Genomic DNA, 526,936 nt, shown 5'->3' with positions numbered 1-526,936 from the left:
CAGCAGAAGAGGTGGCCACTAAGTTGACTGAAAATAATAGAGCTGGAAGTAGCAATGGAAACTCTGCTTTTAGTTTAATTGCTTTATCCCAAAACTGCATTAGCTTTAAAAACAAAATTGAAAAAGGTTTTACTTTACATTAGATGTATAGCTTATTTTGATGATAAGAATAAAAACAAAATGTGAGAGTTGGACAATGTAATTAAAATATCATCATTGTGTTTGGTCGTTACTAAAACTACAATGGCCAAAATATGCATACATGTGTACCATTATATAAATATAAAATCTGTTATTGTTATTTTTTTTAGCAATATAAGCAGTTTTGAAACATTGCTTATTTGTATATAATTTTTGCTTCCTAAGCTGTGAAGGGGTTACCTCTTTTTTTTTTTTTTTTTTTGTTATTCTTGCGTTGCCCCATTATTTTTTTGATGGGACATATTTTTAATTTACTTTTTTATTATTCTTATTAAATATTCAAATATTTATTTTATTCAAATATTTTTTTAAAGATATTTTTAGGTGCAGTCTTTTATACCAATAAATAAGTTTTTGAAAGTTTAGAATTATATGCAAGGTGCAAACTGAAATCACCAAGTGTGTGTCTCATGACAAGCAAAAATAACATTTTATCAGATTAAAACGACAAAAAAAAATCTTTAAAAAAGAAATGAGTAGAAATAATACATTGAGAATTAAATTAAATTTCCAATATATCTGATCTGTATAAGAAAAACAAATTTAAAATTTATATTTTTGCATTCAAAATTTTAAACTTATTTTAAGGAATTTGTTAGAAAGCTTATTTTTTTTAAAGAATTAATTTCACTAATGAATTCATTAAAGAAAAAATATTTAGAAAATTATTTTTTATTTTTATTTTTTTTTTTTTAAATGTAATTTAAAATTCTCCACAAGCCATTTCAATCACAATTTGCAAGGCAAGTTGCTTTTTTTTATCATTGAATTATTGCTACTATTGGCTTTGTCATGTTTTTTGGAAAGATGTATGTGTGTTTAGTTAAAAGTCAAATACTCCAAAAGACACACTCACAAAACTGAATATCCTTTTTCATCTTTGCTTTGGACAAAATATAGGCACATTTTTTTTTTTTTTAATATTCATTCTTTTGGAAGCCAACAGGAAGAGAATAAGTCTGAGGAGAGTCAGCATTTAAATGATACTTAACTTGATGTTTTTTATGTTTAACTTAATTTTTCCAGTTGCTAAATGGCTGTTTTGTTTTACAGTGTATGAACTCTTTTTGGGTTATTTAATACCGAATCCAATCATTTTGGAAAAAGTTTTATTCTTCAAGTTCTTTATATCTTCAAATATTTATTCATGGTGTTTGGTTTGGTTGCTTTGTAGAGGAAAATTGTTGTTTTTGTTTTTAACTTTGCGGAAGACGATTGGGTTTTGCAAAGGTAAAAGGGAAAAAAATGACATCAATATTTAATGCATTTTAGGTCAGGAAGCGAGTATCTTCAGACAGCCTGATCTGATAGCACCAGGCAGTTGTCAGAGAAAGCAAGAGAGTTACTGATGGAGAGAAAGGAGTGATAGAATCAGTAAAAGAAATAGGGAGAATTAGAGATAAAGAGAGAGAATTTTTCAAAGATATTACAGATACATTTTAATCTCTCTCTGGTTTTCCATGACCCTGGGCAACACCAGACATCCATGTTAGATTATTACATAAACCAATTTTATTTTTTGCAAGTAAGAACTACTCTGATAAACTAAATAGGTTTACGTTTTCTACTTAAAAAAAAAAATGTATAATTATTCTATTTGAAGACTAAAGTTAGCGACTACCATCCCACAAGAGCTTCATCATCGTCACAGACCTCAAATGAACATTACTAGCATCCTTCCGCCTACATTTGTAGAATGAGGCTCTTGCGGCACTGAAAGAAGATCATCCTGGTAGACTCTGAACTCCTAGAAAGAGTGGGTAACACTCAAACAAGCCTGAGCAAAAGTTACTAAAACATGAGACAACCTGCACACGTGGGGGTATATATATAGGATGCTCGGTGTCCTTGCAGTACTTATGTGCAAAACTTCATTCACATCCTCATGGAGTGTCCTTTGAACAAGGTGTGCTTCAATGTGGACCTGAAGGATGCCTTGAACACTGCCCAACGATGAATCTAGAGATGGAGCGGAGCACTATGATGATAATCTGGAGATTATTTAATGCTAAAAACAGGATAACCGAATATAATACAATAAAGTAAAGTTTGTGCTATTTAACAGAGTCAAAATTGGAGTCAGAGCAAATTCATTACTTAAGGATCTGGAGTCAGACTGTTTAAAAAATTTCATGAATCAGAATCAGAATTTTAAGCTACAGACACCACAGGCCTATTTTCAGATGATATATGCATTTTTTTTAAAATAAATTCTTTAGATTTTAGTTAAAATAACAAAATAAAAATCCTCAAATTCACATTTTAGTTAAAACTAGCCTGGGTGCCCGGGTTTGCTTGGGTGTTTGAAGATGTGTGTTGAGCAAAAAAAAAAAAAGTGGTAGTAGGCAGGCAGGCTTGACCCCGTACCACAAAAGAAAAAAAGAAAAAAAAGTGAAGTCTTTGCCGTTTCATCCATCGCTGCCAAACTAGAAGTGGCGAAGGTTTTAATTAAAGCTAGTCAATAGAAAAGAGAGGTTGACTTTCGAAAATATCAGCGAAAAAACGACCCCTCCTTATAGAAAAGTGCCCAGTCGAGGGTAAAGGGATTAATGTTTTGGCCAATTTTTTTATATTTGTCGTCCGAAGGGTCGAACTTCAAAACGATACCAATCTCATGAAAATCCGTCGCCTGTCGAAAGTTTTAGGCAGACATACAAACATACATAATATATATTTAAACAGACAGGTGAGATTTATATCAGACTAGGGAGGGAGGGGTACCCGGTGTTGCCCGGGTGTTTTTCGGGGTATGTGAAAAAACCGAAGCCTTCACAACGCGCAGTTGGAAAATAGTAAAGTGTTAAAAAAAAAAACAGGTGCATGTTTTTGATTGACGTGACGGCGATAGGTATTCAGCAGTAAGCATTTTGTGTGGGACAGTTTTGAATGAGGTGAATAAATCGGTTTGTTTGTTTTTAAAAACCCGCTCCCTGTTTATTAGGAGGAGCGAAATGAAAGCTACAGTCTGATATGATGAAGTCGACATTGAACAATGGCTTTCGGCCTGTGATTAGAGTCGAGTTTCGCTTTTTTTTATACCGAAAACCGAATGTAACGCGTGCCGATGCAGGAAATATCGAATAATTAACGTTTGAAAGTCAATAAAATTAAATAGACAGGCAAGCTCCGTGAGTAACTCTGAGATATTACAATTTATAGATGATATAAAAAGTTTTAAGAAGTTGTGAACCGAGCAAGCGCTTCTCTGAAAGAAGCCTTTTGTGGACATCGAGTAAAAGCGTACATACATACATACATACATACATTTTCGCTTTTATATATATAGACTAGGAGGGAGGGGGAGAACCCGGCGTTGCTCAGGTGTTTGGAGGTGTGTGTGTGTGTAGGGGGGGGTAAAGAATAAGTGAAGTAATAACCCTGTTTAAACTTCTTAAAAAAATCGGAAAAAACTAAAACAAAATAAAACAGCATACGAACATAAAACTTTTTTTTTAAAAGTCGGAAAAACAAAAACAAAAAAAAGTGGGGGGAATTAACATGTTTGGGGGGGTGGGGGGCAACAGCGAAAAAAAAAAAAAAAAATTTATCTGATACCTCAGATCAAACCTGCAATCTTAAGATAACCCTAACCCTAAACCTGCAATCTTAAGATAATGATGCTGTCACTTTAACCATTGTGCTATGAATGCGTGGACAAATGTAGGTCGGTTCTTATAATATTTAAATGAATGCAAGGGACATCTTTTGCGCGTGTTGACGAATGTGTAGAAGCTATCTTGTCATGAAGGAACGATTTTTTCCACCCCTCCCTGTAAAAAAAGCAAGCCATTGAGGAGGAAGGAATGAATGTTCTTAGCCAATTTGTCGTCGGAAGGTTCGAGCTTGAAAATGATACCGATCTATCGAAAATCCGTTGCCTCTGTCAAAAGTTTTTGCGAGACATACATACATTTTCGCTTTTATATATTAGAAGACAAAATAAAAATCGTTGAATTCGCATAACCTTGAAAAATAAGCCAGTCTATTTTATAAAATCAACACGCTATAAATAACATATATTGATATATATAATATAAATAATATAAATCAATATAAAATTTCCATCTGTCAGAATAACAAAGACCATCTGATCATCCTACATGCACTGAAAGTTTGTTTAAAGTAAAGCTGGTTTGCGCAAAGCCAGCCTCTCTTTCTTGTCTCAACCAATCAGAAGCTCACAGTATTAATGCCGGTGTCCCTCAGGGATCCATCCTGGGCCCAACTCTTTTCCTGATCTATATTAATGATCTTCCAAATCACATCCTTACATCATTTGTAGACATCTATGCTGATGACACTACCATTTATGGTAGCACATCTAAGACAGTAAACGACCAAGTTCTCTCCAATTCTCTCTCCTCTGATCTTGAGCACGTAGTACAATGGGGTAAGGAGTGGCTGGTTACTTTTAATGCATCTAAAATCAAGCTTCTCTCTTTACATCATCAACATTCTGATCCACATCTGGCATCAATTGAAATGAATGGCTCTCGTCTTCAGGAGGCCTCAAGTTTTGACAAGCTTCTTGGCTTGACCATTACTCCTGATCTTAAATGGAACACGTACATCAAATCTGTTGCCAAGGCCGCTGGAAAAATGGTGGGATCCTTCTATCGATTCGGTAGATATCTCACTGCTGATGCTATTCTCTATCTATATAAGAGCCAGGTACGTCCAAGGATGGAATACTGTTGCCACATCTGGGCAGGAGCTGCTAGAAAGGACTTGGCCTGCCTTGATAGAGTTCAAAATAGACTTCGTAGCCTTGTAGGAGATGTCCTTTTCTCTTCCTTGCAACCTCTATCTCACAGAAGAGATGTTGCGAGTTTGTCTCTGATGTATCGTTATTTTCATGGAAAGTGTTCGACTGAGCTTCAGTCTATGGTCCCCCCTCGCCAAACTTTCACAAGAAACACTCGTCTAGCTGTAAACACTATCAATAATTCCCCCCACTCTTTATCTGTGCCTAAACCTAAACGTAGATTCCATGAACAAAGCTTCTTTCTTAGAACTGCACGCCTGTGGAATTGTCTTCCATTTTCCTGCTTTCCGGCTGACTACAATATGGTTGTCTTCAAGTCTAACGTAAATAAGTTCTTGATGAGCCGTTCCATATAAGTTATCAAATTTACCAAATTTTCATTACTAATGATTACTATATTGTCCAATTTCTACTGTACACTCTTTAACCCTTATCCTTGAGTGGCCTCTTGGCCTTGATAATGTGGTGATGCCTATGTAAAAAAAAAAAAAAAAAAAAAAAAAAAAAAAAACCAACCTGCTCCAGCAACAGGACAGAGTTGAGACAGCTGGAGGCTAGGTGGGATGCAGAAGTGTCAACATCCTCCTACATACAATGCCTGGTATTTCCCAAATGGTCACCCATCTGGTACTGACCAGACTCAATGTTGCTTAACTTTGGTGATCTGACAAAAGCTGGTGTGTCAATGTGATTATGCTGTATAATAATATAAATTAATTAGAGGGAGAAGAAGACTTCTTAGGTTTTAGTCTGATGTTTTAAACGTTTAGGCATCAGAATCGTAGTTGGGCATTTTTGCAAGGAACTTTACATTATTATTACAATTTTCAATGTAGTTTTTGTTTAAGGATAAAATATCACTAATATTGATATTAATATACAAGAGTGCATTCAACAAGAGTTAATTGAAATGTTTTATTATATATGAAATACTATACGCCTTTTGGTACTACTACATTTTAAATCCTGTTTTTTCATCAGCAACGCCCGGCGGATGACGCAAACCACTGCATTATACCAAATGCACAGAAGTTAATACAAAAAGAAAAAAGAAAAATAAACGACTTATCGTAAGAATTTCATGAAATTTACTGTTTTGTTTATTTTTTTATCGTCAACTGTTTTATTTACTTTTTTTTGTATGAAAATTTTTTTTTCTTTGAATTACTGAATAATTATTTTTTTTTAGTTTTAAGGAACAAAGAAAAAATATATATATATTTTTTTTTTTCGGGGGGGGGGGGGATTTAGACATTTTTTGTAAAACTTTTTGTTCAAAGAATAGTGTGTTTTTTGGTATTTGTAACAATTTTGGAGTTTTTTCTCTTTTCTTTTTTGCAGTTTATTAACCAAATTTTTTTTCAAAGAAAAGTGTGTTGCTTTTTTGTCAGCAGCCGACAACAATGGCAAACTTTTGTTTAATGCATTTTATGCAAATATTCCTTCAGAACGAGAGGATAGTTTCTAGTGAATTCATAATAGCTTCCAGCCTAGAATTGTTGATTATTCTTGTCACAAGAATAAAGACTTGTTTTTGCAATGAAACTCTTCCCTTTCTTTTCTTAGTGCTTCTACACTATTTGGACAAAATTTCAGAAATCGTAATACTGTATTTCACATGAAAACAATGGTATATATGTATTCCTTGTATTTTTAAGATGATTATATCCAAACATGACGAAAATCGATAAGGTAGAACATCATTTATTAAAGAAAATAAAAAATAGAATTTGATGAAAATGATCGTTAAGACACAGGAGAGTTCAAAAGGGAGGTGATTTTTCGTTTCGATTTAAACAAGATGGTGGCAATTTTTCACCTACTAACACGATTAAAGTTTTTTTAATAATTCAGTGATATTCAGATAATTTCGATTGCATAATTTGGAAGCTACTATTGTAACTTATTAGGATTGACAAAAAAAATCAGTAAAAACCATTGTTTTTTATCTGAAAATTCCATTCATCGACTACAAAATCTTGTTCCAATAGTGAAGCAGCGCTCTTTCTTTTTTTTTCCTTTCAAATTTGGAATCGTTTGCTAACTCGTTTCTTTTTTAACAACTCGGTTTCTTTTTGAATAAGCTCACTTGGCAGTTTGTCAGGCATTTCCGAGTGATACTCATGGAAAAATGTGATTTAAAATGCAGTAGTACCGGCCTTTTAGCTAAGAGCAAAGTGTAGTATCTGATCTGATACCATGCTTCATCTTTTCTGTCTTTAGTCAGTGGAGGAGAAATCCTTCTAGATTGAGGCACTTTTTATTCATTTCAAAGAACAATTTAAGCTTCATTGGAGATTTTATTTTTAAGGAATTAATGGTAGAAGACAGTTTGAAGATAATAATCAGTTATGCAGAAGAATAGATGACCCAAAGTCTGCAGCAAACAGTTTCAGATGCAAAATAATTATTTTTTGCATAAAATAATAAATAAAATGTTATTCGTATTATTTGGATTCTTCAGACTATTGTTCTCATCTCAAGTGTCATTTTCATAACGTTTCAGTCGATGTAATCTCCGATCTTCTTCTGGTGTATCTTGTCGAACTCTGGAATTTGGACGGAACTGCGAACAGAACCCTCTGTTTACTTCACGGAGATGGCATGCTCTCCTTTCATCAACCATGACTGGATAAAGGTCCTAATTCGCAATTGTATTTTTCAGTCGTCCACACTGAGAATTGAACCTTCAATTTAACCACTGCGACCAAAGCACGAAAATGGCACTCAAGGTGTGAACGGTAGTTCAAAGAATCCAAATAATACGAATAACCAATCCTCATCTCAAAAATTCTGAAGCATCAAATGTTATTGCTCCATTGTTTTAAATTTATTTTTAGTATTATAAAAAAATATTACATCATGAAATATTTGTTGATTTCTTTATATATAGTTTTTCTTTTTAGAAAAATGAAATATTTTTTTTTTATTTGACATTGTATGCTGTGGACTTTGAGCCGCTTATTTTTCTGCATCACCTAGCAATCTTCACCATAGGAATGTAATGCAGTTTACAACAAACACCTGTTCTTGATTTCTTTCTGTTTGTTGCATATATGAATGACATAAATTCCAACTTAAATAATGTCAAATATGCCAGAGACATTTGTCTCAATTTAAAGTGACCATTTTTTTGGGGAGCTAGATTTCCAACACATTAAAAACCGATCTTGTGTCTAACTTTGTCTTTGTGAAGTGGGGGAGTAAATAAGAATACACATATACACGTTTAGAAGTGAGAATGAGTTTTGATTTTCTTTTTTTTTTACTATTATTATATAAGGTTGACAAGAAAGTTCTTACGGAATTTTTAATTTTGATTTCAAATTATGTATTTTCAAATAAGTTTTCTTTATGATACACCTTCAATTTATATCATTTTAAAAAGCGTTTTTCGCTCTATCTAATCGTTTGCATTACAATTATTTAAAAAAAAATTGTCTTCTTTTCAGAATGTTAAATACAAGATGGAAAGCAAAAAGCAAATTTGCACAATTTTCTTATTTAAATTCAAGCTAGGTCAAAAAGCCACAACACTTCCTGAAGCCAGATTTGCACCAAAAGAAAGTCATACTGTTTGATGATGTGCGACCGGTTTCATCCATTATAGTTTTTTGAATGCAGGCAAAACCATTACGATAATAAAAGTATTGTCAACAAATGGATGACATGCATCAGAACCTTCAACATCAACACCTAGCATTAGTCAAAAAAAAAAAAAGCCCAATTCTCCTTCATAACAATGCCTGATCAAATATTGCTAAACTGACCCTGCAAAAGTTGAACAAATTGGGCTACAAAACTGAAAACTGCTGGGTCCTTCTGCCTTACAACCCGGAACTTTCTTTTGGAAGGAACTTTTCTATCATTGGATTCCTATTTTGAGCAAAAGCATGGCCCTCTATCCATCCAACTTTGGTTTTTTATCCCTTTGAAGTTTCAGGGTTTCTCGCGTTAGTCTTGCCTTTTTCCCAATAAAACCAACCACGCCTACTGCTTCTTCTTCTCTCCCAGCCTCCGCATATTGACAGCAGACAAAGCAGACCTTATCTTTTAGAGGTGAATGTGTTAGAAGAATTACTACTGCCTCATCCGCCATACTCTCCAAACCTCTCACCTACTGACTACTACATTTTTAAACATCAACAACTTTCCGCTTGAGAAATGCTTAAAAACCTAAACAATATCTAAAATGCCTTCAGCGATTTCATCGGCACCAGAATACATTACTGGCATAAATACACCTGTTTCGTTTTGGCAAAAGTGCATTGATTCGGATGGTGCTTATGTTGATTAATAAATTTTTGTGTGAGCTGAATTTAAGAGTTAAGAATTGCAAAAACTTTCTTGTCAACCTAATATATACAGTTTGGTTTCAAGACACATTTGTGCCATTCTTGAAATGTCATAACTATCTGGGAGTAATAATATCTAGCAATGTCAGGTTTGACAACCACTTGTCTTATATACCCAATAATAAGGAGCTTTATGTGTTGCATATCCTGAACTACAAAATTCCTCATGAATGACATTTGCTGACTAGGCTTTACAAGACAACAATTCATCTCTACTTGGAATACTGGTTCTTAGTGTTCACTGGAGTTGGCTAGGTGTTCTCTGATTCTCTTTTGTGTCTACAGTGTTGTACACCATCAGATATATACTATATATTCCTTGCTGCGAAACTGTTCCCTCTGGAGTATATGGTCTACTTGGATTAGATCTGCTGGCCACTCGATGGAATGTAACAGTTGCTCCTGTTGCTTACAGATTATTTCATGGTTCTTGCCCCCCCCACACACACTGCAATGCTTAAATACTATTCTGTGCTGCAGTTGAACAGACCAAACTTGTGACGATATACATTCATATTAGACTCTGCATAATTACACTGGTGTTTGCTCAGAGATGTACCAGCGATCTCCTTTCACATTGTGTTCTGCAATCCTGAATGCACTGCTTCCCAATCGATGAATTCATGCCTCCATTCAGTCTTGGAAGACAAAAGATATCGCCTGTGGGGGCAACTGCGCATATAATTGTGTGGCCGGGGTTGCGCAATTCCCAACCACACCTCCTGAATCAAAACTGCTTGAGTCCAGTGGCAAGGACAAGTTCAAGACAACTGGAAACAATGCCAATATAAGCGGAGAGCACATACAGCACCTAGAAGTCCCAAATGGTCACCCATTTAATACTAACCAGGTTCAACATTGCTTAACTTTGGTGATCCCACAGGAACCGGTGTGCCAACATGATTATGCCGTACTGCCTCAGAATTGTGTGAATAAACATGTATCACTGAGTTCTGTATTGTTTAAATATCAGGATATTTTATGCATTCCCTAATTAGCTTAGTAGTCGCTGTATATTGCTAATGGTTTGATGGCAATGGCATAATAAAAGGTGAAAAAAAATGTGAAAATATAACGGCAGAACTTTTTTTTTTATGTCCATCAGTGATTTGATTTAACCTAAGTGATATCAATTGTAACCATTCAAAAATAAACAGAATCGTCTACCTTCAATATTAAAAAAAGAAAAAAAAAAAAAAAAAAAAAATGGGGCTTATTTTTATACCTCTCCTCCCCTTAATATTGGTTGATGTTATATTTTTTCATGACTTATTTTGATACTTTTCAAAATAGAATTAAATATATCCTATCAAGAAGTCATGGTGCTTTTGGAGTTTCTGTTTATACAAAAACAGAAACGTGTGATTGGTTAATAAAAAAGGAATAGGCAGAGTATGCATTATTAAGGCTTTAGATTTTATGATGTTTATACTTAAATTTAAATCTCATGTAAAATTAAAGGATTTTTTTCATATTTAGAATAAAAACGAAAGTCGAAAGCCACAAAATTGAATTTCCATTAAAAACCAATGCCATTTCTTTAATATTTATATCAATTTCAACTAAAAGGCAATGTTATGTATTTGTCATATCGAAATTAGTAACATTTCACTGCATTATTGCATAAAACATGTAGTTTCACGATTCATTGATCTGTCATTATTATTTTTGAATTTTAACAAGATATATTTAGTTATTATGTAACTGCAGTCTATCAAATACTAAATAAGATATTACATATATTTTTAAACTAAATGACCATTTAAAAAAAATTATTTTTTATAATCACCCCCCCCACTGCCAAAAAAAGTGGATATAAAAATTATTCAGCATTCATTTCAAAGCAAATTATTTTTGTGTAAAAACACAATTTATAGTATTTTTGTCAACAAAAACATCTTAGTTATTTCAAATATATTTTTTTGTATTAAGCTTTTTTTTTATGTAAAATAAAAGAACAAAATAAAAACAGATGCACATGCAGTTTAGTAATTTTCATTTGTATAGTGTATAAAAAGGTTTCAAGTCAAGTCTACCAGAAAGTTTTATATATGCAGGAAGGGCTCACTCTCCCAAATGTCAAAATGAAATCCTTAATGAAATCTATAATCTAGATATACGTTAGCAGTCCATCTGGTATTGCCCGATCAGAAGATACGCTTAAATATATTTTAATTCATGCAGATTTCATATTTATTATTATATTGTACCCAATATATATAGCAATGATTTCAAAAGTAAAAAAAATAAAAGACTGAAATGAAAACATTCAACACTTCAGTCTTAGTTGTTATTTAGCACTTCAGTTTTTGTTGTTATCGTCAGAGTTATCATCAGATTGATTAAAAAAAAAGGCTAAAAATTAAGCAATTTCAAGCTAAAAACGCATATGTACTCATGCTCTGAAGTTAGTCGATTTGGTACAATATAATAATCAATAGAGAATTGGATATGATGGTTCTCTTTAGTTCAGAAATGATCTTGGGATTGTTTTGTTACTTACGCCTGACAGTATCCTGTGTCTCTATAAGGCCACCATTTGCCCATGAATGGAGTACTGTTGTCACATTTGGGCTGGTGCATCTGCTACTTGTCTCTCACTCCTGGACAGGGTTCAAAAGAGAGTCACCCACCTGATAGATCCTGAACTGTCATCTAAGCTTCAACCTCTGTCCCATCGATGAAATATAACATCCCTCTGCTTGTTCTACAAGTATTTTAATGGTGAATGCTGACGAACTACAAGCACTTGTACTGCCTTGATGTAAATCCCCGACAAGCAGCTAAATCCCACCCCAACACAGTAGTGATCCCTAAGTATAAGAAACCCTTCTACTCCAATAGTTTCTTCCCCAGAACTGCTAGACTATGGAACTCCCTTCCGGGATTCTGCTTTCCCAACTGTACTGACATGCAGAAGTTCAAGTGTAATGTGAACAGACATCTTGCTACCCATCTCCCTTCATAATACTCCTGCAACTTATGTCCCCAATAGTAGCCCCCTACTTCAAAGTGGCACTGTGTCTTGTTTGGGGTGAAAATTGAATAATAATAAAAAAAAGATCTTTGAGATAATTCCACAGATAAAAATTGGGAGTGTATAAGTGGGAGGGTAAATTCTGATGTCTGAAGGCCATCTAGAATTACACTTTCTAATCCTACTGATGACTGGTGCTACCAGATCAGGCTATCTAAAGATATTCGCTTCCTGAGACGAAATGCACCTAACATTGATGCTTTTTGTTTTTCTACTTCCTTTTGCAAAACTTAAGTATGTTCTGCAAAACCAAAAACAACAACCCACCTTTTCCCCTTCCCATTTCTTTCTTCCCATTTCCCCTTTCTCTTTCTATCTCTCCCACTTCCTGACTAGTTTCTTAACTTAAAATGTATCAAACATTAATACCGTAACTTTCTTCCCTCTCCCATTGCACAACTCATTCATGTTCTGCAGGGCAGTGAACAAAAACGATAAAACCCATCATAAAACAAACCAAACACTACAAACTAGCGATTGAGGATGCAAAAAGCTTGAGGAATAAAAAAAAAACCTTCAACAAAATAACTGGATGCAACATGAATACTGTTTCCAAAACTGATGAGACGATCACAAAAGTGTCTCAAAACAAAGTTGGAAATTCCTGATCAGAACTTTTCTTTTGTAAAAAATAGCAGCAAAGGAAAGAAAAAAAGACAGAATACTAAATGACTCCCATCAAATCTATATATCTAAAACAGTGAGGATGTGTGTCTATGTGAGGACATTTCTCAACCTATATACTATATGGATTTTTGATTGACAGACTTGAAATTTGGTATATAAGGTATTCAGACATGTGGAAAACTTTCTAATCGGTTTTCATCCGGAAAAAAGAGCTGCTAAGGGGTCAAGATTGAAATATTGGTACTTGTGGGTCATCGGATTTTTATCTATTGGTCCAGTCATGAATCATAACACCTTCCTTATGTTAAGAATAAGTAGGGTTGAAAAGACTTTTTAAAGATCGTGGCAAGCTGATCTAATGATTATCATACTTGACTCACTGTTTTGTTTTGGTTTCGATCTCAACTTGAGTAATTTTTTTTTTTTTTTTTACTTGCAAGAAGTGAACTGTTTAGAAAAAACATGATACTTGCATGCACAAGTCTCAGTTTCTTTCCGGTTTTTCCTTTTACTTCATTTTTTGTTTTTTAAAGGAATTTAACGTTACATTTGATACCTATCGAGGATAAAAATTTTTATTAGCGGAACAGTAGTAGAAACTCGCTATGAAGCGAGCGAACAACAGAAGATGTTGTAATTGAGAGAAACAGCTTACCTTATAGGCTTGTATATACTGATGTTTATTAGCTGTTTTCTTTTCGGATAACGTTAATGTCAAGAGAGATAAAGCGCCTTTCTAGAGCTTTCCTCTAAGTTTTATAGGATGGTGCTTTTTTGGGGGGGTATTTCTTTTAAAACTTTATGTAGTCATGTTTGGGGGTATTTCGTCTTATAGATAATATTGGGTCATCAAGAGAAAATACGCACTATTTCGGGGCCTTCCTCTCTACGGCTTGTTCGCGTATTGCCCCCCCCCTCACTGATGTGAGGCCCAATTATCTGCTCAATACAGTTAAAAGAAAAGACGTTTGATAATTAAATGGCTCTTGATACGAGCAATGGCTTTGCGCATGTCGTTCAATGTTCAAAGGCTACGTCTGACATATTTGTTAGGACGTGCACATATCGAAGAAAATAATGATAATATTAGTAACAATAATAAACAATAATAATAATAAAAGTACTATATATATATATATATATATGTATATAACTAAAGATATATATACATAACATTAATAATATATATATTTACATAAACACATAAAAAAAAAATCCACTCACGGTAATAACTACACTGTAGACCCTTGTGAACATATCATGCGGTATTCCTTTTCGCCTAGATTGTAACGTCAGCTCTCTCTTTTTTTTTTTTTCATGTTTCTCATATTAATGTTGTTTTCTACTCGGCTGTTATAAGTTATTGTAAATCTAATCTAGGTGAGTATTTTCCTTGTTACGGCTTTTTCACATCGGCCACATTCGTTGATGCAAGGCTTAGATATCTGAATCGCATTTGAATTAACTGTTCAATGCAGTAAACATGTTTAATGATTTGGCGTTTCATATAACAAACAACGGCTTTGTGCGCGTGACGTTTAAATTTAAAGGCTGCGTCTATCAAGTCCGTTAAGTAAAGACGCGCTCATATCGAAAAGAATAGAAAAAAGAAAAAAAAAAAAATGGAAAGAAAATGAAAAAAGACGAAAAAAAAAAATAACTAAAAATTGTTAAACAAAAGTAAAGAAAATGAAAATCATTAAATGAATAAATAAATCTGCACTGTGGACACATATTACCACTCGGTATTTCTTTTAACCCAGAGCCAGATTGCACATTGTTCAGTAATTTCTGTTCAACGTTTACTAGCTGCGCTTCTTTTTCGGCCTTTAATTCCAAGCTGTCCTAAAAGTTGATATAAAGATCCTGAAATGAAACCTCTTGCTCCAATCACAACAGCTCGAAGAATTGTAATGTTACCTTCACGGGTCAACTCTCTTCATATTTCTCCATCTTGTATTGGTGTTGCTTCTCTACCCGGCTCTCATAAGGTACTGTCAATTCAATCAAGACGAGTTTTTTCCTTGTTATTGACGAGAGAACAATGTCTGGCCGTTGACCCTTTCCTTTTATAATTTTTGGATAATTACTTTGCCAGCCAGGGAGATCTGCGGCGACTATACAATCATTATTGATTCCGAGAATATTTTGGTTCTGTACTAGCAATGGGCTAGTTATGCGTTTTGATCCGATCCACATTTTTCTTCCCTCAGCAAAAAACTTGTGACATGTTAGCTGCTTCGGGCTTTATATGGTTACTTATTGTTGTGGTCAGTTCTTCCAATTCCCTGTTGTGCCGCCACATATATCGCCCATTAGCAAGGGCTACTCTGCAGGAACTAAGAACATGTTCCATAGTCTGAGGTTTTTCTTTGCATAAAGGACAGGTTGGATCATCCCCCTTCTTCCATTTGGCAAGGTTAGTCATTGATGAAAGCATGTCGTAAGTTGAGCGTATTATGAAACTCAACCTTAGTGGCGACATTTACCAGATGTCATTCCACGTAATGGATCTTTGCATAGCTTCTTCCCAGTTTGTCCATTGTTCCTGCTAGGACTGTTGAATGGCTTTTACGAGCCTTTTACTTTCCTCCTTGCTCCTTATTTCCTGAATGATCAGATCTCGGCGCTCTTTGGTTGTAGCCGTAGACCATCTTTGAATGCTGGTCATTCCCAGTCCAGATTTCCCTGTCTGAGTGAGCCCAATGACTTCTTTGAAGGCTAGGTTTTCTTTTGTTTCATTTATAGCATCTCGGACTTTCCATTTCCTTCCTGTTTTAAGAGAGGGTTGTACTGTCTTTACAACAGTGTCATTGGAATTGTCTAACATCATCTGGAATCTGACTTTCCCTACTTTGAACTCCTCTGCAATAGACTTGAGCGGTAATTTTAGTTTGGATTGTTTGCTATATAGAGCAACATTTGGTAATCCTGAAGGCAAACCCAGCCATTTCCTCGTATATCTGTCGATGTTCACTTCGATTGCCTCAACCGTGCTCATAGTTACTCCATATATGAGAAGAGGCGATAAAGGAATTGGGATAAGCATATGTTGAAGACACCTTTCCTTGTATTTACCTTGAAGTGGACATCGCCTGATCGTCTTTAGACTCTCATCGGCGGTTAGTATTGTCACTTTAACCTGATTGGAGTCTTTCAAGGTGTTATCGTACCATCTTCCCAGGCTTTTTATTGGTTCTTCTGAGACTGTAAGAATTTTCTGACCACCCACTGAAAAACAGGTATCTTCATGCACTTTTCTAAGAGAGAGGCTTCTGGACTTCTTAGGCTTGAAAGTCATTCTGGACCAAACCATCATTTCATCCATAATGCTGAGTAACTTGCGGGTGTCAGCTTCTTTTGATGTGAGGATCATGGTATCGTCCATGTAAGCCTGTAATGGTGACATTCCGCATTCTTCGCCTAATTTAGTAGGGCTTACATTGTTTCCTGCTTCCTTGAGAATTACTTGCATCACTAAAACAAAAAGTATAGGCGATACTGTACATCCCATTGCAATTCCCACCTCGAGTCTCATCCAGTGTGTCGTGTAGTCATTTGTGGTAAACCGCATGTGAAACTTATCAAAATACATTGCAATCATCTTGCGTATTCCCTCTGGGATGTGGTGCATTTGAAGGGATAGTTGAATCATTTGATGAGGCACTGATCCATATGCATTAGCTAAATCGAGCCAAATGATGTCCAAGTCAGTCTTTTTTATTTTCGATCTTTGGATCTCCCATATCATACTCCCATGTTCCAGACAACCAGCTATTCCAGAGATACCACCTTTTTGCACAGAAATATCGATATATTTGTTTGATGGTAGGAATTTTGTTATTCTTGAAGCCATTACTGCGAAAAATATTTTTCCTTCTATGTTAAGTGAGATTGGCCGAAATTGATTTATAGCTTCTGCGTTTTCCTCCTTAGGTATGTACACATCATCTGCTTTCATCCACTGGTTACTGACATGACGGTTTTCCATGCCAACTTCAAGTTAATATAAAGCCATTTAAGTACTTTTGGGCATCTTTTGTAAAGTGCAAATTTATTTCTAGCTTTGAATTTCGCATTTTATCTCTTCATATGTCATCATGTTCATATTGAACTCTTTTTGAAGAATTTCTAGCCATATCAATTTGCTATTTCTTCCAGTGGGATGTGTCGGATGTGGTCTGAGTATGTGTGTCTTAGATGGATTTCTAAGACATGTTGTTCCATTTTTAGTACTCCTGATTTTGGTTGTTCAAATAGATTTCGGGCATATTTATATGGTTCTTGAATGAACCGATCACGCTCTTTTCTCCACTTCAGTCGTTTTTTCCTGACGCGCTCCGCCTTGCTAAGAGCGCTATGTCTATCTTTGAGATCTTTCCAGATCTTTAATAAACCCACTTTTTCAAAAGGATTTGAAACGCGGAGTTGTCATTTCAGATGTCTTTTCTTATTCCTAAGATCTGCCATCTCCCACTGTCGTCTGTTTTTCTTGACAGGTGGTTTAGTTGATTTCACTTTCTCACCATATAATGCAATGCAAATGCGGTATATAACATTACCATGCTCTTCTAATCGTTCATCATACTTCTTTCTATTCAGTTCTTTATGTAATGCATTGCTTATTGTATGATCAAGCATACACTATTCTTCCAAATTGTCCGCCGGTGGAAATTTGATTCTGGGGAGGTTCAACTCACCCACTGGCCCAATTGCTTGGATATCCTCGGCACTGTTGGTTGCGTCCTGGCCTTGGTGTTCCGACGAATTATCTGAGGTATCAAAGCGTTGCACATCCCTTTTTGTTTTGGTGAATCTTCATTCCTTTGTGGGAGTTGAATTTTCGTCCACAAACGCATGGGAATTCCGTATGTTCTTTAATCATAATCCATTGGTATGTCTGGGTCATATTCCGTTCGTTTCTTTTGGATCCATCATCCTTCCTCCCTTTCGGTGGATCTTGAGGGCATTTTTCTTTGTCTGTAGCTTATGTAATAAGAACTCTGGGTTGCTGGCCCGATGAGTTCATTTAGTCTTTCTGAACGTCCCCTGTCTTTCCAGGTGTCACTGGTCTATTCCCAGTTGCCATTCAGTCTATTCCTGAAAGTTAACGGACCAGCCCTGTCTCTAGAGGATAAAAATTACTACGGGAACAGTAGTAGAAACTCGCTATGAAGCAAGCGAACAACAGAAGATGTTGTATTTGAGAGAAACAGCTTACCTTATAGGCTTGTATATACTGATGTTTATTAGCTGTTTTCTGTTTATAATAAATAAGAATTCACCATTAATTAAAATATAATATTTATGTGTATTTTACAACGCCGGGTGGCCTACTAGTCATTTATAAAATTCACAATCCTTTCTCCAACACAACTATATTTGGTACAATTAAACTTCAGTTATGCCTGACTTATCCATCAAGTTTTAGTCATGAAAATCCAACACTTTTTTATTTTATTGGCATTCAATGATATGTAGGGTCACTTTGGTGATTATCTCATCAGTAGGAAATGTGACTCTAAATTAGCTGCACACTCACCAGATTTTAACTCAAGATCTTTTATCTATAGGGTTATCTCAAGGTAATGTCTATCAAAACAATTCCCTGGCTCTTCTTGAATCGAAGAAGACCATCACAGCCCAAATCAGGGCAGTGAAAAGAGAGGAGGGGATGTGTGTCTATGACAATTTTGCATGGCTGAGCCAGGTGAGCTGAATGGTGCTAAAACACATACTATAGCATAAGATACATGTATTGAATGGTGGTGGTGGAATATATCTAAATAAAAATGTTTTATTGCCTTCAATGTAGAGAGGGAGGAAAGGGAGTACGTTTACTATTTATATTATGGCTTCAAACTTGTAAAATTGTGAAAATTAAAAATCGCTTGATTGCTTCTCCCAATTTTCTGTCACAAAAGGCAAGTCATAACCAATAATTACCAGTAACCAGTACACATGACTTAACTAGCGAATAATGAATCAATGTACATCCTAAAAAAAAAAATAAAAAAAAAAAATGGTGAAGCAAATGGGGTAGGAGTCAACAGTACTGGCTACCAACATCAACATGTAAGGTAGAACAAAAGAAATGGCTCTAATGCATTTAAAAGCACCCGGTGACCCCACATTAAATAAGATATTATGTCACATGGTGGTTTTATTGGGAAAGAGAGTGCATGGATAAATACATAGATAAACAAAATTGAAAAGACTTCCACAAATTAATTGCATATAATTAAGTACTTACTTTGGCACAGGAGTCTCCAAAGGTAAAGGGTTGGGAGGAGGGTTCAATATCTGATATTTTTAATCTTAAAGGAAAAACTCAAAGGAGACTGTGTTATTGTACATATATGTACTCCTGCCTCTCCACAACAATAAAACAGTGGGAGGCCTTAGAATAGATGATTATATTTTTTGTCTTATTGTTTATTTTTGTTAGAAAAAAATTAGTCATTCAACATGGGAAATGAAAATCCTACATCTTGCTTCATCATAAAATTTGATTTTCTTTGTTTATAAAAAACTACTTGATCAATTTACATGATTTTTAGAATATGACATCTTTGTTCCATGATGAGTATGTAAATCATAAAAAAATTTCTGCATTTTCATTTTTTAATAAGTGTAATTTCTACTATTACATAAAAGGAACTGTGTGTGTGTGTGTGTGTGTGTGGATTCAACAACTTTACATCTATCAAAAGATTCCCCTTTTACCTTTGTAATAGTTCAGAATTATCTTTTTATGGAAATCGCTCCAGACAAGATGTGAATCCACTTAATGTAAGAAGCTAACAAGAACGAAAGATGATTATTGCAAAAACAGGAGATACTTATTGACATTAATCTTGAAAAGACCGAGGTTAGAAGTAGGAGGGGGGGGTAAACGGTCAGCAGGAAGAGAGTTTCACAAGTCTGCGATTCTGGAATATGAAGCTGTGTCACAAAGAAAACTACGGATTGATGGAGAACACTAGATCAACAAGTCAAAGACAATTCTGAAAAGAAAATACATGCAATAATTAGTATTTATATAAAAGACTGAGACTAGCAGTATTATGTCTGTGAAAAAGAGGCTGCAGAGAATATAGTGATCAGCAGTTGAACGAAAAGCATGAAAGCCATACTGAGCTTCATTTACTCTCCAATATTTTTCTAATTATAATTTTCATTTCATTCCACAAGAGTAATGGCTAACATGGAAAAGTAATTACTCACGTCTCTATCTTTTTTTTTTTTTTATTTTAACCACATGGAAGCCATTCATAACATCGCTTCGTCCTTGTGCCAAATCCTCCACCCGGACAACGCTGGGTACTCACTAGTTATATATGATTAAAATGTCTACCAAAAAATAATATAACTATTAAAATGTAAAATAATTATCCCTTGTTAAAAGAAGAAATAACACACCCTTGACCTTCGCATACAACATTCTGTAAACAAACAGAGTTGTTCATTTTTTTTTTCCGCCAGATTTATTTTTAATTTTTTTTTTTTCTTAAGAAAGGATACAGTTTAATCAGTTATAATATATAATAATAATCCTTCTCTTTTAATTGAGCACTATCAACAACCTTGTTGAAATTCAATGGTTTTTTACTTTTGGATATTTTTAACCTGGAATATATATCTTTTCTTTTTCTTTTTTTTTGTTGATTCTTTAGCAATAATGCAATATATAGAAAAGACCGAGACTAGCAATATCACATGCGTGTGTGAGAAAGGGATAGAGAGAGAGGTTGCAAAGAAGATAACGGGGTCAATCAAATTGCAGGTCTCTTTCAACACTTTATCAAGAACTCTCAAATAGTACAGAGATTCACCAGCCCAAATATGATAATACTCGATACATGTCTGATAGTAGCTTTGTAGAAATAGAGAATAGCTACAAATGTGAGAAAGTGTTTAGAATTATATAGAAAACCTATTTTGCAAGAAGCAGAAAGAGCAGTGGATCTTCCATGTGGTTAAAATAAAAAAAAAGACAGAGAAAGAGGTGAGTAATTAGTTTTCCATGCTAGCCATTATTCCAAGATAGATTTGATGATAAAGAAAGACCAAGTCTGAGTTTGTTTTTTAGCAGAGCTATCCATGAGAATCTTGGGGGGAGGGGACCAACACGCCTTTGATTGAAAAACACAAACTGAGTCTTAACAGAATGAAATGAAAGAAACTGTTTTACACCCCAATCTACAACTGAACCTAAATTAATTTCTAGATTAACTGCATATTTCAACTGATTCAAAAGAGATGGGTAGGAAGAAATACTAGAATAGATTGGTATCATCAGCATAAATGTTAATTTTCTGAATAATGTTCTCTGGAAGATGACTGATAAAGAACTGAGTTATGCCTAGAATAGAGCACTGTGGGACACTAGATGTTTGACAGAAAAAGAGAATGAAGAGACACCATCTAAGTTGCTTGGGATGTTTGATCAGAAAGAAAATACCTAATAATGTCAAGGATCTCACCATCAATACCATAACTCTGAAGTTTATGTAGAAGACCAGGATGCCACATTCTGTCAAACGTCTTCAAATATCAAGTAGAGATAGCCTTACCCTCTCTTGATTATCCATAAACCGCCAGTTCAGTTATAACAGTTAAAAGATCAGCAGTTGAATGGCAGCCACAAAAGCCAGACTGAACACCACCAAAAGGGGCACAGATTTTCCAGAAAAATCAAGCTTGCCATAGACAAACCTTTCAAAAACTTTGCTAAGAACAGACCGATCACTAGCATTTTTAAAGATAGGGACAACAGAGGAATCTTTCCAACAAGAAAGGAAACATGATTTTGATAAACAGAGATTAAATAATTTGGAGCTGATAGAAGAAAGTTCAAGAGCACAATGTTTGAAAACTGGAATTGAATCAGGACCAGAAATTGTCCTAAAATCCTATTTCAGAAAAACCTCTTCTTGCATCGTTCGATTTGTCAAGTCCGTGCTTGTTTCACCTGCAATCTTCAATATTTCTACAAAAATGCCAGAGTCCTGCAGTTTTACCCTTCCCCCCATAGTATATATTTTTTTTAATTTACAAAGTGTAGTCTCTTAGTTCATGTTAAAGCTTGGGATGAGATTATGAGTCTCTAGTGCAGGCACTTGGATTCCTTCTCTTACTACTTTGTGTCTTACTGTCCTCGTGGGGATCTACACATAATTCAACTTTTAAATAACTTCAGGTTTTCATTAAATCGATTAAATTTATCTTTAGTTTATCAGCATTGTATATAATAATTTGATTAAACTTCATTTATAAAAAATTAGATATGTGTGTATGCTTATATATTTGTATGTACAGGTTTCATTCCTAAACTAATTAACCGATCATTATAAATTTTGGACTATTGCTGCTAGATGTAAGAGTTATATTTAGTTGAAGCTTTAAAGAAGATGGTAGTTAAAAAGAGGGTGACAGTCATTCAAAAAAATTCAGAAATCTGTTTTTGTGAAAGATTGTTTTCATAATAGGCATTAGACATCAATTAATAAATATTCCTCAAATTTCAGTTTCTTGGTGGTATTTTAAAGAATTTTAGGATGTGAGCACAGCCTTCCATTTAGAAATGAAATTTAATTCAAAGTCACTAAGCACCAATTAAGCAACATTCCTTGAATTTCAATTTCTTCTTAAGACTCCTTAAAGCTTAAGCTTTAACTTTTAGACATTTGCTATGATCAAAATCATGTAATGGGCTTTGATTAAAATTAGAATAAGTATTCTAGGCATAAAATTTAGTAGCATTATACCTTGATTTTAATATTTGTAAGGGGGCATAAGAGTAAAGCAAAAAACTGTTTTGTTTGGAGAAGAGATTTCACCTGCCCTGGGATGAGTATTGTTCTCGTTCTTATCTCAGTCTTATCTGTATTTATAAAAGTCGAGAAATTATTGCACTGGCATTAAAACGCTAATTTTGTATAATAAAATAGAAGTTCAGCTTCTTGATATATTGAACAAGTCCACTTGATTGATGTGTTTCATTCACTATTAGTTATAACTACTTGGCAAATATACTTGGTGAACCAACTGCAAGAGAGATTCAAACAATTGCACTCAAAGGGACGGTCAGAATCTTAAAAAGCTCTCTCAGTTGGAATATTTGAGTTAACGAGTGAATGTTTGGCATCTGGTAGGATGCACCATCCTCCACTTGAACAAACTGATAAAATTTTTTAAAAAGTTAGTGACACGTTTCATTTTTGTAAAGAAAATCGTAACTTACCTGGATCGCATGTGTGTGTATGCTTTGTAGGGTTCAGTTGTTTGACAAGAAAAAAAAAATGGTGACTCACAATTGCTTTTATACTTAGTGATCACGTGTGAGGAACACAAACTCTCACCATGTCTATGCAAATGAGACTATATCAGATACATAAAAGGAACCGTGGATAAAACGGGAGGTTGAGTTGGAAGAAGGCGTGTTACGGAAACGGACACGTGCTACAGACTATATAAGGTGATTAAAAAAAAAAAAAAATTATTGAAACTGACTTTCAAACTAGAAGCTATTTTGGCCGTATATTACCTTTTGATAATGGACAGTAAGATTTTTTATGTCCGGCTAATTTCGGAGTTTACTGGTGCTGCAACTGATATGCCCACTGTCTAATGGATTGAAGATGTAGAACTTGTGTGTGAGCTTTGCATCGTGAAGAATGTTGAGCGCGTTCTGTCATTGAGATTGTGAGGTGGAGTTTTGGCCACATATAGGCAACTTAGTAAGGAGCAGAAATCAGATGCAAAACGGATCAAGCAAGCCCTTATAACTGCATATACTGCCGACGCATTTAATGCATATGACCAGTTTGTCACTTGACAACTATGCCCAGATGAAACGGTAGACTAGTTTTTTGCTGGGCTGCAATGTCTGGTTTGGTTGGTTGGGAGACCGTTGCCTGAATGTTGGTTAACCTGCACATTTACCTCTACTGGAACACATTAAACATCTACTATGTACCTCATCCAGGACGGAAACAATGTTTATGGAACAACTGTTGACGTGAATGTGAGCTGTCATGACTGACAATGAAGGACCTGCAGAATTTGCCACTGCCTCCACGAAACGGATGCTTTCAGAATCAAAAGGACATAATTTGCATGTTACAGGTGCAGTGGTCCCAACTACATAGAAAAGGACTGCTAACAGAATTGTCAAGAGAGGCCAGATGGTTGATTGTGCACGGTTCATCATAAGAGGTGTGTTGTTTCAGTTGCAGTTGCCATAGACATATAGCATCGCAGTGTCAGGGAAATGCCAAAGAGGAGGAGGCATTAGTATTAGTCTCCTCCCCAAGCAACTGAAGACGAAGAAACTCCTCTCCATGCAAGTACATGTAGATGGACAAGAGTGAATGGTGTTGATCAATTCTGTGTACTTCTAGATGCTGGTGAGTAAAGCTGTGTGTCGTTTATGGAAGTGGAATCCTAACGGCTGATGGAAAGATGTTTAAGTGTCAAAGATACGGCAGAATAAAACGTGGAGGTTGGCCAAGTTCCGGCTATCAACATCGAGGCTTTAGTTGTAGTTAAACAACTGGTGGGCTACTGTTAGGGATTCATGTGATCAAGGAACTTGGTGGCATATACCTGATGAAATCAAGTGAAGCATTTTTTTGCCCTGTCATCTTTATCAACGAATTGGATTTTAGTGTGACATATGATCGCAGTAACAAAGAATGGACTACGTCATGGAAATGGGTGAACGGCTCTCTCAGTGAACTGACTAACAGGGTGCAAGAGTATGTAGTACCTTCCCATGCCAGAGATGCTTATGAGAATGGCAGCAGAATGGATGGCTGCCATATACAGAAGAACTTGGCCCAGCCCAGGGTCTAATTCCCTTAATGGTGGTTGTGCAGAAGCAGATGCAGAATATGCATCCAGCGCAAATTGAACAGTTTTGTGGATGCTTTCTCTGCCAATGCAGAAGTGTGTGTGCAGAAACCGAGAGAGTGGCTGCTACAAGGAGTCAATGCGTCACTTCTGGATATGCAAAATGCATATCTTTAAATCCATGTCGAAAATGCCCTATGGCTGTTTCAAATGGTGTTTGGTCTTACATGGTTGGGATTAGGGCTGAATGTGGCGCCACTTATTATGAAGTCCATTATAGACACTATCTTATCTCAAGAACATTTTTTGGACTATGGGTTGGTTTCCAGAGATCTGGTTTGACTGAGAGACGGAGCCAGAGTTCTTGGCTTGCAAGGTCTGGGATAAGGATGGCACTCTCCAATGGAAATGAGTAACTCAAATTCTGGAAATCCCTGATGGATTAACACTTCAGCATGCATTTATCAAGCACCTAGAAACTGCAGTAACAAATGGCTGGGATGATGGGACCGAAAACCTTTCTCTCTGTTGCATATAAGCAGAGAGTCTAAGCAGATTACAAGAAGTAGCTCCTGTTGGAGGAAATTGGTGTACAGATGGTAAATTACAGTCCGGGTAGATGCAAGCTGCATAGTTACGGGAGTGGCATTGGAAGCGAACGGGACTGTCATTGAGGATGTGTGAACTATGTTCAATCAATGATGTTCAGCACATTAATCTGACTGAGCTCAATGCAGCACTCAAATGAGTTAATTTGACCCTTTAGTGGGAGATGATAGTGTTACACTTGGTAACTGAATGCTGCTGGCGAGATGCTAGTCAGATGACACTTTGGATCATTGGCGGAAGAATATGGATTACCATTAACTGTAGACATGAAACCTGTGAAGTCTTATCAGAACTGTGCAGATGGTCTCACCAGAGTGCCATGTAGGTAGATGGATCTGCTCAAAGAAGGAAAAGAACCGGTGCTTGAGGGTTGTGAAATGGTAGGAAGATGATTGGATGAGGACTAAGTAGCTGGCATTCATCATCAAAGTAGACATTCGGGTGTGAAGCAAACATTATACTTCTCCAGCATGCTTAATGCAAGGGAATTGTTAACTCAGTCGTGAAAGCCTGTAAAACCTGCTGATCGATAGATCCAACACCTGTTTGCTGAGAAAAAGAAAAACTCAGCATAAAGAATAACTGGAGCAGGTTGACAATGGCCATAACCCACCTAGAATGGTGACAATTTCCTAACTATCATCGACTGTGGTCTCTCTAGATTTGCAATATAGTGACAAGCTGTGACCACTTATCTGTCAGTTGGAGAATCTTTTCCTTGAGCAAGGCCCACTGATGGAAATGCTAACTGACGACGACACTGCATTCACATTTTGGTGAATTTGTGAAGAATTGGGATGTGCATTTGTGGTTTTGCTGTGCTGACTTGATGAGTGGCAATAGAATTGTAGAACAATGCCATAGAACCATTAAGACCATCGCAACCAGAAAGAATTGTACAATATTGAAAGTGGTCTACTAGCACAATATCACCTCGAAAGATGACGTTTCACCTTCCACTGCGTCAACTGACACACTACATGGATACCATGTCCGAATAAAAGGTATTGAGGCTAACCTGCTTCCTGAATCAGAGGTGACTAGGGGAAAGTATTAAAAAAAGGAGACATTGTTAAAAACCCATGTGGCAGGTGCACAACAAAATACAGGACAGATATGTGTGAGAGTGAAGCCTGCATCGTTCCCCTTTGAAGAAGTACCCAACAAAGACAGATACTATACCCAGATCATGAAATCAAGAGGGAGTGTAGGGAAAATCGTAACTTACCTAGATAATGTGTGTGTATGCTTTGTAGGTTTCAATTGCTTGACAAGAAAATAAAGAAAAAAAAAACGGTGACTCACAGTTGCTTTTATACTCAATAATCACATGTGAGTAACACTGACTCCTACTGTCTCTATGCAAATGAGACTATACCAGATGCATAACAGGAACCGTGGATAGAACTGGAGGTTGAGTTAGAAGGTGTGTTATGCTGTTTAAGATGATTAGAAAAAAAAAACAAAAAAAACTGTGGGCAGAATAGATAAAAAATTTATTGAAACTGACTTTCAAACTAGAATGTTATAATAATACGCTTCTCGTTATGCTTATTTTCTAAGTAGCATTTTGGGTGAAAAGAGTCTAACTCTTTCCAGGTCAATTTAAGCGTGGATGTTGTGATTTAATTATAAATAAGGCCATCCCTCCCCTCTCCAACAAACACACTGCATGACAAAGCAAACAGCATTAATCCTCCATTAATTTTATTACGAAATGAAATTCAACCATAACGCATTTCAGATCATCAAGTAGAAATTTCATTCTTTTGCTACCACCAGTCCTATACAATAAACTATTAAAAGTGAGGGTAAGCGATGGAGAAACCCCCTCCCTCCCTCATAAAAACTGGACTTTATTTTTTTAATCTCTGATAGTTGCGATTTTTTTTTGTAAGGGAGAGAGAGAGAGATGAAAATTTACTAACAAATATGGCTGACCATATGCATCTGTTTTTTTTAGGTAGTGAATTCATTCATGCTTCTGATTCATGAATAGAGTCAGCTGAAAAACAATTATAGTTATTTTTTTTGTCTATATCCATTAAAAGCGTTCATCATGGTGAAGAAAAAGAGGAAAAAAATATATAGATTGACAAAGGAGTATCTCTCTGAAATATATTTCTAATAAAATAAACACTCGTTTATTTTATAAAAAATTTCGCGTTGCAGTTATTTGGCTTCGAACGTGTTCAATACGTATTTTATTTTATTTTCAATTATAGCTATACTAATTCTCTCCTAAAAATTTTTTTTTCACATTCAATCCGTGAAACTATGGTGAAAATTTTACTCTACTACAAGAGGCCATTGATATGAGAGAGAGATAGAAAGAATTCCTTAAAAAAAAAAAAAAAAAAAAAAAAAAAAAAAAAAAAAAAAAAAAAAAAAAAAAAATTGTATCTTTTTTTTCAGATTTACTTTTCAGCCTTTGAAGAGAATATAATTAATGAAACTTTTCCAGGAGATCTTACCATTTAAAAATTCCGCCCATTGACATATCACCCATCTCCCTGTTATATTATATAACAGATCTCGCTCAATTACCATATGATTGACTGTTAAAAAAAAGTGCAATTGCGTGCGCATTTCGCCAGACATTAAAATTTCAGTCACGTACACAATGTCGATTATGCCTACGCACGCTCTGTGAAGAACAAAAACAAAACTGCGTTCTCCACGTGGAGGTAGTAGGCAACATACACATAATCAGAAAATGCGACTTATAGACCAATCAGAGACACAAAAAATGAAATATTTTTTTTATCCGATTCGAGCCAAAGACTGATTATAAAAGAATACCCTCCTTCGACCACGAGAAAGTCTTATCGTCCTTGGGGTTCGTCTCGGCATCGTTGTTGCCGACACCAACTTACTGTGAATATCACTGCCATCGTCGCCAACACCAACCTACTGCGTATACCTCACTATCGCTGCCGACACCATCATTAACTTATTACAAGTAACTCGCCAACATCAACCAGACTCATTGTTACTGATGACGACACCTTTACCGCTATAAATCTTTGATTTGGTGAGAATAAAAAATATATATCTAATTTTATTCAGCTGTCTGTATTTTTCTTGCAACCATACGCTTGTCTATTACATCCCATTTTCAGGTAAAAACAATATCATTGTAATTTCATAGCCTAGTTGGCCTTCTTGCAGTTTAAGGAAACTAAATATGAAGAAGAAAATGGGACATAAGTCGTGTTACACCGGTAGTAAGAATTCCACTTGATTGGATAGTGAAATTGGCATCATTTTATAAATAAGATGAAATATTGAAATTGACAATATTGGAAAACAATACATTTTTTTATGAAATAATTGTTATTAAATACAGGAATTTTTAAAAAAATGAATTTTAGCAGTTTACATCTTTTTTATTGAATCACTTCTGTAATATTATTAATAAAATGACAAACAAATAAAAACGAATTAGCAACGATATTGAAATATATATAAAAAAATTATTGTAAAAGAATTTTTAACAGGATAAAGTCATATTTAAGTAACAATCTGATTGGCTATTAAAAGTGAACAATTTTAGTTTAAAATTAAAATAAATTAATTAGATCTCCATTTATTACTATAAAATATTGGTAGAATTTATAAATTGAAATTATTATAAAAGAATTTAATTACTAAGCATTTAATAATTAAAATATTAGTTATAGAAAAAAATAAAAAATAATTATTATAAAAGAATTTTTAAAAAGTTAAAGTCATTTATGTAACACAATTCGACTGCCTATTTATAATTAACCATTTTACTTTATTTAAAAATTGAAAAAAAAAAAAATTAGATCTCCCAAAAAATCGAAAATTCAAGGAAGTTGACAACAAATTGCTGATCAGGTATTAATGCTGCAGGCAATGAATGACGTAAAAGGGAATTTGTCAAAAAAAAAAAAAAAAAAAATGTTTCCTATTGTCACTTTCAATATCGTTTCATTAATATTTCTAATTATCTTTTATTTGTAAAAAAAAAAAAATGTGTTTTCTACTATTGTCAATTTCAATATCATTTCATAATTTCTAATTATCTTTGTCATTTTATTTATTAAATTATGTGGAAGTGATTCAATAAAAAAAGATCTAAACTGCTAAAAATATATTTTTTTAAATTCCTGTATTTAATAAAAAAATATTGTTTTCTAATATTGTCAATTTCAATATTACATTTTATTTATAAAATGATGCCAATTTCACTATTCAATCAAGTGGGATTCCTACTACCAGTGTAATACGACTTATGTCCTATTTTCTTCTTCATATTTTATTTTCCTTAAACTGCAAGAGGGCTGCTTAGTTTACAAATTACATCAGCTAAATAGTCTGAATTAAGAACACGATTTTATTTTTCATTGTCACAATAATTGATTAATATGAAAAAAATAGATAAATAATAAGTCACGTAGGGCAAGAAACACAGACATACAAAGAATGATCACACAATTTTATTAATCTACAAAAATGCTGTGTTCTTGTTTACTTGCGGCAATGTGTATTTTAGGTTGCAAAATATCCTCTAACCCTTGCACGCTGAAAAGGTAAAAATATTAGTGACACCATCTAGTTTCATTTTCTTTAACCAACACATGATTAAAATTTAAATTGATTACGAATCTGTAGTTATTTTTTAAGCACTTGCAATATATATACATATATAAAGTTAGAAAAGCATTTCATCAAAGGCATGAAAATTGTTAAAAATGTTTTTACTATAGGCTTTAAAAATAAAGGTACAAGATTCAATTTGAAATTTATTTATCTTCAAAGTGCACTTTTATAAATTTTACAAAGGTAAGGTATAAAAATTAATTTAAATTGAATCAAAAAATTACCTTGGATTTATTTTATGTAATGTACATTCTGTTGTACTTTTAAAAAAAAAATCATTGAAAATTTTATATCTATATCATTAATTGCTAGATGAAAGATAATGTTTTTAAATTGCATTTTTGCAACCCCCTCTTTGTATTATTACAGGTCTGAATATTCTCTCTGTTTCAGTTTGTATTTCTCCTCACACCACAACTCATTTTTTGCAACCCCCTCTTTGTAATACAGGTCTGAATAATGAGAAAATCTGATTTTTTTTTTTAACAAAAACTTAATAACTTTTTTAGATTAATTTTTTTAAAACTTCTTTCAGAATAGAAAATCTTTAAAATTTAATAAGGAACATATTTCATATAGGTTTCATTAACAAATATTCAGTACATAACGAGAAAAATAGAGATGAAAATTTCAAAAGGACTGTATAACTGGTTACGGTCAATAGTAGTCCTCGCCAGCGAAAGTCTTTGTTATTGTTATTCTATTATTATTATTATTTAAAACATTTTGTGTCCTGCTCTTTAGCGCAAAGACTAATATATATGGTGCCCGGAAAACTCGTCCCTTTTTTGCTAGGTAGGAAAACTGGTCCCTTATTGAATAAATATCGATTGAAAACATTTTATGACCGTTCTTAAAGGAGATATTGTTTTTAAAAGAGACTATACGCCCCCCCCCCCCATGGTATTTAAAATATTTATACTTTTTTATTGTTGTTTTTCAAACGGCAAAGTCGATTTTTCTACCAAGCTGGCTAAGTTGTTAGTAGTTTATTTTGAAGCGTTTATTCAATAAAAAAAGAAGACCCCCCCCCCAAAAAAAAAAAACAAGTCTTTATTGGTTACTTTTTCTCTTAATGGTTAATTTAACAGTGTTGAAGTAAAAATAAAAAAAATTAAAATTGAATTAATGAGAGATTTTTAACACATGGCATCTCTCGTGCCAAAAAAAATGTTTCGCTTTTTATTTATTAGTTAATTACCATTTTTTTTCTTATTTTAACGATATTTTTGGAGTAATAAAAAAATAATAAAAAACAAAACAAAAAATTAAAAACAAAACAAAAATTCTAAACAAAATCAGGAAGAGATTCGATTCTTCTTTGTAACTTTTTTGTTTTTTGTTTTTTTTAAAATTCTATTAGTTTATTATGGGAGTATAGTCTCTTTTAAAAACAATATCTCCTTTAAGAATGGTCATAAAATGTGTTTTCAATCGATATTTATTCAATAAGAGACAATTTTTCCTACCTAGCAAAAAGGGATGATTTTTCCTAAATTCATATCTCTCTCTCTCTTTATATATATATATATATATATATATATATATATATATATATATGAATTTTTAAGGCGTTATTGAAGAAGGTTGCATTTTGGTCAAAAGTTTTGTCTGCGGAAAGTGAAAAAGTTCTTCTAGAGACAGAAGGTACTATGGATTTTATAATAGAATTAGTGTAATTGTAAAACTTGTGAACATAGAAAAGATTTCAATTTCTTTCAAAAGGCAAAAGCCTACCAAGTCCGTTACCTCAGCAGAATCTGAAACCCATTAGGATATCAAAGTTATTGGGGGTATCTTTTCTAGTCCAAAATTTATTGTTGAAATGTATAAGAGACTTTCTAGCTAAGAGATTAATTTAGTTTCAAAATCAGTTAAATCAGAGTTTCTCTTAGCAAAAATAAGGGGCTTATTTAAGAGGATAGGAGAAATAGACTGATAATAATTGTTGATGTTAAGGGTTATAAAATTGGGGATATGTTTATATTTTAGGGCAACAAACCAATTAATTACAGAGTCTGAGTATTATCAGTGAGGTAGGCTAACTTTTTCTCTAATAGATTTTCTTACTTACAGAACCTAAATCAGAACTAGATGGGCATATCAATCTAATAGATGGGTTGTTGTAAAAATTAGTTTTATAGTCGTTAAGGGTAAATCTAGGTAGTGACAGTATTTGGATGGCATTATGGATATTCATAGAGGTCAATAATATCTTAGCCTTTAAGTTTATACGATACAGAGTGCTTTGTGGAACTATTTCATAAGATTTATGGAGCTCTTCATGAATACATTTTTTATATGTTGGGTGTCGAGTTTATAAGAACTTTTGTCTTATCAACGGGGACAAATACATATTTATTCTTGTTTACTTTTGCAGCAAAGTTGTTAATTTTTCTAGTAATTGGATTTGAATCGCATTTTTGTAATTTAAATTTGATTTTTTTTTTACTAAATTCAACATAAAAGTTTCAAACTCATAGATGAGAGTTCTGTTTAGGGTAGGCTGTGCTTCTTATAAAAAGAGAATTAAATCCTTATAAAGTTGATTCTTCACTTAATCGTCAAAACAAACGTTAAAAATACATGGAAATTTACAGGATTAAATGAACTTATTTAGTCCTATAAAGGGTACCATAGTTTTTTTCCAAACAATTATTAAATTTTGGACTTTTTAATTTTGCCACATGAAATCTATAGTGAGATAAAAGATGGAATTATTTGAAATTCAGGTACTTATGTTATAATATTTTTGCATATTCTTTTAGCAAATCATCCTAAATCTTATTTAGACAAAAAAAAATTGGTTCAAAAATCTTAAAAAAATATTTAAATGTTTTATCCATCGAATCAAAAATGGCAGTGAATGGTGTTTTTTTTTTTTAATTTAAAATTCTATTAAAAATAATAGAAAAAGTTTTATATTATTCTGCTTTTCATATGGTAAAATTCAGGCTTTTATCTTTCTGGAAAAAAAAAGTTGCTCAAGAATAATGGATTTTAATAAATCTTAATTAGTTTTAAAACAACAACAACAACAACTTGTGCCTATCAGAAATCAAAACAGAAACCTCAGGATCTTCTGTCTGGCAATCTACCAACTGACTTATTTGAACTATCTTAAAACGATACCTAAAAATAATGATATCTTTGACGTGACGTCATGGATTTATGATTTACATCAGGTTTCAAAACATGAATTCAAACATAAGTGATAAAAACTAAATAAGAAAATGAGTAGACATTATCAATAGTGCTTGAAATTATTTTAATAGTCCAAGAACAATTTGTTGAAGTCAATTTAATTTAATGCTCATAGCAACACCCATAACTTTAGTATTGAAAAAAAAAAAAAATAAAATAAAATAAATAAATAAATAAAAAAGCTGTTGCTTGAAATTTTTTAATGTTACTTATGATATTACAGGGTGACCCAAAAAGAACGGGCCGACCCCAACTCTAATTAGGCCATATTTCTTAGTGTTTTGTCCGAATGAAATGAAACTTTAGTCATAACTAATTTATTATATTCAAAACATCACATCAAAACACTGGGGTCTTTGGCCCTTTTTTTCTCCGTTGACTGTAAAATGCTCAGAAAAACAATTGAATGTTTTCTGTTTTTTTGGGTCACTCTGTATTAAGCTAAAATACTTACCCATTTTTTTTTTATTCCCCACTACCAGTTCAACTCTGCTTTGCTTGGACACTATGTACTGTTCATAATAATATGTACATATGCATATATATATATTAAAAAGTGTGACTCATGTCAAGGTAACCTACATCTAAAATTTTAATTTTCAAGTGTTTAGACCCAAAATTGGTGAAAGAGTTTGGTAGAATCTGCAAAGGTCAACTCTTTAAACTTTGATCTCTTGGCAGTCAAATTTCCGCCCAAAAACTGATTAAAAAGCTTGCTGCATGTCTGAATACCCTTTATGTAAAATTTCAAATGTTTAAACCCAAAATTAGCTGAATAGTTGCAAAGGTAAAAAATAAAAAATAGTTGCAAAGGTAAAATCATTTGAGCTTTGACAGCTAAATTTTCAGCCAATAAACGATTAAAAAGCCTGCCCCAAGAATACTGCCCTTGAACATATAGTGTAGGATGGAAAGCAATAACCCCTTCTTTGCTGCAATCTCTCTCTCACAGATGTGATGTTGCTAGTCTCAGTCTTTTTATAAATACCATTATGGAGAGTTCCATTTGAAGTGTTCTTCAGAATTGTCTGATCCATTCCCTGCTTTCTTTGTTCCGGCTTGTTTGACTCGCTAGTCTAGCAGTCTCCATCAAATTCGCTGTTTGAATACCTAATTATAATATTCCCTGATATGAAGTTTTGAAGATTTTTAAGTAAGGTTTCCAATTTTTAAAAAATATTTTCATATAACTTAAAAATTGACTATTGGCAATTATAAAAAAGAAAATTCAATTACAACTTGAAATTATTTTAATTGTTAAAAGATATTTATTTTTAGAGGGGGGGTCAACTTGATTTTAGCACCTATTTTAAAAAAAAATGTATGGAAGTCTCTAATTAATATAAACCCATAACAAATAAAAAAACCTCGCTGCTTAAAAGCAACTATGGCCTTCTGTAAGGACACATAATTACATGTAGAAATAAAATGATGACGTGACTGATAGTGCATAAAATGTTGGTGATTTAACACAAAAATCTGCACATCCCTAGTAATCATACACCAAGGATTCCAGTAGCTTCTTTCCAAGAACTGCAAGGATGTGAAACTCTTCCTGTTCACCGTTTTTTTTTTTTTTTTACATTTTCACCCCAAACAAGGCACATTGGCACTTTGATGTAGGGGGCTACTATCAGGGACATAAGCTGCAGGAGTACTATGTGAGGAGTTGAGCAGCAAGATGTCGGTTCACGTTACATTTGAACTACTGCATGTCAGTACAGTTGGGGAAGCAGGAACCTGGAAGGGAATTAGAAAGTCTAGCGGTTCTGGGGAAGAAACTACTGGAGTAGAAAGCTCTCTTACATCTAGGGATCTCAACTGAAGGGATGAGATTTTGCTGCTTGTTAGGTTTGTCAGGGGGTATTTACATCGAGGGGGTACAAGTGCTTGCAGTTCATCAGAGCATTCACTGTTAAAGTACTTTTAGAACAGGCTACATTTCGTCAATGGGGCAGAGGCTGAAGCTTAGATGACAGTTCAGGATCTATCAGGTTGGTGACTCTTTTGAACCTTGTCTAGGAGCAAGAGACTAGTAGCAGATGCACCAGCCCAAATATGACAACAATACTCCATACATGGGTGAATGGTGGCCTTATAGAGGTATAGGATACTTTCGGGCATTAGTAGATTTCTAGCATGGTAGAGAGAACCTAACTTTTTCACAGCGGTCTTGGTAATGCTCTCAATGTAATTGTTCCAACTCATGTTTCCTGTGAACATTAGGTCGAGGAGTTTAAAAGATGTACTTTCAGATAAAGTCTTTGGCCATTGCTATTTGTGGTAGTGAAGGTTTCTTGTAGTTATTGAAGTAAACAAGTTTAGTCTTGGCAGCATTGAATGTGACCATCCATTTTTGTCCCCATTCCTCTACAGATTGGAGGTCATCCTCTAGTGTTTCTGCCATTTCTTTAGATATGTGTTCATTTGTTTTCCTATTGTGTCTGTTATAGAGCGTGGTGTCATCAGCATATATACCCATATCACAGACAATTTTGTCAGGGAGGTCATTTATGAATATTAGGAATAATAGAAGTCCAAGGAAAGACCCCTGAGGCACTCCCACATTTATATCATATTGTTTAGATGTATGACCATTGAGGACAACCTGGATTTTTCTCTTATCTAAGAAGGATTTAATTATGTTAAGTATTCTTCCAGTGATACCGTATGATTTGATTTTTCCGAGAAGACCTTTATGCCATATCTTGTCAAAAGTCTTAGATATATCTAGAGCTTCTGCTCTACCCTCCCCCGTTTTGTCCAGTGAATGGTATATACGCTCAGAAACTACAGTTAGAATGTCTGCTGTGGAACGGGCTTACCTAAATCCAGATTGTTAATCGGTCAGAAGTTTAGTATCAGTAAGGTGATGGACTAGAACTTGGTTAATTATGGACTCAAATATTTTCGCGAAAGTGGGAGGAGGCTAATGGGACGGTAATTTACTGGGTTAGTTCTTTCGCCAGAATTCTTGAAAACTGGTACCACAGAAGCAGTTTTCCAGCAGGCAGGAAAGCAAGATTCATTAAGGCATTTGTTGTAAATTTTGGAGAGAACTAGAGCTACTTTGGCAGAGCACTTTTTTAATAGCACAGTCGGGAGGAGATCAGGTCCACATACTTCTGAAGTGTCAAGATTTTTTTATGGTCTTTAAATCTAAGGTCAATAGGCACAGGCTTCTGGTCTTGCCTTGAGCGATTTTCATAAAAAAAAAAAAATAAAAATAAAAAATAAGAAACACAATTTTTGTTATATTAGAAATAAATTGGCAAATGTGTAGTTTAGCAGCGTAAATCATTTGACAGACGAAAAATTATAAAAACATTTTTTTTATATAAAACACTTTTTTATATTTTCATTAACTTGGAAATATAAAAAATGGTTACTCATTCTGTCTTAGTATGTAGTGATTAATGATGCTTTCTTGTCAGAAGGTGGGTATTTTACTTTATCAAATGAACCCCCATTTATATAATCATTTATTTTAAAACGAAATGTTTTGAGGTATTTTCACGTTATTGACAGGCGATTACACACACACAAAATCTCATTTTTATTTATGCATTAACAGTGTTTGTGTAATAAATTGTACCCAAGTTGTTTACAAGTATTTGAACAAAAGTTAAACACCTGGTTAAAGGGCAGATGTGCAATGTGCAGTATAAACATTCAAGAAGATTAAAAAAAGTTGTCAAAAAACACATATATTTTTTTTTTACCTGGGGTCACCACTTATCAAGGCCCGAAGGCCACTCAGGGATAAGGGTTATTGCGTGTACAGTAATCAATGAGATAGTATTGTAGTAATCATTAGTATTGGGGGTTTTGATAGAGTGTCTTACTTAAGGGGGCGGTTTGTCAGGAGTTTGTTTATGTTGGACTTGAAGACGTCCAAGTAGTCAGGTGGGAAACAGGCAAGCGGCAGAGAGTTCCACTGGCGTGCAGTTCTAAGAAAGAAGCTTTGCTCATGGAATCTACGCTTGGATTTAGGCACAGATAAAGAGTGGGGAAAATTACTGACAGTAGTTTCAGCCAGACAGGTGTTTCTCGTGAAAGATTGGCGAGGGGGGACGGGGGATTGGAACTCAGACGAGCACCTGCCATGGAAATAACGATAAAACAAAGACAAGCTCGCAACGTCTCTTCTGTGGGAGAGAGGTTGCAGGGAAGAGAAAAAGGCATCCCCCCCTAAGCCACGAAGTCTATTCAAGGCAGGATAGGCTATTTTTAGCAGCTCCTGCCCAGATGTAGCAGCAGTACTCCATCCTTGGACGTACTTGGCTTTTATACAGATAGAGAATTGCATCAGTAGTGAGATATCTTCAGGAGCGATAGAAGGATGCTACCATTTTCCCAGCATCCCTGGCAACAGATTTGATGTACGTGTTCCATTTCAGATCAGGAGTAAAGGTCAAACCCAGAAGCTTGTCAAAACATGGAGCCTCTCCAAGACGAGAGCCATCCATTTCAATTGATGCCAGATGGGGATCAGAGCGTTGATGATGTAAAGATAGAAGCTTGGTTTTGGATGCATTAAAGGTGACCAGCCACCTCTTCCCCCACTGTACCACGTGCTCAAGATCAGAGGAGAGAGAATTAGAGAAAACTTTGTCATTTACGGCCTTTGATGTGTTGCCATAGATGGTTGTGTCATCAGCATAGATGTCAACGAATGATTTAAGTATGTGTTTTGGGAGATCATTGATGTAGATCAGGAAGAGAGTTGGGCCCAGGATGGACCCCTGGGGGACTCCAGCATTAATACTGTGGGCCTCTGATTTCTGCCCATCAACCATTACTCTTATGAACCTATCGGAGAGAAATTATTTAATTATTGAGAAAACATTTCCAGTAATACCGTAGCTGGAAATCTTGTGAAGTAGGCCTTATGCCATACCTTATCGAAGGCCTTCGATATGTCAAGAGCAATTGCCCTGGAAAGGAAACCTTTGTCATGAGATTCACTAATCCTATGTGATATAACTGTTAGAACATCTGCTGTAGATCTTGCAGAGCGGAAACCATATAACAAATGTTATCAAAGGCAAGATAAGTGACTTTTCTACCAAACTGTATATATTTTTTGTGTTTTTATTCGATGTGATATGTTTATTCAGTTCGAAAAACATGCAGTGTTTACCGATGTATTGGAAAATTCAAAATGGCGCCCGACTCTCTCCTTAACACGGTAAGTTTGGGAAAAGGTGTTATAAATAATAAACTAGACAAAATACTATTAAAAAACCACCGAATATGTGTCAAGTTATGTCACGGTAACATATATTGAGCGAGTTTCTAACAGTATTTTGTCTAGTTTATTATTTATAACACCTTTTCCCAAACTTACCGTGTTAAAGAGGGAGTGAGGCGGAGGCGTCATCTTGAATGTTCCAATACATCGGTAAACTGTATGCTTTTCGAGCTGAATAAACATGTTACATTGAATAAAAAACACGATATCCAGTTTGGTAGAAAAGTAACTTATTTATTTGTTATATATTTGTTTTTTGACAACTTTTTCGAATCTATGTGTACAGTAATACAAACCCCAAGAATTTAATGGCGAGTCCAGAGTTTTGACCACGAATACTGGACTTGGTCAAAATAAATTGACAGAAACCCGACACCTTCACGGATTTCTGATTTGTATATCAGTTTTCAGATAAAAAAACAGCATCCGTGTTTCTGAATTTTTTTTAGATAAGGATTGATTATTCGGTAGTCATGCAATGTTATTAACGTTATTATTTAAAAAGCCATTCTTAACATGGGGAGGGGGAGGGTGTTTTGTACCTATTCTGTACTTTAACCTTACAATTGAATAAAAAAGATAAAACTTTAGGGTTTGTATTACTGTACACATAGATTCGAAAAAGTTGTCAAAAAAACAAATATACAACAAATAAATGTTATCAAAGGCAAGATAAGTTACCTTTCTACCAAACTGGATATATTTTTTGTGTTTTTATTCAATGTAACATATTTATTCAGCTCGAAAAACATATAGTGTTTACCGATGTATTCGAAAATTCAAGATGGCGTCTCACACCCTCTTTAACACCGTAAGTATGGAAAAAGGTGTTATCAATAAAAAACTATATAAAATACTATTAAAAACCCGCCGAATATATGTCAACCTATGTCACGGTAACATATATTGAGCGAGTTCTTAACAGTATTTTATCCGGTTTTTTATTTATAACATCTTTTCCCACACTTACCGTGTTAAAGAGAGAATCAGACGCCATATTGAATGTTCCAACACATCGGTAAACACTGTGGTTTTCGAGCTGAATAAACATGTTACATTGAATAAAAACACAAAAAATATATCCAGTTTGGTAGAAAAGTAACTTATCTTGCCTTTGATAACATTTATTTGTTATATATTTGTTTTTTGACAACTTTTTCGAATCTATGTGTACAGTAATACAAACCCAAACTTTAATTAAACTTGGAAATACTAGTTAAAAAAATAGCGCGGATCAGTAAGTGCAATAGCACCGATTATTCATAGTATTTGGATTCTTAAATTGTTTGAAAAAAAAAAAAAAAAAAGTTTGCTCCGTTTACCGAATGTTCAGATAGCTTACTACATCAAAACTTGGGAATCTCCGTAAGTATACTGAAATTCTTTGGATGTCTGTTCTGCATAAGCACGTAGTTCAATCTGAATTTTGAGTTCATTTGTTCAAATCTAAATGTTTGTATTTTTTTATTGCCTGTTGCTCGCGCCATATAATGCCGATTACGGTAAATTTTGCACTTAGCAAAATTGCACCAGATTTGGAGGGTGGGGCTAAATTCCCCACCAGTAACGGACTTCGTGCCTAACCTTGCCGTAGTGAGAGAAGCAGGTAAATATGCTTACCTGTATTTTCTTTCTTTTCTTTTCCTGACGAATACAATCGTACCCCTTGTTGAATTTGTACAGGTAAGAACGTCTGCAGACGAAATATTTTCGCAAGAGAAGAGTTGCGTCTTTTAAAGGTAGTTGATCGATTTCGCTTCACCGAGTGGCCAGGTTTCGAAGAAAATATATTAACATCACCAACATTATTATTAAAGTTCCTCCAAATGAAGGAAGAAAATGAATGCATCGTCCGTTTCAGGGGAAAGTTGGCTTCATACGAGGAAATTAGACATTTTCGCATATAGCTTTTGTACAGTGGATTTAAAGACGTCATTTTCCCTGGCTATACTTTACTGTCATTAGACGCTATAGATATAACCTTTGACCTAACTTCCAAATTTAATAGTTCTTTATAAGCATGTAACTTAGAAACGTGCTCGATTTACCGTATAAAAAAACACGTGCTTGCTAAGTTGTTTTAAGAAGTTTAAGTAAAGCTATTTTCAAAGTCAAAATGTCAAAATGAACTTACGAATTTTAGAAAAAAAAAAATTCATCCCTGTTTGAAAAAAAAAAAATATATATATATATATATATAATTAATATAATACTTTATGCATTACTTTCTTTCTTTTCTTTTTTTTCAGATTCAAAGAAGAACACTACCTAAAAAAAATCAGTCCTTGGTTGCGGAGAAGCGATCTATGACGTGATGTTTCAAGGGAAAAAAAATTAAGCTAACTAATTATTCTAGGGGCGAACAACTCCGATTTTCTTTCTATTTGAAAATTCCGAACAGCTCTAAAGGAGGAAATACCCCGCCTCCCCACCTAAAATACCGAAATTCCAAACGATTCTTTTTTTCGATTCTGAATTCATTAAGTAATTGATTTCGTACAGATTTGGAGTGTTTACTTTCGATCTTGGGTTACATTATTAAGCGTGGAAGTTGTCTATACATCAACCTGACGGCGTGAAGAAGCGCGGAAGTTATTAAACGAGCGACTTTTATATGGACGCACCGTCTGCATTCCCTTCTCTTTCTATCTTTCCGTTTCTCTCTCTCCCTCTCACCTCTTTTTCTCCCTCTTGCGTCTTTCTCTCCCTCTCTTTTCCTCTGTAGCTCTCTGGATCATCCCAAATGGTTGCGCTTCAGTAATGTCGCTGAAATTTTGGAAATGTCTGAAGCGCTACTTCTCATCGTCGTCGTCAAAGTTGCGGAAACACAGCAGTAAGCCGCACAACCTGAAAGGAAAGTCGACAAGTTCACAGAAATGGATCACGCGACAACTGAAAGACCCTTACGTGAAACGGGCCCGAGAGGAAAGCTACAGATGTCGGAGTGCCTTCAAGTTGGTCGAAATTGACGACCGATTCGATCTCCTCCGTCCGGGGTCAGTGGTCATCGACTGTGGATCAGCGCCGGGATCTTGGACACAAGTGGCCGTAGAAAGAGTTAATGCTGCTGGCACAGGTCGGTCACATTTATTATTATTTACCCCCCCCCCAACAATGTCGATGACTCATTTTATCCGTCTGTATTCTTTAAACTCATGAAATTACTAAAAGAACCACGAGAGACAAAAAACTTGATTTTTTTTCTTAATTTTAGTTATACCTACCTTAACTACACCTATACAATAGGTATAAGTAACTTATTCCCCTCCCCCGCCGATGAAATTCTACATCTTTAGTGATTATTGTGTGAACACCTTAAAAATACCAAGAACCCCCCCCCCAAAAAAAAAACCCAATTATTTTAGAATTTAGAGTGAGAGATCGGTTTCGCATATAAATTTATCTAAATATCTATTTATTTAGTATTTCTACTTGTGCATTCTTGTTCTTTTAATCAATTATCTCCAAAGTGTCACCTTAAAAATTAATCTCGCAATATACAGATCAAATTTTAAAGATTTCATCAGGTAGGCTCCAAAAGTGTCTTTGTGTTGTAAATTTATTTTTCAAAACATTTTTTGTAAATAAATCGAGTTTATTCTTAAAATAGTTTACATTACTTCAGTTTATTTTTAACCTTATTAGCTAATTTTGTTCCGAAGTCATTATTGTCAGATTTATATTTATTTTTTCTTTCTTTTACCAATGTGAGAAAATATTCTTAAAAAGATCGGTACTTATACCGAATACAAACCGTATTAATTTAATACTATTAAAATAATAACGTTATTATTTAGAAAGAACCCCATTCTTAACATTGGAAGACGGGGGCGCTTTTTTTTTTTAAATTTTTTTTTTTTATAACTGTTTTGTGTTTGCACCTAACAAGTTATTAACTAAAAGATGCCGTAAAAATTGACTTAAACTTGAAAATCATATCTAATAAACAAAAGAAAACAAACATCACGATCCGTATTTGGCATAAGTACTAAATCCTCCAATATCCAATTATTTTTTTTTACATATTTTAAAAACACTAAAAAATTAGGTACTCATGCAGTGCACTTATTGATCCGTGCTGAAATAATAACGTTATTATTTAAAAAGCCATTCTTAACATGGGGAGGGGAGGATGTTTTGTACCTATTCTGTACTTTAACCCTAAAAAAACATATCATAAAACTTTAATTAAACTTGGAAATACTAGTTAAAAAATAGCGCGGATCAGTAAGTGCATTAGCACCAAAGATTCATTTAAACGCGATATATATATATATATATATATATATATATATATATATATAACAAATAATAGTTGACACTTGTTTAGTTCTTGAAAATGACTATTAAAGGAACAACAATTTTTACTTTTTAAGTCCATCAAATTCCCGAAATATTTTTTTGCATCAAAAATGCAATCATTAGGCGTTCCGTTGCAATCGACTATTTAAATTGATTTCTTTTCGATCGATTTATTTTAAAAGCATATTTGTTGTGAAAACTTGTATTTGAAAGTTTATGTATATAAAAGAAAACAAAAACAGCCATTATTGTCTACATTCAGTGAACTTTATCGCAAAATAAAGTTAACTTGCATCTTATTTCCAATAGGTAAAATACCACTTAAAAATATAATTCCTGAATAAAATGAAATAAAGTATTTATAAACTATTTGGAATCGAAAATGAAAACATTTTTCTATCGATTTATACTGACTTTGAAAGTTTATAATTGACTTTGAACGCAAAAATTGTATAGTAACGATTTTTTTTTTTAATTCACAAATAATTTCGAAAATTATTATCATTAACTAAATTGAATTTTTTCACATTCGTAAGCAATATTTTATCGTCCCTTCTTTAAATAATAAAGGAAAAGAATTTTTGATCTAATTTTAATTTTTTTCGAAGAATTTGATGCAGACAATAAAGGACCTGTTGTGTAAAGGAAAAAAATGCACACCTTGAAGTCTTCACGAACAAATGTCGGATTTATTATTGCGAACAGAAAAAAAAATAACATTCGTTATTTTATTTTTTACTTAATTTCTTTTTGTATTTGTAAAAGGAATATTTTAAAACTTGATGAAATCGTTTGAGAAAGTTTGTTTCTGAAAGTTTTTGCATTACATAGACGCAATATCTTCTGTCACGTGAGCATTTTTTTTCCAAGGCGAACCTACATTGTTTCGACGATTATTTATTTATAGATGTTAACTTTTAAAGACTATTCTTTTAGAAACCAAATAATTAGTTTACTTAGAAAATATATAAACAAATGTAAAATATTTGTTTGTGTAGGCATTTACTTTCGAGAAGTTAAAAAAAATAAACTTTTCTTTTTTTATTTATTTTACTCGTTTTCACTTGTATCCATCGGCAAATTTAGAAAGCCATTCTTAACAAGGGAGTGAATTGTTAACGCAAGCACTCTAAATCTCAAAATAGTATTTGAAATTTCGGTACTTCTATAGTTTATCGCCGAAAATGGAGACGCCATTTTTTCGCGCACCTGTTGTTAAAATCCGAGAGAGAAATCAGTATTTTAAACTATGACCGAAGCATGAAATAAATAACAAAAAATTAAACTAGATAATGATTTTTCGGTTTCATTTAAATTAATTTGTTAACCCTTTAAAGTTGCTTTAATTAAAAATAAATATTTCATTAAAATTATTGGTACGGAAAAAAAAAAAGAAGACTATTTTTATTTTCTAAAAATCCAATGTTGATTTCATTACAATATTGGGTACGTGTACAGTTTAATCAAGACATTAAAAAAATGAAAATATCGAAAAAATTGTATATTATACGTATCAGTTATGGAATGAAGTTCTCCGGAAAAAAATTTCACTTCATTTCATCAAGTATTTTTTTTTATTTACAGCGAAAAAACAGTTTCAATTTTTAGGAAGAAAAGCTAGTATTAAAGATGGGGAGGGTATGTCGGCGCTTTAAACTGAGTTATCTCCCCGTGGCGTGTTCCAAACAAAAAATTAAATGTCTACCTTCAACGTGCTGTCATAAAAGCGTTTTTTTTTTTTTTTTTTTTTTTTTTTCAGCTGTAAAAAAACAAAAACAAAAAAAAACAAAAAAAAAACAACAAAAAAACTACTCTATCAAATTAAGTGAATATTTTTTTCGGAGATCTTCAGTTCAAAACGGATACGTACAATATAACTTTTTTTTTTTTTTCCATTTTTTAATGTCTTGATTAAACTGTACAAGTACCAAATGTTGTTTTATTAAAATGATATTTTCTTACGCAAACTTTTCAATAAATGTTTACAATTATATTTTGGTAAATTTTTATACAGCAGATGTTTTGGTTTTCAAATTGCGCTCACTCAGTTTAGACAATTATCAATGTCATTTTCATTTTCTGTTTTTAATAATAATGTCTTTTTCATACGTTTCATGAAAAACTTTCTCGTTTTCATTAATTCAATCGAAACATTTTCGATTAAACAATTACGGATATATGTTCTCTTTGACTTACTTTATTTACTTTTTTTCATAGTTCTCTCCGGAAGTAATTAATATCTAGTTTGATTTTTTTGTTATTTATTTCTAACTTCGGCCATAGTTTAAAATACTGATTTCTCCCTCGGCAGGTGCGCGAAAAAAATGGCGTCTCCATTTTTGGCGATAAATTGTAGAAGTACCGAAATTTCTTCGGCTCTCTACCCGGACAACACCGGCTAGTTTATAATAAAAAGCAATAAATAAATAAACGCTCTTATTTATTTATTTTTTTACTTTGGCAGTCTACGGAAAATTAAATAAATGTAGAAATAGCACATTTTGTGTACGAGTACGACTGCGCCATGCCGATCGTATTAGAAAAAGTCATGGTACTTGTGCAGTTGTGCACTTTTGCCACCGCACTATGTTTAAATAGTTTTTTTTTTTCAGGTTAAATTCAAGGTTCATGATATCTTTTTTTTTTTTCATTAAATTGTTAGGTGGAAGTACAGAATTGCAAAGCACACTCCCCTCCTCCACATGTTAAGAATGGCTTTGGTTATTCTCCATTTCAAACTTTAAAGTTAAAATTTATCTTTCTAATTTATAAATAAAAATTTCATCGAATAAGATTATTATTAAGTACGTTAGATTTCGAACATTATGAAAAAAAAAAACTATGGGCGTTTTTCTTATCACAAAAAAAAAAATAGCTCCTAAAAAACGTAAAATATACTCGGTTATTAATTTAAAAGAAAACTAGATGAAAAGTTTGTAAATGAGTGAAGTTATTTAAAAATAAATGAATGATGATAGTTTATAAAACAATTCTTCCCCCTCGTCTTCATTTCCGTTTCTCCTCCCCTCTCCATATTTCCTTTTCCTATTTCCCCCATTTCCTTTTCCCATTCCCCCATTTCCTTTTCTCCTCCTCCCTCTCTAAATTTCCTGTTCTCCTCCCCCTCTCTAAATTACCTTTTCTCCTCCTCCGTCTCTAAATTTCCTTTTCTCCTCCCCCCTCCCGAAGTTTCCTTTTCTCCTCCCGAAGTTTCCTTTTCTCCTCCCGAAGTTTCCTTTTCTCCTCCCGAAGTTTCCTTTTCTCCCCCCCCCCCCCGAAGTCCCCCCCCCGGAAGTTTCCTTCCCCCCCCTCCCGAAGTTCCTCCCCCCCCCGAAGTTTCCTCCTCCCCCTCCCGAAGTTTCCATTTCTCCATCTCCTATCCTCCTACATTTTCCCTCGTCCTCTCACATTTCTGATTTTCTTGCCCTCCCCTCATTTCGTAATACATTTTTTCTTCTGTCCCCCAGCTCCTCTGTACTCATCCTTCAAAATTTGTGAATGAGTAAGAACGTGTCTACTCTCGGTTGCTGTGGTAAGAAGCAGTAAACACTTGCTGCTTCAAGGTTTATTTACTTGTTTCGTACTGAAATTTTTCTTTTATTTTCAAAATACGTCGTAAAAATAAAAGTGAGTCCTCGTGTGTGTGTGTATGTTTATTTCGCTGGAGAAGATAAATCTAAAAAACTGAATGGAAAGACGAGGAGAGATTTGAACAGTGAGTGGAGTACTCATCATTTCCACCCACGCGAGAGACTTTGAAACAACAAATAAAGTTTATATTTATTTTAAGTAAAAGCTTAATTTTGTAAATCAACTTAAGCACAAACTAGTTGATGCTGAGAAAAATTTAAGTTAAAATTAAACTTTGACTTTGGAATGTTTCTTTTGTTTGAAAAAAAAAAATTTATTTTTTTTTTTTTTTTTTTTTTTTTTTTTTTACTTAAATGAACCCGCAATCGAAATAAGTCAAAGAATATGAAACGTTGTTATGACATTTCTTAAAAAAACAATAACCGAAAAACAAAATCATCTTGTTAAAGATGATTTTTGTTTTTATAGCTATCTTTGAATTACTTTTACAAGGTTATTCGATGTCACTAAATGATAGGTACGGGCAATAATGGCGGAAAAATGATGGGACAGGGCATAGTTTTGAAAGCTGATTTTTTTTTCTGTAGGTTTCTGATTACTTTTTAAGTTTATTTAAAAATTAAAGCCTAAAGTTAATTTCCAAAAGGAAAAAAAAAAAATTAAAAAAATAAAATTTGTACAGGTGAAAAAAAGTTATAATGAAAAATGTTTTCACGACGACATTCGGAAGCTGACAAGATCAGCTAAATTTTGAAGGGAAATAAATTCATTTTAAAAATTCTTTAAAAGATATGTATTTAGTTTTATGGGTCTATTTCAAAGATAATTAATAAAGTAAAATCCTCAGGTATTAAATTAAGCCCCCCACCCCCCAAAACACCTTGTTTGTACAAAAAATAGGTTAATTAGCACCCAAAATCGAGAGATTCTGGCTTCACACAAACAAAAACTAAACGAAGTCGTTTAAACATGGATTCTACGGAAACCCAAAATGTCAGAAAGTCAAAAAGGCTGTCTGCAAATGGCGTCATGTAGTTGTAAGGAGTGCTGGTTCTCCCCCCCCCTCCACCAAGCCGTGCTTTCGTACATTCCTATCGTGAACGTTTGTATAATTTTCACCATTTTTAAATTTATTTTTCTGTGTTCCTGCTTTAAAATTTTTATTTTTTTTTAAATATATAAAAATTATGTTACGCTGAAAGTTACACGCTTATTCAGAGAAGAAAAATATTAGAATCTTACATTATAAAAGAATTATGCTAAAAATGTAATCTAATAAAGAGGGAAATATTTTTTTGCACTTATATTTTTTTGTGTGAAAATATTAAATAAACAATGCTTAATTCAATGATAATATCAGTAGTTTGAGAAATTAATTTTTCTTCAAGTTATATGGACTTTAAAGGCTTTTTTTTTTAATGTTCCTGAAAAAATTAATTTTTATTTTTTTTTATTGTTATAATTTATGATTTGTTTTAATTAAAAAAAAAACACAAATTCCTTCATTTTTTTTTTTTTTTTTTTTTTTTTTTTTTATTACTGAAAACCATAACTTTAGTAAAGGGTTTTTTGTTTAAACAAAATAATACAATTCCACTAAGATTCAAATAAAAATAATGAGTGCATTATATTCTATGATCATTATTTGATAAATAATGAAAATTTCAATAAATTTCTTGATTTTTGGTGATTTTTTTTTTTTAAGTAAAGGAGGAGTTAAATCTCGATACATTTTGAGCATCGGCTATTCATTTTGCATGTACCTACTAAATAGGGTTTGTGGGTTATATGAAAAAATAAGTCTGTGTAGACATTAAAAACGGTTCCTTTCTTTAGGTACCTCCGACGTGTGCCACAGATTTATCCTCCTCTTATATATAACACAATGTAACTAATTTATTATTATCCTAACTTTTATACTATTTAAAAGAAGCTTCAAATTAACTGTTGATATTATGAAAAAAGAAATTTTTAGCATACGAAAATAATGAAAATACGAGACTAATATCATGTTTACATTATCAACACCTTAAAACAACCTTCCTATGTAGTGATCGTTTTGAAGCTGGAAACATACCCATGTTTAAAAAGTCTAGTAAAAATCAACTAATGGTCCGATTTTCATGAAATTTTCGATACTTAATTCATTTTTAATTGCATATTAAAAGTAGGTTTCATTAAATATTTGAGAAGAATTTTTTTTTTTGTGTTCTAACCCCCCTCTTTAAAAATCTACCAAAAATCAAGTAATTATCCAATGAATATGAAATCTTCACTGATTATTAAATGAAGAATGAACTTTATAATGGTGTACTTTTTTTTTTTTAATGTGTTTAATTTTTCATTTATAGTTTTGAAGTGTGAAATTCATTGAATATGTTAATAATTATTCTTTCAGATTAGCGAAAGAAATATATATATATATATATATATATATATATATATTTTCATTATTTTTACAAAAAACATTTTTTTTAAGTCTTTGAAAAATAAATTAATTTTCTTTTAGTAAGCTCAGTATTGCTAATATACTATTTAAATAGAAAATTATTGAAAAACCAATACCGACCCCCCCCCCCTCAAATAACTGCGCATTTTGCTAAAAATACAATAATTTCTTTTGGCAATTTATATTTCCTCACCTATGGTAGACCATAGAGGCCTACAGGCAGGTGTTCATATTTACAAACAGTTGTCTTCCCCTTCTCCTTTTTGCTGTGACTTGCACTTGACTTAATTTAAAGTGTGGGGGACTTTTGCTTCTACCACACTCTCTCATCCAGAAACATTTGGTCCTGATGGCAACAAAGGGTCAAGACGACCAAGCATGATACTAGATGCAGGAGTTGTCTCCAACACATACGGCACATAGCATTCCTGAACTGGTCAGCCTCATCGTTGCTTAACTTTGAGGGTTATGTAGGCATCAAATATGTATCGCTTATGAAAAAAAATTAAACCCTTATAAAGTTAATTCTTCACTTAATTGTCAAAACAAATGTTAAAAATACATGAGCCTAAAAGGTTATTGTAGTTTCTTCTAAGCTATCATTAAATTTTTGATTTTTTTAATTTTGCTACGCGAAATCTATAGTTAGATAAAAGATGGAATTATTTGAAATTCAGGTACTTATGTTATGTTTGCATATTCTTATAGCAAATCATCCTTATTTAGACAAAAATAAATAAATAAATAATTGATTCAAAAACATTTTAAAAAAATATTCATCAAGACAAAAATGGTGGTGAATGTGGGTTTTTTTTTTAATTTTATTAAAAATAGCAGAAAATTTTTTATATTATTCTGCTTTTCATATGATAAAATTCAGGCTTTTATCTTTAAAAGAAAGTTGCTCAAGAATAATGGATTTTAATAGATTTTTATTCATTAAAAAAAAACAACTTAGTTTTTCTACCATTTTTTTTGGTTTTGTGTGTGTGTGTGTGTATATATATAGATATATATATATATATATATATATATATATAAACCATTACAAAATTTACTTGAAATTGTAAATAAAAAATGAACATAAAATCAATATTGTTTTTAAAAAATCAACGTTTTTTTTTTTTTCTCAATGGTATATATTATTAGTTTTTTTTTTTTTTTTTTTTTTAATTACATTTTCATCCCAAACAAGGCACATTGCCACTTTGTTGTAGGGGGCTACTATCAGGGACATACGCATTAGGGGTACTGTGTAGGGAGTTGGGCAGCAAGATGTCGGTTCACGTTACACTTGAACTTCTGCATGTCAGTACAGTTGGGGAAACAGGGACCTGGAAGGGAATTCCAAAATCTAGCTGTCCTGGTGAAGAAACTACTGGAGTAGAAGGCTCTCTTACATCTAGGGATCTCTATTGTGTAGAGGTGGGATTTAGCTGCTTGTCGGGTTTGTCGGGGGTATTTACGTCGAGGGGGCACAAGTGCTTGCTGTTTGTCAGAGCATTCACTGTTAAAGTACTTGTAGAACAGGCAGAGGGATGTAACGTTTCATTGATGGGACAGAGGCTGAAGTTTAGATGACAGTTCAGGACCTACCAGATTGGTGACTCTCTTTTGAACCTTGTCAAGGAGCAAGAGGCTAGTGGCAGATGCACCAGCCCAAATATGACAATAATGCTCCATACATGGGCTAATGGTGGCCTTATAGAGGTATAGGATACTTTCAAGCGTTAGTATCTTTCTAGCACAGTAGAGAGAACCCACCTTCTTCGCAGCACTCCTGGCGATACTCTCAATGTAATTGTTCCAACTCGTATTACCTGTGAGCATTAGGCCGAGGAGTTTAAAAGATGTACTTTCAGATAAAGAGTCATTGGCTATTGCTATTGGTGGTAGGGAAGGTTTCTTGTAATTATTGACAGAAACGAGTTTAGTCTTAGCAGCATTGAATGTGACCATCCATTTATGTCCCCATTTCACTACAGATTGGATGTCTTCCTCTAATGTTTCTGCCATTTCTTTAGATATGTGTTCATTTGTTTTCCTGTTGTGTCTGTTATAGAGCGTGGTGTCGTCAGCATATATACCCATCTCACAAGTAATTTTGTCAGGGAGGTCATTTATGAATATTAGGAATAATAGAGGTCCAAGGATAGACCCCTGAGGCACTCCCGCATTTCTATCATATTGTTTAGATGTATGACCATTGAGGACAACTTGGATTTTTCTCTTATCTCAGAAGGATTTAATTATGTTATGTATTCTTCCAGTGATATCATATGATCTGATTTTCCTGAGAAGACCTTTATGCCATACCCTGTCAAAAGCCTTAGATATATCTAGAGCTTCTGCTTTACCCTCCCCTGTTTTGTCCAGTGAATGGTATATACGCTCGGAGATTACAGTTAGAATGTCTGCTGTGGAACGGGCTTGCCTAAATCCATATTGTTGGTCAGTCAATCAAGTAAAAATGCATTTTAAGTTTGAAAAACATGTTAGTTAAAATACCGATTACACTAACAATTTATTCATTGAAAAAATAAGCAAAAACAATTTATTAATTAAAGAGAATACGGTGGGTAGGATGCAAATCCTATCTGTTTCCTTTTTGTTTTTTTGTTACAATTTTGCCCATCCGTATTTGTATAAATTAACCATTATTAGAAATAATATCATTTTTACATTATTTTTTTTCTTAGTGATCCTGAATCTCAATTTTTTACATTTTCTTTTTCAGGATTATAAAAAAAAAATTTTTGCATACAAAAATATATTACATTTGAAATTTTTGTGAGAATTGTTATTTAAATCACATGAAATGTTTTTTCAATTATATTCTTTTTTTTTTTCTTGGAAATATTGAATAAACAATGCTTAATTCAATGATAATATTGATAGTTTTAGAAATTAATTTTTTTTCAAGTTAGATTAATTTCATTAAAATGGACTTCAGGGGCTTTTTTTAGTAATGATCCTGAAATATTCAAAATAAAATTTTTTAATTAAAATGTACAATGCTTTTATTTTTATAATACATCTTCTATATACATATAAAGTAGTAGTGTTCATGTGTGTCTGTGTACAACTTCTACAGCCCAAACTGCTGGACCTATCATGATCAAACCTGGCATGATGATAGTCGCCCACCTAGGGATGGTGCAAACCATTTTTCAAGATTAGGGTCAAAGATCAAGGTCATAGCCTATGTATATGCTCTCCAACAGCCCACACCCTAGTGCAACCAGATCAGGCTGCCTGAAGATGGCTTCCTGACTCAAATGCACCTACATTAACACCTTTTTTTTTTTTTTTTTTTTTTTTTTAACTATTTGCACAACTAAATCCTGTTTTGCAAAGCCCAAAACAAAAACAACAGTCCCCCTCCCTCCCTTTTTTTTCCACCCCCACTTCCCTACTGGCTTACTAACTTAAAACACACTAACCAAGAATATTATAAACCCTTTCCCTTCGCAGATCTAAATCATGTTCTGCGGGGCCGAGAATACAAACAACAAAATCCACTACAAGTCTTTATCTTTATCTCTACCTTATTCTACAAAATCCATAAATCAGAAATAAATGAATAAATTTAATATAGGAAAATTTAAACAACTTGAAGTATAAAACCTTTCTTTTTCTCTTCTCACCCTGTAAGTAGGGCATCAGAATAAGCTGACTGCCCCACCCCCCTAGACCTGGGTGCATAGAAGTCTAGGCACCGCAATACATCACTTTGGCTCTTACAGGCGGTCAGAGAGGCCCGATCTGACCAATCGGTCAGTCATGCTAAGCCCTAGCACTTACACCCAAAATGTCAACTACTATAACAAAGAACAAAACTCAAAGGTTCTCCAACATCTTTTTTCCTAACTACCAAAAATAGGCAAATCAAGAAAGTGCAAGAAGGTAGTGGCAAGGGTCAATCAATTGAAAAGACCAGAACTGAACACTTCATCTGAACATATGTATTTTTAAGGACATAACGAACAGGAAAATAAAAAGTGCTTGAGAATTCCTTATCAAAAGAGTATATCGTCCACGTAACCCTGACATGATCAAGACGAATGGGTTTCCCCCCTTACTATGTCCTAATTTTTGGACTTCGAGGTGGGTAGGGAACGTGGTTGATGAAAAATAAACCCCAAAATACATGGCTGAAAAAAACAAATACTTCTCCCTGAAAACCCTTAAAAGAAATCATTCCTCTGACCTCTCTAGCTCAGATGAGGAACAAAAATTCCAAACTAGGAAAGCCATACCATCTATAGGCGAAGGAAACTTCCCAAGATTCCTAGTGATTGAGTTAATCGGAAAGAAATAGATTGGAGACTTATAACCTTTTCTAATAGAAAAGATATTATCAACAAAAAGCAAACCAAAAACAATTAAAAAAACACAAGATGGAAACATACTCGTCGAAGTAACCAATCATAAAGATGCCCAATCTCTACTTAAAATGAAGAATTTCCATGAGTATAAGTGCAAAGTCTTTGGCCATGAAAGACTAAACACTTCAAAAGAAGTGGTTTGAAGCTACAAGCTATCATTAGTATCAGAGGAAGAATTAAAAACCGAATTGAAAAAACAAGAAGTCATCAGCCACATCTGTATCAACATAAAAAGACACACTAAAGAATATGTGAAAAATGTGGCAATAGGGAGCTAGACCACACCAAAGAAGGCATAAATGAGGTGAAATGCACTAACTGAAAAGATCACTCAGTCTTCTTTAAAATATGTAAAACATATAAAAAAGAAAAAAAATAATGGAAGTAAAGTACAAAAAAAAACATAACTTTTCGCAGAAGCTATTTGTTGATACATACTTGAAAGACAACATAAATGCTGAGATGACAAAAAAAGACAACTAAAACTTTGCCAACATAATGAAATAAATGATTAATATAAGGAACAGATAAACAAACCAATTACTTTACGCATTAAAGAATGGCCAGAATTTCAAGATAGCCTAAAAGAAAAATACTCAAATCTGGATAACAAAACAATAGAAATAGCAAATTCAAACAAAGAAAATAATATTCCATTAACAACAGACACATTAAAAAAATATCACCAAAACCAACAAAATAATCACCAGAAACTAATAAAAATGTAAGCAATGATAAAACTGCAAATAAAGAACGTTCCAGAAAAGAAAATCAAATAATACACTCAAAATAGATTCCAAATTCTTGAAAAATGGAAACCGAAAATGCTCTGGATAAAAGAAGACAAACACAAGTAATCAAGATGGAAAAATGAACAAGAAGCCAAAACAGCAACATTCCAAGCAAGACCCAGATCAACATCCAGATCCAAACAAAAAGAAAAATCTCAACAAAACACTTCACTAAAGACACAAACTTTGATAAAAGATAAACCCTCTACTTCTAAAGAGACGGAAATAAAGGAAAATAAAATAAGCTCATGGATAAATATAAAACACAACATATCATCCAGTGGTATTGTGAAATAAGATCTAATTATAACAAACTTCTTATACTCATTTCACTCTTCAACTCAGCCATTGTCTGCTTACAAGAAACCTTCCTACAAAACGATAGCAATTTCAAAACACCAAACTATGAACAATACAATTTCCATAACACAGGCCTTCATGTTAATGGAGGCACCTCAACTCTTTTAAGGAATGACATACCTCAGAGTAATTTCTGTCAAAACAAATCTCTAAGCAATCACAACTCTAATCACATTACACAAAACAATCACAATCTGCTCAATATACCTCCCTCCTCATTAATTAATAAATGAAAATGAACTAGAAAATTTAATAAAACAACTAGTTTCATCGTTCATCCTTTTAGGAGACTTTAACTGCCACAGTACGCTATGAAGATGTAAAGTCACAAGCTCAAAAGGAAATAAAATTAAACAACTAATTAACAAAAATGACTTATGTCTCCTCAATCCAAAAAAAAAAACTCCACATACTTAAATGCAACAAACAAATCAACTAATGCCATTGATCTTAGCATGTGCGATCACTCAAGCTTCTTGTATTACACATTGAAGCATGTGGAAGTGATCACTACCCTGTCATAATATATTACAATGACTCCATCCAAAACCAAATACCCAGATGGAACACAAACAAAGCCAACTGGGCCAAATTCAAAGAACTCTGCTCACTACAATAAACAGAACACCAAATCCGAACCACGGAAAAATTCACCGAAGTACTGATGACAATAGCCAAAAAATACATACCCAAAAATTCTCCTTGTGGAAAAAAAAAACAAACCATGGTTCAATCCAGAATGTAAAATGGCTATTAGACAGAAAAAGGCAGTCTTAAGAAAATTTAAAAAACAACCAACAACCAATAACTTAATAGAATACAAACACCAAAGAGCTAAAACTTGCAAAACAATTAAAGAATCCAAAAGAATCTGCTGGCAACAATTTGTCAACAAAATTAACACCACCACTAAACCCAAAATCATCTGGAAAATGATTAGGAAAATATCCAGAAAATATAATCTCAAACCAATCAAACATCTCCTCACAAAAAAAACAGAAAATAACCGTAAAAAAAAAAAATATTACCAACACCCTAGCTAAAACCTTTGCAGAAAATTCATGAAAACACTACAATAAACACTTTCAAATACTAAAGAAACATGAAGAAAAATGCAAAATAAACTTTTACTCCAAAAACCAAGAGCCTTACAATGAAAGCTTCTCACTCATTGAACCAGAAACTGTCATAGAAAAATCCCACAACTCGGTTATAGGACCAGATGAAGTGCAGTACAGCAAAATTCCGCTTGAATGATAAAACTCCTCAAAATTTATAATAAGATATGGGAAACAAGATTTCCTAAGTTCATGGAAACAAACAACAGTAATACTGATATCCAAATTGGGAAAATAACCTAAAAAACTACAGACCAATAGCTCTCACAAGCTGCCTATGCAAAACATTTGAAAGACTAATCAACTACCATCTCATATGGTATTTAGCAACAAAATAATTTCAAAAACTCAATGTGGATACCAAAATAATTGAAAACCACATAACTAACCTAGCATCATAAAAGATTTTTACAATATTGGACTAAGAGGCAGACTACTTGAATTCATAAAAACTTCCTAACATATCTTTCCAAGTTCGCATAGACTCTACTTTATCAGACCCACAGAATCAAGGAGTGCCTCAAGGCAGCATATTGTCAACAACTCTCTTCAACATCAAAATTAAAAATATTATAAAAGAACTCTCTCCTGATATACATAGCTCCTTATACATAGATGACTGCTCAATCAGCTACAGATCAAAGTATATTCACATATATATTCACTTTATATATCAATTCACCAGAAAGTCATATCTAAAAACCCTCAACACAATATGCCACTCCGGACTAAGATTAGCACTAAGAGCATTTCAAATCTCCCTTGTAGAAAGCCTATAGCCAGAAGTGCATGAAATCCCTCCAATGCTTGGAAACCAAAACCTTGGTCTAAAGTACTACACAAAATTAACAGCAAACCTCACAAACCCAGCACACAATAGCACTTTAAACCCAAATCATAAACACCTTTTCAACCAAAAAAAAAAAAAGAAAATACAATAAAGACTTTTGTACTCAGAATAAAACCAATCTCCAAAGAAACAAATCTACTCATAACCAAAATCCATGAAATTGTCCTACTCAAAACCTCTCCCTGGAAAATCGTAACCCCCCCCCCCCCCAATATTGATCTAAGTTTAAGTAAACATGAAAAGAAACATACCCATCCAATAACTTACCATGATGATCTCAATAAAATCAAAGAAAAGTATCCAAACCACACACACATCTATACAAATGGATCTTAACAAAATAACATAACAGCCAGTGCAGCAATACTCAACAAATCAATCAAAAAGCAAGCAAATCTCCCAAAAGAAACATCTTCAGTGCCAAAATATATGCTCTAATTCTATCTCTTAGTCTAGTCTTTAATAACAAAGAATCCAAATTTATAATCCTTTCAAACTCCCAATGTACTTTAAATGCTATCAGAAATAAAAATAATCTCAAAATTACTCCACAAATTGAATTAAACAATCAAAAAGAAATCAGTGTCTGCTGGATACCAAGGCATTCTGGTATCAAAAGTAATGAATTAGCAAATTCAGCAGCAAAAACCACCTTAAATCTCCCAATTAATGAAAATTTTAAAGTTCCATACACGGATCTCAAAAGACATGTAAACACATACACAACAGAGAAATGGCAAACTTACTCGAAATGAACATCCTAGAAACAAACTTCACGAAATAATGTCAAAAATGAAAAAACAAGAACAAAATATAAAACTAAACAGAAGTCAAACTAACAAGAATAAAAATAGGCCATACACATTTAACCCACTCATATCTCCTAAAAAAGAAAGCCAACCCATATGTATACTTTGTCAAACACAACTCACAGTAAAACACATACTAATTGAATGTACTGATTTTGTAACAGCAAGAAATCGTTTCTACAAAGAAGATAGTATTAAGGATTTATTCGATACAAAAAATCCTCACATTATACTTTCATATCTTTAAAAAATTAGCCTTTATAAAATTTTTTAAAAAGAACCCTTCATACAACAGTTAAAGCAGGGGGCAAACACTCCCTGAACCCATAGACTTGACTTGCTGTAAAACCCAACCCAACAAAACAAACAAACAAACATACTGCCCACACCAGTGAACCAATCATGACCAAACCTGACATGATGATGGTCTCCGACCTAAGGATGGTGCACACTACCTGTTAAGGTCAAATGTTTAGGGTGGGACTTTGCTGTACGCCTTGGTACCTATAAAGCATAGAGCTAAGTCCCATACAAAGTGCAGGTATCTTTCCTAATTTTCACTGCAATTAAAAAAGAAATAATGAATCTATTATATTTTGTGATTGTTAATTAATAAATATTGAAAATTTAATTAAAATTGGTTGATTTCCTGAATTTTAGTGACTTCAGGGGTCAAAATGTTTATGCATTTTAGGGATTAGCTATTCATTTTACACGTAGCTAGAATTTATGTAGAGAGAACAAGTTGGTATAAATATATTCAGTGAAATCCTTTGCTGTAGTGCGTGCATTTATTCTACATAAATTATTGTTCATTTTAAATAAAATTAAAAAATTTACTTCAAAATAAGTTGTTTAAATTATTTGTAATTCTAAAGTATAAAAAATTTTACTCTAAGATAAAAATCGTTTAAAAACTGTCTACATTATTTTTCATTGTTTTTTTTTTTTTGTCTTGCATTTATTCTATACTAGCAGGGGGTACCCGGCGTTGCTCGGGTGTTTGGAGGTGTGTGTGTGTGTGCGCGTGTCTATTAAAAAAAAGATTTAGTAGGAAGGTAGGATTGAACCCTGAAGCCTTGACGCAGAGGTGGAAACAAAGGCCAACGACTTAACCATCTCGGCCACGAGTGAGAGAAATTGGTTAGCATGTTAAGTTAAGGGTTATAAAATGAGTCAAAGAGGTTTGATGGTAGCCGCTTAATGAGGTCATCGCAGGAGCGTTAAGATGACGTGGCAGTATTTTATTTACTGCGGGGCAGCTTTTTGGGGTTTGTTTACTTTGTTTCAATGCAGGGCAGTTTTCGCTTCCCCAAGATGATGGTGGGGAGGGGAGGAAACCAGCTCCTTATTTAAAATGGATTGTTCAAATTAAATAGCAATTGTCTGATATAAGGAGACACTCCACATTGATCAAAAGCTGATTGCTTTCTGGACGTTCAGACGTGAAAGCCGAGAACACTCACCGTTTCAGTTTAATTTCACTTTGTTTGACTTTTAAGTATGAATAAACATGTGACACGGCGAAATAGCATGATTTTTATAAAAGTCAATGTAAATAAATCTAGATGCGACGTGCATTCGCAAATCCTCGATATTATGATTTAGAAGGTATATAAAAAGTTTTAAGACATAGTAACCTCCCCTCGAGAATCGCGGCGAAAAAAGCCTTTGCGAGACCTACATAAAATGTGCACACACATTTTGCCTTTTATATATATAGACTAGCGGGGGGTACCCGGCGTTGCCCGGGTATTTGTAGGTGTGTGTTTGGATGAAACAAAAAGGAAATTTAACGATATTTTTTTTTTTTTTTAAATAGCTATGGGGAGGTTGGTGGCATGTAGGCTCGAATCCGGAGCCTTTAGGCCTATAGACTGAGCCTGAACACCTGCGCTACGGTGACAATGTTAATGTAAGAGCGATTAAAGTGAGTAAAGTCAAGGAGGTTTGATTGACAGGTCGCTGCTGAATGAGGTCATCGTGGGAGTGTTACGATGACGGGGCAGTTTTTTGGCGTTTGTTTACTTTGTTTCACTGCGGGATCGTTTTTTTCATTTAGTGCGGGGAAGTTTGTGCTTCCCTAAGATGGTGGGAGGGGAGGGACCAGCTCCCCATTCAAAGGGACTGTCCAAATTGAATAGCAATTGTCTGGTATAAGAAAAAAACCGCATTGATCACAGCTGATTGCTTTTGGACAATCCCGGCGAATCGTGCTGGGAACGATGCAACAACCTTCGTATTAGTTTTGCTTTTATTATACAAAAAAGGCGAATCTACACACGCCGATCAAAAAATGTTGAATATCTAGCTTTCGAAAGTCGCGCAAATTAAATACACACACGACCCCAGTTCGTAACTCGTAGATATTATGATTTCGACGTGATATAAAAAGTTTTAAAAATGAGCAACGGCCTCGAGAAGCCGCCGAAAAAAAATCCTTTTGCGGACATACGCAAAAAGCGAGCATACATACATACACACATTTTCACTTTTATATTTATAGAAGATTTTATATGTATAGATAAGTAAAAATAAAAGTTGTTTTAATTATTTTTCTTTTAATTTCCATTTACTTATGTCAGATTTGCCTCGGTTTGTTCCGTTTCACTTGATCTTAGTTTTTGATCACAAGATCAAGGCTGCTATTTGGTCTACGAATTTGCTAGTGTCAGCCATTTTGATTTTTTACTTATTCAATATTTACACATTTTAATCGTGCATTTCTCAAGTTTATATGGGTAAAATTAACTTTTTATTCAAGATTAACTCCTGATGTAATCATGTTTAAGATAAGAAACATTTTTAATGCCTACACAGACTTGTTTTCTTATATCACGCAGTAATGAACATATTCCAAAAATGATTAGGTGGAAAATTAATTGTTAATGAAAACCATTTTCGAAAATAATTAGTGAAAATTGAATTTTGCTAAATTTGCCTAAGTTTTTTCAAAGCTTTTACAAAATATTTACCTCCGTTGTTATAATTAGAGCACTCCAGTTTCTGTTTTTAGCAAAACTTAATTTTCGATAATTTTCTTGAAAAATTATTGTCAGTCAGTGCTTGTTAAAATAGTCAATAGATCGATTTAAAAAAAAAAAAATTTTAAGATGTGGTTTTTAAGCAAAACCAACAATACTTGTCATGTCGAAAATAATAATATACCCAAAAATTATGAAAAATTTGAGTAGAAAATTATTTATAGTTAAAAGTAAATTTTATCAAATTGGGGAAGTTACATTTTCCATAGGTGTGAACACCTTGAAGATTGCAAATACAAGGGACATACCTATCTCCCTTTTTGCCACTTTAGTGGCTTTCGACATTTTTAGCTATACTTTAGTGGCTTTCGACATTTTTAGCTATACTTTAGTGGCTTTCGACATTTTTAACAATACTTTTTTTTTTTTTTTTTTTTACTAAAAATACGATAGCAGTTGTTCTACTCAATTTTTGTAATTTTTGGATATATTATGTTTTACATGACAAGTACTGTTATTTTTGGTTTAAAACCACATGTTTAAAAATCGCTTTGTTGACTCTATCTTAACAAGCATTTTATTTTCATTATTAATTTTCTACCTTATTGTTTTTCGTAATTTTTGGATATGTTCATTACTGTGACATAACAATTAAGTAGATGTGAGTGGTTTTATTTGAAATTTAATATTTCGAAATTTCACTTTAATAAGGAAGAAGCACCAACATTTTAAATACATTATTGCTTGTTTCAGCATTAAACAAGAGTTTTTAATAAAATAATATGTAAAAAGAAACTTCTAAGTGACAAAAAATAATTGGGGGGAAAAAAGTAGCAAAAAAAACGAGCGAACTTTTTGCTGCTACTAACTATCCCACATAACTAATAATACAAATTTAACTTGTATTTATTTATTTGTGTTAACTTTCTTTTAAGCCATAATTGTTTTTTTTTATTCTGACATTTCATTTGTCAACTTAACTTGAAAAACTTTACTGTTCTCTTTGGTATTATAGTTAAATAATCAACTCTATCAAAAATGAGATTCTCCTTTTTTTTTTCTTTAGGCGATTATGTGTGAACTAGACACATCCAAAACACAGAGAAATATTAAGTTTCAGTTTTTTTTTTTTTTTTGTTTTTTAATTAAATAAAATCTATTCAAATCTAATATTTCTTAACAAATTTTGCCCCCACCCCAAGGATAAAACCCTGAATTTTATATTAAAAGCAGAATAATATATTTTTTCAATAATTTTTAATAGAAGTTTAAATCAAAAGTTTTTCCTCCTAAAAAAGTAAGCATTAAACAAAATTTGAATATTTTTAAAAGAAATGTTTTTGAATTCATTGAAGTAATTTTTTTTGTCTAAATAAGATTTAGGATGATTTGCTATGAGAATATGCAAAAATATTAGATCCCTAAATTTCAAATAAATTCCATTTCTTATGACTAGTCAATAATGTAAATTGAGAGATGCCATCTTTTTAAAACTGGAAACTTATGAGTTACAAAAAAAACTAAACTAAAAGTGTTTTGTTTTCTGGTTTTTATTTTACATCAACTATAAATTTGTAATATTATATATTTCAGTTGTAATATCATTTTTAGTCTGCTCTTATAATAGGGCTCTACAGGCAAATTTATATTTAGTTGACCTTTGACAACTCTATATTTTCGTTTACTAGCTAAATAGAAAAGTTACTAGCCAAACCTACATGATTTTTAGAATATGACATCTTCGTTTTGTGACGAGTATGTACATCATAAAGGTTTTTCTGTGTGTTTTTAATAAGTGTAATTCTAAATATACAACAAATTTTATGTTGATAGTTAAAGGTATAAACATTCTAATTTCTTCAGATATTTTATAAACAATCTTTGTTAAAAAAAAGTATATTGTTCTATTAAACTTTTATTGTTTAAATAATTTAACTTTGTTCGTTTTATATTGAAAAGATATTTTTTACTCAGTAGTGAACTTCGAAGATTTTCAGTGAAAGAAATACAATCGCCAAAAGATAAGTGTTTCATTATTTCTAGTCGCCACTTTGAAAAATCACTCGCAAAATGCGACTGTTTCACTCGCAATGTAGAGCCCCTGTATAATTTCTAAACTTTTCCTTATGTTTTTCTCAGAATAAATTTTTTTTATTTCTTATTTTATTTAGAAAAAAATTCCATTATTTTCATTATAAAATTTATTTTTAATTTCATGAAATCATTTTCCATTTATTTTCTAATTAATAACAAATGAACCACTTTTTCCCATAAACCAGATCATACTGTATTTTTCACCAATTTTGTAAAAAAAAAAAAAAAAAAAGATTGTAAAATTCTTTTTAGCGGATTCAATATTTTGAATTTCTTTTGAAAATAATGGACAGGCGATCGCTTTTGGTCCAGTTTGAATGGTTGCCTTCATATCATCATTTCCTTGATTGAATTGAGTCTGATGTCAACAAACACACAGATGACAATCTTATGATTTTGAACATTTTTCTTTAAATGAGACTTGTGTGTTGATGAGAAAATTGTATTGTGTATCTGTCACCATACTCCAGGTGATCTCACCAGCAGTAAATTGCATAAACAATTATAGTACATTTTAGATTTCTACAGTTTGTTTTTGTTAAAGTATTCTCTATCTAATGGTATGTTGGAAACATTGGGCTTTCTCAAAGAAAATTATAAAATTTATTTTTAAAAATTTTGAAGTTGGGTTTTTCGTAAACGAATATTACAATTCAGAACACAAAAGGTGAAAAATTTAACACATTCAAAATTCAGGTAGGTGCGACACTAATTTTTGACACCCATAGCAAAAAATACAAACAAAACCTAGTAAAATTATCATAATTTTTACTCTATTACTCTAATTTTTACTCTATTTTACTATATTAAAGAGGAAGGATCAGGGTTTAAATGGCAAATAAACATCCTGTATTTTACACTGAATAAAACAGGCAAGATTTGATTTGAACGTCACAAAATTACTAAAAAAAAAAAAAAAATTAGAAATTAACATGGCATTGCAGATATACAAAACACAGATCTTTATAAAACATTAAAAATGTAGGAAGAAAAACTTAGTACAAATATATTATATTTCAATTTTTAAAGTTTTTTCAATTATTATTCAAGTGAAATATAACGGTAAAAGTTTTACCTGTCGTTTGTAATATTATGAAAGACATAAGACAGAATATCCAGAAAAAAATCATATTTTAAACAGACATCTAAAACAATTAACTTCCGGTTTGATATGGAACCCATTTACTGATAGAATTTCTTTTAATATTAATTTTCAATATTGTAATTTGTAGCCCATAAATAGTAATATTTAAATTATTTTTATTAAATGCCTTTTTATTCTAGGAAATATTAATTTTTAATTCCTAAAACTAAACTTTTTATTTTTATTTTTTTAAAATCTATATATCTATAAAAGTGAAAGTGTCTGTCTGTCTGTGTACATTTCCCTACACAATAACTCTGTCAATTTGCAGTCTAAAGACTCGAAATTTGATATACAGGGTATTGAAATTTGGAAAAATCTTTTGTAATCCGTTTCCGGCCAAATATTTGGCTGTTAAAGTTCAACGATTTGACCTTTTGAGAACTCTACCAAACTCCTCCGCCAATTTTGGGTATAAACAATTGAAATTTTAGATATAGGTTCTTTGGACATGGATCTAACTTAATAACTTGATTTGAGCCCAAAACAAATGTTAAAGGGTCATAATAGGGGTCAAAGTTTTAAAAAATTTAACCTCTGCGGTCTCTACCAAATTACTCAGACAATTTCTGGTCTAAACATTTGAAATTTTACATAAAGGGTATTCAGAGATAGGGCAAGCTTTTTAATCGGTTTGAGCTACCAATAGATAAATGTATGTATGTACGTTTGCATGTCTGCCTAAAACTTTCGACAGAGGTGACTGATTTTCACAAGATTAGTATGATTTTGAAGCGCGACCCTTCAGACGAAAAATACCGAAAAATTGACTAAAAACATTAATTTCTTCACCCTCAACTGAGCACTTTTCTACAGGGAGTGGTCGCTTTTTTCGCCAATATTTTCGAAAGTCATCTCCTCTTTTTGATTGTCTAGCCTTAATTTAAACCTACGTCACTTCTGGTTTGGCGGTGGTCGTAACAGCAAAGACGTCATGTTTTTTTCCCCGTTCTTTTCCTCCTTTGCGGTACGGATTCGAGCCTGCCTTCTTACTACAACGCCGGGCTGAAATGCTAGTCTTAACTAAATCCTTAAATTGACTTTTGGAAACTTATTTTCCATACAATTTTTGTATGGACATAAATTAAAAGTCGTATTTTTATTAACAGATTGTAAAAACATACTTAAATCATTCATTGACATCTATGCTGATGACACAACCATCTACGGCAACACATCAAAGGCTGTAAATGACAAAGTTCTCTCTGATTCTCTCTCCTCTGATCTCGAGCGCGTGGTTCAGTGGGGGAAGACGTAGCTGGTTACCTTTTAATGCATCTAAAACCAAACTCCTATCCTTACATCATCAACGCTCTGATCCCCATCTGGCATCAATTGAAATGGATGGCTCTCATCTAGGAGAAGCCCCGTGTTTTGACAAGCTTCTGGGTTTGACCTTTACTCCTGATCTGAAATGGAACACGTACATCAAGTCTGTTGCCAAGGTCGCTGGAAAAATGGTGGGATTCTTCTACCGCTCCAGAAGATATCTCACTACTGATGCAATTCTCTATCTATATAAAAGCCAAGTACGTCCAAGGATGGAATACTGCTGCCATATCTGGGCAGGAGCTGCTAAAAACAGCCTATCCTGCCTTGACAGAGTACAAAATAGACTTAGTGGCTTAGTGGGGGATGCCCTTTTCTCTACCCTGCAACCTCTCTCCCACAGAAGAGATGTTGCGAGCCTATCCTTGTTTTATCGTTATTTCCATGGTAGGTGCTCGTCTGAACTCCAATCTCTGGTCCCCCCTCGCCAATCTTTCACGAAAAACACCCGTCTAGCTGAATCCACTGTGAAAAATTTCCCCCACTCTATATCTGTGCCTAAATCAAGACACGGATTCCATGAACAAAGCTTCTTTCTTAGAACTGCACGCCTGTGGAACTCTGTTCCGTCTGCCTGCTTCCCGCCTGATTACAACTTGGATGTCTTCAAGTCCAACATTAACAAATTCCTAATGAACCGCCCCCTTAAGTAAACAGTTCATCAAATCTCCACACTAAAGGTACTGTACTTGCAATAACCCTTATCTCTGAGTGGCTTCCGGGCCTTGATAAGTGGTGACCACCATGTAAAAAAAAAAAAAAAAAAAAAATGCTGTGCACAAAGAAATTTAATTAACTTTGAAATCATAATGGTTTCAGTTACTTGGTTTAGAAATTATATTTTTGTTCTGACAAAAAGAAACGAATAACGCTACGATTTTTATCAGCGATATATACAAGCAGATTACTGTATTATTGGCCTTCCGTAGAAAAAATTATTCACATTTGATTTCTAAATATGTTAAAAAAATTTTACTATTCAAAAACTGCATCGGTTAAAAAAAAAAAAAAAAAATTAATTATTGTCGGTTTATTCATAAGTTTTAAGACAATCTTTCACATTTTTTTTTTCATGAACCTTGAAAACTTTCAATTATTAAAAGAAATAAGAAATAATTTCAGAAATCGTTTGAAATTACACAGATAAAAACTGTCAAATGTAAATAATAATTTTTAATTTGTAAACTTAAATAATTTTAATATATTTTCTAACTTCATTTTTTCCAAAACATCGAAAAATCATATAAATCGGCAATGATTGTGACCCAAAATTAAATATATTTTATTTCATCATTTTTTTTTTTTTTTTTTTTTTTTACATGGAGGTCACCTCTTATCAAGGCCCAGAAGACACTCGGGGATAAGGGTTATTACGTGTACAGTAATCAATGGGATAGTGTTTTAGTATTCGTTAGTATTGGAGATTTGATAAAGTGTCATTACTTAAGGGGGCGGTTCATCAGGAATTTGTTTATGTTGGAATTGAAGTCAGGTGGGAAACAGGCAAGCGGTAGAGTTCCACAGGCGTGAAGTTCTAAGAAAGAAGCTTAGTTCATGGAATCTACGTTTTGATTTAGGCACAGATAAAGAGTGGGGAAAATTATTGACAATGGTTTCAGCTAGACGGGTGTTTATCATGAAAGATTGGCGAGGGGGGACGAGAGATTGGAGCTTAGACGAGCACTTGCCATGGAAATAACGATAAAAACTTAAAATGTGAATCTCCTCCTCTCCAATAAAATTCTGATAAGATTGCGAAATATGAGTTTTTTTTTTTTATATTATTGTATAGTTCAGCATTTTTTTAACTAAGTCTGTAAAAACAAATTAACGAAATTGATCAATTACTTGATTTTTGAGAGAATTTTAAAAGTTGTATGGTTTTTATTATTTATGCCTGAAAATGTAGAAAATTTTCCCATTTTTAGCTTTTTTGAAAATTCATCCCTTTTATGGAGAGTAAAAAAAAAAAAAAAGAAAGATTTCTTTTAGAATCTTTCTTGTGAAGGGAAACCTACAACTGATACAAAACTTTTTTTGTTTGGGCAATTAATTTTACCCATCCTCGGATAGATATTCATCTAGTTTCTACATAGAATCCATTTATCTTTAAGTTTTTTTTTTTTTTTTATGAATGGTTGTAACTGAAAAAGAAAATAACTCCACCTGGAATGTGTTTTTGTTTATATTTTATGCTTGCTTTCTCATGTAAAGAGGACAGCATTGTTAGGTAAGACTTGCAGGTGCGAAGGAAGTATGAAAGTGGGTTGGAAGGCTGGATTCCATGTCACCCAATTCAATTTTAGATGATTGCATGCAGCGTAAGACTGAAATTGATGCATAAAAACATTCAACTCTGACTTTTTTTTTCTTTTTTAAATCAAAAACAAATTATAAGTATGGTAAATAAAATATGAATAATCATATATTTTATGAATTGCAAACACAATATGTAAGGCCACGTTTGACATCTGAAATACTCTAACGTTGACAACATATTTTTCTAGTTTTTAAAGTCTGGATTATGAATAAATAAACTAAACTTTTTAGCTTGTTAAAAACGGACAAAAATTATAGATCATTGACTTAGAATATGCTTGATGCCAAATTGATGGTTGAACAGGTTTAAATTTGTGCTCAGTTTTATATTAAATATGAATCTAGCATTACAAGCGTATGCTGTATTTTCGTGGACATCGGCAATATTACATACCTAATGTGCTTCAACAAGTCATATCTTTTTTATTTGTTGATCAATTTTTAAAAGAATTACATTGATGGAAAGAGAATAAAATAAGCATTTCAATGTTAATTTATTTTTCTTTTATGCTCCAAGTTAAAAATGAAAAAAAAAAAAACGGTAAAAAATGGCGACAATAAAAAGCGAAACAGTTTTTTCAATGTTTACATTTTATACGTTACGTTTGAAGGGACTGCCAAAATTCACCACAAAATTACCCCACCCTACATGTAACACGATGTAACTTTATTATAAATTAATATTATCAGTATAACTTTTGTACCATTTAAAAAAAAAAAAAAAAAAAAAAAAAAAAGGGGGGTTATTTAAATATATATTAAATTTTAATTGTAATAATTAAAAAAAATATATTTTCATCGAACGAAAATAATGAAATTACGAGACGAAAATCGTGTTTACATAATTGATGCTTTAAAATAACGTTCCAAATATAGTAGACATTCCGAACGTGAAAACATACCCATGTTTAATAAATCTAACAAAAATCAACTAATGGTCAGATTTTCGTTAAATTTTCGATACTTACCCATTTTAGAATGAAATTACATATAAATGCAGTTTTCGTAAAATATATGAGGGGAAATATTTTATTAGTGCGTGCCCCCCCCTATTTATTTTTTCGAAATTCAAACAAAATATATTCAAATCTATCGAAATTTCTATTTATTATGAAACATAAAGAGTTCAAATAAGGAAAAAATATTTATTTTTTTTTTAATTTAAATACACATATTGAACGAAAATTTACCTTGAAGTTGCAATTAAAAAATTGATATAAACTTAATATTATTATGTTTTTTTTTTTTTTTAATAGCGTTTTTTTTTCGAATTAATATATACAGTTGAATTGGCAAGAAAAAGAAACTTGGTAAACATTAATTAATTTTTAAAAGATCCAAGCTATTAAAATTCCATTTTTTCAAAATGTTCCATTACAACATAGATTTTTAATTAATTGTTTAAATTTTTTTTTTAAATATTAAGTTTTAAATTAAACATGACTCTGGTTAGCTATTTTATCGCCAGATTAAAACCAATTTGAAAATATTATTGCACAAATATTGAGCATTTTGTAGCCCCCCCCCCCTCATATTTTGTTTGTCTCTTTTTACCGAACAAAATATGGAACCCCGTAGGTAACCAAATGAACATTCAGTAAAACCGAATTTCATATTTAATATACAAATATTTATAATATTATTAATTGTTAAACTGTGTAAATCTGAAAACCTAACAAAATTATAACAAAGATTAATTAATTGCAGTTTGAAGACGATAAACAAAGGTTTTAAAAAATCATTAAGTCACTTCTGTTTTTCCATAGTTTGTATAGTTAACACAAATCTGACGTCACGGAAACATACGGTCCATTTTTCACAATCGTTTGGCAGACCCTATTGGATACATATGCGCGGGGTTAAATTTGATTGGATATGGCTGAAATTGAGTTTGTATTACTGTACACATAGATTCGAAAAAGTTGTCAAAAAACAAATATATAACAAATAAATGTTATCAAAGGCAAGATAAGTTACTTTGCTACCAAACTGGTTATATTTTTCGTGTTTTTATTCAATGTAACATATTTATTCAGCTCGAAAAACAGTGTTTACCGATGTATTGAAAAATTCAATATGGCGTCTCACACCCTCTTTAACACCGTAAGTTTGGGAAAAGGTGTTATAAATAAAAAACTATACAAAATACTATTAAAAACCCGCCGAATATATGTCAACCTATTTCACGGTAACATATATTGAGCGAGTTTTTAACAGTATTTTATCCGTTTTTTTATTTATAACACCTTTTCCCAAACTTACCGTGTTAAAGAGAGAATCAGACGTCATCTTGAATGTTCCAATACATCGGTAAACACTGTATGATTTTCAAGCTGAATAAACATGTTACACTGAATAAAAACACGAAAAATATATCCAGTTTGGTAAAAAAGTAACTTATCTTGCCTTTGATAACATTTATTTGTTATATATTTATTTTTTGACAACTTTTTCGAATCTGTGTACAGTAATACAAACCCCTGAAATTTTACAGGCTATATAAACATAGAAGTCCATCTCTACTGGACTTTGATGTTTTTTTTTTTTGGTTTTTTTTATAACCACAGGAAGCAAAGTTACGACCGAGCAAAGTTGACGAAGAATAAGATAAATCAGCATATATCATCCATTTTCATATAGATAATAGTTTCAGACTTATTTTCATGTATAATATGTAAATATTTGATAATTATTAATTGTGCGGAATTTTCTTTAAAATGTTATCTTTTAGAGAAATTAAATCCGCTTACAGAAAAACTGTCATGCGGCTGAGCTGACTAATATAATTCTCTTAAAAATAGAAAACTGTCTTACTAGACTAGTCATTTTTTATCCTGAGTTCGTCAATTTACAAAACATATTTTCGAGTTTTTCAAATTTGATTTCCAGACAATACTATTTTGTTGTTTTTAACGCTTTTAGTACACATGTACTAAAAGCGTTAAAAACCAACAAAATGTACTAAGTACATGCGTTTAACTTCTTATTTGTATTTAAAGTAGAATTGTTTTTTAGTTGTCAAAATAAAAACAAATATATAACAAATAAAAGGTACTTGTGCACTTATGCTACCATGCTGAAATAATAACATTATTAACATAGGGAAGGAAGGGTGTTTTTTGTTAACTATTTTGTACTTTCACCTAACAATTAAATAAAAAAAATATCGTGAAACTTGAATTTATTTTTAACTCATTGTTGACCATTTTTTTCGAATCTATAAAACAAACCCTTTTTTTTTTTTTTTTTTTTTTTTTTTAACTGAGGATATCTAAAAAATAATAATAATAATTAGGTGGTTCTTTCAATAAAGAATTTAATTGTGAAGCATTTCATAAATTTTTATCTTGTTTCCACCTTAACATTTTTCTTTAAAATGACTACCTTTAAAGGTTTTCGAGTATGCTGAAAACGAATATCGCATTTAAATTATCTGCAAATAAGTAACTTTCCGGATATTAAGCAATGTCATTTCTCATGTTATTGCTGGTGGCCATATTGGTATGCACGTTTGTTCATAGTCTCTCGGGGTTGCGTTTGCGCGCTTGTGTGTTCCAAGATGGCCACCAGCGATAACATAAGAAATGATATTGCTTAATATCCAGAAAACTACTTATTTGCAGAAAATTTAAATGCGATATTTGTTTTCAGTATACCCTAAAACGTAAAAAAGTAATCATTTTAAATGTTAAGGTGGAAACAAGGTAAAAAATTACTGTATTATTTCTTTGTTTACATAATTGAATTTTCCGAAAACCGAATAGAAATGACAAAAATTACCATCAGCTGGTGAATATATATAGTTGTTGCTTATTGGGATTCCTGGTATTGTGAAAGTTACATCAAGGATTCATGTAAAGTACGATTTCTGGTTGCATCTCAGAAAATAGGGGTATATTTTGGGCCAGATAGAGGGGATTTACAAAATTGAAAATTTGACTGGTCCCAAAATGCATGAGTTCTGGTCGACTATGGGGAATTTCCATCTTTTTACAGAAATCCAGCCATTATTTTTTAAATTTAACTTAAACAAGGTAAGTAACTAATAGTTTTCAATTCTGTTTATAAGTATAGCTTGCATTTTCTTTTTTACAAAAACTATTTTCATGAATAATTAATTTTCTACTTTATCATTTCTTGTAATTTTGGGATATTTTACTAATTTCGGCATGACAAGTAGATACTTTTGATTTTAATTGAAATTCAATATTTCGATTTCTCTTCTTATTTGAAAGAAGCACCAAAATAACAGAAGAACTACTTCCAATATTTGTTCCATTTTGATTTCATTCTAAAATTTAGTGTTTTTTTTTTGTTTTGTTTTTTTTACTAGGAGTTAACACTTATCAAGGCTCAAAAGCCACTCAAGGATAAGAGTTGATGAATATTAAGTTAGTGGTGAGACAACACCGTGATGATTGGTAATGGGAGTTTGGTAGAATTTGATTAAGAGAACAGCTCAACAAAAATTTGTACTTGAAAAGGAATGTTGTATTAATATCTGTTAATTCTTCTCTGATAACAAAAACTTAAGCCTCTTAAAACTGATTGTATAGAAACTTTTGATATCTAATTTGCATACATGTTTATAAATGTGGTATGCAAATTAGCTGAAAAGAAACTCATTCTTTCTCCAGATTCTCACAGTGATAAGAGCAATACATAAACAGCTAGGAGATGGGTGATTGGGTGATTTTTTTTTTTTTTTTTTTTTTTTTTTTGTTAATTACAAGTACTTAAAACAATTTTTTCAAGCACAACTTAATGCCAGAAATAATGTATATTTTATTGTGTAAATATAATTTATAGGAACAAAACCATAGGAAATAAATGTCCTAAGGTTGCCTATTATATGGACAATCAAAGATAAAGTATTCCGTGTAAGGAATAAAAAAATATGCACTGTGGTTTGAATACTGAAAGAAGTTTATTTACGTATTTACATAGAGACAAATAAAGCGTGTTAATGTTCAGGAAGAAGTCTCTGTTCAAAAGGGCCGGTGAATCTGGTGACTCGGTTCCTGATGTAGAATGTTCCAGGTTGGTTATCTATCTCCACATGACACATCCCCCTAAGCCAATTTCTCCTTGGAGAACTTTGCTTAATAACGTTTGCTTTTAGGTCTGGGGCTCAGTCGGTTAACTTTTCTTTTCGCCCTTGTACTTTTTCTCCTCAAGACCATTTGAAGGGGTGGAGCTGGTGGTGAAACTGATATTCTCTGACCTGGAGTAGAAGATACTACTCTCGGAATAGGTTGTGCTATGGGTAGAGGAATATTAAAAGTCATACAGTACCTCTAAGGGCAGTTCATTATCTTCTTTTGAAGAAAAAGGCACTTTCTTTTTTACTTAAAAGACAGGTTTCACATTTTGCTTTAGTTCAAAATTCACTTTGGTCATAGTACACATACCTAACCCCTCAGAAAAAACCCTGGGGAATTCACTTTTTAAAACTGTAAGAAAATCCTCATTTTGTTTGGAATTTTTCTTTTCAGCTACCCTCACACTGTTACAACATGAATTTATGGGTAGCTCCCATAAATCAAACAAAACGATGCAATCAATTCCGAAGAGGCAAGAATTTATACTTGGAACAACTGACACTTTTGTAAAAAAAAGTTTTTGATCCAGGGATACACTGCAATTAAATTCTCCCATGAATTTTAATCTCTTGTCGGATACTCCTTTGGCAATTTAAAATGTTTTTTCCAGTTTTGGACACCCAATCCTCTTCCATGTCACTTTGTCGATAATTGAAATATTGCTACCTGTATCCAAAAGTAGTTTCACTATGTGACCATTTATTTTGGTATTGACAAATTTTCTTTTACCTCCTTGTCTCGCTACTTTTAACAATACCACATTTACTTTAGACTTAAATTTTTGTCTTTGTTTATTTTGGCACTGGGAGGCTCGGTGTCTGACTAAAAACCACATTTGGCGCAAGGTTACTGCGAACCTAAACAACTCCAACATTCAAAATTTTTCCTTTGTTCTTGGGAAATGCATTTTGTTTTACAATTGGGACGCGAGATGTAGTTTTTCCCTCTATCCTAGTGGTATCCTTTTTCATATTTAACAATTTCTGACATTCTTCTGTCACTTTTTGCAAGTTAATTTCTGGATCTTGATCCATAATTGATAAAATCCTTGGCACTAAATCCTTGTCCTTCAGTGCCGTCAGTCCCTGAACAAATTTATTATAGTTAAACTAAACATGTCAACTGACAAATCTTTTAATTTAAATAGTTCACACTGAGCGTTGACTTTACCCACATATGTGACAATATCATCAGTTTCTTCTTTTTGCATGTTCAAGCACTTAAACCTTGTATGAAAAAGGCTGCCTCTTTCACCAAATATCGAGTACAAAATTCGAACAGTTTCCGAAAAAGAAATATCTTCAGATTTCTTTGGTAAAATCAAATTCATAAATTTTTTTTTTTTGGGGGGGGGGGGTCATGGCCTCCAGGTTGGTAAATTGATGGTGGTGGGAGACATGATCCCTCCGGTTGGGAAATTATAATCTCAATTTGAGATTTTTAGTCATTTTTTACCCCCTTTTCTCAACCTTGACCACCAAGATATAGACTTTTTACGACCTGTGCAAATAGCATTTTTCACATTGCCAATCTGTGTGTGGAAGAGATAAAAACGTGTGTCCTTATTTTTTATGGCCGATGACAGTTTTGTATTTTATTGCTGTCCGTGTGATGATCTGTAAATTCATTATACCTTTTGTTCCAAGTGCGAGTGCGAAGGGGATTAATTAACTCCATTTCCTCCTTCTTGTTAACCACTTGTTAATCACGCGTTTATTTAACATTCCAATTTTTCTTTTTTATTGGAGACAAGTAAAACTACCACAGCACTTGGTCTGTATGACAACAAAAGTCTCATTGTCTTTCAGAAGCAAAGTATGTAAACAGGTCTAAAAAAGAAATGACAAATTTAACAATTTTATTGTCCACTTTTTTTACTAAAAGCTTTCTATTTATCTTCTCTTTTCCTGTATTTTTTACATGCTATTTTTTTTTTTTTCGATGACTCTCTTTCCCCTCGTTTGTTCAACCCTACCCTCGTTTTCTTTCAACCCTACCCTCGTTTTCTTTCAACCCTACCCTCGTTTAAGTGTGTCAAAAATTAACCTTATGAATGCTTGAAATATTTTGAATAATTCGACCCCCTGTCTTTCCAAGCTTATAACTACTCGAAAAATGTAATTCAAACCCTAATTGTTTTTCAATTAAAGGAGCAAGGACCAAGGTTTCATTTAAAAAAAAAACAAAACAAAACAACGTGGTTTTAAAAAAGGTTTTAAACTTCGGACTTTACAGGTAAATTTCTAAAAAACACAACTTTTTTTGTTTCAAATTTGAATATATTATTTATTGATCTTTTATCTTCAATTTGTGATATATAAACTTTGGTGCGTAAATTAATTATTTACTTTTTAATAGACATTTCAAAATGGGGGGAGTGAATTAAAAAAAAAAAAAAAAAAAAAAAACGTTTGTCTAAAATATTATATTCGGTTTATTAGAAAGAGCATAAAATTTCACATTGACCCTGAAAATATCGTAAAAATTTAATCAATAGAAAAATTTTGATAGATTTTTAAAGTTTAAAAATTTAAAAATACTAAGCTCGTAAAATTCAATTGATTTCATTACTGTTTTTTAAAAAATAATATTTCTGTTACTTTTTATACAACTTTAAAAGTTTATTTTGGAAGTATAATCCATAAAGAAAATAAACAACCCACGTTTAAAAGAGAAATTACGAGTTTCTTTATATTTTATTCGCAGTTCCTTGTGTAAAAATTTTCCCCAAAATTCTGCTACACCTACTCCTCGTTTTCTTTCAACCCCTTTCCTCGTTTTCTTTCAACCCCTTTCCTCGTTTTCTTTCAACCCCTTTCCTCGTTTTCTTTCAACCCCTTTCCTCGTTTTCTTTCAACCCCTTTCCTCGTTTTCTTTCAACCCCTTTCCTCGTTTTCTTTCAACCCCTTTCCTCGTTTTCTTTCAACCCCTTTCCTCGTTTTCTTTCAACCCCTTTCCTCGTTTTCTTTCAACCCCTTTCCTCGTTTTCTTTCAACCCCTTTCCTCGTTTTCTTTCAACCCCTTTCCTCGTTTTCTTTCAACCCCTTTCCTCGTTTTCTTTCAACCCCTTTCCTCGTTTTCTTTCAACCCCTTTCCTCGTTTTCTTTCAACCCCTTTCCTCGTTTTCTTTCAACCCCTTTCCTCGTTTTCTTTCAACCCCTTTCCTCGTTTTCTTTCAACCCCTTTCCTCGTTTTCTTTCAACCCCTTTCCTCGTTTTCTTTCAACCCCTTTCCTCGTTTTCTTTCAACCCCTTTCCTCGTTTTCTTTCAACCCCTTTCCTCGTTTTCTTTCAACCCCTTTCCTCGTTTTCTTTCAACCCCTTTCCTCGTTTTCTTTCAACCCCTTTCCTCGTTTTCTTTCAACCCCTTTCCTCGTTTTCTTTCAACCCCTTTCCTCGTTTTCTTTCAACCCCTCTTCCGTTTTTTTAACCCCTCTTCTCTTTTTTTAAACCCCTCTCCTCTTTTTTTAATCCCTCTCCTCTTTTTTTAATCCCTCTCCTCTTTTTTTAATCCCTCTCCTCTTTTTTTAATCCCTCTCCTCTTTTTTTAACCCCTCTCCTCTTTTTTTAACCCCCTCTCCTCATTTTTAACCCCCTCTCCTCTTTTTTTAACCCCCTCTCCTCTTTTTTTAACCCCCTCTCCTCTTTTTTTAACCCCCTCTCCTCTTTTTTTTTTTTGTTAACCCCCTCTCCTCTTTTTTTTTTTTGTTAACCCCCTCTCCTCTTTTTTTTTTTTTGTTAACCCCCTCTCCTCTTTATTTTTTGTTAACCCCCTCTCCTCTTTATTTTTTGTTAACCCCCTCTCCTCTTTTTTTTTGTTAACCCCTTCTCTTTTTTTTTGTTAACCCCCTCTCCTCTTATTTTTTGTTAACCCCCTCTCCTCTTATTTTTTTTCAACATCTCTCTTCTCGTTTTTTTTTAACCTCTGTTTTCGTTTTTTTTTTGTTTTTTACCTCTCTTCTCGTTTTTTTTTTGTTTTTTACCTCTCTTCTCGTTTTTTTTTTAAACCTCTCTCCTCGTTTTTTAAACCTCTCTCCTCGTTTTTTAACCTCTCTTCTCGTTTTTTTTAACCTCTTCTCGTTTTCTTTCAAGCCTCCCCTCTTTTTTTTAACCTCTCTCCTCTTTCTATTTTTTTAACCCCTCTCCTTTCTTTCTTTTTTTTTCAACCCCCTTTCCTTGTTTTTCTTCAATCCCTCTCCATTTTTTTTTCAACCTCTCTCCTCGTTTTTTTTTCAACCCTTCCTCTTGTTTTTTTTGTTTTTTTTTGCCAACCCTCGTTATTTTTATTTTTTATTTTTTGCCAACCCTCTCGTTTTTTTTTTTTTTCGTTTTTTTTTTCAACTCTTCCACTCGTTTTTTTTTTGTTTTTTTTTTTCAACCCTCTCCCTTCGTTTTTTTTTTTTTTCCAAGCCTCTTCCTCGATTTTTCAACCCTTAAAAATAAATAATTTACGTCCACCCTACCTGAGAATTCTTCCTTCAAGTTCCTTGACTTAACATTCACTGGCAATATGAACTGGAACAAATACATTATGAAGGTTGCTTCCCGCTATCTAGCTCGAAAACTACTTACACCTGAGTATCCTGTACTTCTACAAAGCCACCATTCATCTATGCATGGAATGTTGTTGCCATATTGGGGCTGGTACATCTACCATTAATCTCTCCCTAATGAATAGGGTCCAAAAAAGTTTTCAATCTAATACAGGGTATAACGACAAAATTGTCACCCTAGAAAAGATGAGATATTTCTGTTTGATGAAAACCTTTTTTTGTTGCAGACGATCTACTAGTTGGCCAGTTGTATCCAAATCCCAAGAGTGATAGGAGCCTTCTATCATGTCTGAAAGTAACACAATGTTCAACGAGTGAGATCAGACATGTTCCACTGTACAACTCGTGCTCTCTCCCGATCCAGGTTATGACAACAGGACTATTCAGCACCCTCAAAATGCAAATCTGGATGGTTCAATGCTAGGGGGCACAGCTCAATGCATCGGACACCCCATGGTTATGGTTTTTAGTATGGTTTCAAGTAAGGGTCATATCATGCCACCTCATATCTTCGAAGTCATCTTGAAAGTCAACACCAAAGTGTACCTGGATGTGCTGAAGAGTATGGTGATCCCCTGGTGCAATCAGGTGGCCACTGGCAAACGCTTGGTGTGGCAACAGGACTCGGCACTGGCCCACAAGTCCAAAGTGACCCAGGCTTTGCTTCAGAAGGAGTGTTACAACTTTGTACCCTTCTCTCACTGGCTCCCTTTCTCACCCAACCTGAACCCGCTGAACCACTTCTTTTGTTAATATGTCGAGAACATCACCAACATGACCTCCCACAACACTAAAGCCAGCCTGATCATTGAGTATTCATTCATTGAGTATTCACTGAGCTCCCGCTGACACATGTAGAAAAGGCATGCTCCCAGTACCGGACCTGTATTGAGACGGTGATTGAGGCTGAAGGTGGCTACATTGAGTAGATGTCAGCTCTACTACATAATCAAGTTACCTTGATTGATTTTTTTTTTTTTTTTTTTTTTTTCAATAAAAGTTTTAAAATAAAGTTGTAGTGTTATTTAGGGTGACAAATTTTATCGTTCTGCTCTGTATGTCCTACTTCGTCAACTAAGCTCCAACCCCTGAATCATTGCTGAAATATTCCATCTCTGTGCCTGTTTTACAAGTGCTCTAATGAACTCATTCGACTTGTGCCCCCTTGATGGACATATCCCCGGCAAACCTGCTTAGCAACAAAATCACACCCCTTCACTGTTGAGGTCCCCTAAATGCCAGAAAATTTCTACACTAATTGTTTCTTTCCTCAAATAGCTAGATGTTGGAATTCCCTTCCTGCTACTTGCTTCTCTGACTAGTGATATGTAAAAGTTTAAATTTAATGTAAACCAACATCTTGTTAATCTTTCCTGTGCATGGTCACAAATAGTAGCCCCTTACATCCAAGTATGCTAGAAATGAATGTGTGTAACCCCCCCCCCCAAAAAAAAACCTTCTTTACTAAGGAGGTTTAATTGAATATTCGAATATCTATGTATTTCATATAGAGATTAAGTGTTAGCCCCTAGGGTGGGGACCCCTTGATTTTTTTTTTTTTTTTTTTTTTTTTTTTTTTTTTTTTGTGAATTTCGACTGAACAAAAAAAAATCCATAACACCATATCTCATCTTGCATTTTTTTTTTTTTTATTTACATGTTATACATAGTTTTATGATATTAAATTTTTAGAGTGGTGTTAACTGATTAGGAGGGACAGAGGTGTCAGTGAATTGACATTAATTGAAATGATATTTGATAAATAGTCAGTCACTCTTTAAGCCATGCCTGAAGTTATTTGAGAATGAATAAGGACATTCAAATCCCTTACTCTAAGCCTTGAATCCTTTTATGAATATTTCAATTTTTTAATTTTATAATTTTCAAATTATATGTAGAACAAAATAAAACTTATTTTCCTTATATTTATGTCAGGTGTGAATATAAACCGCACGATAATGTTGTACCGTCTTCAATCAAATTGAAATATACTTATCCAAATGCCTTGAATGACATAGTTTTAGAAGATGTGTATATGCAGAGTTTTATGTTGCAAGTGAAACAGTCGCATTTATGAGTGATTTTTTTTTTTTCCAAGTGACGACTAGAAATAATAAAATGGTTATCTTTTGTCGATTGTGTTTTCTTTCTTTCATTTTTTTCCACTGATAATCTTCCAAAGATGTCTTTTCAATCTTTATTTTATTTATTATTTTTTAATAAAACGTGCAGTCAAATTATTTAAACAATAAAAGTTTAATAGAACAATATACTTTTTTTTTATGAAGGTTGTTAAAAAAAAAAAATATATATATATATATATATATATATATATATATTAAAAAGTTTGACTTCTGTCCAAGAAACCTACATCTAAAATTTCAACTGTTCAGACCCAAAATTGGTGGAGGAGTTTGGTAGAGTCTGCAAAAGTCAACTCTTTCAACTTTGACCTCTTGGCAGCCAAATTTTCGCCCCAAAAACTGATTAAAAAGCTTGATTCATGTCTGAATACCCTTTATGTAAAATTTCAAATGTTCAGACCTAAAATTGGCTGAATAGTTTGCTAGAGATTGCAAGGGTCAAATCTTTTGAACTTTGACTCTTTGGCAGCTAAATTTTTAGCCAAAAGCCTATTAAAAAGCTTGCCCTATGTCTGAATACATTTTATATAAAATTTCAAATGTTTAGACCAAAAATTGGCTGAGAAATTTGGTAGAGAGCGCAGAGGTCAAATTTTTTAAACTTTGACGCCTTAACATTTATTGTTTTGAACTCAAATAAGATTAAAATGTTTGATCCATATCCAAGTAACCTACATTTAAAAGTTCAAGTGTTTAGACCCTAAATTGACAGGAGTTTGGTAGTTTTCAAAGGTCAAATTGTTAAACGTTGACCCCTTGACAGCCAAATTTCTGTCCAAAAACCAATTAAAAATATTTTCCCAAATCTCAATTTCCCTTATGTCAAATCTCGAGTCTGTAGACTGAAAATTGACAGTGTAGTTTGGTAGGGAAATATACAGGCACACACAGACACACACACACACAATTTCACTTATATAGATTGGGAGAAGTAGACTTAAAAATTTATGATAAACAGCAATTTTAGCACCTACATGAATCACGTGTTTTTTATTATTAAAAAATTATTAATTTTATTGTACACAATATAATTGAATTGTTAAAGCTATAATTCACTATGTTTTTTTTTTTTGTTTTTTTTTTTACATGGGGGTCACCACTTATCAAGGTCCGGAGGCCACTCAGAGATAAGGGTTATTACGTGTACAGTAATCAGTGAGATAGTATTGTAGTAATCATTAGTATTGGAGATTTGATAGTGTCTTACTTAAGGGAGCAGTTTGTCAGGAATTTGTTTATGTTGGATTTGAAGACATTCAAGTAGTAGTCAGGTGGGAAACAGGCGAACGGAAGAGAGTTCCACAATCGTGCACTTCTGAGAAAGCTCTGCTTATGGAATCCACGTTTGGATTTAGGCACAAATAAAGAGTGGGGAAAATTATTGACAGTAGTTTCAGCCAGACGGGTGTTTCTCGTGAAAGATTGGCGAGGGGGGGGGACGAGAGATTAGAGCTCAGATGAGCACCTGCCATGCAAATAACGATAAAACAAAGACGGGCTCGCAACGTCTCTTCTGTGGGAGAGAGGCTGCAGGGAAGAGAAAAGGGCATCCCCCACCAAACCACGAAGTCTATTTTGTACTCTGTCAAGGAAGAATAGGTGTTTTTAGCAGCTCCTGTCCAGATGTGGCAGAAGTACTCCATCCTTGGACATACTTGGCTTTTATACAGATAGAGAATTGCATCAGTAGTGAGATATCTTCTGGAGCAGTAGAAGGATCCCACCATTTTCCTAGCGTCCCTGGCAACAGATTTGATGTACGTGTTCCATTTCAGATCAGGAGTAAAGGTCAAACCCAGAAGCTTGTCAAAACATGGAGCCTCCCAAAGACGAGAGCCATCCATTTCAATTGATGCTAGATGGGAATCAGAGCATTGATGATGTAAAGATAGAGGCTTGGTTTTAGATGCATTAAAAGTAACCAGCCACCTCTTCCCCCATTGTACCACGCGCTCAAGATCAGAAGAGAGAGAATTAGAGAAAACTTTATCATTTACGGCCTTTGATGTGTTGCCATAGATGGTCGTGTCATCAGCATAGATGTCAACGAATGATTTAAGTATGTGTTTTGGGAGATCATTGATGTAGATCAGGAAGAGAGTTGGGCCCAGGATGGACCCCTGGGGGACTCCAACATTAATACTGTGAGCCTCTGATTTCTGCCCATCAACTACTACTCTTATGAACCTATCAGAAAGAAATGATTTAATGATTGAGAAAACATTTCCAGTTATACGGTAGCTGGAAATCTTGTGAAGTAGGCCTTTATGCCATACCTTATCGAAGGCCTTTGATATGTCAAGAGCAATTGCCCTAGAAAGAAAGCCTTTGTCGAGAGATTCACTAATCCTATAGGATATAACTGTTAGCACATAGAATTCAGGTGATCGCTCATCCCCCTCTCAGTACAGGCCAATAAGTCTCCTGTGTGTCATGAGTAAGTTGCTAGAATCTGTGTTAAATACAGAAGTAATCAAACATCTCAACAAAAATAACCTTCTTAGTGACACTCAATATGGTTTCCGTTCTGCTAGATCTACAGCAGATGTCCTTACAGTTATATCGCATAGGATTAGCAAATCTCTCGACGGTGGCAATCTTTCTAGGGCAATTGCTCTTGACATATCTAAAGCCTTTGATAGGGTATGGCATAAAGGTTTACTTCATAAGATCGCTAGCTATGGTATAGCTGGAAAAGTCTTCTCAATTATTAAATCATTTCTTTCTGATAGGTTCATAAGAGTAGTAGTTGAGGGGCAAAAATCAGAAGCTCACAGTATTAATGCCGGTGTCCCTCAGGGATCCATCCTGGGCCCAACTCTTTTCCTGATCTACATTAATGATCTTCCAAATCATATCCTTACATCATTTGTAGACATTTATGCTGACGACACTACCATTTATGGTAGCACATCTAAGACAGTAAACGACCAAGTTCTCTCTAATTCTCTCTCCTCTGATCTTGAGCACGTAGTACAATGGGGAAAGGAGTGGCTGGTTACTTTTAATGCATCTAAAACCAAGCTTCTCTCTTTACATCATCAACATTCTAATTCACATTTGTCATCAATTGAAATGAATGGCTCTCGTCTTCAGGAGGCCTCAAGTTTTGACAAGCTTCTGGGCTTGACCATTACTCCTGATCTTAAATGGAACACGTATATCAAATCTGTTGCCAAGGCCGCTGGAAAAATGGTGGGATCTTTCTATCGATCCAGTAGATATCTCACTGCTGATGCTATTCTCTACCTATATAAGAGCCAGGTACGTCCAAGGATGGAATACTGTTGCCACATCTGGGCAGGAGCTGCTAGAAAGGACTTGTCCTGCCTTGATAGAGTTCAAAATAGACTTCGTAGCCTCGTAGGAGATGTCCTTTTCTCCTCCTTGTAACCTCTATCTCACAGAAGAGATGTTGCGAGTTTGTCTCTGATGTATCGTTATTTTCATGGAAAGTGTTCAACTGAGCTTCAATCTATGGTCCCCCCTCGCCAAACTTTCACAAGAAACACTCGTCTAGCTGTAAACACTATCAATAATTTCCCCCACTCTTTATCTGTGCCTAAACCTAAACGTAGATTCCATGAACAAAGTTTCTTTCTTAGAACTGCACGCCTGTGGAATTGTCTTCCGTTTTCCTGCTTTCCGGCTGACTACAATATGGTTGTGTTCAAGTCTAAAGTAAATAAGTTCTTGATGAGCCGTTCCATATAAGTTATTAAATTTACCAAATTTTCATTACTAATGATTACTATATTGACCAATTTCTACTGTACACTCTTTAACCCTTATCCTTGAGTGGCCTCTGGGCCTTGATAAAGTGGTGATGACTTTGTAAAAAAAAAAAAAAAAAAAAAAAAAATCAGCTGTAGATCTAGCAGAAGGGAAACCATATTGCATGTCACTAAGGAGGTTATTTCTGCTGAGGTGGTTGACTACTTCTTTATTTAATATGGATTCCAGTAACTTACTCATGACACACAAGAGACTTATTGGTCTGTACTGAGAGGGAGATGACTTATAACCTGAGTTCTTAAATACAGGGCATACTGATGAGGTTTTCCAGGGTGTTGGAAAGCACTTCTCCTTAAGGCAATGCTTAAACAGTTTTGTAAGTATGGAGGCAAGTTCTGGTCGAAGCTTTTTCAACACTATAATTGGAATGCCGTCTGGGCCAGTTGCTTTACTGGAATCAAGGTTTTTGATTAGTTTGGCGACCTCATGCACAGATATTTGTATGTTGGATAGTGTGTTGTCTGTTGTAGGAGGAAATATGAGGAGTTGATGCCCTTCGTCGCAGAGGGTAGAATTAGCTGCAAAGTTCTTGGCGAATAGTTTTGCCTTGTCTGATGCTGATGAGATTACCTCAGGTCCATTGATGATGGTTGGGATAGAACGCACGCATCTGTTCAGGATCCTGTTTGCTATTTGCCAAAACTGGTGGGAACTAAGCTGCTGCTCATCTACTTTGGATTTGATGGACTGACCATATAGCTCTCTTGTATTTTTTATTACTCTTTTACAGTGGTTGCTGGCAGTTCTGAAGACAGCTTTAGTCTCAGTACATCTATTACGTTGGTAGTTATGGAAAAAGTGATTTCTGTGCGCAATGGCAGCAGCACATTCTGGGGAGAACCATGGCTGGCTGTTAGGTTATTGTTTGAATTTTTTGGATGATATGAATCAGTCTATGCCTACAATTAACCATTTGGTCAGGTCTGATACTATAGAGGATACATCCTTTTTAAACATGGAATGCAGAGGTAGATCAGATATGAATGTACGGAAGCTATCTCAGTCAGTCATAGAGTATCGATAAACAGTACGGTGGAGAGGTACATCTGAAGACTTATTGTATTTCATTTTTATCTTATACAACTGTGTGATCGGAGGATCCCAGAGGAGATAGAACGGAACATGAACATAGCTCAGGGGAAGTTGTGAGAAAAAGGTCTAGAAGGCTTGCATACTAACCGGTAGTATCGGGAACACGGGTGGGTTTGTGAATAATCTGAGTGAGGTCATAGGCAATGGCAAAATCATGACAGAACCTCCCCTCATCATCTGTCTTATTTGAGTGGGTCAGCCATTCCACATTATGGACATTGAAGTCACCACAAATGTGAATTTTCTCAGATATACTCTTAAGGACAGTAACCCCCTGTTGGGGCTGATAGAGTAAATATGAATGCGGTGGTGTAAACAAGTGCAACCTGGAAACACATATAAGGTAAATTAGGGTCTTCTCTGAAGATATCTCTACCACACGGAAAGCCATCTTTAATGTAGGCACATATTCCATGTCCATGGGGGTCAGATTTAGATGTTAAGTTGAGTATCCTTTTGTTATGAACTCATCTAGGGAAGTGATCAGCCCTATGCCAGTTTCGCTTAGAAAGAGCAAGTTCGGTTTTGTCTCCTGTAATTGGGTTTTAACCTCTGGAAGGTTGAAATGTAGACCCCCTGATGTTGAAGAAGACATGGTAGTAGGGGTCTATGTTGGAGGATGGGGTTCTAGGTTTATTCGTGTTTTTTTTTTTTTTTAGATATTTCATGTTGAGTTTTTGGGGTTTGTGGAACAAGTCGACAGACTTGGTTAGAGTAGGACAGAGAGAGAAAGAGAGAAAAATGTTTTTGTAGCACATGATAAGGTAAAGCCATAACAATTACCCACTAGTATGGCATCGAGAGGCCCCACCAGAAACTACTGCATGGTCCAGAATCCATTCACCAAATGGCAATACAGCAGCCCCAGTACTTTACACCTGCTGATAGGACAGCCTCCTTAGTGGTTAACCAAGGTTCGGGTCCCTGACTATCAGGCGGGTAACATCAGCCTAGATGAAACGTTTACCTCCAGCACCCTTACTAGTAACATGGCCACAAGGATAGAAATAGAAACAGAAAAATTTCCAACATCTTAGGCTACTGTTCACAAAGTATTACCAACCTGGAAAGCAGCTTTTTCTTCACCCTTTGTCAGAAAAATCACTCATCACTGAGGGACAAAAAAGGAGAAGCGAGAGTTACTGGAGCTGCCGATAACACAACCACAGTGTATTATCTACTCTCCATTTAAGGAAAAAACAAAGAAAAGAATGTAAGGACTTATTAATATGTACTTAATATAAGTCCGTTACTCCGTTCCCAGTTTATGAGAATATTTGAAAATAATCTTCCCTCGCATAATTATGTGTGGATTTTTTATTTTTTTCTTTCTTTTTTTGCTTTATCTAACCTCGATAGAGAATGATTTGAGCATTCGAGCTTTACCTTTATAAGATACCATAATGGAACTTTCAATTTGTGAGGTCGGGTTTTTTCTTTTCTTTTCTTTTCTTTTTTTTGTATTAATTTAGATTGGAAGAACCCGTTTAAAAGCTGGTTAAGAGTAGAACAATTTGGCTTAGATGGTATTTATTTGCTCCCCCACTGAGCAAATTAGGCACAAGGCCGTTTTTAATGTGAGGTAAAAACCAGCTCCCCTAAAAGGGGTCACTCTGGTTACCAAAAATAATAATTGTCCCAGTATAGAGGGTTTTTATTTAAATGCTGCCCACATCAGCATTATGTGGCACAAGGCCGGAAAGTGGGAACCCCGCAGGCTCCCCTAAAGGAGGGGCACTCCTGCAATTTTAAAAATTGCCTGAGTAACCCCGTCGGCATTCCCCGGTCGGGGCGCCTCAGGCAGCAAGCAATAAACTTGCCCCACCGGAAAGCCCGGTGGCAAGGCCTGGGAGGGTGGACCTCCTAGGTATTACCCAGGCGGTTCCCAGTATAGAGGGTTTCCCCTCCATTGACTGGTACAAATTATCTTAAGTGTAGTATCTGCCGGAACAGATGGTATTTATTTGCTCCCCCACTGAGCAAATTAGGCACAAGGCCGTTTTTAATGTGAGGTAAAAACCAGCTCCCCTAAAAGTAGGCAAAAAGGGGGCACTCTGGTTACCAAAAATAATAATTGTCCCAGTATAGAGGGTTTCCCCTCCATTGACTGGTACAAATTATCTTAAGTGCAGCATCTGCTGGAACAGATACTACACTTTGATCTTGGCCAAAAGGCCAAGAAAAGAATTTGGCTTAGATACTAAGTTTAGACTGGTTAAGAAATAATGTATACTGCTGAGAAAAAGCATTTTTTAGTGTTTTGTTAATAGTGCAGATATAATTTGGAGAAAAAAACCAACAGAAAAAAAAGAGCAAAATAAAGATAAGTGCAGTTGAAATGTTCAGAAATTTATTCAAACCTGGAAAAAAGAAACAAATAGAAAATAATGTCTGCAATGCATAAGTTTTTGCGATATCAAGATAGGTGGATTTCAAAATTATAGATAGAAAATGGCATAACTTAGCTTTGGAAGAGTTTGACCGTGCGGTCTGAAGTTCATATTGAGTTCATATCAAGGAAGAGGGAAGGACTAGTCATCAAAACTAGTTTATGCCGGGTACTTGTTTGGGGGGTAGGGAGTGGCATCTTGGGGTCTGTATTTTTATTTATTTATTCATTTTTTTTTTTTTTTTTTTTTTTTTAATTCAACAATGCTTTTGTTTTATTTTGTTTTGGTTGGCTTTAACTACCTCGATAGAGAATGTTCAAGCATTTTAGCTTATATAAGACCGTTACTCCGTTCCCAGTTTAGGAGAATATTTGAAAATAATCTTCCCTCACATAATTATGGTAGAAGACATGGCTAGTGCACAAACTTTTTTGGTTTTGATTCTAGCTGATGATACCGAAGTATTTTTTTTTAATCAATACTATATATTAGGTAGAATATAATAATCAATAGAGAATTAGTTTTGTAATAATAAATAAAAAAAATCTGCATGAATTGAAATATATAGATTTAACTTGACAAGGTCAGGTGCCTCATATAGATCATGTAAGAAAAGATGGAACATGTATAAAAATTACTACCAGAACAATAGCAGAAAGTCACCATGAAGCAAGTGAATAACAAGATATTGTGTTTTCAAAGAAACAGCTTTCCTTGTAGGCTTGTATATAATGATGTTTATCAGCTGTTTTCACTTATGAAGTAATCCATTTCGGCTTTCAGTTAATGTTGGGTATTAGGAGAGAAAACGAGATGTTTCAGAGCCTTCCTCTTCTTAGTGTAATCACTGGTAGACTTGAATATGGTCGTGTTTCTCTTTTTATTCTTAGGGTATTTCATTTCATTTCTTAGTTTATTCACTTGTATATGATCGTGTTTTTTTTTGCTTTTTTAGGGGGGGGGTTATTTCATATTCCTCCAGATAATATTGAGTTGTCAGGAGAAAATACGCACCGTTTTGGGATCTTACGAGATATTACGATCTGTGAAGTATGCGAAAACTTGTCATGGAATCTAGCAAGAAGCTCGATGCAAAAATCTTTCGTGGACATGCGCAAACGCTTGCGCCCATTTTGCCCTTTATATAAATAGATAAAAAAAATTACTACTAGAACAATAGCAGAAAGTCACCATGAAGCAAGTGAATAACAAAAGATATTGTGTTTTCAAAGAAACAACTTTCCTTGTAGGCTTGTATATAATGATGTTTATCAGCTGTTTTCACTTGTGAAGTAATCCATTTCGGCTTTCAGTTAATGTTGGGTATTAGGAGAGAAAACGAGATGTTTCAGAGCCTTCCTCTTCTTAGTGTAATCACTGGTAGACTTGTATATGGTCGTGTTTTTTTTGGGGGGGTGGAGGGGGTGTATTTCATATCTTCCTCCAAATAATATTGAGTTGTCAGGAGAAAATATGCACTATTTCTGGATCTTCTCTAGGGCGGTGCATATTCTGTTGAAGTATATGTTATTTCATTTCTTTAAAAATATATTGTTTCTACGCTTCTATTTTGTTTTGTTCATTTTTTTTAATATAAATTCAAGTTATTTTTCTGAAATCTAGTTTGAAAATTTTCTTTACTTATGAAGGCTTCGCCCCCCCCCTCCCCAAGTAATATCTCACCATCAATGAAAAACAGCCAAAATATTTTTCAAGTTAGTAAAGAACTTTTCATGCTTGTTGTAGATATTACCAAGTAAAAATATAAAAAAACGAAAAAAGAATTATTATCTATTGAATGTTTTCTTTTTTATGTTCTTCATTTTTTTAAATCCATAAATTTTGCCCTTATATATATAAGTCCTCGGACGAAAGAGCAGGACACAAAATGTTTTAAATAATAATAATAATAGAATAACAATAACAAAGACTTTCGCTGGCGAGGACTACTATTGACCATAAACAGTTATACAGTCCTTTTGAAATTTTCATCTCTATTTTTCTCATTATGTACTGAATATTTGTTAATGAAACCTATATGAAATATGTTCCTTATTAAATTTTAAAGATTTTCTATTCTGAAAGAAGTTTTAAAAAATTTAATCTAAAAAAGTTATTTTAAAGTTTTTGTTAAAAAAAAATTCAAATTTTCTCATTATTCAGACCTGTATTACAAGGAGGGGGTTGCAAAAAATGAGTTGTGGTGCGAGAAGAAATACAAACTGAAACAGAGAGAAGGAGAGTTTTAAAATATAATCTTAAAAAGATAAGATACAAGTTAGAAAAGCATTTCATCCAAAGCATGAGCATTGTTAAACAAAATGTTTTTACTATAGGCTTTAAAAATAAAAGTACAAGATTCAATTTGAAATTTATTTATCTTCAAAGTACATTTTTATAAATTTTACAAAGTAAGGTATAAAAATTTAATTTAAATTGAATCAAAAAAATTACCTTGGATTTATTTTATGTAATGTACATTTTGTTGCAATTTAAAAACATTATCTTCCATCTAGCAATTAATGATATAGATATAAAATTTTCAATGATTTTTTTTAAAAAGTGCAACAGAATGTACATTACATAAAATAAATCCAAGGTAATTTTTTGATTCAATTTAAATAAAATTTTTATACCTTACTTTGTAAAATTTATAAAAGTGCACTTTGAAGATAAATAAATTTCAAATTGAATCTAGTACCTTTATTTTTAAAGCCTATAATATAAGCATTTTGTTTAACAATTTTCATGCCTTGGATGAAATGCTTTTCTTACTTGTGTGTGTGTGTGTGTGTGTGTGTATATATATATATATATATATATATATATATATATATATATATATATAATTACTACCAGAGCAGTAGCAGAAACTTGCCATGAAGCAAGTGGGTAGCAGAAGATATTGTGTTTTCAAAGAAACAGCTTTCCTTGTAGGCTTGTATATAATTATGTTTACCAGCTGTTTTCACTTGTGAAGTAATCCATTTCGGCTTCCAGTTAATGCCGGTTATCAGGAGAGAAAGTGGGCCGTTTCAGGGCCTTCCTCTTACTTTATTTTCTCGTAGACTTGTATATGATTGTGTCTTTTTTTTTTTTTTTTTTTTTTTAGGGTATTTCATTTCATTTCTTAGTTTATTCACTTGTAGACTTGTATATGATCGTGTTTTTTGGGTGGGTAGAATAGGACAAAAATTTAATTTTCTAAAAGTTTTCAACTTGTTTTTATTTTTTTGTGAAAGACAATCCCATAAAATTAGCCTGCCCTATTGACAAGATGTTTTTTTTATTATTATTTTAATGGAACTCTTTATAGACACACCACAATATTCTGTGTATTAAGATGATAAACACCTATGTTAAAAAAAATAAATCACTCATCATCAAAAATAATAACTTTGCATGAAAGAACTTTGGAAAAAATGTATTATTAGGTATGTGAGATTTTTACTGGAGGGTAGAATTCAACTGTTTTTCTAATTCTGAATAAAAGCAAAATTTACACTAATTTTTTTATTTTTTTCCTTTTTATTTTTTTTTTATTAAAAACTGATTTTTTTATTTTATTTTTTTAATTTTTTTTACCTCGTTTTGTTTTACTTCCTCTCTTTCTGGAAATATTGATTTTGCCATACTTCAAATGATTCACGATGGGGAAAGTAGAATACTTTTGTTTCATTAAAGAATGACCTTCTCCCCCCCTCCTCCATCAACATACGAGCTCTTAATGTATCTTAATATATTTTTCTTATTTATTCTCAAATTTTAATGGAATATAACCATCTTAGTCACAAAAATCAAGTTTAAACATATCCGTCGATACTGAAGCATGAATAACAAAGGATATTGGTGATTAGCGTTATTTGAACCCCCCCCCCCCACTAGAATTCTGTTCTTTGAGGTGATTGTGTCAAAAGCGGGGGAAAAAAATTATTTTAAGAGTTTAGAGGGATCAGTTTTGTATATAAATTGGACGGAAATACATGTAAAGCAGGAAACTTTGATGGTATCACCAAGTTGAAAGAATAGATGAGTTCTTGGATTAGTAGCATGTTTAGTTCAGAGTGAGGTTAAGGAAAACATGGAAGGACGATATAAGAATGGACTTTTTTTTTATTATTTTACTCTTTTTCATTCCAAACAAGGCATATTACCACTTTTACATAAGGATCTATTATTTGGATCATGTCTAACAGGGAATTGTGGGTAGTTGAGTAGCAAGACATCTGTTCGCATTACATTTAAACATCTGTATGTTGGTATAGTCAAGGGAGCAGGAAACTGAGAAGGAATTCCAAAATCTAGGAATCTAAGAGAAGAAACTGGAGTAGAGAGCTTTCCAGCATCTATGTACCTCTAAAGTGAAGGGGTGGGATTTAGCTGCTTGTCGAGTTTGTTGTAAGTATGTATGTTGAGCGGGCACAAGTACTATGAATTGATTAAAGTATTTACAAAACAAAGACAGGGATGTAATATTGCAATGATGAGACAGAGGTTGGGACTTGGCTGATAGTGTGGGACCTATTAGGGGTTTTTTTTTTTTTTATGAATGCTGTCTAAGAGTGAGAGACTAACAGTAAATGCACCAGCCCATATGTGGCAACAATATTTCATGCATGATTGAATGATTTGTAGAGAGAAAGATGAAGTTTGGAAATCAATTTCTAAGAGCCATCCAGCACATGTCAGCATATAAAACTGATGTTAAACTAAACATGATTTATATTTGAATCTGTTTGTCTCTTTTTAAAAATATTTATTAATAATTGCATATTTTTATTTTCTATTTTCAGCCAAAAGTCAAAAAGAAGGATGTGTAATTAGCATTGATAAGCAGTTCATGGTGCCCGTGAAAGGTGCCATTACTTTGGCTACGATGGACTTCACAAAGGGACAGACGCAAAGCAAAATCCTGGAAGTGCTGAATGGACGAAAGGCTGATATCATTCTCAGCGACATGGCGCCAAACACAACGGGCATACGTTCAATGGACCATGACATCATAATAGAACTATGCTTTTCCGTTCTAGAATTCTCGCATACCGTTCTTCGCCCTGATGGGGCTCTTCTCTGCAAACTTTGGCAGGGTCACGATCAAAAGGAGCTAGAGCAACGGTTGGGTGATGTATTTCAGACTGTAAAAATTATTAAGCCTCAAGCTAGCCGGGGTGACTCTGCCGAAATCTTTCTGCTTGGAAAGGGTTATGTGCCCACTCATAATAAATCTCATATTCAGTAATATAAAATGAAAAATAAAAACTAATTATATAATGCAAAACCAAAAAAAAAAAAAACCAAAAAAAAAAAAAGCAACAAAAGTCGGTGACATTTTTTTTCTTCTTGAATGGAGAAAGAATTCAATGAAAAATATTTAAAAATAATGAAAAAAAGAGAAAAAGAAACAAAAAATTAAAATTGTATGCAAATAAGTCAAAGCAGAACATTGATAAAAAAAAAAAAAATGAAGAACAGGTTAAAGAATTTGCTGGAAAGATGTACAGAAAATTCTGGTCCACCTCCTTGTTAATGTGATTACGTGCATTTGCTAATGCTGTTATTGCCTTCGTCTCTTCCTGTTATTGCCGCCCGCTGCTATTGTCGCCAATCAGCTCGATGCCTTGGTTGAAATAAAGGGAGATTATCTGAAGTTATTTTGTATATTTTCTAATTTGCATTTTCTGCGCTTGTTTACATTGGTGATTTTTTTAAACCAACATATTTCAGGTGAAAACATTATTACGTACTTACATGTCATAGCAAAATTAGTATAAATTCCAAAAATTATGAAAAATGAGATGGAAAAATAATTACAAGTAAAAATACAATTTATCAAATTATTGAGTTTTAATGTAATTGTTAATGTGGACTAATTCTGTATGACAAACAAGGGAGATAACCCTTAATTTAAATTGACAAATTAAGTCTGCCATTTTCAAATGGATGTATTTCAAAATGTAATTATGGGTGATTTTTTTTATTAAAAACATGCATCTAGCACATCTACTGGATCATTTTCATAACTTGAAATTTATACTAATTTTGTCATGAGACAAATGTATGTAGTAATGTTTTCACCTGAAATGTGTTCTTTTAAAAGATCACCAATGTAAACAAGCATTGCATTTTCTATTTTTGCATTCAATATTTTTTTTTCTGAATTGTATTCAAACAATTTTGTTATTTACTAAAAAATCTTGAGAGCTACTGTGTTAAGAGCGATATGTTATATATAATATCACAGTGAATGATGCTACACAGGGTGGAATGATAAACTTGTTGCCCAAGAAAAGACAACATGATTTCATTTCCCTTTGATGAAAACTGGTTTTCTTTTTTTGTTGCAGACCATCTACTAGTTGGCCAATTGTGTACAAATCCCAAGAGTAGGAGCCTTCTATCATGTCTGAAAGTGACACAATGTTCAACAAGCGAGATCGGAGATCCATTGCTTTAAAACTCCTACTCTCTCCCAATCCAAGTTATGACAACAGGACCATTGCCAACACCCTCAAAATGCATCGCTGGATTGCTATGAATAACAGGGATGTGCATACGGTGATGAAAACGGTTTTCGGCCTTTGGTGTGGTTTCAGGTGAGGACCACATCATGCCACCTTATATCGTCGAAATCAGCTTGAAAGTCAACATCAAAGTGTACCTGGATGTGCTGAAGTGTGATGATCCCTTGGTGCAATCAGGTGGCTGCTGGCAGACCCTGAGTGTGGCAGCAGGACTCTGTGCTGGCTCACAAGTCCAAAGAGATCCAAGCTTGGCCTTAAAAGGAATGCAACGACTTTGTACCATTCTCTCATTGTTCCCCTCCTCCTCCAACCTGAACCCACTGGACTACTTTAAGAATATCACCAAGATGATTTCCCACAACACCAAATGCCAGCCTGATTGCCAAGTATTCGCTGATCTCGCACCGCCATGCTCCCAGTTCCGAACCCGTATCAAGATGATTGAGGCTGAACGTGGCTACATTGAATAGATATCAGCTCTACAACATAATCAAGTTACCTTGATTGATTTTGTTCAATAAAAGTCTTGAAGTAAAACTAGTGTTATTTTCTTTAGGACTACAACTTTATCGTTCCAGCCTGTTTATCATATGTATATGCGCTATTACATATATGTAATAGCACATGTACATATGATGAACCCGCGTCCAAGTCTTCCCTTGTCCGTACATAATAACAGATCCATAATTAGTTGAATTTGCTAACCAAACACATTAGGCTGGAGGATTTGCTGAAAGTTTCTTATTTGCGCAGCCTAATGTTTATCCTAATGACCAATCGATTCTGCTGGTATTTTCATACGGAGTGCATATGTATACAGAAGCATGGTTGTCTTGAATCACAGGAAGGTTGGCCAGCCAAGGAAAATTTTGTAGCAAGTGATTAGATGAGGCTGTTCAGAATGCAACATGGAGATAGTTCACCTGCTAAACCAAGAGGATTGGAGAGTGAGCTTGTGAGATCATAAAACGTCTGAACCCTGAAGAAGGGAAAAGTAATGTTAAATGAATGTAAGATTTGATGCTTAGTCAAATTGGCACTTATGATGACAATTAAAAGTAAAGAAAATACAGAAAAGTCTATATGATGTATGTACCAATTGCAGAATGAAGATGGGATATTTCAAAAATCATGTAATTTGATCAAGTATTTTATTCAACTTCAATCAGAGGAAGATAACTGACTTTCAGTTCAATTTTTTTTTTTTTTTTGATAATGTCGGAAAAAACAGCTGAAACGTAAGATTTAATCTAATAGTAATTTATTAAAATAACGTCTACTTTTATTTTTTTCAGAAAACATTTTGAAAGGTCATTTTATATAAGTTAAAAACAAAATTTGAAGAATATTAAAATGGCTTCAGTTTTCACTTATTGGTATAACCAACAAATTTATTTGAAAAAAAAAAAAAAAACCTATTTGATCAATTTTTGTGATTTTTGGAATATACCATCTTTATTCTGTGACAATTACGTACACAAAAAATTTTTTTCCTCATTTTTGTTTTATCACCATAAGTGCCAATCTGAATAAGCACTGGAGATTCTCCTTCATGTTACAATATTTTCCTTTCTATTTCTTGGTTAAAAGCTGTACATACCTGGCATTGCTTGGAATGCAGTGAAGTCCTTTTAGTTTTTAATTTTTGTTTGTTTGCACATTTTTTAACTCCTATTATATTCTTCAATTTAAAATGCTTATTTTTAGGTGAATAAAAATATTTCATATTAGCAGTCATCTGGGTCGGACTAAGTAATTTCTAAAAAAATAAATTGTACCTAAGCACGTTATTATATTGCTAATAACATGGTGCAATAATAGTGAATAAAAATTGGGAAAAATTTAGCTGGTGTGCAGAAAGAATGTTGGACATGGTTGTATTGGCAGCTTTTATGTTCTCATATTCTGTGCTACTCGTATGCATTGTTCTTTTTCTTTTATTTAAAAAAAGTTTTTTTTTTAAATTTTCTTCCTTTGAAGATTGTAACGCTGGGTATGGGGCAGCCAAACCAGTTGCCAACATTGCCCTGCTTGTTATTGAAACCAACTGAGAGCTCTTTTTAGTATCCTCATTGTTCCCTTAAGTGCAATTGTCTGGATTTCTTTTGCACTTGGTTCACCAGGAATATTAGTTAGGTAGGACTTCAAGTTCTTCTTCATAAGCCCTGCGGCACCTATAACTGATGCGATTGATTGTTCCTGTTTGCATTTCTGTATGTCTGTGAAGATCTAAAATGTTTAATTCATTTTTAAATCTTTGTGTAACCTGACCATTGAGGTGACGTGATCGAAAGACCCTGATTTTAGCAAGATACTCACATATAGTTGTTTTTGTTTTTTTTTGTATCGCCTTTCTCTTAACATGCATAAGAGATCATGGTTACTTACATTTCTGGTACTGGTATTGCTTATTCAATTGGAGGCAGACCTTGCATTGTCTGTAGCAATTTGAAGTTGTGCAATTTGTTTTGAAAGGTGTTGGAGGATGTTTTTTTGTGTTTTTTTTTTTTTTACATAGGAATCACCACTTATCAAGGACCAGAGATCACTCGAGGATAAGGTTAAAGAGTGTACAATTGGACGATATAGTAATCGTTAGTAATGGAAATTTGGTAAATTTGTTAACTTAAGTGGAACGGCTCATCAAGAACTTGTTTACGTTAGACTTGAAGACAATCAGATTGTAGTCAGCTAGAAAGCAGAAAAACTGAAGACAGTTCCACAGGCGTGCACTTCTAAGAAAGAAACTTTGTTCATGGAATCTAGGTTTAGGTTTAGGCACATATAAAGAGTAGGGGGAATTATTGATAATGTTTTCAGCTAGATGGGTGTTTCTTGTGAAAGTTTGGTGAGGAGGGGGAGGGGACCATAGATTGAAGCTCAATCGGGCACTTGTCATGAAAATAATGATAAAGCAGAGACAAACTCGCAACATCTCTTCTGTGAGATAGAGGTTGCAGGGAAGAGAAAAGGACATCTACGAGGCTACGAAGTCTATTTTGAACTCTATCAAGGCAGGACAAGTCCTTTCTACCAGGTCCTGCCCAGATGTGGCAACAGTACTCTATCCTTGGACGTCCCTGGCTCATGAGAAATAAGGCCTAAACCAAATGGGGAATATCTTGTAAACTCCTTCCCATTTTCATCCAATGGTCACTTTCATCTATTACTCGTTCAAGTTTATAATATTTATGTCTAATACACTAATACATGTGAGTTAATGCTCAACACCTATTAATTTAGTCTTTCTCAGAATCTAGAAGAAATGACAGGGTTATGTTTCATTGGAATTTTGATATGCATTTTTTATAACGGTTAGTTCTGACCTCCTGCTATTCAGGCTGAAGATGCAGACTGAAATTGTCTCTGCCTTGCAACTGCTTGTTATAGTATGGATATGTTGAACAAAGTTCTGGTTGTTTTTTTTTGTTTTTGTTTTTTTAAAGGAAAGTTTATTAATTAACTATTGTTTGTTGTTATTTGTTGAGTAAATGTATTTTTATTGATTTCTAAAAGTTGAAATCTTGAAACGTTACAAATTATTTAAGTCCTTAAAATCGAAAAAAAAAAAAATCTCAGAAACTAGGGGCATAAATATTTTGGCAAATAAATAGGAAACTTGTTGTTACATCTTAAAAGACATTTTGTAGGTAAATTAAAGTTATTGGAAAACCAGAAAATGCCAAGGAAAATTTTATTAAATGATAAAATCATTTTTTTTTGTCTGAGACTTTCGTTGTTAACACACCCTTATTTATCAAAGAAGACTGTTGCTTTTAATGCTTTTTTTTTTCATTTTTTTTTTTTTCATTTTTTTTCTTCATTTTATATGTCATAGTCCTTGGATTTAATCCTCGTGGAGTGAAGAAAAAAACGTCTGTTCTTATTGATGATGGTAGTCAGTCTGAATTGATGTGCATCATTATCAGGAGTCTCAGACAAAAAAAAAAAAAAATTTAATAAAATTTTCCTTGGCATTTTCTGGTTTTCAAATAATTTTAATTTACCTATGAAATGTCTTCTAAAATATGACAACAAATCTCCTATTAAAAATTTGTGCCAACCAGCATAATGTGCACATCAATTCAGATTGATTACCATTGTCAATAAGAACAGATGTTTTTTCTTCACTCCACAAGGATTTAATCCCCAAAGACTTTACCATCTAAAATGAAGAAAAAATAAAAAACACTAAAAGCAACAGTTTTCATTGATAAGGATGTGTTAACACCAAAAGTCTCAGACAAAAGAAATAATTCTATCATTTAATAAAATTTTCCTTGGCATTTTCTGGTTTTCAAATAATTTTAATTTATTTTTGCAAATATTTTATTTAGGTTTATATTCAATGACGAAGTAAAAGAATACAATAAAAACTTATGCATAAGCAATAAAAATAGTTTTATATTGTTCTTTTTTTGTTTTATATTGTTTTTTTTTAAATATCATTACATGAGCAATCATTTCAAGTTAAATGGAAATGTGTGATAATAGTATGGTGGTTTTTCTTTTTGTTCAGAAAATGATTAAAAGAATGAGGTTTTGGAGGACCGGTTTACTAAAAAGCAATGCTAATGAACAAAACGATATAAATCATGTCCAGGTTCTTTTTTTTTTAAATTTTATTTTGTCTGCGTAGCCTTAAAAAGTCAGCAATATGACCCCTCCTGTTTGAAAACTTTGGAGACTCCTCTAGCATATTTACACATTTCAAACGTTTTTTTTTCTTCAGATTATATGTGGAATACTAAATACATTTTAACTCGAAATAGAAAAATAACATAAAACTATTTTTCTTACCTATGCACAATTTTTTTTTATCTTATTCTGTTTAGTCATGTAATCTCCCTATATTCATATTCCATATAATCTTAATAATTGTGAAAGTTTTGATTAAAATCAGTCTTTTTTTAATTAAAATTTTCATTTGCAATTATATTTATGCACTAACAGGACCCGTGGAAATTCTATGGAATGAGAAATATATTTAATCAATGTTTTAATAAAGCTGATATTTTTCTGAATAGTGCAAAAATTTGTTTTAAAAACAGAAAAATCAATAACACAAAGCAAATATGAGTTTATTCACATTTTTATGAAAATAGTGTCAACTGTATTTTAAATATAGAACTGGCTCAAATGAGATAAATTAGCAATTTCTTTTTCTTTTTTTTTAAATTTTTTATTATTTTATTTTATTTTTTTTTCAACATATTGTTTCGCTAACTTTCTTTGGGAAAAAACTGCTGCACGTCAAAATTATGAGTTGCTTTCTCACACCATTACAACAATGATCATATATTATTATAATGATGTTCGAAAATGAGGCCACACGGAAGGGAGGTCACTTATATTTTTTGTCCAGGGTTGCTAGATTTGCCTTTTTTAAGGCCAAATTTAGCAAATTTGTTCTTTTTTGAAACCGTTTTGCCTTCAAAAATTGTATGGACTAAGGAAAGAACAGGTAAAATATTATATAGATTAATTTAGCAGTTAAAAAAATGTTTTTTAACTTATAAGAGGAAAATATAAAAACATTACCTTTTACTTTCTGAATATTTTTTTTTATTACTAGTAGGGCATCAGGCTTTGCCCGGTCATAAAATATGCTTAAATATATTTTAATTCATGCAGACTTCGTATTATTACAGAGCCCATTCTCTATTGAATATTCTATAGTAGTGATTTCAAAAGTAAAAAAAACAAATGGCTTGGGTGTCATCAGCTATAATCGAAACCAAAACATTTAGCGCTCCAACCATTTGATCTGTTGACAGACAGATAAGAAATATTAAAAAAAAATAAAACCACTTCAAGCTATGAATGAATTTGCACATGTGCAAAAGTAATAGAAATATGTCGGTAAGTTAAAATGAACATTTTTGTATTCCAATTTGCTGACCTATTTCTGTACACATTATTCATCCATCCAAACAAAGATTTTACTTGTTATAAAGCATCCTTGGTGTATGGTTACTATTTCCTGTTAATTATAGTGTTATGTGACCAGTAGTTTAGGAGTTTATCGGTTAAATATTTGCACACAAATGCATGCATACATACATCTACTGTTTTATGTAGATTATTCCTTAAGTCTAAATAATAAAAAAAAAGTTGGTACTTGTGCAGAATTTGAACCAGATGTAATTAACCGTTCGCTCGAGTTTACTCAGAACATGACGGCATGTGTTCGGGTTTGACTGTAATCTAACGTAAGATGTCGATCAGTCAATCAATGTGCAGCAAAGGAGCAGACGATCTTTGGGGGAAAATATTAGAAGAAAAAAAAAATAAATGAATTAAGTAAACAACACAACCTCAAACGGCCATTTCTAACAACTTTCTACAAGATGAATATCTCTACCTTGGGCCAACAGAAAAGGCAAATCTAGCAACCCTGGACAAAAAATATAAGTGACCTCCCTTTCGTGTAGCCTCATTTTCGAATATTATAATAATATATGATCATTGTTGTAATGGTGTGAGAAAGCAACTCATAATTTTGACGTGCAGCAGTTTTTTCCCAAAGAAAGTTAGCGAAACATTATGTTAAAAAAAAAAATAAAATAAAATAATAATAAAAAATTTTAAAATAAAGAAAAAAAAAAAGGAACATTCAAAAACAACAAGAGGGGAAAAAAAGAACATTGCCTGCCAAGAGGTGCTGGACTGAAAGAGTAAAAATTGTCTCTTACAACGTGGTTTTATTATTTTATTACATAGCACAATATTACTTTCTAAGCATTTATTAATAATTGTTAATTTATCTCATTTGAGCCAGTTCTATATTTAAAATACAGTCGACACTATTTTCATAAAAATGTGAATAAACTCATATTTGCTTTGTGTTATTGATTTTTCAGTTTTTAAAACTAATTTTTGCACTATTCAGAAAAATATCAGCTTTATTAAAACATTGATTAAATATATTTCTCATTCCATAGAATTTCCACGGGTCCTGCTAGTGCATAAATATAATTGCAAATGAAAATTTTAATTAAAAAAAAAGACTAATTTTAATCAAAACTTTCACAATTATTAAGATTATATGGAATATGAATATAGGGAGATTACATGACCAAACAGAATAAGATAAAAAAAATTGTGCATAGGTAAGAAAAATAGTTTTATGTTATTTTTCTATTTCGAGTTAAAATGTATTTAGTATTCCACATATAATCTGAAGAAAAAAAAACGTTTGAAATGTGTAAATATGCTAGAGGAGTCTCCAAAGTTTTCAAACAGGAGGGGTCATATTGCTGACTTTTTAAGGCTACGCAGACAAAATAAAATTTAAAAAAAAAAGAACCTGGACATGATTTATATCGTTTTGTTCATTAGCATTGCTTTTTAGTAAACCGGTCCTCCAAAACCTCATTCTTTTAATCATTTTCTGAACAAAAAGAAAAACCACCATACTATTATCACACATTTCCATTTAACTTGAAATGATTGCTCATGTAATGATATTTAAAAAAAAACAAAAACAATATAAAACAAAAAAAGAACAATATAAAACTATTTTTATTGCTTATGCATAAGTTTTTATTGTATTCTTTTACTTCGTCATTGAATATAAACCTAAATAAAATATTTACAAAAATAAATTAAAATTATTTGAAAACCAGAAAAGGCCAAGGAAAATTTTATTAAATGATAGAATTATTTTTTTTTGTCTGAGACTTTTGGTGTTAACACATCCTTATTGATGAAAACTTGCTTTTAGTGTTTTTTTTTTTTTTCTTCATTTTAGATGGTAAAGTCCTTTGGGATTAAATCCTTTGTGGAGTGAAGAAAAAAAACATCTGTTCTTATTGACAATGGTAATCAATCTGACGATGCTAGTTGGACATTTCCTCTCTTTGGGGATCTTCCTCTAGTTGAAACAATATGTAAGCTCATTCTGGACTCACAGTAATAAATTTCTTTTATATATATATATATATATATATATAATTTTAAAAAATTTTTTTTTTTTTTTTACAGCAAGTCATTATCGAGGCAAGTCTGATTAAATACATATTTTTTCTTTATTTTTCTGTTGATTTTCTCGATCTGCCGAACATTTCTTTTAATTTCAGTTGGTAAATTTTGTTTTATGTAGTCGAATGATTTTTTTTTTTTTTTTTTTTTTTTGTCACCCATTTTTCATTAGTGCTTTTTATCAATACTCGTCATCGGGAGTAATTTTGTTGTTGTTAAAGAAGCTTTTTTCTTCTGGTGCCTTTATGTAAATAATTTATTCATTTGTTTTATTTTATTTCGGTTTTTATTTGTTTACTTTCATTTATTTAGTTAGGTTAGGTTCTCAGTTTGTAAGGCTCTGATAATAGTTCATTATCCCCTACATACACACGAACCAGAACTGCTGGGAGAGGTTGGCTAGGAAGTAAATAACAATATGAGAGCAACAGATCCATTGTGTTACACAAACCAGTGACATCATGACGGTTGTTTGTTAACTTTCTAGATGGCCGAATACCCTATGGAGAAAGTGGGTTAGGGAAGGAGGTGAACGTGGACAGCTTCCAGTAGTAGGCTGAGAGAAGATCAGTTGCATCCAGTTTCCAGCTAAGATATTTATTTTGGAGGAAACTGGGTGTTAGAGCACAACAAGAGAAGAACCTTGAAGTTTGATGACAACTTGATTGAGATGAGTCAGAGGCAAAAAGGGGCAACCAACAGTTAGCTGAGATTCCGCACTTAAGTGATAGGAATTTAGCTCAAATGTAGATTCTAGTAAGGGACCCTAATGACATAAATACACCCGTGTTTTACAAGTCTTGTCTAGTACGCCTATATCTGTATTTTATGTATAATTTTTGTCCTCAGTGAATGCCAACACTAGAGAATCTACACAGCCAGAAAAAGCAGATGAAGAAAACTCCAGAATATGCATTTAGCATATGACTGTCATTAGAGGTTCTAACTTAAGTACACAATGTCACTAGTTCTGAATTTGGTATTCTAAAATATTCACTTATTTAAGTAATAATCAGGCTCAATGTCACTTACCTTCAGTGATTTTAGTGTGTCGACATAAGTATAGTCATATATAGTTACATTTTAAGTTTATATATATTCTTATAGCAGCAACATTTGACATAACTGACCTAAACAGAAGCATTAATAAATTAATTAATAAATAATAATTTTATTGTAAACACATGTAATTGCTAATCTGACAACTGAAATAGAGAAATTGTGAATTTTTTTTTTTTTTTTTTATTAAAGGCGTTTCTTATGTCTGACTCTTCTTAAAAAGAATCACTTAGGGATTTTGCTTTTATTTTGCTGCAACCATAACTATGATGAAGATCTTTGTTATTTCTGCCAAAATTGGAAATATTTCCAAATTTTCACCAGCTATTGGCAAATAGTTCCACTGTCTTGTGGATGCCTTGGGAAAGGCAAAGGTTAAGTATACCTAGACAAAACATTCAGTTTCGGAGTTCCGATAGGCAGATGGTGAAGCACTGCAACACCTTTCCAGCAACTCTTGCAGTTGCATTAGTTTGCCTTTCAATCGGACTTTGTCTGCAAGAAGGGGACCCTGATAACAGGGTAAACCTAGGTATCTTTATCACCCACTCAGGAAAAGCAACTTCGACTTTATAGCCACAACAGACACTGCAGTGCACCAGACTAGATGCAGAATGCCATTTTCTTATCAGATAGAAGGTTGCTATCAAGTTCACATTTCTATTTAGCTGTGGGTAAATTAGTATTTCCAAAAAGAAACTTAAGTAAAATACATATTTGTGCAAAGAACACAGTGCAAAAAGAAAAAAAAATCACTTGTCAGAATCAAATATTTGCCAGGTGCAATGTTACTTGGGTCTAATTTTGAGAATTCAACTGACTTCATTTTTTTTTTTTAATGCTAGATATAACGTGCGTGTGTCTGCATAAATGTTTATTCAACTCTATCAGGTAAAACAATTAATGATGTTTTAAAATTGCAAAACTGGTTTTCTTTAATTAATTTGTGATTTTTTTTTTTTTTTTTTTTTTTTTTTTTTAGCACGAAAAATTTAAACAGATTTGTAAAATATACAAATAATGTTGATTGCTAATAATTATAACAATAATGTTAATTTCTAAATTCTATTTAAAAGTTAAAAAATCGAAGCTAATTTTTTAATAGAATTTAAAAAACTACAAGAAATGACTAAAATTTTTCAAACAAATCTAATTTATGAAACTCACTATGTCTGTCTGTCTGTCTCTATATTTTCAAACTCTATCTCTTCCACAACTTAAAGTCCCAGAGCGGCGCTAGGGGCTTCAAATGATTGGATTTTTTATGGACTCTTCTTTTGTGGATCTTTAGCTGTTTATAATAGTTATTAAGGGGTCAAAAAGGGAGCAAAATTGAAAAAATCGTTATACATTTTTTACATTCATTTTAGTTTATTTTTAATCAGTTTATATGTATGTCACGTTGGTACAGTGGTAACGTCACTAGCTTTGCTGCAGTTTTGCTTTCGGTTTCAGTACTAGCTGATGGCACTCAAATACTATTTTTTTTATTTATTTATTTATTTTTTTTTAAATCACGACTCTTTTGGTATTGGTCTGATTTGGCTGTGATAGCCCCCTTGAGTTCAAGAATAGTTTAGGAATTGTTTTGATAGACAGATAAAAACTGACAGGGAGGAGGGTGTTAAGTTGGAGTGAGTGTGTAGCTCATTCAGAATCTTATGAGATGATGATTAAAGTGTCCTCGCATATCAATTGTAAATTTGAGATTTTTGTTTAATTTCGAGTGACAATTTCAGAATTGCATTTTTCTTGCATTAAATTAAAATTGTTTCTTTGTTATTGATTTTAAATTTGTCTTTTGAATAAAGTAAGAGGCACTGAAATATGTGTGATGGGAAGCATCTTTTTACCTTGAAATAAAATATTTTTTTCATGTATAAGAATTATAAAGTTACTTGGAATTTATTTCAGTTTTTGTCGGTTATCTGTTGCCCCATTTATTATTCAAATAATTCTCCCTACAGAACATCTTTGCACCATTTTATGCCCTCATTAAGCCCGTCATTAACCCCAACTAAGTCCAAAGTGTAGGTTCAGAATACTGAGTTTGGGATCAATACTTTGAATTCAGTTTTGCCCCATTTAAATTGTTTTTAAATGTTTACTAATGAGTCACCACTTATAAAGGTTAAAAAATATTGAGAATAAGGCTTAATAAGATGTATGATGATGAACACCATGAAAGGATTGGAAATATCCATATAAAATCAAAATAACAACCAACTTAGAAAACAATTCTTTCCCCTTTGTCGGAAACACAGAAACTCATGGAGTGTGAGAACAAAAGATAAAACAAGAGTTATTAGGCTACTGAAAGTAAACCAAGGTCCACTTTTTAGTTTCATTAACCCTAACACTAACCCTTAGTCCAGAATGTAATTCTAGGATGCTGAATTTGGGATCATGACCAAAAAATCAGTCTCACCTTATGTACAATTATAAAATTAAATTATTAAATATTTTTGGAACATCAAAAATTAGATTAAATTAAAAGTGGCGACAGATTTTTATGTATCATGGTAATGACATGGTTTGATTGGCTAGTTGGTACATTTTTATGCTGTGAGTTTGAAAATTCGCTTTTACTAATTCTAAACTCCATTTCATATGTTGTGCTTGACTTTTGTTCAACCCCCCCCCCCAAACAAGGCATATTTCCAGTAAAAGTCTAAGGAGTTACTGTGATAGAGGTCAAATTTATAGCAGGGCAACTTGGGTGGGGATTTTGACTGCAAGATGTTTGTTTACATTACATTTAAATGCCTGCATGTAGGGAAACCATGGACAGGAATGGAATTCCAAATTTGAACATATCTCCCAATGTGACAATGAAAGGCATACAGGACGAGAAGTGGTGGGAGGGAAGGAATAGGAACAGATGGTGTGTTGAACACGAGTTCAATCGCTATGCACATTTTCAATCACAGTAAAATCTTGCCTAACTTTGCCAATAGTGACTCTATTCATATGAATCTTATTTCTGCTTTCTCCATTCAAACACTTGTCAATCGTTTGACCGGGACAGACATTCACTTGCTACATAATCCTTGAACGGTTCAAATCGTCCATTTTTCCTGATATTCAAGATCACTGTCTCATTAATTTGGGTTAGGTATGTGAAAAACTTTCCATAAAAAATAAGAACAAACGATTTTTTTTTTTTTTTTACTAAGAATTGGACTGCTGATTTTGCAAAAAAGAATACTGGAGATTTTTCCACTCATTGGATAAAATATTGTCTACACACACACACACCCACACACACACACAATAAAAAAATCAGTTATAATTCCATCTCTTATCACAGAAAATATATTTATAAAACAAATGGTCAAACATAGCTGTTAGTGATATAAAATATTTTAAAGGGGAAATTAGTTCAAAATAATTAATTTTAGCTTACCTACTCACGTTTCATTTGCTTGCATCAAAAACATTTTAATATTTAATCATGTTTGATTGAAAAAATATAAAGTATGTATATATTAGGCTTTATCACTTATATTGAGCTTTTTAAATCTGTATAAAGTTGTTAAATAAATATATATTTCTATATTTATATTTCTACACTTTAGAATTTGAAAAGTTTTTTCATTAATCTTTTCTTTACTTGCAAATTTTGCTCCTATTATTATTATTATTATTATTATTATTATATATATATATATATATATATATATATATATATCGATAGATAGGGTATTTATTTGCTCCCCCACCAACCAAATTAGGCACAAGGCCAATTTTTTATGTGAGGAGTGAAGGGGAAATGGGGACCAGCTCCCCAGGGAGTAGGGATCTGGATAGTGACAATTGGTATGAAGGGTTTCCCTTACATTGACCAATAACTGATTGCCACAAGGGCAATGGTCTTATATGTGGGGTTGCCCCCACATATGGTCTTTGATTGCAGTATCTGCCGGAACAGATGGTATTTATTTGCTCCCCCACCGAGCAAATTAGGCACAAGGCCAATTTTTAATGTGAGGAGTGAAGGGAAGGGAAATGGGGGAGACCAGCTCCCGACAGGTGGGAAATGGGAGCTGGTTAAAGGTCAGGCATGTGGGGTTGCCCCCACATCTGGTCTTTGCTAGTCATAGCTAGTCATAGCTTGCAGCATCTGCCGGAACAGATACTACACTTTGATCCCGGCAAGTATGTGAAGTTACCGTTATGATTGACTTTGGTAGTTAGTCATCATCAGCCATGTTTTTTTTTTTCTTCTCACATGCATATCAGCAGTGCAGCACTGCAGCAGAACACTCTAAAAGCAACCCTAATCGTAACTTCATATACTTATATTTTTTTCTCTCTCTCTCTCTATCTATCATATATATATGTGTGTGTGTGTGTGTGTGTGTGTGTATGCATATATTTTAAGGAAATCTTTTCGGAAAATTTTATTGATAATAAAATATAGAGATTCAAAATGTTGTTTCACACTGACTACTTGATGAACCTTTACATTCTTTTTTCTTTTTATTCTCACTTCTTTCCCTCTCCATATTAACATCTATTTGTTGGTAGTTCCCCTCTTTTCTTTAGTAAAAGTACACAATAAAAAAAAAACTTATATACAAGTAAAATGTTCTTGGTAATGATTTTTGGCCTAATGATGTAGTCTCTTTGAAAAGAGGCACTGCTGAAATATGTATGCACATATTTAACTGAAAATGTTTGTATGAATAAACATACTATATATATTCTCTCTCTCTCTCTCTCTCTCTCTCTCTCTCTATATATATATATATATATATATATATATATATATATATATATATTCTATTAGATATTCAATTGTTTTTAATGCAAATACATCACACATAAGTAAGCAAACAAAAATAAATTGTTTTCGACTAATTTCCCAACTGTATTTCCATTAAAATCTTTTACATTTGTCAACAAATGCTATCAATTAAAACTCGATTTCTAAGACATCAAGAATTGTGATTTTAGGAATCTGCTTTGGCTTCAGAAGTCTGCGGCTGTTCTTCTCCAAGAGTTTTATCTTTCTGTTCTTCTGAGTTATCTTCTGTTTCTTCATGCACCTCAACACAGATTTGGTTTGTTACAGTGATGGTAATGTTTGGATCATCAAACGTAAAAATCAATGGCATTTCAGGAACTCCCTATAGAAATGAAAGAAACAAAAAAATGGAATTGGATGTACATTTCAAAATTTTCCCACAAAAATGTTTTCAAAATGATATTCCAAAAAATCTTGAGTGTGATTTTCACAATGTTTCGGTTGATGTAACCTCCGACCTTCTTGGCGGTGCAGTGGTTAGAGTACTTGGAAAAATCAATTGTAAAAGTGATATTCTCCTGAAGATTCAGTTCTCAGTGTGGGCGACCAAAAAATATAATTGAGAATTACTTAAGACCTCTAATCAGTTATGACTGATGGGACATTGGGACAAGAGCATATTACCCCATGTAGTAAATACAGAGTTGCGTTTGATAAGATACACTGGAAGAAGGTCGGAGGTTACATCAACTGAAACAGTGTGAAAAGGATACTCAAGTTGAGAACAGTAGTCCGAAGAATCCAAATAATACAAGCAATATTTTGCTTTTATAAAGCCAAATTTAGAAGAATACTCGTCTCAAGACAGACAAAAATAATTCCCCCTACAGAACACTTTTGCACCACTTTTATGTCCTCTTATGAAGATTAAATTCAAGATATAATGATACCAAACTGGTACTTGTACAGTTCAATCAAGACGTTAAAAAATGAAACTATCAAAAAAAAAAGTTTAAATTGTACGCATCCGTTATGGAATGAAGTTCTTCGGAAAAAATTTCACTTAATTTCATCAATAAGTTGGTTTTTTTATTTTTTTATTTTTTTTACAGCGAAAAAACAATTTGTTATGATACCGAGCAAAAGGTTCGATTTTTAGGAAGAAAAGCTAGTATTAAAGATGGGGAGTGAGTATCAGTGCTTTAAATTGAGTTCTCCCCCCCCCCCGGTGACGTATTCAAAAAATTCAAAGAGGTCTACCTCCAACACGCTGTCAGAAAAACATGTTTTTCTGCTGCAAAAAAAACCAAAAAAAAACTACTCGATTAAATTAAGTGAATTTTTTTTTTTTTTTTTTTGGAGATCTTCCGTCCAAAACGGATACGTACAATATAACCTTTTTTTCGATATTTTCACTTTTTAATGTCTTGATTACACTGCACAAGTGCTACCAAACTTTGTCTAGAATCCTTATTCTAAATTTGATTGAAATGCATTGTGTGATTCGGATTCTAGAAAATGTCTAAAATTTAAGACTTATTTTAAGAGGCTGAAATGTTGAAAGACGTTCACTTGCAGGTGTCGAGTTGCAAGAAAAGAGAGCAGAACACAGATCGATAATTCGCAACAGCCTGCTCGCCGTGTAACCGATTCACAAGTCTATCTCTCTTTTTATATATGTCGTCTTTGCGCATGCTTTTAGAGTAGTTTAAGGGATAGGTAACTATTCAGGTTTTATGTTCCTTTTGATTATAACTTTACAGAGGTCTTCAGTAGAACTTGAAATTCAGGGTATCTTGCTTCATCGGTGTCTATTATGGATTAAATTCAATGCAAATCTGAAATATTTCAATTTTTGATGCCGTCCCTAAAACTCCTTTAAAAAATACCCCAAACAAACTGAAATTTTGTGAATATTTATTAATTGATGTCTAATACCGATTGTTAAAATTTTACAAAAATCGGATTCATCTGAATTTTCATGAAGGGCTGCCATCCTTTTTTTTTTTTTGTTTTTAACCTTCTTTTCATAAAACTAACCTAAATATAACCCACATTACAACACCTTACACTTAGCAGCTATATTCTGAATTACGTAATGATTAATTAGTTCAGGAGTACATACAAACATATAAACATACTTAACTTTATATATAAATAAGGAATAGATATTTATAAACTATAATAGCAGGGAGACCTGACGTTGCCCGGGATTTAATGAGGATCAATGAATGTTCCACATTTCCAATACTTTTATTGTCATCAAAATCGGTGCAATCGTCCATTTTTCAATCAAATCGATTGATTGCCTGCTCTAGTTTGGGACCCACCACAGTGCACCGGGATGAAGCTTCACGTTGCTCTCTGCAGTGACTTATTCCACAATACATTGTAGTATATATTTCACTGTAGAGAACCTACTGTTGATTTTATGAAATTATTTTTTTATATAATGGCTTGAATTAAAGTTTAAAATGCAAAAGTTAAGTATCATGCTTCGATTGTGTTCTATACAGAAATATTCATTTCGAATATGTCCCTGTCTTATCAAAAAGAACCTACTGTTGATTTTATACACCAGTCTTTTCTGCTTGTGCAGTCATAAAACTTTTCAAATACACTTGCGATGTTAGGCTGTGTAAGGTCAAATTGTTTTTTCTTTAATTGGATTTTTCAATTATCGATTTTTGATACTTATTGAAGGCATTCTGATACAAAACCTATCTAAGAACATGCCCAAACACATAAAGTATGCATATTAAAATGAAATTAAAAAAAAATCGGTTTAGCCATTTCAGATTCCGTTACGGAACTCTCTCTCTCTCATACATAGTGCCTTTTATATATAAATAGATATAAATATGTTTCATAGATTTACATCAGAGAAGAACATGTTTAATAATTATCTACAATCCAAAAAAAACTTGAAAAAAATAAAAATACTGTTTTAGTACAGAAGGTGAGTGTAGACCCCCCCCCCCCCAAACACAAAGCATAAATTTTATATGCAAAGAGACTGACTATTTAAGTTGTGTAAATTATGTGTAGTTGTGTAAATTATGTTCGGATATTAAGTCTTTAAACAGCCTAAAAGAAAGTCCTTTTGTCTTCATAAAAATATCTCTTCTGTTAGTATATTAAAGCTGAGTAAATCAACGTTTGTTTTCTTATGTCTTTTTTCCCTATATATTTTAACCATATAAAATATATGTTAAAATATTCGTCAGATTTTTGGATGACCCACTTCCACCCTTTCCCACTGTTTATAAGTAATAAAGACGATAGAATAAAACGACTGGAATATTTACTTATAAAAAAATGAATATCTTCTCAGGTAGTAATACTATGTAACCCGTAATTGAGAGAGAGAAAGACAGACAGACAAAGATAGACAAAAAGAAAGAAAGATAGTATATATTGAGCATAAAGAGGCTAATTTTTAATTCTGTCCTTTTATTTTTTAAAAGACTTAGTTGACTTTTTAAACTCACTTGTTCTGTTTCATACAATTTAACATGAGCTCAATGGATGATTCAGTGTCATGCTTTTCCAGTATAAATAAATACCAAAATCGTAAGATGGAACGAAGAATGGACAGTGACGTCATCCTGCCTTTTCATGCCTATTTAATGTCCAGTGACGTCATCCTGCCTTTTCATGCCAATTCAAGGTCCAGTGAAGTCCTCTTACCTTTTCATGCCAATTCAGTGTCCATTGACATCATCCTGCAGTTTCATGTCTATTCAGTGTCCAGTTATGTCCCCCTACCATTTTTCTGTTTATCCAGCGTTCAGTGGTGTTCTGTATTTTTTTTTTTATCGATCCCGTTTTAAATGATGATCTCCTGTCTTTCCAGTGTTTGGTTTCCTTTACGGACCTTTTATTTTTACACTGTTTTACCTGCATTTACCATTCCTTTTTTGCCAGTGCCATATTATTATCTCTGTCTGTTTCTTAAGTGTAAGATTGACTACCAACATTACTCTCTGCAAAACTCTGATAGTCAACGTGCCTTTGGGATAATTGAAATGAAGATGACAAATAAAAGAAAAAAAAAAAATACTTACCGCATCTAAATGTTCAAATATGCACACTTGATCTGCCATCTTGTCAATAAAACTAGGAGGACAATAGATCTGCAAAAAAAGAAAAACAATTTTCTTAAAAATCTTTGATAGAATTTGTTATGGTTTGATTAGAATAAAAACATATACACAGAATTTTATGCTAAGCTAAAGTAAGAATGTTAATAACGTCTCACCTTTATTTAATAAACAACACAACAAAAGGAAGCACCCCGTTGCATGCATTTCAGTTTAGTGTTTTTCTACCTCAAAGTGCAATAATTGACATCCCTCATATGCAGCAGTCATGAATAAAATAAAAATTTATTTTCTCTCACAAATCAATATTCCTGCTGGGCGATTTGGCTACACACTGACCAATCAGCTGTCAGAGCACATTGATTCCATCTGTCCCCTAAGGAACTTCTTTAGCCCCTTTGGGAATCACGGTCAGGGGAGAGAACCCGGTAAGTATTGAAGAAAAAAAATAACGCTCTTTCTTTCTCGCTTTCTCTCTCTTTCTCTCTACATTCCAGACGATCTTCTCTGAAGATAATTGCTGGCCGACCTGCAACACCCCAAAAAACTTCAATTTTTTTTTTTCTCCTCGCTATGCAACTTTCTGCCACCAAAATAAACCTTTCTGTTGTTGTTTTTAAAATAAATGTTTTAAAAAAGAAATGTTTTTAAAAAAAATGTTGTTAAAAACTGTTGTTTAAAAGGAAAATGTTTTAAAAAATATATTATTTAAAAAAAAAATGTTTTTTTTAGAAAAAAAATTGCTTTAAAAAAGAAAAAAAAAATATATATATATATACATACATATACTCTTTTTTTTTTACATAAGCAGTAATATGTTGCTACACAGTTATGAGCATGTTTCAGTCAGCTAGTTACCAGTAACTAGAGACCTCTTTAGGCAATACATCTTATACGAAAGCAAAGTTTGCAATGAAAATATCAGGTCTTCCTCATCACAGGGAGTTAATATCAAGAAGTTCCGTCAAATGTTGTGAAAAATAAGATTTGGTTGTATGTAAATAAGACCGAATAAGGGTGTGGATTCAAGTCTATCTCAATGTATAGGAATGAATTGGAAAGGATGGTTAAAGATCGAAATAGAGGTAATGGAAGACTAGAAAGAATAATATTCATATGAGTGTGTGATTGTCGCCCTAAATCTTAGGCATACTAGTGTGTATAGGTTCAATCAGTAGGTGGAATGTGGATTTGACATATCTATGCTAAAAGGATTTTCAGATTTAATCGAGGTTATTCAGTTATGAATATGCATTTAATTTGATTAGAATTTTTATGTGGACAGAAAATGCACAACTTATATTGCCCTCTTGTATATCCCTGCTCCACCACTGTCATCCTTACATACATTAGTGAAGAGGTTAAGAGATAAGGAAGAAAAGGAAAAGACACAAGGGAGAAGAGAAGAAAAGAAAAAACAAAGAAAGAAAGAAGGGAAAGAGGAAGAATGAAAAGGCGAAACCATAAATAATTTATTGGTGGTGATTCTAAGGCATGTGTTTTCTTTCCTACTTTGACCCCCCCATCCTTTCCTATTCATTCCTATATCTCGGCACAGACTCAAATCTGCACCCCTATTGGGTCCTATTTGCATACAACCAAATCTTATTTTTCACAACATTTGATGGAACCTCCTGATATTAACTCCCTGTGACGAGGAAGTCCTGATATTTTCATTGCAAACTTTGCTTTCGTATAAGCCGTATCGCCTGAAGAAATCTCTTATTACTGATAACTAGCTGACTGAAACATGCTCATGACTGTGTAGCAAACATATTACTGTTTATGTAAAAACAAATAAAGAGTATACCCTGCTCTACTTTGGTATTGAGCACTTTTGTACTAACCTCATTAAACCTTATTGGTTACTTAACTCTGGAAAACAATAACCTCAGATTATACATGTAAAATTGCGGCAATAACAAAACTTGTGATGTTACTTTTCTACATAATTTTTCTACTTGATGAATGACATGCTCAATGTTGTCTTTCTAAAATCAATAAATTCCTGTTTTCTGAAGAGTTTACGATGAATAAATTCAGTATTGACATACAAATAATTAGTCCTACATAACGAAATAGTTGCTGTAAAAACATTGGATTTTTTGACATGTTGAAAGAAATAAAAAAATATGATTAATAAAGCCTTTGAATTTGGAATATAGCTGTATTGTTATATATATATATATATATATATATATATATATATATACATATTTCTCAGAGAAAAACTATCAGAGACAAGCAAGAAGGATATACAAAACATAATACATAAAAAGGTGAAAATCACACACACACACTCACTCACTCACTCACTCACTCACTAAATGAAAGACTGTTAATTGCCTCAATATAGTTAAAATACACATGTTGCCAAGGTAAACGAATAGAAAATGATATGCATGGCCAATGTATAAGTAAATATGACTTTATTGATGATGACAAGAAGGGAGTATATAAAATTATACTCATGAAGGATGTCTATCAGGCATGACGTTAGAGTTGCAGAAACTATGTTAAGATGGAAAGCCAAACCACATTTTGATCTACGTATGCATGTCTCATTTATTTTTTTATGGTTTGTTATAAAAAATTATTACTAAAATGTCTTTATTAACGCCAGACTTTTACTGTCTTTTAATATGACATGTGCATTGGAATTATTTACTAACCAATATATAATGCCCTAACTTTTTCTTATTCTGCATTATATTTTATATTGATTTTTGTTTTCATACTTTAATTTTTTGCATGAATTTAATAAGATTTGATACTAGTTCCTTGAAACTGATGTCAGAGATTCCAGCAGCAAATTCTACTCCTTTGAATTCAGCCAGTTGGGAGAGTGGTTGTTTTTTCTCTAACTCATTGAGAGTGCAAATTCTTTGAGACTACTCTGTGAGATTCACACCAAAAGTTTATTATTGCATTGAAAACTGAATCTAAATTCAATGTTTCTGTGAGATTGAATTATTCTGACGTCGAAATGTCAGTAGCAGCAATTTTAGAGTTTTGCAGGATTTTACGGAGTTGTTAGGCTCTTCCTTTGGAAAATTTTTGTTAACACAGCATTGGTGTTAGAAGATACAGTTTTCTTTTTAAAGGAATTTGAAAGTCTTTAAGCTGTTTTCAGTACATTAAAGATTGTAAAATAGTGTCTCTTATCATTTGTTGGTTTAAACTTTTTCATATTATGTTCTATTCGTTTCTTAAAACTAGATTTGTCAGAAACTGTTTCGAAAGCAGTTTATTTTGTTTTATTGGATGCAGCTTGTTCACTGTTCTTTGGATCAGTTGAAATATGCAGCTGATCTAGAAGTTGACTTGGATTAAGTTCTGGATTGGGTTACAAAATGGCTTGTTTCATTTAACCTGTTAAAACTCAGTTTGTATCTTTCAATCATAGGTGTGTCCCTCTTTCTGGAGATTCTTATGAATGGTTCTGCTCTCAATGGGAAATCCACTTCTTTGTCTTTCTTTTTTATCAAATCTTTCTTGGATTTCATGTATTAGATCCATTGCTCTTTCTACTTCTTGTTAAGTCGGTTCTCTCTATCGCTCTAAACACTTTCTCATACCTGAGGCTATTCTCTATCTCTGTAAATCTATCAGATCATGTATGGTGTCATCATGAGTCGCATCTTCCGCTTGGTGTGAATTGCAAACCCACATGACTTATTTTTCGTCATTCCTTCCAATCCAGGGCAAGTTGGTTGATGGATACCCAACTGTTGAGAAATATTCAATGAAAAACATTTTCTCTCCACTTCTTGGCTTTCCACTGCCTCTGTATGGAGTATTGTTATCATATTTGGACTGGTGAATCTCTGTCTCTTTTGAGAATGTTTGATAAGGTGCAGCAACGTATCTGTAATTTGATTGGTTCATTGTAATTTGCTTGATAAGGTGCAGCAGCGTATCTGTAATTTGATTGGTTCATTGTAATTTGCTTGATAAGGTGCAGCAGCGTATCTGTAATTTGATTGGTTCATTGTAATTTGCTTGATAAGGTGCAGCAACGTATCTGTAATTTGATTGGTTCCACTCTATTTTCTTCTCTACAGCCTCTCTCTCTTTCACACACAGATATGACGTTGATAGTCTCGGTCCTTTCTATAAATACTATTATGTCATGTGTTCTACAGAATTGTCTGATCTATTTCCTGCTTCCTGTTCCAGCTCGCTTGACCCATTGGTCTAGTGATCTCCGTCAGTTTGCTGTTCTGATCAGATCAATTTCTGTTGTAATGCAGCTTCTTTTTCTTGTTCTTTTGAAAAATTGTAGGTTTGTGGGTCTTTCTTCCTGAAGATTATTTTTCTTCTACCTATAGTCTTGGTCTTTTTAAGACTGAGACCAATATGCATCTCCTGCCTTTGCAATAATCATCTTTTGTTCTTATTAGCTCCTTACATCAAGTAGCTTCATGCCTTGTCTGGAGCGATTTCCATTAAAGAAAATAGTTACTAGGCATTTATTGATTAAATGTCTGCAAGGGAACTATTTGCAAGTTTGTACTTCCCCTCTCGAGAAATTTTTTGAAAAATAATTATTTTTCTTTTGATTTTAAACAAGACCATTTTTAATTTTATTTATTTTCTCACCCACCCTGTTCTTTTATACTTTTATTTTCGTGGGTTATTTCTACCAAATCGTATCTGTTTAAAAACGGATAAATTTCTGATATTACTACCAAAACAGTACAGGACCATACTTGTCAATTTCACGTGTCCCGAGAATTCATTTCAACTAGCAGAACCTGTGGAAATTCCACAGCAGCATCTTTCATATGTAATATATTGTTGCTGGGCATTCTGTGGACGTTCTGCAATATTATTGTAGCCCTTTTGTTAAACCTGTAAAAGTATTTATCTAAGTAATCTGGTTAATGTAGTGTCAAAATATATCTGGTTATTACAGTTTGTCTGCAATATCCTTATAGGAGTTTGTGACATATTTCCATTGTATGAATGCCCAGTGTGAGCAGAAACCCCACAATATCATTATATCATACTTCCCTTGGATCTGCGCCAGAAGACCAAGAAGATATATTTTAGTTTCACGTACGACCCAAAAACGACATTGTTTTTTTTTTTTTTTAATTTTTGGTCCTCCAACAAAAGGAGGGTGGACCTGTAAATTCATCCTTGTCCGTTCATCTATTTCTCTGTTCGTCTGTCCACACTTTTCTCAATAACTACACCTTGGAATTTTTTGAAATTTTGGATAATCATTAAACATGATATGAGTAAAAAAGCTACAGAACGGATTTTCCAGGAAAACTCCGGTTGTTCCCCTAGGGATGCCTTTTCGAGTTAAAATGGCTAAAATTGACACTTTTGTGTTTATTAAAAAAAAATTGATGCCTTGGATTTTTATAAAACTTTCTGAAAAGTTGTAACTAACCGATTTCTATATAATTTTGTTTGTCTATACTTCGTGATAGCTCTTGAGTGTGCCCTAGGGGCTTTTTTAGGGCTAATAAAAACACTTTATTTTGGGGACTATTTCACCATATTTGCCCAAAATTTTCTGTGTATGTCTATTTAGCAGTTTTGCATGGTGCTGAACTCAAATTTAAAAATATGTTAAGGCCTTGGGGACTTTTGGGGCAAAATGGGGGGGGGGCAAATGATGGACATAGTCATTTCTTTTTTTGCATGGTGCAGAACTCAAATTTATATATGTTAAGGCCTAAAACTGCACCGTGTGTTTATTTTCACCAGAATTTGACATCCCCTGGGGACTTTTGGGGCTAAATGGGAGGGGGTCAAATGCTGTCATTTTTTTTATGCTTCGTTCACTGTGTGCACTCAGAGGGACCATGCATGCTTCACATGTTTTATTTTACATTGCGTCTTTGGTGATCCGGGAGATTCTATTTATTATAAAGGAGGGTAGATTGTGATAACATACTATGAACATTAAATTAGTGTATTTATATACTATCGAATAATTTATAATCTGGAAACCATGATACATGTACGAACGTTAAAAATACTACGGTATTAATATATAGATTCTCTGGTTGAATCCAATTTATTTTATTCCGTACAAATGTAAAATAAATGTTTAATAATGTTTTCGTTTGTTTTATTTCATTTTGTTCAATAATTTTTTCGTTTGCTTATTTTAATTTATTCCGTTCAAAAAAGGAAAAATCCCCACCTCCAAGGGCAGGTCACTCTTGAAGAAAATAAAATTGACCAATCAGATTAAAGGATGACTTTATGAAGAAGGAGAGAAGCGGACATTTTTATTTTTTAATTTACATGATTTTGATAATTTAAACAAAATGACCGGCTTCGATATTTTGTTCTACGCTTACAATGGTTAGCTTTTTAAGCAAAAAATACTATTTAGCGCAAAATAATTCGTTTGAGAATAGTGCCCATCCTCAAATAATTCTCTGGAATTTGTAACGCTAAAATTGGATTCTACCGATTCTCTCCCCACACATTGCTAATCGTAATGAAACCGAATATCAAATATTTATACTTCATCTTCTCCATAATGACGTCATTTTAGTGCAAATATTACAAGCATGATTTCACATAAAAAAACTTTAAAGTAAAATAAATTGAATAAAAAATAAAACAATAAAATAACGATTAAAGTTTTGAGCTGACCTGTAGATATACTCCTTCGGCTTTGACTGGCTCTTCTTCAGAGACAAAAATCATTTCCTGTGGGGAGTTAAGAGTTGGCACAAGGTGGATCGCATGGTTATCAGCGCTATGGAACACAAAAAATCGGCCTTTCTTCAAACGGCCTCTGAAAACAAACAAGGATCAAATTTGGTTCAACAGGGCAAACAAGCATTAGTTTATGTTATCGTTTTAAGAACTAATTTGAAGAAACAATTCATGAGTTGACAATGGCTTGGAAAACTAATAACATTTTCTTAATATTGAGTACAATTTTTTTTTTATATTTTAAGAAAAAAATATTTTAAATTATAAAGAAAATTATTATCATGGGCCGAAAATTAGAATTTAAATAAATATATTTATTAAAAAAAATATCTGCATTTTGACTGGTCTCTAAACTGTTATATTTTTCAAATTTCAAATGCATTCAAACTGTAGATACTTTCATTCATAACTCACCCGTGCATACCAAAGCAAGAAATCACTGAAATCGGACATATATACTTAATCTTCGATAAGAACAGAAAATTACAGTTGTCATCCTATAGCCAAGCCCAAGTGTTAGGAAGGAAAAGAGATAAAGGAAAAGATAACAAAAGTAAGAAATAGTTCATGAGTAGACAATAGACAGGAATTTGTTCTTAATACAGACAGAGGAAAAATAAGGGTAGGTTTAAATTATAGTGAGACGAATGACTGTAATGGAGGGATCAAATAATGGACATGGAGATATATTTAGATTTGGTTCGTGGGTACTTTAAAATTGACATAAGTTTTATAACACTGCGAATTGGCAAGAGGTTTTACTACATTTTACGATATTAGTGAGTTGGACACTTTATGACAGTACACTTGACAGGAGTTCAGCTGGATGCTTGAACAGTTGAGAGCTGGCTGCAGTTGAAGATGGATCAGGGCTTGGGCCAGGTCGAGAAAGCTTTGGGAGATTGAGATGAACTGATGACAATAGATAAATCCAGCCTCGACAGGACGTAGATGTCGGGCTTAGCATGTAGAGGGTTGATAGGGATACACACACCTATAGACTAAGCGATAGATGTGTAAAGCTCTGTGTTTTCTTTGTTTTTCCCATGTTATTTTATCTTTACACTTATGAGCCCATGTGTTCCTCTCAACTGCTGCCAATGTGTAAAAGATGACAACATGGCCATAATAAGAGCAGAAGATGGAGAAGAAAGCCTCAGCACACAACGTTGCGGTCGCGACTTATCGGTGGACTACATGGTGTCACACAGCGAAGTGATAACTAGGGCTCTGACATCAGAATATTGTTTTCATTCTTTTGACTCTCGAGTATATATCCGACACAGACATACTTAATCAACCGAGAAGCATATCCGTCTATATAAAAATATATAAGATATTAATGGATATTTTTCTCAAGAGTCAAAACTATGAAAAGAATATGCTGTTGTCACAGCCCTAGTGATAACATGCCATGTATGAAAAAAGGAAAAAAATGTTGTCTGTATTTTCCTGATGAAGATTCTTTTGTGAGTCGAAAATTGGAATTTAAATAAAAATAATCTGCATTTTAATTGATTTAAATGATTAAGGAGAAGAATGAGAAAAAACCATATACTCAATTTTGTATAAAAAATACTTATCCTTTTCTTCATTAGTAACACAAATGTTATGTGGTATAGTTACTTAGTTGAATTATGCTCGTCGGGGGGTGGGGTCATTGTGTAAACGGGATGCATTATAGATATCCTTTAATTTCTTATTGGTTGAATTTCGATTTTGGTAACCAATTGAAATTGAGTATTTATTGAAATTGTTTTGCTGCTGCTGTTGGTAATGCTGCTGAGACAGCATTCCAGAAATTTATTTATCATAATTTAAATAAAAAAAAAAATAGCTACTGTACTCTGACCTTCTTCAGGGTCTGTTACAGTAACTTTAGAATTTTAAACAAACCATTACATTCACTTTAGTTGGGTAAATTAGTTAGTTTTCAATGTTCCTGCCAATGGATATTTCATATGTGTTTCACAGCTTATTTTCATGTCACGTGCCCATTTCTTGACTAAAATATAATATATACATATACAGGAGAATTCATGGAAAAAATGTCAAACTCATTAATTAACTATAATGAAACACACGCTTCTATCCATATGTCCTGGAAAATCACAGGTTAGTAGTCAATAGTTTGCAATTGCGTGCAAAAAAAATGTATGATGTGTCAAGGTAAATAATTTTATACATACTTGATAACAACAGGTAACAGTTCGGCTGCTTCAAGATCAAATAAAAGTTCGACTGCATCAATATTTACGGCTGATTGGTTAGAGTCAGCATCCTCATCATCTTGTTGCTCTTCGTCTTCTGTTTTTTTCTCTTCTTTTTCAGCTTTTGTATTGGATGGCGTTTTGTTCTCTTCTTTCTTGGTCTCGCATGATGAAGAGGTTTCGTTAATTGTTTCTTCTTTCTCTTTTTTGTCTTCTTCTTTCGATGATTCTTTTTCATCTGCATTCTCTCCCTTAGTTCTTTAAAAAAAAAAAGAAAAAAAGATAAGCATCTGATATATAAAATTATTTAATATATAAACTTATGTTTTCAAGTTAGAGCTAAATAGATGCTTTCAATAAATTTCCAGACTTTTTTGTAGAGGCATTTAAAATTGTTGTAGACACTTGAAAATTCAGTATGTTATTGCTATGTATCTTATGAGATGACTGACCAAATTTTATGATTTCAGGTTCAATCTTGGACCATCTTGCATGAATCGAGCAAGTTCTGTGGTGATTATTATTTGTGTCACTCATAAGACTTGCCAGATCACTAGTCATGGTTTTTTTAAATCTGTACAATTACGTGTGCCTCCACAATCAGACGTAAACAAAAAATGTCTCTTGTATTTTTAATAACAAGTAACGAGAATGATTAGAACCATATTTATTCTCCAGTGACAATGTTGTGTAGCAAGGAGGGGTCACAGGATGGCGGTGGTGTGTGTGCAAAATGGCTGAGATATAATGTGTCTGCTCTTTTGCTGCAGTTACTTTTTCTCTTGGTTGTCTGGTTGTCTTTCTTTTTATTGGAACGGATGACGTCAGAACATTCCTCCATGTTTTTTTTTTGTTTGTTTATTGTCTGAAATGTCGGTCAGTCCCGGCTAATGCCAAATTTCTGGGAATTCTGCATTCCCTATTTTGAATCTCTTTGACGTCATTGCCAGTGTACCTTGATCTGGGATCGTTACCCTGACTGACTTTCCTGACTTTCCTGGGTCTAGCTTTTATTGACGTCATCCTTGGAAGCTCAGATAGCCGATTGTTCTATCCAGAATTACCTCTGCTATTTGCAACTTCACCCCACTGTAACATGCTTACACTTGAGGAAAAAAAAATTTAATGCACAACAATAAGACGTGTCTGTCTCTATGCTTTTTTTCTCTGTAACAATTTAAAAACAAAAAATGACAAAATAACTTGTACATCAAAGAAATAGAAATTTATTGAAAATAAAGAAACAAAATAAAAGGATTGACAATATACCCCCTCGGCGTGTATACCCCTGATTAACCTAACAAACAGCAAAATCCCACCTCTTCACTATTGAGGTTCCTAGATGCCGGAAGTTTTCTACTTATGTCATGTGAACAGGCATCTTGCTGCTCAACTCCATACAATTCATTGTTAGACACGATACCACATAGTAGCTTCTTACATTCCAAGTGGCAATATATCTTGTTTGGGATGAAAAAGAGTAAAGCAAAAATAAAATAAAGATTAGTATTAGTAGTATTAGTAGTATTAGTAGTGACATTTGCTGCTAAACTTGACTTTATCGTTTCACAGTATTTAAAAACTGATATAGATCCAGATTGGGAGCATGAAAAGACAACTCAGAACATGGTACATGTTTTAAAGATATGAAAAAGAAACAAGATGCAGAGAAAAATGGTGACGTAAGCTAAGCTTACTTGTCAGTCAGATATCAGTAGAGTCCCATATCCCAACAGTACTTGGCTCTCGATTAATATAGTTGGTAAACTAACGGTGTCATAACAAAAGCAAAGAATAAAAATCAAATTGAAAGAAAAGTAATGCAAATATGATTTATAATATAAAGAATGAGCTTACTTTTTTTTAATTTCCCTCCAAGTACAAACTGCAGTCACATGACCCAAATTTGAACCATCTTTCCTAATACCATCGGAGACGAGTTGAATCAATTCTGGATCCAATTCAAATAGGGATTTTTCACGGTAAAGATTTGTTATATAATAAGGTCCAACTCTGTTGAGAAGAAGAAACGTAATTTAATTAAAAAAAAGAAAAAAAAAAAAATCATCATCATCATCATCATCATCATCATCATCATCATCATCAAGAAGAAGAAGTAAGAAAAGCCACTCGCTTCATTATAAAAATGTTATCTTTAAAGATATTGACTGAGTATAGTTTTGTATGAATCCAGATTAGAAAACTGCAAAAAATTCTTGGTTTTATCTCCAAAATAAAATCAAATTAGTATTCCAACTGATCATTGTGGAGACGAGTGAAGCAACTGCTCCCACTTTCTCAGTCGCCTGGGTATATCAAAGTTGCGCAACACTGATGACCATTGTAAATTGCTATGTCTCTTTATCATCCTTACTCAAAGGAAGCTTTGAGCTAAAGCTAAGTCAGCAGGATATCCTATCAAATTTCCTGATGCTTTGGATATATCCACAAAAGCCTTTTAGATTTTACGGTTGAAACATTATTTGAAATAAGACGGCAATAAAATCAATGTTTACATTAATTTTTTGAACGTGTATAAAAATTGAAATTTTATGCCAATATTTTTATGAATTGCAACCATTTTCATTTTGATAATTTAATATTCTTAAATTATTCATTAGTATATTTTAACCTTTTAATATTTGTTTGTATATTTTTTAGATGAGGCTTGATAATTTATTTTGTATTATTTAGACTGTTTGGACTATTGTTCTCATCTTGGTTGTTTTTTTACAACTTTTCGGCCGATATAACCCCCGACTGTCTTTAAGTGCATTCACACTTTATGTTATTGGTGAATAGTGAAAAATAGTGCCAAGTCTATTTCTTTTTGTTAATAAATCCGGATCCATTCCGTTTTTTTTTTTTATATGATGTTTGCATATTTTTTAGATGATGTTTGATAATTATTTTTGTATTATTTAGATTGTTTGGACTATAAAAAAAAAGTCTTCTTCTTGGAGCTATTTTTCACCATTCACCAATACCATCCAGTGCGAATACACCTGAAAACAGTCGGCGGTTACATCGGCAGAAACTTTGTGAAAAGAAAACGACTAAGATGAGAACAATAATCCAAATAATACTCTTAATATTTCTATTTTAAATTTGTCAAATGATTATGATCTATAATTCAAGGAGATTTAGAAAAGTGGATCAAGTAGTAAGAAAACCTACTTGATTCCATTATAAGGATATTATCTTTCATGATATTGAGTATGAAACTGAATTTTATGTCAAATTTTTTTTATGCATTTCGGCTATTTTTTTATATCCTTAAATATTAGTATATTTTAATCTCTTAATATTTCTAGATTAGTATATTTTAATCTCTTAATATTTCTAGATTAGTATATTTTAATCTCTTAATATTTCTAGATTAGTATATTTTAATCTCTTAATATTTCTAGATTAGTATATTTTAATCTCTTAATATTTCTAGATTAGTATATTTTAATCTCTTAATATTTCTAGATTAGTATATTTTAATCTCTTAATATTTCTAGATTAGTATATTTTAATCTCTTAATATTTTTAGATTAGTATATTTTGATATCTTAATATTTCTAGATTAGTATATTTTAATCTCTTAATATTTCTAGATTAGTATATTTTAATCTCTTAATATTTCTAGATTAGCATATTTTAATCTCTTAATATTTTTAGATTAGTATATTTTAATCTCTTAATATTTCTAGATTAGTATATTTTAATCTCTTAATATTTCTAGATTAGTATATTTTAATCTCTTAATATTTCTAGATTAGTATATTTTAATCTCTTAATATTTCTAGATTAGTATATTTTAATTTCTTAATATTTCGGTAACGTTGTAGCTACGTTTACACACTGGACCCAGCACAACAATAAGTAACCACGTCTCATTATTGCTGTGTAACGTCGTTGCAAAGGAAACCAAGGCAAAGAATAACTCAAACTCACTTTATTTTGTAACAACAGCATTTATTTTCACATTTGTAGAGGACTAGGATATATAAGTCCTAATCCCGTTACAAAAGAAAAATAATGAAACGGAGGGAAAGAAGGAAACAAAGACTCAATTGCTGGAATAGATAAGCGTGTCGTTTATTTATTGTTGAAAGAATGAATGTTTTAGATATAACACGTGTTCATGTCCGTGCGGGTGTAACCATCGTTTGTTGCGGGACTGGTAGTATAGAAAGAAAAAGGGAATGTGTAAAAAAGTTGGGCCCCCTACCATGTTAGAAAACTTCTCACATATTCAAGTAGTCCATATCTCTATATAAAGTCACAATTCACATGGAGTACTGTTGCTACATCAAAGCAAAAAAAATGAATCTCTAACTTAATAAGTCCCACACTACCTACCTAGATCCAGCCCCTGTCGCATCATCACAATGTTGGATCCATGCGCTTTTTTTTGCAAGTACTTCCGTAGAATTTACCCTTGTGAACTTACAGCATTTCTACCTTCTCAACGTAAATGCCCTCGATAAACCTGACTAACAGCAACATCCTACCATTTCAATGTAAGGGGTTCCCAACCTTTTGCTTTAATAGCTTCTTTTGCTTGGACTGATTGCCTTTGGAATTACCCCTTTTCTATTTCCCGTTTCCTTACTTGTACCAACATGTATAAATTTAAATGTAATGTGAACGAATATCTTGCTTCACAACTCCCCACTTAGGATACCCCCCATAAATCTGGCCCCTAACACAGTAGCTCCCTAATGTCTCAGTAGCAATGTGCCTTGTTTGGTGCGAATAAAACTAGTATGTATATATAAAAAAAAAAAAAAAGAATATTGGATAGAAACTCACCAAATAAACTTGCAACAGCACTCTGTCCATGATAAACCAAAAACTACCTTTTTGGGGGAGGAGGGGATTTCTTGACTCGGCAAGATAATAAAAAATAAAAATAAAACTTACGCTGAAGAATTTTTTAAGAGTTCCAGAATACCGGAACCTTGCCAATGTTGGGCTGCTTTAACTTCATCATCTGTCACGCCAATCACCTAAAAGAGAGGGAGAAAAAAAAAAACGATATTCATGATTATTATTCGCATGTCTTCTGATCAGCATTGCAAAAAATAATAAAATACATTCATTTTGAATTCTATCAACACCACCACCTTCAGTTTAACATTTGTTTTACATGTTGGCATTTACAGGTTTGGTTAGTAAAATGTAGAACAGTCGAAGTAGCAGGGCCGGTTGACATGGGGAAGGGTAAAGAAAATATGGGTGGAAATTATAAGAATTAACCTTAGAGAAAGAGGGATAGATAATGACCCACGATGACATCATTGCAGACAATTCGATGGCTCTGTTCAGTCTTGAAAGGAAAAGGATACCCCCTGTAGGAGCAGCTGCACATGTAACTGTGAGGTAAGGGTTGCGCAATCCCTACCACACCTCTCCTGAATCGGCACTGTTTGGGTTCAGTGGCATAAAGAAGTCCAGGACAACTGGAAATAATGCCGAGATAAGCAGAAAACACATATAGCACCTAGAAGTTCCAAATGGTCACCTATTTAATACTGACCAGGTTCAACGTTGCTTAACTGCAGTAATCCAGTGGGAACTTGTGTGTCAATGTGATTATGCCGTATATTGCAGACAATAAAATGACAAAATTGAAAGTAATACAATTACATGACTGGGGAGAAAAGCCTGACATAAAAAAAAAAAAAAAATATGGCAAGGAGACAGTTAAACGTAAATTTGCAAAAATAACAGTTTACCACATACGCTTCTAACTAAACTTCAGACAATAAAAAAAACAACAATACTCATGCGTGTAAAGTTTGTTTTTTTCTTCAACTTACGTAAAACAAAATGGCGACTATTAAAGATCATAACATATTACATTAATAATAAACTGCAAATTGACCCAACCTATATGTATAAAACAGTAGATGTATGTATGTATGTATGTATGTATGTATGCGTGTGTGTGTGTGCAATGCACACAGGGTGATGTGATGCGCAAGTGTGTTAGCTATAAGGTAGCGTCTTGGCTTACACACCATCTCGCTCTCAGCAACCACCACTGGCTAGCCTTACGCGAAATGAGAAGCCGAGTGCGTAAGTCTTCTCCTGTCAGTACACAGCCTCTCCATCATCAAGACCTCTGCTGTGCCTCCTCGTGGTCACACACGGTAACTGGTTGTCATGCGACTCCAGGCTGAATCAGTAGAGGATCTCGGAACAGTAGGGAGTCCCAGAGGGACTGTGCTACGGCCCACCGACGTGTGGACATGCCCTGACACATTACCAATCCCTATCCCAGCCATGGGTCAAATGGCCTCACTGCCTTGTGAGAGCCATGGAAATGGATAAGGCTAGAGGAGCAACCCCGACAGAAACGAAGGAGTGGAGCCCCTTAGGCGGTTGGATGGCATACTTGCCTCCCTCCGGCAGCTCCTGCACCCTTGTTCGTCCCCAGCCGTCTCGACTATGTCTTGCCGTTGGAATTGGGCGGGCCAGGACGAGAGAGTGAGGCCGATGCAGCGCAAGTCCCCCTCACTATAATCCAAATCCAGCACAAGTCAGGGTGTCAAACATTGCGTCAACACCAAGCCCTGTGGCGATGGGCGAGCGGCAAAGCAGCAGGTGTGGAAATCACTGGGAGCTGTAGCTGCAAACCTGCACACAGGCGGCCCAGAAACTGGTCGTACTCCACTCGACCGAAGCAGCGAGGGGGTGCAGGCAACTGGCTGGCCGACCGAGCAGTCCTTTTCAGGATCACTCTGCTCGCCTCCATGACATGAGGACGGGGCGATAAAAGGAGCCCTAAACATAGCTGCTTCACCATCACCCCTGGCCAGCATACCGCGGCTGGCGGGGTTTCCCTCACAGCGGTCGAGACATGAGAAAGAAAGGGTTGGTGCTTACCTTAGCATCGTGGAATGTCCGTACTTTGCTCGACAACACCAGAGCTGACCGACCCAAGAGAAGAACTGCTCTCGTAGCAAGGGAGCTTGCCCGTTATAAGGTAGACATCGCAGCCCTCAGTGAGACTCGCCTCTCAGACAAGGGTCAACTGACAGAGTCAGGTGGCGGCTACACCTTTTTTTGGAGTGGACGCAGCGGCGAGGAGCGCAGAGAGGCTGGCGTGGGCTTCGCCATCAAGACTGAGCATGTGAGGAAGCTGGTTAGCATCCCGGACGGCATCAATGACTGGCTGATGAAGATGCAACTCCCGCTTAACAAGGCAAGAACCGCCACACTGATCAGCGCCTACGCACCAACCATGACTAACCCCAAAGATACCAAGGACCAGTTCTATGAAGATCTGGAAAGCCTCATCTCCGCTGCTCCGCAGAGAGAGAAGCTCATCGTCCTCGGCGACTTCAATGCCCACGTTGGCATGGACCATTCCACTTGGGACCGGGTCCTTGGCCACCATGGAGTGGGCAAGTGCAATAGCAACGGCCTACGGCTGCTCAGCCTTTGCGCTGCACACGACCTTTCCATCACCAACACCATGTTCCGCCTACCCACCCATAACAAGACGTCGTGGATGCACCCACACTCCCACCACTGGCATCTGATTGACTACGTCATCATCAGGGCAAGGGACAGGAGAGACGTAAGATTGACCAAGGCTGTGTGTGGTGCCGACTGTTGGACAGACCACCGCCTGATCATATCCAAAATGTGCCTCTACATCCAACCCAAGAGGTGGCCTCAGGGTCAGAAAGTCACAAAGCGCCTTGACCTGGAAAAACTTAAAAGTCCAGATGTCATCCATGAGCTACAGGAAGCAATCAAAGACAAGCTATCTGTCCCCCTCACCATCTCGGACACTATCGAAGATCAGTGGGCACACCTCAGAGACTCCACCTACTCCATCGCTCTCGAAATCATTGGACCTAAGCAAAAGAAGCACCAGGACTGGTTTGATGAAAATGACTCTGAGATTCAGCCCCTCCTGGAGGAGAAACGCCAACTTCTCCGTGCACATCAGAGTGACCCCAAGTGTTTTGCAAAGAAAGCTGCCTTCATCAACATCCGCAGCAAGGTGCAGGCCAGACTCCGCTCCATGCAGGATGCCTGGCTCAGCGCCAAAGCAGATGAGATCCAGGAGCATGCCGATAGCCAGGATATGAGGAAGTTTTACGATGCGCTGAGGGCTGTCTACGGTCCCCAGTCCTCTAGCTCCTCCCCCCTGCTTAGCTCCGATGGAACAACTGTCTTGAATGACAAAAAGCAAATCCTTGATAGATGGGCGGAGCACTTTAACAGTGTGCTAAACCGACCATCTTCCATCAACGATGAAGCCATCGATCGACTACGCCAGGAGCCTATCAACGAGGAGCTCGACATCCCACCCTCGTCGGAGGAAGTAAGCAAAGCAATCAAGCAACTTTCCTCTGGGAAGGCCCCCGGCCCCAACTCAATTCCAGCAGAAGTATATAAAGCTGGTGGACCTATACTGCTTTTAAGACTAACAGAACTCTTCCAATCCATGTGGGAGAGTGAAGAATTACCGCAAGATTTTCGTGATGCTACTATCGTTCACATTTACAAACGCAAGGGAAATCGTCAGTCATGTGACAACCACCGCGGGATATCCCTTCTTTCCATCGCCGGGAAAATCCTGGCCCGCGTCCTTCTCAACCGCCTGCTGGTGCACCTTGAAGATGGTCTTCTTCCCGAGAGCCAGTGTGGCTTTCGAGCGGGCCGCGCGACGACTGATATGATCTTTGCTGCACGCCAACTGCAGGAGAAGTGTGTCGAGCAGCACCGGGGCCTCTACACCACGTTCGTCGACCTGACCAAGGCCTTCAATACTGTTTGCCGAAATGGCCTCTGGCGGATCATGAAAAAATTTGGTTGTTCAGACAGGTTCATCGCCATTGTCAGGCAGTTCCATGAGGGCATGACCGCTCGTTTCCTGGATGACGGCGACCCCTCAGAACCCTTCCCTGTGACCAACGGGGTCAAGCAGGGCTGTGTCTTGGCCCCGACGCTCTTCAGCATGGTTTTCTCTGCCATGCTCCAGGACGCTTTCAAAGACAGTCACTCTGGCATTGTCATCAAGTACAGATGTGACGGGGAATTGTTTAACATCAGGCGAATGCAGGCAGTCACGAAAGTGAGGGAAACCATCATCAGAGACCTTCTCTTTGCCGATGACTGTGCCCTTAATGCCCCAAATGAGATAGAGATGCAACGTCAAATGGACGGATTTTCCACCAGTTGTGACAACTTTGGTCTCACCATCAGTACAAAGAAGACAGAAGTTATGTACCAACCCACCCCAGGAGATGCATACCATGAACCCGGCATCACTGTCAAAGGACAGAAGATCCATGCTGTGGAGCAATTCACCTACCTTGGCAGCACCCTCTCCCGCACCGCCAACATTGACATTGAGGTTAACCATAGGATCTCCACAGCGAGCAGTGCATTTGGAAGACTTATAGACAATGTGTGGAAGAGGAGAGGCATTACACTCGCAACCAAACTGAAAGTATACTGAGCGGTCGTCCTGACAACCCTACTCTACGCCTGCGAAACTTGGACGCCATATAAAAGACATGAAAAACAGTTGAATGGCTTCCACCTCAGATGCCTCCGTAATCTTCTCAACATCCGCTGGCAAGACAGAATTCCTGACACAGAAGTCTTGAAGCGCGCGGGGCTCCATACCATCACCACCATAATCCGCAAAACCCAGCTCCGGTGGGCAGGCCATGTCTATCGCATGCACGACAGCCGAATCCCCAAACAACTTTTCTATGGGGAACTCAGCCAGGGAAAGCGGAATGCAAGGGGCCAAAAGAAACGATATAAAGACTGTCTGAGAACGTCCCTAAAAGACTTTGACATCAGCCCCCAGTCTTGGCAGAGTCGCGCTGCTAAACGTTCGGCCTGGCGTTGCGTCATCAGCCTAGGAGCCGACAGGGCAGAGAATCAACGCATGACACATGACCAGCAGAAGCGCAAGAGGAGGAAGGAGAGAGCTGCTTGTTCACAGCCTGCCGATACCGCCTTCACGTATCCAGAGTGTGGAAGAGTCTGCCGAGCACGGATTGGCCTCATCAGCCATCTCAGGACCCACAAACCCCTGACGCCGAATTGATTGATACCTTGGTCATCGTCGATTCCGACGGACGAGCAAGAAGAAGAAGAAGAAGAATGCGTGCGTTATGGACGCATCTTCAATTCAAAAGCTGTACTAGCAGCGAAGCGAACGTCTGTCTATTCTACGTGCTATATATTTTGGATTGTTTTCCTTTTTTATTCATGTTAAATTCACTTATTCGTACTAATTATCATCATAGTCATCATGAACGCTACTTCATGTATATTCTACATGTATGTGTATGTGTATGTGCATATGTATATACATGTGTGTGTATGTGTATGTGCATGTTGTCATGTGTGTTTGTGTGTGTTCTTGCGTATGTATGTTTGTGTGCATCTGTATGTATGCATGCTTGTATGTGTACGTGTATGTGCTTATTTCCATGTGTGTGTGGGTTGAGAGGACTCCCAAAAGCCTTGGTGAAGGTAACCCCTCTAGGTGAAGCAAATCTCTGATTTAAAAAAAGACATAAAGTGGGAAACCAGTACCCACATTAAGCTGGTCTGCAGTTTGACTTGTTGCTGGCTATCTTGCTCTTGCTTGTTGCTGGATCTCAACATTTTGAACTGAGAGAGAGACTTAGCTGTCGTACAAAGTTAAAACTCTGTAACATCATCTTTGTATAGGTACTTCCTCAGGCATTTGTCTATAAAAAGTAGTTTGTGGCGATGGAAAAATTGTCACGCATGTAGGCCTGAAATGCTGGAAGCATGTAATAATTGATCTGCCATCATTCTATATATGCATGTGTGTATGTATGTATATGTGTATGTATGTTTAGATCATGTCATATGCTACTGGTACCATGTAACCCAGTATTACCTGCCTCATGGTCGGGTCACCGGCGACTAAACTGGTTCCCCCACCAGACTTATTTAGTGAGGGGGATGGCTAGTCTCCCTGAAGGATTAAAAACAAGACCTTCTAAAGGGCGAATGAACCCTTTTTCAGGGTCAACGGCTAACTAGCACCGTGTGTGTTTGTGTGTATGTATGTGTGTGTTAGGGTGGGGAGGGCTCCTGTAAGCCGTGGTGAAGGCAACCTTTCTAGGAGAAGCAAATCTCTGATTTAAAAAACCATAAAGCGGGAGACCAGTACCCACATTAAGCTGGTCTGCAGTTTAACTTGTTGTTGGCTATCTTGCTCTTGCTTGTTGCTGGATCTCAACATTTTGAACCGAGAGAGAGACTTAGCTGTCGTACAAAGCTAAGACTCTATAACATCATCTGTGTATAGATACTCCCTCACGCATCTGTCTATTAAAATGGTCCTGTGGCGATGGAAGTCATTTTTGGGCTCATGGACTTTAAGTGTCTGAGGGAATGGCACTCATCTGACAAGACGTTGCAATCATCATGTTTATGTATGTAATAGTGCATGTATGTGTATGTATATCTATGTGTATATGCATGTATATATGTATGTGTGTATATATTTTTATTTTTTTATTTTATTTTATTTTATTTTCATTTTTTTAATTAATTTATTTTTTGTATATATGTTTATGTGTGTTTGTATGTATATACATATATATATATATATTATTGTGTGTATGTATGTATGTATGTATATGTATATGTGCATATATATGCATGCGTATAAGTGCATATATGTGTATGTATATGTAGGTAAATTTGTGTGTATGTATATGTGCATACATGTGTACGTATATGTATGTAAATATGTATGTATATGTGTGTATGTATTTGTATATGTGTGTATGTATATGTGTGTACATGTGTGTATGTATATGTGTGTGCATGTGTGTATGTATATGTTTGTATGCATGTATGTGTATTATGTAATGTGTATGTATGTGTGTATATGTATGCGTGTATGTATATATATATGTATTTATGCCAACGACCGTCTTCAATGTCATGTCTGTTGAGCATGTGAATTCGCTGGCAGGACTAAAAAAAAAAAAAGTCATCTTCAGACTAATGGACTTTCAGTGACTAAGCGAGTGGCACTCGTCTGACAAGACGTTGCAATCATCATGTATGCATGTTGTGTGAAAATATTTAACTGATAAGCTCTTAAACTATTGGTCACATAACACTAAAATTAAACGGGCAGTAGTAATCATACACCAAGAATGATTAATAATGAGTAAAATCTTTGCTTGAATGGATGAATAACGGGTATAGAAATATGTCAGCAAGTTGAGATGCAGAATGTTCATTGCAGCATATTTCTATTACTTCTGCACATGCGCAAATTCATTTACAGCTTAAAGTCATCTGATTTTAAATCTTTCTCATCTATCTGTCAATAGCTCAAATGGCAGGGAACATGGTTAGAGTGCTAAATGTTGTGGCTTCGATTCTAGCTGATGGCACCCAGGTCATTTTTTTTAAACGCTTGAAATCAACAATATATATAATATTTAATAGAGAATTTGCTCTGTAATAACAAACACGAAATCTGCACGAATGAATTTATATATTTAAGCGTATTTACGATCAAGCAAGTCAAGCACCCCTCCCTCCCATTAGTTATATAATAAGAAGCTTGTTTGGATGTTAATTTCTAAAAAGCATATAACACATGCTGGGATGTAAAAGATATGTTAAACTTGAGGAGAAGGAGGAGGAGAAGGAGGAGGAGAAGGAGGAGGATTTGTGCTAGTATGAAATTGCTTTCTTTAGTTAGTATCCACTCAGAAGATGGATATGTATGTGACATAAGTCATATATCATGACTTGTACAAGGCAGATGTACAGTTTACATCAGATGTCAATTGGACAAAGAGTATTCATTTTCCATAAGCCAGTTACTCATAAAAATATCTGCTATGATATTCATATGAGCCACAATTAAAATAAAAGGTAAAAGATATGATATATAATATTATATTTGCACAAGAGTTCCTTGATACATTAAATTTATTTTAAGGGATAGATGAGGGTAAAATGGTTGAAAAACGCTGATCTATGTGTCGATAACTGTGTCCGCATCCCAGAACGAAAGTCTATGCGGAAAACATGTGTCGTGGGGTTTCTTTATGCGTTGAGGTTCTAATGTCAATGGTCACAAAGCACAGCTCACAATTAACATGCGGAACAAGAAATAATGCAGACACAGATACAAGCATTGTATACAAAATTTGTTTAACACAGGTGTGTGTGTGTATGTGTGTGTGTGTGTGTTTGTGTGTGTGTGTGTGTGTGTGTGTGTGTTTGTGTGCGCATGACATTGGAGTCCTGCCGCTAGCATCTATGCCCAAGCTAAACATAGATATCTAAAAATAGGTACCAAATTCTCGTCCACATAAATATGCAAACTAGAAGCATCAAAACGGATGATAAAACTGCACACACATCAATCAGGTCTAAATTCTGTCATTAGCATTTTTGATACTATTATTATCTCTCTGAAATATAATAAAATTACAGTGTTAAGCTACCTGTCTGAACTCCAAGGATCCATGAGGTGTATCCAAGAGACTTAACTCTGGATCTTCCGTTATCAACATATGTCGAATGATGCTTTTGCTTTCTGGTTCTTCATCAAGAGATTTGTGCCAGGGGATATGATCACCCACGTCAAGAATATTACCTAAAAGTAAAACATAATAAATAATGAAAATATTGTAGTAAGATGTTTATTTGAGTGGTGGAAGTGGGATAAGATTAGTAGGATTCTAAAAGCATGTTGTAAATATAGTGATATTGGTCTGAGGTGTGGAAAAAATAAGGTTAAAAATAGAAGTATAAAGAGACAGGATTTTGTAATTTGTTTTTAGAGATTTGTTGTGGAGATGATAAAGAGCAAATATGAGAAAGGTGCTGTGAATGAAAACGCTAAAACATTACTTAATATTAGTACATTATTTTTAATGTAAGGCAATGCTGGGTAGGGACAGCTAGTTTTATTTAAAAATAAAATAGACTATTAATTTTCATTCATAAATACTTATAAAAGAATGCATTACAGTTCCAATGACAATATAAGGGAACATGTTGGCAGGTTCGGATATAGACAACTGAGTATAAGCAATAGATAAGTAAGTGTTAGTTAGTTTATTTTTTTTTTTTGTGACTGCTATCAGAAGATGTAAGCTAGAGGCAAAACTCAACGACACATACACATTCAATTTAAACAACATGCCAGAAAGCAACAAAGACGTCATCCTAATTTCTGTACACGTGTAGAACAAGTTTTAGGAATTTCCAGATCAGAGAGCACACTCCCTAACGTTGACTAGAATAATTCCAAGGGAGATAACTCAGATTATCCAGTCTGAACAAATTCAATAATGAATGCACTTATAATTGAGAAGGGGAAGAGAAATTGATGTATGCATTTCCTTGGAATGCATTTTAGAGAGAATCAGGAGTAGATCATCTTTTGCATATGTGAAGGGGGGTGCATGGCTTATGTTGCATATGCGATGAACTGGGCAATAAACAGTTATGGCCAGAATAGAAAACAATCGCATCTCAAAAATCCTATTGTATGGAGGATTGGAAAATGGGTACAGAAAGATTGGTGGACAGAAACTCCGCTACAAAGATGTGATAAAGCACCACCTAAAGGTAATGGATATGAACACAAAACATTGGGAAGAACTAGCAGCAGACCAAAGTTGCTGCCACATAATAGCCTTCACAAAAGAAAGACAGAAATAGAGGCAAAACTAAAGAGCAGGTCTGGACAAAAAACACATTACCAAAGGCACAACCCTGGTAACTACCCATGCACTACTTATGGGGAAACTTTCCCCACTGAGTGTGGAATACTACAACACCGTTGAATAAAGTACCAAGACCCTGACTAGTCATCTTCAGCTATGAAGGACTGTGTGATAAATGCTGCTGATGATGATGATGATGATTCCTGTGGATTCTTACTCACCTGTCTGAAACACATAGTTTGCCAATTTATTCAGAAGAGCTGCAGGCCACATTGGAGGGCTTGTTTCACCTTCTGCTTTCTTTAGTCGCAAAGTTAATTCAAAACCAAATCCACTCAATTCTCCGGGCCCGGAAAATCTGTAAACAATATACAAAAATTGAGCATTTCGTGCAAGAAACAAAACCTGAATTAAAAATGGTCCAGGAAAAGTGGCTGCTTGCCACTCGAATTTGGATCAGTAATAAAGTAAGTTATATTTTTTTACTACTTTTTCAGGATGAAGTTATCCAAAGTTAATTACCCAACTACAAAAAAATTATATAGCCATTTTTTATTTATTTTATCGATAAGTCAACTTAATTAAAAAAATTTCAAACATAATAAATTTAGTGTCAGTTTCAACGCTTTAAAAGTATACAGGTCGGTAAATAATTGAGTTTTGATGTATTTGCTTTTGTTTTTCTGTTTATGATTTACGACTGTTAACTATTCTGCATTTTTAATAAAAATGGTTGAAAAATTGGCTATGTATACTGATACAAATTTGAAACAAACAAGAAAAGAGACAATATTTTTTGCAAATGCTTTTAGCCATATTTCCAACTGTCTCTCTGTGTATCAAACAAAACTTGGAAATTAAAAAAGACACACAACAAAACTTATATATTTTGCTTCAGTATGACCCCAAGATAGTTATGGTAAAAATATTTTAATATTCCTTCGCTTGGAGTGATCAGGGACAAGATTCGAGCATGGAAGGTCAGAAAGAAATACTACCTTTCATTCTTACTGATAAATGTTTGGAAAAGAACACTGAAACTAGGTCAAGCACTCAATCAGCTGCTGATGAATTTTTCTTTTTTTCTTTAATTTTAATATTGATGTAATTTTTCAAATCTTGTATAAACATATCTGCCTTCCTTGTATATTCTTGTATTTCCCTTTTTTCTGGTGATGCATGATATGCCTATTATTATTTATTTTGTTGAGCTGACACTTTTTAAGGATTTAGCCAGATTGTGCATCGCTTCATTCTAACTTGGGCAACTAATCACGCGCTGACTGTCCTCAAGCATCAGATTCCATAAATTGTTGGCCTGACCTCTGACTGGTTAGTCAAGTTTTCATCTGACCACTATGCCATTTTTACCAAATAAGAAGTAGTATAGGGTCAATGCCCTTTACCCAGGTTCCAGATGGGTTATATGTAGTGTGTCCAAACCCTTGCCGGCATCTCTTTGGTTAGCACATCTTATCTGCAATTCTTTTAATTGTATATAACTATAAAACATGTATAAATACATTTGAAGCCAAAACTGCAACGCGAAGTTTTTTTTTATAAATAAACAGGTGTTCATTTTTAAAGAAATATATTTCGAGGTAAGCCTCCTTTGTCAATCTTTTTTTTTTCTCTTCTTCCTTGACATATTGTAGTGGAATGTAGTTCGATGAAGAGTCCACGTGATGTTGTTAACTGCGGGGTTTTTATGAAGCCGGATAGGTGACGCATGGTCACACATTTTGAAAATCTGGGTAGTTTTTTTGTTTATATCTGTTAGAAGCGCAGAGTGAAATTTGAAGAATAAAACATGTATAAATACATTTGAAGCCAAAACTGCAACGCAAAGTTTTTTTTATAAATAAACGGGTGTTTATCTTTAAAGAAATATATTTCGGAGTAACAACATCACGTGGACTCTTCATCGAACTACCTTCCATTGCATCATGTCGAAGAAGAAGAGGAAAAAAAAAAAAGATTGACAAAGGAGTCTTACTCCGAAATATATTTCTTTAAAAATAAACACCCGTTTATTTATAAAAAAAACTTTGCGTTGCAGTTTTGGCTTCAAATATATTTATACGTTTCATTCTTCAAATTTCACTCAGCACTTCTAACGGATATGAACAAAAAAACTACCTAGATTTTCAAAATGCGCAACCACGCATCACCTATCTGGCTTCATAAAAACCCCGCAGTTAACAACATCACGTGGACTCTTCATTGAATTACCTTCCACTACAATATGTCGAGGAAGAAGAGGAAAAAAAAGATTGACAAAGACGTCTTACTCTGAAATATATTTCTTAAAAATAAACACCCGTTTATTTATAAAAAAACTTTGTGTTGCAGTTTTGGCTTCAAATGTATTTATACATGTTTTATTCTTCAAATTTCACTCAGTGCTTCTAGCGGATATAAACAAAAAAACTACCCGTATATTACTATGTCTAGCTCTTTTAACAAAACCATTCACGTGATACACAGAGAAAATAATAATAATAATAATAATAATAATAATAATAATAATAATAATAATAATAAACTTCCTCCACCCCTCAATGTGTAGTGTCAGTGGTTGTGAAGGGGGAAAGAGGATGCAAATTCATTATGTTTAGACTATTAGCCACTATCTTATGTAGCGTTAAAATGCTATTTTAGACACAGTCGTTCTAATAAAATCCTACATTTTATCCTATGAACAACATCATCACAATCGCAATCATCTTTAGAGGAATTAGTCCCTATTTTTCCCTCTAAATAACAAGTCCTCCTACCACCCCCAGTTATTACTGGGAGTAATTCTGCAATTCGACAGATATGGGGTTTCACCCTTCGTAACTGGATCATAAATTCAATGACATAACATAATCTTTCCCTTTTCTGTTACAAAAATAATAAGGTGTCCCCAAACTAATTCCGCTCCTTCTGATTAAATAAGCTTTGGCCATTTCTATATTCTGGATTAACAATTTCTGCATGCTAAACGAATGCTAATGTACAATTCAAATATGGCGTCACAATGATATCTACTTTTGCCATTTGAGTAATTTGTTATAAAAGTTCCCTTTCTTTGATTTACTGTACAAATATCGTTTCTGTCAATACAAACATCCCACCATAATACTGTTTTTATTTATTTATTTCCATTGCCAACTGTTACTTTTTTTTTTTTTTATAAAAGTTCCCTTACTTCGATTTACTGTACAAACACATCGTTTCTGTTTTGTTTTTTGATGAAGAGTTAGTTGGGTATTGTTTTTTTTTTTTTTTTATGCAGTAACCCGGCGTCATTGAAACCCTAAAAAAAATTGTACAAGCCACTTTTTTCTTTGCCTAATACTTTTACATGGGTTTTAACTTGTAGAAATATTACCCATCAAATACCGATTACCCATTTAATACCTACTAAATAATTTATTAGGACTAAACAATTCTTTTCTCATTCGGATCACATAATGATTAGCTCCAAAATATTTGCTTTTTTTTTTTTAAATTATTATGCCAAAAAATATGCAAGTTTTTTTTTTTAATGAAATCAAATGAACTTATCTCTTGCCAAGAATTATATTTATGCAACATATTTCCTTTTAAAAAATTCCTTCATTTTCCTTTTTTTATCGTAACAAATCGTTTTACAAAAAGGCGAAGATCTGAATTGATCAGCTCGACCATCTACCTACTGTCATGACAATGTCTTACTTTCTGATCTTCTCTGAACACCCTTAGGACAAATTTTGCACAAATTTTCCACATCTTCAGTTCCTCATGAATGATTGTGTGTACAGTTTCCACACTGACATCAAACTGTGCACTTATTGTCTTTATAGACACACGATGGTCCTAATCCATGAAATTCTTTATTTGGCCAATCAACTTTAGTGTTCTGACTCTCTTACTCCTCCCACACCTCATCATCCCTCACAGTCACAGACTCCCTGCTTTCTTTGAATCTCTTATACCACACAAAAGCTGATGCATGATTCATGAAAGATGGTCCAAAAGCAGTCTGAAGCATTCCATACGTTTCTGTGGCATTTTTTCCAAGTTTAAAACAGAATTATATTGCATATCGTTCTTCTAAATTGTCCTCATATCCGGATTGCATTTTTGAGCTGGCTGTGACAATCAGGCTTTAGTAGGATGTATTCGAATTCCTGCTGTAACTGTTTTGAACCTGAAATCATAAAAATTGGTCAGTCATATCTCATAAAATGTATAGTAATAACATACTGAATTTTCAAGCCTCTATGACAATTTTAAATTCCTGTACAAAAAAGTTTGGAAATTTATTGAAGGCACCTCATATAGTTTTTATTTCATCTCTTGAGGGTGGATGATTTCTCATTTCCCTTCATATGTGGTCAGCATACATTTCAATATCTCCACATAACGTTTTTAATGGCCAAACCTTAACTCGAACGGTTCCGACAGCAAAAAATATACAGAGAAAAATAAAAAGTTTGGAGAGAGAAGTGATTATATAAAATACTGAAACATTTTGTTTTATATGGAAATCGCTCCAGACAAGGCATAAAGCCACTTGATATAAGGAGCTAAAAAATATTTTACGGTCAAAGCTAGCTAACAATAAGTGTTAGATAGATGGTCCAGAAAATCCTCTTTGTCAGAGATATAACTGATGGAATGTGAGGACTAAAGGACAAAATAAGGGAAGTGAGAGTTACAAGACTGCTGAAAGTAAACATAGTCTATTTTTTTATTTATTATTTTTTTTATTCAATTTTCACCCCAAACAAGGCACAGTGCCACTTTGAAGCAGGGGGCTACTATTAGGGACTTAATTAGCGGGGTCATTATGAAGGGAGAAGAGTAGAAAGATGTTTGTTAACATTACACTTGAACTTCTGCATATCATTGCAGTTAAAGCAGAATCCCGGAAGGGAGTTCCAAAGACCCGCAGTTCTGGGGAAGAAACTATTCGAGTAAAAGGCTTTCTTGCACCTAGGGATCTCTACTGTAAAGGGATGAGACTTAGTAGCTTGTCGGGTTTGTCAGGGGTAGTTACGTCGGGGAGGTACAAGTGTTTTGTATTCTCTTTAATTAAGAATTACTTAAGACTTAATTAAGACAGTTAAAGCTGACAGAATGAGAGCAATTTACCCTCATAGATTAAATAAAAGGGCTCAATTCAAAATTCCATATAGATTCAAGATGCACCCGAAGAAGGTCATCAGTTACACCGACCAAAACACTGCGAGAACAACATTCAAAATGAGAAGAATAGTCCAAATAATCGCACGTATGTACTTTAGTTTTGCATTCAGCAGTTTTCAAGATAATCACGTTTGTCGGCAGCTTATTATTGGGATTATAGACAGAAGATAAAACAGCAACAAATATGAATAAATCTATCTATCTATCTACTATTATATAAAAAGAATTTTTTTGTGTGTGTGTGTGTGTGTGCGTGAGTTCGTTTCCGATGGACTCCTAGACGGCTGGGCCGATTGTTTTGAAATTTTACACAAATGTACTTTATGTGTCTGGCAGTGTTCTTAGATAGGTTTGTATCGGAATGTCATCAATAAGTATCGATCATCGATAATCAAAAAAGTCCGATAGAAGAAGGAACAAGCGATTTTGACCAAAGTTTACACATTATACAGCCTAACATCACAAGTGCCTTTGAGAAGTTTTATTAGCGCACAAGCAGAAAGGCCTGGCATATAAAATTAACAGTAGGTTCTTTGATATGACAGGGGCACGTTCGAAATGAATATTTCTGTTTAGAGCACAATTGAACCATGATACTTGATTTTTGCATTTCAAACTTTAATTCAAGCCATTGTATACAAATAATTTTCTAAAATAAACAGTAAGTTCTCTACAGTGCAATATAGACTACATGTATTGTGGAATAAGTCACTACAGAGAGGCATGTGAGGCTTCTTTTTGGTGCACTACTACAATGGGTCCTCAACTAGAACAGGTAATCAATCGATTTGAGTGAAAAATGGGCGATTAGACCGATTTCGATGACAATAAAAATATGAATCATTTGTTGAACATCATTCAATCCCGGGAAACGTCGGGTCTCCCTGCTGGTAAATAAATAAATCTGTTAAAGTTTTGATGAAAAATAAAATAAAATTTTAATAATACACATTTTTCATTCATTGTTCAGAACTGTCATCAAATTGTTAACACAAATATGATTTGCAACATCTGCAAGCTGTTAATGAAATGTGCGCTTTTAAAACAATGCAACCGACTATGCAAAGTGTTCCGGGCATGAATCATAAGACCCAACAATAATGCAAAGCGTAAATAATGAATTGTATTTTGTTTATTTTTAAACACTAATTAACTGCTTTCTTTTTTAGAGCAGATAATAAAATTTAATACTTTGTTATTTTTTATTTGATTACTAAGCAATGCTGTTTAATAAAATAAAAGACATAATTTCATCACAGATTGTTGTCTGAATTTCTAATTTCTATTCTTACAATGGCGTTTTTCAGATGGAGACTGCTTCTATAGAAGCAACAGCAGCAGCCAGCAAAACTCTTTAAGTCTTTAATTTAAATAAAGATTTTTTTCTTCAGAAAGCAAATATTTTCATTTGTATCTCAGTATTAAAAAAATGCAAAATCATAATTAATTGCAAGTACGCAAAAGAAAAAAAGAAAAAATCCAAACCTCTCACTTTTAATTAAAAAAAAAAAAAAAAAAATTATTCAGAAAGCAAATATTTTCATTGGTCGCTCAGTAGAGGAAAATTCGAAATAGTGGAATGGCGCCGTAAATGAATAATAAAATTTAATGCTAGTAAGACTAAGCTGCTCTCCTTTAACAATCACAAAACGCCTATCCTACCACTGATATCCATGAAAAATAACACCCTAGCTGCGAATTCTTTCTTTAAACTCTTTGGCTTAATATTCACAGGCAATATAAACTGGAACAAATACATTGAGGACATTGCAAAGGCTGCTGCAAAGAAAGTGGGTTCCTCCTATCATGCTAGAAGACTACTCACACCTGAAAGTATCCTGTGCTTCTACAAGGCCACCATTCACCCATGCATGGAGTAATGTTGCCACATCTGGGCTGGTGCATCTACCACTAGTCTCTCCCTCTTGGATAAGGTGAAAAACAAAGGTCCCCAATCTAATAGGTCCCAATTTGTCAATTAAGCTCCAACACTTGTCCCATGACCAAAATATTGCATCCCTGTGCCTGTTTTACAAGTATTTTAATGAAATGTGCTCTGATGTACTCATTGCATTTATACCCCCTTGACATACATATCCCGAAAACCTGCTTAGCAACAAAATCACACTCCTTCACTGTTGAGGTCCCTAAATGCCAGAAAGCTTTCTGCTCTAATAGTTTCTTCCCTTGAAAAACTAGATTTTGGAATTCCCTTCCTGCTACCTACTACCTGCTTCTCTGGCTGTACTGATATGCAAAAGTTCAAATGTAATGTGAATCAACATCTTGATAATATTTCCAGGGCTTGGTCCCAAGGTCCCTAATAATAGTCCCTTACGCCCCAGTGGCAATATGCCTTGTTAAGGGGTGAATGAGAAAAATACAAAATCATATTTAATTGCAAATATACAAAAAGGAAAAAGAAAGTAAAAAAAAATCCGAACGTCTCACTCTTAATTAAAAAAAGATTCTTTATTTTTTTTTCTTTTTACACAGTGATCACCACTTATCAAGGCCCGGAAGCCACTCAGGGATAAGGGTTATTGCAAGTACATTACGTTAGTGTGGAGATTTGATGAAGTGTTTAATTAAGGGGGCGGTTCATTAAGAATTTGTTAACATTGGACTTGAAGACATCCAAGTTGTAGTCCGGAGGGAAGCAGGCAGACGGAACAGGCGTGCAGTTCTAAGAAAGAAGCTTTGTTCATGGAATCCGCGTTTTGATTTAGGCACAGATATAGAGTGGGGGAAATTTTTCACAATGGATTCAGCTAGACGGGTGTTTTTCATGAAAGATTAGCGAGGGGGGACTAGAGATTGGAGTTCAGACGAGCACCTGTGATGGAAATAACGCTAAAACAAGGATAGGCTCGCAACGTCTCTTCTGTGAGAGAGAGGTTGCAGGGTAGAGAAAAGGGCATCCCCCACTAAGCCACAAAGTCTATTTTGTACTCTGTCAAGGCAGGATAGGCTGTTTTTAGCAGCTCCTGCCCAGATATGGCAACAGTATTCCATCCTTGGATGTACTTGGCTTTTATATAGATAGAGAATTGCATCATTAGTGAGATATCTTCTGGAGCGGTAGAAGGATCCCACCATCTTTCCAGCGACCTTGGCAACAGACTTGATGTACGTGTTCCATTTCAGATCAGGAGTAAAGGTTAAACCCAGAAGCTTGTCAAAACACGGGGCCTCACCCAGACGAGAGTCATCCATCACAATTGATGCCAGATGGGGATCAGAGCGTTGATGATGTAAGGATAGGAGTTTGGTTTTGGATGCATTAAAGGTAACCAGCCACATCTTCCCCCACTGAACCACGCGCTCGAGATCAGAGGAGAGAGAATCAGAGAGAACTTTGTCATTTACAGCCTTTGATGTGTTGCCGTAGATGGTTGTGTCATCAGCATAGATGTCAACGAATGATTTAAGTATGTGTTTAGGGAGGTCATTGATGTAGATCAGGAAGAGAGTTGGGCCCAGGATTGCCCCCTGAGGGACTCCAGCATTTATATTGCAGGCCTCCGATTTTTGTCCATCTACCACTACTCTTATGAGCCTATCGGAGAGAAATGATTTAATGATTGAGAAAACATCTCCAGTTATACCGTAGCTGGAAATCTTGTGAAGTAGACCCTTATGCCATACCTTGTCGAAGGCCTTTGATATGTCAAGAGCAATTGCCCTAGAAAGGAAGCCTTTGTCAAGAGATTCACTAATCCTGTGGGATATAACCGTCAGCACATCTGCAGTAGATCTTGCAGAGCGGAAACCATATTGTGTGTCACTAAGAAGGTTATTCCTGCTGAGGTGGTTGACTATTTCTCTATTTAATATGGATCTCTATTTAATTCAGAAGGTGAATATTTTTATTGGTCGCTCAGCGGAGGAAAATAAGGAAAAAAATAAAATGAAAAATTAATTTTTAAAAATACCCAGAAAGCGAATATTTTGGTCACTCAATAGAGGAAAATAAAAAATCATAATTAATAACAAATATACAAAAAAAAAAAGAAAAGAATAAAATCCAAACTTTTCAGCCTTAATTAAAAAAAGATTTTATTCAGAAAGCAAATATTTTCATTTGTCACTCAGTATAAGAAAAATACAAAATCATAATTAATTACAAATATCCAAAAGAAAAAAAAAAGAGGAAAAAAAATCCAAACTTGTTACCCTTAATCAAAAAATAAAAAAGAAATCAAAGATTTTTATTCAGAAAGAGAATATTTTCAGTGTTCACAAAGGCCAAAAATAAAGTGGTCGTAAACAATCTAGCAAACTCATTGGTCATTCAGTAGAGTGAGAAAGAAAATTAGCACAATTGGTCAATTTAATGAAAGCGTTAATAGCATTGATGAAACTTCAAATTTACCCCTGGCTAAACAATTTCCTCATTATTAAAAAATAAAAAACTCACAAACATAATATTAGCTGGGGTTTGATAAAAACGGAAAAGTCTTAACTTCCAGGGAAGAAATTTTGAAGAGATGGGCTTCATTTTACAAAGATTTAAATAATGATCCTAATACTTGTGATCCAATCCCAACTTCAGGAGAATTACCTATTCCATATATTACAAATGAAGAACTCGTAGCAGCCATGAACAAGAAATATCGACCAGCAAAAGCTTTGGCATTGACAACATTTACTCTGAGCTTTAAAAACTGAAGGTGATGCCATGATTCTAGTTCTTCATTTATTTAAGAAACTAGTAAAATTCCTTCTAATTTCAAGAAAGCATTAATCGTTGTTTTGTACAAAAAGAACGACAGGTTCGAATGTAAAAACTATAAACATATAAGTTTGTTGAGGCATGTTTATAAACTCTTTATGACTATCATTGGCAACAGAATGACAAGTGATCTTTGTTCCTGTCTCCCCGATTCTCAAGCGGCCTATCAACCTGGAAGGGGCACAATCGAACAGATTTTTGCCCATAGTCAATTGATTGAAAAATCAATCGAGTTTAATAAACTATTATACACAATTTTTATCAATTTTACAAAAGCTTTCGATAATATCCAATTAGACAAACTTTGATCAATTTTAGACACAACTCAATAAAAACTATATTAATCTTCTAAAATCACTTTACAATGGATCACAGGCTTTTATAAAAACTGATTTTGGGTTTAGCTGCTCCGTAAACATCAAAAAGGGCATGAAGCAAGGATATGCTTTCAGCAATCCTGTTTTGTGTTGCACTAGCTGCTGTTATACTTAAGACAGAAGAGACTTGCCAAGGCGGTTTTTCTATAGGTGGACAAATCCTCTCCAACCTCATCTACGCTTATGACATCGCTCTTGTTTATGAATGCACACATACACTTCAAGTGTTTGTTAATGTATTAGCAAAGAATGCAAAGGAGGTAGGATTAGAAATAAACCTAGAGAAAACAGAATGTATGTCTACAGCTAAATCACAGTTTAATCCAAACATGACTATTCACAGTAAACCCATCAAACAGGTCACCCAATTCATTTATTTAGGGCATAAACTGACTTTCTCCAGTGATCAACAGGACGACAATGAAACACAAAATCAGGCTGGGTTGGGCAGCTTTCCAAAAACATAGCACTATCCTAAAATCAAAAAGGGTGTCGATAACTGTTAAGTGTAAAAGTTTATTTAATTTATGCCACCCCAGTAGTTTTATATGTCCCTGGTTGTATCACATGACCTAAACAACTAGTCAATCGCATTGGAGTGTTTCAAAATCACGTAATGCGTTTCATTACAGAACATCGCCTAGTTGACAAACCAAAATATCCACCCTTCGTCAAACTACTTCCCAACCCCCACTATTTGATAAAATCAAAAGTTAAACCCTTAAACTTTTTGGCCTCGTCAAGCGATCAACCACTGGCCTGTCAAAGTTATGCTTTGAGAGTATGTTAGAAATCAAAAGAGGCAGAGAAAAGCCAAGGAGAAGATGGAGAGAAAATGTTTTTCATTGGCCATCTCTGAACAATTGGGCATCTATCAACCAACTTGCCCTGGATCAAAAGGAATGTCGAAAAATAAGTCACATGGGTTCACTATCCGCATCAAGCAGAAGATTCAACTCATGATGATGTAATCTAGCAAAGCCAATGAAATTATGTGACATCGTTTTTTAATAGGACATTGATTTTGTATCACTCACTATTCTGCTAGAATTTTTCCCTTTTGCTTTTGGTCCCCTGACAAAAAAAATTCACCCTTGTCCATTGTCAGTTCATTCATTCGTCTGTCCGCACATTCCTCAATAACTACGCCTTGGAATCTTTGTAGAAATTTGTCTGCTTCCTGCACCAGAAATAAATCTTTTCAAAGTTGAATGGGAGAAAGATTTTCTCGAAAATTGATCTATCCAATGCATATTTGCAGGTCAAAGTCGAGGAGAAATTATGAAGGAAGAAAACCTAACACAAATAGAACAGAAGCTATAAGAGAAATGTCTAGCCCAAATAATATAATAAAATTACAATCATTCTTGGGTCTAGCAAATTTCTCTAGTCTGTATATTCCAAAAATGCATGAATAGAGAGCACTGTTAAATGAATTACTAAGGAAAGGCTAAGAATGGTACTGGACAAAAGAATATGAAGAAGCACCTAAAAAATGCAACAAAAAATGTATAAAAAGTGTGAAACGGCCATATGACCACATACTTCAAAGACACACAAAGAAAAAGGAAAATTTCAAACCATTGCAGATATTTTAGGTAAGCGTTTGCCTAAAAGTGGACCACATGTTAAATTTATGGAAGCATAAAGCATCCATTTTCGTCTATGAAAATAAAACAGGAAATAACTCTCATAGATTAAAGGAGAAATAGTTCTCACAGCTTAAATAAATAAAACTTACCTCCATTTTTAAAAGCAACTGGTGTCGACTAATAATAATATATTTCTGGCAAGCGAGGAGAATCCTGTCTCTATCAATGTTGCCAATTGTTGAACATGCTCCAGGTGTACGATATATTTTTAAAGATTTCTGGCTTGGATGGCATCCTCAAAAATGAACCATACTAGAGTCATATGAAGAGAATGGAAAGCGTCTGTTTGGAACATTCATCATTATTTTAATGAATATAAACTGATAACTATGTGATATTTCAATATACTTACGGATGAACTCTGTCGTCTCCGTGTAAGTCACTGAAACCAAATGTAATGTAATGCCAATGAGGTGGTATGTTCTTGTCAGGGTCTCCATTGTTGGAATACATACTTATATAATCAAGTGGATCTGGCCCTCCAAGCCTGAAATATAGATACAATAATATTATTTTAAATGTATAGAAAATTTACAACGAACTAGAAAATCTTACATATATAAAGTCCAGGCATAGAAATATGCAGAACTACTCGACGTTGTCCAGGACCAGAGATAACAAAAATAGAAGAGTTAAAAATGTATAAAATCTATTTTTATCTACTTCTCTACATTTGGAATACATTTTCCTTGCACTTGTGTAACCTTTTACAATTAGTTCAATATCAATTTTCTTTTTTTAAATCGGTTCAATATATAAAAAAACGGTTCAATATATATATATATATATATATATATATATATATATATATATATATATATATATATATATATATATATATATAGCAAAACTGGTAATTAGTAAAAACTTGAAGAAGGTGCTCAATACTATTGCAGAGCAAATATATATATTTTTATTACAGTTTTATCCGTTTTAGTTACACATGTTTCTGTTACCGGATCGTATCAACGATCCAGCAACTTCGTCAGACTTGAACAGAAGTGGTTATTATGATTTCGAAAGACAATATTAGAAGAAGACGATGAAAAAAAAGAGTGGGGAAGAATCTCAATTTTGATCTGACAACATTTAAGTTTTAAGATTTAATAATTAATAAATAAATAAAAAAACATCGAACACAGGTGAAGTTGAGTTTAAAAACCAGATATTTCGAGTGTATGGGGAATGGAGGGAGAGAGAGAGAGAGAGAGAGAGAGAGAGAGATGTAGAGAGGAAGAGGGGTAGGTGGAGAGATAAGACGGGAGAGGTAATGTTGTCGTGATGTCATATTGAATTTGACACGTTAATGATTTACGCGGATATATATATATATATATATATATATATATATATATATATATATATATATATATATATATATATTAGCAGTTCCGCCCGGCTTTGCTCGGGCCCTATATACTGTTCATAAGGTTATGTGCATATGTATATATTAAAAAGTGTGAATATGTAAAGTAATGCCTTTCTGTATAATAGTCTTCCTTAACTACCATAGAGAAAATGCAGACATTTTCACCTTTATACATATATAAATAGATAGATACATAGATAGATAGATTGGATGCAATATATAGTAATGATTTAAAAAGTATTAAACAAAAAAACTCATGCGCCACCACCGAGAATCGAAACCAAAACGTTCAGTTCACGATTTGTTTTGCCTCTGCCGTCAATGACTGGGCTATGAAAACATGTTTACTGCTAGGATACAAATTAAAACATGAACCAATAGCTACTATGTTATGTATTCGTAATGCCGGCGTTGGACCTTCACCTGGCAATTTTTTTTTTTTAATTTTCACACTTTTACACGGATTTTTCCGGGCTAAAACCCAAATATAAAGTTTTGCATGGATTCAAATACCTTATATATATGAAGTTTCATGTCGGTAGACCAAAAGCTCTAGGTGTTTAGTAGGCAAAATGTGTTAAACAAAAATATATACGTATACATAAATATATATGAAAACAGTTTTGTGTTTACTGTAGACTTTTTTACGCAAATATTATGCAAGTATAAATTATTTATTTGAACCCAAAACAATAAATGTTAAGGGGACATAATAGGGGTCAAAGTTAAAAAAAAAAAATTGACCTCCGCGGTCTCTACCAAATTAGTCAGAAAATTTCTGGTCATTTGAAATTTTACATAAAGAGTATTCAGAGATAGGGCAAACTTTTTAATCGGTTTGGGTCGAAAATTTGAGCTACCAATATATAAATGTATGTATATGTGTTTGCATGTCTGCCTAAAACTTTCGATAGACGCGACGGATTTTCACAAGATCAGTATCGTTTTGAAGAGCGACCCTTCAGACGATAAATACCGAAAAATTGTTTAATAACATTAATTTCTTCACCCTCAACTGGGCACTTTTCTACAGGGAGGGGTCGCTTTTTTTTTCGCCGATATTTTCGAAAGTAATCCCCTCTTTCATTGTTTAACCTTAATTTAAATCTACGTCACTTTCGGTTTGACGGTGGTCGTAACAGCAAAGTTTTCCCGTTCTTTTCCTCCTTTTCGGTACGGGTTCGAGCTTGCCTTCCTACTACCACTTTTTTTTTTTTTTGCTCAACACACACCTCCAAACACCCAGGCAACGCCGGGTACGCATGCAAGTATATATAAAAAAACGATAAATATATATAAAAATGATTATATATATATATATATATATATATATATATATATATATATATATATATATATATATATATATATGCTGTATTAACAAAACTAAGACTTCAAAAAAGGAATTGATAGCAACAAAAAGTGTATTTCATTGTAAGATACAATTGTTTCAATACCAGTTGGACAATTTCAAGCATTATGGCGTTTGAAAATAAAACGGTTCAATATATATATATATATATATATACATATATATATATATATATATATATATATATATATATATATATATATATATATATATATATATATAACAGTTCAATATATATATATATATATATATATAACGGTTCAATATATAAAAAACAATTCAATAAATAAAAAAGGTTCAATATATAAAAAACGGTTCAATATATATAAAAGAAAACTGTTCAACATATATATATATATATATATATATATATATATATATATATATATATATATATATATATATATATATATATATATAACATAGGAATTTTTCAGTAGTAGGTGTGTCCCTTTTCTTCCTGATTCTCATGGATGGTCCTGTTCTTGAGAAATCGATTCTAAAACTTCTTGTTTTTTTTTTCTCATCAAATCTTTCTTAGAGTTCATACATTAAATCCATTGCTCTTTTTGCTTCTCATAAAGTCAGTTCTCTCTATCGCTCTAAACACTTTCTCACATTTGAGTCTATTTTCTACCTCTGCAAATCTACTATCAGACCATGTCTGGAGAACTGTTGTCATATTGTAACTGGTGAATTTTAGTCCCGTTTCAGAGTTCTTGATAAGGTGCAGAAACGTATTGTAAGTTGATTGACCTTCATTTTGTCTCTGCAGCCTCTTTTTCACAGACATGATGTTCCCTGTTTTTTTCTATAAATACTATTATGACATGTGTTCTTCAGGATTGTCTTTGTTCCAGCTTATTCGACTATTCCAGTAGCTTCTTTCCAAGACCTGTAAGTTTGTGGAATATTCTTTCTGATGACTGTTTTCCTCTTACCTATAACCTTGCTATTTTCAAGACAATAGTCAATTGGCATCTCCTGTCTTTGCAATGATTCTATTTTCTTTTCTTGATAGCTCCTTACATTGTGGTTTGTCTGGAGCAGCTTCCATAAAAAATCAAAAGCAACTAAACAAAAGAAAAAATTATCAGCAGCTGACTGATTGTTCGAGTTTGTTTCTGTGCTCTTTTTCAGATATTTTGCATCAAGAATGAAAGAAAGTAATTCTTTATTGACCCCCCCCCCGCCTAATACAGTGGTCCTTTATGGTTCTGAATTAATGAACATGAGTATATATTTTTTTACTATGATTTCTTTGATGTCATATTAAATTAGAATATGCAAGAATTATGAGCGAATCTTTGCGAATTTCTGCATTTTAGCCAAACACACAGACGAGCAGAAATACGACTATCCTTTATAGATTAGATAAAAGAGAAAAAGAAATTTAATTTAAATAATTATGATTTTGAATTTAAGTTTGCATGCAAGAAGTGTAAGGCCGCCATCATCACCACTATATCGTATGAATCCAAAGATTCTATTGTTGGCATTGGTTTTCCCAATAGTTTTCTAGTCAGAATTCTTTCTAGAAAGACATCGGGGATAAGTGAAGGGACTACGTGGAGGTTGCTAACATCTTAAGTGAAAGTGATTTTTGTGGAATGAATTGGATTCGAACTTGGTTGTCAGGCAAAAGACGCTATACAATGAGTCACTCACCACTACACTTGCAATAGTAAGATGGTGACCCCATTAAAAACATTATCGGTGCTTCTGTATTTATTGACCCGCGATTTCCACGAATTTGGCGCAGGCTCACTCGGCAACTGACAAAAATTACCGCATAAAGGTCGGCCGAGCGTTTCTCTATTTTTAACAACGCACTATTCGTTTTTAGCTAATACGAATCTATGAAGGCTACTTTTTTTTATATAAATTGGAAGAAATAAAAAATTAATTTTAATCACGCAGGTTAGATATGCTTGTAATTTTATTTATTGTATTTCCATGTTTTTCATTGTAATTTTCTCGTAGCGGTTTAACATTTTGCGATCACGCAGTTATTCCCATCAGCGGTCGGGTAGGTGTATCAGAATTTTTGTAGGAATTTTTGACACCCCTAACACGAAACTGCGAATAAAATATAAAAAAAAACTCGTAATTTCTCTTTTAAAAGTGGGTTGTTTATTTTCTTTATGGATTATACTTCCAAAATAAACTATTAAAGTTGTATAAAAATTCATAGAAATATTATTAAAAAAAACAAAACAGTAATGAAATCAATTGAATTTTACGAGTTAAGTATTTTTAAATTTTTAAACTTTAAAAATTTATCAAAATTTTTCTATTGATTAAATTTTTACGATATTTTCAGGGTCAATGTAAAATTTTATGCTCTTTCCAATAAACCGAATATAATATTTTAGACAATCGTTTTTTTTATTCACCCCCCCCCCATTTTGAAATGTCTATTAAAAAGTAAATAATTAATTTACTCACCAAAGTTTTATATATCACAAATTGAAAATAAAAGATCAATAAATAATATATTCGAATTTAAAACAAAAAAGTAGTGTTTTTTTAGAAATTTACCTGTAAAGTCCGAAGTTTAAAACCGTTTTCTAACAAACCAAGTTGTTCGTTTTTTTTTTTTTTTTTTTTTTTTTTTTTTTAATGAAACCTTTGTCCTTGCTCCTTTAATTGAAAAAAAAAATTAGGATTTGAATTACATTTTTCGAGTAGTTATAAGCTTGGAAAGACAGGGGTTCGAATTAATTCACGCCTCCCATTTTGAAATGTCTATTAAAAAGTAAATAATTAATTTACTCACCAAAGTTTTATATATCACGAATTGAAAATAAAAGATCAATAAATAATATATTCAAATTTAAAACAAAAATAAAAATAGTGTTTTTTTTTAGAAATTTACCTGTAAAGTCCCAAGTTTAAAACCTTTAAAAAAAAAAACACGTTGTTTTTTTTTTTTAGTGAAACCTTGGTCCTTGCTCCTTTAATTGAAAAAAAAATTAGGGCTTGAATTACATTTTTCGAGGAGTTATAAGTTTGGAAAGACAGGGGTGGAATTATTTAATATTTTTCACGAAATTTCTGACATATATAGTCGAGCACACCTGTTTTGCCGACTGTTATTTTGCCCCCCCCCCCCACTACTGCCACGTTTTTTTAACACCTCGCTCCACCCGGACTTCCTACTGTTATTTTACCCCCAACACACACACACACCTCTTCACATGGGCAACGCCGGGTTATACCGCTGGTCAAATATATTGCAGAAATAAAAATATGTTTACGATCAAAGATACTCAATCTGTTAAGTAACTATTATTATACAAAGGTTGATTTAATCAACATCTGTTTCCCTAAAGCTGTGTTCCTGTATATATTTCAACTAGCAAGGCATCCGGTGTTGCTTTGGGATATTCATAACAAAATAGAAGAGTTTTAAAAAGTATGTAACATCTCTCTCACTCTCTCTCTCTCACTCTCTCTCCCCTTACTCTTGTTGAAATTTTTAATAGAGAAATAATTTTTATTTATTTTTTTATTTATACACATTCAACATCTCGCCATTTGAGTTAAGGAACGCATTCCTTGACCGGCAGGTCACTTCCATCATCATCTGCATCGGTATAGTTCACTTTCTAGCAGCCGGCTCCACTCCTATCCTCTGGAGGGGGGGGGCTTTTGCCCATTTTCGTCAGTTTGAACCTAGCCGGCCAAGAAGAAGGAGGCTACTTTCATTCTCCATCAAAGGGTCTTGACGTTAAAATTAATTTTCCTAATTTCTCTCCTTTAGAGAAAAACGTTTGTTTCGAACTCCATTGGGTGGTACTAAACTATTAACGTTATTTTATTCTTAGTCATTATATGACAACTAGGTCTTACGACTGGAAGATTAATACCTGTTATTAAAAGACAAACAAGAGTCTTACAACTGGTAAATTATTATTCTCAAAGGATTAACGAAGAAAACAGCCGTGTGTTGTGAAGTTCTTTTCTAAGAAGAACAAAAATTAATTTTGCCGACGAGACGAGCAGAATATCGCCCCTAGAAAGAAAATCCCCTCTTTGAAAGATTTTTCAACCGAAGTTTCCTTCAGAAAGGAAATCTTCCATAATACAAGAATTTACCCCGTATTTGTACACATAAAGCCTACCAAAGCGGCTTTATGGTCTTCTCTCCCCTTTGAATTAAAAGGCACCTGAGCCTTCACAAAGGAAAAATACTTCTTTCTCCCATTTTAGGTCAAAGACACTTTTTGTTTGTCCTTTCGGAAAAAAAGGAACATTTTGTCAAAGAAAAACTGAACATTTCGTTAAAAGGACTGAATTCAAAACAAGGACTGTTTTCCGTTTTTATATGTTCTTTTCTTTCAGCCTTTCTTGCAAGTAAGGATTGACATCTTTTTTTGTATTTTTTTATATGTATTTTTAAATGTTTCCTTAAGGGTTTTTTAACCCCAGCCTTGGGAAATAAAGGCAATCGATAACTTTTTGTTTTAATAAACTTGGATCATTTTAAACTTATTTGGGTCTGTATTTCTTTGCTCATTTCCATTAGTTACTCATTTTCGAGAAATTTGCTCTAAATGCTTTTTTTTCTTTCATTTTGTTACTATGAAAAACGGAATTTTGGGTTTGTCACCAAAATCCGTTTTTCATAGTAACAAAATGAAAGAAAAAAAAGCATTTAGAGCAAATTTCTCTTCCTCTCTCTATTTATTTATCACTCTCTGTCCCCTCTCCTCCTTCTATTGTTTCTTGCTCTACCCTTCTCCAGTCAAGAAGGATTTCCCCTCCCCCGATCGAGGACAGAACAGATACTACACTTTTAATGATATATTTGCAGAAATGTAAATAACCACAAATTAGGCACAAGATCATCAAAATTGTGAAAAAAAAAATGAGTGTCGTTGGTCATCTTTAGTCACAAATAATAAAAACTGTTTATTTGACTCTTATCTAGAATATAAATATGCATTCACACTAGGGGGCCGTCCTACTTAAGATATCCCAAAATCCATTAAAGATTTGGTGCTTGTTGATAGAGACAACAGATCGAGTTTTTAAATATTTCCTTGTCACCAAAAATAATATTACTTACTAAATTATCATGTTGAAAACAGTAATATATCCAAATATTACGAAATTTTATCAAGTAGAAAAACTGTTTTTGTTTTTTTAGTAAAAAATAAAGTTTATTGCTATAGGCTAAAATATTGGTTGCCATTCAAAGGTGGCCAGCATTTTAGCCTCTGAGTTACGTCCCTTGTATTTGAAATCTTACCGTCTTTGTATGCAATTTTCCATCCATTTTTTTTTACTTGTAACTATAAATAATATTCTACTCGATGAATTTTCATAATATTTGGGTATATTACTATTTTTGATAAGACAATTAAGTATTTTTGCTTACAAGGACATAGTTAGAAAATCGATCTATCGACTCTATCTTACCAAGCACTGAAAATTTTATTGGCCATAAGTATGCATATATACAAGAATTTCATTGGAATGAAACGGGGAACAGTTACATAACAAAGACCAAAATATTTGGTTAGTAAAACCTTCCAAACATTTTTAAATAATAGACCGCCCACCGTTTTTCGGTTTGTTCCTAACCGAAAACATGCATGGCAATCTCTAAGTGAATGTGGGTTCTAAGTGGAAGAAAAAAAGAAAATGGAGGACGGAGTTTGGAGAATGAGTGTTGTCCTTCTAAGATAAATGCAATTCGAGAGAGGCCGAGAAAAAGCAACTGAAATTGGAGAGTGGACATCTTAGATGCGTTCTATTAGTAGCGAGGCGGGGGGGGGGGGTAACACATTCACTAAACTAAGAGGCTGAACTGTTCTGCCCTCAATCTGGGGGGGGGGATCCTTCTTGCCTAGAGAGGGGTAGAGCGAGAGACAGTAGCAATAGGAGGAGGAGAGAAGAAAAAGTGATAGAAAGAGATAGAGAGAGAGAGAGATAGAGAGAGAGATAGATAGATAGATAGAGAGAGAGAGAGAGAGAGAGAGAGAGAGAGAGAGAGAGAGAGAGAGAGAGAGAGAGAGCATTCTCTTAGTGCGGGGTGGTAACTTATTCACTAGATTAGCTAATTGGTTAAGACGTACCTGAAGGGCTCGTATCCGACAGTATCGGAAACTGTGTTATACTTAGGCAGGGAACATGTTTTAGGGTTCGTGCTTTTGGGGCACAGCCTAAGAAAATAAATAATTCAACACAAGCTTCTGAAACAACGAACACAACAACTTCAATAAATGTAACAAAGAAAAGGTTTATGCAGGCGAATGTTCACAGGGAGATATTATTCCTGGGTAAAAACTGGACTCTGGCCACCTGCTGATATCACAATTGTTATTCCCTGTGGGAATCGTCGATACCGGATGAAATAACACAGAGAGAGAGAGAGAGAGAGAGAGAGAGAGAGAGAGAGAGAGAGAGAGAGAGAGTGAGAGAGAGAGAGAGAGAGAGAGGAAAAGGGTCTGATCAGTTAAGTGTCTCTCTCGGTAAGCAAGAGTTTTTTTCCTTCAAACCGGAAGCTGTCCGATTTCCTGATTGGTCAGTATGTGGCTAAATAACACAGGGGAGTGGCATTGATTTTCGAAAGAAAAAAGTTCCATTTATTTCTGCTACATAACCCCCTGCTTAGGCTGAAAGCCAACAGAGAGAAAAGTAGCATAACAAATAGCAAAAAATAAAAATGTCAGTTTATTTTATTTATTTTTACGAAAAAAAAAGTCCTTACTTTTCTGTGAAAAGTTGGGGAATATTTGCATCTTTTTTTTTTGTAATAAAACATTCTTTTCTTTTTTTTTGAAAGAAGGGGAAAAGGGCAAAAAAAATTATTCTTAACAGAAATACAAAGTTTTACACAGTCTCTTCAGCCAATGTCCCCGTCGACCATTACGTATAGTGGTGATATAATTGTCTTCACTTCGAGCATTTACTTCAAGTGTATGCGTATCTTGATGCCGTGTATAAGTAGGGGGGATATGTGACTCGTGTGTTTTTGTGTCAAGAAAGGCTTTTTTTACTCTATCAATAGAGACAGTTTCTCTTTTACCACTGATATCTAAGGTGAAATGTTTATCAGTACATGAAAGCACGCGATAAGGGCCAGTATAAGGTGAAGTTAGGGGGGCTTTCACTGCGTCCTTTCTAAGAAAAACATGAGTCCAAGATGAAATGTCCTTTGGGACCGAAGATCTAATGGTCTGTTCCCTAGTGTGCATCAGTGAGAGCTTACTAAAATAAGCTCACAGTCTGTCGACTTTCAGAGCTGAATTGGTTGTTGTTAACTCTATCGGGCTCAGCATTTGGCCTGGCAACGATAGAGGTACTCCATAGACAAGTTCAGCTGAAGAGTATCCCAGGTCCTCTTTGATAGCAGCACGACAGCCAAGAAGGACAAGTACATATTCGCTCCATCACTGTTGGTCAGGGTAAACATGTAATGCTGCTTTCAATTGGTGATGGAAGTGTTCAATCATCCCGTTAGAAGCAGGGTGATAGCTTGTAGTACGAATATGTTGGATCCCTAGAGTCCTGGAAAGTTCCTGGAAGAGGTGGGATTCAAATTGTATGCCACAAATAGTGGTGATGGTGGTGAGAACTCCTAACATGATATCCAGCCTGATATAAGGGCTCGCACTATGGTCTCAGCCAAAATGTCTGTGAGGGGAATGGCTTCAGACCACCGTGTGAAACGGTCTATACAGGTCAGGAGATAAGTAAATCCCTGACTGACCGGCTAAGGTCCAACCAGGTTGATGTGAACATGACTAAACCGAGCGTCTGGGGTGGTGAATGTTCAAAGGGGTGCACAGATATGCTTGTGCATGTTTGACTTTTGGCAGGATACAAAGGAACGCGTCCAGGCAGTGATATCACACCTCATATTTGCCCAGAAAAATCTAGCTGTAATCAGCTTCACTGTGGCTTTGCATCCAGGGTGTGCCAGATTGGGTAAGGTTTAAAAAACAACTCTACAATGAGTCAATGGAACAAATGGTCGAGGTGAATCCGTTGAAGTGTCAAAAAATGATCTGCGTGTTCAAGGCAGGCACAGGCAGGTATGCGAATTTGCAAGTTGTAAATTCAGGTGACGACGGATCCAAAGTGTCCAGATTTGGCTGGTCTAGGGCCATCTGCTGTAAGTTGATATCCGATGGTGAGGAAAGAATTAATGGGAAGGCAGGACAAAGCATCTGCCGCTGCATTCTGCTCACCTGAGATATGTCGGATATCGCTGGTAAATTGCGAAACAAAATCCAAGTAGCGCATTTTGCAGGGAGAATATTTGTCCGGCTTAGAATGCAGTGCATATGTAAGTGGACGGTGATCAGTGTAGATCACAAATTGACGGTCCTATAGTGAATGTTGGAAGTGTGTCACTGCGATGTACATTGTCAGGAGTTCACGGCCAAACAAGCTGTAATGTTGTTCTACCGGTTTCAGCTGTATCGAAAAGTATGCGAGAGGTTGTAACTGCTGTTGGTGCTGCTGTTGTAACACTGCACCAACAGATGTGCCTGATGCGTCAACGACCAGTGAAAACTGGGCATCCGGTACAAGATGTGCAAGTAAAGATGTTGTTGTCAGTTTTGTTTTCACTTCACTAAAAGCTTTAAGCTGAATCTCATTAAGTGAGGTTTGCTCATTTTTCTTCTTCCTGTTATGTAACAAGTCAGCAAGAGGAGCTAGGAGATCTGCACAGTGTGGGATAAAGCGTCTGTAATAGTTTAACAGACCGAGGAAGTGCCTTAGTTGGCGAAGTGAAGTGGGTTGTTGAAGGTCTTGTAGAGCCTTCACCTTTTCCGGTAACGGAGATATACCGTCTGGGCTGATAATGTAGCCCAGGAAAACTAGTGACGACGCACTGAAAACACACTTACCAGGGTTAATCCTCACCTGGTATTGCTGAAACCATTCGAATAGTAGGCGGAGATGAGTGACATGTTCCTCAGGTGAGGCACTTACCACGAGAATATCGTCTATATAGTTGTAGATGAAGTCCAAATCATGCACTACTTCGTCCATGAAGCACTGAAAGGTATTAGCCACGTTTACAAACGCTCTGAATGGAGTTGTTACCAGTCTTGGCTATGTTAGCCAGATTCATTGGGATCTGATGGTAAACCATAACTAGGTCTAATTTGAAGAAGTCTTACAACCATGCAGAGAGGAAGCAAATTCTTGTATATGCGGGATTGATCAGGTACCATCATGGTATTGAGTCGTCGGTAGTCCCCAGTCGGATGCCAATCTCTGTCTCGTTTCGGGACCATATACAAAGCTAGGGGCGTATTATTCCTAGCTGAAGCGTATGGTTGAATTCTGCCTTCACTGCCTTAAGTTTATCAGCAGGGAGGCGGCGAGGGTGTGAGAAAGCAGGAGCACCTGTGGTCTCAATATGGTGTTTTGTGGTGTGCGTGGGTTCACTTGCCACAAAATTTAAATTTGTCAACTCTGAGTAGGAGTGTAAAACGGTCTGATACGGGTTATCAGAAGTGGCAATGAAGAATACTGGGCTGATAGAGGGGGGTGTTTGTTTTCACACCAGAGACAGAAAGTTCTGTATTTGCATCTATCAGCCGACATCTGCGCATATCCACTATCAGGTTGAAGTGGGGCAGGAAGTCCATGCCTATTATGGGGTAGGGTAAATCCACTGTTGTAAAGACCAACGTAAAATCTCTCCGTAATTCCAAGTCCAGAGAACGAGAAATTTGACTGTACATGGAGATGGGAGAGTGATTTACCGCTTGCAGTGTGATGGACGACACTGCAGGCTTCTCAGTGAGAAGTTTCAGTGGCCAGATACTGCAAGCAGTTCCGGTATCAACTAAGCAACGTGCTTGGGATAGGGAGTTTGTGATTAAATAGGCATGGTTGTTGTAAATATCCCATGGAGAGCCTGCCATGCTCAGCTCCTCAGACCTTAGTTTCCCTGGTTCATATACGAACATGGCTTTTTGCATTTTCGCACCTCAGTGCCATAACGGCTATGGTAAAGACATAATCCTGGCATGTTTGAATGGCGATGGTAGTGTAGAGAAGGCAAGCAGCTTTTGTAGTGGCGTCTGGGCAAATGTGACCTACCCGCATTTAGCTTCATAACCTTTTTGGTGAAGCGCTCAATAGTGTTGAGTATAGCCACAGACGTGGCATCTCAACTTGCATCACTAGCAGTTGCAGAATATGTAGAGACTGCGGCCTGTGGGTGAGGGATGGAGGCCGTAGTAGGCCCCTTAATAAAGTCTATTACTTTATCTGCCGACGTCACTATCTCATAAATGAGATGCTTCTCCAGCATGGGTGCCAGAATCGCCTTAACTTGTGGAAGCAGCCTCGAAAAGAAAAGCTGCTTTATAAGGGCACTGTCAGCAGGGACGTTTTCTGCTAGCTCCCTCATTCTGCGGAGCAACTCGGTTGGTATACAGTCCCCCAAAAGCTCATCATGCACTAATGTCTGAAAACGTTTTTCTGCCGACACAGATGTCCGGAGCAGAACCTCCAACTTAATACTATTGTAGTTTGCATGCGGAGGGGTGTCAGTTATCAAATCTTTGACAACTGGCGTTAACGACGCAGGGAATGCACTAAAAAGTATGTGCAGTTGTCGTTGCTCCGTGAGGTTGTTTGCCAAAAATAGGATTTGAGTTGAGCAAACCAAACTCGAACGTCGTCTGCGAAGGCAGGTAAAGTCATAGCCATTCTTTTTTGTTATATGAAGCGACAAAACAGACCAAAGAAAAATCAACTATCCGAAATACAGACAGGACATTGTTGAAGGACCACGTGGGGAAAAAGGGGAAATATTTAGCACGAGACAAAAATTAGAGAGAAAATGCTTAAGAGACGAAAAAGAAAAGATTTTATAGTAAAATAGTAAGATATACTTTTAAAAGGAAGGGAAATGGTAAAAGAGTTAATATATGTGTGTGTGTGTGTGTGTGTGTGTGTGTGTATATATATATATATATATATTTTTTTTTTTTAGTGTGTGTGTGTGTGTGTGTGTGTGTGTGTGTGTGTGTGTGTGTGTGTATACGTAAAGCCTGAAGTTAAACGAATCTTTTTAAAGGGTACTTACGTTTTTGGCCGAGAGACGGAGAGAAATGTTATATATATATATATATATATATATATATATATATATATATATATATATATATATATATTTGGAAAAGTTTTCTTTTCTGTTTCGGTTCTGTGTGACAACGAGAAATTGGTTGTCTCTTGCTTGAATGGTGTGTATGTGTACGCTCGTACGGGCGTGTTTGCAAATAAGAAAAAAAAACTTTTAGTCACTTTTTTTTTTTATGAATGCTTTCGAAGTTTGTTGTTTACGGACTGCTATCTGATGTGTCAGCTCGCGTTTTCTTCCGAGAGAATATATCAACCACGTGTGTCAAAAGATGTGGCACTGGTGCAGAACAAGGGTATAGCGTCTTTTTTTTTTTTTTTTTTTTAGAAAATAATGCCGTTCTCAATTTGGTGAGAAGCCTGTTCGAATCGTGTTACGCTTTTCTCGGTAAAAGTGTTTCCTGGTGTTGCTTTTCAGGGCCGAATTTTTGTTCGCTGGCTTTTCTTTGCTGTATCCGGTTTTAATTTTCCCGCGCATTTGCACAAAAATAAGTTCTTCCAGCAACGACATAATTTCAACTACGCCCACACACTTTTCTCACAACAACAAAAGTAAAATGAACCTATTTCTGGTGGACGTAGTTGAAGACAGTACCACGTGACACAAGCGACCAATAAGAAAATTTAGAAGATTGTCTTTTTAACACTTTTCCCAAAACCAAATACCAGCAGCAGCAATCTTGTGCTGGAGCCAGTTCAAAAAGTATTTAAATGCAACAAACATTCTTTCTTCCCTTTTTCCCTTCTTTCTTCCTCTCTTCACGCTCCGACGTGACACAAAAACATGCCTCTCATTTTCACCTCATTGTCGTTTTCAAATCTGTCGAAATCATAATTACACACGCCACACGGGCACTCAAAAATCACATTTATACACACACGCAACCATTCCGTACATTTTCTATAAGAATTAATAGTAACAACGGACTACTTTCCTCATGGAACTTTTGAATAAGGCGAACTTCGCCAGTTAAAACACAAACCTTGAAATAAGGACAATATTTTCACACAAGACTTTCACCTTCTAATCTTATTAATTTAACGAAGGACTTTCATCTAACATGACCTTTTAATAATTCCACAAAGGATTTTTCACCTACTTTGAACATTCTAAGCATAATGATTTCTCAAGAACTCTTACCGACTGGACTTTGCTTGTTCATCTTGTTATTTTTGTTGACAAATAAATGCGGTGCATTTTAAACGAGAAGGAGGTGTCATTTTTTTTTATTCCTTTTTGTTATTATTTTGTTTGGGGCAAAGAAATTTAATTTCACTTAAACTTCTTTTCCCCCACAGTTGCGAAAGTGGAAGATTTATTAGAACCTACCCCCTCAGGAGGAAATAAATGCGCATCACTCATTGTGGTATTAAAAAAAAAAATAGACGGTGACTTGAGAATTTATGGAGATTATAAAATAGGGGTGGACCATAAAGTTTGCGCCGACTTGTACCCTATTCCGAATGTGGAAGTAACTTTACATAAACTTGCTGGAATGAAAGTATTTTCGAAGATAGACCTAAAATCAGCTTATCACCAAATACCCATAGATGAAAATTTTAAAGAAGTGGCGACGATAAACAAGCCTATACTGTTAAGGTGGAAAAAGATGCCGTATGACATAAAAAAACGGCAAGTGCAATTTTTCAAAAAGCTATTGAAAAAATAATAGGAAATGTTGAAAATACCATCTGTTATCAAGACGATATATGTGTTGGAGATTTAAATGAAGATGATTTAAAGAAAAAAACTGAAAATATACTGAACCGGTAGCAGTGTCAGATGTCGCCATAAAAATGAGTGATAAAATTTGAATAATTACACTCACTGTCTTTTGGAGCTTATAACTACTTGAAAGATGTAATTTAAACCCTTTTTTTTTTTCAATAAAAGGATTAAAAAAAAAAACAAATTTTAAAATAATAAAAGGTTTAACAGAAAAAATATGCAATATTTTTTTTTAAATCGGTTTTCTTTAAAAAAAAAAAAGATTTCAAGATATTCAACGAATTTTAACTTACTTCGAATATAAAAAAATATATAAATTCCAAAATCACTTACCTATGAAAAATAATAATTAATGGGTGCTTTCATTCTTCATTTTTAAGAATTTGTCCATATTTATATTTTATATTCCATGTACTTTTTAAATAAAATAATTTTTTAAGCGAGGATTCAAAAAGATTTGAATCTCTGACATGTGTTTGCTGTCAACAACCAAGTTAGTCAGCTATGGGTCACTGTATTTGAAAAATGATCACATTTTACTCATCAGTTGAATAAGTAAGTTTACTTTTAAACACAAAATGCCGACACATTTTCCATTTTTTTACATGAGTTTTTGATTTAAAATATTTTATTTCTTCTTTATACAATTAATTTTTTTCACCCCCCCCCGAAAAAAAAAAACAACAACATTGAATAAAATAGAAAAAATTGATGTAGGTGTCCAATTTTTACAGGACAATATTTTCAAAATATGAGGTTTCACTTTGAAAAAATAAAAATCAGCGTGTTTTTTAAAAAAGGTTTTAAACTTTTGACTTTGCAGGTAAATTTACACATAACTATTCTTTTGTTTTTGTTTTAAATTAAACACATACATAACTCATCGACTGTCAATTTGTTAAACCTTATTGATTGAAATATTCCAATCTTTTTCACTGAACTCTAATTATTATATGAAAACAAAAAAACTCTGATTCTTATAAACAGTTTTCAATGAATTGATTCATTTAATTGAGCAAAGAAGTTTTGAATACGATTTTCTTGACCCCTGAAACCTACGGCTTAATTAATCGAGCCAAACTTCTTCTAAAGTCCCATCTAATGAACTCCCTTGTCTTTATAAGAACTCTAAAAATGTCCAGAACATTCTATGATTTCCTATTGCTGTAAACCTTCCATTTTAAACATATATAAATGATCCCTTTTGTGAATATATGCCTTCTCAATTCATTATTTGGGTTTGTATTACTGTACACATAGATTCGAAAAAGTTGTCAAAAAACAAATATAGAACAAATAAATGTTATCAAAGGCAAGATAAGTTACTTTTCTACCTAACTGGATATATTTTTTGTGTTTTTATTCAGTGTAACATGTTTATTCAGCTCGAAAAACATGCAATGTTTACCGATGTATTGGAAAATTCAAAATGGCAGCCGACTGTCTCTCGGAGAGGGTACGTTTGGGAAAAGGTATTATAAATAATAAACTAGACAAAATACTGTTAGAAATTCGCTCAATATATGTTACCGTGACATAAGTTGACATGTATTCGGTTGTTTTCTAACAGTATTTTGTCTAGTTTATTATTTATAATACCTTTTCCCAAACGTACCCTCTCCGAGAGACAGTCGGCTGCCATTTTGAATTTTCCAATACATCGGTAAACATTGCATGTTTTTCGAGCTGAATAAACATGTTACACTGAATAAAAACACAAAAAATATATCCAGTTAGGTAGAAAAGTAACTTATCTTGCCTTTGATAACATTTATTTGTTCTATATTTGTTTTTTGACAACTTTTTCGAATCTATGTGTACAGTAATACAAACCCCATTATTTTGTTTGGTTTACCGTATAACAATGTTTCTCATTTTCTCACATTTGAATATAGAACTTGCAAATCTTTTTTCACAGAAAATATTTCTCTGAATCCGACTCATCCCCAAAACACCCTAAAATAAAACCGCCAAAACCGGAGTCAACACATGCCTAAAAAATAACGACCTCCTCCCTAAAACTGATGAATGTTTATGTTACCATAATTGGTAACCTTCACCTCCATAGAAATTTTTGTTATGAATTTTCTGACCTGTAGATAATTTACAGTTCTTGGATGATAGATTCAGGCCCCCTTATTGTTCCAGCTAACGAATCACCCTTGTTCTGACTCTCAAAATATAAACATTCTTTATTTTCTTATCTATGTTAACCTCCAGTTGAAAACATGTATGCAATATCTCTTTTGTTAATTGATATTTTTGTACTCATTGTTTTGTTTGTGTTTATTATATAGCAATTCTCTCACTCTCACACATGTATATCTCTCGTTTCCCATATTTTGCATTTTAATCAGGTATTTAACTGTGATATTCGTTGTCAGCCTACCCACTCGCAAATACTATGGGGAGGGGGCAGTGTCAGTTGCAGAAAAGTGGATTTGTTTCTGCTAGGTGGCGGTGTTGGTCGCAGAGAAGTAGACTTTTTAGCATGCACGTACAACCATGGTGATCAGTGAATTACAGTGCATGCAGGTTTTTATGTCTCGAAAACTACTTGTCTCTGTAAAATTTAAATGAGATTTTCTTAATCAGCATAGTCGAAAACCTCAATAAGTCTTCATTTTAATGAAAATTGCGGAGGTGGACCTAATGTAAAAAATTACCATCCTCACTTTCCATGAGTGATGCTTTTGACAAAGAAGGTAGAAATTATGTTTTCTGGGTCAGAATCTATCTATCTCAGGTTTATCGTTGGCTGATTTTTTTATATTGAAACAGCATATATATTTTTCTTTGTTTTGTTTTAACTCCTTGCATCAAGTGGTTTCATGCCTTGTCTAGTACGGCATAATCACGTTGACACAATGGTTCTTGTTAGATCACCAAAGTTAAGCAACGCTGAGCCTAATCAGTACCAGATGGATGACCAATTTGGGAATTCCAGGCGCTGTATGTAGGAGGACGTCGACACCTCCCTGCAAGAGTTGCAAAAAACTAACATCATCATCTCCTCTAACGGGGATATACATGTGACATGGGGACCTCTTGTGAATTTTATATTTCTATGGAACTTCCTCCTTTGGAGGAAGCCGGTTAAACCCGCATAGAGTTAGTGCCGTTTCTATTTCTATGCCTTGTTTTAGCGATTTCCATAAAAAAAGAATCTATAGATATATAATTTCTTAACTTTGATATCGGTTGATAATCATGTTTTCACAAGAAAGTATTTACTTGAAAAATGGATGACGTCATAAAGAATGAACAATGACTTTTGGTAATTTTTGAATTTTCCACGTTAAAAGTGATGATGTCATCTAGTATACACAGTGATAAAATCAAGATTCACTTTGATTTATGTATATTTAGGTAAATATAACAGAATAATTTAACCGACTGACGTTACATGGATCAAGCTGTCTTTCTCTCTCTCTCTCTCTCTCTCTCTCTCTCTCTCTCTCTCTATATATATATATATATATATATATATATATATATATATATATATTAAGATTAAGGAGTATCCACTTATCTTGTGCTTCCTTTTTTAAAATTAAATATGTTTTAAACTCTTTTTCAAGATGTTTTTTTAACATGTTTTATTAATCATTTGTTCATATATGTATATATATACATATACATACATACATATATATATATATATATATATATATATATATATATATATATATATATATATATATATATCCTTAGAATCAGATGTCGGTCAACCAAAAAAAAAACAAAAAAAAAAAACGAAAAGAACATATGAAGACTTCCTTTCCTTATTTTTCAGATCGAAAAAAAAAAAATGTATTAAATTATACCCGGTGATTTGGGTGTTGGTATTAAGACCGTGAGAGTAGGACTCTACCTTTCTTTATTGATGTGATCCTTAAACACTCTCGACAATCAGACAAATAAGCTTTTTTAGAATATATTTTTGAAATGTCCATCACGATTGAAAATATTTTTAGCAGACTACCTTTTATTTTATCGAGTTTGAAATGGTTGCCTTTTGGTCATAATTTGATTGGTTAGTTTTTGTCATGGGACAGTTTGAAGATGTAAACATTCGACCAGACGACTTTAAAGAACTTTTCTTCAGATGGGAAAATTGGCGTTGAATTTTGAGAAGGCCGGTCATTAGTTTTTAATGATATGTTCATGCCGGTTTGGGGGTTTTACTTTAGGATGTTTATAATGGGAGAGGATATTTTGGGGATGATAGAAATATTTACAGCGAAAAGATTTTCAAGGTTTAAAGACATACAGTCATGAGCAAAAAAAAAAAAAAAAAAAAAAAATGGGTCAAGAGTGAAAGAAGGAAGAAATTGATTTTTCAATATCTTTCCATGAATTTTTGTTAATTTTAACTAAAAATTTCTATTTTGCAGATCAGTATTATTATAGCATATAAAAAAAAGTGAAAAAATAATCCTAAAACTGGAAAGACCACATCTTGGCGAGGATATAAAAAACCGAATTACAGGATTAAGGCCGTCGAAAGCAGATTTTTGATATTTTAAGAAAAGAAAATGTGAAAACATCTCTTTCTGCAGTGAAGCGAATTGGACAAAGGTTCGAAGTCGACCACTTGGTAAAAAGGGAAATCTGGATCTGGTCGCCCTAGAGCATCCACTTTGAAGGACGACCATATGCTTAAATTAACTGTTTTGAAGGATCAAAAAAAACATATGTTAACTATAGCAAAGAATTCAAAACAGGGGCTGGAAATTCTCTTTCTAGATATACAATATCTAGACAAATGAAAGAAACGGGATTTTCCTCTAAAAGGTGTGCAAAGAAGCCATTTTTATCTAAGAAAAACATCAATGATAGAGATTTTTCTTGTGTTATGGCAAGAAAGATACATACTGGGTCAGGAATGTTTTCTGGTTAGATGAATCAAGATTTTGTCTTGTTAGTGATGCTCCTGATGCTCCCGAACGGTGCAATCGAAGAACTGGAGAAAGATTTTTGCCAAGTTTCATAAAAACAACAATTAAATACGGGAATGGAGGGATAATGGTATTGACAACTTTTACTGCAGCAGGAGTTGGGGAACTTATTAGATGTGAGAAGTCATTCAATGCAAAGGAATACATTCGAATATTAGAAACAGGACTGTTACCAAGTATCCAGAAGCTGGGAATATGCCAGAATATTATTTTTCAACATGATAATGCCCCTGCACACACTGCTAAAGTAATAAAAAATGTTTTTTTCTGATAATTCAATTGATGCGATATTTTGGCCTGGTCAAAGACCTGATTAAACCCAATTGAGAATATTTGGTCCATAATATCTCGTGCATTGGCTGGAAGAACTTTTGAGAACAATGACAAACTGTGGGAAGCTGTGCAAAGCAAATGTAATAGCATCTCCTCTCCACTGTGCTCCACTTTGGTTGAGAGCATGTCTGAAAGGATTGATCTTTTAAAGAAATCAAAAGGGAATGCGATTACATCCTAAGCATTTATTAAAGTAAATGTCTTGTTCTGTGTTATTAGTCTCGTTTAAGTTTTTGTGTTCAATTGTTCTTTATTCAATATAGCATTTAGTGCAATAAAATGTATCAAATTTGTTTATCCCATTTTTTTTTTTTTTTGCTCACGAGTGTATAGTCACAAAAGAGATAATTTATATATGTTTGAATTGGAAGGTTTACAGCTATAGGAAAGCAGAATCTTCGTAAATATTTTTAGAGTTTTTATAAAAACAAGGGGGATTCATTAGCTGAGACATTAGAAGTCTGGATCGGATCAATTAATTAAGAGCTGCGAGTTTCAGGGGTCAGGAGCATCGTATTCAAAATTCTCTGCTCATTTTTAACTAGAATCATTGATTCAAAATTGTTTATAAGAATCAAAGTTCATTTGATTTCGTATTAGAATTGGATTTCAGTGAAAAGGATTGGAATATTTTAATGAATAAAGTTTTTATAGATTTACAGACGATAATGCGATGAGCTGAATGGGTTTATGTGTTCGTTAATGTTTGTGTGCGTGAGTGGAGAGAAATGTTGTAGAGATAAGCGCCCACAGTGGCGCGCCCAACAAGACCGATCTGCAGATTCAGGTCAATTAGATTCCACTGGTTTATCGAAGAAAAATCTGTCTTTTAAAGGGTTTAGGTAGCTCCTAGGAAAACCATTTCAAATAAATAAAAGAAAGTTTCCTGAGTGGTCCAAAATATAATTATTTGTTTTTATTTAGGAGAGTGTATACACAGATGACATTCGTATAAACGCGTTTATGCAATTTGATTTTGTAGATACAGTTTTTATCTGTTATGAGAATTGTGCATCCGTTAATTTTATTTTACTCATTTCCATGTAAATTCGATATTAGGATGTTGAGAATAAATGTGGGTTTGTTTTATAATCCACAGAGATTCGAAAAAGTGGTCAAAAAACAATTATATAACAAATAAATTTTGCCAAAGGCAAGGTACCTAGCTTTTCTACCTTGCTGGGTGTTTTTAGTGTTTTTATTTAATGTAAAATGTTTATTCGGTTCGAAAAACAAGTAGTGTGGAACATTGCATGAGCACAAGAAAAAAATGGCCACGTGGTATCGACAATGAGTTTAAAATTAAAAATTATATAAAATACCGTTAGAAACCCACCCAATAAATGTCACGGGAACATTTATTGGTTGGGTTTTAAGTTCACACTTTTACACTGATAACGCATTGTGTTCCCTGTAGTCTGGGTGATTTACAGCACCCTTCACCTCTTTTGATAATCTTTGCAAATGAATTTGTACCAACAGCTGCTTGCCATTGATTCTTGATGGCAATGATCATTGCCCACCACTAAAATTTGGGTGGCAGTAAGCCTCCTCAAGATTCCAGTCTCCTTCGCATTTATGCAGTGGAGGTCTGGTTAGTGTTTTTTCTCCTTAAACTTTTTATCCTCTTTGATCCTTTTTAATTATTCGGTGTAGTTTCAGTTGGTACCGACACTATAATTTTTTTTTGTGGGACGAGGGGCGGGAGTAGGCAACTATATGTCCGGTTTGTGGATTAGTTTCCGCATTCGAGGGTTTTCTTTAAAATTTCAGCTGTTTTCGGTATTATTGTCTGTTGTATAGTTTCAGTCTTTCTCTTAATTTCGATTTCTCCTAGTCGTCGTCTTCTTCTTATTATTGTTGTTATTATTGCTGTTATTATTATTGTTGTTGTTATTATTATAGTTGTTATTATTGTTATTATTATTATTATTATTATTAGTGTTATTATTATTATTATTATTATTATTATTATTATTATTATTATTGTTGTTGTTATTATTGCTGTTATTAATATTCTTTATTATTATTGTTGTTGTTATTATTGTTAATATTATTATTGTTATTATTATAATTCTTCTGCTTCTCATTATTTTTGTTATTATTGTTATTATTATTGTTATTATTATTATTGTTGTTGTTATTATTATTATTATTGTTGTTGTTGTTGTTGTTGTTGTTATAATAATTTATTAATTTGTTGTTATAATAATTTATCTTATTGTTGTTATTGTTATTATTATTGTTGTTGTTGTTGTTATTGTTGTTATAATTTATTAATTTGTTGTTATGATAATTTATCTTATTGTTGTTGTTATTTTTGTTTTTCTTCTTATTGTTGTTGTTGTTTTCCTTCTTCTTCTTATCATTATTATCATTATCATTACTATTTTTATTAGTATCAATTTGTTTTCAAACAGCAACTGAAATTATGAAATAAAACAGAAAAGAGATCGGATTCGTATGTGAAGGAGCATAAAATTAACTAAATTGTTTTGGTTTCATTTTACTTCAGTCGAAGTTCTCAAAAATCAAAGGCCCCATACTAGGGGCTAACACTTGATTCCTATATGAGATACATAGATATTGGAATATTCCAGTAAACCTCCTTTAATTCACAAAAGAAAAGAAGTTCAGAACATCAGTTTTCCTCTCCCCAACTGACCAGTTATATCTTTTTTGTAGTTGGTCTCTTGGTCTTACTGAATTTCTGGACAAAAATTTATCTAGTCTTTTTTTTTTTTTTACATAGGTATCACCACTTATCAAGGCCCAGAGGCCACTCGAGGATAAGGGTTAAAGAGTTTACAGTAGTCAATTGGACAGTATAGTAATTGTTAGTAATGGAAATTCGGTAAATTTGTTAACTTATGTGGAACGGCTCACCAAGAACTTGTTTGCGTTGGACTTAAAGACAACCATATTGTAGTCAGCTGGAAAGCAGGAAAACGGAAGACAGTTCCACGGGCGTGCAGTTAGTATCCAGCTTCGTGCTGTTACTATAGGCAATATCACTTGAAGATTATTTGTAAAAACCACTGTGGGTTAGCTATACCGAGAAGATCTTATTTGGGTCGTGAATACTATGTGATTTTGTACATTTAGTCAGGGTTTACTTATAGAGAAAAGTATCCTCAAGCCAAGTTACCCTTACAAACCCTTGTACAGAGAGACCTTAGACACTTGAAGACAGTGTGTAATAGGCATTCAAATTCTCTTTCTAAACTGTATGAAAATAGATATGTCCATTAAAAATGGTAACAAAACGTTATACAACTTCATCTTAAAAATAGCTTAAAGAATATCTATCGAATATTACCTTCCAAGTGGCTTACTGTGTTTGGTTTATCAGTATAGATATGGGACTTCACATATCTCCAAAGAAAATAATCTAATGGGTTTAAATTGCATTAATGAGGTGGCCAGTTAGAAGGTCCATTTCGTTAAATTATTTTTCATCAAATGTAAGTAAAATAAATTTTCACAGTTTGCAAACGCTGCTCGGATGTCAGCCAAACTAAACTGAACTCAAAATAACCGATTGTTGCGAAATTTGCGATTGAAAAAAAAAAAAATAGAGTTGTCAATTTAAAGTTCGCTGCCTCTAAAAAAAACAACCCTCGGTACATCAGGCAACAGGTGTAACATTTTCAAGACACTCCAATGTAAAAGCCTAGCTATAGATATTTCTGAAAATAGGGATGATTAATTAACTCTCCAACGAAAACAGCTTTACATCACTTGCACATCATCTTATGAAGATTAAAATCAACGATATAATGAAACAAAATCTAACATCTAAAATCTGTATCGCAAATTTGATCAAAATCTATTATATGATCGGGAGTCTAGTAAATTTCTGAAATTCAAGGTTTAAGTATAAGAGGTTTTTAAAAAGAAATTGAAATTCAAGGAATTTTGCTTCATTGGTGTTTCTTGACTATATGAATTTAATGCAAATCTGCAATATTTAATTTTTCAAATGACAGATCATAGCCTTATTATGCCCCATAAAACCTCCAAAGAAACTAAAATTTTAGGAATATTTGTTAATTGATGTCTAATATCTATTCTTAAAATTTCACAAAAATCAAAGATATCTGAATTTTCATGCTTTTCACATCCTTTACGTAAAACTAAATTAAACTAAATATAGACCACATTTAAAAGCCCTTACACCTAGTAGTTGTGTTCCAAAATTTATATTCACATTCCTAACTTATATATATATATATATATATATATATATATATATATATATATATATATATAGTACTGATTTCAACAGCTAGAAGCAAAACCAAAACATTTAGCACCCTAGACGTGTTCCTTACCATTTGAGCTATTGAGACATAGATAAGAAAGATTTAAAATTAAACCACTTTAAACTATGAATAAATTTTCTCACATGCAAGAGTAATAGAAATATGTCGGCAAGTTGAAATGAACGTTTTGCATTTCAACTTTACGACATATTTTCTGTATGTGTTATTCATCAACCTAGACAAAGATTTTACTCATTATAAACCATCCTTGGTGTATGATTACTATTTCCTGTTAATTTCAATGTTATGTGACCAGTAGTTTAAGAGTTTATCGGTTAAATATTTACTAACAGACACACACATGCATTTACTGCTTTATTTATATAGATGAAGTCATGATGTCACAAAAAATTATGACGTCACTAATCACAGACCATCTTTTATTGGTTCTGCTTCTAAATTAATCTTTTGCTTCGCTTTTGTCATCATTTTTATTCATTTGACCAGTTATTGGTCACTTCTAAAATAAGGAACAATTTTATTGATATAAACATTTTAGTTGAAATCTTTACATAATCAAAGGTATTATATGGGTTATAGTTCTCTTTATTCATGAATAAAATGGCATCCAAATGGGACGAAGATTCTCAAAGCAAAAAATTGTCCGATAGAATCGTCTGCTTAGAAGAGCAAGTCACAATTGCAAATCAGCAAATAGACAAACTGAAGAAGAAAATTTCCTCCAAGAATCAGTTATTGGAAATGTACTCTCAAGATTTGGAAGATATTCAGCTCAAATATGATTCGCTTGTTAAAATGAAATGCTCCTCAGATTCTTGCAAAACATGTTTGAGACAAAAATCAACATCTTTAGAGGATAGTAACCATGAACTCTATCTGGAGACAGTTCGATTGGTTAATTTGATTGAAGAAAATAAGGACGAACTACGGAAAGACTTTCTTGAAAAACTTGCAAAGATGAATGACCAGAATGAGATTTTACTTTCAGATCTAGCCGTTAAAAATTGGGAAAGTTCGAATCAAGGAAAAACTATTCAGAGCCTTTTATCAAAAATTGAGACACTGAAAAGTGAAAATGCAAACCTTTGTTCTGAAAAGGTGAAAGACCATAATGCAATAAAAATAATGGAGTCAAGTCTTCAGGAATCAAAACAGGAAGTGATCAACTGGAAAGACAAATATGATGAATTGTTGCATTTTATGGAAGAAGGACAATCGTTCCAATCATGGTATAATTCGACATTATCTTTGCGGAATAATGTCTCACTTGCTTCGGAATTGGAAAAGCTTAATCATTCAAAGCATGATTTTCATAATCTTACTCTCCAAACCACTCCTGATGGAAAATTCAAAAGTGAACCTACTGCAGAAATGTTTACTAACAATGTAGAGAAAGAACGCCTTGATTCTGGAGATAGGAATAATTCCAAGAAAGACCAAACGGCAGAACTGAATTCTAGCATGTATGATACACTATCTGAATTGTGGCAATCTTGCAAGAGTGAAAAGCTAAAACTGAATTCTGCCAATTCTTATGCCCAAAGTAAAATAGGAAACTTTTATCCAAGAGTCTTCAGCAAGTTGCAAATGTTCAAGAAAATGGAAGGATCGACAATATTGAGACAATGGCAAAATCTTGCAATGGTACAAAAAGGATTTGCTCTTTCCGCAGATCTCTCTACAGAGATTATTAAAAATGTATAGATAAAAAAAAAAATTTTCTCACAAATTAACGAAAACTCAATTGCAGACAAAATAACAGAATTATTCAGACTAGCATTCTAATCTTGGTTGCTATTTTACAACGTTTCGGTTGATGTAACCCCCAAGAATTTTCATATGCATCTTTTCAAATTCTGGAATCTCCTGAAATCGGTATGCTGGACTTGAGGCGATAAGAATAAAATAAAAATAACGCTTCTATTCAGTCACAGCTGAGAGTATAAGAACAATCTGCCCTCCTGAATTAAATAAAGTGTTCAATTCGAAATTATGTATAGATTGTTGAGTTTTATATAAAGATTCCCGAGTTCAAAAAGATGCACCTAAAGAAGGTTGGTGGTTACATTGGCTGAAACGTTGTCAAAATAACAACCAAGATTAGAACAACAGTCTGAAAATAACAACCAAGATGAACGAAACATAATAACATTTGTATAATTTTCATATCTATATTAATTAAATATCAACCGGTGCAGACACAAAATCGTCCATTTCATTTTGCTTATTTTCTAGGATTCTTAAAACCTAATTGATCCTAATCATTAAAAATCATAAAATTTAATTTTCTTAAATAAAAAAAATACTTGATCAATTTTTTTGATTTTTGGAATATAACATCTTCATACCATGACAAGTAAAGGTTTTTCTTTATTTTTGTTTTCCTAAATAAGTGTAAATCTGAATAAGCACCATGAATTTATGGAAACTATTATGTGCCATAGTTAATGCTGACAATGTCTTATATGGTTGCTTTAAGCAAGCATAAAATTCTGCTGATAAAGAGTTGTGTGTGCATATCAGCAATAGTAATAGTTTTTAGTAGTTTGCTGTTTTTATGTTGACGATGCTGATGATTGTGGATGACACTAGCATGACACTATAAGATGGAACGATAAATTTGTTACCCTAAAGAAAAAAATACTACAGCTTTATTTTAAAACTTTTATTGAAAAAAATCAATTCAGGTAACTTGATTATGTAGTAGTGCTGACATCTATTCAATGTAGCCACCTTCAGTTTAAATCACCGCCTCGATACAGGTTCAGAACTGGGACCATGCCTTTTCCACAAGTGCTGGCAGGAGCTTGGCGAATACTCGGTGGATGGCAGCAATCAGGCTGGCTTTGGTGTTGTGGGAGGTCAAGTTGGTGATGTTTTCGATGTATGATCAAACGAAGTAGTCCAGCAGGTCCAGGTGGGAGGAGGAGGGGGCACAGTAAGAGAAGGGTACAAAGTCATAGCTCTTCTTCTAAAGCCAAGCCTGGGTCTCTTTGGACTTGTGGACCAGTGCCGTGTCCTGCTGCTACACCAAGGGTCTGCCAGTGGCCACCTAATTTTACCTGGGGATCAACACACTCTTTAACATATTCAGGTATACTTTGGTGTTGACTTTCAAGCCAACTTTGAAGATGCGAGGTGGCATGATGTGGCCCTTATTTGAAACCACATCAAAGACCATAACCGTGGCCAGAAACTTTGTTGAGCTGTGCCCTCAAATGTTGAACCCTCCAGCTTTGAATTTTGAGGGTGCTGGCAATGGTCCTGTTGGCATAACTTGGATCGGTAGAGAGCATGAGTTGTACAACGATGCATCTCCAATTTCGCTCGTTGAACCGTGTGTCATTATCAGACATGATAGAAGGCTCCTATTGCTCTTAAGATTTGTACTCAACTGACCAACTAGTAGATGGTCTGCAATAAAAAAAGAAAACCGGTTTTCATCAAATGGAAATGGAATCATGTCGTTTTTTCTAGGGTGAAAATTTTATCGTTCCATATATAAAGGTAATTTCTTTAAAATTGACTCTGATCAAGGCTATGCTTGTTTGTTTTTGATATAATTACAGTTTACTTCAGCATGGAAACAGTTATTTTGCCATTAGTTTGTCTTAGCTTTTTATATATGCGCATGTGAAAGGTTCTAGAATATTTTTTTCGTATTAAATGACGAAATCCATTTTTTTTTTTTTCACATTTCTATCTCCATCCATCAATTGACAGCAAATAATGTTTCAATGTAAATTACAGATTTCATAGTTTCAAGAATTGGCTATTAACCAACACTTGGCAATCCATTGAATCGTTTTGAAATTGTCAACCAATTTTATGACAAGTTAAAATATTGTTATTTCTTCAGTCAACATGAAATCATTATCATAAACATCATTTACAAAACTTGTTGGATGCATTCTAAGAACTCGACATCCATTTTCGTTCCAGACTACTGTGTCTACATATTACTATAGATATTTTTTAATTGTTTTTTGGGAGAGGGCGGGGACAAAAGAAGAAAATTATGATTGAATAGCAGTTGGCCACACTGTGGTCACCATATTTTTGTGGATTGCATGTTCAATACATGTTGGAGGTGTCATTTATCATGGCTGTTGTAAAAATGCATGCTAGGAAAAAAAAAAAAAAAAAGAAAAAATTACAAATGATCAAACAATGAATGAAGTATGATTGTAAAGATAACAATATTTTATTGAAAGATATGTTTTGTCTGTTTTGTGTGCATGTTGCACTGTGTCAATAATTTTAGTGTTAGAGTAAGATACTGTTATGTTCATGGAGTGAAGACGACAAAGAACTTAATGTAATTGCAGCTTTATTGAGCAGCCATCTCACAATAAGAAATCCTCTTTTATAGGAGAGTTATGTAGAAAGGGGAGAAGGCTAGGGGGGGCAGTGGTGAGGTAGGTGTATCAGAAATTTGGGGGAATTTTTGATACCCCTAACAGAAAACTGCGAATAAAATATAAAAAACTCGTAATTTCTCTTTTTAAAGTGGGTTGTTTATTTTCTATATGGAATATACTTTCAAAATAAACTATTAAAGTTGTTTGAAAAATAATAGAAATATTATTTTTTATTTTTTAAAAAACAGTGTTTACAAAATGCCGGCGCGCCTTCATGCAGCAATTTATTTTACGTAATGAACCCAATTGAATTTTACGAGTTAAATATTTTTCAATTTTTAAACTTTAAAAATCTATAAAAATTTTTCTATTGGTTCAATTTTTTCGATATTTTCAGCGTCAATGTGAAATTTTATGCTCTTTCTAATAAACAGAATATAATATTTTAGACAAACGTTATTTTTTAAATTCACCCCCCCTCCATTTTGAAATGTCTATTAAAAATTAAATAATTAATTTATGTACCAAAGTTTTATATATCACAAATTGAAGATAAAAGATCAATAAATAAAATATTCTAATTTAAAACAAAAAAAAAGGAAGTGTTTTTTAGAAATTTACCTGTAAAGTCCAAAGTGTAAAACCTTTTTTTTTTAAACCACGTCGATTTTTTTAAAAAATAAAAGCTCATTTTATGCTTATATCATCAAGTAAATACCAGACGCTGACAGCAATTTTTTCTTATTCATTCAATGTTTTCTTTTTTTAGATATTTAAAAAAAAAAATTCAGTCGATAAAAAAGTATTAAAATATATCAATAAAAAACTCGTATAATTCATTAAGAGAATTAAAAAAAAAATCGGTCAACTGGATTTTTTGTTTTAGAGGAAAAACCTATAAGTGAATGTGTGTGTTTTTTTTTTAAGTACGGAGGACCAAAAATACTAATTTTGGTTTACAGCCCGCATTAAAAAGACATATAAATTATGTCCCTTTAAGGCACCGGAATATAAAGGCGAATAAAATCAGACTTGTCTCCCTTTATTTGAATAGTTAAAAAAAATGTGAGTTCGCGTTTTTTTTATCTTTGTTTAAAAAAGTATTTTATTTAAAAAGGACATGAATATAAGTATAAATAGGGATAAATTCTAAACAATGAACAATTGAAGTACTCATCGAATAGTAGTTTTTATAGGTAAGTGATTTTTTGGAATTTATATATATTTTTTATAATCGAAGGAAGTAAAATTTCATTTATTTTCTTTAATTCTTTTTTAAAGAAAACCGATTTATAAAATCAAATATTGCATAATTTGCTATTAAACCTGTTATATTTTAAAATTTTTGGTCTTTACTCCTTTAATTAAAAAAAATTAGGGTTTGAATTACATTTTTCAAGAAGTTATAAGATTCGAAAGACAGTAAGTCTAAATATGCCAGTATTTACCGCGAATTTTTACTGACGATTTCTGATACTGCTAGTGGTGAGGGTTTGGTTATATATAACATTTCCCCCTTCTCGTCAAGGAGGGTGTTTTTTCATTTTGTTTTCTTCTTAGGTGGAAGGGGTAGGGATAGGGTTCTGAATGGCAACATGGGGGGGGGGATTTTTCATTTGTTGTAGTCAGTGTAGGTAGTGCGCATATATGTCTCATACAGTTGAGAATTGTGTGTACATTTCAGCAATACTAATATTTTTTAGCCGTGTGCTGGTTTAATGTTGACGATGATGGTTTGCTATAGTGGTTGGTGGTGTGCATAGCTGATTTTATGTAAACAATGCTGATGCTTATAGTTCATTATAGTTGTTTATTTATGCTGATGATGATGATGACATATATAGGTAATTATCACAATATTGGCTCTGGGTGAGATTAATGCCATGTGTGCCTGTTGTCAGAAAAAGTATAGTTTACTTTGGCACGGAGACATGGTGTCTCCTTGACTGCCAGTAACAATCTATTTATCCATTCGTTTTTTCCTAGCTTTTTATAGATGTACATATGGAAGGTCCTAGAATATGTTCCCTTTCACGCCTATAATATGCTGATTGACCACTATTATGCAGGATAGGATTAGGTCCTGCATGCACATATCACCTTATGTTCTATTGGATTTCTATTGGATATAGACAGGTTCAATTAATAATAAAGTTGAAGTCTCAAATCTAATAGATCCTGCACTGTCAGTCAAGCTCCAACCTTTGTCCCGTCACTGCAATGTCACATCACTGTGCCTATTTCACACGTACGTTAATGGTATGCCCTCTGGTGAACTTATAGAACTTATGTCCTCTCGATATACATGCCTCCGACTAAGCTAATAAACAGCAAAATCCCCTTCCCCCTCCATTCACTTTTTAGGTCCCTAGATGTCGGAAAGCCTTGTACTCTAACAGTTTCTTCCTTGCAACTGCTATACTTTGGAATTCCCTCCCTGTTTTCTGTTTCCACAACTGTACTAAACTACAGAAGTTTAAATGTAATATGAACAGGCAGCTTGCTGCTCCACTCCCCACAACCCCCTGTTAGACATGATACAAATAGTATTCCCTTATGTTTCAAGTGGCAATATGCCTTGTTTGGAATGATAATAATTTAGTATAAAAAAAAATAAATAAAAGCAGTATAGTTTAACAAAAAGCAAAACTGAAAGAAAATTACTACAAATGAGTGCACTGAATGACTGCAGTTAAGTGCTATAATCACATCGCAAGGCACACATCTCAGTGTAGCGGTCTCTGCAAGATTCTTAGCATTTTATTTTCTTATAAAAAATATCCTCTTGTCATCTAACCCAGGTTTTGGTGAAATCAAAGAAAAACCAGACAATATTTTAATCTTTAGTCTTAGATTAGAAACAAGAGAAAACCGGATGGTTCACCTTAGTTCCAGCAGTAGCAACATAGAGGTGATGATGGTGGCTAAGTGGTTAATAACACAGACTGACAATGAGTGTGCCACGTTCGAATCCAGTTTGTTCCACAGAAGCATTTGGCACTCTTCACATGGTCCTTCCCATAAGTAACCAAAGTCTTTCTAGAAAGAATTCTAACTAGAAAGAAAACGGGGAAAAATGCCAACCAATAATCATCTGATTCGTTCAAAATGAATGTTAATCAGCAGCAGCAGCAGCAGCAGCAGCAGCAGCAGAAAGGTGACGGTACTCTAGTGGTTTACAACACATTGACTGACGACCTGATTGTTACAAGTTCGATTCTGGTTCATTCCACAAAAATCATTTTCACTTAGGATATTGGCAACTTTCTTCTGGTCCTTCCCATATGTACTCAATGCCCTTCTAGAAAGATTTCTTAATAGAACGATATCAGTGAAACGAATGCCAACAAAAATCATCATCAATGATGCTCAAAAGTAGCAGCAGTAGCAGCAGCAGTAGCAAAAATAATACCAGCAGCAGCAAAAACGACCTTTCAACAATAAAATCAGGAGCAGCAAAACGGCCTTTGTAAACTATTCAATTTTTATTGACAGACTCTATTCATATTGTAAATATGTTCTTATAGTTATAGCACTAACATGAATCAGTCATGAAACAGCATTCTTCCACTTAACTATTTAAGGATAGACTTGTACTTTTATTTCATGAACAGATTCGCCAATTTCAATTGAGTTATTACTGTTTGAACAACAGTAATAACTCAATTGAAATTTATCTAAGTTTTTAAATGGATGCCAGATTGAGGAAACATCGATTTGCCCACGCAAATAGATGGCAGAATGTTCACTGCGTGCTTAATCCCAAAGTCATGTAAATTCTACGGGGACCAATTTTTGGATGCAGTAAACAGGCTCAGACCATTGCAATTTTGATTATAAATACAGTATACGGGAAGAATCGTTAGTTTGGTGAGAAACCAGGGTTTCCAGATTGGAAATTTGTGAATTTGGCCTTTTTTTTTTAAACAGTTTGGCTTTCAAAAACTGTATTTGGCCTTTTTCAACATTTGGCTTTCATTTTTTTTTTTTTTAAATTTTATCAAAATATTTATTTGCAAGTAATTATAATTGATTAAGTTATAATTAATATTTTAATCAGTTTAGTCTTCAAATATTGTGTAGGCCTTTCGTAGTTTGGCTTTTTCTTTACTATTTGACAACTATATCTATTTGAAAGCAATTGTTAGCGAAAATGCTACAAATAACTATTCTTGAATAAGCCTTATATGTTGATTTACTTTATTATTTTTTTATTATTATTTTATATATAATGCTCATCTCAAAAATGAATTCCAATTAAGGAATTGAATAAGCCTATTGCCTTTTTTTAAGTTTTAACTCTTTTTTCAATGTTTTCACATAAAACTTTATTAGGTAGTAACTATGAAAGAATTATAAATAATAATATAAAAAAGAAAACGTTATAATTAAGTATTTTTAAGTTGTTGAGAGGAACAGCGCAGTAAATGTGATATTTGCATAACAACTCTTCATTGAACAAAATCTCCATTTACTAGTTTCGTTCAGATAATCAGAGAAAGCCAATGTGTAGTATAAAAAGCTGAACACAACACATTTCTGTATCTTAGAGAACACGTATGCTTGCATTATAATCCAACCAGTACCACTTTGGAGCCCAAAAGGCTCTCGGGAATATTCAAATCACCTAACCGAACTTTGTTCCATTATTTTTCATCTCTAATCAATGCATGTGAGTACGTCTTTTAAAGCTAATTACGATACGATCCCTAGTGAAAAAGGCCTTAACAGATGAATAAGACTTTTATGGACTTCTAGATCCAGTGAAGCATATACACGTCGCTCAATGAACACACAAGTACAGTTTATGGACATATATGTTGATAACCTTCTGATTCACGTTCAAACTTCTATTTGTAAAGAGCTTTTAACGCTTATCAGCATTTCAAAGCTAAAAGTTGAAATGATTGATACCAGTATTAGAACAAGTAACATCATCTCTATTGTCCACTAACATTGTAGAGGAGCTTTGAAATGTGGATAAGCGTTAAAAACTCTTTACAAATAGAAGTTTGAACATGAATCCGATAGTCTTCAACATGTACACCCATAAACTGTACTTGTGTGTTCATTGAGCGACGTGTATATGCCTCACCGGATACTGTATCTAGAAGTCCATAAAAGTTTTATTCTTCTGCCAAGTCCTTTTTCACTAGGGATCGTAATTAGCTTTACCAAAAGAAAAGAAGAACGACATAATCTATCCGTACAAAATAATTAATTTTTATTGATAACTTTATTAGGAAAATACAAAATAAAATGTTTCTAACAAATGAGAGTTCAAAGAATCTGAGAAGTTTCTAGTGAAAGAAAGGTGTTTTCTCTGGAAGCAGAAATTGAGTATTTGTTTTGAAAATATGTTGTTTGAAAGAAACAGATACAAGAGAAAGAAAAGGGCTGCTTAGGCTTTTGCACACAGATTGGGGACTGAGTATTTCTTGTGCTGTAATATCACACAATAAGTTCCCGGTTTGGAATATAAATAGTACTACTAAAAAAAAAAATCTATATTTTGTAAAATGACATGTGTTAAAAATGTAAACCAAATCAGGTTATTACTTTACAAATACTCTAAGTTAAGCTACTATGCAAGTTTATAAAAAATGAAAAAATAATTGAATTTGTGTTTGATAAAGCATTACTTTATTATCATCATCGAAATTGGTTTAACAGCCATTTTACATGTGGGCATGTGTTTGACAGCTTTAAAAAATTGACTTCTAAATTAACCTATCAACCTAACTTTCTGATGGGGGAAATACTATTCAAGCAAAGCAATGATCTGATAAGTGTTATTTTGACTTTACTCTGTCAGAAACAATGGTTATAATTTACATGTGCTCATACAGATACAAATGTTGCTGAATGCTCAGATTGTCCAAATTATTTTCCCCAAAACATGAAAAAGCCCACAAACTCGTTTTAGCCAATTATAAATTGAAGTTTCATGAGACAGCAGACGAGTTGAGGATATTATCATTTTGCAATAAGAAAGCTGTGTTCAAAGTGGGTGCCGTTTTTGGTCACAGCCAATAAAACGTGTTGATGATTCAAAGTGTCGTTTACAACTCTTTAAGCGCGACAAAATGGAGTTGTTTGCATCAGCATCAATAATGTGATGAGGATGAAATAACAATAACAATAACAATAATGTGATATGGATGCACCAGTCAGCAATTGAAAGCTGACCAAAAACACAAACATCAGCAGGTAAGTTTTTGGCCTCTGTATTTTGGGATGTGTAAGATATTTTCTTCATTGATTAGCTTAAAAAAGATGAACTATCAATAACGAATATGATAAAGAATTAGTGACATGTTTGATGGAAGAAATCACCAAAAATTGCCACAAATGAAGAAAAAGGTGCTTTTTTTATCAAGATAATACACTGCATCACAATTTAATCCAAACAATGGCAATGAAGTGGATATAAAATTTCTTCCACACCCAGATTTGCTCTTCCCCTTTCAGTCACAACTGACTGTTTACAGATCTCAAAGTAATGCTCCAGGGAAAGAAATTTAACTCCAATGAAGAAGTGATATTGGAAACTGAGATGTATTTTGAGATCAGAAACAAATTGTTCTATAAAAAAGACATCCGATCATTAGAGAAATGTTGGAATTAGTGTATCTCTCTCGAAGGAGACTAAATTGATATATAAAGCTGAAGTTTGGCTAACAGTTGTTTTATTAATTAAACCTGGGACTTATTGAGAGGTGTGTTAAACTACTGATTTGAGCTTTTTTTACAATCAACAATCAACACCTAAAAACAACATTCACTGTCGCTGCTACTTCAAACACTATAACTAGTACGGTGGGAAATATATTAGCATATTTCAATGTTGTTTGATGCACTTGACACAAATTCCAATATATATGAAGCATTCAATTTATGTTAATGATTTTTTTTTCGAAGAACGAACTTTGAAATTTGTAAAAATATAATTATTTGTTTTAACTTGTTCATTTACTACTAAAAAAAAACTAAACAACTTTTTTTTTAAATAAAATAAAAACACCATATGAAAATAGCAGTATTGTACATTTTAAGTTTTTGAGATTTTTAAACATTTTTAACGAAAATCAAATTTACATAAAAAAATAAATAAATAAAACATAATGTGAGTACACATTTCAAGATTAATTTTTTAGTATTATTGGTGAAAATACTCAGCTAAATCATATGCACACCTCCAAAAAATAAAATTATACTTTTTAGGGAATTATTTAGGAACACTGAAAAACTTGAGAAAAAAAAATTTTTATAATTTGGATTAAGAGATGTTTCACATATCAGTTTAATATAAAATGATCACTCACTTTCTGGCCATATATGATATCTAATTATTCTAGTTAAATCTGAAAAGTAAAGTATTTTTATCTTTGTTTTTCTGAACTTAAGGTTAAAGATACAATGAAGAGAAGGATTTTTTTAGGAGGACTGTTGCCATCTAGACTTAGGGTTTTTGGTAGGGTTAATAGATTTTTTTTTAATCCCCCCCAAAATAATCACATGCAATTTATCTCCCTTAACTAAAAAAATCTGGTAATATACTCTTAAAAAGCTATTCAGATAAACTATCGACTCAAAATGTGTGATAAATTTATGTAAATAAATGTTTTATATATATATTCATATTCATGCTCCCTAATTTCTGAAATAATTGTTTTTATTTCAACAAGTGATCATCTAAAAAAGAAGAATTTTATTAGGGGTGGGGGCCTAGCTGAGGGTACGCATCTACAAATTTATCAACAACTAATTTAAATGTACTATTTTCAAATTTAAAGTTCTCTGATATGCTTTAAAAATTATGTAAACTGTAGAATGTATTATTAATGTTTCTAGCAGACTGGTGGATATATTATATATATCCCCCAGTCGTACAAAATAGGTAAAATGAATTGAATTTAGAAAGGAATAAACAACGCGTTAATTGAAATAAACAAACTAGAATTTGTTTCGTGAAGAAACAAATTAAATGAAAGGGTACATCACATGTTTAATTTGGCGTGCGTCTCTCGCTGTTAACTGGTGAGAAGGAAAGTCTATTGTTGCAGAATGAGAGAGAGTGAGAAAGTCAATCCTGGCCATGGAGAGAGAAAGTGAGTAAGGTGTACGTACTGTCTGTTGGCTCTTGCCCCACACATAGTAGCAGGGGACGTGAGGCGCACCCCGAAGGGAGCGATTGGTCCGTCGACCGCCCAGGTCGGGAGCCGAATCGAAAAGGAGGAAACAGCTCAGGTCTCTTGCTTTTGTAGTTGTATCCGGTGGTCTTTTGCGCATGTGTGGATTTCCTTTAAAGGGAAGTGACGTTGCCCATGTGTGCGTACATGTGTGTACGTTAGCGTGTGTGTGTATGCACGCGAATGTGAGTGTATGTACGTGAACGTGAATATATGTACGTGTGTGTACGTGCGCATATGTTTGTGTGCGCGTATGTATATGACAAGAAAAGTGTCTTGAGATGTGTTTTGTATGAGACTAGAACAGGCTCGCACATGTTCCTTACTGCAAGTGTATAAAAATCCATTTCCCTCGAAAGCATATATAAAAAGACCATGATTTTAATTTCACAGGGAACGACTTTACTTCACTACTAAAAACAATACAAAATTATTTTTAAAAAGAACGCAAAATTTTGGGAGCTAACATTTTCAATATAGCCATTTTTTTCTATAGCATTATATAGCATTAATAAAGAAATTTTCCATTTGGCCCTTTTTTATTTCTAAAAGTGTGGCTTCAGTTTCCAATTTGTCTTTTTTTGGTCTTTTTTCTTGAAAAATTAGGCTTCAAATATTTATTTTTGTCTGGCAACCCTGTGAGAAACCAGCCTTCGAATTCCATCAAGAGAGGTAAAAATTATTTACACATGTTGAGGATTCGTGCCAATGGATAAATAATTTACTAAGTGATTTCTATTTACACAAGTAGTGATGAATGACCTTTAAATCTTTCTCTGGGTTGTTATTACAAGCCAAAGGTGCGAAAAAGTGGCTAAAAATAAAAAATATAACAAATAAATGTGATCAAAGGCAACATAAGTTACTCTTCTACCTATCTTGAAAAGTTTTTAATGGTTTTACTTACTTTGAAACATTTAATCAGTTTGATAATCATACAGTGTTTATCAATATATATGAACAAGACAAACGGTGGCAAGTTGACTATTAAATACATGAAGTTTGGAAAAATGCGATAAAACTAAAAAATTACACAAAATACTGTTAGAAACCCACCCAATATATGTTGCCGTGACATATATTGGGTGGGTTTCTAACAACATTTTGTATAAATTTTAGTTTTATATGCCACCTTACATCTTCGAAGTTGGCTTGAAAGTCAATATCAAAGTGTACCTGGATGTATTGAAAAATGCGGTGATCCCCTGGTGCAATCAGGTGGCTGCTGACAGACCCTGGATGTAGTTGCAGGACTTGGCACCGGCCCATAAGTCCAAAGAAACCCAATTTTGTACCCTTCTCTCACTGGTCCCCTTCTTCCCCAGACCTGAACCCGCTGGACTACTTCATTTGGTCATACGTCGAGAACATCACCAACATGACCTCCCATAATACCAAGGCAAGCCTGATCGCTGCTATCCTCCAAGTATTCGCCAAGCTCCTGCCAGTGCTTGTGGAAATGGCATGGTTCCAGTTCCAAACTCATATCAAAACAGTGATTGAGGCTGAAGGCGGCTACATTGGATAGATGTCGGCTATACTACATAATCAAGTTACCTGAATTAATTTTTTCAATAAAAGTTTTAAAATAAAGATGTAGTGTTGTTTTCTTTAGGGCGACAATTTTGACCTTCCCCCCTGTAACAATGTTATTATTTCACCGGACCCTTAAAAAACAGAGACTTCCCCCTGAACATTAACATGCTTTATTTGTCTCTATGTAAATACGTAAATAAACTTCTCTTTCAGTATTCAAACCACAGTGTATATTCATTTATTCCTTTCACGGAATACTTTATCTTTGATTGTCCGAATTAATAAGCCACCTTAGGACATATCAAATTGGCGACGGAGACGAAATGCGAACTCAGTAAAAAAAAGAAAAAAAAAGTGAGTATGTGGTAAGCGTGAAATAAAAAAAAAAATTTCTCAAAGAGTTTATATCCGATTAAGGAAATACTTCTTAAAAAGTGAAAGACAAGTATTCACACAAGTACAAAGAATTTTTATATTTTTATTGCCGTTTGTCTTTGAACTTTCTGAAAAGTTGATGTCATATCGTCTCGTGTTGAAAAGCAATTCAGAGGTGTTTTGTTTTGGTTAATACGATAAAATGAATTGTACTGTGGAAATTGTTTTTCTGTCACAAAGAAATTCTTAAAAGAAGTTTACGTATTTGAAAAGGACGAAAAGGATCTCTGAAAATTTGTAAACTATTGATATTTTGTATGGTGAATTTTTTTTTTTTTTTCTGTTCAAACATTTCTCAAGTGCTGACAATTTTTTTTTTTTTTTTGTGACGAGATCTGAAGGGGAACATCTTATTTTTTGGAACAAAATTGTTTATACGTTGACTTTGTATTTGTGCGTTAAAGAAAATGTCTTCCGAACAAATAACAGAGTTAACGAAAATGTTAACTGAGAGCTTGATCGCACAGCAAAAAGCTCAAATTGAATTTCAAAAACGGATGTTGAGTCAGCAAGAACGTTTTGAATCACTCGTCATTCAGCAAACTACAGAGAATCGTCTATTATGTGAAACTGTTATCGCAAAAATCTAAAGATAGCGCATCTAGATTTTTTTCGGCAGAGGGTATAGCCAGCTCTCTAGTGGAGTTCAAATACGACCCAGAACAAGGTAATCCGTTCCTTGCCTATTATCGTAGCTTCGAGACGATTTTTACAAAAAGATGTGAGAAATGGTCGGACGAGGAAAGAATCACACTCCTACTTCAGTAATTGGGTATGGAGGAAAACACAAAATTTACGAATTTGATTTTACCAAAGAAACTAGAAGATATTTCTTTTTCGGAAACTGTTCGAATCTTGTACTCGTATTTGGTGAAAGAGACATCCTTTTTCATACAAGGTTTAAGTGCTTGAACATGCAAAAAGAAGAAACTGATGATATTGTCACATATGCAGGTAAAGTCAACGCCCAGTGTGAACTATTTAAATTAAAAGATTTGTCAGTTGAAATGTTTAAGTGTTATATATTTGTTCATGGACTGGCAGCACTGAAGGACAAGGATTTAAGGTCAAGGATTTTATCGATTATGGAACAAGATCCAGAAATTAACTTGCAAAAAGTTACAGAAGAATGTCAGAAATTGATAAATGTGAAAAGGGATATCACTAGGATAGGGGGAAAAACTACATTCCACGTCCTAATTGTAAAACAAAAAGCATTTCCCAAGAACAAAGGAAAAATTTTGAATATTGGAGCCATGCGGGTTCGCACTTAAGAAAAAACTGCCCTGTTAAAGACCAACCTTGTACCAAATATGGTTTAGTCGGACACCGAGGTTCCCAATGCCGAACTAAACAAAATAAATAAAGACAAAAATTTAAGTCTAAAGTAAATGTGGTGTTGTCAAAAGAAGAAGTGAGACAAGGAGGTAAAAGAAAATTTGTCAATACCAAAATAAATGGTCACATAGTGAAACTACTTTTGGATACAAGTAGCGATGTTTCAATTATCGACGAAGTGACCTGGAAGAGGATTGGGTGTCCAAAAATAGAAAAAAGATTTTAAATTGCCAAAGGAGTATCCGACAAGAGATTAAAATTCATGGGGGAATTTAATTGCAGTATATCCCTTGGATCAAAACTTTTTCTACAAAAATGTCAGTTGTTCCAGGTATAAATTCTTGCATCTTCGGAATTGAGTCGTTTTGTTTGATTTATGGGGGGCTACCCATAAATTCATGTTGTAACAGTGTGAGGGTAGCTGAAAAGAAAAATTCCAAACAAAATGAGGATTTTCTTACAGTTTTAAAAAGTGAATTCCCTAGGGTTTTTTCTGAGGGGTTAGGTATGTGTACTAAGACCCAAGTGAATTTTGAACTAAAGCAAAATGTGAAACCTGTTTTAAGCCAAAAAGAAACATGCCTTTTTCTTCAAAAGAAGATATTGAAATTGAACTGCAAAGACTGCAGGAAAATAGTGTAGTCGAAAAAGTTGACTATTCTGAGTGGGCAAGCCCCACTGTATATGTTAAAAAGAAAAATAAGAGGATTTGGATATGTGCCGATTTTTCTACAGGCCTCAATGACTGTCTTATGGATCATAGTTATCCACTCTCATCCCCTGAAGACATTTTTACAAAGCTGAACGGAGGGAAAACTTTCTCCAAAACTGATTTATCTGAGGCTTGCGTTCAGGTAAAAGTCAGTGAAGAATGTTCGAAGTATTTGTGTATCAATACCCATTTAGGACTCTTCAGACTCAAAAGGATCCCTTTTGGTTTGAAAGTAGCTCCAGCGTTATTTCAGCAAATAATGGACACAATGTTTGCCGATTTAGATTTTGCAATCGCATATTTGGATGACATTCTTGTAAAGAGTAGAAATGTGCAGGAACATAAGGAGCATATCAGAACAGTTTTCCAAAGAATTGAGGAATTTGGTTTCAAATTGAGTGCCGAAAAATGTGATTTTTTTTAAAAAACAGATAAAATATCTGGGTGAAATTGACAGCCTAGGCAAAAGACTAGATCCTCAGAGAACAGAAGCCATTGAGAGGATGCCAGCACCTAGCAATGTTGCTTAGTTACAATCTTTTTGGGGTTAAGCACAATATTATGCTATCTATATCCCCAAAATACATAAGTTGAGAGCACCATTGAACAAATTATTAAAACAGGACGAAAGTGGATTTGGTCAAAGGAGTGCCAAAGCGCATTTGAAGAGATTAAGAAAGGTCTACTATCTAATTTAGCACTGGCACACTTCGATCCACAGAAGGAATTGATTGTGGCATCAGATGCAAGTTATTATGGTATAGGAGCAGTACTTCTCCATAGACTGGAAGATGGATCAACGAAGCCAATAGTTCATGCTTCCAGATCACTTTTGCCTGCAGAGAGAAACTATTCTCAAATTGAAAAAGAAAGTTTAATTTATGCAATTAGAAAATTCCATGGATTTATTCATCGCAGGATTTTTACGTTGCAGACTGACCACAATCCCTTGTTGACTATTTTTCGATCTAGAAAAGGCATACCCACTCACATTGCAAACAGACTTCAACGATGGAGCATAATTCTGTTGAATTATAATTTTAAAATGGAGTACATTTCATCCAAAAATATCGGAAATACAGATGGACTATTCAGATTGATTCAAAAGTGTGGAGAACCTTTAGAGGACACAGTGATAGCTGCATTAAGAGAGAGAAAAGAACTCTCCGGACTGCTGTGCAACAGGATTCAAGAGTTACCAGTGACTCTGGACGACATAAATAAGGCAGCAGAAACAGATGAATTCATTGTAAGAATGAAAAACCAGGTGCTGCTAAATGACAAGTAAAAGAAAGACTCAAACATTTCGCCATTTTCGATTTGCTCACAGACTTTATTGTATGAAGACAGAGTCATCATACCGACCACACTGCAAGAGAATGCTAAAAGAATTCCATAGCAGTCATCCGAGCATGTCCAGAATGAAGGCCTTGATGCGCAGATATACATATTGGCCTTATATGGACTGGGACATCGAAAAAATGGTAAAAGAGTATGTCAGCTAGCAGCAAAGGCATCACCTGTACAGATACAACCATGGCTGAAGACGGATGCACCATGGATGCGGTTACACGTTGACTATGCAGGTGTGTTGAATGGACATTATTTCTTAGTGGTTGTCGACAGCTTTACAAAATGGCCGAAAGTGCTTAAGTGTAAACATCCGACATCGACTAGTACTATAGATGCATTAAGACATCTCTTCAGTCGTTTTGGAGTACCTAAAACTATTGTCAGTGATAACAACACCCAATTTATCAGCAAAGAGTTTAAAGAATTCTGCAAGGCCATATCCATTGAACATTTAACAACTGCAATATACCATCCAAGGTCAAATGGCCTCGCAGAGAGATTTGTTGACACATTCAAAAGAGCTTTAAGGAAACACCAAGGTATGGACACTGATGAGAAGAGTCTTTAAAATTTTTTGTCTGTATACAGGATCACTCCTAACCCAAACATGAATGCCGGTTTGTCACCAGCTGAACTAATGTTCGCACGGAAAATCAGACCTGTATTTTACAGGATTTTACTAAATGCAACCAAGACAACAGCAACAAGAGAAAATCACTTCACAAGGTTCTACAAACCTGGTGACAAAATATTCTTCTTGAACTATAGGACTGGGAAAAACTTTTGGGAGGAGGGGATGATTATGAAAAGAATTTGGCACATGCTATATTCGGTAAGAAGTAGTAAATTTTACACAGGCATATGAATCAGCTAAGACCTCGACACACTGATGACTATAAACATAAAGATAATGAACTGCCCTTAGAGGTATTGTATGACTCTTTTAATATTCCTCTACCCATAGCACAACCTACTCTGAGAGTAGTATCTTCTACTCCAGGTCAGAGAATATCAGTTTCACCACTAGCTCCACCCCCTCAAATGGTGTTGAGGAGAAAAAGTACAAGGGTTAAAAGAAAAGTTAATCGACTGAGCCCCAGACCTAAAAACAAACGGTATTAAGCAAAATTCTCCAAGGAGAAATTGGTAGAGATAGGTAACCAACCTGGAACATTCTACATAAGGAACCGAGTCACCGGATTTCACTGAACCCTTGAAAAACAGAGACTTCCCCCTGAACATTAACATGCTTTATTTGTCTCTATGTAAACACGTAAATAAACTTTTCTTTCAGTATTCAAACCACAATGTATATTTATTTATTCCTTTCATGGAATACTTTATCTTTGATTGTCCGAATAATAGGCCACCTTAGGATATATCATAATCCTACCTCCCTTTGCCCTGATTCTGACTTTCTCTGAATAGATGGACAGATTGTATGTAAACCCTTTCAGTGAACAGGGTTACATTCCATATTCGTAGCTCTTCAACATTTTAGGTTTTGAGTTAAAAAATAGGAGACCTTACTTTTGGAACAACCCTAGCAAATCTGAATTCAATGAAGAACAAACAGTCACGGTTCTCCATTTATCAAGATTGATTACAGAGACTGGCAATCCTACTTACTTGTTCTGTTCTGAAATACTTGTACACTAATGCATTATGCTTTTGTCTGGATTTTTTGTATGGTCCATGTTTTATTCTTTAAGTGCCATTTGGGCCACAAAAACATTTCTATTTTCCATTTTCTTTTTCTTTGTTCACCGAAAATGAGCCACATTGCCAATGAAGCATGAGGGTCTACTGTGATAGTGGCAAGATTTATAGGGAGCAATCCAATGGGGAGTTGTGCAACAAGATGCTTGTTCACATTACATTTAATTTCTGCATTACTGGTCCAGTCGAGGACGCATGAAGCAGGAAGAGAATTCCCAAGTTAAGCAATTTAAGGAAAGAGGGTATTAGAATAGAAAATCTTCCAGCATTTAGGAACCTTTCCAGTGGAGGGGTGGAATTTTGCTGTTAGTTGGGTGGATCAGCATATTTACTTTGAGGAAGTGCAGTAATTGCATCAGTGGTGAGGTATTATTGGTATTATTTGAGTTTTACACCTGGCGATAATTCTCCTAAAAATAAAAATGCAATTCAGCTTTTATTTGTTTAAGGTGATTACATGAAAACAACCTGAAAAGGTTGGTACTAAAAAAGAAACCTAAAAAAAAAAAACAATATTTAAGACTTTAGAGTGAGGGATCAATTTCACATATATGATCATTCGTATCTGGACCAGATAACATTTTTAAGAATCAGCCTTGAAAAACTTTATTTGATCTGGAAATCTTGCCTGATAGCCCAGAAGTGGGTGATCATTTTATGTTAAATTTATATACAAAAGTGTTTCTTTACTGTAAATAATTTTAAAAAATTTCTTTTTATCACAAAGTTTTTCAGGTTGTTTACATAGAATTGCTAATAGAATCGCATCTCTCTCTTTTTTTTTTTTTAATCAGCAAACGTAGCAGGGTTAGAGTTTTGCTGTGTTGTCTTTGGGAGTGGCATTCTTTTATATAGTTATATAGTGTAATTATTCTGGCTGAGATTTTTTGACATGTATATGACTTTGTTCTGCCATCTTTTCTCTGGCTGATACCTCACACTTGGCAATCTTTCCATTCTTTAACAAAAGTTTGAAACTCATTGCTGTGAAATGCGATATCCTTATCTATGAGGACCTGCTATGACAGATCTCTTTCACAAAACATGGATTGCAATGAATGGGGCACAATTTTTAAAAAACTCTGGAAGAAGAAGAAGAAGAAGAAGAAGAAGAAGAAGAAGAAGAAGAAGAAGAAGAAATCGTCATCATTTTATTATCCTATTTTCCTTGGTTTAACCTTTTCTGACAGCCTGCAATCTCAGTTTTCAAGCTTGGCAATCTTGAGGATTGATTAAATTTAAATTTTACTGACTAAGATATTTGCTGATGATTTTCATCCAACTTTCCTTCGGCTTTCATCTCAAAGTCTCTACCTTTTCCTGTCTAAGAGCCATTCCTCACAAATCAAGAAGCCAACTAATCATTGAAAGTTTATCAAGCCTTGGTGTATTCCATATCACCACAAGGTATCAGATCTAATATGTCGGGTCTGATCTAATTTTATATATTGCACATCTATCTGATCATTGCTCTGTCATGTCGTGATGCAGAATGTAGGAGAGCCAGGCCTCCATTCAATCTTCACTTGCCTGTCTTAAACATAGACAGGCAAGTGAAGATTGAATGGAGGCCTGGCTCTCCTACATTCTGCATCACGCACCTAACACAGCTGATATATAACCCCCTCTCTAGTAGTGAGATGGATAGATTTTGATGGATAGATTTGACTGGCAACAATTTGTGGAACTTATCCATAACAATCCTACTCTAAATTTACCACAAACAAAAATGTATTCGGCTGCAGTTGATTAATCAGGTAGTGTTTATTGCTGAAATGGATTATGTCCATATCCAGGTTATACAAAGTGCTATTCACTTCTAATATACATTTCTTCCAATGGATTGGGTTCTGGATTGATTGTATTGCCTCCAATGCTGGCTTTGGTTATTGATTTTATCACAGCTTTAGTGAAAGAAACAGACTCTCCTCTCTATGTAGTTCGTATGTGCTGTATCGATGTATGTTTATTACGTGACTGTGACTGGATGCATTTATGGAAGCAGCATATGCACCTGCTTTATTGATTCAGCCTCTTTTTTAATCACCTTATACCACATCTCTGATATTTGTTTCATTGTATCAGCCAGATTTTAGTTTGCTGTGATCTTCACTCATGGTTACAGAATTTTTTGGATGAGGATAAATAGTTTCTACTCTTTGGATTATATGGACTAATATTCTCACTTTGGATTGTTATTCTCATAACGTTTCAGTTGATGTAACCTCTGACCATGTTCAAGTGTGTCTTGTTGAACTTGGGAATATGTACAGAAATTTTTCAAACAAGACCCTTTTATTTAATCTATGATAAGTATTTATAAATAAAGCAAGAATAGGTTTAAAGCTTCTATACAAGAATTGTCCACAAGAACCCATCATTCTATGGATAAAGGTGTTAATAATTAATTCTTCCGTAGGTTGAAGTTCACGTGTTAAGAAACAATCACAAAGTTCAAAATCAACCTCAGCATGCCAATTGGCTTGCGGTTGATACTAGCCTTCTGCCCCCTTTCTGCTGGACAGATGGCCTGATTTGAATCTTTGGCATATGGTTTGGACTGGGCCTCCAGCTTGACAGGAATTAGTCGGAGACACAATTAAAGAATGACGTGTCAATGAACAATTGGCTTCAAAAGAAACTCTCTGTATTTCTCTTGCCTGCGAATCACCTACAAGTTCTCCAACTCCGTCTTCCATCACTTCTCCTGAGTTGAACTTTGACAGAGGAATGTGTGTGGAACCTCACAGTTGAAATCACTCTTCCCAACCTCATTCTTGACGATCTAGAAAATGTTTTGAGTTATGTTTAAAACGTTTCTTTGGTCCAGGAATTCTACAAAGGATTAAAAAAGAGGGGGGGGGGGTGCTGCTGATAATCCATTTGTCAGACGATTAGGGTGGTTGGGGGAGAGGATCCACTTTGAATTGAGTTAGGCACCAGGTACAAGTTATCTCAATAACTCTGGATTCTCTCTAACCTGTCGAGTAGCTTGAAACACATTACCTTTTAATGCCTTACATTTCTGCTGCAACACGCTCGAAAAAGAAACATCTGAGCATGCTTTCTTGAATGCCACAAACTACAGTCGTTTTGGAAATACGTGAATAAGGTGACAGCTTGTATCAATCTCAAGCAGCCTTTGCCGCTAACGGTATTCTATGTAATTGAAAGCATCAGGCTGGTGTGGGGCACGGAAAGATGAATGGAATTTCTTGCAATCCTGATCATATGTTACAAAGGTGACGGGCGACACAGGGAAAACATTGAACGTTTTGCATGCATGCAAGTTCAGGATCTAGGCAAAGCCAAACGTTAAATCTGATTGCTGATGAAATTCAATTAAAACAAAGGAATCGATCAACATTTCGATTGAAGAGTTGGGGGTCATGGAAAATGACCTAAAAACGCAAAATAATGGGATGACATACATTTTAACCTGGGGTGGAATGTCGACCAAAGACAATGACCATTCCAAAATAAACAATCGAATTCCGATGTATGGAATGTAAATATGAAACATAACTAAACAGAATTCAGAGTTAGAGAAAGCCAGAAGTTAGCATGAGTAACATTTCTATCATTGCCTTATACAGATACACCCATCGCTGACCAAAACACATTCCGTCACCCTCTCTCTCTCTCTCTCTCTCTCTCTCTCTCTCTCTCTCTCTCTCTCTCTCGTCATATGCTCTCAGTTGATAAATGTATATAAAACTTGTATTGTTGATTTAAAAAGTTTGTTTTGATTTAAAAAATCATGGGAAAAGAATATGATGGTGTATATAATTTTGCATGCATTTGATAAAAGTGCAACCAATAAATTATATAGATATGACTATATAACACATAGGCTAAATGGTGGTGTGGATAATACTTCTGAGAGAAGGCTAATGTGTTGAATCTTTGCTGATCAAAATCTGATCATGTTATTTAAGCACCAGCTGAAGGTCAAGATCAGATGTGATAGAAAAAGATTACGTTCCTCAGTTTTTGAAAAAAGATGGATACAAATAGCAAATGTGTGTGTATGAAAGGTAATTAAGTACATATTCCCCCACCCGAGTATGGTGCACGTGGTTCCTGGTACTGTCAGACCGTAGTCCTACAATTAAGTTTAGCCCTTTAGCAAGTTGAATGAATATGTCACCCCCACTCCAATCTTATAATAGAAATCTTCCAAGATACCAAATATATATATATATATATATATATATATATATATATATATATATATATATATATATATATATATATATATATATATACTAGCATGGGTGCCCGGCGTTGTCTGGGTATTTGGAAGTGTATGTTGAGCAAAAAAAAAAAAAAAAAGCGGTCAATTTTTTAAACTTTGACCCCTATTATGACCCCTTAAAAATTATTGTTTTGGGCTCAAATCAAGTTATTAAGTTAGATCCATGCCCAAGGAACCTGTATCTAATAGTGCAATATATATATATATATATATTATAAGTAAAATTAAAATTCTGCAAGACATTGATTTATTTAAATTTCACTAGCGTGAAAACTCCAGGAAATAACCAAAAAATGTTAGTAAGACCCCCCCCCAACTTTCTCTAGATGGTAGACCGCCCACTGTTTTCTGACTTGATGGGAGCTGAAACAAGTAGGTTGATCTCTAAATGGGGCTGAAATCTAGAGAGGATCAAAGAAAAAAATTGGGGTTTGGGAGTTGGATGTGTGTGTATGTGAGACTGCTCCAAAATGAGATCAATTATTGAGGTGGCCAGGGACAATAAAGAAAAATTAGGATGTGGGCATCTTGGAGGTTTCTTAACATGGATGGAAGGGGGACATTCACTCAGCTAGCTAAGAAACCTAATCTCAACACTTAAGGGATTTGGACAGGACCTGGAATCGTGTGCGTCATGCTTAGGCAGGGAATATGAACTCCAACTTGGCACCTCTTCATACGCATAGGCTCACTATTCTGACCCATCTTCTGTCACATGCCAGAAAATATAATGTTTTCCTATCACATCTGATCTTGACCTTCAGCTGGTGCTTGAAGAACGAGATTAGATCCTGATCAACAAAAGAGTCAACTCCACGCTTCTCATTCAGTCGCGACAACCATAACACCATTCTAGCTATGGTTAGGATTGTGAGAAACACAATTTGTCTTTCCCTATCCCACGACAGCTTGGCGCTGTGGATGATGTAGGACACAGCGAATGGGTGAGGATGTTCGGGATCGATGCAAGCAATCACCTTGTTGACATATGTCAGCTGTTTTCAAAAAATGTGTGTTCTGGCGTTTCCTTGGTTGGGGTCCTGAAATAGTGACATCCCCAAACGCTCAACGAGCGAGGCAGCAGCGGCTTCCCTCACTAGTTCTTTGTATAGTTCCTTTCCAGAAAGCTGTGAAAGGTTGCTGGACCATGAGATTCCTGAGCATGGTTCTACACTATTTCATAACCTACATGTCGGTCCATGGCCTTTGACGCACTTCAGCTGAGTGGTCGAGGATGAGGTCAGGAAAAGTGCCTTCACTCATGGGGTTCTACGCAGACTCTTCTGTCAAGGTTCAACTCAGGAATGCCAGCCTCTTGGCGTCTTAGTGACACCTCGACTCAGGCTTTTCCAAGTCTTCCTCACACTGATATTGAACACACACTTATCTGCATACCCAATGCCTGCCGTTGTCCCAAAGAAGTGAGGACAGCTGGTATTGCAGGGGCTTTATATGGTTTGCATGGCCAGTCAGTAAAGGATGAGAGGAAAGATGTAGGTGGCACACGCCTCTGCTCTATCCTTTAAGGAAAGTTTCCTTTGAACCCCTGAGCTGACTGTAGCTTCAACCTTTGACTGTACCTATGACCAATTCCTTTTAAGCTGGAAACCTGCTCCAAATCACATGCTGAGGATCCAAACTGGGCCATTCATCCAGCTGAAGGGAGCTGGAAGAGTATTAGTGCTCCTCCAAGTCCCTAACCTCAGACTGGTCGACTTGCTGTGGTTGATTTTGGTCCCCGTGATTTTTTTGTACTGCATGAGTGCCTCTGTCACTGCCCTGATGTCTTGGAAGTATGACACAGAGACGGTGACGTCATCGGCAAATGCAGAGATCTTGGCTCTTGATCCACTAGGCAAAGTGATTCCATGCAAAACTTGACTTGTCTCCCCCATGCATTAGCGCTTGCAAAGTAGTGGCTCCAACGCAAGGAAATAACAGCGGACAGCCCTGATGCACAGGAGAAGGCAGATTTAGAGCACTTTCCATTTACCTGTACCATTGCTGTTGATATACGATACAGTATGGAGATCCATTTGTAGAAAATAGTTTAAATCCGGTAGTCTCTAGAACAAATGCCAGGAAGCAATGTTCAACCCTATCGAAAGCTTTGGATGAATCCAAATTGATCAGTGTGGCTTCCGTATGATCTTCTATTTTTCCCTCTAAGATGGTACAGATCAGATGCAAGTTGTTCTGAATCAATCTCCCCTTCATGACATAGTTCTGCCCAGGTTCAATCAAGTCGCCGATAACAACCTGCAGCTGATTCGATAGGACCTTGGCCAAAATCTTTAGCTCTGTGTAAAGCCGAGTTATCAGTTTATAGTCCTCTAGCTCTTCCCTGTCATGCCTGTCCATTTTCCTCAGCAATGTGATCGCTTTCTTGGTAAAGTAACCCAGGATGGAACCTTCATCAAACTAACAGTTGAACACATCCATCAGAATCGGTATCAATACGGGCAACAGCCTCAAATACAGTTCATTGATGTATAGGTGATTTCCCCGATTTCGATGAAAATAAAAGTATTGGAAGTGTGGAACATTCGTTGATCCTCATTCAATCCCAGGCAACATCAGGTCTCCCTACTAGTTAGCAGTAAAATAATCCCTTTTTCAAAGGGTGAGAAGGCAAAGCCTGGGAGAATGGACCTTCTAGAACTGCACAGCAACAGAACCATACGTCAGCCAACAGAGAACAAGTCATCTTAACAATGGCTGAGACTTTGATGGCTTTGGGATCTCCTTCCCACTGGCTGAGCTGATCATATTTATCTCTTATCTACCATGGTTCACACGGTACTTCATATGTTTATTTGTCCAGGATAGGCATCACTCCATGTTTTAAATTAAACACAAGGATCCTGAATCAATGAGGGCTTTGACATGACTCCATACAGCTAAAGCAGTACATAACGTTTGAACAAAGATATTGTTTTTGAATTTTGCAGCCTTCCTTGTTGTGTAACAGAACCTCATTGCTTAATTCAGTCTCTATTTGTCGCCTTTCCTAATAACACATTGCTCCTATTGGTTCTGATTGCTTTTGCTTAGTTCAGCAGCTTGGAAAAATGTTGTATACTTAGTAGGATACCCATAAAAGCTTTTCAACATATGAAGTGCATTTAATAAGTTTCCAGACTTTTTTGTACAGGCATATAAAATTGTCATAAACTATTGAAAATTGCTGTACATCTTATGAGATGACTGGCCAATTTTTATGATTTCAAGTTTACATGAACAGCTACAGCAGGAATTTTAATGCATCCTACTAAAGCCTGATTGTCACAGCTGATGAATTTTAAAAATGCAATCTGGACGTGAGGACACTTTAGAAGAACGATATGCAATATAATTGTTTTAAACTTGGAAAAATGCCACAGAAATGTATGGAATGCTTCAGATGGCTTTTGGACCATTTTGCATGAATCGAGTATCAGTTTTTGAGTGACATAAGAGATTCAAGGAAAGCAGGGAGTCTGTGAGGGATGATGAGAGGTGTAGGAGAAGTAAGGAAGTCATAATTCTAGTTGATTGGCCAAATAAAGAATTTCATGGATAAGGCCTGTCATGTGTCTATAGGGACAATAAGTGCATAGTTTGATGTGAGTGTGAGAATTGTGCACACAATTATTTGCGCAAATGCACCAGTCCACAACTACATCCTTGTCACAGACTATTTGACCAAGATGGACATCAAGACAATTCCTCACACTCCCTATAGTCCAGATTTTGCACCCTGTAACTTTTAGTTATTCTCTAAGCTCAAGAAACCCCTTAGAGGCTGTCGTTATGAGACAATTGAGGAGATGAAAGAGGTTGTGACGAGGGTCATAGACACGTTCACACGAGAGGACTTCCATGGGGCCTTCCAGAAGTTGTTGGAATAGTACAATAAGTGCATTGCAGCCGGAGGAGATTACTTTGAAGGGGACTAGAGGTTTATGTGTGTACATTGGGGAAAATCTCCTCAGTACATTATCAATAAAAGTGCCCATATGAAAAAGTCTGGAAACTTATTGAAGGCACCTCGTAATCTTGTAACTTGTCAACAAAAGCAAGACCCTACTCAACCAGCCTACAAAACGAGATTAAGATGTTTTGCCGATTCTACAGAGCAACACAAACTGTTCATATACCACAAACGTATTAGTAGTGAAAATTGAAACGATTTTTTATGTAACTGAACGTACCTTTTCCCTCTACGTTTAGCTACTCGTACATTGCAGACATATCATATGCAGACTGTGCAGAAGATACACCAAGTTTTCCTTTTCAATCTGTTTGGCTGATTGGCATTAACAGTTACCCCTTTGCTTTTTGACTGGGAGTAAAATATAGTATCTGTTCTGATACTACCCTTCATCTTTTTGTTCTTGGTCAGTGAAGTTGAAATCCTTCTAGACAGAGGAAAGTTTTATTTTGTCTTGACCCAGTACCCCTTTTTGAGGAGCTGAATCTTGCCCATGTTTAAAACCAACCTTGTGTACTGATGGACTAATTAGCATTAACGTCAAATAAAACTCAACTTGAGGAGCTGGATTTTCCCCAACTGATCTTGTATCTAACTCTATACTCATGGGGAGGCAAGTAAATAGGGACTAATTAGCATTAACTTCAATATAAGTTTTAAATCAAACTTGTCCGCTGTAAAACAAAAGACGAAATAGCTCGTAGGATAAAGCAATTCAAACTTCTCATCACAATGCCAAAATACAAACCAGTTCTTTTATAATCCTCCTCAAACTCAACTTAGATTTAAAACAAGTATCAAGGGAGACCACCCTTATTTAGATACCTGATTTTGAAGTCCAAGGGAGATAATCCATACGCACAAAGGAACAAAGTGAATACATAAGTGTAGATTATTCAATTGAGATTAAAATTCCAATTTTAAAACCAGATATCTGCGATCTTCTCAAAGCTAATCAATAATCTAATTTCTCAATAAAAAGATAAGTCGATTAATAAAAATATCAAACGTAGTGAGGGTTGAGAACATACGTTGCATGGAGAGAAATAATATGAGAATGTTATGATGGATGTGTAATGTGAGACAGACATTACATTTGATGATCTCAGAGGAAGATTAAATCTAGACTCTACAGGGAAATGTGTGCAGGAGATTTCGGTGATATGGGCACATTGAAAGAATGAATGAGAGTAAACAGAACAGTTAAGATGGCAAGTTCAATTCAAAGGATAAAGCTAAGGAAAACATGGAGGAGGAAGTGATGGACTCGAAAGAAAGAAAGATAAATAAAGATCTAAAACAGGTTAGTTTGGAAGTCAATTTCTTAAAGCTGCCCAACACATGCCACCATGTAAAACGAATGTTAAACTAAATGTAAAAATAAAGGTAAAACGAATGTTAAACTGAACATAATAATGACAATATGAGTTAAAGAAAATTTTAAATATTTTACTATTGTTATATAATAGTCACATTCATGTATGGGTTCTCGTTAGATCACTGAAGTTAGTTTTTCACACAGATAGAGGTATCTGAATTTACATAAAAGTTTTGCCTTTTTTGCATGAAATTAAATTAAACTAAATATAGCTCACATGACTCACACTTACACCTCTCAGTTAATGATTGGTTATGAGTGAATCCAAGACATAGGAATATATGAGAAACGTTACAAAAATGAATTCCTCCTATTTTTTATTCTGTCCAAGTGAATCAGAGAGGATTGTAAATTGCATTGTTATAATGACTGAACCTATGCATTCATAACCTGGAAGTTTTATCCCTCTGTTGTAGATATTGATGGTGTGAGACTAAGCAACCTGTCATGGACAGGTGTCAATAGCAGAGACGCATCATTAAATTTCTGGCAAAAATGCATTGTGAATGGCAATGATTATGTAGAAAAATAAATTTTGGAGCACAAAAGTTTGCTCGTTTTAATGATACCACTCCTGTTTTTGTAGCTGTTCAACTTTTTGAGTTTAAAAAAATAAATAGGAAGCTTTACGGGTTGGTAAGATAAAATTTTTGTGATAGAAAAGACGACAAGATTCCATTTCCGTTTGATGAAAACCAGTTTTCTTTTTTTGTTGCAGACTAACTATAAGTTGGTCAGTTGTGTACAAATCCCAAGAGCCATAGGAGCCTTCTATTATGTCTGAAAGTGACACAATGTTAAACAGCCGAGATAGAAGATGTGCCTTTATTACTCATGCTCTCTACCAATCTAAGTCATGACAACAGGACCATTGCCAGCACCCTCAAAATTAAAATCCAGACAATTCAATGCTTGAGGGCACAGCTCAACACATCAGACAATCCATGGTTATGGTCTTTGGTGTGGTTTCAAGTGAGAGCCACATCATGCCACCTGACATCTTCAAAGTCAGTTTAAAAGTCAACACCAAAGTGTACCTGGATGTGCTGAAGAGTATGGTGATTCCCTAGTGAAATCAGGTGGAAGCTGGTAGATCCTGGGCGTGGCAGCAGGACTTGGCACTGGCCCACAAAGTCCAAAGAGACTCAGGCTTGGCTTCAGAAGGAGTGCTACGACTTTGCACCCTTCTCTCACTGACCTGAACTTGCTGGATTACTTTGTTTGATCATACGTCAAGAACATCACCTACATGACCTCCCACAACACCAAAGCCAGCCTCATCGCTGTTATCCGCTGAGTATTTGCCGAACTCCTACCAGTGCTTGTGGAAAAAGCATGCTTCCAGTTCCGGACCTGTATTGAGGTATTGAGGTGGTGATTGAGGCTGAAGGCGGCTACATTGAATAGATGTCAGATTTACTACATAATCAAGCTGCCTGAATTGATTTTTTTAATAAAAGTTTTATTTTTGTTTTTGCCGATGACACCACTCTCTATAACAGATATGAGGGGAAAACAAATGAACACATATCCAAGGAAATGGCAGAAACACTAGAGGATGACCTCCAATCCGTAGTGGAATGGGGACAAAAATGGTTGGTCACATTCAATGCTGTTAAGACTAAGCTTGTTTCCTTCAATAACTACAAGAAACCTTCTCTGCCACCAATAGCAATGGCCAAGAACACATTGCCTGAAAGTACTTCTTTTAAACTCCTCGGCCTAATGTTTACAGGGAATATGAGCTGGAATAGATACATTGAGAGCATTACCAAGGCTGCTGCAAGGAAGGTTGGCTCCCTCTACCGTGCTAGAAAACTACTTACGCCTGACAGTATCCTATACCTCTATAAGGCCACTATTCGCCCATGTATGGAGTACTGTTGTCACATCTGGGCTGGTGCATCTGCTGCTTGTCTCACGCTCCTGGACAGGGTTCAAAAGAGAGTCACCAACCTGATAGGTCCTGAACTGTCATCTAGGCTTCAGCCTCTGTCCCATCGACGAGATGTTGCATCCCTCTGCCTGTTCTACAAATACTTTAATGGTGAATGCTCTGACGAACTGCAAACACTTGTACCTCTCCGACGTAACTACCCCCGACAAACCCGACAAGCTACTAAGTCTCATCTCTTTACAGTAGAGATCCCTAGGTGCAAGAAAGCCTTTTACTCCAATAGTTTCTTCCCCAGAACTACGGGTCTTTGGAACTCCCTTCCGGGATTCTGCTTTCCCAACTGCAATGATATGCAGAAGTTCAAGTGTAATGTTAACAAACATCTTTCTACTCATCTCCCTTCATAATGACCCGCTAATTAAGTCCCTAATAGTAGCCCCCTGCTTCAAAGTGGCACTGTGCCTTGTTTGGGATGAAAATTGAATAAAAAAAATAAATAAATAAAAAATAAAGCTTTAGTATTATTTTCTTCAAGGCAACAATTTTATCATTCTACCCTGTACTTTTAGAATGACTCTTGTATGATAATATACACTTATCTCACTTTATGTGAATAAGGATTTTTAAAAAATGTTCATTACCAGAGTGAATTAAATGTTTACTGATTTTAAACAAACAAATTCGAAGAAATATTGATTTTATTTTTTATTTTTTTTGTTTTTATGACCAGCTTTATGTATGAATTTGTATTCACAACTTTTTTATAAGTTTTGCTGCTGCTGATAAAATTACTTTAATGCCGAAAAACAATGTAAATCTAGTTTTCCAAACATTAGTAGTATGCCACCAACATTCACCCTAGGCAGATTTAACTGACCTCTCACGGAGGAGGGAGTTCTGTGGGAATATCAAATTTACAAGCGGTCTCCTGTTGCATGTGTATCCCTGTCCGGGGAGATGACAATGTTACATTTTTGCTAAAAAGATCAGGATTCTATTAGTGGCAAAATAATTGAAGTTGAAATCAAGAAAACACTAATTGTGCAGAGGAAGCCACATACTAAACAAAACAAAACAGTCAGTTTGCCTCAAACTCCACACTGAACTCGGTACACCACTCACTCCCTGATTTTCCTCAATGAACAGACGCCACACTAGATGATTTGAAAATCACCCCTTCTCAGGTACATGCTATTATAAAAAACCTAGACACCTCAAAAGCATGTGGACCAGATCTCATCCCGGCTGTGCTATTAAAAAAATGCTCTGCCGAGGTTGCTCCAGTTCTGTCCAAACTTTACAATAAATGCCTTAATGAATCTTGTTTTCCCGACTGCTGGAAAACCGCCTCTGTGGTACCAGTCTTCAAGAATTCTGGTGAAAGAACTGACCCACTAAATTATCGCCCATTAGCCTCCTCCCGCTTTTCGCCAAAATATTTGAGTCTTTAGTTAATCAAGCCCTAGTCCAGCACCTAACAGCTGCTAAACTCCTGACTGACAAACAATATGGATTCAGGCAAGCCCGTTCCACAGCAGATATCTTAACTGTAGTTTCTGAACGTATATACTGTTCATTGGATAAAACAGGGGAGGGTAGAGCAGTGGCCCTCGATATATCTAAGGCTTTTGACAGGGTATGGCACGATGGTCTTCTAAGGAAAATTAGATCATATGGAATCACTGGAAGAATTCATAATGTAATTAAATCCTTCTTAAGTAATAGAAAAATCAAAGTTGTCCTCGACGGTCGTACATCTAAACAATATGACATAAATGCGGGAGTATCTCAGGGGTCTATCCTTGGACCTCTATTATTCCTGATATTCATAAACGACCTCCCTGATAAAATTGTTTCGGAGATGGGTATATTTGCTGATGAGACCACTCTCTATAACAGATATGAAGGGAAAACAAATGAACACATATCCAAGGAAATGGCAGAAACACTAGAGGATGACCACCAATCCGTAGTGGAATGGGGACAAAAATGGTTGGTCACATTCAATGCTGTTAAGACTAAGCTTGTTTCCTTCAATAACTACAAGAAACCTTCTCTACTACCAATAGCAATGGCCAAGAACACATTACCTGAAAGTACTTCTTTTAAACTCCTCGGCCTAACGTTTACAGGGAATATGAGCTGGAATAGATACATTGAGAGCATTGCCAAGGCTGCTGCAAGGAAGGTTGGCTCCCTCTACCGTGCTAGAAAACTACTTACGCCTGACAGTATCCTATACCTCTATAAGGCCACTATTCGCCCATGTATGGAGTACTGTTGTCACATCTGGGCTGGAGCATCTGCTGCTTGTCTCTCGCTCCTGGACAGGGTTCAAAAGAGAGTCACCAACCTGATAGGTCCTGAACTGTCATCTAGGCTTCAGCCTCTGTCCCATCAATGAGATGTTGCATCCCTCTACCTGTTCTACAAATACTTTAATGGTGAATGCTCTGACGAACTGCAAACACTTGTACCTCCCCGACGTAACTACCCCCGACAAACCCGACAAGCTACCAAGTCTCATCTCTTTACAATAGAGATCCCTAGGTGCAAGAAAGCCTTTTACTCCAATAGTTTCTTCCCCAGAACTACGGGTCTTTGGAACTCCCTTCCGGGATTCTGCTTTCTCAACTGCAATGATATGCAGAAGTTCAAGTGTAATGTTAACAAACATCTTTCTACTCATCTCCCTTCATAATGACCCCGCTAATTAAGTCCCTGATAGTAGCCTCCTGCTTCAAAGTGGCACTGTGCCTTGTTTGGGGTGAAAATTGAATAAAAAAAAAAAAAAAAAAAAAAAAAAAGACATTTGTTGCAAAGTTTGGAGAGAACATGAGCAACCTCAGCAGAGCATTTTTTTAATAGCATAGCCGGGATTAGATCGGGTCCACATGCTTTTGAAGTGTCTAGGTTTTTTATGATACCATGTACCTGAGAAAGGGTGATTTTCAAATCGTCTAGTGTGGCGTCACTCTGCAAAGGAAAATCAGGGAGGGAGTGGTTTGCCAGGTCCAATGTGGAGTTTGAAGCAAACCGACTGGCAACCATATTAGCCTTCTTGGTTGCCATGCAAACAACCTCATGATTGTTTGATAGTGGGGGGATCATTGACTGCCCATTATTGTATTTATTGTAGATTTTCCAAAAGTCACGGGTTTCTAATTTCTGTGCTTCAATGCGTTTTCTTGTGGTTTCAGTGTATTCTGTCTTAGCTGTCGCTATTTCTCTCTTACAATTACTTTTAGCTTCTATATACTTCTGTCTATTTGAACTGGACTTATGTTGGTTAAATCTGCGGCATGCATGCTGCCTTTGAGCAATGGTAGCTGCACAATAGAAGTAAACCATTCGGGAGAGTGGGGCTTGCTATAGAATTTCCGTGTGGGAACATGTGCTTCAATTGCAATTTTTAACCATTCAGTGGTCTCATTTGTGCACTGTTCAGCTGGAAGAGAAAAGATATTCTCCATGAGGCAGCTCTGATGAGATCCCTGATGGCTTCCCAATCAGCGTTTTTGTAATACCTCGTTGTTTTGAGCAGTGGGTCTTCAGTTTGTTTTATTTCATTCCATAAACTTCCACATTTTTTTCCAGCATAATAATAAAAAAACGCAAATATTTGGGAGCTAACCTCTTCAATTTAGTCCAGAGTTAACATCTTCAGTATAGCCATATTCTCTATATAGAATATATTAATAAACATAATGTTCAAGGTTAAAAAAAAATGATCAATTTGTTGTTTCTCACCACTTCTCACATTCACCTTAATTTGACGACATTTATAGGTTTTCAAGTATTCTGTAATAAATGAATAACACACATGAAATTGTTGCACCAAAAATAAGTTGTTTGGCTGGCCATCGGAACGCATAACATTATTACATAAAAACTATTTGTCTGCGACAATTTTACATGCGATATTCATTCTCATAATACCAGAAAACCTATAAATGTTGTCAAATTGCCTGAAAAAAATAAAATGATTAAGGAATAAATTTCCATTTTTTTTTAATTAATTAATTTTTTTTTTTTTTAAGAGAAATCTTAATATAAAAGACGCAAATATTTGAGAGCTAAACTCTTCAGTATATAAATATATATATAAAATGCGTCAGTTTGAGACATCGCCAATCTACACATAGTATGTTTAATGGTAAAAAAACTCAATCGCAAGGGAAGCATAAGTTTTTTGTTGTTATGACAAAGACACTGACAATAATGATGAAGGAGATTCTTAGTGGATAGTGTGTTTTAAACTTTGTAAGAGAAAACAAATAAACGGGTTATTCAACGTCTAGTTAATCATTTTCTCTCTTTTGTATTTTTCAATCTTACATGATTGTAATGAACTATGCATTAAATGAACTAGATGCCAGGTGAAATAATATATCTCTTAGTGACGCCATATTTTAATATTAGTAAGCATTCATTTATAAAGTGAAAAACTGGATTCCGGAATATGAGAATTTTCAGAGCTCAGTCAATCAGAATGGGCGGACTTTGGAAAGGGAGCCATGATTATTTATGAATTGATATTAGAAAGCTTATGTCAGGTCTATGTATGTTTGAGCCAGTTACAGTCAGTGTAATTACAGAATCTGAGGAACGTGCAGAATTCATCCTGGTGATACTGGTAGCAGTGGTAGGACTAAATATTTAGAAAAAATATAGGGACTCCTATCCTCTAAACATGTTGCAACTGTGATGGCGTTGCTCATAGGATGGAATCTAGTATTTTATTATCATGGCTAAATGTGTCTAAAATGGTGTTCGAAAGCTACATAAGATAGTGGCTATTAGCTTAGATGCATTGAATTCGTATGTGGCATCTGTTACTGCAAACCTATGATACTTTGGTCCAGAGGGAAATTTCTGCAGTCATTTTATTGTATATAGAGATGTGTATTCATCACAGAGTTTATTCTGAATGAAATCATAGTTTGGCCATAGAATTAATTTGTATTATTCACACTACTATTTTCATCTTGATTGGTATTACAATGTTTCTGAATTTTTTAAATAATGTGACGTAAAATCATAATGCAGAAAGAGTCAGACGACCCTCCCCCCCACTCCTCCTTTAGAGTTACTAGACTGTCAGCCAATACACCACTCCTATATCCGCCCATTGACTAACATGAGAGTGGAAAGTCCAAACAGAGAAACATCTACTTATCTCTCTTCCAAAAGTAAAAAGAAAGGAAAAGATTATAATGAAAACAGGTGATTCATGGAAGGCGGAATTGAACAGTATTAGCGGGAAAAAATGAAAATCATGCACAACGAAAAAGATTTTCAGATATTCATTCTATGCATTAGCCGGCACTTATGATGAACACTCAAAAAGCATGGTGTCTTGCAAATCAAGCCATAATATAGATCCACGGCATACTAACCTGCATGCTGTGTGCCCAAGTTAAGTCATGCAGAGATGGTCAAAAAGAAACAATGGCCATTCTAGTTTTCAAGTATTGTGGAGATCCAATTGGACATTGCAAAACATGTTGCTTCAGTTTAGAAACTTGGCAAAGAATTAAGAGATTGCTTAATTACAAGTTGATGTATTGTTTGAATGACAGGTATCCAAAGAGATTTTGTAACACGTTTTATTTCAATCATATATATATATATATATATATATATATATATATATATGATGAAGGATTATGAAATCACCTAACTACAATTTGATGCATTGGCCTACACTATACAGCTGAGCTCACAATCAACTCAGAGATTATGTCAAGCGACTAAGAGATTTTTTAAAAACATTATAATGAATTGTTCGCCTACCGCCCAATCACAAGAGATTATTCGCTGAATAAAAAATCTGAGAACATTCAAAGAAGAGGGACAATACCAATATAATGGAAAATAAAAATAAAGAAGATGAGAGAGTGGGGAATAAAGAAAAAAAGATTGAACAGTACATAGATTATATACCATTGTCTCCTGATTCCTCGGACACTTCAGGACTGGATATATTATTTTATTTTTACATTTGTTTTCGGGTTGCTGTTTATGTCGCCCAGTCAAGTATTTCACGTTTTCTTTCTCCCAACCCCCAATATCCAACCCACCCATCCTTGTTGGACAGTAAAGCAGACTTTGCAATGACATTTGTGCTTAAATTTTCTTTTTCTTTTGACTTGTTCAATCACTATCATGATTATTTTGTATTCTATTAGTCCATTGAGTATGGTTTATAAATTCGGGTAGATTGAACTTTCTATTGTAATAAAAGTATATTATTATCTGTGGTTGTCTGTGCATTTTGCTATTTTTACCATCTGTGTGTCTTACTTAGATAGATTGCAAGGAGAACTGATCTTGAACCAGACATGTCACAAAGGCCATAAATCTCATGGTTGATATTTCTTTTTATATTTTTTTTTATTCATGTGTTGCGAGCAACATAGGGAGGGACTGTCAATCAGTAGATACTGCATAGGGAACCACTTTTGGCCATTGATCTCTCCCATATTGTAATAATGAACATTGGTAATTTGTATTATTTGGACTCATGATATAATGGATAAAGTACTAGGTAAAGTTCAGTTATAAATGACACTCTTCTGGAGGTTGAAGGTTCAAACTTTAGTGTAGGTAATACTAAGAATATAATTCTGAATTACTTTAGACTTCTGCCTGGTCATAGTTGACAGAATGAGGGCACACTATCCTCATGGATTAAATAAAGTGTTCCATTTAAAATTCTGAGTTCAATAAAATACACTTGAAGAAGGTCGGAGGTTACATTGGCCGAAATATTGTGTTAATAACAGTCAAGATGAAATCTGAATATTCCAAATAATGCAAATTAATTGATGCATTTGAATTTCAGGTGTATCTTTTGGAACTTATAAACTGAGACAGAAATTAAAAATTGATCTGAGGAAAAGAGGGATAAATAAAGACCTAGCCAGAGATAGATTACTTTGAAAGTAAATTTTTTAAAGATGTCCAACGTATACCTACATGTAGAACGGACGTTAAACCTAATATTTCTTTTTTACCGATGTTTTAATCAAGTCTTTATAATTATTGATTCTCATAGTTTTCATGGAAATAATAAGTTATTGTAGATCTTTTGATAGCTGTAGTCTGTCAACAGATGCCACCCTTATAGACAATGTAGTAGTTCTTTGTTGAACTAGTGTGCTTCATATAATCTGACAAGGTCACTTGTTGAGAGCACATATCCACCAAGTTGTTTAGCAGAGCTAAGGATGAAATTGATGGAATCTTTCACCATGTTCATCACTCACATCACTAAGATTCTCCATAAAATTCTCAAGTGACAATTTTGTAAAAAAACTGTACCCAATTTGACAAAAAGAATGCCAAAAATGGATTTCCATGCCATTGTGCATATAAAAATGGCCACAGATGTCATATACTTTTTGTGTGTTACACAATGTTATAACAATTCCAGAACAAGTATTGGTCCCCTGACAAAAAGGAGGGTGGACCTGTAAATTCACCCTTGTCCGTTCTTCTGTCCGCACTTTTCTCAATAACTACGACTTGGAATTGTTTAAAATTTTGCACAAACAGTAAACATGATATGAGTAAAAAAATAACAGAATGGATTTTCCAGGAAAACTCCGGTTGCCCTCCTAGGGGTTAAAATGGCTAAAATTGACACTTTTATGCTTATTAAAAAAAATTGATGCCTTGGATTTTTATAAAACTTTCTGAAAAATTGTAACTAATTGATTTCTTGTTTGTCTATACTTCGTGATAACTCTTGGGTGTGCCCCAGGGGCTCTTTTAGGGCTAATAAAAACAGTTCATTTTTAGGACTATTTTACCATATTTGTCCTCAATTTTCTGTGTATGTCTATTTAGCAGTTTTGCATGGTGCTGAAATCAAATTTAAATATGTTACGGCCTAAAATTGCACCGTTTGTTCATTTTCACTAGGATTTGACGTCCCCTGGGGATTTTTGAGGTTAAATGGGCTGAGGTGGGGGAATGCTGAACTTAGTCATTTTTTTTATGCACTCACAGGTCACAGAGAACCATGCATGCTTCACTTGTTAATATTAAAATAAGAGGGACGATCCAAAAGTAATGCTTCGTATATTTTTTTTTTCCTACCAAATGGATTAGAGGTGATTGCAAATTGCATTGTTATGATTATTGAACTTATGCATTTATAACCTGAAAGTCTCATCTCTTTGATACAGATATTGACAGTGTGAGACTCTAAGAAAGCAACCCGTCATGGATGTGCATCAGAAGCAGAGATGCACCATTGAATCCTCCATGCAGAAAAAAATTGAACCGATCAACAGTCACTGGTGCCTGCTGAACACTTATGAAGTCTATGCAGTTCATATTAACAGTTATGAGATGGGTTTGTCGATTTCAAAGTGGTAATAGATGTGAGTGACAAAGCATGCTCTGGACTTTTATGACCGAGGCACCAAACGAGGCTGGCAAATGTACAATGAGAATGATAGTGACTATGTAGAAAAATAAATTCTGGAGCACAAAAGTTTGCTCGTTTTAATAGTACCGCTCCCATCTCTATAGCTCTTCAACGTTTTAGTTTTTTAGTTAAAAAAACACGGCTTACTTTTGCAACAACTCTCGTAATTCTCAATGTTTCAGATTAAAAAAAAATGTTTTCGAATCTTATAACGAAGACAATTCATAAGCTTTGATTATTAAATATATTTGAGAAATGCAATATAGTTCTCGTCTCAGACACTACATTTATATCTCTTTTTTCGCTATATATAAAAAATTTTTTTTTTTAAATTTTCTTATCAGTTTGTTCAAGCTAGGAATAGGATATCCTACCGGATGCCAAACATTCACCCACTATCTTACATATTCCAACCGAGAGATCTTTTGAAGATCTGTTTAACCCAGCATCATTGGGGGACACTAACTTCTACTAAGGTGGCTTTTTTCTCCGTCTTATCCAATATCACTATGTCAGGTTTAATAGCAACGTTTTCAAGGTACGTACCTATTCGATGTGCATGTATTTATATGTATAGGTTAATCTCCTAAATTGATGAACGAGTAATTATCAATTCTGGAATATATATTCTAGGCAACACACTGAGAAACATGAGCAGATTATTATTTATAAAAACTTTACCATTTACACAAAAAGCTTAAAATAAGTTAGATATACAAAAATTAATAAAAAAGAATGGCTCTACATCAAATTTGGAGTCATATTAATAAATTTTTTGAAAGGAATAGCGTACAACGTGTGAACATCAATGCATGTGCTTGATGAAACCTTAAATGATTGAGCGAATGGAAAGAAAAAAAATCAAGCTTTAAAACTAATCTTATATTTATTGCTTATATATGAATTAGAATGCAAATTCTATGACGTATTTATGTAATAAGATGCTAAGGCATACGTACGTTACAATTTTTCGCACATCTAAAAAAATGAAATGATAGTGATTGATGATTAATCTGATGTTGTTAAGGTAAACCATTCTGACTTTACCAATTTTTAAAATTAATTGTTCCAAAACTGAATTATGTTTTATTTAATTGGAATTCATTATTGAGATGAGTATTATTAATTTTATTTATTGCCGACTATTATCCTCATCTTTTCTTAGTTGTTTCACGACTATTCCTTTGGCCTTCGTCAGGTGGTAACCGTGACGGGATAGGAACTCTGAATCTCCTGACTGCATCCACTGCAATTACTGTCTTCTGTAGTCGTTGTTGTCTCACCACGTTTTGGCCAAGTAAGCTTTGGGTAAGCAATTATTATTACAGTCAGGAAAGACTGATATTTAGTGCTACAATTTTAAATAAACACGAGATATATTCACTTTAGTTATTTAAGCAATACTTAGCTGACAACAAATATTTTTACAAAAGAAGAGTCATTTTTTTTTTCTTAATAGTACTGACCCTGGCAGACATTTCATATTTCCAAATGAATATTATTATTAACAGTAAATTATATATAGTGATAAAGAAAAACACCATCGAATTTCCACGGAATCCTGTTAGTAAGTTACTACTTCAGTTAAGTTGAAAGGGTTAAAACAAAAGAGAAAGAAAATGATTATTCTTTTGTTTTCATTTTTTTTTTTTTTTTTAGAAAAAGTATTAATTTGTTTGGTTTTATAGTGTTGTGCATGAAAAACAAAAATGAAGCAAATTTTTTTAATTTAATTTAATAATTGTTAATCTTATTTAATTTAATAAAACTTTTTTTTTTAAATTGATACTAAAAAAAAAATGTTTTATCAATTTTTTTTTAAATGCTTAAAGATGATTAAAAAGATCAAAATGTGAAAATAAAATTATGTTGGACCATTGGATTAGAATGATTCAAGATGTAAACCCCGAGATGAGATAACTTTTAATATCAAATGAAACAAAACTAAATATTTGAGTTTCTTAGGTTTATGCTAGAAATATTAAGATATAAAATATAATCATAAGGATACAATGGTTTCCATAAAAGCACCAAAATTAAGCAACATCGAACCCGATTAGTACTTAGACGCATGACTATTTGAGAAACATGGTCTTAATGACCTTGCAAGATAAAGGTTAGTTACCAATCTACAACCACAACAAACAATCATGAGCCATTCATTGTGATCTGTGCTGACCAGACACTGGCTGACGATGATAGATCAATTTTCAGATTAAATGTACAACACTCTTGTCTGAAAAATAAAACTGAAAAAACAAACAAAAGAAACACACACACACACACACACACAAACTACATACTTTTAATTGAAAGAAAATAGTTTTATTGCTATGAAAATCAGATACAGAAAACATAGCGAAATAGTGCTGATTGTTCACCTCTATTCTGCAGGGTGGAACGATAAATTTGTTGTCCTAAAGAAAACAACACTACAACTTTATTTTAAAACTTTTATTGAAAACAATCAATTCAGGTAACTTGATTATGTAGTAGAGCAGACATCTATTCAATGTTATCACCTTCAGCCTCAATCACTGTCTCGGTTTGGGTCTGGAACTGGGAGCATGCATTTTCCACAAGCGCTAGAGGGAGCTCGGCAAATACTTGGCGGATGGTGGCAATCAAGCTGACTTTGGTGTTGTGGGAGGTTATGTTGGTGATGTTCTCAACGTATGACCAAACGAAGTAGTCAAGTGGGTTCAGGTTGGGGGAGGAAGGGGGCTAGTGAGAGAAGGGTACAAATTGTAGGACTCCTTTTGAAGCCAAGTCTGGATCTCTTTGGACTTGTGGGTCAGTAACGGGTCCTGATGCCACATCCCGGATCTGCTAGCAGCCAACTGATTGCACCAGGGGACCACCAAACTCTTCAGCACATACAGGTACACTTTAATATTGACTTTCAAACTGACTTTGAAGATGTGAGGTGGCATGATGTGATCCTCACTTGAAACCACACCAAAGACCATAACTGTGGCCAGGAACTTTGTTGAGCTGTGCCCTCACGTGTTGAACTGCCTGGATTTGCATTTTGAGGGTGATGGCAATGGTCCTGTTCTCATAACTTGGATTGGTAGAAAGCATGAGTTGTACAGCGGTTCATCTCCAATCTCGCTCATTGAACACTGTGTCACTTTCAGACGATAGAAGGCTCCTATCGTTCTTGAGATTTGTACACAACTGTTGTCTTTTCTAGGGTTACAATTTTATGATTTCAACCTGTACATACATTTTAATTTATACAAAAAGTAATAGAAATAAAAACAAGAAAATTATAATTCAGGGCTCTACGGACAAATTTATCTTTAGCTGACATTTGACAACTAAATATTTTCATTTATTAGCCAAACAGAAAAGTTACTAGCCAAAACCATGTGATTTTGGGAATATGATATCTTTGTTCTGTGATGAATACATACACCATAAAGATTTGTCTGTTTTTTTTTTTTTTTAATATTCATGCAAGAACTGAAGTTAAATTCTGTAGATTAAAATATACATAGAAATATATTCAAATTGAGAATTTATTGTTTGAAACAAGGAATATATGGAAAAGAATTAATTATTTCCTTAATCCATGGATTTTCAATAATGGCTTATATCATCAGAGGAAATGAAATACAATGCCTTCTCATTTCTCACTTTTTAATAACCCTCTAGTTAAGTAAAATTGAACTTATGCTTAACACATTCTGAGTAGATCAACCTTTCTTAATTTTATTTCTATCTGTTAATCTCTCATCGACTAGCTTTAAATTGTAAGTTCTTCAACCCACCCCCACACACCTACATTTAAAAGAAAATCCTAACACCCACTCTTCCTAAATAATTTGACCTACACAATTTGGCTCTGCGAGGCCAGCACTCTTTGACTCTACCTTTCTCTTTTTCTTTCCCCTAGATAGATAGTCTTAGAAGGAAAGCTAATTTAAAGCGAAGAGGAAAGGTGAGGGCCTTTCCTCTTCACTTTAAATTAGCTTTCCTTCTATCCTTTTCATCAAATAAGACTATCTTCTAAAAGCTAAAAGAATCCATCATTATTAACCCATATTGGTGATGAACAAACCAGAAAAAAATATTTCGTCCAAATGTTTTATTAAATGGAAACCTCATGAGTTCGGAGATTATCGTGCTATAAATCTATATATTTGATTTGACATATATAGTTTTGAATAACTGTATATCCATATACATAATTAGCGGAAACATATAAAATGCAACTACACAATGATCTCCAATTGCCCCCCCCCCCATCCCGAAATTCTGAATTTCTTCTAACTTTCAGCACCAGCGGATCCTCACATCACCAAAGGGATTTACCATTACTTATACCCCTGGAAATGACATTATGAGATCTTCACACATTCTGGATTTCACCTCCAATTTGGAGTTTGTTTCAATTGTTACAGGTTACCATATCATCTCGAAATTCCACCTTCGATTATTATTAATCAGAGCTGGTAGAAATATCCTGGAGATGATTGAACCCATTTCAACGTTGGATTGCCTAGGCTGTATGATATCCTTTATCTATGCCGTTTAAGAATTTTTAATAACTGACGAGCAAAATATGTTCATTCATAATTGATAATTTTGCTAATTGTATTTCATTTCCTCTGATGATATGAACCATTATTGAAAATCCATGGATTAAGGAAATAATTAATTCTTTCCCATATATCCCTTGTCTCAAACAATAAATTCTCAATTTGAATATATTTCTATGTATATTTCAATCTGCAGAATTTAACTTCAATTCTTACACATGTATACTGTGCTCTATATTTTTATATTGAGCTTTATCTTTTTGCCTTGATATTATCTCACTGTAATATTTAGTAAGACAATAACTCATTTGATTATCTAATCTGTGATCTAATCCATTTAATTTAATTTAAAAAAAAAAAAAATAAGTGTAATTCTAAATATACACCAAATGTTATGTTTAGATTTGAAAGTATAAACATTTGAAATTCTCCAGATGTTTTTAAACAGTCTTCATTAAAAAAAAAAAAGAAAGCATATTGTTCTATTAAACCTTTTATTGTTTAAATAATTTGACTTTGCTCGCTTTATTTAAACAACGAAAAAAAGGTTGAAAAGACATTTTTCACTCAGCAATGAGCTTTGGAAGATAAGTGTTTTATTATTTCTAGTAGGCACTTGAAAAAAAAAAAAAAATCACTCACAAATGTGACTGTTTCACTTGCAATGTATACTGTGCTCTATTTTTTTTATACTGAGCTTTAACTTTTTGGCTAGGATCGCCTTGAAAATATTATCTTAATTTAAATTTAAAGATGTCCAATGAAATAAAATTTTGTAATAACAACTTTAAAAATAGAAGCAATGATTTCAAATTTATAATCAGTACAAACTTTCTTTAAATGCTGCTAAATTGTTGGTTGCAGATGTTTTGCACCCGATACAAAAAGTCGCGAAAGATTTAGTCCAGAACACATAAAGGAATGCTGTAGAAGCAACATTGTCACTTTCACTCCATTAATATGCGGATCGATGTCAGATATATCTTTGCTTGCCACAAAGATACCCAGATAGCGACAGATTCTGGTGCTGATTCCTTTTAGATTTTCACAGAAACCCTGGTATTTAGGCTTTTTTTTTTTTTTTTTTTTTACATAGGCATCACCACATTATCAAGGCCAAGAGGCCACTCAAGGATAAGGGTTAAAGGGTGTACAGTAGAAATTGGACAATATAGTAATCATTAGTAATGAAAGCTGCAGCCCTAATATCATTTGATGACAAACCTGTCCATCCCATCATGAGTGACCCAGCCAGGAACCGAAGTTCCAGATTGCCATTGCCTTTATCATTGTAAGGAAAGGTTCGATTTGTGGGGTGGGGGTGGGGGTAGCTGCTTATGATAAATTTTATTAAACTAGTGGATATACCTTACATTAGGTCAATGTCAAACTTATAGAAATCGAATGTAAACACAAAGCCATTGTCAAGTTCACCTAACTTCATAGAAGTAAAGTACTCCCTCAAATATTGACCTTTTAGTACTCGTACTTGTGACGGCATTCACCCATGGTGGATTGAATTGGCTCCAAGTGAATTCGCTGCATCATGAATCAAGGTAGTCCATCCACATCCGTCCATTGCTGACTCCATCATCACACACTGAAGATACAAGAGCTAATCATTGCTTCCAAGTCAGCTTTTTAATCATTACGAGCCACATCGTCAGTTGGCCATCCCTTCCTGCGCTATCCCAGTAGCAGTGTTGGTGCTATTGCCTTCTGAATTAGGTCAATTAGTAAATGACAAAGAGCATGCCGAAACCATCAGAGCCTTTTGAAAAGAAGTACTTCCTTAAGTCTATGAAGTTTACATCATGTGAGGATTGTAGTGTTTAGGACATAGTTGAAGATACGAATCCCGAGAATATACCAAAGGCACCACTAATCAAAAACTTCAAGTTTCTTGTACACACAGAGACATCAGCATCACTCAACATTTCCTAATAAGGTTCATTATCCTATACACACAACAGAGACAAATTTATCTCATTATCTTAACAATAATAATGCCCACATTTATCATCCTAACAACAATCTACTTTCCTATATTCGATCAATACGAGTTATTTTGATTTAGTGTCTGCATTTTCCCCTTGGTACCAGACACTTGATATCATGTTTTCACTAAAAATTGAAGTAGGAGCCATCTTTACATCATTTAGCAAGGCTGAATTGTGAATCTTTTTAAATGTACTAACTTTGACACATCTCTCCAACAAAATCCAAAACCACATCATCTGTGAAAAATGCAACACCACCGGCATCACAAAGACTATTCTGAAAAGGAGACTTTGCTGGTTTGGTCACGTCCTTTGACACTCTGAAGTGGAATTCATCCACTAGTTGGTAGCCTCAATTGCACCTGGCGATTGGAAGAAGTACGGAGATGGCCAACAGAAAACTTGAACTGGAACTGAAAATAGACATAGAATTCATGGCTGATTCTTGTGATCTTGGTGATTGTCTATGGTACTGGAAATGGCTGAAGAATGCCAAAGATTCAGTTGCCGATTAGTGTGAATGGACGACTATGATGCGAGACGTAATGGATTCATTTGAAGCCAATTTAACCCTGGGTGAATGCCATTACAGTTATTTAGGAATGGTAGCTATGTCAAAAAGGCGGCAATCGTTTTAATAAAAATCAGATGAATTTTAAAAGAAATTTCTGCATCCTCTTTCTATTTCTACTAGTTTTGAGCAGCAGCAGTAGTCACCATCTCCTATGTTGTTTTTCAAGATTTTGTGACTGCCATCAAAAACAAAAAGAGATTGAATAGAAAAAGTCCAATCTAATAACCTAGAGACAAAGAAGGATTACTGTTTCTCTTTAGTTAATCACTTTGAATCTACAATAATTGGACCACTATCCTCATCCTATGCAGGTGTTTCTTTTGTTAAAACTGCGAGCTGAACAAAGTATATTTGGTTTGGATCTGTTCAATCAGTTAACTAATCAGTTCAAGCAATCACATATTGACATGGCGAGAAGCATTAACACTAGCAGATTATCATCCAAGAAATGCCTTGAGGAAAAATAAAATAATAAAACAAATAAAAGATTTAGTTTTTATAAAACAGATTTTAATCAAATGAGAGGGAATAAAAAAACCCAGTGGAATTGTATTAATGGATTTCTGATTTAAAAAAAAAAGGAAAGAAAGCTAGTGAAACTATTGATATTTTGGAAAATACAATGTAGTAATAGAAAGAAGTAAACATCTGGTATGTCTTCAATAAAGTATGTGTATTTCTTTGTACAGAATTAACTCCTAAACTAATTAACCGATCATTATGAATGTAGGAAAAGAAAGAAAAAAGCTATCGCTTTATGTACACCTTAAAATAACCTGTTGAAAAAGCTAGCACATTATTCCCAAGATTATTTTACTTGCCTCACCACACTGATGGATTAAAAAAAAAAAAAAATGAACCCTGTTCCTTGGCTGCAAAAAAAAAAAAAAAAAAAGATATAAACTCCTGTATAACACACAAACACAGTTGTATTCCGTATTTATGCAAGTGCACGTATTTTGTATAACAAAAAACCGTAATGATTCATTGTAATTGATTTGTTGATGCTGATGATGATAGACGCGAGAGAAACGTGGATACGATTTCTCTTCCCTCATTTTTTTCACTCGTTAATCCAGTTAGGATCGATTGATGATGAATAAATGACTAATAATGATCAGCGTGTCGTCGTGATTCCCTTTAACTTCCTCGTGAATTGGCGATGTGGATGGCATTTATGAGAAATGAATGTGTACCAAGTTGTGCTATAAGAGGTGACGTAGACAAAAAAAAAAAAAAAAAAAAAAAAAAAAAATGAAAGAAAAAGATGAAATAAGACAAATTAAAAAAAAGAAAATTTATAAAATAAATACTTTCGACGTCGTAATTTTTTCAGAAAAATGAAATTTGGGTTTGTATTACTGTACATATAGATTCGAAAAAGTTGTCAAAAAACAAATATATAACAAATAAATGTTATCAAAGGCAAGATAAGTTACTTTTCTACCAAACTGGATAGAATTTTCGTGTTTTTATTCAATGTAACATGTTTATTCAGCTCGAAAAACATGCAGTGTTTTCCGATGTATTGGAAAATTCAAAATGGCGCCCGACTCTCTCTTAAACACGGTAAGTTCGAGAAAAGGTGTTATAAATAATAAACTAGACAAAATACTGTTAGAAATTCGCTCAATATGTTACCGTGACATAACTTGATATATATTCGGTGTTTTTTAATAGTATTTTGTCTAGTTTATTATTTATAACACCTTTTCTCGAACTTACCGTATTTAAGAAAGAGTCGGGCGCCATTTTGAATTTTCCAATACATCGGTAAACACTGTATGTTTTTCGAGCTGAATAAACATGTTACATTGAATAAAAACACGAAAATTATATCCAGTTTGGTAGAAAAGTAACTTATCTTGCCTTTGATAACATTTATTTGTTATATATTCGTTTTTTGACAACTTTTTCGAATCTATGTGTACAGTACGCATGGGGGTGATGGTTGTACAACTCCGCCGTTTTTTGTTTTTTTTAATTCAATTGTAAGGTTAAAGTACAGAATATGTACAGAACACCCTCCCCTCCCCATGTTAAAAATGGCTTTAAATAATGTTATTATTTCAGCACAGCACGGATCAATAAGTGCATATGCACCCCCCTTTTTTTTTTTGGGAATCGTAATTTAACTAACTCTGCGCTTGCTATTATCTGCTCTTTAACCCCCCCCCCTTTTTTTTTTTCGCGATTTTTAAACCATAAACTGTTTTGGCCACTGCGGGCACGAACTCGGGCTTCTCCGTCAAAGTACTGAAATCTTTTGGATACCCAAAAGTACCAAGGAGAAAAAAATTACGACGTCGAAAAATATAACAAATAAATGTTACCAAAGCCAAGTAAATATCAGCGTGACATTTATTTGGTGGATTTCCATCAGTATTGTTGTATTTTCAAATTTTTACCTCCTCCTAAACTATTATTGGCACTCCAAATGTGGCAGCCTCATGTACCCATCTTTGTTTTTGTTATAATTTGAGCGCTCCAGCACCACTTGCGTTTCAAACTTTAAAAAATGATTTAAAACAAGTTAAAACAGTAAACACGAAAAACTTATCCGGGTAGGTAGAAGAGTAACTGATCTTGCCGTTGTTAACATTTATTTGTTTGTTGAGCACTTTTCGGTTTGTGCCCAATTTGTTTTTAAGCACCCTCGCAAAGCCATACAAAATGCACATGTGACAAAATAAGGTTTCAGTTTATATTTATTTTTAATAACTGTAGTGATGAAGGCTCTAGTGAAGACTAAAAAGAAAAAAAGTGATGTGATTGTGGCTGCGAATCTCAACTACAACTAAACTCGAAACTAGTTAACGTGTGTGCATTCGGCTTACCAAAATTTCACAAACGCTGTAGCCTGTAAAGGACAAGGTTGGTCTGGATAGAGCTGACTACATGCCTTGTCTATTGCCATCAGTCCAGCATGTTCAAATCTATTTATTTCATCAAATTCGCCATCCAAATTATCCTTCTCTGTATCTGGGGGACGAACCTGTGCCATTGTTTTACGATAAACTCTGGCCTGCTTTCACTAGAGTGATCTGCTCCTGGTTGATTTCTCTTAGAGAAAACGCCGCTAGAGGTCGAGGTTTGACTTTCATTCCTTCCGGCACATCATCCTAAATTTTTCATAGTTTTCACTCTAGATGTGTCTTCATGTATATATATGTATTTTTTTTTTTTTTTTTTTTTTTGGAGGGGGATAATTTTTAATCAATTTTGAATTAAAGTAAATTCTAAAAATAATTTAACTCAATTCAACTGGTGTTATAGTACATCTTTCTTTTAAGTTTTACTTGCCAGTACTTTTAAATACATATAAAACTTAGTTATCCGGTACATTAAAATAGAAATTCATTTTTTTTTTACCCTAGCAAATAAATTATTAATAGTCGATGTTGTTTTTAGCCGGCGAGAACCACAAGTACAACCACTAACCGGAAACTGTTTATGCACGTGATATATCAGTGTCTACTATATAATCTCGCACCCAATTTGTTGTGTGTGTTTTTAATGTTAAAGAACTAAACGGAAAAAGTTAATGTTAATTTCTTTTTTATGTTATAAAAATGCTAAAAATAAACCATAAGACTCTTGGTTCGCAAAAATGATTGCTGAAGAATAAAATTCTGAGCTAATATGAATGAACTTTAAAAGAACGCATTGGTGTTAGAGAGTAAATTTCACTCTTTGGTAAATGCGTAAAAAAAAAAAACAAAACAAAAAAAAACAGCAAAACAAAATATAACAACACCAAGCAAAAATAATGAATCAAAATGGAGCATCGTTGTTTTGCTAGTAATTGTTCTAAGTTACCGGACTGTTTTACAGCAAAACACATTGAATCTAATTGCGGAGACCAGCTAGACAAGTTTTTAGGTCCCTAAATAATGACCGGTTTTAATAAGTAAGTGTAGGTGATATTAAGTTATTGATGAAGGAAATCAGGATGAATACGAGTATGATTAGCGAAGATTCGAAGAGTTATAGCGAAGCTTATAATGAGGAGGAAGAAGAAGGCCCAGACTCCGATCGACGACTCTCTCTTGCCTTTAATCAAAGTCGACATTTGGAAAAAATACAAGCACCAGAAATTGTCACACAAACATGGAGAATGAAAGAAAGGGTATGTATACATCTTAATGTCTTCCATTCTTTTTTGAATATGTTTTTTCTTTACAAGAAGCCTCCAAAACGATGCCGTTTTTTTCTTCACAATGTGGACGTACGATGCTTTCTCTTTATTGTGTTCATTGTCATAAACTTGGAGATTTAACCAGCTTTTATTAAAGTCTTCGCCTTTAAAAGGACCTTATTTAAAATATTGATGTTTAGTCTTTTCATAATGTTGTTAATTTCATCAATTTTCAGACCGTATTTAAACCCCATTTACTGTTTTAACGATCTTTTTGCATAATAACTCGCACGTGGTTTCTTTTTCAGTGAAAGAAGTCTCAAGACGAACATTATTTTAACATTTATTACTTGCATAATTCAAACGATTATCAATATCATGTCTATCGAGCAACGTTTCCACACTTGTAACCTTGGACTTTTACATCAGCCGAAACGTTGCGCATTTAGAATAATTTGTACTTATGCAGAAAAGGTACCGTATTGAAATACCAATAACGTTATTATTTGGAAACCAATTCGTAACATAGAGGATTTTGCAACCGTTCTATACTTTCACCTAACAATTTAGTAAACAAAAGATATCGTAAAACTTAACTTGAAAAAAAAACTATATAAAAACATAGCATCGTACCCTTTCGACATAAGCTTTTTTTTTTAACACAATTTTCCGCTCGTAAATCGAAAGTTTCAAATGGATTTTTGTGCAATGTCTAACAATGTTATATGGATCTCTTTATATTACCGCTTTAGTGTGTGCGTTTCTCGTGACTTGCACATTTTGATTTACCATTAATCTAAAATCGATTATTTATTGAAATTAGAATTCAAATACAATGTAAAATACGCACTCTTGTTTGTGAAATTACGGTTGTGTAAAAACTCGAAATGAATCGAGTTCTCAATGAAACGAACCGTTGATTTTTTTTTTTTTATCCCTTTCAGTCCACTGACACCTAATTTACTATTTATCGGATCAATAATAAAATTAGGTACTTCTACAGTTTATCGCCGAAAATAGAGACGCCATTTTTTTTTTTTTTAAATCAAATCGGTATTTTAAAAACTATAAAGTAGGAAATAAAAAAAAATACAAAATTGTTTTATTAAAATATTTTCTTACGCAGACTTTTCAATAAATGTCTTAACAATTATATTTTGATACAGTTTTATACAATAAATATTTTGGTTTTAAAATGGCTCTCGCCCAGTTTAAATAATAATAAATATATCAATCCTGCCAATAATAATAATAATAATAATAATAATAATAATCTGTCTCGGTAATCTTTATTACCGACAAAATATTTGTGCTTGTACAAAGAAAGGCGACAGATCGATTTTTAAAAATGAGATTGCAGGGGACATAACTCGGTTTGCGTATTTTTATTTTAGAAAGTCTATTTTAGATTATTTTCGATTTTTGCTTATTAGATTGCACTTTTTTATTTAAAAGAATCATTTTTATATAAATTTACGAAATGAGATCTGGGAATTATTCGAATTTTAATTAATTTAATTAAAGTACTGTTGTTTAATTAAATTGCTCTGCACTTATTGTACCACGCTGAAATAATAACGGCGTTATTATTTCAGCAAGATCAAAGTGTAGTATCTGTTCTTCAGATGCTGCACTTCCATTTCTTGTTCTCTTTCGGTGGAGCCTTCACGACCGAGACAATTTTTTATTTTTGTACCTTTTCTCCACGTTAAAAAACGACCCTGGTGTCTAACTCTGTCCCGTGGGGAGGCATAGTAAATAGGTACAATAAGTGCAGAAGTAGCAATTTATAACGCTCTTATTTAGAAAGTCGTTCTTAACATGGAGAGGAGAGGATGTTTCTAAAAAAAAAAATATGCACTACTGTGAAGGAGCAACATTTTGGTTTTAGATTTGGAGAGTGCACGTGAGGGTAGACAACTTTCATTCATTCAATTTTGACTTTACTGCGAAAAAACTTTTTAAATCTCTATTTTGTTTAGCTCCTTTTATTTGGTACTATCATGAATTTATTTTAATTCAATAAATGTGTAACACAAATTTTCTCAGCAGAAATACACGCACACATTGGAAAATTTCAGAATTTTAGCTTTATTACAAAAAAATAAATAAAATCACTATTTTGTGTTATATTTATTTTGATTCAATAAGTGTGTAGCAAAAACTTTCTCAAACAAAACACGCATTTATTGTTTGACATTTATTGAAATTTTCGATTCGGTTCTGAAATTGCATTTTCCTGCTGTTTTTACAAGGTAGTCACCACTTATCAAGGCCCGGAAGCCACTCGGGGATAAGGGTTAATACGTGTACAGGGAGCGGTTCATCAGGTATTTGTTTATGTTGGACTTGAAGACATCCAGGTTGTAATCAGGTGGGAAACAGGCAAACGGAACAGAGTTTCACAGGCGTGCACTTCTAAGAAAGAAGCTTTGTTCATGGAATCTACATTTTGGTTTTGGCGCAGATAAAGAGTGCGGAAAATTTTTGACAGTCGTTTTAGATAGACGGGTGTTTATCGTGAAAGATTGGCGATGGAGGGGGGACCAGAGATTGGAACTCAGACGGGCATCTGTCATGGAAATAACGATAAAACAAAGACAGGCTCGCAACGTCTCTCCTCTGGGAGAGGTTGAAGGGAAGAGAAAAAGGCATCCTCCACTAAGCTATGAAGCCTATTTTGTACTCTGTCAAAGCAGGATAGGCTGTTTTTAGCAGCTCCTTCCCAGATGTGGCAGCAGTACTCCATCCTTGGATGTACTTGGCTTTTATATAGATAGAGAATTGCATCAGTAGTGAGATATCTTCTGGAGTGGTAGAAGGATCCTACCATTTTTTCAGCGACCTTGGCAACTGACTTGATGTACATGTTCCATTGCAGATCAGGAGTAAAGGTCAAACTCAGAACCTTATCAAAACATGGAGCTTCCCCTATTTCAATTCATGCCAGATGGGGATCAGAGCGTTGATGATGTAAAGATAAGAGCTTGGTTTTAGATGCATTAAAAGTAACTAGCCATCGCTCCCACTGTACCACGCGCTCAAGATCAGAGGAGAGAGAATCAGAGAGAACTTTGTCATATACGGCCTTTGATGTGTTGCCATAGATGGTCGTGTCATCAGCATAGATGTCAACAAATGATTTAAGTATGTGTTTTGGGAGATCATTAATGTAGATCAGGAAGAGAGTTGGGCTCAGGATGGACCCCTGAGGGATTCCAGCATTAATACTGTGGGTCTCTGATGTCTGCCCATCAACCACTACTCTTATGAGCCTATCCGAGAGAAATGATTTAATGATTGAGAAAATATTTCCAGTTAAACCGTAGCTGGAAATCTTGTGAAGTAGGCCCTTATGCCATACCTTATTGAAGGCCTTTGATATGTTAAGAGCAATTGCCCTAGAAAGAAAGCCTTTGTTGTGAGATTTACTAATCCTATGAAATATAACTGTTAGCACATCTGCTGTAGATCTTGCAGAGCGGAAACCATATTGTGTATCACTAAGAAGATTATTTCTGCTGAGGTGGTTGACTACTTCTCTATTTAATATGGATTCCAGCAACTTATTCATGACACACAGGATACTTATTGGTCTGTTCTGAGAGGGAGATGACTTATCACCTGAATTCTTAAATACAGGGCATAATGATGAGGTTTTCCAGGGTGTTGGAAAGCCCTTCTCCTTAAGGCAACGCTTAAACATTTTTGTAAGTATGGGAGCAAGTTCTGGCTGAAACTTTTTCAGCACTATAATTGGAATGCCGTCAGGGCTAGTTGCTTTACTGGAATCAAGGTTCTTGATTAGCTTAGCGACCTCATGCACAGATATTTGTATGTTGCATAGCGTGTTGTGTGTTATAGGAGGAAATAAGGGGAGTTGATGGCCTTGGTCACATAGGGTAGAATTAGCTGTAAAGTTCTTGGCAAATAGTTTGGCCTTGTCTGATGCTGATGAGATGACCTCAGGTCCATTGATGATGGTTGGGATAGAACGCACGCTTCTGTTCAAAATCCTGTTTGCTATTTGCCAAAACTGGTGGGAATCAAGCCGCTGCTCATCTACTTTGGATTTAACAGACTGAGCATATAGCTCTCTTGCATTTTTTATTACACTTTTACAGTCGTTATTGGCAGTCCTGAAAGCAGCTTTAGTCTCAGTGCATCTATTACGTTGGTAGCTATGGAAAAAGTGATTACTGTGCGCGATGGCAGCAGCACATTCTAGGGAGAACCATGGCTGACTGTTAGGTTTTTGTTGGAATTTTTGGATAGTATGAATCGGTCTATGCCTACAATTAACCATTCGGTCAGGTCTGATACTATAGAGGATACATCCTTTTTAAACATGGAATGCAGAGGTAGATCAGATATAAATGTATGGAAGCTATCCCAGTCAGCCATAGAGTATCAATATACAGTACGGTGGAAAGGTACGTCTGAAGACTTATTACATTTCGTTTTTATCTTAACTGATTCAACCGAGTGGTTGGAAGATCTCAGAGGAGACAGAACGGAACATGAACATAGCTCAGGAGAAGTTGTGAGAAAAAGGTCTAGAAGGCTAGTGTACTGACTGGAAGTATCGCGTACACGGGTGGGTTCGTGAACAATCTGGGTGAGGTCATAGGCAATAGAGAAATCATGACAGAACCTTCCCTCATCATCTGTCTTGTTCGAGTGGGTCAGCCATTCCACATTGTGGACATTGAAGTCACCACAAATGAAGATGTTTGCCGAAGAATGAGCAGACAGGATGAGGTCAATTTTCTCAGATATGCTCTTTTAGATAGTAACTCCGCTGTTGTGGGGGTAATAGAGGGCAAATATAAATGCAGTGGTGTGAGCAAGTGCAACCTGGAAGCATATATAAGGTAAGTTAGGGTCTTCACTGGAGATATCCCTACCACACGGAAAGGCATCTTTAATGTAGGCACATATTCCATACTCATGACAATCTTGGGGGGTCAGATTTAGATGTTAAGTTAGAGTATCCTTTAATTATGAACTCGTCTAGGGAAGTGGTCGGCCCTATGCCAGTTTTGGTTAGGAAGAATATGTCTGGTTTCGTCTCTCCTGTAATTGCCGTGCACTCTTCAAACTGAAAACCAAAAATGTGGTTCCTTCGCAGTAGTAGTGCATAAGTGCCCAAAAAAATCTCCATTGATTCACGATTTATCTCCCTTGTTTAATCTGCTGTCTTAAAATATTTTAAAAGAAATACAGTTGGGAAATTAATCAAAAACAACTTATTTTACTAGCTTTATTGACCTATTTTGTCATCAATTTGCATTATTTTTTAATATTTACAAATAATTTAATTTGCTGTAAATAATGACAGTAAAATATTTTGCATTCAGTACATAACAGGATTATTTTGGTCTCTATTAACGATAAATTAAAATTTTTTATTTATAGTTATGTCTCGGAAGTAGAGTGAAAAGCACATCTTATTTTTCTTTTATTAATATAATTTTTTTCCTTGTACACATTTTTGTGAATTATTCCATGGATTTCTGCCTTTGGATTATTATGGACCATCTTCTTCCAATTACGGGATTTCCTTGGATTTTACTTGTACAAATGGAAATTCTTTTAACTTTCTTGAAGTTTTACATTTGTATTTTACTGTCACTGGATCTTTTATCTTCCACCAGACTATCCATTCATGTGTAATCACCTTTTTCTTTACCATATTCCCCCTGCTTAACTTATTTTGTTTTCAAGTAAGATCTTTGACTTGTTGTTTCATCAAATACTTCTGCATGCAAAATCCGATCCCGCATTTTGCTAATTCCTACCCTCTGATGAGAAGGAGAGTATTTCTTCGAAACTCCGGATTAAGGACTATCCATTTATCTAGTGTTTCCTTTTCAGATTAAATATGTTTTTAACTCATTTCAAAGTGTTTTTTAACGTATTTTATTAACTGTTTGCTCATATTATAAGCTCTATTTCCTATTTGGTTTTATCGAGCTTTTATATCTGGCTGAGATAATTTTATAAATATTAATTCTTTAATATTCATAATTTACTTTAATTTTACCATCTTGGAACATTTTGGTAAATTCAATTGTAATTTTCATTTTATATATATATATATATATATATATATATATATATATATATATTATTTTATTTTATCAACAATTCAATTCTGTCGCAAGTTTAGAATATAATTGTCTATAATACCACCTCAATTATAATCTCAGCTCAATGAATTTTCAAAAGAGTTTTCAGAGCATATATACGTAAATTGAATAAAATCACAACCTACATGAATAGAAATTCACTTTTTTGGCGTTAAGCTCTTACAGCTGTTTCGTGAAAGGATGGACAATTACCTCTCGTCCATAGAACTGTAAATCTTCCATCCAGTCACTCCTCAGAGACGCTTACAACTATTCCCAACAAGTTCTTCAATCCGTTGTGAACACGTTTTTTTGAAAAAAAATAAATAAATAAATAAAAATAAACGTGTTCACAACGGATTGAAGAACTTGTTGGGAATAGTTGTAAGCGTCTCTGAGGAGTGACTGGATGGAAGATTTACAGTTCTATGGACGAGAGGTAATTGTCCATCCTTTCACGAAACAGCTGTAAGAGCTTAACGCCAAAAAAGTGAATTTCTATTCATGTAGGTTGTGATTTTATTCAATTTACGTATATATATATATATATATATATATATAGGCACTTTGTGTGTGTGAGTTCATTACCGATGAACTCTGAAACGCTTCATAGTTAAATGTTTTAACATGTTGGTTGTGGTCATGTTAGATGGTTTTATTCCTCGCGATATTTTAATTTGACAGACTTTGCAAATGGCTTTCAACTCATCATCTTCAAAAAGACTTTTTTTTGGACTTTGGGCCATATTAGAAAATTCAGTTTATCTGTAAACAAATAATTTACTATTAAATTTTGTTTTAAAGCTAGTCACTTATTTGGATAATTAATTGAAAATAATCCGCTAAAAAAGACAAAAAGAAAAAAATATAAAGGGATGGGCCGGTAAATTGTACCAACCGGTAGTTAACAAAAAAAACTTACAGAATTTAATTTTTGAAACCAATGTATAAAAGTTTACATAATGAAATGCAAATATGCATTTTCGGGTTTGTATTACTGTACACATAGATTCGAAAAAGTTGTCAAAAAACAAGTATATAACAAACAAATATTATCAAAGGCAAGATAAGTTACTTTTCTACCAAACTGGGTAATTTATTTTGTTATTATTCAATGTAACATGTTTATTCAGCTCGAAAAACATGCAGTGTTTACCGATGTATTGGAAAATTCAAAATGGCGCCCGACACTCTCTTTAACATGGTAAGTTTGGGAAAAGGTGTTATAAATAATAAACTAGACAAAATACTATTAAAAAAACACCGAACATATGTCAAAATATGTCACGGTAACATATATTGAGCGAGTTTCTGGCAGTATTTTGTATAGTTTATTATTTATAACATCTTTTCCTGAACTTACCGTGTTAAAGAGAGTGTCGGGCGCCATTTTGAATTTTCCAATACATCGGTAAACACTGTATGCTTTTCGAGCTGAATAAACATGTTACATTGAATAAAAACCCGAAAAATATATCCAGTTAGGTAGAAAAATAACTTATCTTGCCTTTGATAACATTTATTTGTTATATATTTGTTTTTTGACAACTTTTTCGAATCTATGTGTACAGTAATACAAACCCGCATTTTCTTTTGAATTTTTTTTTTGGTTGACTGTGTTCAATTCACACATGGTTGATGCGGTTCAATATTGCTACACTATAAATCCTTAGTAAAATTCTATTTATAAATACTTTTTAAAATGAAATTATTTAATTAATCGTAAATATTATTTAGACATAAAAATTAATTGATTACAAAACCTTTTAAAAATATATATATTAATTTCTTTTTCGTTCGGCAAAAAACTGCGCAAAACACTTTTAATTTTCAATTTAAAATTCTAGAAAAAAGATTATATTATTCTGCTTTTAATATAATCAAATTCAGGGTTTTATCTTTCTGGAGAAAAAAAAAAAATAATGGATTTTATTTCAATGAAATTAAAAAAAAAACTTAACTGAATTGAATTAATTACCCTTAAATTAACGAAGGGGTTATTTAATAACTTTAGGTTTGGAAGAGATAGGTATGGGGTCGATTTTTTTGAAACTTCAAAAGAAACCGACTACTGTCAAAACTTTGCGAAATAATACAACGTGATCAATTTCATTTTAGAGATATTTCTTTCAAAAGCCTTCTTTTAAAAAAGAAAAGAAAAGTATATTGTTCTATTAAACCTTTTACTGTTTAAATAATTTGACTTTGCTCGTTTTATTTTAAGAAAATATAAGTTGAAAAAGCATTTTCATTCAGTATTAGAAGATTTGTCAGTAAAAAAAAAAACAATCGCCAAAAAGATAAGCGTTTTTTTTATTTTTACTCGCAATGTAGAGCCCTGCATACTTCTTTTCAAGTTAACTCTTTTGTAGTTTTGATTACAATAGATCTGAATGAATGAACCTTGTAAGGGAGGGGCACTAAGCATTGCCCTGTTAATAATGAATTTCTTTGGTTTCTTTTTATTTCTCTCTTGCGGTTAGAAATATCAGGAAATTTTTTTCTTTTTTTCAACATCAGACTAAAAGAATCGTAATGAAGGAATCGGAAAATTAAGGTATTTTTTAACGATGCGATTCCGATTCCTCCCAAAATACACGATTCTTACGATTAACGATTCCGATTCCGATTAATCGTCCCACCACTAGTTCTTAGATTAGGTTTTGTATCGGAATGCCTCCGACAAGTATCAAAAATCGATAATTGAAGAAATATGATTAAAGAAGGGACAATCCAATTTTGAACAAAGTCAACACTAAGAATGTACTGCAAATTGGCCGATTACTGATTAATAGGTTTTCTAATGTCGATTCATCAGTAAATTTTGTCATAAATGATACTAATATTAATTAAATTATAATGTAAACGAAGACAAATTAACTTTAAAACTTTATCGAAGAGACATGCATTTTCTACATCATATTATCAAATAACAGGCATGCCGTGCTTATAACATGTAGACTCTTACAACTGCATTGAATTTAAGGCAAATAGATGTAAGCATATGGAAAATTTCCTTCCTTTCTCTTATCGAATTATCATTATTTTTTTTTTTTACTTTAAATCATTTTCAAAGAAAATTATTACTTCATCTTTCAGTTTCCATGTTGTGGAATTATACAGTAAATTGTGGCTATGCGCGAACTGAAAATAAAGTATTCTTCGTCAGTCATAGTCTTGTTCTTCATTTTCGGATTCTTGCCCATTATGGCAACCAGTTTCTGCTGGGAGAATTTTGATGTCAATCTCTAGAATAAGAATACAGCTGCCTGCAAGTTATGTTAAACCATCACATCAAAGGGTGGCAAGTCAGCAAAAACGTTTACAATTACTAATATGTTAAATCATCAGGTTCATTAAAAAGAAGCAAAAGTTGCAAATAAGAAAAGAATATAAGAATATTCAGAGACAGACATTCCAGGAACAAGTGGCAGCAACTGTACCTCCAGCAAAACACCTAACTACTATAGAATTAATATTGGCCAAAAAGAAAGTTTAGGATATTAATGATCACAGGTCACAAGAGAGCCATTATCTGATAAGTGAAATGATTGCTGTTGATATTCCACCATATTCTGTAATGTCTGACATTGGGTTTAATTGTGTTATTGCTAATCTTAACTTTAATTCAAGCCATTATATAAAAATAATTTATAAAATCAACAGTAGGTTCTCTGCATTGCAATGTAGACTACATGTGTAGTCTATTGTATTATGAACTAAGTCATTGTTGGGAAGCATATTAAGTTTTGTCCTGGTGCGCTGCAGTGGGTCCCCAACTAAAGCAGACAATCAATCGATTTGATTGAAGTATGGATGATTACACCAATTTTGATGACAATAAAAGCATTGTGTGAAACATTCATCAATCCTCATTCAATCCCAGGCAATGTCGGGTCTCTCTGCTAGTATATATATATATATATATATATATATATATATATATATATATATTAGGTACGGGCAAAATGAATGCCGATGCTCAAAATGTATGAACATTTTGACCCCTTCCTTTACTTAAAAAATCATCAAAAATCAGGAAATTAACCAATTTTAATGAAATTTTCAGTATTTATCAAATAATGACCGCGGAATATAATGAACTAATTATTTTTATTTAAATCTTAGTGAAAATGTATTATTTTGTTTAAACAAAAAATACCTTTACTAAAATTATGGTTTTCAGTAGTAAATAAAAAAACGCAAGAATTTATTTTTGCTTTTTTTTATATAAATAAAGGATCGTAATTTGTAACAATAAAAACAATAAAACAATAAAAAGAAAATAAAATTTTTACAGGGACATTACGAAAAAAAGCCCCTAAAGTCTGTATTAATGAATTCGATATAACTCTAAGAAAAATGAATTTCTTGAACTACCGATATTACCATTGAATTAAGCATTGTTTATTTAATATTTTCAGAAAAAAAAATTATAATTGCAAAAATTATTTCTACTTTTCTTTTTTAATTATAGGTTTTGCATAATTTTTATATGCAAGATTTTAATAATTTCCTTGCTCACAAGAATGTGAAACTTTCAGTGTAACATTTTTTATATAATATTGAACAATAATTAAAAAAAAATTAATTTAAAAACAGGAACATAGAAAAATAATTAAATTAAAAAATGGAAAAATTTATACAAACGTTCAGAATAGGAATGTATGGATGCATGTCTGGGGGGAAAAAAAGAAAAATATCACACCCCTTCCTCCCTTTTAATTACATGACGTCATGTTCAGTCTTTCGACTGCCTGAAATTTTGAGCCTTCGTATATTTCGTGTTTACAAAATTTTAGTTTGTTGCATTTTGCAAACGGCAAAATCACTTGGGTTTGGGGCTCATTAATGTATGTTTTGTACAAACAAGGTGTTTTTTTTATTATTTAATTCAATATTTTAGGACTTCACTAATTATCTTTGAAATAGACCCAGAAAACTAATATTTATCTTTTAAAGAATTTTTACAATGAATTTATTTAACTTCAAAATTTAGCTGAATTGAGTAGCTTGCGGTGAAAACAGTTTTCATAACGTTTTTTTTTCACGTGTACAAATATTTTTTCCTTTTGGAAATTAAGTTTAGTCCTTAATCTTTCAAATACAATCAAAAAGTAGTCTGAAACCTACAAAAAAATTATGATAAATCGGCTTTCAAAACTAAGTCCCCTACTTTTGTCCACCCACTTTTGCTCGTACCTAATATATAATTTAAATTTTAAACTATGTTGTATAAAAAAATATAATATTAAAAATGGTAAGTTATAATAAAATTTCATTGTACACACCGAAAAAAAATCACCAGAAACCATAAGGACTATCTAATGAGATTAGCTAAGGAAGGGAGATAATTCAAGTTTTATTTTTTAAGAAGTGATTTAATTCACTCTAAATACTTGATTCAAATAGAAATTAACAGATTTCTTCACTGATCATGTGATTAAAAAGTAGTACAAACCTGACCTTGTATAACGTGCCATCCATTCAAGGAAGGGATAAAAAAAAAAGAAAAATGATCATTCTTGCTATTTATGAACTGGTGGTCACGTGAGGTAACGAGAGTGGGGGGAAATATGCAAATGAAATGCAGTCGGTTTTTCAAATAAAAAGCCTGTGTGTCAGAGAGTGAGTGCATCTCTTAGGCAGAAGTAAGTTTCTGACAGATGTACACTGGGGTTTGATACCAAGAATTGTGAGAAGTCGATCATAATGGTTGGAAATTCTTTCTTTGGATTTTACTTTCTGATATTACTAACATATTTAATTGCAAGCTATTTTGACCAATGACGAAAATGGGTGAACGAGTAGGGTTAGGCAGTGACATCCTGAGGCCATTTACTGGGGAAGGTGATGTAGTCACGTGGCTTAACTAACTGAAGTTGGTGGCAAAGCTGCAGAAAATTGAAGACCTAGCCACATTGACCTGAATGTATTTGAAAGGGAATGCTCTAGTGGTCTATCTAGAAATAGGAGAGACAGATCAGACCATTACTGAGAGTATTGAAAACCGATTAGAGACCACATTTTCAGAGAGTGCATTTGAGCATTATAATAAGCTCAGAAAAGTTAACTGGACCGGAGAGTTGGTGGTTGTATATAAGGCAACTAGCGAAATTAGTTGGATATGTAGGACGTAGCCTGAAGAAGACTCTTAAACTGGTTTTTGTAAGTGGTTTTCCTGACTATGGAACTGCAACGACTTATTGAAATTGAAACCATGGAGATGGAGGAGATTTTAAGGCATGCTAGAGTGTTGGCAAAACAGTCCGGTGAATTACAGGCAGTTGCAGCCTCTGCGGCAAACAATCAAAGAGCGAAGAGAACATTAACAAAATAAAGTCATAGATTTACCGGTAAATGTTTCAAATGTCAGGGACCCCACCTGATGGGAGACTGTAAGGAGCAGCGACTAGACATTATCAGTTTTTGGTGTGGCCATGTGAGACACCTTAGCAGGAATTGCTCTTCGCTTCTGGCACACGAGTAAAGGAGTGCTATTGCGCCAGTAGTCACCCCTTTTATACTGGAGAGGCATGTGAGAGTTTGTTGCCACAGATAGTGGTCACTATTAACAGGAAGACGGCTAGAGCCCTTGTCGATAGCAGACGTACAACAACGCTTGTTATTAAATGTCACCAACACTTGAAAGGGAGCCAGCAACATAAGAGAAGTAGATGGCAGAGAAGTAAAATGTTGTGGAGAGGCCGATGCTGAGATCGTGGTGCAGAATATGCCTCTGCGACTAAAAGTGATTGGACTGAATAGGTTTATTGCAGGAATTGACGTAGTACTGGGCCTGGATGCGATAGATTAATTGGGAGGAGCTACCATTGCTAAAGGCCAAGCGAAGTTTGGCGATCAGATTGCACCAAGAATAACAAGAAGTGTAACTAGGAATAATACCATTCAACCGTCAAAACCCAGACCATGTCTGATTGACGATGAGGATTTCGGACCTACTTTGATTGACGGTACCGTGGCAATGGACCACAGAACCACCTGTGTTGATAAATACAAATATCTGTGCATGATGTTGCCAAACTAATCAAAAACCTCGATTCCAGTAAAGCAACTGGCCATGACGGCATTCCTATTATAGTGCTCAAAGAGCTTCAATCTGAACTAGTTCCCACACTTACAAAACTGTTTAAGCATTGTCTTAAAGAGAATTGCTTCATAACACCCTGGAAAACCTCATCAGTATATACCGTATTTAAAAATTCAGGTGATCACTCATCTCCCTCTCAATACAGACGAATCAGTCTCCTGTGCGTCATGAGTAAATTGCTGGAATCTGTGTTAAATAGAGTAGTAGTCAACCACCTCAGTTATACTTAATAGGATTAGCGAATTTCTCAACGGAGGCTTCCTTTCTAGAACAATTGGCCTTTATATATCAAAGGCCTTTGATAGGGTATGGCATAAAGGTCTACTTCATAAAATCTCCAGCTATGGTATAGCTGGAAATGTCTTTTCAATTATTAAATCATTTCTCTCTGATAGGTTCATAAGAGTAGTGGTTAATGGGCAGAAATCAGAAGCTCACAGTGTTATGCTGGTCCCTCATGGGCCCATCTGGGGCCCAACTCTCTTCCTGATCTACATCAATAATCTTCCAAATCACATCCTTAGATCATTTGTAGACATTTATGCTGATGACACTACCATCGATGGCAACATTTCAAAGGCGGTAAACAACCAAGTTCTTTCTGATTCTCTCCTCTGATCGTGATCACGTGGTGCAATGGGGAAAGAGGTGGCTGGTTAATTTTAATGTATCTAAAACCAAGCTTCTATCTTTTCATCATCAACGCTCTAATCCCCCGTCTGGCATCACTCAAAATAAATGGCTCTCGTCTTGGGGAGACTCGATGCTTTTACCAGCTTCTAGGTCTGATCTTTACTTCTGATCTTAGGTGGAACACGTACATCAAATCCAATGTCAAGGCTGCTGGAAAAACAGTGGGATCGTTCTACCGCTCTAGTAGATATCTAGCTACTGATGTAATTCTTTACCTGTATAAGAGCCAAGTACGTCCAAGGATGGAGTACTGCTGCCACATTTGGGCAGGAGCTGCTAGAAGCAGCTTGTTCTGCCTTGACAAAGTTTAAAATAGACTCCGTAGCCTCGTGAAGGATACCCCTTTCTCTTTCCTACAACCTCTTTCTCACAGAAGAGACATTGTGAGCCTATCTCTGCTTTATCGTTATATTCGTGGCAAGTGCTCGTCTGAGCTCTAATATATGGTCCCCCTTGCCTTACTTTTACGAAAAACACTTGTCTAGCTGAAACCACTATCAATAATTTCCCCACTCTTTATCTGTGCCTAAACCTAAACATAGATTCTATGAACAAAGCTTCTTTCTTAGAACTACGCGACTGTGGAACTCTGTTTCGTTTTCCTGCTTTCCAACTGACGACAATATGGTTTTCTTCAAGTCCAACATAAACAAATTCTTGATGAGTGATCCCTTTATGTAATTCAATTTACCAAATTTCCAACTACTACCAATTACTACGTTTTTCCCTTGATCACTGTACATTCTTTAACCCTTATCCTCGAGTGGCTTTTGGGCCTTGATAAGTGGTCTTATTTGAAAAAAAAAACAGTTAGCTACTACAAAAGCATGCTAATGGGAGATATAGGGTCGCAATTTGAGGAAGTTAAGAGGTGGATAGACGAAGGAATATTGATACTGTGGTCAGGGAAAGTCGAAGAAATTTTGCCACTCATGGCCATGGTCCAACCTATAAAAAAGGAAGTTAGGCTGGTGATGGATTTCCAGGAGTTAAACAAGTATGCAGCTTGTCACACAAAAGATGGAATCGACGTTTGTGAAGAAGTCATGAAGAACTGGAGGGAAATGGAACGAGCAGCTAAAATCATGGACCTAAAGTTGGCCTACCTCCAAATTCATGCAGACAAAAAAGCTATGGGAGTATAAAAGTCAAGTTTATTGTTTGACCAGATTAGGATTTGGACTGAATTTCGCACCGAAAATCATGACGACAGTTAAGACTGTGTTGGCCAAAGATGTGAAAAGAGGTACCTGCTCTTACATTGATGATATACTGGTGGACAAAACCGAGGTGACTGTGGAGAGGGTGAGAGATCATGTCAAAACATATGGATTGACGACAAAACTGTCTGAATCATTGGAAAACGGAATGGCTTTGGGGTTAAGACTACAGCACAATAAGGCAGGAAAGTTGATGCCTGAATAGGGAAACGAGATAGCCAGACCAAGAGAGAGCTTTTCTCTGTATGTGGAAACTTGGTTGGCTATAACCCAAAGTTGGATGGTTGCAAACTACATGCAGCTTTATTAAAAGGCAGACAGGTACAGACAGTTGGAAGGATGCAATTGATCCAGAAGTGCTGCTCATGATACAAGAAGTCATTGCAGAAGTGAAAAAAATGGACTCCGTAAAAGGAGAATGGCATATAAAAGGAGCCATGAAGGGGTAATATGGAGTGACACTAGCAGCCTGGCATTAGGAGTATTATTAGAAATAGTAGGAGTGACTGTTGAAGATACTGCTTGGCTATGAAAAAAGGATGATAGCGCCCATATCAATCTTCCAGAACTTAATGCTATGATGAAGGGCATCAATCTGGCTTTAAAATGGGGCTACAGATAGTGGACGTTAGGACAGACTCCGCAACAGTGGCATCATGGATTAAATCAGGTGTCTGGTGATAAGCGGATCAAGACAAAAGGAGTAGCGGAGATGCTTATTAAGCATCAACTTAGAGCTCTTGGAGACTTGATCTGAGAATTCAGACTGAAGGTAACTCACCTTAGTTCTATCACAGAAAAATGAAGCAGACGGGCTAACCAGAATGAAGAAAACCTGGCTAAGGAAAGAGAAAGACATGGCTCCGGTGTGTTGTGTAGTAGAGCATCTAAAAGACTTGCATAAGATTCATCATTTTGGAAAGAAACGGAAAAATGAATCCGCACATCACAATGCAAGATGTCCAAAAGGTGGTGGAACAATGTAGGTAATGTCAATCAATTGACCCTGCGCCAGCTAGACACAAAAAAAGGGAAATTGCATGTTAAAGAAAATTGGTCGCAACTGCCTATTGATATCGCACGTTATCAACATGAACCGTATTTAACTATGATTGACTGTGGGCCTGGGAGAGTAGCAATGGTGAAAAATCAGAAATGAAATGGTAGGAAAGGTGAAGATAGTTGTCGAGGAGGTGTTTATGGAAAGGGGGCCGGTAGAAGAGGTGTTGGTGGATAATGGTATGTATTTCTGCTTGGAAATTTTTAGAGACTTATGTGCAAAGTAGAACATTAGGCTATATTTTAGAGCTGCATACTGCCGAAGTGGTAATGGAATTATAGAAAGGCACTATTGCACTATAAAAGCTATGGCATCGTGAAGCTAAATTTTTCTATAATATGGCACCGAAGACTGGCCAAGGTGAAAAGTCAGTGCCACACAAATCTATTTTTACATATGAATGGCGACATCCATTGGTTGAAAGAGAGAGAGAGAGTGGAATAGGCTCACGCGAAAATCACGGTTGGTGAAGATGTGTGAGTGAAATCATCAAATTCTCGTTGCACAACCCACTGGAGAAGAGGTTCTGTAACTGAAGTACTCTCCAAAAACAAAGTGGCACTTAATGGAATGCCACGTCACATCTTGGATATACAGAGAGTATCCTTGCCAGCAGAGGAAGAGGAGGTTGAAGTTCCTGAAGAAGAACCTATACAACGCAAACGAAGACACCCAGTGTGGATGGTGAACTATGAGACCAATTATTGATCTTAAAGCTCGGGGGTGGGAGGGGGGGGTGATTAAAATGTAGTACAAACCTGACATCGTATAACATGCCGTCCATTTCAGGGAAGGGATAAAGAAAAAAAAATGTCTGCTCTTGCTATTTATGGACTGGTGGTCATGTGAGGTAATGAGAGTTGAGGGGGAAATATACAAATGAGATGCAGTCAGTTTTTCAAATAAAAAGCCTGTGTATCAGAGAGTGAGGGTGTCTCTTAGGCAGAAGTAAGTTTCTGACAGATGTGTGCTGGTGTCTGATACTGAGAATTGCAAGGAGAGCATAACGGTTGGGAATTCTTTTTTTGGATTTTACTTTCTAATATTACCAACATATTTAACTGCAGATTTTTTTCAGAAAATTTAATGATACTACTATAATCTCCAATTCATTACGAGGTTGACCTTAGTGATTTTGGTGTAAAATTCTATTTAATTAAAATTTACGATTCTTTACTTGTTTAGCTGCGTAGTTTGACTATGTATATACAGCATAATCATGTTGACACACCAGTTCTTGTCAGATCACCAAAGTTAAGCAACATTGAACCTGGTTAGTGCCAGATGGGTGACCATTTAGAAATTCTTGGTGCTGTATGTGCTCTCCACTTATCTCGGCATTGTTTCCAGTCGTTCTACACACACACACATACACACACACACACACATACTCTCCACTTGCCACTGGTATTTAACAGTGTTAACTTAGGAGAAGTGTGGTTGCTACAAAAATTTAATGTGCAGGCACCCCTACACTAGATATCCATAGTCTGTCAAGACTGAAGGCGCCTTTACCTTACCATGCCTAATGTCATATCGTACGAAGCTGAAGATTCTATTCCTGACATGGTTTCCCTGATATTTTTCCAGTCAGAATTCTTTCTAGAAAAACATTGGGGATTATGGAAGGACAACCTGAAGGTTGTCACATTCTAAGTGAAAGTAATAATTTTTTTTTTTTTTTTGTTTGATTGGATCTGAACATGAGACACTTGGATTGTCAGTCCATGTCATTAACCATTAGACCACCGTCACCTTCTCTGTTTGACTATAATTTCTAGTTAGTACATTTTATTTCTTTAAATATAAGCCATGTCAGTCGAGACAAAAATAATTCAACTAATTTTGAACCTACAATGTTTTTGTTGACTGTAGAAATATGTGATCATCAATTACGAACTAAAATAATATTTCTAAATGGTGAATAATATTTTATAATCTTCTCAGTTTAAAAGATACCATTTTTGTTATGAAGGTATAAATTATTTATACTTAAAAATGTGTGCAACGTTATGGTACCTAATCGAATTATCGTTGTTAGTCGTGACCCATTATTTTTATTGTATAGTAAATATTCTATCATCCATATCGCTATCTCCTATTCCTATAAACAATAATTTCTACATTTTCTCATTTAAACTTTTCTGCTTTAAGATGACTGCCACTGATACATTATCATTATTATAGCCTAATTAGTTCTAGCTTTATAACTATAATAATTTGAATACCAAATCATAACATGATAAGTGGCAGGAGGGGGGTAATTAAAATAAATATTTATTCAATAAATGACAACAAATAATAGTTAATAAAATATCTGTTTTTCAAAACCAATATACAAGTATCAGGAAGTTTCATTAGATGTACTGCTGACTTAGTAGGTCGAGTGCAGACTTAAGGTGTTTCCCTGAGTGGTAGCTATGTAGATTAACTTGTAAAGCCAAGTCAATTCACGTTGGTTACCAGTGCAACATGTATTAAACATGTTGAGAAAGTCACTCCACTTGTCTCTACAGCGATCGGGTGGAACATATTTTGATGGTTTGTGATTCTCTGCTGACTGCATGTATAAGACTTGTTGCCGATTACTGAAGAGGTTGCAAAAGTGTAAAGTTGTATCCCATATAAACGACTTGCTGTTTGCAAAGCGAAATGCTATCAGATCATTGAGCCATTTTCCATCCTCTGATCGATGGGAAGCCAGAATTGTCAATAGCCCATTTGACGATATCCTAGCACTGTATTTAAGGGATCTGAATTCTACATAAAACCGTACAGAATCCATGCTGACTAACAACAAATGCACCTGTTATTGCTGCACACTGTCAAACTTGTGCACAGGATGACAATGAATTTTAGGCAATCTTCATTGACTAGGTTTTCAGTGGTCAATGATGGCAAGCCTTGTGATGTGTGTTCCTCACCTTGGCAGGGTCTTTTTTAGATGGCATTATTGTCTTTAGAATATTGCCAAGAACCACACACCATTTAACATAATTTTGTGTATAAAAGTTATGTTTGAGAAGGAAGAAAATACATAATAAAAATGGAAATGAATGAAACATAGACGGATAACCCGGTACCTAAAACATAAACAATTTTGTAAATAAAAAATTTGAGAAAAATGAAATTTTGTAACAAAACATTTTTATACAAGAGATGAAAAATATGAAAGTTACTTCCAATAATGAAAATGTTCATCGTGCAAACACACGTTTGGTTAATGAAGTAGAGTCTTTAATGTTTCTGAGTTTTTGAGATGAGGATTTGTTATTCGTATTATTTGGATTCATTGGACTACTGTTCTCATCTTGAGTGTGATTTTCACAATGTTTCGGTTGAACCTCTCGAAGGAAGAAGTATTGACTATCAAGTGACAGTGATATCATAAAAGATCAGACAAAGGCAATGCTACAGCATTAATGGATAGAGCAGAATATTCCAAGAAATTGACAGATTCAGTAGAATCTAGTTGCTACTGTAAAGTGAAAAAGAATCCAACCCTGAAAACGGAAAGAAAGCTGTCACAGATCCTCAGTAAGAATAAGGACCTAATACCTCTTGCAAAATACAGACAGTTATTACAACATCACAGCAAGCTATGACACCTATACGGCTTCCCTAAGATCCACAAGGAAGGTATGCCATTAAGGTCCAGCATCCATTGAGCCGATTCCCGAAGTTCAGCATCCATTGAGCCGATTCCTGGTAGATATAATCACTCCAATCATTGGCAAATCTCCATCACATGTCAGGAATTCAGCTCACTTCATAGAAATAATAAACAATACTCCCATTCATTCCAACCAGATGGTGAGTCTAGATGTAATGAGTCTGTTCACAATAGTACGCACTGATAAGACTCTGACAGTGGTACGGGATAAGCTGACCAAATGCCTCACTGAAGGAACATACTTGCATCCCAATTGGCAATATAATGGAAATGTTGATCTTCTGTGTAAAAATTACATACTTCGTCATGGGTTCTGATATATATCTGTTAAGTGTTGAGACATTATGTTGAACAAAGATGGCGGTGAAGAAGCAGTGCAGTTTCGATACTAAGTGTTAAGTAATTGCCAGTAACAAAGATGGCGGCAAAGAATCAAATGCAGTTCGTGACATAGACAACGGCGAACTGATTGAATCCAAAATTCAACAATTTTTATAGTAACTTTGGACGCTTTTCATTGGTTGGTTATTATAACTTGGGTTATAAAAACGATCGTCGAAATCATTGGTGTCATACCCCCCCACCCCCCATTAGGAGTCAAAAACATTTAATATATCGGCAGGAAGAAGGTCTGGCGATGGGATCACCATTGTCCCCAGTACTGGCCAATGCGTATATGGAGTACTTAGAGGAAATGGCATTAGGATCAACACCTCTAAAGCGAACAATGTGGTTGTGATATGTAGATGACACATTCATACTCTGGCCCCATCAGGAAGATGTTCAAACATTACTAAGCCATGTGAACTCGATCCGTCCAACTATACAGTTCACGATGGAAAAAGAACATAACAAATTATCGTTTCTAGATGTGCTGATAACCCGCACTGGTCAGGGTTTTATGTCATCTGTATACTGAAAACCAACTTTCATTAAACAGTACCTAAACTTCAACTCCCACTGTCCATATAATATAAAGAAAGGAATTGTCCGTTGCCCACAACACTGAGCAAAAGCAATATGTAGTAACAGCAATGCATATCAAGAGGAGATGGACAGTTTAAGAGAAACCCTCCACCGAAACATCTATCCAGAGAGCATGACATCAGCTCCAAGAAATCTGGACCAGACACAAAAGGACATCACTCAGAAACTCACCACAGTTTGTATATCATAGATGAAGGGTTTGTCTGAAAAACTTCAACAAATATGTAATCTATATGACATCAGGACAATATTCAGAAGCGATTCAACTCTCTGGGAACAGCTTGTGCGAATCCAGTCCCTTACAGAAAAAATCATGACTAAGAACTGTCTATGACATCGTATGTAAATATGGGAAACTATACAAAGGTGAGACATGTCATCCACTAAAAGTATGGTTAGAAGAACATCGAAAAGTCGTATGTGGAGAGATTGAAAAATCAGGTATAGTTGACTACATCTACCATTATGGGTAAAAATTATAGACAGAGAAGAACGGTGGAGAGTAAGATGACTCAAAGAAGCAGCATATATGCTGGGGAATAACCAATTACTAAGTAGACCTAGTATAGAATGTAATACAATATGGGAACCATTAATTATAAACAATGGATAATATATACAAGTAATAAGTAAAAAACATTAATTTAGATATAGTAATAATTAGTAATAGTGATATTTACAACTAGAAATAAAATAGGTTTAAGGCTCCTAAAATTCGTACCAAGGACCCGTGGCGCAGTGGTTAAAGTACTTGAAAAAATCAATTGTAAAAAGTGATATTCTCCTGAAGGTTGAAGGTTCAATCCCCAGTGTGGGCAACTGAAAAATAGGAATGGAACGAAAGCATGCTACCACTATGAAGTAAATAAAGTTCCGCTTGAAATTCCATCTAAATTCCTGAGTTCGACAGAAACATTTCCAAGTTCGACAAGATACACCTGAAGAAGGTGGTTACATCAAAACAGTGTGAAAATCACACTAGTATTATTTGGCAGTGTATCCTTGTGTATGTATGTTGGTTTACCTTGTTCTTGTGCATGTGAATGGGTAGTAATTTTTTTTTTAGCCTAACTCTTGCTAGCCTGTAGGAATGTGCGTGCCAGATAAATAAGACTGGTATGTTAGTCATTGGGTTCTTTTCTTTTGTAACTTGAAATGATTTTCATTGGTTGAAAATACTTTGGGTTGAAACCTTCCGATGAAAACTTATTTGCATTAAGTGATGAGGAATGTGAATTCCAATGAAGCAGTGAAAGAAAGAGTGTAGCAATTAAAGCTATTTGCTTTTTAGTGTTGATAGGAATGACTTTGCAATTAAGTCACCACAGGCTCTTAGCCATGCACCATTGTGTGTCAAACTCGCAGCTTGATAGCAATCCTAATGGTGTTGGTCGCAAGACATTCTTAGGGATTTGATTTTGGTCTTCATCCTAACTGTGTTCCAGCTCTTCTGTCTCTCCATTTGCTCCAGAGCTATGAGACCATTTTCCCTCCGGTGAGTGGACAGGTCATGGATTATGTTGTTGAAAGAAGATTATTAATGATGATGATATTGTTAGGTTATTGAATCAAATTGTTATAAAACTAGAACCAATTTGGTTAACGTAAAAAGGTTGTTTTAATGGCAGCCATCTTAAAGCTGAAAAGTTCCAAATAAGCAGAACATTTTTGTTTTGTTCATTCGTTTTTGCTTCTGTAACCTTATTTATTATTTAGAAATATATTTTCAGTGTGTAGTAGTTGCAGACATTTTTTTTTTAAAATTTATTTATTAATAACGTTTATTCACTCCAAACGAGGCATATTATTACTGAAGTATAAGGAGCTACTATGATAGGAACCAGATTTATAGGAGGAGACAACCTGGATGGAGAATTGAGTAATGAGATTTTTGCTCACATTACATCGTAATGTTGGTACTGTCAAAGAAACTGTCATACAGGGAGAAAAATCTATTAGAATAGAAAATTTTCCTAGCGATTCTACAGTGAAAGGATGGGATTTTTCAGTGGGTGAAGTGTATTTTCATTTGAAGGAATACAAGTGCAGTAAATTATTTGCGGTGTATTCTGTGGAGATACTTATAAAATGGGCTCGCTTGGTATGATGCTGAGTGTTTGTTAATGAGCTTGGATACCAGGGTCCAATTCTTGGTCCAGTCCTATTAAAAACTTTTTAAAAAATCATAACTGATTCCTTCTTGCTAAACACTCAATAATATAAGGTGATGGTTGAAGAGTAGATGGAATAGTCCTGGGAAAGAAGTGGCACCTTTCCCTACATCTTGGTGTAGTAATTAATGAAAAAGGAACCTTTAGGTCACCCTTGACTATAGTCAGTCACTTTACGTTTTTTTTCCAAACGGTGTGAGACCAATTAATTTTAAGTCTACCAAGATTATACATCTTGGTAGACTTAAAATTAATTGGTCTCACACCGTTTGGAAAAAAACGTAAAGTGACTGACTATAGTATAGGGCTCAAATTAAGAGACTTGTAATGATTCCATGTAATTAAATCAAAAGTATTTATGTTCGATTTTGAAGTTAGTTTTATTTCTGATTAAAGAATGTTAATATTTTATTTCTGACTCATTTCACTTTTGCTTTTGATTTTAGTTATTTCTTCTGCTTCAGCTGAGTTAATCAACATGTTTCTCAAAGGCCTTTCTTTTTCATATATTTTAATCACACCATAATGCATGTGAAACTTTTAATTAGTCGTTTTTGGAATGGAGGTATGTTTGAAAGAAAAATTAGTGCAACTACACTATAATAGCAAAGTTCGAAATTTTCAATATTGAATTTCAAGGCAAACCAACAGTCTCTACTTAATCGTCATGTTGCAGTAATGAATATATCCAAAAATTATGAAAAATGCTATGGTAGAAAAAAAATTATTAAAGAAAACATTTTTTGCCAAAAATTAGCGAAAATAAAATATTTTGCTAAAAAAAAAACACCGGAGAGGTGAATAGTATGTAATTATTGCCAATTTTTTAATAACTTGTTCGTTAACAATCATGAGTTACTTGCCTTGTTTTTATCATAACTGAGTTACTTTCCTTGTTATTTCACATGTCCTCAAAACAATATGGCGAGGGATTTTTATGATAAAGATCGCAAACTTGTGTTTTTTTTTTTTTTTTTTTTAATAATGCGGTAATATTTAAGTACTTCTGACATGCCAATTAAGTAGATATCATTGCTTTTAGTTGAAATTGACAAAAAAGTCAGAAGATACAATTGTTTTATTTGTTTTTTTAATCATATTTTTTGTTTTCCGAATTTTGCTGTTATAGTTTAGTGAAAAATCAAATTTAATTGCCTTAATAATTAGCTGTAATTTGCCATTTATTCACCGTTTCTGTCTATTACTCCCACCACCTCTCACTGTACATTGTTGAAACTGCCGCTATTTCATACAGTATCTATCATTGGCACTTCTAACACACTTTCTCTATATTAGCAAAGATAATAAAACTAACTGTAAAACAAGATTAGAATAGTTTATTATAAACAATAGAATATCACTATAATATATTTAATTCATAGCCAGAGTGACTGACTAATTTGAAAAAAAAAAATGAACTGTCTTTGCAAACTCGTTTTTTCCTGATTCAGATCATCTAACCTGAACTCAAATGCTTGACTCAAATCGGTTATTTTGTTTCTGGTATATTTATATATCTTTTGGTAGCTTGTTAAAAATTCCTATGAGAAAAATACAAGGCAAATAGATACACAATCTTATTTGACCATAAATAAAAAAAAAATACCAATTCTAATTTCTCTCTCCTCCTCCTCCACTGTGGAAAAGTTAGGCACATGGTCAGTTTATAGTGGTGAATTCAACTCCTGTAAAAAGGAGACAGTAGATGGATCTAAAATTTTCAGTATTCAGACGCCATTGGCATTTCCATAATGAGAGTACCTTAAGCAATTGCCAAAATTCAACTCCCTTTTAAAGGTTGAAGTAATGCTTAGGAAGATGGCCTTCACAGAGATCCACCAGAACAAATACTAACTTAGATCTGGCCAGAAGGTCCAAAGAAAAATTTAATTTATTTTTATTTTTCACATTTATATAACATCCTGTAAGTTTAGATGTTTTTAAACATCACATCTGGAAGCTCCAAATACTACCTGTATAACCTATTTTTTTATATCATAATATTGTAATCAGGAAATCGGCCAACATATTTAAAAAACGATGTGGAGTAACATTTGTTGGTATATCGATAAACTGCATTTGGTGGTCTAACACAAATTTGAGAGTCTTTGGGAGTATAGTACCTCCCTTCTTGTTAGATTGGTGCAAAAACAATATAATTTTCTCACATATGTTACTTTTATATATGATTTCTGAATTGATTCATTGATATATATATATATATATATATATATATATATATATATATAGCCATGCTATATATCATTTTGAAGCACGTTTTTCACTATATGGGATCATGTTATTTGTTATAGTTCTCAATCTCTTAATTCATTTTTTTGCAGGCTTTTCGACAATATGAACAAAATTCAAATCCACATGCTTTTCTTGTTCCAGTTCAAACTAGGCTGAACAGCTACCAGGACAGTTCGTGATATTAATGCTGTGTTTGGCCCAGGAATCACTAACGAACGTGTGGCACAAAGATGGGTCAAGAAATTTCACAGTGGTGATGAGAGCCTTGAAGATGATAGTCACATGGCCGGCTGCTGTTGATAATGAACATTTGGAACATGGCCGACTGCTGTTGATAATGAACATTTGGAAGCCTTAATTGAAACCAATTCTCACAAAACCACACAAGAAGTTGCTGTTGAACTCTAGGTTGAACACTCAACAGTGGTTCGCTATGTAAAGCAAATAAGGAAGTAAAAAATATTGAATAAATGGGTGCCGCATAAATTGAACAATAATCAAAAAAATTGTTTTGAAGTGTTTTCTACGCTCCTTCTGTGCAACAAAAAAGTGACTCATTTTTCGAGTGGATTGTGACATGTGATAAGAAGTAGATCATCTATGACAACCGGTGACATTCGGCACAATGGTTGGATGCTGGAGAAGCTCCACAACACTTCCCGAAGCTGAAATTGCACCAAAAAAAGGTTATGGTGACTGTTTGGTGGTCTGCGGCCGGTCTCATCCATCCTTCTTGAAATGATTATGGCGTAGAAGTACTGCTGACAAATTAGCAAAATGCAGCAAAAGTTGTAATGTATGTGCACGAGATTGGTCAATATGAAGAGACCAATTCTCCTCCTTGACAGCGTTCGCCTGCATATTGCTGAACTCGCCCTATAGAAGCTAAACGAATTGAGCTAGCAGACTCTCTCATCCGCCATATTCACCAGACCTCTCGGCCACCGATTATCACTTTTTCAAGCATCTCAGCAACTTCATTCCATGAAAAATCCTTCAAAAGCCGAGATGATGCCAAATTAGCCTTCAATGACTTCATCACTTCCAGAACTCTGGATTTCTGTGCTAATGGGATAAATAAAATTGTTTCTCGTTGGCAAAAATGTGTCGATTCTAGTGGTTCTTATTTTAGATCAATAAAGTTTATTATGAAAGGAGTTATGATTTTTTTGAAGTTGAACGTCAAAAAACATTATTTTTGCACCAACCTAAATACAGGTTGACTCTGATCTAATGTTAAAACCTGTCAGCGTCCTATCTATGGATAAAATAGAACCTGTCTTAAGTGTGATATGAAACTGCATCTGGTGTTATAGATTTACATCATGAATAACGAGTTAAAGGTAGTAAGAAAAACTTGAAACATAACAACTTTTACCAAAATTGACTGAATTCAGTGTTAAATAAATTAAAAACACATAACAAACCAACCAGTTTAGTGTGCAATCAGTTGGGTAAGTTTAGTGAAATTCCCTTAGTGATATCACATATAATAAACATTTTTTTCTTAAAGAAAAAGGGCCTCTCGTCAATATTGTAGGCTTCATAAGTTGACTTTCACCAAAAAATTTAAGTTAATACTGAATGAAAACAGCACATGAAATTTTTTTACTATTAAATTGTGTGGTCTGTTGCAATATTTTTTATATAAAGAAGAGAATGATTAAAGAAAATTCGAAAGTTCTACTTATAGACACTGGTGATCAGAACTGACCAATCAAATAGAGCCATGTTTTGCTAGCAGCCAATCAGAAAGCGGAATTGCCCTATAAAAATATTGAATCTTTTAGAATTACCACCCATAATTTTTTCATGTCCATACGAAAAAGATCATTAAGTTACATTGTCTTTTTTTTTTCTTTTTAGTACATACTTTTTTCAATCAGTAATACTCAGTTTTTTGGCTAAAAAAATTATTTTCACTTAAATTGCCTGTCCTCAGTGATATGCAATAACTTGATCTCATTGAATTAGGTACAATGTATAGAATTGTCATTTGTTGAAAGATCAATATCCCAACAGTTTCTGATTTGGCTGATCTGAAATGCCAATTATTTGGCCACTTGAAACCCTGATTATTATTCTCCCATTTTCATGAGTATTGTTATTTAAAACCTGTTTTAGAATGAACCCTTTAATTTATTTTGAACTTTCTACTTTATCACTGATAGAGATAAAAAAAAGCGTTACAAGAAAGCAAACACCTTTTTTATTTATTTTATTTTATATATATATATATAAATATATATATATATATAGAGAGAGAGAGAGAGAGACAGAAAGATTATTTTATTTTGCAATGTATCTATAGTTGAGATCAAAGACAAAATGCTGATAATAACTTAGAATTTATTTCTTATATTTAACTGGGTTACTTTTCTCTTCAGAGAGCTTGTAAGTACAGGTGACCGTCTTTTTTTATCAAAATATTTCATGCTTGATCATTGGGTATGATAATATATATTATTATTATTAGTAGTAGAAGGAGGAGGAGGAGGAGGAGTTGTGATTGAAATGTAATAAATTGGCCTAGAATTTGTATTATTTGGCATTTTTTTTTTTTTTTTACAAGGAGTCACCACTTATGAAAGCCTGAAGGCCATTCGAGGATAAGGGTTAATGAGTGTGCAGTGGTCACCAAGACAACAACGTGGTGATTGTTAGTGGTGAAAGTTATGTAGAATTCGATTATTTAAGAGGATGGTTAATATTGTAGTCCGTTGGAAAGCAGGCCAACGGAACAGTTCCGCAGGCGGGTAGTTCTAGCTTTGTTCATGAAATTTGTGTTTTAGATTTAGATACAGATAAAGAGTTGTGCAAATTATTGATAGTAGTTGTAGCTAGATGAGTGTTCTTTTTTATGAAAGTTTGGATGTGTAGGGCATATACATAGCCACATAAAAATGGAATGAAGAGTAGTAGAAACAGAATTATACATTTACTTGCTTCTGTCTGCAGATCGAATGAAGAGCCCTACGTGTTATTGCATACAGTCCATAATGCTGTGTTAGTTATTTTGTTTTACATTTTATAACATCTCATTTTGAGGGTGGGATCCAAGCATATACTCAATGTTAATTCCGTTGGAGTTAGCTATTCACGATTCCAGTAACATAAAGAGGTTAGGGCCAAAATCAACTTGGTATCTTGTTTCAACGTCTTGATCCAGGACTTCAGCTGTCCTCTACGATGTTTCTTCCAGTCCACAATGGAGCTGGGTCAATGGTTTCATGGATGAAATTGTCTGGTTGTCGGCGAAGGGTGTGGCCAAACCACCAGAGGTTCCTTGTAAGTATAGATTGGGTGAGTGAGGAGCTGCTAGAAGAACCTTATCCTGCTTTGACAGAGTTCCAAATAATATTTGACTTTTTCAAAGCACAACATACGGACTGACAAAGGAAGGAACAAGTTGAATATTATATAGATTGTGTGGTAGATTTAGTTTTTGAAATCTTTCTTGTCAGTAGATTATAAGTGCAATGCTAGAAAATCTTTGAACACGAATTAAACTAATGTTTTATCTGATATGCACTTAAACTTAGTCAATGATAATACAGGCATTTATCCAAGTAAGAATTTAACTCAATAAAACCTTCTGTGAAATGATTGAATTAATTTCACACAATGAATCAATTCAGACTTCTTAGAAAAGTAATTATAGAGCTAAGTTCTTATTTGGCAAATTGCTAATGTAAATATCTTGTTACTATTTTAATTCTATATGAAATAAAACTCTTGTATTTTAGGATAAAATCCAAACATTGATAACCTAAGTTATTCTTCATTGAACTTTGACCTTTATTGTGTTTAATGGTTAGACTTTTGTAACATGAATCATATGTGTATGTGCATCATTGGTATTCTTTGTTTCATAAAAATAATTTGCCTTTGTTTAGAGTTTACAATATCCTTTATTTTTTTAATTAGAATATATATTCTGGCAAAAATTTATTTGTAGTCTGAAAATATTAATCTGATTGGAGAGATGCAAAGAAACAAAAAAAACAAAAGAATCAACATGGCTCTACCGACAAATTTATTTATAGTTAACCTTTGACAACTAAATATTTTTGTTTACTAGCCAAATAGAAAACTTACTAGCCAAACGCATATGATTTTTAGAATATGACACCTTCATTCTGTGACGAGTATGTACATCATAAAGATTTTTCTGTTTTTTTTTTTTTTTTTTTTTTTTTTTTAATAAGTATAATTCTAAATATACAACAAATTTTATATTGATACTTGGAGATATAAACATTCTAATTTCTTAAGATATTTTTTTAACCAGCCTTCATTAAAAAAAAAAAAAAATTGTTCTATTAAACTTTTCTTGTTTAAATAATTTAACTTTGTTCGTTTTATAAAAAAAAAAAAAAAAATGTTGAAAAGATATTTTTCACTCAATAGTGAGCTTTGGAAGATTGTCAATGAAAGAAATACAGTCACCAAAAGATAAGCGTTTCATTATTTCTAGTTGCCACTTTGAAAAACCATTCGCAAATGCGACTATTTCACTCGCAATGTAGAGCCCTGACCAATCAGTTTGGCTAATTTAAATAAAGTTTTAAATGTATTCAGAAGCAATACTTATTTTTGTGAGTTGCTACAGTTTTACTGACTTCAACCTTTTTATAAATTCAAAGTATAATCACTTAGTGACATTTTAATTTGCTTAAATTTCAATATAATAAATATTTATAATTTACACACTATAGTTATTGAGATGCTGTAAATTTTTTAATCTTTATTTGTTTGTACATTTTTAAACTTAAGGTAGACAACTCCTATTATATTCTTCAATTTAAAGTGATTTATCCCTTCCCCCTACTGATTTATATTTTTAGATGATTATTTAAAAAAAGATTTCACCTCAGCAGTTATCTGAGTTGAACTAAGTAATTTTTAAAATAAATTATGGCAAAATATGTTATATTGTCAATAACATGGTACAAAAATATCAAGTAAAAATGGTATAGTCAGAAGCAAAGCTTGATTTGCAGGTTTCAAGCAAAAATTCTTACAAATGTAATGTCATTTAATAATAAATGGAAATTAACTATAATTCAAACTAGCAAAATCGTTGAGCAAAATCCACTACCCTCAATAAAAGTTCTCAACCTAGAGGGCTTTTTTTTTTTTTTTTTTTTTTTTTTTTTTTTAAATTTTCTATTAAGTCCATCATATTGATTAGTGGTCATTTTTCTTTAAATACAGAGAGATATACAATATCATGCACACAAAATTTGAAAACCCCCAACATTAAAAAATAAATTACCAGTTGTGGAAAATAGTAATCTAACTTGAGATAATCTTAATTAATAATTTTCTTTGGGGATATGTAAAGTCCCGTGCCTATGCTGATAAACTAGACATGATAGACCACTTGGAAGACAACATTTGATGTGTTATTGCTGAAATACAGCTTAAGCTAATGTGTAAACTTTGTAAGTAAAAATTGGACCTCTAGATGACGCCATACATATGCAATCTGCAGTGGCCATATGCTCAAAATTGTATTAAAATTATAAATTTCAAAACTTAATCTTTGGAATAAAGCACATAATTTGTGTGATAAAAATATTTTTCTGTGATTTATTTTAATTTAAAGTTTGCTGCCTCTAAAAAAAAAACACCCTTGTATTAGTGGCATAAACTTGATTATATTTTATAAATTCATTATGAGTCATAAAAGATTGTTTTGAAATTTTTTAGATGAGGATTGAAGATTTCTAATTAATTGGACTATTATTCTCATCATATGTTCACAGTATTTCGCCCTATAAAACCTTCAAGGTTAGGTGACACAGTGGGTAATACATGCCCTATTTAATTTAATTTATAAATAGGAGATAAAAAAAATGGAAAAAATTAGGATACCTTCAATTTTTGTGAAGGTTTAACTACCGATATTAAACATCACTTAATAAATATTCTCAAACTTCAGATTTTTGAATTGTTTTAAAGAGTTTATGGGAGGAGGGTGCATAATATTACTGCAATTTCCCATTCAAAAATGCAGGTATTTCAGATTTGCATAAAATCCTCTTAAGCTTATGTCTTATATTTTAGGCATTTTCTAGAATCAGTCATGTAGTATTTTTTTTCAGAATTGGAATAAGGATTCTAAAACAAGGTTCAGTAGCATTATATCGTGATTTTAATCTTCATAAGGTTTCATGAAAGTTATGCAAAACTGTTTTGTTTGGATTGGATGGGGATTAATTTTATCTGTTCTGGAAATGGTATTCTAGTTTTTGTATAAATGTGATTGGATTCACTCAAAATTCATTGCTTACATTTCACAATACATTTCAAAACTGGTGATCAGGCTGTCTGAAGATATTGGCCTCCTGAGACGAAATGCACAACATTGATGCTTTTTGTTTTTCTACTTCCTTTTGCAAAACTTAATTATGTTCTACAAAACCAAAAACAACAACCCACCTTTTCCCCTTCCCATTTCCCCTTTTTCTTTTTATCTTTCTCACTTCCTGACTGGTTTCCTAACTTAAAATGTGCCAAACATTAATACTGTAACCCTTTTCTCTCTTCCATTGCAAAACTCGTTCATGTTCTGCAGGGCAGGGAACAAAAACGATAAAATCCACTATAAAACAACCAAACCAAACCAAACCAAACACTACAAACTAGCGATTGAAGATACAAAGAACTTGAAGAATAAAAACCTTCTACAAAATAACTGGATGCAACATGAATACAACAGGAGACTTTGATGGTATTTTACATTGAAAGAACAAATGAGTTTTTAGGTTAGTAGATGTAGACCAGTTGAGATAGCAGGGTCAATTGGTAAGGAAATCCTGAGAGAAAGTGATAATTTCTTTATTTATCCATATTTCTCACAAATATATTTGTGAGAAATACGGATAAATAAAGACATCGTCTGAGATAAGCTAATTTGGAAGTTAGTTTCTAAAATCCCTCCAACGCCTGTCAGGATTTAAAACAAATGAAACCAAATATAATGCTGAGTCATCATCCTTTTTTGCAGGCAGATTGCCTTCAGCATGAGCACAATTCACTTTTCCAAATCTTCTGTACTATTATAACATTTTACACGATATCACTATAATTAACATTCCAAACTAATTGACCTATTATATGTGATATGGATGGGTTCCCATCTTAATCTGTTCCCCTAACAATGTCTGTCTTATTTTTCATCTAATTGAAGTTTTTATAGGGTTTGAAAAAGAATAAGGTAAGCTTTCCAAATATGTAATTCTTGCATTTTTTTATATTTTTTTTTTTATCCATAATAAACAAGGAATTGTCCGTTGAACCAATTAACATGCAAACTTGTCTGTGTCACACGAAATTGAACAACACAATTTATGAGACTCAAATCAAATTTGCTGCTTTTGAATTGATTTTGACTACCCGGCATTGCTAGGGAGTAAAAATTTCTTACAATTTGTTTTGCTCTTATTTTTAAAACTGTCAGTTTTGCTTTTTTAAAATATCTCTTTTTTTTTTTTTTTTTTTTTTGACTTCCATTTAAAGGCAAGTAACTCTGTAACAGACGGACACATTGTTATCAGATTTCTGAACTTTTGAGATGACGATTGGTTATTCATATTATTTGGATTCATTGGATTACTGTTCTCATCTTGAGTGTGATTTTCACAATGTTTCGGTCGATGTAACCTTCGACCTTCTTCAGGTGTATCTTGTTGAACTCTGGAATTTCAATGGAATTTTGAATGAAATCCTTTATTTACTTCGCTGAGGTAGCATGCTTTTGTTCCATCAGGCATGACTGGATAGAGGTCTTAAGTAATTCGCAATTGTAGTTTTCAGTTGCCCACACTGAGAATTGAACCTTTAACCTTCAGGAGAATATCACTTTTAGTATTGATTTTTTTCCAAGTACTTTAACCACTGCGCTGTGTGTCCTTCCATCCAAATTCCCAAGTTCGACAAGATACACCTGAAGAAGGTTGGAGGTTACATCGACCAAAATGTTGTGAAAATTACACTGGAGATGAGAACAGTAATCCGATGAATCCAAATAATATGAACACATTGTTGTTACTTTTTTTTTCTTTTTTTTTTAAAGATGGCGACCATTTAAAAATAATACTGAATCACAGAAATTATTTTTTAGGATGAAGAATTACATACCATCTTTATCCATGTGCTGCAGCCATTCACAATAAAAACTGATAAACCAGAATCAGATATTGATTTTTGTAGCAAAAAAAAAGCTATCCATGTCAAAGAAACTATAAAATGATTGATTTTATATGTTGGATTTTATCAATTTTATTCATTATTTTAATTTGTTTCTATTTTCATCTGAAATGAATGCCAAATACAAGTGATTTCTTTTCAACTCAGATTTGCTGTTGAAGAAATTTATTGATTAAATATTTGTTTAATATGTAGATCAGGATTCTATTTAATATTGTGAATAACAAGACAGGTATTTGAAAAAGGTCATAAGTTCACAGTAAATTGTTCTATTTAGATTATTACTGTATATGTGCATGAATGCAGTATTCAAATGGAAGTTGCTTCCCTGGGGACTATGATATAGTCCTCTTCAATTCCAATGTTAACAAATATGTGTCAGTTATCCTTATCTCTGAGTGATTCTTAGCTTTGATAAATGATGATTTTGGTAAAAAAGAAAGGGCAGATGTTTTCTTTATTACCTCTCTATACCAGATTTGTTTTGGTAATAGGATGTCCTCAAAAGAAACTATTATGGCCAAACTCTATATCAGAAAGATTATTAATATATTAGTGATATTTTATTATCTCTACTTATATATCAGAAACACTTTTAAGTGTGTGTGTGTGTGTGAGAGTTTGTTCCCTATGGACTTGAAAACGGTTGGGCCAATTTTTTAAAAATTTCACATAAATGTACTTTGTATATCTAGTAGTATTCTTAAATATGTTTTGTATAGGAATGTCTTTGATAAGTATTGATAATTCAAAAAATCTTCTTAAAGAACAACAGTCAGATTTTTACCAAAGTCAGTGCCCTCATACAGCTTAACATCACAAGTGCATGTAAGAAGTGTTATCATCGCACAAGTAGAAGAGCCTAGCTTATAAAATCAACAGTAGGTTCTTTTGATAAAATGGGCATGTCTGAAATGAATGTTTCTATTTAGAGCATAATTGAACCCTGATACTTGACTTTTGCGTTTTAAACTTTAATTTAAGCCATTGTATAAAAACAATTTCATAAAATCAACAGTAGGTTTTCTACATTGCAATGTAGATTACAATGTATTGTGGACTAAGTCCCTGTGGGGAAGAATGTGAAGTTTCCTCCTGATGCATCATGCTGGGTTCCCAATTAGAGCAGGTAATCAATCAATTTGATTAAAAAGTGGTTTCACTGATTTTAATGACAATAAAAATATTGGAAATGTGGAACATATGTTGATCCTCATTCAATCCTGGTCAATGTCTGATCTCTCTGCTGGTTGTATATATGTGTAATATTTTACATTTTTGTATAGTGTTTGTGTTTTTGATACAAATAAACTTCAATCGATGCCCGACTTGTCCATAACAATTTGTTCATGCATGTCAATTTTGTTTTATCGCTGTTAAATGATAATCACATCCAAGTACAACATGAAAAACTTTCAATAACTTTCTTCACTTGGAACTGTCCTGATTTTAGGTATGATGGCCTTCTTCAGTTCAGGAATTGTTTTAGTAGGTGAGTGGATGTGAAGAATTTGGCATGGATTGAATACTCTAGACTTAAAAGTTCAATAAGAATCAACATTTATCAATATAGTTTGTCATACAACTTTTGATAATGTAATTGTTAATTGATTTAAGTCTCATAAGTTCTGTAATTCATAGAGTTATAATTTTTCTCCTTCAGTTAGTTTCAGTTTCATAATTCTGACCTTGCAATCCAAAATGGAAACCCCTTTTTCTGGGGACTATTTCTATTCTAGAATTCAGACGTCCATCAGCAGGTGTAGCATTTTGTTTATATTTTTTTCCTAGAGTTTCATTCGTTATTCCTTTTATCATAATCTGCGCCATATTCCCTCACATTCCATATTGTCTCTGGTTAGAATCTGTTCTTATACTTTGTCGAGTTATAGTAAGAAGAATTAAAAGAAGACAGTTTGGGAATAAACATTTGCACTTAATTGTGAAAGAGGAAGACTGAGATCTTAACCTAAGTAACTAATAGATAGTTAACGGCCACAAACTGTGTTCATAGCCACGTAGGATCCTCAACAGTTTTGTCATCATTAAGACATTTTGTCAGTGACCATTTGCGTTAATGTCCAAACTCTATTCTTTCAACATTTAACCATTTTTTCTCATTTTCATTCACATGTTGTCACATCCATGGGGTATTCACCGCATATCATTCTTAGCCCTTTCCAACCTCATTTGTCAAATTTCATCCTGGTGTCATTTCACTCTGGGACACATTCTATGATTCTCTCCTTTTCACACATAGAGAGTTTTTGTGTATGTGTATGTTCAAGATTATATTTGTCTGAATCCCTCAAATTAATGTTAAATAAATGTAGGGATCATAAATCAGTCAGTTTAGTATACAAAAATATATATAGTATTCTGATCCCAGAACTGGCTGCCTATAACTATCTTGGTTGTTGTGAACTGTTATCCATAGTCTGTGTTCATTCGGGTTGTTGTGTGTTCTGTAGAAGGAGCCAGCTCAACCCATCCTTGGTGGATGCTATCCAAAAAAAATCAGTTCAATTATTTAAGAAGAAAAGATACGTAAACAATCGTGGAATTTTCATGCAGTCAAAATAATATCAGAGTATTTAATTTTATTTCTATTTTGAGCGATTTTAATAATCTCAGTGAATTTAAAAATTTTATTTTCACTTTTTTTTTTTTTTTTTTTTTTTAATCTTTTCAGATGAAGACTGTAAGTGTTGCCTTAGTATTATGCCTGAATGTTGGAGTTGACCCTCCAGATGTAGTCAAAACTTCACCATGTGCTCGTCTGGAATGCTGGGTCGGTAAGTAAATCATTTACTATACATATACCATTTATTAGTTGTATGACACACTAAGCCACATTTTTGTTGTATACATTAATTGAATTGGGTTGTAAATAGATTTAATGGTTTAAATGATATAACATTATTTCTTGATGCACATGAGAAAATAAAATCCTAAAATAAGAGGTTAAAAGAAATGGATGATGTTAATGAGTTTCGTTGACCCATGATTTAAGATTTTAATGAATTTAAATTTAAAAAAAAAAATGTTAAATTCAAATTTTTAAGTCTTAAAACATTTAAGTGTTTGATGTATTAAAAAAAATTTTTCTTTTAATTTTTATTGTTTGAATTTTGAGAAAATTGTGACGGGAGACACCTCAACGGGTTTAACAGCCATAATATTGATCATTAGAATATCATTAGTTTAAATATAAAATGTTAACATTTAACAAAGTTTGTCTAATGAAAAGTTTTTATTATAATTGTGGCATGACGTAACGGTTATAAGCATGGACGGTGACCTCTGCGTGTCAGGCTACGACTTCTGCTGCTGTTATTTCATCACTTGAATGCCCTTGAATCCATATACCATCATCTAGCTTTGGATTAAATCAAGTTGTCAACTCATTCGACCTCACAGGCAGGATTGTGTTATAATGATAGGTCACAGGCCTGATGAAGGCTGTTAATGAAAAATTAAGGAAAATTATATATGAGGTCCCTGTCAATCTAAATATTTAAAACCATCTTTTCGCTAAAGTATTTGAATCCATAATTAACCAAGTCCATCCCTTTACAGCTGCTAAACTTCTGATCGACCAACAATATGGATTTAGGCAAGTCTGTTCTACAGCAGATATCCTAACTGTAATCTCTGAATGTATATACCATACACTGGACAAAGCAGGGGAGGATAGAGCAGTAGCCCTAGATATATCTAAGATTTTTGACAGGGTTTGGCATGATGGTCTTCTCAAGAAAATCAGATCATACGGTATCACTGGACGAATACTTAACATAATTAAATCCTTCTTAAATAAGAGAAAAATCCAGGTTGTCCTTGATGATCATACATCTAAACAATATAAATGCTGGTGTACGTCAGGGGTCTATCCTTGGACCTTTATTATTCGTAATATTCATAAATGACCTCCTTGATAAAATTGTCTCTGAGATGACACCATGCTCTATAACGAGCACGAGGGGAAAACAAATGAACACATATCTAAGGAAATGGCAGAAACACTAGAAGAAGACCTCCAGTCTGTAGTGGAATGGGGACAGAAGTAGATGGTCACATTCAATGCTGCCAAGACTAAACTTGTTTCCATCAATAATTAAAAGAAACCTTCTCAACCACGAATAGCTATGGCTAATGATACATTACCTTAAAGTACTTCTTTCAAACTCCTTAACTTAACGTTTACATGGAACATGAGTTGGAACAGATGCATTGAGAGCATTGCCAGGGCTGCTGCGAGGAAGGTGGGCTTTCTATACCATACTAGAAAGTTACTTACGCCTGAAAGTATTCTGTACCTCTACAAGGCCACCATTCGCCCATGTATGGAGTATTGTTGTCACATTTGGGCTAGTGCATCTGATACCAGTCTCTCGCTCCTGGACAGGGCTCAAAAGAGTCACCAACCTGATAGGTCCTGAACTGTCATCCAAACTTCAACCTCTGTCCCATTGACAAAATGTTGCATCCCTCTGCCTGTCCTACAAGTATTTTAATGGTTGATGCTCTGACAAACTGCAAGCACTTGTACCCCCTCGACGTAAATACTTCCGACAAACAGCAAAATCGCACCCTTACATGATAGAGATCCCTAGATGTAAGAAAGCCTTCTAATGTAATAGTTTCTTCCCCAGAACTGCTAGTCTTAGGAACTCCCTTCCAGGTTTCTGCTTTCCCAACTGTATTGACATGCAGAAGTTCAAATATAATGTTAACACACATCTTGCTGCTCAACTTCCTACATAGTATCCCTGCAACATATGGCTCTAGTAACAGCCCCCTACATCAAAGTAGCACTGTGCCTTGTTTGGGATGAAAATGGAATAAACAAAAAATAAATTAAAAAAAATAAATAAATAAACATTGAGAAATCAGAAAAACAAACAATCTAAAATTAAAAAACACCTAACAAAAGTTTTCCTCAAGGAATGTCAGAATACTTCAAAGTGAAAAAAAAATCAACTGAAGTTAAATGGATAAAATTATGACATGTATGTTTGAAACTGTTATCGAAAATTGTACTACAAACGAACCACGCACACAAATAAAAACAAAACACATATACATATGAGTACAAATTGTTGCAAACATAATCACTTATGTACATTTTGTATCATCCACACATTCATGAGGCATGTATTATGCATTTATGTTCAAGTGTCTTTATATTTCTGTTACTTCACATGTCAGTTTCTCCCTGACCTCTTTCGCGTTATTGTTCCTTTCGCTTCTGTTATCTTTTAATGTAGCCAAAGGGTCATAACAAATATGTATTCATTATTTGACATGAAACATAGGCAATGTGACTTGGTAAAATAGGTCTAATGAAAGGTAATTGTCAGATAGTCTAATATTTTTAGTGCACTGAGATGTGTAGTCATTCTATGGAAAATGACACATTTTATTTGAAGATTGATGACAGTTAAATTGAAGTGTCGTCAGATCTACATATTCACATTTAAACACGAGTGTTGAATATACATAAAAATAATTTATATCAATAACAGATGAATCTAGTAGTCAAAAAATATTATTTATTCCATTGAAAACATTGTTGCAATTATTTGTTTCTAAATACACAGCAGCAGTGTTAAGCTATCACCAACAACCAAAGAATTAATGAGAAACTTGGTGATTTTTATTAATTTAAAGTGTTCCAATATTTAGTTTCAAACTTGTTGAGGCTAAAAACAACATATCAAGATGATTATCAGTCAATCTTGTTCCCAAATTCTTCTTAGTTTGCTTTGATTTTGACAAAGCTTGTCCACATTGATATGTATTTTCAAACAAAAATGTCACTAATTTGAAATACTTTTTACTTGGAAAATATATTTTGTATAAAAATCAATTAATGAAATATCTTTGGAATTAAATTTTGATCATAATAGATCATTACACTGCATTTCTATCAATTCCATTTGAAAACATTCTTATACTGTCTCCATCTTAACATCAAATGGTGTAGCAAACAATTTTATGCAAATGGAAGTCAACAAAACGTGATACAAATTCATTTTGCAAATCCTGGATTACATTCACAAATAGCTCAGAATTCTGTGGTTCCTTGCTCGGAGTGATGGCAAATGAGCATAATTTTTATTTCTAAGTCGGTGTTTTTTTTTATTTATTCAAAGGCAATATGGTCATACATGTCATTTATAAGTTCAGTTTTACCTTGAAGTAGTGAAAATAATGATTCAAATGAATCACTTTACTCACAATGAATACTAAAGTTGCAAACCAATTATAATCTTGAAAATATGAACTATCCATATGATTTCTTTGGAGAAATATTGTCACTTTATAAGACAAGTACTCGTTTTAAGATCGATCCTTGGTTAAGCAGGCATACGTCATGCAAATACACTAGGTCACCATATTCTGCCTGAGTACCAAACAAAAATTGTTTGAATTGTCGATGACATACATATATATATATATATATATATATATATATATATATATATATATATATATATATATAAATAAAACAGACGTATGTGTGTGTGTAAATATCTAACAGGTAAACTCCTAAACTACTGGTCACATAACACTGAAATTCTTAGGAAATAATAATCATGCACCAAGGACGGTTTATAGCAAATAATATCTTTGCTTACATGCATGTATATTGCATACAGACATAGGCAAATTTACATGTAAAATATTCATTAAACATTAGCTGACATTTTGGTTTTGTATGCGCACGCGCGTACATTCGTTTTTTTCTCAGGCTGGAACGCTTTTTTTTTTCTTTTTTATTTCAATTGACACCAATTCATTTTTTTATGTCTTTGTATTTAAAAAAAAAAATGTAATCATATGTAAATTTTACTTGCGGTTTGAAATTTGTAAATATGAAAACAAACCTATATATCTTTTTTTACGATCTCATATTTACTTTATTTCATACATATTTTTAAGACCGGGAAGTGGGATTACACACGGAATACAGACTGTGCTGAAATAACATTATTTAGAAAACCATTCTTAATATGGAGAGGGGAAGGAATTATTTAAACTATTCTGTACTTTCACCTAACAATTAATAAGAAACCGACATGTATTATCTCTATTTTTGCTTAGTATTAGTTGACATTAAGTATCCGTTTCTCAATCCAATTTCTTGATTAGTCTATTGTAAAGCAAATGTTGCCTAATCACTAATTGCACTTTGAAATATTTATTTTTGGAGTAGCATGAATTTTAAATAAGGTGCTTCTACAGTGTAGTACCCATATTAAAAAAAATACAAACAATTTATAATAAAATCATGTATTTCGAAAAATTGCTAAGTCATTTTCCGAAAGTGACGTCATGTGTTGATCATGAGGGAAGGGGGGACAAGCACGATTATGTTGCTTTTAAAAGTACTCTGAAGGCTGCCAGGGATTACCAAACCTTTTATTAGGTGAGGTTGGGGTGAGGTGAATTAGTGCCTGTTCATTCTCCCAAGCATTACCACCACTTTTTCTGTTTATGGAGCGGGGGCCAGTAGATGATTTCACTGAAATGCTGCGCCAGAACAGATACTACACTTTGATTTTAGCCAAAAGGCCAAGTAAGTGAATATAGTTTTCTACCAGGCATTACCTCCTTTAAAAAATACAAAATAACCGACACAGCGTATATTTTAAGATGTGGGGAGGGGAATATGGAGTAAGTCCCAAAAATGGCTGAAGCAGTTTATGATCTCAAAAATACTTTATTTCATATATATTTTAAAAAAAAAGTGGGGATATGGAGTCAGGCCCGGAAATGGCTGAAGCAGTTTACGATTTCAAAATTACTTTATTTCACATATTTTTAACAGTGATGAAGTAGGGGGAGGGATATGGTGGCAGTCTGGGAAATTGCTGAAACAGTTTACGTTTTCAAAATTACTTTATTTCATATATATTCATAAGAAACAGGGGGATATGAAGTCAGTTCCAGAAATGGCTGAGGCAGTTTATGATCTCAAATTTCCTTTATTTCATATCTACTTTTAAGAGAGAGGAATGATATGAGTCAGTCCCAAAAATGGCTGAAGCAGTTTACGATCTCAAAGTTTCTTTATTTTTTTATCCAATTTTAAGACGGGAAGAAAAACTGACATACGGAATACGGACTATGCTGAAATAATAACATTATTTGGAAAGCCATTCTTAATATGGGGGATATCTTTTTAACTATTCTGTACTTTCACCTAATAATTTAATAAATAAAAACTGACATATGAAATACAGACCATGCTGAAATAATGTTATAATTTAGAAAGCCATTCTTAATATAGGGAGAGGAGGGTATTTTTGTAAACTATTCTGTACTTTCACCTAACAATCTATTAAATAAGAAACTGACATACAGAATACAGACTGTGCTGAAATAATATTTACATATTTATTTGGAAAAATCTGCTGAGTCCTATTCTAGAAATTATATAATTTCGCTTAAAACTATAGTTGCGGTGGTGTTTGTGGTGGAAAAAGAAACACAGTAATGATGAATTTTCTATTGAAGCAAGTGTTACCTAATCACTAACCAAGACAATGCATTTATGTATTTATTTAGAAATTCTAATGATTCATCTTCTAACACTGAATTCATTTTTTTTTTTAAATTATGATGGCCTTGGTAGGAAGAGAAATTAGTTCATATATGTTATACAATACCTGTCGAGAGTATGTTAAATTGTTTCAGATACATATTTACATTACCCGTTAGAGGGTAAGAAAATTTAATATATGTGTTGTACGTTATCCGTCCTAGGAATTGTAAAATTATTTAATATTCGTGCTGTTAATCATATGTCCTAGGGAAGTTAAAAATTATTTCATACATAATTTGTGTAATTCACGTCCTAGGTTAGGTAAAATATTCTTTTGCTCGAGATAGCAAATGATGTATAGACTTAAAAAAAATTCCTCTCTCCTAAGAATAACAGATGATCCAACTTCATTTTTCTCATTATTTTATTATACGGTCCTGAGCAATGCCGGGTGGGCCTGCTAGTATGTATATAAATAAAATCAGATTCATAGTTTTTACGACAACATCCATAACATTTTTAAACTTCAAAGACTTGGCACTCAATGTCTCTTAATTGATAATACAATGAATTTTTAAAAGGTAATTACAAGGCTGGAGATGAATGAAATAGAAAGCTGACTGAGACAGCATTGTCCCTTTGAAGTTGTCCCTAACTAATGTCTGTCGTCAATTGATTGATTAAATTGACTCTCAGTTTTTGTTTTACATTTTTTATTTTGTATGCAGAAATAGAGGTGATTGGGTTTTGATCATGTTTTTTCAGTTATAGTATTGAAATTCGGTTGGGTGGATCAGAGGAAGGTAACAGCAAACGTTTTGCTGACTTCGAAAGCCTCGTCTCTCATGTTAAAAATAAATACTGACAATCATGCTTGCAAGCCGGTCAGAATGCCTTTGCAGGCTAGATTTAGCCCGTGGGCCTTATGTTGCTGACTCTTGGATTAAATAGTAATTGCCTCCCTTTTTCCTCTTATCTTTCTGAAAATTGAAAAATGTTCATTTTGTCATTTAAGCTTTCAAATAATTCATGAAGTGGGTACGAGAGATGATTTTCATTTCATCAAAGAATGATTACATCTTATTCTCTCCACATGTGTGCTCGATGTCTTTCTCTTAATTTTAACTTTCTTGCTTGAAACTGATTAGAGTTGTTTTTAGCGTTGTCCTCCGCACACATGTAGTGGGGTATATCATGTAGATTTTTTTTTTGTGCCATTGGCTGTTCGTATCTCTACGACAGTTAACACTGTCAAAACTTGATGCGTAGGGAATAAATTAATTATTAGACAATTTTACTTGCTTAGTTTTGATTAACTATCAGATAAGAAACTTCAACTGTGTTTTCAGTGATTGCCTATTGTTTCTAATATATGCCTTTACCCCTCCCCAACTGGGGCACCGGGGGGGGGGCATCATCAGTGAAATATTTGCTTTTGATGCTTATGCACTTATTGTACTATGCTAATTTTTAATAGTATTTTCAAGTTAAATTCAAGTTTTACAATATTTTTTTTTTTTACCAAATTATTAGGTGAAAGTACAGAATAGTTACTAAACACCCTCCCCTCCTCATGTTAAGAATGGCTTTCTAAATGTTATTTTCTTTTAGCACGGTACAAGTAAGTGCATAAGTACCTTGCTTTTTTTTCTTTGTTGTTATTGAATGAGTAAGATCCTCTGGTGAAAGGAAATTGTGCAATGTTATAATTTTTAGGGCTTCATTTTCATTTTTTATTGTAAGATTAAAAAAATGTCAACCCAATTATGGCAGAAGACAGATTGAGAAAAACCTACGTCTATGGATTGAATAAAAGATTCAGTTTGAAATTCTGTACAGAACATATGTTCAAGAAGATACATGTGGAGAAAGTTAGATGTAACATTGAAGAAAACATTCTGAATACAACAGCCAAGATAATAGTTGTTCAAATCTGAATGCTACAAATTAAATTTAACCCTTGGGCTACGATGGTATTTTTACACACGTTGCCTACGATGGGTTTGAATTTTTTCACATCACATAAAATCAAGTCTAGGGTCTTTGAAAAAGAATTTTTTTTATATTAAAAAACAATACAAACATTCAAGCATGGGTTTCAAGCATGGGTTTAATTCATTGATTAATGCAGTTAGGGCAAAGAAGAATTCCATAGTCCTTGAAGACACCATTGTTGCAGTTTGTAATAAAAAAAACTAGGCATTAAAAAATTAACAGCCAGTGTAGCCTAAGGCATTTGATCTACAAATGACCTCGCTACAAGCAAATCATAGTATCTGTACATGTTATCTTTTTTGTCCTCAGTCAGTGAAGAAGAAATCTTTTTAGATGGAGGCAATTTTTATTTTGTTCCAATTCAGAGAACTCCCATCTTTTTTTTTTTTTGTGAAGTTCGGTTTTCTTCACATTAAAAACTGACCTTGTGTCTAACTCTGCCCTCGTAGAGAGACAAGTAAGTAGGAAGTTAATATTTGTGCAAATATTAATATTTCTTTTCTAAAGAAATTAGTTGAAGCATTTACTTCTATTATATAAAGGAAAGTTGTTTGTGTGTGTGTATATGTCCAACTAAAAGTAAAAACAACTACACAAGGCACACCCACAAAACTGGTATATTTTTTTTGGCATTGTTTCAGAAAAGTAATATATAATTAAAAAAAAAAAAAAAAGATGGATTCTTTGGGTGTCAATTCTGGCAGAATTTGTCGGGGAAGGTGACATTTAGAACAACTTTTTAATATATTTATTTAGTAATTTGGAAAATATTCCTTAATCATGAGCATTCCTCAAAAATTTGTACAAATACAGCTTTTCATTTGGTAAGTGGTATATGTTAATTCAAAACTGTTCAATAACTTAGATAGAGCAAGTGTGTTTAAACACTGCATTGCCCGTGAGCAAAAACTCCAGTGCATTGATATGGTATACACCAGATAGGAAACTCTGCATTGGCCACAAGCAATGATAATAATAATACAGTATTACATTTCTGGGAATATCAACCTGAAAGAACAGTTGGAAATGATTTATATACCGTATATTACGACCATGTAATCCCCACAGCCACCTACCTTGAAAATGCTGCTGTGAAATCTGACATAGTTATATGGAATAAGTCAGAGAGAGTTGCAACCTTGGTTGAAGTGAATGTCCCTAATGATGGCGGTCTGAACAGAGCTGAAAGGGAGAAACAGACCAAATATCAAGATCTCATGTATGATATGAAAAGAAACTGGAATCTTAGGGAGATATCAATCATACCTATTATTATAGGTATTATTCTTATGAAGAAAAATTTGAAGTCCTACCTAACTAATATTCCTGGGGAACCAAGTGCAAAAGAGATCCAGACAATTGCACTTAAGGGAACAATGAGGATACTAAAAAGAGCTCTTGGTTGGTTTCAATAAAAACAGGGCAATATTGGCAGCTGGTTTGGCTGCCCTATACCCAGCACTACAATCTTCCAAGGAAGAAAAAAAAAAAAAAGTGGTATGTGTTAAACCAAAAATCTTCAATACCCTAAATAGAGCAGGTGTGTTTGAACACTGTTATATGGAAGCAGTAACTTCATTATAGTTTTGTATACCAGAAAAGAAACTCTGTTCTTTGGAAGCAACAGAAATACTTATAGAGTATTACATATACTAAATGGTATATGCTAATCCAAAGTGTTCAATGCCCTACATAGGGCAGGTGTTTTTGAATGCAATAACTTCTTCAGTGTGTTTTGTTATGTTGTATACTAGACAAGGTACTCAACATCAGAGAGACAGAGAGGAAAGGGAAAGAAAGAGATAGAGAAAGAGAGAAATTTTAATAGAAAGATGTTGGATACATTTTAACTTTTATTTCATTGTTTATAGCCCGGGCAATGCTAGATAGCCCTGCTAGTTTAATATAAATGTAACAACTTTAACTTGAAGCTTTGATAAGCTAAAAGTGAATAAATTCCTGTGTCGTCAATTTGTTTAATATAAATTGTTTTAATGTGCAGACCCTTTGTCGATGAGTCCTCCTAAAGCACTGGAAACAATAGGAAGCAATCTCCATAAACAATATGACAGATGGCAGCCAAGGGCTCGGTACAAGCAATCTTTGGATCCGACTGGAGAAGAAGTAAAGAAACTTTGCACTACTATGAGAAGAAACGCAAAGGTAAGGAATCATATTTGAATTGGTATCTTCTTTTTTATTATTTTTTATTTATAAATTTTATCTTAAAAATTGCAATATTTTTTGCTTGTCATTAACTTTACCATGTCTGTTCTTGGCTAGGATGAACGTGTCCTCTTTCATTACAATGGTCATGGTGTACCAAAGCCAACAGCAAATGGAGAAATCTGGGTTTTTAATAAGGTGAGTAGTTAACTTTCTAAAGAAACCATTTTTTTTTCTCCTCCCAGAATATTATCATTGTTGATTAAGGACGAGTTTATCAGGCATGCATATGCAGTGTGATGATGTATGGAAATAAACCTCCCAAGTACATGGAAAGAAATGATACGAAAATAACAATGGATATATAATGTGGATCTTAAAGACACGCTTAGATCTGGTGAGATAAAAGAAAGATTAAATCAAAACATTTTAGGGAGATGTGCTTGAAACAGGAGACTTGAATGTTATGCCATTGTCAAAAAATAGATGAAAAAGCTTAGTATGTGTATTATGGGGTTAAATGATAATAAATGAAAGGAACACAGGATTTTTAGGAACGAAACATGTATTCACGCATATTATAGGCAAAGTGAGTTGAGTAATACCATTCCTCAACGGTTGGGTACACCTGACCTACTTGGTTGCGTGCCAATCTCAGACTGCCGGGCACCGGTACTCGATACTGGAAGTGACGTCACCAAAGGAAGTGATGTTATGAGATAGTCCATTGGAGGGGCGTCTCCAACAATATGTAGAACAGTTGAAGTAGCAGAGTTAGTTCATGGGTGATGCCAAGAAAAATATGAGCGGAAGTAATAAGGATAGATTTAAAGGAAGACGGATAAAGTCTTGCCCAGAGATAGATTGGTTTGGAAGTCAATTCCTTAAAGTTATCCAACACATGCCAGCATGTAAAACGGACGTTAAACTGAATGCAATTATGATAATGATATAGAATAATGAAAAGAAATATAAACTATCCAAATCAGATTTTCCTCTTTCTTTGTTTTCTATTGTTGATAATTGTTTGTAGCATAATGAAAATATTCAGGAAATTAATACAGGAATAATACTGATTTATTTATTTATTTATTTTTTTTTCTGGAAATTGATGGTCTGATACCCCTTTTAGTCTGGACTAAATCACAAGAGGAAACTTTATAATTCTGCTGATACCAGGCTGAGCAGCCAGCAAATGTGTGCTGCACCATCAATTTGTTTGTATACACTGCACCTGTTGGTGGTGATAGTTCACCATTATTTTGAAATGATATCTTATTTTGCTTAAATTTAATCTTAGTTATAACTTCCCGGGCAAATTCAAGTAGCACCCATGGTGCTAAATGTAATCATTTGTATATTTTCATTTTGTTTATCTGCTTGCTTAAACTTCTAGCAAATTCTGACAGTTTGGACATGATAGTTGTATAATTAGTGGGTTTTGTTTTGATGAATCATTATTACTACTAGCAGGAGTACCCGGCATTGCCTGGGTTATATAAGACAGAGAAGAAATGTAGTTGCGTTTGAACACATCTAAAAAAAAAAATTGTGTACGTTTTCAGTGTCCTAAATTCACTTTTCGACAAATATTTATAAAATCATTAAAAAGGCTTAATATAAGTTATTTCTTTGTTGCATATGGACTTAATTTGTACCGTGCTAATTTTGAAATAATATTTTCAAATTAAAATAAAGTTTTATGCATAGTAAAAAGAAAAATATGCTCAACGCTTTGCAAACTGCACAATAATCATAAGTGCGTAAGGACAAAAAAAAAAAAGTGTGTACATTTTCAGCGTCCCAAATTCACTTTTCAAAAAACGATAGTATCAGAAAATCATTAAAAAGGTTTAATATCAATTATTTCTTTGTTATGTAAGGATTTATTGTACTGTTCAAATTAAAATAGAGTTTAACACATAGTAAAAAATAAAATAAAAAGTTATTTTCAGCCCTTCAAAAACTGCCCAAATGTTTTTTTTTTTTTTTAATCGAAATGAATGTTTTTATGTTTTAAAAATTATATCTAATTACTTATTGTATTATTAAAAGAAAAAAAAATGACTTGTGCTAGGTGCAAACCTCAGAAGCGAACGCCATAAGCAAACTCATTATCCATAGGCTCTACCCAAGATATTGAGCACTCTGGATTGACTAACTTATACTCCTTAACATTTATGATAATGTATTGTACTTATTTTGGCAACATCAAGGATTTTGTCTAACAGTCTCTCAACAAAAACTGGCCCCATTAACCTGCACTGAGTGAATATAAACATTTTATTGTAAATACCCTTCCTAAAAAAAGTTTTAATAGGTTACGATTTTCTGATTTATGTAAGTAATATTCATGTATTGAATAATAATTGGATCTTTAAATCAACCGTCAGCTAAATCAACCGCTGGAAAAAAAAAAAAAAAAAAAAAATTGCCTCTTGCCCTCACGGGGAGCCAAGTAAATAATAAAAATTACAAAGCAAAAAATGTAAATTCCAAATTAAATGAAAAAACAAAAAGAAACAATGTTTAAATGTCAAAGCATAATGGCTTTAACTTTGGGGTTGTATATTTCAGCACGGTACATAAACTGCAGAAGTCTTTCTTTAATCAAAATAAACCTTTTTATGTTTTCAAAAATATGTTGCTGATCACTTATGGTATTAAAAGCAATAGAAATAAAAACTGCAACGTCAGCTGTAAGGTAGGTGCGAACAAAAAAACTAATAGTTCTGAGACAATCCTCTAACCCATTCAGCCACACCGACAGCCATAGCATGATGTTGCAAATTTATGTAGTTAACGTTTCCAAAAGGTGAAGTGGTTCATGCATGTGCAGATGCTGAAATTGTTTAGAAAGAGGTGATTTTATATAACTCCTCTCCCATCAGATTCTGCGGTGGTTAAGGTATAAAAAAATGAATATTGTTCTAAATTTCACATTATGCATCAGAGTTCCCGTCCTTTAAGACAGTACCAGAATCATTCTTATTTGCTTTAGATTTCAAAAGTTTTAGTGACACATACATACAAACACACTAACAGACATCCTCCCTTTATATAATAGATTATTATTAAGTTGAAATCGTATGGTCTAGAAAAAGATTAATCCAGTGTAATAGAAGTAATTACTCTCACAAATGGCATCACGTCTGTTTGGTATGTCATGTGCAAGAATTGCCACATCTGGGCTGCTTCATCTACTGCTAGTCTCTCCCTCTTGAACAGGATCCAAAGAATAGTCTTCAATCTAATAAGTTCAGCACTGTTAACTAAGCTCCAACTCCTGTCCCATCGCCGCAATGTTGCATCTCTGTGCCTTATTTGACAAGTATTTTAATGGAATGTGCCTTGATGAACTTGTTGCACTTGTTCCCTCTTTACATACTTACCTCCAACAAACCCACTTAGCAACAAAATTACACCCCTTCATTTTAAAGGTCTCTAAACGCCAGAAAGCCTTCTACTCTAATAGTTTCTTCCCGCAGACCATGAGATTTTGGAATTTCCTTCATGCTACATGCTTCTTTGACTGTACTGACATGCAGAAGTTTAAATGTAATGTAAACCAACATCTCGCACATCTCCCCTAAACATGGTCCCCAATAGTAGCCTCTTATGTCCAAGTGGCGATGTGCCTTGTTTGGGGGGAACATGGTTAAATAAAAAAGAAAAAGTATAAAACTGTAGTTTGTAGCTAGATTCTTTTTACATGTGGTATTAAATTGTATATGAGAGGAATAGCTGCTTTGAGGGACAAATTGGGAAGTACAAAGAGTTGTTTGACAGTTGGGAGAAAACATTGAAGCTGAGATGTGTTGGTGTGAATTACAGTGTTAGTGAAGAGGAGTTCTGTCAGTTTTCTTTTTGGGATTACAAGCTATCTTGACTTTCTTTTCTTTTCTCTTTATATATAGCTAACTGGTGTACCCAGCATTGTCTGGGTATGTCAAGGTGGTGTAGTAAGAGTCCCGGGTGGGGGAATTGAAAGGTGTTTAAAAAAAAAAAAAAAAGTGGTATAGTTGCCTGGGTTGAGTAAGGAACTGGGGGGAAGGAGGTGTTAAGAAAGTGGTTGTGAGGGGTGGGGATCAAAACAACAGTAGGCAGTTTGGGTGGAGAGAGAGAGGAAAAAAAAATCTGGTAGTAGGCAGGCAAACTCAAAACCCGTAATGTGAAGAGGGAAAAAAAAAAATATGTAACGTCTATGCCGATGTCTCCATCGCATGACCGGAAGTCAAGTGTTGAAATTAAGCAAAATCAATCCAACCGTGGCAATGACTTGCTAAAATTTCAGCAAAAAAAGCAACCCCCTCCTAGTACAAAACTGCCCAGTTTAGGGTGAAGGAATTAATGTTTTTGGCCAATTTTTCGATATTTGTTGTCCGAAGGGTCGAGCTGAAATATGATACCGATCTTGTGAGGATCTGTCACCTTTGTCGAAAGTTTTTGCAAGACATACAAACACATGCACACACACATACATTTTGCCCATTATATATATAGAAGACTAGTGGGGTTACCCAGTGTTACCTGGGTGTTAGGAGGTGTAAAAGGAAAAAATAAAAGGTGTTAGTAGTCAGGCAGGCTTGAACCCATAATGCGGTGGTGCAAAGGCGAAAAAGAAAGTGAAAGAAAACGTGACATCTTACCACTATGCTATGAAACCACAGGAAGTGAAAAGCGTTCAAATTAAGCAATGCCAATCAAAAAGTTGACTTGCTTGCAGGTGCAGAAATAAATGTTGGCTGAAGGCCAGTTCAGCTTTCTGCTGTTTTATTTATTTGTTTCTCCACAATATTGGGGAAACCAAACTCCCCCGAAAAAGGGGGAGCTCTCAAATGAATAGCAATTGTCTGATATGAAGGGTTTTCCCCACATTGATCAAAACTGATTGCCTTCAAGACGTGCCGGCTACAAAGGCCAGCGAGCTGATTTGATTCAATTCAGTTTCGCTTTATTTATACAAGAAGACAAACAAATACTGGAAACCAGGTTTAAAAAAAACGATGACTGTTCGCAAATAGTAGATATTACAATCTAGGGAGTATAATTCTAAAATATAGCCCCTTCCCAAGAACCCCCACGTTTTGCCTTTTATATATATATATATGTATGTATAGATATATATATATATATATATAAGATTATTAGGGCTATGACAACAGAATATTCTTATCATTCTTTTGACTCTTGAGTATTTATCTGACACAGTTAATCAACCGAGAACCACATCACTCTATAAAAGCATATAAGATATTAACGAATACACACTCAAGTGTCAAAACAATGAAAAGAATATTGTCATAGCCCTAATAATCATTATCCTCAAGTAGCCTTTGGGCTTTCATAAGCAGTGACTTCCTATTAAAAGAAAAAACGATGGATAGATTGAACATTTGCTTAATATCAGAATTTGATGGCTCTGACATTGAACTATCTGTCGTCGAATGGGTTGAGAAGGCTGAGTGTATTTGTAAATTGTGCAAAATAAAAGCTCCAGCAACAGTAATCCTCTTGCAGTTACCTGTCAAAGAAAGATGTCATATTCCTAAAATCAAATAAATTGATAAAGTTTTTTTTTTTTTTTTTTTTTTTTTTTTTTTCTAACAAAGAAAATCAAATTTTATGATGAGCAAGATAGGAGCTGTTATGTTGTTTTAGAATGTGTTGAAATTCAAGGGCAACAATTCAATTCAGCTACCGAGATTTTGTTTGTATTCAAAATAATTAAAACTCTTTAATTCCTAAAAACTGTAAATTTTGATTTTCTTGGTTAAGAAAAAAAATACTTGATCAATTTATATGATTTGGTGTTTGTTAACCCTTTGTAACATGGTTGAACTAATTCATTCAATCATAAATGAATATAACGGCATAAATAAAGTGGGAATTGATCCAAACACGCCTTGTACGTATAAGTTCATTATCTGAGTTGATACCCAATACCTCCAGATTGCAACTGTTCATTGCTTACATTCAGTATGCTGCCATCTGTCAGAGAGTGGAGGATTTTGTTTGTTGTCATAAACACGCTTTTTTCAACCACTATGGATAATAATCAAAGTAAATTTATGAAATGCAAAAATTCTCGGTCATAGTTTAACTATTGAACTTCATAATTTTTCCAGTTTGAAGACAATCAATATTATTACCCTTTAAACTGACTAAAATATTTTTTTTAATCATTTACATCATAATTCAAGTCATAAAGGATTTAAGATATAGTTGACAAATCGATTTTTTAAATACAATGTACATCATTTTAAGCAAAAACAATATCATTTACTTAATTATCATGTTGAAAATAGTAATATATCTAAAAATTATGAAAATTCATTGAGTAGAACAACTGCTATTGTGTTTTTACTAAAAAAAAAATATCGCTATAGACAACAAATATTGCGGCTATGACACAAGTAATCTAAAATATTAATTTCAGAGTTATGTCCCCTTTTACTGTCTACTTTATAAGAAAAATGCGATTTTACTCAATTTTGTGTAAAAATTACTTTTCACTATAAATTTTCATACTCAATGAATTTTCGTAATTTTTGGATATATTATTATTTTTGACATATTTTTTTTTGCTTAAAACGACATTTTTAAAAAAAATCTATTTGTTAGCTGTATCTTAGTAAACACCTGATTTTTTTTTTTTTTTTTTTTTTGGAATATGACCTTTTCATTTCATGATGATTTCTCTCTCTCCCTCTCTCTCTCTCTCTCTCTCTATATATATATATATATATATATATATATATATATATATATATACAGTGATGATCATATTTATTGGCACGGTAAAATAAAAGTTAAATTTTGTCTAATAAATTCTAAAAAAGGGATTAAATTAAAGAAAATAACAAAGTATATTATGTATTTTTAACTGGCCTTTCCGATGCAGCAATCGGATTTTAGAAAAAAATAAATAACAAAGGAACAACAAACATAATTGCAAAAAACCCTTGTTCAAAATTATTGGCACGATTTATTTAATAATCAATTGTATAGCCTTTGGCCTTGATTACCTTCCTCAGTCGCTTTTCATAGTTTACAACTAAGTTGTTGCACTCTTCAGTAGTAATTTTAGCCCACTCTTCCTGACAATAATCCTCCAATTGAATAAGATTCTTAGGCTTCCTTTGCATTCCCCTCAATTTTAATGTTCTCCATAAATTTTCAATTGGATTAAGGTCTGGGCTTTGTGATGGCCACTCCAAAACATTAATATGATTGTCTTCAAGCCATTTCTTAGTCAGTTTAGCCGAATGCTTTGGGTCATTATCTTGCATGAACCACCAACGACGACCAAGTGAGAGCTCTTTAGCAGAGTCTTTCAGGTTTTCATCCAATATTTTAACATAATCTTCCTTTTTTATGCTACCTGTGACCTTAACAAGTCGCCCTGGTCCAGAGGCAGCAAAGGATCCCCAAAACATCAAACTGCCTCCACCGTGCTTCACTGTGGGTATGGTGTTCTTAGGCAGGAAAGCTTCGCCAGATTTTCTGTAAATATAAGACACTTTATTATGGCCAAATAACTCTATTTTCGTTTCGTCAGTCCATAGAACACGTTTCCAGAATGCAACATCTTTATGAATATGACGTTTTGCAAAGGCTAGCCTTGCTTTCAGGTGCATAGGCTTCAATAAGGGAGTCTTTCTCGGACGACATGCTTTTAAACCAGCTCTCTTCAAAACTCTACCAACTGTATGTCGAGATACATTCACTCCAGAGGTGCTCTGTTCATCAACAATCTCCCCAACAGAGATCCTTGGGTTTTGTTTTACTTGTCGAACAATTTTCCGTTCATCTCTTGGGGAAAGAATCCTTTTTCTCCTTCTACCCTCTAAACTCATAACGTGGCCTTGCGATTTGAACTTGTTTATTATGGCTCTAACAGTGGATTTGGGAAGGTTTAGCTTCTTTGAAATCTTATCATAGCCCTCCCCATTGGTATGGCATGCTACAACAAGCTTCCTGACGTCTTCGCTGTGTTCCTTAGTTTTAACCATGGCGATTGAAAATTATAATTTAGTCACTTATAATAGTTTAAATAAATCGCTATCTAAAAATTATCTGAAAAAAATTATTCACTGAATTAGCGTTAAACAAGCATAATATGGCTATAAAAAAGTTCAGAAAGCACGTAAACCGGAAATTGATTGATATTATACTGATACTAAAAGAAAAACAAAGCCATGCCAATAATTTTGAACAAGGGTTTTTTGCAATTATGTTTGTTGTTCCTTTGTTATTTATTTTTTCTAAAATCCGATTGCTGCATCGGAAAGGCCAGTTAAAAATACATAATATACTTTGTTATTTTCTTTAATTTAATCCCTTTTTTAGAATTTATTAGACAAAATTTAACTTTTATTTTACCGTGCCAATAAATATGATCATCACTGTATATATATATATATTTTAATTAAGCTAAATTCTAAATAAGAACCTAATAAATTTTCATAGTCATTTTGTTGTTGTTGCAATAATTTTTGCAATTAATCTCTTTGACTTGAAAGATATAAACAGTTGCTACTATTTTTTCATAGATAAAATTCTTAAAAAGATACTAATCCTACACTTCATTCAACATATTTCTAATTTTTGTTTATCTTTTTGTAACATTTGATTATTATTATGATCATATTTAAAAAAAAATTTTTGTTATCATATTAAAAAAAATTTTTTTTTTTTTTGTTCCAAACCAGAATTATACCCAGTACATCCCACTGTCAATTTATGATCTTCAAAGTTGGATGGGAAGTCCATCCATTTATGTATATGATTGTTCCAATGCTGGTGTCATTGTTGAGTCCTTTAAACAGTTTTCTGCACAGCGAGAAGTTGAACGTGAGGTATGAAGCTTTTATTATTATTATTTTAACTTTTCATCTTATGTTTCTAAGCTTGTCTGTGATTTTATTCAGACTTTTTAAAAATAAGTTTCATTTAAATTTTACTTAAAGTAAAAAACAGTATAAAAAGGAATATTTGATGTTCTAATTTTTAAGTTTTTGAACCGACCACGTGTTTGGGTTTCTTTCCAAAAAAGTGGTCGTATGTTTTTTGTATGCATGGATTATAAATAAATGAAAGAAGCAGATGATTATTAGAAACAGTTGGCTTTACAATTATTTTCTTTGCTTTGTCCCACGGTTTTGGCCACTTTAATTAAAAAAAAAAAAATTTTGAAACGCTCATAACTTTTTTTCTATCTTTATAATGAAGTGTAATTAATACAATGTATCAACATAAGAGATATGTTAAATGTGTGTAAGTTTAGTTTTACCCCCCCCCCAAACCACCACCACCACCACCCTGAATGTTCTGGAGAAATTGAAAAAAAAAAAAAAAACTAAACTGTCTCAGATTTTTGGCCGCTAGTGTATGTACCAAATTTTATGTTGAGACCTGAAGGTATAAAACTTTGAATTTCTTCAGATGTTTTTAAACAGTCTTCATCGAGTAACATGTTTTAGTAAACCTTATATTGTTTAAATAATCTTTGCTCCTTTTATTAAAAAAATAAATAAGGATTGAAAAGATAGTTTTGACTTTAGGAAAATTGTTGGTGTAAAAGAAATCACGATCACCAAAAGATGAGCATTTTATCATTTTGAGTCGCCACTTGAAAAAAAATCGCTCACAATTGCAACTGTTTCGCTCACAACGTAAAGCCTTTTCTCATTGGCTATATTGATTCAGGGAAGTTGCTTTGTCCGTCAGTCCCTTCAAAAGTCTGTTTATTTTAATACAATCTTTATTTATAAAGTTCGGAAGTTTATCACTCTGACATTAAAATCTAATTTCATATGCAAAACAAAAGAAGTTCAGCTTCATAATATACTGAGCAAGTCCATGTAATCAATGTATCTCTGGCTAACTAATTTGCATATTTATTTGCAAAATGGTATCTCAATAATTCATGGTTAGTAATTATTGTTTTCTAATTCAATGACTGTGTTTATTTTATTATTACAGAGTTTTATTTAGACATATTTTCCAGATTATGAAATACAAAATTAGTACTTGGGATGAAAACAGTCTGAAAGATTCTTCTAGGTGTCACAATCTGGTTTGACATAGAAATTATAAATAAAACGCCTTCCCCTTTCCCAAGAAAAACACACTCACACTCTGTGGCAAGGTAAACAAATCCGCGAGTATTTTACTCAACATAAGATTTCATTACGAAATTAAATTCATAATTCAATTTGGTTTATTCATACATACTTTTTTATTTTGAATTAAAACTAAAACTCCCTCAGCCACACACATACCACAGCAAAGCAATAAAATCGGTGACTCTGATGGTCTTTTAATTTCTCCCATATCAAGTGGAATTTGTGCTACTAATCATTTCTATAAATAAATAAAAAATAAACAACCTCCTTTGAATAGCATAATATTCAAATGTTTATTTTTATCTCTTGAAGAATAATTAAAATTTTTCACCATTATATTTCAATTCATTCAAATTTTTTTTTTTTTTTTTTTTTTAACGCATTTAGGCTATGATGAACACAAACGGTACATCAGCAGCGACGAGTGGATCATCAACTCCAACTTCTGGACGAGGGACAGGCTCCACTCCATTGTCCATGAGTAATTGTATTCAACTAGCTGCCTGCAGCAAAGATGAGCTTTTACCAATGAATCCTGAACTCCCTGCAGACTTATTTACCTCTTGTCTCACTACTCCTATCAAAATGGCTCTCAGATGGTGAGTTATACTATGATCAGATTCATACAAGAACAACAGTGTCAGATTCATTTCTGAAGATGATTTTTTTTTTTTATTGTTGTACAGGATGCTGCAGCAAAATCTAACATGAAATACAGGACTTCATCATGCTGAGGAGCATGATGAAGTCCTGCATGGATGAGATCGCTACCAGATGCCACTTTGTCTTCCAGCAGGACTTCATTTCTGTGCATAAGACCAAGATGACTCTGGTGTGTCTGTTGAAGAACGTTCTTTTACCACTGTTCGTTAGATTTGTGATTGCCTTCCTTACTTGATAGCAACTTCCTTGACTAGTTCATCTGGAAAGTAATCAAGGTCAAGACAAATAAGCATGTGCACAGCGTAGTTGACTCTCTGAAGGCTGTCATTGTGGAGGTGTTCACCATTATAGACAAGGACATGGTCACCAAAGTGTAAAACTTATTTTGCGCCTGTCTTGAGATGTGACAGTTACAGTGAAAAATAATGTATTTAACTCTTAACTGTTGCAAAATAAATAGTTGGACTCTGCATATACAATTTTTTTTATTGCTTATTTCATTCAAAAAAAATTTTTTGTCAAATTTTGCTACAGCACCTTTTATGATAGGAAATTATGTATAGCTTATGGACACTTCAAAACTGTTGTCAGTTGTAGTGGAAAGATCTTTTCTTTTGAGAAGAAACAGGTGCATTGTTATCCTTTTAATCTTCACTTGTTGACTGTTATATTAATTGGATGCAGGTGTGAAAAAAAAAATCCATTAGAATTAACAGTAGAATTAGATGGAATTTCTTACACATCTAGTTCACAAACTAGAAGTGACATGTGGTGATGAAGTGAGAAGAAAAGTCTTTCTCTTTTAGAGATGAGCTGATTGGGTTTGTTGCCCCCTCTTTTTTTTTTTTAAACTTTTTTTTTTTTTTGTTATTTTGATTATTCTGGCTTGTTTCATCTCAGATGTTGTTCTCATGCTTCAACCAAGGCACATTTTGTTGGATTCTTGAATCTCTACAGAATTTCAAACTGAACACTTAACTTAATCTACAGGAGTAGATTGTTCTTGTTCTGTCAGCCATAAGCAGGTGGAACTCTTAATTAATTCTTAATTCTATTAACATCACCTGTAGTAAGGTTTTAACCTTCAAAATTCATAAGTGTGTCATTTAAAACTGATTTCTATTTAATACTTTATCCATTTTACCACAGACCCTGTGGGTTATTCTTGTTCACTTACCCTCTCCTTTGTAGTGAGTGGGTGATGAGAAGCTTACGTTCTGTAAAAGAATAAATAAGAATGGAGGTTGTTGGAGTTTCTTTTATGATTATCCATTATTACAGCTACCAGACGAGAGATGAAGGCACTGAAATTTTGACTACCACATCAACACTGCAACTTGCGAAAGTTGAACAACTATTTTGTGTTTACAATACATCAGCAAGTTGTTCACAGTGGGGATCAACGAACACTCCACACTATGCTACATAGTTAACACATTCTTGGAATATTTTTTCACAAATAATTCTGCACATTTCATTTGTATCTACGAAATAGCTGTTGCCTCTAATAGCATTGTGAGCTGTCCCACTCTACATCCAGGATAGGTTATATAACAGCTGTGTCCAGGTATGCCTTAAAATAAAGTACTGTTGCCACATCTGGGCAGGAGCTGCTTGGTGTGCCCTATCTAGTCTTGATAGAGTTCAAAACGCTTTGAAACCTAGTAGGTAATGCCTTTTTCTCTTCCCTGCAACCTCTTTCCCACAGAAAAGATGCTGTGAGCCTGTCTCTGCTCTATCATTATTTTTATGGCAAATGCTCAACTAGATTCCAATCTGTAGTCCCCCCTTGCCAAATAAAACAAAAACACTCGATTAGCTACAACCACTATATATAATTTCCTCTATTCTCTATCTGTCTAAATCTAAATGCAGATTCCATGAACAAAGCTTTTTTCCCAGAACTGCCTGCCTATGAAACACTGTTCCGCTGGCCTGCTTCCTGGTTGAATACAACATAGTAGCCTTCAAATCCAATCTGAACAAGTTTTTTTTGAGCCGTCCCCATAAATAATCAAATTCTACCCAATTTACACCTTTATCGATGACAGTACTACCACCTTACATTCATCAACCTTTATCCTCGAGTGAACTTCGGGCTTTGATAAGTGGTGACTCTTAAGTAAAAAAAAAAAAAAAAAAAGACTCCAAATGTTCGTTTTCGTTACTGGTTTAATTAAAAATGTAATGAATCGATCATGGTGATGCTTTCTATCCTCACTATTTAAATTCAGATGTGAAGATGAATGTGATATAAAAAAAAAAAGATATATTGTTGTGTGTTAGGATTCTTTTAAAATGTTTGGATTGTGGACTTTAGTTGCAACACATTTTTTTTGTTTTTCTTTTCTATAGGTATGTATCCCAAGATTCTGGGAAACTTGTATCAGGTGCAACCCAAGAACTTGTTGAGAAGTAAGTCTATAATTATTCATTTTACCTTTTTACAAGTCTACTAACAAAAAAAATTCTTTAAAAATTCCTATTGTAAATACAGTAGTTGAAAAAAAATATTTTGGGATGTTTTATAGTTTTGCATATTTTCATATTTATTTTCTTACAATGGACCAATTTTGATGGTAATTGAAACATAAATTGAAATCATGAAAAAAAAACCAAACAATTTTTGGATAGTTTTTGTTGCATTATCAAGAACAAGGCCGATAGCTATTAGTCGCGTGCTCTCGTGTAATGAATGAATTCGTGAATGTAGGATTGACATGAAATTCTTAAAGATAAACTAAAATGACCGAAAAATTGGCTGAACTGACTTAAATAAATAAAAAGTAAATGACTTAGAATGACTTTAATGAACTTAAGGATGAATTGAACTACCTTAAGAATGACTTGAATGCTTAAAAAATAACTGGAATTCTTCAAAAGCAACTTGAATGATCTGGAGAATGACTTGAATGGCTTTGAGACTGACTGGTTGTAAAGTGGTTGATCATTTTACATTAAATTAATACAGAAAAGTGATCACCCACTTTATATCACAATAAGTACAGCATGTAGTAAGAACAAATATTACACTTTGATCTTGGCCAAAAGGCCAAGAAAAGGTATTTATTTGCTCCCCCACCAAGCAAATTAGGCACAAGGCTGATTTTTAATGTGAGGAGTGAAGGGGAAATGGGGACCAACTCCCCGGGGAGTAGAGGAGTTGGATAGTGACAATTGGTATGAAGGGTTACCCCTACATTGACCAAGGTCTTATATGTGGAGTTGCCCCCACACACGGTCCCTGTTTGCAGCATCTGCCGGAACAGACACTACACCTCGATCTTGGCCAAAAGGCCAAGAAAAGCTTAAAAAGCTAAGAACAGCATCTATTAAGAACAGACCTTTGATCTTAACCAAAAAGGCCAAGCACAAAAGTGTTACGGACAGACCGACCGACAGACCGACGGAGTGACTTATAAAGTTGCTTGCACGTGACTAAAAATTATATGTAAATATGATATAAAAAAACCATAGAGTTTCTAAAAACAAAATACTGTGCTGTCATCCAGAATAGAAACCACATATTTATTTAAATACAAGCAAAAAAATTATCCGTCATCTGGCGGCTATTAACCTAACTCCAAGCACTCTTTTTAGATGTATAGCTTACATTACATATTTTTCATATAAATCTATTGTCATTAAAAAAAAAGTTATTTAAATTACCTCCCTTGAAAATTTCTAAACATTTTTTAATTTTAATATTTTAATAATATTTTATATATATACTAGCAAATGTACCTGTCGTTGACTGGGTTCAAAAACAGCCTACAGAAAATGGACTCTGATTTATGAAAGTATGATAGATTATGAAAAGGAAGGGTTGTAAAGAGATAGCTTCGAAGTTGGGGGTATCAAAACTAAAGCAAAATATGATGAAAGTAAAAATAAGATAAACCCCATAATTTATTATACCATACCTGTTCACACTGAAACACTTATCACAATATACTGTGGATCTATATTAAAAAACCTTGTTAAACTTTGTGACATATTTCCATTCTATGGAGGTCAGGCGCGAACGAATACCCCATAATTTTATTATACCATATTTCTTCAAACTGAAACATAATTATCAAAGTATACTTACGCAGATAGATATGAAAAGTCTTTATTAAAGTTTGTGTCTATTTCCATTCTATGGAGGCCAGGCGTGAATGCAGACCCCACAATTTTATTATACCATCCCTATTTAAGTTAAAACATATTTATCAAAGTATTATGTACATCTATATCAAAAACACTTGTAAACATCTTTTTTTTTCTTTTTTTTTTTTTTAAATTTTTTATTTCCATACTTTGTAGACCAGGCGCGTACGCAGACCCCACAATTTTAATTAATCATCATAATGCCAGATCAAACATACCCATTCCTGTGTCTCGATACATCTTCTATCATTATATGTGATCAGTTTTCTATAATAGTCAACCATATAGGAGCCTATTCGTGACCAGGCACACACACAGACGTTCAGCTTTATATTATAGATATTTATCCCTATATATGATAAGAGACTCAGAAATTCCCTTCTGGATCAAAATGCCATAGGTTTACAACAACAGATGGCACAGTGAAAGAAATCACATTTCGAATTTTATAATATGTTGACCTATGTTTTCGTCTGATTAAAATATAAAATTCACAATGGTTAGGTTTCCAAGGTACACTGCTGAGTGTAAAACAGTTTGTTAGGAGGAAGTGGTGTGTCTTTAGTGTTATGCCCTTTCTCCATAAGTTGTTTTTCCATTTTTAGGTTTTAAATTTAGTGCTTTTTTTACATGCCAAAAGAAATATATAGTATAGTGATATTTTAAAAACGTGTTCAAATAATAAGATGTAGCATTTCAAGCAAAAACTGTTGTCCATCTTTATGGATTGCTTAGAATTATTATATTTCATTTTTATTTTTAATTACTTTTATTATTTTTCCATCTAGGCTTCCTGGTCAGTTGAATGATCGTCGAACGGTGCTTGGAGAACTGAATTGGATTTTTACTGCAATTACTGACACAATTGCATGGAATACTCTTCCAAGAGGTAAGCATTATATCTGGAATTAATGCTTTTTTTTTTCTTTTGGTAAAAAACGTTTAAATTAGTATACATTATTGATTTTATTAGTATAACTGTTCTTGTCCAGAATTCCCTCCTATATTTAAAAAATCTGTATGATGTACATATCCATGACAAAACAGAAATATCATATTCTAAAAATCATGCAAATTGATCAAGTAGTTTTATTTTTATAAAGAAAATCATTTATAAAAAAAAAAAGAACATTTTTTTTTAGATTGTTTTCAATATGGCGGATAAGGCAGTCGCTCTTCTGTTACTCATAAAATTTGATTTTCTTATTTAAAAATAGAATTACTTGATCAATTTATGTGACTTTTGGAATATGATATTTTCGTTTCATTACAAATATGTACATCATACAGAGTTTTCTCTAGTTTTTGATATAGGGAGAAATTCATTATCTGTATACTTATAAACTTGCGTTATTTGTTGCGCTTACAATGAGATTAAAATATCAAATTCGTATCTACACTGGAAGAGCAATAATTTTCTAATATACTAATCATGTGTTAAACAAAAGAACATCTCATTAATTAACTATTCGGTTTTGTTGTTTTCTAATTCAATAATTGTTTTCATTTTTACTATAAACACATAGTTTTATTTATGCATATGGTTTTTATATTGTAGAGAAAGGCTTACCATTTTGGGTAAAAAGGGTTTTTTTTGGTCAATTTACATCTAGGGACTGTGATTCTTGGTTCCCTCAGTTTTCCTAGGAAATGCTACAACACAACTCCCAATCATACATAATAATAGTATCGGGTGCTTATTTAAAATTACACTTAATTAAAAACAAAATAAATCTTTTATGATGTATCTACTCGTCACCGAACGAAGATGTCATGTTCCAAAAATCACATAAATTGATCAAGTAGTTTTATTTTTCAATTAAGAAAAATCAAATTTTGCGACTTTTAGCGATTAAAAAGTTTTATTTTGAATACAAAGAAAAATCTCTGTGGTTGAATTGAATATGGCTGCTCCCAGCCTTCTCTTCACTTTTTCATAAAATTTGATTTTCTTAATTAAAAAAACAAAAAAAACAAAAAAAAAACTACTTGATCAGTTTATGTGATTTTTGGAATATGACATCTTCGTTCTGTGATGAGTACGTACATCATGAAGATATTTTTGTATTTTTCTTTTTTGTTAATATGTGTAATTCTATAAACACCTAGTATTATATAAAGGTTACTTTTTTTTGTTCTAAGATAAACCACGAGGAAAGATAATCAAAATCCTAGATTCCGATTCTGTTCTAGGATTTCAAGGTAGCCAATCAGATGTAAATTTAAAATTTACAGATTCCATGTGAGTGAGATGACAAATTTTTCACCATGTTATTTGCTCTATAACAGCTGTTATTCTGCCATTAAATAACATACTGAGACCTTGTCGAGTATACTATGTTGATGAACATCATGAAATGACCCTTCAAGAAATGCACTGAATCTTCACTTTAATTAGAAACAACATTAGAAAAGCACTTGTTACATATATATATATATATATATATATATATATATATATATATATATATATATATATGATTTTCAGAATGTGAGAGATTGTATAATAAATTCCACAGCCAAACAACGTCGCAGCTCACAAGAGCCATGACAGTCAACGAACCGGAAGTCCAAGACTCGAGTTTCGCCCTCATTTGGGCTCATCAGTTAGACACATCCGAGCTATATATTATACCAAAATACATAATTATTGGATCTATGATATTAGAAAAGCAAGCAAAAGGATAATAGGCGATTCACTTAGAAAGCAAAAAACGTAGAGTTTAAGATTGTTGATTTAGTTTATTATAAAAACCACCAGAAGAGAGAGACAGTAGATATGCGATAGCGACCGTATTACAGAATTAAAGGCCAGTTAACAGGCTCTGTTACAAAGGCACATACTGATCACTTCCGAGCAGCATCTATCGAGGAATAGGAAATCCCCAATACAGAGAAATTGCTACAACAAACTGCTGTTCGAAGGTAATCTAGCGCTTCAGACAGTGACTCAGTAACAGAACATGATTTTCTAATGTATAAATGTCAACATCAACGCGAAAATTCAGACATCAGTCTAATGTTTCGTTGATGGAGTGCCATAACATGACATGTATGATGACGCCAGGAGGAAGCGTTAATATCATAGATGCGAATAGTTACGTAATTCGGACACCTTCAGGTCCCATAGATAAAAGTAGGGTCGGCACAGGCATGGAAAGAACAGGAGAAAGGAACATTTATTTCTTCATTCTTCTTGTTATGGCTGTGATGTAACACACATCTCTAACATGATTTTCCCCTTTTTCATAGTCTTTTTATTTTTTCTTTACTGTGACATCATTTCGAATACAGCTCGGTATATGCGTATGTGCGTCCCTGCTTTGTTACGTATATATATTATACTAAAATACATAATTAGTGGACCTATGATATTCAACTAAAATATATTCACACTAAGATAAGTTCTATTAGGTTCTCCTCATCAAAGTTTGAATGACAAGATTGTGCTATGTTTATATGCGGTAGACTGATAACTTTGTTGCCCTAAAGAAAACAACACTACAGCTTTATTTAAACTTTTATTGAAAAAATTAATTCAGGTAACTTGATTATGTAGTGGAGCTGATATCTATTCAATGTAGCTGCTTTCAGCCTCAGTCACCACCTTGATACGAGTCTGAAACTGGGAGCATACCTTTTTCACAAGTGCCGGCGGAAGCTCTATGAATGACGCCGATCAGGCTGGCTTTGGTGTCGTGGAAAGTCATGCTGGTGATGTTCCGACGTATGACCAAACAAAGTAGCAGCGGGTTCAGGTCTGGGGAAGAGGGGTTCCAGTGAGAGAATGGTTCAAAGTCGTAGCACTTCTTCTGAAGCCAAGCCCAGATCTCTTTGGACTTGTGGGCCAGCACAGAGTCCTGCTGCCACACTCAGGGTTTGCCAACAGCTACCTGATTGCACCAGGGGATCACCATACTCTTCAGCACATCCAGGTACACTTTGGTGTTGACTTTCAAGTCGACTTTGTAGATGTGAGGTGGCATGATATGGCCCTTACTTGAAACCTCATCAAAGACCATAACCATGGCCGGAAACTTCGTTGGCTGTGCTCGCAAGCATTGAACCACCCGGATTGCATTTTGAGGGTGCTGGCAATGGTCCTGTTGTCATAACTTGGATCAGTAGAGAGCATGAGTTGTACTGTGGCGCATCTTTGATCTCGCTCGTTGAACATTGTGTCACTTTCAGACATGATGGAAGGCTCCTGTCACTCTTGGAATTTGTACACAACTGGCCAACTAGTAGATGGTCTGCAACAAAAAAGAAAACTGGTTTACATCAAACAGAAATGGAATCATGCCGTTTTTTCTAGAGCGACAATTTTATCGTTCCACCCTGTAGTAGAAGGAAGATAATCTTTATACCACACTAGCTTGACACACATATCGTTTGGAGTCCAAATAGTAAATTAATTTTTACTACTTATATTAATGATTTATTTTTTAAAAATCTTTCTTTGTTTCTTTTTTTCTACTTATATTAATGATTTATTTATTTTTTTTTTTAATTAATTTTTTTTTTCTTTAGAACTGTTCCAAAAGCTATTCAGACAGGACTTGCTTGTTGCCAGTCTATTTCGCAACTTTCTGCTGGCAGAAAGGATTATGCGATCTTACAACTGCACTCCTGTCTCTAGTCCTCCTTTGCCGCCAACCTATCAACATAGGATGTGGTAAGACACCTTTTTTTACAGCATCAGTTTCATATTTGCTTAGGAATTATTTTATTTAGTATGTTTCAATTGGTATTACTATTAAATCAGAAAAATTGCAAATTATTAACATAAGTTTATTATTCATATTATTTGCATTGTTCACACTCATCTTGAGTGTTATTTGCACAACTTCTCAGTTGATGTAATCTCTGATCTTCAATTGTATCTTGTCAAACTTGGGAATCTTTCTGTTGAATTCTGGAATCTGCATGGAATTTTGAACGAAACCCATAGGGATAGCAAATTCAGTGCAGATTCCCGAGTTTGTCAGAAAGATTCCCGAATTTGACAAGATACACCTGAAGAAGGTTGGAGGTTACATCAAGCGGAACATTATGAAAATAACACCCAAAATAAAAATGATACTCCAAAGAATTCAAATAATACAAATATTGACATAAGATTGTGGGCAAGGATAGCATTTATATAGTATTATTGCTGTGTTTAAACAGCATAACTTCACATTAATATATGAATTTTTATTGTCAATGATGTTGAGGGATAGTGGGTTATTAGGAGGAAGATGCATGCACAGGAATTCAATGGTTGATTCTTCTTGGGTGCAAATCACCAATCAATCCTCCCAATGTAAATTTCAGGTTGTTATTATATAACTAAATTAATAGACTAGTTGTTATTATATAACCAAATTAATAGACTAGTTGTTATTGTATAACTAAATTAATACACTAGTTGTTATGATATAACTAAATTAATAGACTAACAAGTGGTGCCCAGCCTTGACCAGTTGTATAATACATTTAAATATATTTTAATTCTTGCAGATTTCGTATTTATTATTACAAAGCCAATTCTCTATTGAATATTATATTCTACCTTATATATAGCATTGATTTCAAAAGATTAAAAAAATTGGTTTGGGTGCCATCAGCTAGAATCAAAACCAAAACATTTAATGCTCCAACGGCATTCCCTACTGTTTCAGCTATCGACAGATAAGAAAGATTTAAAACAAAACTACTTTAAGCTATGAATGAATTTGCACATGTGCAAAAGTAATAGAAATATGTCGGCAAGTTGAAATGAACATTTTACATTTTAACTTGCCGACATATTTCTGTACGTGTTATTCATCCATCCAAACAAAGGTTTTACTCATTATAAAACATCCTTGGTGTATGATTACTATTTCCAGTTAATTTCAGTGTTATGTGACCTATAGTTTAAGAGTTTATTGGTTAAATATTTTCACAGACACACATACATGCATCTACTGTTATATATATATATATATATAAAATATATTTTAGTCATCGACATACAGTCCTGTTTCGTTGTTTCACAACTCATCAGTGCCGCTAGACTAACACCTATCCCAAGCCGAGGATTGAACCTAGAACCATCGTGATGACAGTCGGCAGTTCTACCCCCTGACTACGGAAGCAGTGGCCGTAATTAATCTGTCCGAATGTCTATTTAAATAAACATCCGTCCGCCACTCATAAAGGGCTCAAACGTTTGTTTGTAAACAAACCGCAAGCTTCGCATTTTTTCAGCTAAATTAAGTAGCGAGTAAGATTATTTACGGTAGTGCTCAACCCAAGAGGGAGGCTTTTTATAAAAAAATAATAAAAAATTTATAAAATATATATGTCTATATATATATATATATATATATATATATATATATATATATATAGACAATTTATGATCACCTCAAATACCCTCATAGGACAGCATTGTCACTGTAACCTGCTCCCAGGGCATTTTATTTAGTGACAATTATTTCACTGAATTGATAGTCCAGCCTGTTTGTCTTTTCTCCACTTGGCACAACTCAATTGCGCCTGCCTGTACTTATCAAATGATACACCCAACATTTATTTTCTCCTTTGACAATCGATCATGTCAATGTAGTTTCTTCCAATACAGGTGGTCTCTGATGTTGGATGCATTATTTTTATTCAAACATCTTATGTTGTTTCTTGCATCTCATTGCCAGGTGCATCTTTTGTCAAAATGATTTTTGGTACACACTCAAGATATTTAACATTCATTTTGTAGAATAGTTGTTATTAAATAAATTCCTATTTAATAAATCCTTATTTAAACATGGTGCACAAACTTTGTTATAAGTATCTACAAAACTTTGATGTTTTCAAGCAACTAGACTTTTTTGTGCTTATTTGCAATTACACGTATTTAAAAAGTAAGACAAAAATACAGAAAAGGCTTTGATGTACATACTGGTCATGGAATGAAGATATCATATTCCAAAATTCACGTAAATTGATCTTTTTTTTTTTTCTTTTTTACTAAGAAAATCAAATTTTATGACTAAGCAAGACATGATTTGATTGGTCATGATATATATATAAATAAAGAGGAGACAACTCAATACGAACTATTGACATCAGAATCAGCTTTATAATGGATACATTTAGTATTAAAATCACAAAAAATCATAAATTTTTATTTTAGTTTAAAAATAAAACTTTGATCAATTTAAGTGATTTTTAGAATATGAGATCTTTGTTCTGTAATAAGTATGTAAATCATAAATTTTTTTTTTTTTTTTAAATAAGTGTAATTCTAATTTTTTTTTTAAATAAGTGTATTTTTTTTAAGAATAAGTTTAATTCTAAATTTTTTTAAAATAAGTATAATTGTTTTAAAAATAAGTAATTAATTTTTTTTTTAAATAAGTATAATTTTTTTAAAAATAAGAGTAATTCTAAATTAAAAAAAAAAATAAGTGTCATTTTTTAAAAATAAGTGTAATTCTAAACAAGCACCTTTTGAGTTTTATTTCCAACTTTGCTATAATAACAAAGTTGCCACTTAGCCCAAATTTTGTAAATGTAGGCTGCTGAAATCGGTAATCAATAAATTTCAAATGAAATTCTTACGCATGCACTTTTAATGCAAAATTCATATACAGTGGTTATTAATGTTTCTCTCGTTCATTTAGGGCCGCCTGGGATTTTGCACTTGATATGTGTTTACAGCAACTACCATTATTATTAGAACCAGATGGTGAAGCCATGTTTGACCACAGCACTTTCTTTGCACAGCAGTTGACTGCATTCCAAGTTTGGCTTACTTATGGCTCTGAAATTAGAAGTCCACCTGAACAGTTACCAATTGTTTTACAGGTAAGAATTGCTCAGGCACATCACTGATTATCCCTTTTACATACATAGCTGTTGGATGAAGTAATTGTTGAATTAAAAAAAAAGGGGGGGGGGTGACGTCTTTATTGAACTCGTGGTGCATAGTTTGGGTCAAAATACTTGACTAGCTATAAGCGCTATATACAATTTCCACCATTCTATATCTGCCTAAATCTAAACATAGATTCTGTGAACAAAGCTGCTTCTCCAGAACTGTCCGCCTGTGAAACACTGTTCCACTGGCCTGCTTCCCGGTTGAATACAACATGGTAACCTTCAAATACAATTTAAACAAATTCTTGTTGTGCCGTCTCAATAAATAATCAAATTCTACTCAATTTACACCATTAACAATTATTACACTATCACCTTACATGCATCATTAGCCTGTATCCTCAAATGGCCTTTGGGCCTTAATAAGTGGTGACTCCCAAGTAAAAAACTATAGTTTTAAGAATATTATTATTGTTAATTATATACAGCAGTTAATTTTATTGTTATTATTATCTTAAAACAATCCATATATATATATATATCTCAATTTCTAAATACAAGTTGTTATTTTGATATTTTGTTTTAAGCTCGATTTTGAGTTTCTAAAATTTTTAGATGAGGATTGATAATTTGTATTATTTGGATTATTCCGACTACTGTTCTCGTCTTGAATGTTATTTTCACACTGTTTCAGTTAATGTAACCTCCAACTTTGTTCAGGTGTATCTTGTCGAACTCTGGAATCTTTCTGTGGAACTTAAATCTGCACAAAATTTTGGACACACTTTATTTTAATCTACAAGGGTATCATGCTATTGTTCTGTTAATTATGACTAAAATAAATGTATACTATGCAGTAATAAATATTGATCTTTAGTAATAAGTAATAAAATTGTACATTTGTACATCTAAAAACAAGAATGTTTAAGGTCCCCAAAATTCAAACTAGAATTGTCCACAAGGATCCATGGCATAACGGATAAAATACTAGGTAAAAATGCATTTTTAAACACTTGAAGTTTCAATCCTTAGTGCAACAATACTAAAAATGCAATTACAGATTACTTGAGACTTCTATCAAGTCATGGCTGTTGCAACGAGAGCATGCTACCTTCGTTAAATAAATTAAGAATCCTGTTAGAAATTCTGTAGAGATTCCCGAGTTCAACAAAAAAAATACACCTGAAGGTCAGAAATTACATTGTTATATAGAAACATTGTGAGAATAAAACTCAAGATGAGAACAGTAGTCCAAAGAATCCGAATAAAACATTTTAATGAGATATCGAAAAATGTTTGAGTAAAATTTGTGTCTGATTGTTTCACATATGGAGATTAATATTAAAGTGAGTTTATTTACTAAACTAGCAGATGTACCCAGTGTTGCCTGGTATTAAACGTAACATTAAATTTCTTGAAAAAAAAAAAAAGATGAATTAAAAAAGAAAACAAAGAAACTAAAACATGTGCATACAAATATTATGTTTTTTCTAAGCAGTTCACTTTTTGTAAGTAAAAAAAAAAAGAAAAGAAAAGAAAAAAAATACTCTAGCTGAGATCGAAACCAATACCTGAAAACAGTGAGTCAAGTACGATAACATTAGGCCAGCTTGCCATAATCTTTAAAAAGTGTTTTTAAACCTACTTATTCTTAACATAAGGAAGCTGTTATGTGAATGATTCATACATACACAGTAGTGAAAACAGTTGACAAACATAAAAATCCAATGCCCCCCCCCCATGTACCAATTTTTCAATTTTGACCTTGTAGCAACCTTTTTTTATTTATTTTTTTTTAAATTCTATTTTCACCCCAAACAAGGCACAGTGCCACTTTGATGTAGGGACCTACTATCGGGGCTATAACTTGCAGGGATGCTATGTAGGGAGTTGAGCAGCAAGATGTCTGTTCACATTACACTAGAACTTCTGCATGTCAGTGCAGTTGGGAAAGCAGGAACCTGTAAGGGCATTCCAAAGTCTAGCAGTTCTGGAGAAGAACCTATTAGAGTAGAAGACATTAAATCTAGGGATCTCTACTGTGTAGGGGTGGGATTTTGCTGCTTGTCAAGTTTGTTGGGGTTTGAATGAAAACCGATTAAAAAATTTTCCATGTGTCTGGATATCCTATATACCAAATTTCAAGTCTGTAGATCAAAAATTTGTTGAGTATTTAGGTTGAGAATTTTCCTCACACACACATGCACATTCTCACTTTTATATATAGACAAGAATTTTTATGTAACATAATTTAAATATCATTAGATCTAATGATTTTCTACATTATATTAGTGTACACTTTCTGTCAAAAATGACAGGGAAGAAAATATATTTGCTAATTGTTCACACTAATCTATATATCTATAAAAGTGAGAAGGTTTGTGTGTGTGTGTGTATTGTAAGAAGTTCTCTTACTCGTTTTTGCCTATGGCAGAATGAAAGAGACACAGAAAAGCAACAAAGGCTCACCTTAAATCCAAGAATAATTTTATTTACAAAAGGGTAAAAAAGGAGTCCATATTGCAAAAGAGTGCCCTCTTAAGCTTCTGCCAAATGGCGGGTAGTTCTTGCCTTGAAAGGCGAAGGTAATTGTAGTTCATGCCTTGAAAGGCGAAGGTAGTTTTCTTCTTGTGAAGATGCTGGTAGACTCGGCCGCTCGTAGAATTGGTTGAGGGTTCGCGAAATCCTTCCAGACTGTCGATACGATCAACGCACTTTGCGATCGATGATCATAAAATAATATGCCCACTTGCGGGCAAAGATAATGAAGTAATTAATCCGTAGAACATTTTAGCCTCCGGCTAATATCCGCATTTAAATGAGCTGAGAATAAATGGGGTAGAACCATGCCTTAGTTCATTAGGCATAGAGCGAGATTACGCGCGTCTGCTTGGCTCGACGTCAAGTTGAAATCTTGTTTTAGAACCATGCCTTAGTTCAATAGGCACGGAGCGAGATTACGTGCGTCCGTCTTTTTCGACGCCGAGTTGAAATCTGTTTTTTGAAACACAAAATTCCCGCTACTTCTGCATCCTCCGCAGCAACTGAATCAACGCAATACCATTGGTCGAATTAATCGCGTGATTGCAATCACGCGGTTATCGCCCTTGCATTCTGAAATTTCTAACAGTATGAAAGGACACTTCTCAACCTATATATTCAGCAAATTTCTCGATCTCATGGGGATCATCAACGGGCCATTATGATGGAGCTGAGCTGCATCCTGGAAGAATCCTTTCAGTAATACAGAGAAAGAGTGCATTGGACAAGCATATATACCCCCCCCCCCCAACTTGCAACATATACAAAAAGGAAGAGGTAATGCCTGGGGAGATTGTATCCTGATAACAAACCCTCTTTCTGTCCCTAAATTGAGCATTGGAAGATAGTACATTAGTCTGAAATAGTATATACTAAACTATAATATATAGTAACAGAATTGACGGTATAGTTTTCTGTTCAGAAATATGGAAAATGGAATTGACACTAACCCTATACAGGTTTAACTGGCTTCCTCCAAAGGAGGAAGTTCCATGGGATTATGAAATTCACAAGCTGTCCCTAGTTGCATGTATATCACTGTTAGGGGAGATGATGACATTAAGATTTTGGAACTCTTTAGGCTAAGATCAAAGTGTATCTATTCTTCAGATGCTGCACTTCAACTTCTTGTTCTCTCGGTGGAAGAGAACTCCTTCATGACTGAGACAATTTTAATTTTTATTTCTTTTCTCCACGTTAAAAAGAATGACCCTGGTGTCTAACTCTGTCCCGTGGGGAGGCATTGTAAATAGGAACTCTTGACGTCCTCCTACATACAGCGCCTGGTATTTCCAAATTGGTCACCCATCTGGTATTGACCAGGCTAAACATTGTTTAACTTCAGTAATCTAATGAGAACCGGTCTGTCAACATGATAATGCTAAATTTCCATTCTTAAGATATTTTTTTTTGTTTGAAATTGAAATAGTGTTTGACATCTGTCCGATTATTTTTAAAAATACAATCTTTTCAACAGTGAAATGCTTATTCTTATGACAACCAAATTTTATTTCTACTTCAGGTTTTACTCAGTCAAGTTCATCGAGTAAGGGCTCTTGAACTTTTAGGCAAATTTTTGGATTTAGGCCCTTGGGCAGTTAGTTTGGTAAGTTTTTACTTATCTTAATTTTAATTTTTAATATTTTTTAATATAAAGTATTTTTCTTTTCTAAGTTATTATATGTATAATTTGTGTGCATAAACTGTTTTGAACATTTTTTTTTTTATATTAAAATATTTTCTGTTGATTTCTTTTTCAGGCATTGTCTGTTGGAATTTTCCCTTATGTGTTGAAATTATTGCAGAGCTCTGCACGTGACCTCCGACCTTTGCTTGTATTTATCTGGTCAAAGATTTTAGCTGTTGATAGTGTAAGTAATATTTTCTGAATAATATTTGTTTTATCAGAATCCTCTAATTGCCAAAACTGAAGTTTGAGGAATTGTGAGTTACTGAAGTTGTCGTCGTCATCATCATCACCATCATCATTTTACATGCTAATATGCATTGGACAATTTTTAGAAATTGACTTTGAAAATAACCTATCTCTGGCCAAATCCTTTCTCCCAAATCTATTTTTATCATTTCCCCTCCCATTTTCCTTGGTCTTTCTCTGTTAATTGAACCTGCTACTTCAACTGTTCTACCTTTACTCTTAAAAACTCTTATCCATTGTTTTAACGTGACTATATCATCAAAGTCTCATGTTCTGCACACATCTCCCTATACTATCCATATTTAATCTCCCTTGTCTAAGACTTGCATTACACATCAATTCTATCATTCTCATATCATTTCTCTCCATGCAACACGTCCTCAACCCTCTCTGAGCAGGCTTCACTTCAATACATCATCACATTGTCCCTTGGTCAACTGTAATAATGCTCTGCTGGTTAGTAATTGCAGAAGTTCCTTGAACTCTGTTCGCTTCTAACTCTTACAATTGTACTTGTTCCACCTTATGCTCCAATGTTATCATTGAAATAACAAATGTCCTTGTCAATCTCAATAGCTTTGCTATCCAGATATGTTTAAAATCATACCAATTTTCAGTGATTTTTATCTTTGGTACGATGACCGGTTTGTAAATAAAGTCTCTCTAAAAGCATGAATTTGTAAAATGTCAGCAATCAATATTATACATACAAGGTGTCCCAAAAGAAGCTGACAGATTTTAAATTTGATTAACTTCCTCATTATTTAAGCTATGCTTACCAATTTTCAGATGTAGGTAGATGAGCCTCCCTGCGATTTTTTGAGATATAGTAAGATATCATAGTCTACTTATTCTAATTTTATTTACACATCTTAATCTAGGGTATGTTTTTTAAGGATATTTATTGTGGCTGGTTTGTTTGCATATACCCGCTCTTTGAGGTAACCCCAAAGGAAGAAATCTGCACATGTGAGATCTGGCGAGCGAGGTAGACAATTTATCTCACAGCCACGAGAAATTATTCGCTTGCCGAAGATATCCTAGAGCAGATTTAATGTTTATCGTGCTGTATGTGCCGTTGCACCGTCCTGCTGGAACAACATTGATTGAGAGATCCCAATTTGACTTGCTCTCCTTCTTACTGATGTGGTTGACTCCTTGGCCACACTCTCTGCTAATCACTTCTTGCCGTACGGGGTCTACTAGATTTAGGGAGGTCACATACAGACCCTTGCTTATGAAATCGAGCCACCATAGCTTTTATTGCATTGGGAGTAGGGGAATTTCTTTGAGTTTCTGATATTGACTCATTCAACCGAAAATACGACTCTACGATGAATATCCCCTCCTCGGTAGTGTAACGACTCATGATGACCTTGGAAGGGTTACTCTAGATAATCTGAAAAAAATAAAAGAAATATATTAAAAAAATTAAGAAAGTTATGAATTTTTTTTAACTATAAGCTTCTTTTGGGACACCCTGTGTGTGTGTATATATATATATGTATATATAGGAATAATATTTGTTTTATCAGAATCCTCTAATTGCCAAATTACTGTATTTTTATAATTCATGCATTCAACAGATTACAATTGTTTTCAGAAAATCTGCAGAGTAAACAAATTATGCACGTATTTTACTATAAAAGAGCAATGCAATTTACAATCCCTTCTGATCTATTCAAGTGGAATAAAAAATAGGAGGCATTACTTTTGGAACATTACTTTAAAACATAAGCAGAAACTGTGGAATTCATTGTGTGAAAAAAATAATTCAAAGTATGGCCATCATTGACCCCATAAAGTTATGGTTGTGAACAATTTTCAAAGGACACAAAATCCATTAAGTTATTTATAAAACAAATATTATATGTATTTGTTATTAAAACAAAATAACTGCTCTTTCTCTAAAACATTGATATTTAATCTTATATAAAGTTGTCTTGTGATATTTTGAAAGTTTGACCTAAATAGCATATAAGTTGGCATATCAAACTTTGATTCTGACTAGCAGATTGTTATACTGTTATTAGCACTGTAATTATGTACTTTGCTGCAGTTTATTTTTAAAAATTATGTAGACTGTCCTGAAAACTAGAAAAATGAAAACATTTTTCAATTATGACTGAAAAAATAAAAAAATAACTCATACTTTTTTGTAATGAAGAATATAAAAAGAACTTGTCTTCCTTACGACTAAAATTTTATTTCTTTGACTGTATAATTTTTTTGAATTGTGCAATTTACTGCATTGCATTCCAGACAATACCAAGTATGTACAACTAGTATGAAGAATGTTCTAAAAGTAATGCCTCCTATTTTTTATTCCACTCGGATGGATCAGAAGGGATTGTAAAGTTCATTGTTATGATTACTGAACTTATGCATTCATGACCTGAAAGTTTCATCTCTCTGTTGCAGATATTGACAGTGTGAGACTCTAGGAAAGCAACACTTGTCATGGATGTGCATCAGAAGCAGAGATGCGTTATTGAATTCCCAGCAAAAGTATATTGAGAATGGTGGTGATTATGTAGAAAAATAAATTCTGGAGCACAAAAGGGTTGCTCGTTTTAATGATACCACTCTCGTCTTTGTAGCTATTCAACTTTTTTAGTTTAAAAAAAACAAAATAGGAGGCTTTACTTTTAGAATGACCCTTGTGTATCTCAATATATATATATATATATATATATATATATATATATATATATATATATTGATAAATTTAATTCTTTAAAGAATAGCAAAACAGACAAAAGGATAATTTGTCCTGAAAATAATATTTTTATTTCACTGAATGAAAAAAAAAACTTGTGAATATGCAAAATTTAAAAAATATATTAGACATGTATTGTATAACAAATCTACAAACAATCTAAATATATGGAGAAATTATTTCTATTTTTTTTTTTTTTAATTGTTCTTGGATGTATTTGAATAATGTAATATTTAGCTTCATTTGGCATAGTGGTAGGAGCGTTTGTTAATAGGCCAAGAGGCCAAGGTTCAATCCTTGGTCAAGTCATGTTATAAAAAAATTAATTGAAAATAATTTATTTAAGTTTAGACTTTATAGAAGCACACAAATATCATGCACATTGAGCTGAAAAACATTAAATAGTAATAAAATAGCAGCCTAACTGGAAATAACCTGGAAAAAAAAAAAGAAACTATTAATGACACGAGAAAGAATTACAACAGAGAAATGAGAAATAATTTAATTTTTTTTTTTTTACATTCAAATGTTATCAAAATAACTCAAAATAATAAATGAGTTATCACTAGTTGAAATTAAAGAAAAAGTTCACTATTCATCCATTTTCACACACTGAACTGTTTGTGATACCCATTTATTATTACTTTACATCTTATAGAATGTTTTCATGTCAATTAGTTTCTTGTTCAATTATTCTGTAAGCAAACTTAAATTTTAAAGTTTTATTTTTACCCCTGTTCTTTTTTCATTTCTCTTTTAGTCTTGTCAGACTGATTTGGTGAAAGACAATGGTCACAAGTATTTTCTATCCGTTTTGAGTGACCAGAATATGTCTGTAAGTATAGTTGTATATTCTAAGACCAAGATTGAAGAATGAGTAACTATGAAAATAAACTTGTGTAAGGTGTCTCTATGTAAATTTCATTTTTCGTGAAGTCTCATCATCCTGTTTAGCAAGCATTACATACACTTGGTCAAAGGGAATTCGGTAGCGGTACAGAATAGTTAACATTCGGTAACTTGGAAATTCAAAAGCCAACATAACAAGCCGATGATTGTTTGAAAGACAAATTTTAAAGAAAAAATGTGGAATAATTGTTAGAAATGTTAAAATTTGACAAGTTTGGTAGAGAATTTTATTCTAATATGTTTGATATGAATTATGTTTTTTTTTGTAGGATGACCTGTTTGTAAATAAAGTGTCTCTAAAAGCATAAATTTGTAAAATGTCAGCAATCAATATTATATATGAATAAGTGTTAACTATTATGAACTTCTACTGAGAATACATAATAATAAATGACATTATCAATGTATATTTGTCATTGAAATAAATATCGGAAGACAACTCTCCTACACTATTTGTAGCACCTAAATTAGGTTAAAGATAATAAAAAAAAAAAAAACTGGACGTACCAAAAAATATGTAGACTTTTTTTTTTTTTAAATGACTGATTTCTACAACATGAACATCCTATATATATATATTTATACTATATCATTTACCTATAAAATTTTGACTCATGCTAGGGTTGTGAGGAGGAAAACAATAGTCCTGAAAAAGGTTGCACAAGACGGCTAACCAATCACAATTCCACTGTCGAAAGCTGATCACCTGTGCACCTCATAGCTCAGCCAAGCTCTTGATCGTTTTGACTCGCATCCTCAGAAATCACAGTGTAGTATCTGTTCTTCAGATGCTCCACTTCAATTTCTTGTTCTCTGTCAGTGGAGGAGAAATCCTTCACGACTGAGACAATTTTTATTTTTGTTCCTTTTCTCCACGTTAAAAAACGACCCTGGTGTCTAACTCTGTCCCGTGGGGAGGCATTGTAAATAGGAACTTAGAGGGGATCAAAGGTGTAATTAACCAAAACAAAAAAGCTTACAATTAGAAGGAAAGGTGACATAAAAATAGACCTTGATACCTGAGTACTTACTTTTAACTCTCCCCAAACCATGAAAGAAATTAAAATTGGCTGTACTCTTGTGAATAGTGTTCGAATAAGTTATGCTTGAAATACCCAAAATGAGCAACAATTTAATGGAGACATCTTGTTTTAACCTCTGATTTTATATAAGTAAATAATTCTTGTCGTAACTTTCGGTGTTGTTTAATATCAAAGTAAGCCACTTTTGATAATTGGTGAAATCATAAAGCTACAGTAAAGTGTTAAACCTAAGAAAAGATTTTATTATAAAATATTTTGCTACCTTATTTACTATTGGGAAGTTATGAAGATGATTAACTGTACTAGACTTCAAACGCTAACATAACAACATTGTCTTTGAGAATCCATGGTTTTAGGCTTACTTCTACTTGCGCCTTTCAGAGTTTTGCAACCTGCATAAAATTGCTTAGATTTTCTAGTTGCTAAATTAGTGTGTATGTGTGTGTAATTGTAGCTGATTTTTTTGCGCTTCTACACTATTGGAATGAAATTGTGGAAATCGTAATACTGAATTTCACATGAAAACAATGGTATCTATATAGTCCTCATATTTTAAAGATGATTATATCCAAAAATTACGAAAGTCGATAAGGTAGAACATTATTTAAAGAAAATAAAATATAGAATTTGATGAGAACAATCATAAGACACAGAAGAGTTCAAAAGGGAGGTAATTTTCGATTTCGATTTAAACAAAATGGTTGCAATTTTTCACCTTACACAAAGTTATTTTGTTTAATAATTCAGTAATATTCAGGTAATTTTGACTGCATAATTTGGAAGCTACCATTGTAACTTATTACATTTGTCAAAAAAAAAAAAATCAGTTGAAACTATTGTTTTTTTTATTTGAAAACTCCATTTATCAAGTACAAAATTGTCACAATAGTGGAGAAGCACCAATTTTTTTTATTTAAAATACTTTTAGCACGTCATCTACTGGATCATTTTTCATAATTTTTGTAATTTATAATTTCGGTATGACATGTAAGTACATAATAATGTTTTCACCTGAAATGTGTTGGTTTAAAAAACAAAAAACACCAATATAAACAAGAACCTCCTGTGTTTATATGTACAAAAATAAACAATGCCTTTTTCTTGTTTTTAAGTCAGAACACCGTACCATGGCAGCTTTCATCTTGGCCATGATTGTAAGTAATTACCCCCAGGGACAGGTAAGTTTTCTCTTTCACATGTTTCAAATTAAAAAAACACAACTTTATTCTGTAAGCGTCAGTTTCTAAAAATAAATTATTATTAAATGATTTGTTGAGCATTTGTTAAAATCTTCATTTTTTTTTTTTTTCCATACAACAAAAAATGAAATTCTTGATAAAAAAAATGAATTTCTTGCTGTAAGGATTTGATGACTGAAGTGATTGGTCATAATGAATTAAAGATTTTTTTTAATAAGGAATGCGTTTATTTAAGCTACATTTTTAGAAAAGAGTTTTGCTTTTCTTTACATTACTATTGTATTTATCAAAATTACCATGTGTGTGTATGTATATTTATTTATTATTTATCAACATTTTTGGCTACATATGTGCATACATGTTCTGACTGCAATCTTATTAGGCTAAGCTTTTTTAGGCGATGTTGTTAGGATAAAAATTAAAAAAAAAAAACAATCTTTTTACAGCAAGACGGCTGCATTGAACTGAATGTGAACTACAAGCAGACATTCTAGGGTGCGGTTAACCTCACTACTTAATCTCACTATTTCATTAGTGAAGTTGTCTTGTACATTCTGTTTTAAAAGTGAAAAAGATTGTTGGATGGTTTCAAAGATGCTGAATTTGAAACATCCAATCAAAGGTTGAATTTATAAAACTCTTAGTAATTATAAATTAATTTTAACAAACTTGTTTATTTTTATCTGTCCAATCCAAAATTACTGATCAGTTTAAATTAAACATCATACAACATATATGAGTGTCTATAGGCACAACAGTATTTTTATTTTTTTTTAATTTTTTATTTTTAGAAAGCAGCTTTTCAGGGAAATGTGATATCCATCTGTCTTGAGCAGTTAAATGATCCTAATCCACATTTTAGGCAATGGCTTGCCCTATGTCTAGGAAAAGTAAGTAAATATATTTTTTATGAGCATCTCCTCTTCAAAAATGATGCAAAAGTTGTTTTAGGTGTATGATGTCTTTTCTTGATAGAAACACTTGTTTTTAGCGCTGTTTTGACATGTACAATATATAATTGTTATATGTAAAATATATACACCCTGTGCCAGAATTATATGCAAATCAATATTTTTGTTCTAACTCCAATAGTTTTCAATGAAAATTTTTTTAATTTGGCACGTTATATGACAACATTAACACAAGTGCAGATCTAAAATTTTAAGCTGATCTGCATAGTAATAAACAATTGACAGCCATTTTGGTGATTTACATTTTTTTCAGCATGCCAACTTTATATGCTAAAATATGGTGAAGTTCTAAAAGATTATCGGAACATTGATTATTCTAGGAATTTGTAAATTGTGAACAACAATAATAAAGAACAAACAACTTCAATATGGTTTCATAGTACAATCAATATCTTATATAATTGCCATTTTTATTGGCAAGAGCAAAAAGCCTTTGGTCCATTGAAGATGTCAAACTTTCGATTTCATCTGATGAAATGTCTTTGACAGCAGTCAGAATAGCATTCTAGAGGTCATCCTTGCAGTTGTACTGCCTTTCTCCGGAGTAAATATTTTGTTTCAAGATGCTCCACAGATTTTCGATGGGATTTAAATCTGGAGAACAGGTTGGCCATCGCATTATTTTCTCATGTCTGGCAAAAACTCTCTCCAAATATTCAGTGGTTATCCTTGCAGAATGAGACAGTGAAATTACCACGCATGAATACCATCTTTTTCCAGAATACCAAATTTTTTTTCTTGTGCCAGGATTCCGAGTGTTCCTTAATGAAGTCAATGTAGAATTTGGCGGTAATTTTCACTCCATCTGTGACTCTGAATGGTCCTACCAGCTGTACTAAGCAGTCAATGATTGTAGCCCAGAACATTACACCACCACCTCCTTGTTGTTGGGGACGTAGACCCTCATTATGGTACCATCCTCCCCTTCACTCATTGGGTCCATCAAGGGTCGCTCGACACTCATCAGTGAACAAAACAGTTTGAAAATTCACCTTCATGTGATCTCTTGCCCATTCCATCCTCTTTTTCTTGTGGATATCCTTCAATTGAGGGTGGACCTCTAGCTTTCCAAATTTTGTAATCGTCCTCAGGATACAGCAACGAGTTGATTTGGGCACATCAGGAACGCCAGCTTTTTCAAAAATTTGTTTGCTAGTTTCAAGTGGGTTACGGCGAACTTCTCTCTTGATCTTGCTCATTGTTCGACGTGACAGATATGACTTCTTACGAATTTTCCCTTTGTCAGAACATCCATTGCAAAGTTGATGGTTAATACAATATTTTTTTATTGTACGATGATCATGGTGTAATTCTGTGACAATTTCTAAGATGGAAATCTTATTATGGAGCTATTGAACAATTTTAGACTTCTCAGCTTGACTTAAAGCACCTTTATGTCCCATCTTGCATATAAAGTTGGCGCGCTGAAAAAAAACTGCAAGTCAACAAAATGGCTGCCGTTTGCTCACTATTGCGCAGATCAGCTTAAATTTTTATATCTGCACATGCGTTAATGTTGCCGTATAACGTGCAAAGTTTCATGAATTTTCATTGACAACTATCGGAGTTAGAACAAAAATATCGATTTGCATATAATTCTGGCACAGGGTGTAATTGTTATCACATGTACAACATAAAATTGTTATATACAAGTTATATGCAACATATAAATGTTATAACATATCCAACATGTATTGTTCCTTTGTCTTCAGACCAAGATCATAGTGTAGTATCTGTTCTGATGCTAAACTTCACCTTTTCTGTTCTCGGTCAGTGAAGAGAAATCCTTCATGACTGAGACACTTTATTATTTTTATTCCTATCCAGAGTGTCCCTTTTTGGGGAGCTGGATTTTCCCCACATTCAAAACCGACATTGTGTCTAACTTGGCCCTCGTGGGGAGGCAAGTAAATAGGATCATATACATGTCAACCCTCACTACGCATTTATTTTATTATTTTTTTTATTTTTACTAAGTTTGAATGTTTCCATATTGTTAAATTGTAGGTTTGGATGAACTATGAAACTGCTCGTTGGTGTGGCGTACGTGATCTGGCTCATGAAAAACTCAGCAACCTACTAACTGATTCTGTACCTGAGGTAAATTATTTAAAGTTGTAGCCTTTTTTAAAAAGAAAATTTTCTTGGTTTATTAATATAAATATTAAAAGAGCAATCAATTATTCTTGTAATTCTTGTATTTTATTCTGCTGAACCAAACTCTAAGCAGTGTAAAACTGTTCAGAATTTATTTGTAGCATTGAAGGAGAGAAACAGTGGGTGTTTAATGTGAGTCTAAAAATCTAAATTCTGATGACCCCAGGAAGATTAAATTTTGACAGTATAAGGAGATGCAGAAGATAGTAATACCATGTTGAAAGAATGTATGGGAGTTATTGGTTTAGTAGAGTAGAACTGTTGAGATAGCAGGTTCAGTCCACAGAAGGATGAGGAAAACAGGAAAGAAAATGATAAAATGGACTAGATGGAAAGATGGATAAATGAAGACTAGATGGAAAGATGGATAAATGAAGACTAGATGAAAAGATGGATAAATGAAGACTAGATGAAAAGATGGATAAATGAAGACTAGATGAAAAGATGGATAAATGAAGACTAGATGAAAAGATGGATAAATGAAGACTAGATGAAAAGATGGATAAATGAAGACTAGATGAAAAGATGGATAAATGAAGACTAGATAAAAAGATGGATAAATGAAGACTAGATGAAAAGATGGATAAATGAAGACTAGATGAAAAGATGGATAAATGAAGACTAGATGAAAAGATGGATAAATGAAGACTAGATGAAAAGATGGATAAATGAAGACTAGATGAAAAGATGGATAAATGAAGACTAGATGAAAAGATGGATAAATGAAGACTAGATGAAAAGATGGATAAATGAAGACTAGATGAAAAGATGGATAAATGAAGACTAGATGAAAAGATGGATAAATGAAGACTAGATGAAAAGATGGATAAATGAAGACTAGATGAAAAGATGGATAAATGAAGACTAGATGAAAAGATGGATAAATGAAGACTAGATGAAAAGATGGATAAATGAAGACTAGATGAAAAGATGGATAAATGAAGACTAGATGAAAAGATGGATAAATGAAGACTAGATGAAAAGATGGATAAATGAAGACTAGATGAAAAGATGGATAAATGAAGACTAGATGAAAAGATGGATAAATGAAGACTAGATGAAAAGATGGATAAATGAAAACCTTGGCAGTAATGTGTTAGTTTTAAAATCAATTTCTTAAAGCTGGCAAGGTAAATTTTTTTATTGCAACTCGACATTCACTGTTAAATTGATAACCTGTATAGGTTTTCTGGTATGCTGAAAACGAATATCACATTCAGATTTGAGGCAGAAAAGTAGTTTTCTGCATATTAAGACATTTTTCCAATATATTTAATGAATTTCAGTGGCCATCGCCATTCTTAACATGGAACATTTGGAAAGTAAAAAAATTAAAAAAAAATTTTTTTAATGGTTGATGTTCAGGGCTGGAGAAGGCAGAAATATATAGAAGTCTTCATCCATTGCCTGGTGGACCTTTTTTAATAAACATCATGAAGCAATAAAACAGTTATTTTTTTCCCCCTCATGGAGCCGCCTCCTTAAATAATCAAATACTACTTAATTTCCACCATTATTTATCATTAAGCTGTTGTTTCATTGACCACCTTACACTCCTGAACCCTTATCCTTGAGTAGCTTCACGGCCTTGATACGTGATGATACCCTTGTAAAAAAAGATAAAAATAGAACAGGAGGTCTATTTTTTTTTTTTTTTTTTTTTAAATTATATAACAGGATAATTTATTTTTTTAATGGGTTGATGCATGAATGAAATAAGAAATGGTAACAGAATTGATTATGTAAATGAATATATAGATACATAATGGCTATTATATGATGTTTTCATATTTTGCTTGTAATTTTCTTATATTGTTGAAAGTGCATTTCTTGGAGCAAATAGATATTCCTCTTTATTGTAGGTTCGTGCCGCTGCTGTGTACGCACTGGGAACCTACATCAGTAGCTGTTCGTCAGAGCGTAGTGACCATGCCAGCAACATAGACTTAGGTATTGGGATGAGTCTGACTCATATCCTAAATGATGGAAGTCCTTTAGTTCGCCAGGTGAGTCTCTATTGGTTCTCTTTTTGTTTCATTTTACTTCAAGGTTCTCCAAAATCAAACGCATTAAATACCACTCCTGTCTTCATAGCTCGTTTAGTTTAAAAAATAGGAGGCTTTACTTTTGGAATGACCCTCATATTTATCTTCTAACTGTCCATTTACATGGCTTGTTGCACTTTGTTATTTTTTGCCAAAAATTTGATTTGAATATCACCACCAAGTGTGTAAGTATGATGATCAATGCCTCCAATAACAAATTTCACACAAATATACTTTATGTATCTGGTAGTGTTCTTAGACAGGCTTTTTATCGGAATGTCTTCGATAAATATTGATAATTGAAAAAATCTGATAAAAGAAGAAACATGTGATTTTGACTAAACTAAACACCTTATACAGCCTAACATCACAAGCGCATTTGAGAAGTTTTATTACTGCACAAGCAGAAAGGCTGTGCATATAAAATCAACAGTAGTTTCTTTGATATGACAGGGTCGCGTTTGAAATGAATGTTTCTTTTTAGAGCACAATTTAACTAACGATGATACTTGACTTTTGCATTTTAAACTTTAATTCAATCCATAAAATAATTTAATAAAATCAACAATAAGTTCTCTATAGTACAATGAAAATTACAATGGATTGTGGACTAAATCATTCCGGGAAGGTATTTGAAGCTTTCTCCCAGTGCACAGCGATGGGTCCATAACTAGAGCAGATAATCAATCAATTTGATTGAAAAATGGGTGATTTCACCGATTTCGATGACAATAAAATATGGGAGAGTGGCACATTCATTGATCCTCATTAAATTCCGGGGAACATCAGGTCCCTTTGCTAGTCATTTCTATATGAGTGAAATATCCAGTAGTCTTTTTAGTATTTATTATTTTAACGTCAAACACTAAGTAATTTTATTCCAGATGCCAGAATGAGTAAAACTACTTAAGTCATCTTTTTCTTTTCTTTCTCAAAGGAATTGGCTGTTGCTTTGGGTGGTCTTGTCCAGCAGTTTGAGTCTCCTTTTGTGGCTGTGGCATCTCAAATGTTAGAAGAAGAACGCATGAGAGAGAAGAATACACCCATGATTGCTGCCGTCACTGCTGGAGGATTTAATGTTGTGACATCTATATGTGCAGGTATGTGGCTCCTAGATGAAATACAAGACAGTAACTAAAAAAAAAAAAAACAAAAAGCAAAAAAAACTCTTCTCTGGCCAGCGCACCACCTATACCCCCCTCCTCTCGTCTCATTTTTCGCTTTTACTTTTCAAAGTCTTCCTTTTCTTTAAATCTTTTTAGATCCTACTTTCATAATAGAACACAGGGTGGGACAAAATGATCTGAAGCATTCATTGCATTTAATAAAGCCAAATTAGAATTATATAATATATGGGGTGGAATGATAAAGTTGTCGCCCTAGAAAAGATGACCTGATTCCATTTCTGTTTGATGAAAACCGGTTTTATTTTTATTTTTTTTTTATTTTTATTTTTTTTTTGTTGCAAACCATCTACTAGTTGGTTAGTTGTATACAAATTCCAAAAGCAATAGAAGTCTTCTATCATGTCTAAAAGTGACATAATGTTCAACGAGTGAGATCGAAGATCCCAGTTATGACAACAGGATCATTGTCAGCACTTTCAAAATGCAAATCTGGACGGTTCAATGCTTGAGGGTAGAGCTCAGTGAAGTTTCTGGCCATGGTTATAGTTTTTAGAGTGATTTCAAGTGAGGACCACATTATGCCACCTCACATCTTTGAAGTTGGCTTGAAAGTCAACACAAAAGTATATCTGGATGTGTTGAAGAGTGTGGTGATCCTCTGGTGCAATTAGGTAGCTGCGGCAGGCCCCGGATGTCGCAACAGGATTCGGCGTTGGCCCACAACTTCAAAGAGACCCAGGCTTGGCTTCAAAAGGAGTGGTATGACTTTGTACTCTTCTCTCACTGGTCTCCCTCCCCCCTCAATCTGAACCTACTGGACTACTTCGTTTGGTCATATGTCGAAGATATCACCAACGTGACCTTCCATAACACCAAAGCCAGCCTGATCACCTGCCAGCGCTTATGGAAAAGGTATGTTTGCAGTTCCAAACCTGTATTGAGGCAGTTATTGAGACTGAAGTTGAATAAATCTCAGCTCTACTATATAATCAAGTTACCTGAATTGATTTTTTCAATAAGAGTTTTAAAATAAAGCTGTAGTATTGTTTTCTTTTGGGCGACAAATTTATTGTTCCATCTTGTATGTAAAAAAGTAATTTTGTAAATGTACATATAATGCCATTTTTGGTTAATGTCATTTTAATAATGAAAAAAGCATTTTTTTTTTTTTTCTTTTTTTAAATGTACAATGAAAATTCAAGGGTAGGCTGAAATAAAATAAAATTGTGTTATATGTACATTTGTAAAATAAAAATATGGTTATAGTCAGCTAAAATATTTTCTGCGTAGTGCTACAGGAAGTGGTGACAAGGGAAATTAGTTTCTTCACTTTTATTATATATGTTTTTTTATGATGTTTGAAATTTTATTTTAATTTCAATAATTTCATTTGTTATTTTGATTTCAATAATTTTATTTTTATACTTTCATAAATATTTCATTATATAAATTCAAATAAAAACTTATTTTAAAATTAAAAAAAACAAAACTTATTTTTATAATTTGATAAACGAATTTCTTATAAAATTTAAAATAAAAACTTATTTTTTAATTATTAAAAGTGAAAATAAAGACTAATTGTGTTATTTTTATCTGTATAATTTTGTTAATTTTTATTGTATACTTTTTACTAACATCCTTTTCTTCTATTTTATTTCAATAAATCGCTTCACAATAGAAATACTGAAGAAAAATAAAAATGAAGGAATTGATTTTTCTTGTCACTGCTTCCGGTAGCGTTCTGCAGAAAATTGGGAAGTACGTTAGCTGACTGCAACCAAAAATACTGTTTTTCATTAATCAAACTACATGAAACCAAATTACATCATGTGTACATTTGTAAAAATAAAAATGCTTTTTTTATTATTTTTTTTAAATGGCTTTTATTCAACCTTACAAATGTCGCATGAATTTGTACTTTATACTGGATGAAATATATTTTCATTTTAATTTCTTTAACATTTACAAAACTCAGAATTAATACAGGGTTAGGCAGAGCAACTTCTTTTTTGTTTTAATTGATATTCCAAATAAGCAAATTGCTCTTCCCCATCCCATAAATACAATTTTAATCTATTATTGCAACAGATCAATTTTCAAATTATAAATAAAATTAAGTAAATCATCTTTGTGCTTTATTGATGTCCATGCAAACACAGACTCACAATATTATTATAAAACCAGTTAACAGAACATTAATATCACCTGGTTTTTCCTATAAAATTACTTACCCGTAAAAGTTTTTTTACGTTGGTATAGGGTTTTGTTTTCAATTTCATCTCTGGACACACACAGATATTACATTTATATTATAGCTTTTCCTTGATACAAGTGAACACCTGTTTCTTCAATTTTCCATATTTTGTCTTCCTTTTTTTTATTTTTTTGATTTAGTCCCTTCTTCCCCTTATTGTTTCTCCCTAACAATAAATGCATGACATGATTTCATCAGGTTTGTAATCACAAAGGTTTGATTCTTTTTGACATTATAATCTCTCTAGTTTAGATGTGGCAGTTCTGACCAGTTTGAATGTTTCATTTAGCTGTTGCAGATTTTCAGGTTTTCTCTTAGATGATTTTCCATTTTATATCAATGTTTTTTAATTTAATAGTCACTTTCATCAGGCTGTCTGAAGATATTGGCTTTCTGAGACGAAATGCATCTAACATTGATGCTTTTTGTTTTTCTACTTCCTTTTGCAAAACTTAAGTATGTTCTGCAAAACCAAAAACAACAACCCACCTTTTCCCCTTCCCATTTCTTTCTTCCCATTTCCCCTTTCTCTTTCTATTCCCCCCCCCCTCCGCTTTCTGACTGGTTTCTTAACTTAAAATGTATCAAACATTAATACTGTAACCTTTTTCCCTCTCCCATGGCAAAACTCATTTATGTTCTGCAGGGCAGGAAACAAAAACGATAAAATCCAGTATAAAACAACCAAACAAAACATTACAAACTAGCGATTGAAGATACAAAGAGCTTGAAGAAAAAAACCTTCTACAAAATAACTGGATGCAATATAAATACTATTTCCAAAATAATTGAATTTGGCATTAAATAATCCGAAAAGGGTTGATATGCCGTAAAACAAAACAACCAAACCAATAGTCACTTTATCGATCCAGAATACCATAGATACCCCAGGATAGAGGAGAGAAAAAGAGAGAAATAGTCTCTCTTGTTTTTAAATCAGGATTTTGATTTGTAAACCATGTCCCTATTTACTTGCTTTCCCACGAGAGCAGAATCAAACAAAAAGTCGGTTTTTAAAGTGGAGAAAATCCAGTTCCCCCCCACAAAAGGGGCACACTGAATTTGCAGAAAAAAAAATTGTCTCTCTGGAAGGATTTCCGTTTAGTAATTAAAGAGAGAACAGTTACTACACTTTGTTCCTAACCGAAAGGTCAAGGTGTCACCTATTATGTTTTGAAGTCCTCTCACTCCTGCCCAGTGTCAGGATTTATCCACATAAACCATCACCCACCTAAATTGATCTCCTAATTCTTTTCTTTTCTGTATGGTCACACAATTAAAAAAAGATAAATATATTTGTATAAAAAGTGCCAAAATGATAAGAGTTATCTATCAGAATAAATGTAAGAGTTTTTGTTTTCTGTTTGCAACTAATTTAGTAATGAAATGTTATGTAAACTTTTTGTTGGTTCCCCCGATTTATCGGAGAGGGACATATGTTTTCAGTTGCGTCTGTTAGTCCGGACTATTGCCAGATAACCATCTATTAGTTTTTCCTGAAATTTTGCCAAAAATTGTATTTCATTAAATAGATGTGCACAGTAAAAAAAATTTTTTTTTTTTTTTTGTGAAAATTCCTGTTGCGTCCCCAGGGGCTCAAAAGAGGTCAAAAATGCCCCAAAATGGCAAAAAATGACACATTTTCCCCCATAACGTTGGGTCCATCCATTAGATTTTTTTTAAACTTGGCCAAAATATGAAACCCAATGTTTTTAATATAAATCCAGTATCGGTGACACTGGCAAAATTCTGGTTGCTAAAAGCACCTCTTTTTGTGGCTCTTCTTTCATATTTCTCAGCAAAAACATGATATATCTGACTATATAATAGTGGTTTTTCATGATGGTCAACTTAAATATACATGTGTTAAGGCCTGAAATTGCACCGTTTTCCATTTACACTAAGATGCAGCATATCCAGGGACTCAAAAGAGGTAAAAAAACCCAAAATGGCCAAAAATGACATTTTTTGACCCATAGTGTTTGATCCATCCATTAGATTTTCCTGAAACTTGGCCAAAATGTGGAGACCATTGTTCTTAATATTAATTCTGGTTCGCATCCTTCTGGGACTTTTAGGGCTAAAAAAACATGCCTTTTTGGAGCTCTTTTTTCATATTACTCAAAAACTTTATATTTATGTCTATGTAGTGGTTTTCCATGGTTCTGAATTCAAATATACATATCTTAAGGCATGAAACTGCACCGTTTGTCCATTTTCACTGGCATTTGGCGTTCCCACGTGCTCAAAAGGGGTCACAAATGCCCCAAAATTTCAAAAAGTGACACTTTTTACCCTATAACTTTTGATCCATCCATTAGATTTTTTTGAGACTTGGCGAAAATGTGAAGGCAACCCTGGCCCTTCACACTTCTCACATTCATCATTTCTTCACTAGTATGTGTAGCCCGTTCGTTGTTAGGAGACTTAATCAATGGTAAGTTAATTTCTGGTCACACTACTGCTGCTATTGTTGTTATCATCGTCATTTTTCCTCATCCTCAACCTTGTTAAATAAACGTATATATAAAAATTTTTTTTTTTTTTTTCATTATCCAAATTTATTGGAAACTATTTACATTTTTTTCTTTTTCATTTTAGATTTAAAAAATATTTTTTTCTTCTTTTTATACTGTTTTGTCTATATTTAAGGCTACGTATTTTTTTTTTTTTTTACTTTAAAGTTCAAACAAACTTATTTCATCCGATGTACATGCTTACCACTGCCACTCCTCATCTTTGTCTTCTCTTTCCTCTCCTTTTATCCCTTCTTGTCCTCTTTTCTTTCTCCTCTTTCCCCTTCCTTTTATTTCCTCCTTGTTTTTCTCTTTCTCCTCTTTCCATACATATTCCTTCTATTACAAATGATTGCTGACCAAACGTTGTTTATTGCATCACAAAATCAACGCAGTGCAAATAGGAATAAAAATTTAATCTTCTAAAAAATATATCTTTTCTCAAATCTGAATATTTACATATGCAGCAGCAAAAATTGTTACAGACACAGCACTTAAAGCTTAAAAAAAAACATTTATTTAAATTACGGATGGAAGAGATTATTATATCATGAAAATAAACAAGGTTTGTGGAAAGCGTGTACATAATTTCTGTAATGATAAAAGAAAACTTAATTGGACTAATGGCAACTTTTTCTATTTTTGTTTTTATCTCCTTTCTTTTTTTTTTATATTTTTCTATCGTCCCCCTCCCTTTTATTTATTTTTCTTTTTGTCGTGTGTTTCTCTCTTTTTATTATATGGTTCTTTGTTTTCTTGACTTGAATTATCGCTAGGGCTGTGACAATAGAATATTGTCTTCATTCTTTTGACTTTCGGGTATATATCTGACACAGTTAGACACACTTAATCAACTGAGAACCACATCCGTCTATATAGAAAACATATACAATATTAACGAATATATACTCAAGATTCAAAACAATGAAAAGAATATGCTGTGGGCACATCCCTAATTGTCACATAGTGTAAGTTTCTCTTTTGAAATTTCCTTTTATGAAAATAAGTAATTTCTCAGTGCTGGTCTATCCTTTCTTCTGGCACTCCATGGATTTTCTCCTGGTGTGGCACAGATTGAATAGATGCAAAGCTTTTCCTGGGAGTTAATTTCTCCTTAACTAACAAACTGCAGTTTTTCAATTTTGTGTCTGAATGACCACAGTATTGTCATATTTTGACTTGGACATTCTGTCGAGTTAAGACTCAATGTTTACATCTCCCATATTTAGTTTCAGGCTACATCAAACATGGTAAAGCTGTGTAACTTTCTTTCTTTTTTTTTTTTTAGGAGAGGGAGCATTTTATTTAATATGTTTATTTAATGAAATGATCCTCTGAAACTAACATGACTGTTGATTTTTTTTTTTTTTTTTTTTTCCCCCACATGAGCCTTAATTCAAATAGTAGCTTATAGCGTTCTTCATTTGGACATGATGGCAGTTTTTTTTTGGGTGCTTATTCAGAATTACACTTACTTAAAAACAAAAATACAGAAATTTTTTTTTTGATTTATGTATTTGTCATGGAACAAAGATATCATATTCCCAAAATTACTTAAATTGATTCAGTAGTGTTTATTTATTTTTTTTTTAAACTAAGAAAATCAAAATTTACAATTTTTAGCAATTTTACTACTAAATTGTATTAAACATAAGGTTGATTTTGACTTCAACACTTCGAATTGAGTTTTCTCCCCCTTATTTATTTCATCAAGGCCAACAAAAACACTGCAACTTGCTTAATTGTAAAATTTGATTTCTTTAAAAATAAAATTCATCAAATTATTTGATGTTTTGAATATTTCATCTTCGTTTCACGACTGGTACATACATCGTACAGACTTTTCTGTATTTTCTTTACTTTTAATTGCCGCCACACACGCAATTATGCACTGTTACTTTTAATTAATTTTTTTTTTACTGTAGATGCAACTGTTATCTCTTCAAAGGATTTTTTTGTCAGATGATTATAATTAAGGGAAAAGAAGCAAACAAAGCATGATGGCATGTATTCAGTGAGAGAGCAAGGTTGTAGAGATAGCATATTGGACAATTGTTAAGTGAGGTAGTATTAGTTATATAGCAAAGGACGTAAGAGGTTTGATTACTATGTCTGTATATGTGTGACTAAATTTATTTTGTTTTTATTTATTTTCTTCTAAGATGAACTGAGAATGCCACACTTGTCATTCTCTTCCACCTTCATCCAATTCCGGCCTTTATTTTCTAATAAAATACAAATCTGAGCTTTATTATATTGCATACGCACATGCATTTGAATTATTTCAGTTTTGTACTGTTTAAATTAATAATTTTGTTGATACTAGACAAAAGTTTATTGCAGGCATTTGAGTTTTCATTATTTTGCCCCCCCCCCCCCAACATACAGACACCTTTTTTAACTTCAAAACCAACCTAATAACAAAATAAGTACAGTAAAACCCCGGTATACGGAATTAAAAATTAGTAGCAAAATACAGTATATAATACACATGTATATAATCAAATAACATTATAAATAACACTGTAAGGTGGGGCAAATACCGTAACCGTAACCTGAAAAAAAACCATATCTGGGCCACCATATCCTGGGGTTCTACTGTATTTCTTTAATAGTTATTTTTGCATATTTAACTGAAATAATGTTTGTATAGCTTTCACAATTTCATAACTGGATGACCTCTGTTTAAGGCCAGCTAAAAAGATTGAAGAGGAATTTAGCGTTGGAATCTGCAGATTGAATCTGTCCTATCGCTTTTTACATTCTAGTGCTGTCTACTTGTGTATCATTCTTTAAACAAGACAATCGTAGATCTAGAATTGATTTAGAATATTGTATTACTCATTCTTAGAATCAGCTGTTTGTTTCTCGACTCCCTTGATTTCCTCTAAAAATTCTGATGTTCCTATTAGCCACATGTGGCATGAAGTCAATGTTTGGTTTTTATTTAGTATTCGACTTGATTAAAAAAAAATACAAACAAATCTTTATGATATATGTACTTATCATGGAGCAAAGATGTCATATTCCGAAAATCATGTACATTGATTTAGTACTTTTTTGTTTTAGCTTGAGGAAAATCAAATTTATGATGAGCAAATCAGAAGCCGGCATGTTATTTAAGAATGTATTAAAATTCAAGGGCAGCAACTCAATTTGATTATTGAAATTTTGCTTATAGTCAAAATAATTAAAACTTTTTTATCACTAAAAATTGTAAATTTAAAATTCCTTAATTAAAAAAAAAACTATTTGATCAATTTATATGATTTTTTTGAAATATGACATCTTCATGACTGGTATATGTAAGATTTTTCTGTGTTATTTATTCATTTTATTTTTTTTAAAGTCAAATTCTAAATAAGAACCTAATATTTTGCAGTTGAATTATAAAAAGACACATTTTATTATTATTGTTATCATTATTGTTGTTATTGTTATTATCAGTAGTATTATTATCATTATTATAAAACTTATTAAAAAAAATAATACAGCATATTAAAAAATGGAAATAATTTGCATAATTTTTTTAATAACCTAAAAATACATAGTTTTGTTATTATATGCAAGCTTTTAATTAAAAAAAAACAAAACTTTTGTTTTTAAACTTTGTAGTACTCATAAAAAATACTTAGTTTTATTTACAAAACTTTTTAAGCAAAATGTCTAAACAAATGAAACATTTAAAAAATCACTTAAATAAAAGGATGGTGTCACACAGTTTAGAAGAGATTTTTTTTTTTTAAATATTGGAGTTTATTGAAATATATTTTTTAATTTATTGTATTTTTCACTATAAAAGTTTACATTTATTCTCCGCGATAAAACCAGAAGTAAAAAAAAAACAAAACAAAAACAAACAAATAATGTTGAGACAAAATGTGTCCTTTTGGTTGCTGCTTGTTTGATCCAATTACTCCCCCTCCCCCGCCAAATCTTTATAGGAATACTTATGATTATTATCTATATAAATAAAACAGATGTTTGTGTGTAAATATTTAACTGATAAACTCTTAAACACTGAAAGTAAAAGAAAATAATAATTATACACGAAGGATGGTTTATAACAAGTAAAATCTTTGTTTGGATGAATAACACGTACAAGCATATATTGTCAAGTTGAAATGCAAAATTTTCATTTCTTGTATTTCGTTCTGTTCATGCTCAAATTCATTTCTTCAAATCGATTAATATTAAATTTTTCTTACCGATCTCTCAATAGTAACATCGGTATGAAATGCAGCTGGAATGCTAAATGTTTTCGTTTTGATTTTAACTGATAGCACTCAAGTTTTTTTTTATTTTTGAAATCACTACTATATATTAGGTACAATATAATATTCAGTAAAGAATAGGCTCTGTCATAATAAATATGAAATCTGCATGAATTAAAATATATTTAATCATATTTTACAACCTAGCAAAACCAGACACCTCCACCCCACTTAGTTATCATAATATTATTTTGTTGTTGATTTTTTTTAGCAATAATGAAATATTTGATATTAGTGCCTCCCATCTAGGAGATCAAGGAATTAGTTTTCTTAAGAAATATCACCCATATTTTTAGGACTTAAACAAATAAATATATATTATTTATATTTTTTTATTTTACTTTTTAAAACAGTACTCTATGTACACGTGTTTTGCTGCTCTACAGCTCATCTGTGTAGTTGGACTGTATTAGGGTTCGAACCTCGAGCCATCATATTTCAAAGTTGTTCCCAAATTGGTCTTTGAAATGAGATTTTGGTAGGCTTGAAAAAATTTTTTTTTTAATTCAGTGCATTATTTTTTTATACAATCCATTATTTTTTTAATACAATCCATTATTTTTTTAATACAATCCATTATTTTTTTTAATACAATCCATTATTTTTAATACAATCCATTATTTTTAAAAGAATCCATCATTTTTTTAAATACAATCCATCATTTTTTTAAATACAATCCATCATTTTTTTAAATACAATCCATCATTTTTTTAAATACAATCCATCATTTTTTTAAATACAATCCATCATTTTTTTTCGATACAATCCATCATTTTTTTCAATACAATCCATTATTTTTTAATACTATGCTTTTTTTAAAAAAATACAATTCATTTTTTAAAAAATACAGTCCATTAATTTTTTTTAATACAATCCCTTTTATTTTTTATTAATACAGACCATTTTTTTTTATATAAACCATTTTTTTATACAATTTAGCCTAGATTTATGTAGGCATTGTTCTGGCATCAAGGATCTGATTTGATCCATCTAGGAGAAAAATGTAGTATCTGTTCCTCTGTCTTTCTATAAATCCTTCAAGACTGAAGCAATTTTAATTTTTGTCTCAATCTTGAATGCTACTTTTTGGAGAGCTGGATTTTTTTGCCCACATTAAAAATTGACCATGTGTTTAACTCTGGAGAGGCAAGTATCAGACCCTTCTTTGTTGGAATCAGGTAAAGTCTGACTTGATCCTAAGCGCTGCATTTCACAGGCATTACTTTCTCCTTCAGAACTATGGGTGGTTTATTTCAATCGCTCGAGATGTTCTAACTCAAGAATGCTTGCGGGTCCATTCTCAGCTATTTTTGTACCAGGGTAAAATGCCTCTCCGTGGAACTGACTTGTCCCACCTTCTGGTTTTGGAGGGGCATGGAGTCATCCCTTAGTTGCCATTACACTCAGGGTCATTTTTGATGCAGAATATTCTATTTAACTCACGGATGTGATTATTTGTATTATACTTTAGAGGCATACTTTTATCAAAATAACTAGATTTAACATTAAATAATCTGAAAAGGTTTGATATGCCCACCCTTTCTTCTAATCAACAATTGTTTTAATCTTATAGAATATACAGATCAAATTAATCAATGTTAATCTGTTTTCATTTATCATTTTACTTGCTCAATTTGGCTTAAGAAATATCTTGTTTCGAATGATCATCTCTCATTATAAACTGTTATGAGTTTTAAGCTTTTAATAAAGTACAGTTAGATTGTTTTTAATTTAATTGGTAGAAAAAGTCATTGTGTTAGCAATATATATAGGGTGTTCAGGAAAAATTTGATTATTTGGTGATATTTTTTCCTTTCTGCATAAGTTGACATATTTAATGATGATCAAGTGGAACAGATAACTCTTTCTATTTACTATTGATTACTGAAAAGCTTGGAAATATTGGAAGAGACTGATCCACTAGTTCAATCCCCCCCCCCCAAAAGGAATCTTCTCAACAAGGTCAAACACTCATTTGAACTAGGGATGCTCTGATTCTTGTCAAACAAATAGAAAATATGCCAGGATCAGTTGCACAATGTGCAGAACAACAGATGGCTGGACTAGAGTTTTTAAAATGAATGTACACATATCTAAGGCAATGGCAAAAAATAACCTTTAGTTGGTAGTGGAATGCGGCTGCAAGTGGATGGTATCATTTAATGATACTAAGACTAAGCTCCTTTACTTTAACAACTATAATAAAAACAACTGAACCACCGATTTATATGACAAACTAGCCTGGGTGCCTGGCGTTGCCCGGGTGTTTGAAGGTGTGTGTTGAGCAAAAAAAAGATGGTGGTAGGCAGACAGGCAGGCAGGCTTGAACCTGTACCGCGAAGGAGAAAAAAAATGTGAAAAAAAAGTGATGTCTTTGCTGTTGCATCTATTGCTAAACTGAAAGTGGCGAAGGTTTAAATTAAGGATAGTCAATCAAAAAGACGGGATGACTTTTGAAAATATCGACGAAAAAAGCGACCCGCTCCTTGCAGAAAAGTGCCCAGTTGAAGGTGAAGAAATTAATGTTTTTTGCCAATTTTTCTATATTGGTCATCCGAAGGGTCGAGCTTCAAAACGACACCAGTCTCGTGAAAATCTGTCGCCTCTGTCGAAAATTTTAGGCAGATATACAAACATGCATACATTTAAACAGATGGGTGAGATTTAAATTATAGATAACACCCTACCTTTTTTTTTTTTTATTTTTTTTTTTTATTACATTTTCACCCCAAACAAGGCACATTGCCACTTTGGTGTAGGGGGCTACTATCAGGGGAAACATCTACTGGGGTACTATGTAGGGATTAGGGCAGCGAGATGTTGGTTCACGTTGCACTTGAACTTATGCATGTCAGTACAGTTGGGGAAGCAGTGACCCGGAATGGAATTCCAAAGTCTAGCAGTTCTGGGGAAGAAACTACTGGAGTAGAAGGATCTTTTACATCTAGGGATCTCTACAGTGTGGGGGTGGGATTTTGCAGCTTGTCGGGTCTGTCGAGGGTGTTCACGTCGTGGGGGCACAAGTGCTTGCAGTTCTTCAGAGCATTCACCATTATAATACTTGTAGAACAGGCAGAGGGATGCAACGTTTCGACGATGGGACAGAGGCTGAAGTTTTGATGCCAGTTTAGGGCCTATCAGATTTGCGACTCTCTGTTGAACCCTGTCAAGGAGCGAGAGACTAGTAGCCGATGCACCGGCCCAAATATGACAGCAATACTCCATACATGGGCGAATAGTGGCCTTATAGAGGTACAGGATACTTTCGGGTGTTAAAAGTTTTCTAGCACGGTAGAGAGAGCCCACCTTCCTTGCAGCGGCCCTGGCAATGCCCTCGATGTAACTGTTCCAACTCATGTTTCCAGTGAACGTTAGGCCAAGGAGCTTGAGAGACGTACTCTCAGATAAAGAGTCGTTGGCCATTGCTATAGGTGGTAGAGAAGGTTTCTTGTAATTATTGAATGAAACCAGTTTTGTCTTGGTGGCATTGAACGTGACCATCCATTTTTGTCCCCATTCCACTACAGATTGGAGGTCATCCTCTAGTGTTTCTGCCATTACTTTAGATGTATGTTCGTTTGTTTTCCTGTCGTGCCTGCTATAGAGTGTGGTGTCATCAGCATGTATCCCCATCTCAGAGGCAATCTTGTCGGGGAGGTCATTTATGAATATCAGGAACAGCAGAGGTCCCAGGATAGATCCTTGGGGCACTCCCGCATTTATATCATATTGTTTAGATGTACGACCGTCGAGGACAACCTGGATTTTTCTCTTATCTAAGAAGGATTTAATTACGTTAAGTATTCTACCAGTGATACCGTAAGATCTAATCTTCCTGAGGAGACCCTCATGCCATACTCTGTCAAAAGCCTTAGATATATCTAGAGCTACCGCTCTTCCCTCTCCCGCTTTATCCAGTGAATGGTATATGCGTTCAGAGATTACAGTGAGGATGTCTGCTGTGGAACGGGCTTGTCTAAATCCATATTGACGGTCGGTCAGAAGTTTAGCATCTGTAAGGTGCTGGACTAGAGCATGGTTAATTAAGGTCTCAAATATTTTGGCAAAAAGTGGGAGGAGGCTAATAGGGCGATAATTTAATGGGTCAGTTCTTTCGCCAGAATTCTTGAATACTGGTACTACAGAAGCAGTTTTCCAACAGCTCGGAAAGCAAGATTCATTAAGGCATTTGTTGTAGAGTTTGGAGAGAACTGGAGCTACTTCGGCTGAGCACTTTTTTAATAGCACAGCTGGGATGAGGTCGGGTCCACATGCTTTGGAAGTGAGAGCACATCTTTCAAATTTCTTAACTTACCATTTACAGGCAGTATTAATTAAAACAAATGCATTGAAGACATTGCCAAGTTGCTGTAAAAGAAGGTTTGCTCCCTCTACCATACTAGAAAATTACTCGCAACAGTGAGCATCTTATATCTTTAAAAAGTTACAATTTTCCCATGCATGGAGTATTGTTACCACATCTAGGCTGGTGCATATACCACAAGTTTTTCACTCGTAGACAAGGTCCAAAAATGAGTCTCTAATCTAATAGGTATTGCATTATTGGCCAAGCTCCAACTCCTGTCCCATTGTTACTATGTTGCAGCCCTCTGCCTCTTTTACAAATATTTTAATGAAATGTGCTGTAATGAACTCATTGCACTTATGCCCTATCGGCGCACATACTCCTGACAAGCAACAAAATCCCACCCCTTTACTATTGAAATCCCTAGATGGCCTCTACTCCAATAGTTTATTTCCTTGGACTACTAGACTGAAATTCTCTTATTTTCTGCTTTCCTGACTGTATTACCCTGCAGAAGTTTAAATGTAATGTGAACAGACATCTTGCTGCTCAGCTCCCCTGTTAGGCACAATCCCAAATAGTAGCCCCATACGTTTCAAGTGGTAATATGCCTTGTTTGGGGTGAAAATGAGTTACAAAAAAAAGCCATGTTATGCTTCTCTTCATCTTTGAAAACGGATTCAGATTCAATTCAGATGGCATATTGAGTTTCTATACATTGCAACCCCGTGGACTAATATATAAGTTAGGTGCATTTGAGAAAGACATCAACTGTACAACCAAACTAATGTTCAACCATCTTTTAAAGACACTATAAAAAACGCATGTGCCACGTTCAAGTCCCGCTTTTGTAGAAGTTCAAAGCGTTTTCTTTGAGTGAGTGGTATTTGGTAAAAGGTTCAAAAGAAATGCGTCTATAAATTTTGAGAGCATGTTATTGACCAAAATGTGATATTTGTTTTTCTTTCTTTTTCAAAAAGTGTTAAATTTATCCCAAACATATAACTATATTAGTTAATATCGGTGCAAATTTGAATAACGTAAATGGTTGAATATGATTTTATTAATCTAGAAAATGTAGAATTTAAATATAATAAAATATAATAGAAATGTGATTATGTTTCTGCTTGATGCAATTACTTTTTAAATTATGAATCTTCACAAATGATTAATGCATTGTCTATTTTTATTGATTCTGTGTGGTTCTTGAATATATCAAATAACCCAAGTAAGAATGTTAATAAAACTAACTGTATCTATATCGGGTTGCTTAGAAGCCTTTTTACTTTTCATTTTTGTTATGTAAAACCCTATGTAAATGTGACCATGTTTTTGAATTCTTCTAAGACCTTTGCCCAACAAAATGCCTCCACTGTGGTAACCCCGAGTAAATATGGCTAATAAATAAAAAAACAATGTTTGAGAGGTGCATGCCAGATTATTTGATTTTTTTTTTGTTCATTTTGAAACAATATTTTTTTGTGTTCATTTTGTAACCATATTTTTCTTTCTTTTATAACCATTTTTTTTGTAACCACTTGTTTTTTGTTTTGAAACTTGAATTCATTAAATTTTTCTTTATTTAATCATTTTAAATAAGCTATTAATCATATTTTAATTTTACAAATCATACTTCATAATTAGAGACGCACATGATATATAATTTGGTTAGATATTTTTAAGACAAAAATATAATCGTTTTCTCACCATGTTTTTAGATTTTTTTTTCTTTTCTGGAGTGAAATTTTATAGTTAATTGTGATTTTTTTTTTTTTTTTTAACCATTTTATTAACAATTGCAATATCATTTTATTTGTTTTGGGAAAGGATAAATTTTTTGTCATCCTATTTTATATTTTTTTAATCTGTCTTTTTCACTTCAGTTTGATTGACTTATTTTCATGTTTCGTTCAGCAATAAAATTATTGTGTTATTGTTTTAGTGATATTGTTTGAAATCTTCGAACTACTGTTCTCATCTTGAGTGTCTTTTTCACATTTCTTCAGGTGTATCTTGTTAAACTTGGGAATTTAGACGGAATTTCAAACGGAACCCATTATTTACTTAATGGGGGTAGCATGCTCTTGTTCCATCAGCTATGACATTAAAGTCACTGAAGACAAAGAGCTTGACGGTGAAGTTGTAATGCATTATCAATACTGTAATACATTATCAATTACACATTAAAATTGTTTTTTGTACTTTTAATTGAATGCAATAGCATATAATAAACTTTTAAAATCTTACTTAAAAAATGATTCCAAAATTGAATTCATCAAATGCATTTCTTCATAAAGAAGTTAGTCATTTTAATCTTTTATTAATATAATAAATGATTTAGCTTGTGACCCTTCAAAATTGCAAGGAATTTGGAAGCATTTATACTGTCGAATTTAAAACGACTTCCAGGTTCTTAGCATGTTCTTTTGAATTAAAAAATTGAAATTTTTCAAACTATTTACATCTGATAAGTAGAATTGGGGAGCCTTGAAAATGATATTCACTCCCCTTGACTCCTTACTTCCTCCCATGATGCAAGTTCCTATACATAGAGCTCTAAGTTGCTTTCTAATCAAAAATTCTATCTTATTTAAATTAACCTAACTTGAAGGTTTCTGTTTTTAAATCTTATTTTTACAAACCCAATATCTCATCGTGCTACACTGTTACGTGACATATCGAATCCAATCAGTTTCAGAATTCTTTTATTTTTCCTGGAACTGTAGAACTATATTGTCCCTTTTGACAGTTGCCGACTCCCAATGCTATTTGCTAAGGTTTTTTCTCCTTCATCTGGCCGTGCCATTTTCTCTCAAATTGGCAATTGTATATAAAAAAAAAGGAAATGATGCAAACTCACAAAAGAAAACAAAACTCTGATACATTACATTTAAACTAGTTATGTGTGTGTGATAAAGAACCACAAACATCTGTTGATAGCTATCATCTGGTGAGGCATCTTTGTCAATCGGTTGATTAGTTTGTTTCCTCATCTGCTAAAGCTCTGCCTGGTCTTGATTCTAATCTCTCTTTGCGGACATCCAGGTCGCCAACTATTGTCAACTGTCCCAAACTGAAAACTGTCCTAAAACTAACTCTGACTTAAAATTGAAAACCCTATCCAGTAAGCAGAAAAGTATGTGCCCTCTTGGCCACTCCCAGCTGACCACCCAACCCATTTCTAACCACTTTTATGCACCTTGATGACGCATTTCTAACCATTGTCATGATCTTTTTAAAATTTCTGACCACTTTTTTTTTTTTTTATGAATCACTCCCCTAACACTCACCAGGATAGAATGGGTCTATAGTATCACAAAGCCTATTTGCTACAAAATGTAATAGCTTTTTCCAGTTAATTCATCAAGATGCACTTTTTGAGGTATGTCTGAATTGTTTATGATTCATTTATTGGTTGCAAAGTACAGGATCCGATCCCTATAACTTCTACCTTTTTGTTTCCTTGAGATTTACTGTGCCTTTTTATTTGTTCATTTCTGACTCTTTTTGTTTTACAGCATCTCGTCTCATCCTCCCTATCATTCTGTGCATCATCATCATCATCATCATCATCTTGTGGTTTGTACCATACTCCCCCTTGCTCAGGTAGTTGGCTTATTGGCTTACAGACAGCCAACTTGATGTACCTTTTGCAATTGAGCAACATTTTGTCATCTGTAGAACGGACCATGTGTGTTGAGTAGAGGGGGTGGCAGCTCCCCACCTGACTACATTTCGGTTGTTCTCAGATCTTGTTTTTCTTTGTTTTAGATGGTTACCTGACACTCCCTCTTCCTGGCATGAAACGTAGTGCCTCCCGCGGCAGTCTCAAAAATATGCCCACTCGTAAGTAGCCCCAATTGGCTCTTCATCAGGCATTTTCCTACCACTCCATATCTACCATGCATCATATTCTGCTACGCAACTTCAAACTTATCTCCCACGTGTCGTTTTTGTTCCTGTGGCCATCTACTGCTTAATTTCTAACCTGCTGCTGCTGATGATGATCATGAAAGTTTTCTGTCAACCAAAAATGAAATTCAGTGCATATTTCAATTATTAAACAAACAAGTTTTCATTCGACTAATAACAAAAATTAAAATGAACTATGCCTGTTTTGGTATTTTTTTTTAATGCTCTACTGCTTGATAAAATTCTTTCTTTTAGAAACTCTACTTCTGTCATCTAATCTTTAACATGCCCCCACTCCTTCTCTTTGTGGTTTTGTTTTCATTTCAGACTTTTGTAATATAGGTTTTCTGCTGTTGATTTTTAAATTGGGCTGCTTCTTACCATTCAACTTACTAACCATTTAAACATACTAACAGCACTGGAAGCATGATTTTTTTTTAACATTTCAGCTTTGGATTCATGGCCTGGGTTGGAGAAAAAAACGAGAGGGAGGGTGAACGATGAGGGTTTTGCATTTAAGCTTGTGTACAAAAACTGGAATTGTGAACTCGAGGGTGAACGATTCGGTTTGTATTGAAACTCTTTGAAACAAGATTATTCTTCTATTTACAAACATTCCATAACGCTAATTCTTATATATATATATATATATATATATATTGAATGTATTTTTAAGATTGGAAATCTTTTTTCTTTTACATTTTTCTCATTGGTTGATTTCTTAAGTGAAATACTTAATGAAACAATTTGATTGGATAATCAAAACCCACTCTGTTTTAAATGTTTCTTTTTATTTGTTTAAATGTTTGATGTGTCAGTATCTGTCATATATATATATATATATTTTTTTTTTTTTTTCACATGTCTTATATTTGAGGAATGAGGGGAAAGATTTTGCTTTGTTTTTTTGTATATAACAAATATATTTATGTTGTCTTTTTGTTTATTTCTTTACAAAACTCTTAGGGTTTTGCAAGTAGATTCCCTTTTGCGCTTGACATCTATTAAAAAAAATGACATTTTATTTTAGTTCACGTGAAAATGATAGAAAAAATACAGAATATTCTAGATCGAAGGAAGCGTACACAGGACCCTTGTAGAAATACTAGGTCTACCTTGAGATTAAAGGTCATAAATTTAACCAAATTTAATCCAAATTAATGTTAACTTTCTTTACACCCTCTCACACACAAAGTTAGTAGAGCCTTCGGATCACTCTTAAAATTGAGAGTTCCTCAATTAATCCTGAACAATGCTGGATATTCCTGCTAGCATATATTAGTGATGGGACAATTCCAATACTTTTCCTGATTCTGATATGATTATAGATTCTGTTCTAAATTCCTGGTTCTGATACAATTACTGACTTCCTAACTTCCGGCATGACTGCTACCAAAAGCGGTGACAAAACAAATCGGTTTCTTTGCTTTTTTTTCTCTCACACCTATACCTTCCCTATGCATGTACTCATTTTTTTTAATAATGTTTTTCCAATCTTTTTTTTTTTTTTTTTTTTTTTTATTTCCACACTGGAAGTTAGGAAGTATGTTAGCTGACTATAACCCAATTTTAAATATGTACTTACATTTTTTTTTCATTGTTTTTTTTGTTTTTTTTTTCAGATTACTGTAAAAACCAATGTAACATGTACAAATATTTTTTAAAAAAGTAGCGAATACATTTGTGGGGCGGTTGGAGGTAATCTATAGATTTTAGTTTCACTGGTAATTTAAATTCAGTAAATATTTATTATTTTATCATTAGTACCAGTGATGAAAAATTAAGGTTTATAATTTTCTCTTAAACTAATCGTTTTTGGCATCAAGAAAATAGACACAATTTTTTCAGATTCTAATATGTATTCTTATATCCAAAAAAGTTCAGATTTTCCTGATTCCAATTAATCGTCCCAAAACCAATATATATTTATACTTGCACATTGTCCAGTTGTAAAATATGCTTAAATATGATATTTTTTATTTATGCAGAGTTCATATTTATTATTATAGAACAAATTCTTTATTCATTATATAGTACTGATTTCAACTTTAAAAAAAAAATGATTTGGGTGCTATCAGCTAGAATCAAAATCAAAACATTTAGTACTCCAGCCTGATTCATTACTGTCTGAGATATGCATATAAAAACTTAACAAAATAATGCTGTTAAAGATATAAATGTATATTTGCATATGCATAGAAATAACATGTCCAGTCTATTTATGCTTACTTAGTTCAATTAAAAAAAATTTTTTTTGACCCTCTTAACAGCTATTTTTACCGGTTAAAAATCAAATCTATTTTGTTCCACAGGTCCAAAATTCTTTATATATCAAGTTTAAAGTCTGTAGACCAAAAATTGAGAGAGTAGTTTGGTAGAGACCATTCTTCAGACAGATAAACAAGGTCACTTATATATAGATATATATATATATATAGAGAGAGAGAGAGAAAGAGATAAATAGATACTCATCTTAATTTTAATCTTACTAACTAAACATATTTGAGTTGATGTTTTTACAGTTTGTGTTAACTTTTATTAATCATTAGGTCATGGTCTTTCAAGTAGTAACAGTATATCGAACCTGGAAGGTCTGGCCACTCCAGATTCTGGCATTTCTACCTTGGTCGGAGGCAGTGTGATCAGCAGTGGAGATCGTATCCGTCGCACATCATCAAGCTCCAACCTTTCAACTTGCACCTCCGTTGTGAATAATGTCTATGTGAGCGTGTGGCGCACATTACTCTTTCTCTCAACTGACCCTCATCCTGATGCGATGGAGAAAGCCAAAAAGGTGATTAATGTCATGAAACTCAAGGTTAGTAGATTGCCAATGATGTGGTGATTTAAAAAAAAAAAAAAAAAAAAAAAAAAAAATTATTTTCTTTATATATTTAGTCTTTTTTTATGTTGCTTTTATTGGTTGATACATTATTTAATCAGTGATGAAAGTGTTTTGTGTTTTCCTGAGATTTCGGATTTTAACATGTGGAAGTTATAAATTGAAACTTTTAAATTGAAAGAGAAAAGAAAATCCTTGACAATCAGAAATATACAAACTGAAGAAATTTGAAAAAGAAAAAGAGTTAAAAATTAAATCTGTGTAGTATGAACTAAAGTTGCTTTTTTTTTTTTTTTCTAAAAAGAAATGTGATTTAATATATATATATTTTTTAAGATTTTATTTTGAAACTTGTAGTTATTTTATAGTTTATAGATCATCATCTTATAATACAAAATAATGTAACTTTTTTTTTCTAGCTTTCATTTATACTTAATAATGGTGATTAGGGCCAATTTTTTAAGTGTTGGTCAACAAAATTCTGTTTATATGGCTATTCAGATATTATGATTGCCCAGAAGTTTTGTTAGACTGGTGATAGTATAGGGAGGAGTTGATGCTGGTGTGATTGCAAGAGCTAGTAGTAGATGAAGTAAGTTCAGCAAACTCCTGCCATTATTAACTAGCGAAGTGTTACCACTTTTGACCAATCTGTCAGGCATGTGCAGTATAATGATGTGTAGAAGTGAAACCTAACCAGGGAGGGTTGGAGATATGCATTGCATGGAAAGAAATGATATGAGAATGATATGATAATGCAAGTTTTAAAGACATGTTAGATCCAATGACCTCAGAGGGTAAGTAAATCTTGATAGTACAGTGTGGAACGATAAATTTGTCACCTTAAAGAAAACAACACTGCAGCTTTATTTTAAAACTGTTATTAAAAAAAGTCATATTCTGGTAACTTGATTGTGTAATAGAACTGATATCTATTTAATGTAGCTGTCTTCAGTCTCAATCACCGCCTCGATACAGTGTCCGAACTGAGAGCATGTCTTTTCTACAAGCACCGGTGGGAGCTTGGCAAATACTTGGCGTGTGGCTGGTATCAGGCTGGCTTTGGTGTTATGGGAGGTCATGTTGGTGATGTTCTCAACATGACCAAATGAAGTAGTCCACCGGGTTTAGGTTGAGAGAAGTGGAGGGGAGCAGTGAGAGAAGGGTACAAAGTTGTAGCACTCCTTCCAAAGCCAAGCCTGGCTTTCCAAGATCTGCCAGCGACCACCTGATTGCACCACGGGATCACCACACTCTTCAGCACATCCAGGTGCACTTTCGTGTTGACTTTAAAGCTGACTTCAAAGATGTGAGGTGGCATGATGTGGCCCTCACTTGAAACCACACCAAAGACCGTAACCATGGCCAGAAACTTTGTTCAGCTCTGCCCTCAAGCATTGAATCATCCGGATTTGCATTTTTAGGGTGCTGGCAATGGTTCTGTTGTTATTACTTGGATCGGTAGGGAGCACAAGTCGTACAGTAGCGCATTTCCGATCTCACTTGTTGAACATTGTATTACTTTCAGACATAATAGAAGGCTCCTATTGCTCTTGGGATTTGTACACAACTGGTTAACTAGTAGATGGTCTGCAACAAAAAAATAAAATCGGTTTTCATCAACTGGAAATGGAATCATGTCGTCTTTTCTGGGGCGACAATTTTATCGTTCCACTCTGTCTATAGTATTGTGTGCAGAACAGTTACCTTGAAAGAATGTATTAGAGTTGTGGGGTTAGATGAAGGAGGGTTTAGTTTATGAAGGAATGCCAAGTAAGTTATAGGAGGAAGTGATAAGGATAGATTTGTAAGAAAGCGGGATAAATAAAGACCTGGCCAAAGATAGGTTAATTTGGAAATCAATCTCTAAAACATGTTTGCATGTAAAATATTTTAAATCGAATATGATGATGACCGCATCTATAATGGTTTGTTTCAGATCTTAACTTTTACCGAACAAAAATATTCTTTTGTTTTTTTTGACATTGAGTTAGCTTATATTAAAAAATGTTTTATGTTTTTTTGTTTTTTTTTCTACAAATCATGCATCATATTATATATAACATATTTTCTTTATTTCTAATGAAAAGCATTGAACAGATTGCTATTAAAATATTTGAAGGATTTTTTCTCGAAAAAGGAATGGAAATTTATTTGAAAAAGTTTTTATAAACTTGAATGAAAACAATGAATACAAAAAGATTTTTATATAGTTTTGATTGGACTATTGTTCTCATCTTGAGTGTTATTAGAGTAACGTTTCGGTCGGTGTAACCTTCGTCAGGCATGTTGGTTGCTATCTTGGAAAAGAAAGGAGAAAAGTTACTGGTTCCATAGATGGTTTCATATTCTTGAAGTTGTTTTTTTCTTTTTCACCGTGGTTCTGTATAGTAAAAAAAAATTTAGTTGACAAAGTGGGGGTAACTTTAATAAAGTTTGACAGGGAATTATCCCCTGTTGAAATTTTAAGGAGGAGGTGTACAAATTTTTTGTTTTTTCTACAATTAGAGGTTCCCATACGCTGCTAATTTCTATGCTTGGTCTGCTTAGTAATTTTTTTTTTCATACATACAAACCCACGGTGAAAAAAACAAAACTCCAACAATACAAAACCATCTACGGAGCTTGTAACTTTTTTCCTTTCTTTTGCAAGATAATTACCAACATGTCTGATGAAGGTTAAAGGCTACATCGATCGAGACGTTGCACAAATAACACTCAAAGTGAGAATAGTCTGATCAAAACAAGTAAAATAAACAATCAGCTGTCATTTAAAAGTTCAGAAGAAAAGATTTTTTTTCATAAATACAAAAACAAAGATTATTTTTGTATTTTTATCTAACAGTTTTTGAAAACAAATTTTTAATAGAAAATATGTTCCAAATTTTCTGAATATCTTTTTTCTCTATTAAATAAGCAAATGTGATTTAACTTGGAAGGCACCAATCACCCTTGTATCAAGATTTCTGGAAGCTCGTCAATCAAAATTACATGTAGGTATTGAATGGTTGAAATAAGGTTAGAACAACCCCGAAAACAAAAGTTTGTAATTGTTGCGTTTTTGTTGCTTATGGACATTAGGAATGTGAGTTCTCGGATTCAATATTTTTTTTTTTATTCAGAAAAAGCGGATTTTCACTTAAATTGTTAGTGTTGTTTGTGAATGTGAGTTGTCCGATTTTTTATTGAAATCCACTTTTCTTTTTTTTTTTCTTTTTCTTAATAAGAAAAATCTTATTTCCCCCTCTCATAACAGTTCTCTCTGAAAACTGAACTTTTTTTATTTTGCTGTGAAAGCTAAGAATTCAAACAATTCATGAAGGGGTAGGGGAAATAGGAAACTTTGGTTTCATTAAAGAATGTCTTCATATCTCCTCCCATACACACACTCAGCATCTTTCTCTTCCAACTGACCTTTAAAAACGGAAACTTGCCTTTGATGCAATGTGTAGGTGAAATAAGAGCCTGCAGCGGAGAGTAAAGATGAAGAAGATGCTGCATATCCATACAAGAGGAGGTGTTTGATGCTGTTTTGTGGATTAGTTTTACTTTTTAGTAAAACTGTTGCCCCAAAAACTATTTCTTGTAATCTGTTTTTCTGAACAAAAAGAAAAACCATCAAATTATTTTCACACATTTTCATTAAAAAAAGATTTTTCTGAATATTTTTTACATTTTCCATAAGAGCTCTGCTGGCCTGATTAAAGACCGTGGCGAGCCAGATCTGGCCAGTGGGCTGTACTTTAGAGACCTCTGATCTAGCTTATAAAATTATCTTGTCAGATTTTTTTAAAGTCTAATCTGAATGGCAATATATTGGCCAAATACAAATCATTTACTTTCCTTGTTATATAGAGAATTGTTTTAAGATCTTAAGTTGTGCATATTCTGAATTTTCGATAATTCAGACTATTATTTTCATCTTGATTATTTTCACAACGTTGTGGATGATATAACCAAAGACATTATTCAGATGCATCTCTTTGAACTTTGGAATCTTTATATTAAACTCCAAAACCTATATGAAATTCCCAACTGAACAAGATCAGAATAATAGTAGGAAAAAAATATATAATACAAATTATCAATCTTCATCTCCCAAATTCCCAACTATAATTCAACATTTTATTTAAAACTGTCAGAATCCAAATAAATTTTCTTATGGACATTTGTTATAGACATTTCTAAAGATTTAATTTATTTCATCATAGCGTTGGTTTTATGACATTTATCTTTTGATGATAGAGCTTGATTAGTTGTAAAAAAAGGTGAGTTGCACAGAACTCCTTTTTCTTTAAACATAGTAAGAAGAAAAGATTTTACTGAAATAATTATTTTTACTTTAATCTGGAAGTCTTTTCGGTAAAACTGTAGCCATTCACATTTTGTTATGAATGAGATTCTACTTTTTTAGTGATTCCATTTAAACAGCCTGAAAAAATAGGCAGTAAGACCCCCCCCCCCAAAAAAAAAAACAGCAATATCTTCAGCTTCACAATCGGGGATCACTTATAAATTTAATATAAAATGATCACCAAGCAGTAATAATAACCCAATTTTGAACCAGATAGTGTTTTTAAAGATCTGTCCTTCAAAACGCTATCGGTTTGATCATTTTATATTAATAAATTATTGGTTCTTCTCCAGAATCCCCTCCATATTAAAAAACAAAAAGAAAAATCTGTAAGATGTGCATACCTGTGACAAAACGAAAATATCATATTCCAAAAATTACGTAAATTGATAAAATTTTATGATTATTCAAGATGTGACTGTTTCGCTAACATTTTGACAAAAATCTCAACAAGCAAGGGAGATAACTCCAAAAAATTAATACTAGATTTATGCTGCAGTGCCTACAAACTCTCATTTATCGCCTAAAAATGATTTTTTTTTATAAAAATAAAGCTACTTGATCTATTTACATTATTTTTGAAAAATATTTTCATTTTGTCACAGGTATGTACATTATACAAATTTTTCTTTATTTTTATTTTTTAATATAGGGGTAATTCTTGATGGGAACCAAATGATTCCTGATGTTAAAGTCTAAAATATTACTGTTTTTTTTTCTTACCACTATTTCAGGTTGTTTACATGTAATCACCTAAAAAGCAATAGAATCTTTTCTTTTTTTTTCTCTCTTTTTTTTTTTTTTTCTCAAGAGAATTAGCATCGGGTTCAGAAAATCAATTTCAACACACCAGGACATCAATCTTTTGTTACGTTTTAGCAATATCTACCCAAGCAGAATTGTTCCTGCTCTCCTTGCTGTTATTCTTACTAACTCTGCCGTTACTAATCCAAAAGAGGCGATACGAGGGTGCCAGCTGTTTTCCGCATGCCATGTTTGCTGTCACTTGTAAATCTTTTTATTTCAGGCTACTGTGCCGTTGACTAAAACTCGCTTCTCCTCTTCCTCTTCCTGCCAGTCTGCACCTTCCAGTCCACCCGGTCGGGGTCCAAGTCTTGCTACTGTCAGAAAGTGAGTTATTCAAAAAGTGAAAAAAAAAAAAAAAAAAAAAAAAAAAAAACAACAAACTAAACTGAAACATTTTCATTTATTTATTTATTTATCATATATATTTTCTATTTTATTAGCTCATTTCTGTGCACAGCTATTTTTGTATATATTTTTTTAAAGATTTAAACTAACTATATAGAGCTTGCATTGAAAACTTTTTCAGTTTTTTTTTTTTTAATGCTTTCAAATTTTTTTTATCACTTTATATAAGCATATATAAATGTGTGTGTGCTTTTTATATACTTTTTATTCAGTGTTTAATATATATGGTAAGTTGTTTATGAATAACTCAGAATAATAAGTTGTTAGTGCTTCAATTAATATATAAGTAAGACAAAATTTTGAAAATTATTATATAAGTAAGATAAACTTGAAAATTTTATCATCAAATTTGTATTACTTCAATTATTTGACAATTATTCTTGTCTTGGTTGTTTTGACAAATGCAACTTCACGTGAATCTTTTTCAACTTTGGAACCTTTACAGAATTTCAGACTGAATCCTTTATCCAATAACTAGCAGAGCTACCCAGCATGGGTCTCTTTATCTCTCTATCTGATTCTATTTTTCTTTTTCCTCTCCTTACTCTTTCTCCTCAGCCCAAGCCATTCCTCTCTTTCTGGATATACATACGCACACAACTCTCCTCTATGTATAGATTTCTCAAGAAATGAGTTTTTTTTTTTTACAAAGGGGTCACCACCCATCAGGGCCCAGAAGTCACTCGAGGATAAGGGTTAATGTGTGTACGATAGCCATTGAGACGATAGTGTAGTTATCATTAGTAGTGGAAATTTGGTATGATTTAATTATTTAAGAGGATGGATGAACAAGAACTGGTTTACGTTGGATTTAAAGACAACAATATTGTAGCCAGCTGAGAAGCAGAAGAGCAGAACAAAGTTCCACGGGCAGGCATTTATAAAAAAAGAAGCTTTGTTCATGAAATCCACATTTACGTTTAGGCACCGATAGAGTGGGTGAAATTATTGGTAGTGATGTTAGCTAGTTGAATGTTCTTTGTGAAAGTTTAGCAAGATGTGACCATAGATTAAAGCTCAGACAAGCATTTGCCATAAAAATATTGATAGAGCAGAGACAGGCTTGCACCATCTCTTTTGTGGGAAAGAGATTGCAGGGTAGAGAACAGGGCATCACCTACTAGGTTATGAAATCAGTTTTGTACTCTTGTCAAGGCAGCATCATTTACTTTCCTTGTTATAGAGAGCAACTCCTGGTCATAAAGGTGAATAACTCTTTCCTTCCTTTTAGAACAAAACAGTAAAAAAGTAAAAACACATCACCCTCCCCTCCCCCCAGGTTTATATAGATATAAACAAGTTTAGAGTCAAAGAATGAATGATTTTTTAATTCTTTTTTATAAATATTATTCATTTAGGACAATGCTGATCAAGAATATACTTTGTGGGTTTTTGTTTTATAGGTTTTTACTTTTAGCTGGACACACACACAACAGCCCTTTATATATAATAAATAAGTAGTTGTACTATACATCTAAACAAGATATGCTTTCAAGCTCAATTCATACTGTCTACATGGATGTGTGGTATAACTGTTAAAAGCATTAGTTCACCATCAGTTCTAAGTCTTCCAGATTGAAACACAATCTTTACTATAGCTGATAATAATTAAGAATAACATAAAAAAATAACTACTCAATTGTGGCTGATAGAACAAGAAAAATCTACACCTATGAGTTAAATAAAGGGTTCAGTTCGAAGTTTCATATAGGTTCCTGGGTTCAAAAAGATGCACTAAAAGAAGGTCTTTGACATTGACAGAAATGTGAAAATAACAACCAAGATGAGAATAGTAGTCAGGATGATACAATTAATACAGATTTTTAATCTTTATGATTTCAAATTTTAATAGAAAAGAAAAAGGTATTTCCATCTTTTTTTTTTTTTTTAAATTATAATTATTCCTCAAGCTGTTTTTTTAAATTTTTTTGTCAGTGTTGCATTGTTGTTGTAATCTTTTTGCCATTTTGTTTATCTCTATATCATTATCCTCATTAATAAACTATTTGTTATTTATTTGACAAACATAATTCTTTCTAAAGAAGAAATTTCTAAAAAAAAAAAATCTTCATTTCTTAAAAATTGTTGGAAAATATACTTTTTGCTTAAGTAAAACATTTATATTGCAACACATTCTGTATAGAAAATCTTTTATTTTTAATTGCATGACTATAGTGATATAGATCTTTAAATTAAAAAATATATCTCGTTTCAAATGCGTTCGCATATTATACAGGATATTTGAAAAATTGATGATATAATTTTGGGATTATGTTCTATACATGTGTAAAAGTCTGGAAATGTTTACTTGTTATAGATCATTGAAACAAATATTGATCAGCATTATTGATTGTAAACATCTAACACATTACAGCATGTGCGATAATGCGCTCTTATTTCTATACATGGAATAGATAAACACTATTTTTATGACAGAATCGCAGGTAAAATAAGCCTGAGCCTGATGTTGCGACAAACATGACTAAAACCATGAAAAAATGACATCGGACAAATATAAAAGCCATGGGGCTGACAAGAAAAGTCTGGGTATCATGATTGGCAGTGGCTTTGACAACAAACGTGGGGGGGGGATCAAGTCGGCATCCTGCAAATAATATTTATTATTTCAAACAAGAGAATAGAACTGATCAAATACAGGTACATAAACATGATCAGCAAAAACCAATGGTCATGCAGAGGAGGAAATGGGCCACAACAGAAATTAGACTAGTAATAGTGTTCTATTACAAAAGTAATACTCTGCATGGAGTAATAGTGTTATTACAAACGTGATCCCAACACAAAGATACTCCTTTATGCATATAGAACATAATCCCCAAGTTATGCCATTGATTTTCCAAATACTTTGTATGTGTTTTACATTTTATATAATTTTAAATATAATGAATAATTTATAAAACAGTATTATTTTCTCCCTTTTGATATGACTGATGTTCTAATTTTAAATATTTGATATTATTTGATATACTTCCTTTGAGTAAAAATTCTTTGAAATCTCAAATGAGTAAATATTTAAAATATATAAAAAAAAAAAGAAGAATCTTTATATTTAACCCTTCGAACATCAAACTTCTGAAAGCCATTCAGCACATATTTAGCAAAACTATCAAAACTTTTATGTGATATATTTATATTTAGCAAAACTATCAAAACTTTTATGTGATGCGTACAAACTTCTGTTAACAATAAAAGTGGAACTTTGTAGTTGGACGTTCTGTTGTTAGATGATGAATTTATGAAAATGATTGACTCAGACTCTCCTATTTGTTTCCAAAAAAGAACAATTGCTCATAATAAAAAAAAAACAAACAGAAAAATTTATTTACTTTTATTTATTTATATTATATTTATTTACTCAATGACACCGTTTTGAAAGCTATCTTAAGTTTTTGGAGGAAACAACATGAAAATAACTACTTTGTTATTAGCTTGCATGCATTATTTGTGAACAATGTTTGAAAGTTTAGTTGTCTCCCTTGGAATTTCTTTCTTTCTATATTATGTACTAGTGGGGCAGGGTAGTAAAATATGTTTAAATATATTTTAATTCATGCAGATTTTGTATTTATTATTACAAAGTCAATTCTTTATTAAATATTATATATAGTACTGATTTCAAAAGTTAAAAAACAACTTGGGTGCCGTCAGTTAGAATAAAAACTAAAACATTTAGCACTCCAGCCGTGTTCCCTTCCATTTGAGCTATTGACAGATAAGAAAGATTTAAAATCAAACCACTCCAAGCTATGAATGAATTTGCTCATGTGCAAAAGTAATAAAAAATGTCGACAAGTTCAAATGAACATTTTGCCTTTCAACTTGCCGATATATTTCTATAAGCGTTATCCATCCAAATAAAGATTTTACTCATTATAAACCATTCATGGTGTCTGCTTACTATTTCCTTTTAATTTCAGTGTTATGTGACCAGTAGTTTAAGTGTTCATCAGTTAAATATTTTCACACACACACACACACATCTGTTTTATTTATATAGATTTTACTGTTTTTTTTTTTATGTTCATGTTTGGTAGTCTCATTTTCACTTTGTTGTTTCCTTTATTTATTCCAAGCCTTGTTAACTAAATTAATCTTTTATTAAATGATATTACTCTTGCAAATATGAGTCAAGATAATAATATAGCACATAATCTCCTTTCATTTTGTAATCGTTTTGGACATTATTATCAATCTAGTTTTTAACAATAATTAATTTTAATCTCTACTGCTATCATTACTTGCGTTATATTTATTTCTTGCTTGTACATGACTTACACATTTCTTTCTAAATTTAATTCTAGCAATTCTTGATTGATTTTCTAAATCAATTATTTATTGACATAACAAAAAATGTTTATCCTATTTAAAAAAAAAAAAAAAAAATTTAATCATAAAATTAAACCCACTAGAATATATTTAATTCGTTTGTTTTTTTTTTTTTCATAAGCAGTTTGGAAGCATTTAAAATATCTTTAAAATTTTTAGCAAATCTTCATGCATTTAAAGACTGAAAGTTTTGAAAGTTATTTACATATATTCATTTGATAAATAGAGATTAAAACATTGCTGTAACAAAATGAATAGTTTTATAACAGTTTGGTCCAATAGATAATTTAATGAGTAAATGATATTGTAATAATTAAATTTAACTTTTAAAATACTATTTAAAAAATATAATATTTTAGTAAAAAGAAATAACAAACAGCATAGTTAAGGGTAGGTGAAATGGTAAACTTGAAATGTCTTTCTTATTAATTATTATATTTCTTGTTATATTTATTAATTCAAAGAGAATTTTATAGACATCAGTGTTATTTTTTAACAAAATTTTCTTGCTCAGTAGTAAATGGGATAACAACAGATCTCTCTCTCTATATATATCTATCTATCTATCTATCTATATATATATATATATATATATATATATATATATATATATTGGTTTGCACGTGATTTGTCTCTAAGGCATTTTCTCCCCATATAATAACGATAGATTTATTATAGTCGTTCCCCCCCGATATTTGCTTTTATTTTAGTCGCTCCCCATGTTTAAATTCGTTTTCCTATAGTAATAAAAAAAAAAAAAAAAATCTCGATTTGGCTTTTGAAAAGTGAAGGTGAAACCTGGTCGGCCGACTTTACCCCATTATCTATTTTTTTTTTTTTTTTTTTTCCCTTCATTAAATATTTTCCCTCCGTCCTTTTTTTTATCATGGATACAAAAACCTCAGTCTTCCCTTTTTCATAGCTATAATAAAGTTTTTTACCCCCCTCTCCCCATAATGATATATATATATATATATATATATATATATATATATTGTAAATTTAGAAAAAAGTTCAAGCTCAATGAAAATATAAATTTACAAAATTTATATAAAAATAGATCTTTTTCATTATAAAATAACTTCATTTATGAGAAGGATTTTTTCAACCATTACAATTGGTAATATACAAACTGAGTATGTTTCAAGTAAATGATTAACCTATATATATAGATGGTGTTGGGATGATTAATCAGGGTAGTGGAATTAGAAAAATTCATACCTTTTTTTCCGATGCCAAAAACGATTCTTTTAATTGTCTTCTTTGATTCTGTTAAAAGCAAAATCTTCCACTGCTGGTAGTAATGATAAAATAATAAATATGCATTGATTTTAAACTAATATTAAAACTAAAATCTAGAGATCATCTCTTACAAGTGTATTTTTTACACTTGAGAAAATATCTGCACATATAACATGTGTTTTTAAGATAATTGGGGAAAAGATAACTATTTCATAGATAACTATTTAGAGATTTATAAAGAATCAGAATCTGTAATTGTATTGGAATTGAGAATTTAGTAAGGAATTGGAAAAATATTGGTATCGTTCCATCACTATATATATATATAGAGAGAGAGAGAGAGAGAGAAATAAAAAGGAACAAACTGTATTATGTGTTCATCAATGTTTCGTCTTTATGAACACATAATACGGTTTGTTCTTTTTATTTCTCTATTTTGTCGGAATACTATTTCCATTATTTTCATTTTATATATATATATATATATATATATATATATATAGGAATTTATAAAATACATATGGCGATTAAGCTACACTGAATATTTCCGCGTTTCATCCACTCTAGGACTCTTCAGGTTTATGCGCGAATTCTGTGGTTGTTTAGCGCATATAAAAACGATAAACCACAGAATTCGCGCATAAGCCTGAAGAGTCCTAGAGTGGATGAAACGCGGAAATATTCAGTGTAGCTTAATCGCCATATATATTTTATAAATTACTAACTAGCCCTACCTACGTATTGAGCACTTTTGAAGTAAATACTTAAAGTTTACGCATAAATCTATACTTTCGTATATTAATTTTATGTGAGTAAATTAAGTAGTTATATATATATAATTATTTGTTTACTATAATAATTATTAAATACCTACAGACACTAGTGTTTCATTCTTTCGGGAATCTTCAGTGCAGGGTGTCACGATTAATACCAGTCGAACGATTCGAACCCCGCATCACGAGACATCTCTGGCTCGATTTAGCGAAGACCTAATCCATTCGGCTACCATTGACCGCATGAAATAACGTCGAATTTAAACATTTTAAATGTTCATTACGTCAGTCAGACAGTGATCTAATCGTTATACGATGATCTATGCATAAAGGCTAAATTGACCGACTTTAATTCAACTGAAAGTGCTCAACGATAAGAAACGAATTTCTTAAAGGGGCTGTCATAATTATTTGTTTACTATAATAATTATTAAATACCTACAGACACTAGTGTTTCATTCTTTCGGGAATCTTCAGTGCAGGGTGTCACGATTAATACCAGTTGAACGATTTGAACCCTGCATCACGAGACATCTCTGGCTTGATTTAGCGAAGACCTAATCCATTCGGCTACCATTAACCGCGTGAAATAACGTCGAATTTAAACATTTTAATTTTAAATGTTCATTACGTCAGTCAGACAGTGATCTAATCGTTATACATATATAATCTAATCGTTATATATATATATATATAATAGCTGTATATACCCAACATAATTTTAACTCGATTAAACCTAGAACCCCATCTTCCAACGTAGACCTCTACTACCAGGTCTCCTTCTCCAGGGGTCTACGTTCCAACCTTCCAGAGGTTGAAACCCAATTACAGGAGACGAAACCGGACATATTCTTTCTAAGTAAACATTTCAGCAAATCTCCTCACTAACGTAATGTACTTGCAATAACCCTTATCCCTGAGTGGCTTCCGGGCCTTGATAAGTGGTGATCACTGTGTAAAAAACAAAACAAAAAAAAACAAAAAAAACATTGCTTGATTGAAACACATTGTTGGGTGAAGAGATTAGTCACATAGTATTGAAGCTACACCAAATATCCTAACTTGTTATGAAAAGTGACCATATGCTGGATTTAGGGAAGCATAAAACACATCCATTTTGGTTTATGAAAATGAAACATGAAATAACTTTCAAAGCTTAAACAAGAAATAATTCTCATAGCTTAAATAGATAAACTTACTTTCAGTTTAAAATACAACTGTTGTCAGCTATTAATGATTGAAAATAAATTAAAAATAATTTAACTAATATTTAAAAAAAAAGCAATTAAAATGATTCTATTACAACAAATGATAACATCATGCTATTTATTAAAATAGATTTTCTTTAATACGCAAATGCGGGTACTTGTTGAATGCAGATTTCTTTTGAATAAATAATATAGAAATCATGCTGAAATAAGAGTGTATACAAGTCTGTTTTCGGTACGAAAATTAATTTGTGAAACAACGTACCTTTTGTACATATTAAATTGTGAACAAATAGACAGAAATATCACTATTATATATATATATATATTGTGTGTGTGGGTAAAAAAGTTAATTTTTTTATATACTCTATAGCTATAAAAAATTACTTTTGTACTTTTAAGCAGTTTATCAAGCATTTACAACTTATTTTTAAATGTTTTTATGTAATATTTTAAAGGATATAAAAATGTGTTTATGCTTTCGTTTAATTCTTGATTTTGAGAATTTGATGTTCATGTTTTTTCCCCTGATTACTTTTTGAATGGTGCAAATAGTTTTATTTCTTTTGCTTTCTGCATCGATGTTGCCATAGTTTTGTTCTTACTGCTTTTAAACAGTTTGCATATTGAAATGTTGCTTGACTGGGTCAGTTGTTATGCAATTTTTTTTTTTTTTAAATTTATTTTTCATATGGACTTTATAGTTAGATTGTTCAAGTAAATGGTGCTAGCAAGTGTCTGAAGTATTCATTTGTGAGAAACTGTTCTATCTACATATCTATAAAAGTGAACACGTTTGTCTGTGTGTCTGTGTACATTTCCCTATGCAATAACTCTACAGACTCGAAATTTGATATACAGGGTACTGAGATTTGGAAAAATCTTTGCAATCCGTTTTCGGACAGAAATTTGGCTGTTAAGGGGTCAAAGTTCAACGATTTGACCTTTGAGAACTCTACCAAATTTGACCTTTGAGAACTCTACCAAACTCCACCAATTTTGGGTATAAACAATTGAAATTTTAGATATAGGTTCCCTGGACATGGATCTAACTTAATAACTTGATTTTAGCCCAAAACAAATGTTAAGGGGTCATAATAGGGGTCAAATTTAAAAAATTGCCATCGTGCTGCTTCCCTGCAAATCATAATCTATGGTCCTGAGATGATCCCTTTAACATTTGATAATGTTAAATTTTGCAAATTTAACCCTTTGTGATAAGAATTCCCTCCTCTAACATAAAGCACTTTTAGCAATATACGTATATCAACTCAGGATATTGCCAAACTTTCAGGGACCATGATGCCAGCAAGGCAACTGATCTTGAAAACATTCCAGCTATTATAATTAAAAATTTGCTAATAGAACTTGTTCCTACTCTTCCAAAAGTATACAACCACTTCAGCAAAAGCAACTACTTGGTGACAAGCAATATGGATTTTGTCCTGCAAGGTTAACAGCTGATTTTCTAACTATAACAGCACAGGATCAGCAAATCTCTCAATGGAAAGTAGCTTGACTAGATTCTAATCTCTGGTTCCCCTTTGTAAAACAGGTGCAGCAAGAAATCACTTTGCTACAAAAAAACAAAAAAACAAAAAACAAAAAAAACTTTCCTCTGCCAAGTAAAATTTCCATGAACAGAGCTTCTTCACAAGAGATTCCTGTAAGAGGAAAACATTGCTATGGGACTGCTTCCCTGCCGACCACAACATGATTGCCTTCAAATCCAATGTCAGATTATCAGAAATCATCCCCACAAGTAATCAAACTTGGTTTATTCCATTAAGCATCCTCAATACTTTTGAATTCTTCATCTTATAACTAGAAATCATTCCATCTCATTAACCATTATCCTTGAGTAATATTCAACATCAATATGTAGTACATTAGTACATATATATATATATATATATATATATATATATATATATGTGTGTGCAAAATCAAGTCTTCAAGACTTGTTGATGGCAACAAAAAGTGTATTTCATTTTATGTTACAATTGTTGTAATGTCTAGTTCGACAATTTCAAGCATTACATCGTTTGAAAATTTTCAAAAACAGCATTTCTTCAAACTTTATGAATAAACACACACACACACACACACATATATATATATATATATATATATATATATATATATATATATATAGTATGAAAATATACTTATAGAAAGCAATTTACTCAGAAAAATTTGTTTTTATTCTCAAAGAAGGCATCAGGCTAATTGTGTGGAGTTATATTTAATGATTGCTTTTACATCTAACTCATTTCGCCAATAACCAATCAGATTCATTTGTTTTATTACCTTTTCACAACCTGTTTATTTTCATCAGCAAGTAGATGTCAACCCATTTGATTGAAAGGGTTTGTACATTTAAATGGGTCATATTAACAAAAGGTGAAATTATTAACATGAAAATACTTTGTCTCTAATTTTTTCTTGCTTATCATTTTAGAGTAAAGTTTATTTTGTGATCACAGTTTGTTGCTGTTTCATTTTTATGATTAATTTTTTGGTATCTTTAAAAATTTATCTGCATACCATTTTGTTAGATAACCTTTTTGTTATCTTAAAATACTTATAATAATAAAATATTTATTTTCTTATTTTAATCATAGTCTTTAAATGACTGACATTTTAAGATTTGAATTTTTTTAATGTATTTTTTTACAAAAATGTATCATTTTGAATAACCCAGTTTTTATATTCATTTCTGTTGAATAAAGAACTAATATTATGGCGATTAAAAAAATTGTTAAATTCAAATTAAAATGGTTCACAGAATGTTGAAAGTTTTTTTTTTAAATTTTATATGACAAATTTTATTGACTACTTCATATATACCAATTAACTTACTATAACTTATTTAATGTTTTTCTTTATAAAAATATGATTTTAAGTATAAATAATTTTTGAATTAAAGCCAAACCCATTTCACTGTAAATAAAAAAAGTAACCATACATTAGAAAACGTTGACGTGAAACTTTTTAATCTAACATATAAAGTTATCTTTTGATATTTTAAAAGTTGGACTTAAATAGCATTTAAGCTGACATATCAAACTTTGATGCTGGTTTGCAAATTTTCATGTTTTATTGTGGCATTGTTATTTGGAACTAAAATAACATACTTTACTGTAGTTTGTTAAAACAAAATTGTATAGTCCCATCCAGATAACTAAGAAAATGTAAACTTTTTTCTCGATTGCTGCTAAAAAAAGTCTAAATCATCAAGTGGAATTTTTTTTTATTGAAGAATGTAAAGAATTGTCTTCCTTGCAACTAATATTTTATTTTATTTTCTATAATAAGTTTTAAAAAATTGTGAAAACAAATAGAAACTAAAATGACTTAACTGCATCCTAGGCAGCATTAGATACGAACAGCTAGATAATTATAAATGTATGAATGGTGATATATATATTCCATATATAGATGTGATTTAGAGTTTGTGTTGCGCATAATGACATACCATTCCTATTAAGAAATTACCTTACAAGATAATTTTTTAAATTAAAAAATCTATCATTGACTTTCTTGCTGGAAAGGGGGAACTAACTCTGGTCATACTTATAATGCAGGTGTAGCAACGTCCGTATAAATGATGTGATTCTCTTTTTGTTACTTTCTTAGCCATTCAACAGATTTGCCGGAATCTAAGTCTGATGCCAAACTTGATCAACACCTGGAGAAACGACCTCGGAGTCGCAACTCTGAGGCTGGGGTTGACGGCCGTTGGGAGATGACCAGTCCAATCAAAAAAGCTTCAGAGGCGACCAGAGATGCCATCCACCATAATACTGGTAAATGTTCGAGTGGGCCAAATATAATGGTCACTTCTCAAGAATTGCGTAGTCAACAACAGCAACAAACTGGTGGTGCAGCTCCCTCATCAAATGCCAGTCATCACAGGAGGGACAGCTCTGGGGAGCGAAGTCGTCGAAGCCCATCCCATGGGGATCCAAATGGAAGTGCAAATCTTGAACAAGATGGGTCTAAGATAGGCAAGCGTGTTTCAAGAACAAGGCCAGCATCTCCTGCAAGTCAACAGATTCCGTATTCAGCTCAGTTTCTCCCAAGCCGAAAAATATTTGACAAAGGACCAGGATTGGTATGTTCATGTTTTCTTGCTTCTATTTTGTTTTTACCTCCACCAATGACATTGTTTTCAATCAAATTAGTTTGTTGGTTTGTTACTTTTTATTTGTGTTCAGCCTAGCATCCACATTGCTTGACTAATTGTCACCAAACTTGACCAAAATATTAATCATAATCTAAATTAGAACTGATTTAAGTTTGGCATATCAAGGAAAAGATGAAAGAACGGAAGTCCTTAGTGGCATAATGTAACAATACCATGGCAATAAGAAACTTGTAACATTGCTTGGTTGTTCTTTAATCCTCGTTGGGAACAATTGGCGATGTTGTATTAAAGACAGAAACAGCTGTCTGTTATATATATATATATATATATATATATATATATATATATATATATACATATTGGACTACACAAAATCAATATGTTATATTGCCTTATTCGAATGGTGCCAGATTAAACTTAACTCATATTGGGAAATGATGTTTATATGACCGATGTATATATTTTACTATTTCAAACGTATATACGTCTTTGTGATCTGTTTGCATTTGTGATGTGTATATACTTGTTTAAATCATGGTGTTTGCATGTATATATGTGTCGCTAAATGTCTTTTGGTTCTACGCTAATTGGACCATATGCTGTCTTATTTACATATATCTGTAACAGCTTATTTTACGGCTCTTGATCAGTCTAAATGTTGATGTGTGCATGTGTGTCTGACATGTACTTACAACATACCTTTTCAACCTGAGAATTTCATCTGTTCTTGGAGATGCTGGAATCTGTTGGACAAAGATGTTTCAAACGATCCAAGATGATTGTTTTTATGTAAAGATTTTATTTCAATTCCCAGATGTTGTTCGCAGAAGAATGGAAAGTGAATATCTGGTTTCTGGGTTTCTCTAGTCTCCATTTTGAGACATGTCACCTCCCTCCGGGGACACACACACTCACGATTCTTTAACTCGTCCGCTTTGTTTGACGTCTAGAATACAATTCAATACTATCTCCAGTAAACCAGAACACATGACAAATGACACGTCAACTTCTGATCAGCTGTTCAGACCTTCTGGTGCAAACTTCGCCAGTTCACAGTTTGACATGTTTTGATAACGTTATAAAAAAAATAGCTTCACATCTCTTGTTTACTTTGCCAGTTAGATAGATAGATAGATCGATAGATAAACAGCTAAACTGATAGATACACCGATTATTAGATAAACTAATAGATAGACAAATAACAGATAATTTCTCTTATGCTTGGCCAACTATATAACATGTCTATCTCCTTGGTTAACACATTGTACTTGTCTCACTGGTGATCACAGCATAGAAATATTGTTGCTGTTATTTTTGTCGATGGAATAATAGAAGTCATTACAAAGAACAAAACATAATCTTATTATTTCACCTGGAATTATTTTTATTTTTTACGATCGTCTTAATGGTATTGTGGATAAATTGCATCTTCCTCTTCCAACTTACCTATGATGGTAGAGGTCTAAAACATAAATGTTTGCTCAGATGCCAAATCCTTCAGAGGCAGGAGCACTAGTTTTTCTGACACATACTTCCTCCCATGATGTCACTTCCTGTACATGTCAGCCTAACTTTTAATTGAAAATTCCATTTTCTTTGTTTCATGTTTTCCTTGGCGTTCTGCTCCCAACGAACCCTGCTAACTCCTCCCTGAGAGTATCCTGTATCTCTACAAGATCACGGTTCGGCCATGCATGGAGTATTGTTGCCATATTTGGACTGATGCATCTGCCATTAGTCTCTCACTCCTAGACAGGTTTCAAAAAAGAATTGCCAATCTAATAGTTCCTGCACTCTCTGTCTCATCGCCGAAATGTGGCATTCTTGTGCCTGTTTTACATTTCAATGGCAAGTGCTCAAAGCACTAGTACCTCCTTAACAACAATACCCTTGGAAAATCCGACATACAGCAAAAAACTGTAGAGATCCTTAGATGCCGTAAAACCTTCTACTCAAATAGCTTTTTCCCTCAAACTGCTGCACTTTGGAATTCCGTCATGGGCCCCTGCTTCCCTGACTGTACTGACAAGCAGAAATTCAAGTGTAATGTAAACAAACATCTTGTTGCTCAACTCCCCAAATAGTATCCTTACAAATCTTATCCCAAATAGAAGCCCCTCTCGACTAAGTGGCTCTGTGCCTTTTGGGGGTGAAAACGGTAAACAAAAAAAAAAAACTGTTCTACATATATTAATGCAAGTACTTATCCATTCTGTTAGTATGACCATACAAATGAAGCTGTCTACTCTGTATAAATCTCCCCATACTGCCCAGGTATCCTCTTTCTCAGAGTTCAACAGATCTAAGAATTAACATTTCTACCTGGTTATAGCAGACAGTCCAGAACAATCTACTATTGTGAATTAAATAAAGGGTTTGTTGCGGTCCAGTTTAAGGAGTCACAATTATAAAGTGAAAAAAATCCAAGGGTTCACTGCGAGCAGTTAAACTACGTGTGTACACTTGCTTGAAGGTAGAAATGTCTGGCATTATATAAGCCAGACAAATCCATATTGTCCATGGATATAGGGGTGTAAACTACCCCAGACCAGTGTTCAGTTTGCTATTGTGTATAGGTTCTTGAGTTTGACATAAACATTCCAGCGTGTTAAAAAATACACCTGAAGAAGGTCAGTGATCACATAAGTTATTCGAAATAACAACTAAGATGAGAATAATAATCTGAATAATTGGAAAAAATGCAAATTTCTTTGTTTACAGGTTGAAGATAAGAAGGAAGAATGTGGTATCAAAAAACCGTTGGTGACAACTGAGTTTTTCAAATGGAGCAGTAAATATTTTGGTCAGCCTCTCAAGTGCTGGGATGAAGGGGATCCAGAAAGCAAAGTATCTATGGAACGGGACTATCGATTCCAACGGAATGCAATGGTCAGGAATGAAGCCAAACCAGAACAGTTTAAAGCAGGTAAGATTGGTCATCTTATTCTATTAAGAGATTGGTTTTGTCACAAATAACCATAACCAGATAAAAATGAGTTTCACTGAATGTTTTAGGTTTTAAATTATCAAACCCTGCTTCATGAGCAACTCTAACATTGAATGAAAGTCAAAGTGGAAACTCTGACATAAGAGTGGCTATGTTTAAAAGCATTGTTTTCTAGCAATTGGATTGCATCAATATTTCATAGTTAGGTACAGTTGTAGTCTTTTTATTAACTCTACCAAAGTGAAAGTTATATTTTCAGTCAAATTTATCAATTGTGTTTGTGTACAGCCTCACCTGAATTGCTTAACCAATCATCATCAAACAGTTAAAATATCAGTCATGATCTAACTTGGATGTGAATTAGTTCTAGGTCCAAGGTAAAGGTCATGGAGAAGGTTGCACTTTTAGTGATGAACTTGATTAGTTTTACCACTGGGTCCATATTGTAGCCAATGAAATCCCACATTTTATATAACTTTTACAAGTTTGGCCATGGTCGACATTTTGATAAAATTTCCAAATTTGATGTACGGATCTGATGCTTTTTGATAACAGTAAAAACCATGCACAAATTCAGTACGATTAGAAAATTAATTTTTGAATTATCAACATTTCTATGACATAACTTTACGAATACTTTATACAAATGAAGAAGTAGAGTCTAGATGAGGCTTCTTCCCATAGTTTTCATTGTTATGCAGAGATATGCAGTCACAGGATTGAAACGTGTACTTGTTGTGATATGTTAAAATACATATTTCTATTCCATTTTGTGTTTAATCATGGTGAGTTTTAAGTTGGACTTCCTTGTAAAAGCAAAAAAATTTCTTATTACTTTTTATTAAATAACACATTCCACTAAAAAATTTTTTGTCTATAATATAGTCTTTGTTTATGTTATATTTTTTATAAACATCAGCCATAAATATTTTATGGGCTGCTAAATCCCACCCCCACACTGTAGAAATCCCTAGATGTAAAAGATCTTTCTACTCCAGTAGTTTCTTCCCCAGAACTGCTAGACTTTGGAATTCCATTCCAGGTACTTGCTTTCCCAACTGTACTGACGTGCAGAAGTTCAAGTGTAACGTGAACCGACATTTTGCTGCCCAAATCCCTACATAGTACCCCAGTAGTTGTTGCCCCTGATAGTAGCCCCCTACACCAAAGTGGCAATGTGCCTCGTTTGGGGTGAAAATGTAATTAAAAATATATATATATATATATATATATATTTGAATAAGAATTTTTAGTTTAGTTTGTAATGTTTATGTAATGCCAGGGCTTTACGTTGTAAGTGAAACAATTGCATTTGCTAGTGATTTTTTCCAAATGGTCATTAGAAATGATAAAATGCTTATCTTTTGTGATTGTGTTTTTTTTTTTTCACTGACAATCTTCCAAAGTTCATTACTGAGTGAAAAATGTCTTTTCAACCTATGTTATGTAAACAATAAAAGATTAATAGAACAATATATTCTTTTTTTTTTTTTTTAACAAAGGCTGTTTAAAAAAAAAACACCTGAAGACATTTGAATGTTTATACCTCCAAGTCTCAACATAAAATTCAGTGCATATATAGAATTACACTTATTAAAAAAATAATACAGAAAAATCTTTGATTTACATACTCATTACAGAATAAATAGATGTCATACTCCAAAAATCACATGGATTTGGCTAGTAACTTTTCTATTTTTTATTTGACTAGTAGATGAAAATATTTATTTGTAAAAGGTCAACTGGTCAACTAAAGATAAATTTGTCCATAGAGCACTAGGTGTGTCTAATGATTTAAAACTTGAAACTATCAGTGAAATTGATTCACCACTAATAACAAACATGGAAGCATCTATAAAATTTACTTCATAATTAGTCAAATTTATGCAAGCTTATTCCTACTTACCTGGCCAGTAAAAATTCTGAATAAAAATTTAAATAAATAATTGATTTTATTTAATCCTAGCAGAGATACCTAGCGTTGCCTGGCCCATATAAAAAGAAGTTGCATTTGACTACACTTTTTAAATGATTTTTGTTTTAATTATTTTTACTGTACAATAATTTTTATCATTTGGAAATAGGTTAACATAAAAAGAAAATATAACATTGTTAATGACTGTTTTGGTAAAAAAAAAATCCACTGATGTCATCCCACTGCTATGAATTCGGAATAGGGGCATTTGAGCAAGAAAAAAACTTTAAGAGATTACAATAAAAAAAAAAATATTTCTGATTTACATAAGTAATATTCATGCATTTTAGCTTAACTTTTTTTATTTTTTTAACTCTAAACATTTAAATTGCAAAAGTAGAAAAATTCTTTTTTTTTTTTTTTTTTTTTTTACAATTACCCATGAATTTTCTTTAGAACAAAATAAACATTTTTTTTTTTTCATTGAACTTACAATACGATAACTGTTGTAGATTCTATCTTTAATTTTTATTTGCTAGCATTTTAAACATCACCAAAAAAAAATCATGAAGTTATCGTTCAGTACCTTCTGATGGTTTACATAATCTGCCAGAATATACCGATGGTAACACAGTCCATAATCTGTATTATTACCTAGATTGCTATTAAGATCAGATAGTTCTCTTATGTTAGGATTCTTTTTTTTCTTTTTTTCAATCCTAGGATATTTGATTAAAAACAAGTTACTTTCACTTTTTATCTATTCCTAATATAAATAATATCTGCATGTTGGTGTTTTGATATATATTTTTTTTCTTTTTTTTTTCTTAAGGCTACAATCGATTTGATGATCAAATCTTTGTCAATAAAAATTCTGGTAGTCCCACTATCCTCCGTTTTCACCCATATGAAGCCCACCTTGCTGTTGCTGATAAAGATAATGTAAGGTAAAACGATTTTGATTCTTTTAACAGTAGAATAATTCATTATTGGAAATCAACTCATTGGTAATGCTTGCTACTGAATTGTTTAACCTGATATACATGTTATTATAATAGTTTATGTATCTGTTTGTAACCAAACTATGTTACTACATGAGTATCAGTTCTGAATTTTTGAGATAAGGATTGATAATTCATATTATTTGGATTCTTTGGATTATTGTTTTCATTTTGAGTGCTATTTTCACGACATTTCAGGTGATGTATGCTCTGACCTATCAAACTCAAGAATCTTTCTGTTGAACTCAAGAATCTGCACAGAATTTCAATGAAATTCTTAATTTAATCCACAGGGGTAGTATGTCCTCATTCTGTCAGTTATGACTGGATAGAATCCCTAAGTAATTCACGTGGTATTTTTGACTGAGGATGCACTGAGGATTGAATCTTCAGAAGAGTATAACTTTACAACTGAATTTTATCAAGTATTATACGCACTAGACTTTTTCGATGTTGAAAGTAATTACTGAAAAGTTTAAGCAAGCATATTTGCAGTCAACATGAAAAAAACTTGCGTTTGGAACATGTGCCTCTGTGGTGTGTTTATTTTCTAAGGTCATGTATAAAAATAAAACTTCTTTCCTCTTATTTTTATTTTAAATACGTTGAAATAATGTCAGCCTTATTATTCTTATGGTATTGCATGTTTTTTTTTAATTTGCAAAGGTATTTACTTGTATACCATTTGCAGATATAATTTATCTGCTGCAAAAGTTTGCTGCAAAGACTGTTAATTAACACACACATATATATATATATATATATATATATATATATAGTCATCCACACACTGTTTTGCTGTATCACAGCTCTTCAGTGTGGCTAGACCAGCGTCAATCCCAAGCTTCGGAATGAACCAACAGCCATCAAGTTGAAGGCCACTGAGAGAGGTGCCATGCACAATGATATCTAACAATGCTTTATAGAAACATTGACTGCCACTCTCACAGTGCTCCATTTGTTTATTTTCAAAGAGCTTTGCATTTATGCTAAAGCAGTGATAGGCGATATCAATTACCAACAGTGTCCGATCCAAGAAGGGGAGGATTATATAATCATCCATAGACACTGTTTCACTCTCTCTCTCTCATACATATATATATATATATATATATATATATATATATATATATATATATATATAAATTGAATTTAAACTCTGTAAATTAGAATTTACAAAAAATTTACTATTCAACAAGGGATACAAATTGAAAATTTAAATTTTCTATATTTTATGGAATTTTTTAAAAATGTGTGTGTGCATGTGGTTTTTGTCTATTCTATTTTTAGAGTTTTAGCCAAGCCTGCAAACAATTACCCTTTTATATAATATCAACCTATTGCTCTCCAAACCATTCTACCTGATTTTGCCCCTTAAAAGGCAATTTTATGAATGTCAACCCTTTCCTCCAAAATGTTAATCTCAATGCTTGAAGTTAAAAAACAGTTTAGAAATAGTACCGTTTTAATATTTTGTTTCTTACTTTTTGACTTCAAACTAAATTTCTTTTCTTTTTTTTTTTCCTACATTGGTAAGCATTTTGGCACTGAATTTTGAGATTATTATTGTTCAGTTGTATACTTTCAATTGAGTATTATTCATTTTAAAATTACACTGAAATTTTCATACTATCTTTTGCCAATGTATTTTCATTTTAGTGTGTGGGACTGGGAACAAGGCATCCAGCTAAGTTGTGTCAACAATAGTCATCCCAAAACCTGCCGCATTACCTCCATGGAATTTATTAATCCTCATGACCAAGCCTTATTGATGTGTGGATCAGGTCAGTTTATTTATTTTTCTTCTCTTTTATGCAATTTTGATGGACAAATTTCACATTTTATTGCAGTAAAATCAATACAATAGATTTTATGGGTCACCACTATACCAAATCTTTTTTAAAAGTAACATTTGGTGGTAGTTGTTGTATTTTGAACTAGGATTTTATCAGTTTACTTTTTTGGCGGGTACTTATCTAATTTATACCTACTCACCTGGCAACTATGTGTTGGCATCTTCCGTTGGGTATGTAAGTAGCCGTGAGATATCAAAATGAAGACTGTCGGACGATTAATTAAAAATGTTGCATTACCTCTGCTTCTCTTGTTAAGGACAGCTATTTAGAAAGCCATTCTTAATGTGGGAAGAGAGAGGATTGACTTAGCATATTGAAAATCATTCTATCTTAAAAAGCTTTTCCTTGATGCACTGAAGTTCATGCTTTCATCGAAACTTGTCGTCTTCTGACAACTAATTGGATAATCACTTCAGCATCTTCTGGCTACTTATGTAACCTGCCAGAAAATCCCAACAAAAAGTTGCTGGAGACTGGGTTGTAAATTGGATGAGTAATTGAATAATTTTTTTAGCAACTTGTCTAAAAAAATATAATCTTTTAAATTGAGCTCTTAAAATCATTAAAAATGTTTTCAGCTTTGAGTTCATCTACAGTTCATTTCACCAAATGGAAATAGGATATAAGTTATGTCCTTTACATTATTTGAGTCATTGTTTAAAATTGTTGCCATTGTAACAATCTTCCTAGCTAGAATAATTATTCTTTCAAATGCATTCAAGCGAAAGACTTTCTGATGTTGCCGAGAGAAGAAAGTCACTAAGCAAAATCAAATATGAATTTGATGCTATTTCAGTTTCAATTCTGATTTAACATCTTGGATAATCTAGTACATATTTTTAATAAATTATATATTATCGTATCCATTCTATCAATATTAATCCTTATCCTCGAGTGGCCTCTGGGACTTAATAAGCCTATGTAAAAAAAGAAAAAAAAAAAAATCAGTATCTTTCCAATAGAACTTAACACTTTTTAAAATTTACATGTTTATTTTATTTTTTTTTTTGCACCAAAACTATTAATAAAATTTTTAACAGCTGAGCGCATTCCATTACAAATGCAAGAAGAAATGATTTACTGAGTTTTATCTATTACTGCCAGATGTACCTGGCATTAAATGTAACGCTAAATTCCTTTAAAAAATTTCGCGTCTTGTAAGTAAAAAAAAAAAATATTCTAGCTCAGATCGAAACCTAAACCTGAAGGTAGTAAGTCATGTATGATAACCATTAAGCCAGCTTGCCATAATTTTTAAAAAGTGTTTTCAAACTTACTTATTCTTAACACAAGGAAACTTATGTAAATGATTTACTAATGCGCAGTCATGAAACCGTTAAAAGACAGATAAAAATCTGATCACCCCAAAGTACCAAGTTTTTTTATTTGGACCCTTTAGTAACCCTTTTTTCTGGATGAAAACCAATTAAAAAGTTTTCCACATGTCTGAATATCCTATATACCAAATTTCGAGTTTGTAGATTAAACATTCGTTGAGTATATAGGTTGAGAGTTGTCTGCACACACATTCTCACTTTTATAAATGTACTAGATGTACCCGGCATTGCCCAGTAGTAAACATCATGTTAAATTCCTTAAAAAAAAAAAAAAAAAAAAAAAAAAAATGAAATAAAGAAAACAAAAAAAAAAAACGGAAAGAAACTGAAACATGTGCATGCACGTATTATGTTTTTTCTAAACGGTTCGCTTCTTATAAGTAAAAAAAAAAAATACTCAAGCTGAGATTGAAATCAAAATTTAAAAACAGTGAGTCAAGTACAATAACCATTAGGCCAGCTTTTCAGACCTTGTGAAACAGCTGACAAACAGATAAAAATCCGATGACACCCACCTCCAAGTATCAATTTTTTAAATTTTGACCTCTTAACAGCGCTTTTTTCTGAATGAAAACTGATTAAAAAGTTTTCCACATCTGAATACCCTATATACCAAATTTCATGTCTGTAGATCAAAAATTTGTTGTAAATATATATATATATATATATATATATATATATATATATATATATATATATATATATATATATAGGTTGAGAAGTTTTCTCGTACACACACAAACACACACACATATTGTCACTTTTCTAGATAGATTAAAATGACCACCATGAATTACATAGAACAAAATAAAGGATTAAAATTTAACTGCGTTTTTATATGACTTTTCTTGTATATCTTTTTTGCTTTTGAAGATGATGGTTCTGTACGTGTTTGGCGAAATTATAATGAGGAGAACAAACAGGTTTTGGTTACAGCCTTCCAAGGATTATCGGAAATGTTACCTTTACATCGAGGTTAGCTCTTTTTCTTCAAAAAGCAAACATGTCTTAAAACTACATTTCTTCTGCTTCTGATGTTTTGTCATTCAAATTCAGAGTGATTATCTTCCAATATTTATTTGCTATAAACAAATTTTTCTTAATGACGACCGATAAATTTTTGGATGAGGGTCATGCCACTCTTAAACAAGACACTTGCATCATAATGGCACATTCATTCTATGAGCGTGATTACTTAAAATGCTGCCATTGTTTTAATGAATTTTATTTACAAGGAGAATATCTACAAATGTGTGGCTGATAAGGAGTGGGACAACTAAAATCTTTCAAAAGACAAAAAAAAAAAAAAAGAAAAAAAAAAGCAAATAAAATGAGCTAAGTTAGTAATGCCTTCCAAACTCTTGCTAATTTTAAACCTCCCACTGTTTTCTGATTTGTTTGGTACTGAAAACAAGCAGCTTGATCTCGAATAAACATAAATAAAAATCCAGGTCTGCATCTTTTTTTTTTTTTACAAAAGCATTTATTACTGTTACTTTCCTGTCTCCACATCACTTAAAATAATCTCTTGCTACCACATGTCCATCTAACTTGGTGCGTTTCTTTTTCCTCCGTCCATACGCCGGCCACCGTTCTCGCCTTCACTTTCCACATCTGTCTCCTTCAGTGTCGACTTTGTTTCTCCCTGACCACGTGGTGTCTTTTTTTTTTTTCTCCAGCTCCTGCACACTTTCTAATTTGCATACACGTTCAAATGCTGCTCCTGCTGCTAATACAATTGCTTGCTATCCATCTTTCAGCTACTGCTGCTATTTTCATACGTGCTCATATGTGCTCTGTTACAAGTGGATGGTGTCCTTCCAAAATAAATGCAGCTGGGGAACAAGCCTTTTGAAAGATCTCTTAATACCAGGGAAAAGATAAACCAAGGACAGAGCTTGCTCACTCCAATAGCTAAAAGTTTACTTCAATCAAGATGGGTTCTAAAACGTCCCAAGATTGCATAGACCATGTCTAGAGAGGGAACACATACTTGTATCTAGCTCCTAATGCAAAAATTCTTGGTGTGCACTCATCTTTATGTTAAATTCTCTGGAATGTAATCCTTTCCTATCACGTCTAATTTTAATCTTAAGCTGATACTTAAAGAATGAAATTAGGTTGTAATCAGGGAAAAGATTTAATCTCATGCTCTATGTCTAGAGATTGTCTTCAGGACATTTTGAAATGATTTTATTGGCTTCGTCATCAAGAGATATTTTTCTAGAAATGTTTTTTTAATTCCCATTTTAAATTTGCATTTTTATTTTTATTTTCATGTTTAAAGTGGGATATAGTTAAAAAAAAAAAAAATGAATCTTATAGTCAAATTAAATAAGTCTTATTTTTCTTTAATGTATGGAAGTAAATTTCTGAGTTTGTTTTGATTCCATGAGTATTATGATTTATTTGTATGATTATTTTCTCTTAGGTTCTGGTTTAGTATTAAGCTGGGATCAAGTGACAGAGACGTTATTTACTACAGGCGATGCTCGAATCATAAGAATTTGGGATATCAAGAGAGAAGTAAAGACACAGGTAATTCTGTCAATTTAATTTAATTTTTGTTACATATAGCAACAAAATTTAAAATTAAAAAATTTTCTATCAAACACCCAAATGAAGATTTAGTTGAGCAAATATCAGATTTTATTTTGTTGTTTATTTTTTCTTGTTTTTGATTGTCTGATCAAAATAGTTGAATGCTTATTTTAAACAATAACATTAAGTTTTTGAAAATCTCTAAACATAGAAATGTGAGAAGTGTTTTCTAAAGTGGAGGTTGCTTTCTATACTAAAATAATACTGAGATGAATATTTAATTTGACACTGATTATTTAAAACTAATTATTTTATATATTTATTAAGTGTGTGTGTGTGTGTGTTGGGAGGAGATCGATTTAAAGATATCTCTACAATTCTATAAAAGCCACTTTTATATGTCTGGCAGTGTTCTTTGATATGTTTTGTAAAGAAATTCATCTGATAAGTATCAAAAATCAAAAAAAATCCAATCTTAAAAACAGCTTTTCTCTTATAAGAATAATTTTTACAGGGGAATATTTTACGTTTTGCTGGCAAGGGAGATAATAAAATCTTAGCAAATCATTTCTTCTTAAAAGAACAGATTTATTGTAATCTGGACACATAGCTTAATGGTAGAGCATTTCACTACAGACTGAATGATTTCCTGTTCAAGTTCAGGTGTACCTCACCATTTTATTTTAATTTTTTCTTATTAATGAGTTCAATTTATGATAAAAGAAGAGGTACGATTTAAAATCAATGCAAATCATTTCTTCGTTTGCATATTTTAAAATTGAACATTAATCAGAAGTGACTTTTCCAGGGCATTCGTCAACAAGCCTAAATATCAGCCGACGTGAAATTGTAAACAGAGAATTTGATGAACGACATTATCATTCGGGCAAATTATTCCTTGTAATATCTAATAATCACTAGAGGATTAATTCTATAAAAATGCATACACAATCTGCATAAATCAAAATATCATGTTTAAGCGTATTGTACGACCAGGCAATGTCGGGCTGCCAGCTAGTATTTTACAAAAATATCTTTATAGACATGTAATTAACTTTCAATCATAACTGCATTAAATTTTCATACCCATGTAATCATCATACCCTATTACTCAATTACCATGGAAATCTAATTTCATGTCCACACACATATATCTATACGAGCAGGGAGACCCAACGTTGCTCGTTATTGGATGATGATCAATGAATGTTTCACACTCTCATATTTTTATTGTCATCGAAATCAATGAAATTGCCCATTTTTCAATCAAATCAATTGTAGAGAACCTACTGTTGATTTTATAAGATTATTTTTTTATATATAATGGCTTGCATCAAAGTTTAAAATGCAAAAGTCAAGAATCATGCTTCAGTTGTGCTCTAAACAGAAAACTTTTTTCGAGATACACCTCTGTCATATCAAAGAACATACTGCTGATTTTATATACCTGGCCTTTTGGCTTGTGTGATAAATGCACTTGTACTGTTACGCTGTGTGAGGTGTTCACTTTGGTTGAAATCCCCTGTTTCTTCTTTCATCGGATTATTTTGATTATCGATTTCTGATAGAAAACCTGTCTAAGAACATTGCCAGGCACATAAAGTATCTTATGAAATTTTATATAAATCGGCTCAGTCATTTTCAAGTCCATAGGAAATGAACACACACACACACACACACACACACACACACACACACACACACACAGTTTCTTTTATATAATAGGATATAATGCTAAGGTTTCGTTTTTGAGAACACACCTGGCCTAAAACCAGTGATATATGTTGATTTGATCTGATCTTCGATAACACCATTAATAAATAAATATCTCTATATACTATATATATTTTAATATGCTTTTTATTAAACATGCTTATGTATAAAATAAAGCACATGTTATTTGTAAATTCTTGGCCTTTGAGCTAAACAGAAAGTGTAGTATCTGTTCTGATTCTACACTTTATCTATTCTGTCCTTGATTAATGAAGGTGAGTCGTTCTAGACTAAGGCAATTTTTATTTTTGTTCTAATCCAGGGTATTCTTTTGGGAGCTGGATTTTCCACGTATTATAAAGGTAAAGTTATCCAATATGGCCCAAATTACAGCCATTTTGGATAACTTGTTAATCTTTAGCTAACATTTACATATTTACATATTTCTCAATACAAAATGTGTATTTCTCTGTAGGTTTTAATTCAAAAAGATCACTAATCTAAAAAGATTACTTATCTAACTCAGTTAACAAAACAAAAAAAATTTTAATGCATACACAATTTTTTTTTTCTCACAAACTCATGCCAGGATTTAATGACTTTGCTCATGCCAGGATTTAATGACTTTGAGAATTTACAATAAATAAGTTGGGAGATTAAAACATTTGTTTTATTTTCCTGAAATCTTTATAGTAAGAAGAACATAGGTATGTAAGAAATTGGAGTGTTTTTTTATTCTGATATATATACTAGCAGGCTGCCTGGCATTGCCTGGTTAATTAAATATGTTATTTTAATTCATGCAGATTACATATTTATTATTATAAAGACAATTCTCTCTATCGATTATTATATGGCCCTGTCAGTGGGGCATTAGAATACACTGACTGCCCCCCTGCAGAGGGTAAAAGTCCCTCAATGGGGCCACCTGTTAGCCGTGGGTGGCGACCCGTGACACCTTGGAACGGAATCCTGGTGATTGAAGGTCCTGGAGGACGAGTTCATGAGCCTCCTCTTCCTAACACATCTCTTTGGCCCTTATCTCGGTTAGACGGGCGGTCGGAGGGGCCCGATCCGATCAATCGGCTGGTCAGGTCAAGCACTACGTCTACTATCAATGGTTCAGACTAAACTGAGAAATTTAAAATTAGCAAAAGAAATCCTCTTAAACAAAACCATAGAAACTGATAAACCTCACCCCTAAAGTAGACGTTCGAAAGCGCTGGCCAAGGGTCAATCAGCAAGTGTAGAATCCAATCCCGACATGGCTGCAATCACAAAATTTTGTTCACTCTAGATTTGGGTAGTGAAAAATTGAGTAACGACAGATGCTCGGTATTTCTTACTTGACTGAGTATACTGCCTGTGTAGCCCTGACTCTGTCAAGGCGAATGTGTTTCCCCCTTGACAAGTCCCAATATTGGGCTTCGGGGTGGGTGGGGAACACAGGCAGAGAAACTTTTATCCATATTTATGTCAAAACAAAAAAAAAAACCCAAACGCGCCTTATCGGACTCAGATAATGAGGAAAATACGGATTTTCCTAAATACTATGTATTAGAATCTTTGGACGAAACGCCAATGTCAAAATTATCCCCTTTTCTTATTGAAAAGGTGTTAACAAGGAAAATAAATCCTAAAATGGTAAAAAAAACTAAAGATGGTAACCTATTAATAGAAATTGAGACAAAAAGCCAAAGCCTAAATTTAGAAAATATGAAAACTTTCCATATTAACATTAAAGTTACCCCACACAATAAACTAAATCAATCCAAAGGAGTTATCCGTAGCCGGGAACTATCTCTGGCTTCACCAGAAGAAATCCAAAACGAACTGAGCAAACAAGGAGTCATTGACTCTAAAAGAATCTATATAAAGAAAAACTCAGAAAAAATACCAACCCATACTTACATTATTACATTTAACACTCCAAATTTCCACCTAAAATTAAAATTGGTTACACCATGGAACCAGTTGAAATATACATCCCAGATCCTCTGAGATGTTTCAACTGTCAAAAATTCGGTCACCATAGAGATGCCTGCAGAGGTCATCCCACATGCGCTAAATGTGGCTCTAAAGAAATAAGTCACAATGAACAAGAATGTCACGAGTCCAAATGTATAAACTGCCAAGGGGAGCACCCTGCCTACTCAAAAAGCTGTGAACGATGGAAAACTGAAAAAGAAATTTTAGCCACAAAGCATAAACGAAACATTTCTTACTTAGAAGCGAAGACAATAGTGGAAGGAGTCATTAGAAATAAAACATATGCGAAAATAACAGAAAAAACAAATCCCACCAACCAGCCTGATAAATATAATGAACTTATTGAAAAACTGGTACATCTAGAACCAAACGAATTGCTTAACTTCCAAAAAAACCTAAAAATACAACACTTTCAAAAACTAGAAAAATTAAAACTAGAAACTAGGAAAGAACCCAATAAAGTATTTATCTCCTCCCAAACCCAAACCTCCCCTCTTAAAAGCCAATATCCCCAAGAACTAACTTTCTTAAAACCAAATAATAAACCAGCAAAACAAAAAATAGAAATCCTCACCAAAAATTTAATAGAAACTGATGAAATGGAGACTGAATATCAAACAGAAACCCCAAAACAAGAAATTTCCTATCGAACACCACCAAAACAAAAGAAAAACCTAAACAAAACAGTTATAAGGTCCCGTTCAAACTCCAGAACTAGAACCCCAATCCCTAAAAATCAAACTGAACCTGAAGATGAAATGGAAACAGAATACCCAAACCAACAAACAGAAACCTTAAATCAAGAAATCTCCCATCGATCAACGTCAAAACAAAAGAAAAACCAAAACAAAACGGACATAAGGTCCCATGCTAATTCTAGTTCCAGATCCCCAAACAAAAAACCCGAAACAAAAGACCAAACAGAAGACAAGCCAAAAACAGAAGAAAAAAACAAAGCTAATTGAAAACCCTCCACAACTTACACTAAATCCATACCTTATATCAACACCAATACTAAAACCCATAATCAACTAAAAAAAAAAAAAAAAAAAAAAAAGAAAGAAAAAAAAACACAGCACAGAGGATCATTACCTTACCACCAATGACCTATAAACCAGTATTCCTTCAATGGAACATTAGAGGTGAAAAGGCAAATTTCGACGAATTGAACCTTCTCATTGCCTCTTTTCACCCAGCAGTCATATGCCTACAAGAAACTTATAAGAAAATTCAGAACACACTACATATCAAACGATATACAACCTATGATTATATACACGAACAAGGAAATAGAGCCTCCGGAGGAGTGTCCATTCTAATTAATAATAATATAATTCAAAGCGAAATCAAACTGAATACAACACTACAAGCCGTTGCAGTAACTATCAGTCTAAGAAAACCGCTAACAATTTGCTCCCTATACCTGCCACCTAATGAAAACATAAATAAAACAGACTTGAACTTATTGATCCAACAACTCCCTAAACCTTTTATCCTCATGGGTGACTTTAATAGCCACAATGAACTATGGGGAAACAAACAAACAAGTAGAAGAGGTAAAATTATCGAAAATTTTCTAGATGAAAACCAACTATGTTTGTTTAACAACGGAACCAACACCTATCTTCACCCTAGCTCTGGAACACTCTCGGCTATTGACCTCACCATATCAGAACCCAGTATTTTCCCAGAATATAAATGGAATGTACATCATGAGACCTGTGGGAGTGATCACTTCCCGATCATCCTAGAAGGTCAAGAACCAGAGAATGACACTAAAACACCCCGATGGAACTTGCATAAGGCCAACTGGGAAGATTTCAAAAAAAGGTGCCACACAGACCTAGTGCAAGAAGCTAATTTAACAAAAGATGATGACATTACCCACTTCACCAATACTCTAAATATTATAGCTGAGAAAACTATTCCTAAAAGCTCCCCATCAACAAGATATAACAAGCCTTGGTATAACAAAGATTGCAAAGAAGCGCTCAGAGCCAGACGAACAGCACTCAGAAAATTTAATAGCCAACCAACTAAAGAAAATTTAGAAAATTACAAAATAAACCGAGCCAAAGCTCGCAGAACCATTAAACAAGCTAAGCAATCAACATGGCAAACTTATGTTAGCCAACTAAATTCAAACACCAAACCTAAGGAAATATGGAACATGATAAACAAAATTACTGGGAAATACACTAAACAAGCTAATAAACATCTCATCCATCACAATGTCAAAATCACTAACAAAGAAAAAATAGCTGAAATCTTAGCAGAAAACTTTGCCAAAAACTCCTCACCAACTAATAGGAACAAAGAATTCCAAGTCATCAAAAACCAAGCAGAACAACAACAAATCCGCTTCCATTCAGACAACACTGAATACTACAATCAAATCCTTACTATGTGCGAATTAGAAGAATCTCTCAAAAACATCCATAATTCAACAGCCGGACCAGATGAAATCCCCTATGTCTTCCTAAAAGAATTGCGAATGAAATCAAAAGAATACCTCCTCAAAATTTTCAATGATATCTGGATCAATGAAAAATTCCCCGACACTTGGAGACATGCCATTATAATTCCCATACCTAAACCTTCAAAAGACCCCTCAGATCCAATAAACTACCGTCCCATTGCACTTACTAGTTGCATCTGCAAAACCCTCGAGCGAATGATCAATAGAAGACTATCCTGGTATCTAGAAAGAAATCACCTAATCTCTGAACACCAAGCAGGGTTCCAAAAGGGCAGAAGCCCTATTGACCATATCATAAATTTGGAAACCTATATTAGAGAAGCTTTCATCCTCAAAGAACATGTGGTAACAGTTTTCTTTGACATAGAAAAAGCTTTTGATACCACTTGGAAGTATGGAATATTAAAAGACCTGAATGAACTAGGTCTAAGAGGCAGAATGCCAACATTTATCAAAAACTATCTGAGTGACAGAACCTTCCAAGTAAGACTCGGAAACATCTTATCAAAGTCTCAAAAACAAGAATTGGGAGTTCCCCAAGGTGGAATTCTTTCAGTTACACTCTTTAATGTGAAAATAAACAATATAGTTAATAACATAAACTTCGGAACAAACTATGCCATCTATGTTGATGATCTCATGATTAGTTTTAAGGCCAAACATATGAACACTATTGAACGACACCTACAATTAGGCATCAACAAAATTACTAGCTGGGCTACCAAAAATGGCTTCAGCTTTTCTCAAACAAAAACAAAATGTGTTCACTTCTGCCAACATAGAAAAATGCATCCTGACCCCGAGCTAAAAATTAACAATAATAGACTAACAGTTACGGATCAATACAAGTATCTTGGAATCACCTTTGACAAAAAACTCACCTTCATACCCCACATTAAATACTTAAGGAAAAAATGCAACCAAAGAATGCAACTTGTGAGAACCATAGCTCATACAAACTGGGGAGCTGATTGCAAAACAATTCTAAAACTCTATCAAACACTGATAAGATCAAAGTTGGACTATGGCTGCTTTATCTACGGTGCAACAAGAAAATCCTACATTAAAGAACTGAACACAATTCACCACCAAGGACTCCGACTAGCACTTGGAGCATTTCCCACTACACCAGTCGAGAGTCTTTATGCAGAAGCGAATGAACCTACATTTGAAATGAGACGGACAAAATTAGCCCTACAATACTATACAAAACTTGCATCTAACACTTCGAGCCCTATATACCAGAGTGTCTTTCACCCCAAACACCAAATCCTATTCCAAAAAAAGGAAAAAGCAATCAAGCCTTATGGTCTCCGTATGAAAGAAATAAAAGACAAAGCCAAAATTAACATCTCGCAAATACACAAAGCTTCTACACTCAAACATCCACCCTGGCTTTCCAAAACTGCTGTAAACCCACCCGAACATCTAAAACACTCTCCTATACTATTAGATCTCTCTAAACACCCCAAATCGAACACAATCAAACCCATCTATATGGAAAAAATACATGACATTCTTCATGACTATCCGGACTATGAACACATTTATACTGACGGAGCTAAAACCAAAGAAAAAGTCGGAAGCTCTGCTATTTATCGGCAAAGAAAAATCCAAAAACGCCTACCTGATAGGTCTTCCATCTTTAGTGCTGAAGCCTCAGCAATAAACCTGGCCCTTAATATTATAAGTGCTGATCAAGCAAACAAGTTTATAATATTTTCGGACTCTTTATCAGTTCTAACTTCATTAAAAGAAAAGAACATTTGCAATCCGCTAATAACTAATCTATTAAACAAACTCGATTTTCTTCATACTCAAAAACAAATCATCCTATGCTGGATCCCAAGCCATATTGGCATCCTAGGGAATACAAAAGCTGACCTAGCTGCTAAAGAGTCACTAAACTTGGAAATCTCCAACATAAAAATCCCCTACACTGACTTTAAACCAACCATAAACCTGTATATCAAAACAAAATGGCAACAACAATGGAACACTGATACAAAAAACAAGCTACAAGAAATCAAACCTACACTTGGAGAATGGAATCCCAAATCTAAACTAAACCGAAGAGAAGAAGTGATCATTACAAGATTAAGAACAGGGCATACAAATATCACCCACTCATTCCTATTAAAAGGAGAAAATCCACCTGAATGCTTACCTTGCCAAGAAAACTACACCGTTAAACATTTTTTAATTAACTGCATTGACCTAGCTCCCCTACGCCAAAAACACTACAGCATTAACAACATTAAAGATCTCTTTGAAAAAATAAATGAAAAAACAATTCTAAATTACTTGAAAGAGGTAAACCTCTCCTCCAAAGTATAAATCTACCAAAAAAAAAAAAAATAAATAAAAATAAAAAAAAAACTTTTCAACCCAAATCTCTTACAGACCTTCCTCCAATCTTACCTTGACATACTGGAAAATAAAGAACACCTACCTTACTAAGACATCCAAAGAAAAAAAAATGAACTTATTTGGCCTTAAATGACCATGCAGCTGTTGATAGGCCAATAAACTGAACAAACAAACAAAAAAAAAATATCGATTATTATATTAAACCTAATATATAGTAATGAGATTAAAGCAAAAAAAAATATATATATGACTTGGGTGATGATGAATAATAAATAGCTAAAAATAAACAAACAGTAACATACAAATGTATATATATACTTGTATGTGCATAGAAGAGCAGTTTTAAGTTTTCTTACATTTGACAAGTTCTAATTTCTTTCAATTTTGACCCTTAAAAAATAGGTCAGAGATCATCATCATCATCTCAGGTTTGCTCATGATTGGTCTAGTGGTGTGGGCTTTAGGAGAGTATATATACATAGACTATGACCTTGACCTTTACCTTGGAAAATGGTATACACCATCCCTAGGTAGGGGACCATCATGATGCCAGATTTGATCATGATCAGTCCAATGGTGAGGGCTGTAGGATAGTATGTGTGTGTGTGTGTGTATATATATATATATATATATATATATATATATATATATATTCTATAATATAAATCTGAATGTCTGTGTGTCTGTGTCTGGTCACGAATAGGCTCCTATATGGTTGACTATTATAGAAAACTGATCACATATAATGAAAGAAGATGTATCGAGACACAGGAATGGGTATGTTTGATCTGGCATAATGATGATTCATTAAAATTGTGGGGTCTGAGAGGAGAGTTGTACTGGTTTGAAGTGTAAGCTTGTAAATGTAACATGTGTTTTTGTTTGTAAAAGAAACAACAATTGTTTCATTTCTAGTTGGACTTATCAAACCAAGGATTTAGCATACAGAATTTAATAATTACATGATAAACACAAAAGTCCACTTGTCCACTTTTAACAGTAGATATTATAAGTCAAATTAGTTTACAAACTGTTGTGGTATTAATTAATTTAAAGAAATAAATATATTAATACATATTTTTAAAAGTGTAATTATCCAAAATCGGATAAATGTAGAATAATGTAGAAATTCCTTTTTATTAATTTTGTAAACGATCGAAGCTGTTTAGGTTATTAGCAAAACCTGCTTCTCTTCTAAAAATATTACAAGCCAGAATAAGTATTTTTAAAAGAAACTAAAGGAAATTATTTTAGTTTTCAAAGAACAAGTATAAAAAAGAAGAAATTATTAGTCAGAATCAAATATCATTTTATTAGATTTAGAACTATCTCTGTCAAACTTTTAGAATGTAACTTAATCTTATCTATTGGTTATATATATATACATATATACATTATTGCCTGCAGGATTTGTTCACTGGTGCTGATAGCTGTGTGACTAGTATTGCCTGTGACCCTACTAATATGGCAGTCTTAGTAGCAGGCTGTGGGGATGGTTCTGTACGGATATTTGACAGCCGACTCTCACCTTCAGAATCGTAAGTATCATCCATACATTTTCATTCTTGTTCCAAACTATATTAGAAAAATTGAGTAAATCTTTTATCGTTCAATATTAAGGTCAATTTCTGTTATTTTGAACCTCAGAGAAACAATGAATCTCTGACTCCTGCAGGGTTGTCACAGGCTTGAAAAGGCTTTGAATTTTGAGTTTTGTCTTGAAAAGGCCTTATTTCTATTATTACCCTGCAAAAGCTTTGAAAATATGAAAAATGTCCTGAAAACGCCTTGGAAATAGTATTCTTTATGTTCTGTAAAAATTTGTCTGAATATTAAAAAGAAAAGCTAAATAAATACTGTTATTTTTTTTTTTTAAGATAATATATTAATTTAAACAATATTAAAATATTTGTGAAATATTAAAAATAAATAAAAATAAATCTTTTTTGTTTTTCAGTTTTCACCCTGTATGTTATATATGGTTTTATTTATTTTCATCACCTATGTTTGAAACGTGTGTTGCTTCTTAAGCATTAGTATCTCTAAAAACGATATATATATATATATATATATGCATGCAAAGAAAGATAGACTCACAATGCCCCAAAAATGAAAAGTCACTTTTCACTAAGTGACCTTACCCCTAAATCAGTCCACCCTCCCCTCTGCTTCTTGAATAGATTAGCATCTTGATATCACAAACGCCATTCGCCAGGTCAGGGGAATTCAACTAACATGCTTTCGCCTTTTGTTTGAAGCCATAAAAAAAAAGTTAAGTAAAATTTTATCCGTTTCACATGAAATTAAGCAAATCTGTTTCTTGCTTTCTTATGTTTTATTCTTCTAAAATTTCCATATTAATTCTTTACATTTCCAGGCATATTATTATACTGATAATTTTCTTCACTTAAAATAGAATTATAAACAGCGAAATAGTCTATTCACCTTGCTTAAATAATAAACCATGACTATAGCAAGAGAAGAATCGCTAATAAAAAATTATGCTAATTTAGTTAAGACAGAACTTTATTTAAGTATGATACTTATTATCTTGCAAACCATCTGGAATCGCGACGCATAACTACCTTTTCTAATCTGACTGCCAAGTATAACTTGTAAATTTACTAGGTAACCCTTCTGCGAGTGAATGACTGTAAAGAGTTTTTTTTTTTTTTCAACACATTGTTGAAACACTGGAGCAGATGCACTATGTGAGAATTACTTGAGTCGGCCTTTGTCTGGCTTTTCTCTTACTAGATCAACGAGCCCGAATTTCCATATCTATATTTCTTCCACAAGAGCAAATTTTTGTATGCATATTCACTATACTGGCCTAGACTATTTTCAAAACTGATGCTAATGCACTTAAATCTTTATCCCCTAAGTCAGACTTTATCCTCTAAAGCTGAAACTCATCCCCCCCCCCTTGTATGGGCAAAACACTGTTTCACTCTTATTATATTCCAATTAAACTAGCGTAAAAAAAAAAACCTATGCAAAGCAAATTCCAGAATTTATCACAAACCTGGATTTATTTTTCCTACATTAGAAGATACAACTTTATCTATGTAATATACTAAATATCTACAATCACTACAAACTCACTTGTATTGGAAATGTAGCTTCCTTGCCATCTATAGCAAACCACAGAATTTAGTTTGCCTTACTTTCAATTATCTTTGTACCTTTAGATACGTCACTAAGACTATCTCTTTGTGCCTGACCTAATTGACTGTCTTTAACTACGAATTCCGACGCGCCATGTACTAATAGTCTCTCTCACTACAGTACAAACACCCCCTCATCCTTGCTACGTATATCCAATATATCCTTTACCTCCAAGACGACTGCCTTAGTCTGATTTGCATGTTAAATAAAAAAAAACATTTTTTTTCTCTAACTAAACTTTACTTGACTATAAATTCTAATAATTAATTTTATTGTATTCTGTAAGTTAATCCTCTCCTAAAAACTAACAGTCTACTCTACTTCCCTAGCTGCCACTAACATTTATACATTACACACGCCGTGGAGGGGGTTTCTTAGCTTTCAGCCCTTTACCTTCGCACGCTGACCGATTGGAAGTAATTATCACTAAACATCTATACATTGCTACCGCTAAAACATGCATTAGTTTATTCTTATCCAGGTAGATACTCACTGGCCATAGTCTGTACTTAGATTTACAGCTATCTACATTACATAGCAATAGCTGTCTATTGCTTAGTTTTGCAATGATAAACGCAAAAAGTGAACCGATACTCCGTAATGCAAAATACAACTTCATGATTTTTAAACGAAAGCTGAAGATATCTTCATTAGAAGTGGAAACATACTTAATACCTACAATCTCCATATATTCGCATCTGCGGTAAATCTGCCCATATATCTATTTACTTTATTATGCATACTGAACATGACATATAAGTTTACTTCCAATTATACTTGTACTGTATTGTACACTGTATCAAAAATGACGTTACTTGTATCTACATTGAAGATACATCTTAACCTTCCTGCCATCTAAAACACCCAGAGCCTGGACAATCACATTAATTCTTAATATCAAGCCATTCTGTAATGCGTTATCCTATTCCTAAGCCAACATAAAAATAAGGGGAAAAAAATTCTAAATTTAAAGAAAAAATATTAAACCATATACTAACGCCTTCCAACAAACCTGTTGCAAATATAGCTGCTTCCACTGCATGAACTTTTACTCACCCCCTCCTCCAGTAACAATGAAATAGCAATGTCCCTTAATCACTTTGAGGAGTGTAATTTATCAGTAGATATATAATACTAGATTATAATAATAGATATAATATACTACCTACGCAGGGTTGCAGAAATACCTGGATTAGGACCCAGGCGCGGGGCAAACCCTCTCGGTGCTGATGGACCTGTAGATCTTCCCAGGTTATCTGTCTAGGAGAAGGAAAACTCTGAAGCTAAACCTAAGGGGAGGGAGGCCTCTCCAGTCTTGGATAACATCCTTCCTAGAGCTGGTGACTCAAACAAATTACCGGTCTGCAAATCTAAACTGCTTAAGGAGTAGATAGGCATTGTCTATCGCCCGGCTTCCATACTCCTTCTTTGCCTATTAGCCAGGTGTAGAGGTTGAATCACAGGGATTCGACAGAAACACTTGGTGGTCGATCTTGTTTCCTGACTAGGGCAATGAACGCCGTTTTCCCCTCTCCCGACACATCCCATCCCTCTAAACTGGACACTTGGGAGTGCTTGAATGCCATAATGCCAGTACAGGTAGATTGGGTTGACCATTGTCTGATGGGTTGAGGGTACCGAATTGACAGTTCCTGGCTGCTGTTTCTGACTCATAGTACAGGTGCCCTAACTCTTTGGTAGTGCTTAGAGTGGCTGCTCCATCAACAGTTGAATAATATCAGGATGTTTGCAGTGCCATGTCGCGCATGGAAAAGGACCCTGCACTCATTCCCGGTGGGCCACAATCCTAGTAGATGGAGAGTCAGCTGATGGTCTACTTGTATTGCATGTCTAGTATTCTGCATAACCACTTGTTCAGCACCCCTTACCTAAACTGAAACTCTAAAAAAAAAAAAAAATGATGACAGTACAATCTAAAATTACGCTTAAACCAGGAAAAAACTCAAAACCAAATTGCCTCCTCCCTTGAGGCTTGCATTTACGAACATCTCTGGGCTTAGAACTTATTTAAATGATGTTGAAGCACTTCTAACAAACACCCTGGATATCTTAGCACTAAGTGAGACTAACCTATACTCCTCCATCCCCTCTAACTACTTTAATATGCCTGGATATCTCCCAATCTGCCATAAGGACTCTGACAGACATATGCACGGGCTTGGAGTCTATATTCGAAACACCCTCCCCTTGACTAGAGAAACAAAACTAGAATCTGACGGTCAAGCCTTTATGTGCTTTAGACTTAACATGCAACATAACATAAGTTACTTTAATTTTCTCTACCGCTCTCCCTTAACCCAGGACTGTCCCTTAATAAACAAAGTCTCTGACAGCATAGATACAGCACTTTCCCTTGACATTAGCGCACAAGTGCATGTATTTGGTGACTTCAATGTCCACCACAATAACTGGCTTGAATTTTCTACTTACAGACGCAGCTGGTAGCACAACACATAGCTTCTCTATATCTCATTCCCTATCACAGACGGTTACGTTTCCAACAAGACCAACTGACCAGCAAGAACAACATGCATCACTTCTAGATCTGTTTCTGACCACAGTCCCCGATGCTTGTGTTACGAATACCCACAGCTCACTTGGGAATGCTGATCATGTAGTGATAATAGTTGAAATTGCCCTAAACTCTAGAGCCAAAACGGAAGAGCCATTGCTCAAAACAACGAGATATTATAAAAAAGGCTGACTGGGATGCCATCAGGGATCTCATAAGAGACGCCCCATGGCGAAATATTTTTTCACTTCCTGAGTGGTTCAAAACAGCAATTGAAGCACATGTTTTCACGCGAAAGTTTTATAGCAAGCCCCACTTCCCCCAATGGTTTACTTCTACTTGTGCAGCTGCATGAAGGCGGCATGTGTACTGCAGATTTAACCAACATAAGTCCAGTTCAAACAGACAGAAGTATATAGAAGCCAGAAATAACTGTAAGAAAGAAATAGCAACAGCTAAGAGAGAATTTACTGAAACCACCAAAAAACGCATTGAAGCACAGAAATTAGGAACCCGTGACTTCGGGAAAATCTACAACAGTATAGTAAATAATGGGCAAGCAACAATTCCCCCCACTATCCAACAATCATGAGGTTGTTTGCTCAGCAACCGAGAAGGCTAACATGCTTGCCAGTTGGTTTGCCTCCAACTCCGCACCGGACCCTGCTAACCACCCCCTCCCTGACTTTTCTTTGCGGACAGACGCCACACTAGATAATCTGAAAATCACCCTTTCTCAGGTGTATGCTATCATAAGAAATCGTGAACCTGATCTCATCCCAGCTGTGCTATTAAAAAAGTGCTCCGCCGAAAACTTTACAACAAATGCCTTAATGAATCTTGCTTTCCTGCCTGCTGGAAAACTGCTTCTGGTGTACCAGTTTTCAAGAATTCTGGCGACAAAACTGACCCAGTAAATTATCGCCCCATTAGCCTCCTCCCACTTTTTGCCAAAATATTTGAGTCCATAATTAACCAAGCTCTAGTCCATCACCTTACAGATGCTAAACTTCTGACCGACCAACAATATGGATTTAGGCAAGCCCGTTCCACGACAGACATAACTGTAATGTCTGAACATATATACCATTCACTTGACAAAGCAGAGGAGGGTAGAGCGGTAGCTTTAGATATATCTAAGGCTTTTGACAGGGTATAGCATGAAGGTCTTCTCAGGAAAATCAGATCGTACGGTATCACTGGAAGAATACTTACCATAATTAAATCCTTCTTAGATAAGAGAAAAATCCAGGTTGTCATCAATGGACCTCTATTATTCCTGATATTCATAAATGACTTCCCTGACAAAATTTTATGTGAGATGGGTATTTATGCTGATGACACCACGCTCTATAACCGAGACAACAGGAAAACAAATGAACACATATCTAGAGAAATGGCAGAAACACTAGAGGACGACCTCCAATCTGTAGTGGAATGGGGACAAAAATGAATGGTCGCATTCAATGCTGCTAAGACTAAACTTGTTTCCTTCAATAATTACAAGAAACCTTTGTAATAAAGATTCTTTGGCCATTGCTATTGGTGGTAACCAATAGCAATGGCCAAAGACTCTATCTGAAAGTATATCTTTTAAACTCCTCGACCTAACGTTCACAGGAAACATGAGTTGGAAAAATTACATTGAGAGCATTGCCAGAACTGCTGCGAAGAAGGTAGGCTCTCTCTACCATGCTAGAAAGCTACTAACGCCCAAAAGTATCCTGTACCTCTATAAGGCCACCATTCGCTCATGTATGGAGTATTGTTGTCATATTTGGGCTGGTGCATCTACTACTACGCTATCACTCCTAGACAAGGTTAAAAAAAATGTGATAGGTCCTGAACTGTCATCTAAACTTCAGCCTCTGTCCCATCGACGAAATGTAGCATCCCTCTGCCTGTTCTACAAGTATTTTAATGGTGAATGCTCTGATGAATTGCAAGCACTTGTACCCCCTCGACGTAAATACCCCCCCCCGACAAGCCCGACAAGCAGCAAAATCCCACCCCTTCACGGTTGAGATCCCCAGATGTAAGAAAGCCTTCTACTCCAGTAATTTCTTCCCCAGAACCGCTGGACTTCGGAATTCCCTTCCAAGTTCCTGCTTCCCCAACTGTACTAACATGCAGAAGTTCAAGTGTAACGTGAACCAACATCTTGCTGCCCAACTCCCCACATAGTACCCCTGTAGCTTATGTCCCTGATAGTAGCCCCCTACATCAAAGTGGCAATGTGTCTTGTTTGGGGTGAAAATGTAATTTAAAAAAAAAACAAAAAAACAACTTTTTCTGAAATTACGTTGTATTATTATTTTCAGTACTGTTGATACAAGAGTTATGTCCCTTTTATTATAAAACTTAGAGGGAAAGTGATCTTTCCTGTTGTCAGTTAAGTTTTGTCATTGATTATAGCATTGTTTATCCATCAAATTTTGTTTGGAGAATACTTTGTAAATGGACATTGAAAATCTGAACCCTGATCTAAGTCCTACTTCTAGCTTGGATATAAATCCAGTGGAAATGCTACTACTGTAATTGTGGGTCATCTAGCGCCTGAAAACCAGTGCTTTGGGTAGATGAGGTTCTTCAGTCTGGTAGTTTCTTATGATAGGAAAAACTTTAGGAATTAACTCTGTATACAGCAATCTTATAGCAATTACTTCAACGGCAATGGAACCATATGAACCCTTCCAGCAATGCTCAGTTCAGGGGTTCTACTGCATGGGTAATACTTTCCTACTTAAGCTTTGCGCCCTGAAATCTGAAGGATGCTAATGCAATTGAAATGAATCATTGTATTTCTGTTGAACAAAACATGACCTCCTTAATATCGTTTGTTATAAATTGTGATTGTAAGAAGTTATGTAGTAAATGTATCTTTATTTTTTAGCTTGGTGAGAACATTCCGTGAACATAATAGCCGAGTAGTGAATGTTCACTATCAACGGGGCTCATACAGCAGGATAGTTACTTCAAGGTGAGGATATATTTTATGTTTTTTAATTTTTTTTATTAAATCTTTTTCTTTTTCTTTTTTTTTTAATATTTTTTTCATTCAAAATGATATACAAAAAACACAGAACAATATTTTCCATAATTCTCAATAGTATACTTATTGAATTAAGCATGTTTAATGTATAGAAAATTATAATATAAATAAACATATATTAATAAAAAATAATTGCATTGTGTCTGTCTGTATTATAATAGCATTATAATTTTCAAATTTCAACAAATTCAAACAAACAGTGGAAATACTCTTACTGTTTATTCACATGTGTATACCAGAGCATGTACCATTAGAATCTAAATTTCCTATAAAATCAAAGAACTATGGTTTAACTAGTTAATTAATAATGTGCTGTGTAAAAATTAAAATAAAAGTTTTTTAATTCTGTATTTTCCTGACAAAGACTTTTTTTTTATAGATTGAAAGTTAGAATTTAAATAGATATATTTCTTTATATATATTTAAAAAAAAAATCTGAATTGTGACTGATCTTTAAACCATTATGTTTTTTTACATTTTTTTTTTTTTTTTTGTTAAAAGCATTTGGGTTTTGTTCTTTAAATGTTTTTTTGTTGTTTTTTTTTTTTTCTAGTTCTGCTGGTGATATCCGATTTTGGGATATGAAGAGCCCAGATTCTGTTCGGAAGATACAAACCCAGCAAGGACTTACTGCTATGGAATTGCATCAATATGCAGATGTCATAGCTTGGTAAGATATTATCTATTAAATATTAAAAAAAAATTTTTTTTATAGATATTGCTGATCTATTAAATAGGTTTTTTTTTTTTTTTTTTTTTTTTAGAGGTAATGAACTTTGAATAGACAACTCTTTTTTTTCCCTTTTTTAATTGCAGATTTGGTAACTATCGGTTATTTTGAGTTCAGCTTGGTTGGGCAATTCATCAAGTGGTTTCAGCAGCAACATGACACAGCATACGATACAATCAATTTAGAGAGAAACAATTGATAAATGAATAATTTTACAAAATGGATTTATCAACTAGCTACTTCATTCATGCAGTTTTAACGTCATTAGATTTTGGGGGGATATGTAATTTCCCGTGTCTATGCTAATAAATCAGACACAATAAATCACTTGGAAGACATTTGACATAATATTGCCAAAATAGTCTCATTTAATGTGTAGGGTTATGAAAATTGGACCTCAAAATTACGCTGTATACGTGTGAGCTGCGGGGATCATATGCCCGAAATGGAAATTGTATTTAAATTATAAATGCCAAAAATTAAGTTTTGGAATAAACCACATAATTTGTATAGTAAAAATATTTTTGTGTGATTTCTTTTAATTTAAAGTTCGCCGCTTTTCAAAAAAAACCATCCTTTATATAAAGAATAGTAAGCTTTCTCTCTGTGTATCCAGCTGTTGCGTTATGACTTTAAGAAAAGGGAGGAAAGAATAACATGCATTGAATCAAAAGGGAATTTTGTGGAACTTTTTGTTTTTTTGTTCATATATTTTTTTTTGTTGTTGTGGTTGTTAGGATGTTTATTATTGTAGTAGTTTTCGTAAGAGAGTTAGCAACAAAACTTGAAACGACAAAACACAATCTAAGAATGATATACTTTTCTTTCATTTTAACATTTTTATCCACTTGTTGTTGTAAGGATTCACTTCATGGATGCACAGCTAGTGTATATGTGTTGCTGTCATTGTTGTATGTGGCAGTGGAGTTGACACAAAAGCATGTCTGTGTCGCATACTTGTTTCAACCTCAAAAAAACTAAAACTGTATATCTTGGTCTGTTTACATTTTTCTTCCCTTCTTATATAATGCTTTGCAGTCAGTGTTATTTTTGTTTTCTTACAAATTATTTTTGTAAATTTCTCACGATAATACAATAACATTTTAACACTGACTTTTGCAAAATTCCTGAGATGTGTGACAAGCTGGCAATGTATTATTGTTGTCAATTTCTTTCAAAACCAATTAGTTCCTGTTGATTAAATTCAGTTTTAAAAACATCTGATTTCTATATTTGGGTTGGATTGTTAAATTCTAAAATTATGTGTGGCAAAATTTTAGTTTCAAATGTGGAGTTTTTAAAATTTCCATTTTCTATTGCATTTGAAATAGTTATCTTCATTTGTAAGGATCTTTCCTTACAGTATTAAAACTTTGAAATTAACACCTGTAACATAGTACACATTAACACACGTGTAAACGTGTAGAAAATCATGACCCTGCTACCTCAACTGTTCTACAACTAAAAACCCAAGAAATCTCATCCATTTTTTTTAACGTCACTATACCAACAAAATCTCTGAACTTATATTTAATTTTCCTGAGGTCAATAGATTTAAGACTGTTGTTAAGATTTGCATTACACATCCAGTGTATCATTCTCATATGATTTCTCTCCATGCAACACATATCCTTAATCCTCAGGTTTTGTCTCCATTTATTATCACGATTTGTACACATGCCTGATAGACTCTTCCTTTCGCTGACAGTGGGAACGCTCTGCTGCTTAGTAATGACAAAAGTTCCCTAAACTTACTCCATCAACCCCTTACTCTTGCAATTAAACTAGCATCAGCTCCCTCCTGTGCTCCATTGGAATCACCTACTATCAACATTTATTTCCAGGTACTTTCCTCAAATAAAATGTGATTGTGCTCCTTCTCTCTGACCTCTGTCCTCTCGAACCTGATCATCGGTCTGTGTACACGTTCTTTTTATAGTCTTTTTCTTTTTTCTTACCATGATGTCACTTCACATACGGTTCAACATTTGCATACAGCTGCCATACGCATGTCGGCGCTGTTGCATAAAGATACACTTAGAAATTATACATATTCTGAGTCAGTATAACCAATCCCTCAATCGAATTATGGAAAAACAAAATACTCTTTCAGTCTCTTGGCGTCAACAAAAACCCAAATTTGTGCACCGGGTTCAGAAAAGAACAAAACAATAACACTGAAACTAGATCAGTCAGCTGCTGATTACTATTTATTTATTTTTTTTTTTTTCTATAAGTTGTCAAAGTTTTGTATAAATTAGAGAGGTGGTTCAAAAAGAAACCTGACTGAGGATGTCATCAGCATCATCATCACCGGTTTTTAACATTTGTTATACATGCTGGCATGCATGGAACAGCTTTTAACCCTAACCCTAACTCAAACTCATATCTTCCCTCTTTCTCTCAAATCCATTCAATCCCCCCCCCCTTCTTACCACCCCATGTTTATTTAGCTTGATTAATTATTGGAAAGGTGAAAATGTTATCGATATGTCTTTCTAATTTATTTTGGTCTTCAGTTTATTTCAAGATTCATGAGTTGCTTATAAACATACTAAACCTCCAGGTGTCTAGGTGTTCATCTAGTAAATGGCCACAGGATTCTTCGGGTCATCTAGAGTAAATAACCCCCCCCCCATCTCACATTTTATAGGCGGTATCATCATTTTGTAAGTCCATCCACCATGCGTAGTTATTCTCATCTTTGTTTCTATGGTTGACATCGCAACACAATGACGTCATCAGTGTGCATGGTGACAAGATAACAAACAAGCAAGATCCAGAGTTTTAGTAGTAATATATATATATATATATATATATATATATGTGTGTGTGTGTGTGCACACGCATATATATATTACATATAACTTGTTTCTGCAAATTCTTTCCTTGATTCTTTTTAGATAACTGCTCAATTTTTTGATTTTCAGGCTGATGAATTTGTCATACTTGTTATATATTCTCATACTTTTCATTACTTCTGGAGCCATCTTCAGGGGATCAGTATCAACTAAAGAATATGCATTTTGTAAATCTTTAGTGATGATTGCTTGATTGGTTGCAGGATTAATAAAATATTAGTATTAAAAGTATTTTAGGATAACAAAACAATAACACTGAAACTAGGTCAGTCAGCTGCTGATTACGATTTTATTTATTTATCTTATTTATTTTTATAAAGTATTAGTATTAAAAGTATTTTAGGATATTTTCACTTATCGAAATTAATTTCATTAATTGCTGTTCTTTTGGTTTTCTTACGCAGAGCTTCTAATATCTGATTCTTTAGTTTGTTGTTTTTGTAATTTTATATAATTGTATTGACTATGAGAATTTTTGGAATCTTGAGAGAAGGGACAATATACACATTCAGTGTCTTTCTCTTAATTTTGGCTTTGGTTGAAACTGATTGGAGTTTAGGAAAATCCTCTAATTAATTGATTTGACTATAAACAAAGTTAAATTATAACAGACTCATACACACATGATTGGGAAATTCATCTCAAGTTCAGTTTTTTTTTTTTTACATCGGCTACTCACATCTTGAATAACATTAAATGCAGCTCAAAATGATTCCAATACCCTAAAACATTTTTATTTTAATTCCAATTAATTATCTGAACACTAATATATATATAATATATAAATAAATAGAAAAAAATCAATTTGAAAAGTGTCTATTTCTCTATTTCTTATTTGGTGACATGTAAGAATACAAAATGTCTTTTGAAAAAAGTTTTTTTTAAACTCTCTCTATCTATCTATCTATCTATCTATCTCTATATATATATATTGTTTTAATAAAATCAAGACATCAAGGAATAGATTGATAGCAACAAATAGTGTATTCTATCATAAGTTACAATTGTTTCAAGATTATTCAGACAAAGTCAAATCCTATATCGTTTGAAAATTTTCACAAGAATGAAAATCAGACATTTTGAATAAAAACCACATTAACAATAAACAATATGGAATCCATTTCCCTTATAAGGAAAAATATGAGAAAATATTTTACCTACATCTCATAGCAAAATTTAAATTAACAGCTATACTTTCTTTAATTGCAGATTTGGCAACTATCAGTTACTTTGAGTTTAGCTTGGTTTGGAAATTGATACCCAAGCAACATTTGCAAATTGTATATATTTCTCAAGTTTTGACACTTTAACTAAACCATCTCTCATCAAATTTTTGTTTTTGCCTCTTTCTGATCATTGTTTTCCTTGATCTTCCCCCGTGAACTACTCCTGCTACTGAAACTGTTTTATATTTATTAACTTAAGAATTTTCATTCTTTCAACACAACCATACTATCAAAGTTTCCTGTTCTGCACTTCTTCTGAGGTCATCAGATTGAAGCTTTGCATTACACATCCATTGTATCATTATCGTATCATTTCTCTCCATGCAATACATATCCTTAACCCCCACTGATCTAGAAGAAAAAAAGCAAACCCAATTATAGATTTCAAAAACGTAAATAATATTCACTTTTTAGCACATTTATTTTGCAGTTTCATGACAAGTTTTTACAAAAAAATGACCTTTTTCTTTGTCTTTGTTTTCTAGTGGCTCCAATCAAGCTATTGTAATCCTGAATCACGCTGGCGAACAACGTAGTGTTATAAAGAACCACGAGGGTTTTCTGGGCCAGAGAATTGGTCCTGTCCGGTGTTTGACATTTCATCCATATAAAGTAAGTAAAGTCATGTCAATGAGATCATTAAATAACCTTATAATGGTTGATATGCCGTGAAGCTCAAATAATCAATCAATCATATTAGTGAGATGGATGGATTGTCAGCTGAATGATGAAGAGTATTATGAGCAGATTGAAATTCAAGTTTTATGAGGATGCTATAAACTATCCTCACAAGAATTCAAATTTTGTTTATTCCATTCATCATTTTCAATCCTCTCATAATATTCTTCATCCATCCATCTTTCCAACCCTTATTTGCAAATTGATTTTTTTTTGGCCTTGATAAGTGTCCACACAATAATAATAAAAAAATAATTAAGAAATACCTTTGAAATATTTGTTTCTGATTATTTTGTTTTGCAAATACATGGATTTATATTCTATGATAATTGTTAAGCAGCAGTTGAGTCATTATTGCAATCATGTATTTCCTTTGTTAGCTAGCTGCCACCATTTTTAATTTTTGTAACGACACACTCATATGAGATTTAAGATTATATTATTAATATTAATAATTAATATAATTAATATTTATATTATTAATATTATATTAATAATATAATTAATATAATATTATAATTACATAGCTATTCCTATTATTTGGATTCATTGGACTACTGTTCTCATCTTGAGTGTCATTGAGTGAACAGAATCTTTTATTTAATTCACGGGGGGGGGGGGGGGTAGCATGCTCTCGTTCCATCAGCCATGACTGGGTAGACATCCTAAGTAATTAACAATTGTATTTTCGGTTGCCCACTATGAGGATTAAACTTTCAACTTTCAGAAGAATGTCACTTTTATACTTGAATTTTTCCTAGTATTCTATCCACTATACCACGGATTCTTGCAGAAGGTCAGAGGTTATATCGACCGAAACGTGATAATGACATTCAAGATGAGAATAGTTGTCTAAAGAATCCAAATAATATGAATAACTAATGCTCATCTTCAAAATTCAGAAACATTATAGAAGTTTTTTTTTTTTTTTTTTTTTGCACATGTTTTGTTCGAATTATGAATTCACATTTATATTTTTATTTATGTGTTTTCTTTTTATTAGTAATCCCAAAGTAAAAGTTTATTCTGTTATGCAGTTAATGTCACTTTCACAAATATTTATTTTTTGTTTTTACATCTTTAAACTTTAACATTTTTCGATTCTCGTTCAAGCATAAACTATACAGATTATCTAAATATCTATATATACTATCCAGTCTTGAAATTTTCAGTTTAACTATCAGATCAGGCTGTAGATACCGGTTTCTTGACCTATGCACTAAACATTGATGTTATTGTTTTTTTTCTTTTCTCTTTCAATCCTGTTCTCAATGTCAAAAATAAAAAAACAATTTTCATCTACAAAACAACCAAATTAAACATCGTGTATAAATATTTAAGGAGATAAAGAACTTAAACACTTTTACCAAAATGTCTGGATTTGGCATTAAATAACCCGAAAAGGGTTGATATACCATAAAACAATCAAACAAATAATTTTTTAAAGATACAAAGCATAAAAATAGCAAAATATTTTTAAAGATTTAAAACATAAAATCTTTTACCAAAATGACTAAATTCAGTATTAAATACCTCAAACGGTGGATATGCCATAAAATAACCAAAGTAAACATCAGTGTTAAATATTGGACGGTATAAAAGACTTAAAGCTTTCTTCCCCCCACCCTACAAAAAAAAAAAAACGAATTTGGCATTAAATATCCTGAAAACAAAACAATCAAGACAACCAATCAATTTAACTACCAAAAACTATCTACTATCTTTAAGTTCCTAAAAATAATTTCATAATTTTCTGCTATATCTGTGTTCGTATATAATCACAAAATTACATATAATATCTTTCTTTTTAATGTGATGTGGTTTCTCCTATATAAGTTTATTTGGAATTTTATTGATTTATATTATGGCTTGGTAGACTATGCTTCTTCTGGAACAGTTATTTTGTAGGGGACAATTAATGAGACTTGTACAAGATTAAACCTGCGTCCCTAAAAAAGGAACTGTTTTATAGATTCAATAATTTGTTGACTGAGAAGTCAACGATTTCTCTTTTCGGCATCATCACATCGACACACCAGTTCTCATTTGATATCCCAAAGTTTAGCAACAGTACCAGATGGGTGACCATTTGGGAATACCAGGTGCTGTATGTAGGAGGATGTTGACATCTCCCTGAAAGAACTGCAAAAGTCAAATGTTATCTCCCCTAACTCGGATATACAAGCCACTAGGGATTGCTTATGAGTTTTATATTCCTGTGAAACTTCTCTTTTCATGGGAAGATGCTTCAATCTGCCTGTGATGGGTGCCACGTTGGATTGCGTCTGCTACAATGCTATATATGACTTATATTGTGAACAAAGAAACAAACAGGAATATGACTTTATTTTAATAGATATAATAGTAACTTATAAATATATATCTCATATATTGTACTTGCAATAACCCTTATCCCTGAGTGGCTTCCGGGCCTTGATAAGTGGTGATCACTGTGTAAAAAAAAAAAAAAAAAAAAAAATATGACAAGCTACACAGAATTTTACACATTTCATGTTCGTGAAAGCTTGTCAGGCTAATGGAATTGGCAAGTTCAGTGCAACTTGACAGCCATATATTTTCATAATTTACTATCGAGCTCTACTTAGGTATTGAGCACTGTTGAAGTAAATACTGAAAATTTATACATAAGATGTGTGAATACATGAAATAAGTTTTTGTATGGAACAAACATGAACTCACAATTACTGTGATATTGTAATATTTATTTCTCATTGACTACTATACACTCATTAACCTTTATCCTCGAGTAGCTGCCGGGCCTTGATAAGTGGTGACTTCTTTGTAAAAAAAATAAAACTAGATTCGTATTTGCTGAATATTTTCTAAAATGGCATGGAAACATTAAAAAATTGTTTTTATACTTATAATAAATATCAGCTGTTATTTTATACAAATAATTTCTTTGTTTCTATTCTATTTATTTTTTTCAATCTTACTTTTTCAGGTCAAGCTTGCAGCTGGATGTACTGATTCTCTGGTGTCTGTGTACTCCACGGCACAGCGACGTAGTTAACCTCGTCTACCTTGTTGCCTGTGTGCTTTTTTTTTTATGATTTTGGGCAGTCTGTATTCTGGACGTCTCCCTAACCACATGTCACTCTTGACACCAAAAAATCTTTTCACTCCTCCAAGCAGAGAGTAAAAGACCTTCAATATCTTCATCAACTGACAAACTGGATACAATCTTTTTTTCAGAAAATGAAGCAGTTCCATTGGCAGAGAGAGAGGAAGTGAGAGAAAGAGAGAGATAGAGAGAGAAACAGAATTTCAACAAATTCTTTTTAACTATTAAGACATTTTTTGAAACGTTTTGATAAAGAAACAAAAAAATACTTAAAAAAGTACAGTGGTACAGTGCTTGTATGTAAAAAAAAAAAAAAAAAAAAAAAAAAAAAAAAAAAATGGACACGTGGACAAACCAAAAAAAAAATGGAAAAGAAAAAATCACATCAAAAACTCATGAGTAGACTTATATTTTGTTTCAGAAACTTTGCAGAAATGATTTTGGATTTTGAAGTAATTTTGTCTTTCTTTTATTTCTTATGGTTTGTTCATTATTTCCATTTTTTTTTCTTTTATACATTCTGTTGGATTTTATACTTATATATTATTCTTTTGAATGTGTGTGTGTGTGTATATATATATATATATATATATATATATATATCTGTCAGTTTTCATTTAGACTGAATTTTGAATAATAGGTTAATCATTACGTTTCATTTTATGATTAGAAATTTGTATCTGTTGGTGCAAAAAAACAAAAAAACCCCGAAAATATCACGTTTCGTATTATATTTCTGTTGATTTGTTATTCCTCTTTTCTTCTCCTTTCATGAAAGAATAGTCTGGTGATGAAAGGGCGAATCTCTATCCCACTCCCTCCCTGCCTTCTCCTTTTTCTTTTGCATTACAGGTGATTGATAAGGTAAACTGCATATCAGATCATTTAATTGCCCAATGACTATTTATAGTATTTTTTTTTTTTAACTTTTATTATATCATTCCAACCTCTGATGTATTTCGATACAAAAATATTTAGACTGGAATCTCTTTTTTATCATCCTCTATAGGGCTGTTTATTTTTATCGCATATCTGTTTTAGATCCATTTTAGATAAATAATTTTAAAATTAAGTGTTTGGAAATCTTTTTCACAAGAAAAGTACATAAGAAAGAGATAGTATTTTACATTACTTTTGTGTTGTGATAATTTATACTTGAACAATATTTGAATATGAAGGAAAACTATCTTCAAGGAAAAATCCTTTTTTCTTTTACTGTTTTTCTTTTAAACACAAGTTTCTATTCATGCTTCAATTTGTGCATTAAAACATTTAAAAATTTTATAAGAATTATTTTCATCCTATTTAATTCACATTATTAAATAAATACAACCTACCAACATTTAATGAAAATTTATACTTTATAACTAATTTTTTTTTATTTTAGAAGTAACTCTAAAATAAAAAAAAAAATTAGTTAACGCTTCTCTATAAAACACAAGAATTTTAATAGTATCTATGGATTCATATTTGAAAATGAATACAAAATAATTATGATAAAAGAAAATTTTGGTTAATAGTAAGCTTTAAATTCCTGTCAGTTTTTGATGCTTTCAGAGACAGGTATCTTCTAAAGTTTAAAACTATGAAAAATTTTAAATTTTCTGTCACAGAATAAATTGTTTTTGTAAAACTTTGCAATTATTATCTACTGCTGTTTTGAAAACTGATACTAAAAAAAGAAGCAAGATTTTACTACTAAGAGAGATAACTGTTTTTTTATATCCTGCAGTATTCTCCTTACTAAGTTTTTTTTTTTTTTTTCAATGATTAATAAAAATCCTTAATATAGATTGTCATGGTTGTACTAAATGTTTTTTTAAAAATAAATTGTAGTAAAATTATTATTATATTGCCAATAACAATTGAAATTTACTTGTAAGAAACAAAGTTTGATTTGTCAGCTTAAATGCTATTTAGGTCTGATTTTGAAAACTCAACAAGATGACTTGATAGATAGATCAGATCCAATGATCTCTGCTGAACGACTTTTGAACCTATGCTTACAACCAGTCAAATCTTAGTAAATGCCAAATTGAAGCTTTAATTTTTTGTTGTTTATTGGGGGTTAATATGATGTTGCTGATTTGTAAAATATTTTGCTGCTTTAAATCGTTTTAGTTTAGGCAAAATAAGAAGTAGCTTTACTTCCTTAAAATAGGCTTATAAGATTTATATTTCATTTAAATATTAATAAAAAAAAGTATTTGTCTCATAAATAGGCTTAAAATTTAAGAAAAATGACAATTGTTAAAAAAAAAAATTTCTTTTTACTCTACTAATATATTGCAAGTAAAATTATATCTTTTATATTTGCAACCAATCTGCATTCCAATTTATGTAATTCTTTCACAAAAAAGTAGTTATAATGTTTTTCTTTTAATGAGATTATTTTATGATATATTTCAGTGTTTTTATGCCTGATATAAAACATCAATTTCTCTTAGGATATTAACAAATTCTTCTGTAAGTAGTCTGATGTGTGTGTGCATATTATATATATATATATATATATATATTATATATATATATATATATATATATATATATATATATATATATATATATATATTATATATATATATATATATATATAACCTCTATGGATACATATTTTGTCTTACGAAGATTCATCTGTGTAGCTTTCAGCAACCAGTGCATCAACCTTGCAGCTTGAACCTCTGATTTTACATTACCACTGACTGTGAAAGTCTTAGCTGTCTCCAAGGTGGCCTAAGGTGGCTTGCCAGTCAATATTGTAGAAGAAATTATACTGTATTAAATTTGGCTAACAGTTTCCATAGAGGATTCATTTCCATTTTTGGAACAATCTTGCATATTACTCTGGTAGAAATCATCAGTGTTCTGCCCTATTGGACCGAATATATATTGTATAAATATTAATAGCTGTCGGGGATGCAAGTTCGTTTTTTTTTTGTTGTTTTTTTTTTTAAATATAAGAAAAGGCCAAATCGGTAGAGTTTTATATCCTTAATGATTTTCCATTTTGCTTAATTATCTTTTTCTTCCTCTGTCTCATCTTTCTCTTTTCCTCTTCATCATTTTTTTTTTTTTTTTGTGCTTTGCTTCGCCTCCTTAAAACAAATCGGTTGATACTTTCAGTAGAGGTGGAGGGCTATTAGTGAATTAGCATCCTTTACTGCATTCTGCTTCTTCCCCTTCCAAATGCCAAATGAGATTTTATTTTTTCAATTATAAATAAACACCCTGGAACCTCTAGGTAAATGGGGGGGGGGGGATTTACACTGTTCAGAATCATCTCTCTCTTCTTGCCATTGGTCGCTCGCATAGAATCGGCTTACAAGGAAATCCAAAAAAGAAAATACATCAGTCTTCAGTGACTCATTCTTTTGATTTTTTTCTTGGTTTATTATATCTGGTGCAACTAGATCAGGCTGTCTGAAGATATCAGCTTGATGACCTAAAATGCACAAAGCATTTATGTCATTGTTTCTTTTTTTTTCTTTTTCTTTGCAAAAACTCGATCGTGTTCTGCAAGCAAAAGAACAACAATTTTTCTCTACAAAACAAGCAAACCAAACACCATAAATAAATATTTGAAGATATAAAGAACTTGAATCATAAAACGCTTTTCCCTAAAATTACTGAATTTGGCATAAAATAATCCGAAAATGGTTGATATGCTGTAAAACAAAAATAATCAATCGGTTTATGACAATAATAAATGTATTATTGTTATAAAGCTCTGTCTGAAAGGATATTGAGCCTCCCTTTTATGTGTGCAAGATCTGCTATCTTGATTCAACTGTTTTGATTACCAGTAGTTGATTCATTTTTTTTAGTTGTAGATTTTCGTTTTATCTAGGAATCAGCAGGGCTACCAAGTATTGCCTGGGACAAAAGTGTAATATATTTCTATTAAAGCTTCAATTTCTTTCCTTCTCTTTATCTTTCTCTCTTTTCCCCCCTGCCTTGTTTTCCCTCTCTCCACTTCCTTGTTCCTCTCTGCCCAGCCCATTCATCTCTGGATATACACCTACGTACAAACATAAATCTTTATATAGATTCTCCTAGGAATAAGTCAGCATACGAGAGATAACTCCTTGCTAACAAAAGTCGATTACTTCCCTTTAGTACATAAAATTGCTGAAGAATGACCTTCACTGATGAAATATGTACCAATTTAAGGTTAAATAATGAATAATCATTTCTGAATTTTAGATATTATTTGTGCCGATCAAGAATATACTAACTTTATGGGTGTTTGTTTTATAGTTTGGCACTCTAGCTGAACATACAAGCACACCGGCAACTGCCCTTTATATTATAGATTGAAAAAAAAACAAAAAAAAAACGCATCTAAATTTGAAAAAAGTTTATTAAAATATAATTTCCTTTCCACCCAGTCTATGATATTTTGCTTCCTTCTTTGCTATTCTTATTTTCTTGTCCGATAAACTGAGTATCGCATGTTCATTTCTATTTCGGCAGGAATTTATTTCGGCAAATATGTTGACTTCTTTATATCTTTTGAAACACTTTCCTTACTTTCTTTCCTTCCTCCTCTCTCTCTCTCATTTTTTCATGACCCATTCTTCTTAATATTAGTTTCGTTTTTTCATACAAATTAAATATAAAAAAAAAGAAGGTAACTGTTACCTTACGCTACAACAGAACACCGACCACTTTAATTTGTTTTTTAAGGGTATTCGATGTTGCTGACAACAAATATGATAATTTACCATTTGCATGGTATGAACCCCTATACCTTGGGACTATTTTGTACCATTTCACCGCCTTTGGTAGTGTTTTTCTTACATGATACGTTCGCATGCGAACGTGCATAGTGAAGTGTCTTATCACATCGCGTAGGAATCTTTCAAATAAGTTTTTTTTTAAAATGTGGTTCATGTTTTTTTTTTGTCTTGCGTAGTTTTTAATGCTTTTTTCAATTGATCAAAGATAAAGTATTCATGAGCGGTTTGCAAAAACATAAGCACCAAACACATTTTTATGTTTTTCTTTCTTTTTTGGAGGTGGGGGTATTCCATTAACAGGTGCTTCTGCAGTTTAATTAACCATTTTTCCGTAAGTAACGTTCATTTACCATTTCACAAAAATTGTTTACATGGGGGGAGGGGGGCTTGTGGTGCTGGGACCCCAGCACCACCACCGCCCCACCTGCCATCTCCCCAATGTACACAATTTTTGTGAAATGGTAAATGTTGGCGTGTTACTTACGGAAAAACGGTTAATTAAACTGCAGAAGCACCTGTTAAACTACACAAGTCCTATAATTGAATACCTCCACTCCCAAGAAAGAACGAAAAACATAAAAATGTGTTTTTGTAAACCGCTCATGAAAACTTTTTTTTTTTTTTTTTTTTAGATCAATTAAAAAGCATTAAAACTACGTAAGACAAAATAAATAAAAAAATAAATAAATAAACCACATTTTTTTGAAATGACCGCTTAAAGAGTCCGGCATGCCAAGATTCCTATGTGATGTGATAAAACACTCCACTATGCCCGTTTCTACGCAAACATATCATGTAAGAAAAACCCTACAGAAGGCAGTGAAATGGCACAAAATAGTCCCAAGGTCTAGGGATTAATACCATGCAAACGGTAAATTTGCGGCGGGTTTGATTATCAGATTCATTTTCATTGACCTCGAATACCTCTAAAAAACCAAATTAAAATGGTCGATGTTCTGTTGTAGCGTAAGGTAATATTTACCAAAAAAAAAAAATCAGCTGTGTAACTGTAGCCTTAACTTATAAGTAAGTCGCTATATGATCAGGTTATTTTTATTCATCTTTTAACCTGTGGATGGATGCATTTGTTTGAAAGGGAATGTACCTACTATTAATTTTGAGTCACCCACTGGATTTTGCTGTGATATTGAAAACCTGCATGGAGATGCCTCATCTTTAGTAGAGCCCCCTCCCTCTCCAATTCTTGGTGTCCCTTTTAACTATTTATAGATCTTATTACATCTTAGAAATCTGTTAACATTACATGCCAGGATTAAAGTGTATTATCTGTTCTGCCCTTGATCAGAGGAAGAGAAAATCCTGTTTATTTTTTGTTCTATTCAGCAAGTCCCTTTTTGGGGAGCTGGTGTTTCCCCACATTAAAATTAAAAACAAAACTGATCTTATGTCTAATTTTTCCATGGTTGAGAGACAAGTAAACAGGCTTATTATTAAAATTATTGCGTGATTAAAATTGCCCTCAATAAAAAACAAAAATTTTTTTTTAATGTAATAAATCTTTAAAGCAACTGTTTTAGAGATAATTCCAACTCTTGTAGCTTTTTTCTTTTTTTTTCTTTTTTTTTTTTACATTTGTAGCCTCATACAAGGCAACTTTTATCATTGTTTATTCTTTGGTCCTTAAAATTTATGTTGCATCACTTTATGCTCCCCTTCCTCCCTTAATGAGATACTGTTTTAGTATAAAATAAGTATAGATTTATAATAGCACAATGTTTTTAATTGAAAGGGAAAGTTTTTGTTTTGTTTAATTTCATTCTGTTATCCCTTTCTATATCATGTTTAGCATATCTTAAAAACACATTCTGTAATGAGAAGCTGTTTCTTCTCAGTTTTTGTACTGCTGTCATTCCAAGCACTTTTGAAATTCCATGCCTGCATTGAATGAATTTTAGTTTTCAGTGGGTGACTGACTGAGTAAAAGAAGTGTGCATATATATATATATATATATATATTACTAACTAGCTCTACCTACGTATTGAGCACTTGTGAAGTAAATACTTAAAGTTTATGCATAAATCTATACTTTCGTATATTAATTTTATGTGAGTAAATGAAGTAGCTATATATACATATATATATATATATATATAGAGAGAGAGAGAATGAGAGAGAGTGAGCATACAATTATGTGCTGCTTATCAGCCATCCATACTGGTGGTTTCTGGGGAAATAAGCAAAACAATCTCATTGGTTTTATATATCACCGCTTCATCAGTGACTTAACTAATAATTAGTTATAGTAATGTTAATAATAATTAGTCTTAGTATTGCTAACCCATTTCTAAGATGTAAAAAGATCTACTAATTCAGCTACTAATGAAGAGATGGTATCATAACCAATGAGTTTATTTTACATATTGCCCCAGAAACAGCTAGTATGGATGGCTAATCAGCACATAATTGTATCTTATTATAAATAAATATATTATGCTCTTAATAACATAATTGAGATTCCACTCTGTCATTATTTCCTCCCCTTTCTCTCTCTCTCTCTCTCTCTCTCTCTCTCTCTATATATATATATATATATATATATATATATATATATATGTATATATATATATATATATATATATATAAAATCTTACCTTCTGATATTTTCCCACATTTTTTTCATTTCTCCTTGAACATCTACTGCTTATGTTATTGTTGTGTATATTCGTATTCAAAGACAATTAGAAAATAGCTTTCAATTATGTGCTTAACGGATACATTGAGTTAACTGAAGAGAGAGAGAGTGAATTTGAGCTTAGCAGATAATGAAGAAAGGGAGTGTGGTAGCATTTCTACATGACTTGATTTGATTCCAAACACTACATTACATCAAGTTTTGGATTACAACTACTCCTTTTATCCAACTTATATCTTTTTTTTTTTTTTACTACTACTATTACTGCAACAACAACAACAACAACATGTTTGTAATTTTTGCATGGTGATCTGCATCCCATCAACATTTTTTGACAATTACACCTTCACTCAAAGTGACTAATTTGCTTAACAATGTGTTTAACAAATATTGATCAGCCATCAATTAACACAACCACTTTATGAATTAACTCTCAGTGCTGCCACCTACCTACTTTGACAACAAAAAAAGAAGCAAAGGGGGCATAACTTTCAGTGAACATTAAAAAAAAAAACAATCAATGCAATTATATGAAACTATCATTAATTAAACAAAACATCAAATTAAATACATAAAAAAAACAAATAAAAAAAATGTATTATTTATCAGACTGGAAATACTTATATGCAAAAATAGTCTGAAAAATTCTACCATCTTCAGGAATGTTTGCTATTTCTGCAGAATTGTATATTTGAACTTTGACATTATGTATTTCTGCTGTATTTTTTCTTTTTGTTAAGTCTTATTTATTAAAAAAAAAAATTGAATCTATTTTTCTTTGTATGATGTAGTTATGCATATCTGTGTGTGCTGTGTATTATAGTTGAGAGCGTCGCAAAGCTCTGATGACTTCCATTATTTGGAAAGACTAAATCTGTATTAAAATTCATTTAGTAATATAAATTGATTTCTTTTTCAATCACATTTCATTATTCTTTCATTGTTTCTTCATCAGAAATATCAAATTATTAAAAAAAAAAAATATTTATATTTGAGTCTAGTTTTTCTACTCGCACTTCCCTGCAACTTCTTTCACACAGAAAAGACATTGCAAGCATGTCTCTGCTTTATCATTATTTTCATGGCAAGTGCTTGTCTGAGCACCAATCTATGATTCCTTCCCTTGCCAAACTTTCACAAAAAACACTCATCTAGCTGAAACCAATATCAATAATTTCCCCAACTCTTTATCTGTGGCTAAACCTAAACGTACATTCCATGAACAAAGTTTCTTTCTTAGAATTGCACACCTGTGGAACTCTCTTCTGTTTCCTTGCTTTCCAACTGACTACAATATGGTCGTCTTCAAGTCCAACGTGAACAAGTTTTTGATGAGTTATCCCCTTTAGTAATCCAATTTACCAAATTTCCATTACTAACAATCATTACGATATTGTCCCATTGACTATTGTACACTTATTAATCGTTATCCTTGAGTGGCCTTGATAAATGGTGACTCGTTTGTAAAAAAAAAAAAAAAAGCAATGAGAAATGGATCATTTTTCACAATGTGAGCAGATAATCCTGATGGTCGGATTAAGAAAGTTATGTTTTATGGCTGAATTGGAAAAGAATTCTGTACTATGAGCTTCTGTCAAGTAAAAAGATAATTAATTCTATAAAATAAAATATTATTCCTATGAAATAAAATAATAATTCTATGAAATAAAATAATAATTCTATGAAATAAAATAATAATTCTATGAAATAAAATATTAATTCTATGAAATAAAATAATAATTCTATGAAATAAAATAATAATTCTATGAAATAAAATAATAATTCTATGAAATAAAATAATAATTCTATGAAATAAAATATTAATTCTATGAAATAAAATAATAATTCTATGAAATAAAATAATAATTCTATGAAATAAAATATTAATTCTATGAAATAAAATATTAATTCTATGAAATAAAATATTAATTCTATGAAATAAAATAATAATTTTATGAAATAAAATAATAATTCTATGAAATAAAATAATAATTCTATGAAATAAAATAATAATTCTATGAAATAAAACAATAATTCTATGAAATAAAATATTAATTCTATGAAATAAAATAATAATTCTATGAAAAATATTAATTCTATAAAATACTGCTCATAACATGATGAATTAAAGGCAGATTTCTTCGTTTTTATTAAAAAAAAAAAGAAAAAAAGGGTGCCTACAATTAACTAACAGGAATTGAGTTGTATTTCATCATGATAATTTCAGACCATATGTTTCTTTGGTGACCAGACAAAAATTGTTGCAACTTGGTTGGACTGTATTATCCCATCCTCCTTATTCACCAAATATTGCTCCTTCAGATTACCAATTAAGGTTTTTGCAGAATAATATCAATAGTAAAAATCTTTTTTCGTTGGATGATAAAAACAAAAACTCGTGAGTTCTTTACTATTTTATGAAAACAATTTTCAAGTTGAAGGAATGATGGCGAAAGATTGTGCAACAAAATTTTGTTGATGAAATATTTGAATGCCACATAATGTTTTTTTTTTGTTTTTTTTTGTATTGTTTTTATTTTGGATCTTTCCAGACAATCTTGTATCAGACATGAATTTTAGTAAATGTCAAATAATTTAAATGAACTGTTCTCATAATCACATTCTATTCAACATCATTCAACTGACAATCTATCTCAATAACCCTTATCCTTGAGTGGCTTTGGCCTTGAGTGTGCAACAAGGATAAGACAGTAGAAATGAGATTTTAGATGTGGAAAAAGTGTATATGGATGCTGAGCTTGTTGAGGTTTTATTACCTTGGTAATACCATAAGAAGTATATGGAATACGTTCAGAGAATTTATTTTACTGCTGTCAATCAAGGGAACAGTTTATCAGGCCTATGTATTGCAGTATGATGATGTATGGAAATGAAATCTGCAAGCAAGAACTGAGAATATTTACATGGAGAGAAAGATTTGATAGTCTCAGAGGAAGATTACATCTGGACAAATTGGGTGGTGTGTGAAGAACAAGAGACTGGTGGTTTGGTCACATTGAAAGAATGAATGTTGACAGGAGAAAGCCAAAGAGAACATGAGAGGGAATGATAATGGTGGATTTGAGAAAAAAAAGCGTGAAGACCAGACTAGAGATAGGTTAGCCAATGTCAGTGAATATTTAGTTGTAACTCCTTAGTAAGAAAATAAATATAATTTTATTTCATTAGAAAAAAAAAAAAGAAAACATTAAAAGTTTTAGAATAGGTTAATTTTCAGTAATAGTCCAAAAATAAAATATCAAACTGAGTAGCAAAATGAATCTAATTAAATTTAATTTGAGAAAAAATTGCTATTAAAAATATTTGACTTCTTTGTTGCAATCTGGTGGAGATGGTTATGATATGTTTTACAGCTTATTTCAGAATTTTTCAATGTATCGACACTGCATTTATTATATAAAGTATCCTAGTTATGCCTAATATCCGATAAAGTCTAAGGATTTTTATTTCCCTGTTATGGCAGAAATATGTATTATGTGGAATAGGGATTGGTTTGGTCAGGTTGGTTGATTGTGAAAATGGTGCCTGTTTGGTCGACCTCCCCGCTCCTCCCCAATTCCATCTGAGGTCTGATAACACTGGAGGTATAAATTAGTCTTACTGTACATCAAATCTATTGCTATGGTTGCTGGAAAAATGGACCCTACCACCGCTCCTGTGTTAAATGCAGATGAGTTATTTCCCTTTAATACAGGAAATGTAGACTATTCAAAGCAAACATGCTGTTTAACATGTGAACTAAGTGGATTAGTGAATGTCTGTTGAGGTTGTCAGATACATTAATCCTTTAAGTACCAATAGGATACCAAATAACTTCTTTTTAAAATCTATAAGATAATATATAATAATACTGCTCATTGTGTAATTACGCTGAAGAAAGGATAAAATTTATCTATATTCATCCACTTCTCTTTGAGAGTTGTAATCCTTGTGAAAATTGCTAAAATTCAACTAGTTTAATGATGTGGGAACTTATATAAATGAGTTTTGCAATAGTAAACCACTAACTTATTGCAAAAAGTGCAATATAACTTTTTGTGTAAACGGTTTTGTTCCTTAGCATATAATGTATAACTTTTGTTTTTTTTATTTCTAAAATATATCAAATGTGCCCAGTGTTCTATTTGTAGGAAAGTCTGTTTTACTTTATAAATACAATAACCTTTTCATTTACGTTATAGAAAATAGAAAGCTGAATAATGATGTATTTGTGTTTTTCTCTAAAATAAATTATTTCAAAGAATAAACAAGCTTTCGACTTCTAAAAAAAAGTCTTCCTCAGGTTTGACGTTTTTTTTAAAATCTTTTTTGTAAATCATCTTTCCTGTAGAAAACATAAAATCTCTTATGAATAGTAGTCTGTAGAGGTGTTAGGGTTATGGTTGATTTTTAATGTCTGTTGTGAAACACTGGGCTGCTTGTTATAAGAAAACTATTTCCACTTGGAAAACATTGTTTCGCATTTGAATTAGATTTTTTTTTTTTTTTTTTTTTACACTGTGGTCACCACTTATCAAAGCCTGGAAGCCACTCAGGGATAAGGGTTATTGCAAGTACAGTACGTTAGTGTGGAGATTTGAAAGAGTTTACTTAAGGGGGTGGTTCATTAGGAATTTGTTTACTTAAGGGGGCGGTTCATTAGGAATTTGTTAATGTTGGACTTGAAGATATCCAAGTTGTAGTCAGGTGGGAAGCAGGCAGACGGAACAGAGTTCCACAGGCGTGCAGTTCTAAGAATGAAGCTTTGTTCATGGAATCCATGATTAGTTACAAAAAAAAAAGTTTCACAACCCGAGGAAGACTTTTTTTATAGGTCAAAAGCTTGTTTATTCTTTACGATAAATAATTTAATTTGGAGAAAAACACAAACACATCTTTATTTGGCTTTCAAATTTCTTTAATATAATTCAAATATGAAACAACGTTTTCTAAGTGCAAATACTTTTCTTATTAAATAACCTTTTCCTTTCAATTTGCATATTCTAACATGTTTTGAGTCATTACACAAAAGTTCAACTCAATAGTAGGAAATTTAGATACCCTTGTACTTGCAGGATATTTAGATATTTTTTAAGAAAGAATTCTAAAATATTGAGGAAACCAATGCCAACAATAGAATCTTCAGATTCATACAATATGATGATGAATATTTGGTAACAGAGTATAGTGTTTATAATTGGATTTCACCAATGTGAAGAAACAAACAAGGTTTATTTGTTTGACTTGGATATTAAACTTCTTTTTTTTTTTTTTTTTTTTACTTTTCTACGAACTTGAAATTATATTGATCTAAAACAAATTGGTCTCCTCTCATATCAACAAGGGAGACAATTACAAGAAGTGGAAAAGCCAATTACAATTCTGGTTGAATTTCGCTATTTCAAAAAAATATATTTTTTATTTATTTATTTTTTTTATTTTCTTTTTCTTTTTTACAAAAGAGTCACCACTTATCAAAGCCTGAAGACCACTCGAGGATAAGGGTTAATAAGTGTATGGTAGTCAATGGGACAAATATTGTAGTGATCATTAGTAGTGGAAATTTGGTAAATTTGATTACTTAAGAGGACGGTTCATCAAGAACTTGTTGACCACCATATTGTAGTCAGTTGGAAAGCAAGGAAACGGAAGAGAGTTCTACAGGTGTGCAGTTCTAAGAAAGAAGCTTTGTTCATGGAATCTACGTTTAGATTTAGGCATAGATAAAGAGTTGGGAAATTATTGATATTGATTTCAGCTAGATGAGTATTTTTTTAAATTTTTTTTGTGAAAGTTAGGCAAGTGTGGATCATAGATTGGAGCTCAGAAGAGCACTTGCCATGAAAATGACGATAAAGCAGAGACAGGCTCGAAATGTCTTTTTCTATGGGAAAGCTGTTGCAGAGAAGAGGAAAGGGCATCCCCCACTAGACTACAAAGTCTATTTTGAATTCTGTCAAAGCAGGATAAGCTGCTTCTAGCAGCTTATCCTGCTCAGATGTAGTAACAGTACTCCATCCTTGGACGTACTTGCCTCTTATACAGGTAGAGAATTGCATCAGGAGTGAGATATCTACTGGGGCAGTAGAATAATCCCACCATTTTTCCAGCATCCTTGGCAACGGATTTGATGTACGTGTTTTCAGATCAGGAGTAAAAGTCAGACCCAGAAACTTGTCAAAACATGGAACAAAACATGAGAGCCATTCATTTCAATTGATGCAAGATGGGGATCAGTATTGATGATGTAAAGACAGAAACTTGGTTTTAGATACATTAAAATTAACCAGTCACTTTTTTCCCCATTACACCACGTGCTCAAGATCAGAAGAAAGAGAATCAGAGAGAACTTTGTCGTTTATGGCCTTTGAAGTGTTGCCATAGGTAGTAGTGTCATTAGTATAAATTTTTATGAATGATTTTAGGATGTGATTTGGAAGGTCATTGATGTAGATTATGAAGAGAGTTAGGCTCAAGATGAACCCCTGAGGGACTCCAGCATTAATACTGTGAGCTTCTGATTTCTACCCATCAACCACTATTCTTATGAACCTATCAGAGAGAAATGATTTAATAATTGAGAAAACATTTATAGCTATACCATAGCTGAAGATCTTTATGCCATACCCTATCAAAGGCCTTATGTCAAGAGCAATTTCACCAGAAAGGAATCCTCCATTGAGATATAAGTGTTAGCACATCTGCTGCAGATCTAGCAGAATGGAAACCATATTGGATGTCACTGAGGAGGTTATTTTTGCTGAGGTGGTTGATTACTTCTCTATTTAACACAGATTCCAAAAACTTATTCATGACATACAGGAGATTTATTGGTCTGTACTGACTGATCACCTGAATTTTTAAATATGGGATATATTGATGAGGTTTTTCAAGCTGTTGGGAAGCAATTCTCCTTAAGACAATGCTTAAACAGTTTTGTAAGTATGAGAGCTAGTTTTGGTTGAAGCTTTTTCAGCATGATAATTGGAATGCCGTCAGGGCCAGTTGCTTTACAACATCGAGCACAGATATTTGTATGTCACATAACGTGTTTTCAGATGCAGGAGGAAATACAGGGGGTTGGCAACCCTGATCGCATAGAGTAGAATTAGCTGCAAAGTTCTTGGCAAAGAGTTTGGCTTTGTTCGATGCTGACGAATTACCTCAAGTCCATTGATGATGGTTGGAATAGAGCACACGCTTTTATTCAGGGCCCTATTTCTTATTTGCCGAAACTGGTAGGAACTAAACTGCTGCTCAGCTACTGTGGACTTGACGGACTGAACATACAACTCTCTCACATTCTTTATTACTGTTTTACAGTGGTTGCTGGCACTCCAGAAGGCAGCTTTAGTCTCAGTACATCTATTATGCTGGAAGCAAGGGAAAAAGTGATTTCTGTGCGCAATGGCAGCAGCACATTCTAGACAGAACCACAGCTGGCTGTTAGGTATTTGCTGGAATTTTTTGGAGGGTATGAAGCGGTCTGTATAAAATAAATGAATAAACAAGATAGACTCCATTAATAATGAAGAAGGAGAATAAAACACATAATTGTAGACTTGGGCAGGTTATACGTGAGAAATAAGAATCAGCGTTTGAGTGTCTAGAAAAGTTTGAAAGCTATAAAAGGTCTGAAAGAATTTTTATTGCAGACAATTGCAATGAGTTTGATGGATGCTATAATAGAGTAAGGTTTTATGGGACACAAATGTACTTGTGCTCATTTATCCTCCCATCAAAAACAATTTGCAAGAGCTATTATCAGTGTTCTTACTTATGATTTTTATTATGATTTTATTATTAAACCTAATTTAATAAAAAAATAAATGGACGAATCTGAAAACCAAGTAAGGATTGAAAAAAAAAAAAAAAAAAAAACTTGAAGAATCGGATTTGTTAGAGTATGTAATTTTTCAAGTAAACACACTCAGTATCTCTCTCTCTCTCTCTCTCTATCTATCTATCTATCTATATATATGTTTGTTTATTAATTATACAGAAGTTCAGAAAAACATTGGTACTGTCGGTTTCAAGCCCAACACAACGGGAAACCGTTAATGGTAACACGTAAATAATGTTCAGCTCTCGTCAGCCATCTTGTTTTCTCACACAGAAAACAAGATGGCTGACGAGAGCTGAACATTATTTACGTGTTACCATTAACGGTTTCCCGTTGTGTTGGGCTTGAAACCGACAGTACCAATGTTTTTCTGAACTTCTGTATAATTAATAAACAAATATTTAGCTCTTATATCGAAAAAGTTTTTCTTTGTAATCGAGCACTTTGTCGGAACTCTTTCCTCAAAATACAGTAAACAAATATATATATATATATATACTAGCCTGGATGCCTGGCCTTGCCCAGGTTTTTGGAGGTGTGTGTTGAGCAAAAAAAAATAAAAAGTGGTAGTAGGCGGGTAGGTTCAAACCTGTACCTTGAAAGCGGAAAAAAAAAAAACGTGATGTCTTTGCCGTTGCGTCCATCACCAAACCGGAAGTGGTGAATGTTTAAATTAAGGCTAGTCAATCAAAAAGAGGTGATGACTTTTGAAAATATCGGCAAAAAAAGTGACCCCTCCTTGTAGAAAAGTGCCCAATTGAGAGTGAAGGAATTAATGTTTTTAGCTAATTTTTCGATATTTGTCGTCCAAAGGCTCAAGCTTGAAAATGATACCGATCTTATGAAAATCCGTTACCTCTGTCAAAAGTTTTAAGCAGACATACAAACATACATACATACATACATTTAAACAGACAGGTGAGATTTATATTATAGATTGAGATATATATAAAATTGATTCTGTTTGTCTATGTGTGTAACAGTTTCTACTAAACTACTTTATCATTTTTTTGTCTACAGACTTGAAACTTGATACATAGGGGATTCTAACCTGTGGAACAAATACAATTTGGTTTTTAGCTGGTAAAAATAGCTGCTAAAAGGTCAAAATTAAAAAATTATAACTTGGAAAGTGTAAGGCAACTTCGTGTTCTACGCATATGCAAATATACATTTAAAGTGGGTCAAATTTTTAAATGTTTGTATAAATCAGTCAACACTAAATGTGTGGATTTCATTTCTAGCTGATGACACCCAAGTCATTTTTTCTTTGAACTTTTAAAATCATTACTATGCATTGGGTACAATATAATAATTAATAAAAAATTGGTTTTATAATAATAAATACAAAATCTGCATAAATTAAAATATCATGTTTCAGCATATTTTACAATTGGGCAATGCTGGGCAGTGCGTTATTTTTTTTTTTATAAAGACATACTAATTTTTTTATAAAGACATACTAATTTTTTTTTTATAAAGACACTAATTTTTTTTATAAAGACATACTAATTTTTTTATAAAGACATACTAATTTTTTTATAAAGACATACTCATTTTTTTTATAAAGACACTAATTTTTTTTTATAAAGACACTATTTTTTTTATAAACACATACTAATTTTTTTATAAAGACATACTAATTTTTTTTATAAAGACACTATTTTTTTTTATAAAGACACTAAATTTTTTTATAAAGACACTAATTTTTTTATAAAGACATACTAATTTTTTTATAAAGACATACTCATTTTTTTTTTATAAAGACACTAATTTTTTTTTATAAAGACACTAATTTTTTTTTATAAAGACATACTAATTTTTTATAAAGACATACTAATTTTTTTTATAAAGACACAATTTTTTTTATAAAGACACTAATTGTTTTTTATAAAGACACTAATTTTTTTTATAAAGACATACTCATTTTTTTTTATAAAGACACTATTTTTTTTATAAAGACACTAATTTTTTTATAAAGACATACTAATTTTTTTTTTATAAAGACATATTAATTTTTTTTTATAAAGACATATTAATTTTTTTTTATAAAGACCTACTATTTTTTTTATAAAGACATACTAATCATTGGTAGCTAAGATCATACCGTTGTGACAAAGGATCTGAATTGAGAGGTTTGTAATAAATTTAGAAATCTAACAAGACGCTTGACTGGTAATATTAACCAGTGGGTTAATAAATACCAGAAATAAAAATGAAAACTTTTCATCATGAGTATGAAGAAAAAGACAGCACACAATATAACCAAAACAAAACTTGGTGCTTATCCAGTTTCGCCTCTATATTAAAAAATTATAATTGCATAAAAATCTTATGTACATACCAATAGGCCAAAATTTTCTCAAATTCATCCAGTATTTTTGGTTTTATAAATCAAAATCAAAATTAATCACTAAATGATTTCTAGCTAGTATCATGCATATGTTGAATTATGTCCCTTGATTGTTGATCTTAATGTAAACAGGAAATGGTAGATTAGACATTTCACTGTAAAAATGTGTTTCTTCTTGTTTAAAAAAAAAGCACAATGAATTTGTGCCCTTTTTCATGTACTGTCTTATTTTTAAAACCTAACACATAAGTATATAACATTTTTGTGTCATTTTTATTTTTTTTTCCTTTATATGAATAGTTTTTTTATATTGGGGTAAAACTGGAAAAGTGCTAAAAAATGTGTTAAAATTTGAAGATGGTACAAAGGTTCTTTCTTTACAATAAACTTCTATTACAGCATTAATTAATAATGTGGCGATATTATGACAACGTCAAATAAACTTACTGATAAATTCTCACGATCCATTTATCCTGCATAAGAGAAACAAACAGAATTTTGATTCCTGGACAATAAATTGAAAATAAATAAATAAATAAATAAAACAGCAGGTAAAGCAAATGGAGGTTACACACACGTTAACTCGGGGCATGATTAACGAATAAGTTCTCATGGTTAAATTAACATTTCTCTGATAAATGGAAATGTTATTTCAGTAAAGAAAAGGAAAAGAAAGAAAAAGATTATCGATTTAGGAAAGTGAAGGGAGACCAGCACTCTGTGGAAGAGGAAAAGGGAAGTAGGATTGATTGATTATTAGAAAAAAAAAAAAAAAAAAAAAAAAAGCAAAGATAACACAGAAGTCGTTAAGGGAGATACAGTAATCACACTAAGAGAAGGAAGCAAGTAATGTTTCAATAAAAACAAGGGGTTTTGGACGATCAAGTGTCCCTTTGATATTTCCTAATGAATCCACGCTGATGTTGGTCACAAATTACCAATGACCTGTTAACCATTGGCATAAAAATAGTGGCAACAATAAAGGTTCAAGCACTGTTTTTCATTTTGTACAAGCGGTCTATAAAAGCCAAGACCGTGGCATCTAGTATTGCAGTTGACATTGCTAAGAACAAAACAATAGACCCCGCTCTTTAGTTTCAAAGGTTTCTTGTGGTGTCTTAAGCTGCTGATCTTTCCTTTGATTAGGTGATGGCCTATGAACTTTCATCATACCCACCATCCCTCTTTGAGGCAAAACATCTGTTATGTAAACTAAACAAGGCACAACTGATGGCTGCTATAAAAGAACAGAGTTCAGATGACGCAGTACTCAAAGATGTACCAGAAGTGGAACATAACGTTCTTGACAGAAGTTCTCTTCTCCGTCGACTGAAGTGGTCAGAAGGAAAGACGTATTGTTTAATTGCTGATGGCTATGCATCTTTCACAGTAAAGCACTGTGATTAAGTTACATGGTAATGATTACACTGGAGGACCAAACACCCAAACACTAAGGACAATCTGAAGGGAGTTGAGCAACGAAATGTATGTTCACATTACATTTAAACTTTTGCATGTCAGTACAATTAGGGAAGTAGGAAACAGGGAGGGAATTATAAAGTCTTACAGCGTAAAGGAAGAAACTATTAGAGTATAAGGTTTTCCAGCATCTAGGAGCCTCAACAGTAAAAGGGTGGGATTTTGCTGCTTTTCAGGTTAGTCAGGAATATGTACATCGAGGAGGCACAAGTGCTACGAGTTCATCAGAGCACATTCCATTAAAATATTTGTAAAATAGGCACAAGGATGAGACATTGCAGTGATGGGACAGAGGTGGAAGTCTGACCGATAGCGTGGGACCTATTAGACTTGAGATTCTTTTTTTGGACTCTGGTAAATGCTTCAACCCAGATGTGGCAAAACTGCTCCATACATAGGCCAATTGTGGCGTTTTAGAGATGTAGGGTGCTCTCTGGTGTGAATAATTTTCTAGCACAACAGAGGGAGCTCATCTTCTTTGCAGCAGACTTGGCAATATCCTCAATGTATTTGTTCCAGTTCATGTTGCCTGTGAATATTAGACCGAGGAGTTTGAAAGATGGGTTTTCAGGTAGTATGTTTTTTGTTTATTTTATGAGTATACATAAAAAAAATTGAAAACAGCTGTAATCCATGAATAAAAGCTGATTGAGTTAGAAAACAAATGTAAAGACAACAACAACAAAAGAAAAAACACCTCCATATATTCATACCATATTTTCATACCATATATTCATACCATCATGAGAGATTTAGAAGTTATTTCAAAGAGGTTCATTCATTGAAGAAGAAAAAACAAAGTATATATATGTGTTTCCCATTGACATAAATTTATTAAATATATTGAGTGATGTGGTTCTCGGTTGATTAACTGTGTCTAACTGTGTCGGATATATACTCGAGATTCAAAACAACGAAAAGAATATTCTGTCATGCACCTATTTATTATAGGCAATATATATGTGTGTGTGTGTGTGTGTGTGTGTGTGTATAATTATTTCCACAACCAAACAATGTCACAACTTGCACAAACCATGGCAGCATACCAGAAGTCCAAGTTATACCTTCATGTGGGATCATCAGTTGAATATATCTGAACTCGGGATTTGAAACCAGAGTCACTTAAATATGAAGCGAATACTCTGTCACCTGGCTGGGCCACTGCAGAATGTCTATAAGCTAGCACAGATCAAGCAAACCGTAGCAAAGTCCGACTGTGGAAACTTGAGTCTTGGACTTCCGGTTTGCTGCTTTCGTGAGCTGTGGCATTGATTGTAGAAATAACTGCATATCATCTCACATTCGAAAATCACACACACACACGCACACACACACATATATATTTAGTAGAAATGGTAATTAATAAAAACTGAAGAGAATGCTCAATACTGTTGTAGAGCAAATATGAGTTTTATTTTTTATTACCGTATCTTTCTGTTAAGTTACATTATTGTTTCAGCTACCCGGCCGTTTTTTGGCCGTCTGCAGCTTCCTCAGACTTTTACAGAAATGTTCGTTATGATGGGATGAAAGAGTGAATGATGTCAGAAGAGGGGTGCGAGAAGAGCGGAAAAAAGAAGGGAACAAGGGGGAAAGATAGGAGGGGTGCTTGGTATGTCGGTAATGTTTTAGTTTTGGAGTTTAAGGACCTTGTGGGGGAGGGTCTGGGAAGTTCATTTCTGGTGTGGCTGAGGGCATAGGGATACATGTATATATATATATATATACATGTATATATATATAAATATATATATATATATATATATATAAATATATATATATATATATATATATATATATATATATATATAAATATATATATATATATATATATATAAATATATATATATATATAAATATATATATATATATATATATATAAATATATATATATATATAAATATATATATATATATAAATATATATATATATATATATATATATATAAATATATATATATATATAAATATATATATATATATATAAATATATATATATAAATATATATATATATATATATAAATATATATATATATATATATATATATATATATATATATAAATATATATATATATATATATATAAATATATATATATATATATATATATATATATATATATATAAATATATATATATATATATATATATATATATAGCTTGTCACGACCGGCTTTCGCTGGGGACTACGATCGCGTTCGCGTGACAATGCTAAAAAAAATAAATAAAAATATGTCCGGGTTTGGCTCGTTCAGGGGTTAACAAAAGTGTGTGGGGAGGGGGAATTCTTCTGGTTGGAACACCGTACGCAGAAAGTTAACAAAGCAAGCAGAGACAACTCGAAGGACCGAAGGTTGATTTTAAAATGAGAATTTATTAAACAAATAAACAAAAAATAAAGATAACATATAAATGGGGGTTGGGATTAAACTTAAGATATTAATACGAGCAGAGGGAGAAAACAATTTTAGCAGTTGGCAAAAACAAGACAAGAGAAGAAAAAGGGGCTGACTCACAATGGCGACCGCTTTGGGGTATAATCCAGCTAGCGTCTCCAGCAAGGAATAAGACAGTTTTCTTTTTATGGACGAAGGATTGGTGTTCTCTTTTTAGCGACAACTCAGATAGTCCTTGTAGTTGTTGTCTTTCCTTCTGATGTAGTCCGGCGAGACAACACAAAGTTTTCGTGAACGACTCGGTGCCGTTATTCCTTCCAAGATAACACACAGAGTCCCCGTGTCTCCCGTCTTTTCTTTCAGTTCTGCTCCAGCCTTTTAGCGCTCAATGGAAGGTTTTCGGTTCCTTTACCCGAATGTAATACGTTTTTGATTTGGTTGTTTTTTTCTTTCTTTTCTGTCTCTTTCTCATGACATACGTTCACGGCTTGTAGTAGCAGGGATGACCGTTCGTTCGCACCCAAGGTGACTGCTCAACTGCCTGTATTTTCGGGTAGGTCATCACGCGTCCACCCCTCCTCTTCCCACTCACGTCGCCAACAAGTCTAAAACAAAGATGATGAAAAGGGATCTCTTCTCAAACTTTGCCAACCGCCGATACAAAAATAGAAATGATGAAATTTACTTTCTCCTTTACGCTCGTTTAGAAGATGCCTTCAAATGGCTTACTGCGTATTTGTCACACCTCCCTACCAAAAAAAAAACGAAAAAGGACTACCTGTAGTACTTTTTCGGAATGCTGGGGACCGGCTTAGTTCTAACTAGACTTCCTTTTTTTTTTAACTGCTATTGAAGCTACTCACGGGAATTCTATTTGAGCATATCAGACACGAGATAGGGTGTCCGCGCACAAGTTGTCGACGCCTCGGATATGTCGGATGTCCAGGTTATATTCCTGTAGGAACAGACTCCAACTTAATAGCCTTCTATTTTTACTCTTCATTCGATGTAGAAATGTAAGAGGGTTGTGGTCTGTGTATATGATGGTCGGCTGACTCGACGATGATATATATACGTCGAAGTGCTGTAGACTGAGGATGAGGGCTAAAGTTTCCTTCTCTACAGTAGAATAGTTCTTCTGGCATGAGTTGAACTTCCGAGAGAAATAACTCACAGGGTGCTCAATACCAGAAGGATTGGTTTGGAGTAGAACTGAACCGATACCATGGTCGCTGGCGTCAATAGCCAAGCGGAAAGGTTGTTGAAAGTCCGGAGCCCTCAGCACAGGATCAGAGCATAATAGCGATCTGATCTGTTCAAAAGACTTCTGGCAAGAAGAGGTCCATGTGAATTTGGACTTTTTAGACAACAGTTGGGTGAGAGGTGACGCAACGTCAGAAAAGTTCCGGCAAAACTTTCTATAGTAACCGGCCATACCAAGGAATCGCCTCAGGCTTCTAACATTGGTCGGGGCTGGGACATCTAAGATGCTTTGGATCTTAGCGTTGATTGGGGATATCTTCCCGTATCCTACAGTGTGCCCCAGATAGGTTACTTCGGCTTTTCCGAACTCACTTTTTGATAAATTGATAGTGAGGTTTGCCTGTAAGAGTCGGTCGAACACTTTCCTTAAGGATGCGACATGGTCAGGCCAATTGTCATTATATATGACAATGTCGTCGATGTAGGTTTCGACGTTAGACAAATCCCTCAGGCAGTGATTCATCATCCTTTGGAATGTTGCCTGGGAATTTTTCATACCAAACGGCATAACCCGATATTGGTAAAGTCCTTGTGGGGTCACAAACGCAGAAATGCTCTTGGCGCGCTCAGTGAGGGGTACACACCAATATCCTTTTAACAGGTCCAGTTTGGTGATGTAAGTCGCCCTCCCCACTCTGTCAATGCAATCATCCATCCTCGGAATAGGATGTGAGTCTGTCCTTGTGACGGAATTCACCTTACGGTAATCCGTACAGAACCGAACCGAGCCATCTGGCTTAGCGACTAGGACGCATGGTGATGACCAACTGCTCTGGCTTGGTTCGATAATTCCATGCTCAAGCATGTACTCCACCTCTTGGCGTATCACTTCCGCCTTTTGGGGGTTGACGCGATAGGGATGTTGCTTGACGGGGGTAGCATTTCCAACGTCCACGTCGTGTTTGGTGATGGTCACTTGTTTGGGCGTATCCGGGAATAACTCACGGAAATCCCTAATGAGGTTTATCATTTCCTCCTTCTCGTTACAGTCCATATGGATGACCACAGGCGTGAGGTCGGCGAGAATGTCAGAATTTCGCAATCTCATAGGATGGTCACTTTTTCCTACGGATTCCTCAGGGGTATTAGTCTGGCTGTGTCCACAGTCAGGTCTAACAATGGCAAGGACAGGGTTACCCTCGTCCCTCTGGTAATAAGGTTTAATCATGTTTATGTGGCACATCTGGGTGGCCTTGCGGCGGTCCGGCGTTTTAACGACGTAGTTGAGATCGCTAGCCTTTCGAGCAATCTCATACGGACCGTGGAATCTGGCTTTTAGGGGTTGACCAGATATGGGTAACAAGACTAAGACCTTGTCTCCGACTTCGAAAGTTCGCGGGATGGTGTTCCGATCATACCGCCTTTTCATCTTTCCCTGGACCGATTTGAGCCTTTCTTGAGCGATCTCGCTTGTTTCTTGCAATCGTGTCCGGAAACGTGATACATAGTCGAGCAGTGATCTATTCTCGCGGCTCTCCTGCATCCATTTATCTTTCAGCAGTGACAGGGGACCACGCACCGAATGGCCGAAGACGAGCTCAAACGGGCTGAATCCCAGCGACTCCTGAGTAGCATCCCGTGCTGCAAACATTAAGAACGGAAGGCCTTCGTCCCAGTCACTGTGATGGTCGAAGCAATATGTCCGTACCATGCTCTTCAAAGTTGAGTGGAAGCGTTCTAGGGCTCCCTGTGATTGGGGATGGTATGCACTGGATTTTACAGTCGTAATACCCAGGCTACTCATGGCTTGCTGGAACACTTTTGACATGAAGTTTGATCCCTGGTCGGATTGCACTACCTTCGGCAGTCCAACCATGGAGAAGAAGGTGATCAAAGCTTTGGTGATTTTTCCAGCCGATATATTCCTAAGAGGTATCGCTTCAGGGAATCGAGTCGACGCACACATAATGGTTAATATATGTTCGTTCCCGCGTTTAGTCTTCGGAAGGGGGCCAACACAATCGACGAGGATCCGACAGAATGGTTCCTCAAATGCAGGAATCGGATGGAGGGGGGCATTGGGGATTCGCTGATTTGGCTTACCCACCATTTGACAGGTGTGACAAGTTTTACAATACCTCGCCACGTCCCTACGGATCCCTGGCCAATAGAAGTGCCTGGTAATCCGGTCATGTGTCTTTCGGACACCCATGTGGCCTCCCATGGGTGTCTCATGGGCTGTCCTTAGCACCTCCTCCCTATATCCTCTGGGTAAGACTAACTGTTGTACAGTTGACCAGTCCTCGAGGGCAGGTGTATGTGAGGGTCTCCACTTCCTCATCAATGTACCATCTTTGACAAAGTACCCGGATGGTACCTTGTCCAGCTCCTCTTCGTCCAGTACTTCTCTGAAAAGCGGGGCGATTTCGGAGTCTTTTCTCTGCTCATGGGCGACTGACGTCCATGAGACTGAGGTTTCCCCAACTACTTGTTCATCCCTGGTGCTGGGGTTTTTGTCTGGGGTCTCTTTAAGTTTAGGACTCAGGTCTATCTCGTGACCTAAACATGTTTGGGAAAGGTTGACGACTTCAGTTCCCCTACCGGCGCTGCTTGTTTCAGCACGTTTTTCTCTGGCCTCCTTTTGGGCCCTCACCCGAGTCACCACACATGCTGGGTATACTCCAGCATCACTGTCCCCTGCCTTATCTGCACCTGCTGGTGTGCTTGGCACTGTTGCCACTTTTAAGGGTGGGGGTGATACTTTTTTTCCGGCCAAATCATTGCCAAGTAGCATCGCTATGCCTCTCATGGGCAGATCATCGACCACTCCGACCTCTATAGTACCACATACTATGTCGGACTCGAGGGTCACTTTATGGAGTGGAACGCTAACAAAGCCGTTTCCGACTCCCTGTATAATTACTCTTTCGCCCGTGGCAGTATTTGCCCTACGCGGCATGCGGTTACTCAATATTAAGGACTGGGTTGCTCCCGTGTCCCTTAATATTTTTATCCTCATCTTCTCTGTGGGTTCACCCACAGGGCACACCGAACCATCCGAGACAAAGGGTCTATATTCCTCTCGGATCTTGTCAGTGTCTACTTTTGCGAGGCTTCTATGCGACGCAATAAACCCTTGCGGTTTATTCGAGGGCGCACCCCTGTTTTCCGCATCTTTCTTCCTCGCTGAGCAATTCACTGCTATGTGCCCTACCTTTCCACAGTAGTGACACGTCAGCGTTTTCCATCTCTCCGCCTGTTGACTATTCGGAGAATGGGTCTTATGGGTTGAGCTGTCCGGTCGGTTGCGGTTGTTGGTCTGAATCGACCTCATGCTCGGACCAGCGCTAGCCGCCATTCTGGGGTTAGTGCCGCTTCCGTCAGCGAACGGGTCATTCGACCTACTCTTGCCTCGTTTATGCGTCAACGCATATTCGTCCGCGAGGGTGGCCATTTCATAGGCTGTATCCACTTGTCTCTCGTTAAGATAGACTTTGAGATCGTCATGGACACATCGCCTAAACTCTTCCATCAGCATCAGCTGCCTTAGCTTATCGTGGTCTGTACCCACGCTCTTAGCTGCACACCACCTATCAAAGTAGACTTCTTTCTGACGAAAGAACTCAACAAACGTTTGCTTCTCATCCTTCCTATGGCCCCTAAATTTCTGTCTGTATGCTTCTGGGACCATTTCATAGCTTCTTAAGATTGCGGACTTTACAATGTTATAGTCAGCGCAATCCTCTGCTGACAGCGACGCATATATTTCCTGAGCCTTACCCTTTAATACTGTTTGTAGAAGTAAAGTCCAGGTCTCCAGTGGCCAGTTCAGGCTTGATGCGATTTTCTCAAAGTGTTGAAAATAGTTGTCAACATCAGCCTCGTTGAACGCTGGCACAAGTCTAACCTGTTTAGTGAGGTCGAACTCATTTCGCCTCTCACTATGGAAGGTTCTCCTATCTTCAATTTCTTGGCGTCTGGTCTCCTGCTCCATTTTAGCCTTCTCTAACTCTACCCTAGCCTTTTCCATTTCAATAGCTTTATTAGTCTCGATTTTTATTCTCTCAAGCTCAATTTGGGCATGTGAGAGTCCAGGCGAGTCTGACACAAGATTGTCCAATACATCTTCTTCGAAGATATCGTTATCGACCATGTGCTCTGCAACTATTTTCACTAGTTGTGGTTTTCTCATCGAGCGCTTAGGCTCTAATCCTAATGCTGTTGCTACATCAATAATACTATCTTTCTTTAATCTAGAAAGTGCCTCGAATGTGGGAGAATTTAAAAAGGTTTCTACTACAGACATTTCGGTTTGATGTTTTTCGTTGTCTCGCACCCGCTTCGCCTCTACCCACGAAGTTCCAGTAAACAGAAGAAAAAGAATCCCGGACGACGCCCCCAAGCTTGTCACGACCGGCTTTCGCTGGGGACTACGATCGCGTTTGCGTGACAATGCTAAAAAAAAAATAAATAAAAATATGTCCGGGTTTGGCTCGTTCAGGGGTTAACAAAAGTGTGTGGGGAGGGGGAATTCTTCTGGTTGGAACACCGTACGCAGAAAGTTAACAAAGCAAGCAGAGACAACTCGAAGGACCGAAGGTTGATTTTAAAATGAGAATTTATTAAACAAATAAACAAATAAACAAAAAATAAAGATAACATATAAATGGGGGTTGGGATTAAACTTAAGATATTAATACGAGCAGAGGGAGAAAACAATTTTAGCAGTTGGCAAAAACAAGACAAGAGAAGAAAAAGGGGCTGACTCACAATGGCGACCGCTTTGGGGTATAATCCAGCTAGCGTCTCCAGCAAGGAATAAGACAGTTTTCTTTTTATGGACGAAGGATTGGTGTTCTCTTTTTAGCGACAACTCAGATAGTCCTTGTAGTTGTTGTCTTTCCTTCTGATGTAGTCCGGCGAGACAACACAAAGTTTTCGTGAACGACTCGGTGCCGTTATTCCTTCCAAGATAACACACAGAGTCCCCGTGTCTCCCGTCTTTTCTTTCAGTTCTGCTCCAGCCTTTTAGCGCTCAATGGAAGGTTTTCGGTTCCTTTACCCGAATGTAATACGTTTTTGATTTGGTTGTTTTTTTCTTTCTTTTCCGTCTCTTTCTCATGACATACGTTCACGGCTTGTAGTAGCAGGGATGACCGTTCGTTCGCACCCAAGGTGACTGCTCAACTGCCTGTATTTTCGGGTAGGTCATCACGCGTCCACCCCTCCTCTTCCCACTCACGTCGCCAACAAGTCTAAAACAAAGATGATGAAAAGGGATCTCTTCTCAAACTTTGCCAACCGCCGATACAAAAATAGAAATGATGAAATTTACTTTCTCCTTTACGCTCGTTTAGAAGATGCCTTCAAATGGCTTACTGCGTATTTGTCACAATATATATAAATATATATATATATATATATATATATATATATATATATATATATATATAAATATATATATATATATATATATATATATATATAAATATATATATATATATATAAATATATATATATATATATATATAAATATATATATATATATATATAAATATATATATATATATATATGTATATATAAATATATATATATATATATATATAAATATATATATATATATATATATATAAATATATATATATATATATATATATATATAAATATATATATATATATATATATATATATAAATATATATATATATATATATATATATATATATATAAATATATATATATATATATATATATATATATAAATATATATATATATATATATACAGTGGTATAACAACGGGGGGGGGGGTCCGCCCCGGGCGGCACGTGCTAGGGGGCAGCATTTTGAGAGGGTAAAAAATATAAAAATAAATTAAAGCTAACAAAAAAATCTTAAATTTCACGCCGAAAAGGTTGTAAAACATCGGAATTTTTAAAGATATCGAAATCAGAAAAATGTGTCCCTATTTTATGCGCGGCACATGTCAGTGGCGGTATTTTGAAAGAGTAAAAATAGAAAATAGAAAAAATAGATAAAAGCTAACAAAAAATAGGAATTTTTTGCCGAAACTGATGTAAAAAATCTGAACTTTTGGAGGTAGCGGATTCAGAAAATGTATCCCTATTGTACGAGCAGCCCATCTCAGGGGGCGGCATTTTGAGAGGTTAAAAACAGAAAATAGAAAAGATAAATAAAAATAAATAAAATCTAACAAAATATCTTAAATTTTATACCGAAAAGGTTGTAAAATAGGAACTTTTGGAGGTATCGGAATCAGAAAAATGTGTCTGTATTTTACGATCGGCCCATGTCAGGGGACGGCATTTTGAGAGGGTAAAAGCTAACAAAATATCTTAAATTTTATACCGAAAAGTTTGTAAAAAATTGGAACTTTTGGAGGTATCGGAATCGAAAAAATGTGTCCCTATTTTACGATCAGCACATATCAGGTGTAACATTTTGAGAGGGTAAAAATAGAAAAAATAAATAAAAGTTAACAAAAAATATTAAATTTTATACCGAAAATGTTGTAAAAAATCGGATCTTTTTTAGGTATCAGAATCGAAAAAATGTGTCCCTAATTTAGGAAAATGATAATAAAATCAAAATACGATGTAAAATTATTTTATTTGTAAAACAAAGTTTCAAAAAAGTGGCATGGATTTTCTAGGTAACCTTTCAAAGAAAGTAGTTGATCCAAAAAATGTTGAAAAATTAAACAAAACATTTTTGTAAAGAAAACTACTTTCAAACATCATTGATAATTAAATGATACAATGGAAAATTAGCAAAGAAAATTACGTAATTTTGGAATTGTAAAAACATTAAGCAAGTACGGAATAAAAATCGACTGTAAACAGATTTTATGATCGTCATATCCGGGGATATAATTTTAAATGGGAACTAAGCGCTACACCTAAAATACTATTTAAGTGGCTTTCTATTTGATAATTTAAATACTGCCGAATTTCTGTCAAGTTTCAAACAATCACGGAGTAATTGATTTTTTCAAACTATTAACAAAATTTTATAATCACTGACGTATTTATGATTAAACCGAAGTTTATTATGATGAATTTATTCTGGTAATAGGATTTTAATTTTTTGTTTTTTGTTGCTTTAAATACAGAGAGATTCGAAAAAGTAAAAAATCAAAAATCAAATATACAACAAATAAATGTTCCCATTGATTATAAAAATTACTTTGCAACCTACCCGAATCACTTATTGGTGTTTTAAAGTAGTTTTAAGCACTCTTTATTTCACTTTAAATATTAACTTTTTAAGAGTCGTAAGAATTCAAAAAGGCGAAACATGCCCGCGTCTTCATCTTCGTGAAGTAGGAGCAACGAGCTTCGTTTTCAGATTTGTTTTCGCGCACGTTTGAAAACTCAGCCGCTCAAAAGTAGAAAATAAAATACTCAACAGAATGGAAAAGTGGTCGAAAACATATATAACATTTAAAATAGAAAATAAATTGAAAGACTCTTTCCCCGTAAGTTTCTTGTTTTAGGAGGGAGTAGTGACAGTCGCTCTCTCTCTCTCTCTCTCTCTCTCTCTCTCTCTCTATATATATATATATATATATATATATATATATATATATATATATATATATATATATATATATATATATATATATATATTTAGGGTTAGGTATTTCAGAAAAATGATTTTATGGGGGGGGATATCTCACCTTTTGTGGTACTAGTTCGGAACAGCACAAAAAGGTGCTTATGCAGAGAAATGCCGTACTATTTTTTAAAATAGAATTTTTAATTTTTTTTCAGAATATTTGCCTGAATTTTCAAAGAAGATACTGTAATGAAGAGAATGAAAGAGAGTGGTGGTGCGGTACTCCATAAAAAGCGAAAAACAAAAGAAGAAGAAGAAAAAAAGAATAAAGGTTCATACAGTTACTTCGGAAGTCGGCATTAAAAGTGTTGATAAATCAAAAACTGTCAATGATGATGATGCGCCTGAAGTTGAAGAATTGGAAAGGCAATCATGGGGCGAAAACATACACTGCAACCAATTTTACAGATGTTGGTTTATAGCCAGTTGAGATTAATCGTAAAATTCACGCTATGCTTGTTCGGTAGGAATCTGCCGCTATGCAGCACCTTGATCATGAATTAGTCGAACCAGGAACAAAAACAAAAGGCGACGTTAGAAAGCTAACTAAAAATGGTTCTATCGAGAATTGTGCAACGGTGAGAAAATTTTGAGAACATGGATGGTGTATTCTCCTTCCAGAGAAGCCTTATTTTGTTTCTGCTGCAGACTGTTTCCAACTGGACTGTCGAGTTTTTCTGCTGATGTGGGTTTTACGAATTGGTGGAAATTAAATCCGAAAGTATATGAACGTGAAGCTAGCACATTTCATGCTCAAGCGTTTCTCAACTGGAAGGATCTAGAGATCCCACTTGCTGAAGGAAAGGTAGTTGATAAAGTAGAGCAACATCTTATTGAGAAGGAAACTAAGAAGTGGCGGGAAATTCTAGCTAGATTGCTGGACATCATCAGGTTTCTCGCCAAGCAGAATCTGGCACTACGGGGTCACCGGGAAGACATCCATAATGATGAAAGATATCAAGAAAACAAAGGGAATTTTTTAGAATTGGTAAATTTATTGGCCAAGTATGACCCTGTGCTCCGTGAACATTTGGTGAAAGTTAACCCGGGAGAGAAAATCGCTATTTCTTATCTATCACCAGAAATTAAAAATGAATTTGTGAGCATTTTTGGCAAAGCAGGTGAGAAAGAAAATCATCGATCAGATCAAGGAAAGCAAATATTTTTTGCATAATTTTTGATAGCACAAGGACCAAGAAAGTGTTGCTCTACGTAAAAATTGACGAAAATAATGACAATGGAGGAGTCGTTTCTCCGCTTTATTGAGACAAAATGGTAAAAGCACAGAAGACATTACGCAACTGATTTTGAGAGAACTGGAGAACGATGGGATTCAGATTGGTGACTGTATTTGCCAAACATTTAACAATACTGCTATTATGGCAAGCCGCCGATCGGGTGTACAGAAACAATCTTCGAAATCCACCCAAAAGCTCTATTTGTGCCATGCACTAACCATTCATTAAATCTGGCTTGTGTACATGCCGCTTCAGTAGCAGTTCACTCTGTTACATTTTTTGGCATACTGGACCGGTTATTCTCGTTCTTTTCTGCAGCTACACATCGTTGAGATGTCTTGATTCAGTTTACTGGTCTAAGTATCAAGCGGACTATGGAAACTAGATGGAGTATTCGAGCAGATGCTGTAAATGATGTGGTAAAAAAATTATTGGAAGTCGTCATTGCCCTGGAACAGTTTACAGAAGAAGGAGAAAATGCAATCACAAAATTAGATGCATCTTTAATTCTTAACTCTGTACTATCGTTTCTGTTTCATTTATTTCTGAGCCTTTGGAAAACTATTCTCCCAGAAATCAATGATGCCCAGAAGTATCTTCAAGAAAAGGGGCTGGATCTGCAACAAAGTTCTGTCAGGCCGGCGTTGAGAAATTGCCTTCTTCAAAATAGAGAAAAGATGGTGGACACTGCAATAGACGAGTGAAAAAACTCTGTTCTGAAATGGGAATAACCATGGAGCATTGTATCCGCAAAAAAGAAACGAATGGGTGGTGAACAATGGACTGATGCAGCGCTAGGGTTTGATACTGAGTTGAGACGGGGAATGCTGTGTCATAGACAGGTTGACTGAAGAAATATCTTGCAGATTTCAACAAGTTCACAATCTTGCAAGTAAATACGCTTTTCTTACACCGTCAAATCTGCTTGATGATAATTATGATTGTCAGCTTGGTGAAGTTGACGAAGATATAGAAAAAGATAAATTCTTTGCCGAAAGGAAGAGATTACAGTATTTTGTGAAAGCTTCAGGAAAAAGACAAAATCAATGGACCTCTTGAACTTTTGAACTGTAGCCAGAGATTCCGTCTCTATTATTGTGATCTTGCTGTGCATTTTCCTTACCTGAACTATCAGCGTTGCCAGCTGTAAGCGCTCTTTCTCAAAACTGAAGCTCATAAAAAACTACCTTCGATCAAAAATGAGCCAGACAAGGCATAGTCTTGGCAATCCTCTCTATAGCGAAGGAACTTATCGATAGAATTTTGATAGAGTTATTGATAACTTTGCCGAAAAAAGCGAAAAGTATATTTATAAATTTTCAACTGACTTGATGCCTTGCGATAGTTCTCTCACAAAAAATAAATTTATAGCCTTATTTTCAATTCATAAATACATTTATCGAACAAAAAATTAAAACTATTTTTAAACGGATTGAAACATTATTAACAACAACAAATCTCTTAAATTTCGTGCTTAAACCGAGCGATTACACACACGGATTTCAAAAGACACGGATGCAAGACGTTTTTTCTCTTCGGGAAGCTCGACTTCTTAATAATAACATTATAAAGAAAAAGAAAAGAAAACTATATCGGACTATCCTCTCCTTGATACAGTCATTTTTTTGTGAAAATTCGGAAATAACAACAATGAAAAAGTAAATAAAAATGATTTTATCATTTCTTAACCTTTTCACGTTTTCACATGTTCTCATTTTAATTTTTTAATTTATAAAAAAAATGTTTTCTAAAATGTGTGACTTTCCATTTCTTAAATTTTGCGCTTAAACCAAGCGATTACACACCAGGATTTCAAAAAGTGCCGATACATGACGTTCTTTGTTCTTTTCGAGAGGCTCGACCTCTTAATAATAACATTATAATGAAAAAGAAAAGAAAACTGCATCGGACTATCCTCTCTTTGATACAGCCATGTTATTTGGCGAAAATTCTTACTTTAACAACAACAAAAAGTAAATAAAAAGGATTTTATCATTTCAGAACATTTTCTGGTGTCCAAATGTTCTAATTTAAATTTATTATTTATTATATTTGTTTGTGTAGCCAATTAATTTCATTTAACATTCTTTTATAATTTGAAATATACGTTTTTGTTTTGAAAAGAATATTTGGTTTCTTTTGTTTCATATTAACGTTTACATAATTCCTTTCAGATTAATGTTTACATGAAATAAAACACGCATCAAATGCGCTTGCGACCAAAATCACAGCATTAATATTAGGAAATAAACAAATATTTTACTTGTTTGAAATTTATAACAAATATATTTTTCGGAGCTATACTCCATCCTCAGTGTGTTGTTTTCTCCAAAAATATATTTGTTGTGAATTTAAAACAAGTAAAATATTTGTTTATTTCCTAATATCACGTTGTGATTTGGTTCCAAGCGCATTTGATGTGTATTTTATTTTATTCAAATTAAATCAACGTTTCTATATGGAACTCACACCCTTGACGCTATCCTCGCGTTACTTACGCACTGTTCCAACATTTCAAAATACAACCGCTCAGATATAACGCACGGCTCTTAACAAGCAGACTTCTCTTTCTCCAACTTTATAACATGACAAGTAAGAAGAAGAAGAAAAGAAAGAAAGAAAGAAAACAACGCACTGAGGATAGAGTATAGCTCTGAAAAATATATTTGTTATAAATTTCAAACAAGTAAAATATTTGTTTATTTCCTAATATAACGTTGTGATTTGGTTTCAAGTATATTTGATGCATATTTTATTTTATTTAAAATTAAATCAACGTTTTTATATGGAACTCACACCCTTGATGTTAACGTTTACATACTTATTATTATTCAAATTATTGAAAAGAAATTGTTAAATTAAATTTAAATTAAAAAAAAAGGAATTGTGTAAACATTAATCTGAAGGGAATTTTGTAAATGTTAGTTCAATGAAAATAAATATTTTGAGGGCTTTTTGAAATTTTGAAGGTCTTAACATGTTGTCATACCAGCAGTGAGTGGGGGCGGCAAAACAGATAATCATATGCCAGCGGGGGGGGGGACAGGTAATCGTATACCAGCGGGGGGGGGACAAAACATATAAATATATGCCAGCGAGGGTGGGGGCAAAACAGGTAATTATATGCTAGAGGGGGGAGGAGCGGCAAATTTTATGACCGCCCCAGGCGGCAAAACCGATGCTACGCCACTGTATATATATATATATATATATATATATATATATATATATATATATATATATATATATATATATAATAGTGGCCTGGCAAGACCACAGGGAGGACGACCAAGCAAAAAAAAACTAATCAAAATTCACCCCAAAGCAGCAAAACTGAAGCTGGTCTGCCAGGACACTATATATACAAATGTAGGCAAATTTGGGTATATTTTATTGGTTTGAAAATATAGGTTCTTTTTTTACCAATGGTATAAAATTTAAGCATAGAATAGCATTATAATCTTCAAAAAGCTTGCAAATTTTTCATGTAGTTTCATCCCATAGAACCAAAGATATGAGCATTTCTTTTGTGCGTGAAATTTTGACTGAAAACTTTTTCTTCCCATTGTTCAATGAACTTAATTCACTTTAAGGTGTGCATCAACCGGACAAACTTCTCTGTGAAGACGAGTTGTTTGTAACGGGTTCCATCAGCATGTCTTCAGCTTCTCTATTAACTTGCTTGGCTGTAAAACTTCTACCATTAAGCATAGGTGACAAGGCTCAACAAATGAGTTTGGTGCCTTTCCGGCTTTCAAATCGTAGATTCCTTTTAACAGATGAGTCACTGACAGAATCTCGAGTTTTATTTGATTTTCCTATAGACGGCAATAAATTATGGGATGCCTTATTCCTATTTTCTTTCAGTACGTTCTCATCAGTTTTCTTGAGAGATTTTTTGCTTTTCTTCGATACAATCAGAATGAGAGTTTTGAAATCAATCTTCTTCAGCGAATCTGACTGAGATTTTTACAGCAAGGCACCTGGCGATGGCGATCTAAATCGAAAAGTTGATGGAGTCTTCACGGCGTCAGAATTTTTAGAATAAAGAGAATTCAAATATTTTGAAGCCTCATCGCCATCTATTATGATAAATGAAAACTTATGTTGTGTTGGAGGTTAAGAAGCTGATGAACTCTTAAAAGATGGCGAACAACTTTTACTTTTTGAGGTTACCGACTCAATTTTAGCTTTGCTATTTTTTATTTTCATCCCATGAACTACAGTGGAAGGTTTTACTAATCGTTGTAGTTACAGTGACCGAGTATTTTATGCCACATGTGGACATCGTAGCATTGATGCTAGCTGTCTTCGGTACTTTCATCCTCTGCAGTCATTAAATAGTACAGTCTTTTATGTACATATATTTTAAACTTTGTACCCTTTTATGTTTGAGTACACTTTCATTTTCTTTAAAAATGATTGTTGCTCCATTTTTAGTAGCATTTTTTTTATAGAAAATATGTCCCGTGGGTAGGAGGGTATAAGTAATGCCATTTTTAGGGTAACTGTTACGCAGTTCCTATTCATGTCTAGTAAGCATACTCTAGTGTCTCCTCTTTTTGTGCTATGCCGCTGATTTTCATTCTGTCCGCTAACTCCATATAATAGTTTTCTGACTGGAACGTGGGATCGAAATTTTAAAATTTCTTTTCGTTTCTAATGATGTGGAAGGTTGCTCTTGCTTCGACTAGTAAACCCATGGGTGATATCACCTTTCATGTCTTGTAGTCCTCTATTTTGAATGCAAATGTAGCTTCTTTGCTATCTGTCACCTTTCTCATGGTATCCCTTCGGTAAGACTATCTCTTGTGAGAGGTGCTTTTACAGTAATTACAGCAAGTTTTTCGTTTGTTGTCAGGATATATGTTCCTTCCAACCCCGCTCATCACGACTGTCGTTTCTTATAGTAGTTCCTGAAAAATCGATTTCATGACGTCACCGCTACTCGTCTGGTCTTTGTGTTTCAATGTCTCTTCGAAGCTGTGAAGTTCGGTTTTAAATTCCAAGAACTTTAATTCTTTGTTGCTGTAGATTACATAAATAGAAAAAGGGTCGAACTGGCTAGGTAATCATTTAGTATCATTGCAATTATTAAGGCATCATTCACTGCTGTTTGTCCGGAATTTCTGAGAGCTGTTAAAACGGTTTCTGTTATTATTATATAATCCATGACGCTTTCATCAACTTTCTTTTTAAGGGATGTCAGTTGAGTATATAAAGAAATAACTCTCAGCTTTCCTTTACCTGCGTAGTGTTTGCATAATATTCCGAGGGTTTGTCTTTCATTATTAGCGGCTTCTATCATCATCAGAGATAGGCTCTTATCACCATGGAACTGTAAGAGCTCCCCATAGGCTTCTTCATTTCTCTTGTTATCGTGTCTGTCTCTACCAGGGTTTATGCCTAAAATGGCATCTTTTAGACCAAGCGAATAGAGATGGCCTAAGAATTTGACTTCCCAAATTTCGTATTTTGCTTCATTTCTGTTGAATAATAACCTGCTCCATTGATTTCCATTATCTCTTCTGGGCGCATAACATGTTGAGAGTTGCATCGTGAGTGGAAGAGGTTAAAAACAAGCAGAAATTCTAAGAAGGAGCAATATGTGGACAGATTGAGAGAAGAAAACTTTATATTAAGAACAAAGAAAAAAAAAAGGAATTATGGGATATTTACAATCAAAGGGAGATAATCAAGATAGGAGTTGTCAGACTTTCAACAAACATCTCTAATCGTAATTGTTATTGCTTCAGGTTATAAAACGTAACATTTAGTCCATATGCTTGGACTTTCTTTTAGTGATCGTCAGGAGCTCATTAATTCCCACCTTTCTGGTTTATCCAATCGATAAATTTGACGCAATGTGATGAGAAAATGGTACGAATGACTGTGCAAAAGTATCAAAATACCAGCAGTGTTCGTAATACGCCTAAATCTGGTCATCCTAGAGTTACTTCTTACATGGAAGACAATGCTATCAAGATCCGCAGCCTCAGAAACAGATTTGAAATGGCTCCCCAAATCCAACGACAACGTAATCTTGTTAAAGTGCTCTCTTTCTACAGTTAAAAAGAGATTGAAGGAATTTAATTTGCAAAGCTGTGTTGCAAGATGCAAGCCAATGATTTCTGTAAAGAACAGAAAGCGACGTCTGGATTCGTCTAATGCAATAAAGATCATGACTTTTTATATTGGTTGGAAATGATTTTTAGTGGCAAAAGCAAGTTTAATAGGCTCGGCAGTGGTGGTAGTGATAAGGAAAGACAAATAAATAAATTCTAGATGCACAGTTTCAATGCTACGAGTTAGTGGAGGTTCAGTTTTGGTGTGGGGAATTATCAGTGCCAATTATCCAGGGCGTCTAGTTTGCTTGCAAGGTCGAATTAATTCAAATAAGTACATTACTATGTTGACTGAGCATTTTCTACCCTACTTTGGTCAGAATTTGGATGATAATCCCATTTCATGCAGGATAATGCTCTCATTCATACAGCTGACAATGTCAAGAGGTTCCTTGAAGAGCATGATATTCCCTGTTTGGATTGGCCTGCACAATTTCCAGACCTCAAGCCTATCGAAAATATATATATATATTCTAGTTTGTAGTAACTGATGCTTAATTTTTGCAAAAATATAGTGATACATAATTTTTGTTTAAATATAGTGATGCTTAATTTTTGCAAAAATATAGTGATACATAATTTTTGTTTAAATATAGTGATGCTTAATTTTTGCAAAAATATAGTGATACATAATTTTTGCAAAAATATAGTGATACTTAATTTTTGCAAAGATATAGTGATAGTTAATTTTTGCAAAAATATAGTGATAGTTAATTTTTGCTAAAATATAGTGATGCTTAATTTTTGCAAAAATATAGTGATACTTAATTTTTGCAAAAATATAGTGATACATAATTTTTGTTTAAATATAGTGATGCTTAATTTTTGCAAAAATATAGTGATACATAATTTTTGCAAAAATATAGTGATAGTTAATTTTTGCAAAAATATAGTGATAGTTAATTTTTGCTAAAATATAGTGATAGTTAATTTTTGCAAAAATATAGTGATAGTTAATTTTTGCTAAAATATAGTGATACTCAATTTTTGCAAAAATATAGTGATAGTTAATTTTTGCAAAAATAAAATTTTAAATCTGGAAGAACTTTCAACAAAAATTAAAAAGAAGTGACATGCCCTTTAATCAGAGTATTGCTGCAGACTAATTCAAGGAATGCTGAAAAGATTGCAGGCTGTCAAATTGCAGAAGGGCTATGCTACTAAATATGAACTAGTTCATTGTGTTCCTGTTGTATTTGTGTTGCATTAATGTTCTAAAGTTACATTTACATAACAATTTTCCATTGTGTGAAGTTTCTTTTTGCCTTCTTGATTTGAAGTTAATTTGATGCGAACACTAGGACACTTCAATTAAGATTCAAATATGAACAAGTAAAATTATAGAATAAAAGGCAAGTCAAATGAGGTATAGGTTGTTTAAACAGTTAAATTCAATTTAGCTTAAATTTGCGGTTTTGAAAAAAAGACAAGTGCAAACTTTCCTTTTGGTGCCACTGTATATATATATATATATATATATATATATATATATATATATATATATATATATATATATATATATTCTAGTTTATAGTAACTGATACTTAATTTTTGCAAAAATATAGTGATAGTTAATTTTTGCAAAAATATAGTGATGCTTAATTTTTGCAAAAATATAGTGATAGTAAAGTTTTGTTAAAATATAGTGATACATAATTTTTGCAAAAATATAGTGCTACTTAATTTTTGCAAAAATATAGTGATAGTTAATTTTTGTTAAAATATAGTGATGCTTAATTTGTGTTAAAATATAGTGATAGTTAATTTTTGTTAAAATATAGTGATACTTAATTTTTGTTAAAATATAGTGATACTTAATTTTTGTTAAAATATAGTGATACTTAATTTTTGTTAAAATATAGTGATAGTTAATTTTTGTTAAAATATAGTGATACTTAGTTTTTGTTAAAATATAGTGATAGTTAATTTTTGCTAAAATATAGTGATACTTAGTTTTTGTTTAAATATAGTGATAGTTAATTTTTGTTAAAATATAGTGCTACTTAGTTTTTGCAAAAATATAGTGATACTTAATTTTTGCTAAAATATAGTGATAGTTAGTTTTTGTTCAAATATAGTGATAGTTAATTTTTGTTAAAATAAAGTGATACTTAATTTTTGTTAAAATATAGTGCCACTTAATTTTTGTTAAAATATAGTGATACTTAATTTTAATTAAAATATAGTGATACTTATTTTTTTTGTTAAAATATAGTGATAGTTAATTTTTGCAAAAATATAGTGATACTTAATTTTTGTTAAAATATAGTGATACTTAATTTTTGTTAAAATATAGTGATACTTACTTTTTGTTAAAATATAGTGATAGTTAATTTTTGCAAAAATATAGTGATACTTAATTTTTGTTAAAATATAGTGATACTTAATTTTTGATTAAAATATAGCGATACTTAATTTTTGTTAAAATATAGTGATACTTAGTTTTTGTTAAAATATAGTGATAGTTAATTTTTGTTAAAATATAGTGATACTTAGTTTTTGTTAAAATATAGTGATAGTTAATTTTTGTTAAAATATAGTGCTACTTAGTTTTTGCAAAAATATAGTGATACTTAATTTTTGCTAAAATATAGTGATAGTTAGTTTTTGTTCAAATAGAGTGATAGTTAATTTTTGTTAAAATAAAGTGATACTTAATTTTTGTTAAAATATAGTGCCACTTAATTTTTGTTAAAATATAGTGATACTTAATTTTAATTTTAATTAAAATATAGTGATACTTATTTTTTTGTTAAAATATAGTGATAGTTAATTTTTGTTAAAATATAGTGATACTTAATTTTTTTAAAAATATAGCGATAGCTAATCTCATTTCGCTATTAATAGCAATAGATAAGAAAAGAAAACAGTAAATTGTTGGCTTGAGGACTTCTTTATTGATAACAAGGGCAAATAATCTCCATTTATATAAAGTTAAGCATCTGTATATTTTTGTATATTTTTATAGTCAAGATTAATTCATAAATTATCAATTGGAACAGCGCTGGATGGTGGGTAACGTGGACCATATTTTGTTTTTAGTTAGTTTCATGCAAAAGGGAAAATCTAGATTGTTCTGATTTTTGTGAACAATAAGTAAGAAACATCAGTTAATAAATATTCCCCAATTTTCGGTTTCTTTGACGTATTTTAAAGGCTTTTTAGGAGACATAATATAGCACAAAAAAGGTCTCCAATTTAATAGGTTCCACTTTGTCCACTAGACCCCAATCTCTGTCCCATCGCCATAATGTTGCATCCCTGTGCCTGTTTTACAAGCATTTTAATGGAATGTGCTCTAATGAATTCATTGCATTTGTGCCCCCTCGACGTACATATCCCTGACAAACCTGCTTAGCAGCAAAAACACACCCCTTCACTATGTATATATTATTCCTTAGTTGGAATTCATTTTTTGAGATGAGCATTATATATATTAATTTATTTTTATTTCGGACTATTAGTCTCATCTTTATTAGTTGTTGTTTTTCATCTTTTATTGGATTGTTTATTCACAACGTTTCGGCCAACTAATTCTTCTGGCCTTCGTCAGGTGGTAACCGTGACGGATAGGAACTTTGAATCTCCTAACTGCATTCTCAGCCATCACTGCCATCCGTAGTTGTTGTCGTCTCACCACATTTTTGGCCAATTAACCTCTGGCACGCTTTGGGTGGGATTGAAACCGCTATCTTCAGACAATGTTCATCTGGAACCGTAAAGATTCAACATCTCTATCAACTGCGCCACGGGCTAACGAAGGCCAGAGGAATTAGTTTGCCGAAACGTTGTGAATAAACAATCCAATAAAAGATGAAAAACAACAACTAATAAAGATGAGACTAATAGTCCGAAATAAAAATAAATTAACACACCCCTTCACTGTCGAGGTCCTTAAATGCCAGAAAGCTTTCTACTCTAATGGCTTCTTCCCTAGAACAGATAGACTTTGGAATTCCCTTCCTGCTACCTGCTTCCCCAACTGTACTGATATGCAGAAGTTCAAATGTAACTTAAACCAACATCTTAATCGTTCTTAGGCATGCTCCCAATTAATAGGCTTTTATGTCCAAGTGGCAATATGCCTTGTTTGGGGTGAAGGTGAGTGATAAAAAAAACAACTCCCATTCGAAAATTTAAATATTTTACTTTCTTCTAAGATCCTTTAATGGATTATGATCAAAATTGGAATAAGGATTCTAAAGGTCTCGTATCACCATATCTTGATTTTATTCTTTGGAATGCGACATAAAAGTGGTGCAAACTGTTCTGTCTGGTGGAATTAATTTTACCCGTCCATGGATGGATATTCCTATAAAATCATCAGGGCCAACTGATATCTTCATTGCTAATGAATTCAGCTGTGGATCGTTATGTCGTTCAAAATGCGTCTTATACAAATAAAGATTTTGCTTGTCTGTCCGTCCGTCAGTCAGTCACATTTTGTTTTTAAATGAAATAAATACATCACAGAATTTATCTCATTTTGAAATATCGGAGATCTTGACTGCTTTTAGAGATGAAGAATATTGCATTTATGGTAAATAACAGATTCTCAACAATTAAAACGAATCCCATGACTGAAATTCTAAACTGAAACCTTGAGATTTTCAGTCTGAGGTTTTACTAATAAATAGAGCTTAAAACATTACCTTAAGAAACATGTTATAGCTTTGGCGTGACGTCATAGATTTACGATTTACATCACGTTTCAAAACATGAATTCAAACAATAGCAATAATAAATGAGTGCGTAAACATTATAAATAGTATTGGAAATTATTTTAACAGTCCATAACCATTTATTTAACTTTAACTACATCGTCGTCGTCGTCGTCGTCGTCGTCGTCGTCATCATCATCATCATCATCATGTAATCCTTCATAGCAGAAGATCAGCATTATCTTATGGCGTTGTAGCATTCCACGTTCAGTGTGGAAAGTTCCCCACAAGTAGTGCATGGTTAGTAATCAGTGTTGTGCATTTGGTAATGTTTTTGTTCAGACTTGGCTTTTATTTTTTGCCAACTATTTCTGCCTTTTCTTTTGTACTGCGGCAGCCACTTTGGTCTGCTGCTAGCTCTTCCCAATTTTTCGTGTTCATATTCATTGCCTTTAGGTGACGCTTTATCACATCTGCGTAACAGAGTTTCTGGCCACCAATCTTTCTGTACCCATTTTCCAATTCTCCATACAATAAGATTTTTGGAATACGATTGTTTTCCATTCTGGCTACATGTCCAGTCCATTACAGTTGTGTGGTGGCGAGTATGGTTTCTATGCTGTCCTGTTGGCTCTGTTGAGTACTTATAAATTGGGTATAAGATCGTTCCATTTAATTTCCATAATTTTTCTTAGGTGGCGCTGTTGTATTGCATTCAACCTCTTTATGTTGTCTGTGTATGTAGTTTATATATTTCATAATTGTATAATACTCACAGTCTAGAAACATATGTAATGCGAGGAGTAGATATTTGGAAGTAAAATAAATTTTATAGTTTCTTCCTTTTCCAATCATTAGTTCATGAATGTTTATCTTTTACCACCAATAGCAGCATTTATTTATGTGTATTATTTGTATTTATTTATTTGCATTATTTGTATTTATTTATTTTCATTATTTGTATTTATTTATTACTATTATTTGTATTTATTTATTTGTATTATTTGTATTTATTTATTTGCATTATTTTTATTTATTTATTTGCATTACTTGTATTTATTTATTACTATTATTTGTATTTATTTATTTGTATTATTTGTATTTATTTATTTGCATTATTTTTATTTATTTATTTTCATTATTTGTATTTATTTATTACTATTAATTGTATTTATTTATTTGTATTATTTGTATTTATTTATTTGCATTATTTTTATTTATTTACTTTCATTATTTGTATTTATTTATTACTATTATTTGTATTTATTTATGTGTATTATTTGTATTTATTTATTTGCATTATTTGTATTTATTTATTTTCATTATTTGTATTTATTTATTACTATTATTTGTATTTATTTATCACTATTATTTGTATTTATTTATTTGCGTTATTTTTATTTATTTATTTTCATTATTTGTATTTATTTATTACTATTATTTGTATTTATTTATTTGTATTATTCGTATTTATTTATTTGCATTATTTTTATTTATTTATTTTCATTATTTGTATTTATTTATTACTATTATTTGTATTTATTTATTTGTATTATTTGTAATTATTTATTTGCATTATTTGTATTTATTTATTTTGCTTATTTGTATTTATTGATTACTATTATTTGTATTTATTTATTTGTATTATTTGTATTTATTTATTTGCATTATTTATATTTATTTATTTGTATTATTTGTATTTATTTATTACTATTATTTGTATTTATTTATTTGTATAATTTGTTATTATTTATTTGCATTATTTGTATTTATTTATTTGCAATATTTGTATTTATTTATTACTATTATTTGTATTTATTTATTTGTATTATTAGTAATTATTTATTTGTATTATTTGTAATTATTTATTTGTATTATTTGTAATTATTTATTTGCATTATTTGCAATTATTTATTTGTATTATTTGTAATTATTTATTTGTATTATTTATATTTATTTATTCGTATTATTTGTAATTATTTATTTATATTATTTGTATTTATTCATTTGTATTATTTGTAATTATTTATTTGTATTATTTGTATTTATTTATTTGTATTATTTGTAATTATATTTTTAATTATTTATTTGTATTAGTTGTAATTATTTATTTGTATTATTTGTAATTATTTATTTGTATTATTTGTATTTATTTATTTGTATTATTTGTAATTATTTATTTTTCTTATTTGTATTTAGTTATTTGTATTATTAGTATTTAGTAATTTGTATTATTTGTAATTATTTATTTATATTATTTGTAATTATTAATTTGTATTAATTGTAATTAGTTATTTGTATCATTTGTAATTATTTATTTGTAATGTTTGTATTTACTTATCAGTATTATTTGTAATTATTTATTTGTATTATTTGTAATTATTTATTTGTATTAATTGTAATTATTTATTTGTATTATTTGTAATTATTATTTGTATTATTTGTAATTATTTATTTGTATTACTTGTAATTATTTATTTGTATTATTTATATTTATTTATTTGTATTATTAGTAATTATTTATCGTATTATTAGTAATTATTTCTTTGTATTATTTGTATTTATTTATTTGCATCATTTGTATGTATTTATTACTATTATTTGTATTTATTTATTGTATTATTTGTAATTATTTATTTGCATTATTTGTATTTATAGTTTTGATTATTTGTATTTATTTATTACTATTATTTGTATTTATTTATTTGTATTATTTATATTTATTTATTTGCATCATTTGTAATTATTTATTTGTATTATTTGTAATTATTTATTTGTATTATGAATATTTATTTATTTGTATTATTTGCACTTATTTATTTGTATTATTTGTAATTATTTATTTGTATTATTTGTAATTATTTATTTGTATTACTTATATTTATTTATTTGTATATTTGTCATTATTTATTTGTATTATTTGTAATTATTTATTTGTATTATTTGTAATTATTTATTTGTATTATTTGTATTTAGTTATTTGTATTATTTGTAATTATTTATTTATATTATTTGTAATTATTAATTTGTATTAATTGTAATTATTTATTTGTATTATTTGTAATTTTAATTTGTATTAATTATATTTAGTTATTTGTATTATTTGTAATTATTAATTTATATTATTTGTATTTACTTATTAGTATTATTTGTATTTATTTATTTGTATTATTTGTAATTATTTATTTGTATTATTTGTAATTATTCATTTGTATTATTTGTAATTATTTATTTGTATTATTTGTAATTATTTATTTGTATTATTAGTAATTATTTATTTGTATTATTTGTATTTATTTATTTGTATTACTTGTAATTATTTATTTGTATTATTTGTAATTATTTATTTGTATTATAAGTAATTATTTATTTGTATTATTTGTATTTATTTATTTGTATTATTAGTAATTATTTATTTAAATTATTTGTAATTATTTATTTGTATTATTAGTAATTATTTATGTTTCTTATTTGTATTTAGTTATTTGTATTATTTGTAATTATTTATTAGTATTACTTGTAATTATTTATTTGTATTATTTGTAATTATTTATTTGTATTATTAGTAATTATTTATTTGTATTATTTGTAATTATTTATTTGCATTATTTGTATTTATTTATCACTATTATTTGTATTTATTTATCACTATTATTTGTATTTATTTATTTGTATTATTTGTAATTATTTATCTGCATTATTTGTAATTATTTATTTGTATTATCTGTAATTATTTTTCTGTATTATTTATATTTATTTATTTTTATTATTTGTAATTATTTATTTGTATTATTTGTCATTATTTATTTTTCTTATTTGTAATTATTTATTTGTATTATTTATAATTATTTATTTGTATTATTTGTAATTATTTATTTTTCTTATTTGTATTTAGTTATTTGTATTATTTGTAATTATTTATTTGTATTATTTGTAATGTTATATTCATTTAAAATTATTTATCTGTATTATTTATAATTATTTATTTGTATTATTTGTAATTATTTATTTGTATTATTTGTAATTATTTATTTGTATTATTTATATTTATTTATTTGTATTATTTGTAATTATTTATTTGTATTATTTGTAATTATTTATTTTTCTTATTTGTATTTAGTTATTTGTATTATTTGTAATTATTTATTTGGTATTATTTGTATTTATTTATATTCTTTTAAATTATTTATTTGTATTATATGTATTTAATTATTTGTATTATTTATATTGATTTATTTGTATTATTTGAAATTATTTATTTGTATTATTTGTAATTATTTATTTGTATTATTTGTATTTAGTTATTTGTATTAATTGTAAATATTTATTTGTATTTTTTGTAATTATTTATTTGTATTATTTGTATTTATTTATTTGTATTATTTGTAATTATTTATTTTTCTTATTTGTATTTAGTTATTTGTATTATTTGTATTTAGTTATTTGTATTATATTGTATAATATAATATATATATATATGATATGTATGTATATTGTAATTATTTATTTATATTATTTGTAATTATTAATTTGTATTAATTGTAATTAGTTATTTGTATCATTTGTTATTATTAATTTATATTATTTGCATTTACTTATCAGTATTTTTTGTAATTATTTATTTGTATTATTTATATTTATTTATTTGTATTATTTGTAATTATTTATTTGTATTATTTGTAATTATTTATTCGTATTATTCATAATTATTTATTTGTATTTTTTGTAATTATTTATTTTTATTATTTGTAATTATTTATTTGTATTATTTATATTTATCTATTTGTATTATTTGTAATTATTTATTTGTATTATTTGTAATTATTTATTTTTCTTATTTGTATTTAGTTATTTGTATTAGTTATATTAATTAATTTGTATTATTTGAAATTATTTATTTGTATTATTTGTATTATTTATATTAATTAATTTGTATTATTTGAAATTATTTATTTGTATTATTTGTAATTATGGTTTTGTATTATTTGTATTTAGTTATTTGTATTAATTGTAATTATTTATTTGATTTTTTTGTAATTATTTATTTGTATTATTTGTATTTATTTATTTGTATTATTTGTAATTATTTATTTTTCTTATTTGTATTTAGTTATTTGTATTATTTGTATTTAGTTATTCGTATTATTTGTAATTATTTATTTGTATTATTTGTAATTTTTTATTTGTATTATTTATATTTATTTATTCGTATTATTTGTAATTATTTATTTATATTATTTGTATTTATTTATTTGTATTATTTGTAATTATTTATTTGTATTATTTGTATGTATTTATTTGTATTATTTGTAATTATATTTGTAATTATTTATTTGTATTAGTTGTAATTATTTATTTGTATTATTTGTAATTATTTATTTGTATTATTTGTATTTATTTATTCGTATTATTTGTAATTATTTATTTTTCTTATTTGTATTTAGTTATTTGTATTATTAGTATTTAGTTATTTGTATTATTTATAATTATTTATTTATATTTTTTGTAAGTATTAATTTGTATTAATTGTAATTAGTTATTTGTATCATTTGTAATTATTTATTTGTATTATTTGTATTTACTTATCAGTATTATTTGTAATTATTTATTTGTATTATTTGTAATTATTTATTTGTATTAATTGTAATTATTTATTTGTATTATTTGTAATTATTTATTTGTATTACTTGTAATTATTTATTTGTATTACTTGTAATTATTTATTTGTATTATTTATATTTATTTATTTGTATTATTAGTAATTATTTATCGTATTATTAGTAATTATTTCTTTGTATTATATTTATTTATTTATTTGCATCATTTGTATGTATTTATTACTATTATTTGTATTTATTTATTTGTATTATTTGTAATTATGTATTTGCATTATTTGTATTTATAGTTTTGATTATTTGTATTTATTTATTACTATTATTTGTATTTATTTATTTGCATTATTTATATTTATTTATTTGCATCATTTGTAATTATTCATTTGTATTATTTGTAATTATTTATTTGTATTATTTATATTTATTTATTTGTATTATTTGTAATTACGTATTTGTATTATTTGTAATTATTTATTTGTATAATTTGTAATTATTTATTTGTATTATTTATATTTATTTATTTGTATATTTGTAATTATTTATTTGTATTAATTGTAATTATTTATTTGTATTATTTGTAATTATTTATTTGTATTATTTGTATTTAGTTATTTGTATTAATTCTAATTATTTATTTATATTATTTGTAAGTATTAATTTGTATTAATTGTAATTATTTATTTGTATTATTTGTAATTTTAATTTGTATTAATTATATTTATTTATTTGTATTATTTGTAATTATTTATTTGTATTATTTGTCATTATTTATTTGTATTATTAGTAATTATTTATTTGTATGATTTGTAATTATTTATTTGTATTACTTGTAATTATTTATTTGTATTATTTGTAATTATTTATTTGTATTATAAGTAATTATTTATTTGTATTATTTGTATTTATTTATTTGTATTATTAGTAATTATTTATTTTTATTATTTGTAATTATTTATTTGTATTATTAGTAATTATTTATTTTTCTTATGTGTATTTAGTTATTTGTATTACTTGTAATTATTTATTTGTATTACTTGTAATTATTTATTTGTATTATTTGTAATTATTTATTTGTATTATTAGTAATTATTTATTTGTATAATTAGTAATTATTTATTTGTATTATTTGTATTTATTTATTTGCATTATTTGTATTTATTTATCACTATTATTTGTATTTATTTATCACTATTATTTGTATTTATTTATTTGTATTATTTTTAATTATTTATCTGCATTATTTGTAATTATTTATTTGTATTAGTTGTAATTATTTATTTGTATGATTTATATTTATTTATTTGTACTATTTGTAATTATTTATTTGTATTATCTGTAATTATGTATCTGTATTATTAATATTTATTTATTTGTATTATTTGTAATTATTTATTTGTATTATTTGTAATTATTTTTTTTTCTTATTTGTAATTATTTGTTTGTATTATTTATAATTATTTATTTGTATTATTTGTAATTATTTATTTTTCTTATTTGTATGTAGTTATTTGTATTATTTGTAATTATTTATTTGTATTATTTGTAATTATTTATCTGTATTATTTATAATTATTTATTTGTATGATTTGTAATTATTTATTTGTATTATTTGTAACTATTTATTTGTATTATTTATATTTATTTATTTGTATTATTTGTAATTATTTATTTGTATTATTTGTAATTATTTATTTTTCTTATTTGTATTTAGTTATTTGTATTATTTGTAATTATTTATTTGGTATTATTTGTATTTATTTATATTCTTTTAAATTATTTATTTGTATTATATGTATTTAATTATTTGTATTATTTATATTAATTTATTTGTATTATTTGAAATTATTTATTTGTATTATTTGTAATTATTTATTTGTATTATTTGTATTTAGTTATTTGTATTAATTGTAAATATTTATTTGTATTTTTTGTAATTATTTATTTGCATTATTTGTATTTATTTATTTGTATTATTTGGAATTATTTATTTTTCTTATTTGTATTTAGTTATTTGTATTATTTGTATTTAGTTATTTGTATTATTTGTAATTATTTATTTATATTATTTGTAATTATTAATTTGTATTAATTGTAATTAGTTATTTGTATCATTTGTTATTATTAATTTATATTATTTGCAGTATTATTTGTAATTATTTATTTGTATTATTTATATTTATTTATTTGTATTATTTGTAATTATTTATTTGTATTATTTGTAATTATTTATTCGTATTATTTATAATCATTTATTTGTATTATTTGTAATTATTTATTTTTCTTATTTGTATTTAGTTATTTGTATTATTTGTAAATATTTATTTGTATTTTTTGTAATTATTTATTTGCATTATTTGTAATTATGTATTGGTATTATTTGTAATTATTTATTTGTATTATTTGTAATTATTTATTTGTATTATTTATATTTATCTATTTGTATTATTTGTAATTATTTATTTGTATTATTTGTAATTATTTATTTTTCTTATTTGTATTTAGTTATTTGTATTATTTGTAATTATTTATTTGTATTATTTGTATTTATTTATATTCTTTTAAATTATTTATTTGTATTATTTGTATTTAATTATTCGTATTATTTATATTAATTTATTTGTATTATTTGAAATTATTTATTTGTATTATTTGTAATTATTTATTTGTATTATTTGTATTTAGTTATTTGTATTAATTGTAATTATTTATTTGTATTTTTTGTAATTATTTATTTGCATTATTTGTATTTATTTATTTGTATTATTTGTAATTATTTATTTTTCTTTTTTGTATTGAGTTATTTGTATTATTTGTATTTAGTTATTTGTATTATTTGTAATTATTTATTTATATTATTTGTAATTATTAATTTGTATTAATTGTAATTAGTTATTTGTATCATTTGTAATTATTTATTTGTAATGTTTGTATTTACTTATCAGTATTATTTGTAATTATTTATTTGTATTATTTGTATTTAGTTATTTGTATTATTTGTAATTATTTATTTGTATTGTTTATAATTATTTATTTGTATTATTTGTAATTATTTATTTGTATTATTTGTAATTATGTATTTGTACTATTTGTAATTATTTATTTGTATTATTTGTAATTATTTATTTGTATTAATTGTAATTATTTATTTGTATTACTTGTAATTATTTATTTGTATTTTTTTAAATTATTTATTTGTATTATTAGTAATTATTTATTGTATTATAAGTAATTATTTCTTTGTATTATTTGTATTTATTTATTTGCATTATTTGTATGTATTTATTACCATTATTTGTATTTATTTATTTGTATTATTTGTAATTATTTATTTGCCTTATTTGTATTTATAGTTTTGATTTTTTGTATTTATTTATTTCTATTATTTGTATTTATTTATTTGTATTATTTGTTATTATTTATTTGCATTATTTGTATTTCTTTGCATTATTTGTGTTTATTTATTACTATTATTTGTATTTATTTGTTTGTATTATTTGTATTTATTTATTTGCATCATTTGTAATTATTTATTTGTATTATTTGTAATTATTTATTTGTAATGTTTATATTTATTTATTTGTATTATTTGTAATTATTTATTTGTATTATTTGTAATTATTTATTTGTATTATTTATATTTATTTATTTGTATTATTTGTATTTATTTATTTATATTATTTGTAATTATTTATTTGTATTATTTGTAATTATGTATTTGTATTATTTGTAATCATTTATTTGTATTATTTGTATTTATTTATTTGTATTATGTTTATTTAGTTATTTGTATAAATTGTAATTATTTATTTGTATTTTTTGTAATTATTTATTTGTATTATTGGTAATTATGTATTTGTATTGTTTTAATTATTCATTTGTATTATTAGTAATTATTTATTTGTATTATTTGTAATTATTTATTTGTATTATTTGTATTTATTTATTTATATTATTTGTAATTATTTATTTGTATTATTTGTAATTATTTATTTGTATTATTTGTAATTATTTATTTGTATTATTTGTAATTATTTACCTTTATTATTTGTATTTAGTTATTTGTATTATTTGTAATTATTTTCTTTATTATTTGTATTTAGTTATTCGTATTATTTGTAATTATTTATTTGTATTATTTGTAATTATTTATTTGTATTATTTGTAATTATTCATTTGTATTATTTGTAAACATTTATTTGTATTATTTGTAATTATTTATTTGTATTATTTGTAATTATTTATGTGTATTAATTGTAATCATTTATTTGTGTTATTTGTAATTATTTATTTGTATTATTTGTAATTATTTTCTTTATTATTTGTATTTAGTTATTCGTATTATTTGTAATTATTTATTTGTATTATTTATAATTATTTATTTGTATTATTTGTAATTATTTATTTGTATTATTTGTAATTATTTATTTGTATTATTTGTAATTATTTATTTATATTATTTATAATTTTTTATTCATATTATTTGTAATTATTAATTTGTATTAATTGTAGTTATTTTAGTGTATTATTTGTAATTATGTATTTGTATTATTTGTAATCATTTATTTGTATTATTTGTAGTTTGTTATTTGTATTAATTGTAATTATTTATTTGTATTATTTGTCATTATTTATTTGTATTATTTATATTAATTGTAATTATTTATTTGTATTATTAGTAATTAGTGTATTAGTGGTAATAATGTTTTGCATTATTTTAAATTATTTATTTTTATTATTTGTAATTATTTTTTAATTATTTTATTTATTTATGTGTAGTATTTTTAATAATTTACTTAAATCATTTGTAATTATTTATTTTAATTATCTGCATTTATTCAAATTATTTCTAATTCTTTTTGTATTATTTGTAATTATTTTTGTATCTTTTTGTATTATTTGTAATTATTCTTTTTGTATTATTTGTAATTATTTATTTGTATTTATTTATGTTAATTAAAAATCAAAGTTGTCCTCAACGGTCGTACATCCAAACAATATGACATAAATGCGGGAGTACCTCAGGGGTCTATACCTGGACCTCTATTATTCCTGATATTCAGAAACGACCTCCCTGATAAAATTGTTTCGGAGATGGGTATATTTGCCGATGACACCACTCTCTATAACAGATATGAGGGGAAAACAAATGAACACATATCCAAGGAAATGGCAGAAACACTAGAAGATGACCACCAATCCGTAGTGGAATGGGGACAAAAATGGTTGGTCACATTCAATGCTGCTAAGATTAAGCTTGTTTCCTTCAATAACTACAAGAAACCTTCTCTACCACCAATAGCGATGGCCAAGAACACATTGCCTGAAAGTACTTCTTTTAAACTCCTCGGCCTAACGTTTACAAGGAATATGAACTGGAATAGATACATTGAGAGCATTGCCAAGGCTGCTGCAAGGAAGGTTGGCTCCCTCTACCGTGCTAGAAAACTACTTACGCCTGACAGTATCCTATACCTCTATAAGGCAACCATTCACCCATGTATGGAGTACTGTTGTCACATCTGGGCTGGTGCATCTGCTGTTTGTCTCTCGCTCCTGGACAGGGTTCAAAAGAGAGTCGCCAACCTGATAGGTCCTGAACTGTCATCTAGGCTTCAGCCTCTGTCCCATCGACGAGATGTTGCATCCCTCTGCCTGTTCTACAAATACTTTAATGGTGAATGCTCTGACGAACTGCAAACACTTGTACCTCCCCAACGTAACTACTCCCGACAAACCCGACAAGCTACTAAGTCTCATCCCTTTACAGTAGAGATCCCTAGGTGCAAGAAAGCCTTTTACTCCAGTAGTTTCTTCCCCAGAACTGCGGGTCTTTGGAACTCCCTTCCGGGATTCTGCTTTCCCAACTGCAATGATATGCAGAAGTTCAAGTGTAATGTTAACAAACATCTTTCCACTCATCTCCCTTCATAATGACCCCGCTAATTAAGTCCCTGATAGTAGCCCCCTGCTTCAAAGTGGCACTGTGCCTTGTTTGGGGTGAAAATTGAATTAAAAAAAAAAAAAAAATTGTTTGTAATTATTTATTTGTATTTTTTGTATTTATTTATTTATTTTAATTATTTGTATTTATATATGTGTATTATGTGAAATTATTTGGTTTGCATTAATTGTAATTATTTATTTGAATTAATTGTTAATTAATTTTTGAAATATTTGTAATTAATTATTTATATTATAAGTAATTATGTTTTTGTATTTTTTGTATTTATTTGTATTATTTGTATTATTTATTTTTAATTATTTGCAATTATTTATTTTAATTGTTTGTAACTATTTATTTTTATTATTTGTAATTTTTTATCTTAATCATTTGTAATTATTTATTTAAATTATTTGCAATTATTTGTATTATTTGTAATTATTTAATTGAAATTTTTGTAATTATTTATTTTAATTATTTGTAATTATTTTAATTATTTGAAAATATTTATTTGTATTATTTCTAATTAATTATTTGAATTATTTGTATTTTTATTTATTTTATTTGTAACTGTTTATTTTTATCATTTGTTATTTTTATTTTAATCATTTGTAATTATTTATTTTAATTATTTGTAATTATCTATTTCAATCTTTTGTAATTATTTGTTTATATTATTTGTAATTTCTCATTTGAATTATTTGTATTTATTTATTTATTTGTATTGTTTGTAATTATTTATTTTAATTTTTTGTAATTATTTATTTCAATTATTTGTAATTATTTATTTTAATTTTTTGTAATTATTTATTTGAATCATTTATAATTATTTATTGGTATTATTTGTAATTATTCATATAACAATTCTCATCTTAGATGTTATTAGTAAAACATTTCGGCCGATGTAACCACCAACCTTTTTCACGTGCACTTTTTTGAACTCGGGAATCTTTTTATCTTTGTGATGCTGTTTTTTTCTTTTAACTATGCAAGGCAGAAGTAATTTTTCACATCTCTTTTTCACCTTCTTAGTGACACACAATATGGTTTCCGTTCTGCAAAATCTACCGCAGATGTGCTAACGGTTATATCTCATAGGATTAGTGAATCTCTTGACAAAGGCTTCCTTTCCAGGGCAATTCCTCTTGACATATCAAAGGCCTTCGACAAGGATGGATAGGTTGGAAGGAGTAGATTGTTAGCGTTCAAGAGAAAAGGGGTTATTTATTTACAGATAGATTTCCATTAGGATTTTTGAGTTACAGGTAAGGTTTAGTTTGAAGAAAGGGGAAAAAAAAAAATTTTTTTTTTTTTGCAATGCAGGTAAGACAAACGCAATCGCCTTGGAGGTAAAATGTATAAGATTTCATAGCTAGCTATTAGGTTTTCCCTCCCAGTTATAGGAACAACTAGTTCATTGGGATTCGGAATTGTAGTCATTAGGGTCAGGCAGAGTGTTGCATCTACTCAGAAAATTAGCCCTAGTATCACAGCTAAGATTATGTATATTGCAGTTACAAATATAGTGATAGTTAAATTATAAGCCAAGGTATGGCATAAAGGCCTTACTTCACAAGATCTCCAGCTACGGTATAACTGGAAATATTCTCTCTATCATTAAATCATTTCTCTCTGATAGGCTCATAAGAGTAGTGGTTGATGGACAAAAATCAGAGGCCTGCAGTATTAATGCTGGAGTCCCTCAAGGGTCCATCCTGGGCCCAACTCTCTTCCTGATCTACATCAATGATCTCCCTAAGCACATACTTAAATCATTCGTTGACATCTATGCTGATGACACGACCATCTACAGCAACACATCAAAGGCTGTAAATGACAAAGTTCTCTCTGATTCTCTCTCCTCTGATCTCGAATGAGTGGTTCAGTGGGGGAAGACATGGCTGGTTACCTTTAATGCATCTAAAACCAAACTCCTATCTTTACATCATGAACGCTCTGATCCCCATCTGGCATCAATTGAAATGCATGGCTCTCGTCTAGGAGAAGCCCCATGTTTTGACAAGCTTCTGGGCTTGACCTTCACTCCTGATCTGAAATGGAACACATACATCAAGTCTGTTGTCAAGGTCGCTGGAAAGATGGTGGTATCCTTCTACCGCTCCAGAAAATATCTCACTACTGATGCAATTCTCTATCTATATAAAAGCCAAGTACGTCCAAGGATGGAATACAGCTGCCATATCTGGGCAGAAGCTGCTAAAAACAGCCTATCCTGCCTTGACAGAGTACAAAATAGAATGGCTTAGTGGGGGATGCCCTTTTCTCTTTCCTGCAACCTCTCTCCCACAGAAGAGACGTTGCAAGCCTATCTTTGTTTTATCGTTATTTCCATGGCAGGTGCTCGTCTGAACTCCAATCTCTAGTCCCCCCTCGCCAATCTTTTACAAAAAACACCCGTCTAGCTGAATCCACTGTCAAAAACTTTCCCTACTCTTTATCTATGCCTAAATCAAAACATAGATTCCATGAACAAAGCTTCTTTCTTAGAACTGTACGCCTTAAGTAGACACTCTAAAATATCCACACTAACGTCCTGTACTTACAATAACCCTTATCCATGAGTGGCTTCCGGGCCGTGATAAGTGGTGATCACCTTGTAAAAAAAAAAAATCTCTTTCGTTTTTTTTTTCTAAGATGCGGATGATTTGAAAATGATTACGATATCGACAAAGTATTTTATATAAATTAATTAAATCGAATTCATGTTATTCTTCTTAACAACGTGCTACAATGATCTGTAAGAAACACCGACGGAACAAAAACATATAGTGTTGCGTGCGTCTTTGTAAAATAATTCCATCCCAAACAAATTATTTTCTTAAAGGAATAAAATCGAATTACATTTTATTCTTAATGACAACATGCTGTAACGAGCCACAAAAAAACAAAAAAAAAAAAAAAACCCTGACAAACCAGAATAAAATATTTATTTTGTAGAAAGAGAGCAATTGATGGCAAAGAAACTATAAAAAGACTAGCTTTAGATTTGGAAAATTTTATTCACATTAAAAAACACTTCTCTGCTCAAAAATATGTAAGATGGCGTCCATGGTAATTAATAGGTTTTAGTAAATAAAAACGGTTTGCACTGCAGTATATTGTCTCATAAAAAAACACAAGTTGGCTGGCTGCTCTCTATCTATCAAGTAGACACTTTTCTTTATGTTCACAGCCTATCAAATATCGTGCATTAGATAAAGGACTGGCTGCGTAGTTTTTAAAATATATCCATAAGGAGAAGGGGGTTACTATGCTTTTTGTCTTTTCCTAAAATTGTTACATAAGCTTTTCTTTAAGAAAAAAAAGTAACCCAGTGACATTATCTATTAAGGAAAAAATAAGCCGTTTTTACGATCCAATTTCACCATTTTAAGATTTTATATTTACTTCTAAACATCTCATCTCATGAACTTATATCTTAGTACGTAAAGAAAAAGAGATATTTATCTGGTTATAAAGTTGAATGAATTATTAAGCTCATAATTGATTGGCAGCTAAACATTGCATTAGAGTATAGCAGTTTTTTTTGTTTGTCTTCTGATTGAACGACTTGCATCTCTCACCATGGAGAACACTAACAAGACATTTTCAAACTTTGTCGACCTCCACTGGGGAGACAGTCTAACCCTCGGACTTTATTTCTTGGTCGTAGTTTGCGTCGGAATTTGGGTATGTTAACAATTTTTATATTTACTTTATTTTTGTTGTTGCTTTTATTCTTCTTTTGTTAACGAAATTAAAATGTGAAAGTACATAGTATCGCACAGCCAAATCTCGCAGTTGAAGTTTCCAACAAGTTGCCATAGCAACCGAGGTAAAACTTTCAAATCATTCTGAACCATCAACCTCTTCTTTGCCGAAATCACCTATGGTCTGTCATAGGCGGTGCACCCTCCCAAGCATTATCTCCTCCTTTAGAAAGAAGAGAGGATGGTGGCTTATCATTGGTATTCTGAGGTGCCCCCACATATTCGTTTTCTGGCTATTTTTAAAATCCTTAAAAATGCTCCCCTCGGTGGTGACGAGTATTTTTCCTGCAAGTAAAACTGACTCCATATCTAACCTTGCTACAAATGGGAAGCAGGTTAAAAAAACAAAAAACCCTAACCCTAGCCCTAACCCTAATCGAGGGAATCCGTGTCAGATTCTGATATCCTAGAGACTGTCTTGGCTTCATCAAATCCTTCTTTGTTTGAATGAAACATTGTTCGGTTCATTCCTAGGAGATCATCTTCCCAGGTATTATTGTCTCTTTCGGGATTGCAGAGATTCGTTTATGAATAACTGTTTGTTTAAGACGCTCCTGTCAGGGAATTTTGGTGAGTGCATTCCCAACTATTTTCGTACCCTTCCAGAGTGTCTTTCCTACCACCGGAGGAAATGGATTCCCTCACCTCACATTAAACTGACTTCAGTGGGAAGCAATCCTTGGCACCCTCTGAGAACCTATGCACTGTCTTAGTTTCGTCAGAACAGGGCTTTATTCAGTTTGAACTGTCCTTCTAGGTATTACTATTACCTTCTCCTTTGATAGGAGATTAATTTATTGGCAGTTGCCTGAGGTGCTCCTCTTGGATAATGCCGACTGATTCATTCTTTTGTACTTGAAGCTGTTCCCCCCCCCCTCTGACATTAAATTAACTTAGATCTGCCCGCCTGTGGAACACTGTTCTGTTGGCCTACCTCCCGGCTAACCACAATATTGTAGCTTTCAAGTCCAATGTAAACAATTTCTTGAACTGCCCCCTTAAATAATCAAGTTCTAGTCAACTCACACCATTAACAATTACTACACTATCACGTGACATTCATTAACCTTTATCCTCGAGTTGATAAGTGGTGATTCCTTTGTAAAAAAAAACAAAAAAACTTGGTCTAACCTTGCGGATAAATAGCGATCGCCGATGATTAATCCGCTTATATTCTCCAACATTTCCAAATGTTCCGGAAAAGTTAACAGAAATGAAGAAAGTAGACTGGAAATAAAAAGCTGTAAAATGAATCTGCACTATTATTACATAAAAGGAACTTTGTGTGTGCGTGTCTGTGTGTGAGTTCATTCCCAATGAACTCGAAAATGGCTGGCTCGATTTTTATGATATTTCACACAAAGGTACTTTATATGTCTGGCAGTATTCTTAGATAGGTTTTCTATCAGAATGTCTCTGATAAGTATCGATAATCGATAATCGAAATAATCAGATGAAAGAAGGAACAAGCGATTTTGACCAAAGTTAACACCTTACACAGCCTAACATCACAAGTTCATTTGAGAAGTTTTATTTCGACACAAACTAAAAGGCCCGACATATAAAACCAACAGTAGGTTCTTTGATATAACAGGGGCACGTTCGAAATGAATGTTTCTATTTAAAGCACCAGTGCACCATAATACTTGACGTTTTCATTTTAAACTTAAATTAAAACAATTATTACTGCACAAGCAGTAAAGCCAGGCATATAATATCAACAGTAGGTTCCTGGACAGGATAGGACAGGATAGGATAGGATAGGATAGGATAGGATAGGGGTGTGTTTGAAATTAATGTTTCTGTTTAGACCACAAGTGAACCCTGATACTTGACATTTTAAAATTTAATTCACACCATTATATATAACAAATAATTTGATAAAATCAACAGTAGGTTCTCTACAGTGCAATTTAGACTACAATATATTGTGGACTAAGTCACTATAAGGAGACATGTGAAGCTTTATCTCGGTGCACCACGATGGGTCCCAAATCAGAGAAGGCAATCAATCGATTTGATTGAAAGATGGGTGATTTCACCAATTTCGATGACAATTAAAATATGGCAACGTCGGGTCTCCCTGCTAGTTCTCTTTTAAAATTGAAGCCTTTATTTTTTGTTTGGTTGTTCTGTTGAAACCCATGATTGGTTTTGACACTCTCGCTTGGCATAACTAAGGAATGGGATCCATAGCTGGTGTCATTCAAAATAACGGGGTAGTTAAAGTCAACCAGAAATAAAAGAAACAGGATCAATTTGTTTTTCTCCCGCGTTTAACGTTGGTCTTTTCAATAACTATCTTTCGTTCTTGTTAGCTCATTACATTAAGTGGTATCACGCCTTGTCAGGAGAGATTTCCATTAAAATAATGAAGAGAGAGGCAACTTCAGTTAAACCAAAGCAAATGTATATTTGAATGAGTATTTTTTTTTATTTCAATAAATTTTTTGTTTTTTTGTTTTTGATAATTTATACTTAATCATGGTAAGAATCTTTTCAGAATTAAATTGTCTATAAGCAATGATAGTGAAGCGTTAGTAACTAAAAAAGATCTCTTAACAACTGATCTGAAAATTTGCCTTCAGTCAGAAATTGCACATGTTGGATTTCTCAGCCTCTTATAGAGATGACCATAGTTCATAGAGTCAAACTCTAATAGAGATTTAGATTTGAATGAGGACATGATCATCCTTGAACAGGGAAAGCATAAGAAAACGACAATTCTAGTATTGACGATTTTTTTTTTTTTGCATAGAAGTCACCACTTATCAAGGCCACGCGACCACTCGAGGATAAGCGTTATTGAGTGTACAGTAGTCAATGGGATAATATAGTAATCGTTAGATCTGGAAATTTGATAAATTGGATTACTTAAGGGGACAATTCCTCAAGAATTTGTTTGTGTTGGAATTGAAGACAACCAAATTGTAGTCGGATGGAAAACAGGCAAACAGAAGAGAGTTATACAGGCGTGCAGTTCTAAGAAAGAAGCTTGCCGAGTTTGCTGCTGACATTTTTTGATTTGTATCCTTTTTATTTTCAGGCTATTATAAGAAGCAGAAAAAGCAGCGCTCAAGATTATTTTTTGGCTAGTCGGAGTATGACATTTTTTCCTGTAAGTTCCATAGAAAAAAAAAGCAATTTGGTTAAAATGTTCTTTTTGTCATCATGTTGATTCCATGTCTACATTATCGAAGCTTATATAGAGGGTGATTGAAAAGTAACTCCTTAATACATACAATTTATTTTTGACATATAATTTATGCAATTAATGAATATAAGAAAAATGTATAATGCATGGACTTTTATTTAAAATTCGATACAGACACCTTCATTTGCCACCAGTTTTTCAAGTCGACTAGGAATCGCATCAACTATTTTCACAAGAATCATGTATTCGCCCTTGAGGGTTTTCTAAATTTCTTGGTTTGGTTGAGTAGTTTGCTCTTTCAGCCAATTCCAAAGAAAAATTTTGTAGGATGACATAATGGAGATTAATAAAAGGCAAGAAAAAAAAAACAAAAAAAAAACACAAAAAAAAAACGGAAAGTAGAAGGGGGAAGAAAATATAGAGGAACTAAAAAAAAATATTATAATAATAATAATAATAATAATAATAATAATAATAATAATAATAATAATTAGAAAATAAAGAAATATATGCAAGGAATATAAAAAAAAATCTCCCATTCTTTTTTTCAAGGATTTTCAGGATTGTCCGTAGTGCTTCCATGGTTATTGGTTTTATCTTAACTTTCTTCATGTTCCATTTCCTTTTTAGTTCTCTACCCAATTCCATGTATTTGCTTCGCTTTTCTGTCCCCTTGATATTCACCCTGTGGTTTGCTGGGACGACGGAATCTACAATTTTATTATTATTATTTGTACTCACTAGAATTTCTCACACAGGCGATCATCAGAGATTACTCATTGATAATAACTGGTGATGTTCCCTGGAGTCTGAGTGACAACAAGCCTCTCCAGATTTCCATTACTCTTTGCTTTTTTTGATAACCATTGCAAATGACTTTGCATTATCGCAACAACCGCTTATTGATTTCTCACTGACAAAACGATTGATTCTCACTGGGATTTGGACAGCAATAAGTTGCCCCAGAGTCCCAGCATTATTTTCACTCAATCAGTGGAAGTCTGGTTAGTGCTTTCCCTCCTTGGTCTTTCCATCCTCCTTGACCCTTTACACTATTTTGTGTGGTATCAGCCGAGACTGATGCCTTTTGTTTTATAAGATTTCTTACAATTTCAATTCTCTTGGGTTCATATGGTGTTCCTTTCCTTTGGTTTTGCTTCTGTTACAGTTTCATGTTGCTGATTAATCTTGGTAGTTTATGTGGGTTAGTTTCTACTTTATACGAGGGGCGTGCAATAAGTAATGCCCATGGCCCAATTCCAGTTGTCTGATCTAGCTGAAATTTTGCATGTGCAATGATTTATATCTCTACGGGTTATGTTGTAAATTACAACTCTGAACTAATTGTGGTTTCTGTTTTACAGGTGTTTGAACTGAGTCAAGTGTGAAATGGAGCCTGTTGAATGTCGAGCATTAATCCAGTTTTTGTATTTGAAAGGACGCACACAACAGGAGACTTTTGATGACATGAAAGAAACTTATGGTGATAATACCCCATCATATGACCTTGTAAAACGCTGGCATCGTGAATTCAAACATGTTCGGAAGTCTGTGGAAACAGCTTGCAGACCTGACCGCCTCCCCCTTCTGCCATTGATGAGGCATCTGTCCGTCAAGTTGAGGCTGCCATTTTGGAAGATTGGCGCATTACTATTCGCCAAATAGCCCAAGATGTCAAGATTAGTACAGGGTCTGTGGAAACTATCATTCATGACCATTTGCATATGCATAAGGTGTCTGCCAGATGGATTCCCAGGTTGCTCACACCATTCCAGAAGCGAGAACGTGTCGAGTGCTCGAGGATGAATTTGGAGATGTGCCAAGAAGATGAGTCAAAGTTTTTCAAAAGACTGATTACACAGGATGAAACCTGGGTCCATCACTATGATCCAGAGACCAAAGCCCAGTCAATGCAGTGGAAGCACTTGGACTCACAACTTCCAAAGAAGGCAAGGGTGCAGCCCTCCGCTGGCAAGGTCATGCTCACAGTCTTCTGGGACCAGGACAGAGTAGTGATGACAGATTTCCTGGCAAAGGGTACCACAATTACAGGAGCCTATTATGCTTCACTTTTGAGGAAATTGATTTCTGAAGTCACGTCGTGGTTGGAGAACCAACCCGGGTGTTCTACAAAAATGGTCCCCAGAGCTGCATCAAACGATGGGAGAAATGCATAACTCTGGGTGGTTCCTATGTAGAGAAAGACTAATAACTGTGGCAAGTTTTATTGCTCTACTGCTATGGGAAGTGGGTCAGGGGCATTACTTATTGAATGCCCCTCGTGTATATATTTTTAAGATTTCAATTGTTTTATCATTATCGTCTGCTGTCAGTTTTAATCTTGATTCCAATTTCTTTGAGGCTTTTTCCAGTTTCTTTTTTTTCTTAGGGAGGCGAATGTTCCTAGTGCTCCTACAATTATTGGTATTATACTGACTTTCTTTATGTTCCAGATTCCTTTCAATTCTCTGTCAAGTTCTGTGTATTTGCTCTGTTTTTCTGTCTCTTTGATCTTCCTTCACCCTGTGGTCTGCCGGGACAGAAACATCTACAATTTGGTAGCTTCTTTCCTTCTTGTTTATTATTATGACGTCCACTTTCCTTGTTTGGATTGGTTTATCTATGTCCCAAACGATTTTGTGGTTTTCGTTTTCCAGTAATGTCTTCAGTTTACACCTGGACCGTTTGTCTGCATGATTGAAGTGCAGTCGTTTGCAGAGTTCCCAATGTACTTCTTTCCGCATGCAGTAATCCTTGTTCCTAGATTGTTGCATTCACTTATTATGTAGTTTTTTTTTTCCTCTTTATACACAATATCTACACTTACTTTTTCCTGGTTTTATCTAGTTCAGCGTAGTTAGTTCTAATCACATTGTTCTGTGCATCTGTGAATAGTAATTCCATTTCTCTGTTCAAGTGTCCTTTTTTTTAGCCATGTCCAGGTGTTCTTGTGATTCTCTTCTCTTGCTATTCCTATAAATCATCTATGTTGCTGTTTCTCTTCCCACTTTTTCTGGTCTTTTTTTTCTGGTTTCCCTGTTTCTTGCATTGTTCATTTTGACATTGTCTCTTGTATTGTTCATTTTGACATTGTCTCTTGTATTGTTCATTTGACATTGTCTCTTGCATTGTTCATTTTGACATTGTCTCTTGCATTGTTCATTTTGACATTGTCTCTTGCATTGTTCATTTTGACATTGTCTCTTGCATTGTTCATTTTGACATTGTCTCTTGCATTGTTCATTTTGACATTGTCTCTTGCATTGTTCATTTTGACATTGTCTCTTGCATTGTTCATTTTGACATTGTCTCTTGCATTGTTCATTTTGACATTGTCTCTTGCATTGTTCATTTTGACATTGTCTCTTGCATTGTTCATTTTGACATTGTCTCTTGCATTGTTCATTTTGACATTGTCTCTTGCTGTGGTGATTAGTCTTTCTGTATCTTCTATACTTACTAGTCTTCTTTCCCCTTCATGCCTTTTCGCATAGAGTCAGTCGGTACCATCTTTTGGGTGTAAAGCACTGTGCATGCTCATTAGTTTCCTTGTCTACTGATCAAGATACCTAAGCTCTCTATGGTCCAGCCTATGCAAGGCCCAGAGTATTTTATTAGTGATACTGTCAAGGCATTTATTACTTTAACAATATTTTTGCAATATAGTTTGGTTTCCTTGTTTTTTTCTAACATTCTCTTTCAATTCTGTATGGTGTCTGCTTCCAGAACTCCTAGATATTTGTAGGTATCATGTTCACCAAGCGCCCCCATCTCTCCTTGGTTGGGCAATTATTATTATTATTATTATTATTATTATTATTATTATTATCATTATTATTATTAACTAGGATTTTTCGTACAGACCATCAAAGATTTGTCTTTGAGAACAACCTGTGGTGTTCTCTGGAGTCTGATTGATAAAAGTCTCTCCAGATTCCCAGTACTCTCCAACTCTTCCGATAAACTTTATTTGTTATTACAAATGAATTTGCATTATCGCAACAGTCGTTTACCATTGATTTCTCGTTAATAGCAACCATTATTTTTGCTGGAATTTGGGTGGCAGTCCTCTCTGCACTCATTCAATTGAAGTCTGGTTAGTGCTTTCTCTTCTCGTTTTTTTTCATCCTCCTTGACCCTCTTCGACTATTTGGTATGGTATCAGCTGATGCCAACACTTTTTTTTTGGGGGGGGGGAGGGATAACTTAAAATTATACTATTTCAGTTTTCTGGATTCCTTGTGGTGTTTCTTTGTGTTTCATTTTTGTGGCAGTTTCTATATGTCCGGGTAACTCATATTTTCTTTAATATTTCAGCCATTTTAATTATTGTTATTCATTGTATCTCCTCAGCCATCCTCCTAATTCCAATCCCTCCCATTCTTTTTTCAAAGTTTTTCGGTATTATTATTATTATAATTATTATTATTATTATTATTATTATTATTATTATTATTAAGCACGGTGACAGGTTCATAGTTTGTATATATAGATCTTACTTGATAACTTGATTTGACCCCAAAACAATAAATTTTAAGGGGTCATAATAGGAGTCAAAATTTAAAAAATTGACCGCATTTTTTTTTTTTGCTCAACATACACCTCCAAACACCCAGGCAACGCCACGCTGAAATGCTAGTATATCTATATATTTCTAAAAGTGAACGTGTCTGTGTGTCTGTCTGTGTGTTCGTGTGTCTGTCTGTGTGTCTGTGTGTCTGTGTACATTTCCCTACGCAATAACTCTGTCAATTTTAAGTCTACAGACTCGAAATTTCATATACATGGTACTGAGATTTGAGAAAATCTTTGTAATCCGTTTTCGGCCAGGAATTTGGCTGTTAAGGGGTCAAAATTCAGCAATTTGACCTTTGAGAACTCTACCAAACTCCTCCGACAATTTTCGGTCTAAACAATTAGCTTGACCCGTATTATGACCCCTTAAAATTTATTGTTTTGGGCTCAAATCAAGTTATTAAGTTAGATCCATGTCCAAGGAACCTATATCTAAAATATCAATTGTTTAGACCGAAAATTGTCGGAGGAGTTTGGTAGAGTTCTCAAAGGTCAAATAGTTGAACTTTGACCCCTTAACAGCCAAATTCCTGGTCAAAAACCGATCCCAAAGATGTCCCCAAATCTCGGTACTCTGTATATCAAATTTCGAGTCTATAGACTAAAAATTGACAGAGTTATTGCGTAGGAAAATGTACACACACAGACACACAGACAGACACGTTCACTTACATATATATATATAGATTACGTGTAATTATATTCATGCAGATATTCTACATGATTTATACTTGCATAATATTTGCGTAAATAGTTTACAGTAAACACAATTGTTTCCATATATATTTATGTATACGTATACACCTCCAAACACCCGAGCAATGCCGGGCTGAAATGCTGGTATATATATTTGAAAATTCATTAACTCATACACACACATATTAAATATTAAGTGTATACGTGATCTGTTGAGTCACGGCCACTCAATTAAACCGAGTTATAAATACAGGATGTCTCAAAAATGTACTCACACTTTAACTGTTATCAGCGTTGTCTAGACATTAATGATCATCAATTGAAACAAATTGTGAACATAATTCTTCAGTTGCATTTGCCTCCTATAGTTGAATCTATTCCATTTCACTCAATGTTGATAAATAAAAGTTTTATTGTCATTCGAAGTGTGAATACATTTTTATAACGGCCATATACACATAGAACAAGGATAAAAAGAATGAAGATCAGACTACGTACGTATGTAAAAAAAAGAAAAAAGAAAAAAGGCTTATTTGACTAGCAGGGAGCGCTCAGCATTACTAAGTCATAAAATACCATTAAATATACTTTAATTCATGCAGATTTTGCATTTATTATTAGAGAGCCAATTCTCTATTGAATATTATATTGTACTTAATATGTAGTACTGATTTCAAAAGTTTCTTTTCGCCTAAGGGAGATAACTTTGCACATAATTCAAAAAGCAGAAAGTTCTTTATGAATCATGTTTGCTAATGCATTTTTTTTTTTTTTACATTTTCTTTAAGATTGGTGCATCAATTTTTGCAAGCAACATTGGAGCGCCATTGTTTGTTGGTCTTTCTGGTTCAGCTGCGGCTTCTGGCATTGGAGGCATGATTTTTGAATGGCATGTGAGTAATAAATAAATAGCGCGCGCGCACACACACACACACACACACACACACGCACACACATGCACACACACACACACGCACACACATGCACACATTCAAAGAATGATATTTACAAAAAGAAATGGAAGGTAGTCAAAAAATTGGAACAACCCTGTTCATCTATATATATAAAAGGCAAAATGTGTGTTAGTGTGTGTGTGTGTGTGTGTGCATTTTTTGTGTATGGTCACTGTTTCTTGGAACTTTTTATATGCTACCTAGATTATAATATCTACGATTCATAAAATATCTTTTATTTGGGTGACTTTTACAGACTATTTTCACAATATTTTTTACTCTTCGCGTTTTTGTTTGGCTTTTCTGTATAAGCGAAACTAAAACCAAACCAAGGCGTCTATCTGGCATTCATGCCAGGAGGTCCAGAAAAGCAATCAGCTTTGATCAATGCAGCCAAAACTCGTCATCTTAGACAATTACTATTCAGTTGGACACTCCCCTTTTTATGGGGGAGCTGGTTTTCCCCAACAGCTTGGGAAAACTGCTAACTTCCCCTAAGGCGTAATGTTTGACCTCAATCAATTTATGCACCTGTCACTTAACTTTTTAATCGTTAAATTAAAACGCTGATCAGTTTCTGTCCCATCATGGCTGAGCGGTAAGATGTCAGATTTTTTCATACTTTCTTTTCCACCTTCGTCTCAAGGCTTCGGGTTCAAGTCTACCTACCAAAACTTTTTATTTTCTTTTACACCTCCAAACACACGAGCAACGCCGGGCACCCCCGCTAGTCTAACATATAAAAGACAAAATGGGTGCACGTGTTTACGTATGTCCGTGAAAAGCTTTATGTATGGGGGGTTCATGCATCGGTTAGATTCTGAGAGAAGTTTTCTGATACTTCCTAGATCGTAATATCTCAGATTTGATAACGAGCATCATCTCTATCGGTTTTTTGATTGAGTTTTAAAAAATTTCCTCCGTGTCATTGTTTCAAGTGTTTATTTGTCTTTTTCATATAAATAAAGCGAAACTAACTGATAGAAAACGCCTGGTGCCTGGCTTTTCGGCCAGATAGTATCTATTCTGTAATTGGTCTTTGGTCAATGTAAGGAAAACCCTTCATACTGAGACAATTACTATTTATTTGGATACTGCCAGAGTGCCCCCTTTTTGGGGGGAGCTGGTTTTCCCCCCACATTAAAAATGACCTTCGTGGGAGGTTTAAAAGCAACGCCATTTCTGCAAGTCATCTTTTTGATTGACTACGTTTAATTTGAATGCTTTACACTTTCGGTCATGTCATGGAGTAGGGGTAAGACGTCAGATTTTCTTTCACTTTCTTTTCTGCCTTCGCGTCACAAGTTTTAGCCTGCCTGCTTACTACCACTTTTTTTCTTTTACACCTCCAAACGCTGGGTACCCAAGCTAGTATTTAATAAGAACAGAATAAGAATAAGGAAGGTATCTAAGATGCAATAGACGCCATCTTCTAAGGACAAAAGGAAATCTTTCACGTGTCATCACAACTACACAAGATGACTATGAAATTATATTTAACGGAGAAAATAGTCAAAGACAACATGCCTCAGAAATGCACACACAAAACAGAATAATAATTAATCGCACGAAGGAGGAAGAACAATCAGATTTCCAGCTAGATATAAGCAATGAGCAAATACAGTTAATAAATGAAAAAAAAGGGTTTTAATTTTTTAGTAAAAAACTGGAGATGTTAGATATGCATGAGTTATTTCCCTTTAACCACGATTACTCATACTATTCCTCATACCGCAACCTCCCACCATGTAAGAGACAATAGATGTTGGTTGACTACTATATATCAGAGTTTCAATAAATATTTCGTAGTGTTCATATGTGTCCATTGTTCATCATACTAATCTGCTACTAACCTAATATAAAAATGGGGACTCTGTAACTGGATAATAAGGGCTCACACTACAAATTCAGGCAAAATGTCATTCAGGGTAATGGCTTCAGGCTACCATGTGAAATGGTCTATGTAGGTCAGGAGATAAGTAATTCCCTGACTGACCGGTCATGGTTCAACCAGATCAATATGAACATGGCTGAAGCAGGCATCTGGGATGCTAAATGTTTCAAGGGATGTATGGATATGCTTATGCACCATTGATTTCTGGCAGGACATACAAGAACGTGCCCAGACAGTGATATCACGCCTCATATTTGACCAGAAAAATCTAGCTGTAATCACCTCCCCGGTGACTTTGCATCCGAGGAGTGCCAGATTATGTAGAATGAATCATCGGAACAAAAGGTCTAGCTGAATCTATTGAAGTATCACAGACGATCTCCGTGTCCAAAGTGGGCACAAGCAGATATGTGAATTTGCAAATTGCAAATTCAGATGATGACAGATGCAAAGTGTGCAGACGTGGCTGGTCTAAAGCCATCTGTTGTAAGTCGATATCCAAGAATTAATACAAAGGCGAGACAAGGTGTCTGCCGACGCATTCTGTTCACCTGAGATATGATGGATATTGTTAGTAAACTGCGAAATGAAATCCAAGCGGAAAGTTTCGCAGGGAGAATATCTATCCAACTTAGAAAGCGATGGTAATCGATGTAGATCACAAATAGATACTCCTTGAGTGAATGCAGGAGTTCATGGTCAAATGTGCTGTAACGTTGTTCTGACAGTTTCAGCTGTCTTGAAAAATATGCAAAAGCCTGGTTATTGTTACTGCTGTTGCAACACTACCTAGATCTGTGCCTGATGCATCAGCAAATAGTGACAACTGGGCATCTAGTACAGAATGTGCGAGTAATGCTGTTGCTGTTTCTGCTTCACCTTGTTAAAAGCTTTCAGTGAAATCTGCTCATTTTTCTTCTTCCTGTTAAATAACAGGCCAGAAAGAGGAGCTAGGAGATCCACACAGTGTGGGATAAAGCATCTGTAGTAATTCAACAGGCCAAAGAAGTGCCTTTGTTGGCGAAATGAAGTGGGTGGTTGAAAGCCTTGTAGAGCCTTCACCTTTTCAAGTAAGGGAAATATATTTTCAGGGCTGATAATGTGGCCCAAGAAAACTAATGAAAAAGCACCAAAAACACATTTACCAGGGTTAATCCTCACCTGGTATTGCTGGAACTATGTGAACAGTAGGCGGAGGTGAGAGACATGTTCCTTAGGTGAGGCATTTGCCACAAGAATGTTGTTTATGTAGTTATAGACAAAGTCCAAATCACGCGCTACTTCATCCAGGAAGCGTTGAAAGGTGATAGCTACTAGCCGCATTTTGCAAACTGAAGGGCATAGTTAAAAATTCAAACGTTCCAAATGGAGTTGTTACTACAGTCTTAGGTATGTTGACCAGATTCACTGGTATCTGATGATAAATCTAGTTTAGGAAAGGTCTTAGAACCATGCAGAGAGTAAGCAAAGTCCTGTATATGGGAGATTTGATAATCATCAGGTATTATCATGGCATTCAGTCGTTGTTAGTCCCTAGTTGGATGCCAATCTCCAGAATGCTTCAAAACTATATGCAAAGGGGAAGCCCATATGATTCCCAGCTGCAGCATATGATTGCATCCTGCCTTTGCTGTTTTTAGTTTATCTGCAAGGAGACTGTGAGGGCATGAAAACAAAGTTGGTTTCAATGTGAATGAGTTTGGTCACAACAAAATCCAGGTTAGTTAACTCCGGGTAGGGGTGTAGTAAAGTCTGGTACAGGTTGTCAGTAATGGCAATGGAAAATACCAGGCTGACAGATGAGGCTTTTGATTTCAAACCCGAGATGGAAAGTTCTGTATTAGCATCTATCAGCCGATGTCTGCACATATCTACTATCAGGTTGAAGCGGTGCAGAAAGTCTGCACCTAGAATGGGATTGGGTAAATCAGCTATAGTAAAGACCTACATAAAGTCTACATAATTCCAAGTCTAGAAAATGAAACATTTGACAGTATATATAGGAATAGAGGAGTGATTTACTGCTTGTAGTGTGATGGGCAACATTGGCAGCTTCTCTGTAAGATGTTTCAGTGGCCAAATACTGTAAGCTGCTACTGTATCGATTAAACAATGTGTTTGGGATCGGGAGTCGGTAAAAAAATAGGTATGGTTGTTCTGTATATCCTGTGGGGAGCCTGCCGTGCTGAACTCTTCAGATCTTAGTTTCTCTTGTTCAAAAAGGAACAGAGCATTTTGCATTTCCATGCTTCTTCGTCAAAGCAACTATGGTGAAAAAACAGTTTTCGCCTGTTCAACTGGCGACAATGACGTCATGGAGATAAGGAAGAAGTCTGAAGTCGGCACATGTGTGACTGCGGCTCTTACTTGCTCAGTCGTCTCACCTCTTCTATGAAGCCTTCAATAGCTTTGAGGATATAGTCATTTCAACGAGCAGTTAGGTTGCTTCCTTTAGGAGACAGGTAGTTTTTAGCCTGTTGCTGAGGCTAGCTGTCCTAAAACAGCAGTAGCTTCTTAAAATTATATATTTATTAGAAACAGACCAAAAATCAAATGTCCGAAAGTGAACAGACATTGCCACTGAAACACGAGAGAAATAAACAAAAGGGAAAATGTATGTTATAAGAGACAAAATAAAAAGTAGTAAATATACTTTTAAGGATCAGATAAGAATAGTGAATGTGTGTGTGTGTGTGTGTGTGTGTGTGTGTGTGTGTGTGTGTGTGTGTGTGTGTGTGTGTGTGTGTGTGTAATGAAGTGAAGTGAATATTTTAGTACTTAAGAAGAAAAATATATTCGTAAAAGCAGTTTAAAAAAAATTATTCTTAGCAAAAAAATAGAAGACATTGTTGTTTGGAATAAACAGCTTACCATGCAGATATGTATATAATCGCTTGTTAGCTGTTTTAACTTATATATATATACTAGCAAAAGTACCCGTCGTTGACTGGGTTCAAAAACAGCCTACAGAAAATGGACTCTGATTTATGAAAGTACTAGCGAGGGGTACCCGGCGTTTCCCGGGTGTTTGGAGGTGTGTGTGAAAACTCCGGGGGGGGGGGGCGTAAAATAAAAAAAATGTTTTGGTAGGTAAGTATGAGGATCGAACCCGAACCGTTGAGGTAAAGTTGTAAATTAAAGTGTGAAAAAAAAAAAAGAATGCAATGGTTTTAACCATTGGGCCACTGCGAGATGCTAGCGGAAATACGTTTGAATTTATTTAATTACTTCGATTTGGCAGGTGCACGTTTTAATGACTTAATGAGGTCAAGATTAACCGCGGGATAGTATTTCATTTACTGCGGGAACGCTTTTTTTATTTTTATTTTCCCAAGAGGGGTACCCAGCGTTTCCCGGGTGTTTGGGGGGGGGGTAAAAAAAAAGTAAGTATGAGGATCGAACCCGAACCGTTGAGGCAAAGTTGTAAATTAAAGTGTGAAAAAAAAAAAAAAAAAAAAAAAAAGTGCGATGTTAACCATTGCCCCACCGCGAGATGCTAATGGAAACACGTTTGAATTTATTTAATGAGTTTGACTGTGGGATGATATTCATTAACTGCTGAACGCTTTTTTTTTTTTTTTTTTTTTTTTTCCACCCCCAAGATGTTATAGAAAAAAGACTAACCCACATGCGGCGAGCGACAAATATTGAATATTTATCTTCCCGAAATCGAGCAAATTAAATAGACAGGCGAGCTTCGTTGTTAACTGTGAGATATTACCATTTATATGTGATATAAAAAGTTTTAAAAAGTTGTGAACCGACCGACCGCTTCTCTGAAAGAAGCCTTTTGTAGACACACAGAAAAAGCGAACACACACACATACATACATACATTTTCGCTTTTATATTTATAAACTAGCGATGGGTACCCGGCGTTACCTGGGTGTTTGTAGGTGTGTGTGAAAAAAAACAGGTGCCCGTGAAAAAAAAAACATAGCCTTGATGACGCGCAGTTGGAAAATAGTAAAGTGTGAAAAAAAAAACAGGTGCTCGTTTTTGATTGACGTGATGGCGATAGGTATTCAGTAGTCAGCATTTTGTGCGGGACAGTTTTTAATGAGGTCAATAAATCGGTTTATTTGTTTTTAAAAACCCACTCCCCCGCCTGATATGACTAAGTCGACAAACGTTCACTGGCTCTGAGCCTGTTGGATTTATTTGCTTCCCCACTGAGCAAATTAGGCACAAGGCCGTTTTTTAATGTGGAGATAGGTGGAGGGGGAGGGAAAGGAGGGACCAGCTCCCGAGAGGTGGGAAATTGGAGCTCGATAGTAACTGTTGGTATGAAGGGTTGTCCCCTCAGTGACCAAGGTCAGATATGTGGGGTTACCCCCACATATGGTCTTTGCTAGTCATAGCTTGCAGCATATGTCGGAACAGATACTACACTTTGATCTTGCCCCCCGTGCCGCCGAAGCGGGGGGGGGGGAGTGCTGGCTTTTGGCCTGTTGGATTTATTTGCTTCCCCACTGAGCAAATTAGGCACAAGGCCGTTTTTTAATGTGGAGAGAGAGAGAGGGGGGGAGGGAAAGGGGGATCCAGCTCTCGAGAGGTGGGAAATGGGAGCTGGATAGTAACTGTGGTCTATAGGGTGATCTCTACATTGACCAAGTTCAGATATGTAGGCTTACCCCCATATATGGTCTTTGCTAGTAATAGCTAGTCTTTAGTTGCAGCATCTGCCGGAACAGATACTTTACTTTGATCTTGTCCCCCGTGCCGTCGAAGTGGGGGGGAGGGGCCTTTCGGCCTGTTGGGTTTATTTGCTTCCCCACTGAGCAAATTAGGCACAAGGCCCTTTTTTAATGTGGAGATAGGGGGAGGGAAAGGGGGGGACCAGCTCCCGAGAGGTGGGAAATGGGAGCTGGATTAGAAACTGTTGGTATGAAGGGTTGCCTCTTCAGTGACCAAGGTCAGATATGTGGGGTTACCCCCACATATCGTCTTTGCTAATCATAGCTTGCAGCATCTGTCGGAACAGATACTACACTTTGATCTTGTCCCTCGTGCAGCCGAAGTGGGGGGGGCCTTTCGGCCTGTTGGATTTATTTGCTTCCCCACTGAGCAAATTAAGCACAAGGCCGTTTTTTAATGTGGAGATAGGGGGAGGGGGGAGGGGGGAGGGAAAGGGGGGGACCAGCTCCCGAGAGGTGGGAAATGGGAGCTGGATTAGAAACTGTTGGTATGAAGGGTTGCCCCTTCAGTGACCAAGGTCAGATATGTGGGGTTACCCCCACATATGGTCTTTGCTAGTCATAGCTAGTCTTTGCTTGCAGCATCTGCCGGAACAGTTACAGCACTTTGATCTTGTCGCCCGTGCCGCGCAAGGCGGGGTGGTTATTAGAGCCGAGTTTCGCTTTTTGTTTATACCGAAAACCGAATGTAACGCGTGCCGATGCGGGAAATGTGGAATAATTAACGTTTGAAAGTCAATAAAATTAAATAGACAGGCGAGCTCCATGGTTAAGTGTGAGATATTACAATTTATAGATGATATAAAAAGTTTTAAGAAGTTGTGAACCGAGCGAGCGCTTCTCTGAAAGAAGCCTTTTGTGGACATCGAGGAAAAGCGTACATACATACATACACACATACATACCTTTTCGCTTTTATATATATAGACTAGCGGGGGGTACCCGGCGATGCCCGGGTGTCTTGAGGTAAATCAAAACTCCGGGGGGGGGGGGAGGGGGTTAAATTTAAAAAAATGTTTTGGTAGGTAAGTATGAGAATCGAACCCGTACCCTTGAGTTTGAAATTAATGTGTGAAAAAAAACAAAACCGGGCAACGTTACCCATTAGGCCACCGCGACATACATACAACATACCCAGGTTTGAATTTATTTACTGAACTATAAAAACAGGCATGCGCAATAAAAGTTAACTCTGCTGCTTCCATTTGACCTAATTAAGAAGGTCAAATAGAAGTCACTGTTTTTGTTTTTTCCCCCCCAACATCTGTTGGGGGGAAAAAAACAAAAACAGTGACTAATTAAGAAGGTCAAATAGTGACTAATTAAGAAGGTCAAATAGAAGTCACGCAGTTGTTTACCCAAGTATGACTGTTTTTGTTTTTTTCTCCCAACAGATGTTGGGGGAGGGGAACCAGCTCCCAATTGTCCAGATTGAATAACAATTGTCTGATGTACAACATTGATCAAAGCTGATTGCTTCTGGACATTTCCAGCGCAATGCCAAGAACATTGTTCGTTGTTAACTTTAAATTAGTTTCACTTTTTATACGAAAAAGCCTCATCAACATGCGAGAAGCCAAAATAGCAATAATTTTGTAAAAGTCGACGTAAATAAATCTAGATGCGACGCACTTTCCCAAATTGTACATATTATTATTTAGGACCCATATAAACAGTTGTAAGCCATCGTAACGACATCGGAACTGTGTGCGAGAAAAGCCTTTTGAAGACATACACGAAATGGTCACACACATTTTGCCTTTTATATATATAGACTAGCGGGGGATCCGGTGTTGTCCGGGTGTTTGTAGGTGTGTGTATGGAGGGGGGGTAATTAATAATCCTGCTTAAATATTATAAAAAAGACGATGTAAAAAGAAAATCCAAAACCAAAACGGAAAAAAAATGGCATAAATAAACCTGTGTATGGGGGGGGGGTGAATAAAGAATAAGCGAAGTAATAAAAAAAAACGTTTGGTCGGGAGGAGGGATTGAACCCGGAAGCTTTGACGTGGAGGTGGAAACCAATGCCAACTACTTAACGGTCTCGCCCACGAGTGAGAATAATTGATTAGCGTGTTAAGTTAAAGCTTATAAAGCTAAAAGAGGTTTCATTGACAGGACGACGCTGAATGACGTCATCGCGCGATCGTTATTTGTAGTTTTCACTTCACCCCAGATGATGGTGGGAAGGGGGGAAAGCAGAGCAAAAGCCGAGAATCCAACGTTTTTCACTGTATTTATACTTAAATGCAGGACGAACCGGACACAAAGCGAAATAGCGCGAATTTCATAAAAGTCAACGTAAATAAATCTAGAGACGACCCGTGTTCCCAAATCCTACATATTATGATATAGGACCCATATAAACAGTTGTAAGCGATAGTAACGAACCCGGGAGCGTGTGCTCGAAAAGCCTTTTGAAGACATACACGAAATGGTCACACACATTTTGCCTTTTATATATATAGACTAGTGGGGGGGGGTACCCGGCGTTGCCCGGGTGTTTGTAGGTGTGTGTATGGAGGGAGGTAATTAATAATCCTGCTTAAATATTATAAAAAAGACGATGTAAAAAAAAATCCAAAACCAAAACGGAAAAAAATGGCAGAAATAAACCTGTGTATGGGGGAGGGGGAAATAAAGAATAAGCAAAGTAATAAAAAAAAACGTTTGGTGGGAGGAGGGATTGAACTCGGAAGCTTTGACGTGGAGGTGGAAACCAATGCCAATACTTAACAGTCTCGTCGAGTGAGAGTAATTGATTAAAGTGTTAAGTTAAAGCTTATAAAGCTAAAAGAGGTTTCATTGACAGGACGACGCTAAATGAGGTCATCGCGGGATCATTATTTTTAGTTTTCACTTTCACCAGATGATGGTGGGAAGGGGTGGAAAGCAGAGTGAAAGCCGAGAACAAAACGGTTTTCACTGTATTTATACTATAATGCAGGACGAACCGGGCACAAAGCGAAATAGCGCGAATCTCATAAAAATCGACGTAAATAAATCTAGAGACGACCCGCGTTCCCAAATCCTACATATTATGATATAGGACCTATATAAACAGTTGTAAGCGATAGTAACGAACCCGGGAGCGTGTGCTCGAAAAGCCTTTTGAAGACATACACGAAATGGCCACACACATTTTGCCTTTTATATATATAGATATATAGATGATAGGTTATGAAAAGGAAGGGTTGTAAAGAGATAGCTTCGAATTTGGGGGTATCAAAATCAAAGCAAAATATGATGAAAGTAAAAATAAAATAGATAAAACCCATAATTTATTATACCATACCTGTTCACACTGAAACACTTATCACAATATTCTGTGGATCTATATTAAAAAACCTTGTTAAACTTTGTAACATATTTCCATTCTTTGGAGGTCAGGCACGAACGAACACCCCCATAATTTTATCATACCATATTTCTTCAAACTGAAACATAATTATCAAAGTATACTTACACAGATAGATATGAAAAGTCTTTATTAAAATTTGTGCCTATTTCCATTCTATGGAGGCCAGGCGCAAACGCAGACCTCACAATTTTATTATACCATCCCTATTTAAGTTAAAACATACTTATCAAAGTATTATCATGTACATCTATATCAAAAACCCTTGTAAACGTCTTTTTAAAATTTTAAAATTTGTTATTTCCATACTTTGTGGACCAGGCGCGTACGCAGACCCCACAATTTTAATGGGGGTATGAATACACTGAGGATATATATATATATATATATATATATATATATATATATATATATATATGTGTGTGTGTGTGTGTGTGTGTGTATTCTGATAATATATATAATATATATTAATATATAACATACACACTTTATATATATATATATATATATATATATATACACACCAGTGTTTATGTTATATATATATGTATATATACACACATATATATATACAAGTGTTTATACACACACACACACATATATATATATAAAGTGTTTCTGTTATATATATATATATATATATATATATATATATATATATATAAGTGTTTCTGTTATATATATATGTGTGTTTATGTTATATATATATGTGTGTGTTTATGTTTTATATATATATATATATATATATATATATAAGTGGTCTGCTCACCCTTCAGCTAACATCCACATTTGTGGTGATTTCAATGTCCACAATGCGGAATGGCTGACCCACTCTAACAAGACAGATAATGAGGGGAGGTTCTGTCATGATTTTGCCATTGCCTATGACCTCACCCAGATTGTCCACGAACCCACCCGAGTGCCCGATACTTCCGGTTAGTATGCTAGCCTTCTAGACCTTATGTTCAAGTTCTGTTCTGTCTCCTCTGGGATCCTCCGACCATGCGGTTGTATCAGTTAAGATAAAAACGAAATGCAATAAGTCTAGAGATGTACCTCTCCACCGTACTGTATATTGATACTCTACCGCTGACTGGGATAGCTTCCGTACACTTATATCCGATCTACCACTGCATTCAATGTTTAAAAAGATGTGTCCTCCATAGTATCAGACCTGACTGAATGGCTAATTGTATGCATAGACCGATTCATACCATCCAAAAAATTACAACAAAAACATAACAGCCAGCCATGGTTCTCCCCTGAATGTGCTGCTGCCATCACGCACAGAAATCACTTTTTTCATAGCTACCAACGTAATAGATGCACTGAGACTAAAGCTGCCTTCAGGACTGCCAACAACCAATACAAAAGAGTAATAAAAAATGCAAGAGAGCTATATGCTCAGTCCGTTAAATCCAAAGTAGCTGAGCAGTGGCTTGGTTCCCACCAGTTTTGCAAATAGCAAACAGGATCCTGAACAGAAACGTGTGTTCTATCCCAACCATCATCAATGGACCTAATGTTATCTCGTCAGCATCAGACAAGGCCAAACTATTTGCCAAGAACTTTGCAGCTAATTCTACCCTATGCGACGAAGGCCATCAACTCCCCGTATTTCCTCCTATATGGGACAACATGCTCTGCAACATACAAATATCTGTGTGTGATGTCGCCAAGCTAATCAAGAACCTTGATTTCAGTAAAGCAACTGGCCCTGACGGCATTCCAATCATTGTGATGAAAAAGCTTCAACTAGAACTTGCTCCCATACTTATAAAACTCTTTAAGCGTTGCCTTAAAGAAAAGTGCTTTCCAACACCCTGGAAAACCTCATCAGTATGCACTGTATTTAAGAAATCAAGTGATAAGTCCTCTCCCTCTCAGTACAAACCAATAAGTCTCCTGTGTGTCACGAGTAAGCTGCTGGAATCCATATTAAATAGAGAAGTAGTCAACCATCTCAGCAGAAATAACCTTCTTAGTGGCATGCAATATGGTTTCCGTTCTGCTAGATCTACCGCATATGTGCTAACTGTTATATCTCATAGGACTAGTGAATCTCTTGACAAAGTCTTCCTCTCTAGGGCAATTGCTCTTGACATATCCAAGGCCTTCGATAAGGTATGGCATAAGGGCCTACTTCACAAGATTTCCAGCTACAGTATAACTGGAAATGTTTTCTCTATCATTAAATCATTTCTCTCCGATAGGCTCATAAGAGTAGTGGTTGATGGGCAGAAATCAGAGGCCATCAATATTAATGCTGGAGTCCCTCAAGAGTTCATCCTAGGCCCAACTCTCTTCCTGATATACATCAATGATCTCCCAAAACACATACTTAAATCATTCATTGACATCTATGCTGATGATACGACCATCTATGACAACGCATCAAAGGCCGTAAATGACAAAGTTCTCTCAGATTCTCTCTCCTCTGATCTTGAGCGCGTGGTATAGTAGGCGAGGAGGTGGCTGGTTACTTTTAATGCATCTAAAACCAAGCTCCTATCTTTACATCATCAACGCTCTGATCCCCATCTGGTATCAATTGATATGGGTGGGTCTCGTCTAGGGGAAGCTCCATGTTTTGATAAGCTTCTGGGCTTGACCTTCACTCCTGATCTGAAATGGAACACATACATCAAGTCTGTTGCCAAGGTCGCTGGAAAGATGGTGGGATCCTTCTACCGTTCCAGAAGATGTCTCACTACTGATGCAATTCTCTTTCTATATAAAAGACAAGTACATCCAAGGATGGAGTACTGCTGCCATATCTGGGCAGGAGCTGCTAAAAACAGCCTATCCTGCCTTGACAGAGTACAAAATAGACTTCGTGGCTTAGTGGGGATGCCCTTTTCTCTTCCCTGCAACCTCTCTCCCACAGAAGAGACGTTGCAAGCCTATCTTTGTTTTAACGTTATTTCAATGGCAGGTGCTCGTCTGAACTCCAATCTCTGGTCCCCCTCGCCAATCTTTCATGAAAAACACCCACCTAGCTGAAACCACTGTCAAAAATTTTCCCCACTCTTTATCTGTGCCTAAATCAAAACGTAGATTCCATGAGCAAAGCTTCTTTCTTAGAACTGCACGCCTGTGGAACTCTGTGCCGGTTGCCTATTTTCCACCTGACTACAACCTGGATATCTTCAAGTCCAATGTGAACAAATTCCTGATGAATCACTTCCTTAAGTAAGACACTTTATCAAATCTCCAACACTAACGTACTGTACACACAATAACCCTTATCCCGAGTGGCTTCCGGGCCTTGATAGGTGGTGACTACCTTGTAATATATATATATATATATATATATATATATATATATATATATATATGAAGGGAAGAAAAGAAATTAAAACTGTAAATTTGAAATGTACAATTAAATTCATTGCTCGACAGAATACTTCAAAGACAATTTAAAAAAAAAAAAAGGAAGAAATGAGCAAATTATTATTATAGTAGAGCTTAATTTGCTGGTTAAATCATTAAATGAAACAGCTTTATGATGGTTCGTCATAAATTAGCTGGCTGCCCATAGTTGCCCGGTTGTAAAATATACTTAAATATGAGATTTTAATTATTACAGATTACAGATTACTGTATTTATCATTATAGAGCTAATGATCTATTGATTATTACATTGTACCCATTATTATATTGTACCCAATACATAGTAGTATTTTCAAAAGTAAATAATGACTTTTATCTTATCAGCTAGAATCCAAAGCCAAAACATATAGCATTTCAGACTTAGTCGTTACCGTTTGAGCTATCGTCAGATGGATAAGAAATAGTTACAAATGAACCGACTTTAATGCATAAGCGTTTATATTTGGGCATGCGTACAATAACACTCTAAGTCCACTTACGACTGCCAATTTCCAATGTTTTCAATTTTGATCCCATAGCAATTATTTTTAACGCTTGTATAAAACAAAGATCCACAAAGAATGCAATCATTTGACCTACCTTGTTTCGATCTGCAACCTTGCGTCTCTGAAGAGATGCAGATTTAAAAAATGGAGACAGACAGATATAGTGAATTTTATAAATTAAATTATAATTCAGTATAATACACAATTTATGATAGAATTAATATTTTGTAAATATGCTCCAAAAACCAACATTCAACAATATTTGGAAACTGGAGAAAAAAACAAAAAAACGTACAACATATTGGAATTCTAACAACTATGTGTTATTTGAAAAAAAAAAAAAAAATCTCTCATTTCATGTCATAAATGCGTAGCCTATTTTGAATTTAAACGGTTATATTCTGTGCGAAAAAACAAACAAACCAAAAACAAAAAAAAAAAAACACCCTTTTCTCATTGCAAACCAAATTTCGAATATTGTACTTGTATTCTATTTTTTTCAAATCAATCAAATTAAAAAAGTCTTGAAACAAAAACGAAACCTTGATGAATATATAATAATTTTCGCTTTTATTTTTTCATTTCCCATCATGTTAGAGTATCGTGTGTGTGAACATTCAGTTTTTGCGCGTTTATACATTAATTCTGTATACTTTCTATTACATAGCTAGCGATAACATATACTGACCAAACGGGTCACGGGTAGTCTGGTGTCTTGGATGATTTCTAACCTTTAAAAACTATATAAAAAATGATAATTAAAAAAATCATTTTTTTAGTCCTTCATTGGAAAATTAACCTTTTTTTTTTTTAAAATTATTTACATATATAGAACATAATCCCAAAGTTACCTCATCGATTTTTTTCTAAGATTGAGATGAAAAAACCTACTGATTCAAATGCTGTACCATTTATCCATTTTTTAATTTAAATTCTAGGTTTTTATTGGTGATGTTTGCAAACACAAATGTAAAAAAAATTTCATGTTCATTCTATTTCCACAGGCAATTCCTTTCATTTTAACTCTTGGTTGGATATTTATACCCGTCTTCGTGGCTTGTGGGGTAAAGTATCATTTTATCTTTCATAGAATAATTTTATTTATTTAAAAGGAAATAAGGGGGGTGGTTCTTCTTCATCTTTTTCAGCGATTCCATCACGCCTTTTTATAACCGTATTTGCACTTCTTTTTTATACACCAATTAATTGCTAATATACCTTTTTGTTAATTATATCAATGTGTTCGTCTTGATTATTACCGTCCTGCAAAGCTACAACATTTACACTGTTAAAAATATACTTGCATTTAACACATTAATGCGTAGTGATCTGTAGCAGTTATGGACTCAGAATCATGACGTGTACTTCTTTAACAGACTTCTGCTATTATACTGTTTGTTAACTATATCACTTAGAATAAGTAAGTTTTCTTTTTGTTCTCATTTGTTTGTCTGTTTTGGTTACGTATTATAACGAATTTTAGGTAAGTTTTATGCATAAGTGCACAAAACCTCTAATAAAAGATTAATTTGCAACACAAAAGCACAGAGTAATTAACCAAAACCTCTATTTTGAACAAAACAATGAAAGAGTTTGTTTCGAAAGAAAAAGGACTGATTCTGAGTTGAAAGAAAGAAAAGGAATAGAAAGTTCTAGGATGTTCTCGTGTCAGGAGGCAGAATCTTGAAGTGTCCTCAGGTTGTCCAGTGGAGGTCTTTAGTGAAGCAGTCACAGCCTAGGAGGATTCAGTGGACAGAGAAGAGAGCGGTCTGTCTTGTTTGGTGGTCTGAACTCCTCTGCTGGCTACTGACTAGTTCCTGACAGGAGTAATTAGTTCTTTAAGGGGCATATAGGATTAATGCGCCCTAGCAGCTGACTGGTCAGTGCATGGCCGCAAAGAGGTATTAATCCACAAGAGAAAATAGTTTGCTATGGTAACTGCTACAGTTTCTTATTCTTCCAATCTGCTTCGATCTACCAGCTTTATGTTGCTTTATTACAGGGGTCAGCAAGTTGTTTGACTTTGTGGACCGGATCAGGGTCGAGAGTCGGACAAAGGCCATTAATGAAAAATCAAGGAAAATTACATATGCAGACATTTGTCAACCTAAATATTTAAAACCATAATGAAAATAAACAGTGAGAAATCAGAAAAACAAAATAAAATCTAAAGTTAAAAAAAAAAAAGACCTAACAAAAATTAGTTTTCCTCAAGGAATGTCAGAATACTTCAAAGTGAAAAAGAATAACCCGAAGTTAAATGGATGAAATTATGACGTGTATGTTTGAAACTGTTATTGAAACTTGTACAAGCGAACCACACACGCAAACAAAAACGAAACATATACCCATACATACATGTATGTATAATGCTCGTATGTTTAACTGACCTTTGATCTCTACTACTTCGCATGTCAGTCTCTCCCTGACCCCTTTCACTTTGTCCTTCCTTTCGCTTTTGTTATCTTTTAATGTAACCAAGTGTTATAACAAATACATTTTCATTATTTGACATTAAACATAGGCAATGCGACTTGATAAAATAAGCCTCATGAATGATAACTGGTGGATAGTCTAATATTTTTTACTGTACTGAGATGTGTAACTATTCAATGGAAATTGACATATAACAAATTTCATTTCAAGGTCGACAATATAGTTAAATAGAGAAGTGTTGACAGATATGCATATTCACATTTGATCACATTATATGCATAAAAAATAATTTATAAAACAACATATGAATATAGTAATCAAAAATATTAGTTATTAACTTGAAAACATTATTAGAATCATTTGCTTATAAATACATCGCAGCAGTGTCATCACCAACAACCAAAGAATTAGTGAGAAGCTTAGTGATTTTGTTGAGATTGTCTCACTGTTTGGTTTCAAACTTGATGCTGGTTATCGGTCAATTTTGTTCTCAAATCGTTTTTAGTTACTTCCAGACAAAGATGCCAAAATATATTTTGCGTAAAAATCAATTAATGAAATGTCTTTGGAATTAAATTTTGATCTTAATAGATTGTCACACTGCATTTCTTTCAATTCCATTAAAAAAAAAATAAATAAATAAAACATCGCGATACTGTCCCCACATCCACATCAAATGGTGTAGCAAACAATTTGAAACCATTTTTATGCAGACGAAAGTCAGCAAAACGTGATACAAATATGTTTCACAAATACTGAATTACATTCACAAATAGCTCTGAATCATGTGGTTTTCTTACTTGGAATGATGGGAAATGAGCAAAATGTTTTTTCTAAAGAGATGCTCCTACAATTCAAGTTTTTTTGTTTTTTTTTCAAAAGCAACAATATAATTATGCATCTTATTTATAAGCTTTCGAGAACTATCATCACCTCTTTATGAGTTTTACCTTGAACCGATAAATTTAAAATGATTCAAATGAGTCACTATATCCACAATGAACGCTAAAGTTGCAAGCCAATCAGGATCTCGAAAATGTGAACAATTCACACGTTCACTTTCGGGAAATTTTGTCACCTCTTTATGTAAGGCAAGTACTCATTTTTTACATCGATCCTCAGCTAAGCTAGCGTACATCACAGGAATAAGCAAAGCCACCATATTTTGCGTGAGTCTCAGACAAATATTGTTTGAATTGTCGATGATTCAATCCACGAGAAAGAATCACGACAACACCCGCAACGTTTTTAAATTTCAAGGACTGGACGCACAATGTCTCTTGATGGATAATACAATGAATTCCTTTTTACAAGTTTTTGAGTAATTCCAATGCTTTCTATGCGTTCCTCAAGTAACAGAACCCTTTTTTCTTTTTCATTGTTGGAACACCATCATTTGTAATTCCAATAAGCTTCCAGAAATCAAATTTCATTTCTGTCATCATTTTTAACAAAGCTTTAAAAATGTTATACCGATCATGGTTCCCTTCATTGGAATTAACTGAATAAACTCTTCAAAAATATGAAAATTAAAAGTCACTCCTCGCACAAAGACAACAAGTTGTGCAGTGTCACTTAAGTCTGTGATCTCATCAGCTGCAACGGAAAAAAATATTGCAACTCATTGATTTTGATTTTTAATATCTGCTGACATTTCTTTAATGCACTACGTGATCGTCATTGGAGAAAATTTAAAATGAATACTTTTTTACAGTTCTGAATTTTTTTATGATTAAATTTTTAATTAAATCCATCAACTAAAATTGTAAGTTCTTAGAAACATAATATTTACGGAACTAAGAGGTTGATGGTTTCAGTATGGTTAGTTGCGCTTTATCCATTTTTTAACTAGATGTAGTTTTTAATTTTCTGATATGTTATGATTGGAGATAAAAAAAAAAAGGAAGCAAAGAAAAAAAAGGAGAAAACAAAGTAAGAAAAAAGGGGAAGGATAGAAAGCGGGAAAATGGGGGATAAAGGGAAGGAAATCGAAGTTGTTTATATGTGGGAAGAAAAAAGAACTTACAATTAGTTGATGGATTTAATTCAAAATTTAATTATAATAAGTTAAAAGTTATACCCTCTTAGGTTCCCTGATAATCAAATTGTCTTTATAATATGTAATCAAATTATCTGTATATATATATATTATATATATGTAAACTTACTTCCAGCTTGATCCAAAATTCGAAGCCTTAAAGTGTAGAGCTGCCCCCTTTTTTCCTGCCAAAAATGGCGACTATAACACCTGATGAAGGTCGGAGGTTACATCGACCGAAACGTTGTGCGGATAAAACTCAAACATGAGAACAATCGCCCGATTAATCTAAATAATACAAAAACTATCAGTAAACATTCTTTAATATTTATCATCTGTAAATGGTTTTATTTTTTCAGTGATGTGATTTGAAACTGGCAATTGCAACAGTTTTGTCTTTTCTTTTTAGCCCAAAATAAATTTGTTTTTCTTATTGAGACTTCAACTGCTCAACTTCATCTTTACTTGATTTTGTAGTAAATTTCTGGAAACTTTCACAACGTCGCCTAATATTTGCTACTTTTGTTCACAGCAAGGTTTTCAGCTCTTCTTCATTATTTTCGAAAATTGAAATATTGAATTGCAAGTGAAACCAATGGTATCTACTGAATTGTCATGTCACAGTAATGAACATATCCAAAAATTACGAAAAACGATAAAGTAGAAAATCCTTTATTAATGAAAATAATTTTCAAAGACAATTAGCAAAAATTGAGTTTTGCAAAAAAAAAAAACAAAAACAAAAAAAAAAAACAACAACCCCCCCCCCCCCCCGAGAGTTTTAATTGTAACAAAAGGTGGTAAATATTTTCTGAAAACTGAAAATTTTTGGCAAATTTAGCAAAACTTAATTTTTGCTAATTGTCTTCAAAAACTATTTCTTTAATAATTAATTTTCTACCTTATCGTTTTTCAGAATTTTTGGATATGTTCATTACTGTAACAACAATTCAGTAGATACTATTGGTTTCACTTGAAATTCAATATTTCATTTTTCGAAAAAGTGGGTATCGAATAGCAACTTTATTTTAAAGCATGGTAGTGACAAACATGGTAGTCAAATACGCCAGAAATTCCCCAAGGGACACACATCCATGTACAGCATGGCACTTGAAAATACTCAGAAATTTAGTGAGTAACGATGGACAAGCCTCTCAAATATCTATTCCTGTTTGAGAAAGTGCTAACCAGAACAATACTATGATCCCGCCGTTTATGAAGGATACTTAACTACTTTCATTACTTGTCAGTTATCAAATGAATCAAGCCTAAAAGAGATCCCACCACCAGCATTCAGTCTCCTGGGCTCCAAACATTGAAATATTTAGGCTAGCTAAAAAGTAAGCCCCTCCATAACGCCAACAGACAAGGAAAAGCTTACAAGATTATCACTAAACTAAAATGTAATAGAGACAAAATGAAGGATAGAAAATTTGTTTATCAATTTAATTTTTGAACATTATTGTTTCTCCTTTCTTTTTTTGTCTTCTTTTTTTTTTTTAAGGTATACACGATCCCAGAATACATGGAGAAACGTTATGGTGGCAAACGACTTCGTCTCTACCTCTCACTTCTCTCTATTGTGTTGTATATCATCACCAAAATATCGGTAATTTGTTTTAAAACATTCTTTGCTGATCAGAGGAGTTACTTTTAATTATCATTCAAAAAAAACAAAACAACACACACACACACACACACACACACACACACACACACACACACACACACACATACTTACATTTGAAAATCCTGCTGCTTGGACGGAGGTGGGTCTGAGTTAGAGAGTTTAGTTTCAAGGCAGACAACCCAACATTTTTTTTTCTTTTTGACAGAAATATTTATGTTATAAAACCATGCTCTAATCCAGTGATGTTATACGTTGGAACTAAGTACGTCCAAGAATGGAGTACTGTTGCCACATCTGTGCAGGAGCTGCTAGAAAGGCCTTATTCTCCCTTGGCAGAGTTCAAAATAGACTTTGTAACCTTGTGAGGGATGCCCTCTTCTCTTCCCTGCAACCTCTTTACCACAAAACAGACGTTGCTTTATCGTTATTTTTATGGCAAGTGCTTGTCTGAGCTCCAATATACGGTTCCCCTCATAAAACTTTCACGAAAAACACCCATCTAGCTGAAACCACTATCAATAATTTCCCCCACTCTTTATCTGTGCCTAAACCTAAATGTAGATTCCATGAACAAAGCTTCTCTCTTAGAATTGCACGCCTGTGGAACTCTCTTCCATTTGCCTGCTTTCCAGCTAACTTCAAGTCTAATGTAAACAAGTTTTTGATGAGCCGTCTCCTTAAATAATCCAATTTACCAAATTTCCACTACTGATAATTACTATAATATTGTCCCATTGGCTACTGTACACTCATTAACCCTTATTCTCGAGTGGCCTCTGGGCCTTGATAAGTGGTGACTTCTGCGTAAAAAAAAGAAAAAAGAAAAAAAGGGGCTTGTAATACTAACGAGGAAACATAGCTGATACATATCTACAAATGCTAGTGACCTGGAAGCAAGTTACAAAATTATTTTTTATATAATTATCAGATATACGTGAAAGGCTTAAATGAATCTATTAAATGGATGTATTATGATAAATATCTGATTTTTTATTTCATCAAATTCAACAACGCTTGAGTAGATAAATTGAATTCATCCTTGTCACATTTAGTGCACTACTAAAATTGATTAACAATGCAGGCACGTGTCGAAAAGTAACTAAATGGTTAAAACAGTCGTGAAAGACAAAGTGATTTCATTTATTAATAGCTTGTCTACAATAAACTGTAAAGACAGTAAATGAGACAAATGAGGCATTAAGATTAAACATAGAAAATGCATTGTTGCCATGCAACAGAAGAATGCATAAACTGTCGCGGTGAGTCAGATCACCACTCAAAATTTTTTTTAACATAATACCTGGCACCCCTGGAAATACGTCACACCCATGTGTACTAAAAATAACAATAATCGTTTTCAAACAACAAAGAAAACACACAAAACTCCATTTTTCACAAACTAAGCAAAAACAAAGGATTATTATTTCAAACCTAGATTAAAATAAATACAGTTAATAAACACAGAAAACACTTTTGACTGTAAGTATTACGGTGTGAAATTAATTATAGTCATTTATCTGTTTATCAAGCCAGTCGACTGTAGCATGACTAGCTCTCCATGAAAGTTAGCAGCTTCACAGCAAATTTTTTCAACTTGTCCCAGGAGGTAGGAGCACTCCCATTAACTAGACCAGTGGTTCTCAACCTTTTTTTACTCATGGATCCCTTTTCCCTTCTTTTTATCTTGTTGGACCTTCCTAACTATTGGTCATAAGACAATCTTCTATTTTTCACTAATATAAATTTTGAGGTTTTACTAATCAAGGAAATGTTATACTATTAAGCTTTATTTTTAAATGAAAACTAATTTAATGCAAATAAAGTATTCTACAACAACTATAATTATGATAATAATGATAATAAGTAATAATAATAATCGAAATTAGAGTGATAATAATTCTTTACCAATATCTTGTATTACAATATTACAATGTTTCTTCCATGGTCAAGCCGATGGAGATCAGAGCTCTTCAGGTAATTGAATTCACTGCAGCATTTATATACACTGGTTAAAACTTTTGATAAACAGTTAAAGTGAAATGTGCAATTTAAAAAAAGGGATAGGCATTTTTATTCAGTGAGATGTGGTTGATGTTGCTCGGCGAGTTTCGTTATATCTGGTTCCATCGATGTTAATGATAGTCAAAAGTCTCCTCTTTTCACAATGTCAAGTCTATTGCGAGCTTTTTATAACAGTTGAGAAACACAACTAAATCCCGATTCAACAAGATAAGATGTTAGAAAAGCAATAACGTAGAGCTGTGCTTTATCCCAGAGCAAAGGGTACTTTGTAGCAACATCATTTGTCTTCCATACATTGTACTTTCCATCTTTGAATTTTGCACGCATAATTTCATCACTTTGTAATTCAATGAGAGGCTCTTGCAAAGATATGTCTATATCAGCAACATTAACTTCGAAAAGAATTGAAACCCAAGTTGGTATAACCATCATGAGTAGGTCACTAAACCGAGTTTGCATATCTGCATGCATATTTTCCATATATTCAGCATATAATGCAAGATCTTCATCTTGCAAATCGTTGCTAACAGAGGCCAAACAAGGAAACTATTCAAATGCACGACGCCTGATATTATACATATACAATTGTAGTTTCCTTAGAAAAGCAGCAGTAGCACTTTTACTAGATATCAGATCAGAATCTTTTCCTTGGAGCTGTTTATTAGTGAATCCAGTTTTTCAAATATATCTGATAAGAAAAACACATCACATTTATTTGCAAGCAACTGTTCTCCAAGTTGTGTGTTAGCAAGAAAGGAAACAATAGAATCCCAAATGCAATGAAACGCTGAAGACAATTCCCCTTTGATAGCCATCTCACCTCTGTATGTAATACAAGCCGCTCGAACTCTTCTCTATTTTGCTTACATAATTCATGAAAAAGGCTGTCTCTGAGAGAATTTGATTTAATATGATTAACTACTTGTATTACGACAGTAAGGGCATCATGCAGACGTGCACTCATTTTATTTGCAAGTAAGTGTTGACGGTGTATCACGCAGTGAATACTTGCGGGACAGCTTTTTTTAAATGTGCAATAAAACCTTTGTATCTGCCTGCCATTGAATGTTTGAAAAATAAACATATACATATATTTATATATGCATACATACATGTATAAATACATGTATATATTATATATATATACACAGCTGGTAATACAATTACTGCAGTTCATAATATCTAACTATATATATTGCTATTCATTTTTATAAAATTTTTGACAAATACACATGCTTAGAAACAGAGTGCAAGGTAAATGTTTGAAGTAAACCTGGTAACTAGAAATATTATAGTTAAAATAACTTGAATGATTGAAAAAAAAAAAAACTATAAAAATTACAGTAGAAATTAAATTTTTAATAATAAAACCTATTCTGAGTTGGTTTTCTTCATGGACCACCAAAACATCGTTGTGGACCCCCATTTTGTTATGTTTTGCTTGTGGACCCCCAGAAATATTTCATGGACCCCTAGGGTCCATGTGGACCCTGATTGAGAACCCCTGAACTAGACTCACGTCAAGTTGGTAGACCCAGTTGGTGTGGGAACCAGGGGCAGCAGCAGTACCCAAACAGTTATTTTCAGGGCTATTCAACAAACTACTTGTGTGCAATACACGTTCTACTCTCTACTGCTGCATGCATTCTGAAATTCACCCTCACAGCCTGCTACTCCAGTTCCTGCGGCTTCCAGCGATTTCAGCTTACACTGCACACTTTTCGACCCCTTGCAACAAAACTATAAATTTAAAAAGATTAAAAAAATAAAAAAAGATGTGCAAAGCCCAAAGCAAGACTTATACTTTTGTAGCATCTTTTCTGCTAGGGGACGTGCTCAAGATCTTCCCTCCATGTAGAGCAACCCACCAGCAACTGTTGACGAAATCTTACCTAAATTCTCAACCCTGTGGTAGTATATGAGTTCCCAACAAAATCTTGTGTTCACCCGAGATTTGGGGGCTTGATATCTTTTTTACCATGGGGGATCACTTTGGCCTAAAAACCAGCTTCTACTGAAAAGAGATAATTTTAGTTTTCAACATTGTCAACACTGCTGGTGGGGAAAAACACTAAATTTTGGCAGAACATGAATTTTTTTTTTTTTCTAGAATCAACACAGCATATCACTCCAAAGTTTGGGTCAACTAGTTTTATTAAAATGTTTTGTAAATATATTTAAAAAACAAAAAAAACACTCTTAGTTGCGAAAATCTGCAAAAAATTGTGAATGAATGTGTGTGTGTGTGTGTGTGTGTGTGTGTGTGTGTGTGTGTGTGCGTGTGCAAAAGTCAAGGTCAAAACGGTGTCAATCAAAATCTGTCCTTTTGTTTCTTTCTTCGCAGTGAAGTTGGTTGGGGTCCTTATTTCCTACTTTGTCCCATTGTAGCCTATATTGCTCTGTAGAGTTGTAGCACTGCTGATTTTATAAAACTAATTTTATATATAACGGCTAGAATTAAAGTTTAAAATGCAAAAATTCAGTTTTTCTCTAAACAGAAACATTCATTTCAAATGCGCCCTGTCCTATCAAAGAACCTACAGTTGATTTTATATGCGGGGGGCCATTCTGCTTGTGTGGTGAGAAAACTTCTAAAATGCACTTGTGATATTAAACCGTATAAGAGTGTTATCTTTATTCAAAATCGGACTGTTCCTTCTTTAATTGGATTATGTCGATGCTTTCTGATACAAAACTTATCCAAGAACACTCCCAGATACATAGAGTACATTTGTGTGAAATTAAAAAATTGGCTCAGCCGCTTTGGAATCCATTAAGAACGAACTTATACGCATGCACACATATATGCACACACACGCATGCATGCACGCGCTCATGCACGCATACATGCACAGCGACAAAGTACTTCTTATATATAAGTAAGGATGTATTCAATTTATATGCGGTATAATCATGTTGACACACCGAAGTTAAGCAACGTTGAACCTGGTCAGTACTAAATGGGTGACCATTTGGGACTTCCAGGTGCTGTTTGTGCTCTCCGCTTATCTCGGCATTGTTTCCAGTCATCCTGGACTTTTCCTTGCCACTGGACTCAAACAGTGCTAATTCAGGAGAGGTGTGGTTGGAGATTGCACAGCCCTTACCTCATAATAACATGCGCAACTGCCCCTACAGGGGGTATCCTTTGTCTTTTGAAACATCAATTCAATTTAGTTAGCAATTTACAGATTTAGTAATGTTCGTGAAACCAACGAGTTTGACCCGTTTGACACGTTTTTTGTTTTCACTTATTTTTTTGTAGGTTGAAATGTATGCCGGTGCCTTGTTCATTAAAATGTTATTTGGTTGGAATCTGTACGTCTCGTGCATTCTCATCTTGGCCTTTTCAGCTTTGTTTACAATGATCGGTGAGGACACCTTGGGCTTCCTTTTATTGCTGTTTTTTTTTTTTTTAAACAATCTTCTTTTAGGCATATCAACATTTTTTTTATGTTATTTAATGCTGAAACACAATAGTTACTATAAATAATTGATATATTTTTTAATTGAATTTAATTTTTGCACTGTACTTTCATGATTAATAGCTTTTTAAAAATATATGTAGTCAGTGTTTATATTTGTTCATTTTGTATAAAATGAAACTTTTATTTTTAGTTAAGTTCATCGGTTTTAATATTTAATCCTGATCAATATTTTATTTTTTATTAGTCATAAATAAAAGAAAACGAAATGCGTTTTACCCTCTCATTTCCATCTACTCCCACTGTCTTCATTGACACCGGTAAAAAAATACAATTTTTCAACATTCACCATGTTTTATTTGCTATTACTCCTCTTATTCCTTTTTAATATAGCTAATCTACATTCCACTAGAAAGATAAAGAGAGAGGGCGGGGCAGTACACCATTCTTATAGATAAAGATTGTGAGTTCAAACCGCATCTGGATCCTAATTATTTTTATTCCGATATTATCATATGATAAACTTAAACATTTTAAATTACATCATGAAACTGATTGGTTAGTTTTACTTTTATTAATTTATTTATTGTATCTTTTATTTTTTGTAAGTTATGAAATTCATGGAAATTAAGATCCCCGAGCAGCGCCGGGTGACCCTACTAGTTGAATGTAAACTATTATTTTATTGATTACTAATGAGAAGTCAAATCACTGAGTTATTGATCGGTTTATTTAGTTGGTAGAGTAGGTCTGTACTTCTTTGTAAAAAATCTCATCTCATTATCATATTTCTTCTTGTTGGTTCTGCTAAATTTCATATTGAATCTATATGTGATGCTAGCAGGCAGCCCGACGTTGCCCAGTCATAAAATATGCATAAATATTATATTTTAATTCATACAGAAACTGAAACACGTGCATGCGAGTTGTATATTTTTTCTAAACAGCTCACTTCTAGTAAGTTAAAAAAAAAAAAAAATACTCGAGCTAAGATTGAAACCAAAATCTAAAGACAATGAGTAAAATACAATAACCATTATGTCAGCTTGCCACGATCTTAAAAAAGTGTTTTCAAGCCTACTTATTATAGCATAAAGAATCTGTTATTTTAGTAGAATTTTCACAGCTCGTTGTTCTATGATTGTTGCTAAGTGACAACATGGAAAAAATGGATTTACCGATGATAGATACATTCATATAACGGTTTTGATTATCGATTATCGATAATTATCAAGGGTATTCTGAGACAAAACTTAACTAAGATCACCCCCAGACTTATACAGTAATGTTCTGTAAATTTAAAGAAAATCAATTCAGCCGTTTCGGAATCTATAAGGAAAGAACTCACCCACACATACACACAGAAAAGTTGCATTTATATAATTGTAGAGATAGAAATAGAGATAGATGTACGAGATGGAAAAAGAACGAAAAACAACACAAAAATTAATAAATAACTTCCAAAGTCGATAGTTATTAAATGATTAGAACTCGACTTTTCCGGTAGACATCGTTTGAAGATTTTTGTTTTATTTTCCAGGAGTAATATGCACAAACTCCGACATACAAAATAAAAGGGTACTTCTTCATCGTTATGTATTTATATGAAATATTTTTTTATTTAATTTAAAAGCGTTACATGAAAGGGGGAGATAATTCAATTTGAGGGTAGGGGTAGGGTGAAAGCTGGGATAAATACAAAATCAAATAAGAATACGGAGAATACGTTAAAATCAAATGAATTTGATGAATGGATTAAACAGAAAATGATCAATAAATCAGTTTTAATATAAAAAAAATCTAGGGAATTGAAATGAAATTAAGTTTAGCTGAACGAAACACTTGCAAGAAAAAAAAAACACTGGATACAATGAATATGTATTTATCTCCCCTTTTCATATAACTCTTTTAAATCAAAAACGAAAATATTTCATATGTACATATCGATGCATAAGCACCAAGGAAAGCAAGAACTATTTTTGTAACAGAGCACATATGTGATGTGTGTGAGAAAATCAACAGCAGTCACAGAATAGCTGACTAGCGAAAATATTAGCAAAGTGCGTGTCAGGGAAGATGGATGCGAGAACATGAGGGCGAGAAAGCACTGGCGGGGAGAGGGACTTTTAAAAAGCACACATTATACGGCAGAGCGTTATAAAACGTGTGTGAAAAGACTTGAAAAATAATGAAATGCGTTATTTTGAAATAAACATGAATAAATGCATTTTATTTTCACTTCAAAACCAATGCCGAGTTGGATTTTTCTTTCTTTCCTGTTTTTGTTTGTTCCTTTGCACAAAAAAGTCTCAGACAACGTGTGGGTCTGATTATTGATATATAGCAGCACAGTTAAAGTGTAATGGTCACATTACATTTTTGCTGTATTTTAACTCAAGTTCCTTGCCTCGCATTTTTCAGTGAAAATATTGAATATTATTGAATAACTAAAAAATACACTTCTCAGTAATTTATCTCTTGATATGATGAGCCGCCAAAACTCTTACGTTCAGTTTCACGATTTAACAAAAAAATAATCATGCAGTATAGTTAACAATTAAAAAATCGCAACAATATATAAAACAAATAACTTTTACCAAACGCATTAAAATTGAATTTTCTACGCCTTGCATAAATTTGAAGTGCTCAAACAGAGTGTAAGATTTGTTATCTCTGAGTCTGTTATCGTTAATTTGTCTTTTGAATCCGAGAAAATCAAAATGGCGCTGATCCTTGTTGGAGATGGTTACTAATTTCAAGCTTAAAAGATAGTGGAAAGTAAAATGATTTCCCCAACCACTCACCCTATGTCCAGGGATTTTGTCAGTTGGACAAAGTAGTAAACTAATTATTTTTTTTTTTACTATTTTATTAAAAAAATAAAACACCACTTTGGATTCTGAATAGATTCGGAAGGCAGATATAGACGAAGTATTATGTTTCTGTATTTTTTTTTTTTTGACACAAGCATTGTTAAATCACACTTTTTTTTATTATTGAAACGGCTATGACTAGCAACAGTCAGCACAACTCCAACATCTGTTAAATAAAATGAGTCTCGAATCGGTAAGTAAAATATTTAAAAATTTAAAAAGAATCGGAATCGGTAATTGTATCGAAATCGGGAATTTAGAACAGAATTGGTAATTGTATCAGAATCAGGAAAAATTTTCGAATCGTTCCATCACTAATATTTTTTCATAGAATTTCTGATGATAAAATTTCTGTTTATTTTGCCTTTGTTTTTCAAGCTTTCGTATACTACAAAAAGAAAGGGTTTATCAGAATTGTTCGTTATAACATAGTTTAGGGAATAAATCGGCTTTGAAACAATTGTAAGATTACTTTTGCTATGGATTTCTTTTGAATTAGAGAAAAGGGCTACGTTTTAATATATATATATATATATATATATATATATATATATATATATATATATATATATATATGTGTGTGTGTGTGTGTGTGTGTGTGTGTGTGTATATGTTTATGGAGAAATATGTTCAATTATATTTCACCTTTTATTCATACTAGTCCTTTTAATTTATGAAGCTCGATGTAACTACAGAGCAAATACAAATTTTTTTTTTTTTTTTTTTTTTTAAATTACATTTTCACTCCAAACAAGGCACATTGCCACTCAGGTGTAGGGGGCTACTATTAGGGTCAGCAACTACGGGGGCACTATGTAGGGATTTGGGCAGCAAGATGTCGGTTCACGTTGCTCTTGAACTTCTGCATGTCAGTACAGTTAGGGAAGCATGATCCTGGAATGGAATTCCAGAGTCTAGCGGTTCTGGGGAAGAAACTACTGGAGTAGAAGGATCTTTTGCATCTAGGGATCTCTACTGTGTGGGGGTGGGATTTAGCTGCCTGTCGGGTTTGTCGAGGGTGTCTGCGACGTGGGGGCACAAGTGTCTGCAGTTCGTCAGAGCACTCACCATTAAAATACTTGTAGAACAAGCAGAGGGATGCAACGTTTCGTCGATGGGACAGAGGCTGAAGCTTAGATGCCAGTTCAGGGCCTATCAGATTGGCGACTCTTTTTGAACCTTGTCTAGGAGCGAGAGACTAGTAGTAGACGCACCAGCCCAGATGTGACAACAATACTCCATACATGGGCGAATGGTGGCCTTATAGAGATACAGGATACTTTCAGGTGTCAGTAGTTTTCTAGTACGGTAGAGAGAGCCTACCTTTTTTGCAGCGGCCCTGGCAATGTTTTCAATATAATTGTTCTAGCTCATGTTTCCTGTGAACGTTAGGCCAAGCAGTTTGAAAGATGTACTCTCAGACAGGGAGTCACTGGCCATTGCTATTGGTGGCAGAGAAGGTTTCTTGTAGTTATTGAACGAAACCAGTTTGGTTTTGGCAGCATTGAATGTGACCATCCATTTATGTCCCCATTCCACTACAGATTAGAGGTCATCCTCTAGTGTTTTTGCCATTTCTTTAGATATGTGTTCATTTGTTTTCCTGTCATGCCTTTTATAGAGTGTAGTGTCATCAGCATATATACCCATCTCAGAGGCAGTTTTGTCGGGGAGGTCATTAATAAATATCAGGAACAATAGAGGTCCAAGAATAGACCCCTGAGGCACTCCCGCATTTATATCACACTGTTTAGATGTTCGACCGTCGAGGACAACCTGGATTTTTCTCTTGTCTAAGAAGGATTCAATTATGCTAAGTATTCTACCAGTGATACCGTATGATTTAATTTTCCTGAGGAAACCCTCGTGCCATACCCTGTCAAAAGCCTTAGATATATCTAGAGCTACCGCTCTGCCCTCCTCCGCTTTATCCAGTGAATGGTATATACGTTCAGAGATTACAGTGAGAATGTCAGCTGTGGAACGGGCTTGTCTAAATCCATATTGTTGGTCAGTCAGAAGTTTAGCGTCTGTAAGGTGCCGGACTAGAGCATGGTTAATTAAGGTCTCAAATATTTTGGCGAAAAGTGGGAGGAGGCTAATGGGGCGATAATTTGATGGGTCAGTTCTTTCGCCAGAATTCTTGAATATTGGTACCACAGAAGCGGTTTTCCAACAGCCCGGAAAGCATGATTCATTAAGGCATTTGTTGAAGAGTTTGGAGAGAACTGGAGCTACTTCGGCTGAGCACTTTTTTAATAGCACAGCTGGGATGAGATCAGGTCCGCATGCTTTGGAAGTGTCAAGATTTATTATGATAGCATGTACCTGAGCAGGGGTGATTTTAGATCGTCTAGCGTGGCGTCTGTCCGCAAAGGAAAGTCAGGCAGGGGGTGGTTGGTAGGGTCCAGTGTGGAGTTCGAGGCAAACCGGCTGGCAAGCATATTAGCTTTGTCGATTGCTGAGAAAACAACCTCGTGATTGTTGGTTAGTGGGGGAATTGTTGATTGCCCATTGTTTACTACACTATTGTAGATTTTCCAGAAGTCACGATTTCCTAATTTTTTAGTGGTTTCAGTAAATTCTCTCTTAGCTGTCGCTATTTCTTTCTTAACGTTATTTCTCGCTTCTATGTACTTCTGTTTGTTTGAACTGGACTTATGTTGGTTAAGTCTGCGGTATGCATGCTGCCTTTGAGCAATGGCAGTTGCACAAGTCGAAGTAAACCATTGGGGAGAGTGGGGCTTGCTATAAAATTTCCGCACGGGAACATGTGTTTCCATTGCTGTTTTGAACCATTCAGTGGTCTCATTTGCGCACTGTTCGGCAGGAAGAGAAAAAATATTTCCCCATGGGGCATCTCTGATAAGATCTCTGATGGCTTCCCAATCAGCCTTTTTATAATATCTCGTTGTTTTGAGCACTGGCTCTTCAGTTTTGGGTCTAGAATTAAGGGCGATTTCTACCATTATCACTGCATGGTCAGCGTTCCCGAGTGGGCTGTTAGCATTTGTTGTACAATCCTCGGGAACTGTAGTCAGAAACAGATCTAGAAGTGATGCTTGTTGTTCTTGTTGGTCAGGGAAACGGGTTGGAAACGTAACCATTTGTGATAGGGAGTGAGATATAGTAAAACTATGTGTTGTGCTGCCCGCTGCATCTGTGTGAGTAGAGAATCCAAGCCAGTTTTTGTAGTGAACATTAAAGTCACCAAATACATGGACTTGGGCGCTAGTGTCGAGGGAGAGTGCTGTGTCTATACTGTCAGAGACTTTGTTTATTATGGTGCAGTCCTGGGTCGAGGGAGAGCGGTAGAGAAAATAAAAGTAGCTAATGTTGCGTTGTATGTTTAGTCTAAAGCACATAAAGGCTTGATCGTCTGTTTCTAGGTTTGTTTCTCTAGTCAGGGGGAGGGTATTACGAATGTAGACTCCAAGTCGGTGCATATGTCTGTCAGAGTCCTTACGGCAGAGTGGGAGATAGCCAGGCATATTAAAGTAGTTAGAGGGGATGGAGGAGTGTAGGTTAGTCTCGCTTAGTGCTAAGATATCCGGGGTATTTGTTAGGAGAAATGCTTCAACATCAGCTAAATTAGTTCTAAGCCCACGGATGTTAGTGAATGCAAGCCTCAAGGGAGGAGACAAGTTGAATTTGTTTGTCCCTAGGCCTGGTTTAGGCTTATTTTTTGATTTTAGTGTCATCATGTTTTTGAAGAGTTTCAGTTAGGTGAGGGGGAGCTGAACAAGAGGTTATGCAGGATATCAGACATGCAACACAAGTAGACCAATTGGCTGACCTTTCTTCAACTAGGACTGTGGCCTCGGGAAAGCCCATCAGGGATGAGTGCAGGGTCCCTTTCCATGCGCGACATGGCACTACAAACATCCCGATATTATACAACTGTTGATGGAGCAGCCGCTCTAAGCGCTACCAAAGAGTTAGGGCACCTGTACTACCAGTCGGAAACAGCAGCCAGGAACTGTCAATCCGGTACCCTCAGCCCATCAGAAGAAGATCACCCCAATCTAATTGCACAGGCATGCGTGGTACTCAAGCACTCCCAAGTGCCCAGTTATGAGGGGTGGGATGTGTCGGGAGTGGGGGAACGGCATTCAATGCCCTAGACAAGAAACAAGATCTACCACTAAGTGTTTTGTTGATTCACCTGTGATAGTGTCTCTGCGCCTGACTAATAGGCAAAGAAGGAGTATGGAAGCCGGCGATAGACAGGGCCTATCTACTCCTTAAGCAATTTAGGTTTGCAGACCGGTAATTTGTTTGAGTCACCAGCTCTAGGAAGGTTGTCGTCCAAGACTGGAGAGGCCTCCCTCCCCTTTGGTTTAGTTTCAGAGTTTTCCTTCTCCTAGACGGTGATCTGGTAAGATCTACTGGGTCCATCAGCCCTGAGAGGGTTTGCTCCGCACCTGGGTCCTACTCCCGGTATTTCTGCGACCCCGCATGGTTAGTTGGTGTTACAGGGTTAGCTTGTAAAGGTTATTTATCAATGAATAGTTACACTCCTCAAAGAGATTTAGGGGCATGCAGTGGAAGCGGTTTTGTGGGGAGGCTTGTTTGTTAATGTTACAGGGTTAGTTTGTAGAGGTTATATATCTAATGAATAGTTACACTCTTCAAAGTTATTTATGGGCATGCAGTAGGAGTAGTTTGGAGGGGAGGCTTGTTAGAGAAGCATTAGTGCGAGAGTTTTTGAAAGTCTATGTTCCAAATTTCAAGATGTTGACCATCTTACTGCTTATTTTTTTAAGTATATTGAAATGCACAATTCTTGACCACATCTGTTTCGTAGCACAGAATCATTCATTTAATTATTATGTCAATTTTTAAAATTTATTCTGCCCTTAACTCATCAGAAGAAAAAGAACTTATCAGCTTTAAAAGAAAATAAAAGAATATGGGTATGATTACAATTATTTTCTTTTAAAGTTGATAAGTTCCTTTTCTTCTCATGAGTTAAGGGCAGAATGGATTAAAAAATTGACATAATAATTAAATGAATGATTCTGCACTACGAAACAGGTGTTGTCAAGGATTGTGTATTTCAACATAATAAGAAATAAATGGTAAGATGATTAACATCTTGAAATTTGGAATATAGATTTTTGTCATATATATATATATATATATATATATATATATATATATATATATATATATATATATATATATATATATATATAAGTTCCCTTTATTGTATGGTTAGCATTGCGTTTTTACTTATGAAAAGTTAGAACTTATGATTCCTAATGCAAAACATCTTTGAAATAATTTTTGAATTAATTTTTCCTGAAAATATTTGCACTAAATAATACCTATGAATATTAATGTACACCCTTCATCAAAAATGACATCGATACAGATGAGAAGAAAGGATCCGTGGTAATATCTGACGACCCTGAACAAGGGGAGACCTCCGTTGACAAGTATCCTTTGTTTATACTTATTTTGAAGAATAGTTGCTGGTTTGGAATCAATTCTTATGTAATAAATCATTATTTTGACATGGAGTGTGTGTTGCAATCAACCTTGTGTGATACATGCATGAAACCAATCATTACAAAATCACTTGAAAGTTCTCAATTGATCTGTGTTCCAAATTATTGATTAATGGAGTGGAAAGAATACAGAGAGATTGATAATCACTGTTTAATCATATTTTGTCAGCTCATCTCAAATTCTTATGTTCACACGTTGCATGCAAGCAAGTGGAATTCATCCTTGATGTTTTAAATTGGCATCCTCCTCTATTAAGTTCACAAGTAGTCCCCTGTCGCATGTATATTTCAGTAAGGAAAATGATGACTTTAGGTTTTTGCAGTTTTTGCAGGAAGGTGGCAACGTCCTACTATATACAGCATCTAGAATTCCGAAATGGTCACCTATCTGGTACTGACCAGACTCACCGTTGCTTAACTTCAGTGATTTAATGGGAACCGTTTGTCAACGTCATTTTACCGTAAATGTTACATGCCTTCAGGAACTAACATTTTTCTTGCTCACTCTTTCTTTGAGCCATGTGATAGCATAATCCGTTTCTATCAATTCCCACAGTCCAATAATCCTAATCTCGGGTTTAGCAAGTTGACGCAGACTGACCTTTCATTTTCTGTTATTTTCAACTAATTGTTTTACATACTTGTCGTTTTGCTTGCTCAATATTTAATAAGTGAGTCTATTCGTCTGCCTAGTATTAATTTTTTCTCTTTATCTTTCAGGTGGATTAACAGTCGTACTAATCACTGACACTCTGCAGACAATCGTCTTTATTGCCGGAGCCTTTGTCTTAATGGGCATAAGTATGTCAATGTTATTCTACTCTCAGAATGTATAGGATTTTGATAATTGCCATCTTCATCTGGTGGATTTACGAGGTGCCTTCAATAAGTTTCCACTTATTATGGCCACTTTTATTGATAGTGCTCACATGAAATTCTAGTCCTCTTTGAAGTAATCTCCTCCGGCAGCAATGCACTTGTTGTACCATTCCAACAACTTCTGGAAGGCCCCATGGAAGTCCTCTTGTGTGAGCGTGTCAATGACCCTCGTCAAAGCCTCTTTTACCTCCTCAAGTGTCTCATAACGACAGCTTCTAAGGTCTTCCTTGAGCTTAGGAAATAACCAAAAGTCACATAGCAGCAAGGTCTGGACCATAGAGAGGGTGAAGAACTGTCTTGATGTCCACCTTGGTCAAATAATCTATGACAAGGATGGAGTTGTGAACTGATGCATTCACACAAATCATCTTCATCTTCAGTGCCTCAAAAATAATTGTGTGTACAGTTCCCATACTGGCATCAAACTGTGCACTTATTGCCGTTATAGACACACTACAGTCCTTATCCATGAAACTCTTTATTTGGCCAATCAACTCTGGTGTTCTGACTTCCTTACTCCTCCTACTCCTCCTACACCTTTCATCATCCCTCACAGACTTCCTTGAATCCTTTATACCAGTCAAAAACTGATGCTCGATTCATGCAAGATGGTCCAAAAGCAGTCTGAAGTATTCCATACGTTTCCGTGGCAGTTTTTCAAGTTTTAAAACAGAATTTTATTGCAAATTGTTCTTCTACAGTGTCCTCACGTCCAGATTGCATTTTTGAAATTCACCAGCTGTGGAAATCAGGCTTTAGTAGGGTGTATTCCAATTCCTGTAGTAGTTGTTTATTTGAACCTGAAATCATAAAAATTGGTAAGTCATCTCATAAGATGTATAGCAATAACATACTGAATTTTCAAGAGTCTACAACAATTTTCAATGCATGTACAAAAAAAGGTCTGGAAACTTATTGAAAGCACCTCGTATATATATATATATATATATATATATATATATATATATATATATATATATATATATATATATATATATATATATATATGCGTTTGAACAGTACTAGCTCAATATACCAGCATTTAACAAATCAACATAGCTGTCCCCTCTAATCTTAGAAAGGTCCTCGTGAACAACACAAGGATTTTGCAACGAGAAAGTAATTGTAAAAAATTAAAAATACTTGAAGCACTATATATAAAAAAACCCAGCACCCATCTATAAATAGCATTGATTTTGAAAGTAGCAATAATGTGCTGAAATGTTTAGCATAACCAGTATACGACTGGTTTTACTAACATTGCCTTTTATCATCCCAATTTTTAATCGAGTTTTTTTATCACTCGTAAATGTATATTTTAATCGACTTTTCATCGACTCTTTTTATCATTCGTAACCATATATTTCACTTCTATTTTTAATATTTTATCTCCACCTGATGATGATTCAAGAAAGAATCGAAACCGCTCGTGTGAACCATGGAACATTTGTAAATACCTTCCATCTTGAAGTTAAAAAATCTTACGAAAGATCGAAAAAATGAAAAAAAGAATCATTAAGCAAGGTATCTCTGTTGTTTTTAATAATGTTTGCCTGAATATATATATATATATATATATATATATATATATATATATATATATATATATAGAGAGAGAGAGAGAGAGAGAGAGAGAGAGAGAGAGAGAGAGAGGGAGAGAGAGAGAGAGAGGAGAGCGATAGATAAAATACATCAAGAAATAAACATAAAAAATAAATTATAACATTATTTCAAATTTGCATATGAGTCATAGTTAGCATTTCAATACTAATTAGAAAAATAACTCTAACCAAGCCAAGTTTTTTTTTTTTTTTAATTACTAACAGGTCGCTCGGTGTTGCCCGGTCGTATAATATACTGAAATATATTAATTTATGTAGATTTCGTATATATTATTATAGAATTAATTCTCTATTGATGTTTATTCATTTAAAATTATCAAAAGAGAACCTCTTATAAACATAACAGGATTTACGTTTCTAAATTTTTGAGATGAGGATTGTTTATTCGTATTATTTTGATTCTTCAGACTACTGTTCTCATCTTGAGTGTTATTTGCACAACGTTTTGAATCTCCAACCTTCTTCAGGCGTATCTTGTTGAATTCAAGAATCTTTCTTTCAAACCCAGGAATATATATATATATATAAACAAACTGCGCATGATATTTCAGCTTGCATGAAAATCCTCTCAAGTTGATCCGAAATGGAAAAATAATTCTTTAGAGAGAATGGAGTCCAAAAAAAAAAGTCCAGAAAAAAGTCTCCATTCTTTAAGTCGACTTATGCCTGCCAAGTTCTAATTGTTTTTTAACTTTGACTCCTTACAGACTATGTCACTTTTATATATATAAATGAATGTCCCATGCAATTATTTGACCCACCTTGTGTCGCTTAACGACCTTGCGTTTCAGAGGAAATATACTTTGGAAAAATAGAGACAAACACAAAAACACACAAATATAGTGAGTTTTATAAATTAAACTAGCAGAGTTACCCAACCTTGCCTGGAGCAAAAGTTTAGCATTAAAACTTTTCTCTTTACCTCTCTATCCATCTCTTTATCTTTCTCTCTTACCCCCCCCCCCAATCTCTAAATTCCTCATTCTGCTCTGCTCAGTCCATTCTATCATAGATGGACACACACATACACACAGACAACTGCTCTTTATATAATAGATTCATCGAGGAATGTGTCAGCATTTTCTTTCCATATTAGTACATAAAATGGTTGAAAAACCGCCCTCCCCCACCACTTGATGTAACCTGATCCAGTTGGCCTCCCCTCCTGTAAATGATTTCTTTTAAATTTTAGATATCATTCGTCCAAGGCAACACCAATCAAGAATATATCAATTTTGTGAATGCTTTGTTTGCAGTTTTTTTTTTTTTTTTTTTTTTTTTTTTTTTTTTTTTTTTTAGCTAAACATATGAACACACACAGAGAGAACTGCCCTGAATATAATTAGAAGATAAGTTGATAAATAACTCAGGGATTTAGCAGAGAAACTAACAAACGAAGAAAAGGGTAAAAAATTTAAATATATAACAAATAAATGTAACCAAAAGCAAGATGTTACTCTTCTACCTACCTGGATAAGTCGTGTGTATTTTAACGTATTTTAAAGCTTTTATTCTGTTTGAAAAACAAGTAGTGCTGAGTTGGTAAGTGTTACTGACAACGACATTGCTGACAAAAACATGCCATCTTTGGAGTGTCAGTAATAGCTCAAAACTCGAAAAAAAACCTTGATAAACATTCACCCAATAATAGTCAGCATGATATTTAATGAGTAAATATCTACCAGTATTTTGCTTTGTTTTCATGATTTAAGTGATTATTGAACGTCTGATGTCGGCCGTCTTGTTATCGTTCTAACTTATCAACTCGCCACTACTTGTATTTCGAATTAAATAGATGCTTTAAAATATATTCAGCCACACAAAACTTACGTAGAAGAGTAACTCATCTTGCTTTTGGTAACATTTATTTGTTATATATTTGGATTTTTGACCCTTTTCTTTCGTTTGGTGGTTTTTCTGCAAAATCCCGAATAGCCCAAATTAAATATTTAGCAGGAATAAGTATGTTGCTTTCAACCATTTATTTAGTCGGTTAGCAATGCAATACTTTGAAACAAAGATTGTGAGTTCAAAACTCATCCAGGGCATAACTATTTTTACACTGATTTTGTTGCAAAATGAAATCCAACGTTTCAGATTACAGTATTGAGCAGATTTGTTTATTTATTTAATTTTTTTTTTTTCATATAATTTATGCAATTTACAAAAATTAGGATCCTGAGTGACACCAAGTAACTCTAATAGTTGGAGATAAACTGCTATTATACTTAGAGGCAGCAGAAAGTCAAATCATCGAGTTATTGGCCGGATAAAGTATTTATTTATCACTAGACAACCACTTTTCAACAGTTAGTCTTTTTTACATATTGCCAGTTTGCGACAATGCTTATACACGTGCAACGGCAATTTTCCAGCACCTCTTTTAATCCAAACAAAGTCACAAGAAAGAACTTGATAATTCTGCTGCCATCAGACTAGTTTACTGGATGACCAACAGATATGCACTATCGATCTATTTATTTACACAGCACATCTTGATGGTAGTCTCCCGTTATTTTGATTTCTATATTTTTATTTGGCTAACAAAAAGTTCACTAAGCAAAATTAGGCACAAGGCCAATCGAAAAATTCCTGAAGGTGTGTGTGTGTGTGTGGGGGGGAGTCTATAGTCATCCTTGTCACCGTATCTTTGATTGGTCTATGCTATTCATAGCTACAATTTTCGTTCACTATAATACTACAAACACACCAGGGTCGTCCTACTTATGATTTCCAAATTAAATCGATTTTTTAATTATTTATTTATTTTTTTTGTATCTCATTTCTTTACAAATTTAAACTTAGTTGTGATTTTACAGGAAAATTTAAGTGACAGCTGTGGTGTTAAAATGTAAATCCTTGTCTATTTTCAAGTCTCTAGCAACCCATGGTTATTTAGAGACATGACAGGTGTATAGTTGCTGTGTAATGGTTATGGTTGAATCATTATTAAACTCATAAATTAAACTGAAATTGGATGGTTTTGCGAAGCGTTTAGTCCAACACAGCTCTGGAAGTAAGGATGCCAGAAAATCAGTTTCACACCTGTATTATCTACTGGGTTTTGGAAGCAAACATTCACGATTTACCTTCCACTCCACAAGAGCAGAGGTAGGCATAATGTCTGGTTTTAATGTGATGAAAATCCAACTCCACAAAGTGGAACACTGTAGATTAGAGCAAAAATAAAAATTGTATTACTTTAAAAGTATTTTTCCTTATACACAGCATAACCACGTTGACACAATGGTTCCCATTAGATCATCGAAGTTAAGCAACATTGAGCCTGGTCAGTACTAAAATGGGTGACCATTTGAGAATTACAGATGCGGTATGTGCTTTCCGTTAATCTCAGAATTGTTTCCAATCTTCTTGGACTTCTCCGTGCTACTGGACTCAAGTAGTGCCGATTCAGGAGAGGTGTAGTTGGATATTGCGCAACCCTTGCCTCACAATTAAATGTGTAGCTACCCTTACAGGGGATATCCATTGTCTTTTGAGGCTGGAGGCGATGATTTCTCCTATACACACATAAACAAATATATACACCCACATAAACATATACACACATATACACACATACGCACACATGAACAAACATATACCCACAAACATGTTAAAAGTTGCAGAAGTTTCTTTTTTCTTTTTTTAAATTTTCTTTTTGGATTTTATTCTTTTTAAGGTCTGAACAAGGTCGGTGGCTATAATGCCTTAAAAAGCAAATATATGGACGCTGTACCAAACACAGTCTTGCTTTCTAATCAGACAAATGGTTGCGGTTACCCTCGAAGCGATTCATTCAGTTTACTCCGTGACCCCATCAATTCGGATTATCCGTGGCCAGGAACACTAATCTTTAATATCCCTGGAGATATTTGGTTCTGGTGTACAGATCAAGTAATTCACACCTTTCTTTCTTTCCTTACATTTATTTTTTATAATATGCATTTTTTTTTTTTTATTAATCTATCGGTTGATCCAAGGTTCAAAAACAGTTTTTGTCATCTATATTGGGTAAGAAACTACTTCTAACCTAATAATTTTGTCTGCCAAGTTCTAATTCTTATCACATTGCTGCATTGTTGTATCCTTGTTCGATAAGCACTTTTATAGAACGTACTTACTGAACTTGTATCCATTAAACCAAAATATTTCAGACCTGTTATAGAGTGCACTGCTGTAATGAGATAGTTTAGAAGAGACACATATAGTTTAGTTTAGAGTTGAAAGTCAGTGGGAAAGTTGGACAAGAGCACGGGAGATATCATCTCCATGTTTGGAAGCCGGGAGAAACGCAACCTCAGCATAATTTAGGAATCAAAATATGTAACCGTTGCAAAGTTATGTCAAATATATCACCTATTATTGTGGTTTCCTTCAAAAGAAGATGAATTTGAAAAAATGAGAAGAGAAAATGGAGAGAGAGAGGTATGTCCCTTGCCTGTGCGCTACACATACACATGTTAATGAACTGTTGTATGTGATGCACACCCACATTGATAGATAGGTGCTTTCCACAAAAATTGACCATGGTAGACATTTTTATTCGTGTACATATGTAAGAATATACTCAATCACGCACACCATAAAATATACAGAAACATATTACAAACTTACCTGACTTGCAACAAAATCCCATCCAAATATGGCTTCTACATGTTAGAATATCTCTATTCGAATAACTTTTTTAAATCGAACCGTTTGCCTTTGGAATTCCTTATTTAAAAGTAATGTGAACAAATATCTTACTGTCCAATTCACATAGTTTACTCTTATAAATCTGTCCCTTATCACAATAGCCCCTTACGATTTTAGTGGCCATATGCCTTATTTTAATAGAACAAAAGTAAAAAAAAATAATACTAATTTGAAACTAGTTTTAGTAGTTATATATCATGTATGGTTGCAAGAGAGCAAAAAAAAAAAAAAAAAATTAAAAAAAAATCAGAAACAAAAATATCAAAAAGGTGTCGCCAACGAAAAAAAAAAAAGTGACACAATTTTGGTTGAAAAAGATCGAAAATATGATGTTTGTTCCAAAAGTAAGGCTTCAACATGATCTAACCTCACCATGATCTCTAACATCATCGTGATCTCTAACGTGCTCGTTGGTCTGTGCACACATTCTTTTTCTTTTCCCTTACGTCCACCCTCTATTACATTTATAATTCTTCTTTTCTGTTTTCACAGGTAATGGTACAGCGGTCTTTGTCAGCCAAAAATCTTTCACACGCCAAAGGAGGGTCAATTGTTGCCGGTTATCTAAAGATTTTACCATTTTTCATGTTTGTTTTGCCCGGAATGGCCGCTCGTGTTTTGTTCCCAGGTTAGAAACTTTTCCAATAAAAACCATTCTGCTAAAAAAAAAAAAAAAGATTAATAAATCATACTGTTTACATGTTACAATGCTGTAGGCATAAGATAGAGGTAAGAAGAAGGCTGCAGATTATTCAGGGATTTGTGGTTCAAGGGAAAAGTCGAAGCTAAAATGCGTCCTTATCTTCACTTCAGACCTGACATGAAAGACTTACATCAAATCCATTGCTAAGGTCGCTGTAAAAATGGTTGGATCATTCTATCGCTCCAGAAAGTATTTCACTCCTGACGCAATTCTCCAGTTGTACAAGAGCCATACATCTTTACATGGAGTACTGTTACCTCATCTAGGTTGATGCCGTTCAAAGTATCTTTCCTGCTTTGATAGAGTACAAAACCGAATTCAAAATCTAGTGGGAATGGATGTCCTTTTCTCTTCCCCACAGAATCTTTCTCACTGAAAAGACGTTGCTAGTCTTTCTCTGTTCTATCGCTATTTTCATAATAGATGCTCAACTGAACCTCAATCTATAGTTTCCCTTCCGTAAAACATTTACAACAAGAACTCGTTTAGCTACACCCACTGCCAATAGTTTCCCTTTCTCACTCTGGGTACCTAAAACTAAATGGAACCTCCATGAGCAAAGTTTCTTTCTTCAATTGTGGAACACAGTACCATGGGTGCTGCTTTCCGAATAACTACAACACAGCCGTTCTCAAATCCAATGCAAACAAAGTTTTGCTGAGTCGCCCTTTTAAATAATCAATTTCTAACCGGTAACAACCATTGTTATTAATTTCTTTGATGTTTCACTGTCCGTCTAACAAACTAAATAACCCTTATCGTCAAGTAGGTTTTGAGCCTTTATTCGTTAGTAAAGAAAAAATTCGGTTTTACATCCGTTTTAGATACTGGCATGTGTTGGACAACTTTAGATATTGATTTCCAAGCTAACCATCTCTTGCCAGGTTTTTATTTTTCTCTCAAGTTGATTTGTATAATTTTCTCCAGTGTTTCCCTTGGCTTTCCTTTGTGAACTGAATTTATTACCTCAACTGTTCTACATTTACTACCCCAAGAACTCTCATCCATTCTTTCTATAATGTGGTCATACCATCGAAGTCTTCTCTTATGCACACATCTCTCTATAAAGTCCAGGTTTAATTTTCCTTTAAGCTCAACAGAACTAAGCCTGTCTTTAAAATTCACTTTACACATTCCTCATATCATTCTTATATTATTTCTCTCCATGCAACACATGTCCTCAAATTTTACTTCCAAACATCATCACGCTGGGTACACATGTAAGAGAATATTGTCACGCACCCAGAATGTTGAACAAAAAATATATAAACTGTGCTTTTGTATAAATAAGTTTAAGGTTTAGAAGGCTATGGCAATTCAATCTAAGATTATGAGGTCCGGATAAATGAAAAAATGGATGAGAAACCAGATGATGCTGTTAGATATTGAATAAGCAAGACCGAAGGTGTGCTGGTCAACGATTATAATGATTATTCAAGCCAAAAAATTTTGTCAGCTAAAACATGTTTTAGAATAATCAAAATATTTTAGAATAATCAAAATATTTCATTATTCTCCCCTCCCCCGAAAGCCTTTCTTTGCATAGGGATGTTGGGGGTGTCTATTCCGAACGCCGTTCTTAAGATGGGGAGGTTGGTGATGTCTATTCTGAAAGCCGTTCTTAAGAAGTGGAATGAAAAAGTCGTAATTTTTTTGGTTTACACTTTTACATTTCGATCCCTCTAAACAGTTCACATACAGTGAGAATCCTTAACCTCTAAAACTTAATGGGCCATTTTTCGTAATTTTATTAATTTATACTAATTTACACATTCCCTTAATTGCTTTTTAAAATTCAAACAGTACCTGCATGTTACCACCCCAAACCAGCACTAATATCCAGTGAAAGTCAGATTATTTCATTTTGACCACGGTCGTCAGTGTATTCAATTGTTCAGGGACAGCAGTGGCCACTAACAACAACCGTAGTTTACTTTTTTGTGAGGGGGGGGCGCAGGCTTCCACTGGGCAACGCCGGTTAACGGGTCCTGCTAGTAACAAATCCAAACTATTGAGTTGCAAATGACAAAATATTAATTTCTTTCATGAGCATAAAGGTAAACGATTTTATTTTGTTTCTTTACTCTTGAGTAATCACTTATCAAGGCTAAGAGTGCAGAAGTCTGATGATTCCTGGGGTCAATTCTTTGATTGTATGCCCGAAAGACTCAAGTATAAGTCCTAATACAAGAGAGATAGTTTGAATATGCGTTGTGACATGACTTGTACCATATGCCTTCTGGTCACCCGAAGATATAAAAAAAAAAGTGTGCTGAGCACATAGGAGAGTATATATTCCATTAATGTAGACTTGTAGCTAACACTATATGCAAATACGTCTTTTTATTGTTCCACTAATAATAAAGTAGTTATCTACTTTTTTGCTACCTTATTGTTCTTTATTTTTTTTTTTTGCTATATAACAATATATAAACACATACGAAACATAAAATACACTCTTTATCTAACTTAAATGCAACCAGATTTATCAAGTTACCTTCCTCGAATGATAGCACTTGAACTACTTCGCTTTTATAGAATGTTACACAAATAAAAATTGCTTATGTAATGTGGTAAACGTTCGAAAATTAATAGGTTAAGTTTGCTTGAAGCATTGTTAATTGTGTATATAAGAAAAAATTTTAGTTTATAGAAGGCAAAACAATGCAAAGGTGTGACGAATAGACTCAAACTTATACAACTTAAGATATAATGATGGAACCAGCTGTGCAATTTCACTTTTATTGATCCAATGCATGTGTATATGCATATAATCATACATATATGCATTTTTTATGTGTTTTTTATACAATATTTTGCATGCAGGATGTTCTTACTTGTGTCAGGTGGTGAAGTGGTCAGGTGGTTTGTCCGTGATGCTATATTTCGGGATGTCTTCAGGTGTGTGCTAGACTTTCAAATGTTCATTTATCCTAGCTGAAATTTTAAAATTACTATTTTATTTTCCTTTCTGATTGGATGTTCCCTCTCTCCAAAAAATTTGAATGCTTAGCAACTACTGCTCTGTCAACTCTCTTCCACATTTGCATCTCTCTGCACGTCACTGTGTGAAAGTCTCTGAAAATGTAAATAATTTTCCTTCTGTGCACCTAAAACTAAATAGAACTTACATAACCAAAGTTTATTTACAAAAACACTATTCGACCGGACTGCTTCCCATATGACTATAGTATGGTCATCCTCAAGTCTAATGTTAACAAATTCTTGTTGAGCCGTCCTCATTTCTGGTCAGTCGAACATTGTTACGAGTCATCACATTGCTGTTTCACTATCCTTTTACCAAACCCATTGACCTTTATCCTCAAGTGGCATATGGGCCTTGATAAGTGGTGACTCTTTAGTACATAAATTAGTGATATGGGGAAAACACTAGTGCTGGGACGATTAATCAGAATCAGAACCGGAAATTTAAAAAATCGGAACTTTTTAGGGTATTAGAATTAGTATCAGAATCGGAAAATTTTTTGCTTATTTTGCGATGCCAACAACGATTATTTTCATTGTTTTCATTTGTTTGTTTTTGGTTAAAACTTAATTTTCTATAGCTCGTATTAATGATGAAAAACTAAATATTTATTGATTTTAAACTTCCAGTAAAGCTAAAATCTATAGATCAATCTCCATAAATGTATTTATATGTTTAAAAATTATATGTACATATTTCATGTTTTTTGTGATAGCCTCCACCCCCAAAAAACTATATTTAGAAATTAAAAAAAATTGGAATCAGTAATTGTATCAGAATCAGGAATTTAGAACAGAATTGGTAATTGTATTGGAATTAGGAAAAATATTGGAATCATCCCATCACTGCAAGGCACCATTGATACATCCTTTGATGCATCTAAAAAAGTGTATTTTTGGGCTGTTATACAGATGTATTTTTAGGAGGGAATAAAAAAATTACTTTAGCATATTTAATATGGAATATAATATTTTCTTAACTTTCGAATACGTGATTATATATATATATATATATATATATATATATATATATATATATATATATATATATATATGTATATTTTTATTTTTTTTTTATTTCAGATGAAGTCGCTTGTATTGATCCTAAAATATGTGAAAATGTTTGTGGTAATCCATACGGCTGCTCAAACATCGCTTATCCACTTTTGGTGATGCGCATCCTGATGCCTGGTAAAATATTTGCATCTTATAAATCATGAAAGTGTGCCAACATTATCAGAGTTTGGTGGCTTATTAGCGGCTGCAGTACTGGGAATTCAAACATTGTTATAGATTTCCGAATCATCTATATACTGCGAGTATATATATATATATATATATATATATATATATATATATACATATATATATATATATATATATATATATATATAATTATGTTATCAAAGAGTAAATCTTTAACAAAGCAAAATTATCAAGATTAGAAAAGTTCAACACTCAACCCTGGACAAGAATATGAGAGTGAACCTCCCCTTTAATGTAGCCTCGTTTTCGAATATCATTATAATAGTATATGGCCATTGTTGTAATGGTGTGAGATAGGAACTTGTAGTAATTTCAATGTGCAGTAGTTCTTCACGAAAATAAAGTCAGCAAAACGGTACGTAAAAAAGGGAACATTCAAAAGTAACACAGCAAAAATAATAGAAGAATATTGTCTGCCCAGAGAAATTGGACCGAAGGAGTGAATTAAATATTGTCTCTTTAATGTGATTTTATTATTAGTATTGAACTATGTAGCACAATATTAATTTCTGAGTATTTATTAGTACTTATTAATTCATCGCCTTTTGGTCAAGTCTATTTGTAAAATACAATGGACACTATTTTCATAGAAATGTTAATAACTCATATTAGCTGCATTTTATTATTTTTTTTTTCTGTCCAAACAAAACTTAAGGGGATTTGGCAGAGAAGCCAACAAATGAAAAAAAGGGTAAAAAATTCAAATATACAATAAACAAATGTTGCCATAGTCAATAAGATTACTTTTGTAGCTGCCTGGCTCATTTGTTTGTTTGTTTGTTTGTTTGTTTTTTGCGTTTTGAAGTAGTTTTAATGCTATTTTTTAAATCTCAAATATTCTATTTTTGCAAAGGTTGGTTTGGTTGCCATGAAGAAGACTGTAGGCCGCCATCTTGTTTCTGCTCATAAAAACCGAATATGTGAGATTTAAAAGAAGCATTTAAAACTACTTTAAAATGCAAAAAAAAAAAAAAAAATAATAAGCTAGGTGTGTCCTAAAATAACTTTTATTGGATATGGTAGCATTTATTTATGGTATATTTGATTTTTTTACCTTAGCTTTTGTTAATGTTTGTTGGATTCTCTGCTAAATCCCCAAACCTAATTTTTTGTCCTATTCAGAAAAATATCAGCTTCATCAAAAGATATTCATTGATTCCATATATTTCTCATTCCGTAGAATTTCTACGGATCATGCTAGTTTATATGATTCTTGATTGTTCTCTTGATTGTTTTCTTTTTTCTTTGAATTTTCCTCATTATGCTAGCCAATCAGAAGGAACAATTCATTTCATCCTTGTACCTGTTTGGTGTTGAAGTAAGAATGTTCTTTCATATATAAGTGTGATTGGGATAAGATAATGTTTTGAATCGATTTTTAAAATAAAAATATAAAAACAAAATAGAGTAATTTAATTTTTTTTTTTTTTTTTTACAAAAAAAGGTCTTCGTGGTATTATGTTTGCTGCAATGCTGGCTGCAGTGATGAGTACGCTGACGTCTGTTTTTAATAGTGCCAGTAGTCTTTTCACTATGGATCTTTGGACAAGATTCAGGACGAACGCTTCCAGTTTGGAACTGCTTATAGTTGGACGGTAAGTGTTTCAAAATATCCAAACAATGTTTGGTTCTTTTGTGCACTTTTGAATTTGTTTTCAGTACAGTAGAAAGTATTTATCGGTTTCTATTCTTTAAAGTAGCTCTTTAGTTGTGCGACCAAACTAGAAAGATATCAAGTAATTACAGAAAGGATCACGTGAAATTTGCTAACGTTCCTAAGTGAAAGTGTTTTTGTGGAACGAATTAGGTTCGAACTTGGCACACTCAGGTTGTCAGTCCGTATCGTTAACCACTGAGGCACCATCATCTTCCTGCTGCTCCTGCTACTGTATGTTGTTGTTGCTGTTGTCGTTGTTGTTGTTGTTACTGTCGCTGTTGTTGTTGTTACTGTTGCTGTTGTTGTTGTTGCTGTTGTTGTTGTTGCTGTTGTTGATTTTGTTGCTGTTGTCGTTGTTGATGTTGTTACTGTTGCTGTTGTTGTTGTTGCTATTGTCGTGTATTTTGTCGTTGTTGTTGCTGTTGTTGTTGCTGTTGCTGTTGTTGCTGCTGTTATTGTTGTTACTGTTGCTGTTGTTGTTGTTGTAGTTGCTGTTGTTGTTGTTGTTGTTGTCTTTGTTGTTACTGTTGCTGTTTTTGTTACTGCTATTGTTGTTGTTGTTGTTACTATTGTTGTCGTTGTTGTGGCTGTTGTCGTTGTTGTGGCTGTTGTTGTTGATGATGATGTTAAACAAATCAGACTTTTACACAGAGCTCACATAGACCATGTCACAGGGTTGTCAGGTTTGCATGAAGTCACCTTCATTGTTATACCTGATTTACAATTGACATCCAGAGCAGCACGGCTCTAGCGATAGCATAAGAAATCTGAGAAAGTGCGTCACAGCACACACAAAAGAATGGCGGCTATCATCACTTCATGGATTTGCAGGTGAAAAGATTAGGATTAAAGCTACATTTCAGAATATTGCAACAGACAGGAAGTTGCTAGTGACATGTAGTAGATAAACAGATAAGATTTTCTTTCTTTTTTTTTTCAAACCATGGAAGAGAGGTGCTCCAATGGCCTTTATTGGGGATATTGTATATGTATATAATATCCACAACCCATATATATATAGAATAGTGGATAAGACAAAGAAAACCTCTGAAAACATTGCTAATTTCCAAACAAATCTTTATTTGCTTTTACAGTCACTGGTCTTAAAATAAATGACGACAACAACGAAACAAAAAAATAAAAAGAGGAGAGAATGAACAAACTTCTACTATTTGTCACTTACCCAGCAAAACTCAAGCTGTTATATGATGTTTCACTGTTCGAATAATCTGTGGAGCTCAGAGAATCAGTCCACATAGTGCTACAATTGCTTTAGGGCAACATTGGATTCTCTAATAATCTTGATATTTAAAATTTTGATATTTCTTCTTCTTCTTCTTCTTCTTCTTCTTCTTCTTCTTCTTCTTCTTCTATTCATTTGATGTCAACTTTTCCTTGTCCAATAGTCAAATGCTTTTCTGATATTTTTCAAGCTTACTCTCCAATCCTCATGTAACAGAGTTCAAATGCATGTATGATAGCTGTATGCAAATGACCGAGCCCTGTGAGTGCCAGATGACGTCATGGCAAAGGAAAAAAGATTATGAAAAGACTGTGTGCGCAGACGAATGATCACATTAGAGATGGACAGAGAAAAAGACGTGTTAAGCGTCTACTATCTTGAAGATATTGTCATCGAGTAATTTCTCTTTATGTGGACGATCTCAACAAGCTGCACCTATCTCAGGCATCTCCCACATTTACACAATGGGATGAAATTTCAATTCAATTATAAATCTCATTTAGCGCATAACCGGATCCATACTTTCATTTTGCTGTGCTGCAAAGTTGTTCCTCCTAAAGAAATAACACAGCACAATAAGCTGTATTAAAAGTTGCTCTTTTTTCTCGTTTATTTTGCATGTAGCATACGCATTTATAACTAAACTATTCACTGTTCTAAGTTGACATCAATAGAATTTAAATTATAAAATTTCAAAAACTACCTGACAAATATACCCGGTGAACCAAGTGCAAGAGAGATTCAAACAATTGCACTTAATGGAACGATCAAAATCTTAAATATGTCTTTTGGTTGGAATATTTGAGTTAGTGGTTGAATGTTTGGCATCCAGTAGGATACGCCAACCTGAGCTTGAACAAACTGGTAAGAAAATTAAAAAAAAAATTTTAATCATAGAAAATCTTATAAAAGTGCTAAGTTGTAGCTCAACATTATATACTTTTAGAGATTTGAAATAATTTAATAGGAGACATTAATATTTAAATATTTTTTGCCAATTCAGAAGCATAGGCGACCCTAAATGTGACCGTGTTGATATCAGGTGAAAACCTAACCTGGATATGAAAATATTCCGATTACCAAACCGGACTCCCTGTTTTAGTTTAAAATAAATAAGCAAATTGGCATAAATATGTGCAACTTTCGAACACGTTTTTTCACTTTTTTATTTTTTTAATATACTTTACAGATTTATTTCAAACTAAAACACGAAGTCCGTTTTGGTAAGCAGAACATTTTTCACATTGAGGTTAGGTTTTCACCTGACATTGGTACGGTCACACTTAGGGTCGCCTATTGAAGTGTTGAAATTAATGTTTAAAAAAAAAACGCCGTTCATGCTAACGCGTACAAAAATAAATAAATAAATAAAATAACTCCAATTGTGTAAAACAATCTTCTCTTGATTTCTCAACTCGTCATCACAAAATCTCGATTACATTCCGACCCTCTTGCAAAAAACTCCATCCTTATATACAGCCTTTTAATTGCGTTAGTACCACGATTTGCATATCTTTCTTCCCTTCTCTTTTCTTGTACTCGATGGATTCCAGGTTCAAATGGCGGTGGTTCTCGTGCAGATCATTTTGTAACCTCAGTGTTGTTAGGTTCTGTTACCCCCCCCCCGTGATCTGATCACATAGGCTACATCCCGTCGGTGGTCGTCTTTGTGGGGTGCTTCTTCGCAATTGTGGGGCCTCTTCAGAACCATGGGCTTCCTCAGAAGCACATGCGTTCTATTCCTGCTTCATGACCATCTTCTGAGTCTGTTTTGTCATTGGATATCAGACTTTCCGACATGCTCTCCAAGGATGTTGTGCTTTTTGAATTTTCTGACAAGAGTACATGGTATCGGGGGCATAGGTCCTTCACGTGTCGGGCATCCCATCCACCAAGATGGATTGTGGACTGATTATTTCAGTAACCCGACCCTGGCCAAACGCTGTGGTAAACTGATTCTGTGGAGCCTTCACCCACATGTAGCCTCCAACTCGGTATGAACTATGCTCCGGACCTGCTACTGGTCGTATAACATTGATTCCTTTCACCGGGCCTCGTACCAGTATATGGCATTGGCTGGTGAGTTCAAAGATGACTCGGCTTTTTTTTTGGAGTCACATTGTACCAGTAGACCACCTCTGGTATTGAACAATGCATTCTAGTCGTGATCTGTTTCACAGTGCGATGGCATTGCTCTGCTGTGCCATTCCTGGCTGGGGCATATGCACAGCGAAATCTCAAGTTCATGCCCCATTCATCTGCAAACGTCTTGAATTCTTTTCTGCGGAAAGCTGTGTCATTGTCTGTCAGTAGTTCACGAGGTGAGCCACGTTCAAAAAAGACCACTTCCAGCTAACGAATTATAGTTGCTGAGTCCTGCCGTGCTAATTGCCTCCACACTGAAAACTGCGACGGCCCACAATCAGTGATAGTTAGGAAATGGTAAGCACCGTAGTGTGTAATGTCCGTTCCCAACTGTTGCCAATCACTGCTCACCTCCAGCTTTCCTTTCTTCCAGTGAACTGGCGCTATACACAAACTTATACAAATATATTCAAGTCAAAATGGTTTATTCTAACTTACTTTCTAAAACAAAACTAGCTATTTGCTATGTTAAAATGAGTATAAAAAAATATCCCTAATAATAATGCATAACCGACTGGTAAGAAAAGAACTTTCGTCTTTTACACTAAAACAACATTGACGGTAAACAACGGTCCTTACAAAACAAGAAAATAAGACTGACAGGACTGGAGAAAATCTGAAAGTGAGCAGATAAGAAGGTGAAATATCCCCCCCCCTTTTTTAAAAGTTTTCCATTCTCGGCCTAGTTTGTTTTCATGTCAACCTATTGCAACTGCATTTTTCCATAAAGACGTTTATTTTTCTTTCTTTTTTGCTTCATACTGACCCTTTCTTTTAGTAAAAGGCTTGGTCGCGGCTTCCAAAATAAATATATGTAACGTGGCTGTTACGTTTGAATAGTATTCATTAGTTCCAACCTCTCTCGGACACCACACCGTCTGGTACTGTCAAAAAGGAACAAACAAACAAACAAAAATAAATCCAACTTGGATTTTTTAGCAAAAGCCATTTATTACCATTACTTGCATGCTTCTTGTTTTTTCTAACTGTTCCTTTCGTCTCTCATGGGATTAACAAAATCCTGCAGTTTCGATATCAGCTTAAAAGTCGTTCGTCACCACCACAGGGCCACACGTTCATCTCACATTGGAACAATTTAATTTTTTACTCTCCCTCGTCAAATGGGGTCCTATTTTTCTTTTCCTTGTCATGCAAGTCTGCACTCATTTACCAATTTGCATAGTGCTCAAATGGCTGCTGCTGCTAATATCTTTGTGAACCATCTATCCTTCAGCTCCTGCTGATATTTTCACACACGCTCATATGCACTCTGTTACTCTGTTATTTATAATGTTGAAGAAATTTTGTTCCCCCATCTAAACTTTATAAAAAAACTATTTTTCATTAATAACTATTTTTCTACTTTATCGTTTTCCATAATTTATGAATATTTTACTATTTGCGACATGACAATTGCGTAGGTACCATTTGTTTTACTTGGAATTCAGTATTTCGAATTTCATTCGTTTAATATAGAAACACGTTTTTGTCTTATGTGACCTTTAGTTGAGACGAATTCATTTGTGTTTCTAATCTATGTCACCCCTTGTCTGCATCATATTATTACAGTGTAAGCTCAGCTTTGTTGATTCTATTTTGTTCTTTGTAGAGTAATCATTGTGGTTTTGGCCGTATGTACAATAATCTGGATTCCTATAATGCAATCTGGCCAAGCTAGTGAACTCTGGCAATACTGGCAGGCTCTCATGTCGGCTGTAGGACCACCGTGGGCACTTGTTTTCTTGATGGGATTCTTTTGGCAAAGAACAACAGAACCGGTGAGTCAATGGCAGCTGTTTTTGCTAAAACTTTAAAATTTCAACTCGATTTGTTGATTGCATAAAATGTTACAAGAGAAAGGATACCCCTACTTCCTAACATTAAAAAAAAAAAGAAAAATAAAAAAAAATATATTTTTATTTACTTTTTATTACTTAGGTATTTATTTGCATTGTGTCGTATTATGAAAAGAGTTATCTTTCTTAGCGTCTTTTTCGTTTTGTTTATGTAGTGATATGCAAATTAAGTATAATTTACATATGAGCAGATAGCTCATTATTTATAAACCGACACCAACTAGAACAGGTGGTTGTTGAACGCTTGCTTAGCGTTATACACGACATATCAATGGCGTCGACGATAGGATATTCTCTGGTCTTTGAAGACCCGGCATACGTAGATACTTGGATTCGTTGCTTTGCTGCTAATGCGAGAAGCAAAAAGTTAAAAGACAACAAAAAACAAGGAGGAGAGAATGAAATCACCGACTTGTTCATGGCTAACGTTGGTTGTGAAGCAATTATGAAGGTTGCTACAATGGTTTACCCTCGAGAACTAGAAGAAATGACTTTCGAAGAAATAAGTCAGGTTATCAAGGGAAACATGAGGCCAAAGAAAGACTGGAGATTGCAGAAAGGATCAAGTTTATGGCAATGAAGTAGGAAGTAGATGAACCGATAGTAAAATATTTACACCGGTTAAGAAGTGCGAGTAAATACTGTGACTTTGAAAAACTAGGAACAGAAGAACAGACATCAGAAGAAGACTTAATTCAACTAAGATTGATTGCAGGTATGCATAATTCGGCACATAGATATAAGCTAATTGAACAGTTATAACTTACAAACATGCCCTTGAATATGTATCTAGAATTTATACTACAGCAGGAGTTAATACATACCAAAACCAAAATAATAATAATAAAAAAAAACTCCTATGAAGAAATAATGGCTGACACGTATATGGTAGAAACGAAAAGGAAAAAATGTACGTACTGTAGAAAAATCCATAAAAGGAAAAAAGAAAAATGCCCAGCGTTTGGAAAAACATGTTCAAAGTGTTTAAAAAAGAATCACTTCAAAGAAGTATGAAAAAATGTGGAAAGAATAGAGGATGAAAATAGACAAATTTTTAATGTAAAGAAAGATAATATACAAAATACGGGGTCAAGGAACGGAGATACAAAAATAACAATGAAAATCAACAATTGTGTTGTTGAAATGGAGATAGATACTGACAGTGAAGTAACCATAATACCCAGAAATTTATGGGAAAAAAATGAGAAAACCGTTTAAAAAAAAAGCAACGTAAAATTATGTCAGTTTGATGGCTCGATTATAGCAGTTATGGATTACTTTGAAGGTTCACTAGAACTAAAAAAAAATATGAAGTAAGAAATTGCCGAAAAACGCATGGGCTATTGGAGAATGATGTATTAAAAATAAATTCAAGAAAGTTTATTAATGAGATAAAAATGGAAAAAACAGGAAAATTAAAAAATTATGAAACTAGCCTGAAATTAAAAGGAAATGTTCCCCCCCCCTCCTGCGAAGCGAGAAAATTACCAGTGCATTCATTATTTTAGTAATAGCTAAGTTGCGAAAGTTAATAAAGGAAGAAAGTAAATGGGCATCACCCATTGTGGTATTAAAAAAAAAAGACAGTGACTTGAGAATTTGTGGAGATTATAAAATAGGGTGAACCATAAAGTTTGCGCCGACTCATACCCTATTCTGAATGTGGAAGTAGCTTTACATAAACTTGCCGGAATGAAAGTATTTTCGAAGATAGACCTAAAATTAGCTTACCACCAAATTCCCATAAATGAAAATTTTAAAGAAGTGACGACAATAAACACACCTATAGGCCTGCTAAGGTGGAAAAGGATACCGTATTGCATAAAAACGGCAAGAGCAATTTTTCAAAAAGCTATTGAAAAAGTAATAGGAAATGTTGAAAATACCATCTGTTATCAAGACGATATATGTGTTGGAGATTTAAATGAAGATGATTTAAAGAAAAAAAATGAAAATATACTGAACCGGCTAAGAGACGCTGGCATGAAAGTAAATACAAAAATGTGTGTAACCAACAGTAATGAAATATCATTTTTGGGTTACTAAATTTCAAAGGAAGGGATTTCTCCAGATGAAGCGCTAATAGAGAAAATTCTAAAAGTGGTTACACCAAAATATAAAAAAGAGTTGGAGTCTTTCTTGGGGTTGGTAAATTTTTATAGAAAATATGTACCAAAATATAATGAGTTGACAGAACCATTTGTGAAGTTAAAAAAAAATGTGGAATTCATTTGGTTAGAACACCAACAGAAAACCTTTGAAAACTTAAAACAGATTCTGTCGAAAAAGCCAATAGTACAAATTTTTGACCCTAAGAAGGACATAACTCTAACTATTGACGCTAGTGAGCATTCCGTATCCGGTATTTTGTCACAAGATGGTCATCCAGTAATGTACTTATTGAGGAGATTAACAATGACTGAACACAATTATTCTAATATAGGAAGGGGGGCACTAGCTATAGTGTGGACAACGGACAGAGCAAGACAGTTCTTGATGGGAAAAAAATTCTTGTTGAAAAGTGATCACAGACCACTGGAATTTATTTTCAACCCAAGAAAAGAACTACTAAAAGGTACAACGTCCAAAATATTATGTTGGGCGATCAGACTGATGGCATTCGACTTTGACATTAATTATGTTAAAGGGAATACGATACCGCATGAGGAATTTGAAGACACATTCCTGCATCTTGTAGAAACCGATGTAATATCTGTAGATAAAATGGCTACTGAAACTACAAATGACCCAGTGTTAAACAGAATAGTGTTGAGGATAAAAGAGAATCGCTGAGGAAATTGTTCAATGGCTGAAAGACCATTCAAAGAAATAAGACATAAACTGACTATAGAAAACGGGGTAATATGTAATGGAGACTTGGTAGTTCCCCCAGAAACACAAAGGAGACAGGTTATAAAAAGTGGACATGATGACGTACATTGTGGAGTTGCAGCTACGCAAAGAAGATTAAAATTGGAAACATGGTGGCTGGGGTACTCAAGAGACGTAGAGGACTACGTAAAAAGATGCAAAAAATGCATAGAACTCAGGAATTTCAAGCAAAAGAAAATACATGTGTGGCCCCGAGAAGCAGAACCGTGGAGCAGAGTACACATGGATCATGCCTATATCAATGGGATAGGACTATTATTAACATTAGTAGACACATATTCAGGTTGCCCTGAAGTGGTTAGAGTACCTGATAAATAAAGTACCACCGTAAAACAAATATTAAGCGTAATATTTTCAAGAAATGGGATACCGAGAAAATTGGTGACAGATAATGTGCCAGAATTTGCGGATGCTGATTTGCATGAATGGTTAATAATAATCGGATGCAGACCTTACAAAACCCCTCCCTACCACCCTAAAAGTAATGGGATAGCAGAAAGGATTGTGCAGACGGTAAAGAAGAGCATAAAAGCATGCGTACAACTGAAAGAGAAAATCGATGCTTTCTTACCAAGATTATTACTAAGTTATAGAACAATTCCACATGCAGGTAGACTAGAAAGTCCATCTGCCTTAATGAGCAGACAATTAAGATCCCCTTTAACTGTGCCATATGCCACAAATCAAAAGATGTGGTACAAAAGAAATAGGAATACGGAAGCCGAGACAGCAGAATTTATTATGCAGAAAAGACATAATACTGCAATATTAAATAAAGAAAATAGGAACAGTGTTCTAGCTCATGCTGACCAAATAAGATCCCAAGGAGAACAATCGGATGAGGAAATGCCTTCAGAGCTGCCCATTATTGACATAACAGAAGAGTTACTGCAGAATGAGACTGCGGAGGAAGAAGTAGAGAGAGACGAGTTAGAAGAGGGAGAAGTAGAATGGGGCAAGGCAGAAGAGGAAGATTAGAATATGAAGGAGGATCACTGCGATTATAGGGAAAGATGTGATAGATCTAGATCTCTAAGGAAAAGGAAAGAGATAAAGGAAGATGTTCAGGAGGGCACAAGAAAAAGTACAAAAAGTACTCGCAGCATAAAGCCCCTTCGTTATAGTGAGATGTAGTAATATGCAAATTAAGTATAATTTACATATGAGCAGATAGCTCATATTTATAAACCGACACCAACTAGAACAGGTGGTTGTTGAATGCCTGCTTAGCGTTATACATGACATATCAGTTCATATCGCAATGTCAAATTTCCAACATAGCAACGTTTTTTTCCCCCGTTCTTTTTTTAACTTTTCGCTTGTACAATTCAACCCATTATGATTTAATGTTTTTAATGTTTTTTTTCTTATAAACCGAAACGTATTTTTAAGTAAAGATAAATTGTTTGAAAACAATGTCATAGCCATCCCTATAACAGGTCGAGAGATGTAACATTTGGAGTGTTTTATTGGAAGTGAATTTTACGATCAGTCAGCATTTTCATTGCTTACACTTCATTAAAGATTCTAGCTGTAGCCATGATATGACCTAGATATCCCAACGTTAAACAAGTTGGGAAGGACCGTGTTTAGACGAGCTTCTGGAACTGACCTTCACTCCTGATCTGAAATGGAACACATACATACATAGCCAAGATCGCCGAAGAAATAGTTGGATTATTCTACTACTCAAGTAGGTATCTCATTGCCAAAGCAATCCTCGACCTGTATAAGAGTCAAGTATGTCTTAGGATAGAGTACTGTTGCCACATCTGGGCAAGAGTTGCTTGGCACGACCTATTCTGCCTTGACAGAGTTCAAAATTGGCTTGGATATCTGGTAGGTGATGCCCTTTTTCTTCCCTGGAACTTCTTTCCCACAGAAGATACATTGCGAGCCTGGTTCTGCTCTATTATTTTTTTGAGCTTCAATCTATGGTGTCCACTTGCCAAACTTTTACAAAATAAACAATAGACTAACTACAATCACTATCAACAATTTCTCCCACTCTCCGTCTGTGCCTAAATCTAAATGCAGATTCCATGAACAAAGTTTCTTTTCTAGAACTGCACACTTGTGGAACTCTGGTCTGCTGGTCTGCTTTCAACATAAACAAAATATGGCCGTCTTCAAGTCCAATGTAAATTAGTTCTTGTTGAGCTGTCTCCTTAAATAATCAGATTATACTTAAGTACTATCACTAACGAACACTATGCTGTCATCCCAATGACCATCATACATTCATTAACTCTTATCCTCGAATGGCTGTCAGACCTTGATAAGTAGTGACTCCTTGGTAAAAAAAGTTATAACATGATCGATATTTTAACCAAGTGACAATCAATCAAGTGATGTGAATGCTAGGCTGCGCACAAACTTGATTGAAAACATAACCTCTGCCTTGACAGAATAAATACATTTACAGAATATTTTTTTTTTCTGATAGTTTAAAATCAATAAATATTCATAATTTCAGTGTTAGTTCAAACAAAAGAAAATTACGTTTTAAACAAAGAAAAAATATTAAAAGAATTGTTTTTGGAATTGGGAATAAAGTTAAAATAATTCTGAAACCTCAAAATGTTCTGATATTTCTTATTCTCGATTTATTCCCATTAATCGAACCACCACCAGTACTTATAACATACATTTTATCGGGTGTGGTGTCCTAGCATAACGGGAAATTAACACCAGAAAACGTGACCTAGAAACAACGTTTGCTACAGTTTAAGAAGGCATGCTTTGATGAGAAGCAAGATAAAACGTCCATATGCCTTGAAGGACAGTCCAGAAAGGAGACTAAAAAATTGATGAATTAAATTTTCCCCGTAGGTAGAATGAGATTTTTTACTTTTAAACAGGAAACTGCATTTCTCTAATGCCAGCAAGAATAATTTAGGGGAGATAACTCAGATATCATGCTAGGAAGAAGACTCAGATAATTCTGCCTTAAAAACATCAATATTAATTTAAATGTTTTCAAGTTTAGTTTTAAAGTGTAATAACGATGTCTACCTGAAATTAAGTGATTTAAAATGTATTTCTTAACTCCTGTCTATTTGTTTTTGTTCACCCCAAATAAGGCATATATATATATATATATATATATATATATATATATATATATATATATATATATATATATATATATTTGGAAAAATCAAGACAACAAAATATAAAATAAGAACATCATATGGTGTATTTTCTTACATGTTACAATTGTTTCGTAACCATTTGGACAAATTTAACCATTATATTATTTAAAAATATTTCAAAAACAGCTACTCTTCAGACACCAAAATATATTCGTCATATATCTCTATATATAAAAATCTCATCCTTGGTTCGTTAGTTATTCATAAAACGATATTTCTACATTACCAATTTAATTGAAATTTTCAAACAGTCTATCCTTAGAGTGGAGGAATATTTTTATGTTATTAAAATAAATTAAAATTGCACAATTATAAAATTAAATAAAATAAAAATATTTTTCGTATGTCTCTTCTCGGTTTTATTTCCGGTAGAACTGAACTTTCGTTTCAATTTATACACCACGATTTGACGAATCGAATTACAAGATTTCATTTTCTGTTTAATCGATAAGTAAAAAAAACATCCCCTATTTTTTAAATTTAAATTCATTTGTTTATCTCCCCAATTTTTTAATTTAAAATTTTTTTGTTTGTTATATCAGGCAAAAAAAAAAAATGCTCGCCAGAAGGTACCTTAACAAAACCATCTTTGTTGTAAAAATCATTTTTTAACAAAATTGGCAGTACACGTTCTATATAAGAAAATATGAACTTTTTATTATTAAAACTATAAATTGTTAGGTGAAAGTACAGGTTTTTTTAAAAAAAAATTTATGTTGCATATGCATTTTGGTAACGTGCTGAAATAATACCATTTTAAAATTTTTTTTCAGCCACTGTTATCACGGAGAGAGGAGGGTGTTTTGTAACTATTCTGTGCTTTCAAGTAACAATTTATTATTAAAAAAAAGAAACTATACAAAATGCTGTCAGAAACCTACCAAATATGTCAGCCTATGTCACGGTAACACATATTCTGTGGGTTTCTGACACTGTTTTATATAGTTTTTTAGTTTTTAACTTATTTTCCCAAACTTAACGTAGTTAACAGAGTCCGCGACCATTTGTCTTTTTCAAATACATTGATAAACACTGTGTGTTTTTCGAGCCGATTAAACATTTTGCATTAAATAAAAACGCTAAAAATATTATCCAGTTAGGTAGAAACGTAACTTAACTTACCTTTGCTTTCATTTATTTGTTTTTAGACTACTTTTTGGAATCTGTGTATAGTAATCCCCCCCCCCCAAATATTAATTAAAAACTCACATTTTGAATACAGAAAAAAAAGAAAAAAAATGTCGATTACTCGTTTCAACATTTTAGCAACGTTTGGCTTAATCCACTGATTGTTGGTCGAACCCAAGCCATGATTGACAGAAACCCCTGAGGATCCGGATCAAATTCTGCAAGAGTACCATTTTTTTTTCATTTTCACCTTTTTTTTTTTTTTCACTTTTTGGAGTGGATTGCTGTACTAAGAATATAAGAAACATGCATTTTCTCTTTTTATTAGATTTTTCCATTACACTAAATTGAGCCACAGCAACGCATGACAGGACACAGCTAGTCTTTTAATATTTTTCTGTTTTTATAATTATTTTTTTCTCTTTGATTTATTTATTGATTGATTTACTCCTCAACTCCTAAACTACACCTTTCAGATTTTAGTCTCTATTTATATGTCCAGCTAGTCATTTCTCAATTTGCCTTAGTTTTGTACAAATTTTTATTTACATTTGTATTTGTATTTATTTTTCCTTTTCCCTTTTATCCATTTTTTTTAAGAAAAACTATAAATTAAAATATATTTATCTTCATATCATACTGGTTATGCAACTAATTTAAATATTAAATCTATCATTTTCAGTCTTATCTATGTAAGGGACATAACTTGATTTTACCCACATTTATGGATTCATAATTTTATCGAAATTTCTTTATATTTTTAATTCACTATTTTGATTTTTGTCTTTATTCATCTCTTATGGTTAGTTTTAGAGTTTTAGTCCTCACATTATTCTCTTTATAGCAAGCTAGGTTAAATTTCTCAGTTTATTTCAAACTCATATTCTGATTTAGTATATTTTAATCCATCATAATCTGTTCACCTCAATTTTGCAATTACTTAATATTTGATTTCTTTTTTGTGCTATTGAAATTTCTCAGTGTATTACCAATAACAATTATCAAATTTAAATTTAATTCTATTTCCTTTATTTAGGTTTTAGTTAGTTTATTTTCTATGTTAAGTTAACAACCTACTACTTTATTTATTAAACCATCCTTAATTCCTCGTATTAAATTCAAAATTCTCTTACCAGACTTGCATTTCACTCACAACATATTCCTTAATTATTATTTTCTTATATACATGTTTTTTTTAATCAGGCGTGATAATAGGAATTTATTTCTATGTAAACAGCTTTGTATGACATCAAAGTTTTTATTTAAAATTGCCTCTTTTGAATTCACTATGTGGTATAACTCAAGTAAGCATAGATTACATCTTTTTGATTTACTAGGTTTATATTTTGTAGCTTTATCTACTATTGACCATTTTAATTCAAATTCTATTTTATTCTTACATAGTTTCCTAACCCAATCCCCTAATTGAGTAATGTTTCTCTTCTTATTTTTAATATTTAAATATAATATTCTTTTGAAAATAGGGTATGATTATAAATATCTCCAGTATCAAATAATCCTTATACACTATGAAATTTACTTTATGCATGAAACCCAAAGAGAGGAGATATAACATATGAGAAATTTTTGGAGTCAAATCTCCCCTTGCTGTTATTTCAGATTATTTGAAACCATAGCAGCAAGTTTTAGTTTCCCCTTCATCAAAGCCAGAGGTTTTGGGAAAATATCAGATATTTTGTAATTCAAATGCAAAATTAGGAAAACAACTGACTATGATTAAAACATTTTAGGACTGCAAAAAAGTGTCAAAAATAGACTCTGGATGATGAATCACTTTAATGTGCGACCTTAAGGGCAAAGGTCACATAGCCCACTACACAATTCAGGTCATTACTTTCCAACGAGGCTTCATTTGTTAAATTCTGATCAATAGTCGCTAATATGTGGAACTTACAAATTGCCCAAAAAGGTGGTATATATATATATATAGTTGGTAAAACTGGTAATTAGTAAAAACCTGAAGAGAATGCTCAATACTATTGCAGAGCAAATATGTGTTTTATTTTTTTATTATCGTTTTATCTGTTTAATAAATAAATATATATATATATATATATATATATATATATATATATATATATATATATAGTTGTAGTCAAATTGAATATTGAAATGCTCATATCTTTAGTTCTATGAGACGAAACTACATGAAAATTTGCAGGCTTTTTTGGGATTATAATACTGTGGTTAAAATTTTATGACAATTGGAAGGAAAAAACCTATATTTTCAAATTAATAAAATATGCAAAATTGCCTACATTTGTATATATAGTGTCCTGCTGGCCAGTTTCAGTTTTGCTGCTTCGGTTATCTCCCTTTTAGCCTTGCCAGGCCACTAATATATTAGAAGAATACTTGTCTCAGGAAAGATAAAATTAATTCCTTGAACAGAACAGTTTTGCGCAACTTCTATATCCCTTACAAAGCGCAAATGAAATACGCATGGCAATGAAAATTCTTAGATAATTGATCGAAGACTCTTTTGTTTGCTACTTCCACACGACTGCCTAATGGTTGGGTTTGGTTGAAAAGCAATAAATTCAAATGTATGTATATATAATGTAAAAAGAAAAAAAAAACAAAAAAACTAAGAATAAAACTGTTTTTGAAATAACGTGAGTGGTTAAGGTGGAAAAAATATAACCAAGTGTCAGTATCTAGAGAGCGAATAGGAAGACTACATTTTGATATGCTGACAATCCCTGTTTCAAGACAGAGACAAGACTTTCTGATTCCATGGCAAGTGCTCGTCTGAGCTCCAATCTCGCCCCCCCCCCTGCCGATCTTTCACGATAAACACCCATCTAGCTGAAACCACTGTCAAAAATTTCCCCCACTTTTTAATTGTGCCGAAACCAAAACGTAGATTCCATGAACAAAGCTTCTTTCTTAGAAGTACACGCTAGTAGAACTCTCTTCCGTCTGCCTGCTTCCCACCTGACGACAACTTAGATGTCTTCAAGTCCAACATAAACAAATTCCTGATGAACCGCCCCCTTAAGTAAGACTCTTTATCAAATCTCCAATACTAACGATTACTATGATACTATCCCATTGATTACTGTACACGCAATAACCCTTATCCCAAGTGGCTTCCGGGTCTTGATAAGTGGTGACTTCGATGTAAAAAAAAAAAAAAATTATCTTCAAGTTAATCACAATTGTTTTTGTTTCTTTTTTTTTTTTTTAATTACAATATACCTTGCCTTAAGATTAAAGTGAAACATTACTCAGAAAAAAAATCATTTTTATTATTATTATTATTTATTTATTTTTTTTTTACTATTTTCCACCCGAAACAAAATACATTGCTACTTGGACGTAAGTGGTTACTATTTGAAATCATGTCTAACAGGGGACTGTGGGAAGTTGAGCAGCGAGATGTCTGTTCACATTGCATTTAAACTTCTGCAGATTAGTAAAGTTCTGGAAGCAAGAAACAAGGAAGGAATTCCAAAGTTTCCGGTATCTATGGATCTCAACAGTGAAGAGGTGGGATCTTGCTGCTTGTTGAGTTAGTCGAGAGTATATACGTTGAGGGAGCATGTCCTATGTTCATCAGAGTGCATTCCAATTTTTGTATACATTATTTAATTATTTTTCAGGCCGCCTTTTGGGGAATGCTAGCTGGGCAAATGCTGGGTTTAGCACGACTTGTAATGTTATTTGCCTACAAGACACCTGAATGTGATGCAGAGGATGATCGGCCGGCATTTCTAAAAATTCATTTCCTGTATATTGCGGCAATGGAAACGGCACTTTCGGCATTTGTAATGGTGACGCTCTCGTTTTTCACCAAACCAAGAACTAAGGAGGAGGTATGTAAATTATGAACTAACCAGTATATTTGTGGAATTTATATATTGTTATTTATCTTTCTGTGGGGCATCCAAAAATATTCAACACATTTGTACCAAATTTGGTGTGAAGTATCTTTGAGATAGCAAGTGGGTCATGGAAAGAATTATGGTTATAGTGGTGGTGGTGGGAGTGATTGTTCCTGCTGCTGCTGCTGCTGCTGCTGCTGCTGCTGCTGCAAAGGATCATTTATTCATTTCGTATGAAATCAGATGACTTTTGTTGGCATTTGTTTCACTGATATCTTTCTAGTTTGAATTGCTTCTGTGCAACGAACTAGATTCAGCAAAAGTGAACATACAAGGGTGTACGACGACATTAGTTACTGCTACTGTTCAGAGCAGGTCCTACATTTTATAAAAGCAGCTTTCATACACGAATTAAATCAATTTATCTTTTTATTATGAAATTATTTCAATAAATACCGACATCAATCAAATAAAACAATAGCATGCATTTATTTTTTACTGATATGAACACAGTCAAGCAGCTAAACGAAAAATGCATGGTGGATCCTAGCGTGTAGTGGTACTCAGGTCTGATTATAATCCTTTTCCACCACAAATAAATAATAAAAAAGATCAAACGTGTGAAATAAAATTTGTTTATTTACACAAAAATAACAAGTAAAAACGAATCAATTTTTCAGTATCAAAAAGTGTGTCTTGCAAGACAGTTTCTCATCTATGTGAAAGTTATTTAGACGGTTCGTTGGATTGACAGAAAAAAAAAATAAGCAGAGAATGTCCTTTGTTTTCTTAGTGAGAAAACAGGCTTACATTTTTTGTGTGATATGAGAAAGAAAGCGTCCCCCCTCGCCAATCTTTCACGAAAAACACCCGTCTGGCTGAAACTACTGTCAATAATTTTCCCCACTCTTTATCTGTGCCTAAATCCAAACGTAGGTTCCATGAGCAAAGCTTCTTTCTTAGAACTGCACGCCAGTGGAACTCTGACTACAACTTGGACGTCTTCAAGTCCAACATAAACAAACTCCTGACAAACAACCCCCTTAAGTAAGACAAACTATCAAAACCCCCAATACTAATGATTACTACAATACTATCTCACTGATTACTACACGCAATAACCCTTATCCCTGAGTGGCCTTCGGGCCTTGATAAGTGGTGACCCCCATGTAAAAAAAAAAGAAAAAAAAAAGGAAAGTAAATGTCTTTGTGTGCGGTTGAATATCTGCATTGTTCTCTGTGTGTGCGTGTGTGCGTACATGCAAATAGGTGTGTATTGTCATGTTGGTGAGAGCAAGTAGCAACGAAGACGTTGGTAAGAGAAAAAAGAGGTGGAAAGTACATGTTCGTGTGCGCAGCTGAATGTTCGCATTATTCTCTCTATGCATGCGTGCATATGTGCGAATAGGTGGGGTTCGTCATGCTTGCAAAGAAGTAGCAACGAAGACGTTGACAAGAGAAAGTGAAAAGAGCAAAGAATGAGTGAGTGAGGTTGAGAAGAGTTCGCTCATCGTTTATATATTTTTTGAAAATAAGTCTTTATTTGAGGGATGTGGTGTTTGATCAACATTGCTGGGGAGCCATGATTAACATACCGTTTTGTTTTTAAATCCCCAAAACATGATAAACAACTGATAATCCCTTTAAGAACATTGGTACTATTGTTTGTTCATGTAATAAAACTATTCAACGATGCAGGAAATTGATTGACTTACTGATAACATAATTTTCCAGTGAAGGACAATTTTTTAATAGTTTTAAAGGTCTTAAAGAAACTTCCAAGACTCTTTCTCTCTCTCTCTCTCTCTCTCTCTCTCTCTCTCTCTCTCTCTCTCTATATATATATATATATATATATATATATATATATATATATATATATACACACAAAGCACCTTTAAAAAGTGATGCCTCCTATTTTTTTTTTCGGCTGAATGGATCAGAAGGGATTGCCAATTACAATTATAATAATATGATGAATGAACTTATGCATTCGTAACCTGAAAGTTTCATCTTTCTGCTCCAGATATTGAAAGTTTGAGACTCTAAGAAAGCAACTCCTATCATGGACATGCATCAGAAGCAGAGATGCATCATTGAATTCCTCTAAGCAGAAAAAATCGAACCGATCAACATTCACCGGTGCCTACTGAATGTTCATGGAGCTGATACTTGTCCCAGTGGCCTGATGTCAAAACAGTTAGGAGATGGGTTCGTCGATTTCAGAGTGGCAACAGAGATGTGAGTGAGAAAGCGCACTTCAGAAATTTACAACTGAGACATCAAATGAGGCTGGCAAAAGTGCATTGAGAATGGTGACTATGTAGAAAAATAAATTCTGGAGCACAAAAGGCCGCTCGTTTTAATGGTACCGCTACTGTCTTCGTAGCTTTTCAACACTTTACTTTTTGAGTTAAAAAATAAGAAACTTTACCTTTGGAACAACCCTATATATATATATATCCGCTTTATTTGTTTTTACATAAGCAGTAATATGTTGCTACACAGTCATGAGCATGTTTTGGTCAGCAACATATTACTGTGTAGCAAAAACATTACTGCATATGTAAAAACATATAAAGTGTATACCCTGCTCTACTTCATTAAACTTAATTGGTTACTTAATCTCTGGAAAACAATAACTTCATATATATATATATATATATATATATATATATATATATATATATATATATATATACACACACACACACACACACACACACACACACACACACACACACACAGTGCCATGCAAAAGTATTGGATATATTACATTTTTCTTCATAACTTTAATTAGGGTTCAAGATTTTACCTAAAATTTGGTTGGTCAGTATATTCCTATTATTATTCTAAATTATATTTGGAGTAGTAATTACAAAATCAAAGTTTAGAAAGTTGATATTTAAGGAAAAATATGAATTAACAAATGCAAAAGTATTGGATACACTTTTAAAAAATTATTTTTTCTGAAATAAATTTAAATGACTTTTGCTTAGCGTGTTGCAATAATACAAACGAATTATCACTGACCAATCAGAGAGTTTATATTAAAATAATTTTATTAAATTCTTCCAGTTTGGGCTCACTCCTTCAAAGTCAACCAGTTCATTTATAAAAAAAAGCCTAAAACTAAAGAGTTGTCAATAGACATTCGTCAAAACATCATCGATGAGCACAAAGAAGGAAAAGGGTATCGAATAATATCAAGGGAACTTAATCTACCACTTAGTACAGTTGGAAACGTTATTAGAAAGTTTAAACACCCTGGTGAAGCTGTTGCAAATCTTCCAAGATGTGGTCGACCAAGGAAATTAAACAACAAAAATCAAGGTGGGTAAGCAGAAATGTACAGAAAAACCTTTTCTTACTCGTGGTGAAATTCAAACCGACTTCAGAGAAGATGGGATTAATGTGAGCAAGGATACAATCAGTAGAGTTCTAAATCGTGCAGGTTTTGTATCAAGGTCCCCAAGAAAAGTTCCATTATTGAAACTTAAACATGTCAGATCACGTTTGAATTATGTTAAAACATATGGGGAACAACCCCAAGAATTTTGGAACAAGGTAATCTGGTCAGATGAAACGAAAATCGAAATCTTTGGAAGAAACACAGCAACACATGTATGGCGTAAAAATGGCACCGCCTATAACAAAAAGAATACCATTCTTACAGTAAAGTTTGGCGGAGGTTTGATTATAGTATGGGGGTGTTTTTCATCCAAAGGTACTGGTGAACTAGAAATTATCAATGGTAGAATGAATGGACGTATGTATAGGGAGATTTTGGAGAGAAACCTCCAGAAATCTGCTGATTTGTTGGGACATAATAACAATTTTGTGTTTCAGCAGAACCATGATCCCAAGCATACTGCCAAACTAACCAAAGAATTAGGAATAACGGAATTGACGTTCTTATTTGGTCCAGTCAGTCTCCAGACCTCAACCCAATTGAAAATTTATGGAAAATATTGAAGATCAATGTTCACAAGAGGAATCCACAAAATATTCAACAACTAGAACAGTTCTGCAAAGAAGAATGGTGCAAAATACCTGCATATCTTTGCAAAAAACATGTGTGCAACTATAGAAAGCGATTGGAAGCTGTTGAACGCAATAAAGGCTATGCATCCAAATATTAAATCAATATATCCAATACTTTTGCATTAGTTGATTTATATTTTTCGTTTAGTATAAACTTTCTAAACTTTAATTTTGTAATTACTACCCCAAATATTAGAATAGTAATAGGAATATACTGACCAAATGTTAGGTAAAATCTTGAACCGTAATTAAAGTTATCAAGAAAAATGTAACTTTGCCGTAGCACTGTATATATATATATATATATATATATATATATATATATATATATATATATATATATATAAGTTTAGTGGTTATATTTAAATTCTGAAAAAACAACATATAGACACATATATTCGAATTAAGAATTTATTGTTTAACAAAAGGAATATATAGAAGGGGAAATCAACATAACCCCTTCTATATATTTCTTTTATCAAACAGCAAATTCTTAATTCGAATATATGTGTCAATATGTTGTTTTTTCAGAATTTAAATATAACCACTAAACTTATATATTGCTCTATTCTTAAATATTGAGCTTCTCCTTTTTGGCTCGGATCGCCCTGAATGTATTATTTCAAGTAATATCTATCAGGATCTTTCATCTGATTTCTAATCAGTGTCTTATCTCGATTATATATATATATATATATATATATATATATATATATATATATATATATATATATATATATATATATATATATATATATAAAGCGGACAGCACCTATCTAACCTGGATCATGAAATATGCTTAAATATATTTTAATTCATGCAGATTTCGTATTTATTATTACAAAAACAATTTTCTATTGGATATTATATTGTACCTTATATATAGTACTGATTTCAAAAGGTAAAAAAAAAAAATGACTAAACCAAACATGTAGCGCTCCATCTGCAGTCCCTACCGATGTAGCTACCGAGAGATAGATAAGAAAGATTAAATATTAAACGAATTAATTGAATTTGAGCATGCGCAGAAAGAAATACAAATATGTCGACAAGGTGAAATGAACAGTTTGCATTTCAACTTGTTGATATATGTCTGTATGCGTTATTAATCTACCAAACAAATATTTTACTCGTTATAGACCATGTATGTATGTGTATGGTTACTATTACTGTTAATTTCAGTGTTATGTTTAAGAGTTTATCGGTTAAATATTTACACACAGACATCTAGTGTTTTATTTATGTAGATTAGATACACGTTTTTTCTTTTCTGTTTTTTTCAAACTAGTTACACTGTGTGACCTGGTGGACAAGAAGGGCAAAAACGGTGTCAGATGACCGAGAATCGAATCCAGTGCAAATGAATATTGAAGATGTTCGTAAGTATTTTCATTAAATTATTTTTGTGAATTAATGATAAAATTTTAATCGACAAAAAATGTGGCATGTATTGTTTGAGACATTTCAAAGTTAAAAAAAGACAATTAATTTACATTTGTTCTTTCAAGAAGGATGATCCATGCTCCAAAGCATTGATGCACTCACTGCAGAGTTTGCTTATTGAGATAAAGCTACACAAGTGAGTTTGTCTGATGTGGAACTGTCAGGAAATATTAAAAAAAAAAAAAGAAAAAAGAAAAGAAATAAAAGAAATGCAGAGCATACTCTGTGGAATTTAATATTTCAAATAACCAACACATGCCAGAATGTAAAACAAATGTTAAACCAACGACGATGAAGACGATGATGATGATGATGATGATGATGATGATGATGATGATGATGACGACGATGATGACACCGATGATGATAATGATGATGATGATTGTTGTTATTGAGCATCATTCATTTATTCTTTTTAAATCAATCAGATGATTAGCAGTTTTTTTCCCAATATCTTTCTAGCTAGAATTCTTTCCGAGAAAGACATCAGATACTTACAGGAGGAACCACATGAAGGTTGCCAACATCCCTAAGTGAAAGTGATTCTGTAGAAACGAACTGGATTCAAACTTGATACACCTAGGTTGTCTGTCCGTGTCGTAAACCCCTTAGCTACTGTCACCTCCGTGATGATGATGATGATGATGATGATGATGATGATGATGATGATGATGATTGTTAACTCCAACAAGCACATACACAGATGGGTCTCGTATAAAATAACACACACAGTTTTCACCATATTATTGTTGTCAACATAGAAACAATCACAAAAAGGTATTTGATAGCCAATTTGGCAAAACGATTTTGTGTCTGCACAGATTGACTTTCAGTAAACAAAACGGTAACAAAACCAAAGTCAATTTTCGATATAGGGATACATTTATTTTTCTGGGATCATTGAAACCTAATTGATCCATAAAACTTTACTCACGTATTTGTTCTTTATCTAGCAGTACCCGTTAACCGTCATTGCCTGCTGGAAGCTTGCCCCCCCTCTCGTAAAAAAAGTAAAGTGTTGTTGTTTGTTGTTGCTGCTGCTGCCCACACCCCGAACCTCCTTATATTACGAACTGCTTTCAGAATAGACACCCTCACTTCCTCATGGTAAGAACGGCTATCTGAATGTCAAGTGGAGAGAGATGGTCTAGTAAGGGTATTGAGCAACCCCCAGCCGTAAAAAATAAAATAAAAAATAGCAGCGATTGGAAAAAGAAAAATAATTAGACCCAGTAGACAGCCGGGCTGGAGAGAGGTGAAAAGAAAAAAAAAAATGAAAAAAAAATACCATTTAGCTCTTGCAGCTGTTGTAATGTTGACTGGTTATTACTGGCCTCCGTGACTAAAAGTAGTTTGTCTCCAAATTTTATTAAGAAGCAAAAATTTATTTAAGAACAAAAACATGGACTCCTATCCTAAAGCAATGAAACAAAACCTCTTCTGTATATTTATCATTTATTATTTTTTCATTAATTACTGCAATACTTGGTTTCAATTATGTCACGTATCACCGTAAGAAAAAAAAATAAAACCAAAATAAAAAATAAAAACAAACCTCAAAACAAACAAAAAGAAAACACCCCCCCGAAAACAAATGAAGGTTTTTTGCTTCATTTCGATAATAAAAAAACAAATGAAAAGGAATAAAAACAAATAAAAAGGGAAAAAAACAAATGAAAAGGAAAAAAACAAACGAAAAGGAAAAAAACAAATGAAAAGGAAAAAAACAAATGAAAAGGAAAAAAAAAAACAAATAAAACTGTTTAAATTCGATAATAGGAAAAATGAAGAAAAAACACGAAAAAAAAAAGCAAAAAAAGCATCGAAAAATTAAAAAAAAGAGGAGATAAAAACCGGGGAAAAAAGAAGGGAATGTAAAAATCACATAAATAGCCCTATTTAAATGTTAAAACCTTCAACAAAAAAAAAAAAAAAAAAAAAAAAAACAAACAACAAAAACAATCCGTTGGATGGGCGTAAATGTTAAACCCATAAGTTACGATGTGGACCCGGTATCCATTGCTCCACATAGACGTCATCGAAATAACATCTTGTTTTATTCTATTTTAACCAATAGCGCTAGACGTGCATGCGTGATTGCCAAAAGGAACGATTGTTTTGCGACCCTTGCTGAATACGTTGTGTTTTCAATAACGAAAATAATAAAGCACGTTATAATATATTTATAACTAATGAACCCTCCCCACACAAAAAACGAAAACTCTTTTAGTAAAAGATTCGGCGGACGCTTATGTAATTGCCCCCTCTAAATTTCACAAGTTACATTTCTTTTTTAATTATTTAACGTTAAACTCATGAATTACAAACTTAACTTCAAGAAAAAATATATAAATAAAAAAAATTAAAAAAACAACATTTTTATGAGTTTTATCGTCAGGGATCAGTTTTCAATTATAACGTTCTACTAAATTGAACACATACTTTGTGACTATCACCAAGAAAAATCGTGTCGCAATATTTTTCTCGGGGATGGTCACAAAAGATGTGTTCAATTTAGTAGAACATTATAATTGTAAACTGATCCCTGACGATAAAAGTCATAAAAAATTTTAATCTGAAAGGTAAGTCTGTAATCTGTGAGATAAACGTGAATAAAGTCTAAATTGTGTAATTTAAAGGGGAGAGTCAATTTCCTAGACGTACGCCATATTTTTCATCTCATAAGTTTTGACAATCAATATTTTAATGATTAAAGGAAGAAAGCTTGGACGGTTTAATTTGTTTTTTAATGCAGAAGACAAATGTTTTACAAACGATACCATAACATGTACTGTAAAATAAATAAATAAATAAAATCTAGTTGCTCCAGCTTTAAATTATAATTAAATTATAAATGATTTATATAAATGCGTGGCGATTCGGCCGCCATCTTAGTTAAGGGCTGATGTATTCGTTTTTTTGTATGATTTGGAATAATAGAACTTCAAAGTGGTAGCCAATGAGTATAAGCGGAATATTACTGAGAAGGAATCACTATTTTCGAAGAGTGAAGTGTAATGGTAGTTGTATGTGTATGAGTGTTTAATTCAGTTAATAAGGGTGTCAGGTGAATATAGTTCTAATAGTTATTTATTTACTCGGTCTTGGCTGGGAGAGTGGGAAGACTTATCAGGTAGAGGGGAAAATACGAAGTACTTCATCTGTAGATCTGGGCAGTAGTGATGATTCCTCTCCTAGGATGTAATGTAAGATTTAATTATAACGAATAAATGTGTATAAAACGACATAGTGCAGTTATATAAGACGGGGGTTGAAGGTTCAAACATAATTAATTTGCATGTGGCATCTGTTAATGAAAACCTACGGCAATTTGGTGCAGAGAGGAATTTCTGGAATCAAAATATTATATACAGGATTTAGCTCACATTTTGTTGTTTGCTGTTTTTGCCTTGATTAATTGTCTCGTTTTTTTTTTATTTTATTTTTTTTACAGTAAGATTTACCCCAGCATGTGACAATCGTTTAATATGAATAAATTACTTACTACCTTGCCGGATTAGCATGTAATTTATTTTTTATTGCTGCCATAGTTAAACCGATTTTATAATGTATTTTTTTTTATATTACTGAGTCACTAAAGTCAATACTCACGTGATGATAAGTGTTCATGAAATTGTCGGTTGAATAATGAACAAAATTATGAGAGGATTTGAAAATGAAAAATGGAATGGAAAAATATGCAGGGAAGCTGGCCTGTGGTAATGTGTCCCAAAGAGACTATGTTCATGAAAATTTCATTTGGGTTTTAAAAAACAAATGAAGAAAGGAAATTATTTGCAGCAGTAGTAGAAAGACGAGTTCTTGTGAATGTTTCTGTGGAAATAATGACTAGTAATGTCTCTTCTGTGAGAAAAAGGGCTGTAGAGAAAGATATCATCTCCCACTAGACTGCAAAGAAGAATGCACTGAGCGGCACTTCTCCAGCTAAATACACAACAAATAAATGTTATGAAAGGCAAACTAAATAACACTTCTGCCTACCAACGTAAAGTTTTTGTATTTTAACTTGTCTTAAAGTGGTTTTTTTTTGTTTCTTTTTCTTTACCTAAAAATGATAATAGTGTACATAATAAGTTAAAACACATTAAAACTTCTCCAGGTAGGTAGAAGAGTAACTTATTTTGCCTTTGGTAATTTATTTCTTGTATAATAATTTTTTATATGCTTTTTTTTTATTTTGTTTATTATTGTAAAAACTGCTTGACGTAATCACAAAAATAAGTAGAATCGCCTTTTGCTTTTTAGTGACGTGTTTTAAAGTTCTCATCGACTATACTGAGGCCAACTCTTTCAGGCTTACCAAAAAAAGGAAGAATCTTAATTTTCTTTTTGGAACATATCTAACTCTTATATAGGTAGAGGATTGCATCAGGAGTCAGGTATCTTCTGGAGCGATAGAATGATCCAACCTTTTTTTTCCAACAACCCCAATAAATTTGTATTATTTGTTTGTTATTGAATGTTATTTGTACAACGAATCACCAGGTGTATCTCGTCAAACTCTGGTATTTTTCCGTTGAACTCGGGAATCTACACAGAATTCGAATAAAACCTTTTATTTAATCCACATGAATACCATTCTCTCGTTCCATCAGACATAACTGAGTCAAAGTCTTAATTGGTTCGCTGCCTTTAGCCTCCAGAAAAGTGTCATTTATAACTGAGTTTTATCATGGCTACCGAGAGAGGACGCTGGTGAACATGACAGCGTGACGTCATTACCAGATCAACATGTAGGTAAAGAGTGCCTAAAGTTTCCTGTGTTCAACCACGTGGACATTAAAAATATTTTTTGTTGCCTTAGAAAACGAATGTGGTAATTTTATGAAGGTAGTCCAAACGTACATGTTTTTTCTTCTCCTAACGAAAAAAAAGCATTTCTCCATTTGGATAATTATATAATTGCAATTATTATAATTGCACATTGGGATAATTTTAATCTAACAAAATATCACAGTAAGTGAACTTGTTTTTGAACTTTTATGTCTATTGAAGAAAGTCGAATATTTCATTTTTTTTTAACTACAAAACACAATTTTTATGAGAATATTTTTCAGTCCGTTCTTTTAATAATAAATGAAGCTTTTCATTGAGTATTTCCAAATATTTTAAAGTTAGAAGCATTTTTACATTTTTTTTTTAACTAAAACGGTCGATGAATTTAATATTTTAGCACCGGGCATAATTTATTTCTTTGAAATATATTTAAAACTTAAAGTTTTTGTTTGTTTGTTTGTTTGTTTTATAACATTTTATCTGTAAATAATTTACATGACTGAAATGGGAAATTAAATAGGAAATTCTCTATTCTCTCCCGAGATATACGAACACAAATTAATCTTAAAAATTCATTAACTAATCATTTTTAATTAAAGTTTTCATATGAACTAAAAATAAAGAGTACATTAAATTGGAGGCAAAAAAAAAGTCCAAAGGCATTATTTGAATATGTATGAAAAAATAAATGTAACAACAAAAAAAATATTTACTTTGAAAAATATAATAATAAAAATAAATTAAAATAAAATGAAAATAAAATAAAAACAAGCACGAAATAAAAATATAAATCAAATTTAATTAAAGAAATTTAAAGAATTCAAAAAATAAAATACACGCTCGATTAAAAAAGAAAGTGTATGAGATATATACAAAGTAAGTGAAAAAAAAAAATCTCAGAGCAGCCATTAAATTAAAACCCGTTTATGCAGGGTCCACGTGAAGTGCCAAAAAAAAAAAAAAATGTTGATGACATCGATTAGCGCCACACCAACTAGTTGAGAAGGGTCAGGGAGGATGGAAAGTCCGAGGTGGGAGAGTGCTAATCAGATCTCCACTGGAAGTGTGCAGTTCAAATCTGGTACCTTGGAGAGACATTTTGTCACCCAAATCCCAGAAACACCAATGGCCGATGCCAGCAAGAAATCAATGACAAACTCTGCACTGATATAAAAATGAAGATTATAGTGGAGTATATGATTCCTAACCATGTAACTGATGAAAATACGCTACACATTTTGATGAAAAACATGGAGAAAAATGGACATAGAAGAACAAAAAAACAAAACTTTAAATATAACTTCTGTATTAAAAGTAGTAGTTATTTAAATATTTCAACATATAATCTTGTGGGGAAAATCCAGCTCCTCAATAATATATAAATAGGAACAAAAAAAATCTCAATCATGAAAGATTTCTCCCCCATCGGCCGAGGACAGAAAAGGTGAATTGTAGCATCAGAACAGATACTACACTGTGATCTTGTTCCGAATTGTTTGTTCCCTAAATTCATAATTCAGTTTTATCAATATTAGATGCTTAAAATTACATAATTTTACATAGATAATATTTATATTTTATATTGAAAAAGTTCAGTTTCATTAATCATCGAATTGGGTTCCTTTCTTTTCTTTTTTTAACATGTTTTAATGCTCGTTTTAAAAATGCCCTCATATTTATCTGTTACGTCATGAGGCCTTGCGGACAATTCTAGCATGAATTTGAATGAATCTTAAACCTGTTTTTGTTTTTAACTGTACAATACAAATTATCTAAATAATTCAGAAACACAAATTCAGCAAATATCAAATTTACTTGTTTTAAAAATGAAATGTTTTATATGCACTAAACCAAAATGTTTTATTTTTGGCATTTTTCTCATTGGAGGGGATTTGCAGTAAATACGGCACTGCATAGTAGATGCCATTAAATACAGAATTTAGAAATTTGAATTTTATTTTATTTCATTGCAGAATTTGAGGATAACTCAAGTTGGCGCCAAAAGATTTTCACCCTGTGTGGAATGTCAACCAATAAGAACGAATCCCAGCAATCAGATAAAGTTGTTGATTTGAAAGAAAATCCTGTTTGGAGAGATATTTTAAACATTAATGCGATTATTTTGCTTGTCCTTGTATCGTTTATAATTGGATTTTTTCATTAAACAAAAATCGTTTGCTGGCAATTCATTTTGATCTTGTTTAATACAAAAAATAGTAGAATATTTTGGTTCTTATTTAGAATTTGACTTAATTAAAACAACAAAAATTCAGAAAATACAGACAAACCTTTATTATGTACGTACCCGTCACAGTACGAAGATATCATATTCCAACAATCACGTAAATTGATCAAGTGCTTTTTTTTTTTTTTTAACTAAGGAAATCTAATTTTATTACCAAACGAGACACTATTTTTAATCCGCTATTGTTTAAGAGGGAGACAACTCAATTCGATCTATCGCCTTAAGTATTGGATACAAAATAGTATTAAAATCGCTAAAAGTCGTTAAAAAATTACCTGGTCAATTTATATGGTTTTTGGAATATGACATTTTCGTTTCCTGACGAGTACGTACAGCATAAAGATTTTTCGTTTTTTTTTTTTTAAATCAAATTCTAAATAAAAACCGATATTTTTAATAAAGCTAAAAAAAGAAAACACCTAACGGATCTCATAGGATGTAAACCCAGACTAATCAGCGATTTTGTCATCTGTTACCACTTTGTTAATTATAAAAAATATTGTAACAATTCGTTTAAATACAGGTAGATGGCAGCGATCAGGCTGGCTTTGGGGTTCAGGGAGGTCACGTTGGTGATGTTCTCGACGTATGAAGGAACAAAGTAGTCCAGCGGATTCAAGTCAGAAGAGGGGAGGGGGGGCAATGAGAGAAGTGTACAAAACCGTAGCACTCTTTCTAAAGACAAGCATGGGTTTCCTTGGACTTATAGGCCGGAGTCTAGTTCTGCTGCCACACCTAGTATCTGCCAGCGTCCAGCTGATTGCACCAGAGGGTCACCACACTCTTCAGCACATCCAGGTGCACTTTGGTGTTGACTTTAAAGCCTACTTCGGAGATGTGAGGTG

At 33.3% G+C, this 526,936-nt stretch overlaps 6 protein-coding genes and 2 pseudogenes across 11 annotated transcripts in view; 3 read left to right on the top strand and 5 right to left on the bottom strand.

Annotated features, from left to right (window-relative positions):
• Positions 1–40,794, bottom strand: part of LOC145303517 (flavin reductase-like) — a 100,864-nt gene extending 60,070 nt beyond the window's left edge. The window contains exon 1 of one of the 3 annotated variants that reach the window (XM_080144958.1): positions 40,672–40,794. In XM_080144958.1, the coding sequence (XP_080001084.1) occupies positions 40,672–40,696 (25 nt within the window). In that variant the 5' untranslated portion in view covers positions 40,697–40,794. The other 2 variants (XM_080144956.1, XM_080144957.1) reach the window with 2 other exon arrangements.
• A 503-nt stretch (positions 40,795–41,297) lies between these two features.
• Positions 41,298–91,787, top strand: LOC145303518 (rRNA methyltransferase 2, mitochondrial-like). The gene is made up of 2 exons (XM_080144959.1): positions 41,298–41,613; positions 90,934–91,787. The coding sequence occupies exons 1-2, from the start codon at positions 41,298–41,300 to the stop codon at positions 91,377–91,379; spliced, it is 762 nt and encodes a 253-aa protein (XP_080001085.1). The 3' UTR covers positions 91,380–91,787.
• On the bottom strand, positions 85,791–85,937 carry LOC145240491 (U2 spliceosomal RNA; annotated as a pseudogene).
• A 14,768-nt stretch (positions 91,788–106,555) lies between the features above and the next one.
• Positions 106,556–221,470, bottom strand: LOC145303516 (suppressor of fused homolog). Its single transcript, XM_080144955.1, has 10 exons — positions 220,849–221,470; positions 146,477–146,611; positions 134,404–134,540; positions 132,953–133,104; positions 124,374–124,459; positions 121,317–121,472; positions 119,439–119,717; positions 117,184–117,328; positions 110,521–110,589; positions 106,556–106,835 (listed from the first exon to the last, which is right to left on the bottom strand). The coding sequence occupies exons 1-10, from the start codon at positions 221,013–221,015 to the stop codon at positions 106,659–106,661; spliced, it is 1,503 nt and encodes a 500-aa protein (XP_080001081.1). The 5' UTR covers positions 221,016–221,470; the 3' UTR covers positions 106,556–106,658.
• Positions 221,471–221,487: 17 nt separating this feature from the next.
• LOC145303515 (regulatory-associated protein of mTOR-like) lies at positions 221,488–383,068 on the top strand. 4 transcript variants are annotated; one of them, XM_080144952.1, is made up of 32 exons: positions 221,488–222,140; positions 258,358–258,460; positions 268,217–268,377; positions 268,498–268,578; positions 277,095–277,241; positions 278,898–279,109; positions 281,529–281,588; positions 284,114–284,214; positions 287,856–288,000; positions 290,975–291,158; positions 295,234–295,317; positions 295,472–295,582; positions 299,127–299,201; positions 301,431–301,496; positions 302,309–302,407; positions 304,496–304,588; positions 306,508–306,651; positions 307,628–307,790; positions 324,939–325,013; positions 327,629–327,897; positions 333,354–333,406; positions 344,697–345,174; positions 347,929–348,133; positions 350,902–351,016; positions 352,730–352,854; positions 355,137–355,238; positions 356,695–356,801; positions 366,763–366,893; positions 373,950–374,036; positions 374,662–374,778; positions 379,411–379,537; positions 382,569–383,026. In XM_080144952.1, the coding sequence occupies exons 1-32, from the start codon at positions 221,949–221,951 to the stop codon at positions 382,635–382,637; spliced, it is 4,281 nt and encodes a 1,426-aa protein (XP_080001078.1). In that variant the 5' UTR covers positions 221,488–221,948; the 3' UTR covers positions 382,638–383,026. The 4 variants fall into 4 exon arrangements, with proteins under 4 accessions (XP_080001078.1, XP_080001077.1, XP_080001079.1 ...); XM_080144951.1 differs by having other exon boundaries at positions 333,303–333,406; XM_080144953.1 differs by lacking the exon at positions 324,939–325,013 and having other exon boundaries at positions 333,303–333,406; positions 382,569–383,068.
• On the bottom strand, positions 282,111–282,237 carry LOC145240523 (U2 spliceosomal RNA; annotated as a pseudogene).
• Positions 383,069–405,034: 21,966 nt separating the features above from the next.
• Positions 405,035–409,660, bottom strand: LOC145240196 (uncharacterized). The gene has a single exon (XM_080103781.1). The coding sequence runs from the start codon at positions 409,658–409,660 to the stop codon at positions 405,035–405,037; it is 4,626 nt and encodes a 1,541-aa protein (XP_079959907.1).
• A 30,213-nt stretch (positions 409,661–439,873) lies between these two features.
• On the top strand, positions 439,874–526,031 carry LOC145303514 (sodium/glucose cotransporter 4-like). The gene is made up of 15 exons (XM_080144950.1): positions 439,874–440,260; positions 443,387–443,458; positions 449,554–449,658; positions 464,553–464,612; positions 469,527–469,631; positions 474,940–475,045; positions 484,206–484,286; positions 489,669–489,883; positions 491,177–491,312; positions 495,456–495,563; positions 497,083–497,233; positions 502,293–502,461; positions 513,341–513,553; positions 518,895–518,985; positions 525,820–526,031. The coding sequence occupies exons 1-15, from the start codon at positions 440,156–440,158 to the stop codon at positions 526,008–526,010; spliced, it is 1,908 nt and encodes a 635-aa protein (XP_080001076.1). The 5' UTR covers positions 439,874–440,155; the 3' UTR covers positions 526,011–526,031.
• Positions 526,032–526,936: the final 905 nt, after the last annotated feature.

Source organism: Euprymna scolopes, chromosome 19 (assembly GCF_053919585.1).
Source record: "Euprymna scolopes isolate OS-2025 chromosome 19, ASM5391958v1, whole genome shotgun sequence".
Classification (NCBI taxonomy): Eukaryota; Metazoa; Mollusca; class Cephalopoda; order Sepiida; family Sepiolidae; genus Euprymna; species Euprymna scolopes.
This window is presented reverse-complemented; position numbering and strand designations above follow the sequence as displayed.

Bases quoted from the DNA above. Each gene is read 5' to 3' on its own strand.
- LOC145303518 (XM_080144959.1), top strand. From the start codon at position 41,298: ATGTCGCTGAAATTTTGGAAATGTCTGAAGCGCTACTTCTCATCGTCG. The intron at 41,614-90,933 runs GTCGGTCACATT...TTCTATTTTCAG, and splicing joins AGTTAATGCTGCTGGCACAG to CCAAAAGTCAAAAAGAAGGA.
- LOC145303516 (XM_080144955.1), bottom strand. From the start codon at position 221,015: ATGGCACAGGTTCGTCCCCCAGATACAGAGAAGGATAATTTGGATGGC. The intron at 117,329-119,438 runs GTATGTATAAAA...GTTTGTTTTCAG, and splicing joins CTGTTACCTGTTGTTATCAA to AGGCCGTTTGAAGAAAGGCC. The intron at 110,590-117,183 runs GTCAGCTCAAAA...CTTTTTTTGCAG, and splicing joins CCGAAGGAGTATATCTACAG to ATCTATTGTCCTCCTAGTTT.
- LOC145303515 (XM_080144951.1), top strand. From the start codon at position 221,949: ATGAAGGAAATCAGGATGAATACGAGTATGATTAGCGAAGATTCGAAG. The intron at 281,589-284,113 runs GTAAGTCTATAA...TTTTCCATCTAG, and splicing joins ACCCAAGAACTTGTTGAGAA to GCTTCCTGGTCAGTTGAATG. The intron at 351,017-352,729 runs GTAAAACGATTT...TTTTCATTTTAG, and splicing joins GCTGATAAAGATAATGTAAG to TGTGTGGGACTGGGAACAAG.
- LOC145240196 (XM_080103781.1), bottom strand. From the start codon at position 409,660: ATGTCTGTAGTAGAAACCTTTTTAAATTCTCCCACATTCGAGGCACTT.
- LOC145303514 (XM_080144950.1), top strand. From the start codon at position 440,156: ATGGAGAACACTAACAAGACATTTTCAAACTTTGTCGACCTCCACTGG. The intron at 469,632-474,939 runs GTAATTTGTTTT...ATTTTTTTGTAG, and splicing joins ATATCATCACCAAAATATCG to GTTGAAATGTATGCCGGTGC. The intron at 518,986-525,819 runs GTAAGTATTTTC...ATTTCATTGCAG, and splicing joins AATGAATATTGAAGATGTTC to AATTTGAGGATAACTCAAGT.